This window comes from Cricetulus griseus, chromosome 2 (assembly GCF_003668045.3).
Source record: "Cricetulus griseus strain 17A/GY chromosome 2, alternate assembly CriGri-PICRH-1.0, whole genome shotgun sequence".
Lineage (NCBI taxonomy): Eukaryota > Metazoa > Chordata > Mammalia > Rodentia > Cricetidae > Cricetulus > Cricetulus griseus.
This window is the reverse complement of record NC_048595.1, coordinates 309,612,998-310,160,337: the sequence shown is the minus strand read 5'-3', so window position 1 is coordinate 310,160,337 and position 547,340 is coordinate 309,612,998. Positions and strand designations below refer to the sequence as shown.

Here is a 547,340-nt window from a genome sequence, read left to right as displayed (position 1 = left end):
ATTTAATATAATGTTAGTTATAGGTTATTCATCTAACATACATTATCTTGAGATATGGTCTATCTATTCTGAGTTTCTTCAGGAATTTTAGCATAAGGAGCTGTTAGGTTTTTTCAAAAGCCCTTTTTGTGTCTATCAAGATGGCTGTGATTTCTGTCTTGAGTCCATTTATTTAATTTATAGCATTTATTGATTTGTATATATTGAAGCATTCTTGCATATCCAGAACAACTAACTAATTGACAGTGAATAATCTTTCCAATGTTTTTGATTGAATACAATTTGCAAGTATTTTGTTGATAGTTTTTGTATATAAGTTCATCATGGAAATTGATCTATAATTTTTCTTTCCCCTTCTTTCCTTCCTTCCTTCCTTCCTTCCTTCCTTCCTTCCTTCTTTCCTTCCTTCCTTCCTTCCTTCCCTTCCATCTCTCCTTCCTTCCTTCCTCCCTTCCTTCCTTCCTTCCTTCCTTCCTTCCTTCCTTCCTTCCTTTTTGTGTGTGTGTTTGTCTTTATCTGTTTATGATATTGGGGTAATACTAGCTTCATAAAGTAGTTTGGTAACGTTCTTTCTATTTTGTGGAATACTTTAGAAGCATTGGTATTGACCTTTTCTCTAAAGGACTGGGACATTCACTAGTGAATCCATCAGGACCTGAACTTTTTTAATGGGGAGAATTTTAATAAGTGTTTCAATCTCTGTGCTTGCTATAGACCTGTTAAAATTGTTTATTTCATCTTGTTTTAATTTTTAAAATTATTTAATTAATTAATTTATTTTACATCCCAAACACAGCTATCCCTTTCTTGTTTCCTCCCACTTAATTTTTATTGGTTAAGCACATCTAGAAATTCGTCCATTTATTTTCAGATTTGGTGGACTATATGTTTTCAAAATAAAACATAATGATTTTATAGATTTCATTGGTATCTGATGTACTAGCTCTGTTTTCATCTCCAAATGCAATCATCTTCAATTAATTTAGGTCTTTTTTTCCCCAATCTCCTTCTGTTTGTTAGTTTGGCTAAGAGTTTACTTATTATTCAAAAATCAAACTCTTTGTTTGATTCTTTAGATTTATATTTGCTTGTTTGTTTCAATTCCATTCATTTCTACCCTAATCTTAATGCTTTATTTCCATTTATTAATTTGGGTTTGACTTATTATTTTTTCTAGATCTCTAAATTTTATTATCAAATTATGGATTTGAGATCACTTTGATTTCTTGATATAGGTAACTAGCGTTATTAGAGTTATGGAATCTCTTCTTAGAACTGATTTTTATTGTACCTCATATGTTTTGATATTTTTCATTTTCATTTGATTCTAGGAATTTTTTTTATTTCCATTTGACATATTCAAGAACCCGTTCATAATTCTATAGTGTGTTGTTTAGTCACCTGAGTTTAAGTGTATCCTGGGGTTTCTCTTGCTATTGATTTGCATTCTTATTCTATTTTGATCATAAAAGATACATGTGATTGCTTATATTTTCCAATATTTAAGGCTTGCTTTGTGTCTTAACATATTATCTATTTTAAAGAAAATTCTATGTGCTGCTGAGAAGAATGTATTCTGTAGTCTTTGAGTGTAATGTTTTGTAGATGTCAAGTTCATTTGATCTATGATGTCACTTAATTTGCATATTTCTACTGTTTTTGTTGCAAAGACCTGTTAACTGATGAGAGTGGGTTATTGAATCATCTACTGTTAATGTGCAAGTGTTAATCTGTGGCTTTAAATCTAACATTACTTGTTTTATGGAACTGGGTAAGCCTGTTTAAGGTGTATATTTTCAGACCACAATGTCCTCTTAATTAATTATTTCTTCAATCAGTATGAAGTAACCATCATTATTTTTTCTCACTGGTTTTGATTTGAGGCTTAGTTTGTCAGATAACAGCAGCACTTGCTTTTTCCTAGGTGCATTTACTTGGAATATCATTTTCCATTTGTTCACCCTAAGGTAGTGTTCATCTTTTGTGGTGAGGTGTTTTTCTTGGAGGCTGAAAATAAATGGTTCCTGAGTTTTGATCCAATATACCAGTATGTGTCTTTTCATTTAGAAACCAAGACCATTAGTATCCAGAGGGCATTCACTACTCCATTCACTTAGCAGAGAGGTAATAGTGTATTCTCCCCTAAGGCCTATGACCTATCTAGCCACAGGATCTTGGCTCTAATAATGGTTCCAAGCATGAGTTTCAACTTGTGAATCAGGACTTAAATCCAATAAGAAATTAGTTGGTTTTTTTTTCCATGATGTTCATAGCACTATTGTGTTGGTAGACATGTCTTGCCAGACCAGTCATTACTGTATATATTATAAGGTTTACAGCTAGGTAAAACTGGTGATTCTTTTTACTCTCTGTTAGCATGCATAACACCTTCCAGCACTATGACAGTACCTAGTAGGGAAAAAACTTCCAGGTCAGTACCAGTTTGAGTTCTTTATGATCTATGATTCAAGTGTATGGTGGCCTCAACAATAGGGTCTCTGCATCAACTTCTACAGAGTAACCAAGAGCATTGGTAATATACTGTAATTCTGGAGGTCTATGGGACTCTAGTGGCCAGCAACTCCAAAGGTGATAGCCCATTCCTAGAGCTAGGCTTTTTTGTTATCCTGTGGTATTCAGTAGGGATATTATAATCCTAGTATAGGGTAACTATTTTAATGCTTTGTGTGTGTGTATTTATAGATTTTAGGAAGCTTCTACAATAGAAGGTTTTCCTGTGGGTTTTTTCAAAGTGTCTTTAATGTTAGCTATCCCTTTCCATATTTCCTTATCCACTGAAGGTCCTGGAAGATATCCCCCATGTATGAGGAAAACTATAGAAAATTCTAAAGAATATCTCTACACTTTTGCACCCCCACATACATACATACATACATACCACTGTTAGAACTAATAGAAGAACTCAGCAATGTTCCAGGACACAAGATGGGGACAATCTTGGCATGGTGGTATATACCTGCAATCCCAGTACTCAAGAGACAGAGGCAGGCAGTTTGCAGGTTTAAGACCAGTCTGAATATAGTAAGACCCTGACTTGAATAAAAATATCTGAGCAAGGCTATAAATGATTGAAAGTTATTAATGTAAGATATCAGATAAACAAATAAGTTTGAAGAAATAAGTGAAGTAAGTATTTAGAGTAAAATTTAGCTACTACATGATGACATGAGAAAGGATAAAGTAATTTCACATTCACATGAAATGAAAGTGAGAAATTAAATTAGCAATCTAGGTTATATAAGGTAAACTGTACACCAAAGGTCAACTTCTTTGGAAGTTTTCTAGGAACCCTGAGTTGATAGCATTTTTTTTTCAACTCTATGAAGAGTAATCAGAAAAAGTATGAGTTGGGTACTCAACCAGGTGTGTGATGGGAAAACATCTATCTCGATCCTTGACTTAGGTTGTCAGAGTTTGGGGACAGTCAAATGAGGCATGTCATAAGCCAGGGACCCAGAAGTAAACAGAGGCAAGATCAAAAATGTATGTTGAAGAGAATTTAATAATAAAGACATTTACAAGTGTGACGGAGAATTAAGGAAAGTGTAAGAAATGGCAAAGCACCAGGACAGGAGAGTCAGCAAGTGATTCCCACTGAAGAAGCCTGGAGGAACTTAGAGCCACAACGAGGCTCTGTCACAGAGGAGTGGTGCACTTACAAAGAATAACACAGAAGTCAGAATTGTGACCCACCAGAGGGGAAGTTGGGAAAATAAACACTCCAACATCTTTTCCTAAGATCTTCCAGCCTCCTAACATACATGGGGCAAGTCTAACTAGAAGCTGAAAGACACAGCCCTCTGGTTTATACAATCTGTGGTATTAGCTTCTGGGCCACAGAGCAGGACAGAGAAGGGAAAAGAGTAGGGTTGGACAGCAAGAAGGAGGATGCATGGAATAGACAGGGGAAATAGATAACCCCAATAAAAGAGTGAGAGTATGGATTTGAGATGATATTGGTATCTTGACAGGCTGTGATACTGATGCAGGAGAGAATGACATGTACAGACAGGGTCAGGAAATGGAGCCAAGAAGAAAGGAGGAGGTTCCCTGCTTGGAGAGCAGGGTGTAAAGGAATGGAGTTGCAAAACATGTTTTTGCAATGGGATGGGAAAACATGTTTTGTGGGCAGGTCACTTCATGAAACTACTATACAACTTCGGTTCTGAGCTCGGCTGCTGTGACAGGGGTCCAAAACAACACATTAAATTACTCCTCGTTTAGGTTTCAGACTGAGCTAGCTAGTGCCTCTGCTCTAGGAAGTTAATGAAAGCCTTAGTCCTTTTTATGTGGTGGCTTTGCCCTCATCCACATAGTTAGAACAACTCTCCACCCGGTCCACATACTAGTAAACAAAACGACACTTTTGTCTTTTATGAAAACAGCCTAGAAGTTGTGTCCAACATTGGGGATATCATCCTCCTGGCCAAAAGTTAATTAGACCACACTTAGAGGGACACAAGGAAATGCATCCTCTAATCTGGACAGTAGGGCACCCTGAAGAAAGCCAGGAAAAAGGTTTCCACAAATAAATTACCATCTCAAGACAAAGACCTGGAGGCTGTGAAGATATAGGGCCTGCAGGGAGAGTGGTGGATGAGAACTCTGTGGATAGAGTGGAGAAAGATTATCATTCATAGTTCAAGTGATAAGAAATGCTATTGAAGGGTGTCAAGGGCCATGGGCTACAAGACATTGAAGCCAGCGGCACTTTTAACCGGCTGTTGTTTCCTGATTCTGTACTGTTAAGTACATGGCTTTTTCCCATCCTGTGTGTGCAGTCACTAGATTGGAAGGGCGCTGCTCAGTGGAGTCATATTTTGATCCTTGAATGGACTCAGAAAGAAATGGCTTTTCTAGCATAGGATTGCAAAGCTTAGTATATGGTGAGGGATTTGTACCTTTCTTTCAACACAGGCCACTTCTGGTGGGCTGGCATGCTCCGTATGTTGATGGTGAAGGTGATTTGTGGCAACCCCTCCGTCTCCAGCTACATTCTCTGACCTTCCTTTTGCAGTGTCTTTTGCCTTGATGAAATCACTACATTCTGTGTCATAGAGTGTGGAAACATTTTCTATGCGTTCACCTCTGGCTTTTCTTCATTCATTGTTTATTTCCTAAAGACTGAATTAATACATTTCCGAGTTCAAAGATTTCAAGATGCTGCTGTATACACAGAACACTTTTATTTTTCTGTCCAGTTTTCAACCTGGCCTCAGATGAACCTTCACCAAAGAATTTAGGTCCCCAAGTTCATCACATGGATCTTCAATTCATCATTTATACCATCCAAATCATGTGGAGTCATCTAATTGGGCACATGAGGAGGTAATTGTACATGGCAGAAAAGAATGGTAATGAAGCAGTTATGCAGAAATGTAGGATTATTTTAAAAGGGGAGCTGCATAGGAACGACCTAGACCTGTGGCCTCTGGTAATACATGTATCTATGTGTAGATCCACCCACTATCCATCAATCATTCCATTAAAAAGTTGTGCAAAATGACTATTTCTATGGCACTTGCTGGCACTGAGAGATTACTAGAAGATAGCTCATGTGCCAAAACCGGAACAGACTCATTCGAGTCTTAGCTAGGAATAGAGAAAGGAAGGAGCATTATGCAAAGCTCTGCAACATACTCTCCTTCCATTATTTGGACTGTGGAAGGCAAAGGCTAGTGTGGTGGTTTGAAAGACAAGTGTCCCTGAAGGCTCTCATAGTTGAACACTTGGTCCCTGGTTGGTGTGTTGTTTGGAGAGGTTTGGAACCTGTAGGAGGAAGAGGAAGGTAGAGGAAGCCTTGAGAGTTTATCACTTTGCTCCACTTCCAGTTCACTCTTTCTGCTTTGTGTGTGTAGTAGAAGTTGCAACCTTGCTTCTTCCTGTTCCAGCTGCCTGTTGCCATGCCTCTCCAGCCAGTGAGGACTCCCTCTCTAGAACCCTAAGCCAAAACAAACTCTTCTGTAAGTCACTTTTTATCATGGCAACAAAAATAACTAGTACAACTAATAAGGAGAAGAAAAAAAGATGCAGAAATAACTGTAAGTCTGTCCTTTGGGTGTTGGAATGAAAGCAAGGACCTTGGAAATGCACCAGCTGATTGTGTGTGTGGCAGGTGGTGGGGGGTGGGGGGTTCACTCATGTTTTACCTAGGTCCTGATGGGTAATCAGGAGTTGCCCAGGAAGGCATCAGCATCTGGGAAAAGAACAATGTGATCAAAAGTGGAGAGACATGAGAGCATGACAGTGCCCAGTGGTTCTGTATGGACAACTTTAAAGCATATGGAACAAGCGTGGAGAGGGAAGGATGGAAAGCTTGGTGACATGTGTTTGACTTTGATTCTGTAGGTACTGGGACCTCTTGAAAGCTTATAAACGTAGTATCACAGTCATACTTGTTCTTTAGAAAGATGACCAGGGCAGTTAAGAAAACAGTGCTAACTTCACTTGTTTTTATGTCAAAATTGTTGCACAGCTACCATGATTCCCAGCATCTTCCAGCGGCTGGATATACACCATCACATGAAACTGTTGATTCTCTCCTCATGCAGCTTCCAGTGGCAGAGGGAAACAGATTATATGGAAAAATGCACATAATAATTCACGTAGTAATGAGGGCTTTGGAGAAAATATAGCAGGGAAGTCTTTGTAATTGGGTGACCAGGTCAGTATACAGAACAGCACCTCCCAATGAGCAGCAAAAGTGCACTTGAGTAAAAAAAGCCCACAGCCATAACAGAGCAAGCCAAGTGCATAGCTGTGCAAGAGAACTTAGGCAGAAGGAATTGCACAGTTAAAGCCCCTGGGGTATTATAATTGCTCTGCAAACCAAAGATGACAAAAGAGAGACTTAAATCCCTGTATTCCTAAAAAGGGCATGGGGCTAAAGGGATGCCAATCACCTTTTGAATAGCACTCAGAACATGGAGTCAGTTGTTTGAAAGTATTCATGTTTGGCAGGCTAGAACAGGATCTCTCTTTATAAGTTGTTATCACGACACAATTTCAAAGAGAGGTATATAAGTTATTTTTCACTATCTTTCAAGACCAGCAGTTTTGCATTTAAGCAGTGAAGCCTAGTTATCACTCCGAGGCCAACAAAAGAGTTTTATTTGCTTTGTTTTGTTTTTGGTCTCTTATGCAGTTTTAAGCCATTCATTTCATTTTTAGATACTCCACATTTGTACCCAATGACCACATTTAAGGGAAATTTCCTCAAAATTTAAAAAGATACACTGGCCAGAATGACTTCTATGGAAATCTTTCAAGCTAGTCAGAGAAATGAATAGAACTGGGAAGGTGTTGGCTCATCATGATCTAGCTGAGTGCATCACACTTGGGATAAACTGAAGCCAGGATCTTCAACAAGATCATTAGTGTGTACCATCCTGGTCCTGCAGTCAGACAACACGCATATTTAATGCACTGAGCCCACCTTGAAATGCCCCTCAGTCCCAAGAGAACAAAGTAGAAAGAAAAATCAGGAGGGGGGAAGATGCCAAGTGATCCATGTTGCCGCCAATGTCACACTCTGTGCTGATCAGAAGAAGAAGGGTAATAGAGAAAGTTCTGAAATGCTGCTTCAGCTGCATGCCACCCAACTCAGTGACAAACTGACAAGGAGGAAATAGCTATATCATTATGGACTATATCAATAATAAATTATAGAAATACCTTATCTATATGGAATAGTGCCCTGAATTTATGGGAAGTATTAATATTTATGATTACACATCTGACCACTCAATGCCCAAAAGAAAAGAGAAAATAAAAAGTAAATATAATTGTAAATTATTAGTTTTTTAAGATTATTAATACTTTAAAGACAATTAGCAGTATGAGTAAAAGTAATAGGGACAATACTTTTCAAAGCATCCAAGTTAGGCGAGAAGTAATGTTTTTTCCTATTATTCAATAAATAAAAATTGCCTTGGAATAAAAAAATCTATTTTTAGAGTGCATAAAGGAACAGCTCTGTAAATCAAATAGTGTATCTAAATTCTAAATATTGGGTTCCAGCTCAGAGAATGCCATGTTTTAGAGCAGTGTATTTCCATCCCAAATCTGTATACCTTCTTAAGTAGTCCTAAAAATGCTTCCTAAACTCTTGTAACATTCTCTTCTTGGTTCTAGTCAAGAACTTAAACAATTCTACTAGCAATTATTAAACATTTAAAAGTTAGTACTTTCTATGTACAAGATGCTAACTGAACACAGGATTACAGGAAACACAAGGTGGGCAAAGCTGCCCTCCAGGAGCATAAGGAGTGAGTGCAAAGTGAAAGTGGAGAGAGTCAGACTATGCCTCTGAAGGAAGAGATGACCATGAGTTAGAGAAGTCCTGACCTGCTTTAAGGAAGAGCAACAGTTGACCTGGGTGTTGATGGGTATAGAAGATGTCAATGAACAGAAGTGTGGGCAGAATGGGATGAGGACAATGATTCGGGTAATGATGGGGTTTATTTGATAGGAAAGGTTTCTGTCATGTCCCATGGGAGTCGTAGAAGAGAGCTGGGAAGGTGGGGTGAAGTGAAGGGCTCTCTGGGCTCAGATGTCTGCCTGAGGAGTCGGAATCAAATTCAGTCAGCAGTGGAGGTGCACTGAAGTGAGCATGACATGATGTGACATGACATGGCTCTGTTTATGCTCTGATGCTCAGGCTTGTATGCGCAGCTGCCTTTGCCTCCCTGAAAAGTGAGGGTGGCTCTCTAGCACCCCCTGGGTAGAGAGGGTTCTGCCCCCAGGTTTACTTTAAGAACAGAGCACAGGGGCAGGGGTGGGACTGTCATGCGGGTATAGGTCTCTTTTTCCCCATCACATACAGGGGACTTTCTAACTTCCAAGTATGGCCTCTGTGTCTCAGTCACTTAGGTATCATTTGAGCTACTGAATAACTTTTAGATGTGAAAAGAGATATCACCCACAGATATTTAAGTGCCTACCTGATGAACTTCGATGTCCTACTGTGGTGGATCATCCAGTAGCAATCATATCCAGAAGTCTAATAAGTCTGGAACTCCTGTCTGAGAGGACAGGGCTGGGTAGAAGTGGCACAGCCTGATGACCGTCTGTGGAAGGCTGGCCTTTGAAAAATTGTCCCATGATATGGTGCATCTGGCTAATTTCTTAAAGGTCCAATATAGGAAGAGCAGGGACAGTGTTAGATAATTAGGGGGAATGAAAAAGTGCCAGAGACTTTTGAAACAGATGTTCAATATAAATGATGTGCAGAACTTAACAGAGGTGGCACTTAGCAGAGGTGTTTCCTGCTGTTGTTCAGTTGTGCTTAGCATGCATAAACCTCAACTGAGCACCATTTTGCAAGGAGTCTCCATTTTTCTGTTCAGGACACCAGAAACTCATTTGATGTGGTCGTTTGGGTCCTGGTCATCTCAATACAGATTCCAACAGTCCCACAGATTGCTCTTTGAGACTGTTTAAAGAGCAAGAAACTTTACCTAAGAGTAACTGAAGTGGATCTGAACATCTAATTTTAGACTCCTGTGCTTAGTTTAGAGGACTTGTAGAATCGTGGAAGCTAGAAAGGCTTCCTTCACAGAGGAAGGAATATTTAATAGAAGAATATGGGTAATATGAAGGGGGAAAGGAAATAATGGGGAGGGATGTTTAAATGAGAAGAGGCATAGGAAGGTAGAGCAGAAGAGATGGTTTGGGGAGGGACAACTCAGGGAAGGGTGGAAGATGTCAAATAGAGACCCACTATTTTATAAACTTCTAAATACATGTGTGTTCACATGAAAGGCTTTAATCAGAGTTACCCAACACAGAGGATTGTGCTGATTCTAGACGCCATAGGTCATCACATAAAAAGCCCAGGGTATATTAGGCTACTTCTGCTTGAGTTGTTGGTCATGGATGTCCCTGAGGACCCCATAATGATACATGGTGTCTTCATTGCTCTTTAGTCCAACAGACCTTGGTGGAAAGAAGCTAATTGCTGAATAATCATGTACATGGGCCAGATGACACAGAGAAGTCAAGTAGGTGCTGCCAGGTGTTCTTTCCTGTTGGCTAGCTCTCATAGCAAGGAAGTTGCTCAGAGGTCCTGGGATGAAAGTCATCGATACTCTTATCCAGTTGTGAACCTTATACACTGCAATAACCAGTGACTAGCATGGCAAGACAGGTCCATGGGTGCAACTGTGGCATGAATGTTATGATGTAACCAACTGCTTTCTGATTGCATTTAAGGCCCAGTCTACAAGAGGAAACTCATGCCAATACTGAAAATTTAGCCAAGAATCTTTGGTTGAGGAGATCTGATCCCAGGGTGAACCTACTGCAATTATTTTTCTTAATATACACTGCATTAAACTACCCTCTAAGGTTCTATTTCTTTAAACACAGTTTAAAGAAAAATCTCAGACCATATCAAAGAAGCTTCTTTGTGCTGTGGACAGTGGTTAATGCAGAAACTCACGGCAGGTCAAAGTGCAAGAGTAAGTGACTGAGGAGCGCTTGGCCACCAATGGGATAAACTTCTCGAGGCCCATGAACCATAACAGAAGGGGAGGTTGCGCAAAGAGACTGTAAAAGGCAGAGGCCAGGAAGGAACAGAGCAAAACAGTGTCTTCTGGACATGGTGTGTTTACTGCACTCATGAACTTGAGGTTCTGTGGTTTGCCTGAACAAGATCAAGCCAGTTTGCATTCTAGCATGAAGCAGGGAGAGGTTCCTTAGCCTCAGTCCCTAACTGAGGAGCTATGGCTTCTGGAGAGACAAGAGTCAGTTTTCTTTAAGGGTATGAATCCTGGTAGATTAACCATGCTCCAATGGATGGTTCTATACCTAGATGTGTACAGACAGCACAAATTGGAATCGGTAGAATATATATAATGTTTATGATAATATAGATGTGGTAGTTTGAATGTAATTGGCCCTCATATCTCATAGGGAGTGGCACTGTTAGGATGTGGCTTTGTTTGAGTGTGTATGGTCATCGTCTTGTTAGAGGAAGTGTGTCACTGTGGGGGTGGTGGGTGTGTTTTCCTATGATCAGGATATTGCCCCTTGTGCCAGTTGACTTTCTGTTGCCTGCAAGATATAGGACTCAAGCTGGAGAGATGGCTCAACCATTAAAAGCTAGGCTCACAACCAAAAATATGACTCTCAGCCACCACCATGTGTGCCTGCACCCTGCTATGCTCCTTGTCATCATGATGGTAATGGACTGAACCTCTGAAATGTAAGAGAGCCACCCCAATTAAATGTTATATAACATTTATTTTTTTAACAGTGGCCATGACCATGGTGTCTCTTCACAGCAATAAAAACCCTAAGAATATATGTAACATATAATATATATAATGCATAATATATAACGCATAATATGTGCTATGTATATGACAGCAAGTTGGGGGTGGTAGTATCTGAGGATAGTTAAAGGGAGGAGTTGGAAGTGAATACGACAAAATGCATTGTATGAAATTCTCAAAGAATTAATAAAAAAAATTTTAAAGTAAAAAATAGTTGAAACTCTTAACAAACTAAAAATTTGTAGTACAACTTTCATTTCATGAAATCAACCCCAAAAATGAGCCAAGTAATCAAACATTTGTTAAAGCCAAAAATTCCAAAAGCCAAAATACAGTTACTCATGCATACTCATTTGACAAAATTTTTGATGTTTCCTTCCATCTCCAGTGTAGATCTGTATATGACTCTTTTTGCATATATCATACATGTAATGCATATAATTCCAGTGTCAAATTCTCTCAAGCGAAGGGGATATTTGGGGGCAGTCTGAATGTAGAGCCCGATGGGCCTTTTGCAACTCCATGTTCAGTCTCTTAAACTTTCCTTGGTCATACTTATTGTGATAACAATTTTTAAATTAATTTTTTATTTAAACTAAAAACAATCTTATTTCACATACCAACCCCAGTTCCCTCTCCCTCCCATCCTCCTATTCCCTACCAACCCCCATCCCACCCCCATCCACTCCCCAGGGAGGGTGAGGCCTCCCATGGGAGATCATCAAAGTCTGTAACATCATTTGGGGCAGGACCTAGGCCCTCCCCCATGTGTCTAGGCTAAGATAATAACCCTCCATAGGGAATGGGCTCCCAAAGCCCATTCGTGCACTAAGGATAAATAAATCTGGTTCCACTATCAGAGGACCCATAGACTGTCCAGGCCCCCCAACTGACATCCACATTCATGGGGCCTAGTTAAGTCTTATGCTGGTTCTCCAAGTGTCAGACTGGGATTCCTGAGTTCCCACTTGCTCAGATCAGCTGTTTCTGTGGGTTTTCCCAGAGTTGTCTTGACCCCTTTGCTCATCACTCCTTCTTCCCCTCTACAACTGGATTCCAGGAGTTCAGCTCAGTGTTTATCTGTGAATCTCTTCTGCTTCCATCAGTTACTGGATGAAGGCTCTATGATGGCATTAAAGTAGTCATTGATCTTATTATAGAGGAAGGGCATTTAAGGTAGCCTCTCCACTATTGCTTAGATTCTTAGTTGAGGTCATCCCTCTGGGTTTTTGAGAATTTTCCTAGTGCCAGGTTTCTTGTTAAGCCCATAAAGTCTCCCTCTATCAAGATATCTTTTTCCTTGCTCTCCCTGGGGAGCAGAGCGGGGATGGGGTGGGAACTTGGGGAGATTGGTGGGGGGCAGGGGAGGAGGGGAGGGAGAGGGAGCTGGGATTACATGTGAAACAAGCTTGTTACTAATTTAAAAAAAGTTTTAAAAAATTACTGAAAAAAAAAAGATGAGACTTTCCATAACATTCAGCCCTTATTTTCAGAACTACACCTTTTCCTCTCCTAATTTGGTAAGCTTCATACTTTTAATTAAAATATGCTTAATTTAATCAATTAAAATATTGCAAGTCTAATTATCCCAAGCATGTTTAGGAACAAATATAACTGACTCTCAGTCAGTGAGCAACAGAAAGCACAAGAGCGGGTTTACAGAGCCCTTGGGGCTGTGCATGCCGCGATGCTGGGCACACGGAACGTGGCTTCACAGGAAGGATGGCGTGTGCCACTGAATTCAGTGAGTTAGTTAAGTATGTGTAACTAAATCTCTGTTGTGATGCGTGTTTGGCTCCCCACGATGTACTGTGAAATTGTAAGTTGACATTATTAAAACACTAAACAAGCACACATAGCCATAAGTTCCTCAAAAGCCCAAATGTTTTATCTGCTGGACATGAAGGAAATTTTAGTTCATCCTTCTCTTCATGAACTCTCTCATATGCTCTGCCCCAAATGTTCATTTTGTGAGATAATATCTACATATCAGGACTTTTATGTTCATTACAGATCTTTAAAGATATTTCAATAAAATGTAAATAGTACTTACTTTACAGGACTTGCTAAGAGTTAGTGAAGTAAGGCATATGGAATGTTTAGCACAAAGCTGAGGATCTTTGGTCTTTGTTCATGGCATCTCGTGGCTTCTCTCTGCTTCCTCCTTCCTCTCATAGCCCTGCCTATACTTTATGCCTGACTATTGACCAATCAATGTTTTATTCATCAACCAACAAGAGAAACATATATACAGAAGGACATGCCCCATCAGAAGAGAGCAATGTAAGATGAAGAATGTGGAAGGCGCTGTGTGTGTGTGTGTGTGTGTGTGTGTGTGTGTGTGTGTGTGTGTGTGTCAAAGTTTCTTTGTGTGCTAACAAAACGTTAAAAAGAAAGAACATTTAGGAGTCAGATGCTCACTTTCCCTCCATAGATGCCTATTTAATATAGAGGGCAATGTACCTGTCATAAGGAGATACTACCTTTCACAAGGCAACTACCACTTTCATCAAGAGGCCACACTTAACATCACCACTGAGATATAACTTTGTGGGGGACCAAAGTATTTCTGCTGTGGAATATTTTGAGATTCAGCCTTCGGTCTCACTAAACATGGAGCTCCGGCCCACTATTGTATTGTATTGTTAATGTCAGTAAGGCTACTACTGTTTACCATGGCCTGAGGGTAATATGCCTCTTATTTGCATCTGTATGTGCCTAAGAATCTGAATAGGCCCTCACCTGGGTGGAGGAGAGAGATGTGTAAATAACTTGTAAATATAGAAGGTTAGGAAGAGAGGTGAGCGGCCAGAATAGCAAGGGAACAAAGAGAGAAATGGTTGCCTCGTGATATTAGCAGGATGGTTAAGAAACACCAGAAAAGATGGCTAATAAAGAAATGACTCTAGTTCCACAACATGGAACTGAGAGCTCTCTAAAGATGACAAAATGCCTGTGTTTGGTCTTTATTGCCCTTGGGTTGCTTGGAGCTTACAGGTCCACACACCCCCACTCAGGTAGAACCTCATGGACTAAGGCTGAGACATGCTGGGTCAAGACATAACTTGCCATCAGGAGTTCCATAGTTTGATGTACAAAAAGTCACTTAATTAATTAAGGTCTCCTCCAATCCTAGGGCAACCTGAATTTAATTGTTATAAAGCAATCTGTCCATGAAAACTGAGAAATATTTCATGAAACAAAACAGGACAGATAATAACAAAATATGTATCTCAGCTGCAAAAGAGAGAGGAAAAAACAAAAGAGATTAAAGAGACAATTATGGAAGATTAATTGCAGTCAGCATAATTTATAATATCACATCAATGTTAAATTTTCAGTCTTATGGTTTTGTCAGAGAATGTCTTTATTCTTAGCAGCAAGGTATCATTAAACATTCACATATGTATATGGTGCATATATGTGTGTATATACACATGCAAGTACGTCTCTATCTTCTCAGAGAGAGAGAAGAAAAGTGGATGTGATGTTATGTTCAGAGCTGAGGAATCTGGAGAAAGGTTAATTTTCTAGAATAAGAATTGTATTTATAGTTTTAAGTACTGCTTTCCTAGTTTGTGATTACATAGTTCTGGGTGATGCTGGACCATAGAGTACAGAATCTGCAAAATTAGGCTCTGGCTGTTATCCAGAAAAGGTCTGCATTAGAAGGTGCATGCTCTGCTGCAGCCATTACTCACAGCAGAACTTGCAAAATCAAGGACTTTGCAGGATAAAGCAGGAGCAGCCCTAACATCTTTAAGTAGATTAAATGCAGATTTTAAGGAAATGTGCTAATGGCAGAAAATACAGTGAAAAGCTGGCCTTCTGGCAGGGCCTTAGGGTGCTTGCCAGAATCCTGCTAACTGCCTGGAATGTTAAGCCAGTCATGAAGGTTCCCTATGTAGCACTGCAACCTGAGATATACATTGTTGAGATTAAGAAAAAAAACATATAAAAAAGAAGACATGAGGGATATATATATATATATATATATATATATGTATGTATGTATGTATGTAAATGGTACTCAGAATGATACACATTATCATAAGCTACTGTCTTACAAATTTATAAAATATGAGGTCAGTGGGGCAAATGGAGAAGAAAGACTTCACTCAGTCCGTGGTTTCTGATGGAGGCTCCTGGTGATGGAGAAGAGAAAGGCCACTGTAGCAATAAAGGAAAAAGGTGTAAATGCTGTGAGTAGTGAGAGACATCAGGAAGATCCAAATTTCAGGAAGGGAATGAATCCATTACACACAGTACCAGAGGAATCCCAGCACAGCCAGTTCTGTTGAGCCTGAAGACTCACTCCCAGCTGAGGAGCTATTGACAAGAGAGCTGCTGGGAGTCAGCTCTTTACAGAATGTGGTTCCTGCTGGGTGGACGACACTCCAGTGGATAGCTACACACCCAAGACTATGTGGGCAACACAAATTACAATAGGTTTGTTTTTATGTGAAGACACCAAGTTGGAGGTTAGGAAGGGTTTTGATCTGGGAGGGACTGGAGAGTGAATGTGATCAAAAATGTCATATGAAATTCTCAAAAAACTTAAAAAATAAATAAAAATGACCTTAAAGTTAAAATAAATGGAGGAAGGAAGGGACAGCAGGAGGGACAGAGGGAGGCAATCCTAATATTTCAAATTTTGGGGGTAAAGTTCAAATCATGAGATGGGCAAATCCGTATAGGCCAGAGCTACACTACAACTGCTTGTGCAGATGGTTAAGACATGTCCAGTGCATAAGAGTTGCACTTGTAGAGCTTGGGAGGGTCCTGTTTAGTATCTTCTTTTCCAAGCTTAAGGCATAAGCTTCCTAAAGTGATAGTTAAAAGAGAGAAGGCACAGAGAGTCACACTGAAAAGAATAACTCTCACCTACATGGGTTGTGTCCTTTAGTTGTCAGATCAAACCAATAGTAGCTGGGTGTGATGGCCATAGAGCTAGCTGTTTGGTGTGTGGCAGTTCATATTTGTTTAAGCCAGATTTATTTACTGAAAATGAGAAGTCATTTTGTAAGTGTTCGGAAAAACAAAATCACCAAAAAGCCAACATGGATGGACTACAGGTGTCAGTGAGCATCTAAGTTCATTTGTTTTGTTTTACATACATTTGTTGCTTCTAGAATCAGGTTCCTGGGAAATCAAGAATAAAAAATACCAAAAAGAGGAATGCCTTGATGCACATGCAGTCATGTCTGAGGTTTTCTAGTATGCATTCTGGGCCAGGTAATGTTTTATCCATATTATTTCATTTGCTCTCCAATTCTATGAATTGGCACTCCTGTTTTCATATCACTGATAGGGAAATGTAGGCACAGACTAGTTGAATAATCTATACAAGGCAGAGCCAGGGCCCGAAGCCTGTCTCGTATGTGATCTTAACTATTCCTTTACACTGGAATGCTGTTAAGTTTTTAGCACAGAATTTTTGGAAGCTACTTAATGGCATGGTGAGGTATTTTAAAATTTAAAACAGTGGCAAATCCATATGGGAAACATGTTTCCAATTTAAAGGTATTTAAAAAAGGAGAATGTGCACACTTGAAAAGGGAGGGAGGGAGGGATGGAGGGACGGAGGGAAGCAGGGAAGGAGGGGAAGGGAAATGAGAGCAGATTAATATGAGCAAATCCAAGAGAGGGAGAATAGAAGGCATGCAGCAATATGTAAGAAGCCAACAATGGAAACCTTCCAATAAAGGTATAGCAGAATTTTTAACTTGGTTCCTTCTCTTTCATGAAATTTTCAGATGTGCTATAATCAAAGTTAGCTTTCACTAAAATAATATTAATGATAATCCCACCTAGAAATCTAGGTGAATGGTGGAGTTCAGTCCTGGCATGCAAAGACCCTGGGGACAATCCCCAGCACAGTTCTATTAAAAGGAAATGTGTGTTACAACATAAATATTCTGGGAGCTTAAAAAATAAACCTGGCCGGCTCACACCTTTAGTCCCAGCACTTGGGAGGCAGAGGCAGAGGCAGAGGCAGAGGCAGGCAGATGTCTCTGAGTTTGAGACCAGCCTGGTCTACAAGAGCTAGTTCCAGGACAGCCTCCAAAGCCACAGAGAAACCCGGTTTCGAAAAACCAAAAATAAATAAATAAAAAATAAACCTGTTAAATCTTTAAAGCAGCCATCCTAGTCCATGTGTTCCTCAAACATCTTCACAATTTGGGGCATGTAATTTCACCAATGCCATCATTAATTGAAATTTACTTAAATTAACTACTTTTACTTACTCTCCTAAGTAATATGCTTATTCTTCTAAGCATAACTATGAAGCTATGCTTTTGTTATTCTATTGGATTTAAGTGGTATAAACTGATGCAAACACATTTAACTATTAACATCTTTTGGGTCAGCACTGTATGAATGGCCTGCTTTGGGACAGAAGAGAGTCCCCTGTTGTACATTAAATCACCCCTGGACTGTCCAGTGGATAGGCAGATCCCTGGGCCCCACTCCTGGCCTACAGACCAGAAGCATAGGGAAGGGACTGCCTTTGGAGCAGATTCTCCAGGAGAGACTCAAGCAGCCTAAAGTTTAAGAATAATCACATTACAGATTCCCTAGGAGGATGTATAATGGTCTAAAATTCCAGATTGAATCTGATGTAATTATAGAACTTAGCAAGGTGATTGGAAAGGACTTCAGGACTGTACTAGACCACCCCAGAAGGAGGCTGTGGAGAGCCTCAGAAGCAACCTGGAAGATGATGGCACAGGGGTAAGCTGATTTTTGGAAAATAAAGGCCATTCCTAGATTCCACTGTGTCCAGAATGACTCCCCAAGAGAACTGCACTGTTGTTTTGTCAGAATTCCTGTTTATATTGCAGATAAATATTGTCAGAGAATGTACAGTAGTGTGAGAGCAGGGTTGAAATGAAGGTAGGTAGAGAGACACACAAAGCTACCAGAACTCAGAAGTTCAGTTGCAGCAGCAATAGAACCTAACAGGGGGAGCCTATTCATTAATAAATAAGAGCATAGAATTGTAATAAAGGCTGTTAAGATTCTAAACTGCTCTATGTCGCTCTTGAGATGGTCCCTGTAAGCATTCTATCTTGAGGAGGGTTGTTTCTGATGTCTGTCAAGCCAATCAGAGGTCTGCGTTCTTAAACAGTACCACTTCATAGGAATGTAAAATTAAAAGTAAAACATGTATAATTTTATACTTTCTATTTAACACATTAAAACAATAATACAATAATAAAAAATTGGGTACCAGGGATAAACCAGGGCAAATTAGATAGATGAAGAAATGAATGAAGAGTTTTCCATTTCCATAGACAGAGGTGAAGTTTTTGGGGGAAGATGGATGAGAACTCAGGATGGAAAGAAACCTTAGGAAGAGGAGAAGGTACCAATGCTTGAGACGCTGACAGAGCTGGAGATGGCTTAAGGCCAGGGGCAGACTCAGAGTAGGAGGAAAGCCTCAGGTGGTACCCTAAAAAGAGTTACTTGGAGCTTAAGCAGAAGTATGTGCCCGGATATGGTTGGCCAGATGCTGGCATTATGATGTGGCCATCTCTTCCGAAATCCTGTCCCAAGTAAGTTAGGTCCCTGGGAGCTCATAGTCTATTTGTTACTGCCTGCCCAACAGACCTTGGATTTTCAGGTTACTTTTACACATTGGTTTCCCCAGTCACTGTTTTCTGAAAGCCCACATTTCTCCTCTGAAATTCTGAAATATGTAACTTTTACAGATTTTCAAAGTTCTTTTCTGTTACACATGTTTTCTATTTATATCCCATTGTTAATACTGATGATCCTTGAGATTTTTCCAGTCGAACATGGCTGTGGGTTCTCATTTCTCTTACTTAACACATTACACCACCCCAACTTCTCTTTCCAAACCTCGGGTAGCTAACTGGCCAGGCATGTGAAGACGAAAGGAAGTCATCTAGAACTCTGAATCAGATACTCTTACTTCAGGATGGTTGAGGCTATGCATTCTGGCAGATAATGTGATGGCTGACTTTCACCTGTTGAGCTTAAATGACAAAGGTGTCAATTAAGTCTTAGATGATGTAATTTTCCAGGCTTCGATGCACAGGCATCCAAGCTCTTCTCTGGAACCCCAAGAGTAGTCCTTCTGAGCAGCAATAGTTGGCCCTGAGATGCACTCTAAGGGTGTATCTGAGATTTCTGGAAAATGCAGTGACTCATACCCACAGTGGATAAAGCCTTGACAACTAGCAGGCCACTCCTTGACACCTCCATGCCCTCCTGCTGCTTCCATGGCTGAGCCCCATTCTTACCAAGATTGGGATATCTGTTCTCCATCTTGTGCCCTGTCAAACTTCTCACTATTATCAGCCAACTCGATTAAATGTTGTAGATGTTCAAAATGTAAATATAGAAAGAAAAATTAGTTCTTTGAAAACTTGGCTTTGAAAAGCTCTAGTGAATGTACGCTCCTGGGCAATGGTTAAACACAGAAAAGCAACTCTACAAAACTAAAAAGATTCTGTGCTCAGTTCATCTAACAGGTATCCCACAATTTTGCTGCCCTTCAAAGAAATTATAATTGGAAGGCACACAGGCTATATAAAGGGTGTGGTTGATCAAAGAAAGATGCACATGGTCTTCAATCAACTCACCAACTTGCAAATAATGATCATGGGCCTTGTGTCAAAGGCTTGGCAACAGAATGAGTAGCTATTTAATTTAATGTAATAATTTAATGTGTGTAGTTGTGATGCTTGCACGTACATCTCTAATCAATATCTTCTATAACCAAATAACTGCATGTCCTGCTCAACTGGGTAAGAAGGTCTCTGTGGAAACACCCCTTATGATATGATTCTTCTGTTGGGATCCACAGAATTGAAAATTACCAGTTCCTTCCTGGAAGTACAGGTTTGTAGCATGTCAAGAAGGAGAAACTTCAAAAGACATTGTGTAATCCAGAGCTCAATTCATTGCAGCCTATCCATGACTGCAGGAGAAAAGGACAGGTTTTTCTGCTTAGCGGCAAGTGGCATCTTTATGGCAAAAGCATAAACCTGGTTCTCAAGCTCCTAAAGTACCTGTTTTGGAATTGCCTTCCTGGACAACGAAAGAGCAAGCACAGAGTTCTCATGCTTTTCCCTTTGCACACACAGACTACTAATTAGTTATTATATACCACATAGTTTCAAGTCTTTCACTTTAATGTGCAAGCTCCGGGATTCTCCATATCAGGGCTTTCTCCTCTGCTCTGGTCAGCTTGTGTCTTTGTACTCAATCGGGCTGGGCTTTGGGTAGAGGCCATGCTTATCCCACACTGTGATCACTCCCAGTTCTTTGAGCTCCACTGCTTCTTCACACAGTACTGGTCTCTAGCAGTGTCACTAGGTCTTGGCTTGTCCATGTTCGTCCGTGTGAATCATGCGAGTAAATTTACAGATCTTGTATTCTTTAGAGGACAGAATCAAAGCATTTACTCACAAAATCTCCTAACATCTCTAGGCAGTTAGGTTTTTGCCCAGGGTGTCTTTCTTTATCACTAGGTCATTGACACTAGACTCTTTGTAATACTTCAGATGGCCTGTGCTAGCCCATTAGTTCAGGGTCAAGCTCTGATATATGGTGTCATGCTTCTACCAGATACTTCTACTAGTGTTTTTCACATTGAATTCTGGGAGTTAGGAAGGTCAACAGGGAATTCCAAAGGCATCGTAAAGGCCACGGCTCAAGGAAGTGTTGTTCTCTTCCTTCTTGTCCCTTTTCTCTGAATCCTTTTGTTTTGTTTAGGTACAGTTTGTTTATCTGGAGTCTCTTTACACAGTTGTAACAATCCACCTGCCTATTTGCAGTATGAAGAAGTTGAAGGGGAAAAAAGACTTCTACAACTCTCAAACTTGTCAAAATCATGTTAGGCATGCCTTTTAGGGTTTTCTTTTTATTTTATGACAATGTCACTTAAACACAATTCATATAGCAAAAAATTTGATCTTTTAATGAATATCCTACATCACTGTGTTGTCATCACTGCCATGTAATTCCAGAACATTTTCATTATCCCAAAAAGATGCTCCAAAGTCACTCACAGCTACTTCCATAATTCCCTCCTGTCAGTTTTAGGCAACCACAAATCTTTGTGTCTTTGTTGACTTGTGCATTCTGGGCAGTTCCCATAAATAGGAATGCACAGTGTGTGCCCTATCACCTGGTGAAGTTCACTTAGTGTGCTTTCAAGGTTGACTCATCCTGAGCATGTGTATGTTGTTATAGCTGCATGCTATTATGCAGCATCAATGCAACCCATTTCATTTAGCTATTCATCTGTCAATGGACATTTGGCTGTTTTCAGTCTTTAAGTTATTGTGAACAGAGATGCTATGCACACTTGCATATTTAAATTTTTAACTTGTTTCCCATTCTTTTGAGTATAAACTTAGAAATGGAATTATTTGATCATACAGCATTCTTTGTATAACTTCCTGAGAAATTACCAAGCTGGTCTCTCCAGGGGTTGTGGCATTTTACATGCCCCTTAGTGTTACCTCAGTGTTATAGACTGAATTTTTTTATCACCCAAAAGTTCATATGTTGAGGCCCTAACTTCTATGATGATATTAAAAGATATCTTTAGGTGGTAATTAGATTTAGATGAAGTCATGAGGGTGGAGACAGCATGACTAATGCCCTTATAAAAAGTATACAAGATGTCAGAAATTCCTCTTTCCAACATTTGAGGACACAGCAAAAGTCAGAGACATCAGGAGGAGGTCCTCTAGAATCCTATGCTGTCACTGGATCTCAGAATCCCAGCAATTAGAACGGCAAGAAACAGATTCTGTTGTTCAAATCGCTCTGTGTATAATAGTGAGTCTTAACAGCCAAAATGCCTGGTATAATAAGGCCTCAAATTTTCAAGTATTCTTTCTGATATTTGTTATTTTTCTTTAAAAATTGTTGGTGGGACTAGGAAAATAATTTATTTGGTAGTGTTTGTTGTACAAGCACAAAGACCTGAGTTTGATTCCTAGTACCCACATAAAACCACATCTGTGGTACTGTGTATGTATAATCCCACCCCTGGGGAGGCAGAGACTGATGGATCCCTGGGACTCACTGGCCTGCCAACCAAGCCTAATCCATAAGCCCCATGACCAATTGAAAGATTCTCTCAAAAAAGAAGCTGACCTCTGGCCTTCACATATATGTGGGAGCAAGTGTGAGCACACGCACACACAGAAGCACAATCATTGTCATGATCAATCCTATTGAGTGATATTGTAAGTGTGTGTGTGGTGTGTGTGGATGTGCTTCTTTTGTAGAGCTGGGAGTCAAAACCAGGGCCTCTTGAACATACTAAACAAGTACTCTGACACTGAGCCACATTCTCATCCCCTTCAACATGGTTTTGATTGTTAATTCACAGGTGAATTAGAATGTTGAACATTTGTAGTGTGCTCTTTGGCTGTTTGTGTATCTTTGTTGGAGAAAAGTCTATTTTAGTTGTTTGCCCATTTGTAATTATTTTGTTTATCCTTTCTTTCTTTTTTCTTTTTCATTTATCCCCCCCCTTTGGTTTTTTTGAGACAGGGTTTCTGTGTGTTGCTCTGGCTGACCTGGAACTTACTCTGTAGACCAGGCTGGCCCTGAACTCAAAGATATCTGCTAGTCTCTGCCTCCTGAGTGCTGGGATTAAAGGCATGCACCACCACCCAGTTTTGTTTATCTTTCATTACTGAATTGCTTATGGTGAACTTTTGTGTGTCAACATGGCTATGTAGTGATGTCCAGCTGTCTGGTCAACTATCTATCTCGCTGTGATAGCATTTTGTGAGTGTAATTATCATTTACTTAAGTTAAGGAGGTTGTGCTTCAGAGTATGGATCATTTCATCAGCTGAAGATAAAGAGCAAAAGGCTGAAGATAATGGGATCCTACCCAAGTCGCCTACATAGACATCCTGCCAGAGTGTTCAGCTTGTGAGCTGGCCATATAACCCTATGTGAGTTCTTTCTCTCTGCTGGTTCAGTTCTTTTCCTGGCAGATCTATTTCTATTCATACCAGAGAGGGTAAACAATGAGAGAACAAAGAAATGATTCCATCCAGTGAGTTTATTGGGCGTTATTCACAGGAGTATGATGACTCAGGCAGCTGAATCACGAAAATGCCTGCTGCAGCGTGAATGACAAGCCAGAGGTTTGCATCCCCGAGTCCCCTGTGCGGCTTGCAGGCAGCAATACCACTGAAAATCCCCCTCCTCCTGAATCATTATTACTTGTGTAGCCTCAGGGAGGGGCTGTGTGAACCCTGTGAGTGACCTGAGCCTTGTGAAATACAAGGAAACATTTGAATTGACAGCAGCTTGTAACATCTGGAGAAACATGGCTGATACAAGATATAACCTTTTTTGTGTGTTTATGTATTCTGAATACTAGGCTCCTATTAATTATGTGGAAATAAAATGCACACATGGTTAAGCCACTTCAGTTTTATTTGTTACATGCAGCCTTCAAATGCTAGATGTTTTCTTAGGATCAGCCAAGACAATGCATGTAAAAGTTATGCACAATTCAATTGATATCATTATTGTTTGAATTTGAATTAATTTAAAGAAATGAACTCTGAACCACTTAGTAGGGCTTCAGGTGTGATTTGGCCAATATATGTTGATGTCTGTTATGTAGGAGATGCTACGTAAGACACCATGTGGGTCAGCTTCATGGCGTGCAGCCCACTGATCATGTAGCTGGTGTCATGAGCTGTCACAGGTCTGCTGTCATTGCCTTGTGACTTAGTAGGTAATAGAGAGGAGGCCCTACATTTTCATTCTGCACAGGGCTGGACACAGCCTGTTATGAAAGATAGAAAAGTCTGTTTGTTGAGAATAATAACTAATGTTCCTAAAATTTAGCATGTTATTCAAAAACATTAAATTATACTGAGTAATCTCTGTTTAAGCAGACTGAGAAAACTGAATACATTTTAGAAATATCTTACCAAACATGATATAAACAAATGAAAAACTGACATTTAACTGGTAAGCTTTAGTTATCTGGCGGGCACCCCTTATTTTGAACAGTCAAGTACCTGATGAAAGAAATGTCAATGTGTTTTTGGATTAACACAGAGACAAAGGGCAAACTGTGAGAAGCAGTTGTTATGAGGAGTTGAGGAGTTTCATCACTAAGGCTTGGGGAAATTACAAATTCAAATTTTAATGGAGACAACTCTTCTCCAGCTAATTATTTAGCTTAATATACAGAAAGCAACTAGGTGGGAGACACTGGCCAGATTATTTAGCTTGTGTTAGTCTTAGTTCCATTTATGTAAAGACCGATGCATAGCTGACAACTCTAGGAAGACAGTCAGATTTTCAGCACATGCTGTATGAGGTACTCAGTAAACATCCCTTTCTTGATGAGCTAAATTAATACAGCCATTGTTAAATAAAACTGAATGGAAGTACCCACAAAACTAAAAATACATTTCTATTTGTGAGTATTTACCCCAAAGGCTTGAAACTAGTTTGTCAAAGATATGTATGAACCTGCATGTTCAGCTCAGTACTATTTGCAATATCCATGAAATGGAACCCACCTCAAGTGTCTGTCAACACATAAAAGGGTAGAGAAAATATGGCATATATATACACAAGAGAATCTTGTTCACCCTTTAAAATGAAGGCAATTCTGTCATTGGTAACATCATTGATGAATCTGAAAATCATTACATTAAGTGAAATAAGCCAGTCATTGAAAGATAAATGCCACATATTATTGCTAATACATGGAATCTAAAATAACTGAATTCACAGAAGCAGAGAATAGAAGAGTGGTCATGGAGGCTGATGTAATGGAGGCAACAATGGTCAAAGGGTGCAAAGTCTACACTATGAATTGTTCTCTTTCTGAGCTATATTGGATAGAATGGTGAGTAATAAACATATTAGTATCTCATATGTTTCAACATTGCTAGGAAGATAGATTTCTAATGTCCTTCACAAAGTAAGTATTTGAGGTGAATTGATGTGTTATACAGCTTGGCTTTGTTATTTTGCATTGTATTTACAAATCATAACATCACTCCTGATGTTCAATACCCAGCCACTAGGACCTACTATGTGTTGTGCTTTGTTCTAAGCAGCATGGGCACAGTTGAGTAAGAGTACTTATCATCAAGATGATACTCTCATAATGAAAGAGATGACAAGCATGATGAGAGATGCCTGTGATCATTCCTGATGGCACTGAGCCTTGATGAAGAGTGTGAAATAGAAGGGAGCTGCTTTAATGCCCATCCAGTCAAGAAAAAGCATGATGACATATAAGGTAGTCATCAATCTCATTATCAGGGAAGGGCATTTAAGGTAGCCTCTCCACTATTGCCTAGATTGTTAGTTGAGGTCATCCTTGTAGATCTCTGGACATTTCCCTAGTGTCAGATTTCTCTTTAAACCTATAATGTCTCCCTCTACTATGGTATTTCTTTTCTTGCTCTCCTCTATTCTTCTCCTGACTCAATCTTCCTGCTCCCTCATGTCCTCCTCTCCCCTCTTCTTCTCCCCTTCTCTTTCTCCTAACTCTGTCTCCCCTCCCCCATGCTTCCAATTAGCTCAGGAGATCTTGTCCTTTTTCCCTTCTCTGGGGGACCATATATGTCTCTCTTAAGGTCCTCTTTGTTTGTTAGCTTCTCTGGCAGTGTGGATTGTAGGCTGGTGATCCTTTGGTCTATGTCTAAAATCCATATATGAGTGATGGTTTTGAGAGAAAGTGTGTAATACGACTATGCTTCAGAAAAATTCCTCTAGTGGCTGGAATTTTCAGCTATCCTGGAGAGGCAAGAATGGTGACAGACTTCTGACTCTTCCAGGGTGTGAGATCAACCTGGGAGAGTGAAGATGGTGCCTGGATGAGGGGTGGTTGTGATGTGAGGAGCTTCCAAGAAAAAGTTAGATTCAGGATGCCTTTGGAGGTAGAGAACACATGCAGGTGTCCAAACTGGTCTGTGGGTCAGATGCAGTAGAGAGCGACGGAGGGGACCCAACATAAAATCGTAAACTTACCTTAAAAGTTATGAGAGAAACTTTTCCAGCCTCTTCTTTTTTTGTAACTTGGTTGTGAGATTTGAGTGTGGACTTTGTAGGTGACAACATGTTATTGCAATGTCAAAAGGGTGGACACAACTGACAGGACTGAATGTAAGCCTAAGAGCAGGAAGAAACTCTTCTCCCTTCTCTCTCTCTCTCTCTCTCTCTCTCTCTCTCTCTCTCTCTCTCTCTTTCTTTCTCTTTCTTCCTTTCTTTCTCTTCCTCCCCCCTTTCTCCTTCTTTGTTCTACTACTACTTCTTTCTTCCTCCTTCCATCCCTCCCTCCTTGCCTGCCTCCCTCTCTGCTCCTCTTGATTTTTAAAGATAGTATTTCTCTGTGTATCCCTAGCTGTCCTAGAACTCACTCTGTAGACCAGTCTAGCCTTGAAATCAGAGCGACCCACCCACCTCTGCTCGATTAAAGGTGTGAGCAACCCCTGCTCAGGAGGCTTTCTGTTTTTCCTGGTGAAGTTCTGGGAAAACAGGTTACCCATATGCAGACCCAGCCTGTCCTTGAACAAGCAGAGTGCTACCATTGTACTATCTAGAACTATTGTACTATTTAGAACATTTCTAGGCACCTGATTTAGAGCCCTTGAGAGGTACTGAAGATTAAGAAAACAAAATAGCATAGAATAACTTGTCTCTCCCTGCTTAAAAGTTTCTAACCTTAATCACCATTGGCCTCTCTTGGGCTTTTATCTGACAATAGTTTAGTACAACCTCTACCGCCAACCCTCATGGTCCTTACTAGAAAGCATAGTGTTAAATGAGCTGGGCTTTGCCCATGTTTCCCAACATTCTCCTTGCCTGTGGGAAGCTGGGTTCATGTGCTTTCTGCAACACCACCCTTTGTTCTTTTTGAGTACTTCTGGAGGGTTTACTCTTGTATTGGCTTTTGTTCCTTCTTTAGGATTGTCTAGAAACAGAGCATTGTTGTATATTATTTTAAGATGTACACTCCAGAGCTGTTCTCTCTCCCCATTATTTTTGTGAGAGAGGTCAGATGTTTATACAAATTTTGTTAAAATGACCTTCCTTCCTTCCTTCCTTCCTTCCTTCCTTCCTTCCTTCCTTCCTTCCTTCCTTCCTATGAAAGTGATGGACCTGGGACATTCAGCTGGCAAAGATGAGGGAGCTGAGTTTAAACTCAAGAATGCACGTCTAGATAGTTATAAATATGAGCAATGTAAAGTCTTTAATTTAAATCTCATCTTGATGATTCAAGTTGCAATTTGGGAGCATCAGCAGGGGGGATTTAGTGTGTAGGAGGGTGCAAATATCCTGGGGTGGAGGGTAGTAGAACAAAAATAATTTTTTTATCCTTGTATGACTTGAAATAGTCCAAAAACGTCAAAAAGAAAAAAATATCTCATTTGGTTTTTTAATATTTTGGGTAGATGTTGGTAATAATAATAATGAATGTTTGTATGTCCTGGCAGCCATTGGTGCTGTTTGTGTCATTAAGGTAGACATGATGCACATTGCATTCAGCTTAATTTTAAGATTTTAATAAAAGAAAAAATATGTAGGAAGTGCAGTACATTATCACACTTAAAGCAGCCAATTAAATTAGTCTCCTGACACAGACTATTTTATAAACTCATTTATCACACACGTTAGTGTGGGCTGACCTTTCTTCCCCTTTGTGGATTAGGAAGGTAGCAATTTCTCAGCAACAAAATTATTGATTTTTTGATGGAGCTTCTTCTCAGGTTGATTTCCCTTCTTTTCTACACTTCTGTTTAGTGTTACCTTCTCAGAGACTCAAGCTTCATTTACACATTGGCAAGAAAAAATGCTATTGGAGGAATATGGGAAGTCATATCTCCATGCCCATGCTAATCACCCACACCCAAACAATTTACTAAGGTACTTCATTTAATGTAGAGTGTTCTTTAAATGGAAGAAAATGTTGATTATCCATTGAATTTGGCATGCTCACTAGGTACATGTCAGTCTTGAACTGAACTTTAACACTAATTGCCACCTGATGGTGCATTTGTCACATGATATACTGCCATAAACCATTTGCTTATCCAACTGAGGATGTCACCCTTTACTGATATTTTTTATGAAGGCATCTCATTCTGGATAATTAGATAGTAGCAGTGGTATTTTACCAGATATGACATATTATAATCTACAGCAAACTTTAAGAACTTCAGTTAAAGTTTGTCATTGTGATAGAAGGAAGATATTCACGGGAAAACAAGGGAGGAAATACCCATAGGTGGAAAAGACTTTCTATTTACTGAATACCCATGACAAACTAAAGACTCTACCAGGAGTATTATATGCATTGCATCCTTTAATACTATCAAATTCATATTCCATTTACTTTTGACAGGGGTGACCTCGGGCTGAGAGAGGCCAAGTAACTTAAGCAACCAGCTAAACCTGGAATTTAACATTCAATTCCATTTTTCTCCCACTTCACCAGGCCTTGTTCATTTCATGGCACCTCAAGGACAGCAGAGCCCAGTGAACCCATGGCTTCAGAGTCAGAGTCTCCTTGCCTTCTTTTAAGCTATGGGTTCACTGGGCTCTGCTCACAGTGTTGGAGGAGCAGAAGACTGTCACCCACTAAGGAAACTGGCTCATAGGAAAAGGATACTCCTAAGCTTTGGATGCTTTTCTAGATAGATTAGAAACTATTGGTAGTTCATCCAACAGTGGTTTTTGCTTCTTTGTGGCAATTGGCTTTTGATGGAAAGAAGAATTCCACTGTCTGAATTTGCCTCTGAGCTGCATATGTCACTATGGATGACGAGTCAGGCCAAACCACAAATAGGTTTGATAGCTGGCACCACAGACGATTATTCTTGGTACTTACAAAACAGTGGACATGTTAAGTTAAGGAAAACCAATAAAGAAATCTAAAAATGGTCCAGCAGCACCTAGACCAGGCAGTGAACAGCAGTGAGTGCAGAGACTTAAAGTGGCTCCAGAGGCTAAGAGCAAGAGATAGTGGAGTCTTCTACCCTAAGTGGGGCATTTGTGTCATCCCCTGTAAGGCTCATGAAGCATGAAGCAAGAAGTGGAAAGAATATAAGCTAGAAGGGCTGAAAAATGCAAGATACAACACAGCCATTGCAAACTCACTGCAAACTCATTGCAAACTCATTGCAGACCTGCACTGGACCTGCACAGGTTTGTACCTATCAACAGCCAACCATAGAGCAAGGAGGCACTCCTGGAGCTCTGTCTCTTCCTGCTGAACTATTGACTACTGATGGATTCTGGGTGAGGAACACTCCTTGTCTTCAGCTGTGTGCCTGAGGCTGAGACCAGAAGACTCCACCCTCGTCACACAGTCCTGGTTAAAATCAGTGGGTCATACAATAAAACAAAAAGACATGAATATGGGACTAGAACTTGTTGTGGTGGGGGGCATAACAGAAGTGGGAGGGTGGGGGTGTGTGAGGGGAAGCAGAATGCATTATATACCTGTATGAAATTGTCCAAGGACAAATGAAATAAACAAAAAAAAAGGAGTAAGTGAATTTTTAAAGTTTGCATACTAAATGCATAATGCAAATAAATCATCTTAAACTCCAAAACAAACTAACAAGAACCTGTAAAAATGGCCTTCATGTGCTTTATACACTTTACATACTCATCTCCCAGCTCTTCAGAGGTGTGATGTCACCGGTATAGTGACAGGGAAGGCAGAGAGAAAAGAGAGTCAGCCAGTCAACTTCCCATCATTTGCCATGGAAAGTTCAAAATAGGAAAGACATTCCCACTTTAAATCAGTATTTTGGATTTAACCTATTACACAGGACTAGAATTTTTTTCTCTCTTACTTTCTTTTTTGTCTTTATGGGATGGTGTCTTCCCAGGTATGCCAGGTTACCCTAGGACGTGTCTTCCTCCTGACTCAGTTTTCCAAGTTCCCGAGTTGGGCTCAGCTACTGCTCGGCATTTTTCAAGACTGACAGTTTCATATACTTATATGGTGAATTTTATCAACCTCCCATAACCCTCTCCCTCCTACTGGATCCCTTCTTCCCATCAAGTCCCTCTCCGGATCTGATTTTTTCTTTCTGTATGTGACCCACTAACTAGAGTTTCTTGACTAAATGTGGATAGGAGGTTCATCAAGGAACCAAGGGCAATCTGTCAGAGGCTGCACCACTAACTAAATGGCATCCCCTCTCCCAACAACCATTAACTGCCAACAGTCCCTCAGGGATGGGGCAACTTCATGGTCTTTCCTCCATCCATGGTGATGTTGATGGGTCTAAGTCTTGTGCAGATAACCACAGCTACAGTGAGTCCATGAGTGCACCGACTGTCTCATAGCCAGAAGACATTATTTTTGATGAACGTTTTCCCAGTCTGCCTTTTATGTTTTCCCCATGCCCTCATTCATGACATTTTCTAAGTCTTGGAGAGAATGATATAGCACTTCCGTTTATGATTAGGCACTCCACCAAAGACCATCCACAGCTGAAGGAAACTTCCCTGGTGGAGACTGGTATAGCACTAATCTGTGGCTTTAAACAAGAACATTTAGAAGGCAGTTTGACAACCTGATCATTTAGCAAGACAACAGTAGTAGATTCCCATCTAGGCCCTCTGGTCTCCCCGAGGTACAAGTTCTTGACCAGGGTTACAGAAGAAGTTATGAGTTCTTTCAGTAAAGTAGGCCTTAAATTCAATCAAAAAGTGGTTCATTGTCCCATACCTTTGGTGCCACTATTGCACTAAAGGGCACATCTTGTCTGACAAGTCATTACTGTACTTTTCAGGATTCACAGTTGGGTAAGACTATTGGTAACTTTTCTTCCACAGCAGCTTTCATAGAACTTCTGGTATTACTGAAGCCACTGTGGAAATCACAATGGTTCCAAAAAACAAAACAAAATAAAACAAAAACAAAAAAAACAAAAAACAATAGAACTTCCATATGGCACAGCTATTGCACTCTTGGACATATATCCAATAGATTCTGCACACTATGAAAGAGTTATGGTAATCCCATGTTCATTGCAGTTTTGTTCACAACAGCCAAGATATGGAATCAACCTAGATAGCCATCAGTGGATTTGGATAACAAAAAAATGTGGTACATATACACAATAAAATTTTATTCAGTGGTAAAGAAGAATGGATTTGCAGGAAAAAATGGATGGATCTGGAAATATTATACCAGCGAGGTTAACCCAGGCTCAGAAAGACAAACATTGCATATTCTCCCTTATATGAGCATCCTAAATACAAATGTAGAGTGTAGTGTGTTTAACTTGTAATATTGGCAAAAGCCAGAAAGAGGCCATTAAAGGAAGAGAAAGAGTCCTTAAGGGAAGGAGTATAGTAGAATATGATTGGACATGAAAATGGAAGTAGAGAGGAATGTGGAGGGTGTAAAAATCTAAGCATGGAGAAGGAATGTGATGATAGGGAAAGGGTTGGGCAGAGGGAGGGGTAACCCAAATAAGAATACTAAAAATTACTAAAGATTACTAAAAATCTAAAATGGATAAGAATTGAATGGCACTCTCCTCAATGGATAGATAATGCTCCTCCCAGAAGCTAAGGTTATTAATAGAAAAATCTCTGTACCAGGTGAGGGATAAGCCCCTGTAATTGCCAGTCAGAGAGGTCCCAGAGCCACCCCTCCCAACAATGTGGGCTATTGGCATTACTCTTGGTTGTCTGTAGAGCTTGAGGATAAGACTTGGTTGCTGAAGACATCATATGCTTTGGTCAGAGAAATCAAATTGGAGCTAAACTGAAAACTAGACATTTCCATTACAAAGCTGAACATCTTATGATTAAGTGGCCAAAGGTAGTGTGTTAGCTAATACTATATATCTGCATGCAAATGTGACTGTATATTTACACACATATGATAACCTGGGCCAAAAGGCAGTACCGTGTTACACTCATTGTATGGTGTATGTTCTACATGGTGATGGAGGTGGGGGAGAAGGAAGATATACTGTTTGAAGTCTCATAGTGCCACTTATTCAATGTATCCATTCCTGAAGTATCAAAATCAATGAAACACCAGATGATATATAGCTAGCCACGTCTCCTAAAATCAGATAAAGCCATTTCAAGAATCTTTGTAAGAATTACTCTGGTTCAGTTCCAATGATACTTTGAGTAGTTCCCTAAAGAAACAGTTGCACTGTAATTCAGGCATTGATAACTCTAATATGATTTAAGTGGCTTTTCTCTTTTTTGTCTTAATCTTATTCCCAGCCTGTGCATCCTTCTGTGTGGTTCTGATGGTCTTGTCACTTTGAGTCCTTTGAGCTCAATGTTAGCATCAATAACTTATGACATCCCAGCACTGAAATAGCTTTTCAAAGAATTCTTCGTGTAGTTTAAGCCATTTTATATAATCCACCCTTCTTGGTTATAACACAAAGAGGAACAACAACAACAAAAAAGCCAATCATGACATAGAAGACACTTCATGTCAAATAACTTTCATGAATGAGCCAATTCAGTAAACTGTGAATTTACTTAGCTTACTTGAACATCCAGAAAGCCGACTTAGCAACAACAGCCTTCCCATATGCCAGGTGAAACCCGCAGAGGGAATAGGCCTCAGTTTAATAATGAAAGAGAAGGGAAAAGACTGATAATTATTCTGTCTAAACAGTGTTTTGCGGCCTAACATTGATTGTGTCTTGAATCTCCTTGGGGAATGGAGCAGGCTGCCTTTCTTTGCTTTCACAAACCTCATGCAAATTATTTAAACATTTTCGCAATTATTTTCCTGAAACTGAGTTTTGGCCCAGTGCCTAGAAACACTGAGAAGTGACATCACACCGCACCCAGAGATGCAGGTTCCAAAAAATTCTCTGGGGTTCCTTACAACTAACTGTCTTGGAGACCAATTTCCATATCACCGTGTGGCCCCCTGTTGGCACTTCTGCCTTTAGAAAGGCCCTGAGAAGGGGACCACAAAGTGCTCAAATGTTTAGGCATTCCTTTCCAGTTATCTTGCTATAGCTTGTCAGTATGTGCAGTTTTTAAAAAATGACTCTTCTAACTATCTTTATAAAAAATGTTTCTCTTGGCACCTTAAATCCTCGATGTGTCTCTGTCCACCCTGCTTAATGTTAACCAGTGAAAGAAACCTGTTTCCTTTTGCTGTACAGCAGACCTTATATCTGGTTATTCATAAGGATAATTTTATAATTGATGCAGATGACTGGCCTGAAAATGATGACCATCTTCTGTGCTATTACTTCATGCCGAGGACAAAGAGGATACAGGAAAATTACTCCTTGGCCCAGGAAGTTTATTAAAATGCTAAATGAAGGTCTGGCGGCTGCTCAAAGAACTTTAAATAACCTTGTGGTGGAAAAACCTCTGAAACCTCCTCTTGCCATCAGCGCAAACAAGACTGACTGTGACAGTAAGAAAATCAGTAGTTTCAAGAGTGCAAATATATCTATTTTTAAAAGGCAGGCCTATCCAGTGGTTGTGGGCAGATGTAGCGTGTCCCTTGAGGGATGAGGATGAGGTTTATCAGAAGGCATTTCTGCTGGCTTCAGAAGCAGCCCTCTGCAGATTCAGCAGCTCAGGCGTGGCCATGTTTATGCAGAAGGAAGAGCAAGTGTGATTACATTGTGGTCTATGTGGCTCTCTCTCATGTTAGTCAATCAAGACAAAACAGGCCATCGACACACTCCATGGATACTGTTCTTACCACTGAGATTCCATGGAACATAGAGTCATGGATTAGAATGGCGCTTTCTGCCTGTTGTCCCCATGTGGTGCTGCAGTTTTCTTCTGCCTTCTGTGATTTGGGGTTGTTTGTATGTTCACTGGCTTCTTCAATGTTGACAAGTTGTAGGCTCTAACAGACAGTTCTCCAGGGAGGAGGAGGTGAGCACTTGTTTAAAAAGTGTGGCTAGGCTAACCAGATCCCTTATGTTGAGGAAATTCTGGGTGCTTAGAACACCACATACAAGCTGAAGGGAAGTTACACTGACAAAGGCATTTTCCGCAGAAGCAGGGCAACCACAGCTTGACAAAGAAACTTGTTCCACAGGTTCTGAGCCCTTCTGCACAGTTACCTGGGACCTCGGCTGTCCTTTTCCTTCTCACACAAGAGTCACAATTTTAGCTGACATGTCTTGTCATACTTCCATCCCTGATGCAGTCCTTGCTATGGGCTCCATCTGAAGCTGTCCTGTCAACCCTTGCACTAAATCTGAGCTCCTAGGAGGCCCCAGGCTTCACCTTAGTCAGGAACAACTCAAGAAAATAGAGTCTGGAATCTAATCTTACACTGTTGGCCAGCTACCCAGTGTTGTGACAGTTCTGATGTGTGGGCCTCTGCTCTTTTCACTGGCCTCTCACTGGCAGCCCTGCTATGTTTTGTGACCTGTTTTTGGACCTTGCTTTCTTGTTTTTTCTATTTTGAGTATATGCATATATGTGTATGTATGTGTATACAAATACATGTGTGTGTGGCGGGGGGTTGATCTATGTAGAGGGCACAGAGCAGTCTCATGTGTTGCTCCTCAGGCATCTTTTATCTTGTTTTTGGGGAGAACAGAGTCTCTCATAGGCCTAGAGTTCACCAAGTAAGCTAGGCTAGCATGCCAATAAGCTCCAGAAATCTACTTGACTCTGCCTCTTAAGGTGCTGGAGTTACGAACTCACACCCTCACATGTACTTTTTCATGTGGGTTCTGGGGACCGAGTTCAAGTATGCAACCACTGAGCCATCTCCTCAGTCCCTTTCTTCCTTTTTGACAAGGTCCTCTGTCCAGTTTGTCCTGGACTCAAACTCATGATCCTCCAGCCTCAGCCTCCTGAGTGCTGGAATTAAAGGCATACACCACTATATCTGGCTTCTTTAGTATCTATCATTTATTATTTGTGTGTTCTTTTGAGATAGATGCTTACCTTATTCTTCTTCAGACTCAGGCTGCCTTGAACCTGAGGTCAAACACTAGACTTTTAGCCATGGAATGTCATCAGCACCTGGGACCTTCTTAAGGCACTGTGCCACAAAGCTGAAACCTGACTAGACATGACGAGGTCAGTAGAAGGTTCCTCTGCTGTTGGACAGAGCTCCCTTCCAGTTCCTGCAGTCAGGGCTGTGACTGCCCTACTTGCAGGGGCAGCTCCCGCGCCTGCCTTTTCCATGTCGTTTTTCCTAAGCCAGTTAAGCAGGCCATCTCTGGCAGTACCTCAAGCCATGAGGGCTTAGCAGAGGCTGCCTTCTCCCTGCTGCATGCCAGCTCAAGCTGGTTAAAGTCTCTGGCTATGCTGCAAGGTGAAGGGAGCTTCCACTTTCAGCTCCAGTGCTTTTTCAAGCCTTACTAGGGACAATTAATGTAGCATTTGCTTTTTCCTGATCAAAATCTGATTGTTGTGACACAGCTATTGAAATGTTAAATGTTGAAACATAGCGTGTGTTTTAGGAAAACAGACATGATTTAATATAGGAGGGAAAAGCAGGATACAGAGCTATATAAAGCTGTGTGAGCTCATTGTGGCAAATATTATGTGGGGATTGGCTGCTCAGTCTCTAGACTCCCTTCCCAGTTTGGGGGAATTTCCCACCATGTAATTCCTCCTGTACAGCTAAGGCCTCCCTCTACTACAGAAACCAGTACTACGAGTCTTTCTATACTTGCTTCCTTTCAGTGTGGGATACATGTGGCCTGGGATGCATCAAAGCCCCATTCAGATTTGGAGTTGGAAGCCAGTGACCCATAGAGTAAAGGATCATAGGAAGGCAGTCTGTTGTGTTTAATTTTGGTGTCATCTTGTTGTACTAAAGGACATCTAAAGAGTTGATGATGTATTACTTCTGGGATTGAGCCAGTGGGGTAAGTACAAAAGAACTAACCTGAAATGGACTGGGGCCATTTGATTAACCAACTCAGGGACTGGGTAGGACAACAAGACAGATGAAAAGTCAACTGGTTGTTTGTCCCTTATTAGCTACTCATGTCCTCCACCCCACTCAGCTACAAGTCCTGGACTTGCCACAGTGACCTCCCCTTTGGGCTCACAGGTTTCTGGTTTTGCAAAACTAAAAGTTGTGGCAGCACTGGCTTCTGTAGCTCTGTTGCTTTTGACATGGACTGAAAAACTCCATCAGCAACCCTGGGATCTCCAGCTTGCAGCACCATCCCTCCATTAGTTCTGCCAGAATAGTTACAGATCTATTGTACCTTATCCCATTCTGTGAGCTAGCCATCTTAGGTGGAAGTGACAAAAGTTTTTTCTTTTTCTCTTCTTCCTTAATTAACATTTTTTGAGACAGAGTCTCACTGTGCAGTGCCAGCTTCTTGGAACCCACTATGTACACTCTGTGTGTACTCTGGCTCAAGAAATGATTAGAGTAGAGGGAAATAACCCATGCCACCAACACCATCTCCATGTTTTGTGGGCCACATTGAGCCAGGAACTAGTAAGTCAGACAACTAGGTTGTCTAATATTGGAATGATGAGGAGAGCTAAATATAATGAAGCTTAAGATTTCTCCTCTCTGTAGAGACTAAGCAATGAATTAGGGAATCTTTCATGTCAGAGATCCTTGATTATTCACACACACACACACACACACACACATGCACACATGCACACATGCACACATGAACACACACACACACACACACACACACACACACACACACACCAAATGCCAAAGAGAGGGAAAAGTTGGTCTTCAACTGTAAGACACCTGAGGAGTATAAGCAGTTTAGGTGTGTGCCTGGCAGTTAAGCAAAACATGTTTTTTCCTTATCTCCTTTCCTCTCTCACTTCTTGGGAGTGGTAACACTCATCCTTAATCCCAGTATTGGGGAGGCAGAGGCAGACTGAGTTTTCTGGTCTACATAGCATGGCAAGTTCCAAGTAGCCAGGGTTGCACAGCGAGACCCTGTCTCAAAAAAGAAGGAGGAGAAGGAGGAGAAGGAGGGGTTATTCATAAAGAAAAAAGAGAACAAGCAAAGCATTATAGATAATGCAGAAGGTGCTTCTGATAGTCCCTTAAGAGACTCACATCAGAGTCACAGAGGAACTCACCTCTTCAGGCTATCCGATTTTCAGCACAACTCTCTACACAGATACCCCTCTTCATATCTCTACAGACCTTTTGTTTTTAATTTCATGTAGAGTTGGGTAGGTTTTATTCAGTCCTACAAGTCTATATGTTATGCACAGTAGACTGGCCTCAAACACAGAGATCAGTCTGCTTCTGCCTCTAAACTGCTGGGATTGAAGATGAGTGTCACCACTCCCAGGCGGTGAGAGAGGAAAAGGACATTAGGAAAACACAAATCCATTTGCCCAGAAAGGGTGCTGTTTTGTTAGTTTATACAAAGGCACATAGTATCTTGGGACACAGGTTAAAACCAATACACGATCTCACTTAAAGTAGAAAATGAAGGTAGATGAGATGGTTTATTCAGTAAAGGCACTTGGATTCCCACCAAGCCTGATGACCTGAATGTGATTCCTTGGATTCACACAGTGGAAGGTAGAAGGAGAGAGCACACAAACAAAAAATTATTTTTAAAAAGTTAAATAGAAAATGATTTTAAATGTATGACACTGTCAAAGAATAAAATATTTTATTCAGCGGCTAGAGGATTGGTTAAGTTGGTCAGGTACCTGCTACACAAGCATGAAGACCTGAGTACGACTCTTAGTATCCATGTAAAAATCCGATTATGATAACGTGCCCTGTAACTTTAGCCCTGAGGGTAGGAGATGTAAGAAATGAATTATTATGAGCCATTTTCAGTATGTGCTATGTTCTGAGCTCATCAATGAAACACAAATAAGTAGGAGGTGCTAGATCCCTGGTTTCTCTGGCTACCTGCTGTCACCTGATTGTCTGAGCACTTAGTAATTCTTTTTAGAGTTAAACAGTTAAGGACAATCTGCTACATATGTGCTTGGCCCACATATCAGGAAATGGGGGTGGGAGTGGGTGAAGGGGGGCATTGGTCTCAAGCCCCAGAAAGATGGGAAACTTGGGCTAGAATGGTGTCTCCCCGAAGATCTCAGCCAATATGGAAATCAGAGGAATATAAAAACCCTGTTTTGAGCCAAACGACATGCCAGTTATTTTTTCCTTTCCTTCAACCTGGACTTTGCAAGATCATAAAACAAACTGCTTTACATTCCCTGCTCTGAATCTCCAGTACTCTCATTAGGAAGTAAGGATTGTTTCTTATAGGGGGGTCAGAGATCGGCAGTTCCTAAAGCCCATTGGCCATCTAGCCTCGCTGGGCTAATGAGCTTCAGGTTCAAGGAGAGGGCTTGTCTCATAAAAGGAAAAAAAAGGGGGGGCTTTTTAAAGAATATGCTGTTGTGGTACTACCATAGCCGAGGTCTGTGTTGATGTCCATGCCACCAAAGGACACACTATGCCCAGGGACTAGGCTGCAACTTATGGTCAGGTGAGCATCTGAGGACTATGCTGCTGTTGGGGCCACGCCGATCTGAGTGGTCACCTGGAGCCATGGTGTCTTCCGAGCCAGGGATAATGTCGAGGGCCATGCCTGGGTCAGTGACCCTACTGCAGCTGGGTTCTGTGTTGATGTTTGTGACCCATGGTACCACCAAGGGCTGTGTGGATGCCCGGGGTCAAGACAGCCACCAAAGGCCATGTTGGTGTCTGAGGACTGCCACCAGGGCCATACTGATCTGGGTGGCCTGTGCTGCCATCAAGACCATGGTGATGTCCGGTCCCAAACTGCTGCTGAGGGTCATGTCTAGTTCTGTGTTCCAGCTGCACCCAGGCTCTGTGATGATGTCCAAGGTCTGTGTTACCACATGGGTAAACACGTGTATTGAAACCCACCGGCCATGCTGAGCCAGCTCCGACCTTCACTGGCAGTGGGATAGGTGGTCCTGTCCCTTGCTGAACACTACAGCAGGAGAGCTGGCCCCACCCCACATGGGAATGCTGGCATCTACCATCAGTAGAGATGACCCTACTCCTCCCCACGGATGTGGCAGAGCTGGGCCTAAGAGAGCTGGTACTGTTGCTCACTTGATGAGGGCAACAGCAGATTATCTGAGAGGAGTTTGGGTGAGGGCCCAGTGATGATGGTGTGTGCCAGAGTCCTTGAACCAGACCTATGACTCATTGTGATGAACATTTTACCAGTGGACAAAAGTGTGTACTGCATGTCACACGGCAGCTCCTGATGTCACTAGGATGATTGAAGAAATGTTGGAGAGGCAGGAAAGATGGAGGAGTGAGGTGGGATTTTATTGTTGTTAGTTTTGTTCTGTTTTTAATTAATTTTTGGGGGGTGTTCTTCTGGGAGGAACGCTGCAGTGGTGAGGGGTAGATATGGAGGAGCTAGGAGGTAAGCAGGATTAGGGTGCATGATATGAAATTCCCAAAGAACCAATAATAATTATGTTATCTTTTAAAAAACAATGTGGTGAACTATCAAGGAAAGACAGTAAACATTGGCCTATGGCCTTCCACATACATGTGCACACATTTGCACATGAACCTCACACATGTACATATACACATATTACAAAACATGCAAACAAAATTTTAAAATACAATCACATTTCAGTTAGGTAAATTGAAAGATTAGTGTTTTTGTTGTATATAAACCTTCTGCAGATGTCCTGACCCCTGTGACAGCTGTTCAATGGCATTTTAGAAAATTTCCAAGAGGCCAAAGGATACCCTTGGCATCCTTCCTAGGGCAAACCATCAGTTTTTCTTTTAAAAACAGTGTCTGGATATATGTTCAGTTGGTAAAGAGTTTGCCTAGCATACACATGGCTCTGGGTTTAATTGTCAACACAACATTACAGGTACACTCCTGTAATCCCAACACCCAGAAGTTCAAGGTCAGTTTAGATATATAGCAAGTATAAGGCCAGCCTTTAGGCAGTAAGGCCCCTTTCATCAAATGGCAAAAAAAGGATTTCTTTAGGAAAAAAAATTAGTGGATCAGCATTTCAATTGGGGAATATGCAGTCTTTTCAGCAAAGGTTAGACTAGTAGAAATCCTCTTGCAAACATGACCTTACCTCATACCATCTACAAGAATTAAGTTGTGGCCCTGAACATATACCCAGCCACTGTTTTAAAAAACGATGTTGTACAAGGCAACTGGATGCTGGGACTCAAGCCTAGGTCCTCTGGAAAAGCAGCCAGTGCTCTTAGCCACAATGCTCTTCAGCCCCAGGACATGATCTTATATTCAGATCATAACAACAAATAAGTACCGGTGAGGACATGGAGATATTGAGCTCCTCATACAGCATGTAAAAACATAAGATGATGTGCCCACTTTATAAGACAACTTGACACTTGTTCACAAAATTAAACATATGGTTATCATATGGTCTAGAAGTTCTATTTCTATGTATAAATTAAAAAGTCTAAAAAGATATATCCACAAAATACTGTACTTGGATATTCACATCAGCATCTTTACAACATTTCAAAGTGGAAACCACTCAACTTTCTATTGGGTGATGAACAAAATGCTATTTGATGTGGAAAGCAAATGAACTGATTCATACTATAATATAGAAGAACATTGAAAACAGTTATTACAGCAGTTACCAAGGATTACATGGACAACATTCTATTTATCTGATGTGTAGGTACACCTGTAATACTAGTTCTTAAAAGTGGGGACAGACTGTGACTGGGATGCCAGCCTGGGCTACATAGTGAGATCTCACTCCAAAACCCAAATATGATATAAAAAGTAGAATCATTCCATGTATATGAAAAGTTAGAGTAGGCAAATCTGTGAAGGCAGAAAACAGATAATTTTGACTTCCTAGGACCATTTAATTTTTGATTATTCATGGGTAGTGTATAAAGATGCCATCGATTTCTATATATTGATCTTATATCCTACAACCCCCTGAACTTATTTATCAGTCTTTTAGTGCACTGCTTTCAATTTTCCACATAAAAGATCATTTCATCTGTAAATACTGACAGCTTTACTTTCAGCCCGAATGTCTTGAAGCACCAGCTTCTGTGGCAGATAGAAGAGCCAACATCCTCCCCTTTATCCCTATCCTCAAGGAATGTTCATTCTTTTACCATAAATTATGTTATTTTCTGTATGGGTTCTGTAGCTATCCTTCAGATAAATGGAATATCCTATCTCAAATTTAAGTTTTTGTTTATTTCTTTGGTTTGCTTTTTGAGACAGGATCTTGCTATGTAGCCCATGCTAATCTCAACTTCCTAATCCTCCTTCAGTAAATAGTCTCCTAAATGCTGAGATTACAGGTGTGTGCTGCTGAGGCAGGCAAACAGAATAGTTTAGCAAACTGGGAGTCCACTTAGTATGGACACTCTGCTTCTAGTCACCCACCAACAAGCTGGGAGTCCCTCCTCATGCACCATGTATGCGTACACTTCTCTCCAACAATAAATGTGGTCATCTCTGAACCTCACCTGCATACAGTCTATATACACCCCCACTTGAAACAATAGACTAAGTTTCTTCAATTTCAGTGAAGCCTGGAGAGTTTCTGTTCAGTCATATTCCAGTTTTATTCAAATACAGGAGTAGGAGGCTGGTGATCTGACTGGAACTAATTTTGAGTGTGTGTGTAGTAAAGAGAACTGTGCCCTCTAAGTGAACTTCTAGGAGAATATCCTATTTACTGCTTTATGCCTATCTATAATTGGATGTGCATATGATTAAAACCGGATACATTATGGGAAAGGACATCCAGTGAGCTAAGGCATACATAATCCAAGTCTGTCAATCCAAAACAGAGAAACTCCTATGCTACGACCTTTAGCAAACAAGTTTCTCCTCTTAAACCCCATAAAAGGAAGCCCAAGAAATAGTTGGGGCCATTGAGTACCTTCTAATGTAGCTAGCTGTCACTCTTGACAATCTGTTCCTTTAATTTTCTGTGTTTGGTTTTTTGTTTTGTTTGTTTTGTTTTGTTTTTGAGACTGAGTTTCACTGTGTAGTCCAGAATGGCCAGGAAATTGCAATGTAAACCAAGCTGGCCTTGGCCTCACAGAGATCCACCTGCCTTTATCCCCAAGTGCTAGAAGTAAAGGCATAGGTCACCCCACAGGCCCCAGAAGAAAAGACACAGGCCACTCCATAAGTTCCAGAAGTAAAGGCACAGCCCACCCCACAGATCCTGGCCTTTCTTTCTTTCTTTCTTTCTTTCTTTCTTTCTTTCTTTCTTTCTTTCTTTCTTTCTTTCTTTCTTTCTTTTCCTTCCTTCCTTCCTTCCTTCCTTCCTTCCTTCCTCCTTCCTTCCTTTCTCTCTTTCTCTCTCCCTCCCTCCCTCCCCTTCCCTCCCTCCCTCCTCTCCCTCCCTCCCTCCCTTCCTCCCCCCTCTCTCTTTCTTCCTTTCTTTCTTATCTATTCCACTGCTTTGCTTTGAACAGTTTCATAGCTACTCTGTAATTTTTGTGGGCCTCCTTCATTTCAGTTTCTTGAAGAAGCCAAGAACCCAAAAGCTGACTATCATCCGTACCATAAGTAACCGGGCTTTTTCTGTGTCTATTGACTTGAGTGTATGGTGGGGGTTTTGCTTACTAATACGATGTATTGGGTTGAAAGGTGTTCTCATATGTTAAGCCTGCCTTTGCTCCCTGGGTACATTTCTATGGGTCATGGTTTGTAATCTTCCTGCATGTTTCTGGGTGGTTTCCAATGCTTTAAATTTATAAGGTCTTTTCTCTTTTAGACTCTTTCTTTTGCTGTCTATCCAAAGATGCACCCATTGTGTCTTTAGCTATAGGAGTTAACAGCTTTTATGTGAACAACTGGTATTTTCACAGCATTCTTTTCTTGCTGAGAAAGGTCATTCCTCCCCTAAGACCGAACAACTAAGACCACATTTTTTGATACTCTCATTGTTTTGTTTTTACTTTTGTTTTTTAATTTAGAAAATTAATTAGAATCCAGGTTTGATGATAGATGTTTGTAATCCTTTCCTTGAGACACCACAGCCGGGGGATTGCCACTAGTCTAAGGTTTACCTAAGCTTCATAGCGAGACTGTATCTCACAACAACAGTAACAAAAATTCATTTTACCTGGTTAAAAGTTAAAGACTCAATGCTTTTCTCCCCCTCAATTAATCCAGTGGTGCAATTACTGTATTAAAATTCATCTAATAAAATTATCAAACCTGCCAGACATTCAGCATTTTTTAAAGTATTATAAATATGACTGAAAATAATAAGACTAGACCTTGTTTTAATAGCACTTACGTGGAATAGACATTCCACAAAAAAATTAAACAGGCTGAGTGCATAGCTCAGTGAAAGAGTGCACCTCCCGCCCCTTTACTTCTGAAAATAGATTTTTTTCTCACATAATATACCCTGAATATAGTTCTCCCCCCCAACTCTTCCCAACTCCTCCCCATGTCCCCTCCCACCCAGGTCCACTCCCTTTCTGTCTCTCACTAGAAAGCAAACAGACTTCTAAGGGGCAAAAATAAAAAAAAAATCAAACTAGGACAAAACAAAGAGAAGAAGAGCCCAAGAAAAGGCACAAGTAGCAGATATAGACAGATATAGATGCAGAGACCCATAGATGCACACTCAGGAACCTCTAAAAATTCATTAAAAAGAACACTAAACTGAAAATCATAATATATACCCAAAGGCCCTGTAGGATGAAGACAGAGGAAAATGTAAAAATAATGTAAAATTTTTAAAAAACACAAATTTTTTTTTAAAAAAATCCCTGACATTATGAGGCAAGAAACCTCTGAAAATGCCATTGAGTTTGTTGTCTGTTGGCCTTGTACTGTCCGATACAGGGCCTACCCTTAAGAGTACTTTGTTTCCCCAGGGAGACTCCCTTGGAGAAAATTAAATTTTCATTTGTAATGGCTATCAACTGGAGATAGTTTCTGGGTTAGGGGTGGGAACATGTGTCCATGTATCCTTTCAGCTCTAAGTTGTCATCTGGTGTAGGCCTCGTGCATGCAGGCTGCCTCTATCTCTAGGAGTGCACACATGCATCAATCCTGTTGATTTAGATGGCCTTGTTTTCTTTGTGTTCTCCATCCCCTTCACTCATACTCTTTCTGCCTCCTCTTACACAGGGTCCCATGACCCTGAGGGGAAGGATTTGATAGAAACATCCCATTTAGGGCTATTTTTTTCCATGTTGAAGTATCTAGATTTTTGTATTTGGTTATAGCAATAGAAAAGAAATGAATATATAGAATAATAGTGGTGATTGATGAACTGCTAGGAGATTAGAACTGTAATTGATGCCTATTGTATGCTTAATAAATACTAGATATTATCTTCTCCAACATATATCTCAAATTTGTCCAATTCTCTCCATAACCATGGGGATTCCCTATGCTAACCTACCTTCCCACTACATTGTCCAACAGTAGCCAAACAGAAGCTTTTAGGATAACTTTGAATCAATGTTGTCTTGCTTAGTAACTTCTATTGCCTCTCTTTCTGTTGCTGTTGTTGAGATGGGGTCCTTACTCAGCTTCTTTACTTTTGGGATTGCAGGTATATGCCACCATATTCATCACTTTCTTCAACATGGTCAGAAAGTCTCTCACGATTGTTTCCTGCCCAATCTCTGACCTCGACTGGTGATACTACACTCTTAGTGATCTTGTTCTGTTGTTGTAATGTTGCACTGGCTACCTCGGAGTAGCTTTGCTTATGTTTGTTCTTTGGCATAGAACTCTCTTCTCTAGGTTTTCCATATAGTTACCATTATGATCTCAGCATAAGGATGGCACCTTAGTAGGCTTTCCATTATCATCATATGGAACAAAGCTCTATTTGACTAGCCTTGAACTTACATGGTCATCTGGGGGAAATCTTGACATCATCATAGCACGGGAAACAGGAATTCATCACTTTCATTCAGATTCTTGAGCTCAGCAGTGATTTATCTTTTCTTCCTTGGGGTCTAGTACACCTGCTTATGAGTTTATTCTTAACTATCCTATGGACTGGTGCTAACATATATCATCTTTTAAAATTGCATCCTTAATTGATCACAGAACCTGTGTTGTAACTTATATATACTAATCCCAATGAACACAAGCTGGAGAGAACTACAAACCAAAGGGTGCTTGTGTGTGGATTTGCTAAGTTTCTCATGCAGGCACAAAATGCCCAAACTAATCAAATTACAGGAGGAAGTGGTTCATGGTTTCAGTGATGATGATGGTTCCTGGTGATGAGGCCATGATTTTTGGCTTATATTAGTACAATGCATCATCGAACAGGCCTCTTCAACCAATGGCAACCAAAAAGCAAAGTGAGACAGAAAAAGTGGCAGGGTCCTGTTATTTCCCTCTGGGCCATGCTGCAAATGACCTAACTTCCTCCACAATGCCCCACTTCCTAAATGTTTCAAACCACTCAAGAGGTTGCAGGGTGCTAAATGCTTAACACATTGGATCCAGAATGCATCAGTTCAGATTTATTGCTTTATTTTATTACTCTTGTTTTCTTTTTCAAACAAGGCAGTCCAGGCTAGCCTTGAACTCACTATGTAGGCAAGGATGGCCTGCCTCCTGCCTCCCAAGGGCTGGTATTACAGACATGCTACCATCTCTAGTATTTAATCAAGACTATGGCTTCTTGATTAAAGAAAAGTTGTGAAAACAAGCTCAGAATATGTTTTCATTATTACATTTTATAAAATTACTAACCAAAATTAAAATACAGTAGTTAGGAGATTTTAGATGGGACTATCAACATCTTTACTATATAAATACTAACATAATATTGGAAAAATTGTAAAGCATTATGTTGTCAAGAGATAAATGCACAAAGGAAAATAAACACTGCAAAGTAAATAATAAAATAATGAACAAATATACAAAACCTTATTTAGCTTTGATATTAGTAAATAAGTACCACATACAAAGACACTGGGTTTTCATTTTTTAAAGGTTTTTGTTTGCTTATAAATCATCTATCTTGGAAATTGTACAGGCAAATGATGCTGTCAGTAATATATACATACAGGTATTATATATATATATATACATATATATATATATATATATTCAGTGATTTGAACCTATATATATAGGTTCAAAAACATTAAATATCTTCAATAACTCAGGAGGCAAAAGCAAGAGGATTGTAAAGTCAAGGCCAGCCCAGACTATGCAGTGAGACTCTGTCTGAAGACAATGGCAATAAAAACAAAAGTGGTGTTCAGCAATTGTTCTCAAACAGAGTAAATTCTATAGTTTTAGATGCTGTCTATTGAAGTGATTCAAAATATGGAATAATTTTATGGGCAAAGATATTCTGTGCAGCTTATTTTTAGATTAATTAAAAATGGAAGTAGCTCCAATGTAGGTCATGGTCACATACATGATGTCACATTTGTGGCTGAGTGTAAACGCTCTTTAGATAGGAGCTTTGTGAAGGCCAAATAGCTTCAATTGCTGCTCTTCATAGTGAAGGGAATGTACCCACGAGCTTTCCAGGAGGAATTCACTGTCTTTGTTCCTGGAATTCAGGTTGTTCTCCCCCACCCCCACCCCACCCCCACCCTATCTCTCTCTCTCTCTCTCTCTCTCTCTCTCTCTCTCTCTCTCTCTCTCTCTCTCTCTGTGCGTGTGTGTGTGTGTGTGTGTGTGTGTGTGTGTGTGTGTGTGTGTGTGTGTGTAATTTTCCTAGAATTTCAACAGTGACTACATAACCTCCATGTTATAGTAAACTATGAAAACAATTCCAGTGGGGTCTGTGTCTGCTTGGAATTTACTGCTTTTTAAATCTTATTTCCTAAAGGTGGGAACTTCAGACATGAGTTTCCTTTCTTTCCTCCCTGCCTCTCTGTCTGTCTGTGTGACGTCTTACATGCTCTCTCCCAATCGAGTCCAGCCTGTCTCTTCAGGAAAGCCTTGCAGTTAATCTCCCCCGGTCTCCAGCATCTTCAGTCTCTTGGTCCTCATTGGCTCCTTCCCCTCCAGCAACACTGTGCACAGGTCTCATCGCTCTTGATACAATCATTAGGAGGTTCTGTTGCTTTTAATGCTCATGATCCTTTTTCTGTCATTTTTACTGCTAGCTTCCCTTCTTTCATTATCATCATGGTGTTTTTTCTTTTTCACTTTCTATTTGAGCAGATCTGGAAGGTCAGTAGCAACCCTCTTGCTCATATGTATTAAAATGGCAGAGTCGAACCACTTTCCCACACCAGGAAGCCACCTCACTGCATACCTTCTGGCATTCCCACTCACTGACTGTGTTACCTGAGGCTGCCCTTCAGTCAGGCCTCTAAGCTTCAGTTTCCTTAATTGCAAAACAGAGACAACACTGGGGTTGTACCATTAGCTTACTCTTGAATAGGTTAGTCATTTCACTCAGTGCTTGCCACAGGGCATGAGTGGTGAATATGGTCAATAAAAGATGATGGTTTCATTCACAGTCTTCTCACTAAAGTAAGGTGCCTTGCCCCAGAGGTGATCACACCAAGACAAATCCCGACTCCGTTTTTCCAGATCCTCCTTGTACCACATCCCTTCCTGTCAAAGGGATGGAAAAGCCAGAATCATTGCTCAGGGATGCATTGCTGCTCCCCCTTCTCTGAAGATCCCTATGGTGCAGCTTTCTGCCTGGGACAGGTCCCCCTGCCTGGGACACTGCAGGTCTAGAGGGAAGCTGGCCTCTGAGGAGTCTAGGTAAGAAGGAAGGTAATGTTGCTCCAAGGAAAACAGCTAGTTAGTTTTTCAGTTTGGTTTCTCTCTCTGGAACAAAACCAACCAAACAAAACCAAAAAAGAAAGAAAAAGAAGAAAAAGAAAAACGAAGGCCATGAAAAAAAACATGGTTTTCCAGCTTCATCAAATTTTATTAATTGAAATTTCAAAACCTGTGATGCTTTTGAGATTTCAAAAGGCCAAGACAGATGTTACAATGAGGAATAACCATCAGCACATGCAAGAGCTGAGTGTCTGGGAAAACGCTGGTGTCTGCATGTATATGCACACAACTGTCTATATTGCAAGATACCAAATCTTAAAGAGAAGATGGATCAAAAGACATTTGAAAGGATAACAAAACACTATGGCAGTTTTCATGACAAGAACAGACTAAAAAGGTATAAGTCAAGAAGCAACAGAAAGGCCCAAGAAAAGCCACTTTATTCATTGGGTCTCACGACAAAACAAACTGCTGAGTGCCACTTATAGCTCCACAGAGCCCCTACTAGTACACAGAAAAGTGACAACAGTTTGCATTTGAGCCCCCATGCTATTTTAAGGACTGTGCAGACTGAAAGCAAGCATTCTTGGTAAGAGTTTGTAAACAGGCCTCAATGATCCCTAAAGAGCATACAGTGTAAACTCATGAGGATAAATGTGGCATTCTGGGTTGGGCAGAACAAACATGTGACTTTATTATGAGGCCCCTCCTTGTAGCACTAACATTAATTTATGTGTTTGCTGGAATAGAATTTTACTTAGTAGCCCAGGCTGGCCTCAAACCATTGGCTGCCCTCCTCCATCAACCTCCCAAACACTGAATATACAGGGATGAGTCATGGCTTCTGCCTCTCGCTCTGATATTGAAGCTGTAGCCCCATTTCTTTCTGGAGACACCTGTAGTTTTATGTTCACATTTTTATTCTAAAACAGGTCATCTAGGAATTGGTGTGATGTCTATTTTATTTTATAGTAAATGCTATAAAATTTATATGCCTCTGTAATTTTATTGGCTTGTTCGGGCTTTGTATTTTGTTAACAGATGATGTCTCAATGTGCCACGTTGGCCAATCACAAATGCCTGAGTTCAAATGATTGTCTTCTTCAGCATCTGGGACATCTGGCACCACAGGTACTTACTGCCACACTCATCCCCAGATTTATATACTTCTTTTAAGTCTTTATGCTTGAGTGAGGTCATCTTCTAAGTCATTGAAAAGTTATGTTTATGTAGAATGTGAAATTGCTCAGTTAGAAGTTAAAAGTGCAAATATATTTGTTTTTGGAGGGGGGGCATTCAAGAAATGGTCTCACTATTTTATTACTCACTATTACTCACTAATGTAGTCCTTGAACCTACAGAGATCCACCTGCCTCTACTTCCTGAGTGCTGGGAGTGAAGGTGTGCCTGGCTAAAAATGCAGTTTCTAAGATCAGAATGTATTCTGGTGTGAGATCTGAAAGTCTGTAGCTTTAAGTTAATCAAAGAACGGTAAGGCAGACACAGCTATCCCCAAATCAAGGCTTGAGAAAAGGCTGGAAGCCAGGGGGGAGTAGGAGATTGGCAGAAGAGGGGCAAGAGAATGGGGAAGGGCAAAAACAAAGAAGGTTTGGAAATATATTATAAGGAAATTCATTTCTCTGAGTGCTAATTTTAAAAACACAAAAAAGAGAAAAAACGTTGGCAAAAAGAGTTCCTGTAGCCCTTTGGTAGCTCAAACAATATTTTCGTGTGAGGAAAGAACACAGTTTGTCATCAAACCAAGTTTTTACTGATCAGAAATATAATAGACATCATGTGCAGAGGGGAGCAACACCCTGGAGCTTACAGACAGGGCACAGCCTGCACACACATGTTCACAGCTCCGTCTTCTCCCAGACTTCCCATTTAAAGCTGGAGAGTTCTTTGTGCATGAGAAGTGCCAGATAAAGAGCATTGCTGTCCCTGGCAAGAGGCCCTGGCAAGAGGAGGGGCTTCTTACTCCCTTTCACTATTGTTATGGTAGTTGACTTGTGGCCAATGCCTGGGCACAAGGGAGAGCCACTTATACAGAGGAAGGGGTGTGGGGACAGAGAGGAAGCTTACAGTTTTTAATGAAATACAATTATTTTTAAAGTAAAGAACCCCAAGTCTGAGCTGCTGGTGTGACTTGACATTTTGGAATATTACTGTTTTCTTGTTGTGTTTTCCATCTATGACATGGCAATTTTCAGTGCAAACTCAGGTACCTGATAGACTAGTTTCTCTGTCAATAAGTGGCAGCTTGTATTTCGAAGTGCAAATTTCATCACAGCACTCGTATCCATTTCTCTTTTCCTGCTCTTTTAGTGTTTTTCTCCCTCCTAGTGACGCCCATCATAAGCCATGTGGCAGTTTCAAAATACTGTCTTCCCACTCTTCTGCATCACTTGGTCCTCACTCCAGCCATCTGCCAACATCCTATGCTTGGATTCTGTGCTCGGCTCTTCTGGATGTGTTCAGCTCCTTCTAGGCTGTTCTGGACATCACACACAAAACAATTTAATACATACATTTTCCCTAGAGTGAGTGATCTTTTCTTGTTCAAGAATGAATCAGGCCTGGAGATGTTGCTCAGTGGCAAAGCACCTGCCCACCATGTGCAACTTTCTGATTTCCAACAAAGGCATCATAAAACACACGCACACGCGCGCGCACACACACACACACACACACACACACACACACACACACACGGACACGCACACGCACACGCACACCACACACACACACAAGGCATGCACACACACGCGCACACGCACACCCGCACACACACACAAAGGCATGCACACACACGCGCGCACACACACACACACACACACACACACACACACACACGGACACGCACACGCGCACACACACACACACACACACACACACGCACACGCGCACACACACACACACACAAAGGCATGCACACACGCACACGCACATGCACACGCGCACACACACACAAAGGCATGCACACACGCACACATGCAAACTGATAAAAACAAGTAAAAACAAGACAAACAATGAACTGACAATACCTTACTCTCTTCCAGCAACTGCCTGACTGTCTTTAAGCAGCATTCACTGCATGAATGATTTTAGTGCTAACTCTGTCCTTTTGTTCACATGATTCTCCCTCTGAAGGAATGTAGAACCAAGAGGGTTTTTTTATGTGTGTGTATTTTAAATATACCCTTCAATGGTGATTACCTGCTGACCTGGCTGTGCATCAGAACGTGGGATAATTTTATTTTATTTATTGAGATATTACTGTTGGGGTTGGGTACCACACAATCACTTGTTCTCTGATTTTTTAATCGGTTGTGGTTTTCTGCAACAGTCCCCACTGGCTACAAAGACAGCCTTCTTTATTGATGGGCAAAGACTACACTTTCATGTGGATATAAGGACAATTATTTAGAATGTAGTTAGGGATTGTGCTGGTTTAGAAAAGTAGCAGTTGTACGTTCTTCTCCAAGATCTGTGATGTCACCAGCCCCAGGTAGTTGTCTAGGTTTCCAGTACCAAGCATTTAAGTGAAAGTGACTAGAGGCCATGAATTTGAAAGAGAGAGAGCAAGGGGTGGGGTACATGAGAGGAATTGGGGGAGGGGAAGGAGGAAATGATGTAATTTAGCTTTCTCAAAGTTCCTCCTTTATAGCCATCTTATCTAAAAATAGTCCAAATCATGATTCCAATACCACAAATTGGTTTTGGCTGCTTTTGAATTTTACATAAATACAATTATATAGCATTAGCTATTTGTGTTTATGAGATCCAGTCATGTATATGGTTCATTCATTTTCATACATGTATAAAATTCACCAGACAAATAGACCAAAATGTTGACTACAGTGTAGAGCCCTCAACTCTCCAGGTGATGCTGATGGGTGCCAGTCAGGCAGTGTGGCTCAGAAATTCCCAAAGGAATTAACATATGCCATTTCCTTACTTTAAATCTGCCAATGACTCCCCATGGCTCTCCAGAGCATGAATCCCCTTAGCTTAGTACAGACACTGCTCAAGATCTAGGACTTGCCTACCACCCATGGTTTATCATCCAAGCTTCCCCCCAGCCTTCGCTGTGGTCATAATGAACATCTCTCCTTGGGATCCTCAGCTTTCACTTTCCACTTCAGTCACACATTACTTCCTCTAGCCTGTCAGTCATTCGTGCCAGGTCTTTTCTCTTAGTAATCTGAAGTCTCCTGAGGACAGACTTGCCTCTAGTCATTCTCCCATAGCCCTAGCACTGTAGCCCATGTACATACCTGTTGCCTAAGTGAACATATGATACCACTGTTATTGCTGCTACCTGCTTGTTGGATGATTGGGCACAATTCTCTTTTCCTTTCATTGTTCATTTTAGTTTTAACCTTGTTGTGGAATGCAAATGTTCTTGACACCTTTAACAAATGTGCTTCAGGTAGCATGCTGACATGCTTTTTAGCACACACCATGCTTTGTAACAGTAAATGAAATCAACACAAATACATTTTCCTTAAGATTGTCATCCTTGAAGATGGAACTGAAAGTGCAAAACTGGGCATCCACAATACTCATATACTCATAGTATAATTATTCTCACAGTAAGCAGATAGCCAACATTGAGTATATTTTCTTTTTTCCAGTATGATATATATATATATATGTGTGTGTGTGTGTGTGTGTGTGTGTGTGTGTGTAATTTATAATGGTAATTAGACCAATTTTAAATTAGAAACAAGTTTCTTTTACATGTCAAGCCCAGTTCCCTCTCCCTCCCCTCATCCCCTCACCACTCACCCCCTATCCTAACCCCTATCTGCTCCCCAAGGAGGGTGAGGCCTTCCATGGGGGAATCTTCAGAGTCTCTCATATCCTTTGGGATAGGGCCTAGGCCCTCCCCCGTGTGTCTAGGCTGAGAGAGTATCCCTCTATGTGGAGTGGGCTCCCAAAGTCCATTTGTGTACTAGGGATAAATACTGATCCACTACTAGAGGACCCATAGATTAACCAGACCTCCAAACTGACATCCTCATTCTGGGGTATGAAATAGTCCTATTCTGGTTTCCCAGCTATCAGTCTGGGGTCCATGAGCAACCCCTTGTTCAGGTCAGCTTTTTCTGTGGGTTTCTCCAGCCTGGTCTTGACCCCTATGTTTATCATTCCCCTCTCTCTGCAACTGGATTCCAGAGTTCAGTTCAGCGTTTAGCTGTGGGTGTCTGCTTCTGCTTCCATCAGCTACTGGATGAAGGTTCTAGGACAGCTTATAAACTAGTCATCAATCTCATTTGGGGGGAAGGGCATTTAAGGTAGCCTCTCAACTGTTGCTTAGATTGTTAGTAGGGTTCAAACTTGTAGATCTCTGGACATTTCCCTAGTGCCAGAATTCTCTTTAAACCTATAATGGCTCCCTCTATGATGGAATCTCTTTTCTTGCTCTCCTCTATTCTTCCCCTGACTCAATCTTCCTGCTCTCTCATGTCCTCCTCTCCCCTTCTCTTCTCCCCTTCTCTTTCTTCTAGCTCCCTTCCCCTCCCCCCATGCTCCTGAACTAATGTTCAGGAGATCTTGTCCCTTTCCCCTTCTCTGGGGGACCATGTATGTCTCTCTTAGGGTCCTCCTTGTTTCCTAGCATCTCTGGTGGTGTAAATTGTAGGCTGGTACTCTTTTGCTCTATGTCTAAAATGCATATATGAGTGAGTACATACCATTTTTGTCTTTTTGTGGCAAACTGGGTTAAGCTCACTCTTGCCTATGAATTTCAAGATTACATTTTTTTTTCTGCCAAGTAGTACTCCATTGTGTAAATGTACCACATTTTCTCCATCCATTATTCAGTTAAGGGGCATCTAGGTTGCTTCCAGGTTCTGGCTATTACAAATAATATTGCTATGAACATGGTTGAACAGTTGTCCTTGTTGTATGAATGTGCATCTTTTGGGTATATGCCTAACAGTGGAATTGCTGGATCTGAGTGTATTTTCTTTGAATTTAAAACAAATTGTTCATCAAGTTGTCTTGAACCTTAGAGTGATGTTTCTTAAAACATAGTCTGGAGCAGTGTTTAGCAACCTGTGGATCACAACCCCTTTGGGGTTGAATGATCCTTTATGGGGGAGGTTGCTTAAGACTATCCTGCATATCATATTTACATTACAATTGATAACAGTAGAAAAATTATGAACACATGGTTATGAAGTAGCAACAAAAATATTTCTAGTTAGGGGTCACCACAACATGAAGAACTGTACTAAAGGGTCACAGCTTTTGGAAGGTTAAGAACCACTGTTTTAGAGGGTGATGGCCAGATACCTGAAGACTATTTTATATAGAGAGACTGGATTTCATCCTAGACATCTGTCCAGTAGAATTTTTAACATCTGGATTTTTAACAAGCTCTACACATGATTCATTTGCATAAATGGATTTAAGAAAATCTTTGTAATCACATGTGTTGATTTTAAGGGGTGGGGGCATGTATTGCTCCTGCTGGTACATAGAGGACAACTTGAAGGAGTTGGTTCTCTCCTTCTCTCAGGCAGGCCCCAAGGATCAGGCTCAAGTCATCAAGCTTGATGGAAGTGTCTTCACCCACAAAGTTATCTTGCTAGCCCCTTTACACATTATTCTTGAAGATGGTGAAGTTAGTCACCTGTCTAGAATTAAAACAAATAGTTCACTGCATTAATTTAGTATAGATAAGGGCCTGACTTTCATGTATTCTTTTCTTAGTAAGGTATCTGGGTGAAGATGTATTAAATTAAGAACTAACTTGAACATAAGAGAAAAGAACAAGATAAAAATCTCTTCGGTATTCATTAGAATGACATCCACTAAGGTTTTATACTTCTCTTGAAATTTCTAAGGTACATTCTCAGCAAGGAAAAAAATGTGTCAAGTTCCTATAGCCCAGAAGTCTTTAAACAGCAGTTGGAAATTTCCAAAATAGATTCTATCAGAGCAGGGATTTGCCATCCTTGTGATGACTTGCTTACTTCTTTAGTAGTTCTGTATCGATAATAAGGCTGGGCAAATGGCAGGGTGGGTAAAAACACTTGGTCTACAAGCAGGAAGAGCTGAGTTTGAATCCTCAATCCCCATGTAAAGTGCTAGGCATGGCTTCAGAGGTCTGTAACCCCAGGCAGAGACTGGAGACCCTGGAATCTTCCTGGCCAGCCAGTTTAACACAAATGGTGAGCTTCTAATTTGGTGAGAGACCCTGACTTGGGTCAATAAGAGGAAACATGATGGAGGAAGACATCCTACATTCTGCTTTGACATCAACGTGTGCATGTGCCGCTGAATGTGCTCACACACTCACCCCCCCCACACACTAGTTTAAGCATAGTGGTACACCCCTGTAATATCAGCACTTGGCCACACACTCACCCACTTCTCTCTCTCTCTCTCTCTCTCTCTCTCTCTCTCTCTCTCTCTCTCTCTCTCTCACACACACACACACACCACACACTAGTTTAAGCATAGTGGTACACCCCTGTAATATCAGCACTTGGCCACACACTCACCCACTTCTCTCTCTCTCTCTCTCTCTCTCTCTCTCTCTCTCTCTCTCTCTCTCTCTCACACACACACACACACACACACACACACACACACACACACACACACACACACACACACACTAGGTTAAGCATAGTGGTACACCCCTGTAATATCAGCACTTGGGAGGCAGCAGCAGGAGTTCAAGGATATCCTTTGGCTTTCAAAGAGTTTAAGGCCAACTCGGAGTATATAAGACCATGTCTCAAAAGAAAGAAAAGAATGCAGAATGGTAGGAATGAGGGAAGATAGGAAGGAAAAGGGAAAAATAAGAAGAATTTATGCCACATTCTCCATCCAGTGTATATATAGTAATACTTGGAGCCAAAATGGCAGTTATAGACCCATTATAGTAGTTTTGAAAATTCTTTCTATAGAATCCCCTTTAGGGATGTTATTAACCAGAACAGAACCTATAGGCTCAGCTACTTGAAATGGGGAGGCAGGAATATATCTTCATCGTAACAATTCAAGGTAAGCCTGGGCAACTCAGGTAGGTCCTTTCCCTAGAAAGAAGGAGGAAGAGGGAGAGGAAGAGGAGGAGGAAGAGGGGAAGAGTTGTGTTAGTCTGCTCTGGGCTGCTATAATAAAATAGCCCAGCTTGAGTGGTTTTAGCCGAGTGGTTTTAACACTAATAAGTGTTGTTTTAAAAACACATTTATTTACCCTCAATTTTGGAGGCTAAATGTTGGTGATCAATGCACTAGAAGACTCTGTTTGCAGAAGGACAGGACACCCTCCTGGCTGTGTCTTCACATAGTTCATCTTCTGCACTGTGTGGAGAGAAAAATAGGTCTGTATCCACCCCTTCCCTACAGGGGCACCAGTCTGATCAGATTGGGATCCTATTTTATAGTCCCTCCCTCCCTCTCTCCCTCTTTTCCTCCCTCCCTCCCTCCTTCTTTCTTTCTCTCCTACCTCGGTGTTAGGGACTGAACCCAGGGCTTACATTCTAGACAAGCACTGAACCACTGTGTAACTTCTCTAGACCTCAGTCCTCTTTTAAATGTCCCCATTTTCAAATATAGTCATACTGAAGGGTTAGGGTTTCAACACATGAACTGACGGAGGTGCAACACTTAGTCCATGAAAAGCATACTTTGGTAGTTCGAATGTAATTGGAGCCCATAATCCCAAAGGGAGTGGCACTAATAGCAGGTATGGCCTTGTTGAAGGAAGTGTGTCACTTTGGGAGCAGGTTTTGAGGTCTCTCTTATCTAAGCTTCACTCAGTGTCACAGACCATTACCTTTTTCTTTCTGATAAAGATGTAGCCAGAACCATGTCTGCCTGCACACTGCCATGCTCCCCACCATGAAGATAATGAACTGAACCTCAATTAAATGTTTTTCTTTGTAAGAGTTGCTGTGGTCATGATGTCTCTTCATAGCAACAGAAACCCTAACCAAGGCACCTTGATCATGAAGCCTTTCATCTCCTTTTCCAGTCTTCCAATTCTGAGTATTCAATGTTCTGTTCATTTCCGGACAAATTTTTTTCCAATTGGGCCAAACAGTATGAGTTTTAGTGGCCAGAGGATCTTGGAAGAACACATCAAGAACTGCTATGCATTAGCTATCTAGGCTAGTTCATGAAGAGAAAGGTTCATGGGCCATAAAACTGTTGGCAAGTGACCTTTTTTTGTAGGCTTCTTTACACTGTGCCTTCTTTTGAGTTTCAGTGTGATGATAGAAATGTGGCTTTTTCTGCACTGCCATTTACTGTCTGCTTTACGGAACATTGAATATAGTGGCATGACATTCTTCATTAGAATAATGATGTTGAAAGTGGTGTTAGTGGACAGTCTATCTAAATTCAAGATGCTCCAGGTTATTGCACACGGCAAATGCATCAACATCTGAAATAGTGATGATTAATAGAATTACAACACATGTAAAATGTAATTTTAAATTTCATAGTAGCTGCATTAAAAAATTGCAAGGAAAAAAGTATAAACAGGTGAAATCATTTTAAAATATATTTATCCCAAAGTATGATTTTAACATGTGATCAATATTACAAAACATCTGTGAGATCTTTATCCCTGAAATATGGTGGTACTTTCATTCTTACAACACATTCTGATTCTCACTAGGAACATTTCACCAGCTGAGTGACACATTGTGGCTCTTGGTCACTGGATTGGACAGCACAGGCTTAGAGTAACACATCTGCATACAAATGCCACAGCTTGAGATCTGGAAGACAAGCCCAGAGTGCAGAAAATTACAATTTTTTTTTGTTACTTTAAGTGTTTTCACTGTGTAATATCTATACAGTAGGTTACTTCTGTGTGATTTTCTCCCCATGGTTGTATTATCTCTCGGCTATCAGCTATTTAAAGTGTCTAAAGATCTTCCTGTCAATCAGCTGGTCAGGTGTCAGTTGAGATGAGTCAGTTGTTTATCTACAGTCTGTCTGTCACCTTACATCACAGGACTGGTGATAAGGTATGCTCACTGAAGGAGCCATGCTCTTCCATCCCTACCCATTTACTGATCCAAGAGGGCCATTATTGAAAGACTTAATGCAGCTTCCAAAAGTAACTGAAAACTTAGTAGTTGTTTTGATCCCAAGAAATGATGGCTTCTCATGGTCAAGTGTGGACTTGACTTAAGTGGTTTTGAATTCTTATTCATCTTCCTGAATTAAACAAACAAACAAAAAATACCTTCACTCCCATTCCTTGACTATGGGAAACAATTTAGTCTTTTTCTTTATGTGGTTTAGCTTCCCTGGTCCTAAATGCCAAAGTTTTAAATGTCAATTTTCAAAATGTAGCAGAGTTAATGAGATTCTTTGGCAGGAGATGTTACAACAGGACTCCTTGGCCATCTGTCTCAGGTGTGAACATGTCAGATCTCATGAATCGCTGCTCTAAGTCCTCCTGTGTCTGCCACACCTCCTAACACAGCATTCTGCAACTACAGGAATGCCTTCCAGAAGAATCAGAAAACATTTTTTGTGGCTGGGTGTCCTAGTCTGGATAAACTGGATTAATGCATGAGTAGAGGAAAGAGGAGTCCTTTTGTACTCAGGACCTGGGACTGTGGTGACATCGAGATACAGAGAGCAACATGACATCTACAGATTAAAGCCTACTCAGGTGCCAGGACTTAACCCCTTAGAGAAGCACAGGCTGAGGAGAGGACTCAGTGGGTGAAAGCTCTTGGTCTGCAGGCATGAGGACCTGAACTCAAATCCTCAGCATCAGATAAAATGCTCCACATGGTATGTGTGCTTATAATCCCGGTGTTGGGGAATGGAGAGAGATGGACCCAGGGAGCTGAGCACACTGGTCAGCCAACTGAGCTGAAATGATGAGATTCAGTTTCAGTGAGAAAACTTGTCTCAAGGGTATTAGAAAGAATGTCATAGAGGAAGACATCCTATATCCTCTGGCTGATGTATGCACATACTTTCAGGCATACACATGTAATACACATGCACACACAAGCTTAGCTCCAAGCATCATGAGGCCCTGAAGGCTTTTCTACTAGAACAAGAACCCTGAACTGTAAATGGACTTTCCTTTGGGCCGCCAGCTCACAAATAATGACATAGAGACTTAATGCTAATTATGAAACTTGGCCTATAGCTTAAGCTTGTCCCTAACTTGTTCTTACAAACTTATATTAACCCATTTATATTAATCTATGTTCTATCACATGGTGTTACCTCTCTTCCATTGCACCTCCTTTTTCCTCCTTGTGTCTCTTGGAGTTTCCCATGTGCCTAGATTCCTCCTCCTCTTCCTTTCTCTCACTGGAAATCCTGCCTATAACTTCTGCCTAAGCTATTGGCCATTCAGCTTTTTATTACACCAATCATAGCAATACATCTTCACACAGTATACAAATATCCCACAACATATCGCCCTTTTGTTTAAATAAAAAGGAAATGTTTAACTCTAACATAGTAAAACTATATAAAATAAGAAAAGTTATCAAGTAAGAATTACATTCATAATGTTTAGTCCATATGTATTTTGCAAATCTGGAGAAAGTATTGTATTATCTATACTATATTAGTGAGTCCAAAGTTTTATATCTAAACAATTTTCTATCATAACTTATATTACCATCCTAAAATATCTTTTTAGACATACAAACATCTTCTTAGATAAACAACTTAAGCTTTTATATTTCTCAACCTCATATACTTTATATCTTTTATGTAAGATTGTTTTCTAAATTTTGTAAAAAGGAAAACTGTATACTCTCTATCTAGTCTTCCATCCCCATCAGAGACCCAAGGAGGAAATAATATTACTTGAGTAAATAGGAAGTATAGAGCAAGCCACTTCCAAAACTCTGGAAATAACAGACATCTGGCTCCCTGGACAGTCACCCAAGGTTTCTCTGTAATATTGGGGCATCCATCTGTGGCCTACAGGCCTAGAATATCTAAAAGAGTTTTCTGTGGAGAAGGAATTTTGAAGGACCATTCTATCTTGTCTTGGCAAAGTTTGGCAGTTGCTTTCTTTTGTGTCCTGCTCATACAGTTAGGACAGCATACTATCAGCAGTCAAAGCAAGGGCAGTTTCCTGCCCAGTGGCTAATTTTGCCACAATAAAAGAAAACTCCATATGGAGGTTCTTTTTTGCTCATCATCCTTTTTTGAATTAGATGGTGCTGCTAGGGGCACACATGTCTCACTGTCATGAAAAGCCTTATGCTATTAAAACATCTTAAATGCCATATTCTGTAGGGGTATGAAGTGTTTAAGACCATATAGTTATCTAAAATATGACGCTGTATGACCTTGAAAGCATACTTAACATGACTACAAGTTAGATTATTATAGATGACTAACTACTAACTTGCATTTCTTAATTATCCTAAATGATTTATAATAATAGATTTCAAGGACTAGAACTTTATATTACATTTTTAAATGAGCTGCTTAAGAATAGAAACATATATACAGTATAACAAAAATAACCTTAAATTTATATCAATATATAAAGTTCATACCAATGTAAAATATATAAGATTAATAGTTGTTTTTTTAGTTAAAAGTAGATTCAATAATCTAACCTTTTATTCTATAATTCCCCAATCCCCCTTTTCTTTTCAGGAAGAGATCTTTGAATCCAACCTCCCTCACTTAGATTCTTCCCTTACCATGACCAGTAACAATTTGTAACCAACCTCTCTAAATGATGACAAACATCCATAATCCATTGTACAACCAAAAACCACACACCCCATCTCTTGGGAATATGGGCATCATGTTTTCTAGACTGCTTCCTATTGTCTGGGGGGTAATGGCATCTTTAGGAGAACCTAAGAAAATTGGGATAATGGTCAAGATCTGGGAGATCTAGTTGTATTATTTTGTTTATTCTCTGTGTGATAGGAAAGTGTAGAGCTTATCTGAAGTCTTGGCTGGATAGTTTGTGGACCATCTCAACTAGCAGTTTTGAAGTTGTTTTGGATGTAGAATTTGAGGAAACTGCAACAGAGGCACAATTCAACTAAAGATGATTTTTTTGTTCTATGTTTCATCAGGTAAAAGACATCTGTTAACTTTATAAGTCTGTTTGTACTGTATAACCAAACCTCTATCCATGCCGTATGAAAGGATGTCATGTAATAATAAGTCATGAGGACTCTGTAGCCAACAAAATTTATCAGGTCTCATCCAGTCTCAGAGCTATTCCCAAAGTAGAGAGATCAGCATACATTTCACCCATCTTATAGGTTTTCTTGGTTTCTTTTTTTCTTGTCTGTAGTCAATATTTTCAGAAGGTCTCCCCCAATCAAATCTGATCCTCACTAGTTTTGAAGAGAACCATAACTTTCTTTCCTGTGGAAACAAAGGCACAACCTCTCCCCCAATGCAACATATTATCCGACTTCCATTTTGAAGTTAAGACATTTTTAAAATATGTTAGTTTAATTTAGCAATTTCTATAATTCAGTGCCTCTCAGTAGCTATTTGTATACATTAGCATTTTAAAAATTCAAAGTCAACAAAGCACCATACAGAATCTAGACACTGTGTGTATTTCCCATCTTTATGGGAAATTTCTTTCTTTCTTTCTTTCTTTCTTTCTTTCTTTCTTTCTTTCTTTCTTTCTTTCTTTCTTCCTTTCTCTCTCTCTCTCTCCCTCTCTCTCTCCCTTCCTTCCTTCCTTCCTTCCTTCCTTTCTTTCTTTCTTTCTTTCTTTCTTTCTTTCTTTCTTTCTTTCTTTCTTTTTTTGGTTTTTCGAGACAGGGTTTCTCTGTGTAGCTTCGGAGCCTGTCCTGGAACTAGCTCTTGTAAACCAGTCTGGTCTTGAACTCACAGAAATCCACCTGCCTCTGCCTCCAGAGTGCTGGGATTAAAGACATGCACCACCAACGCCCAGCATGTTTAATTTTTATATTACTTTACTCTCTCTTTAAAGACTTCACTTTATTATTTTTACACTATTTTTCTATAACTGTCTATACCCATTTTCTTTGCTTTCTTCAATGTCTAAGCACATTTTTTTTTTAGCATACTGTACCTTTGTGGAGGATTTCTGTGTCTGGACCTGGACCTTACTAAGCACCCACATGTTCCCTGACTCTGTGAGATAAATCTTGAACTACCATGTCAAATGCTGCGCAGCTTAGCACATGGTGCTGGTGACTAGCTCCAGCCCACAGGTAGTGGCCTGGAGCCCTGTCTCTGCACACAGCCAAGTACCTGCCCACTTGAGAGATTGCAGGACTAGGAATCCACATCAGGCTCCTGTCCAGAACTTTTCTTAGCACTCTCAGGTCCATGTTTGGATTCTCGAGTCTCATTGGCCTCCAAATGTAGTCACAAATGACATGGAGACTTGTTATTAATCATGAAAGCTTGGCTTATAGGTTAGGCTGGCTCCTAACTAGCTTTTATAACTTAAATTAACCCATTTATATTAATTCATGTTCTATCATGTGGCATTACCTCTCTTTTGCCTTGTACCTCCTGTTTCCTTTGTGTCTCCTTGAGTCTCCTACACACCTAGATTCCTCCTCCTCTTCCTTTCTTTCCCTGGACATCCTGCCTATACCTCTTGCCCAGCTATTGGCTGTTCAGATTTTCATTACAACAACCACAGCACTACACCTTCACACAGTGTAAAATATCCCATAACACTGACATAGCAGCTTATTCCAGAAGAGCTATGAGAGCACCACAGTATAGTCTATGGATTCCTGGATATTTGCAAACTCAGTGGATACATGGAGAGTCAGAGTGACATTATTTGCTATGATTCCAGATGTGTAGGAAGCCCTGAAAGGACCTGAGGACACACCAAGACCAAGCTCTCAGCACAAGGAGATCTACTTGCCCCAGAGGGACAAGCAGCAAAGAATAAAAGAGACAAAGACAGGAAACAGAGAATGAGGGAGAGGAAAAATGAGCAACGGAGAGGGGGAAGGAATATTTGCTCCAGCAGGACAAAGGACTGCCTCTGGATAGAGAGGAAACAGACATGGTCCATAAGCAAATGGACCTATGGACACACACACACGTTATAAAGGGAAAACGTGTGTGTGTGTGTGTGTGTGTGTGTGTGTGTGTGTGTGTGTGTGTGTGTGGTGGGGGGGGCTGTGTTGGTTTGTTTTAATTGGGCATGGTTAATTAGGGGAGCCAAAAGGGGGCTTCTGATTGCTGGACTTCAGTGCTTTGATAGCTACACTTTGGTGGTCAGCCTCAGGAGGAGAAAGTGGTTTAGGGGAATAGACCTTGGTGGCTTGCTATAGGGATGTAATCTGTGGTTTGCTAGGGAAGAGAGGATGGGGGAAGGGCAAGGCCTACCATAGCCATGTTTGCCATACTAGAGCCCTCCCTCCACCTAGGGCCTAATAGGACTTGGGGTAGAAGAAGAGAAGGGTAGGCCATGCAAGCCTATGGTCCTGAAAGCTGATAGCACACTCAAACCATGTAGGTAAGGCCTGGGGACTGTGGGTTTACAGTTCAGAACATTTTAGGGTCTAAGCAAATGGTCAAGCCCTAAAACACTATCTTCCTACTTCCACCCATACCTGTAATTCTTTTTCTCTTCTCTTTCTCTGATCATGTATACATTGAGTTATTCATTGCACAGTTCACACTGTGCTAACATTAAGGAAAGTACCAGAACTTTTTCTTTTTTAGAAAATATCAACAATTACAGTCATTTTTATTAGAGGCCAGTAGTTGTTGAAGAAACACTAAAAAGAAGGTTTTTATTTCTGAACAAAAGAAGCCTTCTGGAAGCATTGACTCTACATAGCTTGGTAAATATGTAATTAAAGATTCAGGGAGCTTATAATTTTATTAAAATCTGACTCTAGGATAAATGATTAAAACCTTTAGAATGTCAAACATTGATTGCCACGATAAAGGAGTCCATTGAACATCATATAATGCCTTTTAAAACATAGAGCAGAAATTTCAGCCTTGTGTACCTGAACAAGGAGGCTAGCAATTATTGATTCTAAAAGGAATTCAGTTTTATTACTAATGATATATTGAGCTGCTTGAATAACAAAGTTCTATAAGAAGAACTATAAAATGGATATCGATAAAATACACACATATATACAAACACACCCAAATGCATTTATATTTTTTATGGTAAAGTTGAGTATGGTAAAGCCTGAGAAGGCCGTTTTCAAAAGAAACTTTGCTTTGTTTCTGTAGATATCCCAGGGTGCTATTGAGGCAGAAGCATTTGGCAGGAAATCTCCGAAAGTATGCAAACTAATGTGGATACCAAGTCTCCTAGTGGACAGACTTGTACTTAGGAATTCACCAGGTAATATTTATTTATTTATTTATTTATTTATTTATTTATTTATCTATTTATTTATTTTCAGCAAGTCAAGTCAGCCTTTCCTTAGATGGTTCTTTATCAAGATTTTTTTCTATTATAGTTTCATTGCAGCACTTCTAAGATTTGGGTTAATATTTTTAAAGGTCTCAATTCTAACTCTTCATTTCATTCATTCATTCATTCATTCTCATTTCTTATTCTTGGCAGATCCTCAGATTTAATCTGTGGTGATGGTTTCCTTTTTTTTTTACTTTTGGCTACTATTAAAAGCAAAGCAAAGTTTCTTTTTTTTAAAAAAAAAGGGGGGGCCTTCTCAGGCTTCTCTTTTTTATGCCAACAGTCTTGGGGTGATGCCAACAGCAGCAAAGGTGGGCATCAAGTGGTGCAGAGCTCTCCTGTCAGTTAGCATCAGACTTGGTTGGGTTGCAGATGGGCCACGGCCAAGGATAATCCCCTCCCTTTTTAGCAGCAAGCAAGAGAATAGGTTTGTGTAGGATAGAAGTTGGGAGGGTCATTGCTTCACTGTACAAATACTATGTGTATTTCAGCTGTGTGTCTATGCAGCTTCTGAAGTCATCGATTTATCAACTTCTGCATAATATTTGCATTATCTTTGGCCATTTTACATTTTATTCCCTAATAGTTAATCTGTTTCCTTGCCATGGTAACTTTGAACCCTTTGTCTTTCATGTCTGCAATCTCACTAGATTGCAGAAATTAAAATTTCTTTTTAATGTATCATTCTTGGCATCTTCATTTATGAGACAAAAATCTCATTATATAGCCCAAGCTGGCCTCAAACTCGTCTCCCTTCTCAGTCTACCAAAACCTGGATTTAAACCTACCCTACCACATGGGCCTCATTCTTAGTAGCTATAATTCCTGAATCCCAAAGAGATTACTCTATTATGTTTAGAATTCATAATCATCAGTTCTAGTAAGTTCAGTTTTATCTCTTCAGGTGTTCCCTTTCCCCAGTTTGTAATATTTTTAAGTAATGGAATTCCTAGGTTGAACCTTTTTCTCCTATCCCATCAGCCCATACCTGTCTTTTAATAGAGTGACCCACTATGCACACTTCCCTCAAATCAAGGTGTGTCCTAGGATGTGGCCGTTTCACAACCCAAACTGGAAAGTTCCAGGCAGATACACAATTGATCAGCTACTTTCCTGTCCATACTTCTCACCGTAGTGGATTGCATCTTTTGTAATTGTGATTGTTATCCACCTCACTTTGCTAGTTGCCCCATTATCAAGGATTATTTGTGATTTTAGTGAGGATACTTTTGAAATTCTATCTTGCAGCCAAGATTTCCATTTTTCTTAATTTTTAAAATTAAACTTGCATTTTAGATATTTTTAATAGGGCAACATTATATGGGATACCCTATTAAACTGCTCTATCATGTAAAGTTTTTGTTGATAAATATTCTTTATTGGGTTGTTCAATGTAACTCATGGTAGGTTATTTCCAGACATGTTTTATAATTTTTCTTTCTTGTGCTCATTTCTAAAGAGATTTGATCTAGAGATTTGATCTTGAATAGCCTGGTTTAGGAGTAACTCTAAAAAAAATTTTTACATTCATCTTTGATGTGTCATAGGAATTTCATTAGCACAGATTAATTAGTATGCTAATTTCTCAATTTGAAAAACTTCAATAGAATAAATGTGAACTCTATCATCATGAGAGCCAAAGGCATATGGTTTTGTATTTTTGAAAGATACTTTCTAACTACAACTCAGCCTAAAGTAAACTGATGTTTTTATTGGGTGAGTGGAAACTTGGTTGATTCTTACTAAGATATGATTTTAGGAAGACTTCCTTTGCATGTTTGCATGGCCATAAAAACTCAGGTTCTTAGATTACTGAACTAGTATACCACAGTGCCTGTTTGGTGTCCTGTTGTCTTCTAGTTTGAGAACCTGAATATTTCCCATCTTTTTTTGTTGTTGTTTTTTGTTTTTTTTCTTGATACAGGGTTTCTCAATGTAGCTTTGGAGCCTATCCTGGCACTCACTCTGGAGACCAGGCTGGCCTTGAACTCACAGAGATCCGCTTGCCTCTGCCTCCCGAGTGCTGGGATTAAAGGCGTGCACCACCAACGCCCGGCCCCCATCTTTTCACATATTACAATAGTTATCCCTCAGCATTTGTGGGAGATTAATTTCTGAACCCACCACATATAAACACACACACACACACACCGTAACTTTCTATATATTTAAGCCATCTCTAGATATAATATCTAATACAACATAAATACTATGCAAATAGTTGGTATACTGTGTTTTTTAGGGAATTGTTACAGGAAAAAAGAATTGTGTCTGCCGGGTGTTGGTGGCTCACGCCTTTAATCCCAGCACTTGGGTGCCAGAGGCAGAAGGATCTCTATGAGTTCGAGGCCAGCCTGGTCTCCAGAGCGAGTGCCAGGATAGGCTACAAAGCTACACAGAGAAACCCTGTCTCAAGAAAAAAAACAAAAAACAAAAACCAAAACCAAACAAAAAAGAATTGTGTCTATTCTATGTACAGATGCACTCATCATAGTGCATGCAATGGTTACTACATGGTACACAATCTACAGATGGGATTGAAAACAAAATAATATGAGTTGGGCTGGGATATAGATTCGTAATCGAGTTCTTTTCTAGCAAGCTCATGTACCTGGGTTTGATGCTCAGTAGGGCAATACATCACATTCTCATCTCTTCCTCCTCTCCTGCTACCACTACTAATGATAATAACAACAACTGTGATAATAATAATCAACTAATGCTTAAATAGAATATGCACAATGGGCTAGAAACATTTCTAAACATTTTACACTTCATAACTGTGCAATTCTCTATACAATATGTATGGTGTTTTGAATAAGAAATGTTCTACAGAGGCTCATGTATTTGAACACCTGACTCCAGTTGCTGGCGCCATTTGAAGAGGTTATGGAATGTTTAGTACGAGAAGCATTGCTGGAGGAAGTATGTCTACCGGGGATGGGTTTTGAGACTATCTAGCCTGGCCCCCACTTCCAGTTGGCTTTCTCTGCTTTCTGCTTGTGGCCAGAAATGGGAGCTCTTGGCTTTGTGCTCTGCAGCCAGCCTTGCCTGTTGCCATGCTGTCCTTGTCATTCTCTACTCTGTGTTTGGAACTACACGTCAAAATAAATGCTTTATTCCTTAAGCTGCTTTTTGTTATGGTATTTTGTCACAGAAACAGGAAAGTAACCAATACAATATGTAACAACATGTTGCCAACTTACAGATAGGGCAACTGAGCCACAGCCAAAATTAATTGACACACACAGAATCTCACAGCTAGTAAATGGCAGGTTAGGGACTCCAATGCAGGCACTGTGACTTCAGGATCTATGTTTTAATCGTAAAACAACAATAACACTGTCTCCAGCCAAACTTGCTGCTGGGTACAAGTAATCCCAAAGCTTGCAGCTTTGCTAGGCCAGCCTAAGTTACACAGTGAGATAACATTGCCAGAAAGAAAGGCACTGCCTTCTGCCTCTCAAGTACATTCCTTAAATATTTGACACAGGAAAACCCCTATATAGCCTAGGCAGACCTTAAATTGATAATTTTCCTGCCTCAGCCTCCAGAGTCCTAGGATTACAGTCTTGTGCCATCATACTTGAATTATAGGTTTAAATTAATATTTTTCCAACTTAAAAATTTTAGACTCATTTGTCTACTTGGGGAGGTGAACCATCATGTGCATTGCCGCTGCAGGTGTGAAGTCAGAGGACAGTTTGCAGTAGTTGGTTCTCTCTTTAACCATGTGGATTTTCGAGATCCAACTCGAGTCGTCAGGCTTAGCAGCAACCATCTTATTGGCCCAGCATTGCTTATATCATCACAGTGGAATTGTCAGGATAATCTGCCTATCATGTTGCCAGAAAAAGAAAGGCAAGTTGTGATCGTATCATTGTTACAATCTAATATTTCTGACATTTTGCCTTATCTTATTGCCCAAAGAAATGCAATGAAAGGGCTGGAGAGAGACTCAGTGGTTAATAGCGTTTGCTGCACTTGTAGAGGACTAGAGTTTGGTTCCACATGCCTGTGTCAGGTGGCTCTACTGGAACTAATACCCTCTTGTGGGTTCCACAGGCCCCTGCACTCGTGTGCATAATCAGACACATAGTTTTAAAATTATGTTTACTCTTAAAAAGAAACACAATAAAAAGTATGTTTATTACAACACTTCATAATCCCTCCTCCACATTTTTAACTGACGCTCAAATACAGTTCATAAAAACAAATGTGGAAATTTCTAGCATCAAGAGGGGAAGGGAGCCGGGCGGTGGTGGCGCATGCCTTTAATCCCAGCACTCCGGAGGCAGAGGCAGGTGGATCTCTGTGAGTTCGAGACCAGCCTGGTCTACAAGAGCTAGTTCCAGGACAGCCTCCAAAGCCACAGAGAAACCCTGTCTCGAAAAACCAAACCAAAAAAAAAAAAAAAAAAAAAAAAAGAGAGAGAGGGGGGGGGGAATGAGCAGTTAGAGAAGGTGTAAGTTAAGATGGTCCTATAGCCAGTTGTCCTCATAGAAGGTCCCCAAAGGGCAATACAAACAGACATGGTGACTTAGAGATAAAATGTCTGGCCTCAGCTCAGATCTATTGATCAAAAACCCTGGAGGTGGAGTCCTCAGGCTAGGTTATCCTTTTGAGTAATTCTGATGCACTCTACTAATTGAGAACCATTGCCAGCATCTATTTAGGATTTAATTTATTGCAAATATCAATGTCCTTTATGGAGTGGGATGTTTTTCACAGGACCACAGTAAGTCTCCACGCATCATAAACCACTAAACCTCAAGCTGACATTTATTGCTTCCCAGTGAAAGTAGGAAGTTAGCTCCCCTTTCAGTTTAGGTTCCTACAGGTTGTAGCATAGAATTCAAATGTTTATATAGGTTCTCCCTCCCTTATAAAACACAGAATCCTTGTCATTAAATTTAGCAGGAAAGAGCTTGGAAGGCAATCCTCCTTTTTGTGTAAAAACTATAAAGAATCGTTGCTTCTAGACTTTTCCTATGCAATGAATCAGGTGCCTGGAGCTTTACAGCAGATCAAAGACACAATCCAAGTTTATGACTTTACTATCCTTAGTATTGACTAAAAGTAAGGTAACAGGCAAGCTGCTTCTAAAGTTAACCATATTTTAACCAAGTGTTGTTATTGTTTCTCCAACAGTTACTTATAATGTCAATATGTAAACCTATACATGATATTCTTTCTTCCTGCAAAACATTTATTGATCATCTCGTGCCAGGCCCTGTGCTAGATGCTGAGAATTCAGCTAAGACTGAGACTGACGCAGGCCCTGTCAACACAGAACTTGGAGGTTGGTGGTGAGATAGACAAGAGCACAGGTAATTACAATACAGCATGATAAGTGTTATGATAGGTGAAATAAAGGGTGCCACTGGAACTGTTCTCAATAAAAATGCAGCGTAACTGCTGTCTGAGTGATTTATTGCTCTTGATTGTAAAATATGCTTGCAAGATAGAAGCTCACTCCCACTCATCCTTCAGAAGGCAGCTCAAGTTGTCATGTCCTCACACCCTCCAGTGAGTCTTCTCCCAACCCCCCACCCAGCCCCCACACTTGAGACTAGAGTCCTGTCCATGGGCACCCATCAAATGCTGTGTCCTTCTATACAGCACGGCTCACATTTCAATGGTCTGCTCACATGTCTACCATGCTGATATACTCTCACCTCTTGGAGGGCAAGGACTCTATGTTATTTGTCTTTGTGATTTTAACATAAAGCTAACATCAATAGTCCTTTATATTCTCTTATTGCATGATTTAAGCTTACCTTTCCACTGTTATATGCATTATCACCTTGGAAAAAATGTGCTTTTTTTTTTTTATTGATCTTTTCACTGCTAGGAACATGAGCTCATTATAAGTGCTTCTCCCGAATAGGAATAGTTCTGCTTCTGTGGAACTCACACCTTAATATTACCCCACAGGTAGGATTAATTTCAAAGAGAAAATAATCTCTATATGACTGCCCTCTGTACATCATCACCACCTCCCTTAGTGATTTGTTGACCTGGTTAGTGTCTCTCTAGTTCCTCCCAAACCTGTCTTTGGAGGGCAGGGAAGGGAGCCTAAGTTGTAAATGTGATTAAATCTAAGTTAAGGAAGGTACACAATGCTATTGCCCCACCTAACATGCTGTCTAGTCTAGGCTGGCTTCTTAGATGTAAAAGGTAGGGAGGGAAGAGTGGACCAACAAATGATGAGAAGGGTACATGAAATGCAAAACTTTTGATTTGACACAGTAGAAAAAAACCTACATAATCATTCATTTTATACACACATACAAATACATAATTATATTTATGTATGTGCATGTGAACACACATATACATGTTTTTTTCCCCAAAATACTTATTCTTTAAACCCTCACAATAGGTGAGACACCTTTACATTTCTAGGCTGTCTTTTTCTATTCAATTATAAACATTGGTGGAGGAAGGTTAGGTTTGTGAGAATGTCACTCCTAATCTAACAATATGAAAAGGACAGATAGTTTGCAAAATTACCGTCATTTTTCTGTTGTATTAATGTCAGGTCTCAAAGATACCAGGGACAATTTTCACTCTGAACCTGGGCTCCTCCCAGCGCTTCTTACCCCACCCCTACTCTAACTTTCTCCCTCCTAGGGGCCAGGCTTCCCCTCTCACAGCCTCTCTTTTCCTATGTAATCTAGCCAGTTTGGGTCATGTGCTCTTGGTCTTCTAGCTCTCTCACGGCCTCTTGGTCCTCAATTTCTGTCTTGGTTAAGGTTTGTATTGCTCTGAAGAGACACCATGACCATGGAAACTCTTATAAATGAAAACATTTAATTGAAGTGGCAGCATACAGTCCAGAGGTCCAGTCCACTGTTGTCATGGTAGGGAGCATGGCAGGTGGCAGGAAGCATGGCAACATGCAGGCATACATGGTGCTGGCTACATCTTGATCAGGAGGCAACAGGAAGCTGACTGAGACCATGAGCATAGGAAACCCCAAAGCATGCTCCCACAGTGACACACTTCCTCCAACAAGGCCATACCCTCTTCAGCATAGCCACACCCTAAGAGATTCCGGGGGCCAGTTACATTCAAACCACCACAGCTTCTCGCTTTGTCCCCTCTCTCCTGTCTTCCCTTTTTCTCCCTCCTTCCTCTCATGGTCTAGTCTGTTGGCCATGTTCCCTCTGGTCCCTCTCAGATGCCGCTGGCTGTTCTCTCTTTTATACTACAAAAAAACCTTCTCCTCAACCATGCATAGGAAGAGTCATGTGCTCATTTTTGATTCAGTTAGCATAGGGTCTCTCTGTAGAGTCAGGGTGACCTTGAACTCATAATCCCTGTGCTTTGGCTCCCGAATTCTGGGATGATGGGACTGCACCACCATGTCTGACCTATACATTTGTTTGAAGCCATCGGCAAACCAAGGTTCCTGGGCAACTGGTTGAATTTAATTAAGTGAGATTGGTCCTGAGAGATGAGACACACACTGTGTAAACTCTGGCAGAAACATGAGAGACAGGAAGAGAGGCAGGCAGACCATGAAAGGGGTCACGAGGAAACAGTCTTGCATGTGCCAGGCAAGAGCTCTAAGTGAGCTGCCATATCCCCAGCTCTTGCTGTCATTTTTTTACTTTGAGACAGGGTCTTGCTAAGTGGCTCCCACTGGCTCTGAACTTGTTATATGACAAGTTTGGTTTGAACTTTCAAGCCTCGTGCTTCAGTCTGAGTAGCTGGCATTGCACTCCTATAGCACCAGGCCTGCCTAAAACAAACTTCTAAAAGTGGAGGTTGGAATCTCTGGCAAACCCAGATGTAAGAGGATTCTGTAGCATGTGTCCAGATGTTTCCCACAACTGAGATTCAGGAGCTCAGAAGAAAGCCTGATCATGAAACAAGATGACAGATGTGAGTGAATCGCCTTAGAGGATGGGAGTTGGAGTAGGAGTATCTGGGGAGGCTTGCTCCTGCCCAAATCTTTCAACTGATACAAAACAGAATTCAGCTGCTGCATTGGAAACACACACACGCACACACGCACGCACGCAAGCACATTCTAGACTTGGACTTGGAGAACTAGAGTCGACTGGCCAGAAAAGGTTCCTTTTCTGGTTTTTAAATAAAATAATACTGGAACAAAGCCTCACTTGTTCACTCCTTCATTTGTCTTTGGTGATTTCATGCCCTGACCTCACAATGAAGAAGCTGGAATAGGAGCAGAAGCAGAAGCCCGATCTTGAAGAAGCCCACAGCCCTCACAAGCCTCAGTCCTCCTGTGGGTTTTAGTAAAGCGGTGATTTCTTTGGTGGATGAGTCAGCAGTGGAGAGCAATCCCACTACGTCACTCCCTGTGATTGGGAGTGCAATGGCTGAGTGCCATCTTGTGAGTGAGCCTCATCTTTAGAACTGAGCTACACTGAGGCCCGAGTGCAGGAACCAACTGTTAGTCAGGGAGCTTACACCTAACTTGTCACAGGGTGAGAGACAGTCCTGGGGGAAAGAAGGCTTGCAGCTTATAAGCCAAAAGGTAAGGGTGACAGGAGGCTTGGCTCAGGCAGACACAGTTTAGAGAAAGTGGCTTCACCCTTGGTGCCTGGGAGCAGATCTCCTTGACAGAGAATAACTCAAGTTTGATAGCTTTGAACCAGAGGTCAGAAGACGGGTCACATCTCTGGAGCTACCTGTTTAGCAGTTTGGAGAGTCCAAGGACTTTGATATTTCCTTGAATACTTGACATCCATGGTTGCCTGTGTGCCTCCAGCAAGGTGGTTCATTCTTAGAGTGTCTTCATGTCCTCTGTTCATCTTTCCATGCTTCGGTTGCTTCCAACACTCCCAAAGCACTTGAGAGGCACCCCACCCACATCATGAGTTAGTTTGGGGATGCGGCCCAAAATGCTGTGGGAGGATGCGAGAACCTGCCCGGCCCACAGACTGCAAAGCTAAGTGGCCCCAGAGGCCCCCAGTACACAAAGAAGGGAAGGTGAGAGAATGACCAGTTCTGACTGGTGTCGGATGCTTGTCTGGTGATGGTTTCATGCTAGAGCTAGCATTAAGCAGCATGAAAAACTAGTTGAGAGAGCAGAGTGCACAGGTTCATGCTACCCTGGCTCCTAGCCTTCACATAGATGATTGGCAGTCTTGAATATTTTTTGAGTTTTGGTTAGCGTGTATTACTGATACACAACAATGAACTTGTGCATTTATAGAGTGTGTTTTGACCATATTCAGCACATTCTATCCTTTCTTGCTCTCCCACATTTCTCCTGGTCTCCTTCCTCCTTCCAACTGGTCCTCTGTTTCCATGTCTGTCTGTCTGTATCTATGTTTGCTTTGTGAGCCAGTGAATTTAGGGCTCTTTTTTGTTTGTTTGTTTGTTTTTCGAGACAGGGTTTCTCTGTGTAGCTTTGGGGCCTATCCTGGCACTCTAGAGACCAGACTGGCCCTGATCTCACAGAGATCTGCCTGCCTCTGCCTCCCGAGTGCTGGGATTAAAGGCGTGTGCCACCAATGCCCGGCAAGCCAGTGAATTTAATGAGAGTTTCTGGCAGTAGTATTGGCAACTCCCCAGTGGCCATGCTCCTGAAGAAAATGCCTCTTCTCACTCAGAAATCTCTGCGAAAGCACTCTGGTTTTCATATAGTTCATTTTCTTTTAATTTTTGAGGGACAGCTTCTACTTTTGCCTGTGTTGTATTTTTAAAAATCATTGTGTAACTCAGGCATCACAAAGATTGTTTCCTGTCTGTCCATCGTTTTAGAGTTTTATACTTGGCTTTTTGTCCAGAATGTCTATATTGGATATCTTTGTGTAGCCTAAGTTTCTTAAAGACAAGATGGATGTCCCCAGGTGGGAGCTCTATTGCCTTTTGTGACCAGTCTTACAAGTCACATGGTTCATTTCTCCCACAATTCATATTCAAAGGGAAGGAGGATCATCATGGTAGGGGGAATCTATTCATATTTTAAAAGAGTGTGTAAGGTAGAGCATCTTGTCACAGCTATTGGGGAGAATATAACCTCCCACACCCCTCAAAGACAAAATAAAAATATTATAGTTTCTGCCTTCTATCTGTGAGAAGAAGAGGTATAATGCTTGGTGAGCCTCCAGATTTGGGAGACAAGTCGGGGTACATCTTAGTATGCTGTTTGGAATGGCTTGTAAACCATCTTCCTCGTGCCTTGAAAGGTTGAGAAATTGATCACAGGCAGAACAAGGCAAATCTCTATAGATAAACCAAAAACTGAGGAAGTGTGATGCCATTCTTGGTTGTCAACTTGGGGATATCTGGAATTAACCAAAACTCAAGCTGCTGAGCACACCCGTGAGGGATTATTCTTGATTGGATCCTCGAGGTGAGAAGACCCACCTTAAATCTGGGTCACACATTCTGGTGGAAGCCTATATAAAGGACATGGAAGAAGGAAGGCCTTGCTCTTAGCCTGCTTGACCTACTCTCTCTGGCAAGTTCATTCCTTCACTTGTATCAGAGTCTACTTCTTCCAGAGTTTGGTGTATACTGAAGACCAACTAAGATGTCTAGCCTTGTGAAGTGAACAACTATTGTATTCTTGGACTTTTCACTGGAAGATAGCCATTGTTGGAATAGTCAGATCACAGACTGTAAGCGGCTCAAATAAATCCTCCCCAACTCTGTGTGTGTGTGTGTGTGTGTGTGTGTGTGTGTGTGTGTGTGTGTGTGTGTGTGAAAACAATCATATACCAACAGCAGGTAACAGTGATGAACACAGCATCTCTCAGAAAGTGAGTGAAAGAGACTATGTTAAGTGGCCAAACTATGGGTTGAAGTAGACATTAGACATTTCTTTGCCCAACCTCAGCAACTATGGCATGAGTATGGCATCTAGGCTTGGACACTCAGATTTGGGTCTTGATTCTTCACTGAACCTGCAAAAGGGGAGAAGGTGATAAACTATCTTCCTAGCAGCTTGTGGTGAGAGCACAGTGTCTGTGATACATGCACCTGGGCCAGGGTCAGCTTCAGCATCCTCACCACATATGGGCGTGGCCTATTGTTTCATTGCCCTGGATGCCTTTCTGTTGTTGTTTTTGTTTGTTTGTTTGTTTGTTTGTTTGTTTTGGGCCTGGTTCTTCAGTTTTCTTGTTGATTCCATGAGCTATTTGATACACTGCCAATATATTCTAAATTCCAATTAGTGCTAATGTAGTCTATTTCTTGTGATCAAGAATCAAAAACACCAACGACAGTTTATGCTGGAGAGGATGTGGAGAAAGAAGAACACTCCTCCACTGCTGGTGGGAGTGCCAACTTGTACAGCCACTTTGGAAATCAGTATGGTGACTTCTCAGGAAAATGGGAATCAGTCTACCACAAGATCCAGCTCCACTCTTAGGCATATACCCCTAAGAAGCACATTCATACAACAAAGACATATGTCCAGTGATGTTCATAGTAGCACTATTTGTAATAGCCAGAAACTGGAAGCAGCCTAGATGCCCCTCAACTGAAAAATGGATAGAGAAAATGTGGTACATTTACACAATGGAGTACTACTCAGCAGAAAAAAACAATGGAATCTTGAAATTTGCAGGAAAATGGATAGAACTCGAAGAAACCATTCTGAGCGAGGTAGCCCAATCACAAAAAGACAAACATGATATGTACTCACTCATATGTGGATTTTAGACATAGAGTAAGGGATTAACATCCTACAACCCACACTGCCAGAGAAACTAGCAAACAAGGAGGACCCTAAAAGAGACAAACTTTGTCCCCTGGAGAAGGGGAAAGGGTCACCATCCCCTGAGCAAATTGAGAACGTGGGAAGAGGTGGGAGGAAGCTACGAGAGTGAGAAGGGAAGAAAAGGAAGGATGCAGAGGTCATGAGGAAGCAGAAATTTTGAGTCAGGTGTAGATTAGAAGAAAGGACATGTGACAGGTAGGATTTTAATTGGGGGAGGTGGTATGGGAGGAAGGGAGGGAGAAGGGAACTGGGATCGTTATGTAATTCAATCTTGTTTGTAATTCAAATATATAAAAAATTAAAAAAATAGAAAAAAAAGGGAAAAAAAAGAACTGTGTTTCTGTGTTCAAAGTGCTTGGTTCAAAGTGCTTTGCACTTAGTACTAACTTAGGAAGGAAGTTGTTGAAAGACTCCATGCCAATCATGTTTTGTGTTTTGCACAAATGTGTTTTTCTGTGAGAATGTATCCCTTTTTTTTTCATATAAGACAATAATTTTGTGCGATTTTAATTAAAGTTCTCTGGAAAATGTATCATAGAAGAAAATGTAACAACAAAGCTATGCAAAGCATGAGGAAAGCCCAGTGGAGGTGGGCTGGGGTTGGGGCGCTTGGGCAGGATCATGTGCTTCTTGGGGAAGCAAACAGAGGACGGAAATCCTTCGCCATATCCTAAGCCAAATCCTTCCTAAAGGAAGGTCAGAATCTGGTTCAGCCTGGTGTTTGTTCACTGAGCCTTATCCACAGTGAGACTCAGGTGGCAAGCCTCCCACGGGCTTTACAGGCCCACAACGGCTTACGCTCAAGCCTCGGGTGAGGCTGTGCTAAGAAGGCTAACACGGACTGTTGGCACAGGATTTGAGGCTTGAACATGCCTGTGCTTTAGAACAGGGTACATCGAGCACGGTTTCTATTACTTTGTGCTCTTTTGACTTCCTTCTTTTTCTTTTCTTGTTGGATTTATTTTATTATTGTTTTCCTTCGTCTTCTATAGCATATTAGAATCATATACTTAAAAGTTTTGCTGGGTGTGATGGTGCACACTTGTAATCCCAGCACTGGGAGGTAGAGGCAAGAAGACCAACCTGAGTCACATTGCAAGTATTAGACCAGCCTGTACAACATGAGACTCTTCTCAAAAAATCAAAATTGACAGCGAAATCCACCCCCCCATTTTATACACCATCATTTTATTATATTCACTTATGAAATGGTTTGTCTCTGATAATATTATTAGTTCAGATTTAGCTCCCGGAGTTAATTTTTATACACTTTTGTTGTTGTTCTGTTTGTTTGAAACAAGGTCTCACTATACAGCCCTGGATGTCCTGGAACTCTCTATGTAGACCATGCTGGCCTCAAACTCATAGAGATCCATCTGCTTCTGTTCTCTGAGTGCTGAAATAAAGGCATGTGCCACCATGCCCAGTTTACTTTTTAAATTACATTTATGTATTTATTTGGGAGAGGGGTGCAGGATTCATACTATAGCTTGAGTGTAGATGACAAAGCACAGCTTTCCAGAGTTGGTTCTTTCTTCCACCATGTGTGTTTAGGATATCAAAACCAGGTGATCAGACTTGGCAGCAAGCTCCTTTAGCCACTCAACAATCTTACTGGCCTATAATTGGCTTTTTAATAGAAATGTATAGATGTAACTGTATTTGCTGACAGGGCAATCTAAAAAAGATCCTCAAAGTAGATCTAAATGTTCAAATGTTTAGTTCTGAAATTAATTGATTGTAATTGAAAATATAGCTCTCGGATGAAACTTTCAAAACATCAAAGGAATAAAGATGTTCTATGGAATTGCATGCGACTGTTATAGTATTTACTCATGATGCATCTGTTGCTCTTTTCACTGTCCTTATCATTTAGAGTGGCAATCCAGTGACTGAGGATAATGATCCTGTGGTTGAAGTGCTTACTGTGCAAGCATGAGGACCTGAGTTCAAATCTCCAGCACCTGAATAATTAAACTAGAGATGATAGTGTGTGTGTGTGTGTAAGCCCTGGTTCTTATAGTGAGATGGGAGGGGGCGGCAGAGTAATTCCCAGAAGGGCACAGACCAGCCAGCATAAAACAAGGTGAAAAGCAAGTACTAAGTCTGTTTGTCCCCCGACTTCCACACATAACTGTGCCATGCACCTGCAGCAAGGAATGACAGTATATAAATGCTTCTGACTGGCATCTAGGAAATTTTCCATCTTGCATACATAGAACATTCATTTACATTTACCTTTCCATTGCTTCTCAGGCATTATGCTGTAGAATAACAGCTCTGTAGTCATTTAGCCATTAAAGCATTCTTAACTGATTTCCATATCAATGGATTCTGGGCCTTGCTATAATGTAAATAACTTCGAAAGATACAATAAACTGGTGTTTACTCTCTTGGAAAACAGCTCTACCAGTGACTTTCAAAGGCACAGAAAGCTTATCGACATTATCAGTGTCAATGCCTACTAGATTGTGTGAGTATCTGTATTTTCCTTTGGTTGATTTAGCCTTTAACACTCCTTCAACAATCAGGTCTACAGGGGCTCATAACATGTGTAGGCTCAAATTTTTTTTTTTTCTTTTGGATAGGCATAGTGGCAACACATCGAATCCTAACACTTTGGAGGCTGAGACAGGAAGATCAAAAGTTCAAGCTAGCTGTGCAGATGCAATCAGGCCCAGTCTCATAACAAATAAAGTATGGTGAGGGGAGATTGAATGTGACCCTGGGTTCAACCCCCAATATGAAAAGAATGGGGTGGGCTATTAATTTACTTTTTAAATTAGATTTACTTATTTGATGGGGGGGGCATGTGTGTGTCATGGCATGAATATAGAGGTCATAGGAATTGCTCTTCCACCATGTGGGACTGAGGAATTGAACTCAGGTCTTCAGGCTTGGCAATAAATGCCTTTTGTTCACTGAGCCTGATCCCTGGCCTTGTTTTATCTGTTATGGTTTGTTTTGGTGTCTTATTGACAATGAGCTCTGACCTCCGTGAAAGCAGGGCAATGCCTGTTTGTCTGTTTGTTGCTCTGTTTTTGTTTAGCACAGTTTTCCTGACAAATACTACATTTTTGATGAGTTTGCAAAAAGAATGAATGGTTATTAATCAGTTTAACACTTTCCATTTTCTAAGGGAATTTAGAACTACATGACACACCTACTTGAAACACGGCCCCTTGAGTTTTTACTTTGACCTTCTAATAGCATAAGTATATCCCTAGCATTCTCCTAACTCCAATACCCAAATTCCAGATCATTTTATTTTCTTGCAAAGCAAATTTTTCATTAATCAGAGAGGTCATTCCCAGCCTGCCTGTTCCACTTCTTATCCTCCTCATGGCCACCTTTTTAGTGAATCTCCCCATTCAGCAGGCTTAATATCTTTGCACTCTGCCTCTGGCAGGAATTTTAAGGCTTTCCTGAATTTCACATCAACTACCTTAATGTCAGTTCTGTGTTTATACAATCTCAAGACCTTCATTTCTACTCTGTAACAGCAATCCACCTGGGTTGATCTCAAGGGTTTGGTGCCCACCAAAAACTAACTGACATTCCTCTAACTTCACGTGTTTGTCTTCTCCACTAGAATCTAACCACTGAGCCTGGCTCCCCCCTTCTTACTTCTACTGGCCTCTGCAGACTGTTTCAGTGGCCTCTCTCTAAGCCTCGACTCTTCTCTCTTTCATGAGTGTCAGTTCTCTCTCAGCCATGTCTTTACCATCCAGTTCAGACCCATGAGTCTCACTGTGTTACTCTCCCACCAATGACCTTTAATACCACACCTTTTCAATGTGTCTCCACACTGTGGGAGCTACAATCCTGGATTTTTCCATTTACCTCTATACTCTTCCACTCAACCCCACAAGGAGTTGTATTGGTTTTTAAAAAATCACAAAAAAACCATAGGAATTAGAATCTCTATAAATATGGGGATCCAGGCTTAGCATGTTCTAATTTTAAGCTTCTGCCCTCATTTTTAGAAAACAGCTCTGTTTCTTTTTTTATAGAGAAAATAAAGGCTATCAGGAAGGGACTTTGATCAAGCAGTCCTCCCCTCTGCAGTATAAAATATCTGTTTCCACTCCCGTTGATATCTCTCTCCTTTGTACTCCTTGAAGTTCATGTGAATTGGTATTTGCAACTCAACTTCTGTCTCTTCAGGGCTGTGTCATCTAAATTACTTCCTTTTTGGTTCTTGTGCTTGGCCTATAACTGGATCCAGTAATACTCACTTAAGATGTGAAATGCCGAAATGCCCTCTTCTGGCTCTCATTCAATACCATCTGCCTTTTTATTCCTTTCCTTTTCTTTATAGGTGAGCTTGAAGTCACTGTAATACTTCCTGACTGCTTGTGTCTTTGTGAGTAAATGAATGAATATTTAGAAACAGGGTCTTATGTATCCCAGGATGGACTTCAATCTGTTTCAGAGCTGGAGACTGCTAGGATTATAGGAATGTGCCACACCGTATCTTGTTCATGGAATGCTGAGATTGAGCCCAAGACTTCCTGCATGCTACACAAGCACTTTGTATCCCTAGTCCTCAAACTTCCTTTAATTTTTAGAAGACCTCTCCACTTAAGTAGACATGTGAAATGGACTCAGATCAACTGCTTTTGCTAAGGTTACCATTTTTGTATTAATTTTCAAAACCAGTGGTCACTTTTCAGTGTTTGTCTCCCTGATTCTTTTGTGCTTTTTAAAAAATACATATATTATGACTGCTCTTTGGAAACTCTATTCTTGAGTTACACTAATAATCTTTCTTTGGCCCCTCCTAATCCTCTTAGAAACCTTGTGGGATTTCTTGCCTGCTTTTTATTTATTGGTGTTCTTTAGGATTCCTTCCTGGATCTCTTTCTCTTACTAACTAGATGTACTTTCCCTTAAATAGTGTCTTCTGTGACCATAACTGCAGACATCTATATATCAATGACACTCAAATATAGTTGCAACTTGTTCTGAGGGGGTTAGGATTTAAAGTCAGCATGGAAGGCAAAAATAGAACAAGTTAAAATTATCCTTCAAAATCTTTAACATTCCTTGCAAGGCTCTGTACGCCATCTTGGATATATACACCATCAATCAAGAGGTCCTGCACAGCCAGTCTTCCTCTGTGATTGGAACAGAAGGCTGTTGCTTTAGTGGAACGCCAGATGAAGTTGTTGGCTTGCACATGGGGACCATGTTACAAGAAAAATATGTTATTGGGCTTTTCGTCTTGCCAAATGCATATCGTATAGTTAATATAAGTAAGCATAAGAGATAACACCAGTCCACTGTACATATTTTTAGCCTGACTTCTTTCATGTGCTCTAAACACCAAACTGCCTATTGAATATCTTCTTTTGGATATTCCAGTCCAAATTGTTTTAATTCTAGTTTTTGAAAGCTGAAGAATTGAGATAACCCACATTCTGCTTAGCAAAAGCATTTGCTGTAATGATACAGCAATGTGACAAGGTTACAGCTCACATTTGCAGTGTTTTCAGATCATCCTGACTGATGTCCTTGTTCCAGGGAGATGTCCTCTAACACTCTGCAGCTGACCACATCCCAGTTGGTCTGGCTGGATCCAAGGATGCTTTAAATTGGGAGAATCTTTAGGCCAAGCCTCACATCTGCCAGTAACCTCAGGCTAAATAGCTTTGTTGAGACAAGTGCAATTCATAAATATCTTGGAAAGCATTAAAGTTCTTTATTGGTCTTTTCAATGCTGAATTTCATCCACTGCTGTTACATCATCCTGTAGAACATTTGCACTAGGATATCCTGAGCAATCAGCCAAGTTAAAACCCAGCATTTCCTCAATACCAGACTGAATATCTGTCTCTGACAAGCTGGGTGTGTGCTCTGGATATTGAGCAAACATCAGAGACAAGTTTATATGGCAATGCACTTTGCCTTCTCTTTATCACATACAGCAAACAGTGTAAATAATTAAAGGCTTCATGGCAGAGAACAGTCAGGCATTACATAAAAAGTAACCCTCCTCAGCCGTGGACAGCTTCACTCCACTTTCAGCCTTCTGACAGCCCATGTAATTGTAATGGGACTGGACAACGTTCACAGTACCCTTTTTCTTCTCTGTCATTATTCATTAGTCTACATGGTCAGACTATCTGTTTCTTCATTTGGTGAAGTCTGAACCAAACTGGGATATTCTCAATGGCCAATTCCTGGTTGCAGAAAGAAGGATACCTTGCATTTGCAATGTCTCATTGTTATATTCCACCAGCTATTACATAATTTTTAAATTTGGGTTGGGATTGTTATTGAGATATGGTCTTTCTGTGTAGCCCTGGTTGGCCATCTATTCCTGACACACACTAGCCTAGCCTCAAACTTATCATAGTCTTCTGCCCTTAGCCTCCCATGTGTTGGGATTACAGGTGTGAGCCACCATGTCTATCTTGACCGTTAGTTTCAGGACTGAATTACTGTCTTGTCTTCCTGTAAAGTGGACCTCCATCTCTAAACTGTTCTTCCCTTAAAAAACAATAAAATACAATTTGCAGTCAGATAAAGTCACCTTCATATTAAAGACATATTCAGTAAGGCTAAAATTATAGGCAGGTGGTCTTTCTATTATTGTCATGCCCACTGTGCTCTTTGCAGTGTAATAGAATAGATAAACTTCTTTTCCAAAATAAAAATTAAACCAGATTAAAATTATTTTTGCCAACGTAAATCAGAATCAACTGTAACCTTTAAAAACTTACAGACGGCATTATTCATTTTATAATAAAAAGTATCATGTAGATGATAATACATTGTGTCTTCTTAACTCAAATAGCAAAAATGTAGCAGAAGGAAAGTGATTCTCCATCCTCTTATCTACAGGCAGCCAGTATTCATCTCAAGTTCAAGGTGAGTCACTGTGGGAAGGGAAAGAAAGGGAAGGGGAGGGGAGGGAAGGCAGATGGGAGGAGAAGGAAGAGCATGGGGGAATGGAGGGGAGGGAAAGGAAGGGAAATCGAAAAGGGAGGAGAGGAAACATAATAATTACATTAATGATTGAATTATTCCATCACCTGTATTCATAAATTTGAAAATGTGTACTTTTTGGTCTCTACAACCCTGCAAAGATGAAATTATCCCTGTACCAGCTGGTTTTTACATCAACTTGACACAAGTTAAAAGTCATTTGAGAGTAGGAAATCTTGATTGAGAAGATGCCCCGACAAGATCTGACTGTAGGCAAGTTTGTAGGTATTTTCTTAATTAGAGATTGACGGAGGAGGGTCCCACTCATTGTGGATTGTGCCACCTCTGGGCTGCTGGCCTGGGTTCTAAAAGAAAGCAGGTTGAGCAAACCAAGTTGACCAAGTCACTAAGCAGCACCCCTCCATGGCCTCTGATTCAGCTCCTGCCTCTAGGTTCCTGCCCTGTTTGAGTTCCTGTCCTGGCTTCCTTCAGTGATGGACTACATTGTAGAAGTATAAGCCAAATAAACCCACCCTCCCCAATTTTCTTTTGGTCATGGTTTTCATCACAGCAATAATAAACCTAATTAAGATAGTCACACATCCCAAGGTTCAGATTCAGTGACTTCCCAAAATTACACATTAAATATATGACAGGAATGAAGCTTGTCCCACAACTTCTTGACTCCAGGCTGGTGATCTTATGAAATAATGTACATGAAGGGGCAAGTGCCTTATTATTATTATTTATTTTGAGATGGCTCAAAGGGAAGCTTTGCTTCACTGCAACACTTGATTTGCTCCAAATTAAAACTACACAAAAGATTCTGGAGCTGCAGGATGAATGCCTCTTAATGCACACCATTGCAGCACACAAGTATCAATACATAATTCAATCCTGTAATTGTAATTAATTCCTAATCAGGGAAATACCCTGTGTAATATTAAAGAAGATAGATAATTATTGAACAAGATCAACAAGTCCTTCTAAATGTAACAATGTGCCCTGGGATGTACACATTGATCTTGTCTCATTGCACTCATGGCATTTTTCTTCTCCTGGATGGTAAATAGGAATTCTTGCAGGGAGGGCATCTTGCAGTGACCCAATAGGGATTCTAACCAGGCCCCTGATAGCACAGAGTGACTCAACCTCCACTTTGCAAAGTGGAGAGGAGAATCAGTAAATTTGGAGGCCAGCCTGGACTACAGTGTGAGACGTTCCCCAACTCCCACTTCCCTTTCCACCAAAAGTAAACAAGGACTCTTTCAACCAATTCCAGATTGAAAAAAAAAAAAAAAAAAAAAAAAACACAAAACAAGCACTCTGATATTGCCAGAACATTGTTCTGGCAATGCACCTTTCAAAACATTGAGTTCCTCTGGCAAATTTGAAAGACAATTTCTAGTTCTAAAACATCTCCAAATGCTTGAAAGAGAAACATGCCCCTCAAAATAAAACCTAGGCAATATTCACTAAATACTTTAATGAATTGTTCAAATTTGAATTTCCTGATATATAATATCCTAGTTCAAACTAGACCCTCAAAAATGAGATCTCTGACCCAAATATAGTGGCTCAACCTGTAACGTTAGCTTTTGGGGACTGAGGCAGGAGGATTGCTCACACATTTTTGGCCACAGTGGGCTGGCTACATAGTGAGTTCCAAGTCAGCCTGGGACAAAAAGAAAAAAAAAATCCAACAACAAAAGGTAATAACAACAACCAAAAGAGTGAGAGCCTCAAAACCACATATTCTAGTCCCATGGTGTGGCAGTTTGAATATAGCTGGCCCCATAAAGCTCATAGTGAATGGCACTATTGGAAGGTGTGGCTTTGCTGGAGTAGGTATGGCCTTGTTAGAGGAAGTGTGTCACTGTGGAGGAGGGTTGGGGGGCAAGGGTATCACATATATGCTCAAGCTACACCTAGTATAGTATCTCAGACCATTTCCTGTTGCCTACTGGATCAAGATGTAGCACTCTTGGCTCCTCCTACAGCACCAGGTCTGCCTGCATGCCAGCATGTTCTGCCATGGTGATAATGGACTGAACCTCTGAACTGTAAGCCACCCAGGTACATGCTTTCCTTTATAAGAGTTGCTGTGGTCATGACGTCTCTTCACAGCAATGGAAACCCTATCTAATGCACATGGCTGGTTCTGCTGGTTACAGAGGAGAGAGCCTGGAACTTTCTCTTCCAGACTAGACTAGATTCACATTTGCAGCAACACTTGTTGATCTCTCAGTGCTCTGATTATTAGGTATGTGCTGCCACACCTGGTTTGTAGTAGCATTTTCTTAATTAAACACTTAATTTCTTTGTAGAAAAAAATGGTTTACAGAAAACCAATTAGTTGGCCCAGAATTTGCACATACCACAGGCAGAATTTCACCAAAATTGATGAACCGATTTTGATATATCATCATTATTAACAATAGTCCATAATCTACATTTGGGTTTATTCTTTGTGCTGTTTAGGTTTATGGGTTTTGTTAAATGTATGACATCATGCAGCCATGATTAGAGTATCACATTATAATCTCACTGTTCTGATAAGTTTACTGGACTTCATATTTTTACTTTTCCTCTTTTGACTACCCTGGAAAAACAGTGATCCTTTACCATCTCTCTAGGCTTTATTCTGTTACACAACTAGTAAATGCTGTGCACACTGCAGTTTCAAGACAATTTTCTTTTTTCTTCTTTCCTCCTCCTTCTCCACACCTGAACTACAGAGCAAATTCCAGGACAGCCAGGGATATACAGAGAAACCCTGTCTTGAACAAACAAAAAAAACTAACCCCCCCCCAAGACCCCTATTTTGCACGTGGTAAAATTTAACTGTTTTCTGACAAACAAAATAGTGGTTTAATAATCAATAAAACCAGCAATCAAAAACAGAGTTCTAGAATCCTTCCAAATTTTAAGCCCAATTTCTTCCTCTATCTCTTGGTATTGGGCACTTCTGATCTGTGCTGTCTATTTAAAATAGAGAAACAAACAAAAGGCAGACACACACAGGAATTTATTAGCTACTTAACATGGTAATCTTACACAACTTGCTCAAGACCAAAACCTCGGTCTTGAGATTTGAAAACCAACTGTGTTTCATTTTGCCTGTTTACTTTCTTTTCTAAGAAATGTTTTCTTGTTTAAAGAAGCAGAAGCCCTTTCCCTAAGATATCCTATCGGTCCTTGACCCCTGTGACTCCAACGTCTTCTGACTTTTCCCCCTTGTCCCTGCCATTGCCCCTGTTTCATTTTGGATTGGTATTTTCAGCTTTTTGTGCCACAAAAGGTACAGTTGTCAGCACTCGAATTCGGTGACTGCGACCAGGGTGGCGTGGCTCTCTGAGCTCTTGGGGATGCCAGCAGCCTGCATTCTAGCTCCTTGCTCGGACTCTACTTCCTCACAGACCGGCCATTTATACTCAGGAAATTAGACAGCGTGTTGGAAAGAGTGTGCAGGTATCCTGGCTCGGGGTCGCCCCTGCCCGGCCTACATCACCTAGTGGATTGTTCTGGGAAGTGACGCCTGAGCACAGGTTGCAGGAAGGTCTCGCTTGGGCTTCCTCCGGCGCGGGCGGCCCCACTGCGCATGCTCGCTGCGGCGCGGGTGGGGCTCCTCCTCCCCACTCCGCTCGGCCGTCCCGACCCCGCCCCGCTGCGCGCCGCCGGCTGCTGGTCAGGGTGAGCGAGCGAGCGGGGTGAGTACTTCTAGCCACGGCACCTCCTCCTCTGCTGCCCGCAGCCCTTGCACGCCTCCCGGGACCGGAGAAGGGCGGCGGAGGGGCCAGCCCGGAACAAAAGGCCGGGGAGGCGGGCGCGGGCCGCTCGGCGACCTTCCACCTTGTGCTTGGAATGTGCTCACGTGACCTTGAAACAAAGGAAGCGAAGTGACTGGCAGGCCCACCTGAAGGAGCTTTCAGATTTACAGTCCTCCCCCTCCCCAGTCTATAAAGCAGGAAAGTGGGGGGGGGGGTCGGAGATAAAGGAATAAATAACCGGTTTATAGAAGACAAACTTTCAGTAGTGATAATTATGAAAATTTTGGTAGTAAAATCCGCAGTGGCCGCATGTTCTTTCACAGTCAAAATGGAGTCCCAATTTCTGCAGTTACATCTTTCTGACAAGATGCAGATAGTTTGCAAACGTAAGAAAACAACAACAACAACAAACCCTGTGTGTTTGTTTTTGAGACAGGGTCTGCTACTGTGTAGCCCAGGCTGGCCTAGAACCCTGAGCAATCGTGCCTCAGTCTCCCAAGTGTTGGTGGGTCACTCTCATGCCTGGATTGATTGGTCTGGGCTTGAGGTGGCCTCCCACCTCAGCCTCGCCAAAGGAGCTGAGGCTGCACAGGCAGTCGCAGGTTACAGGAGCCTTTTCGTCATTTTATCATGTTATGAGTGCACTTTGTCAATCGCGTTGCTCTTTCCAAATTCAATAATTCTTTGCCAAAAGCTTACTTTGAGTCATTATAATCTGATAGTGGCCTCCACTGTGGTGGCAAAAGAGTACATTTATGGCTATTAGGGTTAGAGAACATAGACCCCGTGCAGTGCTCAAATCCATCTTAGGATCCCAGGTATTTATTACTGCTTACTACTCGTGCTTCCAAAGCATCAGATGCTGACAGGAGACAATGACACAAAATGAAAACCTTAGCCGAAAAATAAACTGAGTAATGAGGAAGTTAAAGTCTCCCAGAGCAATTTTGAAAAGCGTCATACCCAAGCTTGCTGGCCCATCACCACTGTCATCCTAGCATGTCACAGCTGGAGGCAGAACCATCTCCAGTTTGAAGCAAGCCTGAACTACACACAGCCAGATCCTGTCTAAATGAGCAAGAATGAGCAGAAGATTGTTATTTATATTTTAATGGAGGAAACTAGTGGAAGTAGTTTTAAGCTTGATTCATTTGAATATGGAATATTACAAGATGAGGATAATATTAAAGATCTTGCTATACCTGGTAGGGTATATAAGACAATGCTTTAAAAAATTATATCTTACCCTTTCTCAGTTTTCTAGACTACCTCAGCCTTGTGCTTCCTGTGTAGCCAGGGCTGACCTTGAGCGGATCCTCCTTTCTTCTTCCCAAGGGCTGGTGTGCATCAATCACAATGTCCAGTATATGCGGTGCTAAGAATTAAACTCAGGCCTTTGTGCACCCTAGACAACCACTCTGCCAACTGTACCACTTCGCTCCCACACTTTTTTTTTTTTAAATATTTGAAACAGGTGTTACAGAGTCTAGTCCTCTTATCTCAGCCTCTCGAGGGCTGAGATTACAGGCTTTACTACCATGTCCAGGACAAGTTATAGTTCTCCTTAATGTTCAGTAAACTTCTGAGAAACATAAGCATCCCTTTAGGAAAAACAGTAAAGCTTACCTAAGGTAGATAGTTTTGGACTGGAATTGATGTGAATATTAATATCTTTGAAGCCTCAAGATGTGCTTTGGACCTCTCAGAGGTAATGTTTGAATCACAAGTATAATCAAGATCCAAAAAGAAGAGCTATAGAGATTATTTGGTGATGGTACATCGAAAGTGAATGTCTTTAGGGGCAAACAAGCTACAGAACACTAAGAAAATAGGGTAGCTGAAAATATGCTCCACCTGAATGAAGGCAAGCCTCTGCAGAAGTGGAGGTCCCTCTGCTATGCTTGGTTCATCAAATGATCAATGGTCTACAGGGGCCAAGAAGAGTAATTACTAATAGTTTGCCTTTGAAGTTAGGGTTATTTCACATCATTGTATATTATCTTTCCAAGAAGATCTTTGCATCTGACCCCTTCCTTTGTGCTCTGCAGCCTTATTATAATGTTTGGCTATTGCTCGCTGTTTTAAAATAGAGTCTTTTGAGTTGGAAGGATCTCTGTAAACTGCTTGCTTCCTGTTTCCCATGTTTTCCTGTAGTCCTCAATCTAATGTCAAGTCAGGCTACTTACTTGTCCACTCTGTGTCATTTTAACCTACTCCTAGGGTCATTATCCCTTGCATCACTTATGCTACCAGTTTGTTTCAATTCATATTTCAATTCAATTCCAGGACTAGTGGAAGTCTAATTTTCTCCAGAGCATAGGCTGTAGTGGTTTTGGTCAACTTACTACCTTTAACAGCTATAACAAGCTACTTATCTTGTATCTCAATATCCTCATCTATAGAGAAAATCATACTGATATACCTCATAGAGATGCTATGAGGATTTTAGTTACCGTGGTTCTTGATGCTATAAGAAAGGCTTAATAATGTTATTTTTAATTATTACATCAACCCATACCAATTCCTTAAACAGCACTGTACAGCTCATCATTGATTTTGTTGTATTGCATTAATGTTCTTTTCAGCTTGAAAATTTTCATGTAAAGTTGATTACTGACTGTTGAAAGCAAAGCTGTGATTTATACTTCTTTTTCAAAGTCTCAAATCTCTCAGGATGGTACTCAGGGCTCAGTATATATATTTTTTTCTTCCTGTCTTGTTATCTGGTTTCTTTTCTATTAGCCATTTTATCTGTGTTGCTTATAATTTTAAATTCGAATCCTGTCTGTCCCAAAAGTATCTGAGGTGACTTATAACCCATAAATGATAAAATGACAAAGATAAATCATGGTCATGAAGATATGAAGCTCAACTAGAAAGATGACATTAGGATGAGTCACACTGAAATACAGTCTATGAAGAGTTGCCTTTTTTTTTTTTTTCTATTTCTATATAATCACTAAAGGTAGCCTCCAATGAAGATCTGAGCTTCATGATGGTCAAAGGAAGGAAGGAAGTAAATCACATACTCTAAAAACACAGCTTCCTATGTTCAGATAATTGGGAAATCATTGCCTGAGGTGGTGCCATCACTCTGGGTTCCCACAAGAGCAAACAAAAACTCAACTCAGTGGAAACTGTCATGTTCTAGGAAAACAAAAAGCTCTCTCTAGTGCTGACCTCTGGCTAAGGAATTTCTGCTGGAATGACCCGAAGAAAGCCATTGCCAACCTTCCAGCCTCCAGGTGCCTCTCTTTGCCGTGTTCTGTGTTCTCTTGGGAAAAACCTTTGCCTTGCTCCCGCATGGTGCAGCCCGGACTGCTTGCATTCTGGAACTGCCCAATTGAAGCTCTTGTCTCCTCCAGTGGGTTAAAGGTTCAGTACCACTGTTGACCATCTAGCAGTGAGGCATGAGTAGTCAGGATGGGGAATGCAGTTCGTGGTCATAGTTCAGAGGGGACACAGAAGCTCTGCTTCTCCTCATCTTGTGTTGACTTGTGGCTGACTGACACCTTTTACAGGAGGCATGTAGGTTGTTTCCATGATCTTTGCCATTTCTGTTCATCAGTTGGTATTATTTTTGTTTCATTTAAAGCTTATAAATTTAGGGGTTTGTGGAAGATGATGGTGAGGCTGTACTACTATTTTGAATGCTAATCTGTCCCCTCAGCTTTCCATGGCTGGCCTTATATCACAGTATTCATTGTTTCACATTCTCCTGTTAGAACATGGAGATTGGAAAGCAGTAGGAGACTGGTGACTTACATAGTATGTTTCACTTAAGGAAATACAGAATGGAGGAAAGTAAAATGCTTCCTGTTTCCTCCTGGGACTTCCTGTGGCAGAGGTCAGCAAAAATATCAGCTCCAATCAGTGAGTTCCCCCTCCAATGTTGTTTCCTGTTTAAGCTTTGATTTGTGACATGTATTGTGAGAAGGCAGGGAGAACTAACCTGCTAGGTAGCTGCAAGACTGAACTTCCTCCTCCTGATGCTTCTCAAGCTAGTGGTTGGTTTGCTCCATTGATTGCTGCTGTGTGTCCTGATCAAATGATCTACTTTTGGTCTCAATTTTCTGGCACGATTGCTTCTCAGTCATTTGTGTGGTGATAACTAAAATTATTTATTTGGGGGAGTGTATGGACTCATGTACATTTTTTGGTCATGGTATAGGATTTCATATGAAATCTACACTTGCAAGCTTGATCTCTTAACTAGGGGACCTCTGCCAAGGGACCCTCTAAGGTGAGTGATTAATCAGTTTACATGAGTTCAAGCCAAGTTGTTGTAAAGGTTAATGTTTACCTCTCATAGCTAGAATTGTCTCCCTTGTCCCTTCCTCATCCTTCCTTACCCCCTCCTTCCATTACTGCAGTCTTGTGTTGTACAGACTTACAGGCTCAAGTGAAAATTCAGCTTCAGTTTAAGAGTATGAGACCCTACCCCAAGCTTGTGCCACTGTGCTTGGTGTGGTAGTTTGAATGTAACTGGCCCCCTAATGTCATAGGGGTGGCACTATTAGGAGGTGTAGTCTGTGTAGTAGACGTGATCATGTTGGAGGAGGTGTGTCACTGTGTGTGGAGACGGGCGGTCTCATATATGCTCAAGTGCTCAGTGTGACAGTCCACTTCCTATTTTGCCTTCTGATCAAGATGTAGCCAGCACCATGTCTGCCTGTGGGTTGCCATGTTGTCTACCATGATGGTAATGAACTAAACCTCTAAAACTGTAAGCCAGCCACCCCAATTATATATTTTCCTGATAAGAGTTGCCATGGTCATGTGTGTCTTTGCAACAATAGAAACCATAACTAAGTCACCTGATTTGAAATGGCATAATAGTGTGGAATTCTTTTTTGTATTTTTTTTTTTAGTTCAAATTAGTAACAAGCTTGTTTCACATGTCGATCCCTTCTTGCTCTCCCTCCCCTCACTCCCATCCCTCCTCCCCCACCCCGACCTACCCCCCCCCATCCACCTTCCTCTCCTCAGGCAGGGTAGGGCCCCCAACCAGGGCTCCGAAAAGTCCACACCATCCTGTGCTGGGCCTGGGCCCTTCCCCATGTGTCCAGGGCAAGAGTGCATCCCTTCACTTGGGATGGGCTCTCAAAGTCCCTTCTTACACCAGGGAAAAATACTAATCCACTACCAGGGGCCCCCTGGAGTGCAGAGGCCTCCTCATTGACATCCATGTTCAGGGGTCTGGATCAGTCCTGGACTGGCCTCCCAGACAGCATCTGGGGTCGATGTGCTCCCCCTTGTTCAGAGCAGCTGTTCCTGTGGGTTTCTCCAACCTGATACGACCCCTTCGATCTTCATTCCTCCCTCTCTTCAACTAAGTTCCAGCGTTCAGTTCAGAGTGTATCTATGGATGTCTGTCTCTTCTTCCATCAGCCACTGGGTGAGGGCTCTAGGATGGCATAAGAAGTAGTCATCAATCTCATTTTAGGGGAAGGGCGGTTAGGTTATCCTCTCCACCATTGCCTGGATTGTCAGTTCATGCCATCCTTGTAGGTCTCTGGAAATCTCCCTAGTGCAAGATCTCTCCTAGGACCTATAATGGCTCCCTCTAATATGGTATCTCTCATCCAGCTCTCTCTCCTCTATTCTTCCCCCAACTCAATATTTCTGCTCCTCCATTTCCTCTCTTCCACTCTTCTTCCTCTGCTCTCAGGCTGGCAGCTCCCTCTCCCCTACCCTCATGCTCCCAATTAGCACAGGAGTTCCTGCCTCTTCCTATTTTGGGGGACCATTCCTTTATCCCTTAGAGTCCTTCATGTTTTCCAGTTTCTTTGGTGAAGAGGATTATAGGCTGATAATCCTTTGCTCTATGTCTAAAATTCATATATGAGTGAGTACGTACCATGTTTGTCTTTTTGTGACTGGGTTACCTCACTCAGGATGGTTTCTTCTAGTTCCATCCATTTGCCTGCGAATTTCAAGATTCCATTGCTTTTTTCTGCTGAGTAGTACTCCATTGTATAAATGTACCAAATTGTCTCTATCCATTCTTCAGTTGAGGGACATCTAGGTTGCTTCCAGGTTCTGGCTATTACAAACAATGCTGCTATGAACATGGTTGAACATTTGCCCTTGTTGTATGAACGTGCATTATTTGGGTATATATCCAAGAGAGGAATTGCTGGATCTTGAGGTAGACTGATTCCCATTTTTCTGAGCAACCGCCATACTGATTTCCAGAGTGGTCTTACAAGTTCACACTCCCACTAGCAATGGAGGAGTGTTCCTTTTTCTCCACATCCTCTCCAGCATAGATTGTCATTGGTATTTTTGATTTTAGCCATTCTGGCCAGTGTAAGATGGTATCTCAGAGATGTTTTGAGTTGCATTTCTCTGATGGCCAAGGATTTTGAGCACTTTCTTAAGTGTCTTTCAGCCATTTCAGATTACTCTGTTGAGAATTCTCTATTTAGTTCTGTACCCCACTTTTTTAATTTCATTGTTTGGTGTTTTGGTGGCTAGCTCCTTGTATATTTTGGAAATCAGCCCTTTGTCAGATGTGTGGTCGGTGAAGATCTTTTCCTATTCTGTGGGTGGTCGATTTGTCTTACTGACTGTGTCCTTTGCCTTGCAGAAGCTTCTCAGTTTCAGGAGGTCCCATTTATTAATTGCAGAACTCAGTGTCTGTGCTACTGGCATAATGTTCAGGAAGTGGTCTCCTGTGCCAATTTGTTCAAGGGTGTCTCCCACTTTCTCTTCTAGAAGATTCAGTGTGGCTGGATTTATGTTGAGATCTTTGATCCATTTGCACTTAAGTTTTGTACATGGTGACAGGTATGGATCTATCTGGAATCTTCTGCATGTCTGAATTCAGTTGTGCCAGCAACATCTGTTGAAGATGCTATCTGTTTTCCATTGTATAGATTTAGCATCTTTGTCAAAAATAAGGAGTTCGTAGGTGTGTGGGTTAATATCAGGGTTTTCAATTCGATTCCATTGGTCTATCTGTCTATTTTTGTGCCAATACCAAGCTGTTTTCAGAACTATGGCTCTATAATAGAGCTTGAAGTCAGGGATGGTGATGCCTCCAGAAGTTCCTTTATTGTACAGAGTTGTTTTGACTGTCCTGGGTTTTTTATTTTTCCATATAAAGTTGAGTATTGTTCTTTCAAGGTCTGTGAATAACTGTTGGGATTTTGATGGGGATTGCATTGAATCTGTAGACTACTTTTGGCAAGATTGCCATTTTTACTATGTTGATTCTACTTATCCAAGGGCATTGAGATCTTTCCATTTTCTGGTATCTTCTTTAATTTCTTTCTTTAAAGTCTCAAAGTTCTTACTGTACAGGTCTTTCACTTTTTAGGTTAGTATTACCCCAAGATATTTTAAGTTGCTTGTGGATATTGTGAAGGGTGATGTTTCCCTGATTTATTTCTCATTGGATTTATCATCTGTATATAGCAGGGCTATTGATTTTTTTTGAGTTAATTTTGTATCCTGCTACATTGCTTAAGGTGTTTGTCAGCTGTAGGAGTTCCCTGGTAGAGTTTTTCGGGTCACTAATGTAGACTATCATATCATCTGAAAATAGTGAAAGTTTGACTTCTTCCTTTCCAATTTGTATCCCTTTGATCTCCCTTTCTTGTCTTATTGCTCTAGCTAGAACTTCAAGTACAATATTGAAGAGATATGGAGAGGGTGGACAGCCTTGTCTTTTTCCTTATTTTAGAGGAAATGCTTTGAGTTTCTCTCCATTTAGTTTGATATTGGCTATTGGTTTGGTGTATATTGCGTTTATCATGTTTAGATATGTTCCTTTTATTCCTGTTCTCTCCAAGATCTTTATCATGAAGGGATGTTGGATTTTGTCAAAGGCCTTTTCATCATCTAGTGAGATGATCATGTGTTTTTTCTTGTCAGTCTGTTTATATGGTGGATTACATGGATGGATTGTTGAACCATTCTTGCATCCCTGGGATGAAGCCTACTTGATCGTGATGGATGATTTCTTTGATGCGTTCTTGGATTTGATTTGCCAGTATTTTATTGAGAATTTTTGCATCAATGTTCATGAGGGATATTGGTCTGTAGTTCTCTTTCTTAGCTGTGTCTTTGTGTGGCTTGGGTATCAAGGTTATTGAAGCCTCATAAAAAGAGTTTGGCAATGACCCTTCTGCTTCTATTGTGTAGAACAGTTTGTGGAATACTGGTATTAGCTCTTGTTTGAATTTCTGGTAGCAATTCTGCAGTGAAGCCATCTGGCCCTGGGCTTTTTTGGGTTGGGAGGCTTTTGATGACTGCTTCTATTTCTTTAGGGGTTATAGGTCGATTTAAACTGCTTATCTGTTCTTGGTTTAATTTTAGTAAGTGATATCTATCCAGAAAACTGTCCATTTCCTTTAGATTTTAGAATTTTGTGGAGTACGGATTTTCAAAGTATGACCTGAAGATTCTCTGGATTTTTTCAGTGTCTTTTGTTATATCCCCCTTTCCGTTTCTGATTTTGTTAATTAGCATGCTCTCTCTCTCTCTGCCTTTTGGTTAGTTTGGATAGAGGTTTGTCTATCTTGTTGATCTTCTTAAAGAACCAACTCTTTGTTTCATTGCTTCTTTGTAATGTTTTCTTAGTTTCTGCTTTATTGATTCCAGCCCTCAGTTTGAATATTTCCTGGTATCTACTCCTTGGTGGTGAGTTTGCTTCTTTTTGTTCTAAAGCTTTCAGTTGTTCTGTCAAATCACTACTGTGAATTTTCTCCAGTTTCTTCATGTGGGCACCTAGTGCTATGAACTTTCCTCTTAGCACTGCTTTCAGAGTGTCCCATAAGTTTGGGTATGTTGTGTCTACATTCTCATTAAATTTTAGAAAGTCTTTAATTTCTTTATCAACCCAGGAATGGTGCAATTGGGTGTCATTCAATTTCCATGAATATGTGGGTTTTCTGCAATTTGTATTGCTGTTGAATTCTAGCTTTAAAGCATTGTGATCTGATAAGATACAGGGAGTTATTTCATTATTTCAATTCTTTTGTAACTGTGGAGGTTTGCTTTGTTGCCACCTGTATTGTCAATTTTAGAGAAGGTTCCATGTGGCACTGAGAAGAAGGTATATTCTTTTGTGTTTGGATGGAATGTTCTATAGATATCTGTTAAACCCAGTTGGGTCATTACTTCTGTCAGTTCCTGTGTTTTTTTGGTTAAGTTTCTGTCTGGTGGTCCTGTCTAGTGGTGAAATGGGGGTATTCAAGTCTCCTACTATAAGTGTGTGTGGTTTTATGTGTGGTTTGAGCTTTAGTAATGTTTCTTTTACAAATGTGGGTGCTTTCGTATTTGGGGCATAGATGTTCAGGATTGAGACTTCATCTTGATGGACTTTTCCTGTGATGAGTATGAAATGCCCTTCTTCATCTCTTTTGATTGATTTTAGTTTGAAGTCTAATTTGTTAGCTATTAGGATTGCTACACCAGCTTGTTTCTTGGGGCCATTGGATTGGAAAATTTTTTCCCAACCTTTTTTTCCTGAGGTAATGCCTGTTTTTGAAGTTGAGGTGTGTTTCTTGTAAACAGCAGAAGGATGGATTCTGTCTTCGTATCCATTCTGTTAGCCTATATCTTTTTTATTATTGTTGTATTTGTTTTTCGAGACAGGGTTTCTCTGTGTAGCTTTTGGAGCCTATCCTGGCACTCGCTCTGGAGACCAGTCTGGCCTCAAACTCAAAGAGATCCGCCTGCCTCTGCCTCCCGAGTGCTGGGATTAAAGGTGTGAACCACCAACGCCCGGCAGCCTATATCTTTTTATGGGTAAGTTAAGACCATTGACATTTAGGGATATTAATGATTGTTGGTTCTTGTTTATTTTGGATTTATTGTTGGTGGTGTCATTGTGTGTGGATTTCGTCCTCCTGTTTCTTTTTGTGTCTGGTAAAATTGGATTATCTATTTCTTATGTTTTTGTGAGTGTAGTTATGTTCATTGGGTTGGAGTTTTCCTTCCAGAACCTTCTGTAGTGCTGGATTTGTGGATATGTATTGTTTAAATCTGTTTTTGTCATGGAATATCTTTTCTCCATCTATAGTGATTGAAAGTTTTGCTGGGTGCAGTAGTCTGGGTTGACATCCATGCTCCCTTAGTGCTTGTAGGATCTCTATCCAAGACCTTCTGGCTTTCAGAGTTTTCAATGAGAAGTCGGGTGTGATTCTGATAGTTCTGCCTTTATATGTTACTTGGCCTTTTTCCTTTGCTGCTCTTAATATTTTCTCTTTATTCTGTAGATTTGGTGTTTTGGTTATTATGTGTCCGGGGCAGCGGGGTGTGGGGGGGGAGTGGGGGGGCGACGACTTCTTTTTGTGGTCCAGTCTTTTTGTGGTCCAGTCTTTTTTGTGTTCTGAAAGCTTCTTGTACTTTCATAGGCATATCCTTCTGTAGGTTGGGGAAGTTTTCTTCTATGATTTTGTTGAATATGTTTTCTGTACCTTTGAGCAGTGTTTCTTCACCTTCTTCTATACTTATTATTCTTAGGTTTGGTCTTTTCACGGTGTCCCGTATTTCCTGGATATTTTGTGTTAGGGATTTGTTGGACTTGAGATTTTCTTTGGTCGATGACTGTATATCCTCTAGAGAGTCTTCAACAACTGAGATTCTCTCTTCCATCTCTTGAATTCCATTGGTTATACTCACATCTTTAGTTCCTGATCGTTTTTCCAGCCTTTCTGTTTCCTGCATTGCCTCATTCTGTTTTCTTTATTGTGTCTATTTCCACTTTCATGCCTTGAACTGTTTCGAGTGCTTCCTTCACTTGTTTCATTGTTTTTTCTTGGGTTTCTTTAGATTCTTTAAGAGATTTGTTTATTTCTTGAATTTATTGGTTCGTCTTTTCCTCCATTTCATGTAATTTTTTGCTTGTTTTTTTTTTTCTATTTCTTTAAGGGATTTTCTTGTTTCCTCTTTAGAGGTCTCTATCATCTTTCTGAGATAATTTTTGAGGTCCATCTCTTCTTCATTTTTTGTTTCTAGCTTTTCAGATCTTGCTGGTATGGAGTCCCTAGATTCTGGTGGTGTCATATGGCCTTTATGTTGTTGAGTGAGTTCTTATTCTGTCTTCTTCCCATATCTTCTTCCAGTGGATGCAGGTGGGGTTTCTCTATCTCTGCTTGTGACCTTGGTATGGGACAGGTTGGTGGAGTGGGAAGGAAGAGTTAGGTGTTTTCAGACTCAGGGAGCTCCTCCTGGCCGGCTGGGTCTACTCCATGCAGGCACAAGCCCAGAGAGATCGGGTGAATGTGGCTTTGGACAGGAGTTGGGCAAGAGCAGAGGGTCACTCACCTTGGCATGGGACAGGTCGGCAGAGTAGGAAAGAAGAGTTAGGTGTTTTCAGACTCAGGGAGCTCCTCTCTGGCTGGGCGGGTCTATTCCAAGCAGGCGCAATTCCCAGAGAGATCGGGGTGAATGGGACTTTGGACAGGAGTTGGGCAAGAGCAGAAGGTCACTCACCTTGGTTTTTAGTATGGTTTTTAAGTTAAATTTTGAAGTTAGCATATAAAATGATTGGTATTTTCATACATTTATTTCATTTCATTGTGTTCTTAAGCATCTGTCTTTTCTACTGCCCTTCCTTAACCCCCTGCCATCCTCTTAGTGGGTCCCGTTCTGCCACAAATAGTCTGCTTTAATAGCACATCAATTCCATTACCTTTATACCAACATCACTTGCTTACCTCTCATGGCCAGTAATGTAGAATTCTTCCCATTACAAACATAGATGTGATATTTTGTTTATGATGTAACAAATGAAGCTTACCTAAAGATCAGATTTCACTCTTGATCTTTAGCCACACTGGTTAGCCACAGAGGCCAGGCAGTGGTGGCACACACCTTTAATCCCAGCACTCAGGAGGCAGAGGCAGATGGATCTCTGTTAGTTCAAGGCCACCCTGGGCTACAAGAATTGATCCAGTCTAAATGAGAAACAGAGCTCACAGAAAGGTGATCCCAGCACTTGAAGTGACGTGCCTTTAATCCCAGCACTAAGGAGGTAGAGACTGGAAGGAATATGGCTGGGCAGAGAGGAATATAAGGCAGGAGAAGATAGGAGCTCATGGCAGTTTGAGGAGCAATGCAGTCTGAGGATTCATAGGGAGAGGATCGTCCCTTTTGTCTGAGGATTCAGTAGAGGTAAGAGGTCTCTCTTGTAACTGGCTCCTTATCGAACCTTTCAGCATTTACCCTGATATATGACTCCAGATTTTTATTATTAAGACCTATTAGAACTCATGCTACATATAGATGAAGTTGCTTCCTTTTACTAGTGAAAAATGATACTTAATGTTTAAATATATGCATAGCATATTCTATTATATATGTGTATATACTTATAAGTAACCTTAAGTCTGGGGAAATGTGTGTGTGTGTGTGTGTGTGTGTGTGTGTGTGTGTGTGTGAAATCATGATTCAATATATGCTAACTTACAGATTAAAAGAAATACCTTTTTCAATAAAAAAATTCACACACAGATTTAGTTCCATACACATTAGATTAAAGATCACTTAAAAATATGTAGTGTGGTAGTGAGGAAACTGTTTTTAGTTAAATGAGCTCATCCTGAAGAATGGTCATATGTGGCATTTCAGTTCTGTGGCCTGCACAGCAGCAGGGGTGGTTTCTCTACTTTCTCTTCAGAGGGTTAACCCTGAGATTGGAAAGGTAGGAAAAAATGATTCTGTCTTTTCAGTCTTTGAAATCAGCTGAAGTGATTGTGAAAAGGTTTGTATTGAGTTAAAAAAAAACAAAACAAAAAGAAAGAAAATAAAAAAAACAACAAAAACATCAAACCTGTTCAGTCATATCAAGACTCAAGGCAAGCAGATGTATTAGCTCCTTATACATTATGACACAAGGAGCTGCAACTCATTTCCAATTTTTACGTATAATTAGAAATGACAGGCATGTTGTTTAAGACGAGGGAAGAATTGCTATTTTCCTGCCCTGGAAGCTTTCTAAGTGTTAGGATTAAAGGCTTGGGCCACAACTCCTAGCTAGAAGGCATCTTTTTACTTCACAATTGTTCTGTTGTTACCTCTAAAGTCTAAATTTACTTTTAAAAAATTTTTTTCTTTTTTTGAGACAGGGTCCCATGTAGACCAGGTTGGTCTCTAACTTGCTATATTTCTGAGGGAGGGTAGCCTTGAACTATAGATCCTTCTGCCTCCACCTCCCAAATACTGGGATTTCAGGTATGCATCTCTATACCCAGCTAGTCTGGCTGGGCTTGGTGCCCCAAATCTGTAATCTTAGCATTGGAGAACCTGAAGCAGGGGGATTCCCTCAAGCTTAAGGTGAGCCTGGTTTTCATAGTCCAACCTGTATGGGCTGCAGTGGAAGGTTCTCTCTGAACTCATAAAATAAGGAGCTTGTCTGGAAACACACAGTTCACATGCACTAGGCTTTTAAGGCAAATGGGATTATTGTTGCTGTTACTGGCCAATGAGCCACATTTGTAATTACTTCATTTTTGGCCACATTTCCAGCCATCCCATGTAGGAAGTTCTGAGACACTGATTTCTGCTTCTGCTAGTCAGTGAACATGGCAGAGGAAGACAGAGAATCTAGGCTTGAAAGTGTGAGTAAAAATGTTGATTGCATTGTTTTTATTTTTAATGAGTTGAGATATTCTGACTTGAGCAAAGAAAAAGTTATTCACTGATATTTGACTATGGTACATCATGAGGATCTGAGTGGAGATTAATACCCTTTTAATATGGTGTACTTTCCGATTTGGTAATCAAGCTGTGTTTGCATTACAATATATGACATCCTTCGCAAAGCTCAGTTCTTAGATAATTTTAAAAGTATACAACCCAATATTAATTAATGTTTTGATGTTCAGTCATCTTGCTTGTAGCATGGTGATGTTAATTAGATAAAGTATGGCTATTGAGGGAAATTTTATGTTTCAACTAGCATTTTTAATAGTTCAGTAAATCTCAAGTACCTGGAGGGCTTAGGGGAGAGATTGTTTTTCTATTTTGTTAATAAGAGTTGGCTTGGAATTGTAAAAATCCTAAGTATATATTGTGTTTTTGTGTGTTTCCTGTTTTCTAAATGTATTTTTATTCATTTATTCCTTTGAGACTGAATCTCACTATGTAGCCCTGGCTGGCCTTTAACTCACTGTGTAGACTATGCTGACCTCAACTGACAGAGATAAGCCTGCCTCTGTCTCCTGAGTGCTGGAATTAAAGATATATACCACCAGGCATATATCTAGCATATTAATTTGTAGTGAATTAAATTCTATTTGTGTTGTCTCTTGGTGTATGTTAGGGTCATACAGTCTTCTAGTCTAGTTCTACATCCTTTCTCTAAGTGATGAGATAGACTCTTGTCATCTGTATAATGCTGATGCAGGATCTTTCTCTCCAGCCCAGAGTTCTTCCCTTCTGAGATTCATCTCAAAATGCCTGCTAGACTTGTCATTTGTGGATCAACAAACACTTCTGTCAAACCCATGCTAAACTGAACCTACTTCTCTCCTAACTGTGTTCTTCCTCCAGGGATCTCTGTTGAAATGAGCTGCCACCTGAAGGCAGAGCTGGGAATCATGCTCAGCCCTTCCCTTTGTTGCCTAAGAATCCGCCCTCCTGGTGTGTTCCACACCCCCACCCCCATTTGAATCTCTTGGATTACCAAGAGCCTTTTAGCTGATTTCATCCATGACAACAAAAGTACAAATCCTATCAGAGGTTCACTCCTGCTTCCCTTTGAGCCATCAGGTTGAGAGGTTCTCCTGCCATGGGCACCAGTTCTTACCTTCTTCTCATACCTCTACACTGCAGTCACAGGAGTTCTATAGATGGGCATGGTGGTCTCTACCTGCAATCCCAGCGTTCAGAACATAGAAAAAGGAAGATCATGAGTCTGAGGCCAGGTTAGGCTAGATAGTAAATACCAAGCTATCTAGGGCTACATATCAAGACCTTGCCTCAAAAACAAAACAAAACAAAACAAAACAAAACAAAACATACAACCCCTTATTTGCATATCCTGCCCCTCTTCCTACCTCCACCCTTTGCTTGGTTAACTCTAATTCTTCCTTTTAGTTGCTTTCTCCTAAATTTTAGCACCATTGAGCCATACTTTTGTCTGTAGTCTAGGAATGCCACATGTCTCCCTGACACAACAGTCCTTGTAGCTGATGGTGACTTCTGCATGAGCCACTGGACCCCCAGCCAGTTCTCTGCTTCCTTGCCTTCTGAACTTTGCATTGATCTTTCACAGTAATGACAGTTTCTATATTCCCAGATCTTTGTGCTGTTTTTCCACATTCTGTATTCTCAGGAAAAGGTATTTTGAGGTTAAAGACTTAACAGCCAACCTTGTGCTAACCGTTTCTACCACTGTGCACAATGGAGTTCCAAGCTGGGTTTGGGGAGCCAATGCAGTGTGAAGCAATTTTCATATATAAATCTTACATGATAGTACATCTTCACAGATCAGTGCATCCACTGAGTTTTAAAACAAAGCTGACATTTAAAACAGTCCTGAAGTCTTTGAGTAGAAGGCCATTTTTTTTTTTTCTCTACACCACAAAACTCTAAGTACAGCGATTGTTGGTGGCCTCACTTCCCTGACACCGATTTTAGGTCACAGCCTCTTCAACATTATATGAAAATCCCTGTTCCTTTGAAGATTGTGTGATTCAGTTTGTAAGCCATAGCACCTACTGTTTCTGTCCACTGGAGGTAGGTGCCTGTAATATCATCTTGAGAGGGAATCCAAACGTCGATGTTTGAAACTTCCTGAGTGCCAATATATTTGCTTGCAGTCTGCTGTCTACTGATCCCTTGATCACACCAAGACATCAGATACTACAGTCTACAATCTGCTCTGAATAGTTTCCATGTTCACACTGAGACCATCAAACCCTACACTCTCCAGTCTTCTGAGTATACTGATCTCTGTTCACACTGAGACATCAGATATGAGTCCCATTTCCCCCTTCCACTGCCCCCCCTTTTTTATATAAAGAAAAACATTTAATAGGTGGCTTACAGTTTCAGAGTTTTAGTCCATTATCATCATGATTGGACATGGCAGTGTGCCAGCAAACATGGTGCTAGAGCTGAGAGTCCTACATCTTTTTTTTTTTTTTTGAATTACAAACAAGATTGAATTACATGACAATTCTAGTTCCCTTCTCCCTCCCTTCCTCCCCTTCCACTGCCCCCTCAACTAAAACCCTACCTATCACATATCCTTTCTTCTATTCTTCACCTGACTCAACCTTTCTGCTCCCTCATGACCTCTGCATCCTTCCTCTTCTTCCCTTCTCATTCTCCTTGGTCCCTCCCCCCTCTTCCCATGCTCTCAATTTGCTCAGAGGATTGACCCTTTCCCCTTCTCTAGGGGACACGTTTGTCTCTTTTAGGGTCCTCCTTGTTTACTAGTTTCTCTGGCAGTGTAGATTGTAGGATGGTAATCCCTTACTCTATGTCTAAAATCCACATATGAGTGAGTACATATCATGTTTGTCTTTTTGTGATTGGGTTACCTCGCTCAGAATGGTTTCTTCGAGTTCCATCAATTTTCCTGCAAATGTCAAGATTCCATTGTTTTTTTTTCTGCTGAGTAGTACTCCATTGTGTAAATGTACCACATTTTCTCTATCCATTCATCAGTTGAGGGGCATCTAGGCTGCTTCCAGTTTCTGGTTATTACAAATAGTGCTGCTATGAACATCGTTGAACAGATGTCTTTGTTGTGTGAATGTGCTTCTTTGGGGTATATGCCTAGGAGTGGAATTGTTGTATCTTGTGGTAGACTGATTCCCATTTTCTTGTGGAGTCGCCATACTGATTTCCAAAGTGGCTGTACAAGTTGGCACTCCCACCAGCAGTGGAGAAGTGTTCCCCTTTCTCCACATCCTCTCCAGCATGAACTGTCATTGGTGTTTTTGATTTTGGCCATTCTGACAGGAGTAAGACGGTATCTCAGAGTTGTTTTGATTTGCATTTCCCTGATGGCTAAGGATGTTGAACACTTTCTTATGTGTCTTTTAGCCATTTTAGATTTAGTTCTGTACCCCACTTATTAATTGGATTGTTTGGTGTTTTGGAGACTAGCTTCTTGAGTTCTTTGTATATTTTGGAGATCAGCCCTCTGTCAGATGTGGGGTTGGTGAATATCTTTTCCCAGTCTGTGGGCTGCCGTTTTGTCTTGATGACTGTGTCCTTTGCCTTACAGAAGCTTTTCAGTTTCATGAGGTCCTATTTATTAATTGTTGATCACAGTGTCTGTGTTACTGGTGTTATGTTCAGGAAACGGTCTCCTGTACCAATTAATTCAAGTTTATTTCTCACTTTAATTTCTAATAGGTTCAGTGTGGCTGGGTTTATGTTGAGGTCTTTGATCCATTTTGACTTAAGTTTTGTGCAGGGTGAAAGGCTTGGGTCTATCTGTAGTCTTCTACATGTTTGCATCCAGTTATGCCAGTACCATTCATTTGTTGAAGATGTTCTCTTTGTTCCAGCGTATATATATTTGGATTGTTTGTCAAAAATCAGGTGTTTGTGGGTTTGTGGGTTAATATTAGGGTTTTCAACTATATTCCATTGGTCTACCTGTCTATTTTTGTGCCAATACCAAGCTGTTTTCAGGACTATAGCTCTGTAATAGAGCTTGAAGTCAGGGATGGTGATGCCTCCAGAAGTTCCTCTATTGTACAGGGTTGTTTTGGCTATCCTGGGTCTTTTGTTTCTCCATATAAAGTTGAGAATTGTTCTTTCAAGGTCAGTGAAGAATTGTGTTGGGATTTTGATGGGGATTGCATTGAATCTGTAGATTGCTTTTGTCAAGATTTCCATTTTCACTATGTTGCTCCTGCCTATCCAAAAGCATGGAAGATCTTTCCATTTTCTGGTATCTTCTTTAATTTCTTTCTTTAGAGTCTCAAAATTCTTATGGTACAGGTCTTTCACTTTTTTGGTTAGTGTTACCCCAAGGTATTTTATGTTGTTTGTGGCAATTGTAAAGGGTGATGTTTCTCTGATTTCTTTCTCCACCAATGTGTCATCCGTATATAGTAGGGCTACAGATTTTTTTGAGTTCATCTTGTATCCTGCCACTTTGCTGAAGGTGTTTATCAGCTGTAGGAGTTCTCTGGTAGAGTTTTTCGGGTCACTTATGTAGACTATCATATCATCTGCAAATAGTGAAAGTTTGACTTCTTCCTTTCCGATTTGTATTCCCTTGATCTCCTTTTGTTGTCTTATTGCTCTAGCTAGAACTTCAAGGACAATTTGAAGAGGTATGGAGAGAGTGCACAGCCTTGTCTTTTAGAGGAATTGCATTGAGTTTCTCTCCATTTAATTTGATGTTGCCTGTCGGCTTGCTGTATATTGCTTTTATTATGTTGACGTATGTTCCTGTTATCCCTGATTTCTCCAAGACCTTTATCATGAAGGGGTGTTGGATTTTGTCAAAGGCTTTTTCGGCATCTAGTGAGATGATCATGTGTGTTTTTGTTTTTTTTCCTCAGTCTGTTTATATGGTGGATTACATGGATGGATTTTTCATATGTTGAACTGTCCTTGCATCCCTGGGATGAAGCCTACTTGATCGTGATGGATGATTTCTTTGATGTGTTCTTGGATTTGATTTGCCAGTATTTTATTGAGAATTTTTGCATCAATGTTCATGAGGGATATTGGTCTGTAGTTCTCTTTCTTAGTTGTGTCTTTGTGTGGCTTGTGTATCAAGGTTATTGAAGCCTCATAAAAAGAGTTTGGCAATGACCCTTCTGCTTCTATTGTGTAGAACAGTTTGTGGAGTACTGGTATTAGCTCTTGTTTGAATTTCTGGTAGAATTCTGCAGTGAAGCCATCTGGCCCTGGGCTTTTTTGGGTCGGGAGCCTTTTGATGACTGCTTCAATTTATTAGGGGTTATAGGTCTATTTAAGTTGCTTATCTGTTTTTGATTTAATTTTGGTAAGTGAAATCTGTCCAGAAAATTGTCCATTTCCTTTAGATTTTCCAATTTTGAGGAATATAGGTCTTTGAAGTATGACCTGATGATTCTCTGGATTTCCTCTGTGTCTGTTGTTATTTTCCCCTTTTTATTCCTGATTTTATTAATTTGCATGTTCACTGTTTGTTGTTTGGTAAGTTTGGATAAAAGTCTGTCTATCTTTTTTATTTTGTCGAAGAACCAACTCTTTGTTATATTGATTCTTTGTATTGTTCTCCAAGTTTCCATTTTATTGATTTCAGCCCTCAATTTGATTATTTCCTGGTGTCTGCTCCTCCGGGGTGTATTGGCTTCTTTGTTTTCTAAAGCTTTCAGTTGTGCTGTTAATTCTCTAGTGTGATTATTCTCATGTTTCTTCATGTGGGCATTTAGCGCTATGATCTTTCCTCTTAGCACTGCTTTCAAAGTATCCCATAGGTTTGGATATGTTGTGTCCGCATTCTCATTGAATTTTAGGAAGTCTGTAATATCTTTCTTTATTTCTTCCTTGACCTAAGAGTGGTGCAATTGTGCATTGTTCAATTTCCAGGAGTCTGTAGGCTTTCTGCAATTTGTGTTGTTGTTGAATTCTAACTTTAAATCATGGGCTTGTGGATTGATATTGTTTAAATTTGACTTTGTCATAGAATATCTTGTTTGAAGAAAATACAATCTATGGTGATTGAAAGTTTTGCTGGGTATAATAGCCTAGGATGGCATCCATGGTTTCTTAGAGTCTGCAAGACATCTGTCCTGGCCCTTCTGACTTTTAGAGTCTCCATTAAAAAGTCAGGTATAATTCTAATAGGCCAGCCTTTGTATGGTACTTGGCCTTTTTCCTTATTTCCCTTGTAGCTTTTAATATTCTTTCTGTGTGTTTATTGTTTTGATTATTATGTGGCAGGAAAACTTTCTTTTCTTTTCCTGTCTATTTGGTGTTCTGTAAGCTTCTTATGCATTTTTAGGCATGTCCTTCTTGAGGTTAGGAAACTTTTCTTCTATGATTTTGTTAAAAATGTTTTCTGGGTCTTTGAGCTGGGATTTTTCTTCTGCTATTTCTATTATTCTTAGGTTTGGTTTTTTCATAGTGTCCCAGATTTCCTGTGTGTGTGTGAGAGAGAAATTTTTTAGATTTAACGTTGTCTTTGATGTGTCAATTTCTTCTATTTTATCTTCTATGCCTGATGTTTTCTCTTCCATCTCTTGTATTCCGCTAGTGATGCTTAAGTCTGTAGTTCTTGTTCGCTTACCTTTTTTTTCCATCTCAAGGATTCCTTTGGTTTGGGTTTTCTTTATTGTTTCTATTTACATTTTCACATCTTGAACATTTTTATTCATTTCCTTTAACTTTTTTTTGGCTCTTTAAAAGAGATTTATTTGTTTCCTCCCATTCTGTTTTCTTGCATTTCTCTAAGAGATTTATTCATTTCCTCTTTAAGGACCTGTATGGTTTTCTTGTGCTTCACCTATGTTGGTATATACAGGGCTTGCTGTAGTAGGATAGCTGGGCTCTGGTGGTGACATATTGCCCTTTTGTTGACTGTGTTCTTATGCTGTCTTTTAGGCATCTGGGTTTGGGGTAATTAATAGGTTTGGGTGCTGATTTCTGAGTTTGTTTTGTTGGATGGATTTTTTTCCCGTTGTTTTGTGTTTCCTCTCTGGCTTTGGTTCTGGTGACTTGCAGGTCCTCACTGGGGTTTTGGCAGCCTGTGTGGCCTCCGGGATTCTGAGATTCTGGGAACTGGCATGACATCTGGTAGAGCAGTGTTGTGGGCCTGGATATGGTGACAGGATGGGATGGGGGATTTGTTGGGGTAAGGCTGGGTGGGCTCTGAGGAAGTGTTGGTAGTCTGTGAGTGGGTCTTACCTGGGTTAGGGTTACTGGTGTGGCCTCTGGTAAAGAAGGGTATAGTTTTTTTTTGTTTTGTTTTGTTTTTGTTTCTGTTTCTGTTTTCTCTTTGAGGGGCCCACCACCCAGCTGTTATTCTTACTTATGAATGACCATCCTTGGCTTAGCTTGCTTCTAGCCAGCTTTTCTAACTTAAATTATCTCAGTTTACATTTTGCCTCTGGGCTTTTATCTTTCTTTATTCTATAAACCATTCTTTACTTTTTACTCCATAGCTGGTTGTGTGGCTGGCCCCTGATGTCCTCTTTTCTTCTTTCATTACCCCTTTTCTCCCTTTTTCTCTGTTTGTTCTCTCTGCTAGCCAGCCCCACTTATCCCTTTCCTGCCTAGCTACTGTCCATTCAGCTCTTTATTAAACTAGTCAGTTGTTTTAGGTAGGCAAAGTAACACAGCTTCACAGAGTTAAACAAATATAACATAAAAGAATGCAAAACATTGCATTATTAAACAAATATTCCACAACATAAACAAATGTAACACATCTTTAAATAATATTCCACAATAGCAGGGGCTTTCTGTTGGCATATAGGCCAGGATCTATATTCTTTGATGTCGTTATGCTGTTTCCTAGAAAGCCTTGTCCCTAGCTCTGTGACTCAGACATTCCCAGGATCTCCACATGCTATTTCCTTACTCTCTAGGTCGTTGCTGGTTCTCTGAGGCACCTTCTACAGGTATTTAAGTGTTGGTGTTCTGGGGTTTATCTCAGCCTCTCTCCTTCCCCTATGCATGGAGGTTCTTACAATTGGATAGGACCTGAGAGACACCTGTGGGAAATTACACATGATTCCCAGGAGAAATATGGACAGCTACATACACATAAAATTTAGGGTGTGTAGTGTCTTGTGTTCCCAGAAGCCATATTAAGAATATGGCCAGATTGGGGGTCAGTGTGTCTTTGCCTGTTATCCTAGCATTTAGAAGGCAGAGGCTTGAGGCTCACATTTTGACAAGTTTGAGTCTAGCTTTAGTTGCATAGCAAGTTTCAGGCTAGCCAGGGTTACAGAGTGAAACCCTGTTTCAAAAACAGACAGACAAACAAATAAACAAAAACAAACAGGCAAACCCCGTGAGAGCCAGGCATGATAGTGTGTGCCTGTAATCACAGTACTTGGGAAACAGAGCCAGGAGGATAGCCATGAGCTTCAGGCCAGCCTCATCTATACAGTGAGTTTCAGACCAGCCTGGACTATATAGGAAGACTGTTTCATAAAAAAGAAAATATTCTTATGCTGGAAAAATTAATTAAAATGTAAAATATTAAAATGTATGTTAAAATTAGAATCTGTGGCCAAAGAATCCATTTTCCTTTACGTGTAGGTACTTGATTGAAATTTATTGTCCACGCCCCTCCCCCGCCTCCTTTTAAAGATAGACTCTCATATAGCCCAGGCTGGCTTTGACATCTATGATGAAGAGGATGGCCTTGAACTCCTAATCCTCCTGCCTCCATCTCTCAGGTACTAGAATCATAGGTATGCCACCACACCCACATCATAGTTTGTTCTTGACCATCTAAACTTCTAATTTTGATTTAAAAGGAAGATCTCAAGCCACTCATAATGCTGATTGAATGTAGAAGCATGGATTTGTTCGTTTTCAGTTACACTGTCCTTAATCTTGCTCATTAGCAGTTTGCTTTTCATGTAGAGGTATACCTTTATTTGACCCTTATTGAGGCATTTACAATATATACAACTGCAGAAATTACAGTTGTCTTCTTATATCTTACTGGTTTGTTTAATTAAGCTCCATATTTATGATAGGATAATATTGTTTGTGAACAGACACATCTGTCAGGAGCAGAGTGCCTTATGATCATCATGCTGCAGAATCTGTGTGCCTCTGCAAGGCTACAGAATCTGTGTACCACTGCAAGGCTGCAGAATCTGTGTGCCTCTGCAAGGCTACAGAATCTGTGTGCCACTGCAAGGCTGCAGAATCGGTGTGCCTCTGCAAGGCTGCAGAATCGGTGTGCCTCTGCAAGGCTGCAGAATCGGTGTGCTGTTGCAAGACTTGTGCCTCTGCAAGGCTGCAAGCAGTCTCAGTGAATCTGCATAGTGGTCAGTGGAGGCTGGTTAGGGCAGTTCCTACTGAAATTGTTTTTATTGTTAATTTCCCTTTCTTAGAACATGAGCTCTTACAAGGCAAACTGCTTTTTTCATATCTAACTTTTCTCTATGCATAGTGCCTATTTAATACACATTCAACTTTTATTATTGGGTGAATAGACACATTCTTATACAGGTTATGCTAAGTTTGAATAGTCTGCATAATGGGTTGGGAATTGGTGTGTATAAACAGATCATGGCCCTGAATCCCTTTTTGCTTATTTTGGGAACAGATTCCTTTTGATTTTTCATCTAAGGAATGGAGATGATGCACCTTTGGGGCTGTGAGGGGATTGAGTGGAGAAGTGAAGTATCTACCACAGAATTTGATAAAATAAGCAACAGTCTTGATGCTCATAGCTAATTAACAATGAGCGTTTGTTACATCTAACTTCTCTCATTGAGAGGCCTCAACCACATGAACTGGCATTTTTCTTGTGTGCTAAAATTCTTTCTGTAAACAATATTTTATGTTTTGAACAGCTTTCTACAGCAAATATGTATTTCTTGGTATGTCACATTTGTGAGTTTGATCTAGTAGTAATTAATTAACTTTATACCTTGGAAAGCAATTTCAAGCTTTGCAACAGCTCTTGCTGGAGGGTTGACCCTTCTAATAAAGTGTGAAGGGCAGTTGGCCTCCATGCATCACTGTAACACTTAAGTGTAAGAGCTGAGGGAGGAAGGAGGCATGTTCTGAGGAACATATTAGAGAGCATTATCTCAGAATCAGGTAAAATTAACAGTGAGGATTTTTATTACATTGAACATCATCCTTGTCATCATAAAAACAAACATCCCAGAATGTCTAGTCGAATGATCCATTAATTTGTAGGGTATATGTTTAGCATATTTGAGGCCTGGGTTAAATGCCCAGCAATTCAAAAAGAAAACCATACAAGAATTCCTCTTGAGCAACCAAAAATCCAACAAAGAAGGCTCCATAGATAGAAACTTTGTTGTAAGTGGAGGCTTTTAGATTTTCTGGTGTAAATCATGAAGGAAGACAGGGCAAGAATATGGAAAGAGAAAACTCCCATGACTGACCCGGAGGACGGTTTCCTGTCCTGTTCTCACATAAGTTTTTTCTTTTTTATTGCAGTTCTCATTTAACATGGAAGATGAGTTCTTTGGAGAAAAAAGCTTCCAACATTATTGTGCAGAATTCATCAAACATTCACAACAGATAGGCGATGGTTGGGAATGGAAAACAGCCAAGGTAAGAACAGGAGAAAGCATTTCTTTGTTTTTGTGTTTTGAGATGGGGTCTTAGTATGAATCATAGCTAGTCTGGTATTTTCTGTGTATCTCAGGCTGCCTTCAAACTCACAGCAGTCCTACCACTCTGTCTCCCAAATGATGGGTCACAGGCATTTGTCATCACACCTGGCTACAACAGGGATCCTATTTTCAATTTAGCAGAGGGCTGTTTATTTTTGTTATATAAAAAACCTCAGTAATCGATAATAAGGTATAAAAGTGGGGTTGATTTAACAAAAGGCATAAATTAAAGCATTATTTAAAAACAGATGTTCATTTTACTATTCCAGCTGTATATACTCATAATTATTTGGCTAATGAAGTGTTATCCAGAAAAGTCCTTAGGTGACCTTCATGAATTTATAGGTGAGGACCCTTACAATATCAGTTATTACTATGTGAACAGATGTTTCTCTGGTGCTTCAAACCACATGTTTACATTATAAATGTTTGTTCTTCCTCCCTCATGGTTTTGAGAAATTTCATATGTTGTCAGAGATGACAGTGACATCCTCTCTCCTGCCCCTGCCACCCAAGTATTGGGATCACAGGCTTGTGCCACCACACTGGCTACATCATATTTTTTTTAGGACACTATTTTTGTCTAGAAAGAAATAGTAGCCCTGAAATCAAGTAAAGGCCAGCGAATCTGAAATATATATGTCTTTTTTTTAAAAAAAAGATTTATTTATTTATTTATTTATTTATTTATTTATTTATTATGTCTGCAATGTTCTGCCTGCATGTATGCCTGCAGGCCAGAAGAGGGCACTAGATCTCATTACAGATGGTTGTGAGCCACCATGTGGTTGCTGAGAATTGAACTCAGGACCTCTGGAAGAGCAGTCAGTGCTCTTAACCTCTGAGTCCTCTCTCCAGCCCCCAAATCTGAAATATTAAGGACTGTGTGTATGGGAATTTCTTAATGACATAAAAACATTACAGAATGTTTGTCCTTTTGATTCTATTCCAAAATAATGTAAGAGCTTTATTTTCTCTTTTGTTTCCATTCATACATTTGGCGTTGTTTCTGCTAAAAGCTTTTTGAGCGTTACCTGCAGTCTTTTTAGAGGCCGTTTTCCCTGCCTGACATTTCAGTTGATTCCCGAGCAGCTCAGGCTCTCACCTCTCTGCCTGGAAACCTGAACGTCTTGTGCCAGATTCCCATGATTTAGAATGGAGCAGGGAGATGCAGGTCCTGACCAGACCCAGAATGTCACCGGGAAGAAGCCATGGGTTCTCTGGGGTCATTTGCCTGAACCAGGCTCTGACTTGTTCTTAGATCGTTTCTTCCTGGTGATTCAACAATCTGTTTGTCTGTGACAGGGCCTCCCTTGGTGGTGCAGCCTGGCTTTCATTGGTGCAGGGTCTGGCTTGGTGGTATAGAGTGGCTTTCACTCACACAGCCTTGAATTTACAGCAGTTCTGCCTGGTTCCCCTGAACTGGGAATACAGACATGAATCATAGCGATGTTCAGAAACCTTTAAACCCTGAGGGGCACTTGCTGGCTCCCTATATAGGACAGTTGACTTTATTTCTACCTTTTATTAATTAATTTCGTTTTTGGGTATTTAATAGTTTTGTTTACTATAGTTTTGAATTTTCATGCATGTTATCTTTTCTATGAGTTACATTGAGGAATCACTATTTCTTGTATGTTAGTCCTATAAACACTAACTTTACTGTGTTCCTATTGCATTTTTTGTGATATTCTTCTTTTTTTGCATGGTTGAGTAGGAGCATGTTAAATAATTTGCAGCTCTTTGTCTTTAGTGTTTAGCTCTTTGACCTTAATGTTAATGGTTCTGACACTGAATGAGTCTAAGCCCCTCCCACCACCACCCCCTCTTCTACCTCTCTTGGTGTTAGAAGGGAAGCTCAAGTTTCTGACTTCTCTTTTATAAAAGTATTTTTTATTTAGCAGCAACACTACATTTTAGAATTATAACATAGTGAGAAAAAGCAAGTTTTCAAATTCCCACCATGCTACTTTTTGAGGTTCAGGGACAATAAATCAATATTCCTGGGAATTATCAGAAACCTCAAAATACGATTAATTTAAATACATTGCCCCCCCCCTCGGTTTTTCAAGACAGGGTTTCTTAGTGTAGCCCTGACTGTCCTGAAACTCACTCTGTAGACCAAGCTGGCCTCGAAATCAGAGATCTGCCTGCCTCTAGAGGTGTGCACCCCTGGGCTTAAACACATTTCTAGCCTCTTCATACTGTATGGTTTGGGTAGCTAAAATTCCTGTTTAAAGACTAAAATGTAATAACTTTTGTGGTGCTTTTAAAGAACTGAAACATTCAGGAATATTCCAATAAGGAAAAACACAACTTAAGATGCAGGTTTTTCAGTGAGGTGACAGACACCCTTATGGCCCCTTTTGGTTTATAATGCCCTGGGATTTGCTTGGAAAGTTTTCCTTTTCCCTTTCCCCCCTCCACCTTTATTTTTATTCTATTGTGCTTTTCTGACAGAGTCTTAAGTAGCCCCAGCTGGCTTCAATTTATCATGTAACTGAGGCTGATACAGAACTTCTGATCCTTTGGCCTCTGCCTCCCATTGTTCCCAGCCCTCCCCTCCTCTCCCAGCTCCTTTCTCTGTGTCAAGCTGGTGGCAGGGTGCTAACATTGTTAACATTTTGGGGATCTAAGAATAGAGTTGGGGTGGAGTCTGTAGACCATTGTGTGTGAAATGAGGTAGTACTGGGTTCAAGGGGGCCTTCAGGAGGAGGGTTATTTCTCCAAGAAGTTTCTTCACTGAAATTGTAAACTAATGTCTGAAGAATCAATTTTTACAGTCTGATTTTGTTATTGGTCCGTCTCTGAAATAGTATGGCTAAATCTAATTTCATGTTTACCGTCCTTCTGGCTGCTGAGTTAGGAAAGGTCCTTGTGCTTTAGAGTGAGAGTTATATCTCTACTTAGGGCGTTTTCCCCGCGTGGGACAAGCCCACAGATCCAAAAACAAAACAGCTGTTCAGGCCAGCTGTTTCTGTGGGTTTCACCAGCCTGGTACCAACCCCTTTGATCTTCATTCCTCCCTCTCTGCAATTAGGTTCCAGAGTTCAGATCAGTGTGTAGCTGTGGTTGTCTGCCTCTGCTTCCATCAGCCACTGGATGAGGGCTCTAGGATGGCATAAAAAAGTAGTCATCAGTCTCATCATAGGGGAAGGGCATTTAGGCTATCCTCTCCACCATTGCCTAGATTGTCAGTTCGTGTCATCCTTGTAGATCTCTGGATATCTCCCTAGTGCCAGATCTCTCCTCAGACCTATAATGGCTCCCTCTGATATGGTATCTCTTATCTTGCTCTCCTCTATTCTTCCCCCAACTCAACATTTCTGTTCCTCCATTTCCTCTCCTCCACTCCTCTTCTCCTGCTCTCATTGTGGCAGCTCGTCTTCCCTCCTCTTATCCTCCTCTCATTCTGGTAGCTCCCTCTCCCCTACTCTACCTCATCCCTACCTCTCAGGATGGTTTCTTCTAGTTCTATCCATTTGCCTGGGAATTTCAAGATTCCATTGCTTTTTTCTGCTGAGTAGTACTCTATTGTATAAATGTACCACATTTCTCTGTCCATTGTTCAGTTGAGGGGCATCTAGGTTGCTTCCAGGTTCTGGCTATTACAAATAATGCTGCTATGAACATGGTTGAACATATGTCCTTGTTCTGTGGACGTGCATTATTTGGTTATATGCCCAAGAGAGGAATGGCTGAATCTTGAGGTAGACTGATAACCATTTTTCTGAGCAACTGCCATACTGATTTCCAAAGTGGTCTTACAAGTTTGCACTCCCACCAGCAATGGAGGAGTGTTCCTTTTTCTCCACATCCTCTCCAGCATAGATTGTCTTGGTGTTTTTGATCTTAGCCATTCTGGCCAGTGTAAGATGGTATCTCAAAGATGTTTTGATTTGCATTTCTCTGATGGCCAAGGATTTTGAGCACTTTCTTAAGTGTCTTTTAGCCATTTCAGATTACTCTGTTGAGAATTCTCTATTTAGTTCTGTACCCCACTTTTTAATTTCATTGTTTGGTGTTCTGGTGGCTAGCTTCTTGAGTTCATTGTATATTTTGGAAATCAGCCCCCTGTCAAATGTGGGGTTGGTGAAGATCTTTTCCCATTCTGTGGGCCGTCGATTTGTCTTACTGGCTGTGTCCTTAGCCTTACAGAAGCTTCTCAGTTTCAGGAGGTCCCATTTATTAATTGCAGAACTCAGTGTCTGTGTGCTACTGGCGTAATGTTCAGGAAGCAGTCTTCTGTGTCAATTTGTTCAAGAGTATCTCCCACTTTCTCTTCTAGAAGATTCAGTGTGGCTGGATTTATGTTGAGATCTTTGATCCATTTGCACTTAAGTTTTGTGCCTGCTGACAGGTGTGGATCTATCTGGAATCTTCTGCATGTCTGAATCCAGTTGTGCTAGCACCATTTGTTGAAGGTCCTATCTTTTTTCCATTGTATAGATTTAGTATCTTTGTCAAAAATAAGGTGTTGGTAGGTGTGTGGGTTAATATCAGGGTTTTCAATTCGATTCCATTGGTCTAAATTTTCAATTGGATTCCATTGGTCTATCTGTCTATTTTTGTGCCACTACCAAGCTTTTTTCAGAAATATGGCTTTTTTCAGAAATTTGGTGTTTTGATTATTATGTGTTGAGGGGACTTCTTTTTGTGGTCCAGTCTGGTGTTCTGTAAGCTTCTTGTACTTTCATAGGCATATCCTTCTGTAGGTTGGGGAAGTTTTTTTTCTATGATTTTGTTGAATATGTTTCCTGTACCTTTGAGCTGTATTTCTTCACCTTCTTCTATATCTATTATTCTTAGGTTTGGTCTTTTCATGGTGTCCCATATTTCCTGGATATTTTGTGTCAGCGATTTGTTGGACTTGAGATTTTCTTTGGTCAATGACTGTATATCCTCTAGAGAGTCTTCAACAACTGAGATTCTCTTTTCCATCTCTTGAATTCTATTGGTTATACTCACATCTTTAGTTCCTGATAGTTTATCCAGCCTTTCCATTTCCAGCATCGCCTCATTCTGTGTTTTCTGTATTGTGTCTATTTCAGCTTTCATATCTTGAACTGTTTCGAGTGCTTCCTTTACTTTTTTCTTGGGTTTCTTTAGATTCTTTAAGAGATTTGTTTATTTCTTGAATTTTTTGGTTTGTCTTTTCCTCCACTTCATGTAATTTTTGCTTGTTTTTTCTTCTATTTCTTTAAAGGATTTTCCTGTTTCCTCTTTAAAGGTCTTTATCATCTTCCTAAGATAATTTTTGAGGTCCATCTCTTCTTTCTCTGTGTTGGGCTTTTCAGATCTTCCTGGTGTGGAGTCCCTAGATTCTGGTTGTGTCATATTGGTCTTTCTGTTGGTGAGTGTGTTCTTATTCAGTCTTCTTCCCATGTCTTCTTCCAGTGGGTGCAGGTGGGGTCTCTCTATCTCCTCTTGTCATCTGGTGGTGTTTGTGTAGGCCAAGACTTCAATGTCTGCTGCTCTGGATGGTCTTGCCTCTCCTGGTTGTCTCCTCACTCGAGGGGAAGGAAGAGTGAGGTGTTTCCAGACTCAGGGAGCTCCTCCCTGCCTGGGGGGGGTCCACTCTAAACAGGCACAGGCCCAGAGAAATCAGGGGTAAATAGGAAGTTGGGTAGGAATAGGACAGTAGCAGAGTGTTCACTCACCTTATTAGGGGTCAGGCTGGTGGAGGAGGGGGGAAGGAAGAGTGAGGTGTTTCCAGACTCAGGGAGCTCCTCCCTGCCTGGGCATGTCCACTCTGAGATTAGATTTTATAAAAATTATTATTATCTAACTTTTCTGTTATTCTTTATTTTGTTTTTGAGGCAGAATTTCATGTAACACAGGATGACCTTAAACTTGTTGTGTAGCTGAGGATGGATTGACAAAACAAACAAAAAAGAAAGGAAAAGTATCTTCCTCCTTCAAAAAAATAACTAAGTAAGAAATTTTGAAAATTTAACTGAGTATTAATTTAAACTGGCTTACAATTTATTTTTCTTAGGAGTCTTTGTCTCTTGGTAATATATACTTATTTTCTTCAAATCCTTCACCATTTTGCTATCTATATTCAAGTTCATATTTTTAAAGTAGGTTGTAAAGTATTTGCATACTTTATCTTTCAGTACGATCTGAGTACAAAGCCCAACTGTGATCTGCCCATCACTCTTTCTGCCCTGCTGAGTTTCATACCTCATTTGTTTGCATAGCTATCTTTATTTTTAATGTCTTATTATGAAAAATTCCAGCATACAACACTAGAGAGAATCGTATAATGAAATTCTATGTACCCATCACCTGGCTCCCACAATTATCAACTCACAGCCAGAAATGTGGTGTTTCAAAGCATCTGTGTATATATAAAATGACGTAATATATCTCAACTTAATTAACTTGGCTTGCTTTGTTTTTCCCCTGTGCCTTTAAATGATAGGTTTTCCAAGTGAACTCTGCAAATTTATTTATTATCATATACTAAAACAAATGAAAACATTTGAGCTCCAAAGGAAAAAATGCTGTTTTTATACATTTTTATTTACTTGATTTAAAAAGTGTGGTAAAATACGTATGACACAGGGTTTACTATTTTAACCATCTTAGACTTGTCGTTCAGTGCTGTTGAGTGCATTTACGTTGCTGTGTAAGCACACTCCTGAAGTTCACCTGCCTAACCACCATCTCACTTCTGCCCCTCTGGATCTGATTGTTAGAGGCATATCGTGCCCTGGTAGAACCAAACAGTATTTTTCTTTTAATAACTAGATTGTGTCATTTTGTGTAATGTCTTCAAGGTTAATTTACTATTTCTGTAAATTTTGATCTAGAATTCAATGAAGAAGAGAGCTAGCAAGAGAATTTGGCATGAATTTCTATTGCATGCTGGCATCTTGAATATATAGGTTTCTTTTCTTTTTTTTTTTTTGGAAAGGGATTGCAAATTCTTTTGTTTATGAATTACATTATTAAAGAGGATTAAAAGTATTTTCCATGGGACTGAAGAAATGTTTCAGGTGTTAAGAGTATTTGGTATTCTTCCATGGGATCAGAGTTTGATTCCCAGCACCCAGGTCAGGTGGCTCATAGCTGCCTGTGACTTGAGCTCCAGGGGCTCTGACGCCCTCTTCTGACCTCTGTGGGCACTCACAGCTATTTGCATATACCCCCACATAGACACATGTACATGCACACAAATAATTAAAAGTCAAATAGTCCTTAAAATATTTTCCATGTATATATCCTGTTTGCTGATAGACCTATCAGAAATACAATCAAATTATAATGTAAACAATTTGTTACATAATTTGCCTAACCATTCACTTTTTTCTTTTGAAGTTTTGCTGTTTCCCAAGCTGGTCTCCAACACATGGGCTCTTCTTGAGTGCCCTCCTGTATCAGTTTCTAACAGTTGTGATCACAGGTGCAAACCCACATAACATAAGCCTTTCAAAGCTGTATTGTTTCTACATTAACTTCTTGGAAGTAATTCTTGTCATTTCAAAGGTGAAATATTAACTATCCTCTTAAAATGTCAGTGTCTAAATGTATTAGTTATTTCTCTGTTGCTGTGATAAAGTACCATGTCTAAAAGCAATTTAGGGAAGAAAGGGTTTATTTTAGCTTCCAGTTCTAGAAGGATAGTGTCCACAGTGGTTGGGAAGGCACGGCATGGCAGCAGGAGTAGGAAGCTGGCTGACTACATTTTCACCCACACAGGAAACAAAGAACAGGCAGGAAGTAGGGTGAGGCTATAAACCCTTAAACCCTGTCCCCAATAACATACTTCTTCCAGCAACACTCTGTCAATAAATGGTTCCCTAGATAGTCCGACAACAAGGAGAAAGTATTTAAATGTGTGAACCTATGGTGACAGACTAAGTTTGTCAAACTACCATGCTGTATATAGGCATCCAAAGATGAACTAAAATTTAGTGACAATTTTAAAGTTTACTGAAAGAAACTTCCCAGTGATTTTTAAGAACTACGTTGCTTTATATGAATAACAGATAAGTTGCTTTATATGAATAACAGATAAATTCATGTGTGGGCTGTGGTGATAAAGGCCCAACACTTTGGAGGCTGGGACAGGAGGACCACAACTTTGAGGGCAGCCTTGGCTACATAATGGGATCTTGTTCCAAAGATCAAACCAAACTAAACCTCCACCACTACCACCAAACTAAAAAGCATGTGTTAGTTTGCAAGACTTAATTTTTATTCTTCTAATTTATTTTATAGATTTATATATCCTCTTATTAATAATCATTTCCTGGAGTTGTGATCATAGATGCATTTGTTTAATCATTTACTGCTAGTTAATGAAACATTTCTGGCTCAAAATCTCACTGATAATGATGAAGTATATTACATTCATATCTCTTGGGACTAGACTTTTAAAAAAACTATCTTTGGAGACTAGGAGAAAATGTACTTGGATGTGTGCGCTATGGTTGATTTTGTATTCATAGCTTACTGGGTATTGTGATATGATTTGTGTCTTAAGCATATACATGTCTTTAGTGATCATTTCAGGAAGTACTGGTTGTACCACTTGTGAATTAGATACTTTCCAAGACCATTTTATACAATATTACCCAAGAGTATGAGAAATGAAAGCTATAATACTTTGCAAGTTTATACATTTAAATTCAAATAATAGTAGTAATTATGCTAGTTTAACAAATCAGAGCATGAGTTTAGTTGTAGTGATGACCTGGCTACCTGGGGAGGTTGCAGTCTGCATTTCAAAAGTTTTCTAGGAAGGTTGTCTTCTAGTAGTCTTGGTAAGCGTAGGATCTGTAGAATATTAAACAAAGCCAAAAGATTTGATATTACATATATATAAACAGAGGTGGACTTTTCCTGTCCTGACCACCCATACCCAAATAAACACACAGAAGCTTATATTAATTACAAAATGCTCAGCTAATAGCTCAGGCTTATTATTAAACTAGCTCTTACATTTAAATTACCCTATTTCTATTAATCTATGTATTGCTACATGGCTCATGGTTTCACCTACCCTCAGCATCTCGTTTCTTGGGCAGCTTGCTGGTATTTCTCTCAACTCTGTCCTTCATCCCAGTCCTCAAGTTTGATTGTCCCATCTAACTTTATCCTGCCTTGTTATAGCCCAGTCAGCTTTATTATTAACCAGTGAGAGTAATAAATATTCACAGTGTACAGGATTATCCCACAGTGTACATATGTGTGTATATATATACATATATGTGCATATATATATGATTATTTATATATATATATAAAACCATATATGTATATGCAGTTTCATAAGCCAATTTATAGTAAAATTTTCTGATATAATATTCCCTTCAGTATGATGGTACATTTTTGCTTTATAAGTAGTCACATGAGGCTAGTGTTGTGTGACAGAAATTTTTCTCAGGAGACTGAACACACAGGCCTATTCACCCTAGACAAGGATCCCATGACAGATCAAGTTATGGATACTGCAAGAGTCCAAGTTTGTGAACCTGTGGGTTTTGTTGGGATTACTTAACAAGAGTATGGGTGACTCGTACTTACAGGAGCAGAAATGGCTCAAAGACAGCTTCATAGCTAATGTCACCTCAGCATGGGTGACTGCACACAGAAGCTGGGAAACCTGGAGGACACTCCCCAGCCTCTATGCAGCTCAACAGGTGCCTGGGTTGTTCTAACCCTCTACCAGGCAGCTCAGCTGGTTTCTGCTTCTTACAGGTCTGGTCTCATAGTCTTTTCTGAAGCTCAGCTAGTCTGAGAGTCTTCTTTGCTGCCTAGCTTTGCTGCCTGTCTGTCTTGGGGCAGGGGTGTGTGTGTGGGGGGGTGTCAGCTTTTATTGCTTACTCTGGGAGGGAGGGGTCAGAGTGAATCTGATCAGTTTCAGGGATTTCCTGAAGCTGTTTTGAGCTGTTTACTTTGCTGCTTTAGGAGTTTCCTGCAGGAAGAAATACTTTAGGAGGAAACTGATACCCGGCAGCTGCTGAGGTAAGAGTTTGGTAGAGTTTGTAGTGTTTTGTAGGTAACCAAGTCACAATTGTGTGAACACGAATGAGTACAAATTCTCATGCATAGTTAGATGAATGAATATCTAATATCCATCTTCATAATATGGACTGCCTTACCAGTGAGGACCTGTGGTTTAAATGTGTAAGGTTAAGACTTCTTTCCTACTTTTTTGGAACAGGATCCATTACATACTCCTGGTTGGTCCCATACTTGCCTTAGTTCTGCTTTAGTCCCATGAGTGCTAGGCTCCCAGGCCAGAACTTGAGCCTCCTTGGTTTTTCTTATGCATGCATGCAAACATAAGGTGGGCAGAGTTCAGGGCTCTCTCTCATTTCTGCGCTGTCCCTCTTTATGTTGCTATGGGGTAGCTTGTCCAAAGTGGGACTAGTTTCTGTGGGACTGGCCTACCTCAGGTTAGTTTCTGAGAGGACTACTTTGATAATGCTGTTACCTCCGCTTCAACTCAGCTGAGCCTCTGGACTGTTGGATTGTGAGGTTGCTGTTTTCATCACCGGAGGATGATGCACCTGGGAGAGATCAGAGAGCCTCGGAGAGGAATTTCAGCAGTTTTACAGTGTATGCAGTGGCTGCATTGGTGGCTCTCTGTCCTGTCCTGTCACCCATTCCGATTTCTTAGAGAAGACACTTGGGAGTTCTGCCTCCTGAGGGTACATGGTGATTGCTATTTGCATTTCTTCCTAAATCCTGTTTATTTGAACACATTTTCACATGTTGATCAACACATTTTGGGATTTGTATGGGTAAGTCATTTGCATATAATCACCACAGGATTTTCAGAGATTAAATTTAAGGCCACCATCCCGACTATCGGCTTTGGCTTAGATGCTGTCTTCCATAGATTGTCACATCACTGGTTGTGGTGATTATCTACCTGCCCGGCTCCCCACAGAGCCCTGTGATGGCAGGGGCAGGATTTTGTCTCTGTGTCCTTCTTTCTACACCCTTGGTCCTCAGGACAGTGAGTACATTCTGTGCATCTGCTTCATTAAACACATACAAACTGGAAACATATCAGCCAAGATGTCCCTATTTCTGTAGATCCACCCATGGAGCTCATTTCATTGTATATTGTTTGAACTGAGTGCTTCATTGGCTGGTGTTTAAAAGCCTATTCATTTGTATAAGAATATATTAAGGAATAAGCCTCCTTTTGGTGTAATGAGACACCAGGTTAACATTACTGTGTACTACCATGACCTCGGGCTGGTAAATTCATTTGTAAAATCTTCGATTGTTTTGCAGCACTTGACAAGCTTGGTCATCTTTCCACTCTGTGGGTGTCCTGGGTCTCTTGGTTCACCTCCTGTATTGTGCCTCATTCCTTTTTCAGTCACCTTTGCTGTGTCTTTCTTTTGTCTCTAGTCTCATAACATTAGTGCCTAGGATCAGGCCTCAACTTATTCTCATTACCTTAGAGATCTTGTCACCTAATTTCTGTCACCTCCAAACATGTAACTAGTAGCCAGACTTCTTTTTTTTTCTTTTCTCCATTTTTTTATTTGAATTAGAAACAAGATTGTTTTACATGTCAATCCCAGTTTCCTCTCCTTCCCCTCCTCCCCTGACCCCCCACTAAAATCCTACCTACCCCATACCCTTTCTGTCCCCAGGGAGGGTGAGGCCTTCCATAGGGGGTCTTCAGAGTCTGTCATATCTTTTGGGATAGGGCCTAGGCCCACCCCCGTGTGTCTAGGCTCAGGGAGTATCCCTTTATGTGGAATGGGCTCCCAAAGTCCATTCCTATGCTAGGGGTAAGTACTGACAGACTTCTTTCTTGAATTACAGATTTGTAGACGAACTTCATCTTTGGGATGGGACTCGGAAAACAGTACTCCAGTGGCCTGCTTAGTGCAGCAGGCAGCGCATCAGTCTCATAATCTAAAGAAAACAGCACTCAAACTTTTGTGTGGAACAAAAGGATCAGTGCTTTCCTTTCTACCTCCAGTGCCTACATTCAGCTGTCCCCTTTTTCATACTGAAGTACTGGAAGGGGCTCGGTTAAACTCTTCCCCCAAAGGCATGCAATTGCTATGAGATCTTATTATCCAGAAGTTATCAATCAATGGAGAAAAGAGAATCTGCAGAGAAGCCCAGGAATGCTTAGACAGCTCCAGAGAATATCTGGGAGATGCAATTACTTAGTAAGGCAAGCTATGCATTCTTTTCATCTCTCCTAGAGCTAGCATGGCCTTACCAAACCCAAGTGATTCCCTGTCCAAGCTCTGTTCCTCTTACTTCCTGCAGATGGCTTGGTGGGTGGTGTCTCTCCTGGGACACACATGCTATGATTTGCCATTTCATGCACTTTAGTTTATCTTTTTCTCCTGTTAAGCTGTATATTGTTAGATCATTTTAGCCAATCTTCAGTGTATGCAGAGGATGGTCTCCTTTGTCCCTACACTTCATGTTTCTGTTTCTTTGATGTTTCTACTTAGATAACAAAGTGAACATGTCCAAGATTGAACTGCTTGCACCCTCTTCTGCCTAAATCAGTCATGTATTGCCACCTCAGCCTTCTTTCAGTTGGAGCGAATACCATCTTTCTCATTGTTTAAGCTACTGTAGTTATATTAAGTATCTTTATGTTTCTTAGACCTCAAGTCCATAAGAAATCCCTGTTATGTTCAGAATCTGACCATTTTGTATCCTCTCTCTGCCTACCTTCTTAGGGCAAACTGTCAGTACTTGTTAGGGTTTTCTTCATAATGATCTGCCTGCTTCTGTCCTTGTGTTTCTACAGCATTTTTTTTTTTTTTTTTTGGTTTTTCGAGACAGGATTTCTCTGTATTATTTTGGAGCCTGTCCTGGAACATGCTTTGTAGACCAGGCTGGCCTCAAACTCACAGAGATCGGCCTGCCTCTGCCTGCCAAGTGCTGGGATTAAAGACGTGTACCACCAATGCCAGGCTCCACAGTATAATTCTTTAAAAAGTAATATAGTATCATTTTTCAATAACACAGTAACTCAAACTAAAAGCCAGACTGTTCTAATGCTATACATTCTATGATCTGTTCCCTCCACCACCTTTCTTATTTCCCCAAGTCACTTTGCCTGCCTTTTCATCATAACTCTCCAGGCACATTGGCTTCTTGTTGCTTCTCAAATATGCCAGACAGTCAAACCTGTCTTGGAGCTCTGAATTGACAGGCTTCTCCAATGAATTCTCTTCTTTCACATATGACCATTATGCCCAGGCCTTTCATTTAGTTGCTCAAATGGCACTTTTTTTTAAGATATGGTCTCACTGTATGATCCATGGTGGCCCAGAAGTTTCTATATAGCTTAAGTTGATCTGTGTTAATTCTTCTCTGTTAGACTTTCAAGTACTGGCAGGTGTATGCCACTGTGCTTAGCACACGTGACTTTAGCAAAGCTGTCCTTACTATACTGTTCAGCATTTTGAACACCTGGCAGCCCTGTGGCAACCTCACTCCTAACATTCTTGATTTCTCCTCTCTTCTGCCTTTTCTTTTTTTCTTAGTCATATTCACTTTCTAGTCTGTTCTGAACTTTACCTATGTTTATTGCCTGTGTCCCCACTTCCTTGTTCAGTCTGGATATTTGCATTCTTTGCTCACATGCCCCAAATAAGCAGAATATCACAGTCTAGAAAGAAAGCATGTAAATAAGTGTTAGTTCAAATAAATTATTGAATGCCTCCTTTTTGAATGATTCTTTTATTTGAAGATATTAGGCTGTGTTGTAGGTTGCAATCGTAGAACTTTCACAGTTTTTTTTTTTAATTTATTGGATAAGAATGTTATTTGAACTTTTTAAAGAAATCAAGAGAATGCTAATGTTCCTTTTCATCCTTTAACTGGTGGATTAGCATCTAAGAAAACACCCTAACATTAGCATAAAAAGTTAATGAGGATCATTCAAATAATCACTTTAATACAGTCTTTTTAATAAAACTGCTATTTCTGTAGGCATGGAATGTTTCCACAATAGTATGTAGCATGACAGGATATGATACATACTTTTGATTTAAAAATAACCATGGGACAGAGTTCTGAGTAGGACCTTTTTATCTTCTTCCAGAAGTGAATCAAGGCCCTAAGCTGAGATAAAAGTTTCTAAAGTAACTAATCTTCTATATTCGGAATGCTGTGAATACTCTACTAGCCAAAGGAGCCAGAAGCCCTCCTGTAGAAACCATTCCAAGGGACAGTACCCGAAGCATCAGAGCCCCAAAACCTACCCTTGGATGAACACAGGTCTTAGCCCAAGGATGTGCAGTATTCTTAATGAAAACCTTTTGCCTGTACTCCATAAAGGGTTCCATTGTCAGAGAGCCACTGTCGAGAGCAAGGTGCCAGCAGCTGTGAGAGGAAGGATCATTTCTTTGCTTTTTGCTGGATTTTTCGTAGTTAGGGATTTGCTGAGCTGTACCCTGGCTTTTACAGGGGTGAAGTGAGTTGAGTGCAGTGGTGGGGCTAAGCCTGAGGAGAAATGGCACTGTTGATGTGTTTAACACGGTCACTTCAGAGAGAATCTAGGCCTACTCTTGCTTTCTCCTTGTCTCACTCAGGAAGACTAGCAGGAGGTGGGAACTCCTAGACCAGGTAAGCCTGGTAGGGATTGATTTCCTTGCAGGATCCTCTGAGAAAATGTACAGTCATCCCAGCAGGAAGCTAGTGGCCGTGCATTTGCTGTGTGGAGGAATCTTGACATCTAGTTTGTGGCAGCCAGAGGGACACAGTCAACAAGGACAGTTCTACCTCAGACATGGGAAGAGCCCTTTCCCAGTTACCATAGAGAGGCCTAACTCAGACATGAGCAGAGCCCTTTCCCAGTTACCATAGAGAGGCTTAACTAAGACATAGGCAGAGCCCTTTCCTAGTTACCATAGAGAGGCCTAACTCAGACATAGGCAGAGCCCTTTCCTAGTTACCATAGAGAGGACTAACTCAGACATAGGCAGAGCCCTTTCCCAGTTACCCCTAGTCAATTACAGCCTGAAAATAAAAAATGGGAACATTCCTAAAACAAAACAAAACATTTCCCAGGTTTAGCCATACCATTGTGAGCAGTGTGATGAAGCCTCACCCCACCTTGTTACGTGGAGTTGTTGCTTAGTCTGGCACAGGACTTCTGGCTGCTCTGACATGTTTTACCCAAGATTTCTTCTCATATGATACTGAGGTACATAGGTACATAAAATAGGTGTACAAATCAAACATTCCTGATAGTACGTCATAATGAATTTATTTTAGAGTCTTTGATATATACACATATATACATATATGTATAAAATTTGCCATTTATGTATTTATTCTATATCTGTCTACCATCTGTCTATCTATGTATCATCTGTCTATCATGATGATTATCATCAATCCATCTGTCATCATCTATTGATTTATTTTGAGACCTGGTTTTACTATGTAACCCTGGCTAGACTGGAACTTGCTGTGTGGACCAGGTTGGCATGGAACTCACAGTGATCCACCTGTCTCTGCTTCTCACAAGCTGAGATTAAAGATGTGCACCACCACACTCAGCAATTTTAGTCAAGACTAAATCACACTTTACATTAATGAGATGGAGGTACTTGTTTATTTTTACATGAATAATTAAATCTTGGCCTAACATCCGATACTTGGGATATAGGGCATCCTTAGTGATTGGTTGTTGATTAGTGTTTTGGTTTTATAATCATCAGTGCTGAGAACTCTTACTTTCTATAAATACATCATACAAAATGGTAGGTATATGTTTAGGGCCATTTCAGAAACCTCATCCTAAAATTAATTTCATAGTTTTGAAAATAAACTCATGTCAGCAACTCAAACAGGAGTTTTTAAATATTATTCCAAAATATACTAATTTGATACATTCTGAGGGAATGATGGGAAAATACTGCCAGTCTTTGTTAAACCATTATACACTTTCTAGAAGAGCAGAAAACTTGGCATGTCCAGTAAAAACATTGCAATTCACATTCATCATAGCTTTGGATCTGTGTTGGGGCCAGGCAGTGTGGTGTGGCACTGCACTGTGCCACGTACAATGCAAAGTGTGCACACTGTGTCAGAAGGATGTTTACAGAGAAGGGACTCAATGCAGCACAGGTGAGCATAGCCGGAAAAGCTGCAGGCTCATTAAGTAGTGAGCTTCAAACTCATTTTTGTCATCGAACATTCAGAAACCTTTCTCTGTGTACAGGGTTTTCATGACCCCTCCCCCACTGCATTCAATTATGTGATAGTTAAAGAAGTTATGTCTGGCATTACTCAGGCTGCACATGCTACTCACTTATTTAATCAGTAGCCAGAAGCTGCTCTGTTCTAGTAATGGTTCGTACTGTATTCTGTCATTTGCCTTACTTTATTTCATCACGTAGGCATAAAATCACCTCTTGTCACCAAAGGTGAACTCAGTACATAAAAATTACAGTGGTGTGAGTTACCACTTTTCAGTTTTGCAGTTCTTAAGAGCTACATATATTTGGTAGAAATGCCCTGTGAATTTAAGTTTTTGATCTTTTTTCCAGACTGAGTCTGTGATTTGATACTTTCTTACTGAGTAGTGGCAGAGCCACAGTTCCCACTCAGCCACAGGCCACAAGGGAAGTGTGTGGACTGAGCTGTGATGGTTAGTGAGCTAGGTGTATTAAGTGCACTGTCGTCTTAGGGTGTTAAATTCATTATAAGTTTATTGGAGTGTAACCCTGTTGTAAATCAAATGCTGTGTCTGTGTAATCACGTGCTACATACCATTTTAGTCAACCACAGACAATGTATACCACGGTGACCCCATAAGATTGTATTGAAGATAAGAAATTCCTACCATCAAGTGTTTGTACTGTGTCCTTTCCATGTTTGGACAGACAAATGCCATTGTGTTACAGTCCACTCCTGTGTGGTGGAAGGAAAGATCTGACTTCTGAAAATTGTCCTCTAACTTCCACACACGTGCTATGGAATGCCCACCTGCATCATATACATATACATCATACACATCATTAATAGTAAATAAAATATTCTTCAAGAATAGAAGTGCGTTCTTTTACAACAGTAATGCCCCTTGAAGATTTTATGCTAGGTGAAGTAATCCAGACACAAAAGGCAAGTATCTTATGGCTTTTACTACTATGAATTAATAAGATAGTTCAGTTCCTTCAGATAGAAAGTAACATGGTTTCTGGGGACTGAAGGGAAGGGAATGGAAGTAGCTGTTTTGTGGGTGGCATTTCCTTGGGGAAGATTAACATGTTATGGAGAAAGATGGCGGTGTATATATAAGACAGTGTGAATGTACTTCATGCATTGAACTGTACATACTTAGTCCAATTTTGTCATAATTTAAGTTTTTCAATACTTGAAATAGTGTTAGTGTATTTGTATGTATATTATAGTTTTTTAAATAAAAAGTATCAGTTTCACATAGTGATACATACCTATAATCCCAACACTTAGGAGGCTGAGACGGGAGTATCAAGACTTTTGGGTCAGCCTGGAATACATGGAATGTATTGTCTCAAAGTAAAACTAAAATAAAAATGAAACAATATTTCTGGTGAACTCAGGTGTAGTAATAGTGCATTTCTTAAATCCTAGCACCAGAAGCACAGATGAAGAGGAAGACTGCTGTATTTTGAGGCTAGCCTGTGCTATGCTCTATGCCAGCCAGGGAATGATACAAGAATAGAGAATAATTCATGGTGAAAAGTTTACTAGATGTTTATAGTTAGACATATTGGAATGACTCAAAGGCTGGACACAAAAGCAAAAGCTTTTTGCTCCAAAATAATTATGAATTTGCAGGGTTTATGCAAGAAGTGGTGGTTGAATGTCTCAGCTGTAAACTTCTGAAAGATTGTATAAAACACTGCTATGATTTCTGACCATTAATATCTTTCTTTAAAAAAGATTTCTTTTTGAAATTCAGCATGTGTATGTGTATGTACATGTCCCTGAGTGCAGGTGCCTGAAGAAATCAGATCTCCCCTGGAACTGAAGTGACAAGCTGTTGTTAGCCACCTGATTCGGGTGCTGGGAACTGAACCCTCGTTCTTTTTTTTTATATATAAAGCACAAGGAGTGCTTTTTTTAAAAAAAAAGATTTTTATTTATTAATTATATATACAACATTCTGCTTCCATGTATATCTGCACACCAGAAGAGGGCACCAGATCTCATAATGGAAGGTTGTGACCATGAGGTTGCTGGGAATTGAACTCAGGACCTCTGGAAGAACAGCCAGTGCTCTTAACCTCTGAGCCATCTCTCCAGCCCCTAAACCCTGGTTCTTTGCAAGGACAGTGTATGCTCTTAACTGCTGAGCCAACCTCTCCAGCCCCATTAAATTATTTTATTATGTATATGCGTGTTTGCCTGCTTGTATATGCGTACACATATGTGTGCCTGGTGCCCCCAAGAGCCCGAGGAAGGCATCAGATCCCCTGGAACTGGAGTTACAGATGATTGTGAATTTTGATGTGGATGCTGGGAATTGAACTGAGGTTCTCTAGAAGAGCAGCTAGTGCTCTTAACCACTGAGCAATATCTCTAGTTCTGGCCATTAGTATCCTGAATGTACTTATAGCATGTTCCTGTGAAATACAAAAATTAGGAAGCTGTATCTAAACCCCCCCCCCGTCCCATCCCCGTCCCCGCCAATTGCTTATCCCTCCTATGATCAGTATATTCTTCAACATTCATCTGGGCAGATCTCATCCTAGCTCAACCAGGGCTCGACAGGGCTGCTTCTTTAACATTGTCCCCAAGGACAGCTTACTTCAGATGCCACCCTCCTGGAAAACCCACCGAGTGGCTACAAAATGCATCATAAGCAGTCTTAATAGAATCAGTGTCTGGAACAAGGTGAATTATATGACCTTCTAACTCCAAACCTCCGTTTCTGTGGCTTATGAACATTTTTATGACTCAAGGTTATAAAACACATTAATCTCAGCTTTATATTCTGATTGCTTGTCTGGGTGTCTGCAATGAATAAAATACATACCAAAGATGCACGCCTTGTGATTTTAGGAGGACTGAGATTTCCTGTGCAAAACTGAGGAGTAGGTGAAACCTGTTGTTGATATGCTTCCATTTCTACCTCCGATTTGTTGTCAGAGCCTACAAAAGATTTCACGGTGACCCACAGTTTCTGCCTTACATTACCCATACAAGTAGCACAGAGCAAATAATGCACTCTTCTCTATTCTTTCTTTTCTTTCCCTGAAAATCCTACCCACTTAAAATCTTGTTTTGACAATCGACAACTTCCATTTACACAGATGCTGTTTAGACTTTCCAATTTTTGTAGATTTTGCCAGCTCCAGCTTCCGTCCCATGGACAGGAGGACATGTGGACTTGCCCTTAGCAAGAAGCACAGAATGTCTGTATTGCAGGTGCCACTGTCCCAACCTTTACCTTAAACATGCTGTGTTCTCAGGCTGTTTCCTTAGAGTGTCTGTGGAAGGGCTCTAAATGGCAGTCTTTATCCAAAGCTTGGTACCTAATGTTATATTTTGGGGCAAAAGGAGGTAAACAGCATTTGCAAATCTTATCCTCAACTGAATGCTTTTCAAACCATCTGTGATGAAAGATCAAGATTTTTATTTCCAATCTGTCATAGACATACTTTTGTTAAAAAAAAAGCTAAAAATGAATTACTAGAAAAAATGAATTTCAAATGTCCAAAGCACAGAAAACATAAGCTCCAATTTTTATTAGATTTGACAGACATAAAATTACTATGTCATGTTGCTTAAAAGTTTCTAGCCACTGATTATTAATTTTGATCCTCATCCCCTGGCACACACCCCTACCCCAAATAGAACCTCTTACTCTCATGCCAGCCTGCTTATCCATCTCCACGTTGTTACCAGAGTCAAAGCTTTTCCAGGAAGAAGCTGGAAGGCTTAGAGCTTGTGTGTCCTGGACATTGAAGGAGTCCGTTGGGATTCACACACATCTGCCATGGACAGATCTAAGTCATGGGAGTTGGTCCTTTTGCATACACCCCCCTCCCCCCCAAGCCTATCACACTTGCAGTTTTGTTTTGTTTTGTTTTGGGAGTAATCAGGTCTGCAGGAGTCTCATACATGCCTTTCTTGGAAATGGCTCATTTTTTAAGGCCAGTTAAAGCCCCCATTCTTACATTGATTATTTACACACTGAAGATTCATTTAAATACATAGGCACTACACCCGTGTGAAGCCAGCAGGAGGTGAACTTGATGACCTGAGACCAGAGCTCTCAGTAGGTGTGCAAAAGTGTGTCTCCACTGTGTGGTTGCTCGACAAAGAAGTAAACACGGTTTACAAGACTGGGAAGGAAAGGTTTATGGCTTTGACTGTTTTCCATTACTGGGAAATTTACATGCTGAAAGTAGCAAAAACCAGTGCAAAAGAATAAACATCGAGTGCACTTCAAGGGCCTGTTTCTTTCAGGAATCAGGAGGAAAATTGAGTTTTATTAGCTGTTTCATTAAGTTTTACTTTGAAGAAAAACAAACAGGGAAAACATATGTGCAGCGTCTGATGAAAGGGTTTCCTTCTACTCAGCCTCTGTGCAGAACTCATTAATGTAACAGTAATGGGAAGACTTGTCTAGCGATTTAAGGATAATTTTACCCATTTTAGTCTATTTATAATTTCTGACACAGTTTATTTAATGTATTCTAATCTTTAAATCACCATGTGTACTAAACTAATATATTTAATCTGTCTTTTCAGTGACATTTTGCAACAAATATCTACAGCATCTGCTAAGGCAATTAGTATATAAAGATTTTTTTTGTTTTTTTTTTTTTTAATCAGACTTAACACTTCAAGTAAGATAGTACTGCTGGATGTTGGTAACTTGGAAAATTCCTGAAAGTATATAATTTCTTCTTGGTCAAATTCCTGATTGTAAATCTTTCATTTCATGCACAACAAGTATACCTTAAAAAATCTAAACATGTGTGCTAGTATAACCCAATATCCCAATATAATAGAATACTTACTATATTAAATATTAAATATTTTTCCCCATAGGATGAATTTAGTCCTACTTGATATCTGTCATTCTCACTGGAAGAATTTTCCTAATTGTCACTTTTTCCATTTCAAGATGAGTTGTTGACAAATGCCCTGGTAACATGGTGCTCCCATACATAGAAGCACACACACAGACACACACAGACACAGACACACACACAGACACACAGACACACACACACACACCACACGAGAATGTAGTAAGGTAGCAATAATGTCTAACTAGAATAATATGATGATCTAAATTAAATGGGAGCTCATAGGCAGAAAGTAGCCAGTGATAGTGTATTTTACGTCACTTTTGTCTCTAAAAAGATTAGCAGTCATTTCAGTTAAACTAATGTAGCAGTTAATTTGAAAAGTAAATATGCACCAACATGTACAACATATTGAGCAGCTCTCTCACCTCTTCCAGTGCCCTGGTCAGCTTATATAGAGGTGGCTGCTTGCAACTCTGTTGCTTCTTTTGAACACTTCTTTCTGTGGTGCTGGGGAGCAAAGTCTCCATCTCTGGTAGGCAATCGTCCACTCTGCCTTTGAGTTCCACTTCAGCCCTTTCCTGCTTCTTTTGGTATCAGTTCTACATGCTGTGGATTTTGTGGTCATAGCTTTCTCTGAGTACCATGTAAGTATCACCTATTAAATCATTAAGTAGGCTATGTATATACATATTCAAACTCATTGTAACTCTGAACTTTAAAACAAGAATTAACAACAACAACAATAAAAGCTTTGTACTACACATGGTATTATAGGAGGCTAAGACAGCAGAATCATGAATTAGAGGCCATTCTAGGCTATCTAGTGAGATGCTGTCTTAAAATAATATAAAAATGTAATTAAAAACCAACTTCTATTTAATTTTAATTTTAGTGTATGTAAAAGTTCTCTCTGACTTGTTCACAAACATTGTCCTGTTACTAGACTTTCCTGATTAGAATTTCCTTTCCCTCCTGGAAAGTATGGCAGAGTGATTCTGTTATGATGCCAATTAGAATATGTTACCCTTGGTTGATTGATTGTATGTGTGAGCAATCATTGTGGACATTAACTGAGCCTTCTCCCATTAGCATAGTGATCGATTTAGACTCCCAGGAAGTGATGGAGTTGTTTTGAGTCTCTAAAGTTAGAATGGTTTATTTTTATACCTAACTACTAGGCCTCTTTAAGCAACAACTAGATCCCAGGCTGTATCTTTACAGATGTGTACCATTGTTAGATATCCTTTAGATAATTACAGCTAAGTAATACTGTGTTTTTATGACTCCAAAGACTTAAGTTTCCTTTCTTCCTGTAGTTCGGTCTACACCCAACATCTTAGAATGAAGAACTGCTGTGTGGTCTTGTTCAAAAAGCTCCTGCTTTTCAGTACTTAGCGATAGAGGAATTTTGAAGTTCTGTCCTTTTCAGATTGCACTGGACTGTGTGTTACTGAAAGTGTAGAGAAAGTGCAAGCAAGAGGAGCTGCTGTCTGGCTGATCCTTGATATATGTGGAGATGGGTTCCAGGACCCCCAAGCATTCTAAAATCTACCATCCTAGTCCTTCATGCAAATGTATGCTATTTGCATATATCCCATGTATTCTCTGTATTCTTTAGATCATATCTGGATTACATATAATACCCAAGACAGCATGAATATTATAATTTTATGTCGTGTTGTTTAGGGATTAGTGACAAGAAAAACGTCTGCCCATGTTTGGTATATGCTCAGTATTTCCCTTTGTTTTCAGTTCAGACTGACTGAATGGAGCGCTGACTGTATGCATATTGTGGTGACTGCAAATTTTAACTCTTGAAACCCCACATCATTATTTGAATCTTCCTGAAATTTGTTTTTAAAGCATTCAAATGAATGCAAAATAGTCCCTATTCCTGTAAATCCATTTGAAGTAGTTACAAAAGGCAGGACGGGGGTAGAACACTTGCCTGTGTGTCAGGTTCCTGTTCAAGCCTCTGCACGGGGTTGGGGGAGGAATTCCTACTGTTACTTTTAGTTTTCTATATTGTGAATCTATTGAATTCCTGAGCAGAGTGTGGTAGTTCACTTCTGTATGTGAAAGGCTGAGGCAGGAAGATCCTGAGTTCAAGACCAGCTTGAGTTGCATAGTGAGACCATATCTGAAAATAAAAAATAAAATGTTTAATTGTCATGTATTCAGTAGTTTTCAGTGTAAATAGATAATTTTTGTTAATTCTAGAAAGTCATCAGTTCACAAAGGTGAATGTGGTACTAAAGCCTTAGAGTTTCTAGTTAGAAAGATAAAGTCACCGCCAGTTCATGGCGTTTGTCCTTCAGCCACAGGCAGGGAAGAGTTACCTGGGACACAGTGTCACGAATACTGTTCTTCCACATTACCTCTAAATCTCATCAGGAAAGGATTGAAACATCTCAGCAGTCCAAAAGACACTAAAAACACAACAAAACAACAACAACAACACAGCCTTCTTTTTAAGATTGGTTCTAGCCGTGTTAGGCTAAATAATAACATTGTGAGGCCATGCCACTAAAGGCTGCATCCAAACTATCTCAAACAAATATAGAATCTAATTTTGCTGGACTCTGTGGCATGTGCCTTAATTCCAGCACTTGGAAGTCAGAGGCAGGTGGATTTCTGAGTTTGAGGCCAGCCTGGCCTACAGAGTAAGGTCCAGGACAACCAGGGCTACACCACCACCACCATATCCACCACAGCAGCAACAGGAAAAGAAATCCTGATTTCATCTTTTTTGTGGATATTGTTAGTGGCCAGTACAGTAAAGGAAATTGAGAAGGATGTACTCTCAAATGATGTTAATAAACCTAATAATAATATGTCAGCTAACATAAAGGCAACATAATTTGGATCATTGTTACATGGAGCAGCTTTTCACTTCAGATAGATACATACCTCAGGAACATCTAAATTACAGCATAAGCTAGGATTCCTTTAGGGAGTCCTGGGAAGAATGTCAGTGCTCTATGAAGAAATAAAAAAAAAATCATAGTGTATGAGATATTGAAGTGGTCAGCTTGTGCTTTGGAATAAGTAAGGTATGGAAATTCTGTTCTGGTGGGGTGGCTGAAACTGTTGGAAGGAGTGATGATGGCTTTACACCAGTGGTGAGAACACTAAGGAAGAGCCAACCATATGTGTTTTATTCACAGTAGTTCATGAATTCCAGGGTCTTGTTTATCCCAGTAGAGATCCCAGGAACATCCAAAGCTGCTTTCACAGACATGCACAGGTAGAGGAACAGGACTGGATGTGGCTTTCTAGTTCCTTGTCATAGTTAGGGTGCTTTCTCAAAAGTTTATGAACAAGTGGTCTTGTGGTATGATTGAGCATCCTTTGGACCGTGAGGTAGATTCCCAGTTTTCTGAGAAACTACCACACTGACTTCCTAAGTGGCTCTCAAGTTTGCACTCCCACAGCAGTTGAGGAGTGTTCCCCTTGCTCTGTGTCTTCTGCAGCATGAGTTGTCACTTGTGTTTTTTGTCTTAGCCATTCTGACAGGTGTAAGATGGGATCTCAGAGTCATTTTGATTTGTATTTCCCTGATGGCTATGGATATTGAACATCTTAAGTATTTCTTGACCATTTGAGATTCTTCTGTTGAGAATTCCCTGTTAGATCTGTACCCCATTTTTAATTGGATTATTTGGTTTGTTGATATCTAGTTTCTTGAGTTCTTTTTTTTTCAAATACTTTATTTGACTTTATTTTATGTACATTGGTGTAATGGTGCCAGATCCCCTGGAACTGTAGTTACAGACAGGTGTGAGCTGCCATGTGGGTGCTGGAAATAGAACCTGGGTCCTCTGGAAGAGCAGCTGGTGCTCTTAACCACTGAGCCATCTCTCCAGCCCCAAGTTCTTTATATATTTTGGAAATCAGACCCCTGTTGGATGTGGGTTGGTAAAGATCTTTTCCCATTCAGTAGGCTGTCATTTGGCTCTATTGATGGTACCCTCTGCCTTACAGAAACTTTTCAGTTTCATGAGGTCCCATTTATTAATTGTTGATCTTAGTGCCTATGCTATTGGTGTTCTGTTCAGGAAATTGCCTCCTGTGCCAATGTGTTCGGGATTATTTCCCCTTTCTGTTCTCCTAGGTTCAGAATATCTGAATTCATGTTGAGATCTTTGATCCACTTGGACTTCACTTTTGTGCAGGGTGATAGCTATGGGTTATTTGCATTCTTCTATATGCAAACATCCAGTTGGACCAGCACTATTTGTTGAAGATACTTTCTTTTTTTCCATTATATAATCTTGACTTCTTTGTCAAAATTCAGGTGTCCATATAGGTGTGTTGATTTATGTCTGGGTCTTCCATGCAATTCCATTGATATACCTGTCTGTTTTTATGGCAATACCATACTGTTTTTGTTACTATAGCTCTGTAGTAGGGCTTGAAATCAGGGATGGTGATACTTCCAGAGATTGTTTTATTGTACAGGATTGTTTTACTATCCTGGGTTTTTTGTTTTTCCATATGAAGTTGAGTATTGTTCTTTCAAGGTCTGTACTTGCTCAACTATGTTCATAGCAACTTTATTGTAATAGCCAGAACCTGGAAACAATATAGATGTCCCTCAAAAAAGGAATGGATAAAGAAAATGTGGTACATTTACACAACGGATTATTACTCAGCTGTTAAAAACAAGGACACGAGGAAATTTGAAGGCAAATGAATGGGAAAACAATAAAAAAATCATTGTGACACGACCCATAAACACAAACACAGCATGTACTCATTCATAAGTGGATATTAGCTGTAAAATAAAGGATAATTATACTATAATCCACAGACCCAGAGAGACTAGGTAACAAGGAGGGTTCATGGGGGTGGGGGGGGATGCATGGATCTCCCTGGGAAGGAAAAATACCAGAGATTTTGTGAATTGACTGAGGGCTGTGGGGATGGGACATGAGCAATCAGGTTGGGGGTGAGAGGAACTGGAAGATACTACTGGAAAAGGGGTGCATTTGTAGTCAGGTAAAAACATGGTACAAGGGAATCTTCCAGGAATCTCCAAGGATGACCCCAGGTAAGACTTCTAGCAATAATGGATATGTAGCCCGAACTGGCCATCTCCTGTGACCAAGTTGGTGCCTAACCCAGTTGTCATCAGAGAGGCTTCATCCGGCAACTGATGGAAACAGATGTAGACCCACAGCCAAACATTAGGCTGAATTTGGGCAATCCAGAAGAAGAAGAGGAGAAAGGATTGTAGAAGTCAGAGGGGCCAAGGACACCAGAAGAAAACTCAGAATCAACTAACCTGTGCCCATAGGCCTACAGAGATTGAACCAGGGAGTCTAAATGGAACTGACCTAGGTACTCTGCATATATGTGACAGTCGTGTAGCTTGGTCCTCTTGTGGGACTCCTAACAGTGGGAGCAGGAACTGTCTCTGACTCTTTTATTGGCTTTTGGAACCCTACTCCTCATACTGGATCACCTTGCCCAGCCTTAATACATGGGTTGGGGGGTTCTTAGTCTTTACTATAACTTGATATGTCATGTTTAGTTGATGCTCATGGGAGACTCGCCCTTTCCTAAAAAGAAATGGAGGAGTGGATTGAAGGGTGGGAACATAAGGGGGAGAGGGTTGAGAGGAGAGGAGGTAGGGGAAACCTTGGTAGGGATGTAATATAAATAAATAGGTAAATGAATTTACTTTAAAAATTAACAAACTAGGAGACTCAAAACAGCATTTTGGCTTATAAAAGTAATTAAATTAGCTAAATGAATGAATAGTAGAAAATGTCAGCACTTCAAGACAACATATTCCTATGTTTGGTTAAAGTGGATGGAATAAGGGACAGGTTTGGTCTCAGAAATGTGGGTTAAGGACTGGGGAGCAGGCTCCACAGTTAAAGCACTCCTGGTACAAGCCTCAGGACCAGAGGGTGGAGATCAGAGTTCAGATCTGCAGAAATGCATGGAAAAGTGAGGTGGGTGTGGTGGCCTGCCTGTGATCCCAGCCTCCAAAGGCAGAGACAGGACCCCCAGAGCAAGCTGGCTAATAAGCTCTGGGTTTGATTGAGAGCCCTTGCCTCAGTGAACAGGATGAGAAAGTGATGAGGATCATTTCTGACATTCATCTCGGCCTTCCACATGCCTTCACACACATGTACACATGCATACCTGCATTCACGCATATGCAAAAATCATGTATACACAGTACATACAAGTATGCAGAGCACACACACAAATGAATAAAAAGAAATGTTAGGTTTAAATAGTTTTGTACATGTCACAGTTTTAATAATGAAGAAAAACTTGCTTTTTTTTTTTTTTGAGACAGTTACTCACTACATAGCCCAGGCTGGTCTCAAGTTCACAATCCTCCTATCTCAGCCTCCAGCATTCTGGGAACAAATATCAAGACAAGTAGAGCAAAGTTTGCAAGGAGACATTACGTTGTTGATTGGAGTGTATGATTTTAGTTATGTTCACTTTTGAAAAAGGTTTAATTTTGTATTTTTATTAGGGTGTGTATATGCCATGTGTGAAGGTGTGAAGGCCAAAAGAGGGTTCCAAATTGTGTCAGATGTGAGCTACACAAATGAGGGTGCTGGGAACTGAACTCAAATTATTTGGAAGAGCAACCCGTGATCTTAACCACTGGAGTTTCTCTCCAGCCCCCTCACCGTTTGTTTTTAATTGAGCTTTCCCATGGCTTGCTGTCATCCCAAGATTCTCCTGCCTTGCCTTCCTAACATGACAGGATTGCAGGCACACACCACTGCACCTAACCTTCTTGTTCGTAATTCATCAGTATCATCACAAAATGTTTTATATTTCTGTTTGGGACACCCTACTGTACTGTTCAGATGTGAATTTTTATGTGTGTGAAAAGGGTTAAGCAGTGAACCGATTCATATGGCAATCTAGATGGATGAGGCAAGAATGCCAACTATTGTCGGTCCCAGATTCTCAGCTAAGAGATGTCGGGGAATGAAGTGAGGGTCAGTACTGGCAGTGAAAATGTAACATGAAACCCATTAACTTGTGTGCTTACTAAAGAATTGATTAAAACAATTTGAAAACAGTCAAGAGTGGGGAAAAAGAATAAGGCTTAAGGAAATAAAACTGCAAACTCGACAGGTGTGATAGGGCTGAACTCTGCTCTGTCTTGTTTATTAGTGGTGTAGAGGATAGAGTCAGAGGGAATGGGGTTAGGGTCTGGAGGGTGACGACCCAACCTGACTGGGACTGTAAGAAGCTATTCAGATGGCCTCTGTAGATGACCTAAAAGGCCTGGAAGAGAAATTTCATTCTAGCTATTTCTGGTTGTGAGCCTAGAATGGCTGAGTCATCTCTCCAGCCCTCTAGCTATTTCTAAGTTACTGTTGTAGACTGGTCAGAATAAATGAATTCTTGAAACCTGCCCTTTGGAAAATCCCCTTTCATTGGTGCTTACTATATTCCAGGCTCTGTTCTAAGTGTTTTATATGTGTGAACGTGCATTGTCACTACAACTGTAGGTAATAGTAGTCATTGCTAGTGTTATTTTGCAGATGTGGAAACTGAGTTCACATGTTTAGTAGTGGGACTAGGGCATGAACTTGGTTAGTTTGGTCTTAGAATTTTGAGTATTGATTCCTCTGCTGATCTGTTTCTCAAGTCTGTAATGACACCAGCCACCAGTCTCCTGAACTTTCACCTCTTGTCTTAAGATAGAGGAGTACTCTGCCCTAGGACTTGGGTAGACAATGTGGCTTACAGTGGCTGCTGCACTCTGGGCTTCCTCTAAGGCTGTGACACAGATATCTCTGCATCTCCCTCTATTGTTGGTTGGAAAGTTGGATAATATAGTTTAATCTTCTAGTGTTGTCAGGTTAACTCTGTAGTTGCCTGTTATCTATGTAGCCACACTTTAGAATATGGTAGCTATAGATGTATATGATAATTGAAATAAAATTTAAGTTAAATAAAATTAAGAAGTTTGGTTCCTTAGTTGGACCAGGTGGTTTCATATACTGACTACCTACCTCTTAGATAGGGCAAAGGCTAGTACCATCATCATACATGTTTACTGGACGAAGCCATTCTCAGGATCTGCCTCCCTCCTCCCATTTAGCTGGATCATAATCCACAGCTCAATTCCCATTGGCCTTCAGCTCCTATGGGTGCCATACTTGCAGATCTTTCTGCTTGTTCGATGCAGGACTCTCTTCTCTCCTATTGAAAAGAATGCTAACAAGTGAATGATGACATTGAGGGTGATCACTAGCTGCTCATTCATGTTAAATTGTTGCTTCCATTAAGGTGTTTTTTTTAAGGTTACTCTTTCCTTATTGTTCTCATCTTGTCCAGTGAGTGTAATAACTACTAGTAGCATTCTAAATCTCCCCTGTATGGCAGCTGGGCACACTTTGTTCTTCCTGATGACATGGAGCTCTTGTGGCTTAACACTGCTTTCTTGTAAAGGGGCTCAAGTGTTTGCCTAATAGGATTCTTATGCCTAAATTTAGGGTTTTATTTTTACCTGTTTTAAGTATTATCTCATTTTGCCTGTTATGACTTGTTTTCATTAATCCTTGATCTGCTCACTTGACAAGCAGTTGTTATTATTGAACACGGTTTTGATAAGCAGACCCTTTGGGGCTAGAAAGGTCACATTCAAAGTGCCTTTAGAAGAATGCTTTCTGATGAGCATGGTGCTTTACAAGTGTGAGTGCACTCCTAGGCCAGGAAGGTTGGAATGCTTACAGAAGCTGAGCCGCCCTCTGTAAATCACCAAAGTTGAAGGGTCCTACACTGTTTACTGTGTAGAAAATGGAGTCAGTTGCAGGTATTTAAAGCCCTGGGTTTAGGGAGCAGTGTTGAGAAGAATTTGCTGTGGGGAGGACATCATCAAGGTTGGTTAGGAAAATGGTGTGTATTAGTGTATTCAGGAGAACACACAGAGGTTACAAATACCATATAGCCAACAAAGCGGGTGGGGGGGGAGGAATAACTGTAGGGGATTTCATTCTTTTGACCACAAAAGTGAGTGAGCCAAAACACACTGGGAATTAAACGAAGTAGGGTTAAGTTTTCATTAAAGGCTGTGCTGTGCATTCACCACTCCTGGTTGCCCTGGCAACGGGGCTCCTTCGAATGCTAATGACATTATAATGAGAAAAAAAACACACATGCAAATGCAGTAAATAGTAATTAGAGGCAGAGCCATACATGGAATAGTGAGCCCTACCTTGGGAAGGTCTGGGAGGAGCTGGCAAAGGGTTTGTATTGGAGACAAAGAGGTGGCACAAGAAGGCATTTGAGTTCAACAGAAAGGGCTAAATGGAGGCTGCTCACAGCATACTCCAGCATGTGTGACCCACAGATGCCTCTCGTTTCCCTGGCAGAATATAGTCATTCAGAAGTCTTGGGGTTGTAGGTGCACGTTGTTTCAATTGTTCTACCTGTTGGCATCACTGGATGGAAAGAGTCTTAGCTGTATAGTGGCTAAGCTTTGGAGCTCATGCAGCATGCTGCTGCTTGGAATTCTATCTCTGCCCACACCGGGCAGGGCTGGGCCTGCCTGTACAAAGCCGGAGGAACAGAGGATGTAGCCAAAAGTCTGTGAAGAGAAGAGAGAGAGAGGACGGTTGTGTTCATTTAGACAAATAGGGCTGATGAAGGAAACTATTTGGTTGATATAAGGTGTAGTTGACTAGTAATGTATGTTGTCACAGCACTGCGAGTGTGGAAAACCCTGCCTCTCACAAGAGGCACATAGAGGTTTTGATTTGCCTCATTGGTTAGAACCAGCAACTACAAATCTGGGTTCAATTTAATTCTCTTCTCTCTATTTTATTTTATTTTGCCATATGTCTGCTGGTATGTTTTTTTTTTTTTGTAGAAATGGCTAGAAAACATATTTCCTGTTTCATAATACCCCAATTCTTTGGTCTTTTTGGTGATGGAGTCAGAGATAGTAGAGTAAAAATGACCAGGGATAGCTATTGAGGTCCATACATTTTACTATTCTTTTTCATGCCTTAATTTTAAAAGTTTACAATGAAGCACATGTCTTGTGTTAAAAATTTGCATTAGTATATTTTAAAAAATGGAGTGATATAGTATAAGTTGGGGTATGACTCAGTGATAGAACACTTGCTTAGCAAGAAAGGCCTGGGTTTAACCTCTACCACTGGGAAAAAATAATGTTTGTTGTCATCGCTCTGGGGGTTGACTGCTGGCCTTACACATGCTGAACACAAACTCTGCCACTCAGCTTCCTAGTCAGCCTCAAATAGCATAGAAAACATTTCAACTCTCTTTAGGCATTTCTTCACTCTACCCATCAGGCCCCAAGCCCAAGCTTTGCAGAGGTAAACGGTGTTACAAGTGAACTTCGAAGCCCCTTCTTCTGCATGTCAATTATTGTAATAGTTGATAACAAATAATCTTAAGACATGGATGGCTAATGTTTATTGAATGGATTGCTATGTCCCGGATATTTTATACTGTTTTGTTTTTTGCCTGGTGACTTTTGTATTCTTTACAATCTGTCTTTGAAAGAAGGGGACATAAAGCCAAGTGTAGCTCTCCACATTTGCATTTCAGGAGTCTGCTTCAGAGCATGTGGGTTCTCCTGAACTGTGTTCTCTGCTCTGGTGCTAATGCATGTATACATGTTTCCTTGTGTACTTGAAACCACTCATTCTATGAAGTTATTCAAGCAGTTTTAACAGTTTAATATATTCTAAGACATTCTATATTAGCATCTTTTCTCTGCCAGCTTTTAAAATTGTCAATTTGATTCCCTTGCCACATAAAACATAATTTCATCATTTCTCTATTGATGGACATTTCATTTGTGGTTTCAGATGATACATCAGTATACATCAGTACCATACACTTTTATGTGTAAATATATATTTATTTTGGAAGAGAGAATAATAACTATCGTAAAATTATAACTATATTCATTCATTTCTCTTTACCTCTATCATGCCATTTAAATTCAGACTCTATCAGTTTTCACCTGATTATTACAATAGCTTCCTAACTAATGTGTAGTATATATGTGGTCTCTAGCCAGTAGCTAGGATGAGACTTAAAATATGAGCTCAGTGAGATAACATTTTTGGAAGGTTTTCCAATGACTTTACATTTAGTGAAATCCAAATCTTTGACAATTGCTTCCAAGGCTGTTCTTGTGATGGCTAACCTTCATTGTCAACTTGAGTAGATTTAGAATTACTTAGGAGACACACTCCTGAGCAAATGTCTGTGAAGGTGTTTTCAGAGCTGCTTACCTGAGAAGGGAAGGCCCACTGTGAATGTGGGTGGCTGGAGGGCACTGCCCCATGGATTCTGGTTGGAGATTGAGTGGGAAGGGACAAAAGAAAGGCAGCTGAGCACCAACATCCGTCCATCTCTCTTTCTTCTTGGATGTTGATGTGATGTGACTAGCTGTCTTGTGTTTTTGTTTCCATAGCTAGAGCTGCTATGACTGTCATGTCTTTCCCATCATAACACACTTTACCCTCAAACTGTGATTCAGAATAAGCTCTTCCTTATGTTGCTTACGAAAATCAGTGGGGGCTGGAGAGATCGTTCAGTGGGTAAAGTGCTTGCCATGCAAGCCTGAGACCGGAGTTTTACCTCTAGAAAGGTGAGAGAGCCAGTCCCATCAAATTTCTTTGTCCTCTACATGTGTGCTGTGACATAGATGCCCTCTTTATGCACCATAATAAATAAAAGCTAAATTAAAAAAAAGTGCTGGCTGTGGTAGGGCACACCTTTAAATCCCAGTACTTGAGAGGCAGAGGCAGGTGGATCTCTGTGAGTTCCAGGCCAGCCTGGTCTACATAGTGAGTTCCAGGACAGCGAGGGCTTTGTAGAGAGGTCTCAAAATAAGACCAAACACCTTAAAAAGTAACTAATACTCCCTTCCCTTTCATTTTTATTACCTCTTTTATTTTTGAGATTATGATAAAATTACAACATTCCCCCCTTCTCTTTTCCCTCCCCAGAAACCTCCCATATACCCCACCAGCTGTTTAGCCAAGAGTTAATTCTTTATAACAAGTACACACATCTTGTTCAAAATTCCTTTCACCTTTAATAAATAGTAAAATTAAATGCCTACCAAATAATTGTTTTAAATAAGTTTCTTTAAGGTGAGTTATCAGAAAGTGTTTGATTTGCACATCTATTTTCTGCACCTTTATATATAACAGGTTCTCTTAGAATATCTTGGATGAAGGAGGAGTTTGAGTGGCTCTGGTATTGTGTGTTCTTCAGTTATCCTTTCAATACCCCCTTCCTCCCTTCAGGTCTTTGCTCAAATGTCATCTTCTCTCAGAGGTTCCACCTGCTCACCTATGTAAGCTGCTCCCCCAACTTGCAGCTTTATTGTTTGCAGTTTTCCCTTCCTTGGCTTATGCTTGTATTATTTTTTTTTTTTTGTTTGTTTTTTCAACTTTTTTTTATTTGAATTAGAAACAGGATTGTTTTACATGAAAATCCCAGTTCCCTTCTCCCTCCCGTCCTCCCCTACCCCCGACTGGATTCCAGTTCAGTTCGGTGATTAGTTGTGGGTGTCTGCTTCTACTTTCACTAGCTGTTGGATGAAGGCTATAGGATGGCATATAAGACAGTCATCAATCGCATTTAAGGTAGCCTCTCCTCTGTTGCTTAGATTGTTAGTTGGTGTCATCTTTGTAGCTCTCCAGACCTTTCCCTAGTGCCTGATTTCTCTGTAAACCTAAAATGTCTCCTTCTATTATGCCATCTCCTTTCTTGTTTTCTTCTATTCTTCCCCAGACTCAACCTTTCTGCTCCCTCATGTCCTCTGCATCCCTCCTCTTCTCCTCTTCTCATTCTCTAGCTCCCTTCCTTCCTTCCTGTGCTCCCAATTTGCTCAGGAGGTCTTGACCCTTTCCCCTTCACCAGGGGACCAAGTATGTCTCTCTTAGGGTCCTCCTTGTTTACTAGCTTCTTTGGCAGTATGGATTGTAGGCTGGTAATCCTTTACTCGATGTCTAAAATCCTCATATGAGTGAGTATTTACCATGTTTGTCTTTTTGCGATTGGGTTACCTCGCTCAGAATGGTTTCTTTGAGTTCCATCCATTTTCCTGCAAATTTCAAGATTCCATTTTTTTTTGTTTTTTTTTTTTTGTTTTTTTTTTCCACTGAGTAGTACTCCATTGTGTAAATGTACCACATTTTCTCCATCCATTCTTCAGTTGAGGGGCATCTAGGCTGCTTCCAGTTTCTGGCTATTACAAATAGTGCTGCCAACACCACTTGCTCTCATATGTAGCTGTTTCTTACCTGTGTCCAGCATCCTGACTCCTGAGTGCAAGCTATGCCAGGGCAAGAGCTCTTGTCTGTTTTGTCAACCTTTGTGTTCCTTGCATGTGATTAACACAAGAAAGCCATGAAGCAGGTGCTCAATAATGGCAAGTTTCCATCCAGCATACCGAACCCCTTTACATTCCTTTCAAAATACACGGCAACACTTATTTCCTCATGTCATCTGTAAAATTGGATATCATACATTTGGGCATGGTGGCGCACGCCTTTAATCTCAGCACTCAGGAGGCAGAGGCAGGTGGATCTCTGTGAGGTCAAGGCCATCGTGGTGTACAGAGTGAAATCCAGGACAGCCAGGACTACACAGAGAAACCCTGTCTGGAAAAAAAATGGGATATCACTTGTTTTTTTAAAAATTCCTTTTAGATAGCATTATTCATTGTTTTCACTGCTGGTGTTGAGTACATCTTTATACACTAATTGGTCATGGGTATTTCTTTTGGGAATGTCTTATTTATGCCTTTATTTTATTGTGGATCAGAAATCTTATAAATATTGATTTATAAGAGCAGCATGTATTATTGCTATAATATTTCATATTTTCTGGTTATTGAAAATATTTTCCCATTTCTCATTCTTTCTTAACTTTGAAAATAGCATTCTGTTCATATACAAGTTTTAAATTTTTAATGAATCTGATACTCTTTTACTTTATGGTTCTGAGCTGGTGTTTTGCTTGGGAACTCCTCCTTAACTTCTAAACCATAAAATAAAGCATTCTCTTGTATTTTGCTCTAAATAGTCATTGTCTTATTTGCTGTAGATAGGACACTGGTTCATTGGGAACTTGCTGTGGAAGGCATGTGCTATGGTACTGTAGCTTATTTGTTTATGTTGTGGTCACCAGATTGGCTTCAGGTAGGTTGCGTGGTTCATCTGTTATTCTGTGTGGGATCCCACATTCTCCATGAGCAAATGCTAATTCTCGTACATATGGAGGCCCTTTCTAATCTGTTAGCTGAACCAATCTGTCCCAGGAAGTTAGTTTTCCCTTATGTTCTGTAGTTGATTTTCATCTGTGATTATCCTACCAATCATGTATTCTTTATTGATACAAGAATGGTATGTAACTTATTTCAGATAACTTATTTTAGACTTTTAGAAATTGTATTACATTAATTGATTGGTTAATTGTATATGCTGGTGGTAACATTTTAAGTTCATTAAAAACTTATGTCTTATATTAAATTGTAGAGTTTTCTTGATAAAATGACAGATTTTATTTCCTGGTGACTATTTGTTCATATTGGGAATGAGATATTTACCTTTTAAAATATTATTGGCTAACTAGTTCTGTTGTTGTAAAAGTTATTTATTTGAATATGTTGATTTGGTCCCAGCCAGTCTCTGAAACAGTACCTTGTTAATTTGTCAACTTATTAGAGCAGTTAGATAAATTATCAAATCATCTTAAATTCCCCTTATGTTTTAATCTCATTTAATTTTTTATATTTAAATTAAATTAGAATCAATCTTGTTTTACATGTCAATCTCAGTTCCCTCTCCCTTTCCTCCTCCCCTGCCCCCTACCCACCCCTTATCCCATCCCTTTTCTGCTCCCCAGAGAGGGTGAGGCCTTCCACAGGGGATCTTCAAGGTCTGTCACATCATTTGGAGAAGGGCCTAGGCCCTTCCCCGTGTGTCTAGGCTGAGAGAGTATCCCTCTATGTGGAATGAGCTCCCAAAGACCATTTGTACACTAGGGATAAATACTGATCCACTACCAGAGTCCCCATAGACTGTCCAGTCCTCCTAACTGACACCCACGTTCAGGAGATCTGGAAGTCCTTTGCTGGTTTCCCAGCTATCAGTCTGGGGTCCATGAGCTCCCCCTTGTTCAGATCAGCTATTTCTGTGGGTTTCTCCAGCCTGGACTTGACCTCTTTGCTCATCACTCCTCCCTCTCTACAACTGGATTCCAGGAGTTCAGCTCAGTGTTTAGCTGTGGGTGTCTGCTTCTGCTTCCTACTGGATGAAGGCTCTAGGATGGCATATAAAGTAGTCAGTTGTCAATCTAATTATAGGGGAAGGAGTAGCCTCTCCATTATTGCTTAGATTGTTAGTTGGGGTCATCCTTGTAGATCTCTGGACATTTCCCTAGTGCCAGATTTCTCTTTAGACCTATAATGGCTCCCTCTCTTATGGTATCTCTTTTTTCCTCTACTGTGTTTTCCTCCCAACTCAATCTGTTTGCTCTCTCATGTTCTCCTCTCAACCCCTTTTTCTCCCCTTTTCTTTCTATAATTCCCTCTCCACTCCCCCCATGTTTCCAATTTGCTCAGGAGATCTTGTCCCTTTCCCCTTCTCTGGGGGACTAAGTATGTCTCTCTTAGGGTCCTCCTTGCTTCCTGGATTCGTTGGTGGTGGGCATTGTAGACTGGTACTCCTTTGCTCTATGTCTACTATCCATATATAAATGAGTACATACCATGTTTTTCCTTTTGTGATTGGGTTACCTCACTCACGATGGTTTCTTCTAGTTCCATCCATTTGCCTGCGAATTTCAAGTTTTCGTTTTTTTTTTTTTTTTTTTTTTTTTCTGAGTAGTACTCCATTGTGTAAATTTATCACATTTTCTTTATCCATTCTTCAGTTGATGGGTATCTTGGTTGCTTTCTGGTTTTGGCTATTACAAATAATGCTGATATGAATATGGTTGAACAGATATCCTTATTGTATGAATGCACATCCTTTGGGTATATGTCTAAGAGTGAAGTTGCTGGGTCTTGAAGTAGACTGATTCCCATTTTCCTGAGGAACCGCCATACTGATTTCCAAAGTGGCTGTACAAGTTTGTACTCTCACCAGCAGTGGAGGAGTGTTCCCCTTTCTCCACATCCTCTCTGGCATAAACTGTCATTGGTGTTTTTGATTTTAGCCATTCTGACAGGAACATGATGGTATCCCAGAGTTGTTTTGATTTGTGTTTCCCTAATGGCTAAGGATGTTGAACACGTTCTTATGTATCTTTCAGCCATTTTGGATTCCTCTATTGAAAATTCTCTATTTAGTTCTGTACCCCACTTTTTATTGGATTATTTGGTGTTTTGGGGACTAGCTTCTTGAGTTCTTTGTATATTTTGGAAATCAGTCCTCTGTCCAATGTGGGGTTGGTGAATATCTTTTCCCATTCTGTGGGCTGCTGTTTTGTCTTGTGACTGTGTCCTTTGCCTTACCGAAGTTTCTCAGTTTCAGTAGGTCCCATTTATTAATTGTCAATCTCAAGGTGTAATGTTCAGGAAGCTATCTCCTGTACCACTTCATTCAAGGACACTTCCCACTTTCTCTTCTAAGAGGTTCAGTGTGGCTGGATTTATATTGAGGTCTTTGATCCATTTTGACTTAAGTTTTGTGCAATGCAATAGATATGGATCTATCTGCAGTCTTCTACATGTTTGCATCCAGTTATGTCAGCACCATTTGTTGAAGATGCTTTCTTTTTCCATTGTATAATTTTAGCTTCTTTGTCAAAGATCAGGTGGTGTTCGTAGGTGTGTGGGTTAATATCAGGGTTTTCAATTTGATTCCATTGGTCTACCTATCTGTTTTTATGTCAATACCAAGTTGTTTTCAGGACTATTTCTCTATAATATAGCTTCAAGTCAGGGATGATGATGCTTCTGGAAGTTCCTTTTATTGTACAGGGTCTTTTGTTTTTCCATATAAAGTTTAGTATTATTCTTTCAAGGTCTGTGAAGAATTGTGCCGGTATTTTGATGGGGATTGCATTGAATCTGTAGATTGCTTTTGGCAAGATTGCCATTTTTACTATGTTGATCCTACCTATCCAAGAGCATGGGAAATCTTTCCATTTTCTGGTATCTTCCTTAATTTCTTTCTTTAAAGAATCAAAGTTCTTGCTACAGGTCTTTCACTTGTTTGGTTAGAGTTACCCCAAGATATTTTATGCTGTTTATGGCCTTATAAAGGGTGATGTTTCTGGCTATTGTAAAGGGTGATTGATGTTTCTCTGATTTCTTTCTCAGCCCCTTTACTGTCTATATATAGTAGTGATACTGATTTGTTTTTAAGTTAATCTTGTATCATGGCACTTTGCTGAAGGTGCTTATCAGGTGTAGGAGCTTCCTGGTAGAGTTTTTTGGGTCACTTATGTAAACTATCATATCATCTGCAAATAGTGAAAGTTTGACTTCTTTTTTTTCCTATTTGAATCTCCTTGATCTCCCTTTGTTGTCTTATTGCTCTAGCTAGAACTTCAAGTACAATATTGAAGAGATATGGAGAGACTGAACAACCTTGTCTTGTTCCTGATTTTAGAGGAATCGTGTTGAGTTTCTCTCCATTTAGTTTGATGCTGGCTGTTGGTTTGCTGTATATTGCTTTTATTACGTTTAGGTATGTTCCTGTTATCCCTGATCTCTCCAAGACCTTTATCATGAAGAAAAAGTGTTGGATTTTGTCAAAGGCTTTTTCAGCATCTAGTGAGATGATCATGTGGTTTTTCTTTTTCAGTTTGTTTATATGGTGGATTACATTGATGGTTTTTTGTATGTAGAGCCATCCTTGCATCCCTGGGATGAAGCCTACTTGATCATGGTGAATGATTTTTCTGATGTGTTCTTGGATTTGATTTGTCAGTATTTTATTGAGTATTTTTTGCATCAATGTTCATGAGGGATATTGGTCTGTCATTCTCTTTCTTAGTTGTGTCTTTGTGAAAAGAGTTTGGCAATGACCCTTGTGCTTCTATTGTGTGGAACACTTTGAGGAGAATTAGTATTAGCTGTTCTTTGAATTTCTGGTAGAATTCTGCACTGAAACCATCTAGCCCTGGGCTTTTTGTGGTTGGGAGACTTTTGATGAGTGCTTCTATTTCATTAGGGCTTATAGGTCCGTTTAAGTTGTTTATCTGTTCTTGATTTAATTTTGGTAAGTGATATTGATCCAAAATATTGTCCATTGTCTTTAAATTTTCGAATTTTGTGGAGTATAGGTTTTCAAAGTATGACTTGAAGATTCTCTGGATTTCCTCAGTGTCCATTGTTATGTCCCCCTTTTCATTTCTGATTTTGTTAATTTGCATGTTCTCTCTCTGCCTTTTGGTTAGTTTGTATAAAGGTTTGTCTATCTTGTTGATTTTTCTCCAAGAACCAATTGTTTTTTACATTGATTCTTTGAATTGTTTTCTTTGTTTCTACTTTATTGATTTCAGCCCTCAATTTGATCATTTCCTGGAGTCTACTTCTCAGGGGTAAGTTTGCTTCTTTTTGCTCTAGAGCTTTCAGTTGTGCTGTTAATTTTCTAGTGTGACTATTCTCCAGTTTCTTCATGTGGGCTATAAACTTTAGGCTATGAACTTTCCTCTTAGTACTGCTTTCAAAGTGTCCCATAAGTTTGGGTATGTTGTATCTTCATTCTCATTGAATTCTAGGAAGTCTGTAATTTCTTTCTTTATTTCTTCCTTGACCTAGGAGTGGTGCAATTGTGCATTGTTCAATTTCCATGAGTCTGTAGGCTTTCTGCAATTTGTGTTCTTGTTGAATTCTAGCTTTAAATCATGATGGTCTAATAAGATACAGGGGGTTATTCCATTTTTTTTTGTATCTGTTGAAGTTTGCTATGTTGCTGAGTTTGTGGTCAATTTTATAGAAGGTTCCATGTGGTGCTGAGAAGAAGGTATATTTTTGTGTGTGTGTTTCGAAGAAATGTTCTATAGAAGTCTGTTATACCCAATTGGGCCATAACTTCTGGTTGTTTTTTGTTTATTTTTAAGTTTCTGTCTTGTGGTGCTGTCTAGTGGTGAGAGGGGTGTTGAAGTCTCCCTCCATAATTGTGTGAGGATTTATGTTTGAGTTTTAGTAATGTTATTTTTACTAGTGTGGGTGCCTGAGTATTTAGGTCATACATGTTTAGAATTGAGAATTCTTCTTGATGGATTTTCCTTTGATAAATATGAAATGACCATCTTCATCTCTTTTGATTGATTTTAGTTTGAAGTATAATTTGTTAGCTATTAGGATTGCTACACCTGCTTGTTTTTTGGGTCCATTTGATTGGAAAATCTTTTCCGAACCCGTAACTCTGAGGTACTGTCTGTCTTTGAAGTTTCGGTGTGTTTCTTGTATGCAGCAGAAGGATGGATTCTGTCTTTGTATCCATTGTGTTAGCCTGTGCCTTTTTATAGGTGAGTTGAGGCCATTAATATTGAGGAATATTAATGACTATTGATTGTTCATTCTTGTTTGTTTTGGATTTGGTGGTGGTGGTGGAATTGTGTGTGGATTTCCTCCACTTTTTTCTTTTGGATGTTGGTAAAGTGGGATTATCTATTGCCTATGTTTTTCTGGTCATAGTTAACTTCCTTGGGTTGGAGGTTTCCTTTAGAAATTTCTGTAGGACTGGATTAGTAAATATGTATTGTTTAAATCTGGTTTTGTCATGAAATATCTTGTTTTCTCCATCTATTTTGATTGAGAGCTTTGCTGGGTATAATAGTCTGAGCTGGCATCTGTGGTCTCTTAGTGTTGGCAGAATATCTATCCAGGACTTTCTGGCTTTCTCAGTTTCCATGAAGAAGTCAGGTATAATTCTAATAGGTTTACCTTTCTATGTTACTTGACCTTTTTCCTTAGCTGCTCTTAATGTTCTTTCTTTAATATTTATGTTTGGTGTTTTGATTATTATAAATGTGTCGAGGGGACTTTTTGTGGTTGATTCTATTTGGCATGTTAGCTTCTTGTATTTTCATTGGCATGTCTTTTTAATGTTGAGAATGTTTTCTTCTATGATTTTGTTGAATATGTTTTCTGCACCTTTGAGCTGGGCTTCTTCACCTTCTATACCTATTATTCTTAGGTTTGGCCTTTCACAGTGTCCCATATTTCCTGGATATTTTGTGTTAAGTATTTGGTGGATTTAAGATTTTCTTTGGTTGATGAATCTGTTTCTTCTAGTTTATCTACAGTGCCTGAGATTCTGTCTCCCATCTCTTGTATTCTGTTGGTTATGCTTGCATTTGTAGTTTCTGATCATTTATCCTACTTTTCTAATTCTAGCATTCCCCCAGACTGTGTGTGGTTTTTTGTTTTTTATTTGTTTGTTTTGTTTTAATTGTCTCTATTTCAGCTTTCAAACCTTTCCCTGTTTGAATTGTTTCTTGCAATCTTAGGTTTTTCTTTTCCTCCATTTCTTGAATTTTTTGTTTGTCTTTTCTTCCATTTCTTTAAAGGATTTTCTCAATTTCCTCTTTTAGAGTCTCTATCATCGTCATGAAATTGTTTTTAATGTCATTCTCTTCAGCTTCATCTGTGTTGGGATGTTCAGGTGTTGCTGGTGTAGAGTCCCTAGACTGTGGTGGTGTCATACTGTTTTTTCTGTTGAGAATGTGTTCTTATATTGTCATCTTCCCATCCCTTCTTCCAGTGGATGCAGGTGGGACCTCTTTCTCTCCTGGTGGGTACAGGTCCAAGATTCTCTTCTGGTGGGTGCAAGCAGGTCCAATACTCTGATGGGTCTCATCGTGGGTGCAGTTGGGTCTGAGACACTCCCTCTTCCTGTAGGTGGAGGAGGAACTACCACTGTGATGTCGAGTTGACCTGCCAGCAGTCCCCAGGCCAGGAGATTCCAAAGAGAAGTTGGGCTTGAGACAGTGGCCTATGCTCACCTCTCCCCTGAGTGGGGATGGGACTAGCACCCTCATTTAATTTTTATATATAATTGTATTCAAGTTCAAAGTTAACTTCTGGTTGTTGAGAGTAAACATACTTCTATTTTTCTTTGCTTTAATGGATGGTTTTTTACTAATCTTTAACTTATTACCTATCTTCAAATAGCGTATTTTAGAATTTTAAAAATTACTTTGTTTGATTAATTAATTGTGTGTGTGTGTGTGTGTGTGTGTGTGACAGGTATGGATGTCAGAGTACAGTTTGCTAGCAACACTTCTCTCCTTCTAACATGTATGTTCTGGGGATCAAATTCAGTCCATCTGCCTTAGCAGTAAGCACCTTTACCCAGTGAGTCATAATATTGTAATTTTTATTGGGTTTTCCTTATCAAATTAAAATATGTAATTTTAATTTTTTTAAGAGCTTTAAAAAAAATCATTGGGCCCAAGTGTTGATTGATTTCTGTGGACTGTTCTCTAATGTATGTCAAGGTAATTATGATGGATTCCCCCTTCAATTTGTTAGCTTTATTGTTTTATCAGTAGATTATCTAGAGCCTTCGGTGTAGCTCATTGGTAGAATTAGTGTTAGTCTAGTAAGTGTGCAGCTTCAAGTTCAGTCTCTACCCCTGGAAAAGGTTTCTGTCATGGAACCATCGTCATGGTTTTGTATAGATCTTACTTGGAGGTGATACCTAATTCATTTACATGATTCTGGATTAACTTACTTTTCTTATTTACCTTTATTAATTAATTCATTTTATTTTATGCTGCGTTTGTGTCATTCATAAATGCATTTTTCATCTTTCCTTTTCAATGTTTATTTATCCAGCAAACATTTCTTTTGGCTACTAAAGCGATAGCCAGGCCAACCTAAGCCAGAACAGGTTTATTTCTAGGATATGAAATGATTTAGCCCGTGTTGCCTTTAAGGTCTGGGTGGAGGTTTGTGTGCAGGTATTCATTTTCAAGAATAATATCGGGGATCAAAACTGCTTCTCATGCACAATTGCACACCCAGGATGTAGTGACACAGAGAAGGAGGGGCCCACTGCAGACATGTCTTATGGAGTTTCTCCTGGTGCCTGGCTCTAGTGTCCCAGAATCTGTGGACAATTGTGGAATAGAGCAGTCTGTCCATGAGCTGAAAGGGAGGCATTTGTCTGTGGTTTTCCTTCACTCATCAGTTCAGGGTGGCCCCACAGTGTTTGCCATCACCGATCAGGTACAAGAGTATAGAGTGAGTGGAGATGCAGCAGTCTGCAGGCCTGTGTGATGCTGGCTGGACTAGGACGTGCTGCTGAGTTTGTTGCACCAGTGACAGCTTCCTCCATGTAAGAGCTGTGTTGTAAGGACCAGAAATGTGGGAGCTGTCCTCTGCAAGAGAAACACAGTAAGAAAATAGATAATAGTAATAAATATTATTGTTTTGGAAGTTTTTTTTTTTTAATTGATTTCTTTCTCTGTTTTAAAGTGGGTAGGCTGGCTTGGAACTCACCATGTATCCTTACAAACTTATAAACTCATGGCAGTCTTCATGTCTCAGCCTAACACATGACAGATTACAGGTGTGAGCCACTGTATCTGGAGAGATTTCCTTAAGCTTTGAAGTGAAATGCTAAAAGCATTTAAAATATTTATGGTCAGTATATAGTGAAAATAAAAATTGCAAATCTGTGTTAGAAATATTGACAAATAAAGATTAGCATCTCTAGAGAAACTTGAATATATTATTAAAACATTGGCGCCCGGATAGATAAATGATTGTAAGTGTGTCACATAAGCAAACAGTTCTTAGAAAAGAATATATAGTCTATGTTCCAGGAATGTCTTGCTGGGGCTGGAGATACATCTCAGCAGAAGGATGGCTGCCTAACACTTATAAAGCTTTCGTTGGGTCCTCAGAACTTCATACAGAAACAAAGACACACACACACACACACACACACACACACACACACACACACACACACACACACACACACACACACACACACACACACACACACAGCCTTCTTCTCTTTCTTGAGGGTTTCTATATAACAAACCATATTTACATAAGCCCTGTAAAAGAGCAAACAAGTAATTTGTTTCTCATTTTGGCAGTCAGACCTTCAGCCAGGGACTGGTTGGTAATTCTTCCATTTCTTCTGATATTACCCAAAGTCACTTGGTGGCATTTGCCTGCAGTTAAGTGAGTTAGGAAGGTCCAAGTTGGCTTGACTTATGTGCCTGTTGCTAGGCTGTACATGGTTAAAGTGTGAGTGAGGGTCTTACATGGGTCCTAGATCTTTTCACACGGTTTTGTAGCAGGTTACTTAGCTTACACAGCTGCTGAGTGCTGCAAGAAATGAGAAGTAGCAGCAGCATTGAAATGCAGCTTTTCACCCAAGCTAACAGGAATAAAGAAATTAGACGTTTAAAACAGTTAGAATGAAAGAAATCATCAGGGCACAGGGCAGCAGAACAGGCCTTCATATGCATGGATGCTGGCGTTGGGTGAGTTTGGAAAGCAATGTGTGTCAGAAACATTAAAACAAGTTTTCCCCTCAAACTATAACGGGGAAAACACTTACAAGGATATAATTTGTGAATAGTTTGTACTCCCTGTGAACTTCCAGAGCCACCCATCTGCAGCTGTTGGTTGCAGTAGTTGCAAATCCACCAATGTAGGAAATCTCATGATGACATTTGACTGTTTTCAGTAGACACATAATTGAACATTCTTACAGGATATACCACAACATTTCAGTATGTGAAGATGCTCTGCAACAAATGGTCAGAGTAGCTGCCAGACCTGGTGCCTCAGTTAGCCTTCCTCTGTGGCATAAATGTTCAGGCTCCTCTTTTAGATATCAAGTTTATCATATATTGTTACTAACTGTCATCATCCTGCTGTGCACTGGAATGCCAAGCTCCTTCTCCCAACTGCGGTTTAGTATTTGTGACATAGGACTCATTTGTGTGATATAATATTCCTATATGAAAGAAGTAGGTTACACAGTTGTATTTACAGTGTGATTAAAAACTAATTTAAACAAGTCTCATTAAAAACATACTGGAAGAAAATATGCCACACTTTAATGAGTTTTGTCTGTATGTAATTAAAGTATACTTTTCCCACTAAAGTTTTATTTGTTGAAGAAGAAATGGTGTTTTGTGACCCAGTGATTTGATTTCAGAATAATTTCATTATTAGCACTTGCAGTAAACTGGGAATAACCTAATCTCTTTGTCAAGGCCAATAAATCTGTACATGGTCCCACTCTGCATGTGCTGCTCCTTCTGGCCACAGGATCTTTGCACTAGCTCTTCTCTGCCTGGAATTTCTCCCACTTTGCTTGTGTGTTGCATTATGTTGTTCTCCACTACTAACATGTCAGTACTTTCAGGAGGCATTGTCTTCTCTCTGTCTGGGACTGACTCTCTCCATACCTTCCCAGCCTCTGTTATTTCTAGTTCAGTCTTCAGTGCCCTTATCAATGTGGTACAATAGTGTGTAAGACTTCCTGTATGTATTGTCCTCTGATTTGTTTCATGTCCTATGTTGTTTCCACTGTTATTTCTGCCTAAAATTATGTATTTATGTGTCCATTTTCTGTTACCTGTCAAGATGTATCTGGTAAGGCCATAGATCTCTTGCATCGAACCACTGTGGCTTTGCTGGGCCATGGGGTATATTAGGCAGGCAGCAAGTGCTTTTGGACACACAGGAGGGTTCAGGTCACACGCAAGGGGACAGTGCTTTGTGGGTATTTGTCGTATACTCAACCTCTTGTTCAAACAGACATTGGGTAGTCTGTCAAACTTGAAAGACTTTAGAGTAACTGGGTATTCAGAAGACCTCTAAAAAGAATTAAAAATACAAAACTAGGTACAATCATGGTAAGTTAAACACATTTCTTTTTATAATAGTGATTAGAAATGTGAAAATGAAATTCTGTTGTTCTTAGGTTAATTGGCTCACCAAACTCTTAGATGGCTCAAAATTGGACAAAATACAAAATGATATTCAGGACTCCACATAGCTATTTTCTCTGCCCCATGGCTCACAGATTTTTAGTTATTCAGTATTTCCCTCTGTGTTTCACTTGTTAGGCTCTGTTGCTGTCTTGTGGAGTTTTAGATTAGCTGTAGATCTTATCTAGTATAGTTTTCAGTTCAGATACTTGGCTTTTTTAATCTTTAGAAGTTTAACTTGGGTTTAAAAAATAAGCTCCCCTTTTATGCACGTGTGTGTTCATGCACATACGTGTGTGTGTGTGTGTGTGTGTGTGTGTGTGTGTGTGTGTGTGTGTGTATGTGGGCCTGCACAGGTGATTGTGCATGGCCACTCTCTGCCATAGTCCTATGAGACAGGATCTTGGACTGAACCTGGAGCTTGTAGTTTGCCTGGACTCACCAGCCAGGCGGCACTGCACTGATGAGCCTCCTGGGTTAGTTAATCCCCTTCAGTGCTGGGGCCAGAGACCCATGCAGCCACTCTCCTGGCTTGGATTCCAAACTCAGGTCTCATGCTGGCTTAGTGAGTGCTCTTGTCCTCTCAGGTAGCTCCTCCGTCCCTTGGGCCATTTTGTACAGTTTTCCTTTTCTGCTCATTATTCTCATCCTTCCCCTACTTTGTGGAACCCCTGGGTATGCTCCTCACAGCTGTTCCATGTCGCTGTCCTCAGTCCCATCAGCTGCATATTTCTGTTCCTTTTTCCCCCCTCATTGTTTCAGTCTGATTTTCTGTCTTCTGGGCAAGCCTGTTTTTTTTTTTTTTTTTTTTTTTGATCTCAGACGTTGTTTATGCTGCATTTTCCCTTTTCTGAAATATCCAGTGAGGATCCCTGGAGTTTGTTTCATTGGTTTTTGTTTTGTTTTGTTTTGTTTTAAACTTTCTGTTTTGTTTTGTGCATCTATTTGGAAGGCACAGTCCGTGTCTGTATTGTGTAATGATTGGATTGGGATGATTAACATATCCATCACTTCAAGTCCTTATCAGTTCTTTGTGGTGAGGACATTTTCCATCTCCCTTTAGCCACACTGAAGTCTGCAGTGTGACTGTAGTTACAGTCACCATGTTGCTTACGGTAGCAGCTATTGTTCCTGGCTGACTAAAACTCACTGCCTATTGACCAACTTCACCCTTTTCCTGGTTTCTGCTTTCCCCTGTCAATCAGTTTTAGTCTTTCAAGGACTGTATTTAAGATATAGTGAGGCAGGTCTCAACTAGTCTGCAGATTAGGTCTCACTTGGACCACCACTGAGGTCTGCTGAGGGTGTTGCTCACTACTGTGCATGTCAGGACACCTTTCTGCTTTGGCAGCTGGGCATATGAAAGACTGCTGGCCCTGTGTGGGCTCTGGGGATTATGTTGCTTAACTTCAGCTCGCTGTGGTTCCCAGGCCCCAGTAGTTTACTTACGTACATATGCGGAGCCCTGCTCAGTCACACACAGTGCTCTGGTAGTCTCCAGAATTCTCTCAGGGCCTGCCCTGTGTTCTGCCCACACTGTACTTGCTCTGTTTCTTGAACTCTGAACTCTGGCTCTTCAGACTCAGTGGCTCTAACACTCTGTTTGGCTTTGCAGCCACTGTACTGTGGCTTAAAAACTTTCTGTGAGCTGGGATGTTTGTTGGGTGCCCTTGTTTATTATTTTCTTCCAGAGATCACTGCCCTGGACTCTGTATTCAAGGTCTGAAAACACCTTCTTCATCCCTTTTTTGGCTAGAGTTTATTACTTAATGTGGGAGGGTGAATCTAGTGTCTTGTTTCAACATGGTTCATAGACTGGGGGAGCACTTGGAAGAGCATTTTGTATGATCCCAGTGTGTCCCCCCATTTATATGAATTTTAAATAAGTAGACATTTCAGGGAAAGGCATTAAATATGCAAATATACAGTCACCACTTGGTTTGGCCTGTGTAGCCTGCATATGTGGAGCCCAGTGGTAGGAGGGCATGAGTAACACATGAGGTGAGGACATGGGCATTACAGGAGGACTCTGAAGCCTACAGCCTGTGGTGGGCAAGGAGCTGAGCTGCTGCCTCTGTGACACCGTTGGCCAGGCCTTGCCTTCTCCACTGCCCCAGGTTGTCTCCTTGAGACATTGATTCTGAGCTCTGATTAATAAGAAAAGAAGAAATTCAGTGCAAGGGCTTTCGACATGCACAGGCTTGGAGTGGAGATGACTTGGAGGGCAGAGACTGTGACTCATTCTGGGAAGATGTCAAGAAACTTTTGTTACATTAAAAAAAAAGACAGTGGCTCCTAGCCACTTCTCCTTCCTGTTCCTCCTCTCTGACGACGGTTTGAATTTGCCACACATCTGCTGCTCTTTCAGTTAGTGAGCCTTAAGTGCTCTTTTTGGCAGAACGGCCTCAGGAAAGGCTTTAGTCTCACATTATCCAGGCTCCACAGTTGAAGAAGCAGTCTTGTACCAGAGTGTAGTCTTCTTTAATAGCTGTTGGTACTCTCTGCTCTCTTTTTGGCTAATGTCATTTGGGTTTCCAGCAACATCCCTGAGACTGTGGCCTGAATCTCAGGCTGGGCAATTGCAATTTGGGCTGTTAATCTGAGCAAGATGCCCATGTTAGGTGCTGGGGATATGGGTTGACATTCTCCCACTCTGCCTGCCTCTCATATTACAGGGTTGGGTAATGCTGTTCCTGTCTGCTCTCCCCATCACCAACCAAGTTCATGGACTTACGTATGTGACTTTACTTGAAAATATAGTCTTTGTAGATGTGATCAAGATTAAAACAAGCTCATACTGGATTAGACAGTCGTGAATCTCTTGTGATCCGTGCCCTTGTAAGAAGGACGTTTGGGCACAGAGACAAGATATCTGGGGAAACTTCCATGTGAATACACACACACACACACACACACACACACACACACATCACACTCACACACAGAGGAATTAGGTACATGTAAATTTTATAACTACATATCCAGAACAAGGCAAGGCATGGCTCTCCAGTGAGCCTAGAAAGATGTGCTGGCTAGGTTAACCTTTTCCATTTCTAGCCTCCAGAACAGTGCAGGGATATATCTGTTGTTTTAAGTCTGAGCTACTGCCTCTGATAGCTCAGATCCAGGGAGGACAGTCCTATCTCCTCTTCTCTATCCTCCACTTTACAGCAAGGCCCTTCTCTGAAGAGTTACACTGATAAAGCTCAGGTTCCTTTTGTTTCCTTAAAAGCTGGGCTGCTGAGCAAATTGTTCATACTGCTTTGCATGGATAGTGGTTTGCAACCAGAACAACACCTTGACAACCTGATTTTTTTCTCCTATTGGAACTATCATTTCTTTCAACTTAATAAAGTATAAAATTAACTAATGTTTAAGTCCTCATGACAGCCAGCAGCTAAAAGGTAAATAACTTGTGTATGAAAGGGGTAAGATTCCAAGTAACTTTAAATGTAGAGGAGAAGGAATGGTCAGAGTTTGAGCTATTTGTGTGTTTTTCCCTTTTCAAATCTCTGATATTGGAAAAGCAAAGCCAAACCTTTGAGCACATTTCAATGAGAGTAAACAGACAAAATATGGTAAAATCTTTACAAACTTAAATTGGAAGCAGGAGCAAAGAGAAAAATTAGTTTTCTCCAGCAAGCCCTCAATTGGTTATAACACCCTTGGCCATTCCTCTGGCACAAATAAGCAGGAATGCTCTGGGAGCCCAAACCAAATTGCTTAATATAATAAAAAAGTATGAGGGCACACACGGAGGTCCCACATCTATGAACTGGAAATTGAAAACTCAAAATGGGCAAGTTGGAAAATCCAAAAACAAAACATTATTAAAAAAAGAAGATGAAGAAGAAGAAGGGAAAGAAAATGTTTAATAATGAAACCCAACACTGTAGAGTTGGAAGTATTGGTGAAGAGAATGGAACCTAGTGTGTTGTAAACTCACTTTCAGTGCTGTGTCCAAGAAGAAGAGGTTTAGCATCATTGAAGATAAAACTCTCCTTTGAAAGCTTGTAAGCATATGCATGCCTTCCTTAGACACTGGCACTAGATTATGCTGGGTAACTTCTTTTTTTCCTTTTGGCCTACAAGGAGCTAGTTTTCTTCCAGTCCCTTTTCTCTGGGGCCAGCATTCTGTATGAAGGGTTTGGGAAAGATGTGATTCTCCTGCTTATTCAGAAAGTCAGGAATGGATTGGAGGTGACAAGAAGATGGGTTTGGTGGTTCCACAGTCTTGCCAGGAAAGGGAGGTAGCAGTGTTTCAAGAAACTGGCTTGCACAGTGCTGGGGTTCACAGCAGGGCTGTATTGAATAGAATTGAAAACTGAAAGCCCTACCTAAGAAGCATCAAAGAATGTCTATTTGAAAAGTACAGTGAGGGATATTATAATCAGGCAGTAACTTGAGAAGGATGAAGGATGCTATAACCAGGCAGTAACCTGAGAAGGAGGCACTGGTCTCCCTACAGTTTAGCACGTATAGGAGTTATTTCAAAAAGGGAAGAAAATAAACAAAACAAAACAAAATGAGTTTTGTTTGTAGAACATTTTGTTATCTCAGAACCATATTGGTCCAGAATGTATGGGAGTCAGCCTGATCTTTGCCAGCTCCTAACCTAGATGATAGCCCCCTGGGGTATCAGGTGTAAAAGAAACAAGTGGATATCTGTGGTGCCTACAGTAGCACATTTGGTGCATAGCAAAAACACATGTTGGCTTCCAGTCTTCCTCAGCATCACAAGTACCTATCGCTTTCCTCAGCTCTTCTCACCCTAAGCTTCTGCAGCTCATGGGCTTCCCTTCCCCATCTTCTCATTCCCTTACAACGCTGCCACTTATGCTGTGTACTCCCTTGATCCCCTCTTCTTTTTGTCCTCCTCTCTTGGTCTCCTCTCTGTTGCCCTCTCTTGGTCTCCTTTGCTGGCACTCTCTTTGTCTTCCTCTCTTGCTCTCACTCTGTCCCTCCCCTTGCCCTCTAATGGCCCATTCCAGTCTGCTGGCCATGTTCATTCTACTACTTTCTCTTCTCTGCTCTGGACTCTTCCAGATGCTTCTGGCTGAACTCTCCCTCCTATCTGCAATACAAACTTTCCCCTCAACTGTACTTTGAGATGGTCATGTCCTCAGTTTATACATATGGTGCTGAAATCCTCGGTTTATACATGGAGTGCTATTACTTTTTTTTCTTGGGGTGTCCTTTATTTAATATTACTAGGAAAATAATACCTAATTATTGTAAAAATTCCAATATATATAATTTAAGGTGAAAATGTCTTCTTTTTTCCCCTCTCTGACCCAATTCTGGCCCAACACATATATGCCATTAAGTGGTATTATTGTTTTGTAATCTACTTCTTCCTTGTATGATCACACTATTGACTATTTATTTATTTGAATTTTTGAGGTAGTGTGTTTCAATATATAGCCCTGGCTTCCTTCAAAATCATGGCCCTTCTTCCTTAGCCTCCCACACGATGAGTTTACAGGCCTGGTCTATGGTTTTGGGTTTGGAGACGATGAGGTGCTGAAGATTAAACCCAGGTCCTCAGGAATGCTATCAAGCATTTTTCTACTGAGCCATATCCCAGTCTTTGATAACTTTCTTTGGGAGTGTATAGAATACATGATTGTCTATTTGTAATAACTATATAGTATTCCATTGTATGGGGGATTTAATTACCTAATGGAGCCCCTAATGATAACTAACCCCTTATTAGGTATTATTTTAGTTATTTTTCTCTTTGCTATGACCAGGTACCTGACCATAAGCTATTTAAAGGAAGAAAGGTTTATTTTGGCTTCCAGCTTGAGAGGGTACAGTCCATCTTCCATCAGGGAAGGCATAACAACAGGAGAAGGAGACAGCCGAGCACCTTGCATCGGCAGTGAGAACGCAGAACATTAATAGGTAGTGAGACTGGGCAGTAAATTCTCAGAGCTCACCTACAGTGACTCACTTTCTCCAGTTAAAACTCTACGACCTTCCAAAAACAGTGCTGCCAGCTGAGGAGCGAGTGTCCATACACATGTGCCTACGTGGGACATTTCACATTCAACCCACAAAGCTATTATTAAATTTTTATCCTATACCATGTTCATGCAAGAGCCCATCAGATCCCCAGGGAACTGGAGTTATATGCAGTTGTGAGCCTGGGTGAGTGTAGGTTCTGGGAACTGAACTGGGTCCTCTGCAGAAGCAGCAAGCCGTCACTGCTGAACCAACTCTCCAGTCCCCACAACAGGTATTCCTATGGTTGCCCTTAGAAGTTAAAACAATAGAGTTGTATAGCAGTAAACTATTGATTTCTCCTATAGCAGTTGTGATTTTTTTTGCCAACCTGAACCCCTTTCCTTCTATTATTCTTTCCCAAATATCATGTTATTATGTTTATATCATAAAGCTTTATGACACGATTTCAGTATCTATGACTTGGTTAACTGTGGGGCAGATGTAACTACTTCAGGTCAAAATTCTACAGATTTTCTTTGTTTCACATTATGTAAAAAAGGTTTCTTAAACTGGGTGAGTCGGAGAACTTCTAATTAAGGGTCAGTGTTGACAGTGGTTTACTGTCCTTTAATTTCTAGCTAGTGAATTCATAAGTGGAATAAAGATTCTAAAAGATAACCCACATAGGTGAAGGGACAGGTGGGACTTACATTGCCCAGATGAGGAGCCAGAGGACAAGCTGAACCAAGTACATCAGATGTAAATCTTCTCACAGAAAGGCAGGGCTAGCTTCCTCAGGTGGAACCTAATACCTGAGAGTGTGCCTTCAACCCTCTGCCCTGATATAACAACTAAGTCTTGTTTAATGAACCTTAAAATACCCGGTGACCAGGTTACATGTTTGACTTTCACTAGACATACATAGTCTTCTTCAAAAATTAAATATATTATATCCCTATTTTCTTCCACTTTGAAACTTTGCTTTCTTGAGTTTTTATCAAAATGAGCCAGAGGCTAGTAGTTACCCATTGAATAATTTTGATTGGATTTGGTTAAACTATAATAACTCAACCTCTGTGTTTAATATTTCCAGAGATATCAGAGTAAGGCAAGACCCATACATGCATTTAAAAAGTGTTACACAACCAGAAATTGAAGCCAGGGCTGTTAGGTGGTCGTTGGAATGCCTGTGGAATGAAACACATTAACATTTTCAAATACAGGGATCTCCATATCTGTAATGGGCACTTTCTGGGCATCTAACTTGGTCTTTAAAAATGGACAGCTATTGATGTAACTTAGTGTCTGACCTAACTAACTGTACTTTGCTGTTTTGTTTGTTTGTTTGTTTTTTGAGACAGGGTTTCTCTGTGTAGCCCTGGCTGTCCTGAAACTAACTCTGTAGACCAGACTTGCCTCTGCTTAGCCTTGCTTTTCAATGGGAATTTTTCTTCTTTGTCCTTTTTCCTTTGGTCAGATTGGGCAGCTGTTGGCGATTTTAGTCTCACCTTCAAGGACTTGTCCCAGGTCTGCCTTGTCCCCCAGGCTTCTGCCTACCTTAAAAGGCCTTGTTCATCAGTTCCAGGAGTGACCTAGACACTTGAGTTGTCTTCCTACCTTGGCCTTGCTGGGCTGTTTCTACAGCCAGTCATTTGGGATGGTTACATTCAATTCTAGTGCCAGGCCTATTCCAAAAGAGGGCTGAGGATTTTTAGATAAATTTCTTTTTAAATAAAGGCTTTAAAAAAAGAGAGAGAGAATTTCTAAAAACTTACTAAAGTACAACAAGAGAAGCCCCATAATTATTTGTGTGGTTGGATTATAGCAGATGTAACCTAGATCTCTGGGTGTGTGGCACAGCCCGATGACAGTTTGTAAGAAAGCAAGTCCAAACATGTTCTGTTGGAAAATTCTTAGATCTCTGTCCAAAATGCATCAGCACTACACCATAAAGCTTGCCAGTCTCTCTGGGGTTCTATAGAACCAAGAGGATATTTGTCTGTACAGTGGGGACATGATGGCCTGGAAGCAGAAGTGTGAAAGACAGCCAGTTCTTTGAAGTAAGCATCACTTACACAAAGGCATGAAGATGATACATTTTTAAAATCTAATATTCTTTGTATGCTCTCTTGTCACTTACACCTTCAGAAATTACCAATGAGATGAGGGTTTTAAGTATCTTTCTACATGTATATTTGAGGTGCATGTAGCATATAAACATAACTAATTAATGCTTAAAGAAAATATAAGACTCTAACTTGGATAATGATCAATGCTTATATAATATTACCAAGTTTTTGTAGTTGTGTAGAATTTTATTATTTGAATGTGTAATAATTTATATTACCAACTCTCGTTGACTATTATTCAAGTATTTTTAGATCTTAGGCCATTAAAATGAAACTTTAATGAGTGCCATTGAATGAATTTCACTTTCTACCTATGTGACTGTGTTTGTAATATACATTCCTGACTCCAGTGTAGGTATATTTGTTTTCTTTTCATTTTTAACTTTTGAGACAGTCTGAAAAGTAGCCCTGGCTGCCCTGAAACTCTCTGGTCTTGAGCTTACAGAGATATGCCTTGCTCTGCCTCTTATGTGGTATTCAAAGATGTGCTCCACTGTACCCCAAAGTATATTTTAAGTTTTGGTGGTTTTTGCCAACTTGCTTTTCAGGGATATAATACCTATTTAAAATTTTCTGTTCTGTTCCTGGCAGTGGGTGGGGGAGTCCCTTTCTGTTTCATCCACATTTTTTTCTGCAGGTTGCACATCATAGGTTTTTTTTTTTTTAATCTTTGCCAATCAGATAGTTTTAAAAAGTTATCATGTTATTTAAAAGTTGCATTTTCTTTATGGGTAACTCTGAATATCTTCTTATCCACATGCATTTCCTTTTTGGTGGTCTATCTCTCTGTCTTTCTATGTATCTATGTACATTCCAATCATCCTTTGCTCATTTTCCTTGGGCTGTTAGTCTTTTTTTTTTATCAATTTGTTGTAACTATTTGCATTTTGAGGAATTTAAAACTGTTTATAGATTGAGGAAATTAGTGCTTTTCTATGACAAGACCTAATGTTTTTCATTTTTATATTTTGTTCTTTGACTTTTTATTCTGTGCAGCATACATTTTCTTTTTCATTTTAAGCATACATTTTATTATTTATTTTGTATGTGTTCATGTAGCATATGTATATGTTTACATGTGTGGGGAAGGTCCATGGATGCCAGAAAGAGATATTGGATCCCTTTCAAGTATGGGTGAGATATGGGTGTTGGGATCCAAATTCCAGTTTTCTGATAGATCAGAAAATGATCTGAACCACTGAGTTATCTCCAGACCTCTGGCATAGATTGCTTCAATCCTCTGGATTTTGACTTTTTCTTTTCTTTCTTTCCTTTTTTTAATGGGGTTTCTTGTAGCCCAGACTGATCTCACACTAGCCATGTAGATGAGGATGGCCTTGGACTTCTAGACTTCCAGTTTCTGGGATTATATCTTATACAGTGCTGGGGAGGAACCCAGGGCTTTGTGTATGCTAGACAAGTACTCTATAAACTGAGCTAGATCCCCAGCCTTTTATCATATTTTAGAAGACATATTTACTTATTTTTAGACTTGCCCATTTGTGAGTTTTGTTATAAATTAGTGTTGGGTATTCTGTTTAAATAAGTTAAAAAGTTTGGCTGGGAAGAAATATTTTGGGTTTGTATTTGTGGTATTTGAACTCTTTGCACCTGGACTTTTCCTGTTCGTTTCTCTTCTGCAGTGACAGTAAAGTACAACAACTGCTTTACAGCAGGTGGTTAACGGGAGGTCTTGATACCTGAGATGTAGTTAGGATAGTTCTAACTTAGACAACTCATGGTGACTACAGAAGACTAGGTCAGGGCTGGGCAAGTTGCTGGAAAGCAGGTTCTAGGGTAGCAAAGATCACTTGGTGAAACCTTCACAGCAAGCAGCAGTTAGCTGATTTCAGCATTTGGAAAGGTCCAGCTAAGCTTATGGGTGTCATCAAGGTCTTGAGTTGCCACTTTCTTCCTAGGCAGCTATTGATAGATTACTTCCTTGATGTTCTGAGTTTGTCAAGTGTTCAAGTGGTTCCTAACCTTGGCACTAAAATAGAAGCTGTTGGAATGTGGGTTCTGGCTGGATTGTCTAAGATGAGACCCCAGCCACAACATTTAGAACTCAGTCTGGGGTGGAGTCTCATGTAGCTAGGGTTGAGCATTAATTCAATGAGTTTGCAATCCACTGTCCCAGTGCCTCCAGATATGTACCCATTCACCCTGGGGAACCTTGATAATACAGCTTCAGGGGCCTGATGCTGAGCTGCAGACTCTACATGTCCTGTGCTCAGGTGAGCTGCAGACTCTACATGTCCCGTGCTCAGGTGATGGTAATGCTGCTGGTCCCCAGAACACTCATGGGTGGCTTGAGCTTGTCAGTCACGAGTGTAAACACTAGCCTATGCCTGAGAAGTCTTGTTTTCTGGCTGATTTTGCTTTGTGAACTTAAAAAAAAAAGAAAAGAAAAAGAAATAGCTCAAGTCCAGTGACCCAATTTCCAGTTTTAGCTCTGCCCTTAATTAATTGAAAAACAGGTTTCTTAAAAGTGCTTTATTCCTTCATCCTCTCGTCTCTAAAAGAGGTTTCAACCGGCTGAGATGTGTAGTTTCCTTATTCTCTTATGCTCTCTTGATCCAGGATTTTTTTTTCAGGCTACGTAGATGGGGATTTTTCTGTGGAAAGGTAGTCTGGATTCTACAGTTAGAACACTGGCTTCCCTGAGAAACTGGTTCTGAGTTCATTGTAATTTACTGGAAGAAATAAAACTAGCAGATGTTTGACAATAGTTGATATAATACTTCAAATTAAGTTGTAAGCCATGGTAAATATACGAAGTAGGTGGGGAAGAGTAGTGTCTGCAACAGAAAATGTCACTTCAAAGGGGGAGATTTGAGTCAGGCATTGTATATTGCTCTAGATAGACTGCACAGCTTCAGGGCCCTAATTCTCAGGCATTTACATTGGCCTGTCTTTATAGGGCATTCTTCAACAGTTGTTGGCATCACCCCCAGGGTCTACTTAATTATATAATGGCTGCTGGATGGCTACTGTTTGGATTTATTACCCCCCCCCCCAAGAGTTCCCTTATCCCAATGATTTAGAAGAAAATTGACTACTATTCCAAAAGCAGAGTAGTAAAGATGACCTAGTCATTCCATGCATCTGCTATTTGAGCAAATATTAAATTTGGTAGCTTACCTAAACTTATGTTGTTCAAATAAGGTGATTCTGATGGTATAGGTTGGATGACATATAGATGGAATTTAAAACAATTCCAACAGTTATTCTAATGTTTAATATTAATCATATAACTAAAAGTAATAATTTTAGATATTTGGTAGTTGAGTTTCCAGTCAGGTATGATATTCAGCATACTTAGTAACCTACGACATGGCATTAGCTAACCAGAATAAATTGGGTCCAGCCATTCAGAGTTGAATCATAAGCAGCAGGCTTCCAAGTGAGTGCTGGCAGGCTCTCAGCTCAGCGTACTCTAAGATATGTTTAAGGTGCCACCAAATCTATCTTTCTGTAATGTTTTTAAAACTTTAAGTTTATTTTGGGGTACTAGGGATCGCACATAGGCCTGTGTGTGCTAGACAAATGGTTTAACACTGTGCTATATCCCTGCTTCATAAGTCTCTTTAAAATTATGGTGATTGCATTTTCCCCCTAGAAGTACCACAATAAAGTACTCGACAACAGATGAAACTGGGAGAGAACCATGCACTTGCTCCCTGTTCTGACAGTTAGGGACTGGAAATCAAGGTGTTTGGTACTGCTGCCTCTACAGGTGTTACAAAGAGTAACCTATCACCTCTATGGCTTTTGCAGTTAATGGCAGTCCTTGACATTCCTTGGCTTGTAGTTGCACCACTCTATGCTCCATTTTTGTGTGGCTTTTTCAGAACTACGTATGTCTGTTTCTGTCTCCAAATGTCCGTCTTCTTTTCTTTTTCTTTTCCTTTTTCTTTCCTCTCTTTCTTTCTTTCTTTCTTTCTTTCTTTCTTTCTTTCTTTCCTTCCCTCCCTCCCTCCCTCCCTCCCTCCCTCCCTTCCTTCCTTTTTTTTTTTTTTGAGACAAGGTTTACCTTTGTAGCCCTGGCTGTCCAGGAACTGGCTCTGTAGACCAGGCTGGCTTCAAACTCCAGAGATCCACCTGCCACTGCCTCCACCTGGTAATGTCCCTCTTCTTACAAAAAAAAAAAATCACCAACTGTTTCTTCCTTAATTATTATTACTTAGATTCTGTTGACATGTGACTGCTGCTGACACTATGGTAGGATTAATATTTCTTAGCATGCAAACATGTCTGTGCATGGAGATATTATATTCTTCCATATAAGTTTATGGAATTCAAGCAAGTTTTGCCTTAAAATGGAACTGATTATAGTTAGATGAACCCTATACATGGGGCTGTATGTAACAGCAAGCACAAGAAAGCAGGAAAGAAAACAATTAGTGGGCCAGGAGAGATGGCTCAGTGGTTATGAGTACTTGCTGCTCAATCATGGGGACTGGGGATGGATCTCAACCTACATCAGGCAGCTCACAAACATGAGTAACTCCAGCTCCAAAGAACCCAGATGGCTGCTCTGGCCTCCATGGCTCTGTGTGTGTGTGTGTGTGTGTGTGTGTGTGTGTGTGTCTGTGTGTGTGTGTGTGTGTGTGTGTGTGTGTGTGTGTCTGTGTGTGTGTGTGTCTGTGTGTGTGTGTGTGTGTCTGTGTGTGTGTGTCTGTGTGTCTGTGTGTGTGTCTGTGTGTGTGTGTGTGTGTCTGTGTGTGTGTGTGTGTGTGTGTCTGTGTGTGTGTGTGTCTGTGAGTCTCTATGTGTGTTTATTCCCAGTCTTGCACACACAGAAATAAAATGCTCTCAAAAGAAGAAACAAACCAATGGGGGTGGGGGTTGAGAGATATCTTGTATCCATATGTGAAAGAGATGTGGTTGTTTTCAGCTCTCTGAAGAGCAGTTCTGTGGAAAAGGACTTTGACTCCTGAAGACAGAACTAGAACCACTGAGTGAAGGGGAACAGTGCAGTGTAAGACAAAAACTTTCTCAAGTTCTAGTGCACAGAATGTTGGGAACCGCCATAAGGAAGTGGAAAATGAAGGTTCCTCAGAGAGCTGGAGCAGGTACTGTACTATTACCTCTCTATGACATCTCTTCCATTGAAGAGACAACAGAAGGCCCTGCTTGATTCCAGCCTTGTGGCTGAACCCTAAGATCTCCCAGTGAACTTTCTTCTTCATGACAAGGTGCTTCTTTGTGTGAGGTTAAGTGATTTTTCTCAGAGTTCACCATCCTGAAGCTTTGCTGTCTGACCTTGGTGTTGTGAGCTCATAGAAGGAAAGAAAATAAGAGAAGCATTAATGAACAGGAAGCCAGGGAATCAAGCTTTGCATTTATCATGTGATACATAGTGTACACTTCTTGTCCATGTCATCTCATTTAATGTAGCTACTTTCTCCTTGCATGGCTTAGAACTTAAGTAAAATGGTAGTTCTCCAAGTGATGAAATCTTAAATTAATTGGCATTTTTAATGTATTCTTTGTTGTTGGAACACAGGACTGTTCTGATGGCTACATGTGCAAAACACAGTTTCAAATAAAAAATGGGACAACAACCTCACATAGGGGAACACCTGCCAGTGTACACACATGTCTTCCAACAGAGGTAAGTAGTTTAGTGTGCCATGGTCTCCTTTCGAGTCTTCATGAAATATCAATTAAAAACTTTCCGTCTGTTTTATGTATATTAAAAAAATGAATAACCCTTGGATCCCAGGACTATTGGTGGTAGAGGTGAGAACTTCTTTCCTGAGGGGTTATTTTCTTTATAGCAATGAAAACAGGAATTGTGGTACCCACCGTGAGTCCTTTCAGTTCTTGTGACCCATCATACTTTTCCTTGGTCCCGAAGACACACAATACCCTCTCTTGTCTTGATTTTTACCTGATGATAGTGCAGCCTGTACAGACCTGTCTCTGAGTCTGTCCAGTAGACCTTTGATGATTTTTCTTGCCATTTGGAACTTTGTAGAACCTGGGGTTCATTCTTTAGGATATTTTGATTGACTTCAGAAATTTACAAAATTAAATGTTATTAAAGTGCTAAGTTCTTTCTGGATATATTCAGTTTCCTTTTTAAACAAAATGCAAACCAACTTAATATGTTACTTTCTTTCTCTGCCTCCTGAGTGGTGGAATTAAAGGTGTGAGCCACTACCACCTGGCAATAGGTTTCTTATCCCTAAGAAAAGTTGTAGATGTCTGTTCTGAAAAATGAACAATAGGGAAATATATAAAAGTGAAAGAATTCTCTATATACATTTAGGTAGTTAACTCCTATGAATATTTTGGAAAATACTATCTATTTTCCTTAGGTTTCTCCTATACATGTGTTTGCTACCAAGGAAGAATATCATGGGCATCTCCATGTCAGTAAATGCAGGATCCATTGTTCTCTTTGGTGGCTGCATGGCATTCCATTTGATAGCTACACCATAATTATATACTCTTACTTCGGAAAGTACTGAATTTTAACACATGAACTTGTATTCACTGTTTTTGAAGCCAGACTGCTTCTGTAGACTATAAACCCATCTGTATAGAGTTACATGATCAATGTGTATAATCTAACTAGACTTTTGACTCTGGATCCCACTGAGAATCAATTTACTTCTATATGTTGATATAAGCTGGGCAATCAGATGGGTAACTTTGAATTGACTGAATTCTAAAAGGGTTTTACTTTGGATAGAATAGTGATTTTTTTCTGATAACCAGTTTACATAGGAAAGTTATAAATGTCTGAAAAGAGAAACTTTAGTAAGGTTTAGTGGTGATTGTTTGTAGGAGTTGGAGTGGAGTCTTGTGCTTAGTCTGTTGCTTGCCAGTCAATGCTGGTGTTTTGTTTTCAGTTGTTTGATAACTCATAGCAAATTATATTGCCTAAAGTGGATCATAAGTAGAAGAAAGCACTTGTATTTAGAAGTTGTCTTTTCTAATTTTTTTCTAGCAGTGTGACCTTGTGTAAACTATTTTCTTATCTAAAGTATTTGTTCTTTTTTGGATACAATACACAAAAGTGCTATTAGTAATCCTAACAAAATGTCCCCTCAGGGCTGGAGAGATGGCTCAGCCATTAAAGGCTAGGCTCACAACAAAATATCTCCTTGCCATGAAATAAAGAACAGTAAGTGAGTGGGGAAACAAAAAGGTGATCATGGAACACATCCTTTCTATGCTGTCATGCTTTCAAAGGTTGGAAAGAGCCTCCTGGTCTGAAGACACCATTTCTTCAGCCGCAGTTAGCCACCAGCACCTCACAGAGTTGTTGAGAGACAACTGAAAATGACTCTAATCAGGAAGTCACAGTATCTAGGTCATCTCAAGGGCTATAAGAACTGTTCAGTCACTGTCACACTTCCCTTGATAAGTACTGGACTGCATTGTATTCTTTTGTATAACTTTTTTCTTTCTTCATTAAGATTCATGCACAATTCCTATTTATTCAGTGGTATGATTATGGGTATGATGATGTACAATTTTCTATTTTTCATTTTTAGATATCTCAGAATTAATATTTTATCTTAATAGCATGCTTACATTTGTGACAGAGTAGAAAATATTATGACAATTTAAATATATACTTAGGATGGATTGTAATTAGATGGAAAATATATTGTTTCTCCTAAAATGCAGTGGACTGTTCATATTTAACAATTTTTGAGTTTCAGTATTTAAACAAATTTCATGATGAGGATTGATTATACTCATGATAGAAGAACTCAGGGGGTTGTATATTAGTTTGTGAAAATTACCAAATTTAGCTATAACTATACTTTCAGATCTGTCAGTCATTAAAATTATGATGATTAATGATTTTTAAACAACTGTATAAAACAACATTTCAACCATCAGCCATCAAAGGATGCCTACAGTCTGTGTGCGGAGGGGGAGAGCCCAGAGGCATGGTTGGAGGCATTAGAAAACACAGACTTAGGCAAAATACACTCTGTTAACCCTAAAACCATGACATTCAAATGGCTAAAATAATTGTACTTTTTGCTGTTATTAGCAAATTGTGCCTGTAGATAGTTGAACAACAATGCCAAAAGAATGTAGTTATATGAATGAGTGGATTTCAAGACAGAAGGGTTTCTGTGATGTTAGTACTTTTATGTCTTTAGCCTCAATCATTATTTCTATTAGTGACTTTAACAAATTTGATTTAAACAAACATTTATGTCAGTATTAATGTCTATGTATTAAGATTTTAATACTCATGAAGAAATACTTGCAGTGATCATTTATTGGTTTTTCTATTATGTTCCAATTTCCTGCATTAGTTATGTATTATCTTATAATCTTCACAAAACCTCTGTAACAGAAGATAGTAATGGCAGATTTACATGATGTTAGCCAAGTGGATGAAAACTCAGTGATGTACATAAGGAAGACAGGAATTCAAACTGATGGCCCTGCTCTGAGTAATTTTCGTACATGACTTCATTTTATCTTATGATCCAGACACCTTTATTCCCATCATTGTACACATAAGGAGACAGAAACACAGTGGTTAAGAAGCTTTCTTGGGGACAAAGGAAAGGCCGTGATTGCAGTTTGACTTGAGAACTCATGCTCTTAGTACTGGAAAAGTAGAGGATACTGTTTTAGTAGACAGCAGCATCACCTGGGGGCTTGTTAAAACAATTGTCTAACAATTTGTTCGAATTAATTGAAAGCACACTCCTACAATTTTTGATTTAGTAGGTCTGATGTGGTGTCTGAGAATTTGCAGTGTCTTAGGATGTGTTTGCCAGAATCAGAACTTAAGATAAAGATTTCTCTTGTCTTAAGAGGAGTAGGGAAAGCAGGGCAGCAGAGCAAGGAAAAGGCCATGGAAGACAAACTAGAGACAAACTTTATCTGATCTCAGCTCTTCATTTCTTTTTTTCCTATTTTTTATTTAAATTAGAAACAAGCTTGTTTTACATGTCATCCCAATTCCCTCTCCCTCCCTTCCTCCCCTGTTCCACCCTCCCCCACTAATTCCCTATCCCATCCCCTTCCCAGGGAGGGTGAGGCCTTCCATGGGGGACCTTTAGAGTCTGTCAGACCATTTGGAGCAGGGCCTAGGTCCTCCCCCATGTGTCTAGGCTGAGAGAGTATTCCTCTATGTGGAGAGGGCTCCCAAAGGCAATTCATATACTATGGATAAATACTGATCTACTACCAGAGGCCTCATAGATTTCTGAGGCCTCCTCACTGACACCCACATTCAGGGGGTCTGGATCAGTCCTATGCTGGTGTCCCAGCTATTGTTCTTGGGTCCTTGAGCTCCCTTTTGTTCAGGTCAGCTGTTTCTGTGGGTTTCACCAGCCTAGTCTTGACCCCTTTGCTCATCACTCCTCCCTCTCTGCAAGTGGATTCCAGAGTTCAGTTCAGTGTTGAGGTGTGGGTGTTTGCTTCTGCTTCCATCGGCTACTGGATGAAGGCTCTAGGATGGCATATAAGGTAGTCATCAATCTCATTATCAGGGAAGGGCATTTAAGGAAGCCTCTCCATTATTGCTTAGATTGTTAGTTGGGGTCATCTTTGTAGATCTCTGTACATTTCCCTAGTGCCAGTTTACTCTTTAAACCTATAATGGCTCCCTCTCTGATGGTATCTCTCATCTTGCTCTCCTCTATTCTTCCGAAACTCAACCTTCCTGTTCCCTCATGTCCTCCTTCCTCATCCTCTTCTCCCTTCCTTTCTCCTAGCTCCCTGTCCCCTCCCCCTAAGTTCCCAGTTTGCTCAGGAGATCTTGTCCCTTTCCTTTTCTCTGGGGGACCATGTATGTCTCTCTTAGGGTCCTCCTTGTTTTCTAGCTTCTTTGGCGGTGTGGATTGTAGGCTGGTAATCCTTTTCTGTGTGTCTAATATCCATATATGAGTGAGTACATACCATGTTTGTCTTTTTGTGACTGGGTTAACCTCACTCAGGATGGTTTCTTCTAGTCCCATCCATTTGCCTGCGAATTTCAAGATTCCATTGTTTTTTTTTTTCCACTGTCAGCTCTTCATTTCAATTCATATAAGAGAATTAGTTCCACCATGTGTCACTGGACTGGCCTTTTGTACTCTCCTAAGCATTGGCAAGTCATTCATTAGCCAAATCCTCAGGTTGGTAGCTCTAGTTTACTGAGTAGTTGTCCAGAGAAGGAGTCCACTATGAGTTATCAGCCAACAGTCACAGCCTCTGAGTAGAGACAGGTGAACCAGCCTGAAAGAAGACCTAGGCAGGGCATCAACAACATCCCTATTAAGGAGTCACTTGAAGCCAACCAAATGGAATATAGGGGGAAATGGTTTGCCCGCCACACCTGTGAATTCCACATTGGAGAAACATAAATATTGGAAAAAGAAAACTGCATCTCTATTGAATATGTGCAGACTTTTGTTGCCATTCCCGAAATAATCAGTATATAAACAATATGTATAGCATTTGTGTTATATTTGATGTTATAAACAATATAGAGATGACTTTAAAAGTATGCAAGGATATGAAGCAGATTTTGTCATCCATCTATGGATCCCTAGGGTTACTGATCTATGTGTAAGACTTGTATTTACATGAAAAGGGGAGGTTTTCTGAGAGTTGCAGTTTTAGCTGTCTTCAAGCTCAAAACAATTAAAAGAACATTAAAGATGCTGGGAAACTGATTAGAACTTTGGATACATTGACCAATGCTGTGGTGGCTCTTATGTATATGCTCGGAATCCAGAGACCTTTTGGAGGTCTACATAGTCAAAAGTGTTTGTTTATATCATGAACATGTTGCTTATGATGCTTGTTCTCATGCTTCCTCTGGATCTCCAGAGGTTGCTGATCTGTGATAGTGCAACATATATATGCAAAAGTAGATACGAGAGGCAAACCCATGGTCACATAGATGACCCTGCTCAAATCAGTGGATCAAAACAAAATGAATAGACTTGAAAGTGAGAGTTTTGTAAGGAAGTGGGGGCAGGTAGACAGAAATAGTAGAGAGATGGGAGAATGTGGGAGCTGAGATTGGTCAGTATGCATCATGTACATGTGTGAACTTACTGAAGAACAAATTTAATTAATAAAAAATTTAATTAAAAAATTTAAAGTAGATAGAATAGTCTTTACTACCTCAGACACTTAAAAAGTTGTTAATATGTGAAACAAGATTACCTTTCTTACTAATTCTTTTCTTTGTTTTGGAAGGTGTGTTTTCATAGACATATGCTAATTATATTTAAATTAAGTAAATATTTTCATTTGGAATTTAATTTTAATATAGCAAGTATCCATAAATAAAATGTCTGAACAAAAACTTATTGGCATCCTCAATGAATTTTAAAGGTGTAAATAACTCCTGAAATCAAAATGCTTGAGAACCACTGCCCTAGATCAAGTAAAATATTGCATTATTACATTTGAAAAACATTGGTAATGAGTACAAACAATGCATTCATTCATCAATAATAGCTTAGGAAGTAAATTATAGAGTTCACCTGACAGGGAGCATGCTGCAGCAGCGGGTGTGCCTGAGAACATGAGGGATCAAGAAGACTGAGTTGGGGGAGGGACAGAGGGGGAGAGCAATGAAAGAGATAGCTTGATAGAGGGAGCTATTATGGGGTTAGAGAAAAACCTGGTGTTAGAGAAAATCCCAGGGATCTACAAGGATGACTCCAGCTGAGACTCCTTGCAATAGTGGAGAGGGTTTCTGAACAGGCCTCCCCCTCTAATCTGATTAGTGACTATCCTAATTGTCATCATAGACCTACATCCAGTAATGGATAGAAGTAGGTACAGTGACAGCCAAGCACTGGGCTGAGGACCTGAAGTTCAGTTGAAGAGAGGGAGGAGGGATCATAGGAACAATGGGGGTCAAGATCATGATGGGGAAAACCACAGAGACAGCTGCCTGGAGCTAGTGGAGCTCACAGGGGAACCTGCAAGGGACCAAACTAGATCCTCTGAATGGAGGTGACAGTTATGTGGCTTGATCTCTTCGGGGGGAGGGGTGCTGACAGTGGGACCAGGACCTATCCCAGGTGCATGAACTGGCTTTTTGGAGCCCATTCCTTATGGTGAATACCTTGCTCAACCTTGATGGGAGGGAGGAGAGGCTTGGTCCTGCTGCAACTTGGTATGCTAGACTTTGTTGATTCTCCAAGGAAAGCCTTAAACCATCTGAGGAGTGGATGGGGGGCTGGGAAGAGGAGAGATGGAGGAGGGTGGGAGAAGGAGAGAGAGGGGGAACTGGAGTTGGTATTTAAAATGAAAAAAAATATTTTTTAAATAAAAACTTACAAACGAAAAGAAAAGAAAAGAAAAAAAAAAACCAAAAAACAAAAAACGTTGGGCAGTCTTGGTATGTGACAGTAGACAGGAAAACCAAAAGTGTTTAGTTGTTTTCAGATATCTGAAGGCTTTCCTGTGGAAAGGAGAGTACATTCCTTTGTTTCTCAGGGTGAGACTAGTTTCAGAGTCTGACAGCTGTTCTAGACAAATCCACGTTTAGCATTGCTAACAGTGAAACTGATGAATATGCAAAACTAGGAGCTGCCTCTCCTTTAGTGGAGACCTGCAGCTGCAATCAAGACAACCCCCTTTGGAACAGGAGTGACATGCTGAACTGCCCAGAAGCTAAAAGCAGCCATGCAGATGATGAGTGACCGAAATAAGCTTATTGTAAGTGTGCTAGTGAAGAGGCCTGCTACCAAAGGGTAGGGGGCATGGTACCCCACCTTTTTAGTTACAAAAGATGGCAGAGATGTGGAGTTTTATGAGAATGGTTTGCGAAAGCATTTCATGAAGTTCAAATAACCTATATATTTGGTCTGCAAATGTGCATTAGACAATCAGTTATAACTGTCGCAGGATACTTGATCACAGTGTGAATCCCAAGATTGCATTATTTGCTGGAGAAATCTGCTTCTAGCTGTGCTGTGGCTCAGCCCTAGCACATGTCTTTAATCCAAGAGCTTCCTGCTTGAATATTGTAAACAGGATTAGATAAAGTCAATCATAGGTCTAGAGGTGGAGCAAACAACCAGTTGACAGGAGGTGAACATAAGATTATTAAAACAAAACAAACCAACAAACAAAAACCCAGAGAGTAAGAGAGAGTCAGGAGGATGGAGAGAGATCCACAGGAAGTGAAGGGGATGGACATGACTTCTATAATATGTTGTCTGGTTTTCACTTTTGCACTATGGCACGTCTGCTCTCCCCCCCCACCCTCATGCACAGATAAATATAAAAATTTGATGTGAAATAGAGTGGAAAGTGAGTCTTTTGTGAAAGTCATGATCTCTACCTTTTTGACTGTAATTTTCTGACTGCAATTTAAAATGATAGTTGGAATAGATGATAATCTGAAATGGGTTGAACGCATCGAAGTATCTTTTGTGCTAGCATTGGGAAGCAGGCATTCCTGGAAGTTGGTCAATGTAGGTGAGTCATTTATAGAATCATTGCTGTGATTCACTTGCTGAATTGTGAAATAGCAAGTAAGACCTTGTCATTACCAGTAGCCCTTCTACCAGATCCATGCATTCACTTAAGATTCTCCAAGTAGAAAAGAGGATTTTCTTTCTTTTTTTTTGTTAAAAATTGAAATGATATTTTCCTCCATTTTGTATTTAAATTAGAAACAACATTGTTTTACATGTCAATCCCAGTTCCCTCTCCCTCCCCTCCTCCCCTACCCCCCACTACCACCCTACCTATCCCATACCATTTATGCTGCTCAGGGAGAGTAAGGTCTTCCATGGGAAGTCTTCAGAATCTGTCATACCTTTTGGGATAGGGCCTAGGCCCTCCCCCATGTGTCTAGGCTGAGGCAGTATCCCTCTATGTGAAATGGGCTCCCAAAGTCCATTTCTGTGCTAGGGATAAGTACTGATCTACTACAAGAGGCCCCATAGATTTCCCAGGCCTCCTCACTGACACCCACATTCAGGGGGTCTGGATCAGTCCCATGCTGGTTTCCCAGATATCAGTCTGGGGGCCAAGAGCTCCCCCTTATTCAGGTCAGATGTTTCTGTGGGTTTCACCAGCCTAGTCTTGTCCACTTTGCTCATCACTCCTCCTCAGCAACTGGATTCCAGTTCAGTTCAGTGTTTGGCAGTGGGTATATGGTTCTATTTCCATCAGCTGCTGGATGAAGGCTCTGGGATATCATATAAGGTAGTCATCAATCTCCTTATCAGGAGAGGGCATTTAAGGTAGCCTCTCCACTGTTGCTTAGATGGTTAGTTGGTGTCATCCTTGTAGAACTCTGGATATTTCCCTAGTGCCTGATTTCTCTTTAAACCTATACTGGCTCCCTCTCTGATGGTATCTCTTATTTTGCTCTCCTCTGTTCTTCCCCCTACACAACCTTTCTGTTCCTTTATGTCTTCCTCACTCCCCTTCTTCTCCCATTCTGTTTATCCTAGCTCCCTTTCCCCTTACCCCATGCTTCCAATTTTCTCAGGAGATCTTTCCCCTTCTCTGGGGGACCATGTATATCTCTCTTAGAGTCTTCCTTGTTGCCTAACTTCTCTAGTGGTGTGGATTGTAGGCTGGTAATCTTTTGCTCTATGTGTAAAATCCATATATGAGTGAGTACATACCATGTTTGTCTTTTTGTGACTGGGTTACCTCACTCAGAATGGTTTCTTCTAGTTCCATCCATTTACCTACCAATTTCAAGATTCCATTGTTATTTCCCCCCACTGAGTAGTACTCCATTGTGTAAATGTACCACATTTTCTGTATCCATTCTTCAGTTGAGAGGCATCTAGGTTGCTTCCAGGTTCTGGCTACACAAATAATGCTACTATGAACATAGTTGAACAGATGTCTTTGTTGTATGAGCCACTTTGGAAATCAGTATAGCAATTCCTCAGGAAAATGGGAATCAGTCTACCACAAGATCCAGCAATCCCACTCTTAGGCATATACAAAAAGAGGATTTTCTAAGGGGACTGACATAATCAGATCTGCTCCTGGGGATATCATGTTTTGTGTGACACTGTCTTCATAAATACATGTTGGTGCTTCCCATTATCAATTAATAATTTTCATATTGGACCAAAGACTTTTCATAGTAAAAATGGTGGTATGATCATTTGGCAATAGTGAAAAATTGACTAGCAACTCTCTGCTTTTTGAATATAGACTTATACTGAAAAATCTTATCAAAATCATTTAGATAAACAAGGTGCTAGAGGTAGAAGTGGGAACACAAACTGTATACTCCAACTAGGTAAGTTTTCTTTCCTAAACTTATTTTACTCATTTACCTTTCAGAATATCTTTTATACATTATTTGATGATTTCATACATTTATGTGTATATCTTAATCATATCCACCTCCAATTCCCTTTTGCCTCTCTGATGACCCTCAGCCATCCCTCGGCCATCTTCCTGCCCTTTCTTCTTTAACCCACTCAGTCCAGTCACTGCTCTCTGCTGGGATGCTGACTGGTCCTGTTGGCTTGTGCAGCTCATGTTCAGGTGGCCTTAGTTGCAGTGAGTTTAGGAGTGAAACAGCCAAGCCATATCCAGAAAGCAGCGTTTCACAGCATTCCTTCCTATCCTCTGGTTCTTACATTCTTTATGCTCCCTCTTTCATGATGTTCCCTGAGTCTTGGTGGATTGGGGTACTGATGTAGATATCCTGTTTGGATGAGTGTCCAGTATTCAGTTATTCTTAGCACTTTGACCACTTAGGAGTCTCCACACTAACCACTGTCTCCTATAGGAAGAAGCTTCTTTGGTCAGAGAGCATCACTCACCCATGGGTAGAAACATAAATGTTTAAAAGGCAATTTTCACAACAAATCTAGTTGATAAAGCAACACTAGGTTCCCTGGTAGGGCCTGCGACCTCCTTAGCCCTGAGATTCTGGCCAGGTTTAAAGTACCAGCTATGAGTTCCCTCTTTCGGAGCAGGCCTCACATCCAGTGGGTACATTTTGCCTTGTTGGTCAGTATTGTAGCATGCAGGGTCCAATGCCATGAAGGCCATTGATACCTTGTTTCCTCCAGTGTTCTGCAGAGTACCTCTGGCTCTATGAGAGCTAGCCAGCAGGGAAGTTTTCATGTCAGTTCTGACTTTTGTTCTCTGTGTCCTGCAATCAAATGTGTTGTATCTTCAGCAATAAGGCCTTCTGTGTTGTTATGGAAATGGCAATGCAATTGCTTTACAGAAGTTATGACAATGACCTGGGTTGTTTGGGGGGACTTCCGAGGCCTGACCAGTAACTCATAGGAAGGCATCCCATACCTGGTACTGATATTTTTTATTTAATAACTCAGGACTTCTGGGGGAAGAATTGTTCACCCATGCAGAGCACCTGTGTTTAAACTTATTACATTTTAATTAGTTGACAAAGTAGTAGGATTCTGTAAAGAAACATCATTATATCTGATTAACTTGTCCCCACCCTCTCTATATTCCAATTAAATAATTATCTGTTGATGAAAGACATTGTTAACTTGTAGTTTATTAGGAGCTTTTTAAATTCATATGTATGTGCTGTTGGAAAAGTAACTACTAAACTTTGAAAATATTCTGTGATATTCTGAATCAACTTGGCTGGCTCACCTAAATCAACTTGATGGCTCAATGAGGCTGAAAAATACAAGATTGGAGAAGCAAGGTATAGGATCCCTATTACCCTTCGTGGTGGTCCACTCAGTAAGAGGAAATAGTGAGATGAACACAGAGCATTGGAATTGATAGTAATCAGAAGGGAAACTATTAATGGACACTTCAAGGGAATTCTCTTGAACTCTTGGCATGAACTTCTGTAGTTAACATTGCTTTGTACTTATTTTGTCTCCTAATTCCTTCCTTAGGTAAGTATTGAATCATTTTCATGAAATAAAGGTAGCTTATGTTTTGCCCTTTGATTACTCTACTTCAAATACTCATGTTATTTACTTGATATTGGTCAGTAACTTTTATATCATTGTATTTGGAGTTTTCCTTCAGTTTGATTACTGACATTACATTTCTTTTGCAGAGATATTGGAGAAGGGTACTGAACATATTTTTATTTTTCACTTTAGAGCCTCAGGTTGCACCTTCAGATTACATTTTTTTTAAACTATGAAAATGACAGTCATAAAAGAAGCAATAGTATGTTACTGGAAAAAGAAAAACAAACAGATTTTTGGCCTAGGGCCTTATAGTTCACCAACTAAGGTGAACCAGCACAGGTAGAATATTATAGAGAGTGAGGCCTTTAAGAAAAACAGCCTATCATAAATCCCCTGAAGCATGTGTCTAAGAGTCAGTACCAGGAGGTTGTCTCAGTGGCCAAGAACACGTTCGGAGGCTGATAATCTTCTGAGGATTCTGGGTTTCACATATGCCCACCTACCTGCGGGGCATTATTAAGTGGCAAGTGGCTTCTCAGATGAGTTCTATTTTGTATGTCCAAAATTGACTCATATGTTAGGATACTATTATTTCTTATAATGGATCAAATGACAAGCCACAGTTCTCAGTAAATGTTACCAATTGCTATTTTTAGACTGAAGTATGGCTATGATGATAAATGTAAATGATGAGCAATAAGCATGATTATCCCTAGTAATTGAAAATGTAATTATTGAAGCAGCATTGAAATATCAAAAAGTTTATGTTTAATGTCTGTAGATATGAGCAAATGTGGACATGCATTGTAGTTATGTTATTTATTGATTTATTTGACAAACCTAGTGTTTCTAGCTGAATGGATTTTAACATTTGTCCTTGCTTTCTCTAATTATTTATTCATGAGTTTTGGAGGTAGGGTCTTATTGTGTAGTCCAGTCTGGCCTCAAACTCACGATGTAGTCCAAGCTGTCCTTTAACATGTAATTCTGCCCTGCCTAGCAAGTACTGAGATCATAGGTGTGCACCACCAGACTTGGTGAAGGTGGATTGTTTCTAAAGGAAATAACTATCAGTGCAGCGGACTTCTGTCCTACCTTTGTGATTCTCCTTAATATATTGTGAAAGATCAAAGACAAGATAAATCCTAGCTTTATCTTTTAAACTTTATTTTTTGTGTATGGGTGTTGTGTCTGCATGTATTGTTTTTTGCACCACATGTGTGCTTGGGGTCTGCAGGAGTCAGAAGAGGGTGTCTGATCATGTGCAACTGCAGTTGCAGACAGTTGTGAACTGTCTTGTGGAAACCGGGTCCCTTGCCAGAGCAGCAAGTGCTCTCCACTAGACACCGAGCCATCTCCCTAGCCCCTCGAATTCACTTAAGGTGTAACATGTGCCATAGCATATGTTATGTTTGAGAGGAGATAAGCATAGAGCATTCTGAAAGCCAGTCATGTCTGATTAGGATTTTGAATTGCAGCACAGTTTAGAATTGCGATATGTGGTAAGCGTTTCTTCAGCTAGTGTCTGGTAGAAGTGTTTGCATGTGCTTCCTAGAGTTCATCAGCAAACACATATGCAGGTGTGGGAGGGAAACTATTTGAACTGTTTAATGAAATCTGCCTTAGAGGTCTTAATGCAATTTAGTGCTCCACTGTGAAGCATAGGTTTACAGAGGCAGAGTTATTTTCAGCATTCTCCTGTGTCCTTTCATGTTTAGACGCTTGGTACCTCGTTATACCACTTGGAAAAATTCAGATAAGATATTGAGTTAGTGAGCCTGTAACCTAAATAGCTTCTGAGAGTTACTTTTACCTCAAGAATTCTGTACATTCTGTTCCCTTTGGCAAAATTTGGAGAGAATTTATATTTTGAGGAGAAATCAAGTTGAATGTTGAATAAATCCATAGAAGCAAACTAATTATCTATTTATCAAACCAGAAAAAAAAACCCTTTGTAAAGACACCTGCTATAGCCATTGTAGTTTAACTTATCAGTGAAATGTATCACAAAGTTTCCTCTGTGTGTGATTCCAGTGTTGAGAGGGCTGGTTATTTCTGGCACTAAGTGTGTGCCAGAAAGAATACTAAGCTCATTTTTGTGTACAAAAAATCGACAAAGTGATAAGGGATATAGCTGAGTGTGGAGCATATTCTTAATATGCACCAGGCTATGGACTTGGTTTCCAGCAACAAACAACCCAGGAGTTTATACTCTGTCTAATGTAGAAGCCAGTTACTTCTAAGGGAGGACATTGTTTTAATTTAGTTGCTCTGGCTATACAGTCCATATATTTAATGAGTTTGACATGTTTCCCATACTGTCCTTTAAAAGGACATTTAATGAGTTGGAGGTTTCAAATTTTTTGAGCCTTCATGTAGAATTTCCCAGCAGGATAACTTGATTTTATTATCAAACTAAAAAAAATAAAAGTAAAACCATGACTTAGTATGTCTGCCTCTTTGATTTTGTTTTTAAGGCAGTAGAAGCATCATGTGTGGAGAAGAATACATTACTTAGCATGTATTGCAATGGGATTTTATCTTACAAGAACTTACATATGAATCTAAAATACTTTAATTTAAAAATTTATTCATTGTCTTTGAAATTGTCATCCTTAGTTAAATTGAAAAAGTTAATTTAAAAATATTCTATAGAGTATTATTTTGGATTGCATAGATGGGACAGAGGGTATTCAACAATATTCTTGGCTCCTGCAATGTTTCCTTGAAGCCAGGGTTTGCTAAATAAAGCACTAGCATTTGAGATAAGCATTGAGGAGATGTGCCTTTAGTCCTGCTGACCTCAGTGGAGCTTTCAGATAGTGATTATGTTTATCTGGTTGCACAGCAGACTGCAGAGAGAAGGGAAGAAGGCATCAGGCTGGCAGTAGTATTGAAGAACTCCTGTGTGGTGCCTGGAACTGTGTTTGTGACCAGTGGGTCAGAAGGTGACAGCTTGTGTTCTAGTTGCTTGACAGTCTGTTCTGAACGGGAACCCAGTAGTAGTAATCTGAAAATGACAGTTTGTTGTAAATGGAGTTCTTAATTGGTCTAGGTAATAAAAAGCCGAAGTCAGATATGGAGGGAAATGCTGAGAGATCAGAGAGAAGGAGCAAGCCACAGCACACCTTACCTCTGTAGCGTCTCAACAGACAAGAGAGTGATTTCCTGTTTCTCCCTGCTTATATCCTGTTTCTGCCCAGCTACCTCACTACTTGTCTGTCTGTATAGACCTCCAGACCTCTATGGTTAGCTAGTGGCAAGCTTCATTCTCTGACCCCCAGACAGGTTTTATTTGTACAAGCAAGATATTACCACAGTTTGTGCTTTGGACAAGAGTTAAAATGGCTGCCAACTCTTCTGAGGGTCCTTCCCCAATAACTGCTTATGGAACATGTTCCTGTCTGCCATGCTTTATGTTTGTTTATATTGTGTTCTGATATACCTCTTCACTGGGTTAAACTACTAAAATAGGCTGATCTCAAATTCCAAAAACCTCTTTGCTCACAAAGTCCTTGTTTTCAATTAAATGGATGCCTCCCCCAGACCCTGTTTTGTATATTCAATCTCATTGGCCTCTGGGCATCAGTCAACTTTCATGCTCTGCTGAGTGTGGAATGTCCTCCATGGACTCAGGTTTTGAGTGTTTATGTCTCAGCTGAGGCACTGTTTTGAAATTTGGGGTACCTACAGATAGTAAACATGGGCTATTATTGTTATTGACTCCACTTCCATCCTTTTCTGCCTCCTACTCGGTGACAGCATGAGGATCCTCTGCTGCATGTCCCTGTGTCCCTGAGCACTGCACCTCCCGCACTGTACTCCACTGCCACACTATGGAACTATGAGCAAGAGGAAACCCTTCCTCCCATAGCATTTTCTTTCAGAGTTTCTTGTTATGAGGTGAAGAAAGTAATATATTTGTCGTGATCTGGGCCCTTTTAGCAGTACCCACAGTAGCCAAGCTGAAATCTTGGCCCTGAGCTTTTATGCTGAAACCATATTTCTACTACTGGTCCTTGTCTACAAGCCTATCTTGCTCCTACACTATCAAATTTTGTAAGTGCTCTATACCACCCTTCCTTTTTTTAAAACCATTAATCCCAACTTTAACTTTTACCTTACGTTAACCGCAGTAATCTAGGGGGCCTCTTGTAGTAGATCAGTACTTATCCCTAGCATAGAAATGGACTTTGGGAGCCCATTCCACATAGAGGGATACTCCCTGAGCCTAGGCCCTATCCCAAAAGATAGGACAGATTCTGAAGACTTCTATGCAAGACTTCTCTCTCCCTGGGAGCAGAAATGGTATAGGATAGGTAGGGTATTAGTGGGGAGCAGGGGAGGAGGGAAGGGAGAGGGAACTGGGATTGACATGTAAAACAATCTTGAGTCTAATTTAAATAAAAAATGGAGAAAAAAATCAAGAAATGAAAGTGGCCTCCCTCGTTACTAGTAATCTTGGACTTACCAATTCTATGTTCATTTTCTTTGACCCTGTTATAACTTCTGGCCATATTGTCAAGTCTTTCTTCATGAAATTAACTCTTCTTGTCTGTAAAATAGTGGGAGAAATGAATTCTTATTCATCTTCCCATCATTATGCTATGGTAATAGCTGTAATGTTTTCTTTAATTCATAGTCTTTATGGAGTATTAAAGACAAGTCCATATAAACCAAGGTAATCTAGAGGGGGAAGACAAAAGTGACTAAAAATGAGAATCAAAGTCGAGTCATCAATATGATAGAGGTGGTAATTCAGATCTTGAGCAATTGTGTAAATGCAGTGGAAGTACCCATAGCTGTGCAGTTTGACAGATAGTATCCTCACAGTGTGACTAAGAAACATGTGCTGGGACTCTAGCAACAGGGTCTGGCTGTGGGTGAATCTGTCTGTCCTTTTGTCTGCTTTGTCTTGTGTAGCCATTATCCATCCCTGGGTCTCTAGTGACCCTAAGGTCACAGTCTGTAGTGCACCCTGGGCTTTCTTGAAGAGAACCAATTGGTTGAAACCAGAAATGTTTCTCCAAGTCCTACTCTTCCTTCCTGAATTCTTGGGATGGCTATGGGGGGTGTGTGTACAGATGGTGGTAATAGTTGGCAAGAGGGACTCTGAACTAAGAAAAACAATTGTGTGTGGGGGGGCGTATGGTTCATGAAGATGTTTTTTGAGTTTGATCCTGGTTGGTTTAAAAAGCAGTCAGAGGTTTTAGGAGGATTGGTGTGACTTTCTTCTCCTGAGGAGTAGTAGATTGCTGTAACAGAGATTTAGCCAAGGCTATTCTATTGTTAGTCTGGATTCCTGTAAAAGTAGGACATAGTGAGATTCAGAGGAACAAACCATTGAGGAAAAGTGAGATGTAAATATAAAGGGTGGTGCAAATGGATTGCAGTTAAGAGAGATAAGATTGGTGGGGAAAGAATGAAGGAGGTCAGGAGTGATTGCTTTGACCGGTTAGAAATATGCTGGGTCTTCTCTTCAGTTAATGGGTGGATGCGACATGACTGTCAAGACAGGTTTCTGGAGTGGAGAACCAGATGGGTCTGTAATCCACACACACACACTTTCTCCTGGCCCTGGTCCTTGTCATCTTAACCGCTTGCTTTTCAGAGGGATCTGGTGCATCTTCTGGATGGTTCATGGCTATTGCCAGTGTTGACCAGCAGCTAGGGGTATGACTTCCCTCCAAGGTGCTTGAAATCAGTTGAGTGGAAGCCATATGTTTAGGGTTATAATTCCTAATTCCCATCAACAGCAACCCATTCCATAAGTTCAGGACACATAGCTTATTTCATAGTACTTTCTCAAGAAATAATCCTGAATGCATTATGTTTTAAACAACAATGAAGTTTTAAGTTATGGTAAGTCTTTATGACAATATCCCCTGTAGGATTACTGCTCTATACCAGGCACTTTGTGAAATAGTAAATAACAAAGTGAGAATGTAATTGTGAGAATCTTTGTTGTTTGTAAAAGTGACAAGGCATATTAAAACAAAATTTTAACCACCAGGTATCAAGACCCAAACCGTATTCCTTTAGGAGAGCATTATCCAACTTCCACATTGGAACTTTAACATGTGACTTGTAGTTTAGTGTTCTTTTAAAAAGTAATAAACAAATGAATGTTTCAGGAAATCTGTTATAGACCAAATCAGGTAGAGCTGATTTAATGTTATGGATAATTATGTAATTAGCGCTGTAAAAAATAAACCATACTATCTGCTTGATGGACTGGGGCTGCTGTGAAGGAGGCATGTAATTATACAATCAGGGCCTCCTCCTATGCTGATTCCAGGTAATCCTCTTCCAGACTAGGCTGAGAGGCAGTTTCCTTCCTTGTGTCTCCTGCTGTTATTTCAGAGGAGAGGGTTGAGCCCTGTCCCTTCAGACATTTCCCCATGTCCTGGGTCTCTATGGGAGCATCTTCTAAGACCAGTGGCGTCTAAGCTTTTCTGTAATAAAACCTCATTAAAAATTTTTATTTTACATCAGGACCTAGGACTACACACAAACCTCTCTGCAATCAAGGTTTGTGAGACATATCTTACTCCTAAACTACTCTGTTAATCTCTTCTACTCTATTATTATTTTAATTTTAGCCAAGGCCAACCAATTGATTTCAGAACCTATTGATGGCTCATGAGAGTCACCTTTGACCCTTAATGATTCTAATATCTGTGGAAGGGATTCACAGAAAAGAGTGATGGGGATTGCCAGGGGATTTATGTGACAGGTTGGTGTGGCATTTTAGATGAAGTGCTACATCTAAACCCACAGAAACAGCTGACCTGAACAACTGGGAGCTCTTGGTCCCCAGACTGATAACTGGGATAACAGTATGGGACTGATCCAGACACCAGGAATGTGGGTTTCAGTGAGGAGACCTCAGAAATCTATGGGACCTCCTGTAGAAGCCCAGTATTTATCCCTAGCATAGGTGTGGACTTTGGGAGCCCATTCCACATACAGGGATACTCCCTGAGCCAAGACACACGGGGGTGGGCCTAGGCCCTATCCCAAAGGACACGATAGATTATGATGACACCCTATGGAAGGCCTCACCATCCAGGGGGAGCAGAAAGGATATGTGATAGGTAGGGTTTTAGTTGGGGAGAGTTGGAGGGAAGGAGGGGAGGGAGAGAGAACTGGGATTGACATGTAAAAAAAATTCTTGTTTCTAATTCAAATTATAAAAAGGAAAAAATAAAGTGATACATCTTTGGAGTTGGCTAAATTTGGTTTTAAATCCCTACTTTTACTGATTTTCACTGTGTGACTTTGAAGATGTTACTGATCCTTTTTAAGCTACAAGTCCCTTCTCTGTAAAGCAGACACTTCTGTGGGTCCCAGATACCCACAGAACTCAGGTGGAACCCGGGTCTTTGTGTCATTGTATCATGGAAACCATGCACATACTGTTGGGCGTTATCCATCACATTCAGTTTCTTTGCTGTTTCCATTATGAGGCACCTGACCTGACCATAGTTACTAAGGAGGCCTTACAGGTGGGATTATGGGAACCAAGGATTAACATTTGTTCAGTTCTCATAATGCAGCCTTAGAGCAACTTTACTACTGTGGAATAGAACTTTGGGGGATGGCACGTCCAGCAACTGTCAAGTTTCAAACTGGTTCTGAAATCCTGCATCACAACTGTAGCAAGAACTGCCTGAAAGTGACAGTTCCTTTTTTTTTTTTTTTAATGGTGCTATGAAAATTGAAGGATGAATTTTAGTATACATGGCACATTTCAATATACATTTGAAATTCTATATTATATTAAATATATAGTTTAAAGAAACTTACTACACAACCTCCTCATTGGCCAGGGTTAAAGGCCTGTGCAATTGTGGCTATCACCCTTTGTGTAATTTTTTGTATAATATTTTCTTTATCTTAAATGAAATATAGTATAATAATTTAATGATGAAATTAGAAGATACAACCCCTGATTCTCAGGCTGAAAACATGGGGAAGGAGAGACTTTTCAGTGTACATAATTATAAAACTATCTTTTGTAAGTTGGTGAAAATTTTACTACCTCTAAAATAGTTTATGACTTTGAAATGACAGTTCCTTTCTAGTTTTATTCCTGGAATTTCTTTGCTGGAAAGAAATTCCTTGGTTTTGGTGAGTCTTTGCTCATCTCTTCCATTCGTGTTTTTTCTGGAATTCAGCTGAGGTCATAGTTACTTATGCTTTCTTGGTTATGTGGAGAGGACATAAGTTAGCCTGGGAAAGTGTCAAGCAGTGACAGCTACAGGGTATCCTTCATGCAAGGCTCACTCTCCCTGGTACCCAAGTACTCCAGTCTCAGCTCAGGCTTATGTTGATGGTGACCCTAATCCCTGTGCCTTTTCTGTTTCCAGTCTCTTGCATCATGTTAGGAATGCATCGAACACTTTTTAAGTTTGTATTGTACTTGAGGCATCCAGGAGAAAGGGTCTGGCTCCTTTAAGGCAGAAACATCCTTTTCTCTGCCAGAAAGCTCATTGTAAAACTGAGGGGCATAACCAAAAAGGGCTTCCATGTGAACTGAATATTGACAGAGAGGGGAGGTTAATACTTGGTTGCTAAGGAAGCATTTTCCTGATTGGGAGGAAACTCTCCTGTGGGTTCTGCAGCTTGTGGACCTACGATGCTTTGTTTTCTCGCTTGCTTTCTGTTTCTGAGTTGGAAGAGGAAAAAGCAGAAAGCTAACATAGGAATGAAAAGCTGTGTGAAGCAGATGGTTGCTCTGTCTTAGCTACAGAAAGAGAGAGCTAAACACTGGCTAGCAACAAGCCTGTGCCTGCAAGGACTCTTTGTTTAAAGCAGACAGTTGGAAAATATGAGGGCAAGATAGAAAGAGCTCGCTGGGAGGACATAAAGAGGTTAGGCTGGGGCCTTTTCTGTGTCTGGATACATTCAGGCAAAAAAGATGAAAGGAAGTTCTGAATCAGTATCCAGTAAAATCATGAGGTTAAATATGTCCAGTTTTGTTAAACTTATTAAGAAAATTATGTAGCATAGATTGTATTTTGGAAGTTTTATACTTTACTATTTATTATATTTAGGAAATTTAGAATTTTTATCTAAAATTGTTTTAATAAAAAATAAAAAACTTGTTTATCTAAAATTGTTTTAATACTACTGCCTGTTTAGTATCATTTTATATTTATGTATACTTTGTCACTTAGTAAGAAAAGTAACTAAATAGGAATTCTTCATTGAAAGTCTTTTTGAAGCTGAACTTTCTTTTTATATGGACTAGCTGTAGATACCAGGCTCTCTAGTTTTGCTTAATTTAAAAAACTATTACTTTTGTATACTAAATGATGTTCCATTAATGTAATGAAGTTAGTGCCTGTAGTTTTCATAACTTCATTATTTTTTCTGCATTGGTAATTTTGAGTGGCTACTGAACATGAATTCCTGTGTCCAAGGATGTCCCAGGAATTAAACACTTGGACGTAGTGACTTTTCAGGAGAGCTAGAAACAAACATTTTATGTTTTGTGTTAGTCTTCCTTTGTTTCCATATTGGGATCTTCTAGCTCTATCGAGTAATATGACTTGGAATTTTATGGCATCTTTAAATGTTAATTTTTTTCAACAAGTTAACTTGGTGTGTGTGTGTGTGTGTGTGTGTGTGTGTGTGTGTGTGTTCTAAGTCTCTATTTTCAGATTGCTAAGTTCTGATCTCAATTCATAGTCCACTGGTGTAGGACTTTGAGAGCCTTTGAGAGTTAGCAAATAGGATGTATTCTAGTGAGAGAAGGAAAGTAACAGAAAAGGGCAACTAAAAGGTAGAAACTTCATATAGACCTAGAGCAGGTGAATAAATGAGAGAAACTGGTACTGTCATAATAGTCAGTAGCTTTCAGGTGTGATGCTCATTGTAATACAATATCCACTACTTTAAAATAAATGTGTTTTTTGTAGCTGTGAAAAACTCTTCACTGAGCTGAGAGTAAATAAGTTTGTTTTCAGATCTCAAGTGCTCCTATTAAGATGAAGCTCAGAGAGTAAACCCATTAAGTATGGACCCTAGGCAGTTCTCCAGTGTCCAGTCCAAAAGCCAGCACTGCCAACATCTTTTCCTCACTGTCATGAGTGACTGTGAAGGGAGCTAGCACTCATGAGCCAAAATCCTCTCTGTGACCCTTCATTCTGATTTGATTGGTGCTTTAGAATAAGTTATAACACTTTCTTCACTGTGATTCAGTAAGATGTCTCTTTGGTAATTTTTTATACTTCGTAAAATTTTTTTGCACCTGTCTGGAGTATTTTGTTGCCAAGTTCTTTCGGGTACTGACCTTTCACTCACTGCCAGGCATGTAAGCGAAGTGGCCTCTCTTCCCTGACCATTTATTACTAGGGAGTAAGATCTTGGTGCGCCCGGGTCATGGTATTTAGCAACAGTAAAACACTGAATTTCTAACTCAAGTGCAATGCAGCCGTTTTTCTTCCATCATCATCTTCAAGCATCTCAGCTGGTTGAGATGTCTTTAATACTGAGCTTCTATGACTTATATTATATGAAGGATGTACATTCCTGCCTCCCCACTATCCATTGCATGGCCTAGATTTACAGTTCCCCTCCTTTTGATTTTTTATCACTCTCATATTCAGAGAAAGAGCTTAGATATGTTTTATATACAAAGAAATCTTCGGCATTACTTGGTGATTTCCTGTGTAAAAAGATACACAAGGCAAAGGCACACTCAGCTGTTTGCACCAACATTGCTGCATTGAACCCCAGGAAAGCCTTTTCAACACTGTCGCTCTGGGATGTCTAAAACCCTCACTGTGACCCTTTGGTTTAGGTGTGTAAGATTAACATGGGTATTGTGTTAGTGAATTTATCCACTGATGAACTGTAGGTAGATTGTAAATTTTCTTTTCTACTAGGGTGCTGTGTGAGCCACTGAGTCTAAGATGCAGACTTTCTTTAGGCCTTTTGACCACAGTGCTTTACGGCAATCCATGGTTTACTGGAGTTCATCAAAGCACCGTTTGAGAAGTCCTGAAAGAGGGAGAATGTGACAGGTGCAGTTCAGCAACACCAGAGCTTGCTGATAGATCTAGTTTTGCAGAACAATATGCTGTGGGATCCTGTCTTTACCTTCAGTGGCTGGAACTGCAGGCTAGCTGCCACCCTTGCCAGGCATTTCTATGGACTCTGGAGGTCAGGTTCATCTTGCCTGTGCAGAGAGTATTGTAACCACTAGGCCATCTCCAGCCTTGTTTTTTTTTTTTTTTTTTTTTGAGACAGGGTCCTATGTTAGCCTAGGCTGACTTCAAACTCGCTGTGTGATAGAGGATGACCTTAGATTTGTGCCTTTAGTCTGAAGTCTAGGGTTATAGGTTTGTGTCACTATGTTCTGTAGGTTCTTTCTTTCTTGTTATTGATTTGAATATTTGTTTTTAGAATTTCATACGTGAGTACTGTATTTGCATCACCCCACCCTCTTATATATTGCATGTTTAAATCAGCCAACTGAGTCCATTTAGTATTGCCTATGTGCAAATATGTTTAGAACTGCTCCCTTTGGATTGGATAACCTGTCAGGAAGCTCATCTCCAGAGAAAACTGGTCCTCCCTCTCTCAGCAGCTATTAATTTCCTACAGCCAATCATTGTGGGGGTGAGGGGAGGGGCTTTGTGAAATCTCCCCCATCCACATTGGAACATCACATGTCAGCATTATGCTGGAATTGTAGAGGTGACTATGGCCACAGCTGCCCTGTCCTATATAGGGATACTATCTTGAAGCAGTTGTTCTGGTCGTCTAAACCTTCGGCCGCTTCTTATGAGACAGTTCCTGATCATTAAGGGTAGATACAGATGTATCAGCTGGGGTTGTACACTCCACAGTCAGTTGTACTCTGCATTCTGACCAGTTGTAGATGTCTGTGAGTCTCCCTCTGTTGTTAAAAAAAAAAAAAGCTTTCTTGATGTGGGGTGAGGTCTGTACTTGTCTGTGGGTGTAGGGGTGACTAGAACAAAGATAGGAAAGTGGCAGTAGTAGGTCTTTCTTTAGGATCCATGGCCTCACTAGTCATGAATAGATGGCTAGATTTATAGTACCAAGCAAGAATTCCCTCCTATTAAATGGGCCTTAAGTCCCACTTAAGGTTATCCCCAAGATAAAAGTGTCACTATTGCACCCTTGGGGATTTTCTGCCATAATGGTTCTGGCTGTGGTTCATAGGTTTCAGAGCTGGGGGACAAATGGTTATCCATTGGCAGCTTGCATAGATCTCAGGATGGGTCCGGTCCAGCTTCATTCCTCCATGTTCTGTGTCCAAAGTGTGTGCGTGCATAAGTGTGTGTGTGTGTGTGTGTGTGTGTGTGTGTGTGTGTTTTCAGAAATGGGGTCTTTTCCATTTCTGGAAAATCAACAGCAATAGCCTATATTATTTTGGAGGGTTTCTTGGACTCCCATGACCAACAACTAGAAGGGAGGTTTCCCTGGAGTTTTTGTTAAATAGTCTATGGCTTTGTGGGGAAACATTATCAGTCCAAGTGATGTAGCTTCATCTAAATCATATATATTTGTGTATGTATGCACTTGTAATATATATATATATATATGCATTTATATATTTAAGTAAATAAAAAATAGCATGTCTCCCTATAGCTTTTCTCGAAATATACTTACTGTTATTTATGAAAAGTAATGAAGAGGTTAAAAATGCACTTCCCTGTATGAGATAGAAGGCACACTGGGAGCTAGTGGAGTACAGACTTTAGTGATAGAGGTGTCTTTACTACTTCCCAGGCAGTCACATCAAACTGCCCTGAGAAGCTAGGTTTAAAACCTAGACAGATACAACTAAGTGCACAGGTAAAATTATCTGTGGTATATATACAACAGTATTTCAGTGAGTGCTCACTTCATTTAACACAGTGCTGCTCTCTTAAGCTAACAAAAACTATGAACACTTGCAAAAATAGTAAATAGTACAAACAAGCTTTTAGAAAGGATTTTATACCATTTTCAAAAGCTATATTAAAAAACTATTACATTTATTTCTAACTATTTCCTATCAGGTCCTCAAAATGCATTTGAAATGTCAAGTTATTTTGTTTTAATTTTTATTGATTGTTAGTTAATTATAATATGTATTCTGGAGAAATGAAGGGCTAGAATGGATACCATTGAATTAGAATAAAAGCTTAAAATTTTAAATAGACAAACAATAGATGTCAAACAAAAAGTCTTCTTGTTTTTTAAAATTTCTAAATGGGTCAGTGGTGGATTCCATAAAATTGTTTGATTGAATTTTTCACCAAATGTTCATTTCCCATCACTTACCAATTCATTTCTCAGCATTTACTGAATATGTTCTGTGTACTAATTAGTACAGAGAAAAATAATCAAGATATTATCCTTATTTTCAAAAGACTTTTTTTAAAAACCACATGTTTCAGTAAACAATGAGTATATTCTACAAAGAAAAATTGTTTTCTGGTTATTGTTACTAATAATGTGATTATAGCTTATAACATAAAATAATGGAAAAAATTAAAATGGCAATAAAATAAACAAAATAAACACTGAAAACAGCAACAATAGACGAATAAATAATAGCTTTAGGGGTATGAGTGAAATAAAAAGCACATGTTTATTTTAGTCATATTTTATATGTGGCAGAATGATTGGATTTTAAGTATACCTTTTATTTACATAGTGCTACAGATAATAACAACAACAAAAGTACCACAAAATATAGTATCATTAAACAACAATCTGTGGCCAGGGTCAGTGTAAGCCTCAACTTAGCTACATGTTCCATATGGCTTTTTTCACTTGAGTGTTTGATACCTCAGTTGAGATCACGGAACTAGGTGGGGCTGGACCTCAGTGTTTCTGTCCCTCTCTCCCTTACTCCCTCCCTCCTTTTTCCCCTCCCTCCCTTCCCCTCTTTCTCTTTGTGTGGATTGTTTCTCTCTCCCCATCTCTTCCTCTCTTCTTCACATGACTTTCTAAGCTTCCCCCACATCCTCATTTCAGGGTAGTTGATGTCTTAGCAGGTAGCCTTCATCCTCATCCATATTTCGAGAGTCCCAAATGCAGGTGATGGGCTTCTTGTGACTTCCCCTTGGAATTCACAGGGGTTTATCTAGGGCCTTCTCTTACTTAGTCCAAGCCTGTGGTTGATAATTACAGAAAAACTGGAATGTCTTGGTCACGGTCACAGCAGTGCTTGGCACAATGTACATTCACTACTCCAAATACTTAGACTTGAACTCTACTTAATAAAAAGGATTGCAAATGTTACGTTTGGAAATGAAGTATCAAGAACAAAGCCAACAAAAACAAAAGCCATGAGGAGAATAGGATTGTACTGATAGAATCTGTTGTTAAAAGGGGTGAGCTGTTTTAAGAGGTAATTTGGGTTATGAGAAGTCTCCAGGGGATATGAATTTTGACTGTAGCTCTGGATACTCAGTGCTTCTTGTTGAGGAGTTTGTTTCCTTAGAATCAGGAACCAGCTGATAAATTCTCACCTGCTGTGGTCCTTGTTAAAATTTTTCAGAATTTGGGAGAATTATGCCTTTTTTCCTTGATCGTTATTATTGTTTACTGGTTATACAAAATAATGGGTTTCATTATGACACTTCCATGAGCATACCTAGTATACTTGGATCATATCCGTATCCTATTACTTTCGTTTGTCCCCCTCTCATTCCTGTTGGTCCCTTTTCTCTGCCCAAACCCTTTAACAGTAATATCTCTTTTTAATATCTGAATTCCACATGATAGAAAACATGGGGTCTTTGTCTTTCTGAGTCTGGCTTATTTTGCTTATCATGATGATCTCCAGTTCAGTATATTTTCCTGCAGTGAAAATGCTTTTTTTCTTTTTTATGGCTGAATAGCATTCCACTGTGTGTGTGTGTGTGTGTGTGTGTGTGTGTGTGTGTGTGTGTGTGTAACATTTTCTTTATTCATCAATAGGCACTTAGGATTACAAAATCTAAAGAAGCCAGTAAACAAAAGAGAACCATAAATCTGTGTAGCCTTAGTGACTAAAGCCACAAAATGTCTGAACACATACTAGGAAATAGAGTTCAACAATATGAAAAAGGACTTGGGCTGGAGATAGCTCAGTGGTTAAGATCATTTGCTGCTCTTGCAGATGACGTAGGCTACATTCCCAGCACCCACATTGTGTCTCACAACCCATAACTTCAGTGCTAGTGGATCCAACACCCTCTTCTTACCTCTGAGGACACCAGGTGTGCATATGGTGCACATATAGAAAAAATACCCATACATGTAAAATTAGATAAAATAATGTTTTAAAGGACATATATATATATATATATATATATATATATATATATATATATTCATTCATTCCATGGAAGAAGACTAGTTCACCTTTGAAACATGACTCATAGTCACCCACCATATTAGCAGGATGAGAAAAATTGCATGATCATGATGGGTGATGCCCTTCTGTATGCTGTTAATAATATGTTTCTCTTATTGGTTTGTGAATAAATGCTGATTGGCCAGTAGCCAGGCAGGAAGTATGGGTGGGGCTTCCAGACTAGAGAGAGGGTTGCTGGAGAGATGCCATGTATTGCCAAAGGAGTAACATGCTGGAGCATTATGGGTAAGCCACAGCCTCGTGGCAATACATAGTTTAATAGAAATGAGTTAATAAATAAGAAAGAGCTAGCCAATAAGAAGCCTGAGGCATGGGCCTAACAGTTTATAATTATTTGGGACTAAATGGCTGTGGAACCACGTGGGACAGGAACCTTCCATCTTCGCATCTTACTTGTCATATAGAGTGTTTTACAAAGTATGATACCCATTTATGATAGAAATTAAAAGAAGACTAGAGAAGTGTTACCACCTGATAAAAGTAATACTGTTGCAATTTTGTTTATGGGCACTGGGTTTGTGGTTTATCCTGTTCAGCAAATGCTCTGCCTCTGAGCTGTCCTCAGCCTAATAACGCTATTCTTAATGACTAAAGACTTAACTCTCTTTCAACTGGGAATTTGGGTAAAGTCAAAACCAATTGCTATTACTGTAGTTCCCACAGAAGGTCTTCCTATAGAGTTAATACTGTGGATCCAAGAAGCTCCCAGGAAGCTTGCAGTTGGCAAATTCTATCTGGATTTTAATGAGATCTGTTTTCCCCGTATTTTTGCAAAAGGGGAAACTGGCTTGAGTTTTATGTCAAAACTGTAGACTGCAGTGAAGACTTCTCAAGAAGCATTTCCAGTAGGGTAAGTACTGACTCAGAGTCACTGGTTACTAAGAGTTGGGGAGCTGGAGCAACCACAAGACCAAGGTTAATTAGACCCAATAAATTATATACAGTGAATACCATGCTAAAACACTTTCTGAATAAGGCTGTTTCCATGTCAAAATGTTAGAAGACACATGTTTCTGATTTTCTTCTTGAAATGTAGAAAAATAATATTTAAAAATAAAATTTGCATGTGCATCCTTAAAATGAAAGTATAGATTTTAAAAATAGAAACATTAACTTTGAATATCCCCTGTGGAAGGCCTCACCCTCCCTGGGGAGAAGAAAGGGGTTGGGATAGAGGGTGGGGGAGTAGGAGAGGAGGGGAGAGAGAGGGAATTGGGATTGCCATGTAAAAGAAGCTTGTTTCTAATAAAAAATTAAAAAATACATAATGTAATTAAGTAAAAAAATAGGAACATTACTGATTTAGTTTCATAGATTTAAAAAGGTGAGTTTGAATATTGCTATGGACTCATTAAGTTATTGGGGAGGGTCTTTCAGCAATTAGAGAATGGGAAGGAACTATGACCAAAATATATTATGTGAAATGGAAATATACTATAAGTATGGGAAAAGCAAGCTATTTATGAAATGCTATTAGGATAACTATTGACAAAAATAAGATTGGATGTCATATTCCTATCATATGCCAGGGCAAATTAAACTTCTGAACATATAGAACTAAAATATAAAGGGACTAAATGAAAATTTGGTTCATGTTTTTATAATATGATGCAATAAAGACTTTCTAATCATGGTACTGATCATCAAAAAGTATGTTTCTGTTAGCCATTAGTATATAGCAAGACTTCCTCAAACGTAATGATTTAAAACAAGAGTGAGTTAGTGTTTCTCAAGAGTTCATAGACTGGGAAAGCAGGCCTTTATGGCTCTCCCTTGAATTCACTTTATCTGATAGATTGTCCAGAGCTGAGAAGCCTAAGAGGCTGTGACCTCGCCCTCCCAGGGGCCTCTTTTACTCCCAGCTTCTTTATGTAAGGCCTCATTCCTAAGATAGGGAAGGTAGAAGTTGTTGGGGTTTGGAGATTGGACTAGGTTCTAAAACTTACACATTTCATTGGTCCAAATAAGTTTCAAGATCATCTAGACATAAAGGAATGAGTTAGTAGATTCCAGTGTTAGTGGCAGCATTGTGTTGCAGATGATATGGAGGTGGTAACACATCCCTCCTGGAAAATGTTATCTCTGTCAGCATCTCTGCTTAGCTATCCAAAGTCCAACATCTCATGAGCTTTCAGGTCATCTCATTTCAAACCATGCCATCACAGTAGTACTGTTCTAACTCAGTGATGTATGACGGCTTTATCATTGACCTTGGAGATAAAATTGGGATGTGTCTTGTTGTAGTTTTATTAATGTTATTGTTCTTATGATTTATTGAGCTTCTTAAACCTATGAGGCTATAATCCTAAAAGCACTTATCCTCCCTATTCTTCTCATTTGGCTATTTCAACTAGAAGCATATTGGACTACTTGAAGTTGCCTGATAGCTTATTGACTTCTGCCTAGTATCTTTACTTTGTTTCTTGTCTTACATTTTTAGTTTCTATTGTTATATCATCAGATTCATTAAGTTTTTCTTTAATGTTTGATTTTTTCTTAATGCTTTTCAGTATTTTTTATCTCTTGAAGGTTCACTTAGATGTTTGAAACAATCCATATATATATATATATATATATATATATATATATATATATATATTTTCTATCTGCCTACCTACCTATTTAGCTATCTGTCTTTATCATCATCATCTATGTATGTATCTATTGTCTGTCTGTCTACCTGTCTGTCTGTCTTCAATGACTCCTCTTAACATGTTCAGCTTTTCTTTAGCCTTCTAGCTAAATGAGCCAAATCTACAACTAAGTACAAGGATGACCTTGAACTCCATACTGCCTTTACCTACCAAGTATGGGTGATTACAAGCATGTACCAGCACATCTGTTTATGACCTGCTTTTGTAAATTAAGGGGAAAGATTTGTTTTGGCTCTTAATTTCAGAGCCTCCATACCAGGGTCTTCTGATCCCATTACCTTGGCATAGTATAGGAAATATAAAGGCCTAAGGGCAAAATGAAGGTTTAGACAACATGGCACCTGATGTGCTTATCCAAAATGACTGTTTAAAAGGCCACTTCCTGATGTCTAGGGAGCTATGAGTAAGCAATACATGTGACTGTTATCTAACTCTTATGTAACTAGTTCTGGCAAGAATCCACTTTAGTGTGATTCTATATAAAATGTCCTTGAGAGCAGGGGCACATGCTCTTGCCCAGAATAGAGTCAATAAAATATGTGGCATCTGCCAGCAGCTTCCTATCTTCTTTGATTTCCTGGCCTCTCTCTACTCTTCATCCTTCTTGGCCTATTAGCTGGTGGGAAAGAAGTGAAGTACAATAAGAATGTTTCTCTGAGGAAACTAGTTATCTCATGAGAAAGAATGATGGAGAGGAGAGAAAGAGAGAGGGAGAGAGAGGGGGGGATTTTTTATAGTAATAGAACAATGTCTTTTAAGTCAAGATACTCTTCAAATCCATTGGTGGGTACACTGGGAGGGTACAGTCAAGGGCCTGCCTCCAGGCACTAAGTTCCTCTCCCCAGGCTTCACCTCTTAAGAGGGTCTGCAATTTCCCAGTAGAACTACAGACTGACAACTAAGTCTTTAACACTTGTTCTTTTGGGAGACACATAAACCTTATCAACAATCACATTCATTTGTTTGTGTGTTTCAAGGTTGACTTTAACTGATAACATTTCTCTGTGTGTGGTGATAATTTTTGCTTCACTATATGCCTGATGAAAAGATAACGGATGCTGGTGAATTTTACTTTGGTGAATGCTGGGTATTTTCTCATTGTAAACATCCCTGAAGCTTGTTCTGCAGTGTGTGGATTAGCTGGAAAACAAGATTGTTGAGTCTTGCCACTAACCTTGCTAGAAAGGGTCAGAGCAGCTACTGGTCTCAGGGGTCATTTGCCCCAGCACTGTGGCAAAGCTCCTTCAGGAACTTTACCCTGTGTCCCATGAAGCATGGCTGCTGGGAGCCGGAACTATTTTCAGCTCTGTGTAGGTGTCAGCTATATTTAGCTTTAATTCTTTTGGATGGTTCTCTTCTTGACCTGGTTAATCTTTTCTTAACTGAGTGATTTTGTGTGTGTGTGTGTGTGTGTGTGTGTGTGTGTGTGTGCGCGCGCGCAGATGTTTTTCTGATTCTTTGACCACTTAACTTTTAAAATTATTAATTAAAAATTTAATTTTATGAGTTTAAAATCATTTTATTTTATTATTTTTTGATTCTCATTTTATAGCTATGGCTGGCCTGGAATTCACCATGTGGACCAGGCTAGCCTTGAATTCACAGAGAGTCCACCCCTGTCTCCTAAGTACTGGGATTAAAGAAGTATGCCACTCTTCTTGGCTTAGTTTTCATTGACATAGAGCAATTAAATAAGTTAATGGACTTTATTGTAATCTTTTCATATATACATACACATGCATTGATCTTATTTAACAACTGTTTTCATACCCCCACCCCTTATCTTCCTTACCCTGTTAACACTTTTTTAATTAAATTTTTTCATGTAATATATTTTTAATCATAGTTTTTCCCATCTTCCCTCCATCCAAAAAGATTCTCCTTACCCAAAACTCACCCCTCCAAACACACCAAACAAACCAAAATAAAACAAACAAACAAAAAACAAAATTACCAAAAACGAGACAAAAAGTTCAAGGAAAAATGCATGGAATCCATTTTGTTTTGGATAACCAATCCTGGGACCTGGGGCCTGTCCTGGAGTAATGTATATACCCAATGACACTCCATTGGAGAAAACCGATTTTCTCTTTAGAAGTGGGACATTGTGTCAAATTCTTCCTCTTAGTACTGGGATTTTGTCTAGTTTGAGCCTGTGCAGATCTTGTGCATGCATCACAGACTCCTCATTCATGTGTGCATCATTACTGTGTATCTGAAAGATGCTGTTTCCTTGGAATGGTCCACCACCTCCAGCTCTTGGAATCTTTCTGCCTGCTCTTCCACACAGATCCCTGAAGCTTTCAGGAGGTTTTGATGAAGACATCCCACTTAGGGTAGGTGCTTCAATCTCTCTCTCTCTCTCTCTCTCTCTCTCTCTCTCTCTCTCTCTCTCTCTCTCTCTCTCTCTCTCAGTACATGGTCCAGTTGTGGCTCTGTGGATTAATTAACATTCACTGGAATAAGCTTCTCTGATAAGGACTGAGCAATGCATTGATCTATGGGTTGTTACCAGGAGTCATCCTATTGCTATGTATCTTCAGCATAGGTTATCCTAGGCTACGTAGTACTAGCCCAAGGTTTTTCCCAAGAGCTCATGACCTATGTAGTCTCAGACCCTTGTCCACTTTATTCAGTACCAGATATGGATTTTACTTCCCAAAGTGGGCCTTAAATCCAACAAGATGTGATTGGTTACTCCCAGCCAACTCTTAATTATCTTGACCTCCTGAGTTCCTAGTTGCATCACGTCATCTTAGGAAGCCTTTGGTTGTGCTTACCTGAAAACTCTCTGAAGGCAGTAGGAAGACCAATGTTAGGTTTTGCCTGGTTTATTTTTTTGTATCTCAGGAGTCATTATAGTTGGTTGCTTGATTTTTGATTAAAAAACATTCTCATATGTCTTGAACAGTGTGTTAGTTGTTTCATATGGAAAGATAAATCTTGCCCGACTCTCCTTGACTGAATCTTGAAATAATCACAAATGTAATAATTTTAGATGGCATGAGATATTTGTGCCTTTATCATATTAAATGTAAATGATATTACTATAGAAGACAGTATAAACAAGGTTGAAAGACAGATTGTCAGCCTGGGAATTCAAAACCCTAATTTATAAAGCAAGTCTTAGAAGCTAGTTAAAAATGGACATCTAAATACAAACTAGGAAGAGTATTTTCATTTGTTTGCTTTTGTTAACAAGCACTGGACGAAAGAAATAAAAATAACCAGTAAATGTACAAAATAAGTGCTAAGAAAAATGTACTAATTGAAATGATCTAAAAATAACATTTCTTTCGTTTATCATTTTCTCAAGGAAGAAAAAGAATGATAGTTTGTGTGTGTGACATAGTGAGTATTCATACATATTAATGTGAATGTAAATTGTTATAGTTTTTCTGGAAGATGCCTTAGTAATGTGTATCAAAATTGACTTCACAATTTCTAACCCAAAAATTGATTCTTAACAAATAATCTCAATGACTTATAGAATTATTTATTTTAAAACATGGAAATAATTTTACCAGTAAAGTTTATTTTTATATGTAAAAAATAATTTTAATTTAAAAATTTATAATTATTGTTGCAAATATTTTGCAATTTATTTCTTCAGTTGTAAGATTTATGTCTGTAAATACACTCAGAATATCACTGTTTTCCTAGTACCAGTAATGAGATAGAAACAGTATGAACATGAAAATACCTTAAAGGGGATAGTGAGAAAAAGCATGCTGCATCTTAGTATGTATATGTGAAAAATGTACATGAACACAATGACATGCATAATACATGTATAATATTCTCCTGACAGGATTGCAAATATTTCTATTTTTTTAGTTGCTGTTCTTTTATTTTACTATATCAAAATAATAAGAACACATAGTCTTTTCATTTTTTTTCCTTTTGAGATTATAATGTAATTACAACAATTCTCCCTTCCCTTTTCTCTCCTGAACTCTCTTGTACTCCTAATGGCTCTTTCAAATTCATGGCTTCTTTTTTTATTAATTGTCATTACATGTATGTATGTATGTATGTATGTATGTATGTATGTATGTATTTTCCTAGATATAACCTGCTCAGTCTGTATGATGCTACTTGTATTTTCAGGACTGAGCATTTGGTATTGGATACCCTTCCCCAGGGAAGATTGTTTTCCTTCTCTCAGCATTTCTTGATTGCCTGTAATCCTTGGTGCAGGTCTTGTGCATGCTGTCAGACTCTTAGTTCATCTGCATGTCACTCCTGCTGTGCCTAGAAGAGGCTGTCTCCTTACACTCATCCACCACTTCTGACCCTTCCAGTCTTTCTGCCCCCTCTTCCACATAGATCCCTGATCCTTTGTTTAGGGTGGGGGCCTTGTGGGCTTTTCTCTGTCCTCTTTAACTTGTGCATTGGTGTTCTCCTTTGTTCAGCTTACAATTGGGCAGTTGTGTTGGTGAGACATTATGGTTGTAGCTTCTGACATTTCTGGGAGACATAATCTCACAGAAAAGTCCCTGATCCTCTGGATTTTCAGTCTTTCAACCCCCTTTTCTGCAGTAATACATGAGCCTTAAGTGTGGTAGTGTTTTGTAGATGTATCCATTGGAACTGGGCTATACAACTTTGCATTTTGATTGGTTGTGGGGTTTTTTGGTCTCCATTTGTTGCAAAGAGAAGTTTCCTTGATGAGGGGTGAGGACTACACTTACCTGTGGGTATAAGGAAAAAATTTAGATTGTTATTAGGAATTATGCTAGTTTCATAAACTAATGGTTATAGATTATCCTCCAATATCTATGACTTCACAAGAACTGAGTAGTTAGCTAATTTCCAGTACCAGGCATGATTTCCCTTTTGAGTGGGTCTTAAATTCAATTAGAGAGCTGATGGTTACTGCCAAGGTATGCATGTAACAGTGGTTACACCTACTTAGGGCTATCGTGCCATTCTGGTCATTAATGTGTTTCATAGACACTCTAGCTGTGTATACTGTTGGTTGCTTTCCTGTTGTACTGACTTGTTTTGTGTGTCAACTTGACACAAGCTAGAGTCATCAGAGAGGAAGGAGCCTCAGTTGAGGAAATGCCTCCATGAAATCCAGCTGTAAGGCATTTTCTCAGTGATCACTGGGGGAGAGCACATCCCGTTGTGTGTGGTGCCATCTCTGAATTGGTGGTCCTGAGTTCTATAAGAAAGCAGACTGAGAAAGTCAGTAAGCAAATCCCATCCATGGCCTCTGCATCAGCTCCTGCCTCCAGGATCTTGCCCTGTTTGAGTTCCTGTCCTGCCTTCTTTCAGTGATAAACAGTTATGTGGATGTGTAAGCCTAATAAACCCTTTCCTCCCCAACTTGCTTTTTGGTTATGGTGTTTCATCGCAGCAATAGAAACCTAACTAAGAGGCTGGGTGATGGTAGTGGACACCTTTAATCCCAGCAGTCAGGAGGCAGAGGCAGGTGGATCTTTCTGAGTTCGAGGTCAGCCTGGTCTACAGAGTGAGTTCTAGGACAGCTGTTACACAAAGAAACCCTGTCTCAAAGCAGGGGGGACTCCTAATTAAGACACCTCCTTTGTAAGCTTCTTGCATGATGGCTTCTGGTACCGAGAAAGCTAGCCCTTGGGGAAGAAGCATTTAGGTCAGTTCCAATGCAGGGGCCTCTGGGCCCTGGTTCTGAAGTCCATGGTGTCTTCAACAATAAGGACTTATCTTCTGCATCTCGGGGGGGGGGGGAGCAGACCGAGGGCAAGAGCAATAGCTTTTTTATGTCAGCAAATGGATGAAAGAAAGACATGATGATGTAAAGGGAAAGAGAAAGCTATTTCCAGGGTCATTCTCTCTAGTCTTTGAACTTGTAATTTTCCTGCCTCCCCTTCCTGAGTCCTGTGATTATAGGTGTGTTTTCCATGATCCAGAGCCAGTTCTTACTGTGTTTTGCAGAGGATGATAATAGGAAGGAGACCTTTTCAGGAAAGTCTCATAAGACATGCAGAAACTAAGGTTATAAAGTAGAGACCAAATCAGTGATTTATTGTTTGTGCCTTGAGTGGTATAAAAAGCTAGACCTATGTATGAGCCCTGGCTTATCATGGGAAAATTATAAACATCTTTGACTTTAAAAGTTTAAAGTAATTGTTTTCAAATTATATGTTCTAATTGTTATATGTAATGCTTTGTAAATATTCAAAGAGGAATACATTATTTTGTAATCTGTCTTAAACAATATTTTATGACTTCTTTGAAAAGTTCATATAATATATTTTGAGCATATTCACCACCTGCAAGTCATCCCATAAGCAACCTCTCCACCATCCCTTCCCAACATCCTTGAGTCCTCTTCCTCCATCTCCTCCTCCTCTTCTTCCTCCCCCCCCCTTCTTCTCACTATACAGTCTAGTTTGTGTTGTGCAGATAGTCTTGGGAGTGGGGGCTGCCCTGGCATATGGTCAGATGAACAGGGGTCACACCATTAATGAAAACTGACTCTCTCTCTCTCCTAGCTCCTCAGCTAGTGTGTGGAATCCTCACCCATCCCCCTCCAATGCTGGGATTTTGTCCGCCTTGAGCTTGTGCAGGTCTTGCACATGCTGTCACAATCACCATGAGTTCATGTATGAATCTGCCCTGTTGTGTCTGGAGAAGACAATTTCACTGATGTTAACCACCACCTCCAACTCTTAGTCTTTCTAACCCCTGTCCTGGAGATCCCTGAACCTTGTGGGGAGTGTGATATGTATGTCCTATTTAAGTAAAGGAATCAGAGTAGTTTCTACCAAATAGAAGATGTACTTAATTATTGCATAATAATTATGAAGTACTCAGTATCTCTGTGTGAAAGCTCACATCTTCGATTTCAGTCGAGTCCCCCATTTTTACCTAAAATACCATTTTTAATGAAGAAACTCACGGAGGATTTTGTTTAATTTGGTTTTTACTATTAGCAATATCCCCATTTGCAGCTAATAGTCTTTCTTGGCATCCTTTTCCTCAGTTGTTTGAACCCACACACACACACACACACACATGGCTCAGAGCCCTGGATTTAAGTGTGGACTTGCATAAGCTTAGGAGTGCTCAGGCTTTCCCATGTTCTAACCACTCCATGCTGACAACAAGCTAGAGCTGATGAACAAAAGGAACCATGCTTGTCTTATAGTAAGGCATGCTTAGTAGAATACTAAAGGACATTAATGATTTTGAGCTTTTCAAACGAATGCATCTGTTTATGGCTTTCCTCCGAGCTCCAGAGGCTTCACAAAGATGGGACGTCTATCAGCTTCCATCCATGGCATCAAATAGAGCTTCTTGCCACCAAAATTGTAGATTAGAAATGAGCGGTTTTTATTGGAGACATTACTAACCATCCCAGTGAAGATGCCAGCATCAGATGGATGGCATGTCTGGGTTTGGAATATTTTTATGCACTGCGGTGAGAAAAGCAGGTGCACTAACACATCTATTTCTAAGATTTGACTATTTTGTCAGATGATTTGGGTTGAAATTTTCTGCAGATGTCAATTTAAGCCAATTTTTGCTATTAGTAGAACAGCTTAAAAGTTAGCTCCCATAAGCCTTACAGATATACTTCCTGTGGAACTCCTTAAACCCCAAGTTAGCTCAAAATGGAACCCTCTCCTTTTTGCTGTGTCAATGCCTCAGTCTTTTTCAGTCTGGTATCAGCACTGCTTGGCACTATCTCTTGCTGCCTTCTTGCCCTGTGGCTTCACCTCCTATTACTGTACTTCCTTGATGAGCACTTGTGCCAGGCTCTGGACATTGAAGGAAGGGATCTTGGCCAAGTAGGACAGCTTTTGTATTGAAGTCTTGAGGGTTTATAATGGGCCCATCTGTCTGAAATAGTTCAAGTTTGTTTGCTGTTGGGGGTCACAGTCCTGCTGAGGACTATAAACTGATCTAGTAGTTTAGCATTTTTTGTTAAGAAACTTTTTGCAGGTTATATAGCCTAATGCCTTTAATTAGCAACTTTTTATATTTCCAGACTGGACATGATCACCTGTCAATAGCCTTAGTCTTTTGTTTGTAAGATCATCTGATCAAATAATATCATGTCCTTTAAGTACTGTCTTTTGTATCCATATTATTATGGACCATAATATTATGATATATTATTGTGTTCAGTTTTCGTAAGGTCTCTAAAAAGAAATTGAAAGTTATTCCTCCAAATTACCTACAAAAAAATCTTTGGAGTTACCTTAAGGTTTATATAAATTAGCTCTGCTTACTGGGAATTTTTCATTTTTTGTTTGCTTGTCTTGAGACAGGGTTTCAGTGTGTATCCCAGTTTGGTCTGTAACTCAGACAGACAGCCTCCCAAGTGCTGGGATTAAAGGTGTGTACATCCATGTCCATCCAATGGTGTTTTAAATAATTTAATATAGACTACTTTTAATTTAGGAAGACTAAATCCTCCAAAAATTATAGCCAATTATATCTCATGCACAGTGTTGTTTGTTTGTTTTTGGAGTGTTTGAGATCCAACCCGAGGCTTCAGGTTTGCAGACAAGCACTTCACTCTAGCTCTGAAATACCTTTTTGTTACATATTTTATAGAACAGAATTTTTAGTGAGCCTTAATTTTTTGGTTAAATCTGGAACTTTTTGCTTGAAGAATGGCATGTAAAGAAGTTGTACTATCACTGTGATTATGGATAGCAGTGTAAATGTTAGCATTAGAATTTAAAATAACCATTTTTTGCCAAACATAAAGAACCTTCACAATTATTAAAGGTCACAGAGTTACAATGGTTAAGGAATAAAATATCAAAGTGTTGTGCACATAAATATGGCTATATGCATATACTATACCATTTTCTATAAAGAACTTGAATTTCCTTGATGTTGTATATGTGTGTGCACATAGAGGTGTGTGTCTGTGTGTGTACTTACATATGTGATGAGTGCACTTATGTATGTATGCATGTGTGGACTTGTCCATGTGTATATGAATGTGCATGTACATATGTGTATGTGTGAGTGTATGCATGCACATATGTTCATGTGTATTTGTGTGCATACATATGTATATTTGTATGTGTACACATGCGTATGAAAATATTTGTGTGTATTATATGTATGCATGTGTGTGAATGTACTTGTATGTGTGTTTGTTCATGTATGTGTGAGCATGCTTGTGTAAGTGTGTATGTGTGCATATGTGTGTTAGTGTACTTGTGTGTATACATGTGTATGTGTGTTAAGGCACTTGTGTATATATATGTGCATATGGGTGTGGTGCACAAGTGATCTGTGTGTGTGTGTGTGTGTGTGTGTGTGTGTGTGTATGTGTATTATAGATCTAGTTTACCATGAATAACATGAAGACTTTAGAAAACTTCACAGCTGCATAATTTATATGTAAAGTTTATCAGTTGGTCCATACCATCTAGAATTGCTGCAGAATATTTGCTCAGAGAAACCCCAGATAAGCTTGTTACCTTCCTGTACTATAAGGAAGTTCATCTCAGCCTCAAGGAAGCCATGTATAAAGGCAAACTCCAGTTACAAATGATGAGTCATTTCTTCATCTTATTGCAATTATATCATTTCCATTGAATGAACTCAGGTTTAACAGTCAGATATACCACAATTATCATATATAAAATAATGTATATTTCTACTATAGCAGCATTTTTTAATTTCATATTTATAAATCAAAGCTTTTTTTATTTTCTATGAATTTTTTTTTCCAACTTTTTTTTATTTGAATTAGAAACAGGATTGTTTTACATGACAATCCCAGTTCCCTTCTCCCACCCGTTCTCCCCTACCCCCCCCCAACTAAAACCTTTTCTGTTCCATATCTTTTCTGCTCCCCCTGGATGGTGAGGCCTTCCATAGGGTGTCATCAGTGTCTATTGTATCCTTTGGGATAGGGCGTAGGCCCACCCCTGTGTGTCTTGGCTCAGGGAGTATTCCTCTATATGGAATGGGCTCCCAAAGTCCACACCTATGCTAGGGATAAATACTGGGCTTCTACAGGAGGTCCCATAGATTTCTGAGGTTTCCTCACAGAAACCCATGTTCCTGGGGTCTGGATCAGTCCCATGCTGGTATTCCAGCTATCAGACTGGGGAACAAGAGTTCTGGGATGTTCAGGTCAGCTGTTTCTGTGGGTTTCACCAGCCTGCTCTGTGCTCTTCACTGGTCCTTCTCTGCATCTGGGTTCCAGTTCAGTTCAGTGATTAGTTATGGGTGTCTGTCTGCTTCTACTTCCACCAGCTGCTAGATGAAGGCTATAGGATGGCATATAGGTTAGTCATCAATCTCATAATCATGGGAGGGCATTTAAGGTAGCCTCTCCTCCGTTGCTGAGATAGTTAGCTTGTGTCATCTTTGTAGATCTCCAGACATTCCCCTAGTGCCTGATTTCTCTGTAAACCAAAAATGTCTCCCTCTATTATGATATCTCCATTCTTGTTATCATGTATTCTTCCCCTGACTCATGCTTTCTGCTCCCTCATGTCCTCGGCATCCTTCTTCTCCCCTTCTCATTCTCCTAGCTCCCTCCCACTTCTTCCTGTGCTCCCAATTTGCTCAGCAGATCTTGACCTCTCCCCTTCTCCAGGGGACCATGTATGTGTCTCTTAGGGTCCTCCTTGTTTATTAGCTTCTTTAGCAGTATGGACTGTAGGCTGGTAATCCTTACTCTATGTCTAAAATCTGCATATGAGTGAGTACATACCATGTTTGTCTTTTTTGCAATTGGGTTACCTCGCTCAGAATGGTTTCTTCTAGATCCATCCATTTTCCTGCAAATTTCAAGATTCCATTGTTTTTTTTTTTCCCACTGAGTCTATTACAGAGTTATATTCCTGAAAACAGCTTGGTATTGGCACAAAAATAGACAGATAGACCAATGGAATAGAATTGAAAACCCTGATATTAACCCCACACACCTATGAACACCTGATTTTTGACAAACAATCCAAATTTATACGATGGAACAAAGAGAACATCTTCAACAAATGGTGCTGGCATAACTGGTTGCAGACATGTAGAAGACTGCAGTTAGACCCAAGCCTATTGCCCTGCACAAAACTTAAGTCAAAATGGATCAAAGATCTCAACATAAATCCAGCTACACTGAATCTATTAGAAGACAAAGTGGAAAATACCATTGAATTAATTGGTACAGGAGACTGCTTTCTGAACATTACACCAGTAGCACAGACACTGAGATCAACAATTAATAAATGTAACCTCCTGAAACTGAGAAGCTTCTGTAAAGCAAAGGAGACTGTCAGCAAGACAAAACTGCAGCTGATAGACTGGGAAAAGATATTCACCAACCCCACATCTGACAGAGGGCTGATCTCCAAAATATACAAAGAACTCAAGAAGCTAGTCACCAAAACACCAAACAATCCAATTAAAAAGTGGGGTATAGAACTAAATAGACAATTCTCAATAGAGGAATCTAAAATGGCTAAAAGACACATAAGAAAGTATTCAACATCCTTAGCCATCAGGGAAATGCAAATCAAAACAACTCTGAGATACCATCTTACTCCTGTCAGAATGGCCAAAATCAAAAACACCAATGACAGTTCATGTTGGAGAGGATGTGGAGAAAGGGGAACACTTCTCCACTGCTGATGGGAGTGCCAACTTGTACAGCCAGTTTGGAAATCAGTATGGCGACTCCTCAAAAAAATGGGAATCAGTCTACCATAATATCCAGCCATTCCACTCTTAGACATATAACCAAAAGAAGCACATTTATACAACAAGGACATATGTTCAATGATGTTCATAGCAGCACTATTTGTAATAGCCAGAAACTGGAAGCAGCCTAGATGTCCCTCAACTGAAGAATGAATAGAGAAAATGTGGTACATTTATAGCAGCATTTTAAAACATCTTCATTTTACTCATAAAGTCAAAACAGTCTTGTAAAATTGGACTGTTATTCACCATATCCTCAAGTAATGTGTTTGAAGCACAGTTCACAGTGGGGTGGGCTCTGGAGGGAATTGAATTGTGGTGCTGGAGGACCAAAACAGTGAGAATGCATATCTTGAAGCAGATCTGACAACACCACAGCTGAGAGGACAAGCAATGACGACATCGCAGGACAAGGGAAAAATGTTCCTTTCCACTCTGACAGTGACCCAGACCCAGGTTTCCATGCTGTCATGGTTGTTCTTTCAAGGTGATGACAGTTTTCTAGTCCAAGAAGGTGCTACATTGTTTTAAATTATAATTTTGAGGTACCAAGAGTGAAACATTTGTTTTTAAGGTTAGTATTTTAGTGTCTAAACTAATATGCTATGTGGTAACAGTGAGCTTAATTGTGTTAATTTGCCTTGAAACAGGGTCTTTCTATGTTGTCCAAGCTGCTTCAAGTTCTTTGCATCCTCCTGCCTCTGTTTCCTGATTTCCTATTTTCTTTTTGTTTTGACTGTCACTACAAATGAAGGAATCATAATTTCTATACTTCCATATTTAGTATGACTTAAAGACAAATGTATTAGCTCATGGGACCAATAAAATTCCCTCCAGATGATTCAGAATTGATCAAGTTTTACAGTAACAATGTGAAGTCATCTTCAAGAACAAGTTATGGGTCTGAAAAGAAAGTTCAGTAAGTAAAATGCTTGCCCTACATACTTGAGGGCTTGAGTTTAACCGTGGGAACCCATGTCAAATGGCAGGCATGGTTAGCATATGCTGCAACCCAAACACCAAGGTTGTGAAGACAAGGTGATCACTGGAACTTGCTATCTAGCTAGTCTTATTGAGTCTGTCAACTCCAGGTTCAACAAGAGGCCACATCTCTAAAAACAAGGTGGGCAGCTATAAAGGAAGATACCTGATGTTGACTTCTGTCTCTACATGCAGAAGCACACGTGCTCGAGCACACACACACACACACACACACACATGCAGCACATAAATACAAAAATAACATACACAAAAGCTAAGTATGGTGGTATAGGTTTACAAGCCTTCGATCTCTGGAACTATATGGCCACCTAACCTATCTTAACTGTCAAGCCCAGGCCAGTGAGAAACACCTGCTCAAAAACTAGGGTAGATGGTGCCTAAAGAACAATATCCAAGGTTAACTTCTGGCTTCCACACCTGTACATACATATGTGTGTGCCCCTCACAAGAATAAGTTAAATCCACAAGTACTGAATGATGGTCCTTCTGTAAGCGGTCCCTATTGTGTCCTCCTTACCTAAGTTTCATGAGTGTACTTCCAGCTCCTCCATAACATGAGTCTAGTTAGTAGCATTAGAGTAAATGTGAAAAGTGAACCTTGTAAGAGTAATAAGACAGTATTACTTCTCAAATTTAATTTAAATTTAACTAGTTACTGGAAAGTGCCCATGGCCAAAAATCTAGACCCTAGAGTAACTTGGAAAACTTTCCCTTATCAAAGAAAGGGGTGGGGGTTATTAGAGTGGTTCAAACTGTAACATCGTTAGCATTTGCATTTTTCAGATAACTCATTGAAAAAATAATTAAAATCTAAATGTCAGCTAAACCTGAATGTATTAATTGAAAAATCTTGATATCCAAAAAGAAAAGAATGAAATTTTTTCCCTGTCTTAAAGCTTAACAAATTGATTAAAGTTTGATGTAAATACGTTTGACATAAATATGTTTGATAAACTTAGTTAAATTAATTTTAAACCAATTAATAAGTATTGCATTATTTCATTACAAATGTAACATATTTATGTGATATTTATATTATAATTAATAAAGCATTGCAATTGACTGTGTATATTGATATTTCAGTTAGGATTTTATGTGGTAATAGGCATATATTTAAATATTTCTGTATAATAGTATAATGGAATATTTATAAATACAAAGAATGCTTAATTTATAGTGACTGAACTATATAAAATTAATGTAACAATGTAGTCAATATTCAAATGCTTTGCACTGTGTGTGATAGACTGCACCTTTGTTCAGAAAATAGTTATAGCGCTCAATAACAATAATCATAAACAAGATAATTCTATCAGCATAAGTCAGTCTTACTCTGCATATATTAATTTAGCACAGTATTACACTTAATAAATTATCATTAGAAATAAATAAATACATTTTCACATGTGCATATTTATATCATTTAACATTTATAGTCTTAGAGTTTTTTTTGACAGGCTAAGGTAAAAGACACACATTTCCAATCTGTAAAGCAGCATGCTCAGTCTTTTGAAGCCCACTGCAATCAATATCTATGCAAATGGAGTGGCTTTGGAATTTACATTGCATTGTCAATCAATCACCACTGGAGTCCCTACTCTGCACTCAATGTACTAATAGAATTTTTTTCTTTTTAAAGGAACAGTGATTTCTCTTTTTATCTACATATTTTATGTGAATGGCTACTATTACTTTGATTATCTTTACCCCCTCCCCTTTCCCACCCATCTGCAACCTCCACCGTGTGTCAGCTTATATTGCCAGTCATACTAGTTGGGGAGGAAGGATTCTTAAGCTCAACCGCTGTTCCTCTCGTGTTCCTGTTGTTGACTGTGAGTTCTTGGGAGAAGGAACAGACCTTTGGGAACTTGAGCTGCTTGAACCAGTATCCACAGAACAGTGATCATGTACTCCCAGCCTGCTGGAAAAGATGCCTTCAGTGGATCACCAAGAACTTTTTTATTTTTTATTTTTTGCTTTTCTGAGACATGGTTTCTCTGTGGATATGGAGGCTGTCCTGGAACTAGCTCTTGTAGACCAGGGTGGTCTCAAACTCACAAAGATCTGCCTGCTTCTGCCTCCCAACTGCTGGGATTAAAGGCGTGCGCCACCAATGCCCTGCACCAAGAACTTTTTTGCCTTGACGCATGATCATCCTTGAAAACTAAATGGTGACACAGGACACCTGATACCAAGTAAGCTAGGATGTATGCTAGGACAGATAATTATTTAGAGTCTGTAAGGAAGTCTTAAATTCTACACTTAGATTAAAGAGGAAGACCAGGGCTGGACATTGGTGGCGCAAGCCTTTAATCCCTGCACTTGGGAGTCAGAGGATCTCTGTGAGTTCGAGACCAGCCTGTTCTACAAGGGCTAGTTCCAGGATAGCCTCCAAAGCCACAGAGAAACCCTGTCTCGGGAAAAAAAAAAAAAAAAAAAAAAAAAAAAAAAAAAAAAAAAGAGGAAGACCAGACTGAATACAAACAATGTGGGGATAGTCTGGTTTAACATCACTCTCACTAAGACTAGGAAGATTTAGGGTTTTGGTTGCCTGTGACCACAGCGTGAAGCTATCATTTTGAAGACTGCTGGAGAAGCTCATGTCTAACCCTATGTTGCAGTGAAAGAGATGGGGAGCTGATAATTACCCTGCTCTCTGATGGCCAGACAGCATCTGATGAATTACGCTGGGCTGTTATTCTAAAATGCTTGACCCTGTAGAAAGGAAGTGACTCCTGGTGAAGGAGCTAAAGTGCTGCTTCAAGTAGAGAATATAGGCAGAATGTGCTGCAAGGGAACGAGACACACATCTAATAGTTTTCTCTGTTAAACAAAGTCTGGAGATCCTGGGATGCTGAAGCAGCTCCATGACGTCACTGAGGATTCTGACTCTGATATTCACTGTTTGACTATTTTCATCCTCAAGATCACCTCATAGTAAGTTTCCAAAGCTCCTGCAGTCTCATGTGTATTCCAAATAGCAGGAAGATGGTGGTGTGAAGGAGTGACACACTTCTCCCATTTAATATGTTGTCCCTGAGTTTATGCTTTCATACATAGCATCTTTTTGGTCATGATTTTGTCTGTGGTCACACTTGGCTCCTGCAGAGGCTGCACCACATACCACACACACACACACTCTATACCACACACATACCACACACCACACACACACACACACACACACACACACACACACACACTCTATACCACACACACACACACACACACATACACATACACATACATCCCACACCACATGCCTTTTTTTTTTTTTTAACCAAGAAGCTTTGCCCAGGATTTTGTTATTAAGTGACAATGGATGTTAAAAAGCAAGTAGTTTAGATTCATGGAGTCAAGTTATACAAGTTTAGAGGAGGGGGATGGGTTATCAAATATATACAGGAAAGAACATAGTTGGGTTTCTTTCTGGGCTGGAGAGGCATTCAGTGCACAAAAGTCCTTGCTGCAGCTGCATGTGGAGTGATTGGGAGTAGGCTCATATGCTTGAATGCTTGATTCCCAGTTGGTGGAACTGTTTGGGGAAGGATTAGGGGGTGTGGCCTTCTTGGAGGAAGTGTGTCACTGGGGGCATCAAAAGCCTATGCCCCAGGTGCCCCACCCCATGCTTCCTACCTGTGGATAAGATAGAAGCTCTTAGCTACTGCTCCAGCACCAGGTCTGCTGGTATACTGCCGTGCTTCCCACATGATGACCATGAATTCATCCTCTGAAACTATAAGCAAGCACCCAATAAATGCTTCATTTTCTAAGTTGCCTTGGTCATGGTGTCTCTTCACAGCAATAGAAAAGTAACTAAAACTGCAGAGTGTGAGGTATTGGGTTAGAATCCTCAGAACCCACTTAAAAGCAAGATACATAAAGTTCAGTGTCTTTAAACCCACTGCTCCTATAGCAAGATGAAAAAGCAGAGATGGGAGAACCCTGAAGTTTATGGGCCAGCTAGGCTTGTGTCACAGCGGGACAACCACACAGAGACCTTGTTGCAACAGGGTGGGTGGCAAGGACTAACATAACAAACTTCCCTGACTTCCATATATCTACTGTGGTATATACATGCCCACATTCACACACACACACACTGTAGACACACATGCAAGTAATAATAAATGTAATTAAAAAAAGAATTTCCTAGTAGCCTTATCAACTCCATATTGAACCTATTTTTTGAGATTCTGATGTTGTTATTATTGAACCTTCAGAAGCAACTAAAAATTTTGTATTAAGGTATTAAGGAATCAAGTAAGGGGAACCTGACTGCACAATCCTTACACTGGTCTGTTCCAAGGCTGTTTAGTATACATGTTTAGAAGCCACTTTGAGTTTTAAGTTTGTTGTTTTACAAGAGATTCCAGTAAAATAAGATTTCTGTTACTGCAATCAATAATGATGAGTGTTCCTGAGAATACTCGGTATACACTCCTCCTTTTTTGTTGTACTCAGCATATTCATTTAATGGATGTTGCCAGTGAACTAGGGCTTTGTAGATATATACTGACAAGTAGGAAAAAAGGACAGTGATGTTGAGAGGCAAGTAGCATTGTATATAGCATGTCTAACTCAGAGGCAGAATGGTTCCAGTTAGTAGAATTTAAAAACAAATAAGTACCAATTGTTTTATGCATATTTAGCAATTTTTATACACAAAATCCTGTGTCTTGTGCTGGTTAGTGAGTAAATTAGACACAGGGAAAGTTTATTCCATTTATTGAAATTTCATTCACTCAAGTTATAAGAGTGACACCTTTGTAGGCTATGGCATGAGATATGTAACCCAAAATTCATTGCTGGTTTTGTTCTCCTTTTTTGAATTGCATGATTTTTAGGAAAATAGTAAGATGTTGGCATGATGTATACTTTGGATTCATATTCGCAGTTGTAAGATCTTCCACACATTAGAATTATGACTTGTGATTTTGGAGCATCATTGAACCTTGCACCATGTGCTGGATAGTTTTATGTGAGCTTGGCACAAGCTGAAGTCATCTGAGAGGAGGGAAACCTCAATTAAGAAAATACCTTCATAAGATCAGGCTGTAGGCAAATCTGTAAAGCATTTTCTTAATTAGTGTTTGATGCCGTAGGACCCACCCCTGAGTTGGTGGTCCTGGATGCTGTAAGAAAGCAGACTGAGCAAGCATTGAGGGAGAAGTCAATAACAAGCACCCCCCCATGGCTTCTGCATCAGCTCCTGCATGTTGGTTCCTGCCTTGTTTGAGTTCTTGTCCTTGCTTCCTTTAATGGTGGACTACAATGCGGAAATGGAATAATAATAACTGGTCTGGTAGTGGCTCAGCAGTTAAAGGCACACAAACCTGGTGAGGTGAGTTCAGTCATCATAGAATGGTAAATGGAGAGAATTAACTCCACAAAGGTGTCCTCTGATCGCCACACATGGACTGTGACATGTGTCTCCACACTCTAATAATAATAATGGTAAGTTCAAAATTAAAGTTTAATTGCTAGCATGTAAGAATTAAGAGAAGTTAAATTCTAGAAAAGTTTTGACCTATTTCCATATTCTTGGTAAATGTAAAATACTTATAAAACCATAAGCACAGCAACACATCATCTAGAATGTAGACAAAAACAGGTGTGCTGATGAGGACTACATTGAACCTCGTCTTTATAACATGGACCGCTCTGGTTAGCTGCTCCACACTGAGTTTGGCAAATGTCTAGTGCATATCTGTGGCTTGTTAATAGGCCCATTTTTCAGCTTTTCCCCCTCCTCTAGCTTCCCACTGTGCCTTCAGTTCCCCCGAAAAGCTGTTTCAGAAATCGGTGCTTAATTGTACTTATATATGTTTGCTTAACTTGGTCTTCATCGATAGCTTTTTGTTAAAGCTCCACAGTCTTCACAAAGTGATGACAGTCATGTTTCTTGATCTAGGTCTCAAGAATCAGAACACCCTCAGAATCACAGGGTCATCTCTTTATATTTTCTAGTAGTCATCACTGATGAACTTCTAATGCATAGATTCATTTTGCCTCTTTTTCTTACATGGTTATGTCATATGCTGAATACTCTCTTGTGCTTTCTTTTGCCTGTAAAACTCATCCACATTTTATGTAGATGTTAGTTCATTCTGTTTTTCTTTTTGTTTTTTTAACTAACCATCAATTCAAAATATTTTTATCAATTTTTATCAAAATGTATGCAGTTATAAAATATCAATATGTAAGTTCTCATGCATAACTGTTTTTCTATATACTGTTAAACAGTTTGTTTAAGCCTGATTTTGAACTACTGTGAATCTCCTAATAACAGAATAGTCTGTGAGAACCTTCTCTGACATTGGCTGTTAGGTTGGGATTAACTGAAGGAAACAAGAGAGGGAGGTACAACTTCAAGCTCAAACACACTGCTGTATTCAGTTAACATCTCAGTGGGGTCTAAGGGTCTGTACCTTTAGAGACCTGCTGTATGAAGGGGAGGGAGTTTATATTGAATAATCATAGAAAATAACTATTATTTAGAGGAAAGCATCTGAATATAGTATTATATCCAGTTAGATATATTTTGTTCAGAATGTCTCGTCTTGATTGGCTTTGTAGGTGCTTTGAAATAGCTATGGTATTGTTGGATTGGTTTTTTGTGGTCGTTTATGTTTCATCAGTCTAGAAAGGACTATTGCAATGAAAACCTACTAATGTCAATGTTTGACACTACCACACATTTGCATGTAATGACATCAACAAAGTTGAGCCTCAAAAGTCTCTAAAGAACTTCATTGATAGTTCCCCATACTGTTCCTGGCTAATTAGGCAGGTGAATTACCATAGGAATGAAAAAGGCATAACTTTTTTTTGATACTACTATTTCTGTTTTATAACAAACCACATCTTATGTTTTCTATACTCATCCATCATTGGATTTACATAATGTTAAATTAAAATAAATCATTTTCTGAATATTTTTCCACACTTCAAAGTGTCTTTTTAGGTATTGTCTAACTGCCAGCTAATTTACAGTTCCAGAACCTTGTTGTCTCCTTTGGAATAGAGTACTGGGTAATTTAAAGTAAAATGAATCATTGTATAATAAAGAATTGCTGTTAACTCTTCTGAGATGTAAGGGTATTTTTTCTGTAGTCATGTATGTAACTGTGCATTTTGGTGAGGATGCCCTCTGAACACTAGGGGTCATATTCATGAGTTGGAAGTCCAAATTTAAATCTAAGGATTGGAAAACCTTGCTCAGAAGATAGAGGCTCAGCAATTCAAGGCTGATGACAGAGTGAATCAGAAAATATCCCTTTGTACTCTACTCTGACCTGTGTCTGCCATCATCTACTCTATGCCTGGCTGCCATTGGTCCATGGTGTTCACCTATGCATGAGGCACCCACTCATCAACCAGCCTCTGCTCTTGGCATCTGCAGAGGTTAAATGTCAAGAATCTTAGTATAAAAATGACAGAAGCATCCCATTATAGTAGCCATACCCTTGTTCTTGTGCACTCAAAATTTTCTTCTAGAGAAATAATTTTCAGTATATACAGAATGGGTTAAGAAAACTACCTGAACTTTTAAAAGTCAAGTTGCAACAAAATTCTTAATGCCTAAGATGAAGAATGGAGTGAACATTTTGTAAACTTATTGAATGTAACTGTAAGCAGAGCCAAGTGTACAAGCTGTTTTTCCTATACAGCTTCTTCTGACTAGACTAGTGCTTTTAATATTACTGCACTTCATCTTTATGGATAATCAAGAATGCACATGAAGCCTTAATTTCCAGCACAGAAGGATAATTGCTTGGTGATCATTGGCTTTCTCTAAAATACAACTGAATACAAGGCAGGAGAGTAAGAAAGAAGCTGTTTTTTTTAAATGCCCTTGAAATCCTGTATGAAGTCCGTGGCTATGAAAGTTTATTCGCCTTACTGTGGCTCTTTTTACATCCTGTACCTCAGCAACTTAAAGTATGCCTACCTAACTCACCTGGTTAGCTGTGGAATTGTAGGTGGCAGCTTGCTACTCACACTTGCCCCAGGACTGTGTTGAGAGATTTACTGGGTAGTAGAGGTAGCTCTGTCCTGCAAGCCTCCTAGCTATAGGAATCCACTGCCTTCCCTACTCACCTGTGGTTTTCCATTGTTTCAGGTACAAGGGTGAGATCTCTCTCATGCTAGGCAAGGGAGGTTTTATAATCAAGTTAAAAACATATAAAACAGCTATTGTTTTAAAATAGGACATTGAACAGTGATGCCTCTGCTGGTTTTGGGTTAATCTTACTGTTATCTTTAAAAAAAAAAAAAAGTCATCATAGTTTTGTATACATTTATGTAGAATAACTGCAGTGTGTGAAGAATCATTCCCTGACCCGTAGTTGGTTTTATTTCTTTTTCTGCGACCAAGCAGAAAGCTGTTTAAACATAAAGGAAATGGAGGAAATAAAGGAATAACAAAGAACAGTTTGAGAGTTGGTGCTGTGGTAACCGGGACCCTTCTCCAGCTTCATGCGATAACATGCTCTGACTTCATGTGATAACATGCTCTGTAGAAAAGGTTCTTTCAGCAAGTGTTTAGGAAAATATGTTCCAAAAGATCTGCATAACATTAGTGTAACCAAGTGTTCCTCTCTGTGGTTTCCTGTTTTGGACTAAATGCCTTCAGGGTACTCAGAATAACTCTGTTTAGAAACACAGAAGAGTTTAACCCCCTATGTTCCTCATCAGCCTTTTAAAACAAAAAAGATGAATTAGAAAGCAAAAGGACCCTATTCTATCCTGTTTCTCAAACTATTCATGCTAAAATAGAAAATGTTTACACATAAAGGTTAAAAAAAAAAACAGACATAAACAGAAATTATCATTAAAACCATGAGATCAATTTTTTTCTCTTTGTAAATGCTTTTCAAAGACAAACTTTTTCTTCAAGGTGAGATGATTTCCAAATGAAATCACTGGTAAATCCCTAGTCTGACTGTCTGCTGGAGGTTCAGGGTGCAGCAAAGCTGCATCTAGGTTTATTCCTTTGTGCTGTTATTGTTCACTGTTTATAAATTACTGCTGCAAACCAGCAGATGGAGCACCAAACGACATTTTTGTTTCACTTGAAGCTTAATAATGCACTACATTTCCCCCCTTCACTTTCGTTAAAAAAGATGTCTGCAACTAATCACCCATTAATTATACACTTTCATTGTGTAGATTTAACTATAAATACGTTACTTTTTAAAATATGTTACAGACTTAAAGTGGCCTTATTTATACAATTAATATATTTAAGACAGCTAATGTAATACAAAGTGAAAGGTGAACACTGCACAACCTCTATCCTCCAAAATATTTTTAATTTAGTTAAAGAGGAAGAAAGGTAACGGTCCTTTGCAAGTCAGAATGATAAAGATAAACTATAGTCCCATTCTTGATCAAGTGTTATCAGTGCCATGATGAAGAAGGTACATTGGAAGTGGATGTTGAAAGAAAAGTTTCTCAAATTCGGAATTCTAGGCTGAATGCAACAAGATAAATGTAGAGTGTATTTGGGGGCAAAACCCTGTAGGTTTAGAAGCTCCCAAGAACTTGGATGGTAAAGGGGGTGTCGTGGGGGGAGTGTCAGATGGTTGGAGAGATAAGGTGAAGTTAGATGATAAAGGCTGTGGAAACCAGTGCTAAAGACTTAATTTATTCTAGGAAGACACACATGAGGATTTATCTATTTAAAGATATTTTTTAATATTCATACATGCTTATAATGTATTTGGACAAGTCCATCCTTATACCCTCCCCTTTGATTTCTCCCCATTTTCTACCACTTTCTCCCTGACTTTGTTTGATTTGTTCTCTTTCTCCCTTTCTCCCTCTCCTGCTCTCTCTCTCCCCTTCTCTTTCTGCTTTTCTTTTCAATACATGCTGAGTCCATCCTGTGTGTGCCTGTGTAGGACCATCTCCTATGACTGGAGCATGAAGAGCCTCTCAGGGTCTATATCCCTGAAGGAAATTGACACTCTCCCCCTCAGCAGCCGTCAGTTGCCAATAGCTGCTTAGATAGGTGTGGGACCTCTCTTGCCCATCCGTGCTTGGTCTTTATCAACAGTGCCTTTGGGAGGGAAAGGTTGCTCAAGAACTGAGAGAGTGGAGATCAGTCATTTCCATCCTGGATAGGGTAAGATGTAAAATATTCAATGGCAAATTTAAGCAGAGTTGGAACTCAGCTTCTAATACTTTGAGTCAAACCTAATGATTTTTTCTTACTGTTCTTACTGATTTTGCATTAGATGATGTCAGTATGGGTAGGAAGGATCGGATGTGCATTGAAGACATTATGGAAATATAACAGCATGTGAGCACAAGTCAGAGGAGGGGGTGAAGGCAACCCCCAGGTTTGCAGACTGTGTGACTGAGAAGTAGAATGATGTTGTCATTGCCCCCACAGGAAATACAAAGAAAACACAAGCAGGTCAGGTTATCAAGTAAGTGACATGCCAGGAGAGGGAAGATGATTCTATTTTGGCATGTCAAATTTGAGATGTTGGAGGATATCTTCTATAGATGTCTAGCACATACTTACATTTTAGGCTTGGCGCTCCTAAGAGAAGCCTTGGGATGGCTGAGATAATTCAGGGACCAAGTATAGACTGAAGTGAGAAGCAGACTTTGGGGATGTCTATATGTAGGAGGCAGAGGAAAGGAACAGAGGAAGACTGGGTGGACACTGACCAATAAGAGCAGTTGGAAATACCCCATTCATCAGACAGCAGATAGGAGCATCACTGCTGTGTGCAGGTCACTGAAGCCTCTACCTAGAGTATGAAAGAAGGAAGTGTAGCACACCCATGTGTTTGCGCGGACCACTAAGGGGAAACCACTGGGCTTGTTTACTTTAGAGCTCAGACTTCGTACTCTAGCTCTGTGTTAAGTGCAGAGCAAACTTGTAGCTCTGTCTGTGAGAAGGCAGAGATATCAGAGGACAAACACCTGCCCACCCCATAGCTGGGACCTGTAACTTTGGAACCCAGGTCACTGTCAATAGAGATACACAGCGGTCTGGAACTTTGATTATTTATCTTTATTTTTTCTATTTGGAGTTTCTTCGTGGGGGAAGAAAAACGCTGTTACTTTGTATAATGGTGTGAAGTCACTGAGAATTTCAAAGAAGAAATTAGAATGGCACCCTCAAATACAAATCGTAGAATACTGATAACTACACGTTCCCTTCCCTTCAAATTTCTTACTCTTGCAACTTACTTTTGTAGTTGCTGCCATTAAATACCTGACAAGAATCAAGTTAATGGATGCAGGCTTGACTTTGCTTTACAGTTCAAGAGGATTCCTATCATGGCTGTGAGAGGAAAGGGAAGACAGGGTCCCAGGAAGCTGGGTCACTGGTCACATTGCTCTTGCATCAGGAAGCAGAGAATAGACAGGCAGTGGGGCTTGGCTAAGAAACCTCAAGGCACACCGGTCTGGAGAGCAACTGTTCAAACATAAACCTACAGAGGACATTGCACATTTAAGCCACAAATGTACCTCCTGTCTGTCTTTCCTTCTTATTGATCTGGTGATTATACTATGCCTGTTATTTTAAATAGAAAGAACTAAAAGTTGTAAAAAAAAATGTTTCTTAAAAAATCTGGAACCTTCAAATATGTGCTTCTTAGTACTACAAAAGTTGGTGTGTGCACAGTGTTTTATTATCATATATTAATTATATAAGACTGGGTTTTATTATGACATTTTCATACATGTACATGATGTATTTCAATCATCTTTCCCACCACCCCTTTATTTTCCACTCATTTCTGTCAATGCCCTTCCTCTTTCCTTAATTGGAAAGATTTTTTGTTTAAACTTGAATGAAGAGAGAGAGGCTTGTGAGATGGTTCTGTGTGACTCTTGCCTTAGTTAGGGTTTCTATTGCTGTGACAGAGTGCCGTGACCAACAGCAGCTTTGAGAGGAGAGGGTTTATTTCTCTTACATTTCCCAGTAACAGTCCATCACTGAGAAAGTTCAGGCAGGAACTTAAGCAGGTCCGAAATCTGGAAGCAGGAACTGAATGAAGCAGAGGCCATGAAGGGGTGTTGTTTACTGGTTTCTCCCTACCCCATGGCTTGCTCAGCCTGTCTTTTTGTAGTATCCAGGACCTCTAGTCCAGGGGTGGTACAGCTCCTGTGAGCTTAGCCTTTCCACATCGGTCTTCAGTCAGATAAAGGTGCCACAGGTTTGCCCATAGGCCAATCTGGTGGGAACATTGCCTCAAGTGAGTTTCCCTCTTCCAGAATGATACTAGCTTGTGTCAAGGTGACATACCACTAGATAGCACAGCTGTGAGGCCTGTCAGCATGAATGTGACCATTGGAACCTGCATTGTGAGAGGAAAGCAAATTTTCCTTTGATCTCCATACACACCATCACACACACACTCACAGGCACACAGGCACACACAGGCACACACACAGGCACACACAGGCGCACACACACACACACACACACACACACACACACACACACACACACACCATCACAGTAAAAAAAAAAATCAAGTTGAGAGAGGAAGTTGTAATATACTACTGTTAAAATGATGGCTTTAAATCATGCTCAGCCGGGCGTGGTGGCACATATGTGAAAATCCATTATGCAGGAGGCTGAGTCTGGAGGATCACTGACTGGTAGTTATCCTGAATTACCAAGCAGGATCTTACTTTAGAAACACAACCTAAAACCTGTCTCTGATGAGGCCAAACACTGTATTGTCTTTGAAAGATGCTTCCTCACATTTGTCTTTCTAGTCCATTACCTGCTGTTGTTTGTCACAGTAGCATTGTCGCTTTCTCAAACTTGGTTATATTTACATTTGGTTTTACAGGTAAGTTCCATTTTTGTTTGAGTTTTCTATTCCTGAATTATTTTGATTCATAATTTAATTATCCTCATCACTGGGCAGGAATTTCCAGAAAAGTCTTGCAGGTGACTATAGTGAGAATGATCTATGTTGTTTTACTATGGACATACACAGTTGTCTGCTCTTGAGTGTTACTTCCTTCTAGAGCTCTGTGGGTACTGGCCCTTCTAGAGATCTGTGGATGCTGGCCCTTCTAGAGCTCTGTCGGTGTTGACCTTTCTAGAGATCTGTGGATGCTGGCCCTTCTAGAGCTCTGTGGGTGCTATCCCTTCTAGAGCTCCGTGGGTGCTACCCTGTCTAGAGCTCCATGGATGCTGGCCTTTCTAGAGCTCTGTGTGTGCTGGCCCTTCTAGAACTCTGTGTGTCATGGCCCTTCTAAAGCTCTGTGGGTGCTATCCCTTCTAGAGATCTGTGAATGCTATCCCTTCTAGAGCTCTGTGGATGCTATCCCTTCTAGAGCTCTATGGATGCTGGCCCCTTTTCCTCTGGTCTCCAAAGCTGCTGCAGAAAAGTGTGAGGCTGGCCTGTTTATGCTATTTTGTGTGTGATTACTCTTTTCCTTCATTCTCATTTTACTTTTATTTTCTTCACCTATATTCAACTTTAATATTACTAGCATGTAAAAAACAAACTAAACTGAGCCCCCTGTTTCACAGTATATCCCTAAATAACCCTAACTTGGCTGAGTAATTAAAAGTTTTAAAGAAGCTGTATGAGTGGAAATACTGTAATCTTGAACAAATGGTCCCAAGATAGAAACCATGATGTGCTCTTGAGTCAAAAGGAAAGAAAAAGTAGGAAAAAAAATAAGAAAATGGGATTATTACAGCAGTACTTTTTCATGAGGATTGCCAGCTCCCAAATAACACAGAGACATTATTAATTATGAAAGCTTGCCCTTTAGCTTAGGCTTGTCTCAACTAGCTCTTATAACTTAAATAAACCCATGTTTTTGTTAATCTGTGTTCTGCCACATGGATTTTACCTATCTCCCATTCTGTGTGTCTGACTTATTCTGTGTCTCCATGGCATCTCCTGTGCACCTTGATTCATCTCCTACTTCTTCTCTCTCTGCCTGGAAGTCCCACCTATTCCTCCTGCCTATCCATCGACTGTTCAGCTCTTTATTAAACCAATCACAGCAATATATCTTTGAAATATCCCACAACAGACAACGGAGAGGGAAATCGAAACAAATTAAATATGACAGGTAATATTGGTATATGTAAGAGTATATGACATATTCATTATAAAATGAACATAACCAAGGAAAGGTGGGTATGGGACTGAGAGAGTCATTTCACAAGTGGAGACATTCAATGGAAGGGAAATTTCATTTTATATAAGTTTAAAAGGGAATTCTAAGAAATCAGGTATTATGTTTTAAACATGGGATTTCTCATGAGAAGTTACAGATACTAGATTAAATAAGCTTTTAACATCCCACCAAGTTATGAAATTCTTCAGACCGTTGATTATATTGGTTTGGGAATGTTTATGTCTCATTCTTGCTATTACAGTGTTTCCTTCTTCATAAATTTCAGGAAAATGTCTTATACAGCTTTCTGTTCATTTTAGGAGTCTTTTTTGTTCTTCATGGTGCCTTGTCAAAAGCCATATATAATGATCCTGAAATAAATATTTAGTAAATAGCAATTCTTATCAACTTTTAAAAATTGTTATTTCTGTAAATTGAAAGGAATTATGTTTACTACTGAATAATTTATTTGATATGAAGGCTGGAATTATTAAGAACTTTGAAAAATAATTATAGGAAAACACCCCTCACCCCGGCATTTTGGAGACATGTGTAGGAGTAGCTTGAGTTTGAGGACAACCTGGGGTTTACAGTGAGGCCATATCCCAAATGACAAAATACTGTAATATAAAATGACAGAACTATGGCAGGAAATTGTGCTTTGTGTACACATTTATAGATTAGTGATAACTGATCATTTTTGCTTTGTTCATTTAAATCTGAAAGCTGAATATTTTATTAAATCAAGGTACATATTCAAAGTGACAGGATGATTTTATAGGCTGTTTAACTGAATATTTTATTTAGAGAAGCATATTGTATAGTTAGTGATATTAAAGTTGGTATCAACTTTGGGATATCAGATGTATTTATTTTTAACTTTTATGCAGATATATTCATTAAAATGTATATTTCAAGAACATTTTGAATGTCTTTCAAACCATATTTGAATGATTTCCATTTGAGAAGTAATGTGCTAGATTTTTTATTAATCCAAATATAGTAGTATAGCCTATTTTATTGATCTTTCTATGATTTTTAAAACTAGGAGTGAGAAAAGTCACAGACGCAGTTTGTTGACATATTGCAACCCATATGTGTGTTTTTTGATGAGGAAGGTATAGCATATACCATTCCTCCAGAACATTTAGTACCAGATTTATGATTTTTCTAATTTGGTTTTTAGTTTGCCAAAGAGTATGTAAGTGCATATTTGATCAGAAGCATATTTGCCTTGAATCAGATGAAGAATACTTAATGAGTCAGTGCTAAGAAGTGAAGCAGGGAAGATGAAGACAGTCAGACTGAAGGGCTTTCAAATAGCTTAATGCAAACCACAATACATATAAATCAATGCTATGTAAAACGTCAGTTCTTTTTTAGTTTTTCATGCCCATCACCTCAACAAAACCCTCCACCACAGCTACTAGGGACTGTGTTTCCATATATGTAGGGCTCACATTTGCATTGGGTGAACGAACATGTGCTTCCAGAATCTTGTACTCTTTCAAAAGCACCAGTTCTGCCTCAGAGTCACTAGTAGCCATGCTTTCTCTGGCAAGTGTCTCTAAAAGCAAGTCTAGAAGTTATCACTTCAAATCTTGTGACCATTCAATAGCAATTATCTTTCTGTTTTGACTTATATTTCTTTGATTATCAGTGAAGCAAAACTATTCATGTAGCCATTTGTATTTTTTCTTTGATACCTTGCTTCTTCTTGTATTTTTTATTGATTTATGAGTTTATTAAAGACCTAGTATTTTCTAGGTTACAAATACTTTGCCGAATTTTCATTTAATTTTGTTTGTAGAATTTTGTCATACAAAATTTTCAAAAATAGCCAGGCGTTGGTGGCACACGCCTTTAACCCCAGCACTTGGGAGGCAGAGGCAGGTGGATCTCTGTGAGTTCGAGGCCAGCCTGGTCTCCAGAGTGAGTGCCAGGATAGGCTCCAAAGCTACACAGAGAAAACCCTGTCTCAAAGCACCAAAAAATTTTTTTTCAAAAATAGCTATGGTTAAATCTAATAACCAGTCTGTAATTTTCTTTTTTGTTGTTGTTGTTAAGATCTGACATCTCTGTTTTATATAATTTGATATTTCTTTTGATACTATGATGCAAGAGGGAGATAATCTAGGACATTTTTTGCATTGTTTAGCTTGAAAAAGTTATAAGAAATTTGTAGTGACTCATTTTTAGATATCTTGATGAAAGATGGGCTGTTTGGGCCCAGAGTAGGAGGACTGTGCTGGAACATAGACATGCTGGTCAACTTTCTGTTTTCCTTGTTGGTTCTTGCATTCCACCTTTGCAAGAAAGGAGAAGAGATATATTTCCAGTGACATAAGAGGAACACATTTGCACATGTAAGAATGAACTGTGCATAGTTACTCAGCTTTCAGATTAGTCAAAAATAACAATAATCATTTTTTCTTCAGATTTTTTTTTTAATTAGAAACAATTTGCTCAGGAGATCTTGTCCCTTTCCCCTTCTCCAGGGGAGAGTCCTCCTTGTTCCCTAGCTTCTCTGGCGGTGTAGATTGTAGGCTGGTACTCCTTTGCTCTGTCTAAAATCCACATATGAGTGAGTACATACCATGTTTGTCTTTCTGTGATTGGGTTACCTCATTCAGAATGGTTTCTTCTAGTTCCATCCATTTGCCTACAAATTTCAAGATTCTATTGTTTTTTTCCACTGAGCAGTACTCCATTGTATAAATTTACCACATTTTCTCTATCCATTCTTTAGTTGAGGGGCATCTAAGTTGCTTCCAGGTTCTGCCTATTACAAATAATGCTGCTATGAACATGGTTTAATAGATGTCCTTGTTATAGCAATGTGTTTCTTTTGCTGGATCTTGTGGTAGACTGATTCCCATTTTCCTGAGGAATCACCATACTGATTTCCAAAGTGGCTGTAGGAGTTGGCACTCCCACCAGCAGTGCAGGAGTGTTTCCCTTTCTGCACATCCTCTCCAGCACAAACTGTCATTGGTGGTTTTGATTTTAACCATTCTGACAAGAGTAAGATGATTATCTCAGAGTTGTTTTGATTTGTATTTCCCTGATGACTAAGGATGTTGAGCACTTTCTTAAATGTATATCAGCCATTTTAGATTCCTCTATTGAGAATTCTCTACTTAGTTCTGTACCCCACTTTTTAATTGGATTATTTGGTGTTTTGGTGACTAGCTTCTTGAGTTTTTTTTTTTAAATTTTGGAAATCAGCCCTCTGTCAGATGTGGGGTTGGTGAATATCTTTTCCCATTCTGTGGGCTGTCATTTTTGTCTTGCTGACTCTGTTCTTTGCCTTACAGAAGCTTCTCAGTTCCAGGAGGTCCCATTTATTAATTATTTTCATGCTGTTCTTTAAATATAATTCCAGATATATTTTGAATTAAATTGTATTTTAGGAGTAGTCTGGAAATCTGAATAAAATTATTCCTTCTCAAAATGACTTTCATCTAAACTTTGGTAGCATAGCCATTTGTAGTTTGTAGCTCACCAGTAAGCCTTTTTGATGGGAATAAGACTCAGAAATTGTTGTGTTGGTTTTGGCTGACTCTGGTCAGCCAGTGATTTGCCAGCAATTCTGCATTTAATTAACAGTTGTTGACAAACTGACTATTTTATTCATTAAATACTTTTTATTGACTACCAGGCACTGTTGTAAGTGAATTTCAAAGCCTTTAAGACAAGAAATATATGAAGATGAGAAGGTTTAGTGAAAAGATGAGTATATTTTGAACACACTGAAGTGAAGAGCAAGATATAGTTTCCCTGCAGGGTTCAAGTAACATTGCAGAAGTGGGGGATAAAAAAATGTAAGATCCGGAGGAACTCTGTGGAATGATGTCTTCTGGACATGACATTGCTGGTGCACCTCTGAACACATAGTAGTAGTTACCCGCACAAGTCCCATCAACCTTCCATCATGCACTAGGGGGGAATTGGGGGGGGGGGTTGGGGGACTCACCCATTCCTGTGGAGCTATAGGCAGTTAATGGTTGCTGGGAGAAGAGGAGTCATATTCCTCAGTGATGTAGCCACTTACAAGTTATTCAGCTAAATAACTCCCCATCCATGATCATGCAAGCAACTGTAGTCATTTAATAGATATAAAGGTAGGCGGAGAGAAGAAGGGATTTGGGAGTTCCATAGGAATGGAGTGGGACAGTGAGAGAAGAGGGAATTTGATCAAAGTATATTACATATCTGTATGAAATGATGAAAGAATTATGGAAAGAAATACCATGGAACATCTAAATGAAGACATGAATCTATCTTGACTTCATATGTGTGATCTTTTGGGGTGATTCAGACTTGCTATGTAAATGGAGGCTGAAACCACAGCAATGTGTGAGATTAATAAGGTATGGTGATGGATAAAGAAAGAGCTCTGGGAAGTACAATTCTTAAAGAGGTAAGTAGAAAAGAAATAATTGAAGGAACTAATCATGTCAAGGGTTATGAGAGAAAAATTAGGGGTGGTGTTTCTGTCAAAATGATAGGAGTAGAGAATTCAAGGAAGAATTGGTCTTGACATGTATTAGGTGAAAAAATTTAAATCCCTAGAAAAGTTCTAGGAAAGCCACAGATTCTCAATTCTTCTTCTTCTTCTTCTTCTTCTTCTTCTTCTTCTTCTTCTTCTTCTTCTTCTTCTTCTTCTTCTTCTTCTTCTTCTTCTTCTTCCTTCTCCTCCTCCTCCTCATGATTATTATTATTATTATTATTATTATTATTATTCTCCTCTGCTTCCTCCTTCTCTGCCTCCTCATCTTCTCCTCTTCTTGTTTTTTGAAAATACCGACTTTATTAATTCTTTGAGAATTTCTTATGTTGTGTTTTTGTCTTAGGGTTACTATTGGTGTGATGAATCACCATGACCAAAGCAACTTGGGGAGCATAGAGCTTATTGGATTTATACTTCCACGTCACAGTTTATCATCAAAGGAAATTAAGACAGTAACAGAGCAGGAGCCTGGAGGCAGGGAGTGATGCAGAGTCAAGGAGGAGTGATGTTTACTGACTTACTGACTTACTCCCTATGGCTTCTCCAGCCTGATTTCTTATAGAACGCAGGACCACTGCTCCAGAACGTCACTACTCACAATGGGCTGGGCCCTCTCTCATCAATCAGTAATTAAGAAAATATCCTACAAGCTTGTCTACAGCCAATCTTATGGAAGCATTTTATCAATTGATGCTTTCTCCTCTCTGATGTCTTTAGCTTGCACCAAATTGACATAAAAGTAACCAGCACAATTTTGATCATATTTGTCTCTTTCCCCAATGCCTTCTAGATACTCCCCTATCTCCCTACTCACCCAACATGCTGTTATCTCTCTTCCCCTCCTGTTCTTTCCTCTCCCTTCCCCTCTTTTTCCCCTTCCTTCACCTCTAGCATCTCCCCTCTCCCTCTTCCTTTCATTTTTAAAAATTAAGCATGTTGAGTTCAGTTTGTGATAGCCAAGTAGTCTAAGAAATAGGGCCTGACCTGGAGTGTTATGGATACACTATCACCATAAAAGAAAACTGACTTTCTTCCCAACAACTGTCAGATACCAATAGCTTCTCAACTAGAGCTGGGTCTTCATGCCCACCTCCCCTCCTCTATTCTGGGATTCTGTCTAGCTTGAGATTACTCACACCTTGTGCCTGCTGTCACAATCACTGTGAGGCCACATGTGTGTTTGCCCTGTCCTATCTGTTCAGTCTCCATGTGTTCACAGGTTAGCCTGCTGGGTGGGTGTAGTTGATAGGCCTGGCTCAGTTCTTATTTGAACACTGTAATTGATGGTCAAATTACTTTAACCTGTGGAGATTTCCTACTACTTTAACCCTATGGTATCTAAGTGAAACTCCTTTTTTTTTTACAAGTGTGATTCATTTTACAAAACCTTAAGATTGCTACTTCATATGAACTGTAAGATGAGTCCTAAGTTTAAAGAGAAGTATGTCTTCTCTTTAGATGAAGTATATATCCTAAACTACTTTTCTCTTTAAAATTTCACGGTCCATTCTCCCCTGAAAGTTGCTTCCAAGTGTGATAACATTTTAAGGAAAAGTAAAGGTTATGTTAATTTCTAGTTATTATAAATGGTGGCTTGTGTATAAGGGTATTATTAATAACATTTTTGTGTATATTAGTGTATATGGTAGAATGGAAGACTATAATTTTGTTTATGAATTTTTAAAAACAAAGAATAAAGATCATGAGCTTGAATTTATTATTCTGATTTTCTTTCAAAGATCAAATTATTTTAACAATAGATATGATATTTAGGTAGGCAGAGAGAGCTAAGAACAAAATTCACATTTTGAAAATACAAACATTTGAATTATTTTGTGGTAGGAGGACAATGCTTAATATATGAAGATCAGTTTTGTAATTTGTAATTTAAACATTTAACAGGCCAGTATTCATTTATGAGTATGACAAATTGTTGAGATAGACACCCATCAATCCTGTCCTTTGCTTCCTCTAACTGATCAGTAAGTAGGAGTTAAAAAATTGATTATTGACAAGATTTAGACATCACCTAATGTTTCTAAAGGCGTTGGATTCACTTCAATTGTGTGTTAAATATCCATCTTTCTGCTAACTCACCAGCTTGTTGTATAGGAGAAACTTCCTGACCAATGGATGGGCAGATTGGAGCCATTGGTGAATGATGGCCCAGGTATCAGGAAAGCCTTCCACAAGACAATGATTAGTTCAGATACCACTAATGAAATGTGGGGTTTCAGGGATTATGGGATATATGTGGATTAAAAGTTCATAAAATAAATATAGGACTAATCAGGAAAGGCAAAATTCTAGGAAGAATACTTATGTAGTTTTTGTTTGGGTGGCGTTGCTTGGTTGTGTGTATGTATGGTCATAGGGATTGAACCTATAACCTTGCAAGCTCCAAGAAAGGGTTGTATGAATGACATATGTGCTTAGCCCTCTTTTTTACCTTGTTTTCAGACAGGATTTCACCAAGTTGCCTAGATTGACTTTGACTTATTCTGTAGTCCAAAAAGGCCTTGAACTTGCTATCCTCCCACCACAGCCTCCTGAATAGCTAGGATAACAGGCCTTGCCACCAGGCTTGGGGTAGGCTTTTGACTTAGGCAAATCTTAACCCACAATAGGATGGAACCAACTTCATGAAGCAGAAGTTCTAATAGCATTTCAATGTGTTTTATGATGGACACAGAGTAGATTAGAAAGAATCCTTGTTTTATGTTTTCTTTTGGTTTTTACTTACTTACTCTAAATCTTACTGTCCTTTCTGATATTATATACATATATACTCCAGATGTTTCTCTCTCCCTTGGCTGAGCAGAGGAATAAGGAGCAAGAGCAAGAGCACTGCAGCTCAGCCAAGAAGTAGTATAAGAGACAGGAGATGATAAGAGGTTTTAGAGGCCAAGTGGATATCAGAAAATTCAAATATCTGTTAAATGAGTGAAATGATAGTGTTTTATTTAGCTAGCAGATAGCACCCAATAATCCTAAAATGGAACCAGGTCTTTTATAATTGATTCCTTAGTTATGTATAACAGGCATCATAACCTGGGGGGTCATGGGGACACATGAGGTCATCACAGAGAACTACTATCCAGTATTCTGCCCATAGGAGCCATAAAGAAGGTGATACATAACATGGATGACCTCTTCACACATTTTCTAGTTTGTCTGTTCACAGTTAAACATGACTTGGATGGGCCTTTATAGAATGAAGATTCTTTTGAATTTTGCTTTGTTTATTGAATTTACTTTTTTACAATTAGAAGTTAGAGATATGTAGGGAGACACCATAATCATGCCTAAGGACTGGCTACAGGTGTGCTTGACCACGCCCATCAGGGTGTGGCCACGGTGATGTCAGGGTGGCATGTGAGAGGTTTAAAGGGACAGACAAGGCACATGGTTGCTCTTTTTCTTTGCTGCTTTGGCACCCTCTGTCTTCCTGCTGGTTGGCATTTAAAATTAAATGCCTATTAAATGCCTATTAAAAATATCCTGACCTTATGGGCCACACATTAGTTATTTACCATAATAGAGGTAGAGTTTGGGGAGCCTAGTCCAAGATTACGCTACTGTTAAAACCAAAGGAAATAGTTGAGCTAAAAATGGGTTGGCTACTTCTTAATGCATTTTATAGTCCATGTATTCTATGTAGTATATATGATAGTTAAAAACCATTTTTGTCACATTTGTAGAAAGTAGTATCAGCACAGTAACATAATTATTTAATTTGGGGGACTTGATTTAGTGGGAACAGAATGGACATCCAATGATGACTGGAAGTGGACTGACATATAATACTTAATAATTTTTTATTATTGAAGTCTTCCATCTTTTAGATGGTTTCTTGATTTAATGTGCTTGGTTTGATTACAGTAATTCCTAATAGTTACTACAAGCTAGTTAATAAATTAGTTCTTGAGGTTAAGCTTTGATGCATCCTTTACTTAAAACAACTTTGGACCATGAAGAAAATGTGTTTTATGCCTAACACCTTCTTTTAGCCTCAGTCACAGTCCCTGCTTAGAGGAGGCAGAAATGTAAACAAGGAACGCTAAGCTACCATTTAACAGTATCAATTACAATACCCAGAAAAGACCGAACAGATGAAAAGATTTAAACTAAACTGGGCAAAATGCCTGGAAATGCCAACAAATATGGCTTATGTTAGACAAAAATATTAATAAGTACATGAAATTCATACATTGGATTCAGAAATCTCTTCCTTTGCTCAGGATAGGCCTTTTCTTGTCATTTTTCTTTCTTTCTTTTTTTTTTACATTTTAAGAAATCATTTGTCTATGTGTATGCCTGTAGTAGGGTATGTGCACTTGAGTGCTGGTGCTCACCTAGGCCAGAAGAGGGCATCAGATTCTCTGGAACTGGAGCTACAAGTAATTATGAATTGCATACTGGGGTGCTGGGAACCCAACTTGGGACCTCTGCAAGAGCAACACATGCTATTAACTACTAGACCATCTCTCCAACCCCAATATCTTGTCTTAAATGTCATTTTTTGGGGGGGTCATGGTTTCTCTGTAACTCACGATGTAGACCAGGCTGGCCTGAAACTCACAGAGATCCACCTGCCTCTGCCTCTGCCTCCCAAGTGCTGGGATTAAAGGTGTGTGCCACCAATGCCTGGCTCTTAAGGATCATTCTTATATATTTTATAATACAAAATTCTATTAGAGAAAGATGCAGTTACACACAGAAACATAGTATGGCTATTAAATAATTAAAGAAGAAATCTTTCATTGCCCGGAAGATGGCCTCATATTGCATCACAAGTCATATGTGTCACTGAGAAGCCAATTCTGTATTTTTCTTATTCAGTTTTTAGGACAGGGTCTAGTCTGTAATCCAGACTGGCTTTTAAATGGCAACATTCCAGCCTTAGCCTCCTAATTGCTGGAATTTTGGACATGAGTCACAAAACCTGTGTGGTCTTTTTTTTTGGAGGGGGGAACATTGTGATATGAATGTATTTGTGTATAAGTGTTCACATATGTGCACATGGTGTGCATATATGTATGCGCATGTGAAAGCCCAGCATAGACCCTGGGTGTCTTCCTTGAGCACTTTCTACCTGACCTATTGAGGCAGGGACTATAATTTGAACCCAGAGCTCACTGCTACCGGCCAGCTTGCTCCCAGATCTCTGTGTTGGCCTCTAGAAAGCTAAATTGCAGACCAGCTGTCAAACCTGCCTGGCATTTACATGGATTTAGGGATTTGAACATTCATTCACACTTGAATGGCAAACTTTCTACCTCTTGAGACAGTTTCCAGCCCCTAGTCTATTTTTCAAACGCTTAAATTTCCCTTAAAATTATAAAACATGAGTTATTTTCATTTTCGTATAGAATAATCCTCCCCCTATCTAGTGAATGCTGTGGTCTGTATACATTCTGAGATACAAATCTTAGAAATGGAAGCTACAGCTAGGCAGTGGCAGGGATGGAACAAGCCCTCAATGACTTCAGCTATTTCATCATCAGATATCTTCAACTTTTCTCAAACTTGTCAAGTGGACAAATTCCTTTCAAGCACTGAAATGCCGTGAAATAATTGTTGCCAATAAGATTTGTGCTACTGCAGAGCAGCTGTCCATATGCTTGCCAGAGCACCTGCAGGATTTCCCAGTGGGGGTACTATTTCAGTGGGATGAGTTGGCCCTCTCTGGGTGTAGGTGGAAGGGGCTCTTTCTGATTAGACTGGTCCATATATATATATATATATATATATATATATATATATATATATATATGGCACACGCATGCACACACACATAGGAGTAACAAGACAGCAGGAAACTGTAAAGTATGCAGAGTCAGGACAAAAGATACAAACAGGGATGAGTGGATGGGTTATAGTGTTTCCTGCTAGCAAAGACTCTCAAATGCTATGCTTGAAAAATGAAAAAGAAAAAAGTTGACAGTGTGATTGTATCACCGGATCTTAGGGGAATTGTGTGGAGGGTTAGGCGGTCATTGGGATGTGACTTAGTAAATCAGGATAGAGACTGTAATACTCCAGGCAGAACTAGAAGAGCGACAGTCAATATGGAAGGGAGAAGAGATTGCTGGCCGCGCTCAGGGTAAAATCATTTCATTTGGTGATATATTGGGGGTAGAAAAGGGTTAAGTCTGGGAAGACTCTTAGACATCTGCACATGCCACTGCTAAAACAGGGAATGGAGGATCACAAACAGTCTTGTTTCTCTTGATGGAGTAGGCAGTCTGGTTTGATTTTGTGACTCCTGAAAGAAGTGTGAGCTGAGATGACAGTGGTCAGCTTCTTTGGCATAGATGTAGTCATCAGGCAAGGGACTGGGACTGAGTAAGGGTGACAGGGCTGAGCTGCCTGTTAGTAGGGCAAATGATTGTAGAGGGAGAACCAGAGCTTAGAGGGAACCAGAACCACAAGGATGAGTGAGCTCATCCAATTAGCACAGTGCCGCAAAAGGGGCAAGCCACAGTGTCTGTAGTGAGGTGCTTACTGGAGCCCTGAGAGTGAGTGAAAACATCATCACAGGAAGTCAGAGCTAGCCAGGTAAGTGAGATCCAAGCAGTGTGGGGGAGCAAGCCCCATTGCCCAGAGTGGCAGAGTCCCATGCCCAGCCCAGGGAGTAAATCAGAAGCAAGCATGGTCATCGGAATGAGGTGGGCAGTGGGCACATGGAAAGTAGGAGACCACCTCAAGGGGATTTAAGGAGTAAATAGAATCAAGGCTCTCTATGTAGAACCCTCCACGTGGAACAATCCTGTGAGGGCCAGGGGACCAGCACAGAGACAAGGCAGGTATCTTAGCTAGGCTTTCTATTGCTATGATAGAATACCATGACCAAAGCGACTCTGGGAGAGGGCTTATTTTGTCTTATAGCTTATAGTCTATCATCCAGGGGAGTCAGGGCAGGAACTCAAGGCAGAAGCCTAGAGTTGGGAACTGAAGCAGAAGCCAAGGAGGAGAGTGCTGCTTACTGACTTGCTCAGCTGCTTTCTTATACAACTCAGGACTGCCTGCCCAAGGGTGCCACACACAGTGACCCTCCCCCAACATCAATCAAGACAGTACTCCACAGACATGCCTACAGGCTAATCTTAGAGGCATTTTATCAATTAAAATTCCCTCTTGCCAACTATGTCTAGATTTGTGTCAACATGACATAAACCAACCAGTGCCAGGGGAAAATGATATTTCAAAAGTAAAGAAGCCAGGCACTTTATAATGGAGGGAAGAGTTACAAAGGGTATATGGCTCTCTGGACTGAGGATAGGACCATCTTGCTCTGTGTAATGTACACAAGAGAAAGTCTCCACCCTGAATAGAGGTCACTGTAAATGCTTGTAAGAAGAATAATAGAATTATATAGTAGCTAGGGAATCACACAACTAGCAAGTAAATGGAGTCTTCAATGAGTACTGCTTGTGTATGTGTGGACTTCCAAGATGGTAGACACTCATATGTCAGACTGGAAGGCAGGCTGGAGACAAGTGACAATACATGAACAAGCTCTGTACCATGTTGTCATTGTCCTGCCAGCACAGTCTTGATTTCTTTCCACACTTCTCCCTAGAAGAGGGGAGTGTTCAGTGAGCTTCAAGGTCCATGTATTTGCAGTGTTGGAACTTCAGGAAGAAGGATGCGGCTTGGCCACTGCTATTGTTGTTTTCATCCTCTGTTCTTTGTGAGGACACATTCTACTCTGTACAGTCCTGCCTGAAAAGTGAGGTATGCTTCACCCTTCTGGACCTGGTGGGTCTGCACAAAATAGTTACAGTTTGCACAAAAGATTTTTCTCTGACCCTATTTAGCTAGTCATCCTTTTAAGAATCAGTAAGGCCTTACACATACTTCTTTTATATTTGGGGTTATGATGCAATGCTGTATTATTTATCTTCTTGTTCATATTGCTTCAGCTTTGACTGTTGATAGCTCTTTACTGGGTTATGTGGAATATCAAATCATTGTGGGAATTTTTGCTTCCCTTTTCTTTTTCCCCTTTTCCTCCTCAGCTTCTCCCTTTCTGTCTCCTCCTCTTTCCTCAAATTTTCTCTTTTCCTTTACACTAAGTTTCTGGCACCACAGATAACCTAGGCTAATTATCTGTGTTTCTTGAGTCTGTAAATAAGGGGTATGGTTCCTTTTTACTAGAAAATAGTGGTACAAACCCAAACTTAAGTGTTAAGTATGTTCGTTGCTACCAGTGTGTCATTGCTCCTGAATTAGCTGACAAAGCAACATGTGTGTCCTCACATAGCTATAAATGTTTCTGAATATAGCCACTTCTACATGTATTAAGATAAACATGAGTTCATGGGAATACTTATAAATAGCATTTACCACAAAGATCATTCCAGCCTCTTCACTTGGTTATTTATAAACTCACAGAGTAAACTGTCCTCTGCTATTTGCCATCCTTTTTTCCTCTCATTTTTTTTATTAGTTCTTTGAGAATTCCTTACAGTGTATTTTGCTCATATCCACCTACCTTCCCAACTCCTCCCATATCCAACCCCATTCCCTACCCACCCAACTGTGTGTCTCTCTCTCTCTCTCTCTCTCTCTCTCTCTCTCTCTCTCTCTCTTCTCTCTCTCTCTCTCTCTCTCTCTCTCTTTCATTTATCTATCTCCCATAAGGCACAATTTGTGATGCCAATACAATCTGGGATGTGTAGCCTTCCATTGGAGGTGGGTGAATGTACTACAACCTTATAGAATACTGAGTTTTCTTCTCCCAACAACTCAAAAGGAGAGTTATTGAGTCTGTATTGAGATTTTGGTTAGTCTGTGGCTCGTGTAAATGTATTGTCATCCCAAGTGACATAACTTCACTATATATATATATATATATATATATATATATATATATATAATATTTTAGGTAAACATAAAATACTATTATGACTTTTTTCAAGCATTGTTACCATTATTTGTCCTTCTTCTCTCCCTCTCCTGTGTTGCATTTTATATGAGAGATAATAAAATATGTACTTTCTGTACCTGACTTCTTTCACTTAACATAATTAACCCAAGATTGACCTACATTATATTGCATATCACAAATTCTGTTTTATTGTGGCGGAGTACACGTTACCCTTCACTAATGAGTATTTGCCACTTTCCACATGGGAATGTTGTGAGTAAAGGAGCTATAGATATTGATGTGCAGCTTGTCCAGGCAATATTTTCAATATGCTTGGAAAAATATCTAGCAATGGACCTTGTGTCAAATTCAGATTTATGTTTAACTTTTGTAAATTGTCAATTTTCAAAATGGTTACAGCATTTCATATTGGCATCAGCACATCTTTTTCAAAACTTGCTATGTAAATAATTAGTTTTTTTTCTAGTGGTATCCCATTGTGATGTCATATGTTTGTTAGTCATTTTTGTTTTCTTTGGAAAGCATATGTTCAAAATTTTAGCATATTTGAAAATAGATGTTCTGTCTCTTTAAGTGTAAGAACTATTACACATTCTCAGATTATGTTATAAGCTCTTTCCCATTTTATGGCTTGCCTATAGTTTCCTACTTTTTTAATATTTTATTTATTTATTATGTATATAACATTCCTCTTCCATGTATATTGCACACCAGAAGAGGGCACCAGATCTCATAACGGATGGTTGTGAGCCACCATGTGGTTGCTGGGAATTGAACTCAGGACCTCTGGAAGAGCAGTCAGTGCTCTTAACCTCTGAGCCATCTCTCCAGCCCCAGTTTCCTACTTTCACAAGGACAAAAGATTTACTTCTGACAAAGTCCATTATGATTTTAGAGAGTCATGCTGTTTGTGTCTTAAGAAATCCTTGCTTACCCAAATACCGTAAAGATTTTCTCCTATGTTGTTTGTTTCTCCTGTGTTGGTGATGAAAAGGCGCTGGGGACCAAACCCAGGTGTAGATGGAGTTTCTCTTCCAACTGGTCCCACAGCTGTTTAGTCCCAAGTACACACATTGATGCTTATATTCATTATAAACGGTTTGGCTGATGGCTCAGGCTTAATTATTAATCCATTTCTATTAACCTATGTATCTCCATGTGGTCCTGGCTTACTGGAGAATGTCTGGAGAATGTTATTCCTTCAGCAGCTACATAGCATCTCTGGCGGCCCACTCTCTGCCTCTTCTCCCCAGAATTCTCCTCATCTGGTAGCCCCGCCTATTCTTCCTGCCTGGGTACTGGCCAATCAGTGTTTTATTCACCAACCAATAAGAGAAACATATTAACGAAGGACATCTCCCATCACCTAGGACCTTGCACATGATAGGGACAGTTCTACTACTGAGCCACACCCTCACACCTCCATGAAATCATAAGAAATTTATGATTGCAACTTTGCATTGGGCTTATGTCCATGTTGTCAATTCTGTGTATAGTGAAAGGTAAAAGAAATTGTGCATTGCCTCCCACTCCTCTGCTTGGCTTCATTTGGAACTGCATTGAATCTTCCAGATCAAATTCTGGAGAATTTATATCTTAACAATACTGAGTCTCCTGATGGATGGGTGTGATATATTTCTCAGCTTATGTAGGCCCTAGAAGAGTTCTCTTTAGAACGAGTGAAGAGCAAAGGGGTCCAGACCAGGCTGGTGAAACCCACAGAAACAACTGACCTGAACATTGGGGAACTCTTGCTCCCCAGACTGATAGCTAGGATACCAGCATGGGACTGATCCAGACCACAGGAACATGGATTTCATTGAAGAAACCTCAGAAATCTACAGGACCTCCTGTAATAAGTTCAGTACTTATCCCTAGCATAGGTGTGGACTTTGGGAGACCATTCCACATAGAGAAATACTCCCTGAGCCAAGACACACGGAGGCCCTATCCCAACAGATACGATAAAACTCTGATGACACCCTATGGAAGGCCTCACTATCCAGAGGGAGCAGAAAGGATATGTGATAGGTAGGGTTTTAGTTGGGGGGGTTGGGGAGGGCGGGAGGGATTGTCATGTAAAACAATCTTGTTTCTAATTCAAATAAAAAATCTGAAAAAAAAAAAAGATTTCTCTTCGCAATACTTTGTGTATAGCAGCACAGAGCCATGCAGATCTTTTGTTAAACCTGTTATTAACTGTTGGTTTGGGTGCTCTTACACATAAGACTACAATGGACTTTTGTATATTAACGTTGAATTTTGCAACCTTGCAAAATGAATATTTAAGTAGTTGCTCTGGGGAGCCACGTGATTTCTACATAAGTTGTCTAGAGGCAGAGCTTTGCCTTTTCATTTCCAGTGTCCTTCCCTCCTTTGCACCTTCCCTGCCTCCCTTGACCCTCCCTTCTTTTCTCCTTCCCTCCTTTCTCTCTATTCCTCATTTCCTTCTTCTCTCCCTCTGTCTCATGCCCTTATTCCCTGCCTTCTGTCTTATTGCAGTGCCTCCAGATGATGTTGGATAGTCTCTGGTCCTAGAAAGGGGTATTTAGGGTTTCACTATTAAAAGTGATGCCCCTGATAGGATTTTTTCTCTCAGATAGTCTGGTCTGAGGAGAGGGCTCTAGTTATCTCAGCCAGAGGAAATGTTCCCATAGTTCAGTTTTGGATTTTAGCCCTTCTCCTATCAGCTCATTTTCTTTTTCACCTAGATTTCTCAAAGTGGTAGCTGCCATAGGAAGGTAGTATAATTCTTCCTATAATATTTATTTTCAAGACAAATTCAGCAGAGAGAAGACATCAAAAAGTACATGTCTAATCTTCATAGACTGTTAGGGATCCAGAATTGGGAGAATCTTAAATAGGCAATATAATAAAATGATATATTATTTAGTTTATAAAATTATATAATTTGATAAAAATAAAAGTAAATTCTATGTTACATCACATTCCTAGCGGTGTCTTGGCTGCACCCCATGCTCAGACATTAATATTTCTTTAGTGAAATTCTATTCATACAAAGTAGAATAGATAATATAGAAAGCCTCAGATTAGAATTTGCCACCAAGTCGGTCTTAGATGAACTCAGTTGTTGGTTATTTCCTACAATTTTCAGATCACTTTAGATATCCCAGTTTTGGATAAGGGATTGGGAACTACTGTCTGACTGTTAACACTGTTTGTTGTTGGTGGTTTCTAGACCCATTTGTATCTGCATGTCACTTCTTCTCCCCTGTATACCAGCCATGGCATATACATGAGACTTCACCCAACAATGCTCTAGCATAGCTAGAGCAAACTCTGCTCCACAGGGAGATAGTCCTGTGATTCTAGGAAATAACACCCCAAAGTAACTCACCACCTGGAGGTAGTGAGATGTAATGAATAAATACACACCCCCAACTTCTAGCAGCTCAGGCAGGAAAGTCTTTTGTCTCTCAGAGAGTCCCATAGGAATGAGTCTCATTTGCTCAACAGGTAATTCATACACCTTGTGCAGACTTCATTTCCTTCCTGTTTCATGTTTTTCTTTCCCTGCTCTCTTACCGGTGTTCCTGAAGTCACTTTCAAATAGAATACTGCCATTTGAATCCTTGTCTCAAGATCTGTTTCTTTGAGTGACCCATGCGAAGACACGGACCCCTCCCCCTATACACACACAACATGGAGCTTCAATTGCATGTTTTTTTTTTTTCAACTTTTGTGTGGTTGTTAACCACTTTTTCATGTTCTAACCTTTCTCCTGTTAAAATAAGATCCCGTATTGAGTAACAGGGGCCCATTCCTGATTTTCCACTGTCACTGCTAATGTTTATAGACACAGTAGGCCTTCCTGTTGCTACTGCCTAGCTCAAATTGTTCTTCCCATGCTCAAGGCCACTGTCAGTTTAATATCTTGACTAAGGTTTCTTTTTCTTTTCTTTTTTTTTTTTTTAAGCTGGTAATGATTTAAGCTATCTGCCCCACATTCAAAGGAAAAGAAACTTCGCTTGGTTTGACCTTTACTGCACAAAGAAATCGATCTACAAATTCCCTACAGATGTACATGGGAAGGTGGGCATTTAGTCTAAAGACTTTTTTTTTGCATTTTCAGACTTTTGACATGTTGAGTGTAAAGATGAGTTTCACATATTAAAAATTAAATTAATTTATAGAGGAACTGAAATCATTACTTGTGTTGTAGTTCCTTGTCTCTTTTATGACATGCATTGCTGTGGGTATAGTGCTTTAACACATCTGCTCAATAGTCCATTATAGAGGCAGAGAATGCTTTTACATGAATGCAGTAAAGTGGCAGATGCTTCTTAATGACAACTTCCCAATTCATTTAGAAAACAAGTCAGTTCTGGATTTGGGTTTTTTTTCTCTAAATATGGCAACTGTGTATACAAATGATCTCAAAGACATTAGAACTGATAAATGAAACCACTCATGTAATATTTTAGAGTTTAGAAGTTAGTCTAAAAGCCTCGTCTGATAGCATTTTAATAAAATTAGCATTTTTCTTACTATGCAGATAATTATTTATCATTATAAGGAGCCAGAAAAAGAAACTGATTCAGTATTACCAACTTAAATTTCTTTTATTTTCTTCTTTGGGAACTCCCAGTGAATGTTGATTTATCATTAGCAATTTAAGTAGAGAAGTGGTCGTCTTCTGACTTGGTAACAGGGACATATGGAGTCTGGCATTTGGACTCCTTCCTGGAGTAAGTTCTTGATGGGGGATGTCCTTCTGGATATATGTTTCTCTTATTGGTTGATGAATAAAATACTGATTGCCCAGTAGCGAGGCAGTAGTATAGGTAGGGCTACCAGACTAAGGAGAGGACACAAAGAGAAGCTGAGAGGAGACACCATGTAGCTGCTGAAAGAATAACATGCTGTAGCATTCTCTGGTAAGATAAGACCACATAGCAATACTTAAATTAATGAAAATGGGTTAATAATTAAGAGAGAGCTAGCCAATAAGAAACCTGAGCCATTGGCCAAACAGTTTATAATTAATATAAGCATAAGTGTCAGTGTGTTTATTTGGGGCTAAATGGCTATGGGACCAGGCAGAACAGAAACTCAGTCTACAAGTTCTGTTATCTTAGAGAGGTTACAAGGCACTTGTGATGTCCATATACCCTTTTGTGCAGTCACTGGCAGAACTTGCCTCTCCTCAGTATAATAGGCAGATACCCACAAGGCATAGTCCAAGGGGTTACGGGAAAGCCACCAGCACCTCCTCACAGACCAGTCTATGCTACACAGACTATATGGCTGGTGATTCATGAAGAGGTCTCTGGTCACAAAACTATCTCTTAAAGACTTCTCAGAGATTCTTGGTAGGATTAATATATGCAGGCTATGCCATTTACCATGGGCAACTTTGTCAGGCTCTTTACTGTGGAGATCAGATAAGAAGACTGAAAGAGGGGAGCGAGGCCATGAAAATCAAGGAGAGAAGGCCAAAGATTAGTTTTGCTCATAACTTTGCTGAACAGTAGTCTGGGTACCAGAAAACTTGCAAAACTGTCCACTGAGATGTGGGGAATGGCATAATGACTACTCTTATATTTACATTACTGATATTTAAATATAGATCCTCTCTTTTTATATGTAGATCAGTGCAGAGTTCCTATCCACTGTACTTAATAGGATAGTCCCTTGTTCAGTTAGTGCAACTGTTATTTCTCAGACTCAGGGCTTCAAATGATTCCTGCAAAGAAACACAAGGTATAATATAATAAATATAAATAAGCAACACAAGGTATAATATGAAAACAAAATCTGAGCAGAATTTTCAAAATTTGCCTGCCCAAGTTTGAAATTTAGTTATTTTAAACACGGACTTAAATTTAGTACTAATGATGGCTTACTTCTCCCTGAGTGTATATTGCACTAGAGGTGGTGTGAGCCAAAAACTGGCTAGCCAATCACTGGACTAGCACCCAGAACATATTATCACCACCACATGACACACTATGTAGGCTTGCTGGTATACTTCTCATGTCCTAGGACATCCAACTTGTAGCAAGTGTGTGCCTAATCTCATATCTGTGTGCCAGGGGTTTCACTTGGCAGCCTAGGTACATCTTTTTGCATGGGTGCCATGTCCCATTGTCACCATGTAGTGGCCTGGGCTTGCCTGTTTACACCTATACCTAAGTATACATAGGTTTGTGTAAAGATGAGAAAGAAGCTACTGCTGCTGGACATAGGAGCAAAACAGAGCGTAGCCAAAGGCTGCAGTAGGCTGCAGCAAGAGTTAAGTTTGGATGCTTCCAGATGATGGAGAGGGATTCTCAGTGATGACAGTTGGGTGCATTTTCACAAGAAGAGTTGCTAAAAACCTCTCTGCAAAGGTCGTGAGATCACTGAAATAAACATGATCCCTGGAGCAGAGCGGTTAAAATATGCAGAGACTTGCTGCTATAGAAAGCTTAGTTTATACATGGAAGACCTTGAGAAAATATGGTAATCGTACAAACCAAATTTATAGAAGAGGTTAAATTACATACACTCCAAAGACAATGAACATTTTATCTAAATCACATATGTTGTAATTATCATTTTATAGTATTTGTGTGATTGTTTGATCATTATTTGTATGTCTTTACTTTAGGGTGAAATATTGTTCCTGTCCTTTCTGATTTCCAGATGCTAGGGGCTGACAAACATTCATCTGCTACCTATTTAAAATTTTTTTTGTAGTTAAAATATAATTACTTCATTTCCCTCTTGCCTCTTTTCCCTCCAACCCTTCCCATTACCCCCCTCACACCATCTCAAATTCATGGCCTCTTTTTTTTTATTATCACTGTGACAAATATGTGTATACATAAATATACAAATAGAACCTCCTGAGTATATTTAGTTAAGCTGAAAGTATATGATGTTAGGGATGATCACTTGTATTAGGTAACTAGTTGGGGTGCTCATCATTAGGGAACACTAGATTTCCTTCCCAACTGGCATTGGCTGCCTGTGCTTTTTTGTTTAAGAGGTGGGTCCACTGAGATTCACCCTTTCCCAGTTAAGATGTCTACCCCTATTGTGATCAACTGGGACATGTTTAGGCAGTTATATTTTTGTGTTATCATGGGTGAATCTTTTTTGCCATTTCATGGAGACATAGTCTCATGCTGCCTATTTCTATATAGCCCATATGCTATAAAAAACATGGTTTAAAAATCAAAACAGTATTTCTTGACACATTGAAATTATGTGAAACTTAAATTGTTGTGTGCATAAATAATGTTTTGTTGAAACAAAGCCACACTTGCTAATTTGCATATTTCTAGGCTGCTTTCAATTTTGGGCACTTTGAAACAGTGCACAAACCTGAAGTCTTTATTAACAGCCCTTTAAGAGAATGTTTTGACCTTGAAAGAACAATACTCAACTTTATATGGAGAAACAAAAGACCCAGGATAGCCAAAACAACCCTGTACAATAAAGTAAGCTTCAGAGGAATCAACATCCCTGACTTCAAGCACTATTATAGAGCTATAGTCCTGAAAACAGCTTGATATTGGCACAAAAATAGACAGGTAAACCAATGGAGTCAAATTGAAAACCCTGATATTAACCCACATACCTACGAACACCTGATTTTTGACAAAGAAGGTAAAGCTAGACAATGGAATAAAGAAAGCATCTTCAACAAATGATGCTGGCATAACTGGATGCTGCATGTAGAAGACTACAGATAGATCCATGTCTATTGCCATGCACAAAACTTAAGTCCAAATGGATTAAAGACCTCAACGTAAATCCAGCCACACTGAACCTATTAGAAGAGAAAGTATGAAGTACCCTTGAACGAATTGGTACAGGAGACCGCTTCCTGAACTTAACACCAGCAGCACAGACACTGAGATCAACAATTAATAAATGTAACCTCCTGAAACTGAGAAGCTTCTGTAAGACAAAGGACACAGTCAACAAGACAAAATCACAGTCCACAGAATGGGAAAAGATATTCACCAACCCCACATCTGACAGAGAGCTGATCTCCAAAATTTACAAAGAACTCAAGAAGCTAGTTTTCAAAACACCAAACAATCCAATTAAAAAGTGGTGTACAGAACTAAATAGACAATTCTCAATAGAGGAATCTAAAATGGCTAAACGACACATAAGAAAGTGCTCAACATCCTTAGCAGTGAAATGCAAATCAAAACAACTTTGAGATACCATCTTTCTCCTATCAGAATGGCTAAAATAAAAAACACCGAGGACAGTCTATTCGGGAGAGGATGTGGAGAAAGGGGAACATTTCTCCACTGCAGGTGAGAGTGCCAACTCCTACAGCCACTTTGGAAATCGGTATGGAGATTCCTCAGGAAAATGGGAATCAGTCTACCACAAGATCCAGCAATTCCACTCTTAGACATATGCCCAAAAGATGTACATTCATACAAGGACATCTGTTCAGCTATATTCATAGCAGCATTATTTGTAATAGCCAGAACCTGGAAGCAACCCAGATGCCCCTCAACTGAAGAATGGATAGAGAAAATGTGGTACATTTACACAATGGAGTACTACTCAGCAGGAAAAAAAAAAAAAAAAAAAAAAAAACAATGGAATCTTGAAAGTCACAGGCAATTGAATGGAACTAGAAGAAACCATTCTGAGTTAGATAATCCAATTACAAAAAGACAAACATGGTATGTATTCACTCATATATGGATATTAGACATAGAACAAAGGATTACCAGCCTAAATCCATACTGTCGAGAAGCTAGGAAACAAGGAGGACCTTAAGAGAGACCCCCTGGAGAAGGGGAAAGGGACAAGATCTCCTGAGCAAATTGGGAGCATGGGGGGAGGGGATAAGGAGCTAGGAGAATAAGAAGGGGAAAAGAAGAGAGGTGAGGAGGACATGAGGGAGCAGAAAGGTTGAATCAGGGGAAGAATAGAGGAGAGTAAGATAAGAGATACCATAACAGAGGGAGCCATTATAGATTTAAAAGAGAAATCAGGCACAAGGGAAATGTCCAGAGGACTACAAAGATGACACCAACTAACAATCTATGCAACAGTGGAGAGGCTACCTTAAATGCCCTCCCCTGATAATGAGATTTATGACTAATTTATATGCCATCCTAGAGCCTTCATCGAGCAACTGATGGAAGCAGAAGCAGACACCCACAGCTAAACACTGAACTGAACTGGAATCCTGTTGCAGAAAGGGAGGAGTGATGAGTGAAGGGGTCAAAACCAGGCTGGTGAAACCCACAGAAACAGCTGACCTGAACAAGGGAGCTCATGGTCCCCAATATGATAGGTGTGAAACCAGCATGGGACTGATCTAGTCCCCATGAACGTGGGTGTTAGTGAGGAGGCCTCAGAAATCTGTGGGGCCTCTTGTAGCAGATCAGTACTTATCCCTAGCATAGGAATGGACTTTGGGAGCCCATTCCACATAGAGGGATACTCTCTCAGCCTAGACACACGGGGGTGGGCAGAGGCCTTATCCCAAAGGATATGACAGACTCTGAAAATTCCCCCATGGAAGGCCTCAGCCTCCCAGGGGAATAGAAATGCTATGGGATAGGAGGGTGTTAGTGGGGGGCAGTGGAGGAGGGGAGGGAGAGGGAACTAGGTATGACATGTAAAACAATCTTGTTGCTAATTTAAATTTAAAAAAATGGGAAAAAAAAGAATGTTTTGTGACCCTTGATTTGGAACATAGAGATACTCTGTAACATTTATTGATGAATAAATGGCTTAATAGTTAACTTTCTATGTGCCATGCAGTTTCTATACTACCCTATTTAATGTACATTAAATTAGGGGATTATCTTAGAGTTCAGTTGCTGTGAAGAGACCCCATTACATTACTACATCAGCTCTTATCAAGGAAAGCATTTGATTGGGGCTGGCTTACTGTTCAGAGGTTTTGTTTATTATCATTATGGTAGGAAGCATAAGGTGTGCAGGCAAACATGGTGCTGGAGGAGCTGAGAGTTCTACATCTGGATCTCCAGATCTGTAGGCAACAGAAAGACAGAGAGCCACAGGGCCTGGCTTGGGCTTTTGAAACCTCAAGGCCCACCTCCAGTGACACACTTCCTCCAACAAGGCCACACCTACCAATCCTTTCAAATAGTGCCACTCCCTAAGAATTTAAATTTATGAACCTATTGGGGCCATTCTTATTCAAACCATGACAGGGACTGTAAGAGTAAAGGGTTTTTATTTTAACAAGTGGAGAAACTGAAACTTTGACCTCCTCATTCCACCAGAGCAGAGTCAGAGTGCAACTCAAGTTCAAACCCAAATTCCATGTCCTTTTTCTCCCTTACTTGCACTAAAATCTTGGTGTTTTTATCTCAGGTTTTAGATGTCTTCTGGTGATCCAGTAGAAAAGTGAGAATTATATTTTGCTTTCATTTATAACAAAATAATATTTAAGAGCAAAAAATCACATTTTTGCCACAACGTAAGCATTGTGTTTAATAAATGGTAGAGACTCTTGCAAATCACTGTGGAGGTTCTACAGATTTCCAGGACAACCAGGGTTATACAGAGAAACCCTGTCTCAAAATAAAACCAAAACTAGACCAAAACAAAAACACCAAGCAAACAAACAAACAGACCCCTGCTCGCTAGCTATAACCCAGGGAGTTTTGAGGGCAGGAACGGAATGAATGACTTTTCTGGAGGCTCTTTAGGAATGTTCCTGATAACACAGGTGGCGTTGCTTGTGTGGCTAGTAAGATGGCTTCTGCTTCAAGATTCATGGAATTACCACAGTGCCTAACTTTCGGTTTGTCACAGACTGATAATCTTCAGTCTTGCAGGTGTCTTCACTCTTACTCAGTTTTTAATTTGAGTATAGAATTTTAATCATATATGAAAAAAGCTGCAGTTCATTCATCATGACATGTGAAATCCTACTTGCTTAAGTTAAAGGAATGGTACATGTCTTTAGAAAATAGCCCCAGCCAAACTTTAGCCTATTGGATTTAATTATCGTCACCCTTTTATGGTTTAGCATTTCTTTTCCCTTTGGGAAATTTAGTATAATGTCCTAGGATGGACAAAATAGAAGGGCAGAAGGAGTTCATCAGGTATACACTCAGGCCTTTAATTAGTTTCTGCTTATAAAAACACAATAAAATTAAGTAAAGATCTTTGGGTGCGTTTTTTATGGGTAGACAAGTGAATGTCTATGGACCACTGCTTATTTTTGTTTGTAGAGTATTACTGGCATGTAGTTGTGTCCATTTTCAAAGGTTTGTTTTTAATGGTGTGTGTGTGTGTGTGTGTGTGTGTGTGTGTGTGTATGTATGTACTGCGAATCCAGGTGCCTGTGGAGTCCAGAAAAGGGCACTAGGTTTCTGAGAGCTAGAGTAGCAGATGGTTGTGAGCCTATGTTGCTACTGGGAACTGAATTTGTGTCCTCTGTAATAACAGTATGCACTCTTAAAGACTGAGCCATTTTTCCAGCCCCATTGCCCATTATTTATGGATTAATGATATAGTTACAGTTACCTTACTATGTCCTAAACCTGAATTACTTATTATCTGACCCTTTAAGAAAAAGGTTGCAGGTCTATGAAACTAGAGCTAAGACAAAGTAAAAGGATTGCTTACTATAAGGAAGGGAAATCTGAAGATAATAAAGTTCATATTTTGATGAGACATTATATAATAAATAGTAACTCTTGGTTCTTACTTTTCCTTTAGAGATAAGTGTAATGGAAATGGATTGACTATGTCACATGGTAACAATAAAGCATTTTCTGGATCTTGAGTTGAAACATAGCTGGCCTCATAAGGCAATATCTCATAGTTGTAGTTATATGCATGGTATAAAATTTATCCTTAGTTCCACTATTAGTCATTCTTGTTGTTTAAGGTTATCAGTCACAGATCTAATGTTGTAATAATTGACAGAAAAATAACACAGTGAACCACTAATGGCCATTATGAAAGAATAAATAAGTGAGGAAAGGGGGAAAATTATGGTGACTTTGAATTGGATCAGAAAAAGGATAAGGACAGTGAATTGGGAGAGCATTAGCTGAGGATTTGAGTCACTTGAGGTCTATTAGGCTTCCTCTCAGAGGAGAGCACATAGGCAGTAGTGCCTCCAGTTGTTAGTGAAGGCATACTTTGGAGTCTTGGTGACTGGACTTTGCCAGCTTTCTAGCCCTGTAGTACAGAGAATCCCAGAGTCGCCCATTACCGCCTCCATTAGCATCATCAGGAACATCACTAATGGTGACTTCTTCAAACTCAGCCTAGAACTACTGAATCGAAAGTTTGAGAGCAGAGCCCAGAAACACATCTGTTTAACTTCCAACCTCCCCAGGCATCTAATGGTCTTTGCAGAGAGGAGGAGGCCTGGGTGTGGAGCCTAAAGCCTTAGGTTTTTGTCTTAGCTTGGTTTCTTAGTTGCCGATGACTGTGGACAGTCTTTCTAGAGCAAAGGAACAAATGACATAATGCACATTATTATGTCATTTACATCCTACCATTGCTGCTTTCTTTTGCAGCATATAAAAGGCAACTGAAAAGAAACTCATCTCCCTGATTTTTGAAATGTAAAATACCTGAAAATCTTGCATCTTCCTTTAGTTTGTCATTATTTATATAAGGAATTCAGATTTTCACATTCTTCATCCTACTAATTCTCTTGCAGTTAGCAATGTAGACATCATAAAAGGAAAGAATCTGCCCTTAAAGGGCTGTATGAGTGTTCCTTTGTTTTTGTTTTTGTTTCTAGGAGAGTTAACTGTTGTTATGATGGAAGGGGTAATTGCCTTTAACATCCAAGATTCTGTGAAGCAGTATTTTTTTCTTGCTGCAGGAGATGAACTCTCTGGTGTGGACTCTTGTAGTCAGCCTCTTCTTTCCACAGTCGTACCTTGTGCTCAGCCTTTTTGTTTGCTTCCTAGCTCCAGGCATTAACAGGGTTGCAGTCTCCTGTGTGGTCTTTAAGGAAACAAGAACTAAGAAACACACATTTGGGATAGCTATAAACAGCCAGAAAACTGCCAGATGTGTTGTGCCAGGTCTCTGGGCCCCTCCCTCTCATCTCTCGCTTCAGCACACAATGCAGAGGATTTAATCTTGCACTGGAGAAAGAATCTTCCTCTCAGTGGGAACCCACATTGGTCACGACGATGCTATTACAAAAGGCAAGCAAAGCATCACAGCTCCCTTTCCCTTCTTACATTGGTAGTTGTGATAATCCTGGTAAAGAGGAGCCTAGCTAAGGCGCCCCCTGTGGACCATCTGTGACCACTGCGGTTTCAGTGCTGCCTGCCTTGCATGGAACACTGCCCCACCCCCATGTGCCAGATAGAACGTGTGCATTTCTAAGAAGATGACATCATTTGCAAAGCTTCTTGTGATAGTCACTAGCTCAGAAGCCTCGGAGGTCATTTAAAAAAGTCACTTCAGTATTTAAGATAGCGAAAAGACCACCCACAGTAAAATGATGAGCCATAGAGAAAAAAGAGCTGGTTGCTTCAAGTCCCACAGATTATTTTTGTAACTAAGATCAAATATTATTATAACGTTTAAAATTAAATAACTGCCTTTTCATTGGGTCTGTAAAAAAGCTTCATCAGTCTTTACTTCTGAAAACACTACATGATTGTTGGTTCAGGAATCTTAGCAAATAGTTTATTACATAGTGTATCTTGCTGTTGTGATTAGATGCTCTATATGACTATGCATGAACACAGCACATGACAGCCTTGGAACCAGCATGGGCCCACTGCCCCTCTTGGCTCATGGCTATGGTTTTTGAGCCACTGACGTTAGGTTTGAATCCAAGACCTGGCAGAAGACAAACAAGTTGACCTTTTTTTTCCCTTCGGGACACTGTGCACAGAGCTCATCCTTATGCCTGCTCATAGAAGGAGGAGATTACTGGTGATAAGAGTTTACCTTTTCTCCCTTTAATTACTTCTCCCTGGAGGATAAACCCAGATACAGATCTCATTTCCAAAGCTCAACATTCTATTTGGATTTGCTTTCAATAAAATATCTATGAAGTGTCTTCAGCATGATCCCTACTTAATGGGATTTAGTTGTTAAGCTTAATTCATATCAGATTTACTAAATGAGAGATCACTGTCAACTTATTGTTAATTGAATTCAATAAAATCAAGTTTTCTATAATTAATGTGAGCTACTTAATCTTTTAGCTCCATGAGTGAATATAATTTTCTGAACATAGGTTTTTTTCTCATTTAATGAATTTGTAACAGTTCAAGGAAAATAAATGTATTGTTAGTTCTTTTTCTAATAACTCTTAATATCAAATTAAGTAAATCCAAATATTTAAAACACTTCATAATGAAAAAAGCAAAACATTAAACTAAAAATGTTGTTATGTTTTGAGTATCAGCCAAAATTCAGTGGAGTAATAATTGAGAAGTGGCTTAGTATGGCTGTTGAATGACTTCTCCTGAGCTGAAGCAGACAGACATCTATTCAGTCTGTGGAGAGCAACACAGGAGAGCCAAGCAACGTTTCCCCACAAGCCCATCATGGTGAACCAGTGTGTGTTTGGGATTGCTTTCAGGAGCGTGGGTGGCACAAAGGCAACTGAGTCATTGAAAAGCTGCTCTGGCCTGGCTTCTTAGAGATGCCTTATCTGTGGAGCTTCCTCCCTTCATGCAGCCAATGCACCCAGGGGGCCCTCTTCTCCAGTTTGCTTGGAGATGTGCTCTGTGATGGAGTAACTTTGGTGAGGTTCGTGAGCCCCCTATCTCTTTGATTCTTATGATTCTCCCTCCTTCCTCCAAAAAGGAAAGTTTCAATTCATAGGATAAATGTTATGCAATAGTACTAAATGTAGTGACTGCAGTGTCAGCCTGTGCCTCTGACTCCCTGGAAGCCAACTGCATTGCTGAGCCTTGTTTGTACATATGAACTGGGAGTGTTGTGCTAGATGGAGAGATTTAAGTTCCTGTTCATTCTGATTCTGTTTACTGTAATATGGTAAAATGCCCCCCTCTTTTTATTTGGAGGATATAAGTGTTCACAGGAGTTGATAGAGCAGTTAAATGAGTACACTAGGACCATCAAGCAATCCCTAAATATTCTGCGTAACCCGTCATGCTCCTCTGCAATTCGACCTACTCATTACTCTAATTATTTTAAACAAATCCTTAATTTGTTTGCACGACTCCTCTGCCATCTGTGTTGCTAGCACCTTCGAGTCCTGGAAGCAGTAGTTAAGTTGTCAGAAAGATTCCATGTGCATTTCCTCGGTTTCTCCCATAGTAATTTCTTGTAAAACTATGGTGAACTGTAACAACTGGAATGTTGACACTGACACAATAGACAGAGATTACTCAAATGTCCAGTTTTACTTGAACATGTGTGTGCATGGGGGCGTGGGTGGTCTATGAAATGTTCTTATATGTATCTGTGGTCACAGACACTGTAGGTGCCAGTGAGAACAGTGATTGGCTTGAGACTTTTAATGGGCTCTCCACAAAGCTTGTTTGTCCCTTTTCCCTTATTTCTTGAGCTTCATAACTTTCGGAGAACCATAATTGTAAATGTCTTGTGTATACTCCCAACACATTCCTGAGTTCTTGATTTCAGTAAGGCTGAAGGATATCCTTTCAAAACTCTTATTTTCTCTGGTAATGCTATTTCTCAGATAATCGTTTTTACAATTTTCTGCAGACCCACATGCCTTTAATCCCAGCACTCAGGAGTCAGAGGCAGGTGGGTCTCTGGGTTCGAGGCCAGCCTGGTCTACAGAGCAAGTTCCGGACAGGCTCTAAAACTACAGAGAAACTCTGTCTCAAAAAAAAAAAAAAAAAAAAAAGACCCATTTCTTTAGATTTAGTATGTGTCTGAAGAATTCCAAAGTGATGGAGCCAGAGAGATGACTAAGTGGGCACAAACACTTATTCTATAAGTTTTAGAGTATGAATACAAACCCCATAATACTAAAGAAATGCTGGGTATGTGGGTACCTGTGACCTTAGCATTTGGGAGAGATATAGGCACACCCCAGAATTCACTGATAACTCAGGTTTAGTGAGAGACCCTGTCTCAAGGCAATAGTGTAGATAGCAGTAGAGGAAGACACTTGTTCTTCACTTGTTCACAAGCACCATGTACACACACACACACACACCAATGATGAAAAGTAACTCAAGACTATAAACATATACATACCCTCAACACCTTTAAATTATAGTCATAGAAATATTTCAAATCCAAGAGAAAAAGATGCACTAAAGAACATTTGGGAAGCTGGTCCCAGTGGCACATGCTTATCTTGTAGGAAGCTGAGACAATGGGATCATGAGTTTGAGTCTAGCCTGAGCTGTATTGCTAGTCTCTGTCTCAAAAGCATCTGGGAATATAGGCAAAATGAAAGTTTAGATAGATTAATGATCTAAATGTTAATTTAAAAACTTCTAGCTTTATAAAAGATTAATATACTTATGATTATTGAGATATGTTGGGTTATGCAAGAGTTTCTATTGAATGTATGGCACTCAAACTGCAAACAGAAAATGTGCAGGTTTGACTATATAAATATTAAAAATACTTTGTAATAAAAGTTCAATAAATTGTTTGCAAGAAAACTGAATAAAAACATACTTACATTTGTATATGTGTCACACATACTCTTTTGCAAGTTAATTTCCTAAGGTGGAGACAAATATATTTATCTCTGATAAGTTATTATTTCTAATATGCAAAGAGTTGATGTAATTACAATGCAAACTAAATAGCAAACACTTCACAGAAGAATACACATTACCAATCACATACAAGTAGACATTTGCCTTCAGGAAGACACTAGAAAGCAGAAATTAAAACAAAAACTGAAATTTAAAAACTCTTCAAGTAGACACAATGAAACCAGTACTCAGTATTATGTATGTAAGAGGGCCTCGTGGAAGGCTCTACCATGGCACTCTGTCTTGCCACAAGCCCAAAGGCAGCAGAGCCACACAACTGTGGACTGAAACTATGAGTCAAATAACTTCTTCCTCTTTGTAGGTTGATTTTCCTCAGCTATTTTGTCTTGTTGGAAAGCTGAATAATACGTGTAGTCATTTAAAAAAATAAAAAGCATTACACTATACAAATACATAAACAGTGAGAGTCCCAACATTCAGTTTGTGTCTGCTTCAGATCTGTAACCATTTTAAACAAGCGAGTTTTCTGTTTTCCAGATTTTTTTAGCATACACATGTATGTAATACAGATTTTTGCCATCTTCTGCTATGTCATTGTAAACTTAATGCCTTCACTGTATTCCACTGCAGAACTATGTTATAGCTGGCATTGAAAAAAAATTCTTTATTGTTAAATGTTTTAGGTTGATTATGTATTATTCTTCTACTAAATTAAGCAGCAATGAATATCCTAGTTCCTATGTCCTTGTACTCCAGTTTTTCTGTAGTACAGATTTCCAACAGTGAAACCACTGTATCAAAGAGTAGGTATGTTTTCAAACTTAAGATATACTGGCAAAATGTCCTCAGCAAAAGCTGTATAAGTTGTATCACCAGCAAACATGGCTGAAAACATACCTCTTTTAAAGGTTCTACCTCCAAATAGTGCCATATCTGACAATTAAGCTTTTAATACATAGCCTTAAGGGGACATTTAAGATACAACCCAAAACAAGTTACAATCCTTTTATTATGTTGATAAACAAAAGAAATTAGAAACATGAATTAACCCAGTTATGGACCAAAGAGAAAAAAATGGTTAAAAATTTACTGCAACAGATCTCGATGCTCATGGCTAAAATTAAATAAACAGAAAAAATCCCTCTTTCTTGTTACTGTGTTAATTGTTATCACAATTTAGTTCAGTGATTTCTCTCTGGTTATTTAATTCTGTGTATTTAACTGACAGTGTTTACAGGTGTTTAGTGAAACTATTGTATAAATACTCCCATTGTGATTTGCCCACTGTGGTGTCTCCCCAGCCAGCTGACTGTGGGTGGGAAATTAGTGAAGGAGATAGATCTGGAGAGCAGTGCCCACTTCCTTATCTCCACAGGCAACCTTATTTCATATTGATAAAGTTTGCCATCTCTTCTTTGGTTCATTCTGATTGTTCATTGTTGCTCCTGTTTTAATGAGAAGTGGAAATGAGCCAAACCCACTTGCTTCATTCCTTCTACTAATTTAATTTCAAAGGAAAAATTCTTCAGCCCAAATAAATAAGTGCACATGGATGCACCCAGAAACCCTGATTTGACATGTCCAATCAATTGCTTCTACATGTCAAGATCCGATCTTGAGAATGTTCCTACATGAGAAGAGGGAGGGAGGGAGGGAGGGAGGGAGGGAAGGAAGGAAGGAAGGAAGGAAGGAAGGAAGGAAGGAAGGAAGGAGAGGGAGGGAGAGGGAGGGGGAGGGAGGGAGAGAGAGAGAGAGAGAGAGAGAGAGAGAGAGAGAGAGAGAGAGAGAGAGAGAGAGCAGCCAGTAAATAACAATTAGTTGAGAAGTGGAATGACTCACATATCTGCTTACAAAGCCTTGTTTAACTTCATATCAACATGTGCCAGCGGTTCTACTCTAAATCAGCTTGTATTGTTGAACATTATCAAAGTTACACACAATAATGAAGAAAACAGAACCACTCAGGATTTGAAATGCACCTAACAAATTCAGACCCTTGCAAAATAACTTTCTTATTCAGAATGAAACTGAGGATTGTTCAGCACACAATGAGTCATCTTTGGATGGGTACAATAGAACCTACAGGGGCATTTCCTAGCCTTGGTTCGATTGTTAGGATGTTATTAGCTCTCACAGGTAAAGAAATAAGGTAGCTGGTGTAGACACCATCTTGTTGCTGAAATCACACAGTGAAGACTTTGGAGTTGCTGTTGTGGTAGTTCTTTGTGCTGCCCCTGCCGCAGCTCCCCACCCCCCATCTCTGGCCAGAATTGCTTTGTTTCCCAAGAACAATCTGGATTTAGTTAATGCTAATGTTTTCTGGTTTTACTGTTTACCTATGACTCGAATGTTAAGTATTAGTGTGGGTAATTCCCTTTTTCTTACCTCATAGCCTTGTATTAACTGTTATTTTGCGACAAGAAAAATCTTTCTCTCCCCATGATTGTACTTGTTTTTTAAAACTGACACAGTTTGGCTTAGTCTCGCTCTTTTTTTCCAGGAGAATTTAGAGCTAACAGTGGATGATTCCGAAGTGATGGAGTCTGCAGCAGCATCCCAAGTGATTAAATACGAGTATCATGTCGTATACTCCTGCAGCTACCAAGTACCCGTTCTTTACTTTAGGGCAAGCTTTTTAGGTAAGACCATGTCTAAAGCTGAAAGTGAATTCATAAAATTTGCATATAAGACAGGAAACATACTTGGAAAGTCATTCTTGAAAGGGAAAAAAATAAAGTTAAAAATAAAAAAAGCTGTGGGTGAGGTAAGGTTTTACCAGTAACATTTCTCATGCTTCAGAAAGAAAAATCAAGACTTCATAGTGAATGACATCATCCCCCACCTTAAATCGGATCTTCACGTCTTTTGGCCTCTTGCCTGAAGTTGACTAAGCCCCCCGGCCCTTCTTGACTTTAAACAAGTAGGAACAACTTAAAACTGCAATGTTTATTTACTTCTAACTTTGCAGTAAAACTTTCTTTCCATCTCAAGTGATGCAGTTAACTGAGAAGCACCCAGGCTCCTTCACCGAGAGCTTATGATTACTCAAGAAATGTTTATTAGTTAGTTTAAGGTGTGTTTAAAAGTGCCAGCACTTCCTTAAGCCTTTTCTACATCTCAGAAGCCTTGGTGTCTTGCAGTGCTGTTACTTAACTCATTCTCCTGCCAAAAAAGGCGAACACCCTGTGTCTCCTTAGAGGCCCCTGCTAATAAAGCTTATTCAGTGGCAGCCTCATGGGGACTAGCAGCTCAGGGGGACTAGCAGCTCAGGGGGACTTCTGAATATGCACTGGCTAGACTGGGTCAGGATGCTTGTCCTGGCCTGGAGACTACTCAGAGCTCCTGCCCAGCCCACCTCTTACCCCGTGCTGCCATTGGCTTTCTCAGCCACACTTTGCATTTGAGGGGGAATTTGGGGTAGCTAAGACATCTGAATTTAGCCAATGATATTTTATTTTTAATTAAAAAGTAGCTTAAGCTGCTTTGAATGTGAATTTGGTGGTTTTAATCACTCGCTGCCATATATTGTTTAATGGTCTCTAGTTTTGAAGTGCTGGCAGTTTAACAAGCACTTAGGATTTAGAACAAGAGCAAATTCTTAGAGACTCCCTGGTGAGATGATTTTAATCTGAGGTGCAGTTCCTGAGAACTGACAATTTGGGATAAATTTTCACCCTGGGACTTGAGGACACTGATGGTTCCCTAACTCTCACACCCTTGAGGCAGATTCGTCTATATGATTATTACTGACCTTTAAAACATGCCTTATTGTAATTATATTTGATTTGGAGTCCAGAGGTTAAAAAGGACTCCTTGTCTATTGCAGTGTTCTCTCCTATATTTGTTACATGTCGGGTGGAGGTGGTGGGGAATACCTTTCTCCCTTCTAGTCTGTAGTCCTCGCTCTACTCTACCTAGCACCTTCTGGATTCAAAGGCAAGTGGGGATTGCAGGCAGAGGCCACAGGAGGTGGTTCTGGTTTCTCAGTACTATTCTCCAATGTAGTCAGTGTTCACTGTAAGCAGATAATCACCACAGATGAGTTCCCAGAGACAAAACAAGTCCTTTAGCTTGTCAGCATCAGGGATGTGAGGTGTTGAAACATGGCTGCTTCTAGTTGGAAGTGGGTCTTGTCTTGCTGAGGCTGGTGGATGAGCTCACACTGGCACTGTGCTGTGGCGTGCCAACAGCTCCCCTTACAGCACAGCACAGTGATTGTTCCTGCAAGTCCAATTATATTTTAATGACATTAGTGTTCTGCCTGCATGCCTTTTTGCATGATGATTTTAGTTCTTAAAACATACATACATAAGTAGCATTCTTGGTTCTATTTTAGAATTTTAAGATGCCCTTCATTTGTGGCTTATAAAGAAAATCAAAGAGGTCATTTATTTTATGTAGAAATGTTTTCCTTACCTCTCATTCTGTCTTGTATAGAATTGGTTATTTAGTTCTTTTTATTCCAGAATTCATTTAGCATTTGTTTAGACATATGAATTATTTTTTATAAAACATATTGAAATGTTTTCTTGTGGAGAAAAATGAAAAATGATTCTTTCCTTTATCATTCTTGTACTTATAATTTTTTGCTTTTACCTAACTTAAACTCAGGGCATTCTAAAAATATGTCATATTTTACTCATGAGTCATAATTTTTCATTTATTCCCCCCAGTCTAGTCCTTTTCCTATCCTGTTAACCTGGTTGTTTGTGTGTTAACAAATTCTGATGGTGTGGAATGTGTTCCTAATGTCTTCCTTGTTCCAGGCCCAGGTTTTTCTTTGTCTCTTCTGAGAAAATCCAACCTAGAAACAGGATGATTGTAAAACTTCTTGCCCAAGGGTCTTTTCTTTTCTTTCTTTCCTTTTTTCTTTTTTTGGATGTTGCAATAATAGTTCATTTGTCTTGTTTGTGACAGAAGTTAGAGTTTCTTTTGTGTCTGTTAGTAAAAATCAATTTCTCTGCTTAACTTTGAATTTTCTTGCCAAAAGCAAAGCGAGGAGATGGTAGTTCCCACTGAAATGGATGTTGCCCCTTTTATCAACAGGGTGAGATTTCTTCTGTATCTTTTTTGTTTCTTGAAATGCAAATCCATGTACTCTGAGCTCCTTTTATTCCTCTGCATGATTCAGTGTCTGCCAGGTCAGCTGCTGCTGCCTGAGACTCATGCTGACTGTCCTTGTTACTCCGTGTCCTGTATCATATACCCCATTATATCATCCCATCACCTCACACGCTTCGGTATAATGAAATGTCTGTTTGTTTGCCCCCTACTAGATGGTCCTTAACATGTAAAGAGCAGTAAAGGATATTAATGTTGGTTACCTACCAAGTGAAAAGTATTGTCTTAGGGTCTGTGCCTAGTATTTATCTACGTGATATTTTGACACACACATACCCCACTTATCTTGCTAATTTTGTTACTCACAATGTCAATTGTAGGGAAACATCAACAAATGCTCACTGGATGAATCAATAGTGAAGAATCTTTAAGCATTTCTAAATAGAGCCAAAAGACTAAAATATTGTGGTTATAGTACTGTTCTACCTCTGTGACATGCCATAAGGAAGAAGCGATGCTGTCCTCTCCAGGAGGCCTAGGAGCCAAACCATTTATCCATCTTTACAGTTTTATCTGTTGTTCCTTATAGACTATAGAAATAGAACACTAAGAAAAATACAACATCCCAAGGCCCCAAAGCATGAATCCAGCCTGACTGAGAAGCTGTGCTTTCTCTGGTAAACACGTTTCTTTGTTTGATTCTTGAAGACAAGACAGCCAAGTTCAGATAGAATTTTACTTCTAGATACCTCTCATATTAATCAGGCCCATAGGAACATGGTCCCTCCTCCTCCTCCTCTTTTAGTTCCTTTTCTACTGCTACAGTGATGACTATTGCTACTACACTACTATTGAGACAGGATCACACTCTGTATCTAGGCTGTCCTCAAATTTACAATCCTCCTTCCTCAGCCTCCCAAGAGCTTACATATGTGTGAGTAGCACCATGCCTACCCAGGATCTTGGTTCTCAAAGGGATACCACGGACTGAAGAGGATGAGTGCTTCTCTGTGTTCTGTTTCTCTAACTGCTTTTGGCATTGCAGGTTTGGGCAGGGCAAAGTTAGTACTGTTTGTCATCCAGTTTTTGAGAGGCCTTTCCTTTGGGAGGCTGCAAATATAAGACATAAATGATCTGGTTTGAGTAATGCCTTTTGTTTCTGAGTTCATCCCCACAAGGTTATCCTGTATATGTTGGTGCATTTTCCTTTTTCTACCTTTTCCACTTTTGTGGTGCTGGACATTGACTGAAGGCATGTGCCATGGTGTGCTCTCCCACTTAGCCCTGCCCAATTAATTTGAAGCACTCTGTATCCAAGTTATTTGCACCATGACAAAGCCTCCTTTTGTCCTCAGGTTTTTTTTTTTTTTCATGGACTTTTTATGTCCCATTTTTTCCTTGATGGACTTGGCTGGTAGCAAATGGCAAATGCTGAAAATGTGGCTTAAAGAGTCTAATTATACCAAATGGCCTTAATATCACCAGAATCGTGGTTTAAACATTCATCCTGACATCTTAACTAGAGATTTTTATATTTATTCTAGATTGAATTCTGACTTATTTATTTCATTTCCCTTTTTTCTTTCCCTTTGTTCTTAATTTTTATTGTGAGTAGGACCAAGTGGTTCTTCTCATTTTCAAATATTTAATTCTTTGGTTGACATATGCATTCTTTTGGGTAGCTGTTTTGACATATTTCCTTAATTAGTTAGAAAGACTGCTTTAGAATAGGGAAGGAAACATTTCTCCCATTCAGCAACTGAAGTCTGTCTTATTGGCCCTGAAAGCAGGGATATAGAATTTAAAATGCACCCCAGATACTTCACGTGGAAGATTTGTTCAGTTGTTATGAGCTTAAAAGATGCTCCTAGAGAAGTGAAATGAAAGAAATAGTCAAGCAACAATTCCCTCTCAAAGGTAGGATAAAACAAAGCAAGGAAAAGGTTAAGATATGGAATAATGAAATTTAGAATAGAAGTGCATATGCTGTCAAGGTGAAGATAGAAGAGCGTTGTTTAGAATTCAGTGCATGGGGAAATTCAAGAGGAAACTTAAAGGGACAAGAATGGTGTGAGTGGAGGGGACTGAAAAATGGAAGTTGAGGGTTCATCGCTCTGTCCAAGGACTTTTGAGGAGCAGTGTGGGGAGCATGCCCAGCTTTGGGACAGAGTGAGCAAGGCATGTTAACGTATCAGTGCAAAGCAGTGTGGTTTAAGGGTGTCCTCGTAAGATAAACATGGAAGAAATGGTTGAGAAGGTAAGTGGGGGTCAAATTATGGATGGGCTAATGAATAGGAAGGAGTTGAGACATACAAAATGAGAAAGAAAGTGAGCTGGGTTACATTTCCTAGAAATCAGAAGACAGATGAATAATGAGGGTGAGAGTGAACTGGAGGGAAAGAAATGTGATACTTTTTGTTGTTGTCAGCATCATTAAAACTTTAAAATAGTAGCCTCTTGTAAAAGATGAGCTGGAAAGAACATATTGTGTATTTCCATGGTAATATTGCTACAGTTGAGTGGGAGTTAAGGTAGCTTATTTAGTAGAAAAGAAAATGGATAAGGCTGAAGCAAAAAAGATTTAAATTAATTATTACAATAAGTGAAGGTGGGATATAAATTAACATAATTTAACTTAAAATCTCATTGGATTATAACAACCTTTAAGAAAGCTCATAAATTTATATTGTATTTATGTAAACAGTAATAAGTTTAGCAAAAAATTACGTCAATGGACTAGAACAGGAATTTGATAGATCAAAAAAAGAGAGATTGAAATGGATTGTGAGAAGTAAATAGTGAATGTTAATAAGAAAAATAATGAAAAATTAGTTAACTAATGCAAAGAAGTACAAACTGAAAAGTCAAAATCATAGAGAAAATTTATCAAGAATGATGTGTTAAGTCCTATACATGTTTAAATATTTTGAGAACTTAGGGAATAGTAGGATACATGGTAGAACATGATAGGAATAGAATGTTACTAAAAAAAAAATCAAGTTGATTTATAATGCACCAAAGAAAAGTGAAAGTGACCTTGTCAGAATTAACAAAACTGCATTGGCACCAAACGCCACCTATGCCTAGACAACAGAGTCCTGGAAGAGAAGGCATGGGAAAGAAAACTCATATTCTCACTTGTGCAGGATTGAACTGTAGCTTGCTGGACAGGTGCTTGTGTGCACTTCTCTATAAAGTAAACCCCCTTTCACTAGAGACAAAATGAACCCAGCTTGAAACATCTATGAAAACCCAGGAATCCAAAGCCTGGCATGGTGTGACACATGGTTGCAATCACAGGACTTGATTTAGAATGGGAGGCAGAGGGATCAGGAATTTGAGTTCAGCTTCATCTCCTTTGCTACCTAACAAGTTAGAGACAAGCCTAGGATAAATGAGAACACAGGTGCGTTACATGTGCGCTCGCACACACACATACACAGGCACAAACACACATAGGCGTGGATGGATGCGCATAGTTACTTGTATGTGGGGTATATGTATGTGTATGTACATTTATATGCACATAATCAGTAAATGGACAAGTGAACTGAGTGGGCAGTCATAAAATGGAGAAATACAAATAGCTAGTTAAGTATACAAAACACATTGAAAGCTTTAGCTTTAAGGAAGATGAAACTCAAAATTATATTGAGTAGTTTTGAATATATGTATTTGCAAGGCAGGTCTGAGTATGAAGAGAATGAGTCCTTTATATATTCTAGGTAGAAATGTAAATTATTGTAGCAACTATGAAAATCAGGTTATTATAAAACATAAATGATAAAAGTACTGTATGACCCAACTTTGGCACTTCTAGATAAATAACCAAAGAACTCCAAGTCAGCATACAGCAGACATTCCTGCACATATGTGTTTATACTAGAATATAGCTAAGTCATAAATTAGCCTAAAAGCCTACCACAGATGAATCAATGAATATAATGTGGCATATACACACAACACAATGGAGTATTATTAAGCCATTAAGAAGAATGAAATAATTAAATTTGCAAGCAAATGAATGGAACTAGAGATCATGTTCAGGTAAGTAACCGTAACTGTGGAATATAAAAAGAGAGGGAGAGAAATACAGGAAGACAAGCATAAAAGGACTTTGAGGAGGGATAGGATTAGATGTGTAGGTAAGGGAAGGCAGGAATATAGTCAGTGTATCATTGCTATACATCAAAATATCATAATTAAACCCACTACTTTGTGTAATTCAGAATAATTAAATGTCACCAGTTACAAAGTACATGAGTACTTACTTGTGTACAGTGTTGCTTATTTTAAAAATAAATTGACAAATTTATAGATCATTGCTTACTCTTGCCTACCACAGTTAAAGCAGAGCTCTTTTTTACCTTCTCTTAGAGTCCTCTGGAGATGGAGGCTGTGTTCTCTGTGTGAAGAAGCCAAGTTTGGTATGCAATGAGGATAGTCAAGGTGTTTGTACAGGACTAACTAAATTATGGTTCATGATAAAGCATTGAGGTTTAAGGAAAGCCAGGAGTCCAAATTGCTGAGAATTGTGGTACCAGAGTGTGAATTGGAGTCAGAACCTCGGAGCCCTTTAGGCAGGATTGAAAGTGGATGTCTTCTGTTTCAGAAGCAGCAGGCCTGAGGTTTTAGGTACCCACCAGGCCATGGTTCTCCAGAGCACTTGGTTGATAGTGGTATCTCAGGGTTGATATCTCTGGTATCTATGGAGCCACAGTTGCTTCCCTTGAGATAGCTTCTTATTCAACAGTTCCTCGAGAAGCTAAGGTAAATGCCTTACTTTATTTAAATGAGAGATTGGGCACCACTTGGCTTATGAGTTCTTAACACCATGTGTAGATAGTTTGATACTAAGAATTATTTTTTATGAGCTGTTGGGAATATGCCTCATGAAAATAAACAATCCCATATATACAGTTTCTCATATGTAGAAAGCATATTACATGTACTTTTCTATTCAAATTAACATTTAAAAAATTGGGTATGCTAGGCTGGAGAGGTGGTTCAGCAGTAAAGAACCTGAATTTAGTTTCCTAGCACCTACATGGTGACTCACAGTTCCAGGGAACCCAATGCCCTCTCCTGGCTTCTGTGGATGCCAGGCCCACTTGTGATAGGAATGAATGAATGAATACATACATACATACATACATACATACATACATACATACAAGCAAGCAAACACACATAAAAAACAAAATCTTTTAACAGTTGGGCTTGATAATTATGAATAGAAAACCACTAAAAGATTTTAAGCATACCTATTGGTGAGATGAAAATGATGGAACATGATCATGAAAATGAGACTAAGATGTGGAAATGAATCACAGAGCCAAGTGAAGATAGTGGAGTCGAGTAGTGATTGCAGAGTGAAACCCTTTGGTTTTAGTGATAAAGAAAGATCAGCCTTCCACTTGGTTCATAATTTCTCTCCCAAATTAGAAGTATGTTTGGATACTGAGAATTCAAAGATCTACTATATCTGCTTATATGGATTCCCATAAGTTGTTTTGTATAAATCCAAAACACTCAGTTAATTTTTAAATTATGATTAAGTAATGCTGAACTGTGTTCTCATCTATCCTTATCTTTGAAATACTAAACATACTACAGCATGAAGATGTTTTTAGAATGTATAGATGAATAAAGGAAATCAGAGATGAATGATGCCCTCAGGAGAACTACCATACTAAAGAAAATAAGTCAGGCCTGAAATCTACTGTAAGAAATAAATTATGTTCAGCACCACAAAGGGGTTGGTTAGAACTAACACCCAAGTGTGCATGGGGCGAGGTACCGGGGAGATAAGAAAGATGACTTTGACTTGGGATGATCAAGAAAGCCTTAGCAGGGCAAGGGTTTTTGTACATGCTGTGATGGGAGAGGGCAGGGAAGGTTTGGTAAGAGAAATGGGAAGATGAGAGTTCTAGCTATCCTGAGTTTAGGCAGTATTGGTAGAGACCATTAGTGGCAGCAACAGCGGTGCAATTGCAGCTTACAGAGAGGTCCTGCACACAGGCACACAATGTAGCTGCAAAAAATGCAAGGTCAAGAGCCTTACTTACCATTGCTTACTAAGTGTGAACTTGGGGAGGGTGTTGGGTCTGTGTACTTTATTTTGTCATATGAAAGCAAATTTAGACAACAATACTATTGCATAGATTTTTGAGGATTCTAGTTAACTCATGCAACTGGGTTTGGCACTGAGTATGTTTAGGTACTGGCAGGTGCGCTGTGTGCCCTCCTCACAGGACCATGGGAAGATAGAAACTCTTCTAATCTTCATGCAGAGTAGTAAAACTGAGTACTTTCAGAGGTTCGATGACTTGCTAAGGCTGCATGGAAACTGTGAACTCAAACTCCATACCTGTTTCCATTTTACAATGTCATCACTCAAATAAACATATGAAGTAAGTGAATTAATTGGTGATATACGTAGATGAAATTGCCATGAACTGTGTTTTCAGAATTTTTACATAGATTTCTTGAGATTAATGAAGATGCAAACTATTAAATGTTTAGAGAAATAAATGAAAATTACAGAATCATCTAGCAAAATAGCTGATATGAATGTACATGAACAATCACATCACACTCATTTCATAGCACAATGTAATTTTCTCACTGAAGTGAAAATGAATTTTCTCCTTTGGTGGAGCATCAGGTCTGCCTCCCTGTGGAGTATGACATGAATTTTTATATCCTTCAGAGCTCCGTGGAAGGCCAGTCTATTGAACAATGGCATATTTCATTTTGAAAAATGCAATCTAGTTACCGTTTTATTTCTAATGACCACATCTAGGATATTTCTCTTCAACATATTGTGCAAACATTTTTCCTTTCTAATCACTTTAGTAGTTATCTTTTGTTGTCTTTAGTGTGTGGCTTATACTAGATTTGGGTAGTGCTAGGGAAACATCTCCTGGTATTATTGGATTCACAAAAACTAATAGCATTGAGAAATGCAATTTAGAAAGCTTTGAGTAATGTATAGATAACTTGACATGTAGGTTATTATTCAATTGAGAGATTTTATGTGAAAATTTAGATGATACTGGAAATTGGTAAAGATTATACTTCTAATTATCCCACTTTTTGTCCAGTGTCTCTTGCCCTTTTTCTACTACTTTAGGATACATATGTATCATCACTCCAGCTAACACCAGCACATAGTAGGTACTCAGTAAATAGCTATTAAATAGATGACTTCTATTATTGTGTTTAGTTTGCAGGTCTCTTTACGAAGTTAGTTTGACTTCTATTTCAATTTTTTAGGTTTTTGGATATTTTACTCAGCTTCTCCCTTGCTGTGACTGGTGTGATTTGTAATATAAAAATTGATGCTACTATTTCATATTTGTTGACAAATGGTACATCATGAGGCCATAATATATCTTTTTAACATGGCTAAAAGTTCCTGACCGGAAATATATTGGTACAAAATAATATGTTTAATGCACTTAGCTCAGGACTTATTTATGCTCATGTTTTTAAGTTAAATACTGCTTTGTTTATATAATGAGATTCTTACATAGCTGGCTGTCTTAATTCAATGGTTCAATGGGATTTCTGAAATAATTAGGATCATTATCATATTTGAGTACATGTCAATTGCCCACAATATATGCTAGGGTTGGAAGGATTGCTGATTAGGTCTCTCTCTCTCTCTCTGTCTCTCTCTCTGTCTCTCTCTCTGTCTCTCTCTCTGTCTCTCTCTGTGTGTCTGTCTCTCTCTCTCTCTCTCTCTCTTTATTTATTTTTTTGGTATAAAAGGTATATGAATGTCTTTGACCATGAATGGATAAGCTGTGGCTGGGCAGAGCAGCCCTGAAGGTTTAGGGGAGAGAACCCACATTGTACTTAGGTCAAATTGTCAAAAAGATAACATTATAGCTACCTGTATTTTTTAGAGTCGAGTGATGAGCAGAAACTGGAGAGATTCACAGCATTCCAGAGGAAAATCCAAGTATGGTCTTGATTTTTCCCTACTCCATATGCTACATTCACAGATGGCTACCCATTAAAGGGGAATTTAGTTTGTGACAACAAAATCAGTTGTAGCCAAATATGGAAAATAAGATAGGAATACCTTAATAATAACAATTATGTTTTTAAAGATCTAATTGTGGGATCAGCAAGATACCTTAGCAGATTAAGGTGCTTGCTGTTGAAACTGAGGACCTGAGTTTGATCCCTGGGACCTACATGGTTAAGGGAAAGAGCTGACTCAATAAGTTGTCCTCTGACCTTCCAATAAACATGATAGTATACACATGAACACACATACAAAAATAAATAAACAAGTACACAAGTAAAATAATAGTGTTATTAATAATAGCATCACAGAGTTCAGAATTGAAGTGGAAAATTATTATTTAAAAAAATACAATTATGACTACAAAGTATTTGTTTTCTTTATCTGGCTCTGAATTTGGTTCCAAAGAACAGTACCACTGACAGCTCTTGTAGCATTACTCGAATCAGCTAGCCTCCCTGAGTGACTATTTTGAAGAGAAGTAGTCTTTTAAATATTTAAGACCTGGCATGTTTGTTTAAAATGCTTAAATTCTAATCTTTATGGTCCTATCAAGCCTGTCATGATCTAGCAGAGGATGCCAAATACAAGACCTCCAGAGGTGCTAAGAGGCTGTGCTGTGGCCCTTGAGAACTAGCCAGGATGTACGTGCAGATGCTCACAGAGATAGACAGAGACAGAGACACAGAGATACATACAGAGAGACACAGAGACTTAGAGAGAAAGCACAAAAGAGCAATTTTTGTTTGTTTCTCCCTATGTGTGTGAATGTTCATGTGTGTGGGTACACATGCCTGCCTGTGTGTGTATGTTTATGTGTGGGTACACATGCCTGTGTGTTCATGTTTATGTGTGTGGGTTCACATGCCTATGTATGTGCATGTTCATGTGTGTGGATATAGATGCCTGTGTGTGTGTGCATGTTCATGTGCTGGGTACGTATGCCTGTATGTATGCATGTTTATGTGTACACACGTGTAGATGCTACGGGTTGATGTGCCTTGTCTTCATCACTTTCCACCTTCTGTGCTGAGGTAGGGTCTCTCGCTGAACCCAGATCTCATCAATTATAGTCTCACTGCCCTGTTTGCTCCAGAGAAAAGGAAACATGGTCACATACAAACTTGTATATGAGTCATTATTCTTAGTAGCTGAAAAGTGGGGAAAAAATACTCATGCCCATCAACTAATGACTGGATGAGCACAATATAATCAATGAAATGTAACTCAGCTATAAAAAAGAAGAATGGGCCTGTATATACATTGAAAACAATCAATCAACAAAAGACTCATCTGATCAGATTATATAAGTCTATATATATAATAAGCAGACACTGCATTAGTGGTTTTCTAGAACTAGACAGATGGAGGGATCATGAGGTATTGCTGCTAATAAGTTTGTGGTTTCTTTTCCAAGTGCTAAATATATTCTAAATTTGAGGTAATGCCCACAAGACTCTGAGACTACCATTGAATTATACACTTTAAACAGGAGAGTTGGATGTATGTGAATTGTGTCTTGATAAAGCTGTCTTTTATATCTTTTGTGATGCACTAAAGCTAAGAATTTCCCTCACCCTGCTTCTCTTCAGTTTTGCCAAAGTGTCACTCTCCCTTCTCCCCAGAACATTCTTCCCTTCAGTCAGGCATTGCAGTAGCTAACAGACAGTGCTTGCTCTACAAGTCACCCTCACAGAAAGGTCTAAATCTGACCCTGGCCCCTTGGCTGGTCCTCTGCAGCATCTGATTTCTTTCTGCTGTAGTAAACATTGCTTCTTAACTTCCTATATGATATTCGTTATTTATTGTCACACTCTTGCTCTCTAACTAGAGTATAACTCCTGCAAAAATATCATCTTGCTAGCTGATATATCACAAAGGTTTGGCATATAGTAGGTGCCAAATAATATAAATATCTATTTCTAAAATTAACTTCTTTTCTCATTACCCTAAGGAGAAAATTGAAGGGTGAGATACTAGTTCTTCTGTGTTGAATTAAAAGTTATTTTTCACTTTGACTTGGTAATTCCATTCTAGGAAATTTGTCAAAAGAAAATAATTGAGAAGAAGAAAAATTGGTATGGCTCCCTTGTGTCTACTTTGTACCAGGTACCATTTCAAAGCTAGTGATATTTTAAATGACCAACAGCAGTCGGATACTTAAGTAAATAAGAAAATTACAGTGTAGTGTAAGTACAAAGTGCTATAACCAATAAAGTCACAAAGATGGTTTTTAACTAGTGTGGGAAATGATTATTCTGAGTATGAAAAATACAGAAACTTGGAGCTCTGCTGTAGAGTTAAGAAGTCTTTATTGTTGACTTGGTCCAGGTGACAGGTTCCATGCAGGGATAAGAATGCTGAAGATCCATATGCATAGAGCTACCTCATTGGGGAAGGCAGGGATGTTTAAGTGAGATAACTTCAGAGAGTGCTGTTTCTATGACAGGAGCCCAGTAGGGCAAAGGGCTGACTGGTCACTGTGTGCCTGGATGAGTGAATTCACTGGCTTCCTTCAGAGCTGGTTCCTAGGGAAGAACCACAGTGGTGCAGATAGACCAGTTGGAAGGAGCTGCAGTGCCTATATATTTGGATTTTACACTGTGTGGAGAGGAAAACTAGAGTGTGGTTAAACACAAAATGTATCACAAATGGAAAGCAAGCACATACTGTAGAGAAAATTTGAATGTTGGGACAGACCATAATTGTTATTATGAGACTGATGGCTGGAAAGGAGATAGATGTGGAACGTTGGGCTTCTATGTTTCCTCACCATGTTAGAAATAAAGAAAATGCATGGTGATGTATCAGTGTGGGGGATTAGAAGCCAGCACCTTGTACATGCTAACAATAATCTGTACCAGTGCTGCAGCCATTCTGTAATTTGTGAATGAAATTAATATCAAGGATGTAGAGAAATATATTGGTACTAATCACTGTTTCTGTTGAATGTCACAGAAAGAGCCTGGACACTACCAACAAAGTACTTTCTTTTTTAAAAAGCTGCAAAAGCTAAAACCATAAAATTTTCTTTCTTTGCTTTTATTGCAAATTTATGCAATATATTCTGGTCATAGTTTCTGCTTCCCCATCTCCTCCTGGATCCGCCACACCTCCCCACTCATCCAACTCTGCAACTTCTCTCTCTGTCTTTAGAAAACAAATAGGAAAACTTAAAAATGAAAAACCAAAAACCATAAGAAACACACACACACACACACACACACACACACACACACACCATAAAAACACAAAGTTGGGAACCACGGTATATAAGCAAAAGACCAGTAAGGATAAAAATGTACAAACAAAGCAACATGAGACCAAACAAATAAAAAATAAAAAATCAACAGAAACACCATTGAGCCCGTTTTGTGGCCATCACTGATGGGATGGGTCCTCAAGTATGATTTGTATACCTCGTGTTACACTGGGAGAAAACTGACTTTTCCTTTGTGAGCAGTTGTCAGTTAGAGATAGAGTCTTGGTTGGATGGGAAAGTGTGTCCACTTCCCCCTCTCACACTGGGAACCCATCTGGCTTGAGCCTGTGCAATCTCTTCGTTGTGCCCCAGTCTGTGTGAGTTCATATATGCACCAGTCCTGCTGTATCTGTAAGACACTTTTTCCTCTGTGTTAGCTATCCCCTCTGGCTTTTAATCATTCTGCCTCCAGAACCATAGAAATTATTACTCGTTTTGGTAGCATGCATTTTTGAGATAAATCAAAAGGCACCTTTTTTGTTTGTTTTGAGCTTATCATTAACCTTTCTGATTGCTTTCATAATTGACCGTAGTCTTTTTAACCCTATGTTCTAAGAAGTTTTCTTTTTTTGTCTCTAAAGATTTGATGTGGTATGAAATGTAAGCACTGGCCCTTAATTCTAGTATCAGATTTGATGGAAATCCTGTTATATGTCCTGATAGTGTTGCAGGCTGCTTGTTACTACTCTTTTATGAACACTTCCAGCCGAATAGGCAGGCTCTTGATGGTGGCAATAAGCAACCCATGCTTAGGTTATTGACTATTTTAAGGGATAAAATTAAAATTATTATTTAGTAGCAGATATTAAATCCAGCTTTCCTCCATGGGGCTGACAAGTTTAGCGATAAGGAAGGTATTAGTTACTTAGCATATATATATATATATATATATATATATATATATATATATAAAATTTTCAGTGTCTCTGTCCCCAGAGGAAGCATGGCTCAAGAAGAACACTGGACTATGAGTCCTGATTCCTGGCTTTTGATCCCATCACAGTGTGAACTGGCAGAATAATCCTGGAGATTTGTATCACCCAAGGTGTTAGTCACCTTATATCTGAAATTAGTAAACCTACTAGTGCTCATTTTGTTGTCCTACTACTAATTACTTCTAATTTTGATATGTAATCATTATTTGAAAGCATGTCATCTTTTGCAATTTGATTGGTGAACTTGCTCTCTGATGATGCAGTACCTGGGATCTTATTTACCTCTTCAGGATCAACACACACACACACATGTTTTGAAGATGTGTAGTACTTATCTTCAAAACAGAGTTTGGCCTACTCTGTAAATGTGTTCAGAAAACAATATAACACAGATATTGAAGGCAGCTTGTTTTCAACTTGTAGCTAAACATGACATTCAAATGTTAATTGGATGAATAAATCTTGTTCATTTTTACAGACATGGAAATGTCAATGGAATAAAACTATTTATCACAAGATAATGGTCTCCTGCTGCCAGATAAATGCCAAGATGAAGATAGTTATTGAAAATGTATCAAAATATCCCAGTGCTGTTTATTGAAAATAAAGGTTGAGGGAAAGTTCAGATTTTCAGGTCAGACATGAGAAATGCCCTGCTTATGCCATTAGTACGTTACTGCATCAAAGGCAGTGTGCATGGTGCGGAAACATGGGGACCATCTAAGAATTAGCAGTTCAGAAATGGATCTGTTAGCTTTGAAATTACTGAATGCAGAATAGGGGCTGGGAGTACTTCCTGAGCATTTTCTGTGTTCCTAAAACAGTCCTGTCAAGGGTCACTCATGTACACCTCATGAGAACAAAACCCTGAAAGGATTGTTGTATGCCATGTATAGGAAATGTAACTGAGATTCAGGCGACAAAGAAGTAAAGTAACTGAGATACACACAGAGGGCAATTGCCCACCCTGTGATTAAACATGGCCCAGATTCTAAGCCTGCTCCTTCTGCTCATGTCCTATATTTCTTCTTGGACTCTGACTCTGTTCACTACAGTGATACTTAGTGTTTTGAGTACAGTATTTCCCGGAGTTGTGTTGCACTCTTTTGAGCCAAGTTATTCAATAAATGATGTGTTTTCATCAGGTAAAATTGGATATTTGTCTAAGGAAAAGGCCTATCTGCTGTCTGAGATCTTACTTCTGTGAATGGACAGAGTGACACAGATTCTAGCATCTTGACACCCTTCCAGCAGTGCATCTCGAAAACCTTGGTTAACACTTTCTTCTTTTGAGTTTGAACTTAGCCACCTACTTTCCCTCTCATCTATGTGCATTGTAAGTTCCATGATGGTCTTTATAAAATACTCTGAATGGGCACCAAGTATAGAGAGATGATTGAAAGTTCCTAAATGACTAAAAGGAGAATTTTTGCTCACTGCAGTTTGTTGCTAATCTCTTCATGCTAGCCTCTCAGGGTTCTCCATCATCCCATCTCCCACTGATAACTGACACCGTATGCAGGTGCCTCTGTCTTCTGTGCTCTCCAGCACTAACTAGGTTTCCCTTGACAATAGCCTCTTTCTATTTAGTGTTTTAAGATATGCATATACTTTTCATGGTTTTCCCAGTAAATGGTAAGCTACTTACTGCAAGAAATTATGTTTCCCTTACATTTCGTCTCCTTGATACCCAGTAGAATGAACAATAATTGGAACATTATTGTTAATCAACAATAAAGAGTCATGGGTGTGGTTTCTTCGAGGACCAGAGGAATCATCAAGGCTCCAGCAGCATCCATAGCAGACTTCTGGGTATAAGAAAGTCCATTTCCTGAACTTTCCCTTATGCTTGTATCTGTCATTTCTTTCTGAAACATGTTTGGCTTTTATTTATTTTATAAAATTCCTAAAGGTAATAGACATATCTTAGTTGTTGTATGAATACAAAGGAGAGAAGATTGGATGTTTAATCCCCCCTCAGAAAGAAAATAGTAATTCACATGGAAGTCTCATATCTAAGTGTGTGTGTACACCTGTAGAGATTTTTCAGGAAGTTGGGACACTTGGTACTTTACAGCAACAGCAAGCACCATCATGTCTCATGGGTCACTAACACAGCCTCTCATGATGTACTTTCACAGATGGGAGACCTTTAGCCCTGAAGGATATATGGGAAGGAGTCCACGAATGCTATAAGACACGTCTGCTGCAGGGACCATGGGACACCATTACCCAGCAGGTCAGTTTTTTTCATCTAGTTTCCTTACCAACTTCTTTCCCTGTTTTAATCCTTCACATCCTTAGAGATTTCAATTCAAAGACAGTTTCCTTAAAAACATCATCCCAGACCCAGACATGGTTTACTCTCAGACATTATAAACTTTCCTTAAAAACATCATCCCAGACCCAGACATTATAAACTTTCGTGACACCCTATCCTTTTCTTCTATGGGGCTTATTATAATCTGAATTACATATTTGGGTGATTCCCTTTTAAAAGCAATGTTGTGAACTCCTTTTTGAGCAGACAATGTTTGTTCTCCTGTTTTACTCTTCATCATATGATCTGCGCCAGCATAATACATAGTGCATACCAGGTGCTCAACAAAAGTTTGCTTTCTGTGTGAAAATAGAATCTAAGTTGGCACACACATTCAGAAACAGGAGCTTCCAGCAGCCAGGAGGTAGACGCAGGAGGACCTCAGTAAGTTTGAGGCCAGTCATGACTACATGGTAAGAACCTCTCTCAAACAGAAAAGAAGGAAGGAAGGAGTGAGGAAAGGAAGGAAGGAAGGAAGGAAGGAAGGAAGGAAGGAAGGAAAGAAGGAAGAGCAGTCTAGCCTGAGAGCAAGCTGTCTAAAGAGATGACTCAGTTTGTAAGGTGCCTGCTGTGCAAGCATAGAAACTTGAATTTGGACTCCCAGAATTCTGTTCCCCCAGTGTTGCAATGGAGATAGGCAGATCCTAGATGTCTGAATCAGTGAACTACACATGCACACATTTTACACACAGAGAGACAGAGATAGACATGGAATACCCAGAAATGTATACCTTTGACTGAGAAAATGTTTGCTTTTAAGTCTCAAGGAAGATGACAAAGGGTGTAAAAAGATGCAGAATCATATGCTAAATATGTATGTCTTTAATTTTTCTCCTTTTTTTGATACAAGATCTCACTGTGTAGCTGGCTGACCTACAGAAGTAGGTGCCTTGGCTTTTGTTGCCTATAATTACTTCTCAGTCTTACTTGTAGGTGCATTTACAAAAGAAAATATGAACTCTTGAATAGCAATAGGTTTGCAATATGCAAAATATGAAAATAGATTTACAAAAGGAGGTATAAACAGCAAATTTGCAAAAGTATAGAAAACAGGTTTGTCAAATCATGTCATTATTACTGATATTATTAAAACAGTAGTTAATTATCTCAGAAATTTAAAATTACTACTTTGCAAACATCATAGCCTTTAAAATAAGCTTTATGTATATAAAAAAATTTCTTTAAGTCTCTGTTTAACTTCATAAAAACTTCCTTTAAAAATGGCTTTATTAGTCATTAGACTATACCCTTCTGTGGCTTTGATCATAATTATGGCGGTTTATGTACCCGTCATCATAAGTAGTTCCTTGGGATGGCTTCAAGTGACTGTTTTGTTGGTTTTCAACTATGGACAAAACTAGCACTAGGCTCCTTTCACACTGCCCTCGGATTACCCCTTTTCTTTTCAGCATGCTCCCCCAAAATAAATGCTGCCCCTCCCCCCACCATGAGTGAAGTCTGGCATCCATAGCTCTCTGCTCCTTCCTCTTGGCCCCTTTCATGCCTTCTTTAGCACTGCTGACTCATGCCACTCCCTTCAGCCCTGCAACTGCTCTGCAAGTACTGTAGGAACCTCTAAATGCCTTACCTGCCTTCAGTGGCTGCCACTCCAACGCCCACTTGCTTTCTAACTTCATCTTTTATTCCACTCTGTGCAGCTCTTACAGACCGTGGCTACTGATTTCTTTATACCCACCTTATGTCACTTGCTTTGAAACTCTTTCTAGGTTTAATGCCTTCTTCTTTCTGTCTGGAAATTTCCTACCCACTCTTCCATTGACTCCTTTCTATCAAACAACAGCAGTTCCCTCTGCAATCCAGGTTCAGTAGACTGGGTAGATGTGTGGTTCCTGTGATTACAGTAATTTGATAAATAAGCGAGACGGTTACATAGATGCTGGCGAGATGGCTCAGTGTGTAAAGGACTTACAGCACAAGTCTGGCAATCTGAGTCTGATCCCCAGAACTAGTGAAAGGTAGGAGAGAACCAGCCCCACAAAGTTTGTCTGCTAGTCACCACATGCATATCGTGGTGTGCGCACCTGCACTTACAGACAAATCATAATAACAATTTAAAAGTAACCATGTAGGCTTTGAGCAAGACCATCTTGTTTAATGGAAACTGATTTGTATTAATTTTTGTGTATGCCAAAGTGAATGCTGTTTGAACTTTCGATATTTTCAATGACTACCACTGCCAGAAATGTATAACACTGAGTCAAAATCCACAGGACAGACAGAGAAAATGTTTGTTTTGAAGTGTCAAGGAAGATGGCAAAGATATAGGAAGATCATAAGCAAAATGTGTATGGCTTTAATTTTAGCATTCTCTCTATATACATATATACACTGTGTAGCCCGGGCTAGCCTAGAACTCACTGTGTTGACCAGGCTTACCTCAAACTCACAGAGATCTTCTGCCTGTGCCTCCTAGTGCTTGGGTTAAAGGTGTGTGCCACCACTCCAACTTTAAGTACTTAGCTCCTTCCTTTTTTAAAAAAAAAATATCTATTTGTTTATTTAATATCCTGACTGAAGTTCCTCCCCTTCCTGGTCCCCCCCCCCATCCTGCTCTGTCTCCCACATCCTCTCACTCCTCCTCCATTTCTGTTCAGAAAAGTGCAGGCCTCCCATGAATAGCAACAGAACATGACATACCAAGTTACAGAAAATACTAAGCACCTCCTCATATATTAAGGCTGGGCAAGGCAACCCAGTATGAGGAGTGGGATCCCTAAAGTCAGTAAAGAGTCAGAGACAGTCCCTGTTTCTACTGTTAGGAGTCCCACAAGAGGACCAAGCTACACAACTGTCACATACATGCAGAGGGTCTAGGTCAGTCCCCTGCAGGCTCTCTGTCTGTGTGAACCTCTATGTGCTTTGTTCCTCCTTAATTGTGTTCCTGATTCTTTTCCTGTCCTCTTCCTTTTCCTCATTACTGACTCTGTTGTTTATCTCAATGCCAAACTATTCATAGTTCCTGGTATGTCGTATATATTTGTGTTTTAACTCCACACATCTCTGTTAGAGCCCATGACATAGGAATAGAATTTTTAATTCAACTGCATTTCCTTTTGTTTCCTAACCCTGTGTTACCAGTAGAGTTATTTCCATTGATGGGATATCTAAGATGTTTACTCATAAAATGAACTAGTCTGTACACTCTTTTTAAGAATTGTCTAATATATTTTAGTTTGTAGACATTTAAATGCCCCTTTTCCCCATTTGTCATAGTGCTGTCATGTTACACATCAGTAAGCACTGTTATTTCTAACAAGGGGCTCACTTGATAGATATTTTGTGTGCCCAACTATAAAATTTATACTTTGGGGATTTCTTTTACTGGAATTTTGATTGTGGGTAGTTTAAATAACTTCTCCTGATAAGCCTCCTACTAAAATCTTCCTTTAAGCTTTAGAGTCACTTAACCAAGTACCTGCCCAAGCAGTCAAGACTGAACAAGAAAAACTCATTTGTAGCCATGGGCACCACTGGGCATTTGACAGTCATTATATGTATTTCCTCTGAAGATCTTGGTTCTTAATCCCAGATTGGCTAACAGTTTAGTATTTATCTTTTCCTTTGCTTGAGATCTTTGGAAGAGTAGATCTACATTTTTTTTATATAAGAGTTTGTCCATGGGAGTAAAAAAAAAAAAAAAAAACAAGGTGTCTTCAATGGGAGAGAGTGGAAGGGTGTGTTACAGCCCTAGAGGAGGATAAGCTGATAGCATATTGGTGCCACCAAATAGTAGACACCGTTTTGCAGAATTATGCTAATGAATCATTAGCTTGCAGACTGAACACTGTAATAATATCCTGTCCCCCAGAGTGCCTTAAAAACAAAAGCAGCCTTTGCATAATATAGAATGTATTTCACTTCATTTTCAGGCCTGATTGTGCTCATATGGTTTGTTCCTCTTCATCTTCAGTAATCACACTTCTGTTCTCTCAGCATTTGTCTTGATGATAAGGGCTTGCTCATGTCAGACATGAACCCTCTCTCTTGAAGACAAGCCACTCATGAATCTCATACATCTGATTATGGTGATTGCTCACCTGCCTTTGTCCAACCTTACAGACTAGCTATTATCTCAACGTTGAAGCCTAATAAAAACTTCCTAAAGAAAGTTAACCAGTACCTAGTTGGATCTGGCTAAATTGCTAAAGTGAATGTTACCATGATTGTCACTGTAGGTGTGAGTGTTGTGTTTTAGGACAAAGAAGTTTTATCATCTTAGGATGGACTAATATCACAGGATTTTAAGACAAAAAGCAGATGTTCAATTTTTACTTAAAGGAGTTTGTGTGTGGAGTTGTATATAATCAAATAAGTAGGTTAGGTTTTTTTTTCTTTCCTATTTCCTTAAACTTTGTATTTTAGGAAATTTCAAAGATATCCAAAAGTATAGATGATAGTATGTATACTTACAAACTTGTGGTGATATTATTTATTCATTTAGTCAGTAGTGGCTAAACCTAGGTTTCCCCATGTGATAATCAGATGTTCTAACCACATAACTATACCCCGGCCTCAGACTGCTTTATTTGTTCATAGTTTTTGGTATCTAACCTAGTTTGGAATTTTTTGGACACAAACCTTAGGCATCATTTTTCTCATCCATAAATATTTGAGTATGCATCTTAAAAGTGAAGCCTTTGCATAAGTATTTATAGCAGTGGTATTTATAATAGCCCCAAAAGGAAACAAAATAGGTGTCCTTCAGTGGTGAATGTTTAAACAGATTGTGGTACACTCTTGCCCTGGAAGGATAGTAAGTAATCAACAGGATTCAGTTAATGGGACACTCACCAACCTGAATGAATCACTACACAATTAATCCCAGTGGAAAAAAAAAACCTGCAAAGTTTCATAGTGTATGATTCCATTTCTTTTTTACATATATTTTTCCAAAGTTTATTTATTCTTTCACAATTACACACACACACTACAATGTTTTTTTTTAATCAGTTACTCCCCATTATCCTTTTCTTCATCTTCCCACCAAATCCTTTCATTCCATGGTGTGTGTGTGTGTGTGTGTGTGTGTGTGTGTGTGTGTGTGTGTGTGTGTAACTCACTGAGTTTAATTGGGGTGTCTTGCATGAAGATGGGTTTATGGGGGGGGGATTGCTTAAGAAAAGGCAGTCTACTGAGAAATATGACCCTGACTCCAAACCATGACGTCTCTATAGCTCATTTTGGAGCCTCTCTCCCACCCGTGGTGGGATTTTGACCACAGTGATATTGTACAGGTCCTGAACCAGTAACCACAGCAGCTATGAGCTGATCTGTGCAACAGTCATACTGTACGCAGAAATCAGCATTTCATAGCACTGCTTCCCATCCTCTCGGTCATAGATTCTTTCTGCTCTTCTTCTGTGATGTTCACTTGACCCCTTGGAGGGCTGTTGTGGTTGTCCAGTTGTTTTCAGCACATTGGCTAGTTATGAGTCTGTGCCTTAACTGTTGCCCACTGCATACAGAAGCTTCTTTGACCAAGGCTGAACACAGATTAATTTACAGGTGTAAACATAATATTTTTTGAAGGCAGTTTGCTATCATGTCCATTTATCAGTACAACAGTAGTAGCTTACCCTAGGGACTATGCCCTCCTCACCTATGACCTTTGCCCAGGATTACAGTACCATGGATGAGTTTGCTTATTGAGTGGGCATACCTAAAGCTCAAACAGAAAACAGCGAGTTACCCTTACAACTGTCATACCACTATTGCACCAGTAGGTGTATCCTGCCTGAAAGTTGGTACTGTCACTCACAGGAGTCACAGCAGGATATGATTATGAATGAGTTTTCTCCCACAGCAGTCTGCATGGTAGTACAAGTGCCAGCCAGCCATGAGGAACTTTGCAGCTCAGTTTCAGCCTGATTACTCTCTTGCTTGCAAGCAAAGCAGTGGGGTCCTCACCAGTAAAGTCTCCTTATCTAGTTCTGGAGCTCAGCCAAGAAGAAGAACTGAGCTGTATTGTTTTGGGGCCATCTAGGGCCTGCCCAAAAGTACACAGAAGTCCCCCACACTTGGTGTAGAGTTGTAATAGCTCATAACTTCTAGGAACAGCATCACCAAGCCATGAAGGATGTGTCTGTGTCCTTCCTTTATATTTTTAATGGGTTACAAAATAGTGGGTTTCCAAATGACATTTTTAACATCTTGCATTTTGGTTAACTGTCTTGTTTGCCCTCTCCCCCAGCCCATCCTCCTCCCCTCCCTTTCCATTCCTAGTATTCCCCATCGCTACTTCGTGTTCCCTGTGTTCTATCCTACTTGTCCCCGGCACTCACCCTTCCCATAGCAGCTTTCTGGTTTCCTGGCATCCACGATACTCTAAGTTGAATACAAAATTAGATTCAAAATTAGGTTCCATATAGAAGGAAAACATGTATCATTTGTGCCTGGGTTATCCCACTTAATTTAACTTTTTTCTAGTCCCATACATTTACTTGCAATTTTCATCTTTCAGTACCTCTAGGTAGAATTCCATTTTGTTTATATAACACATCATCATTTAATGGATATCTAGGCTGATACTCTTTCCTAGCTAATGTGAATAGCACACCAATGAATGTTAATGAGCAAGTGTCTCTATAGTAGGATACAGAGTCCTCTGGGTGTATGCCAAGAGTGGTATAGCTGGATAATACTGGAGTTGTATTTCTAAAGTTTTGAGGAGCCACTGTGTTGATTTCTACAGGAGCTGTACCAGATGACACTCCAAGCAGCAATGAATAAGGTTCCTCTTTCCCCGTGTCTTTGCCAGTATTTGTTGTCATTTGATCCCTTGATGATACCCGTTCTAACTAGGGTGAGAAAAGAACTCAAAGTAGTTGCAATTTGCATTTCCCTGATGGCTAGTGATACTGACTGTTTTAAAAATGTTTATGAAATATTTGTATTTCCTTTGAGAACTGTTCAGATATATAACCAATTTTTTTTAGAGATGGATCTTTATTTTTCCAAATTTTTTTCTGCAGATTTTTTTATTTGAATTAGAAACAAGATTGTTTTACATGACAATCCCAGTTCCCTCACCCTTCCCTCCTCCCCTAATCCCCCTCCCCAACTAAAACCCTACCTATCACATATCCTTTCTGCTTCCCCTGGATGGTGAGGTCTTCCATAGGGTGTCATCAGAGTCTATCGTATCCATTGGGGTGGGGCCTAGGTCCACCCCGTGTGTCTTGGCTCAGGGAGTATTCCTCTATGTGGAATGGGCTCCCAAAGTCCACACCTATGCTAGGGATAAGTACTGAACTACTACAGGATTGGGCTGGAGAGATGGCTCAGCCATTAAAGGCTAGGCTCACAACCAAAATTGAATTTTTTTATGTTTTGGTTTTTAGTTCATGTATTCTAGATGCATATACCTTCCTTTGTTGGAAGCTGGTAAAGATTTTCTCCCATTGTGAGGCCTGATTCTTAACTTAATTGACTGTTACCGTAGGTTTTTAATTTCATGAGGTACCATTTGTCAGTTGTTAACTGTTTTTCCCAAATGACCAAGGCTCTGTTTAGAAAGTCCTTAATTATGCCTGTGTCTTGTAGGACAGTACATCTTTTCTTCTAGTTTTTTCAGAGTTTTGGGCTTTGTGTTAAAGTCTTTTATCCATTTAGCGCATTTTTGGTCAAGGCAAGAGATAAGAATCTAATTCTTCTACATGTTATAGAACACTACATGTTATAGAAATCACAAAATCATAAATTGACAACAGGTTTATGGTTGTCAGGTGCTAGGGCAGGCTGTGTTATGGTGGTAAAGGTGGCATGGAGAACTCTGCTTTTCCATACCTTCACTTAATGAGTGCCTTAGTTGTAATGAGGTACTGTGATTATACAGGATGTTGCTATTGGGAGAACTGAGCATAGGTTGCAAAAGATTTTTTTATATCATCTCTTTCAGCTCCATGAAAAACTACAATTCTCATAATAGAAATTTTTAAAAAGCTGAAAACTCTCAAAAATGTAAGTGTGATTCTGTCATAACTAAAATTGGAAAAAATGTGTAATATCATTGAGCAAGCAAACACTATTTAAATTTTTTGTGCTGTTTTCAATCAAGATCCAAATAAAATTTATGCATTATAATGGCCAACATCACTTACAACTTTATGAATCTATGTAAAATCTATGTAGATTTTCATTCCTCCCTCTTTTTCATGGCAATTTCATTGCTCAAGAAACAGGTTGTTTGTCCTACAAGTTTTTTGCAGTCTGTATTATTTTTCCTGATTACATCACTATGATGTTTAACATGTTCTTCCCTTTACGTTTTGTGAGCTGGTAGTTAGACATTAAGGTTTAATCTAATTTGCACTTGATTTGGGCAGGGCAGGAATACTCCATATAAGGGTTTTCTTATTGTGCTCAATAAGGAAGAACATAATGCCTGATTGTGGCTGTTTTTGTGATGTTAGTAGCATCTACTGATAACTATATCATTAACTCACTAAGGATTGCAAAAATTATGGTTTTTTTTTTTTATTTATCAGTTGAACTATTTCTCCCACCAGTTTAGTTACCTGAGAAAGACTTCTAGAAGACACCAAGAATTTTTTTTTAATGTGGGAAGTTTTATTGGGGGAAGGGAAGGGATAGAGAAAGGGAGCACAGACTGGCCTCAAGGCAAGAGGGAGGGGGTGCAGAGAGGCAGAGAGCTAGAGAGAGAAAGAGGGAGAGAGGGGACAACAGAGACATGGACCAGGGGAGAAGAGGAGGAAAAGGAAAAAGGGCAGAATTTTGTATTGAATATCTATTAATGAATATTAGTGTTTTATTTCAATTCATGGCAGTGATTATCTTTATTGATGTTCAATTTGTCTTAAATTACTAGTGAACATCTCTTTAACTTCTGAGTAATTTTGGTACAACTCATGTATTTTTAATGTCTTTTTTGCTTAATGGTAGGAGAGATTGCACATTCATGTTATACATGTTCTGCCCAAATTTGAAATCAGTTATTCCCAAGGAAAACTGATTGCTTTACCAAATGGTAAAGCGTGTGTGTGTGTGTGTGTGTGTGTGTGTGTGTGTGTGTGTGTGTGTGTGTGTGTGTGTGTGTGTGTGTGTTGAGCTAGACTTTAAATCTCAGTTACAGGACCCTCATCAAATTATGAAGCACTTTGTGTCTTAGTTTAAGAGATGATACTAGGATCTACAGAGTTTGTGGAAAACTCAAATCAGTATATATATGTGTGTATATAAATACTTTGAACATTGTCTAGGACACATAAGAAAATAAATTATATAAAAATAATCAGCATTACTTCTGGGAAAACAATTATTTCAGTAATTTTTACAATAACATGAATAAACTAGATTAAGTTTAGGGTTTGACCCACCTTTGTCTTTTCCCATTTAGTTGATACTAAACCCTGTGCCTTAGTCAACTGCATGGACCTTAAGATCTGTCTGCTCAAGGTTACTTCACTCTTTTCCCACCTTCCCCTCATTCTCTTTCATCACAGCTTTGTCTTTGTGGAGTCTGCATGAGTTCATTTTGTGTACCAAAGGAAAATATCTGAACATGGGCGCTTCACTTTGAAAAATAAAAAGGAAGCTTATTTAAGTTTCCATTTTGGATGCAGACAGTTCACCATTGAGCACCCCCACCTGTTGACCTCTGATGAGGAGGTCTTTGGCTGCTTTACAGCAAGGCAGAAAAGCAGAAAGGGAGACAGCGACATGTATTAGAGATCACATACCAAAAAGTAAAGGCAGAGGGTTCAGGGCCACCTTTGCTTGTTATTCTTATGCTACACAAGGGAGCTGACTAGTGTTCTGTGGTCATTACACTAACACCTTTTGAGAGGTCAGCCTCTGTGGAGAGTAGTCTTCACTATCCACTTGCCTGAATTTGGAACTGCCTAGGAGATATACCTCTGGGTGTGTCTCTAAGGGGCTTTCCCAGAGAGTTTTAACTGAGGTGGGAAGACCTGCTTGAGGTGGTGGCACCGTTCCATGGTCTGGAGTCTCAAACTGAATAAAAATGGGGACAGGAGAAAGCCAGATGAATAGAGCATTCCATGCTCTCAGCTCCTGATCTGTTGAGATGTGAGCGAGATGTGAGGAGTTCTGGCTCTATACTCCCAACACCATGATCATGCCTGTGTCACCATTATGTAGAGTCCCCTCCTGAACTGTGAGACCAAACCAGTGCTTCTTCCATTGAGTTGTTTCTGTTAGGAATTTTATCTGCTCACAGCCATGAAGAAAATAACTAATAACCATCTTTCTACTAGGCTCAACTACCTAGTAGACCAAATTTCTAGTATATAAAGTTTGGGATACACACCATAGCCAAATCCAAACAGCAGCTGGCTCCTTTTCCCACACAAAAGTACTAAATTTATATTTTATTACTGTTGTAATAGGGATGATTATATTCACATCATATATCAAAATACTTAATTTCACCTAAAAGTTGTTTTTTTATTTTTACAAGTAATATAAACATTTTCATGGGCCTGTAAAGAGTAGACAGCCCCTAGGTGCAGTCCCTTTGCTAAGGAATGAACTACAGGACTATAGACACTTCTGGTAGCTGGTCTTCTCATGTCTAGTCTTAGTCTTGCTATCACTTCTACCTACAACTACTAACACATGAATAAAGTATGGAAGGTATGGGTTCTTTATATGATTTCCAACCATGCAGCTAATGTGCTAAAGACATATTGTTTCTATTTTCAAATTCCCAAACCACAAAGGAGTCTACTGTGTTGTATCATTTTGTATACACATTTGTATTCAGACTCCTGAGTGATGAACACACATGCATGAAAATCTCTTCTGTGTGATGGCTTTTTCAAAATTGCCTTCTCTTCAACTCCCTGCTTTGCTTCTTAGCAGTAAGCAGGAGAGCTATGTGTGAAACTGAACCTATATCTTATTTCCTTTTAAATACATTATTTCTAGCACCCAAACTGTATGGTTTAAATTTGAAAGCCAAGAATTTTGAAGCACTTTGTTTCCTGGTTCTATGTGCCTGCAGGGGATGAGTTCAAGTCAGTGAATGATCCTAAGTGGGTGGAATTACAAAGGCACATATTGGTTGTTTTTCATCCTTGCATCTAATGTCCTGTGCCAGAACCAGCTTAAGGGACTGGGGAGATAGCTCTGCTTAAAGTGTTTGCTACACTAGCATGAGGACCAGAGTTCAGATTCCCAGATCCTCTGTAAATACTTAATGGCTGTGACAGTCCACCTGTAATTTTAGTCTGACAACAATGGAGATGGGATCTTTTGAGCAAGCTCTGTAGTGAGACTAGTCATATTGATGAGCTCTAGTTTTGATTGAGAGACCCTGTCATTGAGCAAAATGATCAGCAATTGACAGTGATTTCCAACATCAACCCCAAGCCCCCACTTGCATGTTTACAAACATGTGTCCACATACACACAAACATGTATACTATACATGCATTCCCACATACACACGTGAAAATAATAAAGAATTACCTAAGGATCTATACAAAGTAAAATACGAGGAGCCTTGTAAAACACATATTTACCTAATATACCATGACTCCCTCTTGAAAACTTGGACTTGCCTGAAACATGAAAAACTATGATAATTTCAGTTAGTTTCATTTTCTTACCACATAAAGTTTCTCAAATATTAAAAAGGCATGTATATAGTACTCAACCACAACAAAATACTTCAGGTGTCTTTGGTATATAGATTCCTTTTGACTCTTGGTGCTCCAGGAAGTCATTGGCTAAGGAGCCTTAAAAAATGAAGCTTCGTGTGTTGCCTGATGATTTATAATGATAGCTGATAAACTGATGATTTAATTGTGCTTCCTCTAGTAAGAATTTTAAGTGTTGAAGCAAAGCTGCCTTACGTGATTAGCTTTCTTCTGAACTCCTGAGAGTCTCTAGACATCTCTTTTACACAACATCTGATAAGTGACTTTTAACTCTTCCTATTTTAAATAATACAGATCAATTAAAACACACAGCTGCTTACCAAAACCTCTCAGTGTTGTTCTAGGTCTCCATGGGTGTTTCCTGATGGATCATAATGACATCAATTTAGTGCACCTGGTAGGATCTGCGTGAACTGGAAGTGGCTTAATTCTTAAATGACAAAAAAATTAAGATGCTTTATGGATTACTGCTGCTTCTTCCGAACCGCTGCCAGCTCCATGGCTGGCTTCTTTCACGGTGCAGTTTGATTTAAACAGGACCGCTGCTGTCGTGTGGTTGTTTTGTCTGTAATTTGCGGCTAATTTGTTCTATCTGAGTTTGAAGGTATTTGGGGCACTAATAAGTCATTCAGTAAGCATGTTTATGCAGGCACAGTGCTGTATCTATCTTTCAGGAAGTTTTTTTTTTTTTTTGTAGACATAATATTTTAACAGTTCCCAGTAATTCTGTCACTTTCTTAACTTAAGGGGATGAAATATGCTCCAATCATTGTATACTCACTTACTTTGGCATCCTAATTATGACAGGGCTGTTTTTCTCTCTGACTCCACGAGTAATTGTTTTTAGGTTGTCAATCTGTATGTGTGTTGTAACTTTTAATATTTACTGAATGTTGATGGCCATGAATACTGTATATCATCAAAGTACTTCACTTTCCACATTCATTGTTTTATCAATCCAGAAAACTCTGCTATTATTCATAGTCTATTATTTTATTATTCTATTATTTTCTTGCTTGTAGAAAATGACCACATTTTAATAAAGTCTTTATGAATTTGGTTTGTGCCCTTCACTCTCCTTCCATAAAGAGGCATATGAAGATCGAGAAATGGCTTGTTGATTAAGAGTACTGCTGATTTTTTTTTTTTTTTTTTTTTTTTTTTTTTTTTTTTTTTTTTTTTTTTTGGTTTTTGGAGACAGGGTTTCTCTGTGTAGCTTTGGAGCCTGTCCTGGCACTCCCTCTGGAGACCAGGCTGGCCTCAAACTCACGGGTGCACTGCTGCTTTTGCAGAGGACCCAAGTTCAGCTCCCAGTACCAGCTTCATTGGGCATCTCACAACCACCTGTAGCTCCAGCTCCAGGGGATCAAATTCCCTCTTCTGGGCTCCACTGGTGTATACACATGCGTGCATATATTTAAAAAGAGGAAGCAGCATATGAAACTTCTTCCTCATTGTCTTTGGCTAATTTGTCTTTTATAAATAAATATCTTAAGTTGTCAGTGCTGCCCAGGTGCTGGAGTGACACTGTTTTCCCATCTGGCTTGAACTTTCTGAACTTTTTGACCATTTACCACTAATGTTCAAGTTGATCTAAATGAAGAGATTTCTTTTTTAGTTTAGTCCTGCTTACACAATTTCTCAGATGTTTTGTTTTGTTCCGTACTACTGAGTTGAAAATTCATAGTTTAAGATTGTAATTCTTATAACTAACCTGGATATGCCAATGTATTTGAGTTCACATGTTTAAGCCTATTTTACTGAATAATAAAAACAAGATGCTGGCTAATACTCTCTGTTTCACATGTGTCTAGTTGAGCAGAGTAACTCTTAGCTTTTTATCATAAACTTATGATCCAGCGCATCCCTTGAATTTATCCAAAGGCCTTATTTAAGGAGTTTAATAGTATGACATTAGAATTTCTATTCCCAAAAAAGGAGCAGCTTATAAATATAAAAATACCATTTAAAATATTTAATAATTCATTTTAATATTACTCATCCTAGCACATTTCATTTTGGTAATTACCTACCATCAATTTTTAATTTTTAATAAACACCTTAGTTCCCAAACTTCAAGTTTGAGGAATATTTATATTCTCATTTCCAATATTTTAGGAAGGAGTTAGTGGTGGATAGGTGGTAAGTAATGTCTAGAGATGCCCAAGAGAGAAGGAGGACATAGTAGGGAGAGGGAAAGAGAGATGGAGACTCCACCGGTGCATGAGGCTGGATGTTAGGACTAGAAGCTACCTAAAAAAGACACCTTTATTATTTTTTTTTGAAACAGTGTCTCATGTAGCCCAGGCTGGCTTCAAAGTCACTAAGTACAGGCCTTGAACTCGATCCTCCCGTCACGACCCCCACACGCTGGTTTACCACACTGTACCCTATATTTGATTGTGCTTTGCGTAGAATAGTTGCTGTACACACATGTTCTATCATGCATTTCTCTAACTTTAGTTTTCATTCCACTTTCATCCTCTTCAGCTTTTTCTTCCTCGTCATTTTCTCTGGTTCTTGTCCATGTCAGCTGCTATGTTCCCACATATTAATATTTATAGTCTATGTCTTATTTTAAAAATTAACCAATAAAGAAAGATGACACCAAAGTATGTCAAGTGTTTATGAAAGTCACGACCATTATCTTACAGTATACTGATGTTATTTTTTTCATTGCCTTTGTCCAGGTGTACTTCTTTCTGTCCAATCTGCTTTTCAAAAACTTGTCAAGTATATCTACTCCCTCTAATATACAGTGCTTACATATACTGTAACCAACATAGCAAGTGAAGGAGGACTACCTTAATGGGAGAAATAGAAAACCCAGGCTTAGGGATGTGTGTATGCTTTCTAGAACAAGAAATATGGAGGAAAGGCAGTTCAGTATGTTGCTTTATTCTATAATGGAAGGAAGGACACATATGTATCTGAAGAGACTAATTTTTTTCTTGTACTAAATCCCATGTAGATTTATGTCAACATAATTCTCCTTTACAAACATCACTTAAGCCTGTTAGAGGATATGAGGAGGGGATGTTGTTCAGCCTTTGTCTAGCAAAGCTGGCGCAGTGTGCTCTGGTGTGTAAGTTTATGCTGAGAAGGATCTTATTAGTAGCTTGCTGTCCGGGTTCAGCCTGCAGATGTGCATTGAAGGTTTAGAAATGCTTTGAATTTGAATGCTTGTAGAATAGGTTCATGTTAATCATGGTTGCATCTGCCTCCTCATTCTGTGTATTTTACTTCATTACTTTGATTATTTCAAAAAGCATTTTAATTTTTCTATAGTTTTATTAATAAAAGCAAAGGGCAACAATTCCTTGCCTGATTTAAGAAGGAATATGTATACATGTATATATATATATATGTTTGTATATATACATATATATATATATAATTTTCTATAAAACACAAGATACTATAAGTGAGAAAATTAAGTTATTTATAACATCCAAAACATTCTAAGTTAGCAGTGTTAACTTTCTGGAAGGTGTGTGTGTGTGTGTGTGTGTGTGTGTGTGTGTGTGTGTGTGTGTCTATGTAAAGATTCAGACATTATGCTGACTTGCCCCTGTCACCTGGCAGAATGCACTAAGGCAGTGCCCTGGTCATCCCAGCATTCCGTGGTTTCATAGTCTGCACACAGGTGTAAAGGACCCCTTTAAAAGAAAGACTCCCCCTCCCAATTAACCTCTCTTTCTCTCTCTTTCCTGCTGTTCCCCTGAGGCAGATAGGACTTTTCCTGTTTCCCTCTTCAGTCCTCTCTCTGTCTCCGTGTCTCTTTCCTTCCCTCCCTCCGTTTCTAATAAAACTTTTCACTTAAGCTCTGTCTGCCTGACGTGTTTGTCCCCCACCTTGGTCACCCTTGCCTGTCATGGAATATGCCAATGTCCCCCAGGCGTATTACCATAACAATAATTATACACTCAAATTAGTTATATCGTGGCCCTTGTTTTAAAAAATTTACATCACGACTTTCCATCACAATGTTTAAATATCTTTTAATGACTTGCAGAATTCTAAGCTGGTCTCAATTATTTTAACAGATTTTGTAGTGTGAAAATTGAGTGTTTTTCAGTTTTTATTACCAAGCTTCTGAATGAATATCCTTACATGTATAACTTACACAATTTCCAATTATTTCTTTGGATATAATCTTAGAATGGAATTGCCAAGACAATGCAGATTAACTTTTAAAGGTTCAGTTAGCCATTCCAGTGTCAGTTTCAGAAATTCCTCCTACAGCTGCATGTTAGAGTACCTATGTGAGTTATTGCTCACTGGCACTGGTCATAACCTTTCTTGTTAATGAATCACAATCTCTTTTTAGTTTTTTATTTAAATTAGAAAGAAGACTATTTTTCATGTCAATCTCAGTTCCCTCTCCTTTCTCTCCTCCCCTGCCCCCCACTAACACCCTACCTATCCCATACCCTTTCTGCTCCCCTGGGAGGGTGAGGCCTTCCATGGGGAATCTTCAGAGTCTGTCATATCCTTTGGAACAGGGTCTAGGCCCTCCCCCGTGTGTCTAGGCTGAGGGAGTATCCCTCTATGTGGAATGGACTCCCAAAGTCCATTCTTATGCTAGGGATAAGTACTGATCTACTACAAGAGGCCCCATAGATTTCTGAGGCCTCCTCACTGACACCCACATTCATGGGGTCTGAATCAGTGCCATACTGGTTTCCCAGCTATCAGTGTGGGTACCATGAGTTCCCTCTTGTTCAGGTCAGCTGTTTCTGTGGATTAACCACAATCTTATGTCAAGAATAATTGGGGACAAAGTTAAGAATCAAACTAACCGTAATGTTGCTCAACAAGGGATGAAATGTGTTTTCTTCCAGGTGGTAGGCACATATGTTTTAGATGCTGGAGAAGCTGACATATTGCCTCATTTTCTGGGTCTGATTTTCATTCTTGCCAAAACCAAGTATTCTTCCTCTATCCAGGGGTAGCCTGCAGGAGTAACTGCCAGCATTTTTGCACTTCATCAGATTTGTGTGAATGTATGAGCAGAACTGCAAGGATGCCCTTAAGTTCTTCCCTAAGCAACATAGGATAAGTAGGGTCTTGAGGTATAAGGCTTTTGTGGGTGTTGAGTTCTTCAGCTACCTCTTCTAGATAATAATGTCATGGAATATTTGATCAAGTAAAACTACATCGGAATGTACTCCTTCCCAAATGAAGATTATTTTGAATACTTTAGAATTGTTTTTGGCTCCTTTAGAACATGTTCCTAGTATGGCTTTGGTGTAGCTATATTTGAGCCATTTATGCTGGCTGTAATTGGCACCATATAATTTATTCTGTAAGCAGAACCAGGCCATCACCCTAAAGACAGGTTCTTTCACAGGAAACCAAGTACTTCCTTTTTCTAAAAGCTCCATGGAATTGGAAATAAATATGAAAGTGTGTGTCTATTATGTAACTTCCTAAAAGTAGAATTTGCCTATCTGAAGGTATTCTAGTAATAGCAACTGCCACTCAGGAAGCACTTTCCAAGTGCCAGGTGTTCTTCTAAGTTCTTTGTTCATAGGCTCCACACTTTTGTATAAAAAGAAATACTGAGACCCCGAAAGTAATGTGCTAAGAGTGCAGTATCTAAGAAAGGAACTAGAATCGGATCTCAGATACCTGTGTCTAGAAGACTGTGTCCTCAACCACTCTTTTATGACCTTGCATAGCTCTGAAACTGGCATCATATTAAAGATAGTATACTAAAGTGAGTCAAATCTACTGTGGAGTCACAAATTCCCTTGAGAATCTGATGAAAACTTTGGAATCTTTGACATGTAAAAATTTACAACCCTAAATCAGAAGTTCTGTAAACCTCAAAGAATATTCAAGTCCTTGGAATTTGTTGTGACCATAGTGCTAATAAATCATCCTCCATTCATGGTGATAGTAGGTCATCGTCCATGGTGATAGTAAGTCATCCTCCATCCATAGTGATTGTAAGTCATCCTCCATCCATAGTGATAGTAAGTCCTCCTCCATGCATGATGATAGTAAGTCATCCTCCATCCATGGTGATAGTAAGTCATCCTCCATGGTGATAGTAAGTCGATAGATAGCAAGTAACACCAAAGGCTGCAGATTCTGTACTTGAGAAGTGATGGATGCAATGGTGTCTATTTCTACAGTGTGCCTCTGGAAAGTGTTCCTATAAAATGAACTAACCTTGGTTTCTCACCTCTCCCAGTAAGGACTTCAACTACATGAACTAAATTCTGATTTTTCAACTACAATTTGATAGTTGATAGCTTGGCCCAAGGAGAGGTTCTTCAGTGGGTTGGAAAGTTGACATTTAAGTCAGAAATACTTGGGTTCATCCACGTACTAAGGACACATTATTTCATCTTTTACTGCCTCATCTGCAGAATAGGAAAGGATTCCATGCAAAGACTATAAGAACTACCCCCCCAAACTCCTCTCATATATTTGTGTCACAATGCCTGTCATATGCTCAGCCTCATGCCTGGCCCATGGTCAAAACCATGAGTATGAAATGTACTACACATAGCAATTTATATATCGTATACATATAACACTGCAGTGGCTAATGGAGTTGTTGAACTTTAAGTTTTCTTCAACAGAATATTCACAAGACTGTTTCCTTCAACAGAATATTCACAAGACTGCTAACAGTGTATGAAGTAGAGGCTACCATGTGAGTGCTTACTATACTTACTGAGTGAATTTAAAGGGCTTTACAATCTCATCCAAAAACTAACTAAAAAATACAAACAAACAAAAATCTGCACCTGTTTACATAAAAATTTCTTCAGTTCTGGCTGTCCTGAAACTCACTCTGTAGACCAGGCTGGCTTCCAACTCAGAGATCTGCCTGCTTCTGCTTCCCAAGTTCTGGGATTAAAGATGTGCGCCCCACCACCTGGCAAGAAAGATCTGCAATTTTAAACAATTTTCCAGTTGTCTAGCTTATTATGGGATGGGGCTGTCAAATCACAGGAGGCGTGTCCTAAAGCTTCAACAGGTGGAAGGAGTCTCTCTAGACCTCAGTGAGAATCTGTCCCCATCAAGCTTCTCCTTCAGCCATCATTTTAGCAGTTGCTATTAAGTCTGTGGCTAACCCTGTAGCCTCCCATTGAGATATAGATGTATTGTAACAAACCCTAAGTGCATCTAGTATGGGGCCGCATATATTGTGCCTACTTTTTAGACCACTTGCTGATGAAAGCAGTTAAATTGAATGCATGTCTGAGTAGCTTCCTCTAGTCAATATACTCATGTTCTACCAGGACTTACCCCCTTCTCCACCATAGCCTTATCCAAATGGTCTTTATTAATCAAAATTTGTGGTGGCCTATTCCTCAACCCTATTCCTCACATCCTAGCACAGTATTTCAGGGTTTTCACATATAGATTTGTTCATACAGCTAATGTGGAACCTCCACAAGAGGATAGTCCCAACAGCTGAGTTTCTACTCAGAGAGTTGCTTATGAGATCATTTGTGTTGGCCAGCTATACCTGGACAGGACATGAGGCCCACCCTGGCAAGTGAGTGATATGTCTAGTGACACTCCATTGGAGAAAACAGATTTTTTTCTCCCTTTCCCAGAAGGTATCAATTGGTTAGGAGTGGACCCTCTCTCAGCATTGGGACCAAGTCTCACTTGAACTGTGCAGGTCTTATGCTGTCAGAGCCTATGTGAGTTCATCTGTCAATCAGTCCTCTTGTGTCTGGAAGACACTGTTATCTTGAAGCCATCTATCACCCCTGGCTCTTACAATCTTTCCATGTCCTATTCTGCATAGATCCCTAACCTTTAGGGAGAGGAGTTTGATGAAGACACAGTGTTTAGAGCTGAGTGTCACAATGTCTCTCACTCTTCCCATTGTCCTGTTGAGGGTCTCTAAATTAATTCCCATGTACTGCAAGAAGAAACTCCTTTGATGCACTGACCTATGGGCATAGCAGTATGTCATTATGAAGATACTTTATTGATTTCTTCATTTAGCAGAATAATAGTATTAGGTTTTCCCCAAGTCCCTTGTCATATATGGGTTCCATCTCATGGAGTGGGTCTTAAGTCCCACCAAAAAGTGATCAGTTACTCCGATAACATTTGTGCCACTGTGGCACAGGAGGGTTTCTGTTATTTGTCACAGGATTTCTGTCTGGGTGATATTGATGATTACCTTTCTCCTCTGATAGTGGGAAGAGTATCTTCCTGTACCATGGACTCTAGTTAGTAAGGGCAAAGGTTCCATTTAGGTACCAACAGGACTTCCCCATATTTGATGACATAAAAAAGTGTTGTATTTATCAGCAAGGCCTTACTGTCAGGTTATGGAGATCAACCATGTATGGAAGTTTCCATGGGGTCTCTCTGGCTAGTGACTCAACAGGATGTAACCCATTCTTGGCACTGAAGGTTTTATTTGTTGCCATAAGATGTCTAGTTATAGCACTGAGTCTCCAATTATTTGGTGACTCTTTTCATATTTTTGTATTTCATATTTATTTTAGGAAGCTTCTATAGTGGTATGTTTCCAATGGCCTTTAGTGTCAATAGTTATCCATCTCTGTGTCCCTGTTTTACCCTTCTCTAACTTCCCTATTTAACCCTCCTATCCTAGTTTGCTATTGACTCTCAATAACAATATATTCTATTTCCCCTTTCTCAGGAGATCCTCTCCTCAACAGGTGTCTGTAGGTGTGTAGAATTATATCTGGGGCTCCAGTTCAATTCCATTTATGAGCATATCTGTTTTTTGAGCAATACCACACAGTTTTTATTACTATAGCTCTGTAGAACATCTTGAAACCTGGAATGGTGAGACTTCCAGCAGTTCTTTTATTTTCAGATTTTTTTTTTACTATCCTGGGGGGGTGACTTTTCATATTGTTAAAGAAAATAAAGGAACAAAGGCAAAAATATTTAAGTTACACAAAACAGTTTCCAGTGTTAAGTTAGATTAATCTTTACTAATTCTTGGTTCATTTCATGATAAAATTTGTGTTTGTAAGAGATTTCTGTTTTTTCTCTCAAAAAAAGTCCAAGTCTTGCTAACTAGGATGTGAGTGTCTAAATATATGGAAAGACACATATATTGTATCAATTAAGAGGTGGGGTGAAGTACTAGTCTCTGCCTGTGAACCTATGTCTTGGGATAAATTGTCTAAAATTGTTTAACCTGGTATTAATATAATTAGACCGTCTTGCTTTCAATTATATTTGTCTGATAAACTGTCTTTTAAACTACTAAACTGTCTCTGTTAAATACAGCATTATTTTAAATTTTTACATAGTAATTTTTACCTTATGGTATATATTTCTCTACATTTTCAAAAAAAAAAGCATAAAACTTTGTACCTCAGGAAAACCAAGGTACAGAATTGTGTCACTCCTCTGCCCAACAGTACAGTTGATTTTCACTAACCTTTTTTCCAGCTCAACTTCTGTTCTTTATCTTTTTGTTTTTCCTTTTCCAGAATTTCATCTGTGAATTTATATAGCATGCAGGTTTTCGAGTCTGTCTTTCCAGTGAGCACACTGCATTTGAAATTCTCTGTGCTGCTGTGTTCATCAGTGGTTCATAATTTGTTGTATACCATTTTATAAAGTAGAACAATATTTTGTTTACCCAATAGTTAGCTATTGGACCTTAGAGCCAACCCCAGACTTCGTTGATTAATAATAAAATGATTAAACCAGATGGTGACATATGCCCATAATCATAGTACCTGGAAGGGAAATTGAAACATGAAGATTTGAAGTTTCAGCCTACGCTGATACCTGGTGTGGTGGTGCATACCTTTAATCCCAGCACTTGGGAGTTAGAGGCAGCTGAGTCCCTGTGAGCTCAAGGCCAGCCTGGTCTACATAATGAGTTCCACAGGCTCACTGAGGCTACACAGTGAGACCCTATCTCAAACAAAAACTAACAAAGAAGGGAACAAGCATGAACATTGTATGACAGCATTTTTGCTTATGTTAGCTTTCGTTTTTCTTGTGTAAAAACATAGGAGTGGGAGGGTGTTTATGAGAAATATTAATATTTCCCAAATATCTGAACTCTTCTGTTCACCACTAGTTTGTGAGTGTTCCACTACACTCTGCCCTCAGCTAGCCTTGTACTGTGAACTCAATTACTAACCTTCTCCATACCAGTAGGTGTGTAGCAGTTAAGACTGTGTGCTTTTATTTTAATGACCAATGAGAGGAAATGCCTTTTTATATGATGTTCAGCTGTCTTTATTTTCATTGGTAAAGCAGTTTTCCAAATATGTTTTCCTCTTCTGTTCTGGGTCTTTTAATATTCTTTTTACTGGGTCTAAAATGTCTTTATAATTATCTATAAAAGTCTTTTTCACATATATGATAGTCTGTATACTTTCTTCCAGTATGTGACTTATTTTTATTCTCTAAACAGTGCTTTCTGTAAGCCAAAAATTAGTTTATGTGGGAGTTAAAATTATGGAAAGCATATTAACTTATTTCACTCTGTTTTTGCATGTGAATGTTCTGTGGCCCAGCATCATTCATTGCAAAGACTATGCTTTCTTTTCCGAGTTGCCTTCAAACCTTTGGTAGCACTCAATTGATTATATTTAGGCCTATTTTGAGATTCTCTTTTCTGATAAATTGATACATCCTATTAAGCCTTTAACCAAGACTAAACTGACTGACTGTCTCCATCATTTGGCTGTGTGTTAAATTTCACTATCAGGCTAATATTGTCCAGCTTTGTGTCTCCTTTTCAGACAGTATCTGCTATTCCTTGGCTAGTTCTTTTATCATTCTGTGTAAATTGTAGAATCAGCTCCTTAACATTGAATGGCAATCCCGATAAGGCTATTTAATTTAAATTTAGTTTAACATATAAACTATAAAGTGAAGATAATAGCAGAGTGCAGTGTAACAGTCTGATGCATGTACATATTAGGTAATATCTAATTCAGGTTAAACATTTTATTTACTCAATTACATTTATCATAACTTTGTGGTGAAAAGTCAATCTTTCTTTTAGCTTTTTCAGATGTACAATGTATTATCATTCCCTGTAGTCATCTTTCTGTATAATAGACACCAGAAGTACTCATACCTATCTCACTGTATTAATACCCATTGGTAAACTTCCTTTCATCTGTCCATCCCCTCTAATGACCACTGCTCTACTCTTGGCTTCTATGGGAGCAGTGATTTTAGACTCCAGTGTGGGTACGGTCAATGCTTTTCTTTTTCCACCAATGCTGTGACCTTTGGTAAGAATGGCTATCCAGGCTGCATTAAACAGATTCAGTGGACATTAAATAAATCAACTAAAGTTAAAAAGGGAAAAAGTAGAGCAAAGATTATAATTTCTGGTGAGGATGTGGAGAAAAAGAAAACTTATATACTGTCAGGGGCTTTTAATTTGTAAATCATTATGGAAAATGCATGATGGGTTTTTAAAAAGTTAAAAATAGAACTGTGACATGATCTAGACACCCTACTACTGGGTGCATATAAAAGTAAATACATCAAGGAGACAAATGGGTCCTAGGCAATTTACATCTCTTTTCCACCTGCTTCAATTCAGAGACCCCTTCCCAATGTAATGGTTAGAAGTAGGGTTTGCCATTGTTTTTGTTGTCTGTGCTCCTTGTATTGTTCCATTGTCTGGCACTGGGTCAAAGCCCAAGGTAATAGAGCAAGAGAATGCACTGCCACAGAGACAGGCATCAGCTTGGAAGTTCCTGCCTTCCCTGGATTTCAGCTATTTGCCCCAATCTGTTACTGCGATTAATGTTCAGAGGCCTCCTTTAGCTACCTGTTTTGTTTGTTTTTTTTTTCTTTAGGAATCATTTTACTGATTTTTCTTTCTTTAGACCAGTCATGTTTGGTCTCACCCTAGGCCTTTGGACTGTCTAGTCTCTGATTCTTTGTAACCTAACAGTGTTCTATATGGGATCCTTCTGTAAGAAGTGGGCCTTAAGTCAAATCAGACATTGGTTTGTCATTCCCATGATTTCTATGCCATCATTTCCCTAGCATATTTTGCAGGCAGCTCAAAGTTTTTGTGGCTCTGTTGGTATCCACATGTCTCTTTCAGTACCCTAAAGAATACCTTCCTGTACCAAAGAGACTAGAACATAGGGATGAAGATTCCATGTACACACCAGCTATACTTCTCTGTGTTCAATGAGTTGTGTGGATACTGTCCTCAGCTATAGGACACCACTGTCAGTTTGCAAGGAGCAATATTTGTCTTAGCATCAGCCTGGATTGCTTGTGGATTTCCATGGGACCCCTTGGCCAACAACTCAATTGAATGCAACCAAGCCTTGCCTCTGGAAGCCTTGCCTAGCTACAAGAAATAGCCAGTTAAGACACTATATCCCCTATTACTAGGAATCCTCATTATGATCACTTTCATAGATTCCAGGAAGTTTCCACTGCACTAGGTTTCCACCCAAACCCCCAAATGCCCCAATTCTATCTGTTCTGTACTCTTTCCCTCTATCCCATCTCCTCACTCCACCTGAACACTCTTGCTCCCATTCCCACTCACCCCCAGTCCACCCATAAAATGTATTCTATTTCCTCTTCCTGGAGAGATTCATGTGTCCCTCCCCAGACCCCTTCTCTTTATCTAGCCTCTCTGGGTCTGAGGATTGTAGCTTGGTTATCATTTATTTAATGGCTAATATCCACTTATAAGTGAATACATATCATATTTGTCTTTCTAGGTCTGGGTTACCTCATTCAGGATGATTTGTTTTCTAGTTCCATCCATTTGCCTGCAGATTTCATGATGCCATTTTTTTAAAAGCCAAGTAATACTCCATTGTATAAAGGTACCACTTTTTGTTTATCCATACTTCTGTTGAGGGACATCTAGGTTGTTTCCAGTTTCTGGCTATTATAAATAAAGCTATAATAAAAATGGTTAAGAAACGGTAGAGCAAGTGTCCTTGTGATAGGATGGAGCATCATTTGGGTATATGGCAAAAAATAGTCTGGGTCTTGAGGTAGGTAGATTCTCATTTTTCTGAGGAGCTGCCATATTGATTTCTATAGTGGCTATATAAGTTTGTACTCCCACCAGCAGTGGAGGAGTGTTCACCTTGCTCCACATCCTTGCCATCATGAACTGTCACTTGTGATTTTGACCTTATCTATTCTACCAGCTCTAAGATGGAATCTCAAAGTGGTTTTCATTTGCATTTCTATGATGGCTAAAGATGTTGAACATTTTTTTTAGTGTTTCAGAGCCATTTGAGAGTCCTCTATTGAGAATTCTCTGTTTATATTCTCCACACACACACACACACATACACTACCGCAACAAGGTTTCTCTTATAGCTCTGGCCATCCCAAGTACTGGGATTAAAGGCATGTGCCACCACTGCTCAGCTTTAGATACCTTTTAAAAATGGATTATTTGGGTTTTTGCTATCTAGTTTCTTGAGTTCTTTATGTATTTTGGATATTGGTCCTCTAATGATTGTGGAGTTGATAAAAAATCTTTTCCCATTCTATAGGCTGCTGTTTTGTCCTTTTGACAGTGTCCTTTGCCTTACAGAAATGTTTCAATTTCATGAGGTCCCATTTATTAATTATAGATCTTAATGTCTGTACTATGTTTGTTCAGTTCAGGAAGTTGTCTCCTGTACTAATGCATTCAAGACTAGTCCCCCTTTCTTTTCTATCAGGTTCAGTGTATCTGGTTTTATATTGAGGCCTTTGATACACTTATTTTTGTACACTGAGTTTTGTACAAGATGATAAACTTGGATCTATTTGCATTGTTCTACACTGAGGCATCCAGTTAGACCAATAGCATTTGTTAAATATACTGCCTTATTTCTATTGTGTATTTCTGGCTTCTGTATCAAAAATTAGGTGTCCATAGGTGACTGGATTTGTGTCTGGGTCTTCAGTTTGACTCCATTGATCAACAAGTCTTTTTTATGCCAATACCATGCTGCTTTTATTACTACGTCTCAGTAGTACAATGTGAATTTCATTGACTCTGTAGATTGCTTTTGCTAGGATAGCCATTTTTACTATATTAATCCTACCAATCCATGAGCATGGTAGATCCTTCTATCTTCTGATAGCTTCTTCAATTTCTTTCTTCAAAGAGTTGAAGGTTTTATCATACAGGTCTTTCACTTGCCTGGCTAGAGTTACCCCAAGATATTTTATATTATATTATTTGATGCTATTATAAAAGGTTTCCTTGATATCTTTTTCAATCCGTTTTTTATTTCTATATAGAAGGGCTACTATTTTTTTTTAGTTAATCTTGTATCCAGCCACTTGATCAAAAGTGTCTATCAGCTATAGAGTTTCACAGTGGAATTGTTAGGGTCACTTGTGTATACTATCCTATTATCTGCAAATAACAATACTTTGACTTTTTCCCTTCCCATATATATTTCGTTGTTCTCCTCCACTTGTCATATTGCTCTAGCTAAGACTTCAAATGCTATATTGAATAGGTATAGAGAGAATGGACAGCCTTGTCTTGTTTTGATGTTAGTGGAATTGCTTTGAGTATCTCTCCATTTGATGTTGGCTATCGGTTTCCTGTAGACTGCCTTTATTATGTTTAGGTATGTCCCTTGTATCTCTAATGTCTCCAGGAGTTTCATCATGAAGCAGTGTTAGATTTTGTCAAGGCGTTTTTGCATCTAATGAGATGATCATATGGGGTTTTTTCTTCTTTTGTTTTAAATAACAGGAGAGGTAGACTATAGCAGGCTTACATCATCTCACTTGCTTATCTCTCACACACATGTGTGTGCACAAATGCACCTGCCTCTATAGATGTTCATGTTGCTGTACTAATTTCAGTCTCTGGTTTTTGTCTCTAAACCAGAGTGTTTAATCTGTTTGTTTTATTGTGATATTGATACATTTCAAATTTTCTTACATTTTACTTGTGTGTTTTTGATATTATACTCTCTGGTTTCCTTCTATAACTTCAGCTACATGTTAAGGAAATGATAAAACTTTCATGGCCTCTTTTTTAATATCTAAAGTAGAGATGAAATGATCTAATTAATGTGTTCTCTTAAATGTTGCACAAGATAAACATTTAAAAACCCTGGGTACAGTTTAATTTGATAATGTTCATTGAACAACCGTTGGAGGTTCAACAACAGAATAGAACTGCTCTTAGAGAGCCGAAATTGCAGTGACAGACAGAACAGGAAATAATCTAGTGTGATGGAAGACAAAACAAGCTGTGAGAAAAGAGTGGGTACCCTGGTCAAGTGATGTGACAACTGTAAACTGGCAGAGTATGAGAAGTCCCACTGCTTCCTCCCTTGGATGCTTCCCTGGTGTCACACTGGGGAGTATGGAGTGCCTTCCTATCTTAGGTTTGTGTTTTCCTTCTTATAGGCCCAGTACATGTGGACCAAAGCTATACTAAACTCTGGGGTGCCAAATTAAGCATAAACATCTTGATACCTGCATGATGTCCTTAGGACTATTTCCATATTGTTTCCAAATGAAATAAGGATAAGGATGTCAATTTGTCCATCCCTTTGATAAATACTTCATTATAGCCTTACTAAGTAGCAGGTACTATAGTAATTGCTAGGTTAGCAACACAGACAGGGTTAGGGTTCTTTTGAGTACTAAATTAATTGAAAAACAATTGTTTAAACAAATAACTTCAGCTTAGTCAGGCTATGATATGGACAAGATTGGATGAAGGAGAATTGGAACAGGGAGACAAGTAACCCAAACAAAACATGAAAATGATGCAGATGGAGTAGAGGCTTGTGGAGACAAATCATAGTGGTACTTACTGTATGGCATTGAAGTGGAGCTGACAGTGCTGGGGAAACTGGTTGATGTATAATGTTATTTACAGCCAAGAGCTTGGATGCAGATGCTAAGCTTAGAGAACATGCAAGATACCTTGGATAAGAGCCATACGTTGAAACCCCGTGAGACAGTCCAGGAGTAGAAATGTGGCATTTTACGTATCAGCAATAAATTGTAATAAAGCCACAGGAGTAGATGATGTCACTCAGGCATATGTAAAATGGAAAGTGAAGACAGCCTAAAAGGCAGCTCTAAAGCACATGTCAGCATCATGTAGAAGAGTATTTGCCTCTGAAAGGTGCTAAGGAAAGCTAGTTTAAGCAGTGTGGGGAGAATGTCAGAAAATTCTGGTGTTGAGGACCTCAGGGATGGGTGGGCTTCATCTTCAGAGGATTCAAGTAAGAACAAAACTAAACTGTGCCCATCCAGTTACCAACACCAAAGTCATTTGTGTTCTTGCAGTGAATAAGCACATTTTCATGGCTTGTTGATTGGTGTGGGAGGTGAGGAAGCAAACACAGAACAAGGGATTCTATAAATTCTGACAGGGAAATGGGGTGATTCTTAGGGCCGTGGAGAGTAAAGAAAGGTGTCTTCTTCATCATTGTTGATTGGTTTTTCCAATAGAAACAACTGGAAAGGAAAACTGTCAGGAAAAAGCCAGTAGAGAGTGAGGATAAAGGAGGGGTAGAGTTGAAAGAGCAATGCCCTAGAAAAGGTGGTATAGTAGAGACAGAAAAGGTGGCTCTTCCTTGGTACCAAAAACAAAATATGTGTTACGGTCAGATGTGTTTAGTGGGTAAGAAAGGCTACTGCATGGTTTGACTTTTTCCTCTGTAAAGTGGGAGGAAACTCATCTGCATCTACAGACAGGGAAGGCTTTTGGGTTTGGGGACAAATGTTGATTGACTTCCTAGAACAGATAGAAAAGGGACTGGAGAAATTAACAGGATATGCACAGGATGTGGAGGACTCCTGGAACATATCGCAGGCTATGTGATTATGGGATGTGGTGCTTAGCACCCTGGACTCAAGGGCAAAGCAGGCCCTCATCCAGAACTGGAACAAGGGGGACAAGAGTATTGGAAGGAGAGTGGCTGAAGGGACAAAGTCAGCAACTCAAATTTAAAGGGAAGAGAGGAAGTGGCCGCACAGAAAATATAACCAAGAGGTCGAGGAAATGTTGACAGTTCAGAAGAGGTTTCAAAAGATGGGAAAATCTGAGATGCTGATGAGTGTAACAATAAGTCTTTCTGCCAAGCTGCCCGAGCCCTGCTGCCACATGGGTGCTTTCTGCCAGGCCACCCAAGTTCCGCCCACATTAAGGTCCCAAGTAACACACAGAGACTTATATTAGGTACAAATGCTGCTTGGCCAATCGACTAGGATTTCTTATATGCTAGCTCAGTCTTAATTATCATAAATCTATATATTTTATAAGACTTATCTTATCAAGGACGCCTTCTGCTGGCACCCTCTCTTGCCGGCAGATCACATGGCAACTCCAGAGCAGAGACCAGGATCAAGAGCAAGAGAAAAGGGATCACTTCCTGTTTGTCCCTGCTTATATATGAGTCTGCCTGCTATGTCTCTTCCTGCCTGTATCACAAGACTTCTTTTTACTATATTTCCCAGAATCCTCCTCGACTCCTAGTCCTGCCTAACTTGCTGCCTCATTGGCCAAACAGTACTTTATTCAACAACCAATAAGATAAACGTATACAGAAGGACAGTCCCCATCAGATGAACAACAGAATATGGCTGCTGGAGTGCCAAGCTACAGTGGGAGTTAGAGAGAGGCTGTGGTGTTGGATGAATCATCCACATGCATTTAAAGTCACCTAAGGGGAGAGTGGAACTTGAGCCTGAAGGTCTGAGCGAAATGGACAGAGACAGAAATACTGCAGATACGGCAGTGAGCACATGGTGTCAGGGAACAACTTGTGGGAGGCAGTTCTGTTTTCTACAACATGAGTTCCATCGATTGAGCTCAGGTTTGAGTCTTAGTGGTGGGTGCCTTTACCCACTGATCCATCTCACCACACCATAAATACAATGTATTATTAGCCACACTTGCTACTTATACACCCCTAGCTCCTTCCACCAACTTAAAAAAAAATAAAGTTCTTTTTTTCTGATGTTTTCAAATGGAAGTATGATATACATTCCAAAAAGTACACAGACCCAAACTATATAGATTGTTAATTATCCTGTAGTGATTCTTCCAGTGTAACTAACTTCCAGCAAAAACCAGAACACTTTTAAAATAATACCCACTGACAACCAATTACTCTCTCTCCATTACCTTGCTACTAGTAGTGGACATGTGGCCCTCCTTGCTGCAGGTTTTAACATGATCGCTCAATGCAAACACATTTTAATGCATGTCTATATGCACAGAGTTTGCATACCAATTTTGTCTCAAACTGTCCTATACTCACCTATCAGCAGTGCCAGAGTTGGGGCTGCTCCATAGTCTCACCATTTTTATGTGATATCACTCTTTTTAAGCTTAGCATTCAAATGGCTAGTATGACCAAGAAACTGGAGTCTGTATAGTACAGAATTGTTATCAATTGCGGCTCTCCATTGTGCTGTTGACTGGATTTATTATCGAGAAGCTTTACTGCTTGATCACTCAGATTTTGTCTATGAACCACCTGGAACTGGCTTTTGGTTTTGGTTTGAAGCATTGGCCACATTGCCTTTTTTCCTATAGATACCCACTCAGCAAATACTGCTTATTAGGAAGCTCAACCACCTAACACTGTCCTTTCCCCTTAGTGGCGTACATGCTTGGGTCTGTTCCATTCAGTTGGCTGTGCTCCTGTACCAGCTTTACTCAGAGAATTGATAGTAAGTAGAAATACTTAAATTCATTCTTTTTTCTTACATATTCTTGATTGTTCTCATTTTTATTTAAATTTTATAAGAAGCCTAATAATTTCCTTAGTCATGCTGATACTCTGGTATTAAATTAGATCTGGAGATCAATTTAAGCAAAATGGACAATTTTACATTATTGAATCTTCCCAGTATGCATATAGTATACCCCTCTGGTGATGTTTTAAATTATTTCTCTTAACATTATTTTATAGTATTTTGCATACTACTGTATCTTTTGCTATATATTTGATTGCATTCTCTTAGCTTCTTGTTTTATTTGGGAGCACACACGTTTGGATGAAAGTGATATTGGGCATCCTTGCCTCATTCTCAGTTTTGGGGGGGAAACTTTCAGTATTTTAAGTGTAGTGTTCACATTAATTTTTTCATGGACATTTTTATACAAATTTTCATACAAGTAGATGCCATTCAATGAGCATACTCTCCCATACCATCCTTGCCTCCCTTTTCCCCTTCCCCCATTGCAGTAATCTCCTTTCTTCCCCAGGCAGCTTCAATGGTACTTGAATGTCTTGTACACACACATGATTTTATGAATCTTTAGAAAATCTAAGAACCACAAATGACAAAATATATGTGATATTTGTCTTTCTGAAACTGGATTAATTTAATTAACATGACCATCTCCAATTGCAGCTGTTTTCCTGCAAGTGAAGTAACTTTGTTTTGTAGTCGAAAATTTCCATTGCATACATTTTCTTTATCCATTCCCCTGTTGTTACCATCTACTGTGCTTATATAACTTACTATAATAAATATGTTTCAGTATACATTGATACTCAAGTATCTCTGTGTTGACTTGGAGTCCCCTGGTACATATCCTATAGAGGTACAGGCAGGCCAAATGGTAGGCTGATTTTTGCCCTTTGAAGAACTAATTTTCTTCCCAGGGTGTATAAGTTTTCTCTTCCGTCCATTTCCTCACCAGCAGTTGTTACTGTTTCCCAGTGAGACATTCTCAGTGAGATAAAATGGAATCTCAGTGTCGTTTTGATTTGCATTTTTCTGATGGCTAGTGAGGTTGTCATAGTTAGGGTTTCTGTTGATGTGATAAAACATCATGACTAAAAGCAACTTGAAGAGAAACAGGTTTATTTCAGCTTATAGTCCCACATCACTGAAGGAAGTCAGGGTAGGAATTCAAATAAGGAAGGAACCTGGGCAGGAACTGATGCAGAGGCCTTCGAGGAATGTTGCTTACTGGATTGCTCTTTATGGCTCGCTCATCCTGCTTTCTTATAGCAGCAAGGGCCAGCAGCCCAGGGGTGGCACTATCCACAATGGACTGGGCCCTCCCTGATTAATCATCAATCAAGGAAATGCACTACAGGCATGCCTATAGGCCTGGTGGAGTCATTTTTCAATTGAGGTTCTCTTTTCCAAAATGAGTCTATCTTGTGTGAGGTTAACATTAAAACATCCAGCCCAGACAAACTTTTTTTCATATTTATTGTCCATTTGCATTTTACCTTTTGAGAGCTGTTCATTTCATTGGCCTATTTAATGATTGGGGTGTTTGACTTCTTTAGTTTTTTTCAGTGTGTGTATGTTAAGTATTAATCTTATCAGACAAGTAGCTAGCAAAGATTTTTGCCCATTATGCAGGCTGTTTCTTCACTCAGTTAACAATTTCCTTTTGCTGTATGGAAGCTTTTTGATTTCATGAAGCCCCATTTGTAGATCCTTGGCATTCTTCTTTAAGCAGCTGGAGTCATATTGAGAAAGTGTTGGCCCATGCCTAATCTTCATGTGTTTTCCCTAGTTTTTTCTTTAACAGTTTCTGAAATTCAGGTCTCACATTCAGGTCTCTGATTCATTTGGAGTTGAATTTTGTGCAAGGGGAGAGGGATCCAGAGTCATCCCTCATTTGTAGTTATCCAGGTTGTCTAGAACCATCTGTTAGAGAGACTGCCTGTTCTTCACTGTGTACTTCAGGCCCCTTCATATCAGTTGAGAAAGACTGTCCCTTTCCTGAATTGACTTAGTGTTTTTAAGTTTCCTCTTTTTTAGTCAAGTGTCATATAGTCATTTTAAGATAATCAAGTGACGTTCAGTTTTTAATTGATGTTTCAGGCATTAAAGCAGGTTATTAGTCTCAGGAAAAGAAATCCAAACTTGGTTATCATACCCAGTATAGCCAAGAGATGCAAGCTTTCCACAGGAATGAATGCTGGATTTCATTTGCTAATATTTTGCTTGGGACATTTTCATCCATATTCATAAAGAAATAGGCCTGTAATTTTCCTTTCTTATAATAGCTTTGTCACTTTTGGATATCAAGCATATGTTAACTTCGTAAAATGATTTGGGAAGGGAGCTTCTTTTCCTTTTTTGGAGAAGCTTTATGTTTTGCTGGTGTTATTCCTTCTTTAACTGTTTGGGAGAATTAATCAGTGAAGCCATCTGGGTTTGGAGTTTGCTTCATGGGAAGAAATTTAATAAAAAAAAAAACTGATTTCTTTGAGAGAAAAGCTACTATCCAGCTCTCCATATAATTAGGGCTTCTTTGAAAGTCACCTTCCCCTTAGGGCCTGGAGTGGTCATGGCTGCTCTGAGGATTTGATTTGATTCTGATAGTTTCCACTTTCATGATAGCATAGAATGAGTGTTTGTGCCCTCCCAAATTTATATACTGGCCCATGAATTCTCCAGGGTGATGGGATTGAAAGCAGAACAGCTTATTTAGTGATGTAGTTCTGAAGAAAGGCACTGATGGTGGGATTATTACGTTACGAGAGGGGCCCCAGAAGCAACTTTCTTCTCTCAGGTGAGTGCACAGTAAAGAGGTTCTGGCTCTCTGCCAGAAGCTGGCCTCCCCCAGACACCACGGCCTCTGGAGCTGGTGCTAGACTGCTTGCCCACCTCAACTATAAACAGCGATTTCTGTTGTTAATCAGCCACCCCAGTCTAACCGGAGTATAATAGACTATGTGTCATAATATATAACTATATACAGTCTATATATCTATCTCCTCTTTAAGACACATGGCTTCCTATAAACCTATGGCTTGATGATTTCCCCTTTTCTTTTAAAATGCTTGGTAATTTCCCACTATAGTCCCTACTGTCTTTCAGATTCAAGACATATTATTCTTTATTATTAATGTATATATATGCAAATAAGAATGCAACCTGCTGAATTGGTTTGGTATCTCTTCAACTTCCTTGACCAACAACTTGAAAGGAATTTTCTCATGCCTGGTACTGGGCTTTTGTTAAATTATCTATTACTCTTGGGGAAAATATGTCACCCCAAGTGGTAAAACTAAGGGGTCTGTACCAGGTTGGAGAAACCCACATAAACAGTTGGCCTGAAAAAGGGAAAGCATATCGACCCCAGACTATCTTTGGGAGGCCAGTACGGGACTGATCCAGCCCCCTGATCATGGATGCCATCAGGGAGGCCCCTGCACTCCTGGGAGCCTCCGGAGGTGGACTGGCTTTTTGCCCTGGTGTATGTGGGGGACTTCGAGAGCCCATCCCACTTGAAGGGATGCACTCTGTCTCTGAACACATGGGGAGGAACCCAGGCCCAGCACAGGAAGATTTGGTGGACTTGGTGGAGCCCTGGATGGGGGCCCTACCCTGCCTGGGGAGTGGTGGGTGGATGGGGTGGGGGGTAGGTTGGAGGTGGGGGAGAAGGAATGGGGGTAAGGGGAGGGAGAGGGAGAGGGAGAGGGGAATTACATGTGAAACAAGCCTGTTCCCTAACTTGAATTAATAATAATAAAAAGAGAGAAAAAAAACTATATAGATTCTTATGAACATACACATATATATTGTGTATTTTAGGGAAATATAAAATAATATGATTCCTTATGGCATTTTCAAGCATCCTTGATGTTATTTATCCCTCTGCCTTCCTGTTCCTCCTATGTTGACCACCCCCTCTGCACTTTGAGCCCCCTTCCATTTTCCCATTTCTCCCTTCATGTTATCTCCATCCCACCTATTGTACCCCTCCAAAAGTCACTTTCCCACATTTGTGTCTTTGTGTGTGTGTGTGTGTGTCCCACTGAATTTAACTGAGATGCCTATGTGATCATGAACATGGGACTAACAACTGGAGCCTGGTGGACTACTCAGTAGCTACACATGTGAAAATAATTACACACACCCCAGCCCATAATTAGCCAATAGTTCAGCAAGGAGAGACCTCCCCTGATCAGTGGTTGGCTGTTTTTTATTTCTTTTTTTATTTGAATTAGAAACAAGATTGTTTTACTTGTCAATCCCAGTTCCCACTCCTTTCCCTCCTCCCCTACCACATCCCCAACTATAACCCTACCTATCACATACCCTTTTTGCTCTCCCTGGATGGTGAGGCCTTCCAATGGGTGTCATTAGAGTCTATCATAGCCTTTGGGATAGGGCCTAGGCCCGCCCCAGAGTGTCTTGGCTCAGGGAGTATCCCAGTATGTGGATTGGGCCCCCAAAGTCCACACCTATGCTAGGGATAAGTACTGAACTTACCTACAGGAGGTCCTGTAGATTTCCGAGGTCTCCTCACTGAAACCCATGTTCCTGGGGTCTGGATCAGTCCCATACTGGTATCCCAGCTGTCAGCCTGGGGATTAAGAGCTCTTCCTTGTTCAGGTCAGCTGTTTCTGTGGGTTTCACCAGCCTGGCCCATCACTCGCTCTTCTCTGCAACTGGATTCCAGTTCAGTTCAGTGATTAGCTGTGGGTATCTGCTTCTACTTCCACAAGCTGCTGGATGAAGACTATAGGATGGCATATAAGTCAGTCATCAATCTCATTATCAGGGGAGGACATTTAAGGTAGCTTCTCCTCTGTTGCTTAGATTGTTAGTTGGAGTCATCTTTATAGATCTCTAGACCTTTCCCTAGTGCCTGATTTCTCTGTAAACCTAAAATGTCTCCCTCTATTATGGTATCTCCTTTCTTGTTTTCTTCTATTCTTCTCCCTCATGTCCTTCTCACCCCTCCTCTTCTCCCCTTCTCATTCCCTAGCTCCCTCCCCCCTCCTACCTTGCTCCTAATTTGCTCAGGAGATCTTGTCCCTTTCCCCTTCTCCAGGGAACCATGTATGTCTCTCTTAAGGTCCTCCTGGTTGTTGATAGTTCTTGCAGTAACTCAGACTGGACTCAAGCTCACTATTTATCTGCTTTGGCACCTGAATCTAGGAATAACAAGTATATACCACCGTTCTCTATTTTGGTAATTAAAAAAACTTTAGTCAGGCATGGCCACTCACACATGTAATGCAAGTACTTAGGAGGTTAAGCCAGGAGCCTTTGAGTTCACTTTGAGTTCCAGTTCATTAAAATACACAGCTTGACCTATTCAAAATGTCTCAAAAGAAAAAAAAAAACGAAGAAGGAAGGAAGGGAAGGAAGGAAGGAAGGAAGGAAGGAAGGAAGGAAGGAAGGAAGGAAGGAAGGAAGATCCAGTTACTTTACTAAAACTCTCAAGCTTTCTTGGGCATATTTTTAGAAGTTGAACTTCTAATAATATATGTATCATAGATGTTATTTATCTTGTCTTTTATTTCTTTTGGGGTTTGATTACATCTTTTCATTTGTGAATAAGTAACCCTTACTTTTAATTCAGCACCAGATATCAAGAATACAACATTTTACATAGATAATAGACATCTTATTTCTACCCAGAGGACATTTTCTTCTCCTTTAGGTGTGCAACTAATTTAAGGGCACTAGGAATTCCGATCATATCAATCCAACCAAGATTGATCTGTTTTGAAGCTGGGTTTTGGTTCCTGTGAGTACTTGTTTGTTTCCAGTGCCCTAACATTTAGAGTGTAAGTCTTTCTAACCACACTCTAAATCCCTCTGTGCTTACAGGGCCCTTCTCCTTGGTAGACCTGAACTTGCAGAGTGAGCAGCCATCCACATCTGGGGCTTCTCTGAACTTTCTCCTGACTCTCAGACCTACAACTCCTTGTTTTCTAACTCTCTGGTGCCTTCTGATGTTGACTGTTTTCATCTTTCTTAGAGGAAGCCTGGCTAGATATGAAGCTCTACTGAGCTGGGTCATTTGAAGGAGACTGAAGCAAGGGATTTATAACATCTACCTCCTCTTCACATAGTTGCTACATGATTGAATAGTCTGCTTTTAGTGAGGGCAAGAGAAAAAGAGAATATGAGGGAGTGGGAAGGTTTGGAGTCAGGGAGGATTAGTGTATCCATCCATCCATCTGTCCTCTTCCTCCCTCCATCCCTTCCTTCCTTTTTTCCTTTTCTTTCTTTGCTTTGGATGGGCTAAGTCAAACTAGGTGATATCTAAGTTCCTATATAATTTGAAATTCTAGGAGTCTATTAAATGAAGCTGAGCTTCATTTAGGTTAATTTAGAAGTTTAATTAGAACTTAAAGTTTCTCCTGTAGCGATAAGGAGGCTTATCATTATAAAGAAAACTTCTGGGTTTTAATTTCAGCACAATAGCTCCCACTTGTAAAACACTGAACCAACTTCTTTCCATAGTGCACAGTGGAACTGAAACTCTTATGTCCAGAAGGAACTACTTGCAATATTATCTGGCAGGAATTTGCTAGTCTGTGGATCACTGTACAGTCATACAATGAAACACCCTCATCTCTTCCTGTCTTGTATTATAATTTTTTATTTCTTACATATACTTTTCAGAGTCCGGATCATTCTCTGTTCATGGCATAACTAACTCCACATGCCCAGCTTTATGTTCTTGTATTCTTACACATCTTATTTCCTGTCCTCTCTCCCCCTTAAGCACATTCTCCACTTCTCTGCTCCAAGTTACAATTTTCACTGTGCTCTGTAGAATCTGTCCTCCATAGCATGGCAACAGAAGGAGGTGTCTGTCCCTAAGTTTTCTTCTGCATTCTCTTCTTATTGGGCATTTGTTCAGCCATTGCCTTCAGTTGAACCATGATTCTCTCAAGGGGATTCTGCTTCCCCTGTACTCTTCACTTTCCTCTTTATCTCATACTGCCATTTCAAACTAACTCCTTTACCCTTGTAAAATTCACCAGCTCCTTAGAAGTCCGTGCTAATCTAGTCTCTACCCCGAGTGTCCTTGGGTGCTGCAGTATATGGATACTGTCTAGTCTTATGCCAGGAGACACACACACACACACACACACACACACACACACACACACACACACACACACACACAGCTTCACTGGATCCTTCAGTCTGTTAGCCTCCCTGCTTCTTAACATAGTGTTTTCTGCTCCTCAACATTTCATGCCTCCCCTACTCACCATCAATTCCATGCTCCAGATCAATTATCATTCTCTTCCAAATTTCCTTTGTTCTAATGTAGAAAGTATATTGGGAGAAAGTAAGGGAGTAAGGGAAGGGAAGAGAGAAGAGAGAGAGAAAAAGAGAAAGAGACAGAGATAGAGAGAGGGAGACAGTGACTTGCCTCCTCAGAAAACAACAGAAAGAGAGCTCAAATTTCTTAATATGTTTGTATTTCTCCAATATTCTCACAATTACAAATCTAGGGATAAAACCTCACTGTTGAGGTTTCCTTCGATTTGATGATCACAAAGCCCAAAGATACACAAAACTGTTTAGTCATTTTGTTTCACTCTTCTTAAACTCACCTCTTTAATTCCATGGGAAATGCTTGGCATCTTCTTCCTTGACCCAGGGCCCACTCCCCTCACTCATATCTCAGAGTAAGAGTGGATGGAATATGAAGAGAACCACCTCATCTCTTTATGGCACCAGTTCTGGAACTGAAATTCTCTGTCCGTCATTGCTTCTGTTGCAGAAGGAACTTTCCAACCTGATCATTTTCTCTAAAATGCTAACCACTATTCAGATATGAATCTTTATTGTGACAGCATATCTCACTGACATAGAGTCTTTCATTATTTTGTCTGTTGTCCTGAGAAGCCTCCCTTTCAAAGGTTATGAGCACAGAGTTCATAGATATAAACAAGTATCCTAAACATTTTAAGCTAGTTTATGAAATAATACAAAATAAAACTGTATTGATATGCCATTTTTATCTACTATATTGGCAAAACAAAATTTTGAGTGTACTTTGTACATGAGAAAGGGGCACTCTGTTCATGGGGGAAGTCCTTCTGTGTATATGTTTGTCTTATTGGTTGATAAAACACTGATGGCCAATAGGGAAGCAAGATAGGCAGAACTAGGAGAGAAGGAGACTCTGGGAAATGTAGTAAAGAGGGAGCTGCCATATGATTCCAGGGAAGAGAGGATGCAAGGCCGGCGTCCTCGGTAAGATAACTCCTTATAAAATATATAGATTAGTAGTTATGGTTGATAATCAAGACTGAGGTCACAAATAAGAAGTCCTAGTCATTCATTGGCCAGCAGCATTGTAACAAATATAAGACTCTGTGTGTTATTTGGGGGCCCTAATGTGGTGGCAGAACTCAGGCAGCTGGTGGAAAGAGTTATCGTTACACTCTGTGTCCTCAATGCCATCTTTCCCTGGTGCTGGAGGATTGAACCCAGGGCCTTGGTCATGCTCAGTAAGTGTTCTACTCTGAGCCATAGCCTTCCACCTGGAAGGGTCAGTTTTGTATTGTTTTGCTTAGGGTAAAACCAAGAGTTCAACTTTACTGAAAGTTTATACTATGTAGCAAAATTGCCAAGTGCATCTAGCCTTTGACCTCCATCCTGACCTACATCAGGCTCATACTGTATCAGACCTGGGCATCTTAGAGTGACCTCAGGAGTTAGCCTTGGATGCTTCCCAGGTAGTTCTATCCAGTTCCATGCTTTTAGATGCTATTTTGTAAACTCCTGACTCTAAAGTTAGGTCCTAAGCTCAGAAGCTCCTCTAGGCTACAGACCAGTTTGTCTGCATAGCTTATTTGTTGACTTGATGGTACTTTCCAGCTCCCCTAATGTACCCCTACAAATGTCTAAGGTTTCTCATTTCAACAACTAGTGTTATATATTCTCCCAGGTTCTCAGACTCCCCACCCCCCTAATCTCTGATTTTTCCTCAACTGTGAACAATTCTGTGTATATCTAGAATTCTTTCTGCCTTTTGGCTAAGAGGCAGTATATTTATTCCTTGACTTTATGCTTTTAGCCTTGCTTCTCAAAGTTGTTGCCCTTGTCTGAAATCTCCAGTTTCTATTTCAACCTTCACTCTTGCCCTGGTGACAGTTGTCATGAGTAGTGTTGCTTCTGATTGTGGCCCTGGCATCATGCCTCCTTGCCTTTGCTGCTCCTAACTAACCAGGTGACATTCTGCTTCTGACCACCATCTTGTATTAGCCCTTTGAACAAAACTGAGAGAATACTGAATGACGACACAGAATGCTGTGTATGCGTGGGATTGTGAAGTATAGTTGTAATGTGAATGGAAGGCCTTATCTTCTGTCAGCTGATTAGCCTTGAGGAACATTACTGTTGGATGCTTTATGGCAAAAATATAGTTTAGCTAGCCAGGAAGCACAAGAATGAAATGATCTTAAAGGGTAATATCTAGACTGCTGTGGTAAACTCCAGGCATGTTCCTGCCAGTAACAGCAGTCACTCTGTTATCTAGAGTGGAGAATGCAGGATTTCTGGGGTTGGGCCTGTGTCTTTGATGCATTCCATTAAATCTGGTTTCTAACACCGGGGTGAAAACTCTAGAATTTTCTGCCCTCTATAGTGCTTCACAAGATCTGCTAATGGTGCTCTCTCACTACAGTCTCCTCCTGGTCTCTGCTAATTGTCTGCTGATGTATACACATTATTTGTAATTATTCTGGCCAGAGTTGCCCCTTCTTTATTTTGAGCCTTGGATTGCATCATTTAAGTTGACTTTTGAACAAATGTGATCACGTTTGTTTAGCGCCAAGTTCACCAATCAGTCATGATATTCTTCCTCACTGCCAGAGGAAGTAAGGTAAGCCCACTACTCATATCCATGGGCTTCCTCACTGTGGTCTTTTAACATTTCATCGTCTGCATATATACGGGATATAGTCCACAAATATTTAAATATGGATGACAAGATGCTTCCAGAAATGTAATTGATCTTCAGCAATACAAAATTGCCCCTAAAAAAAAAAAAAAAAAAAGAATTATCACAGTAACTGAAAGCATGTTGATTCAGAACCTTTCTTATCAGTAAAACTAAAACCAGAAAATGTGTCAGTATAATGAACCACATGTGTGAGGTTTGTAAATCTAATAGGAATAATTTAGTGGAAGCAGATGAAGACTAGTAATTTACAAAAGACTTGCAGTTGCATTGTTGTTGCAACAATTGTAATAGGTTTCCAATTATAATTACCATTATGATTAGGCAAATGGGATGCGATTTTTAATATAAAAATTACTGAGTACTCATTCTCACCTTCAGTGTGAGAGGGATGAGAGCATCACTGTCTGTACCTGCCAGGGATCCTCTTGTTCATGAGGAGACACTCACTGCATGTGGCATGCAGCAATTGGTCAGATGCGTCTATAGTTTACCCAAAGCCTTCTGGAGGAGAGCAGATCTCTAAAGAGAAGGGCTTTCTTGTCTTGTGGCAGCCAACAGTTGCCTGGGCTCTTGAAGGGAAACATAAGTAAACAGGCAGCCGAAGAAGAGCACACAGGAGTGTCTTCTGGCCCTAGAGGATGCGGACCACATGTGTTCATTTACACAACATTCTCAGTACCTCCTCAAATTCATGACACATCAGAGACTCTTCTTCAATATTTACTAAGTAACAAATGATGACATGCAGTTTATAATTATTTTTGAAATTCCCATGTACCAGTAAATCAGGCAGAGCCTGGCTGTATCCTCTACTTAAGGGCCTTTCACTGGGCTGAAGTCTTCTTAATAATTGTCTGGGAAGAGCCACTTTCTACCTCATTCATGTGGTTGTTTGGTTCTTGGTGGAACTCAGTTCCTCCTACTCTGTTAAAATGGAGACTCCTTTTGTTCTTTTCAAAATGATATCTCAGAACATGGTAGCTGGCTCTGTCAGGGCCAAGAGAGAGCAAGGGAGAATGACAGCAAAAGAGAAAGTATGCTAGCAAGCAGATTGGGTAACAGCCTTGCACCAAATCACAGAAACAGCATCATTGAATATGAGCATATTCAATTTGGTAAAAACAGGTCATGAAGTCTGACTGACCTACACACAAGAAGACTGGATTACATAGAGAAGTAAATACAAGATGATAAGTACTGTTGAGTCAGCTTGAAAAGTTGCCTACCAGGCTTTGTTAATGATGCTAGTCTCAAAGGTGTGTGTGTGTGTGTGTGTGTGTGTGTGTGTGTGTGTGTGTGTGTGTGTGTGTGATTTAAAGTCAGGTGTAGTGGCACATGCCTATAATTTTAGTACTCAGGAGGCCGAGGCAAAGGAATTATAAGTTCAAAGACAGCCTGGGATGTATAGCAAGACTGCCTCAAAACAAAATAAAATAGCTTTCATTAAATGTCATGTTTGATAAGAAATAACTATTCTGGGCTAGAGGAATGTTAAAAGTATCTGCTGCTCCTGAGGAGGACCTGAATTCAGTTCCCAGCACCTCCAATAGACAGCTCACAATATGCCCATAGCTCCAGAGCCTAAGGATCCAATGCCTCCTTCTTGCCTCCTCTGGTGCAAGTGCACACACACACACAAACACACATACACACACACACACACACACACACACACACACACACAGAGAGAGAGAGACAGAGAGAGAGAGAGAGAGAGAGAGACAGAGACAGAGAGAGAGAGAGAGAGAGAGAGAGAATAAATTAAAAAGAGAAAGAAACAGCAGTTCATTTTGTCATGGAATAAACAAAACAAATGCTAACATAGATAATATAGCACCTATATTGGTGGTATTTTAAAAAATATTCCAGATAGTCAGACTGTCATAAATAATGACCTTCTGAGAACTCTAAGACCCAAATACAAGGGACTGTGTTGCAGCAGGCTTAATCAATGTTTAGTGTTGATAGAATGTAAAGTCGAAGCACCAAGGATAGAAATCAAATTGCCTTTCTGCAGAAAGATCCTCAACAATTGAAAAACAGCTCTATAAAACTGTAGAACAGCTTGATGATTTAGAAAATAGAAACTGCAAAAATATTCTGTAGATCCTAGATATGTCCCCAGTGCTCGTTACCTTGTCTGCTTGAGAGTCAAAAGGAAGGGCAACAAAAAGAGACTCAAATTAGTGAGGTTTTTTTCTGGCCCTGGGCCACACTGGCTTGAAACTATTAACTAAGTATATCCCAGTCTAAAAATAAATCTTCTGCACTTTTATTTTCAAGTAAGTTTCCTTCTTCATGTACAAACTAGGATACAGGCATGAATTACTAATTTCTATCCAAGCTTATTTGATGAGTTCTTTAATGAATAGATTTCAGTGTCATAAATGGTAAAAAATGATGCATTATAGTCACAGGAATATTAATTACTGTTTTAAAACAACATGATCGAGTTATACCTTGACAACCTACATTACTTCAGGAATGTTAATTGGACATGGATGGAACTAGAGATCAATAAGAGACTGGCAACGTTTCTCTAAGAGACCCCTCTAGATATTTGCCCTGTGCCCAAGAAATGCCTTACCTAGCCATTGATTATTATGATATGCCTTTCCAATAAAAGTTGTGGTATTGTGTGTTTCCATTGGATTTATTTGAGGTATGCTGCTAAGAATGACAGTGATGACAACTTGAGCTTGTCCTTTTGCTTAGAACCCATGTCTTGGAAGCAAGATGTCTAGCCACTTGGGATGAATGCTGAAACCTGTGGTGAAACTGAGAAAGTCCTGAGCTTCAGAATTATATAGATCTCAGTGTCTGTCCTGCCTTTACTAGTTATGTGACATTTAGCTTCCTTGGAAATTCAGTGTCATCCAGGACAAAGGAGAAGTGACAGCGGTGATGGTGGTGGTAATACCACAGATGACTTTTGTGATGCACTTACTAAATAAGAAAATACTGGGTGATTTGTGTGTATTAATTGACTTCTGGGTCTTTTAAAGATTTATTTGTTTTATGAGTGCTCCTTCTTTAAATACAACTTTAAGCCAGAAGAGAGGATCGAATTCCACTTTAGATGGTTGTGAGCCACCATGTGGTTGCTAGGAATTAAACTCAGGACCTCTGGAAGAGCAACCAGTGCTCTTAAGTGCCGAGCCATTTCTCCAGCCCCTACTCTTCTGTTTTTATTACACCATACTACAATTATTTTTGTTGTTTTGTTTTGTTTTGTTTTACATCTCAAGCAAAGTTTCCCTCCCTCCTCTCCTTCCAATTCCCCACTCCACCACATCTTCTTTTCTGTTTCTCATCAGATACAAGCAGGGTTCCCCTGGACATCATCAACCAGCCATGGTGTATCAAGTTGCAGTGACACTAGGTACCTCCTCTTCTATTAGGACTAGATGAAGCAATCTGGTAGGAGGAAAGGGTCCCATGAGTAGGCAACAGAGTCTGAGATAGTCCCTGCTCCCACTGTTAGGAGTCCCACAAGAAGACCAAGCTACACAACTGTCACATATATGTAGAAGGCATAGGTCAGTCCCATGCAGGCTTCCTGTGAGACCCTATGGATTTTCTTATGGCATCTTCGATTCTCTGGCTCCTATAGTCCTTCTTCTCCCACTTGCACAGGTTCCCTGAGCTCCACCTAATGTTTGGCTGTGGGTCTCTGCATCTGTTTCCATCAGTTACTGGATAAAGCCTCTCAGATGTCAGTTGAGCTAGGCACCAGTCTGTGAGTATTGCAGAATATCATTAGGAATCATTTCGTTGAGTTGGGTTTTTTGTTGTTATTGTTTTGTTTTGTTGACCAGTCATGTTTTGTTCTATCCTAGGTCTCTCGGGTATCTTGTCCCTGGGTCCTGGCCCTCAGCCTTGAGCTCCCTCTCACAGTGTGGGTTGCAAGCTGGGCCAGTCATTGGATGGTCATTCCCACAATTTCTTCCCCATCTTTACCCAGCACATCTTGCAGGCAAGACAAATTGTAGGTCAAAGGGTTTGTGATTGGGTTGGAGTCCCAATCCTTCTACGGGAAGCCTTGCCTGGTCACAGGAGATGGCCAATTCAGGCTCCATATCCCCCATTGCTGGAGTCTTAGCTAGAGTCACTCTCATAGATTCCTTGGAGTTTGCACTGTACCAGGTTTCTAGCTCATACCACAGATGCCCCTTATCCCAGTTATCTTTCCCTGGGCTCTCTCCATCCTCTCCCACTGGATCCCTCCTGTTCCCATCTCCCCTACCTCATCCAGACCCCTCCCCACATCCACTGGCAATGTCTATTCTGTTTCCCCTTCACAGGGAAATTCATGCATCTCCCCTTGAGCCCTCTTTTTTACTTAGCTGCTCTGGGTCTGTGGATTGTAGCCTGGTTATCCTTTACATTACAGCTAATATCCATTTATGAGTGAGTACATGCCATGTTTGTCTTTCTGGGTCTAGGTTTCCTCACTCAGGATGATCTTTTCTAGTTCCATCCATTTGCCAGCAAATTAAGTAATAGCATTGTTTTTAACAGCTAAGTAATACTCCGTTGTATAAATGTGCTACATTTTCTTTATCCATTCTTCAGTTGAGGGTCATCTAGGTTGTTTCCAGTTTCTGCTTATTATGAATAAAGCTGCTATGAACATAGTTGAGCAAGTGCCCTTGTGATAGAATGGATCATCCTTTGGGTATATGCTCAAGAGTGGTATTCCTTGGTCTTGAGGTAGATCGACTCCCAGTTTTCTGAGAAACTGCTGTATTGGTTTCCAAAGTAGCTGTTCAGGTTTGTACTCCCACCAGCAATGCTCCACATCTTCTCCAGCATGAGCTGTTACTTGTGTTTTTGATGGTAGAGTTTCTGACAGTTGTAAGATGGAATCTCAAGTCATTTTCATTTTCATTTCCCTGATGGCTAAGGATGTTGAACATTTTTTTAAAAGTAATTCTTGGCCATTTGAGATTCCTCTCTTGAGAATTCTCTATTTAGATCTGTACTCCATTTTTAAATGGATTATTTAGTATTTTGGCATCTAGTTTCTTGAGTTCTTTACATAGTTTGTATATTAGCCCTCTGTCAGATGTGTAATGAGCTTTTCCCATTCTGTAAGCTGCCATTTTGTCTTTTAGACAGTGTCCTTTGTCTTACAGAAGCTTTTCAGTTTCATAAGGTCCCATTAATTAGTTGTTGATCTTAGTGCCTGAACAATTTAGTGTTCTGCTCATCTCCTGTGCCAATGCATTCAAGGCTATTCCCCACTTTCTATTCTATCAGATTGGGTATATCTGTTTTTTTGTTAAGGTCTTTGATCCACTTGGACTTGAGTTTTGTGCAGAGCGATAGATTTGGGTCTATTTGTGTTGTTCTACATGCAGTCATCAGTTAGACCAGCACTATTTGTTGAAGATGCTTTCTTTTTTCCATTGTATAATTTTGGCTTCTTTGTCAAAAAACCAGGTGTTCTTAGTGTGTATTTGCATCTGGGTCTTTGATTAAATTCCATTAATTGACCTGTCTGTTTTTATGACAATACCATGCAATTTTTATTCCTATAGCTCTGTAGTACAGCTTGAAACCAGGGATGATGATACCTCTGGAAATTCATTTATTGTGCAGGATTATTTTAGCTATCCTAGGTAGATTTTGTTTTTTGGTAGGTTTTTTTTTTTTTGTATGAAGTTGAGTATTCTTCTTTCAAGATCCATAAAGAATTATGTTGGTATTTTAATGGGGATTGCATTGAATCTGTAGATTGCTTTTGGTGAGATGGCCATTTTACTATGTTAATCCTACTGACCCATGAGCATGGAGATATTTCCATCTTCTTTCTTTTTCTTTTTCTTTTTCTTTTTTTTTTTTTATTTTTGTTTTTGAGACACGGTTTCTCTGTGTAGCTTTGTAGACCAGGCTGGCCTCAAATTCACAGAAATCTGCCTTCCTCTGCCTCCCAGGTGCAGGGATTAAAGGCCTGCAACACTACCACCACCCACCTACCTTTTCATCTTCTGATATCTTCTCCATTTTCTTTCTTCAAAGACTTGTCATACAGGTCTTTCACTTGCTTGGTTAAAGTTGCCCCAAGATATTTTGTATTATTTGCAGCTATTAAGAAGGAAATTCTTTCTTCTCAGCCCATTTGCTGTTTCTATATATAGGAGGGCTGCTGATTTTTGTTTGTTTGGTTGGTTTTTTTGCTGAAGGTATTTATCAGCTGTAGAAGTTCTCTGGTAGAATTTTGGGGTCCACTTATGTATACCATCAAATCATTGGCAAATAGCAATACTTTGACTTCTTCCCTTCCAATTTGTGTCCCATTGATCTCCCTAAGTTGTCTTATTGCTCTAGCTAAAACTTCAAGTACTATATTGCATAGATATGGAGAAGGTAGAAATCCTTGTCTTGTTCCTGATTTTAGTGGAGTTGCTTTAAATTTCTCCATTTAATTTGATGTTGGGTATTGGTTTGCTGTGTATTGCTTCTATTATGTTTAGGTATGTCCCTTGTATCCCTGATCTCTCTAAGGCTTTTATCATGAAGGGTGTTGGCTTTTGGCAAATGCTTTTTTTAGCATCTAATGAGATGATCATGTGGGTTTTTTTATTTCTGTTTGTTTATATGGTAGATTACATTGTCAGATTTTCATATATTGAATTATCCCTGCATCTATGGAATGAAGCCACTTGGTCATGGTAGATAATCTTCTTGATGTGTTCTTGGATTTGGTTTGCAAGTATTTTATTGAGTATTTTTGTACCTATGTTCATGAAGGAATTTGGTCTGTAATTCTCTTTCTTTGTTGAATATTTGTGTGGTTTGGGTATCAGGGCTTCTGTGGCCTCATAAAATGAATTTGGCAATGTTTCTCCTCTTTCTATTTTTGTGGAATAATTTGAGGAGTATTGGCATTAGCTCTTTTCCTTGAAAATCTGGTAGAATTCTGTGCTAAAATCATCTGAACCTGGGCTTTTGTGGGGAGCTGGGAGTCTTTTAATATTTCCTTGGGGGCTATAGATCTATTTAAATTGTTTGTCTGATCTTGATTTAAGTTTGGTAAGTGGTATCTATTGAGAAAATTGTCCATTTCTCTTAGCTTTTCCAATTTTGTGAAGTACAGGTTTTGGAAGTATGAAATAATGATTCTTTTGATTTCCTTGGTGTCCCCTTTTTGTTTCTGAGTTTGTTAATTTGGATATTCTCTCTCTGCCTTCTAGTTAATGTGGATAAGGGTTTGTCTTATTGGATTTTCTCAAAGAAGCAACTCTTTGTTTCATTGATTCTTTGTATTGTTGTCTTTGTTTTTATCTTGTTGATTTCAGCCCTTAGTTTGATCATTTCCTGCTCCTTTTAGGTGTGTCTGCTTCTTTTTGTTCTAGAGCTTTCAGATATGTTGCTGGTTTGAGATCTCTCTAACTTCTTTATGCAGGCACTTAGTGCTATGAACTTCCCTCTCAGCCTGTTTTCATGTGTCCCCTAAGTTTGCATTTGTTATGCATTCACTTTCATTGCATTCTAATTTATTTCTTTATTTCTTCCTTGACCCAATGGTAAGTCAGTAGAGAGTTTTTCAGTTTCCAGGAGTTTGTAGGCTTTCTGTTGTTTCTCTTATTGTTGGAAATCCAGTCTTAATCCATGGTGGTCTAATAGGATACAGGGGGTTATTTCAAATTTCTTGTATCTGTTAAGACTTGCTTTGTGACCAAGTATGTGGTCAATTTTGGAGAAGATTCCATGAGGTGCTGAGAAGAAGATATATCCTTTTAGATTTGGGTGTAATGTTCTATAGATGTCTGTTAGGTCCATTTGACTCATAACATCTCTTAGTTTCATTATTTCTCTGTTTGGTTTATGTATGGACAACCTGTCCATTGATGAGAGTGGGGTATTGAAATATTCCACTATTAATGCTTAGGGTTAGATGTGTGATTTAAGCTTTAGTAATGTTTTGTGGGGGGTGGGTGGGTGACCTTGCATTTGTGGCATAGATGTTAATAATTCAGACATCATCCTGATGGTCTTTCCCTTTAATGAGTATGAAGTGTCCTTCCCCAACTCTTTTGATTAATTTTGGTTTGAGGTCTATTTTGTTAGGTATTAGGATAGCTATACCCACTTGTTTCTTAGATCCATTTGATCAGAAAACCTTTTCCCAACTCTTTACTCTGAGGTAATGTCTATCTTTGATTTTGAGGTGTGTTTCTTGTATGCAGCAGAAGGGTGGATCCTGTTTTCTTATCTATTCTGTTAGACTGTGTCTTTTTATTGGTAAATGGAGTCCATTGATATTGAGAAATATTAATGACCACTGATTGTTAAATCCTGCTAATTTGTTGTAGTTATTGTTATTGGTGGTGGTGGTGGTGGTGGTGTGTGTGTGTGTGTGTGTCTGTGTATGTATGTGTATATGTGGTATGTTTCCCTTCTTTGGATTTTGCTGGCATGAGATTATCTATTGTCTTTGTTTTCATGGGTGTAGGTAACTTCCTTGGGTTGGAGTTTTCCTTCTAGTACCTTCTGTAAGGCTGGATTTGTTTAAATTTGACTTCATCATGAAATATCGTGTTTTCTTCATCTGTGGTGATTGAAGCTTTTGCTAGTAGTGTGGTCTGACATCTGTGGTCTCTTAGAGTCTGCAAGACATCTGTCCAGCCATTTCTGGCTTTTAAAGTCTCCATTGAGAAGTTGAGTAGAATTCTTTTAATTTTATTTTTATTTTATTTTATTAGTTCAAATTAGGAACAAGCTTGCTTCAGATGTCAATCCCTTCTCCCTCTCCCTCCCCTTTGAGTAGAATTCTAATAGGTCTGTCTTTATATGTTACTTGGCCTTTTTCCTTTGAATATTTTTTTTGTTTTTTTTTCCTTTGCATATTTTAATATTCTTTCTTTGTTCTGTATGTTTAGTGTTTTGGTTAATACGTGATGCAAGGACTTTTTTCAGATTTAATTTTTTAATTAGAAACAATCTTATTTTACATACCAATCCCAGTTTCCTCTCCCTCCCATCCTCCCATGACCCCTACCCCACCCCCCCATCCACTCCCCAGGGAGGACAGGGTCTTCCATGGATATTGAACAATGCTCAATTGCATCAGTCCTGGGACAAGGAAGAAATAAAGAAAGAAATTAAATACTTACTAGAATTCAATGAAAATGAAGGCACAACACACCCAAACCTATGGGACACTCTGAAAGCAGTGCTAAGAGGAATGTTCATAGAACTAAGTGCCCACATGAAGAAACTGGAGAATAGTCACACTAGAGAATTAGCAACACACCTGAAAGCTCTAGAACAAAAAGAGCAGACTCACCCAGGAGGAGTAGACACCAGGAAATTATCAAATTGAGGGTTGAAATCAATAAAGTAGAAACAAAGAAAACAATACAAAAAATCAATGAAACAAAGAGTTGGTTGTTCAAGAAAATCAACAAGATAGACAAACCTTTATCCAAACTAATCAAAAAGCAGAGAGAGAACATGCAAACTAACAAAATCAGAAAGGACTTTCTTTTCTGATCCAATCTATTTGGTGTTCAATAGCTTCTTGTAACTCTATAGGTATGTCCTTCTTTAGGTTAGGAAAATTTTCTTCTATGATTTTGTTAAATATATTTTCTAGGTTTTGAGCTGGGCTTCTTTTCCTTCATCTATTCCCATTATTCTTAGGTTTGGTCTTTTCATGGTGGCCCAGATTTCCTGGATGTTTTGTATTAGGAGTCTTTTATATTTAACATTTTCTTTGATTAATCTGTTTCTTCTATTGTATTTTCAATGTCTGATATTCCATCTTCCATCTCTTGTATTCTGTTGGCTATGTTTGTATCTGTAGTTCCTGTTCACCTACCCAGTTTTTCCATTTCCAGAATTCCCTCAGTTTGTATTTTCTTTATTGCTCCAGTTTGATTTTTATGTTTGTTTTTTCTTGGCTTTCTTGGCATTCTTTAAAGGATTTGTTGATTTTCTCCAATTTTGGTTGGTTTTTCCTTTCCTCTTTAAGCACCTCTATCATCTTCATAAAATTGTTTTTAAGGTCATTCATTTTCTTGCACTTTGCCTGTGTTGGAACATCCAGGTCTTGTTGTCAGAATGTGGGTGGGCTCTGGTGATGCCCAGCTGCTGTTGATTGTATTTTTACACTGGTATTTAGTCATCTGGGTTTGGGATAATTAGGTCTAGACCCTGATTTCTGAGATTGCCTTTATTGGATGGGTGTTTTTTTCCTTGGTTTCTGTTTCCTCTTTGGTTTTCTAGTCTTTGTGGCCTGGGTTTCTCATGATTTGTGAGATCTCTCGTCTAGTGGGGAGTCTCTGTGCAAGTTGGGAGCTGGCCTTCTGGCATTTATCTCGGCCTTTGGTATAGCAGGAGGGTGGGGTGTCCGTGTTCTTCTGACTGACACAGCTTGTGCCTGTTCTTATGAGTGGTGTGTTCTGCCCCTGAGCAGCTGGAGTCTGTCTGGTGTGGCCTGTGCTGAGTGACAAAAGTCCGCTGGGTTGGGGGCAGGGCCCAGCACCAGAGTGGGTGGTGAGCTGCAATAGTGTGGGCTGTGGGAAGGTTGTTTGGGAACAGAATCTAGAGTTTGGGGCAGTTCAGCTGGTAGGCAGGTCATTCATCTGTTCTGACTCCATACTGCATTTATTACTTAGTAGCCTATGAGGTATAAATACATTCTTAGCCTATGTGTGTGTGTGTGTGTGTGAGAGAGAGAGAGAGAGAGAGAGAGAGAGAGAGAGAGAGGAGAGAGAGAGAGACTACTATTAGCCATACAAACCTTTTGTGATGTATTATGGAATATGTATTCATATACACATATACATACATGCACACAAAGGACGTATTAGTTATTGCCAGGCAATGTGATTCACATGCATTTATTTCTTTTCATCCTTGAAACAGCCACATGATAAAGGTTACATTAGAAAATTCCTAATAAATACATGCAGAGAGAAAGACAGAGACAGAGAGACAGAGGAATCTTCCCTACACTAACATCACTGTTTCCATTTTACCTCTGCTCACTGAGCACCAGGCACTGATCTGGGTAGATTCTAACTCAGCTCTTGTAGTGTAGAGGTGAAATTCCTGTGGAAGTTTATCGAGCCCCACAGATGGGGGAGGGGGTCAGTTTTACTTCCAGGTCCGTGTGGTTCGTCCCACTACAGGCTCTGCGCATGTGTTCACCCATTCTTAATGCTTTGTTATCTAGCCTCGTTTATTTGGGGTGATGGATCTGGAACTCTGAGATCTGATTTTCCTCCTTAAGTATTTTTGACAGATAGAACATTGGTAATTGCTTCTATTAAGCAAGTTTGGTTGTGCTTGCCAGAGTAGCCAGGAGTGAATGGTGGGAATAAACCCATCATCGTTGGATATGGCAGCTTCCTGCTATTTACTCTCCTGATCTGGGATATTTTTTTTTAATGAATTCAGAATCTCTGTGGTTTTTTTCCCCTCATGTGTAGTTAACAATCTGAATGACACATTTTTTATAATACTACAATAATTCCGTCCATTACATCACTTAATTTATAGGAGTTCTAACACCAAAATCGATAAACATTATTTCTAAAATGTCAAGAGTGTTAATGGTGTGATTAAAAAAGAAAAAGATTCCACAATCTCTCTTCACAGAGCCCGTTGATATACTGTTGTTGAGGCACACCTAACTGAAGCTGCAATATGGAAGACTTAAATCATTAAGATGCTGTCAACTTTAAAAATGTGTGTCGGAAGCTATTTTTAGCTTCACGGGTCTTTTGTGCCATATTGTGGAATTCTGTTAGCAGAGGAAGGGAGAGACTACATGTCTCAGTGAAGATTGTTTCAGGTTGTTTTGAGACATATCAACAGTTGCTAAGGAACCATCTCTAATGCTTCTGGGAAATTCTGTAATACTTCGCTTAGAAATTGGGAGAGATTTTTTTTTTATGGAGCAAATCTTCTTGGACAAGGAAAGCATATAAAGGGTGGTATTAGGGAACAGTTTCAAACTGGAAAAATTATTTTAAAGTTTCCTAGAAGATTGAGTTTAAATGGGGCTTCCTAGCACTGTATAATCTCCTCTCACAGAATCCTGGAAGCTTTCATTTACATCTGATTTTAGAACAAGTAGCATTTTAAAATCTGGTCACATTTCAGTTTATTTTCCATGATTGATGCTTTAAAATGGAGATTAGCACTTCTTTTCACATGGAGAATTAATTGCCATGCTAGAATGGTGGTTTCTCGATTTTCTCTCCTTTTAGTGAAAAGCTATATTAGTAGTAAACGCTTTATAGGCTTCAATTGTTTACTAGACCCTGCACAGACAGTCTTGTCATTTAGTGGTACTGCAGCCTGCATAGCCCCCTCTCTTTATGTGTCTTTGTAAAAAGGGAAAAGATGTTCACAAACCAGCTTTCAGGAGGCAAATGTTGCTGGGGGAGTCAGGTTAGCAAGCAGTCTTACTCAATTCCCTGGCATGATCCTTGTAAGGACTATTGGGCCAGTGACTGGTAACACCTTCATGTCCATTAACCCTTACCCACCTGGAGGCTGCCCTTTCATGGGAACGTTGCTTTGAGACAAAATAATTTTAACTAAACTGTATGATCTATAGATTTTATTACTTCTGGAGCTTCCTTCTTCCTTCCTTCCTTCCTTTCTTCCTTCCTTCCTTCCTTCCTTCCTTCCTTCCTTCCTTCCTTCCTTCCTTCCTTTCTCTCTCATTCATAAACACTAAGTGAGCACCTAGTATGAAAAAGTTGTTCTAGTTAGCACTGAGGATGTGGCACAGTTAACACATAGCCTTAGTCCTCAAAGGACTTGTAGTCTAATAGGGACACAGCTCTGGAAACAAGCAGTTGCAAAAGAATAGGCTGGAGGACCGCCATGACTATTGCAGAGACATCTGGGATGGGACAGGTTGAGGAAAACTCCTCCCCCATATATGACTTCTTCCCCTTGAGTTCTTTTCTCTTTGGGTCCCTATGAATATGACATCATGTCGTTGCTTCTATAGCTCTTTCTAGAACATTCTCCCTGCCTACCAGAGTCTCCCAGCATATCTGTCCTCTGGACACTTCTGCTGCATCTGCATTTCCTATAGAAGCTGTTATAGGATACTTTGTCTCCTCTCTTCACCCAGACATCTCACTTCCTGTCTGTCTGTACAGACCTCCAGACCTGTGTGGTTAACTAGTGTAAGCTGCATTCCCTGACCGTCAGACAGGCTTTATTTGTATAAGCAAGATATCACCACAGACAGAGGTGCACTGTAAAGCATGACTGAAGTAGGCCAAATTGTAATGTTGATTAGTGAATTTTTCTGAAGTGATGGGGGATGTCCTTCTGTATGCTGTGGATATATGTTTCTCTTATTGATTGATGAATAAATGCTAATTGACCAGTAGCCAGGTAGAAAATATAGGTGGGGCTACCAGATGAAGAAGGCTAGGAAGAGGAAGACAGAGGGAGAGAGTTGCCAGGGAAATGCCGTGTAGCCACAAAAGGAGTAACATACTGGAGCATTACAGATAAGCCACAGCCTCGTGGCAATACATAGTTTAACAGATATGGGTTAATAATTAAGAGAGAGCTAGCCAATAAGAAGTCTAAACCACCAAGTTTAGACTTCAAACCATCAAACAGTTCATAATTAATAATATTTCTCCATGTGTTTATTTGGGGCTAAATGGCTGTGGGACCAGGCTAGACAGAAACTCAGTCTACACAGAAGTCATCTGACATAACTTCTCAGTCATGCCTTAGAAATATCAGCTGAATGGTTGTGAGTTTGTGCTTTAATTGACTGCTTTTTCCTTAGGATAAACTGCCGGTCATCACTGTCCATCATATAAAATAGTAGCATGTAGCCTAGCTGTGCTGTCTCATGCTTGAAATCCCAGCATGCAGGAGGCTGAGTCAGGAGAATCACCTTAAGTCTGAGGCCAAACTGAATTTCATGTGTTCCAGTGCAGCAGGAACTACAGAATTAGATTTGTGTGGAGCACAACACATTGTGGAAGCAAAGGTTCCTTGCATATATGAAAGAAAACTTAGAATTCTTTGTTTGTTGTTTGTTTGAAACAGGGTCTCTCTGTGTGGTCTTGCAGACCAGGCTTCTCCTGGACTCAGAGATCTGACTGCCTCTGCCTCCTAAATGCTGAGGTTTAAAGGTGTGTACCACCAACACCTGGAAAAACTTAGAATTCTTAATTCTAGATACCTGCTTGTAGATAGGTATTCTCCTGTAAGACTCCTGTTCTTAACACACATTTGAAGCCGTGGTAAATGGCTGATAACATATAGAAAGATAGGGTATAATTAATGATCCTTCATCTCCCAGTTTAGGAATATAACTGCTGAAATGAAAAGTAGCATAACATAGTAGTTAAGGACATTTACTTTAAAACCAAAACTGGAGTCTGGAGTAGTAGGTCACAAGAGCATCAGCTTGCCCTTGCAGAGGACCTGGGTTCAGTTCCCAACATCCACAAAGTGGTTCACAACTATCTGTGAGTCCAGTTTCAGATGATAGGATGCCCTCTTATGGATTCTACAGGCACTGCATGTACTACTTTCACAAATGTAGGCAAAATATTCATATGCATAAAATGAAGAATAAATAAAGCCAAGATTGCCTGGGTCTAATACTAGATTTCACAAATGAATTGCCAAACCTGGAGCAAGAGCAAAATACCGAGCCTTTCTGTGCCTCAGTTTATTTACCTGTAAAATGCATTAAGAGTACAACTATTTTTAATAGGACCTAGCACATAGTATGTAGTCACGCAATACACATTAGTTGTTACTGATATGATCTTACTTCAAGTTGATAATAAGCCTAGTATTCATTAAATCATTTTACAAATTTAAAATTAACTCTATTATATGGTTTGTGAAGGAGTTTAAATAACAAATAATTTTTTTTTTAGAGATCCATGGCTTTTATCCTGTGAAGCAGTCATCATTTTGTGGGCCATTTGGCAGTGATCATAGTTTTATAGACATCTACCGCTGGGGTAAAGAGCCCATCTACCCATGTGGGCTCTTTGGGGTGGACTCTTTGGGATCTCAGAGACACATTGACTATGCAGTTACACAGGTGTACACAGAACTGTGCACGCCAGGATAATAGTCAGGCCATGTCGTTCTTTCAGGTTTCAAAGAAAATAAGTGTCCTGCTTAAGAAATTTAGTCACACCATCCCTGATACCGTCCTAAAAATAGTGTTGTAATTTGTATGCCATATACTTGGTTTTAACAAGGTATTTAAGTCTGTTAAGCAAGTTGGAAGGTTAGAAAATCCCGAAAAGACAGGCTGTGTGGGGAGGTTTATAAGCAGCATTTGTTTACTCTGTAAAGAAATGATGGTGAGAGTTATAGATGCAGACAAGAGATAGCAAACACATTTACAGTGACTAATAGCACCAAACAAGGCTGCATTCATATACCGTTATCATTTGCTATCTGGTTTTTTGTTTGTTTAAGATGCCCTTTGTTACCTTCAAAGATTGAAATTCCATTATAAGCATGAAGGTTAAGTCAGATAAGGATGCATCCAATCCCTACTGTATGCAGATGGCAAAAGCAAATTATTAGCTGGAATATAAACAATCGTATTACATACTGTCTGCATGCCAGTGTCTACACACTTGTGGCTTATAGTCAGAATGATGAATAGCAGTGGTTAGGCTGTTGCTAAGTTGTGCATCACTTTGGTCATATTATCAATCCCTAGGCAGAGAGAGGTTCTCTGAAATTTCTATGGATCACCCCTGAGTGTTAGAGATAAGTTTCATCATCTTAGTACCATCACTTTTTGCAGTCAATCCTCAATAACTAACAAATAGAGATTTATGAAGTTGTCGTAAAAGGCTCCATGAGACACATCACTGTTCAGGAAGCAGAAATATATAGACTGAACTCCTTTCTCCAAAGATGGGTAATAATACATGGATAACACAGAAGAACTGCTCAATAATAATAATGTTACTATTGGTACTAGTAGCACATGATGGGGCTGGAGAGATGGCTCAGTGGGTAAGAGCATGTACTGCTCTTGCAGAGACCCTAATTCAAGTCCCAGCACCCATGTTGGACAGCTTACAACTTTCTGTAACTCCAACTCCAGAGATATTAAATGTCTCTGGTCCCTGAGGATGCCTGCACTCATATACGTATTCCCCCACACATACCCAAACATATACACGTAGTTTAGAATAATAAGGTAAATATTTTTTTAATGCTACATAATGCCACAACAAACCTTTATAGTCTTGTACAGGTGGTGTAGATAGTATATGGTAAAGTCACAAGCCATTGACAGAGATTATAAAAAGGGGTAGTTTTTTTTTTACTCTTTTTTACCAGAATACTTAATTTTAATTAGTTATCACTTTTTTTAATTTGAGTTACAAACACGATTGAATTACATGACAATCCCAGTTCCCTTCTCCCTCCCCGCCTCCCCTACCACCCTCTCAACTAAAACCCTACCTATCGCATATCTAAAAAGGGGTAATTTTAAAATGTCCTTTTAAAAGATTTATTTATTTTTATTTTATGTGTATGGGTGCTTTGCCTTTGTGTATGTCTGTATATCACATGTGTGTAGTACCTATAGAGGCCAGAAGAGGGCATGGGATCACCTGGAACTAGAGTTTGAACCAATTTGTGTGTGCTAGGAACAAAACCAAGTCCTCTGGAAGAACATCCAATGCTCTTAACCACTAGCCTTTTCTCTAGCCCTTAAATGTGTTTGTAATTGGATTAGAATACGTCATTTCCTTTCTTCCCTTTCCTTCCTCCAGTCCTACCCAGCTATCCTCCTTTGAACCCTTCCTGCGTCCCCCACTCTCCAGTTGATAGCCTCTTTTTATTTGATTATTATTATTGTACAAATAATACAGTTTACTATTTGTTCTTATTGTTTGTGTATATATGACTTCAGGACTGACCACACTGCATTGAATAACCAATAAGGGGCCTCATCCCTAGGAGAGGCTAATTCCCCTTCTCCCAGAAGACCTTAGTTGCCTTTAGTTAAAAGAGACATTTATTGAGAATTGAAATGGAGAGAACTTTTTCCGGTAGAGAGGCCAGCCCTGCAGTAAGGAAATGCTAGCCATACTGGTTGCAGAGAGTAAACCATGTTCCTGGTGTACAGTGTGTGCAAAGCCAGCCTTCCGTAACTGGGACATCATACCCATGAGGATAAGCAGCAGCAGGTTAGATATGACTAGATGCAGAACAGCCATAGGTCGGGAGAATATGAGCAACACAAGACCCTTTGTTATTGTGTTTGCTCACAAGTATTTGGAACTTAGATTATGCTTTGGCATATGATAGCTATTCAGTGAAGTCTTCATTCTATTCTTTGTTAGGAATACTCTAAAAGACAGGCTGGAAAAATTGTCTGGACCAAGTTGCAGGAAAAATAGAGGGCTATGCAGTTTAAATTTTATGATGCAGGTGTAGAATTTTTACCCAGTGCACAAATGTCCCATACAAGACCCACATGCATTAGTCGGGCATTATCCTGTGACCCACAGCTCTGACTGGCTGTGATAATAAGTAATGATTTTTGAGCAAGGGAGTGACACTGGGTTAGTATTTGAGTTTCTGTGTTGAGTGGCAAAGGGGAAATTTGAGGGACTAGAGCAGAGAAGGCTGGAGGAGAGATGCTTGCTAGAGTCCTTTTGGGGACTGGTTGTGTTCTAGTAGGTGGAAAAAATGGGGTGTTTGATGGAAGCTATGCTTTAGGTGAGTGTTGGGGGATATTCGATCACACTGTGAACCCCGGGTTAGGGTTAACGTTTGTGTTAATTACATGAAATTAACCTGGGGTCAGGAGGCTGAGTTAGCAAGTAGTTGAGAGCAAGTAATCAGAGGGCAACTAGAAGAGATTGAGAGATGCACTGAAAGCAGTAGGAAGGGGTTTGAGCCTTTTCCATTTTGGCCAAGCAGAATGACAGGCTTTCTGGGAGATGACAGCAAGGAGAGAAGGTTAGCTAGTTAGTATCCAGCCTCTCTGAGCTCACAGGTTTTCACCCCAGCCTTTGAAACTCAAGTCCTATTTATAAATAGGACAATAGAGATTTAGTTAAAGCTGCCTTTAGTGGCAGCAACAGAGCCAGTGCCTGAGGGAACAGAATTCCCACCAGGCTGTGGCCTGAGTGGCCAGACTGCTGAGAGAGAAGCAGGTCAGTAATTGAGGAGTCGCAATTGCTGGCTGAAATAGCAGCTACTGTGCTGAAGATAAAACAACCGGGGAGATGCTGACAAGTGTTTTGGAGAAATGAGGGAGTGGAAGCAATGAAGTAAAAGTAGTTTCCAAAGAAATCCATCAGCAAATGTGAACTTCCTAAGTCTTTCAGGACTTCCTGTGAGGTGCTGGTCCTATCACAGTGGGAGTCAGTGTTTCCTGGAAGTCTTGATTAGGCAGAAGGAATGCCCACCTTCCTCATGTTAAGGAAAAAAGAGCTCTATGTGCATTAAAAGAATGCTAAGAAATTAGACTTTTTTAAATTGCATGATTTAAATTTTTTGTTTTATTCATGGAAACATTTTTCTTCAATATTTGGATGTTGCCATATGGCAGAGATGCAGATGTTTAGTCAACAGACACAATAATTAAGCCTTGGACGTTTTCAATGTGAAGAAGTCCCAATGAAAGATTCCAAGATTTGTGAATTCAAGAAATAGATTTCCTCATTGCAAGTGCAAAGTAGCTTGGCTAGACCATATTGAAGAAGAATGTTGTAACCCTTGAAAACTAACATAGCAGCTGACTGTTATACTGCCCTTCAGTTAATGCAAAGTTTGATAGCCATACCACTAGAGGACCTGCCACTCACATTTGCCTCTGATCATGTGAATCAGTAGGGAAAAGAAATGTCCTGGGTTTTAAGTTGGCCCTACCCAGATGTTTGTAGACCATCACATCTGGAGGGCAGCACCAAGAAGGCATGTGGAAAAGAGATGCTTCTAATAGGAAAAGCACTTTGCTTTTCAAGCAGATGTCACATTAGCCAGCAATTGCTTCTTAGACCTGCCACAAAAGGTCTCAGAGCCAATGGCCTTGGTCTCTCTATTAGCCAGAGAGGTGGGGTGGCTGTTGCACTGGTTATGGTTTCCACCACCCTAGCTTATGCCAGGCTGTTACAGCCTGGTACCTTCTCTGCCTGTTTCCACAGCAGGAAATATGTCTCCGTGCCTATGGAGTGGTGGGTGGCTCTCTGGCGATCTCTGGTGGTGAATGCTGTAATGTTTCCAGAAGGAACAGCCCAAGTCTGACTCTAAGAGAAATTGAAAGAACAAAAACAAAAAGAACAAATATGTACTAGATATATACTAAAATTCCCTGTTGTGAACCTAAGTGCAACTCTGATCTCCAGCTATAATTTGCAAGTGTCACAATATTGTAGACATTGTTCACTAGCATCTTAGAGTGAACGTGCACATGGTGTGTCAAGCTCTGTTCCTTGGTTGAAGGGAAAGAATGAATCATTTAAGGTCAGTTCATGGTGTGTGGGCATGTGTGCTTAATCTCTCAAAGCTCACATTTCTCTAGTTTTTGCAACAGACAGTTCCCAGTATGTGCCTGAATGTTTGTTGAGTTTGTCATTGTGTCGTTAGTGTTCAGATTGCCAGCCAGCCATCAATATGAGCATTAAATTTTTTAATTATTATAGTCATCAATGTCCATATTTCCAGTTTACAATCTTCCATGAACAAATGAATTGGAGATATTGATTTGTTATATTAAGGAGAGCTAACATGTGTGTTTCAATGCATTTATTCGCAGACTGCATCAGAGTTCATTTCTCATCTGTCTCCATTTTTTTTGTTCATTTTAATTCTTGATAGACCATGTATAATCAGTGAAATAAACACCATCCATTAGTGAGCTTGGTCTTCTCTGAAGTATTAGTATTCTAAGCAATCCTATTACAAAAGCATTATTTTGATACTTTATTAAAAGTCCTGCAGCTCTCACATTGCTATACTCAGACACAGCTTTATGCAATTAAAGTTATAATAGGAACTTTATTACAATGATATATACCTTGTATCATCCTAATAAAAGTTCCTGTACACAGCGGTGTTTTAATAACGCTGTTTCTGTAACAGTGATTCCTTAGTAATGGAGCTTCTCTCGTGGCAACTTCATTATTAGGAAGTGATCTCAGTAATAGAAATGCAAATAAAGATTTCGAGAGGAGCGTTTTATGCATGGCTCTATTATTGACCTGCTGTCTTTTCATGCATTGCATATCATCATTATAAACCAGCCATGTAGATTATAGTTATGATTATTGCCATCCTGTTACATTTTAGCATTTGAGTCCTTCAAGATTGACATTGACTGCCATTTTAAGATAAAATTCAGGGGTTAAAATAATTTCAATTTTAATTAAAATTTGTTTCTAAAGCATTAAAAATGATTCACAAAACTTTCTCTAATTTTTACTGTATTATAAATTGAGTAGGCCATTGGTATTTAAAATGGGACGTTCCCTTTGTGTTCACACTGTCTTCTCAGTGGATATATAAGAATGAGAGATTTAAGGAGAAAAATTTCTACATCTCCTGTTTTCAATCACCCTCTCAAAAGACCTGCCTGAGACAACACTGTGGTCAAAGATTTTCCCATTAGCCTTCGCTCAGTACCACTCCCCATTATCCCTCTCTCAGTACCACCCTCCATCAGCCCTCACTCAGTACCACCCCCCATTAGCCCTCTCTCAGTGCACCCCCCATCAGCCCTCACTCAGTACACCCCCCCATTAGCCTTCTCTCAGTACACCCCCCATTAGCCCTCTCTCAGTACACCCCCATTAGCCCTCTCTCAGTACCCCCCATTAGCCCTCTCTCAGTACACCCCCCATTAGCCCTCTCTCAGTACACCCCCAGCCCTCACTCAGTACCACCCCCATTAGCCCTCTCTCAGTACAACCCCCATTAGCCCTCACTCAGCACCACCTCCCATTAGCCCTCTCTCAGTACACCCCCCATTAGCCCTCTCTCAGTACAACCCCCATTAGCCCTCACTCAGTACCACCTCCCATTAGCCCTCTCTCAGTACACCCCCCATTAGCCCTCACTCAGTACCACCTCCCATTAGCCCTCTCTCAGTACACCCCCCATTAGCCCTCTCTCAGTACAACCCCCATTAGCCCTCACTCAGTACCACCTCCCATTAGCCCTCTCTCAGTACACCCCCCATTAGCCCTCACTCAGTACCACCTCCCATTAGCCCTCTCTCAATACCACCTCCAATTAGCCTTCATTCAGTACACAGAAGTCACACTATGCATCAGCCCCTTACTAGGGCACAGAACAAATTGAGTAAATTTGGCAACTTCATTTATGGCACCCATGTTCTAAATTATATTTCTAATTATAAGAGAGCAGAGGATGTAGGTAAGTGCTTCAGATATAGAGACAAGAGTCCTCTCAGAATCATTTAATTTTTCTTTATTCTACATCTATAAGATGTGGATGATAATAGTAGGATATTGAAATGATTATTGATTTATACACATATAAAATCTGTGTGATACATAGAAAACATTTATGTGCTAATGAAAAGTATGTACTAATAACTTAATATATATTGTATAATGCTGTTTACCCGTAATTTCCAAAATTTTACTTTGTATGGTTCCTTGTTTATTAAGTTTTAAATATATTTCTTGTTTTAATCAACTAGTACTAATGAACATTTTATTGACAATTAAATTCAACATTATCTGAAACAATCAAAGAGAAATATAAAACTGTGTTCTACTCATCTGTTTTTAGCTTTACGTAAAAAACAATAAAAAGATTTTAAGTATAAAATATATGTTAAGATAAAAAGCAGAATGGAAATATGACAGGAGAAAAATAAAATATCCAAGTACTTATATGTTTTTCAATGAATGACAGTAGGTATTTATTTTCAATTGAATGTATTTAAGAGACTCATATAATAGTTACATTTATAATTGTAAGTTGGTATAGTACATGGAAAATGACACATTATATAATGCTTAGGTATATATACATGAAAATAGTCAAAAACTTTGAGATGGAATACTGATTTATGAAAATGAAGATGTAGTACTATCAAATATGAAATCATCAGTTGGGTGGTGGTGGCGCATGCCTTTAATACCAGCACTTGAGAGGCAGAAGCAGGTGGATCTCTATGAGTTTAAGGCCAGCCTGATCTACAAGAGCTAGTTCTAGGACAGCTAAGGCTATGCAGAAAAACCCTGTCTCAAAAAAAAAAGAAAAAGAAAAAAAAGAAATTGTCTTTATAGCTTGTGTTTCTCTGAGTACCCACTTTGTTTGGGAACCATAGTGTCCTTACAAGTTTGGAAGCTTAGCAAATCATGTAAGTCTGAAGTTCTCAGATTTGACTAGACTTTTTTCACTGAAGCCCCTTTGAAAACAGCTTGCTCCTGAGTAGAGCGGTAACACTTGGCACGGCACCCTGCCTTCTAGGGGTCCTGGCTTTGTTTTCAGGACAGGCTGGCTAAGTCTATCCTGCCCTGTGGCTGAAATGGAGAACTTGGGGGCTTGGGTGGTACTCCCACAGTCTGACCTCATGACTCCTAGAGGCATACCAGCTAGAACTAGAAAGATTAATTGGCCTTTGTGGGGAACATCCTAGGAATTAATTATTTTCTCCTTAGAAAACTAAATAGGAGAAAATGTGTGCCTTAAAGTATGCTTTCTGCTAATTACATTTATGTGAGTTTGGCATGCCCAAATTTGCTTTCATTTTTATTTTTTTTTAATTTTTTTGGTTTTTCAAGATAGGGTTTCTCTGTGTAGCTTTAGAGCCTATCCTGGTACTTGCTCTGGAGACCAGGCTGGCCTCGAACTCACAAAGATCTGCCTGCCTCTGCCTCCCGAGTGCTGGGATTAAAGGCGTGCACCACCAACGCCCCGAGGTGCTTTCATTTTTATTTCATACTATGCTTCATGTTGAAAGTTTGGATGCCACCTTGTTAGTGGGTAAATTTCATATCAGCATAGCAAATAAACAATTCTGTGTGTTGATATCTAGACAATGTTCCTTGTCAAATTTTTGTTAAATTTCAGTTTTTATTATTGTTTGTGTTTGGGTCCAGCAGTCAGAGGACAACTGGTAGGAGTCAGATCGCTCCTTCTACTTTGTGGTCCCCATGGATCAAACTCAGGCAGTCATGCTTGACAGCAAGCTCCTTTAGTGACTGAACCATCTCACTAACTCCCCACCCCCCACCCCACCCCCACCCCCACCCCTCCCTTAATATTCTTTTCAGACCCTTTCCAGGGTAAATAGTTTTTCTAAGAGGCATGTTAACACTCTTGCTGTATTTATACCAGCCAGTGCAGAAACTTAGGGGAAAGTGAGCTTCAGTTAATTTGATTTCTATGGTCTATTCCCATGGCCCTTTGAGACCATACCATCAGCTTGTCTGGGATTCACATCAGAAAATGCAAGCCTGTTCTTAGAAACTAGAGCCTTGAAACATACTGTTTTTGAAAAGTTCTTGACTCTTGCCCTACCCAGTCAGGAAAAGTACTGTACTTTATATATTTACAAGTATTCAAGTCCTGTCCCAACCCTTCTCCCCATGTCACTTTGCAACATGCAATTGTCTCTGGGTTGCATTCTGAGGTCAAGACAAGAGTGGTGTACAGCCTAAGCTAGTTGCCTAGGACCTTATAGAAGAGACTATGTGATGTTAATATGAAATATTTCAGTTACAATATTAAGACAATGTTATTTAGGGAGTGGTGGCTCATGTCTTTAATCCCAGCACCCAGGAGGCAGAGGTAGGTGGATCTCTGTGAGTTCAAGGGCAGCCTGGTCTACCTAGTGAGTTCCAGGATAACCACGACTGAAACACAGAGAAACCCAGTCTCAAAAAACCAAAGTGGGGGAGGGGGGAAGAGGGAAAAAAAAAACAGTGTTACTTTAAAATGAGCAGGGATTGGAAAGCAGTCTGTACTGTGGCAACATAGATTAATGAATATTTTTGAAGGAAAGGCAATATAAATATTCCTACTGTGTTAACTTATGTTAATATAGGGAGACATCCCATAAGTAAGAATATATATGTACAATGTGTAGTGGTATAAAACTGGAAAATTATCCAAATGTTTATTTATGGAATAATGTTTGCACTGTGATTTATTAACAAGATGGAATATTATGTAGGAAAGATACAATTCAAAATATAGAAAATAAGTATGAAATAATGTTATGAAGTAGGAAGACATATTTGGTCACAAACATATTCATTGAGTATGTGCATAGCTATTACAGACAGGTAGGTAGATAGTTAAAGACATACATATGTATCAGTGAGACCTGAGCAGGATTCCATCTCCAGGGCAAAGGAGGAGGATGCTGAAGGATGCCCAAGTCTGAAACGTGTGGAACTTGACTGTTGGGAACAAGACAAGAATGGCAAGCTTAGCACTCAGCCTCTAAATCAGGCTCCATCTTATGCATTCATACAGAACCTGTCTCCTTCCTCATCTCGGGCTTCATTGAGGATCCCAAACTCCCTCTGGCTTCTAGGCTTTCTTGTCTAGAATATCCAACTAGAGCAAAATTATAAAAATCAGTTCTTAAAATTCAGCAGAAGTTACTATGAAGAAATTAAAGTGATTGTGAGATGAGCTGAGACTCTATTTTATCTTTACATTATTGTTATTATTACTATCGTTATTGTATTGTTTTGTTTTTTATTTGACACAGAGTTTTGCTTTGTAGGTCAGGCCAGCCTTGAACTTGCGGTCTGATTGCCTCATGATGTATACCTGTAAATAGACGTTTCCTGTCTCAACTGCCCAGTCTCAGAGGTTACTTCTAATTCTCGGTCGATAGCTCCGGCTGTTACTAGCTAACTCTTACACTTAAATTAACCCATGTTTCTATTTATGCTTTGCCATGTGGCTCATCGCTTTTACCTAATTTTTTTTACACATCCTGCTTGCTTGGCAGCTGGCTGGCAACTCTATTAACTCCACACTCCTTCTTCCCATCATTCTCAGTTTGGCTTTCCTGCCTAACTTCCTGCCCAGCTCCTGGCCTGCCAGCTTTTTATTAACCAATGAGAGCGATACACATTCATAATATAGAAAAGGATTCTTCCACAGCATATACCTTAATCCCACTCAGGACTTAGGCAAGAGGACTGCTTCAAGTTTGAGGCCAGCCTCCCCTACATAGTAGGACCCCCTCTCAAAAAAAAAGATAGGAAGGAAGGGAGGGAGGAGGGAGGAGGGAGGAGGAGGGAGGGAGGGAGGGAGGGAGGAAATTGTGATCCTTGCCCTTCATACTCTTTTATGTACTTCCTTCAAAATACTAGTATGAAATTGTCTCAAAAGTACTAAATTGATAACCTCTCCCCGGTGACACTTCTGTAACCTGGACTCTGAGCCAGCACACTTCAGCTGTTAGCATTGTTTCTGCTCCCTTGTTTCTAATTATTAGTGTTCAGGAAAAATGGGGAAGATAATCTCACCGAGCTAAATGTTTATAGGTTAGATATTTACCTAACAGTTTTCATTTTTAGAAGGGCTAACACCGATTCTGCAATGAGTTTATCACATCTCCAGTAATTTTCTTTTTGGAGTGTCTTTGAGAGTGCTTCTAAAGAGAAAAACTAATTTTAGCTCAACAAAATCCCCAGGAATGTGCTCCAGGGAAAAAGGGGGAGAGTCTTATTATCAGTGAGGTGAGAAGCAAGAGAAACTGCATAATTGCCAGGAGCCGGGCTCTAAGAGGATGCTCTTATTAGAAATTTGCCATGATTGTGTGTATCTAAAGAGAACCATTGTGGTATTGTACAAACTGATCTTGAAGATTCATCAGTATCTTTTCTGTTGCTTTCAAATTCCACTTGGCACCATGCTAAACAGTAATAATACTAATAAGCTGCTATTTTATTTTGTTAATAAAATAAATATCTTCCTTGTGATAGTTGCTAAACGATTAATATCTGGTTATCAATAAATTACTATGTTTATGTAAACTTGTTCTTAAAAATCTAGAATTTTTTGACTGTCCATTGCTAAATTCTCTGATATACATAGCTCAAAAGTGGTGTCACTATTTTAGCATGTAGCACAGGCTTACTGGAGCAAATGTTACCACCATTCTGAAACACAGTGCAAGTAGAGAACTGAAGCTTGGAAAGTGCAGGCTCAGAGTTATTTTACTATATAATAAAAATAGAATGAATGCACCCCTCTTTGTTATTTCATGCTTAAGGTCTGTGTTTAGGATCAGCAGACTTTGCATTGGAAATCCTAAACTATGCTTTATTTAAGATATATATATATATATATATATAATGTATATACACATATATATTGTAAATGTACACACACCATATATGCATATATTGTGTATACACACATATGTATTGTAAATGTACACACACCATATATGCATATATTGTGTATACACACGTTTATTGTGTTTACAAAGACACATATATATTATACACACACACACACACACACACACATACACACTTAGTTTTCTTCAGCTGGGGATTGAAATCAGGCCTTTTGCTGTTAGACCAGTGCTCTACAAGTGAGCTATATTCCCAGGCCTAGTTCTTGTTCTAAAACTGGACATGGTTTATAATATTCTGAAATTTTAAATTAGATGACATATATAGGTGGATAGGTTTGGTTTCTTCCTTTTTGTGATTAAATAGCAACATCTGCTGTTTCTGGTCAGCTGTATCTCAGACCCACATCACATCCATGCTATATTTACTATGGTATCCCTAACCTTCCATGATGCTCCTTTTTGACTCACCTATAATCCATTTTTTAGTCAGTAGCCAGTAAAAAGCATATGTCACTCATCAGTCACTTCCCATTATACTTAGAGGAAGGATGCTGCCTTTGGGCCTGAAGGTTGCTGGGCCCTACTTCCTTTGGAGACTGTTCTGTCTTCCCTCTCACAAAATATTCCAGTCCTACAGCCTGTTTCTGCTCCTGAACACGTGCTGTCTGCTCCTTTCAAATTCCTGAAAATATTTTCTTTAGGTTTAAAATGTGGCTTTTAAATTAGTTTTTAGAAATACACAAATATATAATGCTAATGACTTTAGATAAGACTAATTAGGAAATTAACAAATAACATACAGGTTGCTTTGGTAACATTTTCCATGTTTGTTTTTATATACTCACTTTCAGGTTATTTGGTTATTTGAGTTTAAAAAAAAAATCTTGAGTTAAAAAGAAAATTGCTGGTGCATGCCTGTAGTTCCAGCACTTGGCAGATGAAGGCACAATATCAGGAATTCAAGGTCATCCTCAACTATAGAGAGTTGGAGGCCAGCCTGGGCTACATAAAACACTCCCACAAATGCAAACAAATTCTAGAAAGTATTTTTTTTCCTGTTAAATTATGCACCTGACTTGAGTTTTGTTCTGATATGTGAGGGGAAAGTCGAAGGATTTGTCTCCTTCAACACATTCTTTAAATAACTTGGCAGACTGTTTCCCTCAATTTAAAATGAAAATGTTTTCAGCTTTCAGTTATTCTTAGGATAGTGCTTTCTTTTGTCTTAAAGACATAGTATTTAAAATTTTAAATATACTTTTGTGTTCCCATTAACCGCTTTTTAGACTGTTCTCAGTCGTTGCATGAAATGAGTTGGAGCACATATTCACATGTGGGAAGCCCTGGCCCCGAGCTGCCCTTTGTGTACCTCCTTCACCCTTGTTCTGTGGCGAAGTCCAGGTGTGTTTGTAGTATTCAGTTACATGGAACAACTCCAGAAAGGCCCAGGCCTCTTCCCCAGCTTACTTTGTTACTTTTAAAGGGAAGGGGTAAATCTTTCTTCTCTCCACATAAGCTGCTGCCTACAGGCTAACAAGGAAAATTTAAATTATGTGATGTTGTTAGTTTTGTCTCTAATGTACAGAGAGAGTCCTTCCTAGAAAGACCTACAAAGTCCGTGAGAGCTGGGAGCTTATGATCCCATTTTAACAGAAAGTGAGTAAATGTGTGGAAGTGACAAGAAGAACAAAAAGGAGCTGGCTTTCCAGGGCAAGAAATTATAAGTATGAGAAGAAACTGATGGAAGAGTATCTTTTAGTCAGGGCTGTTTCTACAAACCCACTTCAGTGCCAACTTCCTGTCCTTGCAGTGGTTGTGAGGGGTGGCTCAGCAGTTAAGAGCTCTGACTGCTCTTTGAGAGGACCCAGGTTCAATTCCCAGCATCCACATTGCAGATCAGAACTATCTGTAACTCCAGTTCCAGGGAATCTGACACCCTCACACAGATGTGGATACAGGCAAAACACCAATGCACAAAATAAAATAAAATTTATTTATTAAGAAAAGGCAAAGAAGAAATGAAATGCCTTCATAAAGAGATCTTAGGTCCGTTTTAAACAGTGGGAGAAGGAAGCAGTGCCTTCATTGTCTTAGTGCAGAATGATCCCTCTGCTAAGTGGCATATTTGGGAGAGGCATATTCCAATCCTCCTCACTTGCCTTCTCGTTGACAGCCTTCACTAGCCAGAAATCAGGGCCCGCTTATAGAGGTGAGTTCAGAGTATATCGTCTGCAGGGTAGGTGTCAGATTCAACTGTGGAATCTTTGACTACCTCTGGCACAAGAAAGGTAGGACACTAAATAGGAATTGAGTGTTACTCTGTACATTTGAAAAGGAGCAAGCAAACTTTGAAGAAGAAAAAAAGGTGAAGGCAAAGCAGAGATGTTGAAATTAAACCTTAAATTTAGCCAGCCAGCTGGAGAAATGGCTCAGGGATTAAAAGAACTGGTTGCTCTTCCAGAAGACCTGGGTTCAATTCCCAGCAGCCATACAGCAGCTCACAAGCATCTCTAGGCCCAGGGGATCCAACATGCACACAGTGTACAGACAGACATGTAGGTAGAACATCCATTCACATAAAGTACAAATAAAGGTTAAAAGCATACTTAAAAAAAAAAAGATAATAGGTAGTAGTAGCTAATACTTTAATCCCAACACTTGAAAGGCAGAGGCAGGTGGATCTCTGTGAGTTTGAGCCCAGATGTTCTACAGAGTGAGTCAGAACAGTCAGGGCTACACAGAGAAACTCTGTCTCAGAGAGAGAGAGAGAGAGAGAGAGAGAGAGAGAGAGAGAGAGAGAGAGAGAGAGAGAGAGAGAGAGAGAGAGAGAGAGAGCTCAGACAGCCTTGGGAAAGATAATTGGCATTTCTAAGTCTTTTTCCTTACTTTTGACAATAATCATGTACCAATCGTTTAGAATTACTCCATCTCCCCTGGTAAAATCGCCACTGGTCATATTCAGTGTTCTGCTAGTTCATTCCTTCTTGCATTTCTCTTTGACAAGAAAATGCTACTAAAGCAGCATTAACCTGTGGATCGCAACCCATTTTGAGGATTGCAGAAGACTACCAGAAAGAAAACACATATTTATCCTATGATTCATAACACTAGCAACTTTACAGTTATGAAATAGCAACAAAAACAATTTTATGGTTGGGGGTTACCACACATGAGCCGTATTAAAGGGTCACAGCATTGGGAAGGTTGAGAGCCACTGTGCTAGAGAAAGATGTGGCACTGTTTGTATCCCCACAATCTCACTCTTCAGTTCTCTCTGTTCTCCTTTTACCACATGGAGCATGACACACACTCTGCAGTAACATCTGCATGGAAGCCTAGGGGCACAATAGGCCTCTTTTTTTTCTATTTTATGTATTGTAATATTTTATTATTCTTTTATTTTAAGATTATAATGTAATTACCTCATGCCTTCTTCCCTTTCTTCCCTCCAAACTGTTCTATATACCTCTCCTTTCTCTCTTCCAAATCCATAGCCTCTTTTTTCATTAATTGTTACATGCATTATGTGTATTAGTCCTCATGCCTCATCAAGACTGATCTCTTATTTTACTGGAGTCCGCTAGGTTGTGCCATTTTTGCCTTCTGAACTCAGAGCATCATTGAAAACATCTTCTTCCTTTGTCTGTTTATGTGGGGGAAAGCAGCCTTTGCCCCTGGTGAGGAAACTGGACTTCAGACACCTGTGCACCAGTATCAACCTTGACTTGGTCTCAGGCTTCCAGCAGCTTCCAAACATCTTCAAGATCAGCAGGTTACTGAGCCTGGTGTGGTGACAGCACCCTGTAATGCCAGCATGTGATTGAAACAGGAGTCCAGCCTGGGCTGTGCAGTGAGTCCCAGGCCAGTCTGGGCTCCAAACAGACAACCAGGCCCATGCTAACAGATGTTCTGGATGGTCCTGAGGCTACCCATGAGGAACTGCTCTGCTCTTCTGTGTTTGACTTCTGAGGCTGACCTCCACTCTGTTCCCTCCTGAGGCCACACTCACACTGTTCACTCCTGAATTCACACTCATACTGTTCACTCCTGAGGCCACATTCACACTGTTCACTCCTGAGGCCACATTCACACTGTTCACTCCTGAAGCCACATTCACACTGTTCACTCCTGAGACCACACTCACACTGTTCACTCCTGAGGTCACACTCACATTGTTCACTCCTGAGGTCACACTCACATTGTTCACTCCTGAGGCCACACTTCTCTGTTCACTCCTGAGGTCACACTCACATTGTTCACTCCTGAGGCCACACTTCTCTGTTCACTCCTGAATTCACACTCACACAGTTCACTCCTGAGACCACACTCTCACTGTTAACTCCTGAATTCACACTCACACTGTTCACTTCTGAGTTTACACTCACACTGCTCACTTCTGAATTCACACTCACTGTTCACTTCTGAGTTCACACTCACACTGTTCACTCCTGAGGTCACACTCACATTGTTCACTCCTGAGGCCACACTTCTCTGTTCACTCCTGAATTCACACTCACACAGTTCACTCCTGAGACCACACTCTCACTGTTAACTCCTGAATTCACACTCACACTGTTCACTTCTGAGTTCACACTCACACTGCTCACTTCTGAATTCACACTCACTGTTCACTTCTGAGTTCACACTCACACTGTTCACTCCTGAGGCCACACTCACATTGTTTACTCCTGAGGCCACACTTCTCTGTTCACGCCTGAATTCACACTCACACAGTTCACTCCTGGGACCACACTCTCACTGTTCACTCCTGAATTCACACTCACACTTTTTTTCTTATTTACTCATTTTAATTGAGTGTTCTCCCTGGGAATTTTCTCTTACATCTTCTGTCTAGTTTCTTTATAAAATCTCAAACCCCATTTTCCCCACTACCAATTATTTTTCTTTACCATGAAAAAGAAACTAGATGGGGCCATCCATTGTCCACTTCTATGCTGTGGCTGAGTGAATGTGGGCTGACTGGAGGCTCCTCTCACTTGCCCTCCCCACATTGAGTGTTGACAGACACTGAAATCCACAGGATCCTCTTCTCCTGGCACCTCCCCAGAGACATCTTAAAACATTGAGTGTTTCCCCAGAACAGAAGATTTGGCAAAAACATTGGTATGGAATTTAATAAGACTTCCAGACACAGACGTGGCTTCTTTTTGTCTTCATCTAAATGTTTTAGTTTTCTTTCTGTGACACTATATAAAAATCTCATCAATATACAAAACCATTCTGCGCCTCAGATTTTCTCATTTTCTCTGGATGAGAGCTTTGATTAGCTTTTTACAAGTTCTTCATTAGTAATTGGCTGGCTTTCTTGTTTTTGTCTTTAGCTGTTGTCTCTAATAAGTTTATGTTCTATCAGAGAATTCTTTGAAGATCATCTGGAAGCTGCTATGCTGTGTTAGGTTATGGAATATTGCAACATACTACACTGTATAAAATGCAACAAGTGCTTGTTTCTTCTGGATACTGATGGCTGGGGTGCTTGCTCAGTCTTATCGTCTGCCTGACCCAGTTGTGCAGCCGTGACTGTTTAATTAATAGACATTTGCATAAGCGCCTCATCCCCCAGCAGGCTTTGTAAGTCTCACGGTGGTTATCTTCTTTCCACTCTGTGAAGTATCAGCGGTGCTATTTCCATTTTGCATATCAAAACACAGAGAGATTAAAATTACATACAACAAATTGATAACTAAGTAAGTTTGGAAACTCAGAGTTCTCACATATTAATCATGTTGCTTAAAGCAACAACCCATAGACTTTGTAAATATGTTCAAAGTCTACTGCTGTCTAACCCATGAGTTGGAGTTGGGCTGTCAAAAGCCCAAGGCTGGAGCCCTTTATAGATTTATGCAGGGAGGGGTGAGATTACTTTCTGGGATCTCTCTGGGGCCATGAAAGGAAGGTTTGTTAGTTGACAAGGTGGTATATGAGAAATACTACTGTGATGTCTGTAATTTTTAATAAAAATTCTAGGAATCCTGGTGATGTCTATGCAGCACATGACTGAAAAACTGTTTCATGGTCTTTTTTAAAAGCCACCATCCTAAATATCATTGGACTTTTCTGGCCACAAAATGTCTAGGTGAAGCAAGAGCAAAGTGTGGCTCACTTGACTCCCCAGCCCACTCCAGAAGTGATAAGAAACCAGCTGAACTTTCTGGGAAAGACTTTCATTTCTGCCTCATGTTTTTGTCCTTCAATGCTACCTCATTGTCTTTCTGTGTGTGTCTTCAGCACTTATATGGTACAGAAATATGGACTCAGCTAACTATTCTTCCCTCCTACAATGTTCTTCCTTGGTTTTTCCAACTGTACAATAGAATTATCTGTGTTTCGTACCTCATGCTTTCATCTTGTGAGAGTGTTGATTATTTTCAGGGAATTTGTGGTTCATAAAAGGGATTGCCTCAATCATTTAGCAATAACTATAACAAACAAAACACACAATAGACATTTTCTTCTCTTATTAATTTTTCTCTTATTAATCTCCTGAGTGTTTTGTGAAAATGGAAGTTGGCATGTCTCATTCTTAACTAATTTTTCAATAAATTTGGAGTCAATTTGGAGGCTTATGTTCTCCAGTCACACTCTTCTTTTCTCCTACTTTAATCCTACCTGTTCTTTGGGAAATCCCAAGGGCTCCTATTCATCCCATCAGATGCAGGCCATCCTTTCCTTCAGTCCCTGTATACTGGATTTGGTTCCTTAGTCAGCAGCATCATAGTCAACTCTATTATGGTGTCTTCTGTATCCTTGCACTACAGGTCCCCTTGATGCATTAGTTTTATCAGTGATTAAAATAGGTATAATTGTTTATATAGAATCAAGTAAATAGCCAGGCATGGTAGTATACACCTTTAATCTAAATGCCCAGAAGGCTGAGGCTGAAGGATCAGGAGTTTGAAGCCACTACATAGTGAGTTCAAGACCAACTTTGGCTACATAGTGAGATCATCTTTCCAAAGGGAAGAGGGGTGAGTAGATTTTAGAATATACTGCAAAACTGACATGTCTTAAAGTAAGTGACATGGGATGAGTTGTTCCTACCTGTGCCTCCAAACCCTCTTCTTTGGAGAATTAGTTGACAGAACAGATAGATGTTGAAGTTCTCCTACAGATGTAGAGTAAGTAGGTGCTATTCTAGCTCCATTCTCTCTCTTTTGCCTTCCAGTGCCGTAGAGCCCACTGATGCCTCCCACACAAATATTCCCCTTTATGGATCAGGCTGCATGTGTAAGGAACAATTTGCTTTGCACAACAGACTATCTCCATCTAGGCATTGGTTCTACAGACATCCACTAAGTACCTAGCATGTCAAAGGAAGTGTCCTGGATGCTGAAATTGAACATTATAATCAGAGTATTCCCTGTGCCCTTAAGAAATGCAGGATACAGCTGGGCGTTGGTGTCGCACACCTTTAATCCCAGCACTGGGGAGGCAGAGGCAGGCAGATCTCCATGAGTTCGAGGCCAGCCTGGTCTCCAGAGCAAATGCCAGGATAGGCTCCAAAGCTACACAGAGAAACCCTGTCTTGAAAAAAAAAAAAGAAAGAAAGAAAGAAATGCAGGATACTTGGGGTACTTGTCTGTAAATAGTCAGTCACCTTCATGGAGCACTGTGGAATTAGCAGTAGCCTAGGGTGCTGGTAGAATGTGGTAGAAGGCACCTGCTTCAGCTCTGATCTATAAGAGGAAAACAAGTGTCCGTGGATGAAGACTGGAGAGAGAGAGAGTTCCAAGCAGGAAGAGCAATGTGCATAATAGTTTGTTTGGGGAACAGCATCGGGTTTCAAACTGAATGTAAAGTATTGATTTAGTTTCCTAAGATTACATTCCACACATCTAAATCATCATAAGTAAAGCTTGTTTCACAAAGAATTACATGGCTTCCTCTTCATAAGTCCGCTCAGGTGTCAATTCTGCAAAGAGGCTCTCCTTACTAACTGTCAAATAGGCCCTCATGCACCATGTTCTCTATGGTTAAAAAAACACCTCTTCCTTTTCATTTTATCTGCCTTACTGTGTTTTAAAAAGATGAAGGGGGCAGGAAATGTCCGGAAAATTTCTAAAGATAGGACTTAATGTTGGCATGGAATTGGAACCCTCATAAGTACCACTCAGAAGCATGTAGAAACTTCTTCAGAGGGGTACATGTTTAATCATAGGCCCCAAAGAATTACTGTTATATAGTCATGCTGCAAACTAACGATTACAAATACGGAATTCATAACAAGAATTTAAGAGGGAATACCAGCCAAGACAAGAGACTTTAGTATCAGAATCCACAAGTTCAAATATTGAAATTATTCATCACAAAATAGAAGTACATTAAACATGTTTTGGAAATAAGATAATCAGAAATGGGCAGATTTCGAAGAGTGTGATGGCATATACCTGTAATGTCATCACTTAGAAGGTGGAAGCAGGAGGAATGGGAGTTTGAGGCCATCCTTGGCTGAATAATACATTTAAGAGCAGCTTAGATCACCTATGTCAAAAGAAAAAGTGGATGCGGTGGCACATGCCTTTAATCCCAGCACTTGGAAAGCAGATTCAGATAGACTCTGGGAGTTCAATACCAGCCTGATCTGCACAATGAGTCCTAGGGAAACCAGGGCTACATGGAGAAACCATGTCAAAATAATTAATAATAATAATAATAATAATAATAATAATAATAATAATAAGGCAAAATTGAGGAATAACTAAATAGAACATTTACAAAATAAAGTTTCATTAGAAAGCCTAGGTTAAAAAGCTAAAGGGAGTATTAATGTACTAGAAGAATCTGAGGAATTGCATATGTCATAGTGAAAATGAGCTGGTAAATGTGTTAACAAGTAAAGAGACATAAAGGCTAGAAGAAACCTGACATATGTAATAGAATTTTCAGGAAAACGAAGGAAAGGAGCTGATGCTGAGAACCCGTCACAAGTGTTGAAAGGACCTGCATGTGTTTATTTGGGAGATCAGTGAAACTCAAGCACTGTAAGTGAAGAACCAGATATGTCATGGTGAAACATCAGGAAGGAAGAAGAGACCTTAAGAGGGGCGACAGTTAACTCTTAGTTCCAAAACTGGAAGAAAGTGAGGTGCTACAGCTCGAGTCCTGGTACAACTGTTTTTTCAGAAGTGAGGGCAGATGGAGCCTCGTAGGGTGGGACTGTTTATCACCTGCACATCCTCACCAAAAGATACTCCTGAAAGATGCCGTTCAGGGATAAAATGATCTCCTGAGGTGGAGTCACGGGGGCAGGACAAGGCTAATCTCTAAGATATAGCCACATGAGATGCTGTCTCAAGAAAAAAAAAAATCCCCAGATGAACGTTGAGATTCACAAAAAAGTAAAAGGATAAAATCTGAATAACTCTCAAGGAACATGGACTTATAAAATATTAATAATATCTATAGAGTTGAGCAGCAGCAAATATAACTGACAGGAGAACAGACGGAGCTAATCATCCTCCAATACTTCAATTGCTTGGGAAAAGAGAAAGATACTGAGTAATTACAGATTTTTATTAAGAAAAATCGTTAATTAGATATTTTGGGGATAACGTTAAAATTAAAAATACATGTAATGTTCAACCTGAATAAAAGAGAAAGAATAATGCGAAAGTCCCCCTCCCCCGCTGGGCTGGAGAGATGGCTCAGTGATTAAGACTGCATATGACTCTTGCAGAGAACCTGAGTTCTAATCCCAGCTCCTGTGTCAGTGGCTTCAGCACCAGGAGATCCAGTGCCCTCTTCTGGACTCTACAAACACTTGCACTCATGAGCACATACACATAGACATACATGATTAAAAATAAAATAAAACTTAAATAAATGTTTACTCTTATATTAGATCCAAAAGAAATCAACAAAGGAAGGGACAGAGGAGCCAAAGTAAAGACTCTAAAAACACATAAGACAGAGGGGACACTGGGGAACAGGAAGGGGTCCAGTAAGGTGTGGACAGGAAGATGGGGAGGGTGGGGGGAGGAAGAGGAATAAGAATAAAGTGAATGAAAATATCATAATGAAACCATTACTTTTTATATACTAACTTAAAAACTAATAAATACAATTAAATAAAATTTTAAATAGAAAAAGTTTAAAAATCCACAATAAAATGGAAGAAATCAAATTGTATCTGACTACAAAAAAGCTATAAGTAAACAGACCTCTATCCAAACAACACATTGTAATATTTTAATCTATATTCTTTTTACATTAAGTAAAGATACAGAATGACTGTGAGCCAAATTATTTTCCAATAACATGACTAAAAATCTGTTGTGATTATACTGGCATGAGATAAAAGTCTTTCTTGTCAGTATGATCAGAGTAAATTTAATTGCAACATATTAAAACCCAATGCTCTAGGAAGGTATACTTTCATGCGTTTAATAACACAGATTTGGGGTGTATAAAACAAAAAGTTATAAACTATAAGAAGAAATGGAAAAATTAACACTTATAGGAGAGATTCTATTCCTCTTAGAAATTGATAGTCACGGTAACAAGGACATAGAGATCTGAATACATATCCTATGGAAACAAAGCAAACAAAGCAAAAATGGAGGAGGCGTCTTTCTCCCCCCTCCCTCGCCCCTGTATGGGAGGAGAGTGAGCATCATCAGTGACCGGGTAGTGGTGCTGTACACTCAGCCACAGCACCCCTCTAAGAAGGGCTTTGCTCTGGTCACTCTGAGCCTCATGCTTAACACCATTCATGTAATGATGTCACAAGTGAAGTATCTTGATGTAATGAACGAGTGTACCCAAAAAGTGAGCATTATGCATTCTCTCTTCATGTTTTTCTAAGCACCTTTGGAACGTTTTCAAGATTAAGAGTAGGGGCTGTAGAAGTGGCTCATCAGATAGAGGTGCTTGCTGTACAAGCACAAAGGCATGAGTTCTAATCCCCAGAACCAACACGGAAAACTAGGTGTGGCCACACACACCTGAAATTTCAGTGATGTGACAGGCAGGGACAGGAGGATCACTAGGTTTTGATGGCCAAAGCCGAGTTCCAGGGTCAGTGACAGGCGCTGTCTTAAAAGAATTAAGATGGGAAGCGATGGAGCTGGATACCTGACATCTTCCTCTCATGTCTATATATATGCAGGAGCATGTTCGTACAACACACACAGAGAGAGAGAGAGAGAGAGAGAGAGAGAGAGAGAGAGAGAGAGAGAGAGAGAGAGAGAATTTTTAAAGATTAAGATCAAACAAAGTTATAAAGTGTAAAGCAAATAGTAAAACAGAAGATAACAATACTTAGAGAGGATCCCCAAAATCCCTGTATGGCAGGGAATGGCACAGGGCAGGCACTTCATGGGCACATGCTCATTAAACAAAAAACAACAGAAACTCTGAGCATGTGTGTCTTCTGAAAGGAAGTTCACTGGTGATCAAATCCAGTTTCATTCTTTGTTGTCTGTATTTCCTGAACTCTGTGTACTTCTCATAGAAGTTTATGAATGTCCATGATCTTAAAGTAAGTAAGTAGATGTTTGAAGGGCTGAACTAGAGAGTTGAGAGATGGAGGAAGGGACTGTCCTAGACATCAAGTCTGCTGGTTGGATGCAAGATGAGCTGCAGTGTGATGAGCTATAAGTCCGGTGCTGTGAGGGGCCTTTGCCATCATTACGTGAATGGCATTAAGCATTAGGCTCAGTGTGGCCAGAGCAAAGTCCTCCTCAGAGGGCACTGTGGCTGAGGCCACACCATCACCACCAGCCCAATGCTGGTGCTCACACAAGGGGAGGATGAGAAAGACACCGCTCTCCATTTTTTGTTTGTTTTGTTGTTGACACAGGGTCTATTTGCTCTGGTTGTCCTGGGACTTGCTATGTAGACCAGGCTACTCTAGAACTCACAGAGATCAGCCTATCTCTGATTCCCACGTGCTGGGATTAAAGGCTTGGGCCACTGCCCAGCCTAACCTTTCTTCATATCTAAGGAATGTGATCAGAGTGGAAGCAATGATCAAGCTGGAGTATGAAAGCAGGCAAAAGCTCAGTATGTGAAATTGTATCTGTGCCCTCCCAGAGAGCTGAGAGAATTAAGAAATGAACCAAGTGACTCGTCATGTTTATTACATGTAAGATGAAGGTGCAGTATTATTATTCTCCTCTGATAGTCACATCTAATAGTTCTAAAAGCAATTCCCAGGATTCATGTCAGACTTACTTTATGAGACGTCTAACCATTGCAAAATTAAATTTCATAAGGGAATGTGCCTATATAACTCCTCTGGAGTTACAGAGATAGAAATCTGACCCATCATTTCTGTTTCCACAGAAAACCGTTTAGTAGACCCATGTTCCAGGGAAGTGCTTATTGAATTGTGAAGCCTAACACAGCATTGGCTGTGTACTTCCTCACGGATGCTTTTCTGCATGCACATTTGCTTAGTTCATTGGTACTAACAGCAGATGGTAGCGCTTACACATGAATTTACCTCTCAAACTGATCCAGAGTGAACGTCACTAGAAAGATCCTGCCAGATTTGATGTTCTTTCATTTCTGAAAAACATTAAAAAGTGTGTTAAGCAAGTCAGGTGTAGGAGTTTAGTTTTTTCCTTTGATTCCAACACTTAATTCCTAAGTGAACTAAGGACTGCTTTCATCTCTTCATCCAGCTATCTACAGAGAAAATGGAAACTGCAGATATTATCTCCTGATGGGATCAGATTTAAAAGAAAGGGCCATTGCAGAGAAGTAGCTTTTGAAAATTATTGTCCCGACTAATTGTCTTTCCTGCTCACATACATCAGAGCTTTTGAAACTCCCTCCCCTGCTGTGTTGGCTAGTTTTATGTCAGCTTGATGCAAGCTGAAGTCATCTGAGAGGAGGAAACCTCAATTAAGAAAGTGACTTCAGGGCTGAAGAGATGGCTCAGAGGTTAAGAGCACTGGCTGCTCTTCCAGAGGTCCTGAGTTCAATTCCCAGCAACCACATGGTGGTTCACAACCATCCGTTATGAGATCTGGTGCCCTCTTCTGGTGTGCAGATATACATGGGGGGAGAATGTTGTATTGAAAGACCCCCGAAGAGGTACTTTCGTAGAGGGAGACCCACACCCAGGAATCAGCGAGGCCACGAACTGGATGCAAAAAACAAGAGGCTTTATTGGAGACGCGGGTACCCGGGGCGACTTAGCTTCTGTGTGGCTAAGCGCGCCGAGCCAAGGGAAAGGGGTCCTTATATAGGGAAAAAGGCGCAAGCTAGGAGCAGGGATTCTATTGGATGGTTCAAATGAGGCACAGAGCCATTCCAGATCAGCATATTCTCAAGGTCTGGTGTCTGGTACAACAGACTTGATTCCCCCCCCCTCCGCGTCCAGATGGCTGACCTTGGGGGCGGAGACCTTGGGACGGAGTGTTTCTCATCGGGCAGGGCTCAGGGGCAGGGCTCCAGGCCGGCTCACTTGGTGTTCGTTCTCGTGCCGGCCCACCTGGTGCTCGTTGCTCGGCCCCAGCCCCGGGGCGCGGCGCCAGGCGGGCGGGCCTGGGTCGCCCCGCCTGGGTGAACCTGCTTGGGAGGGAGCCAGCCGCCAGGCGTGTGGGTGCGCGCGCTTACGGGAGTGTCACCGAGAGAGAGAACGAGCCAAGGGGCGGGGTCTTTCAGTATACATAATAAATAAATAAAATCTTTAAAAAAAAAGAAAGAAAGGAAGAAAGAAAGAAAGAAAAAAAGAAAGAAAGAAAGAAAGAAAGAAAGAAAGAAAGAAACTCCATGCTGGTCGTTGGTGGTGCACACCTTTAATCCCAGCACTTGGGAGGCAGAGGCAGGCGGATCTCTGTGAGTTCGAGGCCAGCCTGGTCTCCAGAGCCAGTGCCAGGATAGGCTCCAAAGATACACATAAAAACCCTGTATCGAAAAACCAAAATAAAATAAAATGAAATGAAATAAAAAGAAAGAAAGTGACTCCATAAGGTCAGGCAGTAGGCAAGCCTGTAGGACATTTTCTTAATTAGTGACTGATAAGGGGGGAGCCCAGCCCACTGTGGGTGGTACCATCCCTGGGCTGCTGGTTCTGAGTTCTATAAGAAAGCACTGAGCGAGCCATAGGGAGCAAGCCAATAAGCAGCAATCCTCTGTGGCCTATGTCAGTTCCTGCCTGCCTCCACGTTCCTGCCCTGTCTGAGTTCCTGTCCTGACTTCCATCAGTGAAGGACTATTACCTAGAAGTGTTAAGTTACCTGAAATAAACCCTTTCCTCCAGTCCAGGTTGTTTTGGTCACAGTGTTTCGTTACAGCATTGACAACTCTAACTAAGATGCCTACTTGGTCTGAACACAAATTTCTAGGATTGTAGGATCGACTGACTGGGACTCAAAAGCATTGAGGGGTTGGTTGCCTCAGGATCTCCTCCTCCAGCTTCCCTGTTTGAAAGTAGCCGGCATTAGTAAAGGACCTGACCACCTGAAATCCAGCTCGTCACATCCCAACCTGGAAAGAAATCTTCCATTTTTTAAAACACCGGGGGGGGGGGGACATGGTTGAAGCTGTTGCTCAGCAGTTAAGAGCACTTGTTCTTGTAGAGGACCAGGGGAGGGTTCACGTCATGGCTTACAGCTGCCCTAGGCTCTGATGCCCTCTTCTGGGCCCCACCCCACCCCAGCACTGGACATACACACAGTGCACATACATACATGCAGGCAAAATACATACACACAGAAAATAAAAATTAAGTAAATAAGACAACTTTCAAAGGCAACTTTTAAAAAATGATGCCAAACACTGGTGATTAGTAGGACTTCCATAATAGCACAGCCCACACTAAACTAGATATGAACTGAGTTCTCTTCCTATCCTAGAGAGAATGCAGCTCTCAGAGGCGACTTGTAACCCAGTTGACTTCACCTACTCCCAAGACATCTTGGGGAGACTTCAAACTCCTGATCAAGTTACAACCACTTCTTTCCAGTCCAGCTGTAAACTCAGGGTCATCTTCTGAAGGCTCTTTTTGCTACTGTTGCTGTTGCTTCTTTTTTTATTAGAAATGTCCCTGGGCTTCATCTTCAGAACATGCCTTCCCTTAAGTGTAGCCTCTCATATGTCTGTTGTTTTCATTATTGCTATTTTGGTTTTTGTTTGTTTAAGATGAGGTCTTACCATGCTCCTCAGGCTGGTGGGCAGCCTCATGATCATCCTGCCTCAGTCTCCAAAAAGAGTGAATATTATACCCATGGGTCTGTCCCTATGTCTGGCTTTTTATTTTCATTTTAAAAAAATTTAACCTGCCTTCTTCAGAGTGACTCAGCTGTGTCTGTAGAGTTTACAGGTTGATAGAGATTGTGTTTAAATGCACCGAGCCCATAGAGCTTCCCCCTTTTGCCACTGGCTATCATGTGGGAGAAGCACACTGGGTGGGTCTTCCGGAGCTATTTAAGCCAATCTTGGCTTTCATCTCCTGGCAGCCCTTGTGTGTCACCTGCATTTGTGTTGTTCCATCAGCCAGGGATGCCTGCAGAACATTCTTTCCCTCCTGCAACTGCCTCCATCCCAGGATTTCCCTTCAAATGTTTGCCTTACCAGCTTGCCTCAACTGGAGCTGTACCCTCTGGCCCCGGAGCTGTGGAGTTCCTTCCTGAGGTCTGGTTTTGTGATTTGTCTTGACAGCACTTCTGAACAGTAGACAGAGAGCAAGTCCGTCCCTCTGGCTGCACACCTGCTACTTCTTGAGACCAGAGAGGGGAGCTGGGACTGGTTGGGGGATAGGAAGCATTTCTAAGCAAGAGAGCTGCAAGATTTCTTCTGTTTCTAACTTGAGATCACTGAGTTTATCATAAATTATACTTCCCCAAAGTTTTATTTGCCTTTGGTTGTTGGTTTCTAGTCCCTGAACAGTTTGTGTGGAACTGATGGTTGAAAATTTTACTCAGGTTGTACTTACTTTGGGAGGAGAGGGGTTGCTGGCCTATTTTGCCACAATTGAAGGTTTGTTCCCCTCAATTATTATTTCTTTCCCTTTTTGCAATATTTTTGTTAATTCTTTAGGAATTTCATAAATGAGCTGGGTGTCTGTCGTGGCACACTCTTTTAGGACCAGCTCTTAGGAGGCAGAGGCAAGTGGGTTTCTGAGTTTGAAGCCAGCCTGAACTACACAGAGAAACTCTGTCTCAAAAAACAACAAAAGTAATTTCATAAGTATATTTTTAGCATCTTCACCCCACCCCCAGATCCTTCTCCTTACCACCACCCCATCCCTTCTCATCCAACTTTGAGATTACTTCTTTTTTTTTCCTTTTTCCCCCGTAAAGTCCAGTTTGTGTTGCCAGCTGGTTTTGGGATTGAGTCCTTTCCTAGTGTGTGGTCAATCCATCAGCTCACATATTTATCTGACTCTCCTTCTTCCAATAGCTATCAAATGCAATGGCTCCTGAACTCATCATGAGATTACATATATACTGTTCACTCTTGAGTCTGTAAAACACTGTTTCCTTGATATTATCAACCACCTCTGACTCTTAGAATCCTTCTACTCCCTTTTTGAACAAAGATCCCTGAGTCTTGAAGGGAGAGGTGTGATATGAATGTCTGATTTAGGACTGAGCATTCAACAGTATTTTGTTCTCTGAATGTTGATTGGTTGTGAGTTTCTGTGTTAATTGCCATCTATTGCAAGGAGAAACTTTCCTGTTGACAGTTAAAACATGCTCTGATCTATTCGGTATTATAATTAGTCAAGAATCATTTTAGCCAGTCGGTGGTGGCGCACACCTTTAATCCCAGCACTCGGGAGGCAGAGGCAGGCGGATCTCTGTGAGTTCGAGACCAGCCTGGTCTACAAGAACTAGTTCCAGGACAGTCTCCAAAGCCACAGAGAAACCCTGTTTTGAAAAAAACCAAAAAAAAAAAAAAAAAAAGGAAAGAAAGAAAAAAGGAATCATTTTAATACTATGTCCATGTAGCAGAATAATAGTACTGGATTTCCCCCTAGGATCTATCTAGCTACAGGTTCTTGGCTCCTTTAATAACACAAGGTATGGATTCTGTCTCATGTAGCAGGTCTTTGAGCTAACCAGAAGTAGTTGGTTATTCCCATAACATTTGTGCCACTATTGATCGTACCAGTGGGCCTGTCTTTTCAGGCCAGTAGTTGTAATTTGCAGGATTCATAGCTAGGTAAAATTGAGGCTTACATTTCTCCTCTGGCAGCATGCATAGCACCTTCTAGCACCATGAACTAGTACCCAGTAGGGATGAAGCTTTCAAGTGAATACAGTTATGTCCCCATGTTCTGTGACTCAAATATATAGGGTCTGCAGCACTGAAGTCTTACCATCAAGTTGTAGCCAGGATTATTGGCAATATCCTGTAATGCTTGGCAGTCAATATGACCCAATGTGACTCAAAAATAGGTCACTCATTCCTGATATTGGGGTATTTATTTGCTAGTATAGGATGTCTGTTTGGGGTATTCGCCTCCCATTGTAGGGTAGCACAACTAAACCTCTTTTTATGTAAGTATTTACCATTACAAAGCTTCTATAGTACAAAATTTCCATATGGCTCTTTCAAAAGATTGTTAGTGTTAGTTGTCCCTCCTCATATTCTCTCCTTGACCCTGCTCTCCCATGCCTACCCCAATTTAACCCCTCTTATTCCTTTAGCATTTTCTATCTATGTATTCTGTCACCTCTTCCTTGGAAGACCCTTGCTGTAATTGTCCCTTATTAAAATTCTGACCTCTATGGATATTCTAATCTGGATATTCAGATAGCATCCAGAAATTATAGAAAGCATATGACATTTATCTTTCTGTGTCTAGGTTAACTCACTCAGGATGATTGTTTCTACTACATTCAGTTGTCTGAGAATTCCATAATTTGGTTTTTCATAACAGCCACATAAAATTCCACTGTGTAAATGTACCACATTTTCATTATCTATTCATCGGTTGATGGATATCTGGCTTGCTTCCATTTCCTGGTTATTGTAAATACAGCAACAATGAACATGGATGAGCAGGATATAAAATACTTTGGGTATATGCTCAAGACTGGAATAGCTAGAACATATGGTATATCTGTTTTCATTTTTCTGAGAAAGCTCCGCACTGATTTCCATAGTGGTTGTACCAGTTTCCTCTCCCAACTGTAGTGAATAAGTGTTTCCCTTTCTCTAAATTTGTTTTATTGACCTTGGCCATTCTGACTGAGGTAAGAAGAAACCTCAAAGTAATTTTAATTTGCATTTTCCTAATGGCTAAAGATTTTGAATTTTTTTTCAAATATTTCACAGATATTTTGTATTTCATCTTTTGAAAACTGTCTTTACATCATATCCCATTTGTAACTGGATTGTTTATTTTTTTGATGTTAAGTTTTTGGGGTTCTTTGTTTATTCTAGATACTAACCCTTTGTCAGATGTATAGATGGTAAAGATTTTTCCCTGTTCTGTGTGCTGTCTCTTCACTCATATGAGGATGTCCTTCACTGTATAGAAACTGTTTAGTTTTATGGGTTCCATTTATTAATTGTTGTCCTTTTTTTGAGACAAGGTCTCCGTGGGTAGACAAGGCTGGCCTTGAACTCATAGAGATCTGCCTGCCTCTGCCTCCCAAATGCTGGGATTCGACACATGTATCACCACACTCAACAACATATAAGAAATCAGAACGATTACTAACACATTTTTTTAATGCCTAAGCTTTCAGTTTAACTGAGTGTGGTGTCTCACATCTATAATCCAGCACTCAGCGGGCTGAGGCAAAAAGATTGCCATGAATTGGAGGCCAGCCTGGGCTACAAAGTAATTTCTAGGCTGGACAGAACCATATATTAAGATATGGTCTCAAAAAACCAAAGCCAAAGGTAAGATTGCTCAGTAAGTAAATCAACCCTAACAACCTGAGTTCAGACCCCAGGGCCCACATGGTAGGAGGATATAGCCACGTCCTACAGCTTGTCCTCTGACCTACCCACATTTATCAACCTACATACTAAATAAATGAAAATATAATTTTAAAAAATATATTGATAATCCTAGTTATCCTATATATCTAAATCTTTTGTCAACTCAGACATTTCTTTCTTGTAGTTGTAATCAGTTGTCAAGTATTCCTAAATCTTAAGATACTAATCAATGATTTCTTTAATGCTGCAAATTTACAAGAGTGTCCCTGTGTATTCATGCATGTGCATGAGTGTGTGTGTGTGCGTGTGTGTGTGTGTGTGTGTGTGTGTGAATAGAGTATTGAATCCGGGTCTCATTCTCATATAGTAAAAATCTTTCAGTGAAACCTGTACTATGAGGAATATAGGTCTAGTATAAAACGTTCACTATCACTGCAAGACTGAATGGCATATTTAGCTATGAATTAATTAATAACTAAGTGTGAAGTCTCTGTCAAGCATTCTTCTGTGCACATGTGTGATGTTGTGTCATTGAAGAGTTGCAATCATTCTATCCAATAAGGAAGGAGACAGAAAATGATCGAGGTTCTCCTAAGACTCATAGTTCCTCAGTGGTAGAGCAGGAGACTTCACAACAGAGCTTGTATGCACTCTTACCCATTCTCTGTATGGAATGAGCAAAAATAGCAAAGAGGCCAAGTCCTTACAACACATCAGCCAGCCAGCAGAGCTGTAGTGCCCATGTTCCTCCACCTGCTCTGGGAAAACGGTTCCCTGAGCTGAACTGTGTCTATGAATCTCCTGAGGTCTTGTTCTTTTGAGGTCTTGTAAAGTGTAGACCATACTCCTCTAAGAGGCAAGTCCACGACTGTGTAATGAAACTGTTCTGTGTGAGTCAGTAAGTCCTTCAGGAAACTCAGTGTGAAAGTTCGAGACTCTTCCCAGAGGTTCTCAGTACAGTGGCTGGTGCTTCATTCTCGTGAGCCCTCTAGGAGTGTGTGGCCCTGTTAGATTTCCTTCAGAACACCTGCTATTATCTGCATCATTGGGCTTATGTCTCTGTGTGTTGTTGGCTGTCTCCTGCCTTTGAGTCAAGTTCCATGAGACTAGAGACTTTGCTTACTCTAGAGATATGCTAGTCTACAAAAGTATAACTAGATCTATTCCTGGGAGATACATGAAAAGTGATTTCTCTTATTAATACATGTTGAATTAGTAAATACCAGCCTAAGACAGATAAAGGATCCAGAATCAAGTTGCACAGGAGACTTTCCAGAGGCACAGTGCATCTGAGTTGTGACCCCAGTGCCCAGTAATGGACGGAAATGTGGGTAGGAAAGGAACCGATAAAAAATTAGAAAACTAGAAAAAAAAAAAAAAACAGTGTAGTGAGCAGAGATGTCTAAAATGGCAGTTAGGGAGGCCAAGTAGTGCTAAAAATCCCAGGTCCATACCACAGCTACATCCCTCACCACACATAAATCCCTCAGTTTCAGCACCAGTGCATTTTTGTTTGTTTTTTTACTTTATTTATGTGTATCTGCGTGTGTCTGACACACATGTGGGGATGGCTGCAGAGGCCAGAAGAAGCATCAAATCCCCTGGTGCTGGAGCTGCAGGCAGTTGTGAATCACCTAACATGGGTACGGTGAATCAAACTTGGGTCCTCTGGAAGGGCAGCAAGTGCATCATATATATAGGTGCTTAGGGAAGAGGGTAGAGGCAGAAATCAAGCTCCTCAGGAACTGCGGTTGGGTTGGCTTACCTGTAGGATGACCAAGAGAAGCTGCTGGGAAGCCCCTAACCTGGATCCAGCTACATGCCTGTTTGATTTAGCCTGCTTCATGATTCAAGACATTGTGTCAGCATTTAAATTTAAGAGCATTTACATAAGCTGATTTTGTAGGTCATTTTGACAAATAGAAGAGCTGGCATGTGGGACCTGCATTTTCATATGGCCCAAATGTCTGGTTCAGGGTAGGAAGTACAGCCTGGAATTGCAGCCCTCTCCAGCTCTCATGGCCCTTATATATATAGCCAGAATTTTCCCTCAAAGTCATCTGCATGGACTCCATAGCTACGTGGGTTGGTAATATCTATGGTATATATTACCAATATAATTGGTAATAACAATGTAAATAACTCATCATCAATAATTGTTTTGCGTTGATAGACTTTGTACATGGGTTACTCACCATATAGAAACCCTCTAAGATCTCCCCCTATTATTTGTGTCTATAAATTATCAGCAGAATGATCTGCAGCTTAAAACCAGCCATTTTCCTATAGAGGAAATGGATTGCATCATAGGGGATGTTGGGTTATAGAAACAGCCCTGTACATTTGAGAGACAAAGAAGAGGGGAAGAGAGGAGAAAGAAATGATGTAGGCCATTCCCTGCCACACTCCTTGCTGTGCTCACACAACATGTACCAATTGATATTGGGAGGAAGATAGCATGCTGAAACAATAAGCACACTAACCAAATTTAAGTTAAAATATGCAAATCACTTTTTTCCCTTAACTACTACAAAGAGGTAAGAGAAATGCTTTGTTCTGATTGTCAAGTTTCTGGTCTCCCTGTACATCACTGAAGAAAAATTAAGGAATAATTAAAAGCCAAAGAGAAACATTGGCTAAACAAGAAAGAACCAAAGAAATTTATCTAATTTATAGTGTGTAAATGGCATGTATGCCCCCACTGTGTTTGACAGTAAATCAGTGAATAGCTCCTTCTCACAGCCTTTGTCATGTTTGGATTATACTTGTATTTCAAAGTAGAAATACTGAATGTTAATCAGTGACATGGAATTTAAGGTAGATGTTTATCTTGAAAGAGCAGAGCTGGTGATATGACTTAGTGGGTGTATTAGTCATTGTTCTATTGCTGTGAAGAGACACCATGATCACAGAAACTCCTACAAAATAAAGCATTTAATTGGGGACAGTTTAATTACTTACCGTTTCAGAGGTTTAGTCCATTATCACCATGGTGGTGAGCATGGTGGCATGCATGCAGTAGATGAAATCCATCATGAACCATAGGTCAAGAGAGAACCTCTGCCTTGCATAACTTTTGAAACTTTAAAGTCCACTCTTTGTAGCACACTTCCTCCAACAAGGCCATACCTCCTAATCCAGTCCTTCTAGTCCTTCTCAAATAGTGCCATTCTCTTACGGATAGACATTCAAATATATGGCCCTAAGGGGCCCATTCTCATTCAAACTGAAGGGACCAGCTCCCCATTTTGGCAGCCATGACAGTAACACGTGCTTGCCATGACCTTGTCCTAGTCACTAGAAGTCAGATGCCTGCCTCGTGGCAAGGAACCAATCAGAAGTTAGCTGGTGGCGCTATGCTTTACGGCTCTGGATGTGCTTTATGGACAAGTGCACAGCAATGATGCATAGAGCATAGCAACCACCCTGGGAGGGCCTATGGGCCATAACAACCAATTGGCCAGTCAACACAGGGCAAGCCCTCCAAGCCTGGAGGCACACCAATCCTGAGCCTGTGCGTACCCCTAGACACTCCCCTTACGCTGCCCTACAAGATCTCTCTCTGCAGCCGGTTCGAGCTGTCTTTGCTAGCCATCCGCCATGGCGGGTGGGTGAAAGACCCGAGCTAACATGGGGTTAGCTCGTTAAACAACAATAAAGCCTCATGCAGTTTGCAGCAAGCTTTCGAATCCGCCTGGTGATTGGGGTGACTGTGGTCCTGGGCTGGGACCCCGGAGGCCTGAGTTTTCCAGGGGTCTAACAAAACCACCACAATAGGTAAAACACTTGCAACCAAGCCTGATGACCTGAGGTCAGGCCCAAGATCCCAATGGTAACAGGAGAGGAATAGCACCTGAAAGTTGTCCTCAGATCAACACATGTGTGCATGTGTGCATGTGTACATGTGCTTGTGTGCAAACACGAATGTGAATATGTGTACACACACAGAGGAAGAGGGAAAGAGAGAGAAATGGTATACACATTTTAAATAATAAAAAGTGAAGCAAATTGTTTAACTTTTCAATGTAGTTCAGTGACAGTTTGAATTGTTACAGGAACATCCTATACTTGGGCAACCATTCTTTGTTCTACATCCCTGCAAGACAAATGAATTCATGACTGCTGTGCTGAAAAATCCACAGAAAATCAATAGGTAAGAAACAACTTTAAGACACATTGTACTTTACTCTGAGTTTAAAAGTATAAATCTTTTCATGTGACTCTAAAAGCTGGGCTAAAATAAGAAATATTCTTTCTAATAGTAATGGAGAACACATTGATTTTGGCTGTGTGCTAAGTGTCCTGAGTTTTAGATGTATGAACACATTGGGCTTTTATTATATCCCAAAACTAAATACCACTGTTTTACTCGGTTTTCAGACAAGAAGGCTAAAACACAGAGGAGTTGGGTGACTCTGCTGAAGTCACACAGCTAGTTTGGGGTAGGACAGGGACTTGAATACAAGCATTTTTACCTCAGCACCACTGTTTTACCTGCTGCACTCAGCCAGCTCAATAACTGCTTAAATTCAAATGAAAGCTTGGGCCATCAGGAGAAATCAGAGGCCCCAGTTCTGTCTTGGCCTACCTACCTTGGTGGGAGATCATTATATACTCCAGGCACACAGACCCAACTTACAGCATGTGGCTGCCATAAGGATTTTGGGATTCCAAGCAAGCCCACATCTTGGTTAGAAAGGCCTCGTTTCTCTTCCTTTTGGCCACTTTCTGGTTCTCCATCAGAAACTGTGATACAGAATTTATATTACATATGTTTCCTAGAAATGTCAACTACATCACATCATGGCTGAGCATCATGGGGCCAGTTGTTGGTCTGAATCTTCCTCTGAGCTATGCTAAAGCAACATCGCAGGATGAGTGATTTGTTGACAAGAAAGGTAAAGAGCAAAGCTTGGGTTCATACTTCGTTGTTAGAAAGGTGATGGTGTCTCTCTTACCTTTAGCTACATGTTGGATCTGGGTGTCAGGTTACATTGTCTTTATTGGGTTTGGCCCTGGCTAGTTCTTTAGTGTTACATGTATTTAGAGGTGCTTTACCCTGCTACAAAGGATCCCCACACAACTGCAGGAATGGATGGTTATATTTATGGCCAGCACTCTGGAAATAGACTTTACTGCTACGGTTATTCTCTTTGCTTTGTTTTGTTCTTGTTCCAGATCTCCTGCTGGTCCGGAAGCTGCAGCATGATGGACACCAAGAGTGTACCTGAGGAGCCTTGGTGTTTATGCATATGGGACTGCAGTATCTCAAGTCACCAAGATTTGATGCAGATTTCTTTCCTTGGGAAGAAACATCTGCAAACCTGTTTGGAATAAGTTGTTTGGAAGGACCACATCGCAGATTCATATCACTATATATAGCAAAAATGCATCTAATTCAGTGACATTGCAATGCTGAATGACTGTTCTCACACATTTTCCTCTAGGCAGAGTTCCTTTTCTGTTGTGGAGATTGATGGAGAAATATATTTGTGTGTGTGGTCTCACAAAAAAACTTGTCTCTGAAAATTAATGTTATAAAAATGACCCATCTGTGTGGAGGCCTCAGCACTCTATGGGGCCTCCGGCAGTGGATCAATATTTATCCCTGGCATAAGAAAGGACTTTGGGAGCCCATTACACGTGGAGGGATGCTCTAACCCTGGGCACATGGGGGAGGGCCTAGGCCCTGCCCAGGATGATATAACAGACTTTGGGGATCCCCCATGGAGGGCCTTACCCTCCCTTGGGAGCAGAGGGGGGATGGGTGGGGGGCTGGTAGGGAGTGGGGGAGGAGGGGAGGGAGAGGGAGAAGAGATTGACATGTGAAGCAGGCTTGTTTCTAATTTGAACTAATAAAAAATAATTTGTTGGGGGGGAAAAAAACCCCATCTTAAATTATTCTCTTACAGTCAAACTCAGGAGTAATGGATTCTCTCTCACTCCCCAAATGTGTGTGTGTGTGTGTGTGTGTGTGTGTGTGTGTGTGTGTGTGTGTGTGTGTGTGTGTTTGTATAGATACGAAATAAAGAATAGAGAACAAGAGGACTGAGACAGAGGAGGAATAGAGGAGGGCAAGAAAGGAAATGCCTTGATAGAGGGAGACAGTACAGGTTTGGAGAGAGTTCTGGCACAGGGGAAATGTTAGGGGATCCACAGAGATGACCCCAACTAAGAATCCAAACAGTGGTGGAGAGGATGCCATTGATGCCCTTCCACTATAATGAGATTGATGCCTACCTTGGTTACCATTCCTAGAGCCTTCATCCAGTAGCTGTTCAAAGCAGAAACAGGTACCCACAGCTAAGCACTGAACCATACTACTGGAATTCAGTTGTGGAGAGGGAGGAGGGATGAGCAAGGAGCCAAGATGGGGTTGGAGAACCCACAGAAACAGTGGACCTGACCTACTTAATAGCATGGAGACCCTAGTCATAAAGCTGGGGAAACAGCATTGGACCAAGCCCTCTGAATGTGGGTGCCAGCTAGGAGGCCAAGACAGTCTATGGGACCTCTAACAGTGGAGCCAGTCTTTATACCTAGAGCACAAATGGACTTTGGGAACCCATTCCCTATGGAGGGAGACTATTGCAGCCCAGATACAGCAAGGAGGGCCTAGGCTGTATGATATGATATGATATGATATGATATGATATGATATGATATGATATATGATATGACGAACTTTGAAGGTCCCCCGTGGTGGGCCTTACCATCCCTGGGGAGGAGTTGGGGGGTGGGTTGGGAGAAACATGGGAGGATGGGAGGGCAAGGCAATGGGGGGATGGATATGTAAATATGAGTAGTAATTAAAGAATAAAAAAATAAAAACAGAATAAAGAATAACTGATTATTTTATTATAATAATGTGTTTTACAAGCAAAGTATGGCATGATAACTGGAAGTCTTTAAATAACTATAGGAAACATTAAAGCATTGCAAATAAAAATAACACAATTATTTTTCCTTCTACCTGAGAGAGTCACAAACACTCTGCTACATACTGGAGGCTTTTGTGCAAGTCCTCATAGCCCTACAGCTTTCTTTCTTTTCAATATGAGAATAACAAGCTACCTCACAACACTGCTGTGAGAACTACATTAAATCATTAATGTACAAGTATTAAATGTTCACTTGCCACATAATCAACTGCTATTAATTCAGTCCATAATATGTCTCATAGCTGCAAGACATTAAGACAGGCCTTTTCTGGGGGAATTACAGGTTACTTTACTTTTTTGTTTTCTAGAATATGAAACTAAGTGGAAAATACAAGTTGTATAGTTTCTTCCATGAAGTGTGTCCTGCAGAGTCACCTGTGGATACCTTACACCTCCAGATGCTAGAGCCAGCTTCTGGAACAGCCTAACTGGGGTGACTTTGGCAGCCACTCTCCCTGCAGAAACCTCTGATTTGGATTCATATTCTATTATTGCCAGCAAGCCCTTGTCAATTCTCTGCAAGGCAGACAGACTTGCTTCCTGATGTTTAGGTTCTATCATATCCCAGTATAAATTGAAAATATCATAAGCTGAAGATGAGTTTAATATATCTAACCTATTGAGCATCACAGTTTAGCTTAATCCACTTTTTAAATTTTTATTTCTTTTGTCTACATGTGAGCATGGGCCAGGGCTCTTGCCACATAACACATGTGGAAATGAAAAGAAAGGGTTCCCTCCTTTCACTGTGTGAGTCCTAGGAGTCAAACTCAGGTCATTGGATTTGGCCACAGTGCCTTTACCCACTGAGATACCTTACTGGTATTAGCTGCCTTTATATATGCCCAGAACACTTACATTAGCCTGAAGTTAGGCAAAATTATCTTATAAAAAGTCTATTGTATTTTAAAAAGTGCTGAATATTTTACTTGTACAGGCATCTAGCATTTTGTGAATGTTATGGGATATGAAATCACAAAACAAAGTATGCAAAAAAGCTTAATAACACAATACTGTAGAGTACTGTTTTATTTTTATTATTATTAAATATTTTTTCGGCCAGGCAGTGATGGCACATGCCTTTAATTCTGGCACTCAGGAGGCAGAGGCAAATGGATCTCTGAGTTCCCAAGATAGCCAAGGCTACAAAAAGAAACTCTGTCTCAAAAAAGACAAAAGAGGGAAATGTTTTTTCTTCAAAACAGTAAATTTTAATCATGTATTTCCCCTCCCTCAATTCCTCCCAGATCCTTCCACCAAACTTTATGTTCTTTCTTTCTCTTTATAACAACATAAAACAGGGAGAAAAAAAAAAAACAAACAAGGAACACACACATACAAAACCCATGAAAATGAGAGCCAAAATAAACAAGCAAACAACTAGTAAGACACACACACACACACACACACACACACACACACACACAGAGAGAGAGAGAGAGAGAGAGAGAGAGAGAGAGAGAGAGAGAGAGAGAGAGAGAGAGAAAGAGAATATCCAAACAAAGCAAAATGAGACAAAAAACATCTAAAAAGATACCACTGAGAGTTTTTTGTTTGTGTTGGCCAACTACTCCTGTGCATTGAGCCCACCCCTGACATGTGGTTAATATGCCTATAAGACTGACTCTATTGGAGAAAACTGATTTTCTCTTTGCCAATGGGTATCAATTGCAGATAAGTTCAGAGTTAGGTTGGGCTCCTGGGTCCACTTTCTCCACCCAGTGCTGGAACCCTATCTGCCTTGTACCTATGCAGGCCCTATTTATGTTGCCATAGCCTGTGATTCATATATGCACCAGGCTTGTTGTGTCCATAAGAAATTATCCACCACCTCTGGCTCTCACAAAGTTTCCTCCTTTTCTGCATAGTTCCCTGAGCCTTGGGGGAGAGGTTTAATGAAAGCATCACATTTAAGGTTGAGTGCTCTGAAGTCTTTCACTCGCTACACTTTGTCCAAAGTTTTGTCCAAAGCTTGCTGTCAATGCCTGCTGTCACAAGAGAATATTGGACTGCATATTGATAGCCCAGGAGAAGATCAAAATTCAAAGTATGGTTTCTGCTGCCTGTGTATCACTTTTACACCATCATGACCTAAAACATTGCTCAGCTGCACTATTGTAAGTTGGTTTGTCTGTATAGGAATGGTAAGGACATTTAGATGTTTTTTCAACATGATGGTTGCTGTGGTTTGAATGAGGTTCATCTCCTTTGAAACCTCTATTGAAATTTAATTCCCAGTGGTACTGAGAAGTGCTGGACCCTTTAAGAGAACAGGTTGTCAAGAGGGTCTGATTCTGCTCTCAGATTCTTGAGGAAGTTGGTTGTTATGAAGCAGGTGTGTTTGTTGGATGAGAATGGCCCCCATAGGCTCATATATTTGAATACTTGTTCCCTAGTTGGTAGACTATTTAGGATGGATTAGAAGAGGTGGCCTTATTGGAGGCTTTTGTCACTGGAGATGGGCTTGGAGGTTTCAAAAGTCCACACTCACTGCCTACAACTTGCAGATTAAATCTGAGTTTTCAGCTACTGCTCCAGTGCCATACCTGCATGCTGCCATGTTAACTCACAATGGTCATGGATTCACCCTCTGGAACTGTAAGCAAGCCCCCAGTTAAATGGTGTCTTTTATAAGTTGTCTTGGTCATAGTGTCTGTGGCAGTTTGAATGAAAATGGCTCCCATGGGTTCATAGGGAGTGGCATTATTTGAAAGGATTAGAATGTGTGTAGCCTTGTTGGATTGGTGTAGTCTTGTTGGAGAAGAATGTCACTGAGGGTGGTCTTTGAGGTAGCAAATGCTCAAGCCAGGCTCAGTATCTCTCTTCCTCATACCTGCAATCCAGATGTACAACTCAGCAATCTCTCCAGCACCATGTCTGCCCACATACCACCATACTTCCTTCTATGACAATAATGAACTAAGACTTTGAACTGTAAGCCAGCCCAAATTAAATGTTTTCTGTATAAGAGTTGCCATGGTCACAATGTCTCTTCACAGCATGGAAACCCTAACTAAGACAGATGTTATTACCTGGTACTGGGGTATTGCTGTGAAAGGCGTCACTATGATTGTTTAGAGGAATATAGGCTTAGGACTAGAAAATCGACTTGACAATTTAAAGGGGGATCAATGGACCATCCTAGTGGGAGCATTGAAGACAGTGGTGCTGAGGGTGATTTGAACTGCAGGGACCCAGTTCAGAGGTTTCAGATGAGAAGAATATTAATAAGTGGCCTAGAGATCATTCTTGTGATATTTTGGTGAAGTGTGTGGCTGTTTTCTGCCCTTATCCAAAAAATCATCCTGAAGAGTTATGGATTAGCAGCTTTAGCAGAGGAGATTTCTAGACAGCCTAGTATTGACTGTGCTGTGTGGTTATTAGTAACCAGTCTTATGCAGATCTGTGATGAAAAGGAGCAAGCTGAGTTAGGAAAAATACAAAATATATAGTTTGAAGAGAAAGGGGGCACTAGGAAATGTAATGAAGCTTAGGCAAGAATAAGACTACTAGCACAATTTAAAGTCAAATTTGAATCAAACTTTATTAAATACTGGCCAGGAAGTTGGACACTGTCCAGGTCCGTACCCAGGATTCCCAGAAAATGGCTGCAAATTATGTTCATTGGGTGCTTATAAAGACAAAACCCACAAGGCTATGTACTTCCTGCCTTCATCCAATTGCAAGCAAGCATACACCCTGACATATTTCCTGCCTACATGTGATCAAACTCATCCTGTGCAGTTGGGGCAACCAACCTTGTTTACAAAAGTGAAAACATGTCTTGTTATCTTATGTGAACAGCCCCCAAATTCCAGGAAGTTATCTGTCCTTTGGCAAGTGAGGCTTACAGGTTTGTCTGTCCTTGGATAAGTGGAGATTATAGGTTAGATGCTTTTTGTTCTTTAGACCTCTTAAGCACAGCAATTAAAAGTTAAAACATAACTTTAGCCCTCATAAGTCCTGTGATCAAGGAGATAAAGAGATTAAAGAAAAGCCTGATGCTAAAGGGAGTGGTGACCTCAGGGCAAGACCCTACCTAGCTAAGCTTCCAATTTGTAAAAAGGAATTAAAGAAAAGGACAGCCAAGCTCAGACAATGAAGGAAATTATCGAAAACAGAAAGTTGATGAAAATATATTTTAATGAGGGGGTCATGTTCCACTCCCAGAAAGCAGCAGAACTTGGCATCTTTGGCCATATGGTTCTGGTTTTAGAGTCAAGGATACAAGAAAGAGGTTATGCAATCTCCCTCTGTGACTAAGGAAAGCTGCTGAGGCTAAGCAAGTGGCAGGGGTATCCCTGCATGGAGATCCAGAGAAGCCATTCCATGAAGTTGTGAAGTTGAAGCCTGATTGCTTTGGAGACCCCAAAATGCTGAAGATGCCAGAGCATTTTGGCATCTTCTGTGGAATACTTGCTGAGGAGGGCTGCTTACAGGGAGTGGAACCAGCCCAACAGACACAAGTGTGTTGCAGTCAACATAGCTGAAAGGAGTTGGAGATCTGAAGAGCACTTTGACATCAGACTTGGAAAAGCAGAGTTTAGAGTTTGTCCAGCTGGTTTTTGGTCTTACTTTAGTCCAGTATTTCTTCATTATGCCCCTTTCTTCCCTTTTGAAATGATGATGTATATCCTGTGCCAATATATGTTGGAATTATGTGATCTGCTTTTTTATTTTGATTTTATGGGGGTTACAGTTAAGAGAGTGTCAGAAGAGACGTTGAACTTTGGAATTTTAAACATTGTTGAAACTGTGATAGACTATGGGGACTTTTGAAGTTGGACTGAATGCTTTTTGCATTATGATATGCCTGTAAGCCTATAGAGACTAGGGAGTAGAATGTGGTGGTTTGAATGAAAATGGCCCCCATAGGGAGTGGCATTATTAGAAAGGATTAAGATAGGTAGCCTTGTTGGAGTAGATGTGACATAAGAGTCTCTTCACAACAATAGAGCAATAACTAAGACAATAGGTCTGTCCCTCTATCCCTTCTATTCTTCCACATATCTACCTGCTTTCTGCAATGAGTTAAAGCAGCATAAGGTTTTAGCCAGCATAAGGTTTGACCAGCCTTGAACTCTCCAGCTTCCAGAACCAGGTGTCAAAACAAACCCATTCCATTCTGAATCAACTTTAGATGTTTTCTTACAGCAAGAAAAATGGAGCCACATGTGGCCAGAGATAGATTTGTGAGAGTGGGATCTGTACTAAGGTAAGGCAGTGCTCCTCTGGGCAATCATGGAAGTCTGCAGAGCACCCCAGTCCACATGTGCAGCTCACCCCAGCCCATACCTGCAGAACACCTCACTCCACACCTGCAAAGCACCCCAGTCCACACCTGCAGAGCACCCCAGTCCACACCTGCAGAGCACTCTAGTCCACACCTGCAGAGCACCCCAGTTCACACCTGAAGAGCACCCTAGTCCACACCTGCAGAGCAACCCAGTCCACACCTGCAGAATCACTTCAGTCCACCCCTGCAGAGCACCCCAGTTCACCCCTGCAGAGCACCACAGTTCACACCTGCAGAGCACCCCAGTCCACACCTTCAGAGCACCTCACTTCACACCTGCAGAGCACCCCAGTCCACACCTGCAGAGCACTCCAGTCCACATCTGCAAAGTACATGCACATGGCATGTTTACTTAGTGGCATACCTTAGCAGGGCCATGTCTTCCCAATAACAACTGAACTCTTGGAAGGAGTGGAAGTAGGAAAGGGTTAATCTAAACTGCTAGAAAAGTTAGCAGGGCGTTGGTGGCGCACGCCTTGAATCCCAGGACTTGGGAGGCAGAGGCAGGAGGATCTCTGTGAGTTTGAGACCAGCCTGATCTACAAGAGCTAGTTCTAGGACAGCCTCCAAAGCTAAGAGAAACTGTCACGAAAAAAAATAAAATAAAAATTTAAATAAAAATAAAAGAAAGAAAGAAAAAAGAAAGCTACAAGTGAGTTCAAAATACTGAGCCGCACATATTCCTGCTAGGATGAGAGCTTTTGTATATGCTTGCTGGGCACTTTGCTGTTCAGAATTAACATCTTCACAGCTTCTGAAAGGGAATTTTCTCTTCACTGTCCCTAATATGAACAAAGATTTCTCAGCAAATCATTTCCCAAGCCTGTCCTCCTGTGTGTGTGTGTGTGTGTGTGTGTGTGTGTGTGTGTGTGTGTTGGTGTGGTGGGTGGGTGGTCCCTCTCTGTGTGTATGTATGTGTGTATGTAATGTTAAGGATTTTTTTTTAAAGAAAAGCAAAGTGGGTGTCTTTTGTTGGGCCCTGCCAAGGTATACCACTAAGTAAACATGCCACATGCAGCAGAATTAGTGCAAAAGATTTATTGGGGGAGGGGAACAGTGTAAGAGTGAAAAGCCATGTCAGAGTGGGGACATGAGGAAGGCAGAGGGATAAATGGAAGAAGAGAGGCAGGAGAAAAGCAAGAGGGGTAAGAGAGGAAAGAAGAGGCAAAGAGAGGAGCAAGAGTCAAGAGATGGGCACTAGCCTGGCAGTGATGTGCACGCCTTTAATCCCAGCACTCAGGAGGCAGAGGCAGATGGATCTCTGTGAGTTTGTGGCCAGCCTGGTCTACAAAGTGAGTTCCAGGACATCTGGGCTGTTACACAGAGAAACCCTGTCTTGAAAGAGAGAGAGAAGAGAGAGAGACAGAGACAGAGACAGAGACAGAGAGACTCTTAAACTGTGCATAACTGGCAGTCAAAAAGCACTTAGTGACAGGTGATAACATAACTGCTTTGGTGGCAGAGGGAGGCTACTGCTGTGGTGAAAACTAACCGTGTATGTATGTTCTGAATAATGTCCTTATCTGGAAATACTAGATAGTTTTTAACTAACAAGCTCTGAGATGTTAACCTACCAGCTCAGGCCCTGTTTAGGTTTAGTTTTGATTTTTGTTCTTTCAGTACTGGGGATTGAACCTAGGGCCTTGCACATGGTTAAGCAAATTCTTCTCAGCCTCTTTTTACTCTTTATTTTGAGATAGGGTTGCCTAGGTTGGCCTTGAACTCACATTGTAGCTCAGGCAGGTCTTGAACTCTTGATCTTTCTGTGTCAGCCTCCCTAGTAGCTGGGACCACAGGCCTATGCCACAAGGCCTGACTTAACATGAGCTTTGTGGTTGCTCCTTCATTTTAACCCCTCCTCTTGTTCATGGTATATCCTAAGTCATTGAAGGTGAGGACAGCATTTGGGGGCCTGGCATGGTGACACATGTCATTAATTCCAGGAATTACTCAACAAAACTAGACTCTATATGTGAAATTAGAAAATAAAGTTGGCAAATATATTGAGAGAGAAAAGGTGTAAAGTTAGGGGAGGGGAAATCATAATCAGAATATATTATATGAAAACATTTTTTAATTAAAACATAGGTGTCTTCTACACTTAGGGTGCAGAGACTGGTAGATCTGAGTTCAAGGCCAGTCTGATTTATATAGCAAATTACTGGCTAGGTCTACATGGTGAGATTCTGTCTGGAGAAAAAAGAAAAGAAAGAGAAAGAAAAAGAAAAAAGCCCTTTGGGAAAGGCTCCAGTCTGCAGTGGAGATGGGGTTCTCCAGCCAGTGGAAAAAGCAGAGTTGGTTATGGTCAGATCAAAATGGGATTTTCTCATCTTTCTCCCCAAGATAGTGTCAGTTGTCTGTATGCTCCTGAGATAGCAGGGTGTGGGCTCTGCTTTGTAAAATCACCCTTTACTTAATCCACAGTGGTACTCCAATGACGTTAAATCAAGGATATGAAAATATTCTTAGAAATATTTATCATACTTGTATCACTTAGGGAATGCTCCCCCTACCCCCCTCCAACTCCCCCTTCAGTGCTACGGATAGGACCCATGGCCTTGCATATACTAGGGAAGCAATTGACCTCTACAGCTCTCATCTGGAACTTTGTAAAAATATACTTTATGTGTATTCATGTATCAGTGCATGTGTGTGTGTGTGTGCACATGTGTGTGTGCACATGTGTGTTCAGCTACCTGTGGGAGCAAAAGGGTATTGGATCTCCTGGAGTTGGAGTTAGTGACAGTTGTGAACTGACGAGTGTGAATTCTGGAAATGAAACTCGAGGTCCTCTGCAAGAGCAATAAATGCTCTTTGGTTTGTTTTATCATTTTATTGAGACAGGGTTTCTCCTTGTAGCCCTAGCTACAAGGAACTCACTGGAACTCACTCTGTAAACCAGGCTGGCCTTGAAAGATCTGCCTGCCTCTGCCTCTGGAGTGCTGGAATTGCAGGTGTGTACCATCACTGTCAGGCAGCAGTAAACACTCTTCACCCTGAGCCATCTCAGCCTTCTCACCTGACATTCTTACATTTGTCAAGTTCCTCTTACATACTGAACTCTGAGTGACCTGCCAGGGGACATGTGACCTGGAGAATGCTGTAATCCAGTGGAGACAGGCAGAAGGAGACTCCGGGCCATAGAATGGATGCTTTAGCTGAGAGGTGGGAAGCAGGTCTCAAGGAAGGCTTTGAAGCAAAGAAATGTGAGCCAACTGATGAAAGACATGTCCTCTGTCCTGCCAGGAGGTGGTGAGAAATGAAGCTGCCTACTGACTCTGTGCCAGACTGGAAGAGCCATTTGTTACCGTCACACTGAGAATTTGTACTTGGCCTGAGAACCACAAAGAGTGGTTGAAGAGATTTGAGATGTTAACATAGTCACGTTAGTATTTTACAGAGAAGTACTTTTCAAATTTTGCTGCTACACACAACTATCTCACAGAGGTTTTCCATCATTGCATTGACAAAGTAGAGAATGACATGTGTCTGGCCAACTACCAAGGACATGTTTCAGTTCTTACCTGGGGCCTTCTATACAAAACCTGCTAGTGTTTCCAGAATCCTGAGTCACCCAAGGCAGGGCATCAAGCCTCTCCCAGCCTCTGTTTTCTGATGTGTCAAATGTCTGAAAGTATATTTAATCCAGTAAAATCAGTTTGTTGGCTATTACTTTTTAAAATAAAGACCACATTAGGAAGAAAATATCAACGTTATTTCACATAGTGAAAGTATTGTCTTGTGAACTTTGCTTTCAGTCAGTCATTGTCCTAAAAAAACAGGCATGGTGAAGTGCTTCATCCCTGAGTGAGTATGGTTCAGCCTGCTGCACACTAGCATAAGTGACGTGTGCTGTCACGTATGTGTGGCTTTGCCACTGACTGAGCTGTCTTCATGTATACATGTGGTCTGTGTATGCGTGTGTAAAATCTATAAGGAAATGCATGTGTCTGGTGGGGTAGGCTGGGTATGACTGGTTTGTGATCCAGACAGGTTTCTAACTGTGAGGAATGGAGATCTGAAAGTGAGCAGGCGGATTAGTTCCTTCCACTGCAAAGACCATGTCATGACCTTGTCACTGCTGCCCAGTGAGTTGATGGCCACCAGGACTTAGGCAGTATTTAACTTCTTGTGCCCACAGCCCTGGATACTTTCATGGACGCTAGACTGAAACTGTCCCTGTGGGTTTGAGTTTTGTTGTTTTTAATACAGGGTTTTGCACTGTAGCTCTAGACGGCCTAGAAATCAGTATGCAACCTAGTCTGGCCTCAAACCCACAGTAATTCTCCTGCCTCAGCCTCCAGAGTAATTGGATTACAGGTGTAAGATAACATGCACACATTATGCCTCAGTATTTTATAGGGTGTATTGGTGTTTTTACTTTTGTATCCTTCAGTTTGGTAGTTTAAAACAGGACCATAAGCCCTTGCTTTACCGTTTATGTTGTCAGTGGTGACATCTAGTGGTCTTGTTGCCAGTGCCCTTCAGTGCAAGTCTTCTTTTGTAAAGTATTAAAAATGAACCAAAACCCACATGTATTCTATGTTCAAATTAGTCTGTATAATAATAAACCCATAGCTCTGTGGTGCTTTTTTTATTCCCTTCAAAGTTGTCACATGACCTAAAGCCATTACTAGTTATAAAGAAAGCTGATAACAAAGGCAGCCTGACATGTTAACAGGGAACCACAGCTCAGCATATCTGCAGCATCCAATGACTACCATTTGCCAGGCTTTGTATCATGCCTGGTACCTCATAGCACTCAGTAAGCATCTGCTGGATATTTTAATTACATAGGTAATCACCAAGCCAGGGGATGCAGGTTTAAAGAATAGAGAGAAATTTGATCAGAGGTTGAAAGGCCAAGAACATTTAAAAAGTAGCCATAAATAGGATCCAATAAGGCATCCTCAATTGGTTTTCACCTATGAAGGTGAGGCTATAAATACATACAATCCCAGCACTTGGGAAGCTAAGGCAGAAGGACTATCACAAGTTCAAGGTCACACTTGGCTACATAATGACTACCAGGCCAGGCCAGTATACTTATCAAAACTCTAGCAACAAAAATAAGTAAATATACTGGGAGTTGTCACTTGATTGTCCCCATATCTTTATTTTGCTGATTACACTGAAGCTATACAGATGTTCTTGTCTACTAGCATTGTGGCTACACAATTAGAATGTATATAAATTTTTAAATTATGGAAAATTTCAAACATAAGAGTGGAATTCAAACATACCTACAAATCAGAATTATCAAGCCAAGATTGTGCCATATTTGCTTCCTTTAGTTCTTTACTTGTTCCACTATAAAAGCAAATTTTTGACATTATGGCATTTATTTCTATGGGTACAGAATTTTTTATTTGACTTTGTCTATCATTTTTTGCTTCATTTTTACTTGTTGAACATTATATTTTGTCCTATGCCTTTTTCCTGATGGTAGGCTTCATACCCACTATGAAACTATAAATTAACTAATGTCTTTGGGCCACTTTGATTTACAAGGACTACAATCAAGCCAACGAGTACAACCAAACAAGAATGGGCAGGTTCCATGGGATGGGTCAGTAATACTGTTTGTGCTCCACAGGCTTATTCATGGGCTGGAAAGTTGGTGGTAATGTTGATGTGGGACCTCATCATAGTCAGTGTTCTATTGCTGTGAAGAGACACGTGACCATGGCAACTCTACTAAAAGAAATCATGTAACTGGGGCTGGCTTAGAGTTAAGAGGTTTAGTGTGTTTTCATCTTGCTAGGGAGCATGGCAACACTCAGGCAGAACATAGTGTTGAGGAATGTAGTTAGAGTTCTACATCTGGATCCACAGGCAGCAGGAAGAGAGCCACTGGACCTGGCTTGGGCTTTTGAAACCTCAAATCCCACTCCCCAGGGACACACGTTTTCAAACAGGACCACACCTCCTAATCCCTCCCAAGTAGTGTCACTCCCCAATAACTAAACTTTTAAACTTCTGAGTGTATGGAGGTCATTCTTGGTCAAATCACCATAGACCTTGTGGGAAGTAATTATGTCAGGTGGCTCCACCCTCATGAATGGATTAATGCTGTCTAACACGATTGGGTCAGGCAGGACTTTAAGGACTAGGTAAGTTCTCTTGAAAATATGCTGTTATAATTGTACTATACTCACCTGAATAGGATCTCTCACCTGTATGTACTCCCTCTGTTGAGATGCCATCCACCGAGATGTCCTCACCAAGGCCAAACAAGTGCACTGTCATGCCCGTCAGTCTCCAGAACTGTGAATCATCTGAGAAGAAGGATTGCAATTGAGAAAATGCCTCCATAATATTGGCCCTTAGACAAGCACGTGGAACATTTTTTTTGATTAATGACAGATGTGGGCGGGCCCAGCCCATTGAGTGTGGTGCCACACTGGGCAGGTGGTCTTGGGTTGTATAAAAACCAGGATGACTGAGGCAGTAAGCAGTAAGTACCCTTGCATGACTTATACTTTAGCTCATGCCTCCAAGTTCCTACCTTGAGTTTCTACCTTGACCTCCCTCAGGAATGGACTGTTAGCTGAAAGTGCACGATGAAATAAATCCTTTTCTCCCCATGTTACTCTCGTCACAATCTTTATCACAATAGAAAAGTGACTAATACACTCCAGTTCTAGAGGACCCAACATATTCTTCTGCTTTCCATGAGCATTGCACATATGGTGTACACACCTACATTCAGGCAAAACACTCCTACACATAAAAATCTTTTAGAAAAATAAAATGGAAATTTCCTATTGTAATTCTGCTCACAGTTGAACAGAACTATACAGTAGTTAGCTTCTTAACTTCTTTTTAAAAGTCTAAAAATGAGTAAGAATATACTTTCAGAAACAATGTATATGCGCTTTCATACATATACACATACAACCAGAAAATTCATATAATATCAGAATGGTCCTACAACCCTTAAAATCCAGGCATAGGATAAAACCTAGATCAAGAATCCTGTCTGATAAGTGCACACACTATGGGCAAGAGGAAAAGGAGTACAGTGCTGGGGAAATACATACACAATGTGCAAATACAGAATGAACAAATCATCTAATATTTATGAGACATGAGTCTAGAGTGAAGCACAGGGGAAAAGCAGGACATGAAATGTCCACTGTGCAAGCATGAGGACCTCAGTTTAGGTCCCCAGAAGCAACATAACAGCTGGGTATAATGGCAACAGCTGTACCCCAGTGCTGTAAAGGCCTTGGAGATAGGTGGTCTCTGGCTCTCTGGCCAGTCAGCCTTGCCTAATCAATGAGCTCCAGGTTCAGTGAGAGACCGTGTCTCAAACAATAACGTGGAAACTTAATGAGCACGGAAGACACCTGTTTCCAAATCAGGTGTTAAAGGATGAAACACACCTCAGCAAGTTACAGTGCTGCGTTCCATTGTGACTAAAGTGAAATACTGTCCCAAGTGTGGCAGACCCACTACCGTCCAGGTGTTAACATAGATGTGTGCTAAACAAGGTGAGGAAGGATCATAAATCCGACACCATGAAAATGTGAAAGTCTTTGTAAGTGCTGTGTGTCCTGCACTTTAAACCCAGCCATCTTTAGTCAGCTACAGTGAAGTCTAAAAAAACAAGCAACAATAATACACAGTGAGTAAACTAGAGAACAAATAACTCATTGCCTCTGTCATAGTTATTGTTTCTGTTTCTATAGTAAAACACCATGACCTAAAGCAACTTGAAGAGGAAAGGATTTACTTCATCTAACTCTCCATCACTGAAGGAAGTCAAGGCATGAACTCAAACAGGGCAGGAATAGAAGGCAGGAGCTGATGGAGAGGCCATAGAGGAGTGATGTTTCATGGCCAGCTCTTCATGGCTTGCTCAGTCTGATTTTTTATAGCATCCAGGACAACCAGCCTAGGGATGGCCCCACCTACAATGTTAATTATCAATTAAGAAAATATACCACATGGACTGGAGAGATTGCTCAGAGGTTAAGAGCACTGGCTGCTCTTCCAGAGGTCCTGAGTTCAGTTCCCAGAAACCGCATGATGGCTCACAACCATCTGTAATGAGATCTGGTGCCCTCTTCTGGCCTGCAGGGATACATGCAGACAGAATACTGGATACATAATAAATAAATAAATAATAAATAAATAAATAAATAAATATTTAAAAAAGAAAGAAAGAAAATATACCACAGGCTTTCCCACAGGCCAACCTGGCATTTTCCCACTTGAGGCTTCCTTTTTCAAAATGACTCTGGCTAGTTTCAAGATGATATGAAACTAGATGGAACAACCACCAATGGTTTAAAATCTCTGGTAAAGAACCTGCTAAGGAGGATGAGAGATACCATATCAGAGGGAGCCACTATAGGTCCGAGAAGAGATCTGGAACTAGAAAGATCTCCAGAGACCTACAAGGATGACACGATCTGACAGTCCGGGCAGTGGAGGAGAGGATGGCCTAGAAGCCCTTCCCCTAGAATGAGAGTGATGACTACTCTCTATGCTATCCTAGAGTCCTCATCCAGTGGCTGATGGAAGCAGAGACAGACATCCACAGAAATACACTGAGCTGAAATCTGGAACCTAGTTGAAGAGAGGGAGGAATGAAGAACGAAGGGGTCTGTACCAGGTTGGAGAAACCCACATAAACAGTTGGCCTGAAAAAGGGAAAGCATATCGACCCCAGACGCTCTTTGGGAGGCCAGTACGGGACTAATCCAGCCCCCTGATCATGGATGCCATCGGGGAGGCCCCTGCACTCCTGGGAGCCTCCGGAGGTGGACTGGCTTTTTGCCCTGGTGTATGTGGGGGACTTCGAGAGCCCATCCCACTTGAAGGGATGCACTCTGTCTCTGAACACATGGGGAGGGACCCAGGCCCAGCACAGGAAGATTTGGTGGACTTGGTGGAGCCCCGGTTGGGGGCCCTACCCTGCCTGGGGAGTGGTGGGTGGATGGGGTGGGGGGTAGGTTGGAGGTGGGGGAGAAGGAATGGGGGTAGGGGAGGGAGAGGGAGAGGGAGAGGGGAATTACATGTGAAACAAGCCTGTTCCCTAACTTGAATTAATAATAATTAAAAAGAGAGAAAAAAAACAAAAAACAAAACAAAACAAAAAAACAAAACAAAACAAAAAAAAGAACCTGCTAAGGAAGTTGGTACTTCTTATTGGATCTTATTAGAGATGTGGAATGCTTAGCTCATCTACACATCCTAAGAGAACAGTACTCTTGACCCCAGAGTTTCTGTTTGATAGTTTCAGTTGCCTGGGAGGCAGAATGCGCTAAGGTGGAGATTTGTGATGGTACTTGGCTGAAGTTCTAGGGTTTGTGTCAGAATGGTTTGCCCAAACTGAGAGAAATCTGGAAATGAAAAATTTAGGAATTTGAAAGCAACCATAGAGGCGAGCCGGACCAATAGAATACAGGAGATGGAAGAATCTCAGGCTCTGAGACAAGATAAAAGAAATAGATACTTCAAACAAAATGTCAAATCAAAACAACAACAACAACAAATCCAGGCATAAAACTTCCAGGAAATCTGGGATAGTATGAAAAGACCAAATCTGTGAATAATAGGAATAGAGGAAGGAAAGGAAACCCAGGTCAATGGCACAGAAAATATTTTAAACAAAATCATGGAAGAAAATTTCCCTAGCCTAAAGTTCCAATAAGCATAAAGAACATCAAATAGACTGGATCAGACAATAAATCCCTCCCAAACATAATGATCAAACCATTAAACATACAAAATGAATAAAGAATACTAAAATCTGCAAGGAGGAAATATCAAGTAGCAAATAAAGGCAGATTCATCAGAATAACACCTGACTTCTTAATGGAGACTCTAAAACCATCTCTAAGAGACAATGGATGCCAGCCCTGACTTCTATACCTAGCAAAACTTTAAATAACAATAAATGGAGAAAGAAAAATATTCCATAATAAGCCTAAATTTAAGTAGTATCCATCTACAAATCCAATTCCAGGAAAGGTGCTAGAAGAAAAACCTTAATCAGAAAAGTGAACCACACCAAAGAAAACACAGGAGTAAATAATTCCAGATGAGCAAATCAAACAAGAGGGAAAAATCCAGATCTTAACAACAAAATAACAGAAATCAACAGATAGTACTCATTGATAACTCTCAACATTAATTGTCTCGATTCCCTAATAAAAAGACACAGACTAGCAGAATGGATTTAAAAACAGGATCCATCCTTCTGTTGCATCCAAGAAACACAGTTCAAATCAGGGTAAAGGGTTGGAAAAAGATATTCCAAGCAAATGGACCTAAGAAGAAAGCTGGTATAAGCAATTTAACATCTGCCAAAATAAACTTCAAACTTAAACTAATCAGGAGAAATGGAGGACACTGCATACTCATCAAAGGAACAATCCACCAAGAGGACATTGCAATTCTTAACATCTACACACCAAACACAAGGACAAACAAATTCATAAAAGAAACACTACTGCAGCTACAATCACATATCAACCTTCACACAGAGGTAGTGGGATCTTTAGTACCCCAATCCTGCCAAGACAGGTCATCCAGAGAAACACTAAATAGAAAAATGCTGGAGTTAAATAATGTCATGCATCAAATGGACCTAGCAGATGTTTACAGAACATTTCACCCAAACACAAAAAAGTAAACCTTCTTCTCAGCAGCCCACGGAACTTTCTCCAAAACTGGCCACATACTTGGTTGGATACAAAGCAAGTCTCAACAGACATAAGGAAGTTGAAATAACACCCTGAATCCTACCTGCCCATCACAAATTAATGCTGAATATCAACAATGACAAAACAACAGAATTTATAAACTGAACAACTCACTATTGAACAAAAAATAGGTCAAGATATCAATTAAGAAATAAATTTAAACTTTTTAGAGTTGAATGAAAATGAAAACACAACGTACCAAAACCTATGGGACCCAATGAAGATGGATCTAAGAGGCAAGTTAATAGCACTGAGTGTCAACTTAAAAAGAAGTTGTAGAGATCTCATTTTAGTAACTTAATGGCACACCTGAAATTTCTAGAACAAAAAGAAGAAATCAGACCCAAAAGGAGTGGAAGGCAAGAAATAATGAAACTCAAGGCTTAATAAAATAGAAACAAAGAAACAAACAAAAAGTACAAAGAATCAATGAAATGAAGAGTTGGTTCTTTGAGATAATCAGTAAGACTAATAAACATTTAGCCAAATGTCAACTAATAGATAGAATGATCCAAATTAATAAAATTAGAGATGAAAAGGGGAACACAACAATGGAGACTCATGAGGACATGCTTTAAAAATCTGTACTCCACACTTTTTTCTTAATTATTTATTTTTATTTTATGGGTATTGGTGTTTTGCCATGGGTGTTGGGTCCCCTGGAACTGGAATTACAGACAGTTGTGGGTACTCAGAATTGAACCCAGATCCTCTGGAAGAGCAGTCAGTTCTCTCCAGCCCCAAGAGGACTGGACCCTGCCCCAACCTAATGAGCCAGACTAGGATGACTTCTCATGGGAGGAGTGGACTGGGTGTGGGGGCGGGGAGGTAAGGGAGGTGGGGGAAACAAGGAGGTGGGAGGAGGGGTGGAGGGAGAACTGGGGTTGGAAAGTAAGATGAAATCAAAAATTTTTTAAAAAATGGGAAAAAATCTGTCCTCCAAAAAACTGGTAATTTTCTTGATATATACAACCCACTAAAGTTAAATCAAGATGGATAAGCAATTTAAAGAGATCAACATACCTCCTCAGGAATAGAAGCAGCATTTCAAAGTCCCCCAACTGAAAAAAAAAAAAGCCCAGGGACAGGTGGTTTTAGTACAGACTTTAAAAGAAAAATTAATGCTAATACTCCTCAAATTATTCTGCAAAATAGAAATAGAAATGACATTGCTTAACTCTTTTTAGGAGGCCATAGTTTCCCTGATACCTAAATCACATGAAGATCCAACAACCAAAGAAATTTTCAGATCAATTTCTCATATGAATATAGATGCAAAAAATCTCAACTAAACACCTGCAAACTGAATGAAAGAATACATCAAAAATACCATAACCTATGATCAAATAGGCTTCATCCCAGACATATAGGTATGGTTCAACAAATGTAAATCGATAAACGTAACCCACCATATAAACAGACTGAAAGACAAAAACCTTATGATCATCTCATGAGATGCAGAAAAGGCCTTTGACAAAAAAAAAATTTTTAAAGATTTATTTATTTATTATGTGTACAGTGTTCTGCCCACATGCTGCCTGCAGGCCAGAGGAGGGCACCAGATCTCATTACAGATGGTTGTGAGCCACCATGTGGTTGCTGGGAATTGAACTCAGGATCTCTGGAAGAACAAGCAGTGCTCTTAACCACTGAGCCCTCTCTCCAGCCCAGCCTTTGACAAAATTTAACATCCTTTCATTATAAAAGTCCTGGAGGGAGTAGACATACAAGAGACATACAACATGCAACAAGCCCTCAGCCAATATCAACCTAAATGGGGAGAGAAACTGAAAAGGATTTTCATTAAAATCAGGAAAAAGACAAGGATGTCCACTCTCTCCATTCCTATTCAATATAGCACTTGAAGTTTTAGATAGAGCAAGATGACAACGGGAGAACAACAAGATATCTATTGGAAGGGGAAAAAAATCAAAGTATTTTTATTTGCAGGTAATATGATAGTATACATAAGTGACCCTAAATATTCCTACTGTGAAACTCCTACAGCTGGTAAACACTTTCAACAAAGTAGCTGGATACAAAATTAGCTCACAAAAATCAGTAGACCACCTATATACAAATGGCAAACAAACTGAGAAAGAAATCAGGGATAAACAACACCTTTCACAATAGGCTCAATAAAAATATTATGGGGTAACTCTAACTAAGCAAGTAAAAGGTTTATAATGATAAAAACTTCAAGACATTGAAAGTAAGAAATTGAAGAAGATATCAGAAGATGGAAAGATAACCCATGTTCAAATATTGGTAGGATTAACATAGTAAAAATGGTCATTTTACCAAAAGCAATCTACAGATTTATACAATCTCCATCAACACACCAACACAATACTTTACAGACCTTCAAAGGATGACAATTCTCAACTTCAGATAGAAAAGCAAAAAACCTGGAACAGCTAACACAATCCTGAACCATAAAAGAAATGGTGGAGATATCACCTTCTTCAATCTCAAATTGTACTACAAAGACAGAGTAATAAAAGCAACATGGTATTGGCATCAAAAAGCAGACATAATGATCAATGGACTTGAAAACCCAGACATAAATCCACATGCCTATAGACACCTGATTGAAGTGTTAATCAAATAAATCTTAATCAATAAAAAATTGGGAGTCAATTATCAGGGGAAAACCATAAAGACCAGAGAACCCAGAGCAGCTACCAGTTGCTTCCTACCTGTTCCAATCCTCAGTCCAAAAGGACTGAGATCCTGTCTCTGCTCCACCTTATCACTTCCTCTCTCCACCTCCCGAGTGCCAGGGCTAATATCCAAAATACATAAAGATGTAAAACAAAGAAGCTGGATATAAAAAATAAATAACCCAATTTTAAAATGGGGCACAGAACTAAACAGAGTTCTCAAAAGATGAAACACAAATGGTTGAGAAACACTTAAATAAACATCCTTAGCCATAAGGAAAATGGAAATCAAAACTACGTTGAGATACCATCTTAAACCAGTTAGAATGGCCAAAATCAATAAAACAAATGACAGCTCATTTTTTAAATTAATTTTTTAGATTCCAATCCCAATTCCCCCTCTCTCCTCTCCTCCCACTCCCCCCATTCCCCTCCTCACTTCCCATCTGCTTCTTGGAGAAGGTAAGTCCTCCCCTAGGAAGTCTACTAAAGCCTGTTTTATCATCTAGATGAGACACAGCCAAGGCACCTCTCCACCCCCCACACCCTGTGTCTAGGCTGAGCAAGGTATCTTTCCATATAGAATTGACTCCACTAAGTTTGTGCATTAATGTTAGATCTTGGGCCCACTTCCAGTTGGGCCAGTCACACCATTGTCACCTATATTAAGGGAGTTTGGTCTTATGCAGGTTCCCCATTTGTCAGACCTGAGTCAGTAATCTCTGACTAGCTCAAGTCAGCCAATTCTGTGGGTTTCCCCACCATGGCCTTGACTCTTTTTCATATTATCACTCTTCCCTACTTCAGTTGTATTCCAGGAGCTTGTCCCAATGGTTAGTTGTGGATTTCTGCATCTGCTTCCATCTGTTTCTGCAAGAAGGTCCAAGCTTTCTCAACATCCTCTCCAGCATAAGCTATTATTGGTGTTTTCTATCTTAGCCATTCTGATTGGTATAAGATGGAATCTCAGAATGGTTTTGATTTACATTTCCCTGAAGACTGAGGATGTCAAGCATTTCCTTAGGTATCTCTCCACCATTTGAGATTGTTCTGTTGAGAATTCTGTTTAGATCTATACCCAATTTTTTAGACTTCAATTCAATGACTTCGACAGGCTTTTCTTTTAGAATGTGTCTTTTGTTATATGCCAGCTGCGACCCTTCTGATGGATTAGGAAAGACCACCACATCTTACTGCCTTCTCGTTTGTAGCTTTTCTTTCCTGTCATCTTTCTGATGGCCTCCTTTTGTACCACTTTTGTCAACATTTAACAGCCTTTGTAACATTGGTGGTGCATACCAGACACCCGCATTAAAGATGGGCCTTGTGGGTGTTATCTGACTATAACAAAAAATTCATACATCCAGGTTCCCAAGGTTTGTGACCTTGGCGTCATTGGGGCCGGTGTGTGTGTGAGGAGGGTATTGGCAATAGATGGTCTCACTCCTGCACACAGAGACTGTCTTCCTCTACTGCTTGCAAAAGCAGGCTGGATGGCGTAGGAAACTTATTTTGTGGAGCTGCAATGTTATTAGCAGAAGAGCAATCCAAGCAAAGAATATTCAGCCAGTGACAAGGATGTTTTTGTACAGTGTATTGATAACTTCTCTTCCTCTCTGTCTCTTTCCTGTCTTTGTTCGAGAGGCTTCTTTTTCTTTTTCTAATTGGATTATTTGGTAGTTTGATTTCTAGTTTCTTGAGTTCTTTATATATTTTGGAGATGAGCCCTCTGTCAGATATGGGGTTGGTGAAGATCTTTTCCCACTCTATAGGGAGCCGTTTATGGCAGCTCATTTTGGTGAGGATGTGGGGAAGGAAATACTCGTCCATTGCTGATGGGAGTACAAACTTGTACAGTCACTATGGAAACCAGTGTGGTGGTTACTCAGAAAGATAGGAATCAATTTATCTCAAGATCCAGGGTATACACTTAAGGAAGGCCCTGTGCCCAGCAGTAGATGACCAATACAAAACAAAACTCAATGTCTTTTTTTTGGAGATTTTGTTTCATAATGCTTTAATGCTTTTTCTAGTCATTTTCTATTGTATCTCTGAATGTGTGTTTCTAGAGCTTTTTAAAATTTGCCTCTTTGCTTTGTTATATTCTGGTTTTTATTTTTAATTTGGACTGTTTCCTCAAGAGCGAAAGCAAGCATGGAATTGGGTAACGTGGTAGGGAGGATCTGGGAAAATATGAGGGAGGGAAAACTATAATCAGAATATGCTTTATAAAAATACTTTCAATAAAAACATAGTACTTTGTAAAATTAGGACCATGCAATTCTATTAAAAATGAAAGAAAAAAGTGGTATCTAAAGTGCTATGTTAACAGAAAATTTCAATACACATTTAAATGTTTTCATATAAACACAAAATTTTACTGATCATATATATGCCTCATTTTCCCTCAGACACAGAACAGAAACTGACTAAATACCCAGCATGAAGCTAGGCTGAGGTGGCTAACTAAGTAGCTTGTAAATCGGTGCCCACTGCTTAGCAATGGCTCTACTTTCCTCAGCAACAAAGTCGTTAGAAGACCAACAACTGTTCTGAGCTCAGCAATTCAATTACTTGGGCAAATTGTTTTTAAAGGGATAGGACTTACCTATGTTCCATGTATTTCCAGTTTATGAAATGAGGTGGCCAGATATGAGCAATGGTTCCTGAGCAAGACAGTATAAAGTGCCTGGTTTAAGAATAGTACCAGTTACCAGGTGTGGTGGCCCACACAAGCCTGTAACCCCAGTATTTGGGAAGTAAAAAAAAGGGAGAAGAGACTGTCTTAAGACAGATCAACACAATACAAAAAAGACAAGCGGTTTCAAGTGGAGAAAGTCAGGAGACCATTACCTTGGAGCTACCTGAGTGTGTTTAAAAAAGCTCTCCCAGACATTTTAAAAATCATTTCTCAGGGTAGGGGAGGACGGGAGGGAGAAGGGATCTGGGATTGTCATGTAAAAAATCTTGTTTCTAATTAAAAAAAAAAAAAAAATCTTTTCTCAGAAGACCTGAAATCTAACAAGTGGCTAAAGGGATTCTGACATCCCTTTATTATGGAACCTTTCAGAATGAAGGCGAGTTTCTTTCTGCTCTGAAGAGTCTCTGTGGTTTGGGCTTTGCTAGACAAACAGACCTAACAGATTAATAATGGACTAGATTAACTACTAAGTCACAACTTTTTTCTTCTTCAACAGTGTTTCTCTGTACCCCTGGCTGACCAGGAACTCACTATGTATACCAGGCTGGCTTTGAACTCAAGTGATCCACCTGCCTCTGCCTCCTGAGTGTTGGGAATAGTCTGGCACACTCCCCCTTTTTGTGAGGGGGTATGACATCCCACCATATTGAGTTGTGTTAACCCCAGCATAATCAATACATAAAACTACAAAGGAACCTTTTGGCAGGCATGGCTGAGCACATCTTTAATTCCAATGCTCACTCAAGAGGCAGACACAGGCAGAACAGCCAAAAAGATTATGTGTTGGGCAGGGAGGGAGGAGTTAGTACAACTTTTTGTGGGCTCTACTCCTTCTCATCCCTGTTGACTGCCAATCTTATCTCCATGCTGTACTCTTCAAGAGTTAAATAAACGACAACATATAGAATGTAGCCTTTTGAAATTGCCTTTTTGTACTTTTGAGAGTCATGTAAGTTGCTGCATGTAACACCAATTGCATTTTATTTTTTATTTTTTGAGATAGGGTTTCTCTGTGATTTTGGAGGTTGTCTTGGAACTAGCTCTTGTGGACCAGGCTGGTCTGCCTGTTTCTGCCTCCCAAATGCTGGGATTAAAGGTGTGGGCCACCACCGCCCAGCTGCATTTCCTTATTTTTAAAAATCAAGTGGAAAAAAAAAAAAAATCAAGTGCCCATGTGTCTGTGTATGGATTTGTGCACATTGAGTGTAATGCCTATAGAGGCCAAAGAAGTTTCAGTTATCCTTGAACTGGAATGACAGTTGTGTTCTGCTGGAAATGGGTGTGAACTCAGTACATGTTCTTAAACTGAGCCATTTCTCCAGTCCCAACAATAGATTTTTTGCGGATTTTAGACATACAGGATTACCAGCCTACAATCCACACTGCCAGAGAAACTAGTAAACAAGGACCCTAAGAGACATATATGGTCCCCTGGAGGAGGAGAAAGGGTCAAGATCCCCTGAGCAAATTGGGAGCACGGGAAGAGGAGGGAGGGAGCTTGGAGAATGAGAAGGGGAGAAGAGGAATTCAGAGGACATGAGGGAGCAGAAAGATTGAGTCAGGCGAATAGAAGAAGGCAAGATAAGAGATACCATAATAGAGGGAGACATTTTAGATTTACAGAGAAATCAGGCACTAGGGAAATGTCTGGAGATCTACAAAGATAACACGAGCTAACAATCTGAGCAACAGAGGAGAGGCTACCTTAAATGCTCTCCCCTGATAATGAGACTGATGACTGACTTATATGCCATTGTATAGCCCTCATCCAGCAGCTGGTGGGAGTAGAAGCAGACACCCACAATTTATCACTGAACTGAAATCCAGACGCAGAGACAAGGAGTGTAGAGCAAAGGGTCCAGACCAGGCTGGTGAAACCCACAGAAGCAACTGACCTGAACAAAGGGGAACTCTTGGTCCCCAGACTGACAGCTGGGATACCAGCATGGGACTGATCCAGACCACACATGGGTTAGTGAGGAAACCTCAGAAATCTACGAGACATCCTGTAGTTCAGTACTTATCCCCAGCAGGTGTGGACTTTGGGAGCCCATTCCACATAGAATACTCCCTGAGCCAAGACAGACAGACAGACAGACAGACAGACAGACACATCACGGGTGGGGGGGGTTATCCCTAGCAGGTGTGGACTTTGGGAGCCCATTCCACATAGAATACTCCCTGAGCCAAGACACACACAGACACACAGACACACAGACGGGTGGGGGGGGTAGGCCCTATCCCAAAGGATATGATAGACTCTGACGATACCCTATGGAAGGCCTCACCAAGGGGGCGCAGAAAGGATATGATAGGTAGGGTTTTAGTGGCAGGGGAGGAGAGGGAGATGGGAACTGGGATTGTCATGTAAAACAATCTTGTTTCTAATTCAAATAAAAAATCTGCAAAAAAAAAAAAATTCAAGGTACTCAACAGTGAGCCTTTGCAGATGGAAGAGTGGTTTGAGCCAATTAAATCCAAAAAATATAGCCAAGTAGCAAGACCAAAGCTGCCATGGGTCATTTCCCTTCACCAATCCACTTACTGAAGCAGGTGATCTAACTCTGGTCCTGCAGCTTATAAGTGCTTCACCGGCTGGCTGAGCCCCAGCAACTGGTTTCATTCTATGTTTGAGATTAAAATGTACTGTCATTTCCCTTGTGGAAAACTTTCCTTCTGCACCCCTTTACTTTGGCCCAAGCTCCCCGTATCTAATGCACATATGAACTGCTGGGGTTGCAACCCCCTCCCACACACTTAGCCTCCCAAGTGTTGGGATTACAGCCCCACAGAACAGACAGTTTTATCCACCACTGGTGACTGACCCTCAAGATAGTGCATGCTAAGCAAATTCCCCACAAAGTCACATCCTTAGTAAACACAGAAAAATTAAGGATCTTTATAAAAACTACTTAAAGATATCCATGATAAGCTATTTAAATCGACAGCTGGTAAGTAGCAATAGAAATTCAATGCATGTTTAGAATACTATACATGAAGACACTGTTCATTTATTGCAGACTAATTTACTTATCTCTACACTGTAGAATAAGGGACGCTATGCTGTCTTAGTATAAGCCATACATCACAAAACATTTTAGCAACTGTCTCCAAAACAGGTATTTTGGAGATTCAGAACAGGAATTAAGACACAAATTATTTTCAGAATATGAAAATTTATTACTGTGTTTCCACTGTCAAAATTTAGGATCTTGGTCTCTCCTTCTTGCCTTTGTACAGGGCCAAAAGGGACACGTTGGCTACTTTAACAACCTTAAAGCGCACTCCAGGAATATCACCTACGGCATGACCTTTTCGACCAAACCCAGCAACCAGAACTTCATCGTTTTCCTGAAATAAAATAAAGTCCATCTTAGTATTCAGTAGCAATTAAAAGCAAACTAATTAAAGGAAATGCCCCATGCCAGGTTAAAAATCAAAACAAAAACACATGACACTCACCTCGATAAAGTTCAAGCAGCCATCATTGGGCACGAAAGCTGTGATCTTCTTGCCGTTCTTGATGAGCTGAACCCTGACACACTTCCGGATAGCAGAATTTGGCTGTTTGGCCTCAACCCCTCTGAAATATCAATGGCACATGTGAGGCACAAGGTTTCTGAAAAAGGGTTACAGTCCCCATCTCTCCACCTAGTCTCAAATCCCGCAGATCCCATGATTTCAACTATCTTTTTTCCTTTAGCCTGAGTTTTTCCCGAACAGCAGAGAGAACTTCCAGCTCCTTTGGAGTTCCAAAAATGAGGAAACAAAAGATTACAACTTCAACTGACCTGCCAAAACTACACAAAAATCACCATTTTAAAGTCAATGCTTCATTCAAGGTCGGGCGTGGTAGCCCACACCTCTTAATCCCAGCAATGAGGTAGAGACAGTTGGAGTTATGTGCTAAACAGCAAGTTCCAGGACAGCCAGGGCTGTTGTACACAGAAACCCTGCCTCAAGAAACAAAAACCTAAAGTAAACACATCAGCTGCATCTCAAGTAAGGCAGCTTCTCACACATACCCCCAATTCTTAATAACGTACCAGCTGGTTCCGGTACTTTATTTTTTAACAGTTCTCACACAACTAGACATGGGCTTCTCCCATTCCTTCCAGACCAATGCTGAAATTAAAAGCTCTATCCATCTAGCTCTGAGCACTAACTCAGGTTAGTTAATCCTAACACGGGTACCTTCCACTTATTCCTTAAAAACCCAAACCAATGTGACCTCACAATCCTTTGTAGCTTTAGTTCGTCCTCAATTAACGATTTTTAGGAAGCAGTCTCTCACTTACACTTTTTCCAGTACAATTCCCTTCGCATGAGAGGCACCTCCGAAAGGATTGGCCTTCAGGGCTGTGCCCAAGTGGGCTTTCTTGTATTGTTTGTCATGCCATTTCTGGTCCCGCCGATGACTGCGGAGCTTCCTGGCAGTACGGAGACCACGACACTTGCCTGAAAATAAAACACCACTGAGTCCTTTGCAAACCCGCCCAAGCCGCTTTAATACACTAGCCTTGGACGGATGGGCCCTTTACGCCGGAGGGTAGCTCATCTTAGTCCGTGGGCCAATTGCCCTCGAAATTCTCTAGTTCGAGATGTACAAATACACCCAGCCGTGACCCTTCAGCTTATGTAAACTCCCAGTCAAGGTTCTGGAGCAGCCGAGGCTACCGGGCATGGCAGCCCGGAGGCCGCATGAGTCCTTCGGCCACGTGCCCGCCGAGCGGAGCTTCTTCAACCAGCCTCCGCCCACTGCATCCAGGCTCCCCGCCCTGTGGCCCTTTCACGGACTGTGCCCCGAGTCCCAGATCCCTCCCGCAGATGCTCATGCTGACCCCACACAGCTCACCCATCTTGCCGGCGCCACGGGCCCGAGAGAAAGAGAGAAGGTCAGGAAGGACCCACAAGCCACTGCGCGAAGCCCCGCCCAGCCAAGGACCCAGTGCGGTCGTCCGAGCGGCGCCTGTGCCGATATGGAAGTTTCCTTAGGAAACGACTCAGTTATTCCACTTTTCTGAGACACAATCTGATTTTCTTTAATTTTATCAAATTCAAAGATGTCTAGTTTACGTTGCTATTTCTTTTTTAGGCAAATAACCAGGATAGAGTTATATGGACTACCAATCCCAGAAATCTTTGCGCTAAATACTCACTGCGCAGGCGTCCTCGGCAACCCCGCGGGTGGGGTGGGGGACACAAGGAAGGGCGGTGCTAGTTCGGAAGAGGCGGAGCGGGACGTCCCGGAGGTTACTGAGTGTTGTGGTGTCCTGAACAGTTTTCAGGAAAAGAGGCTTCTGAGGCTCGCTGTCAATGTGCTGCATAGTAATTTTAGTGAGGCAATGATGCAGTGATGAAAAAATCCAGTTTCACTTTAGCTTTAAAGAGTGAGCTGACATTTGCTGCTTGTGCGTCCTTGCTTATTCTTTTAATTATAGTACCTTTACAACCCCAGTTTCTCTTGGAAAGTGACATAAATATAAGGTTTTTCTGGGATGTTAAGTCACTTAACAACAAAAATTTTAATAGCTTTGCACTGGGGATTTGGCAGTTAAGAGAATGAAGGTTTCTGCTCATATAAAGTTCATGTTTTAGGTGTAAAGGGACAAGCTATATGAAAATAAAAAATATTTTTACATACTGACAAATGTTATAGAAAAATTCAATTTAGTAGTGCAGGAGGTGGCTTTATCGGGCATTTAATAACTCATCGATGTAGGTACATTTGAGCCGGGAGCTCGTATTTCGCGTAGGATACAGTCTTCCAGACAGGGTGGTTCTCTGGCAGTGGAGCGGGGAGATGGGTGAATAGTGAGCAGAGGTGGCCCGGGAGGCCGCCTGGGTGTTACACTGGACACAGGACTTTACTGCAGGGAAGCTTCCTAAGATGCCTGCTTTAACATTTTAAACTGGGGGATTCTTAGATAAGATTTGTATTTTTCTGAGAGGGACCATTTAGGGAAGTGTCAAAGGAGATGACTTGGATGCTCTGGGGAGGTGCTGAAGCCACTGGACTGGCTTTACTGGTTTGTGGGAAAGCCAAGGGGCTTTTCTGAGGACTGGATCCTGAGTGAGAAGGAAAACTTGTGGAAAGAACATATGAATGGCTGGTTAGAATTGCTGGGCGGTGGTGGCGCACACCTTTAACCAGCACTCGGGAGGCAGAGGCAGGCGGATCTCTGTAAATTCGAGACAGCCTGGTCTATAAGAGCTCCAGGACAGCTCCAAAGCCACAGAGAAGCCTTTCTCAAAAAACCCCAAAAGAATTCACGTACTGTGGGGAGATTGGGATGTTGCAGCTCCAAAAGGCAAGTCAGTTTAGTCCTCTGAACAAACCTTTCCTTGCCCACCTCTGTGTTGGAACTAACATCTTGTGACTAATAGATAAAAACCTGTTTCCACCAATCCGAAAGCAAAGAAGGTCATCAGATAGCATATTGGGCCTATAAAAAAGCCTCCCCATCTTTATGCATCATCCTCTCTAGTGTACCCACCAATCTATTTTAAACTTGCCTTGATTTATGACCTTTTTGTTCTGTAAAACTGTAAAAACTTCATGAAACTGCTTCTGAATGGGAACATGGAATTGGGGGTAAATTAAATTTGTGTTCCTGGACCACGGTCACTCAAAATGGCTCCAGAATAAACTTTCCCTTATTCCCTTTAAAATGAGAGCTGTGACTTTTACACCGTCCTGAGTTAACTACTGCCCCTTGATTTTATACTTCAGCAACTGTATTCTTAAGCGAGAGAAGCTGAGAAAGTTTTTCTTGAGAAATGATGTCATGTGGTACAGGCTGGCCTTGAACTGACCGTCTTAGTTTCCTGAGTGCTGTGACTGCAGGCGTGAACAAGCACTCTTGGTTGGAAGGGGAAACCCAATGCTCTGTTTTGCATGTGTTCAGTTTCCCATCTAGGGATGTGAAGTGTGTCCGTAGACTTAGATCTCACAAAATCATGAACAGATATTGAAAACTATGGCTCTGACTGATAACATCGAAAGACAAACAGTGCATGACCTTAAGGAATGAATGCTCAGCAGAAGGAAAAAAAAACCATTTGCTACCTTCTTCCTCACCACCACTAGGGGCACGGCACATACATACCTCCCTCAGCTTCCTCTAATCAAATGGCATGATGATGTAGACAACAGGTACCTTCTATTTTAGATACCTCTGAGACATATGAAGACCACCATGACAACATCTGTCAGATAAATATTTGGTTGGAAGTCAGTAACCCCTTTTACAAATGACTCCGTTGGTGGTCAGTTGATAGCATCATTTTGATTTGAACAAGCCTGCACTTCCTTTGCCTAGACAAGGCCTGAAGCCTCCTGTCGTAAGAAGATCCTCTGTTACAACTTAAAGAAGCTATCCAGAAGCAATATACAAGAAAATAACTGTCTCTTTAAACAGAGATGTACTGAAATAAGCCAAGAGTCCCTTATTCCACACAGTTAATCATAGACTCTCAACTAAGCCTGCCCACTTTCTGAGTTCTAACTCAACAGCATAACTTTTGTTTCCCCTTTCCCATCTCTCTTTTCTAGACCCAGACCGAATCCTGATCTTGACTGCCATGACAGCCTAAGTACCCATCTCCACTGAGCTGCTCACAGAATTCCACTACTGAGCTTGCCCTCTTCTGCCTGTGGACAGCTGCTAAGATCTAGAGCCTGCCTGAGCTGTTATTATTTTTTTTCTCTCAAACCCCAATAAAATTGTTCTGGAGTCTGCCTCCAATACTGCCTGTAAATTATTTTTATCAATAAGACAATCTGCAAAAGGAAATACTACATGCCCAATGACTATTACCTAAAAGAGTTAATACAGGCTGGGAACTGAACGGTAATTTCCAGGTGCTAGATGCTAAGCAATTGAAGAGATGTTAGTCAAAAGCTAAAACAATACAGTGATAAGAAATTCAAGAAGTGGGCTGGAGAGATGGCTCAGAGGTTAAGAGCACTGGCTGTTTTTCCAGAGGTCCTGAGTTCAATTCCCAGCAACCACATGGTGGCTCACAACCATCTGTAATGAGATCTGGTGCCTCTTCTGGTGTGCAAGTATACATACAGGCAGAACACTATATACATAATAAATAAATAAATCTTTTAAAAAAAGAATGACTTTCTCTTTAAAAAAAAGAAATTCTTATATTTTTGGTTGTGAGCCTAGCCTTTAACGGCTGAGCCATCTCTCCTGCCTGGCGTTGGTGGCGCATGCCTTTAATCCCAGCACTCAGGAGGCAGAGGCAGGTGGATCTCTGTGAGTTCGAGACCAGGCTGGTCTACAAGAGCTAGTACCAGGACAGCCTCCAAAGCCACAGAGAAACCCTGTCTCCAAAAACCAAGAAAAACAAAAACAAAACAAAACAAAACAAACAAACAAAAAAGAAATTCAAGAACTGTATAACATGAAGAGTGTACTTAGTAATACTACTTGAAAGTTGTGCTGGGAAGCAATGATACCTTTAATCATAGCACTTGAGAGGCAGAGGCAGGGTGATCTCTCAGTTTGAGGACAGTCTGGTCTACAGAGTGAGTTCCAGGATAGTCAGAGCTAAAGAGAGAAACCCTGGTGGTTTTTTTTTGTTTGTTTGTTTTGTTTTTTTGCGGGGGTGGGGGTGGGGGAGGGGTGTTAAGAAAAGAGAAAAAAAAGGTTGCTACAGGTAGATTTTAAGGTACTTAACACACACAATAGGCATATTGTAATGCAGGTATTATATAGCTTAATTTAGCCACTAAAATTTACATATCTACCTCATTTTTTTTTAGTCAAATGACATGATGATTTAGACAACAGGTAGTTCTTTTGTCAGAGACTTCTCTGAGATGTATGAAGACCAAAATAATGATATCCTCCTATACAAATACATGGCTGACATATATGTGTGTGTGTGTATCATGTTGTATACCATATATGTGTTTAACTATTTGATCAAATACTTCAAAAATAATTTTAAAAAATGATTTCTCTGACTAAATTGCATCACCACCTTACACTAAAAGTAAACACCCAAATATCTTAAGGGCTTAAATATCTACAACAAAATTCAAAAGGAAATAAAAACTGATATGTATTCATTTGAACTTGGAAAAGGAAAATATTTTTGTAATGAAAAAGAATTTGATCATATTAAAATTAAGAACCTCCATCAAAAACATCTGAAAAGGCTGGATAGCTCAGTAGTAGAGCACTTCCATAACATGCACAGCGTCCTGGGTTCGCTCCCCAGAACTGAAAAAGAAACCTGAAAAATAAAAGTTATAAACTGGGGTTTGCTGTTCAGTTGCACAACTGCTGATAGGTTGACACTTAGAAATGTTTATGCTGTCGAGCATTGGTGGCACATGCCTTTAATCCCAGCACTCAGGAGACAGAGGCAGGCGGATCTTTGTGAGTTCGAGACCAGCCTGGTCTACAAGAGCTAGTTCCAGGACAGTCTCCAAAGCCACAGGAAACCCTGTCTTGAAAAACCAAAAAAAAAAAAAAAAAAAAAAAAAAAAAAAAAAAAAAAAAGAAAATCAATACTTCAAAGAAGACCAGCAGGAGAAATAAATAGCATATCTCAGAAACAGAAGCAGTGTATTCCATAACTTCTTAAAAAGCCATGTATCATTTCTGACTGGTGCTTAAAGTGCAAAGCTAGCCTTCAACTTCACTGGGAGAGCATTCCCTTATTTCATCTTGAAGGGTCCAGGTAAAATTTGGATGACTGGTTTATATTTTAAGGTCTATGTTATTTGTATTTATGTCTATGTGTGTGTTTCTGTGTGTTTGTGCACATGAGGACAGGAACCTGTAGAGACCAGTCAAGGGTGTCAGAGTTCCCAGAGCTGGACTTATAGGTGGTTGTATGCTCCCACCACCCCAATGAGGATATTGGTAACTAAACTCTAGTCCTCTGAAAAAAACAGTAAGTGTTCTTAACCACAGTGCCATCTCTGTAGCCCTTATTTATTTATTTATTTATTTATTTATTTATTTATTTCAAGACTGGGTTTTTCTGTGTAACTGCCAGGGTGTCCTCAAACTCAGAGATCCACCTGCCTCTGCCTTCTGAGTGCTGGGACTAAAGACATGCACCACCACACCCTGCCTTGGGTTTTTTTCTTGAGTCATTTTTCTAGGATTCCCTCCTCCCAGTTTATCTTAGTTCTCAAAATTATTTTTTAGAGCTATAGATTAGATGGGATAATTCTGTCCACTGTTACATTTTACACATACACACACATGTTTGTGTGTGTTTGTGTGTGTGTGTGTGTGTGTGTGTGTGTGTGTGTGTGTGTGTGTGTGTGTACATATATTGTGGTAAGACGTTTAATTATGAAATTAAATTTCTTTAGCAAATATAGTACTAGCTAATTGGTTGTTTAGTTATACTATATGTTCAGTAGTGGGCTGAATTACTGCATCATTCTTTTGTTTGTATGTTTGTTTTTCTTTAGACCACAAATAAAGCACGGTTTAGTATTCAGTATGAGTTCTGAGGCAAAGATTAGCGTTACTGTAGCTAAGCAAGGCAACAGAAGAGTTCAAGCAACCTGTGCACAGGCCAGGAACCTCAGCAGCATATGAAGTTGAGGGCTAGCCTGGGCTTCTTGAGACCTTGTCTCAAAAAACCAAAGGTGGGGAACAGCTTGAAGAATGAATATTTGAAGAGAAAGGTTTCAAAGGGTTCCCTCACATAAAAGAAGGGCTCCCTCACTCAGGAACAGTGAGCTAGCCAGAACAGAGGAAGGTGGAACTAAAGAGATAAGCGGTCCTAATCATGATCACCCCGTTGGCCAGGACGGAGGTGTGGATCGGATTCTATGCTGAAAGGCCATGGGAAAGTTCCAGGGAAGCATGTAACAATATCTGAGCGACATTTTCAAAGGATCTCTGTGCCTGTTCTGAAAGAATGGCTGTGGGAGCCAAGGAGGAGACTTGGGTGAAAGAGGGGAGCCATTACAATGCCCACTGAGAACCATAGAAAGCCACCTTCGACATTGAGCAGGATCTTTCGATTCAGGCTATAGGTTGAGCAGGCACACCTGCGTCAACACTATGCTCTCCACCAGCATCCCAGTGCTTTTTGGTGTTAGTGTGACTTACTAAGAATGTCACTGTATACTTCTTTTTAACCGTCTTCATAAAACTTGTGTGATAGGTGCTATTGTTAGTTCTGTTTTACAAAGATGAAATTGAACTCAAGGAAGCAACTTACTTGAACAAAATATGCTTGTTTTCACATTAATTATGAGGCAGGTTTTTTTTTTTTAAGGTTTTAAAAGAACCTTCTGAACGTTATGTAAACATGATTTAAATCTAGATGGAAAATAGGTTGCTGAGCTGTGAAATACTTGGGCAATTACTACTAAGTCGGTGTAGCTGTTGTGTTTTCATTAGGTTGGCAGCCCAATATCTCTGGGTTATTAGCGATACGAAGAAATACCAAGAGATACCCTGAAACAAAGGAGTTGACTGGTTATTCCTGAAATGTGGGCAAGTGGGAGAAAGGAATGGGTCTTCTCTTGTTCCTGGATGTTTTCCAGCCAAGAGGAGTTCAGTCATGGACACTTCGTGGTTTTCGTTGTCCTTCCACTACTCCATCCAGGTCAGCAGGGCTGATGCCAGTGATAAATTTAGGAAGAATACCTTGGACATATTTGGCTTTTCCCTTTTCTGGCCTAGTTTGTCCATGCCCTGAACATTTCCTCAGTTCTTTCCTGACAGACCTCTCTTCTGGCAGAGAGCGCAGTGTTGGCATCACAGGCTGCCATGTCTGGGTCTCACAATCCATTCTGCTTCCACACTGAGCCTTTCTGGGACCTTTTAGTGATAGGGAGGGAGGGTCCCAGCCTCTGCAGCTCCTACCCTTTGTCCTCTTCCTCAGCTAGTCTAGCACACAGGGGTGTGGGAGCAACATTTTTATCTCAGTTCTGTCAGATGTTTGTCTTTCCCCAACTAGGAAGAAAGATTTGGTTTTCAGAAATTAGATCAGATGATGAGATTTAGGTCAAGGGTGATGCTGACCCATTATCCTCTACCCGGGAGAAGTTTTTGCTCTGGGGGAAAAGAGCCAAAGGTTTTAACAGAGTTGACAACTAATATCAGAGCATTTAATGTAGTTGGAAATAGCGGCCAGTGCTTTAACTATAAAAAGCGATGTAGCAGTTGCTATGGAGATGTGACAAGTTAAAATAACAGCTCTAAGTGAGAATACAGAAGCAGCGAGGGCAGGCCCCTGATTATACGATCCGTGTAAAGGCAGCTGATGAATGCTGAGTGCTTCATTTTACCTGATTAAATTATTAAACATAATTTTTCTCTTTATACAAAATGAATAGAATTTCTTATCCTTCTGTTCGAGCTGCCATTTGGTGCAGCGATCATTCTAACTATTCCAAGAAGCTAAAGAAATAAGTCTGCATTGCCATGCAATCTAACTAATATTCGGGATCTGCAAAAATCCTGTTATAATTAAACCTCTGTAGGACCCAGGGGGAATGGCAAGGCTGTTCTTTGATGCCCTTTGTGAGATTCCCAGGAGGGAGCTTTCATTTTAATATGCACATTAAAATTTACCCCCAGGTGTTCTCTAACTTTGCCAAGAACCAAACAAAGAAAACTAGGCTTCAGTTTCAGCAGGGACCTTTATAGGAAAGGTAATTTCCCTCCCCGCTGTGAAATATTAAGTTTTCGAATGTTTTTCCCTGGAGAGGCAAGGCTGGAACACGAACAGAAGAAGCAGGTCTGTCCAGTGCTGTCTGTGAATTCAGCGGGGAACCACCTGATTCACAGGAGTGAGAGGGGCCGAGAGAGATACTCTTAGCCCTTGGATTCCATGGTGAAATGAAGACTCACAGGAATATTTCAGAATTGTGTAAAAATAAAATGTGGTCACAACATAGAAATACAAAGCTATCAAGTAAATATGCAAAAATTTGGTCATCTGACAGTGAGAATTCATTGGTTAAAAGATTTCATTCAAAACAAATTTATTGAAAGAAAAAAGGATCAGAGGGAAAAGAAATGAAATGAATGAATGAATGGCTCTAGGTTTTTAGTCACACAAAATGATGGTAATTTTTTATGTTAATTTAAAAAGTTGCAGGTCGATTGTAGGCCTGGTGGGCTGTGGAGAAACAGCACAGCTCAGCCCAAGATCCCTAGACTTGTGTCAGGAAGAATTCACCCATGAGCCTGCGGCACCATTAGGCTCTCTCAGCAGAATCACCAGGCCAGTCCACTGGATAAATGGCTTTTGTTGGAAGCTGCATACCGTGGCCCGGAAAAGACAAGAACCTGCACAGCACCAGACTGAGCCAGAGACAAAGATCCACGTGCTGGTCTGAGGCCCTCTGCCAGGACAGGAAGAGAAAACACAGGCCCACCAGGCACCTGATTATGGTGTGCAAAAATATATGATGTGATATGGAAGAATGAGAGAGAGAGAGAGAGAGAGAGAGAGAGAGAGAGAGAGAGAGAAGAGAGAGAGAGAGAGAGAATGGTTTATGTCCTGTGGAAAGAGGCATTCCTAAAGAGGTGAAGGCAGTGAGGAACGGGCTGAGGTGGGTGACCTGCTTGCCACCTGAGCCAAGGTGCTGTTTAAACCTGAGGCCATGGGCCATGTCTGTACCTATGGTTCTGCTGCAGCTGTGGTCTGTGTTGATGTCCTTGGCTCCCACTACCTTCTAAGGCCTACAGGGTAGGGCTGCCCAGAGTTGGATCCGCCCCTCACTGGCTGCAACATTGGAGAGCGTGATGCGGTCCTGCACCTCACCTGGACAGCATGACAGAGCTGACCCTGTTGGGTTGGGGGGGGGAGGGGAGCGGGCTGGCCCTGAGGGCATAAGAGTTGGAGGGCTGGTTCTGCCATCCCTTGTCTGCCCTGTGATAGCAAGGGTGAGAGAAAGATTCCCCCCCACACACACCCCTCCACACCTGTGGCTGGCAGAAGAGCTGACCTAGCCCCTCACCAACTGCCCAACTTCAGCACTAGGGAAATCAGGCCCTGAACTTAACCTAGGCAGTAGAGTAGAGCTGATCCTGTTGACAGGGATGAGGCGAGCTGTGAGTGTGAGCATTGGAGCTCTGGCTTTGCACCTCATCTGCCATATGGTGGTATGAATAAGGGGGCGATGTCCTCCCCTCCACCCACCGCCGCCACCTGTGACAGGCGGGAGATTGGACCCTGAGGTCAGGAGAATGGAAGAACTGACCTAGCATCTGCCGACCTGCAGCACTGGGGAAAGCAGGCCCTGTGCCTTACCCAGGCAACTCAGTAGAGAAGCCCCTGTGGTGATGGTGCAAGCCTAAGTGTGGGAGAGCTGGTCCCACTTCTCATCTGTCATGTAAAGTGGGCAGGGGAGAGAGGCTCCTACCCCTTTGCCCTTTGACTCCTCCTTCTTGCCCCTTGCTGTCCCTGCACCCCTTGTCTGCCATGTGATGGTGAGTGAGAGGAAAAGATGTCCTGCCCCTCCCCCCCACCGTGTCCCTTGCCACCTGCGGTGGATGAGGAAGCTGACCCTGTCCCTCAGATGCAGGACTTGAGAGAGTGGGCCCTATACCTTGCCTGGGCAACACGGTAGAGATGACCCCATTGATGGAGGCATGGGTGTACTGACCTCGAGAATAGTGAGTGTGAGAGATAGAGCCCTGCCCTCGTCTACCATATGGTGGTGTGGGCAAGGGAGAGAGGCCTCCCCCATGCCCCTTGAGACCTGTGGTAGGTGGGGAGAACTGTCCCTAAAGTCACTAGAGTAAGAGTTGGCCCTGCCTCTCAGCAGCTGCAGCACTAGGCAGAGTGGCCTCTACACTTTCACTAGGCAACACAGTAGAGCTGGCCCTGATGGTATAGTGTGGGCAGGCTGACCCCAAGGACATGAGAGCAGGAGAATCAGACCCTCCCCTTGCTGCTTACTGCATAGCATGAGCTAGCCAGGGCAGTACTGAAGAGCTCCTCCCTGGTGCTGAAGATGAAGGAGAGCTGGCAGGCTGGCCAACCCAGCAACCACCCAGACCCAGAACCAGAGCTATGAGTTGGTCTGTCCCATCATCATCCACCCCATCTATGATCTGCTGGAGCATGTGAAGGGACTGGTCTTGCAGACCCAAAGTCACAGGAACTCCATGACACAGGGCAACAACAGGATATCCAAGAGGAGCCCCAGTGAGGGCCCAGTATTGATGATGTAGCAAAAACTAGAGACCTCAAACCAGGCCAGTGACTGAATGCAATGAACACTTGCAAGTAACAATATACAGACTAAAGGACTGTGTGACTCACTGTGTTACACTACTGCTTCCACAATGAGATCTTTCTGTTTTTAAATCTTGTTTTCTTTTATTTTAAATTTTATCTTGTTTCATCCTGGGGGGAGGAGTGCAGTTGCAAGTGCAGATGGGAAGGGACAGGGAGATAAGTGGGATCAAGATGCTAATGTGAAATCCACAAATTAATAAAAAGTTAAATTTGAAAAAATTACAGGTCTGGAGAGATGGCTCAGTGGTTAAGTGCACTGGGTGCTTTCCCATAGGAATGGGGTTCAATTCCCAGCACCCATATGGCAGCTCACAACTATCTGTACCTCTAGTTCCAGGAGATCCGACACCCTCATACAGATATACATGAGGGTGGAAGTGGACATCAAGAAGGCTGCTGGCTTGCCACGCAAACCTTTTAAAGGTGTTAAAGGTGTTTGCCATAGCCATCAAATGTTTACATTTTTGCATATTACCTGGCAAAGACTGTTTTGTTTGTTTGTTTGATTAATTGACTGATTGGTTAATTTGATTTTTTTTTCCCCCTTACATTTCTGGTAAAGAATCTGGTACAGTGCCAGTCAGTGTTTGCCACATGGACAGATGTCTGCAGGGGCAGCCCTCCCATCTCAGTTGAACCTGAGCAGCAATATGTGCCACTAATCTTAGATGTGAGCCATGTCTCCTGAAGTGGAAAGAAACCTACAGTAAGAAGCATTAACATTTAAATTAGAAGCACTTGTAACGGTTTCATTTACTATTCTGATTCCAATCAAATCACAAGTTGATTTGATGGAAATTGCTGGAAACCTCGGCAGCAGTTAGGTCCTGAACTTGATGTAGGATTACACATCCTGCACACACCCCCTGCATACCAGGAACAAGATGCACACACTACAGCAGTTTGCTGTGGAACAAAAGCAACCTGGGTTTGTTGATTTCTTTCTTATTTTATTTAATTGTTTTTGTTTTTCGAGACAGGGTTTCTCTGTGTAGTTTTGGAGCCCATCCTGGCACTCACTCTGTTGAAGAGCCTGGCCTTGAACTCACAGTGATCCACCTGACTCTGCTTCCCCAGTGCTGGGATTAAAGGCGTGGGCCACCAACGCCCGGCCGTTTATTTATTTATTTTTTTTAGTCTATAAAATAATGGATTTCATAATAACATTTTCATAGGTATGTGCTGTTTTTCTTTGTCAATTCTATTTTTAGTCAACTAAATCCTATGGAATGTTTGAAGTAATTCATCTTCTAGTTAACATGATCTAAAATTCACACCCTAGAAGTCATAACCATAAGGCAAGAAGTAGAGATTCATTATGTGGGATTATTTATGGGTTCATTCATTCAATATATTTTCTTGAGTATCCACTAGAACTCTAATTATATATTAGTTAATTTCTCAAAGTCCCTGCTTTCACTGAGCAAGCTTTCTGGTGAGTTGTAGCATGAATAATAAAAACCCAGAGACAGATATTGGGGTTGAAGCTGAAGACCAGAGAAGCAAAGCAGTCAGACACTAGCTCTCTTACCTCTACCCCAGACAGAAATGGATGATCCTGTCTTCACAAATCCTCAGACTGCAATGAGACTGCTGTCTCTTGCCTTATATTCCTTTCTAGTTCTAGGATTAAAGGCGTAGGATCCCAATTGCTGAGATTGTGTGAGCTCTGTTTTTCTTTTAGACTGGGTCAATTTTGTGTAACTAAGGGTGGCCTTGAAGTCACAGAGATCTGTCTGCCTATGTCTCACGAGTGCTAGAATTAAAGGTGTGTGCCACCGCTGCCTGGCCTTTATGGCTAGCTAGTGTGACTAGCTTTGCACTCTGATCTTCAGACAAGATTTATTTGTTATATCATAAAGAAAATATCACCACGGTGTGGAAACCACATAAATAAGTAAATATTTCAGTTCAAGCTGTGATGTCTGGTTACAAGGAAAGCTGAGTTGACTCCCACAGATGGCAGTCTGTGCCTGCACCATGGTCAGGAGAAGTGGCTGATATGTGAAGGAGTGAGCAGCAGGGGTCTATTCTGGACTTTGTAGGCAGTAGATAGATTTGGATCTTGAGTCATTGTGCAAAGACCATTATCATTAGTTTACTATTTCAACTGGTTTATTTTTTAATCTGATAGCATTGGATAAATACGGCCTTCTCTCAGTATAAGCTTCCTAAATTAAGTTAGATGTGTTTTTTTTTTCTTGCATGAGCATAGTTCTATATGTTCATATATGAATATGAAAGATAAATTTTGATATTCAAAATACTTGGTAAATTAATTTAGTATTATGTAACAAGAAAGAAAACTAAACTGTTCAAGTTTCTATTCCTCCTGGATACTGCTGAAGGGGAATTTTTCTCATGTGTGTGTTGTGAGCTACTTGCTTTTCTTTGTTCTGGGAATTTTTTTCCCTTCTGTTTTCATGGTGAATAACTTTGAAACATGAAAATTCATCTCCTCTTGAAGACAATGGCAGGTTAATTTATAACCTTGGAAATAGGGGTGTTTTTCCTCTAGAATTAAAGGCAAGGGTTACCTAGACAGTATGAATGATTGGGTCACTGTGACAACACCCAAGTACAAGAGGTGTGTGTGTGTGTGTGTGTGTGAGAGAGAGAGAGAGAGAGAGAGAGAGAGAGAGAGAGAGAGAGAGAGAGGGAGAGAGAGAAAGGGAGAGAGAGAGAGAGAGAGAAAGAGAGAGAGAGAGAGAGAGTCTGAGTTAGAATATATCCTTTGATGACACATCTCCAGTGACCCACCTCCTCCACTAGGTCCTAGCCCCCAAGTCTGTTCTGCTAGGACACTGACATAGGAATAGTGATGTTCATGGATCTGCTGGGGATGAGTCATGAAGTCTTTGTTTTTCGCCTGGGAGCCTTGTTGTCTGCCACTATCTCTAAAACGGGAAGACTAATTTGTCAGCTGCAAGTGGATAAAAATCTCAGGCTTTCCGCAATCTTGACAAAGACTCCCAAGCAGTCTGAGAGAGAGGAATAACAAGAGGCAAAGCCATTCCTTAGTGTGTTCAGCCTGTAAAATATCCAATTAACATTTTTCTACTGTTTTTCTTCTGCAAAGTCACAAGACAAGCTATTCTCAGACAATCACATCTTAAGTGTGACTTCTATTTTAAAATGTGTGAAACCTACTAGGTGTTAATTATTCTGCTCTTAATATTCCTAACCAAGTAGGAAGACATTCTCACAACAAAAAGAGTGATATGGTAAAATTTTAGGATCATCAAGACATATAATACTTGCTTTGAAACTAACAATTTTGAATGTATAGGCTTGAATAATGCCCAAGCATAGTTCTATGAATGATTCTTACAATACTATGGTTTCTCTGCATTCATACAACCAGTCCCAACACGATGGGAGATGGTCTTGGGATTACACTTCCTCACTACTTGGGTTCTGAGGAACAGACAGTGTCATCGATACTTTAGAAGACTTCTAGGAGCTGTTCTGGCAGTTGGAGTTGTTCTCTGTCTCCAATATAGTGGCTACGTGTGAAGGGTAGTGACTCAACACCTGGAATCCGATGAGTTGGAATTGAGAGCTGTTATGTATGTGCATTTCACACCAGCTTTTGGAGTCTGGGCAGTAAAGAATGTTAGAAGTTTCATTAAAAATTCTTAAAATTAAGAATGGTAGTATTTTAGATATATCAAGTTAATTATCATTAAAGTTAATTTCACATTTATTTTTACTTCTTTAATGTGACTACTAGAAAATTTAAGCTACACGTGCTGCTCTTACCTAACATTGGCTGTTCTAGAGTCTTGCTAATTGAAGGGCAGTCCTTGAGCCAGTAGCACCTGTGTCAAATATAGGAGCAAAGATTCCTCATGCCAACTAGACCTACAGAGATAGAACTCAAATCCCAGAAATATCCTTGTGACATGTACAAACATGACACAAGGGTTAAGTAGCAGAGAAGTCCCTGGGGCTAAGCTTGCCAGATTTAACAGTTACATATGTAGACTATTCAATAAAATGTAGTTTTTTAATAATCATGACTTTTATATACATTGTATCTTTGTGTGTGTGTGTGTGTGTGTGTGTGTGTGTAGGCCAAAGATCAACTCTTATTCCTCAGGGTGTTGTCCACCTTGATTTTGGAGATAGAGTTTCTCACTGGCTTGGGACTTGCAGAGTAGGCTAGGCTGGCCAGCAAGACTTTGGAGTCCTCCTGCCTCCCCAGCACCAAGATGGAGATGTGAGCCTGAGGGCCCAGCTTTTATACACAGGTTCTTCAAATCTAACTTGGATCTCATGCTCACACAGCAAGCATGTACCAACTGGCCCCTCTCTCCAGCCCAGTGTACTGTCTTAAATATTGCATGGGGCACACATATGACAATTAGTTGTTTTTTCTGGATTCCAATTTAACTGGATATTGTATAGCTTATCTGTCAACCCTACAGAAGACTAAATTCCTGCTCTCAAACCTGCTTTAGTATTAAAAATTCCACAGAATCAGGAAAAAGATCAAGTTGATAAAGGGAGAGGTGGAGAGTTGTAGTTGCATATTGTTCCTCCAATAGACTTGAGGTTATGGCGTTAGGGTGTGGCTTCGTGTGTGGAAGTGATCCCTTATAAGGAAGAGGAGGGGCCAAGCTCTAACTTGAATCTTCTTCTTCTTTCTTTTTTTCCAAGATAGGGTTTCTTTATGTAACCTTGGCTGTCCTGGAACTGGCTTTGAAGATCAGGCTGGCCTCAAACTCAAAGAGATCCCCCTGCCTCTATCTCCCCGGTGCTGGAATTAAAGGCATGTGCTACCACCCTGGGCTCCCGCCCTGGAAGTGGGGAAGTGAAAGAGAAGAAGGTGGAAAAGCATGTATGAGAAGTAGTAGAAATGAATCAGGGCACAAAAAGCAGTGCTAATCTTGTTATTACTGTTACTATTGGGACAGTATCTCATATTGCCCAGGCTGACCTTGAACTGAGTGTATAGCTGAGAGTGAAGTTGAACTTTTGGTCTCTTTTTCCCCTGTGAGACTGAGTGTCTCAGTGTAACTCCTGTTGTCCTGGAGCTCACTGTAAATCAGGCTGGCCTTGAACTCACAGGATTCTCTTGATTCTGCCTTCTGAGTGCTGGGATTAAAGGCAAGCGCTGCCACCACCGCCCAGTGAACTTTTTAATCTTCTTGCTTCCCGCTCCCAAGTTCTGGCTAACAGACGTGCGCCAGCTCATGCAGTTTATTATTAAATCATTATCCGGTGATTGTGCTTTATGTCCTTTCCTGAAGGGGTTCCTGGTGGCATGTAAGGAGGAGACAACACACAAAGAAGACAAGAATGTCATCAAACAAGTCCTCAGCTTCCCTCCCTCGACTCTATTACTGCTCTGAAGTTTCATTTAAACCAGCCCTTCTCAGGCTGGAGAGATGGTTCCGTGGTTAATAGCACTGGCTGCTCTTCCAGAGGCTCCATGTTGGATGCCCAGCACCCACATGGTGGCTAAGAACCATCTGTAACTAACTCCAGTTTCAGGGAATCCCAGGCCTTCTTCTGGCCTTTGGTGGTGGGGCATTGCACACATGCAGTGCACAGACATATATGCAGGGAAACATGGATACATACAAAACAATAATTTTTAAAAAGTATCAAGACCTTGAAGTGACAAAAATGCCTGTGTTTCATTTCAGAAGACTTTCGGTGTTATAAAATTTTATTATGTGTGTTTTAAATGCAAAACATTTCTGGATTTTTTTTTTTTTTTGTAGACTTGGGGGAGTAATACAGTCATTCCTTATTTATTCAAGGCAAGAGGCTTTTCTCTACCATTTCATTTAATTTCCTCTTCCCCAGACTCCTTTTCATCCAGCATACACCAGCATAGAAAGCACTGGATTTTGTTCTGACATCTTCCAGCACCTGTGATTCTCCTGTACTTATTCCCCTCCTCTTCCCCTCTGCAGCAGCAATTTTTTAAGCACTCCTGTCCTTGTGTTCCTGTTCTGCAGAATACCAGTGCAGATGGGAGAGCTTGCCTGGCTGTTACAATAGCCGCTCTGGGAGCCATCCCACTGAGCAAGCCTTCAGCAGCTCCTGACTCTAGAGCCGGAGGGTCATTAGCATCCCTCTCAAGTTCTCTCCATAGATGGAAAGTTCACATTTAACAGAGAACTGTGACCTACGACATATCTGCAAATATAGGTAAGTTCCAGTGGGTTTTTTGTTTGTTTGTTTTTGTTTTTTTCTAACCAACTTGCTTAAAATTTATGGGAAAATGTATAGTTCATAGATTTGAGAGAGAAGGTAATCATTTCCTGAGAAGTGGTGTGAGAAGCTTATGAGGAGGTGTGTGACAGTCACACACCAGTGCAACTTCCCATAAAGTGCTTACTAGCTATGTATTTTCTCTCTAAAGCGATATCTAATAATTTTTATATGCAATGAATAACTGAAAGGCTAAATACTGGGTTAGCTCTGTGCTTCAGATTGAGCATTGCCAGGTCTCACCCTCCTTGCTCCCCCACAGTACATTCTGGGAAAGCTGTCTTTTTATTGGTTGAAGGTGCTGTCAGTCACTTGGCAAGAACAGTTCAGCCTCTGCTCTGTTTGTTCTATGAATTAACAGATGTGCTTGGCTTGAAGAGACAAACGTTTCTTGATGGGAAGAAAACTCTTGTTTAGTTTTTCACTTCTGTTTTTGTGCATGTTGTTTGCAGCCACTTTGGACCAGATACTTGCCAGGAAGAATGTAGGGTGAGTAATAGCCCATCCTTTACTGCAGTGTGTTTGTGAACCTCAGTGCAAGTGTGAAATTAGATGTTTTTGTCATTTCTTTATACAGTTGCATATCTGTATTTGTTTAGGGTTCAAAAATGTATAAGCTAGGTTAGATCATACAGCTAACTACGATATTTATTATATTATACTTTTACCGTAAGAGGCAAGGATTACTGTTTAAAACACTACCAACACTGCACTTGAATTAAATATACCACTCCTTAACTGACTCTCAGACCAGCCCTGGCTCTGGCTTCTTCTATGTTTATAAATAAAGGCTAAGTTCACAGTCTCTCCCATTGTAATTACGTGAATTACCTTAGGAATGTTTAACCTGTGATCCCAAAGAAAAGATGTTAAGTCATATTGACTGGCTAAAGGTGATGATTGTTCAGGACACAGTATTAACGATTAACAAGCACCATTTTTGTTCCCTTGTCTGTTTTCGTTCCATATCTTATGAAGAAATACACAGACTTATGTCTTAAAAAGTATATTTAGAATCTCAACTGCAGCTAATGTATGTTGTTTTCCAATTATTCATGATATGCCATCTCACCAAATGCATCAGGGAAATTCGTGTGAACTCAAAGCACAGCAGCAAACAGGGTGAGTCTGCAAAGCGTCTTGTAGAACTCCTAAGTCAGCAGCTAATAACAGCTTTAAGAATAGATATTCAAAATGTTTCCTTCTTTTCTCTCTCTAAACCAATTAGTGCTTCCTTTCAAGCTTATTTTTAAATAGTGCACGGCTTAAATGTCTCAGGTAGCTCAGGTAAATGTTATCATGTTTTGTTTGGGACAGGTCCCTTGTAGCCCAGGCTGACCTTGAATTTACCTAAATAGCCAATGGTGGTCTTGCACTTCTGATCCTCCTAGTTCACATTCCTATTTCGGGGATTACAGGTATTCACTGCCACAGCTGGCTTTGTAATAATATGGAATCCTGTGCTTTTGTGCAATGCAGCAATTAAATTTAAGACCTCATGAATGCTGAGCAAGTGCTCTACCACTGAGCTATATCCCAGCTTATAAGACATAATATTTCTCTACCAAGTTTGTATGGAAGTGAGTGGCTTTTGTATTACATTGGAAAAGATAGTGTTGAAAATTTAAAAATTCAAATTCTGCCTTTATTAAGGCAAAAATTAACATAATTTTAGCTTTAGAAGCTCAGATCTTAGAAATTATACAAACAGCTGCATCCTTCACAATAGCTACAGAACTATACACTACAGTCACTAGTTACTAACAAGTGACTGAACAAGGAATATGTGGTATATAGACACAATAAGATTTTATTTAACCCAAAGAAGAAAGAAACTATGACATTTGCAAGAAAAAAGGGTAGAGTGGGAATATGAAGTGGGTCACCCCTGGCTTAGAACTGGAAATACAGCATGCTCTCTCTTACGCAGGGCCTAGATTTTGATTTCTAGCTATGTGTGGAGGAGGAACAAGTGGAGGTCATGAACCTAGGAAAGGGATCATGAAAGGGAAAAAGAGGTCTTAAGGGAGGGCTGGGGTGGAATGAAAGAAATGAAGTCATTGAATACAAGTGTCCTTACAATGGAAGGGAACTACTGGGGAAGGAAGAGGAGAAGGGGTACAGAGAGGAAAGGAGGGCCAATGAAAGCCAATTATGTATGATAATTTAAAAAAAATCAAATAAGTTAAATCACATAGATGACCATCCCAATCTAATAATGCATGCTAATTTACTATAAAGGGACCAACAATTCCTATTTTGGAATCCAGCAGTCATGGATCTGGATTTAAAGCTATCTTTTAACACTGTAGGGCGATTCCGAAGAGAGATGACAGCAGTTTCAGGATGTTGCACATTTCCAAAGTTTAAAGAGCAGAGTGCTGGGGCTTCAGGTGGCTCAGCGGCTGAGAGCACGCTTCCAGTAGTAAAGGCCCGAGTTTGGACCTCAGCACCTAGGCAGAAAAGGCAGACTTGACCTTGAACACCTGTCACCCCAGCCCAGCAGGAAGACTGCTGAGAAACAGTGAGCTCCAGGATTAGTGAGAGACCCTGTCTCTAGGGAGTAAGGCAGAAGGGAAGACACACCCAGCAGTCTCCTCTGGCCTCTACACACACATATACGCACATATGCATACACCTCATGCAAATATGTAAACACACACGCACAAAAGGAAAAATGTCCTGTAAAAAAAAAAGAGTGAAAGTCACAATTCCTTTTTTTTGGAATCCTAAATTGGATTTATTCTTTTGTTTGTTTGAGACAGGGCCTCACTATACAGCCCTGCCTGGTTGGGAATCCCTATGATGGTCAGTCCGACTTTGACTCACAGAGGTCTGTCTCTGTTTCTACCTTGTGTTTTTGCAGCAGGGTCACTTCAGAGATCTAGAACTTGCTGATTCAGTTGGGCTGGCTAGCCACTGAGTCCCTGGGAGTCTTTTGTTTCTGCCTACCAAGTGCTAAGATTACAAGTGTATGGCACCATGTTCCATGGGGTCTCGGAATTGAACTCTACATGCTTATCGAATGAGTTATCTCCCCAGGCCCTTAACCGCTTAAAACTATTTTTGTTAGATTATATTAATGATACATCATTATGATATCTTGCTACTTAAAAATATAGTAATTTTATGAAAGGCACTCAGTAAGTTACCCAAGCTGGTTTTGAACACCCTATGTGGACTCAAAAGACCATGAGCTTTTGATCTCGGGCTCCTTAGGCATTTCAGGCCTAGGCTACTAGGCCAAGCAAGGTTTAATTTTCTCACATTAGTGTTTCTCAACCTATTCACCAAAGACAATTGTGGGCAGTTGTATCATCCAGATACTATGCAGTGATGCATATTTTGTTTTGGTCGAAATTAGGTTTCCAATAAAATCTCATTTGGTCAAGCTTAGGGTTGTATGCAAAGCCTGTCTGCATTGCAGTATTCTTTTTTTTTTTTTAAATGACATTATTGTATTGTAAGACCAGACAGTGAACTTCTTTGTTTACTATAAGGCTTTCATTAATGAACACATGAAAAAATTTAATTAACAAACCAAAGCCTCAAACCAAGCAGTTTACTGGTATTACAGCTTTTTTATTTATTCATTAATATAATTCTATTCAATAAATATCTAGTAAATATCTTCCATTAGCTAAATATTCCCAGTTGACTTGATACATTTATCTTTCCTAGGTAAAATATACTTCACCATTTCTGTTTTTGTTAATGAAGAAACTTAAAAAAATTGGTTGTATAAGCTGATGTTATGATATATGGCTTTTGAATACTCTTCTAACTGAAGAAAAATTTAAAATTCTGTTCACGTGTATGAGAAAGCTTTGTGTCTCCAGGGAGTGTTTTCTGCTAGTTAGTTCTTCTGTCATGTATTTAGTGATGTTTCAACTCACAGGATTGAGGATTTGGAGTTTAGGTAGGTAGAAATGTTTTACATAAGACATACAGTACTTCTGTTGTTCAGGAAATTAAATTTCTTAGTGCTCCCAAGTGCATCAAGATGAGATTGGCTTTAGAGGACTGAATCATGCCAACCTCACTCACAAGGGACTTCTTACAAACAGAAATGTCTCCTAAGCTGTGGTGTGGCTAAGTGGTAGCGCACATGCCTGGCACAAATGAAGCCCTAGGTTCATGCCTCAGAACTGGGAGGGGGAGGGGAATGGGACATAGTCCACACTAGCCAGCATACATGAAAGTTCTTAAATCTTTGCATGTAAAGTCCCAAGCTACAAAAACTACACAAGCCCATAAATATCAATATGTACATATAGACAGAAAAAATGTGTTTATACAGTGAAGTCTTTCTTTCTTTTTTTCTCTTTTTTTTTTTTTTTTTCTGAGACAGGGTTTCTCTGTGTAGCTTTAGAGTCTATCCTGGCACTTGCTCTGGAAACCAGGCTGGCCTCGAACTCACAGAGATCTGCCTGCCTCTGCCTCCCGAGTGGTGGGATTAAAGGCATGCGCCACCAACAACTGGCCCTTTGGAGGACATTTAAACCACAACATAAATATGTGAGACTAGTAACATGATACTGAAGACACCATGATACATATTTATGATGCAATATTTTGTGAAACTCAAAATTTTGTCCAAAAAATGACAGCATAGGTAAATGTTTGTGATACACACTGAAGTTCAAAAGTTGCAGGCTGAAAAACAATGTGCCCTCAATATATTTTTGTTTTATATAAAGTAAATTATGTGATATATGTATATTTTTATGTGTATAGATAAAGAGTGGAAGGCTATAGATCATAATTTATATTTTTAGAAATGCTTTTTTGGCAGTTGAATTTGTCTTTTGTTTGTTTGCTTGCTTGTTTTTTCAAGACTGTGTAGCACTGGCTGCCCTGGAACTCTCTCTGTAGACCAGGCTGGCCTTGCCCTCACAGAGATCTCCTTCTTCTGCCTCCCAAGTACAGGGATTAAAGGCATGAACTACTGCCTGCCTGAATTTGTCTTTTTAAAAAAATAACAAATATTGAATATTTTGACTATAATATAGTAACAACAGAGTATGATATAAAATTTCATTGTAAAATAATTTACTACATATTATTATGTTTTTGCTATTGGTTAAAGCTGGGTGGATAGCTCACTGCTTGGCATGCAAGTTGTGTCTCTATAATATCCAGTAAAGATCAGAATTGATTCATAAAAAGAGAAAGATTTCAGGAATTAATGTATTTTTTTATACTTTGTTTGGAGAGGATGTGTTACATTTAAATCAGAAGTTCATCACTTAGGAGTGCTGAATTCTGAGTGGCCACAGTGTGCCCCCGAGTGAGATGGACACAGCTGAAATGCTTCTCGGAACTTCATGTGAAGCCTCCACTGTAGATGTTTGCTCTGCATTTCAAACTCTATTTCTAATTGCAGTTCTCAAGCGTCTTCAAGTAAAGAAGTGATTATACGGAGTGGTAAGGCTTGGACTTGCCCTTGTGTTTCCTGGGGGCAGGGATAAAGAAAGGTCTTTTCTGGGGTACATTAACCTCACTGGTGTAGTTTGAACCAGAATCCCTCCTGGAAAAATCCTTTAAACTAGGACATTTCAAATGGTAAGCCCAAATAGGATACAGACCGGTGATTAGCTCCTTAGCATCATCCCATGGTGTTAACTTGGTGCTCACTTGGTGCTCACGCCATCATTTATTTGACAGGTCAAGAAAATAGCGGAGAGGTGAAGCCAGTCCAGAATTTCACAATACCGATCACACAGGTATTGCTGTCCAGACATTAACCTTTAACCTAAATAACATATGCACTTTTTAATGCTTTCAGAGCTACTATGGAATATGTACACAATAGTTACATTAGGTATTAACATAATCTCACTTGAACTCTGGGAAGCTGAGAAAAACACACAATTCTTAATTTTACTTGTACTCTCATATTTTCATCACAGCATTCCATTTTATGGTTTTCCCACAGGAGCTGCAGCAAGTGCATCTTTTATTACTTGCTGCTCTCTCTTGACCAGTTTTTCTTTCATTTGCATTTACACTAGAATAATTGGCCTACTCTTTGTGTTGTATTTAAGTAAATATATAACACCATGTATACATTATTACAGGATGCCAGTTGACCTTTTTATCTGTGGGGAGTCTTTAATCCTAGGGACACACCTTTCTCTCTTAAATTTCTTTCATTTGGCTAATTAGACTTTCAACTACAATCTGAGCAAAACCCTTTGGAGTACATTCAGTCATCACAATCCTGTTAAGTTCTCCAGGGATGGAGTCCCCTGCATCCTCTTCTGGACTAAGAGAATCACAGTTAAATTCAAGAATCAGACCTGGCTGGATCTCACAGATGAAGCACCTGGCCAAAACACAACAGTAGACACTGGCAACTCAAACTGCAATGAAGAAAGTGCCATGTAAGTCAATCTTTCTGGCTGAAGAAGCCTTAGGGGTACTGCATACATTCACTGTGGCAAACCGGGTGCTTTCCTTTGTCATCTAAATTAACTTCAAGAATACTCTATTAGTCCTTTGAGAATTTTGTGCAACTTGCTTTGATCATATTCACCCCCGACTCTTCCCAGACCCACCCCTTCTACCTACTATTCCATCTAACCACCCAATTTTGTGTCACTTTCTGTGGTAGTTTGAATGTAATTGGCCACCAAGAGTTCATAGGGAGTGGCATTATTAGGAGGTGTGGCTTTGTTGGAGGAAGCGTGTCATTGTGGGGGTGGGCTTTGAGGTCTCATAGATGTTCAAGCAACACCTACTATTCAAATGGCTTCTTCCCTGTTGCCTGCAAGTCAACTCTCAGCTACTTCTCTAGCACCAAGTCTGCCTGCATGCCACCATGTCTCACTGGGATGATAATGGACTAAAACTCTGAAAATGTAGGCCACCCCAATTAAACGTTTTTCCTTTATAAGAGTTGCAGTGGTCATGATGTTTCTTCACAGCAATAAAAACCTTAAGACATTTTCTTTTTTTAACCAGCAAAACCAATTTTGGCTGCTGAGTTCCAGTGGAGAGTGGTTGATTAGTTTTTCTTCTGTGGGTTTTGAAAATGAGAATTTCCAATTCATTCTAAAAAAGGAGGAAGGAAGAAAAGGGAGGGAGGGAAGAAGGAGAGAAAAGTATTGTCTACAAATATATGCATAGATATTTAGAAGGAAGTTTGATAAACAATAGTACTACATTTCACAGTGGACTTACGATATCCCCAGTCCTGGATTGTTAGCTGGGATTGCAATACCAGGCATGGGGTACCTCCTCTCATGTCCTTACCCCAAATAAAAGGGCAGCAAGTTACCTTCACAATAGTCATGCCAGTACTGTGCAGGTAGGCACATCTTGCCTAGTGGGTTGGCCTTTTGGTTGCAGGGTTCACATCTGGGTTAGACCAATGAAACCTTTACCTCCTGAGTAGCCAGGAGGACACTCTCTCATGCTTTGTAAGCTAGCCAGATAGTAGGAAGGTTTCCAACTACGTTCTAGCTTTTCTCTGTATCTTGCAATGTAGGTGTGTGATGTGTCCTTCAATTTGCTCTTATTCTCTGATTATGGTAGGCAATCAAGAACACTGAAAGGGTCTGTATTGTTTGGAGGCAGAAGAAAGGAGGAAAGAATGGAAAGAATGGAGGAAGGAAGGGAGAAAAGTTAAACTCTCTTCAGGCTTGGTCTCAACTCAAAACGTTAAGAGTCAAAGTACCTGAACTTATAATGAAAGAACTTGATCTCACAGCAGGGCATACATGTCTTAGTGTATTACTCAGGACCAATCTTTGCCTCTAGGTGGTGTGTTTGGTCTTAGTGAGAGATTCTCAAATTACAGAACGTGCTCCAGTTTGTGTGTGAAAGGACATTTGGTCAAATTTCAGTCAATCTTTTGGGCATTTGAGTGTGAACAGAATGATTAGTTTTGGTTTTAAATAAGCAGATTAAGTAAATGTCCCCAGTGAGAACAGATCACTTTGAAAGTCTTTCTCTGCTTTTCAGGCATCCGAGAACTTTTTTTTTCCCGTTACTTGCCTGGGAAGACAAAATTTGAAGTGTTCCCTTTGTGTTCTACAAACCCCCTGTTCAATATTTGTTGGCACAGTGGGTGCTTTTGGAAGACTCTGTGCTTTTATTCTGGCCTGTGAGGATATTTTGTATGAACTGTAACATATTATGCACATACTCCTGTGTGCATTCTTTTTACACTATAAATGGTTTGACTTGTATTGCTCGTCTATTCTTGAACTCTGTTTCTTGTTTAAAGTTCTTGATGATGGGTGAAAACGGATATATTGATATATCCTTAAAAGGGATATTATGCATTCTCTATGTCTTGTGTTTCGAATGACTGTCTCCTATTAGGGACTTAAGGAATTGTGATACTTACAAGATTTAAGGAGTTGTTAAGAATCCATCCACATGTTTAAGCACAGCTATCAAGGACTATGGGAGGGATGCCCACACTGCTGAGGGCTCAGGCCTTCTTTTCCCAGGCTCTAATTAATTCCCTACAGGGCTCTTGATTTGTGGTCAGTTGCATGGAGAGATGCTGATTGCCCAGGGTGAGCTCGCTTGCCCAGGGCTGGCTGCGGTTCCATTTAGCCTGACATTAGGGGGCTGTGGGAAGAACCAGGGCAGTGCAGCTTTTTATTTGTCTGTGGAGAATTTAGTCATCAGTGGAAACTATGTGTGGAGAAAAACAAAAACTTGTCTCTTGGGCCCAGTTCTGCCAGGAGCTGTATGCCTTTAGGACCCAGGGGGTTGTCACATATGGAAATGGTGACAACTATCCATTGTAGCTTTACCACAGGCCAGTGCTGGGGAGGTCTCCATGTCTGGTGGTCACTACAGTGGCTCTCATACAGTCATAAGGAATTCAGGCTGAGGCCAGGAACTTACAAAACTGTCCCTGGGGTTCTAAAGTGTCATTCAAGGGGACATGTTAGCACCTTCCTCTTGGCCTTATCTCACAGGATTATGAAAAGCAGATGAGGAAATGTAAGTATAAGGTCTAGAGGACTTGTCAAGTGCTGTTCAAAGCAGTGCCACTTTCTTCTTAATACCAGCAAGTGCGATGGAACACAGTGCTGTCTAACCCTGCTGGAGGGGCCTCGGGGGCTGTTTGCTGTTCCTCTGTCTTTAAATAAATTTTAAGATTAGTTTATTTTTTGTTTATGTGATTATATCTGTGTGTATGCACATGTGTGTTCTGGTGCCTGCAGAGGAGACAAGAGGGTGCTGGATCCCCTGAAGCTGTGGTTAGCCACTTAACGTGGGTGCTGGGAACTGAACCCCAGTTCTCTGGGAAAGAATCAAGAGATCTTAACCGATGAGTTCTCTCACCGGTCACTTTCTGGTTTTTACAGTGCAAACATGAGATATTGGGCAGGCACCAATGTTTTATCTTTCTAGTCGCCTCCCTAGAAGTATACTCAGGTGTGAGCCCCTGCTGGGCAACCCCTGACTCCTGTAGTCCTGCTCAGGTGAGATTCAGGCAGCTTGGGAGTATCCTCACCCAGAGAGCAGGCCCGGGTGGGGGGCAGGGGGGATCTTCTCAGGAAGTGAGGGGTTTAGTTCCAGCTGCTAAAAACCCCTCCGTAGAACAATGAGATGCCTTTGCTGTGCTTGTATCTGAACCAGAGTCGGAGCTCCTGAAAGAGCAAACCCAAGAGGAGACATAGCCATGTAAGGTCAAAAGCCCAGATTAAAAAAAGATGACCATGTTTTAGCTTTTGGAAACAAAACGCTCAGGGAGAGGCAAATTTGGCAGACAGATTTGCTATGGAAGTCTTTTTAAATAGTGAAAGCCCTGCAAATAGAACACAGTCCACGCATCTGTGCACATTTTGAGGTCAGGCAATTATAGCTTGAAGAACTCAGGGTCTGTTTTAAATGTGTAAGAATGAGGCACCGGCTGAGTTCTTTTCTCACTCTTGCTCTGGGAAGTATCCATTTTTGTGTTCCTGTTGCTGTGTGGCATCCAGCACCTACAAGATCCTTGCTGAGCAAATGGTGAATTAGCTTTGTTGAAATCTTGTCTCATGCTCGTTGCTCCAGAGCATAGTGAGCTTTCAAGCTTTCCCCAAACCAAGCCTGCTGGGGAAAAGTCCCGGTGGGTCGCTTCTGGGAGCTGGGCAGTCGCCTCACCAGGAGATGAGGGAAGGCTTGAAATGGCTTGAAATGGCTTTGCTCTGGATTTTGGTTCATTAGTTCAGAGCAAGCTTCTACGTGAGGAAGTTAGTGTGGTGGTCCATCGGAGGAACTAGAGAGATCTTCTTAGTGTGAATTACGGGAATTTCATTTCATTTCCTTTCTTCCATCCTCCCTCCCTCCCTCCTCCCCTCCCTCCCTCCCTCCCTCCCTCCCTCCCTTCCTCATAAACAGTATTACTACAGAGTTCTGTTTCTTGGAAGTAGGTCAAGCTGAGGAAATCATGGCATGCTATCTTTCATTCTCGATACCATTTGCTTTTGCTCTCTTTGGTGTCTTAAGGCATATTAAGGTGTTCTGACTTTTAGACATTTTATTGATATAGCAGCATCATTCTTTGTATATTCAAATTTCTTTTACTTTCTCATTATAAACACTCTACTTGGAAATATGAATGAAGAATAGTAACATGCACAAATTCAAAGTGTATCTTGTGGTTAATTGTCACACACACACACACACACACACACACACACACACACACACACACACCTGTCACCACAACCAAGATAACCACTTTCATCATGTCTAAAATATACTTGTTACCCTTTGTAATCCATTGCTTGAATCACTACCACATCTCCAGGTAACCATTGGTTTAGTTCTTATCATTCAAGGTTAATTTATGCTTCCTAGAATTTTATGTAAATATAGCCATATAGTGTGTTCTTTATCTAGTGTGGCTTCTTTCACTTAACGTAGTGACTTAGGCATTTTCTGTGATCAATGCAATATTCTTTTTCACTGCTGAGCAGCATTCCATTGTATGAGTATATCACAACTTAATTATCCATTCACCCATTGATGATAGAAGTTTGCCACTTCCCTTTATGTAACTTGTCAGATAGTTATGAATATTCCTGTTTGAGTCTTTGTGGCAGAATGTGATTATATTATAGAAGTGATTATATTAGAGAAGCGCAACATCAAACCTGGTTCCAAACTTTAAAAAAAGTGAAGCCCTATTTTTTGGGACACTGTCTTTTGTATTCCAAGTTGGCTTCAAATTTTCTCTGTAATTGAGGCTGGCCTTGAACTCCTGAACCTCCTGCCTGTACTTCCCGGGTGGATGAACACCTCCCACCCAGTTGAAAATGAACCACTTTGCTTTCCCAGCAGGATTACCCACTTGCTTCAGGTCCTCTTCGGTGTGAAGTTGTAGAGAAAATCCTTTTATAAATGTTTCTGTGTGGTTAATACTTTTTGAACAAATTCACTGGCCTTGGGCTAAAGGATAAGCTTTAGAGTTAGTAAGAAAGTTACACCTTAGGGCAATGCTTCTGCATGGCAAAGGCCTGGAGAGCCAAAGGGACACATCTTCCTGCTGGAGACATTTATGAGACATAGATCTTAAATGTGCAGCCATTCATGCGGTTCATGGTAAGCCAGTTGCTTCCATCCAGATGTTGATGACATTCTGCCATTTACCTCCAGGGTAGAGGCCCAGGGTCTCCTCTTTTCTCTTCCCAAGGAGACTCTGTGAACACTGAGGGGACAGATGTTTTTCTGTCATATTCAGGAGGTGAGGAAAGGGCCACCAACTCTCCACATAAACTTTGGACTCTGACTTCCACTGTAAAACCCAGATCCCAGTATGGGTAGACTAATGTCTGTCTCTCATTGTGCTACCCAGGGGATGAACTATGTCAAGAAGAGAACTAATACTGTTGTTCCTGAGTCAATAGTTAATCTATCTCTGACCCAGGAAAGCTAGTATTTACCTTCAGAAAAAACATGCATGAATATAAGTTACCAAAAGCTTGTGAGTTCTGCATCTAAGACATTCTAATCACTCTGTTTATTGTTTCTATTATGTGTGAATGTGTTTTTATTTTATGTTCTCCTAATACCCAAAAATGCTGAGCATATTTTAAATTTTATTAACTTTTGACTCTTTATCTGTGTGTGTATGTGTGCTTGTCCACTTGTGTGCAGGTGTGCCAGTGTGCTCAAACCATTGTGTCTGTGTGGAGGTTAGAGGACAACTTTCAGGAATTGATTCTCTCCTTCCACTATGTGGGTTCCAGACATTAATCTCAGAACTCAGGTCATTAGGCCTGGAGGCAGGTGCCTCCACCAGCTGAGCTATCGTGCAGTCTGAGCCATTCCTCTTTTGATGAACTATGTTGTTTCCATTTTCTTAGGTTGTCTTTAAGGTTTGGTGATGCTGAAAATCCCAAGGATATTGACATAAGGTAGGTAGTGTTACAGTTTCAGCATGTTAGGTATAACATGCTCTATTTAATTTATTCACTTCCCCTGTGAATGTGAAGCATGTACCCTGCCCGTGACACATCAGATCCACATTTAAGTACACTGAGGGGCCCGTGGCCATGTCTGATGGGATTCTGCAGGAATGTTTTCTATACATCAAAGTTCATACATAGCTTAGTACTCTGAGAATTCAGTGGTGATGGGTAAAAGGATCCGGTAGGAATGCTTTCTTTAACATTAATTATTATTGAATTCTTTTTATAACCACTATCCAAACACCTCTACTCCTCACTCTCTTCAGTGAGGGGTTTCAGAGTATGTGAACTAAGAACCCAGAACAAACAGTAATACTGAGTAAAGTCCAACAGGCTTCAGGCTCTGCTTATGGTCATTCATTATAGCTTCTTATAAGAATCACAGGATTTGACTACAGTGGAGAAATCTTTGCTGTCATAATTCCCCAGAAGGCAGTCAATACAGGCCTACATTTTTCTCTGATTGTGATAGAAGGCTGCACCTACTGATAATGATTTATCTTAGCAGCCAGTATTCAACAAATTTGAAGGCAAACTATTTTTTTCTTGTGTCGGGTGATACCTCCTTTTAAACCCAGCCTGTGTGCAAGGCTGTTGGGCATTTTCGATTGGTGTGGGAGGGCCCAGCCCACTGTAGGTGGTGTTACTTCTAAGCAGGTGGTCCTGGGTTCACTAAGAAAGCAGGCTGAGCAAGCCATGGAGAGCGAGCCAGTAGACAACATTCCTCCATGTCCTCTGCATCAGCTCCTGTCACCAGGTTCCCACTTTGTTGAGTTCCTGCTTTGATTTACCTCAGTGATGATGGTTACCCAGGAAGTTAGCTCCTCAAGGTGATTAGGTCATGCTGCTTTTAATCACAGCAATAGAAACCCTAGCTGTGATGGTTCAAAGTTTATACAAAAAGCAAAAAATACCTCTAACATGTAAGTCCCTACCTTGTACAGGCTGCACTGTAGCAGCCCACTGCCCTTTTCTCTTAGATGCTGAAGACTATTAAATTGACTGATCTTGTAAAATTTGCTGTTCTAGCAAGATAGTGGTCATAAAACTGACTGCTATTTCTGCTTTTGTAATCAAATTTGCTTACTCTGCTGAAAAAGATGACTAAGACACTGCAAGATATATATGTTAAAATTAGACCCTGCTGACCCAGAGGCAGACTGCATGTAATCTTGTGGGTTTTGTCTTTATGAGCTTTGGGCTGACTGGCTAGGGTCTGCATCTTGGGATGGGTCTCAGGGGCAGTCCTGGCCCCACACTGGCTGCCAGTATCTAAATAAAGAGGCTCTTCTTTTAAAATGTATTCCTGGTTATGGTGAATCTCTGAGCGACCCAGACATACAACATGGACTATGCCTTCCATGCTTGTCCTGGAAGAGTATAAGCATCCCAGCTTTCTCTACCCCAAGTGAGGCTGCTCAGAAGTGTCTTTATTTTTTTGCCTTGACACCCAGGATCTCCATTTGGTCCTTATCCACTGTGAAAACACACTTAACATCCTCCCCAGTGACGATCTCCCATCTATCATTGCCATTGCTCTTTTCTCCATTCTGCATACCTGAATGACCGAATCTTTACATCCATGTCTTTGTCTCAGGGTCTGCTTCTACAGAATCACAAAATAAGATAAAAACCCATGAAAACAGAAAAATCAGAAATATCGAGCCACAAGAATAAGAAAAATAAGCCAGGCAGTGGTGGCAAATGCCTTTAATCCCAGCATTTGGGAGGCAGAGGCAGAGGCAGGTAGATCTCATAAGTTTGGGGTCAGCCTGGTCTACGGATCAAGTTCCAGGACAGCCAGGGCTACATAGAAAAACCCTGTCTCGAAAAAACGAACAACAACAAAAACAAGGATAAGAAAATAAAAGTAACTGATAATCCATCCCATATTTGCAATTACTGCTCATGTTTTGATCCCATCATTCTTGACTTTTGTTCTGTGTAATAGCTCATTTTTTTAAAAGTAAAAGACAGTTATCATGAGCTGCATCCATTATATGTTTTTGTGATCAGAGAATGTTCCACCTCAGAGCTGTTAGCCTTGACGGTGCTGGTCTCAGGTTGCATCTGAAGACAACTAAACACGACATTCTGAGAGAAACTGGGCAAGGTATTTTGTTCTTCTGGACTCAGGTCCTCATAGGTGACACTAGGATAACAATATTGTCTGTCTCATAGTGCAGCAGTAAGCTTAAGTAAATATACATGAGTAACAAGTGTGGCTGGCACAGAAGAAAGCTATTACTATTATTTTATGACAATTTAATTCTATGTTAATGTACATATAAGTTTTAATCAAATTTGTGGCAATGATAAACATACACTTTGATTCTTAGAAAAAGAAAAAATACCTGCCCCCCACCCCATTTTTAGGATTTTTGTGTTGCTCTTTTCCTGTTGGCAGTCACTAACAACAGGCTCTTGTTTGGCGCCAAAGGGAAGCCTCTCCCCAGTTCGAGTCCACAGTCTGACAAAAGAGGGCGCCATTGTACTGTTCACAGATGACGCTCTGCAGGCGACAGTAAGATCTGGGGCTAACACTCATGTTCAATCTTTTTCAGGCTCACCCTAACCAATTACAACAAATTGTCCAGTCAGAGCTGGTTTAGTTTACACCGAGTCGAGATCATCTTCAACAACTCAGTGCAAGCAAGTTTTAATGCAACTGGTATATACGCTCTGTCAAGTTACTCCTACCGCTGCCAGCGAGTCAGCAGTCTGCGGAGAAATGATGCTCTAATGTTGCTTAGCAGCTCTGACGATGTGACAAGCCTGTGGGAGGTCACATTTATTGATTTCCAGGTAATAAACTAAAACGTATGCTTGACACACCCACATACATAGTGCCAAAGAAACTCAGTGTTTGTTGAAGTCACCCAAAACAAGATGTTTAAAGGAAGAGCCTTTAAGGTAGCATTGGTTTGTTTGGGCTCTTCTGAGGTACGAGATGGAACAGGATGGCGAAGTTCTTCCACCTGAGCCCTCCAGGGCTCGATTTTTTACTTTCCTGATTACCCACTCACTAGGTACTTATCTAAACCCCAGTGCAGCTGTGGCTGAAGCCTGGTGACTGACACTTCCTGGGCCCAGAGGCTCTGTGGGCAGAGGCACTGCAGGGTAATTACTTTATTCCCTCCTGAGAGTGAAGCAGTGATCTTATCGGGGCTGATAAGAAGTACATCTGCAGTGTGAAAGACGGCGTTGACAGTTAACTTGGGAATGGAATCATCAACCAGTCAAAAATAGCCCAGAGATCTTGAAAACCTTGGGAGAAAGGCATGGGAATGTGACAGGCACTTTTGTACCCCAACATCCCAGAATCCTCTCTGGGCTGAGGGGCATTCTATCAAGTCCCTCTATCTTGTTTACTTGTGGCCAGTGATTACTCACTGAGGTAGCAGGCATGGCTTTGCTGTCCCTTATAAGGGCAAGTTCCTGCTTTCTCCATCTATACATGGGTATACATATTTATGTGTATTCCTCTCTGCTTGGGGGAGGTATAGTGTTGGCAAAAGGCCAAGGGGAAGGGAAGAACGTGCATTTGGAGTGAGGCAAACCTGATTTGAAAATCACTCTTCTGCTTCACCACTAAGTTACTTACCCTTGCCAATCTCTGACCTATCTTCATTAATGTAGAAGATACATGCATGGCCTTATATGTGTGAAACAGGACTGTTCCAGGCATGGAATAGCAATACCACTTATACCACCATATGTTAAAGGTTAAGACAACACATTTTTTGTTATGTGTATGTTGTGACAAAAGTAACAAAACAAAATACATGGGCAAAGATCAGGGGTGGGGATTTTGAATGGAAGGAAAGAGAGAAAGGACCAGACATGACTCCGAAGCTAACAGTGAGACTGGTTTACAAATCCACAGGATTAACCCCTCTGCTGGCTGGATGAGGCACAGTAATTTTGACTCCAAGCTTTGGAGCAACAGCATAAGGGATACTTCAGCATACATTCACAGGCCCCCAAGACTCCAGAGAGCTCGCTGTGAGGAGCACAGTTCTCTCCTGGCCTATGCAATGTGTACGCATGACATCAGTCTCTCCACAGGAAATGTATATCCTCGCCTAGTGGAAGCACCTAGAATGTAAAAAGAGGCAAGAATGCAAGGTCAGGACAGGGGAAAAGAGTGTTCGCAGAAGACCACTTTAACACTGCAGGTTTGCTGGTCTTTCTTACAGAATAAACATCTGTCCCTCAGCCGACCCAAATTCCTCCCATAGGTACCAAATCCATGAATGCTCATGCTCCTTACGTAAAATGGCATGGTGTTTGCCTGTAACCGATGTACAGCCCATGTGGTAGGGACATGAGGAACAGAGAGAGAAGACACCAGAAGCTCTGGAGTCATAAACTGAGTCTAGGTATGAAGTCAGGTTTCCCAGTGTTATTCTTTTGTTTAAAAAGAAGAAAAGAGAAATGCTGAGACAGATATATTGACTATAAGTTTATTATAAGGCCTGGCAGAATGGGGAGACTAAGAAGAGGAACAGGGTAAATGGCTGACCGTCACAGCTGGTTGCCATAGAGAGACAGAGCGAGAGCATAGGTGGGGGACGGAGTAGAGCGGGGGAACAGAGAGCACAGAGAGCGGGAACAGAGAGCATAAATGGGCAGGGGCCTATCTTTTAAAGGGGTCCTCTGCACCTGCGTGCAGACTTAGTTCCCATGGAACCTTGGGCTGACCAGGGTATTGCCTGTTCCACCAGGTAACAGGGGCAGGCCAGCATAATGCCTGAACCTTTCACCCAGGTGTAAATTTTTCATCACGCATTTTCTGCTGTTACTCCAGGTGAGTTGCTGAACTTTGCTGAGCCCTAGTCTCTTAAGTTATAGGAAAATAGTCCCTTGCTCAGAGGTTGTCATGAAGCTAAATTGGGTAAGGAGTATCTAGTGTACCCAAAGCCTTTGAGTCTGTGTTTCTGTTTGTTTTTGCTGTATCAGGACTCATGTTCTCCCCGAGAGATGCTGTCTAACTTCTTCTTGTCTGAGGTTTCAAAGGCTGAACATCTCAGACCCAGAATATGCTTGAGTTAGAGACACAGCTGAGTGTGGTTTTACACGAACTCACACAGTCCTAAGAACTGAATTACAAAAAAGTTTTGTTTCAGAGTCTTGAGTTGCAGGAGACTTAGTTGCCACAGTTTATCCATCTCCGAATGTTTGGTTGGTTTTGCTTTGAAAATCAAATTTCAAGCCAGGGATGGCACTCCTGTCTGTAATGCCAGAACACATGAGGCTGAATCAGGAGGAATGTAGTGAGTTTGGGGCCAACTGTGCTACCCTGTGAACCCTCGAACAAAATTTCACAGAATCATAGTTATCTGATCAGGTGCTTAAATTATTCTACAATGTGGTAGTGGTATGTGCACTAGTCCCCTTCCCATTGCTTGGTAAAATACCCAGCTAGAGCCTCTTTGAGGGAGAATATTTCATTTGGTTCACAGCTCCAGGTTCCAGCCCATCATTGCAGGAGGTCATGGCAGCAGACATGTGAGGCAGCCAGCCACTTCCACAGTCAAGAACATAACTGCATGCATGCTGCTCAGCTCACTTCATGTTTACACAGTCTGGGACCTAAACCTAGGGGATGGTGCTATCCACACTAATTTACATAATTAAGACTATCCTCCCCCATAGACGAGTCCACAGGGAATCTGACAGACATGTATCCTCACTGACACTTTTCTTAGGTGGTTCCAAATTCTGGGGTTGACAATTAAAACCAAACACAACATATACAATTTGGTTAACTGGAGCCCTTAATCACTAGCATACTGAGAACTGACTCTTAGATGGAAGGCATAGGTCACTTTTGCTCTTTTCTTTCTCCGGACAGATCCAAGGCTTCTCCATCAAGGGGGCCCAGTTTGCCCAGGCCAGAGACTGTGGCTCTGCCTTCTCACCCGCTGTTCTCATTGGCCTGGCCATGTCTCTGATACTGTTGCTGGTGCTGGCCTATGCCCTGCACATGCTCATCTACCTGCGCTATCTGGACCGTCACTATGAGTTCATCACATCTCCTGCCCACTTCCCACCTCTGAGAGAGCTAGATACAGGGGAGGAGAAGGAGCTGCTGGGGAGCCAAGGAGCTGAATGCTACGAGCTGAGGAGCCAACAGATCTGCAAAATCTATATTTAGCAGCATAAGTTTCTGTTTCCTCACCAGGGCCACAGCCATTTCTGAAAGACCTTGTTTTCTTCCATACTGTCTGACTTGTGAATTGTTTGATTAAAAAAAAAGAAAAAGAAAAAAAGGAAATACTTTGGCAATGAGTTGGTTTTTAGCATCTATTGGTTTTGATAGGTAGACCTGGGGAAGTGAAAAACGATCTCAAGGGACCCCATAGGGTCTGATCAGCAGGACTGATGTCTTGAGCACGACAAGGAAAGAGAGAAGGGCAGCATGATGCTAGTTTTCTATTAACTTGACACAATCTATAGTCATTGAGAGGAGGGACCTCAGCTGAGAAAATGCCTCCATAAGACTGAGCTGTAGGCAAGTGGGTAAACCCCTCCATGGCCTCTACTTCAGCTCCCACCTCTAGGTTCTGCCTCTCCATGTTGGTTTGGTTATGGTGTTTCATTACAGCAATAGAACCCTGAAAAAACAGTGAGGGAAGCGGAGAGAGGCAGCAGTGGAAGTTCAGATCTTTAAGTGTTTTGTAACAGTTTACATCTCCCCCAACACACAGGAATTACACTGGAGTTTTATTTTTAAAAGCAGTCTTCCTTTTCTCTCTTTCCTAGAGCTGCTTCAGAAATCTGCTGTCAGTCTGTGGCAGGGAGGGCCTGGTACTCTTAAGCTGTCAAGTCAAGGGCTTTGTCATTCACAAGCAGCAGGTCCTCAGCTGTGTGGTAGGGGTGACAGTCATGCCCTTTTCTGTCTGGCTGTGAGCCTGGGCTGGCCTCATTCATGTGCTGCAGACTTCTGTAGGCTACCATGTGCGTCCTGAAACAAGCAACGGAGGATGCTGTGCAAATGCTGGGGCAGACAAACCTCTCATCCCCACCCACTGGCAGTGTCCCCTAAACTCATGCTTAGTGGAAATTCTGGAGCCACCACCATGTTCTTGCTCCCCTTTCCTCCTCATGGATTCCCCTGTGATCCCTTCCAGTTCTTAGAAGACTTGAATGCTGAAGATTGCTTCATTCCCCATCTCTCCAAAGCAGGAATGTGCTTTCCTTGTGATGGAGCCAGCATTGCATTCTCCTCTTCAGATTGTGCACATGACCTAGGCTTACTAAGAATACCCCTCCACCCAACTCAGAGTGCACACAAAGGAGTGGCATTGGGGAGGCTGTGGTGATAGGTCCACTCTCCACTTGCACATTAGATGGTGAGCAGCAGGTGATGAGCCCTGACATTTCTGACTTGACAGTCTAGTCAGCATTTCTTTTGGCTGCATCATCACTAGCTGAAGATAGGTTGGGTCCTAAGGCTGTCACAGTCTGGAAGATGAAAATACTTCATATAAAGTTCCTTTTGTTTGGATATTTGGAGTAGATTTGGTAGTCTGCAGCTGAGACTCCCTACTCGTGTTGCTGATATACAGAGAGAACTGCAAAAAAAAGATGCTTGAAAGAGTGGGAACCCAAGATGATCTATCTGCTCTAGTCTGTTTGAAACCAGCGGTCTTTCTAAGAACATTTGAAAATGATGAACCCATACCACGAAGTTGAGCTATGAAAGCTGTATTTTCATGTTGTTGCCTTGAGTATTCACTGGTGAGACAGGTAGCTTTTTATTGGCTATAGGTACATGAGAAGTAGGAGTTTATTGTTCAAACCAGGCTGCATTGGAAAGTGAAAAGGAATGTCATTGAAGTTCCATGACAGAAGACATGGATGGTGCTAGGTAAACTGAGGTATACCATCAGCCTCGGTATTGGCGATCTCTGTGTATGCTGCTCTTTCCATGTATGCAGGGAAAGGAACTACAGAGTTTGAATTAAGAGAGAAGCAGCTAGGCTAGCTGCAGATCTCCATCTCTCCCTCCTCTACCCCAAATCCAATCCCCTAGTCTCACCCCTGCTCTGTAGCAGACCACCTGATACATCCTCACCCCTATCCACCACCATCTTCAGCAGATCACACAACTCTTCTCCTTCAATTTTTCTTCCCCCAACTCATCCCATTGTCCCAGCCCCACATTCCAGCAGACATTCTCTGGGAACTCAGTAGCCAAACTGGCCAGAGAAGCAGGGAGCTGCACTTCAGATCTTCACTGTCCCATCTCCTCCAAATTCAATCTCCCAGTCTCATTCCCAGCTCTGAAGCTGGCTAGCCATTGTGACCTCTCCTCATTCTCTGCCCCATTTCCAAGCAGATCCTGGTGGAACAACCCACTTTCCATTCTCCCATGTACTCATTCACCATTCCCTCTCCTAGTCCATTCCCATTCCTAAGTGTCAGCTCCCAATACCTAGAAACACATTGTCTTAGTTAAGGTTTCTATTGCTGTGAAGAGACACCATAACCATAGTAACTCTTATAAAGGAAAAACATTTCATTTGGATAGCAAACATTTTCAGAGATTTAGTCCACTGTCATGGTACAACATGATGGAGTTGCGGGCAGACACAGTGCTGGAAAAGGAGTTGAGAGTCCTACATCTTGACCTGTAGGCAACAGGAAGTGGTCTGAGACAGAAAGACTATCTTTCTCAAAGTTTGCCTCCACAGTGACACCTTTCCTCCAATAAAGATACACCCACTCCAACAAAGCCATACCTCCTAATAGTGCCATTCCTAAAGAGCGTATGGGGGCCAATTACATTCAAACCACACATACAAACTGGAACCTCCCAGTGACCACACCTATCAGGATCCCAAAAGAATTACCTACCCAGAACACACAGCCACTATATCCTCCTAAGATAACCAGAAAGGGCAAAAATAAATAAATAAATAATAAATAGATAGATATCAAGGAACAAAACACCCATCCCAAAAGATAAAACCAGATATTAGCACCTAGAATGACAATCATTCCAAACCCAGATGCTTAGACATCAGCATAAAAGCAAATCAATAATAGACAGGATAATATGTACTAGTAGAGCCTAGCAATTCAACCACAGTAGGCCCTTGAGAAATACAACATAGTTCTAACACAAGCCAGGACCTTGAAATAGCCTTTACAAATGTGATAGAGGTCCTTAAAGAGAAAATGAATAAATCCTTTAAAGAAATCTAAGAAACAACAGACAGTGGAAAGAAATGAATAAAACAGTTCAAGACCTAAAAGTGAAAATAGAATCAGTAAACAAAACTCAAACTGAGGGAACTATACAAATGAAAATTTAGGAACTCAAACAGGAACCTCAGAGGCAAGCCTCACCAACAGAATACAAGAGATGAAAGAAAGAATCTTAGGTACTGAAGAAATGGATACCTCAGTCAAAGAAAATGTTATGTCAAAAAAAATTTCCAGACACAAAACAACCAGGAAATCTGGGGCACTATGACAAGGCTTAATCTAATAATAATAGGAATAGAGGAAGGAGAAACTTGGGTCAAAGGCACAGAAAATATATTCAACAAAATCAAAAGAAAATTCCCCTAATCTAAGGGACATGCCTATCAAGGTACAAGAAGCTTACAGAACTCCAAATAGATAGGACCAGAAAAGAAATTCCCCTTGGCACATAATAATCAAACCACTAAACACACAGAACAGAGAAAGAATAATAAAAGCTGCAAGGGAAACAGACCAAGTAACATATAAAGACAGACCCATGAGAATAACAGCGACTTCTCAATGGAGACTGTAAAAGCCAGAAGTGCCTGGACAGATGTGCTACAGACTCTAAACTATCACAGATGCCAGCTTAGACTATTTTCCAGACAAAACTATTTTAATCACAATAAATGGAGAAAAAAAAGACATTCCATGATAAACCCAAATTTAAGCAATATCTATTATAAATCCAGTCCTACAGAAGGCTCTAGAAGAAAAACTTCAGCCTGAATAGGTTAATCATACCCAAGAAAACACAAGAAATAAATAATCCCAGACCATTAAGTCAAAATAAAGGGTGACTCCTCCCCCCTCCCCCGTCCCCCATCCCACAGCAACAAAATAGTAGGAATCAACAAACACTGCTCATTGATAATTCAGAGTAATAAAATGAATGGGAAAACAGGAACCATCCTCCTGCTACATCCAAGAAACATACCTTAACATTAAGGATAAACATAACTTCAGGATAAAACGCTGGAAAAAGATTGTCCTAAGAAGATAGACCTAAAAGATAGACCTAAGAAGCAAGAAATAGGGAAGGTTACTACATGAAAGGAAAATTCCAAGAGGACATTGTAATTCTTAGCATCTATGCTCCAAATACAAGGGTATCCAAATTTGCAAAAGAAATATTACTATAGCTTAAATCACATATTGGCCCTCACAAAGATAGTGGTTGACTTTAATATATCACTTTCACCAATGGACAGGTCATCCAGACAAAAACTATACAGAGGAATACTGGAGCTAACAGCTATTTACAGAACATTTCGCCAAAACACAAAAGAATATACCTTTTTCTCAGCACCTCATGGAACTTTCTTCAAAACTGACCACACATACCAATTAATTCAAGGCTATTTCTCACTTTGTCTTCCAATAAGAACTAGAAGAAACCATTCTGAGAGAGGTAACCCAATAACAAAAAACCAAACATGATATGTACTCACTCATATGTGGATTTTAGACATAGAGTAAAGGATTACCAGCCTACAATCCACACTGCCAGAGAAGCTAGTAAACAAGGAGGATCCTAAGAGAGACATACATGGTCCCCTGGAGAGGGGAAAGGGACAAGATCTCCTGAGCAAATTGGGAGCACAGGAGGGGGGGAGGGAGCTAGGAGAATGAGAAGGGGAAAAGAGGAGGGGTGAGGAGGACATGAGGGAGCAGAAAGGTTGAGTTGGGGGAAGAATAGAAGAAAACAAGAAAGGAGAATCCCATAATAGAGGGAGACATTTTAGGTTTACAGAGAAATCAGGCACTAGGGAAATGTCTGTAGATCTACAAAGATGACCCCAACTAATAATCTAAGCAACAGAGGAGAAGCTACTTTAAATGCCCTCCCCTGATAATGAGATTGATGACTGACTTATATGCCATCCTATAGCCTTCATCCAACAGCTGGTGGAAGTAGAAGCAGACACCCACAACTAATGACTGAACTGAACTGGAATCCAGTTGCAGAGAAGGAGGAGTGATGAGCAAAGGGGTCAAGACCAGGCTGGTGAAACCTACAGAAACAGCTGACCTGAACAACGGGGAGCTCTTGGTCCCCAGACTGATAGCTGGGATACTAGCAGGGGACTGATCCAGACCCCAGGAACGTGGGGTTTCAGTGAGGAGACCTCCAAAATCTATGGGACCTCCTATAGTAGTTCAGTACTTATCCCTAGCATAGGTGTGGACTTTGGGAGCCCATTCCATATAGAGGAATACTCCCTGAGCCAAGACACATGGGGGTGGGCCTAGGCCCTATCCCAAAGGATATGATAGACTCTGATGACCCCCTATGGAAGGCCTCACCCTCCCTGGGGAGCAGAAAGGATATGTGATAGGTAGGGTTTTAGTTGGGGGGGGTGTAGGGGAGGAGGGGAGGGAGAGGGAACTGGGATTGACATGTAAAACAATCTTGTTTCTAATTCAAATAAAAAATTTTTAAAAAACTGACCACATACTCAGTCACAAAGCAAATCTCTACAGATACTAGAAAATTGAAGTAACTCCCTGTATCCTATCAGACCACATCAAATTAAAGCTGGATATCAATAAAGACAGAAATCTTACAAACTCATGAGAACTGAACAACTCACCACTGAATGGAAAAAAAAATGGATCAAGACATAAATAAGAAAGAAATCAAAGATTTTCTAGAATTTAAGGAATATGAATACATAACATGCTCAAACTTATGAGACAGAATGAAGACAGTCCTAAGGAAATTTCATAGCACTAAGTGCTCACATAAAGAAAAAATTGGAGATATTTGGTACTAGTAATTTAATAGCACACCTGAAAGTTCTAAAACAAAAATGAAATCACACCTAAAAGGAACAGGTGGCAAGAAATAAACTGGTCAATGTACCAGAAAAAAACAAACAAAAATTACAAAGAATCAATGAAATAAAGACTTGGTTCTCTGAGAAAAATCAATAAGATTGATAACCCTTTTCCAATTTACCTACCTAAAAGGCACGAAGAGAGTATCCAAATTAACAAAATTATAGATGAAAATGGTGAAATAACAACAAACACAGAGGAAATTCAGAGAAACATAAGGACATACTTTAAAAACCTATACTCCATCAAACTGGAAAATCTAAAAGAAATGGCTAATTTCATTGATAAATAGAACTTATCAAAATTAAATCAATTTTAGATAAGCAAATTAAACAGGCCTGTAACCTTTCATGAAATTAGAACCAGTAACTAAGTCTCTCAACCCCAAAACAAAACAAAAACAGCCCAGGGTGATGGCTTTACTGCAGAATTCTACCAGGCTTTCAAAGAAGAGTTAATACTAATTATACTCCTCAAACTATCCCACAATATAGAATCATAAGGAACATTGCCTGACTCATTTTATGAGGCCACAGTTTTCCTTATATTCAAACCACATTAAGACCCACAAAGAAACAGAATTACAGAACCATTTCCCTTATGAACCTTGATGCAAAAATTCTCAATAAAATACTTGCAAACTGAATCCAAGAACACATCAGAAAGATCATAGATTATAATCAAGTATGCTTCATCTTAGAGATGCAGATAGTTCAACATATGTGAATCAGTAAATATGATCCTGGAGAGATTAGGGATCCATGGGCCACCTCAACATCATAAAGGCAGCTTATATCAAGCCCGTAGCCAATATCAACTTAAATGCAGAGAAATTCAAAGAAACTCCACTAAAACCAGGAACAAGGCAAGGTTGCCCCTTTCTCCATACTTATTCACTATAGTATTTGAAGTCTTTGCTAGAGCAGTAAGACAACTAAAGGAGGTCAAAGGGAAAGGAAGATGTATCCTTATTTGTAGATATAATAGTGTGCATGAGTGACCCTAAAGATTCCATTGTGAAACTCTTACAGCTGATAAACAGCTGATCAGTAAAGAAGATGCTTACAAAATTAGCTCACAAAAATAAGTAGCCTTCCTACATACAAATGACAAATGGACCGAGAAGGAAATCAGAGAACAACATCTTTCACAATAGCCTTAAATAATATACAATATCTTATGGTAATGTTAACCAAGCAAGCGAAAGACTTGTATGATTAAAAACTTCAAGACATTGAAGGATGAAATTAAAGAAGATAACGGAAGGTGGGAAGATCTTCCATGCTCATGTATCGATAGAAATAATATGTATCGATAGGATTAAAATGGCCATCCTACCAAAAGCAATCTATAGTTTCAATGCCATCCTCACTGAAATTCCAATGCAATTCTATACAGAACTTGAAAGGACAATTTTCAGCTTCATACGGAAACAAACAAACAAATCAGGATAGCTAGAACAATCCTGATTAAAAATAATAAAAGAACTGATGGAGGTCTCACCATCCCTGATTTCAAGTTGTCCTCTAGAACTACAGTAATAAAAACAGCATGGTATTTACACAAGTCAATCAGTGGAATCAAACTGAAAACTGAGACATAAATCCACATACGTATGTACATCCGATTTTTGATAAAGAAGCCAAAAAAGACAGAATCTTCAACAAATGGTGCTGGTCAAACTGGATGTCACGTGGAAGAATCCAAATGGAACCATAGTAATTACCTGTGCAAATCTCAACTCAAATGGATCGAAGACCTCAATATAAAACCAGATACACTGAACCTGATAGAAGAAAAAGTGGGGAATAATCTCGAACTCATTGACACAGGAGAAGCTTTTCTGAACAGAACGCCAATAGTGCAGGCAATTAATAAATGGGACCTCATGAAACTGAGAAGCTTATGTAAGGCAAAGGACACTGTCAATAGGACCAAACAGCAGCCTACATAATGGGAATGTTTTTTTTTTTTTAACCAGCTACACACCTGAGAGAGGGGTAATATAAAAAATATATAAAGAAATAAAAAATAAAAACAAACAAAACTTTCCAGGATATCAAGAAAACAACCTAATTTAAAATTGGATACATAATCTAAATGGACAATTTTCAAAAGAAGAAACTCAAATGTCTGAGAAACACTTAAAGAATTGTTCAGTGTCCTTAATCACCTGGGAAATGCAAATCAAAACTACTTTGAGATTTCACCTTACATCCGTAAGAGTGGCTAAGCTCAATAAAGCCAGTGACAGCTCAAGGTGGCACGGATGTGGGGTAAGAAAACCCTCATCCATTGCTGATGGGACTGCAAACTTGTACAACCACTATGGAAATCAGTGTGGTTGTTTCCCAGGAAAATGGGAGCAGATCTACCTCAAGATCTGGCTATACCACTCTTGGGCATATACCCAAAAGACACTTCATCCTACTAGAGAGACATTGGCTCAACCATGTTTATTGCTGCCCTATTCATATAGCCAGAAACTAGAAACAACCTAGATGTCCATCAGCAAATGAATGTACAAAGAAAATGTGGTATACTCACAATGGAGTATAGCCCTTTAAAAATGAAATAATGAAATATGTGGGTAAATGGATGGAACTAGAAAAAAAAATCATCCCGACTAGGGTAATTCAGACCCAGACAGCCAAACATGGCATTCATTTTCACAGATGTGGATATTATCTGTTAAGTCAGTGATATGCAAGCTCTAATCTGCAGAACTATAGTTGTTAGGTTTAGAGTGAGGGATTCAGGGGCACAGATAGATCTCCGTAGGAAAGAGACATATAATAGCTATGGATTGATGGAATTGGAAGATTAGCAGGTAGGGGGAGAAAAAAGAGGGTCGAGGGAGGGAATATGGAGAGGGATAGCTAAAACTAAGGGCCATTTCATAAATATGTATATATATATATATATATATATATACATATATATGAAAACTTTTATTTCATTTATGAAATATATGACAGCAATCTAAATGAAATTGACAAATAATGGGGGAGACAGAACCTCATATGGACATTTCTGTCACCGAATGGAGCTTCCAGTACTGGGATTGAGTTACATCCAATTGAGCTGTTGACCAAAGGGGTTCCATGGGAATCCCCCTAAACCCTAACTGTTGACAAGACTATAGGTTGCTCTCCACAATTGATGGAAAGACCCTAAAACTGAAGATAACACTACAGAACACTTTAAACACAAATAAATTGGTGCCTACCTAGAATCTTCATACTCATGGGCTAATGCTCTTGGTACAAGAAGGTACTCTGCATGATAACAAAGGAGAAATGTAAACACCAACGCAGCCACAAATACTTTGATCTACAATGATCTACAAGATATGGTGGCACAAGGCTTGTGGGAATAGCCAACCAATATCTGATTTGACTTTAGGCGCACTCTACTGATGGAACCCATATCAGATGCTGCTTGGGTGATCAAGAACCTGATACTAGATGGCCCAGGAGCTAGATCTAGGGATCTAACCAATATTATTTTTCTACTAAAGGAACATAGCAATAAAGTGACTCCTAATAATATTCTGCTATACTCATAGATCAGAGCCTTGCTCAGCAATCATCAGAGAATCTTCCTCCTGTAGCAGATGGGAATACAGAAACACAGAACCAGACATTATCCAGAGAGTGAGAGATCTGGGAACACAGCACTAAATGGGATGTCTCCATCAAATCCCTTCTCTCAAAGCTCAGGGAGCCCCATGGAAGAGGAGGCAGAAAGAGTGTAACAGCAGAGGGCATGGAAGACATCCATAGAACAAGGCCCTCTAAATCAGAGGTTCTCAGCCTTTCTGATGTTGTGACCCTTTAATATTTCTCATGGTGTGGTGACCCCCCAACCATAAACTTATTTCTGTGTTATGAAAATTATTATTGGCAAAATTATTGCTAGTGTTATGAATCATAATTTAAATATTTGTTTTCTGATGGACTTATGCAATCCCCATGAAAAGGTTGTTTGACCCAAAGGGTTGTGACCCACAGGTTGAGAACCAACCTAAATAAATATGAGTCAGGCTCATGTGAGCTCACAGAGGATTAAGATACATACACAGGGCCTGCCACACAGGTTTAGCTCGGTACAGCTCCTTCTGTTGCTAGTGTTCTTAAGAAACTAAAGTAGGACAGAGATTATTATAGATTTGGTCCCTATCAGCTCTTCAGTGTAAAAGTTATCACTGAAAAACATAAAATAATGAGAAAATTGTTTTTTTCTTTACAAAATGCTTTTCAGTATATGACTATTATTACAGTTTGGTTAAGGAACTAGTGATTATTTTTTGTTCATAGTAATGGTACTGATTCCTAAATGGTACAGTGATAAAGTATTTACTGAACACCTCATCTTCATTTAACCATGGCACCATTCTGATCATATAGCATGAACAGAATCATCTCTGGCATTCAGAGTTTATTGGAACATTGTTTGAGGGGCTGGACTTAAAACCTGCTCAGCAGTCTCAAATTCTACTCTAGCCAGGCACATCCCTTTTTCTGCCTTAATGAATCTTTCTATTGAGACCTGAGCATACCTTTAGGTGTTGTTGATGCCTCTTGCTATTTGACCATGATCTCATAAAAATATGCTTATATTGCTTTGTTTTTATTTTCACTAGTATTTTTAATTAGCATACAAAGTAATATATGGTTTAATTTTATTTTCATTCACATGTGACAATATATTTTGTTCTAATTGATCACCTGCCCCCTACAAATGTCATGATTTCAGTTTTCTTTACAGCTGAGGACAATGCAGTTGTGAATATGAACCACATTTTCTTTTATTTTTTAATTTGTATTTAATGTTTTTAATTTTTATAATAGTAATTAGACCAATTCTAAATTAGAAACAAGCTTCTTTTACATGTTAATCTCAGTTCCCTCTCACTCCCCTCCTCCCCTTCTCCCCACTGACGACCCCCTATCCCAAACCTCTTCTGCTTCCCAGGGAGGGTGAGGCCTTCCATAGGGGTCTTCAAAGTATGTCATAACATTTGGAGCAGGGCTTAGACCCTCCCCTGTGTGTCTAGGCTGAGAGAGTATCCTTCTATGTGGAGTGGGCTCCCAAAGTCCATTTGTGTGTACTAGGGATAAATACTGTTCCACTACCAGAGGCCCCATAGATTGTCCAGACCTCCAAACTGACATTCTTTTTTTTAATTTTTTTTGATTTTATTTATTTATTTATTTAGTGTATAACATTCTGCTTCCATGTATATCTGCACACCAGAAGAGGGCACCAGGTCTCATAACGGATGGTTGTGAGCCACCATGTGGTTGCTGGGAATTGAACTCAGGATCTCTGGAAGAGCAGTCAGTGCTCTTAACCTCTGAGCCATCTCTCCAGCCCCCAAACTGACATTCTTGTTCAGGGCGTCTGGAACAGTCAGTCCCATGCTGGTTTCCCAGCTATCAGTCTGGGGTCCATGAGCAACCCCTTGTTCAGGTCAGCTGTTTCTGTGGGTTTCTCCAGCCTGGTCTTGACCACTTTGCTCATCACTCTTCCCTCTCTGCAACTGGATTCCAGAGTTCAGCTCAGTGTTTATCTGTGGGTGTCTGCTTCTGCTTCCATCAGCTACTGGATGAAGGCATTAGGATGGCATACAAGGTAGTCATCAATCTCATTATCAGAGAAGGGCTTTTAAGGTTTCCAAGCACCATGTATTAATGAGGCTGTCCTTTTCACCAAGGGATGTTTTTGACAATTTTTTCAGTCCTTAGGTCTCTGAAATTTCATGGATTTGTCTAGGTCCTCTATTTCATTCCACTGGTACAGATCTGTCTTAGTGCCAGTATCATGTTGTTTGTGTCTGTCACTATAGCTCTGTAATATGATTTGAGATCAGATATTGTGAGAGTTGCAGTGTTTGCTCAGTATTATTCTGGCTATTCCGGATGTCTGTTGTTTCCATATGAATTTTAGGCTTATTTCTCTAGTTCTGGGAAGAATATTAATGAGGGAATATACTGAATATTAATTTCAATAAAAACATTTTTACAATACTAACTGAGCCAATTTATGAGCATGGGAGGTTTTCTCATCTCAGTCTTCTTTATTTTTTTCTTTATTTTGAGAGAGAGTCTCAATTATGTAGACAAGGCTACCTTGAAGTACACAGAGATCTGCCTACCTTGGAACTTTTGTCATGAAGACATACTTTAATTTTGTCAAAGGTTTTCTCTCTATCTACTGAGAAGGCCATGTTATTTCTGTTCTTAAAGTTTTTATGTGTTGTATCTCACATACTCATTTGTGTATGTTGAATCATTCTTGCATCCCTGGAATGAAACTAACTTGGTCGTAGCTTATGATCTTGTTGTGTTCTTGAATTCAGTTTGCAAAAATTTCACTGAAACTTTGTATTATTTTTATTTTATTTTATTTTTTGTAATTAAGACAACACTAGCTTCACAGAATGAGTTTGGGAATGGTCTCTTCTTCCTATGTTCTGAGAGTGTTTGATTAGTATAGGTGTGAGTTCATCTGCAAAGGTTTGGTAGAATTCCACACTGAATCTGTCCAGTCCTAGAGGTTTCTTTGTTGGGGAATTTTAAAAATTTGCTGCTTCAGCCTCACTATCCTTCAGGAGTGGGTGGGGGGGATTGGGAGGATGGAAGGGCAAGGGAATGGGGGAATTGATGTGTAAAATAAGACTGTTTCTAAAATAAAAAATATTAAAAATCAAAATAAAAAATTAATGCTTCAATATTGTTGATTTTTATGGATCTATTTAAGCTATTTAAATTTTCTTGATTTAATTTTGGTAGTTTGTATATGCCAAGGAGGAATTTATCCATTTCTTTTAGATTTCCTAGGATTTTGCTGTTCCTTTGTTTGTTTAAGTTTTCAAAGTATGCCCTAATGATTTTCTGGATTTCATTTGACTCTGTTGTAATCCTCCTCTTTTCATGTCTAATTTTATTAATTTGGGTCTTCTTTCTTTATTTCATTTAATTTGTTTAGGAGTTTGCCAATCTCTATTTTCAAAGACCCAACTCCTGAAATCGACTCTATATGTTGTTTTATGTTTTTTCTCTCTCATTAGTTTCTGCCCTGACTGTTATCACTTCTTGTCATCTTCTGCTTCTTGAGTTTGGCTTGCTGTTGTTTTTCTAAAGACTTATGGCATACCACCAGTCAGAAATAGTCTCCTGTTGCATCCTTTGTGTCTTTTGACTGTTTCAGGTCCTGGGGAACTGAGGTCAGAAGTGTGAATTGTCCTGGAGAACTAAGGCTGGAAGTCTGAAGTTGGAGCTAGAGCTTCTGAAGACATTGCAAGCATGTGCTACTACAGTAGAACTTACAGACCACAGTCTCAACACTGCAGCCAGGAACCTTTAGTTAAAGCAAAACGCAAAGAGATGCTTTTAGTTTTTATTTTTAAAGTAATATAATATTTTATTAATTGAGAATTTCATCTAATGTATCTTCATCATATTCATAACCTGCTCCTCCCAGATCCACATCACCTCTCCCTCCCCACTTCATGTCTTTTTTTCAGAAGAGACTATGTTACGGGAGACATCTTAATCCTCTGGGTCTTACAACTTTTCTGGCCCCTCTTCTGACATGTTCTCTGAGCTGTAGGCATAGGGGTTGTGTTACGAATGGATGGTGCCTCCTGTTAGGACATGTAAAGTGGCTACCTCTGTTTTTCTGACCTTTGTCATTTAGTAACCTTCCCAGACCATGCCCAGTACTTGATCCTCTGTGTTTCATGAATCTGGATTGAGAGAAGAAGCCATAAGGGAAATGGAAGACCTCTCCCTGGTTCTTGGATCTGAAATGGCTAAGTCACCTTTTCTGTACCTCTGTTGTTAATGGATCTCCTCCTAGAGCTGGGAGGCTATATTTGAAAAAAAAATGACCATGATTATTGTCCTTCTTGAACCTACATATCTTGTGAATTGACTGTGTTGGTTCTCCCCTCAGGAAGTAGAACATGTATTTTCATTTGATTCTGGGACTATTTTATGGTGTATTTTGACTAACAGAGCAGTAGAAGCTACTGGCCAGGACAGTTCTTCCCTATATATTCATTTGATTTCTGGAATCCTGCTTGGGTATGGCCTGAATATGAGAGGACAGGTCAGCCTGCTACAGGAAGACCCATTGAAGGCAGCCTAGTTAGCTAGTACCCAGCCGACCTTGAAACTGACCAGGAATGTCTAAGTGTGCCTGGAAGAGCCCAAAGAACTGCCCAGCAGAAGCCAATCTGGTTTCCCACCTGTAGAATTTCAAGTTTAATCATTGGTATTTATATTGGCTATGTCTTAGAAGGATTGCTCATGCAACAAAAGCTTACTGATTCACCATAAAAATTAGAGGCACATGTACATGGGAGTTACATCCATGCTTGAATTATCACATCTGTCACACAAGGAAAGAAAGTGTAGAGAATGAGCTATATGGAAGAGAAGAGCTGTATAGGGAGGGCTGGAGAGTGAGGCTGTTCCCAACTTTAGTCAACTGTAGGTATGTAGTCAAGTTTCTTCTTCAATCTGTCACCTTTTTCTTTAACAAGCTTAGACCCTGACCCCAAACTCACATAAATAGAGGGAAATTAGTCTCAAATTACCTCATAGATCCCCAGACCCAGATATATGCTCCCAAGTGACTGCTGGTGTGACTGGAGTACAATCTGGAGCCAAGGCAGCTATACTCTTTGCCTTGCCCTTAGGATCTTTCATCACTCTTGTAGTTTTCTTCATTTTCTCTCTTTAGCTCTTGCTTACACAGAGATTTATCATGCCTATTTCAAAATGGCAGTGTCAGCCAAAGCTTTTGCATGATGTTGTAACTAATTATCTTAATTAATTCTTAATAGGGAGAATCAGATCGGTGGTCTTGTTAGGTGTCCACATGGATGGCAAATTCAATAAAATTATCCATGTGGGGGTGAGAGGTATAGTAGTACAATGGTAGATGTCTGCTCAACATCAAGAACTGGTTTCAATTCTTTCAATTCCCCCTCCCACCCCTTTTCTTGGCCCAGGAAATTGAATTTCTCTTCTTAATGTCTCCTGCCAGCAGGAGCCTCCCACCTGCTGAATTTGGAAGCTGTGTTCTAACAGTAACCAGGGGATTTGACCACAACAGTTCAGTGAGGGGTCAACTTGGATACTTTGCACTGCAAGAAAATTAGTGAAGCTCCTTTCCCCTTCAGATAGAAGGCTGGAAAGGGAATTGGAAAGACTATTTAATGACAGTTAACGACTTGGTTTTGCCTATCTTTATGTTGCTCTAGAGCTCAGAAATTCAAGAAATCCAGCTTCTTCTTAGATAGAAGTATCCATGCTCCTAGTATCCATAGCATTCTACTACCAGCATGGTCTGTTTCTCTAAAAAAACAAAATTCCGAGAAGTTAAAATTTAGAAGTCTGGTTTTTAAAATCTCTCTGGGGCAGGGGGGCGGGGGAAGCTCTTTCTAGTGGTAATCTCTAGTTTATATATTTTTCTGGGTTTTATGAACTAAAAATTTTAATTGCTGTTTTATACAATCCAGTTCTTTATTTTGCCATATAATGAAATTAAAAAACAAATCCAAACAAAGCTATCACATCTAGTAATCATGACCTAAAGTTAAGTTGAAACCTAGGAAATAGCTGGGTTTTTTGAGACAAGCAGTCCAGGTTGGCCTTGGATTTTAAATGTAGCCAAGGTTGGATTCTTTGAATTCTCTGTCTCTACCTCCCATGTGCTGGCATTATAGTTATATACCATCATCTGGGTAGAAATTGCTATTTTTGTTGGTCAAAATATTGGACCATTTCACATGGTTTAACCAAATATGCTAAGAAGTATTTCAATTTGAGTAATTGGAAGAATGTAATTTTATAATAAAGAACCAGTCTCTATATGTCCTCATGTGTCCCTCCTCCCTCCCTCCCTCCCTTCCTCCCTCCTTCCCTCCCTCCCTCTCTTCCTTTCTCCCTTCCTTTCTCTTTCCATCTCTCTCTTTAACTTGGAGATAAGGTCTTGTAAATTGGCCCAAGACCTTGAACTTGTGAGCACTGGTCTTGGCTTCCAAAGTAGCTGGGATTACAGGCCTGTAACAGCATGCTTGGTTTGCTATCTCATTAACCACACATATCCAACCCAGTAAACAAGACGAATGAAACAAACAAACAAACAAACAAACAAAAAACCAAGACAAACACCACTGTAAAGAAATGTGCATGGGTGAGCCTTGCAGGACCAGCCTGGTTACTTAGAACATTGGCCACTGTCCTCTTAGGACCTTATACTGTCCATGGTGACTTTCTCATTGTATCCATTCTACCATTCAATTCATTTCCACATACACTCCACTCCCCTCACCAAAGAATATGGTCCCCTTTACAAGGATCCTGGTGACAACCTGTGACACTGTGAATGAGTCCTGTCAAATCAAAGGTGATACCTTTGGCATCATCTTTGGTCAACCTTTGCATTTTTATGTGCAGTCTTAATATTATCTGCATTAGAAGATAATATAGAAGGCCTTCTATTTCCTACACAAGGAACTTCATCCCCCTTCCAGGCTGGATTCAGACAGACTGTATAACAAGCCAACTTTGGTTATTAAAAACATCTTTTTAGCTCTTGGCACTACAAGAAAACCACTCCTGATGAAAAGAAAGTCTGTCTCATATGGCTTTGGAGAGAAGCACAATTTTTTTTGAATTTACTGTACATGTGAAAACAATAAACAATTTGCATTTCTTTCTTTTTCTAGTAATTCAAACTCTAACCTAAGGGTTTTTACAGAATGGGTTTAGTAGTTTCTACATTGCACCACGTTTGAGATATTACTGATTCTTGGAGAAGTAACTGAACCTTAGCCAAGTCTCCCTCCCCCTTCTCTCTCCCTCTCTCTCCACCTCTCTCTGTCTCTCCCTCTCCGTTTATGTGTGTGTGTGTCTCCTGTAAATGCATCAGAAAATATTTACTTAAAAGCTAAGATGCACATGTGATGGCCTTAAAGATGTGGTTTTGTTTCTATGGGAAATCAAATAGAAACAAAGTTACAGTTGACTCCTGATATCTGTGGTAATGCAGTGCAGACGGAGTTTGTACTGATAGTCTTTAAGCTTTATACTTAGAAATTAAGTTGAACTTTGGCTTCTGCTAAATCGTTTGCCACAAGCAGCTAAATTATTTCTCTCTTGTCCTTCTCGATGATTGTGGGATATGAAAGTAGCTAGGAGTAAAAAAGGACAGAATCAAAAAACTTCCCTGAAAATCTCATGTTCCTGAGATTTTTTTCAACGTGTTGACTATTTGTGAGCAGAGCAAAGAACTCTGTACTAAAACAGGATGCAAGTCTTACTTATTTTTTTTTAAGTAGGCATCTTTTCTTTACAATTTAAGTGGCAGAATCAACCAAATTTACATTAGCCTCTTTTGCTGCTTGGTTGCTGGTTACTGAATGATAAAAACAGTAAAAGGGTCTTGAGGAATTCTGTAGCCTCTTAAATCTATTCTCTCAAGATGAGGTGATTCCAGATACAGTTGCAGACATGCAACCATTGATCTACCTACCTCTAGCCATGAGTCTGCAAGAGCAAGGACACATTTCATGTGGGTGACTTTCTAAGCCCTTGGAAGGATGAGCTGGTATACAAGGCCCCTATGTCCTCATGGCTCCCATAGGGGCTTGTTACAGAGTGGAGGCTCAGAGCCTCATTTATTCTTGATCTGTAGTGTTGCCTAAATGCTAGCAACTCATACACAGGGTCAGTGTACATTTCAGCTGTGGTGTCCATATGTGTTCTTCCAATGATGCAAGTCCTTAATTTGTTCTGGAAGAATTACTGTTCTCTGTTGAACAAGACTCAGAGGAAGAAGTCTCGCTTAAAGTAATTCCAGAGGATTTTATAACTCCCTGCCACTGACACCAGTGAGTTTGATACAGTTCTGCAAAAACTCTGAAGATTACATATATATGTGTGTGTGATATGCATGTATGTATGGATGTATCTATCCACCCATCCATCCATCCATCCATCCATCCATCCATCCACTCACCCATCCATCCATCCATCCATCCATCCATCCATCCATCCATCCATCCATCTATTCATCCCATCCCACCCTCTGTAGGATTACAGTAGAGTTGGGGGAGTCATAATTAATATAAATTAGATAAACTGAAAATGCCAAATGAAACGATGGTTTTAAATAAGGCTGGATATTGTAATTAGGCCCAGATGGCTCCTTTTGTAGTAGGAGGGTTTTCCCAGACAGCCAGGAGATTGTTTGACCATCAAAAGAGAAAATAAATTAAGTCCCAGTTTGTTTTCTTTTTTCCTCAGAACTTCTTGGGAAGTTTTCTGTATAGGCTCCATGAGTTGTCCATTGAGGCAAAGATGCTGGGTTCTTCATAATACAGATGCCCTGAGATACAGCATCTACCACCCAGAACTGAGGGCATTGTGTTCTCACAGACCTTTTCCCCTCTCTGTGTCTCACTGTTCAAAATGCTCATTACTTTGGGACAACTGTTTCAGGGATCACAGGGTGTCACCCCCATTTCACGTAGGAAACCAGACTCATGACCAAATGGAAACTCTGGTTTCCATGAGAATATGGACGAGTAGGGGCAGTGGTGTCTTCAGGCAGTTTTGCTTGTCACAGGAAAACAGGGACAAGCAAACCAAAAGAACAAAGATCTGTTTGCCAGTGAGACTGCTGTCTGTAGTTTTTTAGAAGACGTCACTATTCCTTGTTATCGTTCATAAAAAACTTGTCAGCAAAAATACTTTTCCTTCTCATTCTATCCCCCAACAAGTTTTACCCACTCAGATACTTAATTGGTTGCAGTAAGCAGTCGGGAGAATGCAGACACACCCAATCTTTTCTCGTAAAGGATTTTCCTAAATTTGTAAATACGTATTTATTTGTTCTGGAGATCCAAGATTTTTTCTTAAATATTCAAAATCTTTTCATTTTTAAGTAGATAGTTAACACACAATGTCTGTTTCTCTTTCACTCAAAAAACAAAAACAAACCAAGAAAACAAATACAAAGAAAAATCCCAAATAAGTTAAGGAGTTTCTGGCAACTGGCACCTAGTTCAGGATGGAATGAGGCAAGCCTTACCTTCCAGAAAGATGTTGAGTTTAAAAGACACATGTGAAGTTTAGTGAGAAATAGAATAGCATTTTTGTTATGAGAAGGGTTAAAGATGTAGGTTTATAGTTTAATATTTAGATGAATAAGGGACATGATTTACTTCCTCTTTCTAGGTCAACATGTTCATCTTATTTTCTCGTTTACTTTGAATTAGTAACATCCTGAAATCAACCTATTTTATAATAAATGTAATATGTGAACTGAAAAATAAATATGCAGACTGAAATATGTAGTTGACTAGTGAGTCACACTGAAACCAGGTTTTCTCATGGAATAGAGATGAACGGTTTGACATAAAGATCAGATTTATTAGTTGAAAATTGTTTATTTTCCAGATCATGTGAAACAGCCAGCAACCCTCTCCCTCCCTCTTCCTCTCTTTGCCACAAGGCCTTGCTATGTACTCCTGGTTTACCTGGAACTCACTGTGTAGACTAGGCTAGCCTCACTTGTAGTTATTCTTCTGCCTCTCCCTCCCAGCTACTGCAGGTATGTAGCAGCCTACCTGGCTTTCATTCTTAGTTTTATATGAAATATCTAGGGTAATAAGCAAAATATATTTCTCTCTTTTGAAATACCTAAATGACTACAGAGGTTTGCTACTTTTTAAAAGTATTAACAAAAATTAAATGTAAATTTGAAAGAGAAATATGTATCTCCTTAGTGTATATAAAACCATTTTTTCCTCTGTCATAATTTACATTTTCCCCTAAAGGATAACTTACTGTTATAGGTAACCTGATAAATCACCAGTGTGTGAACATTGACCAAATAGCATTGTGTCTACAGCTTGACATTTTCATATTAACTTCAAGTTAAAATTGATTAGTTAGTCAAGGGTTATCAAATGCCGGAGTACTACAATACCTTGCAAGTTGTAATACACATATTACATTGAATTACACAATTTTATTATTATTAATATTCATGTGTATTTTAAAATTAAGTATTAATAATTACTCTTGATACCAGGGTTGTGTCATGTGTTCATATAGATTCCTATGGCCTTTTGGTAACTTCCTGATAGAGATGATTTAACCTCAACATGTTTTGGAGCATAGGAGTACTAAAATGGTGTTATCAGAACTATGAGAAATTGGGAAAGTTATCTCAGTTTTATTTACATATGGAAGTTAAGAAGTTACTACCATAGAATCAGAGAATAGGATCAGTATTACTCAAGTTTGTGTGGGGGAGAGAGGATGAAGATGGAGAAGGGACAAGAGGGGATAGAGTGGAGACAGAGGGGATAGAGAGAAGACAGGAGGGGATAGAGTGGAGACAGAGGGGACAGAGAAGAGATAAGAGAGGATAGAGAGAAGACAGAGGGGTGGTTAATGGATTATGAATACAGCTGAGAATGACTGCTGTATGATACATTGAGGTGTCACATTTCATCCATCAGTACCTTAGATTGTCAATTAAAATGGTTAAAATAAATTTTATATTGCTTACTGAAGAAGAGTAAAACAGTTACAAATTGTCAATTGTTAACACCAGATATAACATTTAACATCCTTAAAAATCAGCATTTGGAATAAGAATTATCTAAGTCAATTACCCAGTATTTTTGTAATGTGTTTTTTATTCAAATTAGAAACAAGCTTCTTTTACATGTCAATCTCAGTTCCCTCTCCCTCCCCTCCTCCCCGCCCCCCAACGATCCCCCTATCCCAAACCCTTTCTGTTCCCCAGGAAGGGTGAGGCCTTCCATAGGGGATCTTCAAAGTCTGTCATATCATTTGGAGCAGGCCCTAAACCCTCCCCTGTGTGTCTAGGCTGAGAGAGTATCCCTCTATGTGGAGAGGGCTCCCAAAGTTCATTTGTGTACTGGGGTAAATACTGATTCACTATCAGTGGCCCCATAGATTGTCCAGACCTCCAAACTGACTTCCTCCTTCAAGGTGTCTGGAACAGTCCTATGCTTGTTTCCCAGCTATCAGTCTGGGGGCCAAGAGCTACCGCTTGTTCAGGTCAGCTGTTTCTGTGGGTTTCCTCCAGCCTGGTCTTGACCACTTTGCTCATCACTCTTCCCTTTCTGCAACTGGATTCCAGAGTTCAGCTCAGTGTTTATCTGTGGGTGTCTGCTTCTGCTTCCATCAGCTGCTGGATGAAGGCACTAGGATGGCATATAAGGTAGCCATTAATCTCATTATCAGAGAAGGGCTTTTTTTTTTTTTTAAGATTTTATTTATTTATTATGTATATGCTGCCTGCATGCCAGCAGAGGGCACCAGATCTCATTCAAGGTGGTTGTGAGCCACCATGTGGTTGCTGGGAATTGAACTCAGGACCTCTGGAAGAGCAGTCAGTGCTCTTAACCGCTGAGCCATCTCTCCAGCCCCGAGAAGGGCTTTTAAGGTAGCCTCTCGACTATTGCTTAGATTGTTACTTGGGGTCAACCTTGTAGGTCTCTGGACATTTCCCTAGTGTCAGAATTCTCTTAAACCTATAATGGCTCCCTCTAGGATGGTATCTCTTTTCTTGCTCTCCTCCATTCCTCCCCTGACTAGATCTTCCCTCATGTCCTCCTCTCCACTCCCCTTCTCCTCTTCTCTTTCTTCTAACTCCTTCTCCCCTCCCTCATGATCCCCAATAGCTTAGGAGATCTTGTCCCTTTCCCCTCCTCCAGGGGACCATGTATGTCTCTCTTAGGGTCCTCCTTGTTTCCTAGATTCTCTGTTGGTGTAGATAGTAGGCTGGTAATCCCCTACTCCATGTCTAAAATCCATATATGAGTGAGTACATACCATTTTTGTCTTTTTGCGCTTGGGTTACCTTACTCAGGATGTTTTTTTTCTAGTTCTGTCCACTTGCCTTTGAATTTCAAGATTCCTGTTTTTTTTCTGCTGGGTAGTACTCATTGTGTAAATGTACTACTTTTTCTTCATCCATTCCTCAGTTGAGGGGCATCTAGGTTGCTTCCAGGTTCTGGCTATTATAAATAATGCTGCTATAAACATGGTTGAACAGATGTCCTTGTTGTACGAATGTGCATCTTTTGGGTATATGCCTAAGAGTGGAATTGCTGGATCTTGTGGTAGACTGATTCCCATTTTCCTGAGGAAACGCTATACTGATTTCCAAAGTGGCTGTACGAGTTGACACTCCCACCAGCAGTGAAGGAGTGTTCCCCTTTCTCCATATCCTCTCCAGCATAAACTCTCATTGGTGTTTTTGATTTTAGCCATTCTGACAGTAATCACTCAGTTTTTTAATCATTTATTTGTTTGCTTTTCAACAGCTTGGTATGGAGTGTCTGCTATGTCCCAGTTATTCTGGCACATGCCAAGACACATCAGTGAGAACTTCAGGCCTTGCTCAGAGTCTGTTGGAATACCTTCAGTGAACTTCAGAATTCTGATGTTTATAGATCTAGGAACCATTCACTTATGTCATGGAGTCTTAAGTTTCTGATGAAGGTGGGGTGATGACAGCAACTACTTCCTGTTTCTTCCTCATGTTTCTAAACCTGGAGAATAGAGAGGAGGATAGGGACCATGTAGGGCTGTTCCTCAAGAGGACCCAGTGTACATGGGAAAGGGGCCTATCTCTGTTGGAAGAGGAACCAGGTGGGAGCATCTTGTGCAGATGACTATTATGTCAAGGAAAATAAAAGCTTTCATTGCCTTGGCTTTCAATTATTGTCAGAAAGTCCAATAGCAGCCTGGGAAACTCAGGAAATTACCTCTGAGTTGTCTTTTGTTCTTAGTCTTTCTATTCTTTGTTGTTATTTAAAAAATGTGTCTCTTCTTTTTGTAATGAGAAAAAAATTATGCTGTGTGGGTATTCACACAGGAAGGTCCTTTTCTGAGTGAATGCCTGTGTTTAGCTCTTTGCAAGTTTAGACTTCTTGGGTGTTGCCTCAGTGGAACAGATGAAAATCCCAATCACAGGTGCCTTGGAATGTGAAGATGTCCAGCAGGTTTGTTAGGGAACTAAAGGGGTTATGATAGACTGAGTGGATTTCAGCGCAGCATTCTTTTTACAGTTGATATGTGATGTAAAAAGCTAATTAACGATGTGCCTACTGGACTGTATGGGTTTTCTCACCCATGGGTGGGAACCAGCTTGCTAGAACCAATGGTCTTCTCATCACAGAGAGATGTTCAGCTGACTACTCAGGTACTGATGAGGATTTAAAGCACAGGGAAATTTTTCCTGAAAGAAGGACAAAGTGTGCATCTGAAACCTGGGTAATAGGCACATAGTATTAGAACTTTCTTTTTCATGAACAAGCAACTCAAGTAGGGAAAATGAAAAAAAAGTTGAAAGAAACATCTAGAAAAATTAAATGTAATAAAAAAGAAAAGATCATGAGCTCTACTACATACGTATATTAATCTGTAGTGTGTGTGTGTGTGTGTGTGTGTGTGTGTGTGTGTGTGTGTGTGTGTGTCCTGCATGTGCATTTATGTGTATGTTATTCTGTGTATGGATATTATAATTTAGTTAAGAATGCTGACAAGGAGAAAGAGAAATGATGTTCAAGATGCAGATGAAATGACCTTAAGGAGGTGAATTGCTTTAGACCACATGATAGGTAACATTCCCAGTGCTCTGTGAATCTAGCATAGAGCCTTGATTGTACATAGGTTCAGTGGTCCTCTGGCTATCTTTGACAGGAGTAGGTAAAGAATATTGTACTCTATCTAACACACCAATCTTTCAGATCGGAGGCTGTGATGGGTTACACCAAGGCTGCCTTTCCACCATGGTTGGCATGGTCTGGGTTGTTCTCTTTAACATTGTGCTCTTCCAGGTTACAGGAAGGGTGGGTAATGAGTATGCATGTCTCTTTCATGCTTGTACACATTACAGTGTATACATTGAACAACAACATTTAGAAACATTCAGTTCTTTTAAATGAATCTCCAGTTATTTTATAGATTGAGTCAGTTACAAAGTAGTGTTCAGTTACATGATTACCATGCTACTTTTCTCATCATTGCAACAAGATACAGTATGAAAGCCATTTGAGGAAGGAGTCTAATTTGGCTCACAGCTTGAAGATATCTGAGAAAGCATGGCTACAGGAGCATGAGACTGCTTGTCACATCCATCAGCAGTCAGGAAGAAGAGTGCTGGTATGCAGCCCACTCTCTCAGTGCAGGACCCCGACCCTTCGAGTGGGGCTGCCTATATTTAGGGTGGGTCTTCCCACTTCAATTACCTTTATTTAGAAACTCCCTCTCAGACAAGTCCAGAGATTTGTTTCCATAGTACTCTAAATGCCATCAAGTTGCCAATCAAGGTAAACCACCACAATTACGTTCTTCTCAGAACTCTGATAGAATTAGAGGGAATTTTAGTTTCTCTAAAGGGCGCATAATTATGTCAACTTACATTAAAATTTGACACAATTAAGTTTGGAGAAGTGACTCAAAGAGAGTGTGTACTGCTCTTCCAGAGGACCTGAGTTCTCAACATCCATGTCAGTTGGCTCACAACCATTTGTAGCATCTGTTCCAGGGTACCTGTCATCTTCTTCTAAACCCGGTGGGTATTCACAATTATGTGGTTCACACACAGGTCATGTGTGCGCACACATACACACACACACACACACACACACACACACACACACACACAGAGAGAGAGAGAGAGAGAGAGAGAGAGAGAGAGAGAGAGAGAGAGAGAGAGAGAGAATAAATATTTAAAAATTGATGAACTGAATTCTTACGTTTTGTATGTAACAATTACATAGAGATTATAATATAGCAGAGATTTTCTTAAGCATTTTGTATATATAACTGGTACATTCACTTAGGTCAAATGACTCACTGGTCAGAATTTATTTATAAAGGAATCGTATAGAGGGCAGAGGAAACTGGAGACTGAACATGGACTGAGAAGATAATGAAAGCCGAGAAGTGGCTGTCATCATTGTTTTCGTGTGATTATTGTGGCCATGCCCCAGAGTGCACCCTATACATCTCAATGAGCAGGTGGCCTGTATATCACCCTGCCTTCAGATGCCAAGTGAAATCTTCATTCTTCCTTTTTAATGCCTTACTTTCTAATAGGTTTTAGCTACACAAACCTTCCACGACACTGGAGCAGGCCATGCACTGATGCCTGCATTGGGTGCCAAGAATTATGTGAGCCAGTGTGGAGAATTTGGGAGATGTCCAGTGGTATTTCTTGAATCTAAGGTTTTGTGTTTCATCAGTGGAAGATGGAATGCATTCAGCCAAGCAGTGTGGTGGTTGCACTCGATTGAATGGATATATTCCTCATCACTCACTGCTAAACAGAGTCAGGGGTGAATTACAGTGAGGAATAGGCTTGCGTGGACCTCTATTTGCCCACAAGGTAGTTAAAGCATTTGCACTGACACTACAATTTATATGCCCCTGTCCTAACCAGAGCAGACATTTGTATAATGGATGTGCCAACCTGATCCCTTCCCACATTGGTGTCATTCCTAGAACAGCTAGGCAGCCACTGCTAAGTATTCCACAAATAAACCCTGCTAAGAATAGTGTCTTATTTCTAGAGCTTGCACATGAGAAACTCAACACCCTGCTGGAGTCAGATAAGCAGAACTTGTTTTGAGGGCTTCATCCAAGTGAGACCACAGAGGATGGAGCCAGAGACAGTCCCAGACTGAGTGCAGTCAGCTTTGCCGGATGCTGGAGCAGACTGGAAAGTGCCTTTGATATGCTGCTGAAGGACTGCCTGTCAGAACCTTGGGAGACCCTAAAACACTGACAAAAACTGTGCCCAGGACCAAGTGAAAAATTCCCACTATCATCTTGCACTTGTTAGATGCTAATTAATAGACTCTGATATCTTCATCACTTGTTCTACTAAAATATTTTGGAAAGGTAACATTCAGTTTCTCCCCTTTAACCAGAATTGATATGCTTTCTTTAATTATAATTATTTTTCCTTTTAAATTATTTCTTAATTTTAAAAGTAAGGATATAGGGCTGGAGAGATGGCTCAGCCATTAAAGGCTAGGTTCACAACCAGAAATATAAAAGTAAGGAAATAATCAGCAGGTTTTGAACAAAGTGTGCTTTAGTTATTTCTCATCACCTCATCTCACTCAACCCTCATACCTTTGAGTCCCCTTTGTCCTACTCAATCATGTTCCCACAACCTTGCCCTCACCCATGCTTTCTTAGTAGGTCCAATTTATAAAATTTGTTCCTAGACTTGCTATAATGTTGCCTCTATTCCATTTTTATTAATGACAGAGGCACAGATGAATGCCCACTCCAGTTAAGGTTTAATAAATGACAGCTCTGGATGTAGCTACAATGCATTTATCCTTGCTCCCATTGCTCTACAGTGTCTTTGTGCACTTGACTAAGTGTTCAAGCCTCAGTCTCCTCAAATGTTCTTCCTCATGTATTTGTTTTAATTTAGCAAAGAAAAAGTCTTTGAGGCTATAGAAGGGTCTCACTTTACAGTACAGTATTTGAGGCAAACATCCTAAGTTTCTGCAGGACTTTTCAAGAGTCATTTTAATAATAGTTCTCACATGACTCCACAGGCAGGAGAATATCGTGTTATTTTTTCTTGTCAGGCAGTACCTCTATTGTCCCACCATTTAACATAGATGGTTTGCATTTAGACTGCCTCGTGCTGTCTGCTCTGGCCTAAATTATTCTTTCCAAGTTAGAATGTTTTTCCTTCTTTGGCATCCATTAAAAATCGTCGGCAACATGGCTACCCTCCAGAAACACTTCTGTAATGCTAACCACAGGACTTGGTGTCTAAAAATAAGAATTGAAAAAGAGATTTAAGTTAATGCCCAGAAAGAAATCTTTCCACGTGTCTTTACTAGAATTTGGTAAGTCCTATTCTGGGGAAAAGTCTGTGGGCGCTACCCAGTGTGGCTGATCAGTGCGTGCCCACCGTTTTTTCATCCAGCTGCCACATTAGCCACTTTCGTTCTTCCCTGAAGGTCACGTCAGTTCAGACATGGCTCCATCTCACCCGGAGCGGAGCTCACAGTGCACTGTGAGCTAGCTCCTCACTAATGGGTCCCAAGTTTTTCAAGTTCATGTGATCTGCTGGCCATCATTTGTTGCTTTCTTTATGGAACTGATTAAACTCACCAAATGATGCAACTCGAAATAAAATAGTTTGGGAATGGTGTGGGCAGTTTAAAATTTGTTTGAAATTTAGTATGGAAACTGTAAAATAAATAAATTCAAAATTAATTACTTGGGATTGCTCCCCTCCCATTCTTCCACCAAAAACTCTTCCAGCTCATTTCACAGGAATGACTGTTTCCTAAAATAAATCATTCTTATTTGCTGTTTATTAATCTGTACTCAGCATTTTCATCTATTTTTCATTTTTTTCTGAATTTCCAGGCCATGGTCTACTTGTGAAGCCCTCTAGTCAGTCCAGTCTTATACTTTCTCAAATGTGCCAGGCCTAGTGTGTTACTAATTGTTCGTCTTACACGTCCTTCTTTCCCTCCTTCATCCTTCCCTTTATTTCTTCCTTTTTTTTGACTTATTTTGGACAAATAATTATCATAGATTTTTTTATGGCAGGATGCTAAGTGATAAGTATAGTAACTTTTTCTGGGATATGGAAAAAAAATCTGCCTCATCCAATGACAAGACAGCACACATTTACTATACAATGATTCCTGATGTTTTTTTTTTTTTTAAATAATGCTTTCAAAACTTTACATGTAGTTGGAGAAATGTCACAGGTCTTCAATATTAAGAGTAACAGTCAGGACAGTTCTGTATATGTTCTCATTCCTCAATTGTCTGCAAATGCTATTTTACAACATTGACCACATTTAGTTATAGGCTAATGGGTTTAGTCACACAACCAGGTTTGGAATGCATCAGTCTTTTTTTGTTTATAAAATATTATCTTTTAAAATATTTATTTATTTTGTATACAGTGTTCTGTCTGAATATATGTCTGAAGGCCAGAAGAGAGCACCAGATCTTATTACAGATGGTTGGGAGCCACCATGTGGTTGCTGGGAATTGAACTCAGGACCTCTGGAAGAGCAGCCAATGATCTTAACCACTGAGCCATTTCTCCAGCCCCCAATGTGTCAATCTGGTTGCTATTTTTCTAAAGGAAATTTTAGTTTCTTACTTTCTTGACTGTCTTGTCTAATGAAGATTACTATAGATTCACACAAGACATATAACTTAATTATTTTTGTCCAGAATGATTTTGCTTGATGTCTTCAGGACCCAGGTATTTCTTATAAGCCCTTCTTCATATTCACAGCTTATGATATCCAAAGCTGTAGATTTTATTATACGGTGTTGGTGGTAGAACCAAGGCTTTTGCACATGTAAAACATATGGTCTATACACTGAAGTACATGCCCAACCCAAAGTTATGGCTTTGAAATTTATGTAAAAGCAGTTAATATATATCAACATTTTTCAGTAAAATAGTCTCAGTTTTGTTCCAGAGTGAGGCTTTATCAGTTTTCAAAATAATGACTTTTCCTTCACCAAGTAGACCCTGTTGGGACCCAGTGAATCAAAAGGAGGACTCACAAGTCTCATGAGTCAAAGTCCAATATTTGATTTGCTTTTTTGTTCCGTTAGGCTCTTATCATTTGACTGATTTCAAATAGACAAGAATTCTGACAATCTTGCCAAAATGATAGAAACAGTTATCTTTAAAATTCTCGTAGTTTCTACATACTTACTTTATTCCTACTAATTCTTGCCATCCTTATTCATGTCAGGATGAAGGTGGAATTTAAATAAAAATTTCATGAAAACATGAGTATGCTTGCTGAATGACTTCTGATAAACTCAGACACCTGTGTTGACACCCTCAGATGACCTTGTGGACAAAGCTCCCCATTTTGTTATCCTCAGTGCTCTCCCAGGAACTGGGAGGAACTGTGTAATCTTCAGAAACAATTCCAAGTTAGTAGATTATGCTGCCAACACTTTCCCAGCAGATACAGATGCGGGCAGTGTTCTGTAGATTTCCAGGGCTTTGTCCCTGGGACTTTTTTGAGCAGAAATGTCATTAGCACATCCAGCTGTGGCAAAGACAAGCATGCTTGTACTTCCAGTGAAGTCTGTCCAGTTTCCGCTGGCATGGGGGCTGTCTGGTATCATCACTGCTTCATGTGTGCACCATAGAGTACAGTATTTGTGCCCGTTACAACAAGCTTTGTATGATATAAAGGAAGAATGACAATCAGCTCCAACTATTTCTCACCTTTACTGATCATCAACACCTTTAGAAAGGCAGAAACCTAGAACCCAGTCTCTTTGATTAAGGACAATACCTATCAGTTGCTTATAATTTATGAATCCTTAGAGATGACTTGATATTTTATTACTTTTGAGTCATTTCTTTAAATCTCAGATTTGGTGAATGTTTAGTTCTCAGTTTGTATAAACAATGCATGTGATGTTAGACAGAGTTCCCCAGCTTCAAATCCTTGAAGAAGGACAAAGAGGGCACAGACAAGGACTCCTTGTGGTCAATGCTTTTGTGTCTGTTTTGCCCACTCTGAGGCCCTCCGATGGCTGAGCTTGGTGAGCTTGAGATGCATACGTCCTCTGGGATGGCACACAATTGGACCTCACAGACGATCCATCACACAGTCTGTAGTCATTTGGTAAGCTGAGCATGGGACTTGTCAGAAACATTTTCTTCAGTGCTCTACTGTGTTCCCTGGAAGGGAAATTTAATCCATATGTGTCAAAGATTCATTTACACTTAAATCACTAAAGCATTGTTCTGAGCTTTTGATGTCTGACAAGTCTTTTGACTTTTTCCAAGCAGTTTTCCGTTCCTTGCCAAGGGCAGTCCTAATCCTCAACAGTAGAAAATGCAGGTTTTCTCCTGGGCTCTCACCCTTTTTGCCTCCTTTTCTGGGAAAAGTTCTTTAGCAAATTCATATTTACCTGTCTCTGTTTCAAAATGCCTCCTGGCAGCAGAGCTTTGGAAGGGGACAATGTGATACAGGGTGATTTCCACATCTGGCCCCAATTGATCAAGGCCTTCAGGCCTGTTCTCTAACTTGGCAGGGGGCACAGGATGTTTTTTCCTTTCATTTACCTCTCTACTCACTGAAGGCATTGTGTGCTGCAAACACAGGAATATTCTATAGTAATCTGGTTTATGCTAACAAAAGGAAGGAACCTGGTCTCGTGGGAAGTATTTGGGGCTAACATATTAAAGGGCACGAATGCTCAGAGAAGGAGAATTACATCTGTATTCTTCCCAAACTGGGAGTCACTCTGCTGTACAATTCACCAACAGTCCTTAAGTCCAACAATCTGCAAGAGTCCAGTGGTCTATTAGTAAATAGAGATTGCACAGCTGCTTGCTGGAGTAGCAGTCTGTCTCATTAGAACCATTAGTCCCTGGCCTCTCACTTAAGTAACAACTTCTGTTACCTGGGTTAGGTTTGGGTCTGGCCCCAGGAAACTGTGTCTGTTTCCTAAACAAACTTATTTTAGCATTTTGCCTCCTTGTTTTCATTTGGCATTTCCCATGCTCTCTTTCCCGTTCTCTTTTCTGCTCACAAAGCATCCTAAATCTTCCTGTCAGTGAGGAAACAAGTGATAAATTTGGGTCTATGAAGTGCTTACTGAGCACACACTGTTTCTTAAACATTATTGACAGTTAGAGGTAGAATATGTTTCTTTGCATGCCTCTAGTGCCTACAACAGTGCCTGGCTTTCTACTGGTGCTCAAGTATTGTAACATTTACTGAATAGATGTAGTATCTGTGTCCATGAAAGAGTAGAACTAATTGTAAAAGGTTGAAACTCAATCATGACATGTCAGTCGTAGATTGAACCTCAACAAAAAACCTCTTGGCTTTTTATATTTTTTCTAGTTATTTTACCTTTTAAATCCCAACTCCTCACTAGAATATACATTAACTAACAACTAATTTTTCCCTCCATTTTTTATTTAAATTAGCAACAAGATTGTTTTACATGTCAGTTCCAGTTCCCTCTCCCTCCTTTCCTCCCCTGCCCCCCCCAACTAACACCCTACCTATCCTATACCCTTTCTGCTCCCCAGGGAGGGTGAGGCCTTCCATAGGAGGTCTTCAGAGTCCGTCATATCCTTTGGGATAGGGCCTAGGCCCACCCCCTAGGCTCAGGGAGTCTCCCTCTATGTGGGATGGGCTCCCAAAGTCCATTCCTATGTTAGTCCATTCCTACTACAAGAGGCCCCATAGATTTCCAAGGTCTCCTCACTAGCACCCACATTCATGGGGTCTGGATCAGTCCCATGCTGGTTTCCAAGCTATCAGTCTGGGGACCATGAGCTCCCCCTTGTTCAGGTCAGCTGGTTTTTTGTGGGTTTCACCAGCCTGGTCTTGACCCCTTTGCTCATCACTTCTTCTTCTCTGCAACTGGATTCCAGTTCAGTTCAGTGTTTAGCTGTGGCTGTCTGCTTCTACTTCCACCAGCTGCTGGACGAAGGCTCTAGGATAGCATATAAGTCAGTCATCAATCTCATTATCAGGGGAGGACATTTAAGGTAACCTCTCCTCTGTTGCTTAGATTGTTAGTTGGGGTCATCTTTGTAGATCTACAGACATTTCCCTAGTGCCCGATTTCTCTTTAAACCTATAATGGTTCACTCTATTATGGTATCTGTTATCTTGCTCTTTCTCTATTCTTCGCCTGACTCAACCTTTCTGCTCCCTCATCTCCTCCTCACCCCTCCTCTTCTCCCCTTCTCATTCTCTTAGCTCCTTGTACCCTCCACCATGCTCCCAATTTGCTCAGGAGATCTTGTCCCTTTTCCCTTCTAAGGAGGATCATGTATGTCTCTCTTAGGGTCCTCCTTGTTTACTAGCTTCTCTGGTGGTGTGGATTGTAAGCTGGTAATCCTTTACTCTATGTCTAAAATCTACATATAAGTGAGTACATACCATGCTTGTCTTTTTGTGACTGGGTTACCTCTCTCAGAATGTTTTCTTCTCGTTCTATCCATTTGCCTTCGAATTTCAAGATTCCATTTTTTTTTCTGCCGAGTAGTACTCCATTGTGTAAATGTACCACATTTTTTTTCTATCCATTCTTCGGTTGAAGAGCATCTAGGTTGCTTCCAGGTTCTGGCTATTACAAACAATGCTGCTATGAACATCGTTGAACAGATGTCTTTGTTGTATGAACTAACAACTGATTTTAAGTGGAAGTGTTGCTGGATTATCATGTCCCTCCAACCTGGTCCCGCTGCTTCAGCCCCAAATGAACACACAGATGCTATATTAATTATAAAACTATTGGCTGATGGGTAGGACTTTTAATTGGCTAGCTCTGTCTTAATCATTAACCCATTTCTATTAATCTATGTATTTCTATGTGGTCTTATCTTACTGGAGAACACCTGGCACGTCTTTCCTTTTGGTCTCTCCATGGCAACTCCTTCTTGTGTCTGTCTTCCTACCTTCCCCAGAATTATCCTCATCTCCTAGTCCCGCCAATCTTTCTGTCTCCGTTGGCCACAGTGTTTTATTCATCAACTAATAAGAGAAACATATATACAGAAGGACATCTCCCTTCCTGGGAATATTTATAGTGCCTTCTAGTCACAGTTGGTCATTTACTGAGGACAGAATGAGATTGACCTTTATATGCAGGCTGGTAAACTTTCACAAAGGCAGAGTGTAGGGTCATTATCCACATTTTGAGATAGTCTTATATTTTCTTTATAGAGTGATATTTTGTTGTGGAATATTTGTTTAACTATGCAAAGATGTATTGTACTGTAAAGATGTGTTGCTGTTTTACTTTGTCTGCCTAAGCCACTTGATTGGTCTAATAGAAAGCTGAACAGCCAATAGTGAGGGAGGAGGTTTAGGCAGAACTTGCAGGCAGGGAAAGTAAGTAGGAGGAAGAATTTAGGCTGGGGTTTGGCGGGGGGGGGGGGGGGGGAGGGGAAGACAAAGAGGCACCAGGGTGATTACAGGGATCAGCAAGTCAGACATAGAGGAAGCAGGAAAGTAGGGCATACAGAAGGAAAGAAAGATAAAAAGCCCTGAGGCAAAATGTAGATGAATAGCAACAAGTAAAATTAAGTTAAAAGAGCAAGCGAGACAAGCTTACACTAAGGCTGAGTATTAGTAATTAATAGTAAGTTTCTGTGTCTTTATTTGGGAGCTGGTTGTTAACCCAAAGAAAATTCCAACTACAATATTTCTTCTTTGTAAAGTGAGATTTAGACTATGTTATAGGTTAAATGTGAAGTGTCCCCCACAAGCTCATGAGTTTGAACACTTGGACCCTAGTTGATGGCGTTATGCTGGGCGGTGACACCTTGCTGGGGCCAGATCAGGAAATTTATAGGCTATTTCCTCTTCAAGTCCAGTCTCTCCTTCTTCCTGTTCTACATGTGTATGTGTTGGGGAGGTGGTGGTGGTGGTGGCAGCAGCAGTGATGAAGAACCCCTGTTGCATGCACTTGCTGCAACAGAATTAACTGTCACCATGCTTTCTCTGCCATGATGAACTGAATCCTCTCAAACCATGAGCCAAACTAAGTCTTTCCTACTTTGAATTGTGGTTTTGATTGTTCTCTCATCTCAGCTAGAAAAGCAACTAATATACATTGGTTCAGATGTTCTGGACCTTTTATACCTTCTAAGGCTATTAAGTCTTTAGAGAGGCTCAGGAATATAGCTTTTTGGGAAATTGACACAGCTAGGCTATGTCTGGACACTGCTGCCAAATAAACCTTTATTCTCATGTTCTGTCTGATATCTAGTCATATCTCAAGAAAAGAACTGATTCACATAGCAAAGCATTTACTCAAATACCTAAAGAGCAAATAGTCTTCAAGAGTAGCCTGAGAGCAAGATTACTGGTGAATAGAGGCTGTAAGGTAGAATTTCACCTGGGGATTGCTTTCATTGATACCATGTACTTAGTGAATGAGGGGTATCCCATTCCTACTCACATCTAACTAGTAGATGCTACCTGTAACTGCCAAACAAACATCATCATGTTGGTTTGCATGAGTTCTCAAAACTGGTAAGACCAGCAGGAGTGTGCATAAATAGCCTATCTGTCTTTATCATGTTCCCAAATAGCTTTAATACCTCTTGTTCCCAAAGTTCTACAAATTCTCCAAACAATCACCAGTTGGGGACCAAGAGTTAAAACACATGAACTGAACATGTGGAAGACATGTCACATTAAACTGTAATATTGCATCTCTATCTCCTATAGCCTCATGGTCATCTCAGAAGGCAAAATGTCTCCAGTCCAACTTCAAAAGCTCCCATAGTCTTAACAGTTCCAATTAAAAATTCCAAGTCTAATATTTCTTTTGAGCTATGAACTCCAGTAAAATTGAGAAGAAAACAAATAAAATAAGTAACAAGAAAAACAACAACAAAAACCCATATAGTTAATTATATACTTCCAATATAATATGTCACAGAATGAACAGAATGAAAGGGAGAAATGAGATGCAGTAAGGAAATAATCCTCCAAAAGAAAACCAAAACACCACAGCAAATATGTGAAGTCTCTTGTTTGGTGTCTGAAGCTGTCAGTGTCACCCTCTGGGCTCTAATGGACTTGTGGGGCCCTGTTTTTCTGGTGCTGCTATCCACACTGCACATGTGACTTTGGCAGAGTACCTTTGGTGCCTGTAACTTTCCTTCACAAATGTTCCATGTTCTTGAAGTCTCCAATACCTTGGGGTCTCCATCACAGCTCAGACTTCACCTTCACAGCTTCATGGACAACTTTATCAATAATTTCACATAGGAAAGTAACCCTGCTACCCATTGTCTGGCTTCACAGGCCTTTCTCCCCTGGAACCTTGGTGTAAGCCTTGATGGTTTTGTGACTCTTGTATTGACATGCTTGTGAAAACAGCACCATGAGATGATGACAGATTCTGCAGCCAAGTTGGGATGCAGCCTGGGCTCCATGGCCCATAGCTGCAATGGCTCACATATCTATATGGCTGAACTTGGGAAAAAATTTCCATAGAAGGACCTGTTTGAGTATAGCACTTAAGGAAACAATGGATTTTTAAATGAAAATCTTTCAAGTAGGTTTGTGATTTCATTCTGTGTGACCTGTGATGAGGAGTTCCCCAAGGTACTGTTTGCATCTTGCAAGCACAAATTCCACAGTTTATGGGTTTCTCCTTAATGGAATTAATCTGCTCACTTAGTTCCTATTTTACTAATGAAATTTCATCTAAAATCCTTTATTTTAATTACATCTAAAGTTACAGAGTTGGAAAGCAATATAATAGTCCTTCCTTACCCACGAGGCACACATCCCAGGAATCCCACTGGATACTGAACTTCCAGACTGTATTGAACTTACATTTATACCTGTTTTTAAGATTGGGTACTGTGGAATAATCCCTTTATATACTGTGAAGATTTGTCACTCTGATTGGTTTAATAAAGAAGATGACTGGCCAATAGCTGGACAGGATGAGGTTAGGTAGGATAACCAGACTAGGGACACTGGGGAAAAAAAGGGCAGAGTCAGAGGGGTTGAAAGAGATGCAGAAAAAAGCATGTTGAAAGAAGGAACCACCATGTGGCAGAATGTTGATTAATAGGAATGAGTTAATTTAAACTGTAAGAGGTAGTTAATAATAAACCTGAGCTATCAGTAGAGCAATTGTAACGGAGTCTCCATGTTGGTTATTTGGGAACTGGCAGGTGGGAAGGAAAACTCTGCCTATAATTAACTTAGGTACAGTATGAGGCTAGTGATAATAACTAATAATAAAAACAGAATGATTATAGCCATGTGCTTTTATTAAAGATATGTGAATATCCTCTCCCTCCAATCTTCTTGTGCTTAAGCACAACACTGAAGATGGCTGTTGAATGACTAATGGACAGGTAGCCAACACAGAATGGATGTACTGGACAAAGGGATGATGCATCTCCCAAGCAAGATGGAGGACAATGTAGGGCATCATACTACAGATTTTGCACAATTTAAAACTTAAAAGTATTTATTTCTGGACTTTTATGTTTAATATTTTTAGATGGAGGTTACTGTGTTTGAGGCATCAGAAAAATGAGACTATGGATAAAGGGACTCACTGTCTTTAAAGCCCCTTGAGTAGACTTACCAAATTATTTCTTTCATGTAGTTTGGTCACAGTAACAAGGAAGTGATATAGGGATGCACGGTTACTGGTTAGGTTCATTTAAATGTTAATTTAACTACCCATTTTAAGTTCAGGTTAAGATGAACACACATTGTACTTTATAGAAATATTCCTGGTTGTGTTAAAGACATTAAAACACAGTTGAAACACATTGAAAACTTGTTCTCTTTATTTTTATCAACAAAAATACGATTATGGGCCAAAAGTTGGCTTATCAAGTAAAGGTGCCTGTCACCAAGCTTATGACCTGAGCTTGATCCTTAGGATCTACATGGAGGAAGTAGAGAATGACTCATGAAAGCATGGCACAAGCATGTGTGTTACCTGTACACAAACATACACAATAATAATAATGATGATGATGATAAATATGATTAGGCCCTTTCTATTACATCCTGAAAAGACAAAAATGCCAAACTAAACACAAATGGTTTTGAATGTAGGCTAGAAGGTTTTACGTCATTCTTTTAACTTAATATTAAGAAATCTACAAAAGACAACACATCTTCATTTGGTATGTGCTTATTTTATATGAAAAATGGAAGTGTCACTTTTAGAAATGAAGTAATTTATTGACATAATGATTTTATTATTCCCTACTCAGTGAACATTGGCATTTAAAAGTTATTAAAATTATTTAGATATCGCTAAAAATTATATAATGTGACACCTTTGGGAATTCATGTGTTTATAGAAGGAAGTGCATTTTAGTCACAGCAAGGGCCTGTTCATCTGTCTCACTCAAGCATGACACATTTATTAGCAAGCAGTAGTTGCATTCCCATAGGTTTTATTCTGTTACCATACATTGCAGTTTTAGGCATAGAACTGATTCTGTGATACAGGGCCCAAAGCATTGGCCCTATTTCCAAGGAATTCAAATGATTTATTCATGACTTCAGCAGATTTTGTATCATCAGAGGTCTGGCTTTTGTCAGGGACACATAAATCGTTACCTCAAAAAGCATAGATGTTATGGATGTGGTAGTCACATACAAAGGTGGACGATTGCTTTGTGTGTGTGTGTGTGTGTGTGTGTGTGTGTGTGTGTGTGTGTGTTCCGCCAAGTCTCTAGGAGTGTTTACTATGTACCCGATGCTCCAGTGAGCACAGGGTTGGATGTTTGGGTGCAGCAGTAAGCTTCCAGCTGTGTATCACTGCTCATCGAGCCATAGCTACATAGAGGGAGATGTGCATTGGTTTAATGGGCCAACAGGACATCTTTTTGTTGCTGTTGTTCTTTCTATATGTGTTTATTGTTTTCTATTATTTTACTCTAAAAAAGGTTCTTTTATTAAAAAAAAACAGAATACAGAAAAAAGAGCCAAATGTCTTTCTTTTACCTTTCCACTTTAGTTCGACTCTGAAGTCTGGGGTTGTTTTGCTAATTTCATTTCTATCATGTTCTGCATGCACAAGTTGCATGGGGATGCATGCTTGCATGCAAGTATGTGTGTGTCTGTGTAAGATTACAGCAACTAATTTATTATGCATGAAAATACCATATATATATATATTATTGCATACACAGAAACAAGATAAAACAATCTCGAATATGGTTAGTACTAAAGATGTTTCCCTGGGGTATAATACCCATTCTCAGATTCTTAATTACTACTCAAATACTGATGATCCAAAGACATCAGTATAGTCCTATCCTTTCCTACGAACTTCAAACTCTTACATACAAATCCCCACTAAATATTTTCATGTAGATATTTCTCTCTCTCTCTCTCTCTCTCTCTCTCTCTCTCTCTCTTTTTTGAAGCAAGATTTCTCTGTGCAGCTCTCGTTGTTCTGGAACTCGCTCTGTGGACCAGGCCAGCCTATGAATTCAGAGATTTGCCTGCATCTGCTTTCCAAGTGCTGGGATTAGAGGTGTGAACTACCACTATCTGGCTACATGGCTACCTCTTGGACATCTCAAATTCAAGGGTAACTGTTACATTCAAATCTGAAATATCCCTTGTTTTTAAACACTGCATCCTCAGATTGTGGTGCTATTTTGAAGGTGTGAGAACCATTAGGTGACAAGGTCCTGGCTGGTGGAACTAAGACACTAGGAGCAGGTCTTTGAAGCTACCAACTGCTCTGGTCCTAGTGAGTCTCTACTTCCTGTCTGATGCCATGAGAAGAGGACTTCTTACAGGTTCTGGCTGTATGGATTCTCCACTGGGAAGGAAGCAGACCCAAAAGTTGTCTCTCCATGTTATTTCTGCTGGATATTTTGGTCACAGCAGCACAAAAGTGACTCAAGCAGACCTCTTTGTTGTCAGTGTGGATCTGAACATCTCCTTCTCTTTTCAGTTAATGGTGTACCTAGTACTGAGGAAGAAACATTCTCCACTTTTTCAGATCTTCATCCATTCATTGTCAAGACTAACTTAACCAACCTCCTTGCTTTCTCTTTGTCTTTACTAGCTCTGCTGCAGTGGAGGGCCTCACCTTCTGTGTGGTCTTCCCCCTGATTTATATCCTCTGAAGTCAGAGAACAGCAGTGAATTCACTGACAACCAGGACACTTCCTTTTTCATATCCCTTCAGTGTTCTACCTGGACCACCACAAGTGTGTCAGGAAATTGCTTTAGTCATTTGGAATGAGAGCCTCAAATAATGGAAAATAAGACACTGGAAGATAATAGATTAGAAAAAAATGGAGAGTAAGGAATGTTCTGAAACTGGTTGCAGGTTTCTCTCTGTGTGTGTTTAACACCAATAAAATAAGGCATCTTTTATTTTTAACTGGTATCCTGATTTTAAAAAGAATTCATGTAGAGAACTCTAAATTTGCTTCAGACATGCTCTTTGGACCGAGACGGTTGAAACAGTCTGCAAGATTGTGGCATATCATCTTTCTAAATGAAACCACTCTATCATTTATCTCTTTGATTTACGTAAAATTTTCATTTCTCTCACTAATCTACAATTCCCTGTTACAAATGCCATATTTTAAACAGCCCATCTTTACATTTGTTCTCTGTTCCTTGTCTTCCGACTTTCACTCCTTTGTCACAGAAACAGGATCCAAATGTCAATGGTCACGATGCAAAGCACTTGTTTTGGAAATGCCCAGCTTGCTTCTACAATTCTTTTGAGGATTAGTTTTAGCTGCCAACTTGACACACTCTAGAATCATCTGAGAAGAACATCTCAATGAAGGACTGTCTAGCTCAGGTTGGCCTGTGGGCATGTTTGTAAGGGGACTGTCATGATTTTTAAATTGAGAATGGAAGATTATGGGTGGCACCCATGCCAGGGTTGGGTCATGAACTGTGTTGAATGTAGACAGGGCAGTGAAGACAGAGAAGCACACACACATCCATTTCTCTGCACTTGACTGCAGAAGTGACTGGCTGCTTCCAGTTCCTTCCTTGACTCCCTGCAGCAATCACCTGTAACCTGGGATTTTCATTCAAAGAAACCCTCCCCTCCTGGTACTTTTTTGTCAGGGTATTTTTCTTTATCATATCAACAGAAATAACACCAGGACAACTGCTGACCTTCCTTCTCTGTCCTCCTGTTAGCACTTGACTGCTGTAGGTGGGGTTTTTCATTGGGACTGAAGACTCCCAAATAATCACACGGAGACTTAATATTACTTATAAATGCTTGGCTAATATCTTAGACTTGTTTTTAACTAACTTTTATAACTTAATTTAACCCATTTCTATTTATTTACTTGCTGCCACCTGTTTCATTGACCTTTACCTCATTTTGTACATGTCCTGCTTCCTCTGCATCTGGCTGGTGATTTTTGTGACTCTGCCCTTCTTCTTCCTAGAGTCCTCTTAGTCTGGCTCTCTTTTTGTCTTAAGTTCCACCTAATCTCTACCTGCTCAGCTATAGGCCAGTCAGCTCTTTATTAACCCATGAAAGGAGAGTAATACTTTTTTATAGTGTTCAGAAGGACTATTGCTCAGCAGCCTAGTATCTTAGCCTTTTGCAGGTTGACCCTCCTGAGATGGTGCTCAGCTCAGGAGTCATTTCCTCACAGAAGGCATTCCCTACAACCCTGGATGAGGAACTGAATATTCCCTGAATCCCTCTATCCACTGATGTTTCCCAAGAACTTCATTACCTTTCCCAAGGCAGCTTTTAAGTCATGGTTCCTGGTGACCCTGCCCTAAGCTGGCATTATTGAACACATTATGACATGTTATTACAAAAGAAGACTACGTTGGGCTATTAATTTCTTTCAAGTTCCCATTTTCTTCTTTTTTAAGTAGCTGGCACACCCTTTGAATCTTTGTCTCTGAGAGGAAAGTTAAATCTTTTTGCCCTTTTGCCTACTGCTATATAAAGAGTTAGAGAGAAACAGATAGGGTTGAGGATGACCTTTGTGGACAAACAGGAAAGGAAGGGAGAGTGTCTTCAAAGGGGAGAAGAAACAAGAGTAATATGAGAACTGCTCTGGGCTGGCAAAAGGATCCAGGGTGAAACAAAAGAGGCCTTTGACCTGTATAGAGAAGGACCCTGAAGAGATCATGTGTATTTCCACATTAGGGCCCACAGCAGAAGCCATCATAATGGCACATGATGGATGCATGACCCAGGGCTGTGTGATCCTCAGCCCAGGATCCCTGGCTCTGGGATTGCATGCCCTGGCTGCTTCCAGTTCACTCAAATCAATTTCAAGAAAATGAAAAAGGTGGATCCTCTTGCCCATTTAGCTTTGAGAACCAAGATTTATGCCTGTTATAGTAAATATTTTTGCTTTGTATTTGAGTTTTAAAACTGTTTTCTCCTCCCCCAACTCCACCCAGATTCCTACCTCTCTACCCCTCTTTTTCTCTCTCACTCTCAACCCAATAAAACAAGAAAAAATAAAACCAAAAGAAAGAAAATAAGACAAAATGCCAAACAAAACACAAACACACACACATAAACCCCATTTTTCCCCATTAATAGTTGACTTTTATGTTAGCTCTTTATATACTCTGGCTTATTTAATTCTCATAATGATTATAAGGTTGGTCCTGTTGTCTTATTTTGGAATTGAGAAAATGATGACGTAAACAACCTGCCCCAGACCCCATCCAGTAGATGGTGGAATCTAGAATTAAACCAGGGCAGCCTGGCTTCGTAGTGATCCCTGTATCCTAGCAGCCTTTGTCTGACCGTGCTGCACTGGCAGATGCTTCTCTCTGTAAATCTGAGGCTTTGAGCTCCATCTTGTTACTTAGAGAGGGTATCAGAGGTCACCAGCAATCATCAATTGACACATTTGTTGATTTGTTGGCTTCACAGGAACTGGCCTTCTACTGAGGAAGCCTGGCTGCTTAGCCCTGGCTTCATCTGATGTGATTTGGTCAAGAGAATGGTGGTTAGTTTAGAATCCAGTTGTCATCCATTTTCCCTCCCACACTCCTGCTCTTCCTGTTGCTTGGCCATTCATATGGAGGGGACAGCTGGGTTACATGGCAGCTCCCTGTGTGTTACCACCTTGGTTTTGACCTGTGATTGGTCTTTCAAGCTATGTAGAGAGGGGCTTCTGGAGCCTGCTGTGCTAGTAACACTACTTTCCATGACAGACTGTGGGCATAGGTCCTGGATGTGGCTTGTGGGTGTGGAAGGGAAGCAGGGACTAGGGAATTCAGAGTCCAGTGATGAGGACATGTGGGACTTGACAGAGGGAGTCCCTGCCATGATTGACTGAAGATATTTAAGAGTCTCTTCCAGTATAGAGAGGCAAGGCCAGTGGAGATCCAAATTTCCTCTCAAAAACAAACTCTTAGTTCCCAGAGAAGGGGTCGTTTTCCGTTTCTGTGACTTTGATTTGAAACTAAATGTGCCATCAGGACAGAAGCACTCTATTCTGGGGCTGCCTATGCAACAAGGGGATAGTGTGAACCCTCACGGCACACCACAGTGTAGCCCCGCCAGGCACCACAGAGTGGCAATTCATGCCCATCCCAGGGCAGCTATGCTCTGTGAACTCCAGGAGGAAGCTGGAGACTGAGGGCTTTTGTAGCCTAGGGACTGGAGGATGAAATAGGAACTATTTCTGTTTCCTCGCCTTGTTCTCATCTAAGCCCAGGAAGTGGCATGCATGAGCTAAGGTCTGGGGAGACAGTTGTACAAGCTGTTTCAAAGGACTGTGGGGCTCACTGTAGGACTGGGGGTCTTTTCTGCTGCCCCCTGTCAGGCTGCCTCCAACCCATTCAGTGTCAGGAATGCCAGGGCTCTTCTTACATTTAGATCAATACATCAAGCATGAGTAACTGTGGGCTGAACGACCTCTCCCAAAAGATTCAGCTTGGATCTTTGGGGTATTGATTTTGTGGTTTCTGAGACGTGCACACACAGCTGCAGATGGTGTCCTGAGATCCGTCACATCACCCTGCTGAGCCTTTGGTTTTGTACCCAATGTGTTGGCCAGAATTGGGCAGATAAAAGGCTATTATTTGTTCTAAGCCGGGCTCCTTCAGGTACTGACTGCTGGGAGAGCTAGCCACGCACTGATCTTCTGTCCTTTGCTCCCACATTTGTCCAATTGTACAAAATCATCTCCTCTACAGCTGTGATTAAGGAGGCCAAGAGATTGTGTGGGTCCCTTTTAGACCTGAGAACAAAGCTGGTAGAGTGTCATTCACAAAAGCCTGACCCTGAAGGAGACGTGTCTCAGTCATTGCTCACTGCTAAGTTTCCATACAATGGATGCCAGGCTTAATGTTGGGTACACTGATTATCCTGTTGTCTCCCATTTGGAAGGATACAGGTTGAGATCCCTCATAGCTTAGTGCTAGGTTGGATCTTGGGACCTGGGGATGAACTGATGAGGAGATATACACCTACTTACTGCCTCTTCCCCAGCAAAACACTAATGCTCCTGGCTGCATGATTACCTCTTTCTGGGCATCAACACTAATGCTCCTGGCTGCATGACTGCCTCTTGCCCAATATCAACACTAATGCTCCTGGGAGACAGTTACTCCACTGGGTTTCAGCAAGCAGGGATCCCTGGGCTGTATTGGGATCAGGTGAGGCAGGCTGGGTTGAACACCTGGGCTAAATTGGGTGATGGGCCTACTGAGTTTCCCATAGCTGGGTTGAGGCAGAAGCCCAGTGAGCCTTTGCCAGAGTTTATAAACAAGGTCCAACAGAGTGTTCAGTGTAAGCTGCTGCCAGGAGACTTCAGAGAACAATTTATCAGACTGCTGGTATGGTAAGGGGTGAATGGGGACCTGAATGGGATTAAAATACAGTTCCCTGAGCAGATGGGTGGTAGTCTCCCAAGATGTAGGTACCCAGCAGCACCAATCCCAGTCTTTGGCCCTGGCCTTACAGGCACAGTCAACTGCCATGATGGAGGCCATCACCCAGGCCCTGGGAACCCAAGGTCAAGGGTCCTCAAGGCCACTGGGAAAAGCTCCCCCTAAAAGGCCAGGAGGGGCTAAGCCCCCCTCCACCCCATCCCCTTGGTGCAGGAAGTGGTACCATTGGAAGAAGGACTGTAGATCAAAATTTGACCTGGCAGGGAAGCCTTTAACCTAGAAGAGGGGCAGCCCCCTTAAAAAAGGGAGGAAGTCTCTCTGAAGGTAGGATTGGAATGTCTCATACCCCAACAACACAAGCCTACTGGACTGTCCCCTTGATTGAAGGACTTCATCAAAAAAAAATTAACCATTTTTATAGGCAGTAAGAAGTTTTACTGTTTGGTGGATAAAGGGGCAGACAGGACAATACTGCAGGAGGAGGAAATACCTTCCATCTGGGAGCTGGCACCTGGGCCCTCGGTTTTGGGTGTGGGAGGTAACTCCCAATCAAGAGAAACAGTGGCCTTAATATACTAGATCAGCTCAGACAGGGACCAAGAAAAAATACACCCCTTAAGGGTCAAAGGCCTTACTGCCGATTTGCTGGGATAGGACATACTAGGTCAAATGGATGTTGTTGTGAACCATAGATCATCGGGCTTTTTATGAGGAAAAGAAAGAGGTACAAAGGGTGGGAAAGGACCTAAAGGGGGGTCACAGAGAAGGATTTTTTCAACCTCCACAACTACAGGGGGAACTTGAGAGGTCTATCCGGGTGTACCCCCAATCATAAGGGTCACTGCCCCCTGAGTGCTGCCTATCAGATGGGTACCAAAAAACAAACAAACAAACAAACAAACAAACAAACAAAAAACAAAAAATCCCCAAACAACAAAAAAACATGTATGGGTGGAGCAGTGGCTGCTGACTAAACCTGAGCTGATAGCCCTCTATCATCTGGTGGATAAATAACTAAGGCTAGGACATATCTGCCCTTCTATGAGCCCATGGAACACCCTGGTGTTTGTAATTCAAAAGGCATCCAAGGCTTGGAGCATGCTCCAAGATTTGCTCAAGATAAATGAGAGGATGGAACCAGTGGGCACCCCCTTAGGGGGCATGCCCTGGATCCTGCTTTCCCCATAGAATATACATTTATGTAATTGATATTAAGGATTGCTTCTTTTCTGTACCACTACATCCAGAGGATTGTGATAAATTTGCCTTCTCTGTTTCTGCACTTAATTATTCCAAACCTGATCGACGTTTTGAATGGGAATGGCTAATTGCCCAGCCTTTGGTCAACAGTATCTTGCTACTCTCTTAAGGCCTATGCCACAGCCAAAGGATTCAATAATATATGCTTATATGGATGATTTAATTTTGGGACATCGGGATCCAGCATATCTGGAGGGCTTTGTGACACAGGTGCTCCAATTGCTTAAAAAAGGGAGCTTTATTGTTGCCCAAGGAAAGGTCCAAAAGGTGCCCCCCTTCAAAGTACTTGGGTTGGGCCTCATGTTGACACAGGCTAGCCCGCTTAAGCCTGTTCTGGAGGTGCCTGACTCTATGACCCTGACCCTGCTCCAGCACTTACTGGGAGAGATTAATTGGCTGAGACCCTGGGTGTCAATCCCCACAGAAGACCTGGTACCCCTGTATGCCCTGCTAAAGGACAAGGCACCTCACGATATTATAACTATGACAAAGGAACACTGTGAGATGCTCCTTGTCTTTCAGAAGGCCTTGCACAAATGCTCCCTAAGGAGGTATTTGGTGACTAGGCCCTTGTCCCTCTGGCTGTTTGTTGTCCCTCCCTGATTAAAGTGGTTCTAACCCAGGAGGGGGAGCCATTGGAATGGATCCATATGTCTTTGAGAGGAATACAGTGGGTCTACTCTCAGGCAGATCAGCTCACTGACTCCATCATAAAGGTCAGGACCCAGTGACACTATGGGCTAGACCCCCATACCATTGTCTTCCCCTTCCAGGTGAGGGATGTTAAATGGCTTACTCGGGCTAACACCCACCTTGCTCTCACCTTAGAAGGATTTATGGGGAGTATTGATTGCCACTATGGGCCATCCAAATGGGCTCCTCTTTTACAGAGATTCCCCCTTAAGATGCCTTCCTCATTTCTATCAGAGCCCACCCCTGAAGCCATTTACATCTTCACTGTTGAGGGCTGAACAGGCTCTGCCAATGTTGCCTTCAGGGGATACTAAGTGACACCAAGCCACCAAAGATTTCAATCCTGCCAAGGTTCTGCCCAATATATGGAAATGCTGGCTATGATGTTGGCATTACATATAATGTCCTGTTGTGGCCAGATTTCGGAACCCCAAAAGAACCCACCAACAAGGAGACAACTCACCGAATGAAAGGACAAAGGTTTCTTTATTGACTCGAGGATATGAGCTGCAGCAAGGATCCCATTCAATCGGGAACAAATGGAATACCCACTTTCGACTGAGGGGTGTTTTTATAAAAGAAAATTGTAGGGCTGGAAGTCCCAAGATTACAAAACTTCCGTGGTTACACAGGATGGGACAATGATTGTATGCTTCAGGCAAGGTGCAATTAAGCAGGATGCTGCAGAGGAAATGAGTTTGTTAATTATCTCCTGGGCTGGGGACTTCTACAATTGATAACTATCTGATCCTCTTTGGACTAGAGAAATGTCCACACAGCTCAAAGGTGTGATATCTGGTCTAAGGCCTTGAGTCATATGGACCTTTGTTTAACCTTGTCTGTTGGGCTGCCTTTTGGGAACTCAGAGAATCTTAAGAGTTTTTCTTTTTGGGCTTTGGAGTTCAGATTTTAGACTTGTATTTTTTTTTTCCTTTCAGTACTGCTTTCTGACTGTTCTGACACTCCTGCTGCTGATGCTGACTGCTTCAGTCAGCATCAGAACCCAGCAGAACCCTCATCATCTCCAAAAGATGATGTGGATGGTGATCAATGCCACCAATGGAGATGTCCTCAACAGCACCATGAATGAGGGAGTCTCCCAGACCTGATGGACCACACTCTTGTTCAACTTCTGTGACCTGGCCCGAGGATCTTGGAACTTGGGAGATTGGACTTCTCTTCATCAAGGATGGTCTGAATGTGGAGGGTTGTGGGGGTGCACCTGCCCCACGTATTGAACCCCCAATCCCCAGGCTGCTCACATGTTCTCAGTAGGGCAGTCTTAAGGAACACTGACTTTTACATATGCCCAGGGAACAATCGAACAGCAAGAGACATATCCAAATGTGGTGTGGTGTATGCCTTCTACTGTACATAATAGAGGTGTGAGAAAACTGGAACGAACTCCTAGATAAGGCAATCTCCACCTTGCTGGGTTCCTATGTAGTAATAACCTTAATTTGTGTCTTTGGGCCTTGCCTTTTCAATAGGCTGGTCAGACTCACAACAGACTCAAGAGACCCAACTGATAATCCCTTGTGTACATTGTGATAGGCTTAGCCCTGAGGATATCTCCCTTTTGAGTGAACCTTGGCAAAAGGTGCTATTAGAGGAGAACCTCTGCAGAGGTGCCAAGAGGCCCATACTTCGAAATGAGACAGGCCATGGTCTAAAACAAAAAGGGGGAATCTGTAGGGCACACAAGCCAGTCAAAGATGGTACTGAGGGGAAGTCAGATGGGCGAGTCCTGAGTTGTTTACAAAAAAAGATGATTGGTTGCCTAGATAGAACCAGATGAGGTCACTGCATGAATAGCTCTTGTGAACTAGGTAAAGCCTAGGGCACCTAGGCATGTGTAGGCTGACCTTTAAAACCATTGGCTGGCTGTTTTCCTGCTCTGTGTTTTTTTTTTTCCTTTAAAAGATGCTTGCTGTGTGTTAATAAATGAATTCCTGCTTGACTATACTTCCTGCTGCATCTGATTTTCTCCGGGAGGCTGGGAGTAGGCGAGCAGTGCATTTACTCTTCCTTGGACCCAGTTCAACCTTCCCTGGTTGAGCTAAGACCCTGTAGATCCCCTTTCTGAGTAGTCCCACCATGGTAACACCATGCATGGAGGTTATGCTTATAAGCTTGTTGGTAGACTGTGTTTGAAGAGCATCTTTCAGGGGAGCAGTGTGGTCTTCCATCCAGTGGCTGAGTAGTGGGTGTCTCTCTGAAGAACAGAGGGCCTGTAAGCTGAAAAGATGTCTGAACACTACCAAACCTCCAGGTTGATGAGTTATCACCACTGGTCCATGCCTGGCTCTGAACTCTGAGAGCAACCTTTCCCATATACAGAAGTTTCTTCCTGTTGGTAACTCTAGTCACTTTCTCTGAACTTTTGTTTAGGAGACCTGTGGATATGAGCTTCTCTCAGCAATTATGTCCCTAGCGCTATATCTACTCCATCATCCTCTCCTGGGGAAAGAGGAAAGCTCCTTGAGTTTCAGCCTCAGCTCCACTTGCTAGGGGAAGCAGAAAAAGGGTGACAGGACAGAATGGACCTGTGGGATGACTCCCCTTACCTCCAACCTGGAATGGTCCCATTCTTCTAGCACAATTGGTCCATTTTCCCAAAACCCATCTCAACAATAGTTAAACAACCAATTTGCTGCATTTAGTTACCAAAGTACTTTATTTCTTTTATGCATTTATAAAGACTTTAGCAATTGGCTTGGGCTGAGTTGGGAGGGCCTGAAAGGGCTTTGAATGGTCAGGAACAATAGTTTCTGTGAAATGCCCTGAGGGCTCAGGCTGGAGGCTCCAGGATGCTGTTTGCCAGACAACACCACACAGGGCCGATAGGTGGGAAGTTAAAGGCTTAACCACAAAGACAAGCATTTCTGAATATTCAGTTATTATTTGTATACCACTTCCCCAACATTTCTGAATATTCAGTTATTATTTGTATACCAGTTCCTTTTTTTGTGATTCTCTCTTTAAAATTTGGCTCATCAAGGGAATCATGCTCTCTGGCTACGTGGTTTACAGGTTTCCATTCCTTATACTACATGATTCATTGTCTGTTTATCTTGTTCTTGCCTGTCCCTCTGAAGTGACATCAAAGTCATCTCTGTCTCACCCACAGAACACTTCAGAGCAGGTTAACTGTTCTACAGCAGTTCCCAATCTGTGGGTTGTGACCCCTTAGCAAACCCCTTTCTCCAAAAGTATTTACATCATAATTTATAACAGAAGAAAAATTACATTTATGAAGTAGCAACAAAAACAATTTTATGGTAGGGGTCACTACAATACGAGGAACTGTATGAAAGAGTTTTAGCATTAGGAAGGTTGACAACCATGGCTTCAGCAGCTGTTATTCCTAATCATCCTAACATAAACACAGAGTCACCTTCTACCACAATAGATTATAGATTATCCAGAGGAAGAAGAAAGGAGAGGAGGAGGAGGGGAGGGAGGGAGGGAAGGAAGGAAGGAAGTAGGAAGGGAGAGAGAGACATATTGTATGCATTTTTTCTTTACTAAGGGTATTATGGTACCAGCTGTTCAAATAAGACCACTATTTTTTATTTATTTTATTTTATTTTATTAATTCAAATTAGGAATAAGCTTTCTTCAGATGTCAACCCCTTCTCCCTCTCCCTCCCCTCCCCCCAACATCCCACCTGCCCCTAGCAATCCCCCCTCCACTCCCCAGGCAGGGTAAGGCCCTCAAAAGGGGCTCCCCAAAGTCTACCACATCATCCTGGGCCAGGCCTAGGCCCTACCCCATGTATCCAGGTCAAGAGAGCATCCCTTCACAAGGGATGGGCTCTCAAAATCCCTTCTTTTTTTTTTAAGACCTTACATATTTAATACAGTGTGTTACCTCTGTACAAATGGAAAAAAATTAAGTTCAACATTTCTAGACCAATATGGCTGTTAATTTTTGTACAATGCCAACTCAACATGGTAAACTGGGATACTTTTTTCCAAAGTTGACAGCACAGCTAAAGTTTCCAAAAAGTCAAATTACATATATATAAAAGACCAATAATAGCAGTATGTTATGCATCAATAGCAGCAACAGCTTTTCCAGGTTCTGCAGTCATTTGAACAAAATTGTAGAGACATCCAGCACTCTCCATTTAAAAAAAAAAGTAAAAAACAAAATCCCAGAAAAACAGCACAGTTCTGTTACTCTTGAAGACCACTAATTTTTTTCCTCATACAGATCCACTTTTGATTTTGGAAAATGAAGAAACACAAAACCAACTTTTATAAACTTGGTGTGACAGTTTTCATGCTGTATTCCAGAGATCAACAAGTGACTGATTTTTATAATGAATCTCATCCTAAAATGGACGGAAGATGTGAGACAGAAAACTAACTTATGCTGAGACCACAGTCTTTGATGTTGACAATTCAGTAGACTGTTGCCAACTGTTGCTCACCAGTTCCTGCACCTTCTAGGTTAGGTCAACTAAGAAAGCAACCAAAGGAATAAAAGGAAAGGTTTACTCCTCCCTATTCCTTTAAACATTTGTTTAAAAAGCACTGTGATGCCACAAACCACCAGAACACAACATGACAGTGCACCAGTATGTACCTGTTTATTTTGTGGCCCAGCCATCCCTTTGACAGGCTTCTGGGAAATCCTAATGCTCCTGCAGATGAAAGGAAGCTACTCAAGTGTGGGCACAGATGAAATAGGTCCTTCTGGTCTTACTGCTTCTACCATTGGCCCGATCTAATCTCACAGTCACCAGAAGGAAGAAAGGGATTGATCTCAGAGGTTCAGTAAGGGATGGTTTTAGTGGATCAGAGAGACATTTTCTTAATCTTGGAATAGGACTTTGAGGCAAAGTGGGAATGTGTATAAAATTTATGGTGTTGTCCTTGAATTATAACCCTGTTTCTGTTGGCATATTTCGATTTTTCAAATTTTCAAAGTATATTACTATTTTAATTAACACAGCCATTTCTGGCAAGCATGGTTGTGCATATCTTTAATACCAGCACTCAGGAGGCAGAAGCAGATGAATCTGTGTAAGTTCAAGGCCAGCCTGATCTACAAAGGCAGTTCCAGGGCAGTCAGGGCTATTACACAGAGCTGTCTCAAAACAACCAAACCAAATCAAACCAACGAAGGAAGGAAGGAAGGAAGGAAGGAAGAAAGGAAGGAAGGAAGGACACAGCAGTTGCATATGTTTCTGAGGGACAGTGGCCTTTTGATGTATGCATATCATATATGAAGAGGAACTCAGGTTTCTACTTTCTACTGAGATAAAGATTTGTTCAATGCCAAAGCAGAATTATCTATTATTTTGGGAAAATGTCCTTTTAATACACGTTGGTGAGCATGTCCTTAAATATATGACATATGTTCAGTAGTTGTGTGAAGGCATGGTGGAGGGGAGAATAAACATTGTAACCCAATAATGTACTAGGTAAGGTCCATTGTCCAAAGTGCAGAGCTGTGTGGTGAGTTTTATTTGCTTGGAAGGGTTTTCTCCGAAGTTTGTGCAAAGTTTAATATTCTTTATCTTTGCTGGCTGTCCTTTTAAATATCTATTAAAAACCTGGCTCGTTCTGCTTCTGGGGCTTCACAGTGAACCCCTGCCCCCACCCTCCCACAGCCACCACAAAAACCAAAACCAAAACCCAAACCCCAACAAAAACCTGGAAGAATAATAAAAAACCCAAACAAGCAAAAATCAAACTTTAACAATAGCTAAAATATAGCTCTTAAGATATAACACTGGAAACATCCTGTCTTAATTCTTCTGAAGAAATACTGTGCTGGGAGAGGGCGGTTAAGGCAAACAAGACTGAAAGAAGGATAAAGACGAGCACAGAAAGGTGAGCACACAGACTACATGGAGAAGGGAGTGAGCTACACCTTCCCTTAGTTAAAGTTTTAACTATTCTTAGGGCTTCACCTTCTCTGTCCCCTCATTCCCCTTTCTATTGACAGAATATGTTCCCCATTAGACCACTAGAGGTCGCTAGAGAACCGCTGACCAGTGTCTGAAGCCCGATAGACAACCTTGTCAACCATGCAGGAAATGCTTATTTTTCAAATATGACCAGTCTTATAGGCACAGGAAACTTAAGGTCCGAGCCTTAAGTTTCAAAGATCAAAACATGGGTATTGCTGTCTCAGCACACAGTTACCTACTCACCGTGAAGCTGGCTTCACAATTTCCTGAAGATGTCCCTGCCTGTACTGATGGTAGAAAGTCTGCTGTTGGGTTAAAGAACTGGCTCAGCCGGGTTAAAAGCTTGTTCCGTAAACATGAGGACCTGAGTGACAATTCCCAGAATCCATGTAGAATTGGATACAGATGCACCCATCTGTTAGCCAGTACTCCTATGGCAACATGGGAGGTGCAGACGAGAGAATGCCTGGAGACTGGGGTAGGGTAGTGGTGCTGGGTGCAGCTATCTTGGCATCCACAGTGGTGAACATCAAAGAGACCTGTCACAAACAAGGTGGTAGACAAATGCTGACACCCATGGTTGTCCTGAGACACACACATCATTCACACTTGAGAGCATGCTTAAACACAAACACATATACCTAGGAGTAGGGTGGGGGTGCAGGGAGGAGGAAGAGGAAGAAATCTCACTATTTTGTAGAATAATAGCATTCCTTCTATTAAAAAAGAAAAATATATGGGAGACATTCATTTAGTGTGTGTGTGTGTGTGTGTGTGTGAACTGGTGGTTAAACCTAGGACCTCATACCTGCAGGGAAAGCAATCCACCATTGAACTATATTCCCAGCCCCTTTTCAAACATTTTTTAAAATTTAAATTAGAAACAATCTTATTTTACATATCAATTCCAGTTCCTTCTCCCTCCCATCCTCTCATGTCTCCCACTCCCCATCCCATCCCCCTTCTGCTCCCCACTTTTCAAACATTTTATTTTTAGCCAGGGTCTGTTGTTCAGACTGGCTTTGAGATGACTCCGTAGGCCTTGTGATTTTCAGGCCTCTTGAGTAATTGCAATTACAGGCCTGTACGACCAGGCTTGGCTTACATAGTCACCTTTATCCTAATATAAATTATTTCCTTGGGTTAGTGGGAAACAGGAGGAGGCAGTAAAGGGGACATGAAGACAAAAGCATCTGTTTTTCTTCATTTTGGAGGTCTGACTCAGGTATTCCTCATCTTGCCCTTAGGAAATGCTATGGGTATCTGAGCCAGCTTTGAAAGCAAGAACAAACAACCCTGCCCTTAGTATCTTTAAACTCTCCATTTCCAGACAACAACTTCCAGACTTTGCTGGGACACTGGCACTGTCATCTCTGGAGTATTTAGTGTGAATGTATTTTGGGTGGGCTTGACATTTTTGATAGTGTTATTTAATGTTGATACGTGCACATTTCAACAATCTATTATTTCAAACATTCACCGTTAATTTGTAGTGAGCTCCTGATGAAGTCTGGAAAACAATGGAGTCCCCTCCTTAATGCCCAGGTGATTAGCTGTGGGAAAATTTTGCCTTGATTACATTTCAGTTTTATCTCAAGAATTCTCTGTGTTATTTCCTGATGTGCGTTTATTTTTCCTGCACTTACCCATGATTCAAACGTTCATTATACTTCTACCTCTGTACATTCCCTGAAGGCTCTATGGATCCAAAGATGAATGGGCAATAGGCTTGGGATCTCACGTTAGAGTAGTGTGAAAATGCTGGATGAATAAACAAAGAGAATTGAAATTCTTTTTCTCAGTTCATCTGAATGCAGCAGTCTTCATCAGGGAAAATGCTCCCTGCTAACTCACCCATTGTTCTTCATAGGCTTTAAAAAATTGCACCTAATGATTTGAAAACCATGGGCCGGGGGTGTTAGGGTAGAGCCTGGGAAAAGGGATGTGGCCACCGTCTGCTTTTTAGCCCCTTCTGGAGCTCTGAACACTCATCCTCTGCAAGGCAGGCCAGTGACCATTGAAGCGGCTCTGTGTTTTCACAGCAGACATCTTGGAACTTCTGGGGTCAGGTGTGCATGGTAAGTATGTACACACATGGTATCTACAGCCTTGTGAGGAGTGTGGCTTTCTCTCAGCACCCCATCATTTTCCTGAGGACTCACAAGACAATTAGGGGAACTGCTAAGATGTGGAGTGGTGTCTATCAGGGCAGGGAGAATTAACTTGGCCCTTCAAGCAGAAAGGTGGGTAGATCTTGCCAGCACCCAGGGTGTCACCAGCTTCTCTGCTGATGACAGTGCCAATCAGTGTACTATGAACATCTTTTCATTCAGACCCAAGTAGCACTTGTAGTAAGTTCTCTTGTTTCAAGAGTTAATTTCAACTTTTTATTGTGTTTTGTTTAAGAGCACATCTGTATTTATAATGACTAATCCATTTGGCTTCTTTCTGTTTAGTGGGCATGTTCTTCTCCTGATGCCAGATCCTCTGTTTTCCTTGGAGAAGTCTGTCTGGTCTCTCTTAAGTGGATTTTGTAACTCTACTTTCTTTGCTCTGATATTCTTCATGGGGGGAAAAAGGTTTGAACTTCTAAACCACGAAGTGAGACAATAGGAAGCAATGTTCCTGAGATTGAGAAGTAAACATAACAGTTGTGTTGATGTTATTTAGATAGTTTGATGGAAAATAAACTATTAGGAGATAGTTGGAGTCATAGGGAGACTTGTAGTAAAACAACTAACAGAGACTTAAAAATGAACTATAAGGAGTGTTGAATCCAAAATCTAACAACTCTCTCTTTTTTAAAAGCATTGTATAATTTTTGAGATTATAGTAAAATGATGTCATTTGCTACCTTTCCTTTCCTTTCCTTTCTCCAACCCTTTCTGTATAATCTCCTTTCAAATTTATGGCCTCATTTTCTATAACTGGTGTGTGTGTGTGTGTGTGTGTGTGTGTGTGTGTGTGTGTGTGTGTGTGTGTGTTTTCAAGGCTGACCACCTGATGTTGGATAACTAGTTGGTGTACTCTTCCCCAGGGAAGACTAATTCTTCTGTTTTCCTTAATTCCTTAATTGTCTGTAGCTCTTTGTTCCTTCCATATTAGCATACCTTATTGGTGTCATCCTTGTTCAGGTCATGTTTAGGTTGCAAGGTTGTTGAGATGTCATGGGTGTAGCTTCTGTGACATTTCTAGGAGACACAGTCTCACAGCAAACTGTGGTTCTTGCATTCTTCCTGTCCTCTCTTCTACAGTGATCCCTGAGTGGTAGGTGCAGGTGTTGTGTTGTAGATGTATCCTTTGGGACTGGGCTCCACAATTCTGTATCTTGGTTAGTTGTAGTTTTATGTAATAATTTCCATCTGTTGTAAAGAGAAATTTCATTAATGAAGACTGAGAATTACATTCACCTGTGGGCATTAGAATGAATGTTTAGAATGTAGTTAGGAATTATGCTGGTGTAGTAAAGTGGTGGCTATAGGTTCCCCTATGAGATCCATGACTTCACTAACCCTGGGTAGTTGGCTAGGTTTTCTGAACCAGATATGATCTTCCTCTTGTTGCCTGGACTTTAAATCCAATTAGAGAATTCTTGGCTACTACCAAGGTATGTATGGTATTTTACCCTTAGGCTTACTGTGTCATGCTGACTCTTGTTGTGGTTCATAGAGTTGTAACTGGTTACTCCTTCTTTTGGAAGCTTTCATGGCGCCTGCTGGTACCATGAAAACTAAGTTGTCAGGAAGGAGGCTTTCAGGTCAGATCTGGCTCAGGTCCTCTGGAGCCTGTGTCTGAAGTACATGGTGTCTTCAGCAATAGGGACTTGCCTTCCACCTCTGGGGGTTGGGGAGGGCAACCAAAGGCAGTAGTAATAGCCTATATAATGCTTTGGGTGTCTCTTGGACAACCCTGACCAACAATTCAAAAGAGGGTGTCTCACACAGGTGTTGGTTTTTTCCCTAACAACAGTCACTTCACAGATGTAGTTAGTTGATGTTAACCAAATTCATGGTGTGTATCAGGCACTGTAGGACCAGATTATGAAGAAGCAAAAGCCTGAGACTGACCTCTGCCATGTTAACATAATTTTGGCTGCCCTGAGAGTCCTCAAGTCAGGTCATTGTATAATTGTCCTGTCTCACTTTCATTATTAGGATGATTTAGAAATCTCTGTGGCCTTTTCTTTGTTTTTTTTTTTTTTTTGTGTTCCAGGGAACCTGATAACAATCATAATAAAGACTGAACAATATAGCTTTCTCTTGAAATATATTTATATTCTTAGGCTGCCCATTCTGAAAGGGCTTTGGAAAAATGGGTGTTAGAATACCCCCTAACATCATCAAAGTTCTGTTGCTTACTTGAGTAGAGTCCATTTGCTGTGCGTGAAGAAAATGACCAGGCCTAGAAAGAAGTGATTTACATCCATTGACAGCTCAATTAAGGGTTGAGATGTGATTTCAGTTAGACTTCTTATATTTTTGGTTGTGAGCCTAGCCTTTAACGGCTGAGTTATCCCTCCAGCCCTCAGTTAGACTTCTTTTGGATCCAAAGGCCTTGTCCAAAGAGTGGCTCAAGAGCCACATGAGATCTTGGGAAGGCTTCAATTTGAGGTCACTCTTCCTGGCCTCTCCCCTACTTCTTATACAACCATGGGCTCCAGATAATGTTGTGACATAGACCAGCCCCTCAGGACACTTCTTCTTAATGTCTTTACTCAGTTCATGACAGGCATGGCCACAGAGGGCTGCTTGTATTGGGCTTTTTATTGAAGGGCCTCAAAGCCTGATGTCCGATGCTATCTCCAAAACAATGCATGCATGTTGTTTTAAAAATCACTCCTGGGTCAAAGGCATTCATTTGCTAAATGTAAACATGAAAAAATACTGTAACTTGTGTAGCAGTATTCTGGAATCGATTTAATTTTTAATATGTTAGAGGTTTTCAAACATGTAATTGGTTCAGAACTCACTCAGCCTCTGAGAGGCCCTGAATTTACCACTAAGTAACAACCAGCTTTTGAGGTCTCTTAAGCTTTTGTCTACTGCCAAATGACCCAGCTGGTTCCTGTGCTCACAGACCCTGAGAACAGATTAGCTGTGCTGTAATCCCTGATCTTCCTTACATGACTGCTTCAAAGATGGGTCTCATAACACCAGTTTTCAGACTTTTCACATTCATAGGACACCAGCAACTTTCTAACATTTTACCATTTGAAGGGAAACCCTAGTTGAGACCATTTCTATGTAAATGGAGGGAAAACAAAGTCTGAAACCCCAAACTCCTTCAAGGAAAATGTAAAGCAAAGCAGTGGAAATAAAACAGCAGTGTGTGTGTGTGTGTGTGTGTGTGTGTGTGTGTGTGTGTGTGTGTGTGTGTGCCATTTAGTCTGTCTACCTTTGCATACTCACCAGGTCAATCTCAAACAACCTTACGTATCGTGCACACACAGAACAACAGACTCAGGTGGCGGCCTCTACATGTAAAAGAATCTTTGGTTTTGCCCTTTTTCTGGGCTGGAAGTACTGCTGGTAATCTCTAAGAAATATCTGTGGCCCATTTCCATTTAGATTTTGAAACCTGGGTCTCTAGAAGCTTCCAAAAGAAATGTCTAATTGTGCCAGTAGAGGAAGTCATGATGCAATCTTCCCATGTTCACTACTCTTTGATCGCTGTTTTCCTTTAGATAGCCCCATTTGTGCATTGCAAGTCAGCTGGTACTTCAGTTTTTTTTTTTTTGTATTTAATTTTTTTCTAACTATGAAACTAATCAAGTTTTTGGTAGAATTTTGGAAAGTATAGAAATATATACCTACATACAGGCATATATATATATATTGTACATACATATTACATACAGGCTAACATATTGCATACAGGCTAAGATATGTATAATCTTGCTATTACTTTAAGATGATAATTCTAAAAAGAATGTCACTGACTCTTGCTAACTATCCATTTCTATGAATGACAATTATGTCATTAAATATGACATCATAACATCGGGTTGTCTGCACCTATTTACATGGAATCTAAAATACAGTGGGGAATCTCTTGAGATGCCATCCAAATTTAAGAGTTCTCTAGTACATATTTTGATTATTCTATTTTCTGTTTTTAAAATAAACAGTGACAATTAGCATCTATTGCTGACTTTGTTTCTGTCATTGTACCAAATTCTTCACGTGGTTCACTTACTTTAATATTTAACCTGTTTTGGGTTTTTTGCAAAGCCCTAGGTATTGTAAACAATGATGCATTGCAGTGTGCTACTGTTTCAGTCCCATTTTGCAGGTAGAAAAGTTGAGGGATTAAGTTACTTGGTCAGGGTCACACAATAGCAAGTGGTAGAGGTAGGCCAGCCCAGTGTTCAGAGACCCTCATCATCCTGTTGTATAATCTGAAGAGAACTTGATTTCTTGCAGAGGTGAGAGCATTTTCAGGTCAGGTATGACATATCTGAGCACACGAAGGGACATTAAACCATACCCCTTTGTTTTGATTTCAGCAGAAATATGTCCTCTGCATTAGGTGGTGACAAGCCTCATGGGGGTTTTGCTCTGCTGCAAATGCATGTGTGTGACAGGAAGTCTTGTGAGATCACATTGAAGGCTGGCTGGACCCATTTCAACCCTTTGGAGTGTTGACTTGGACAAGGGGCAGAAGAGGCAAGCCCCTCTTCTTTGGCTTAGAGTATTGTGGATCTGCAACTTCAAAAGCTGTTTGTAATTTTATATTCAAGTCTCCCTGCCAAGGTGCTTGTCTTATCTTAAGTCAGTTGGCTGGAGCTGTTCTGAGTAAGCAGGCTGTTTCCTTCAGCTGGAAGGGAAGTTACAGGGCTGGGAAGGGGGGTTTGTGCAGAGGTGAGTGTGGCTGAGGATAATACCAGTGGAAGAAAGGAAGGGGCTTGAGAGAAGTCCTTCTGAGTAGTGTGTGGAGAGGCGGGTATGCGCTGAGCTCCCCAGCTCATCTCTCCAGCCACAGTCTGACTCAGAGGAACTCAGGTCTGATTTTTGCAGTTCTAAGGCTTTGTGACCATGGAAAAGTCACTCACCCTCTTGGGTTGGCCTTGCCTTTTCTTTTCTGTTTGCTCTAGACTTGGTCTATATTCACTTCCCCAATATCCAGAATTTTCACCAAAAATCTCAGGACTTTTCAGCTCCACAGAGGACAGAACACTGGCCTGGGAGACAAATGAAAATAGACTTTCTTTCTTTGCCAACAGCAGCATTCAGACCTTGAGAGACCATTTCTGTTACCTCCAGTTCCTCATCTATAAAGTAAGGTTCCAAAGAATAAGAACAGATCTTCATGATTCCGAGGCTTGGGAGAGAGGGACATTTGCTGTCGGACAGCCTGGCAATGCCACTTATCTGCTGAGAAGAGGGAGGGGCACAGTTGTAGCCATGTGGACCCCACAGAGGTTCTGTGTTCTATAGTCTTCACTTCTCCAAGTTTCTGACTTGTGAGCTTCCTGTAACAAAAGTGCTTCTCTTCCTGCCTGGTCCTCATGGTTTCCCTGTGTTCTGTGTGCTCTGCATTTTCTGAGTTAGGGTGGTGGTCCTAGGTCTCACTATGGGATTCCACAGAGTGTCTCTTACAGTTCAGAGTGTCTACTCTCAGCCAGACCCTGTAAGATGCTCGGGAAATGAAAAGAAGAACAAGGTGAGATCTTCCTGCCTGGAGACCCCAGGCTATTGGACCCATGTTGTGGGAGAATTGTTCCTAGAGCCATTCCTCAGAGAACAAATGAACAAATCTAAATGAGTATGCAGTGAGATAGAGACTTGACAAATACTCATGATGCATAGTATTGGCTGTCATCAAGAACTGCTTAAGAGCACGTCTGTGGAGGAGCTTTTAGACTGGATTAATTGAGATGGGCACCCCCACTGTGGTTGACACTGCTCCATGAGATGGGACCCAGGACTGAATAAAAAGGAGACAGGGAACTGAGTGCCAGCATCCATCTTTCTCTGTTCCTGACCACAGATGCAATGTGACCAGTTGCCTCATGACTTTGCTTCTATAGCTTCTTCACAAAGATGGACTGTCCTCTCAAACAGTGAGCCAAATAAACTCTTCCTTCCCCCTCCCAAAAAAGAGGATCCAAATGCCTTACCTGCATAACTCACAAAGGCTTTGAGAGGCTCAAAGTTCAGGTATGAGCTAAGAGTTTGTAAAACTAAAAGAATCAGATAATAGAGTATTCTAGATGCTCAGCTAAACACAATGGAGTGCAAAATGTTAGTGCCTGCATTCTGTCATTCAGGGATGGCAGGGAGTTTTCAATCTGCCAGCCAGTTCTCACTGACTCATGGGAGCTGCTTGGAAGGATCCATAAAAGGGGTTCTGAGGTGGAGTAGGTTCATTGGCCATGCTGGTATTGATTATTTATGTCTGCCATGAACAAAGGAGTAGGGGAAATAGTTCTTATGCTATATATTTTCTTTTCTTTTCTTTCTTTCTTTCTTTCTTTCTTTCTTTTTTCTTTTCTTTTTTTTTTTTGCTCAGAAGTGGTTGCTTTTGAACCTGGTGGACCACTTAGATTCATGCAAAAACACCCTCATGCTACCTACCCTTTTGAACTTAGTTGTTGATATGTGAGATCTGGGTCAGGACCAGCAATCTTCTAATTTTTAAAGAAAAATTTCCTTCCTGGTTATTTTGATATTTGTGTAAGTTTAGGTCACATTGCCCATATTTGAAGTACAAATTGGGCAGAGATTGAGTCTCATGAAGCCATGAGGTTTGGATCAGAGTGCAAAAGACTTAAGCAATTTTTCTAGATATGATCGCAAAACTGAGAAGTGAGGCCTGTGGTTTTCTGTAGGCAGCATAACTCCTTCCTCATTAAACAGTCTGGTTGTTTTTCCTATCAGATGTCTCCACCTCCATTTGTAGGCAGATGCTTTTTCCTTGTGGCTTACAAGACATCCATCATGGCCACAACCAACTAATATGACTGGTTTCTGAGGCTCATTCCCCATTCTCCCCTTCTGCTTTGAATCAACATTAGATTGTCATCATTAATTTCATGAATTAGGAAAAACAGAAAAGGTGAGTTAGATCTGTGGCAACCAAGTAGGATGTGAAATTCTACTTTATATTGAATCATTTTCCCTTAAACTTTTGTTATAAACCAAACTTGCAGGCAGAACACTGTAATCGTGTGCGTTTCTCTGTGTGTCCAGGGAAGTGGTTGAGCTTTCATCTTAGACGATTGTGTCTCCACATCGAAGAGGCACAGCCAGGAGGAAAGAGACACTTGTGTTCTCTTCCTTGCACTCTCTTGCTTATTACTCCTTGTTGGGTAATCAGCGTAGTGACTGATAAACCTTGGGGAGAGAAGAGGTCTGTGAGCTTTCATCGAAATTCCAGTTCTTTCTCATTCAAGAGTCAAGAGAAAGAAGCTGCAATAGCAGGTCCTGGTGCTGCTTCCTGCTGTTCACTTAGTCAGAAGATGGGACCAGCACACCTTGTAGACCCCAGGCTATTGGACCCATGTTGTGGGAGAATTGTTTCTAGAGCCATTCCACTCTGCCAATAAAGTCTTTGAAACTAAGGATGAAGTCAGGGATTGGGGAACCAGGATTAGCCTAGAATTCTTGGAGGACTGAGGAGGTCTCCTAGAGAGGACAGGACAGAGAAGAGGGGATTTACAGGGCTGGTGGCTGGGCAGGTGACAGGGCAGCATGGAGGAGAGGCAAAATTAACTCTCCGAAGTTCCTTGGGTTTTTCAGGTCTTTATCTCAATTTCTAACTCTCAAGTTTTTATTACACTGGAACAATTTAGATAATTGTTACATAACAGGCTTCAGTCCCAACACAGGTCCTCTTAGACTTCTTGGGAAAGTTTACAACCTTTGCTGAACTGGACTGATTATATCCCTGGCTGTCTAGAGATCCTACAGGCAGGGTGGCAGTCCCAGATACTGGAAGGACTTCAGGGCTCACCGAGTAGCTGTCAGGCAGAGGTAACAACATACATGTGCTACTGTATGGTTCTTGACTTATTACCAAGACCTAGGGTGCAATATGCCTTCTTCTTTTATCTGAAGCTGAGGTCCCTGAATCCTGCTAGAAACCAAAAGGCCTTTCTTTCTGCCCACCACCCTCTCCTTTCTCTCTCCCCCTTCTTCAGTCTAGCCCGATGAAAACTGGGAGCCTATGTCACAAATCTGGCCCTCCATGTACTTAGTTTGCTTAGTAAAGCATTTGAAAAGCAAAATTATCTGTGAGTCCATATTTTCTTACACCAAGGATCTTTCTCTTTCATAATGTTTGACCACTGAAGTCATTGGGGCCTGTGGATTATAGCTTTGTTTTAGCTAAAATCTACATTTTCTGAGGGCTTTGTAAGAATGTGGGCACAAGTCAACCAGATAACAGTGAAGCAAATTTCAAAGTGTTTTAAGCAACTACATGTTCGTGTCTCTGAGGCAGCACTTTGTTCTATAGATTTTAGTTTCCCTGGAAAGGATGAATCTACAGCCACAAGTGAATAGTCACATCCCACGAGCTGCAGGGCTCTCACTGGCCTTCATTTTGAGAATTTCAGTTTTTGTTTTATTTTTGTTTTGTTTAGGATGGGCATAAGAGGAAACACAGGTGTGTACTCACAGAAGACAAAGGGACACAAGTGACTGAAGGCCACAGAAAATCCTGACAAATTTGTAGACAATAGTGTTTGTCAAGAGAAGCATGTGTGACAAAAGAAGTGTCAACAATCACCTGAAGTCTCATTCTTCAAGACCTGGCCTCTGAGGTAGAGTCGGGAGCCAGAACAAACCTATTGTCTGGCTTGATTGGAAAAAATCACTCCAGGTGAGTGAGAGGGGATGACAGTTACTCATTATAGGGAGGACTTTGTGTGTCTTTCTTACAGGCTTGGAAGAGCTGGCTGCAGCTTTCCCTATTAGGAGGACACTGCAAGGCTTGAAACCCCAGAAAAGAAGCAACAGCAAGATGATTCCAGATTCATAAGCACTTGCAAAAGGCTTCTCGGCCAGCTACTCTATTGTCACCAACAACCTTCACCTCAGGGACAGTTTCTTCGCTTTCATGAAGAGAGATGGGGAATGTGAGACAGCGCTTCCTGTGTCTGAATGTGAATGCTTGTGGCCCTGTCTGGTAGATCAAGCCATGGACACTTTCAGCCATTGCTTGCAGGGCACAGAGGTTTTGATCACTTTTCAGTCATTTGGTTATCTGCTAGCGTTGCTGATCCTTAAGCGCTATGGCTTCTGAGGGCACTGTGGCTTCTCATGAACTTCAAGGACCCTGGAAATGGGCCTAGGGAGTTTGGAAATGGAGGTGGGTTACTCACTGTCTGAGCTCAAAGGAGCCTGTTGTGTCTAGGCTGTCACCAACCAAGGATGCTGGGGCATGTGCGTTCGATTTGGGCATTAGTGCAATTTTTCAGCTTCTTATTTGGCATCAGGCATTTCTCTCTAGATAGTTCATTTGGCTTCCAATGCTTCAGCCAGCTAGGAGTAAACTTCGTGTTGTCTTTTAGTGACACATGAGGTTGGTGGCATTTATGAAAAGGACACACTTCGAGTACTACATAATTCAAGGCTTGTCCAAACCCAGCTTTGCCTACCAGGTCCTTGAAAATAACATAAACTTAATGAATTTATTTTACTTCAATAATTTTTTTTTTTTTTGAGACAAAGTTTCTCTGTGTAGCTTTGGAGCCTGTCCTGGAATTCACTCTGTAGACCAGGTTGGACTTGAATTCATGGAGAGCCACCTGCCTCTGCCTCCCAAGTGCTGGGATTAAAGGCATGTACCATCACTGCCCTGCCAAAGATTTATGTATGTATGTATATATGTATGTATGTATGTATGTATGTATGTATGTATGTTTGTATGTATACAGTATTTTGCCTGCATGTATGCCTGCCCGCCAGAAGAGGGCACCAGATCTTATTATAGATGGTTGTGAGCCATGATGTGGTTGCTAGGAATTGATTTCAGGACCTCTGGAAGAGCAGCCAGTGCTCTTAACCTTTAAGCCATCTCTCCAGCCCCTATAATTTTTGAAAAATATTAACAGTTCTTTAACTAGATTATAGGCATGAGGGAGAACTAACAGGACTTGGGAAGTGTTTTAAGAGAACTGTTGGGGCTGTCATCACTACCTTTATGTGGTGAGTGTACAGATGTCTTAAAAACAAAGCAGTCATCTAGCCATGGGGGCACCTGCCCATCAAATGCAGTAGTCACTAAGCTTGCACTCAAATGTACAAAACTTTGATTAAATTCAGTGGAAATTTATTTATGGCCTACCACTGGTTAGGCAAGACAGTAGCTATTGGGCCTGTTATAAGGAAGAGTGAACTGCAGCTCAAAGGTATAAGTGCTTACTTAACAAAGCCTGGTCATATGTGGTCCTCAATGTCACTTGGATTATCTTCTTTTTTTTTACTATTTTATTCTGGCCCTTTGTGAAAATAAATATGTCTTTCAGTCTGACGCAAGGAGAAATGTAGGAATATTTAGAATTTTCAGAGGATGGCCAGTGAGGGAATAGAAAATTTGTATGGTTTTTGTTGCTTGAATTTTAAGCATAAAAATTAGTTTTTCATTGCTGAGGCACTGTTGCATTGCCTAGCTGTGTGCCATAATCTTGAAAATATATGTTTTCAGCTGATTTGTAAAAGTGTAAAAAGAATACAGCTAAAATGTCACTTCTCTCTCATCTTCTCAAAATTGGGTTTTAAAGAAACTTCCTTTTTTTTTTTTTTTGAAAAAAACACCCAATTGTTCCTTTTTGGACATATCACTGTAGAGTCACTAAATGTGGGTTTGCTTAAAAACAAGATAGGAACAACCAACTTCATTTCCTCTCTTGATAGAGTGGGGAGCCTGGTAAGGAGGGGAAATGCCACAGACAAACCACGTCTGGATCTCAGGAAGAAATGTGATTGAGTCTTACAACATCCCCATGGGAAATGAAGATACAGCAGTTGAGGGACAGCTGAAGTAGGAGATTCGTGGATGATGGGACATAGGCAGGCAAAGGACACCAAAGAGGGAAGCTGTGGGCTCTGTTTGTGGACTCCACTTTCTTATAGCTTGACCTGAGGTTTGGACAAGATCAACACAGGGGGAAAAAAATCTAAGAAATCAGGCCATAAACGATTTCATTTGTAGCTTGGCCAACGGTCACACTTTCTGAGTGAAAATTACAGGTTTGTCATGGGTTGTGAGCTCTGAAAGGGTGGTCAGTGTGGTGCAGCTGTGGTAAGATCAAGGCCTTCAGCTGCCTTTGTACCCAGTTTGGATAGCGAGAAGGCAGTCATCTCCCTGTACTCTGCTGCAGTCAGCCTGCATCTAGATGGCTGCACAGCACCAGATGTGGCAGTCACACAGCTGGACTGAACCTGGGTAAATAAAAGCCCGAAAAACAAATCATACAACGAACAAAGGACTGTTTGGACAGTAAAGGAGACTAGGAGAGGGGACTGTTCTCTGATACCTGGTTCCAAACATTTAAAAGACATTAAACAGAACAATGAAACAATTTCTGTATCACTCTCACCGACAAAATTTGTGCCAAAGGACACAAATCATGGGATAACAGTTCCTTAAACAAGGGAGGCATTAGGCAATAGAATGAGATGTTGATGAATCCAAGGAGGGGGTAGAGAAGCTGGTTGGGAAAGCCTATTGTTTCAGGCTGACTGAGGACTCCAAAAGTAAGTATCTGAGCTAGAGGAGCTCCTGACTAGACCACCTCAAGTTTCTCATTTGAGATATGTAGAAAATAACAACTTCTTTTCTCAGAAGTGGCTATGACAATTCACATTAAATAATGCAAGTGAAATGCTCTTATTCCCTGTCACCTAGGTAAAAATATAAATGAGAGTTGTTGGTACTGCTAGTCTTGACATGCATAAGGGCTGATGCTGTCCATTTCAAACCTTACAGTTAGTATTTTTGATCAGTATAAGAATTAAAAGGGATAAGTATATTTATGCCATAACCTCAGAAAACCTTCAATTCCATCACTCACTTTCTAATCTACACTCCTTTCAATTTTCTTAGGGACACAAATGCTACTTTTTTTCCTTCCTGCCTTAAATTTATGCCTCCAAAACTAAAAAAGCACCAGTCTTGCAAAGATCCGTTCTGAGCACCCATGAATATGCTTTTGTTAATGTTCTTTGAAATGGTGGTCATATTATGTAGAAAACCACAGAAAGACATGCCCAAGTTAAAATTATGTTAGGGATTTTTATGCCTACCAATTTGTTATTGTTTCTTTGCCTTGTATTAATATAATATGAGTTGAGTAAGCATTGAAATAATTGTGTAATTAAAAATAATTATAGACATTATTAGAGAACAAAACACAAATGCAACTGGAGCTTAACAATGTATTAAGCTTTTATCTGACTTCCTAGTCACATCCCACTAGTTTGCTGACAGAACACCCACAGTATATTTCTTGGGAGAGAAAACCACTTCCAGGGGTCTAGCCTCCCCCCTCCTGCTTTTCTCACAGCCACTTTCTGTCTCCAGAAGATGTGTGTCTGCCTGAACACACAGCAGGAAGTCACCAGAGGGCATTCTTGGACCATCAGTGATCAAAGGACAACAGCTGGAAAGTACAAAATTATTTCTGATTTTGGCCTCCTTTTAGATGAAGTGATGGTTTCCAGTACACACTTGGGAACACACTGAGTCTGAAGGCTCCCTGCTAAACAAAACCACCACCCAGTGTTGGGGCATTGACAGGAAAATCCTCAAGAGTGACCACAGACTTCAGACTTTCTGTTCCTGTACTGGTACCAGTATGGTCTTAAGAAGTTAAACAGGCAAGACATGCAGAGAAGTAGCTGGCCTGGGAGTGTAAGACAAAAAGAGTTTAGTTTCAGTATTAATTGCTTTTCAAATAGTCATCAAAGAGCCCCAAATCCCAGTTGTCACACCAGTAAAATGATGGAGAAAGGATTCTTGAAGATCACTTCAAGGTCCTTTAGTGGATGGATGCCCCACCCCCTTCCTGCTTTCTGGCTCTGGCACTTCTTTTCCGTTTGATCCCACCCCTTTCTCCCTCTCTCTTTTCCTGGTTAAAGGAAAGCCTGGGGTCTAGTGATACATGGTTTTGAGCAGCTTTGCTTTGAGCTTGCATGCTGCAGAGACAGCCTCTGAATGTCTGCCACAGCAAAGGAGTGATGGAAGCCAAGTACTCAGAGCTTCAGTAGACACACCCTCACCCAATTGTTCTTTGCTCAAGTTTCCTACAGTTAGGCAGGGATGGAATAGTTAGTTACAGGACCAAGTAATCCAGCAGCAGTGTGAAACATTGATTGCACTCAAGGATCCCAGAGAAAAGGATGTCATGGCTTAGGCTAAACAGAAACATTGTGGAACTTAGTTCAAAACTGCAGACTTTTAGAATTCTGAGCAGTGGTGTGTCTCAGGGAGAGTGATATGCCTCATGTGACTCTGATTGATATATTGTACCACAGAATCAACTAACCATCGACAAGAGAGCCAAAATTTTGGGCATCTGCATCTGTTAGTCATTGTTGGCGAGTACCTCTGGGTGAACTCTGACTCTAGGAGTGGAATGTGTTCAGAGAAGGCAATAGCTATGAGCTCTATGGTGTCAGTGGTGTGCCGAACAACTAACTAAGGATTTCCCAGCTCCCCATTCAGCAACAACATTCTGGTCATGAGCAGTTGGCCATGATGAAAGATGGTGTTTGCATCATGAAAGTCAACAAAAGCTACACACATTCAACACCTTTACAACCCCACAGGGATCTGGCTATTAAACACTTACTAACACACCCTACTCATAACTCTTGGCAGCCAGGGAATGGTGCCCTGGATGGTGAAGGGGAACTGGAAGGGTACCTGCATCTACTCTGTAGGAGTTACAAAAGACCATCCACTAAATTACCTTTCCAGAAAACTCATAAGCTGACAACTGTTTCCTTTAGATCTGGCTTTCTTAGCCTCTTTTGAAACATTTGGTTTTGAGAAACATACAAATAATAATTGACACCATTCTAGTCAAAACAACTATGGTTTCAAGCATAAGAGAACAAGAGAGCATTGGTGAGTAATGTGTCTATGAATTGGATAATCTACCTGAGGAAAGGAAGATGGAGTCTACTGTATGAAGTAGAGAAAACATTCAGAATAGCTGCAGAACTACAGTACTTTTGGGAAGATATGTTTCAGAATCTGTCATTTAAAATGCTGTATTTGATTGGAATTGGGGTTGGTGGGTCAAACTGTAGTTTTCAGTTTTAGGGATCAAACCCAGGACTTGGTATATTTTCCATGGATACTGTACCACGGAGCTACATCTCCAGCTCTTGGTTAAACATTTTATTAGGGAAGATTTCAAATATGTACGAAAGTATACCTGTATATGATGAATAGTACAACCCCCCATCACTCTTCAGATTAAATAATTAACTTCTGGCTGATCCCTTTCATTTATGTTCCTCTCACTTTCCTGGGACCTAAAAGAAAAACTGAAGACTTAGTTCGTTGGGTAAAGGGTGAATGCTGTCTCCACAACAGAAGTCAGGATGGGGCTCAGGCACGGATGGATCACTATCTGTAACTAGGCTCTGTTACGAGTCTCTTGGAGGACAGACAGGTAAAGCTCATTATTACAGGGACTGTATTCATTTTTATCATCATTGCTATTATTTTTATTGTTTGACAGCCTCAGACTTGCACATAAGGAATTTTAGTCCATTTCATTGCATATTCCCCTTCATCATGCCCTCCCTCTCCCACCAACACACTTCTTTCCAATGAGTCCCCTCTACTATCTAAATTCTTTTCCAGTGGCCCATTAAGTTTAATCAGAGGTTTTTCCTGAGTGGGGTGGGAGGTTATTCACTGGAGCAAGGACAGTCTATCAGAGATGACACTACGGAATAAAATGGCATTCTGTCCCTCATCCATGAAGGACCTGCAGCTTATGAATTCCAGCTCTTCTCCAAATAGGAATGAATACTGGGAAGGAGAGAAGAGGTAGCAGAGGGTTTCTATAAAGGAAGTGTCATCCCCTTCTCTATGAATACTGTGTCTAGCAGTTCTGTTGCTGTAAAATCCCAAGACCTTCAACACCTAAGATCAGAAGATTTGTTGTAGATGGTCCAGTCCATGATCCGATGGATCCACTGCTTTTGGACCTGGTGGGGCTGTAGGATGGTGATTCTGGGGAGTATATATGGAGCAAAATTGGTCACCTCATAGCCAGAAAGTGACGGGAAGGGGAAGGGGTTGGGGCCCCAATGTCCATATCCCTCCCACAGATCCCATTTTGTTAGTCAGATTTCTGAATGAATACCCCAGGAAAACAACTTAAAGAAGAGAGGGTTTATTTTGGCTTATGGTTTTAGAGCCCATAGTCAAGTGATCCCATAGTTAGGTGCAGTGAGATGGTATTCTGGTGGCAGGAGGGTGTGGCAGGGCAAAACAGCTCACCTGCAGGTGGCCAGAAAGCAGAGAGGTGTGCAGGAAGAGGTCAAAACATATCCATCAAAGGCACATCCCAGTGACTCACTTCCTCCAGTTAGGACCCACCACCCACAGTTTCCAGCACATCCTGAAAGTCTATTTATCAACCACAAATTCATCAATGGGTTAATGCTTTGATTAGGTCAGAGTCTGTCATCCAATCACCTCTCAATAATGGATCTACTAGGTGGGAATCGATTTCTCAGCACATGAACTTTTTGGGAATACTTCATGTCCCAAATGTGGTGCTTCTCAAAGGTGTAACTATCTCACTATAGTGATAACTTGGAGCTGATTCTTTACCTCACAGGTATTTGGAGACACTTAAGATACATCATGGACTTTCTTTGGGGCTTTCTCACTCATAAAAGATCATAAACAAAGACTATTTCTTAAAAAAAAAGGGTCAGGATGTCTAAGTAGGTAGAAGTGCTTGCTATCAATGCTGACATTCTAACTTCAATCCCTGGGACTTACATGGTGGAAGGAGAAAACTGACTCCCAAACATTGTCCCCTGATCACATGCATGCTGTGGCACCCATGCCCCTGTCCCAAATAAATGAGTAAATAATAGATAAATAAAAAGAAAATAATGTATTTAGCATACACAGTATTAGATTTCATTATGGAATTTCCAATGAATATTGCTGTTGCTAATTCTCCTTTTTACTCTTCTCTCCCATTCCCTGAGTTCCTCCATCTTTGCTCTCTACACACCCTCAGCCTCCAATTCCATTTTCATGTCACTTGTGCATAAGGTAACTTGTATGACAAACTCTAAATGCTGCTCAATACTAAAGATTCCTCACTGCTATAAGATAGAAATCATGACTCTAATTAATTAGAAAGCAAATGAGCTTGTGACAGACTTATTATGCAATGGGTTATAGGCTATCTACATTTCTTTTTCTTTGTTTTTCCCTATAAAGTCTCTCGTGGTCTGTGGTAAGAGATGGCCTCTGACTCTTTTCTATGAATAGCAGGTTCCCTTACTCTTTGTTTACTAGCTAACCCCCTCTCTCCCTCTCACTGGCTATAATTCCAAAGATAATGCACCTGTTAGCTCTTGACAATCTGGAGTTGAAAGAGTAAGTAATAGGCCCCCAGGAAGAGCATTGACTTGGAGAATTAATAATTAATTCAGCATGACTGATAAACCAGGGAAGGTTTAGCTCAGCCATTATATATTTATCAGTGGAACCACCAAGCAAGGTCAGTTTAGATGATGTAAAAAAAATGAGACCACTGGGAACTCCAGAGAGCCAGCATGGAAAAAAAAAAGCTTATACAACACAGAGAAGCATCTCTAGCTAGGTTTCTGTATAGCTGCTTGCTGAGGCAGTTGAAGCAATGTATTGGAAGTGCTCAAGATGGAGTCATTTCCTTCGTGCATGTGGAAACCCTGAGAAAGAAGAAAGAAGGCGCTCTGATGCGTAGACAGGCCTGTGAGCTGTTTATCGGCAGAGGGTTTCACTTGCCAGTTGTGTGGAGGAGGTCGTTGACAGACTGTGAGTCTGGGCCCATATGGATCAAAGGCAGAAAATGAAAGAAAGCACTCTTTCCTAAGGCACACTTACAGCTGAACATTGGAAAAGGATGAATAGACTTCAATCCTTACAACTCATCTTTTCTAGCTAGTAAAGCTTCAGGATGTATATTTAAGTTTAAATCCGACGGCTCTTTGGCTGAATTTCTGGTCAAGTTTTTCCACAGTTATCAGGAATGAGATGAGAGTCTTCTAGTGATTTTCTTGGCTTTTTTACTGGTACTCTATTGTTTCTTTTTCTTTTTTTTTTTAGTGGAGGTTTCATGATGTCAAAGTAAGTATGATACGCAATCAAGATGCATGAGTATTTCTGACATCCATGAAACAAACATGTATTTTTTTATAGGACAGGTAGGTGTATATGTGTGTATATTGCATTTCAGTTTTTGAATGAATGTTCTTTTATAGACCTTTTGGGGACAGTTTAAATTCACATCAAAATTGGAAGGATGATGCAGAGATTTCCAGTATATTACTGTATCTACACATGTATGAACATTAATATCCTATACCAGATAGGTACATTTGCTATGCTGATGAACTTAACAATGACACAGCATGCTTTCTCAATACCTATAGTTTATGTTATGGCATGAGGATTCAGTTTTGGTATTGTACAGCCTATGGATTTTGAAACTATGGTGACATGTGTCTGCTCTTAGTGTATCATATAGAATAGTTAGTTGTTGTGTGTGTTGAAAATTGAACCCAGTGCTTCATGCATGCTAGCTAACCAAGGACTCTACAACTGAGGATAACTCCAGGATATCTCAGGATATCACTTAAAAAGACCTCCATTCTTGAATAAATTTTGTTGTTTTGTGCTGGTTTCATGTAGGAGAGGCTAGGAGATTGTGGCTGTTTAATCTGTGAGATTTATGTCACAATCCCAACCTGCAGCATAAGGCCTAGAGGCTCTTTAATGAGCAGGTGGTCTTTAGTTCTCATTGGTTGGCTGCAGAACCTGGGATCCAGCATCAACAAAGGATGGTAACATCATCATCATCATCATTAGCAACAGCAGCAGCAACAGCAGCAGCAGGACAGATGAATTTATCTGCAGAGCTCAGAGGCAGGCAGGCAAAAGGTGTTGCTTTTTCCTAGTACCGCTTTATCTCTAGGCTGCTGGCAGAAGATGTCGCCACCTCTAGGGTTGGATTTTCTCCCTTAATTAGTCATTCCTGGAAATACCTTCACATAGTGCCCAGGGGCATGTCTCTTAATTGATTCCAGGTTTAGCCAAATTAACAATCAAGATTACCCACCACATAGAGTATAATTAGACCAGGATGTTTTGCAAGTATATGATTATTGGGAAAATAATATTGAAATCTAAAGTGTTACCCCAAGCAATGAACCCACTGGCAGAATAAGGATGCTAGTGTGAATTTAGTTGGCCCAAGTGGAGCACTCCTCAACACGACCCATCTTCAGGCTTTGAGTCTGATAGTAGAGTAGGTTTTAAAGTCTTTTAAAGGAACATCCTTTGAGTCTTTTTGAACTTCCATGTTCAAACTCTTTCAAAAACTAGAAATTACATCTATCTAGGAATGAACTCCAACCAATCGATTTTACCTCATTTCATCTTGGTGGTGTGGCAGTCATGCATGCCTTTAATTTACCCAGGGAATATCAGGATAACTTCGGGCATCAAAACAGAAGTTGTCCCCTGTTAGTCACCTATCTCATTGTTCTCTTAAAATGCCTGGCAAATCACCATCCAGGGGGAGCAGAGAGGATATGTGATAGGTAGGGTTTTAGTTGGTGGGGGTGGTAGTAGGGGAGGAGGGGAGGGAGAGAGAACTGGGATTGTCATGTAAAACAATCTTGTTTCTAATTCAAATAAAAAAAATGCCTGGCAAAAGCAACTTAAGGAAGGAAAGGTTTCTTATGGCCAACAGCTTGAGGGTGCAGAGCATGTGGTGGGGCAGGCATGATGGCAGGAGCGTTGCTTACACTGTGTACACAGTCAGGAAGGCACACAGAAAGGTGTGCTCAGCCCGCTTTCTTCTTTAATACAGGGCATGGCATGGCACTGTCAGTACCCAAGTTAGATCTTCCCACTTTATCCAAGGTACTTTATCCTCCTTGGAAACGCCTTCTCAGACGCACTGAGCCTAACTTCCTAGCTGACTTTGAGTTAGGATGACAATGAAGATTAAACATTCTATGGCCTGAATTTCCCTAACATTTTACCTGTGTAATGTACTTGTAACCAAATCAAAGGAACCCAGACTTCTGATTACACAGTTGGACTGTGACAGGGATAGAAGGAATATGGGGGGCGGGGGAGCTCATCAGATTGAGTGAAAAATACAAAATGTGGGAGATACAACATTCAGATTAGACAAGTCATAAGGTTAATAGAATCAGGGATGGCAGATGGTATGGAGAGTCTGATGTTATCTATCATGGATGATGTAGGGGACCCAGTGGGAAAGGGAAAGAAATCAGAAGGGGAAGGATACAGAAGCGAGTGTAGAAAGAAAGGATTGTAGTTGGAGGAAAGGAAATAGAAGCATTAGGAAAGTAGGGTCATGTAGGCAAAGGCCACAACCTGAAGATTCATAACTATGACAAAATAAGGAGAACATTCAAATATGGATTAGTAGGAGACAAAGCTGGGAGGAGGGTGTAATACACACTTTACTGGAAAATTGTCAGGTGATGTTCGAATTCACTGAGGAACTAGTTCTGGAAGTGGGGTTGTGTTCATCACCATCCCCTGTGCTCCCTAAACATCTGTCTCCATTTCAGGCCAAGCACGTTTTCTTAAAGTATCAGCCAGGCCAAGGTACTTCCTTTGTCTAGAAGTCCCCCCCCCCCACACACAATAAACTCTCTATGACAGGAAAAGAAAAACAAGTCGAGTGAAAACACTGTGTACTTCAGAACAGCTAGAAGGTGAGCCATTGCCAATAGCAGTTGCTATTGTTTGTCCCTTGATATAAAAGTATCTGCAGGGGAAGAGAAGTCACTGGATGTTCAGCTATGGGAACCTCATCCTTGGAAGAAAGCTCAGGTGGGAACTCCAGCTGACTGCCTGCCTCAGTCTACCCAGTCAGTTTCCACTGGGTGTTTTGAGTGCCTAATTTGTGCTATTGTATCTATCTATCTATCTATCTATCTATCTATCTATCTATCTATCTATCTATCATCTCTTACTATTTAGTCTACTTTGACTTGTATATTTAATAAATTCAAAACCTAAATCACTGATATTGTAGCTCACTCTCCAAACCACACAGAACAGAGGACATGGGGTTAGGAGCTTCAATAGAATGTGAAAACCTGGGTTTGGAGTATGAATGCCCCTTCCAATACTTGAAAACTTAATGACTCAGGGCAATACTCCAGGCAGTTGAAAGGTTCATGGGGACGATGCAACTGGAAACACTGCACATGTTATGTGCACTAACCAAATACTTCTATATTTTATTTAGGAAGATGTGCTCTCATCTTTCTATAATTACAAACGCTTAATGATAGTAAAAGTAAACAGTGTAGAAATGTGACACGGGTCTAGCAATTAAGTGAATTTAATAGGAGATTCTGGGTGGTGACCCTGTGCAAGTCCAAAGCATGGTGTATTGGAATACACTCACTAAGTGTTACTTCTTCTCCAAGGCAGTGATCTTTACTGATGAGGTAGATCCATGCATGTCTATTAGATTTGCCCAGCAGTAACACACTGACTGTGCTCACCTGCTGTTTCCCCCATGAGGTCATTTAATTAAGGGGTGTCCTTCTCTTGAGACCTCGTTAGGTCCTTGAGGATGTCACATAAAGAAAACTACTCAGGGAGAGCCCTCACACACCCCAAGCATGCTGGAGATGCCTGGGAAAAGCACTTCTAACCAAACAAGACCCTGCACTTAGCAGCCCTTTGAAGGCAAGGGTTGCATAGCCACAGACCTGGCCCTTGGTCCACATAGCCAAGTGCTGTGGTTGTTCTCTGGGCTTAGGCATGAGAATCATGAAGAGGTGTGGGTTTGAGGTCTAAGTGGATCATAAAACACTGGCCACATCCGTGGTTTGGTAAGTTCGTCCTGAGCCAAGGAGACTGACAAAGGAAGAGGTACTCTAGCAGTGCACTGTGGGAGAGAAGCAAAGCTCTACACATTCTGTTGCTTGGTGACTGACTGTGAGAATGAGCTTATTTCTTTATTTTAATATGGATTTTAGTGACATTGTTTCAGCTGAATTTAAAAGGCAGAAATTAAATAAGTACCCCTAAATGTAGGCAATAGGAGAACCTGTTCAAGCCAGCTCTGTTTGTAAGATTGGGGCTTGACTTTTTCATTATATTAAGAACTTTATTCTTTGCTCTTTGCTCAGCTTTGGTTCAGGAGTTTTGCTGACTTGGAAACTGTGGAAATTTCTTGTAACTGAAGGGGAAATAATCACATGTGGTTTCCTTCCAAGTCCTTTTCCATTTCTTTTTTTCCTTCTTTCTGAATTCCATGGGAAAATTACCCGGCAAGCCAACTTCTCTAAGATGCAAAAACACTCATTTTGCTTTGGCTGCCTTTGTTTTCTAGCTGTAGCATAATTACATTTCCCACATGATTTACTATTTTTTCTTTCAAATTAGTAGATATAAAATGCTGATGTCTCTTTGGGGAATGAATATTTGGAGGTTCTCTCCTTGGGCTGTCCTTTGTGTGGGAATAGATGATGCTGGTCAGCTAGCCTGCCTGCCTATTTTGTGGTGATTCATCACCCTTCGCCTTTTAATTAACAGTTGCAGGTGAATCACTAATTGGCTCCACATTTGCATACACAAGCCAGAGTCGTGCAGGTTTATGGTTATAAATCTTAGTCATGCAGGCAGAGCAGTAATGTTAGCCTTCATCCCTCATCTCTTGCTTGCCTTGGCAGCTCTTTTACAGTGGGTCTGCCTATATTGGTACTTGGAAGTAGGTAAAAAAATGACTTGCTATATTAATCTGTCAGAAAAAGTGGCATTATTCTTGAAGAAGAAACGGTTAAGAAAAAACATATAAAAAGCATCACAGAGGGCACTATTAGATAGTAGCTAGGAAACATGGTCTTTTAAATAGTATACAATTTAATTATTTTATTATGTCAATTCTTTGGTGGAAGGAGCATGGAAAACACTATCAAAGAGAATACTCTTTTTCCTTTTCTCCCCCCTTCCCCTTTCTGTCCTGTCCCCTCTCTTACTTCTCTCCCCTTTCTCTTTCTTGGCATTGTCTCAGTAGCTATGATGTGAAATCTGAATTTTCTCAGAATTCCTGAAAGTTAGATGCAATATGGGACAGATAAAGGAGACTTCAGTCTTTCGTAAACAGAAATCCTGAAGAGCCTTCTGTTTATAGCTTGGTGTGGTGGTACACCTCTGCAATCCTAGCAGTCAGTAGGAGGCAAGGGAATCTAGAGTTTTAGGAAACCAGGCTATGACTTAGCAAATGGGGCATCTCCTTACTCTCTGCCATGATTCTCAGGGGAGTAAGCAGATACTGGCAGAACAACATGCTTTCCTCACTCTGGACTCCTTCAGAACACTTCTAGTCCATGCCCATTCCTTTGTGTCATCTCCCAATATCTAGAAACACATTTTACCACAGTGGTCATATTTCGTAAGATCCCCAAGGAATTCTCAGGCAACACGCATCCACCACAATCTCCTAAGAACCGTACAGGATTCAGAAATAAGAAAATAAACAACAGCCACCTAACAAAGATAAGACCAGATATCAGCACCTAGAATTACAATCATCCCAAACCTAGATGCTAAGACACCAGTGTGAAAACACACTCAATAACATCCAGTATTATATGTCTCCACTATAGTCTGGCAACCCTTCTACAGAAGGCCCCAATTGTCACATAGCTGAAGTACAAGACAATAAAATGGTCTTTATGAATATAACAGAGGTTCTTAAAGAGAACATTAGTAAATCCATCAAAGAAATCTATGAAAACACAAACAAACACTGCAAGGAAATGAATAAAATGGTTCAAAATATGAAAGTGGAAATAGAATCAATAAAGAAAACCCAAACTGAAGGAAATCTGGAACTGAAAACTTTAGGAATCTGAACAGGAACCTCAGAAGCAAGCCTCAACAATACAAGAGATGGGAGAGAGATTCTTAGACATTGAAGACATGATAGAAGAAATGAATAGCATAATGAAAGAGAATGTTAAATCTAAAAAATTTAGATTTTCCTGGGCATAACACACCCAGGAAATCTGGACACTATGAAAAGAGAAAAATCTACAAACAATAGGAATAGAAAAAGGAGAAGAAAACTAGCTTCTTGAGTTCTTTGTAAATTTTGGAAATCAGCCCTTTGTTGGATATGGGGTTGGTGAATATCTTCTCCTAATCTGTGGGCTGCCATTTTGTCTTGTTGATTGTGTCCTTTGCCTTACAGAAGCTTCTCAGTTTCAGCAGGTCCCATTTATTAATAGTTGATCTCATTGTCTGTGCTACTGGTGTTATGTTCAGGAAGCAGTCTCCTGTACCTATTTGTTCTAGGGTACCTCCCACTTCCTCTTATAAGAGGTTCAGTGTGGCTGAATTAATGTTGAGGTGTTTGATCCATTTGGACTTAAGTTTTGTGCTAGGCGATAGACATGGATCTATCTGTAGTCTTCTACATGCCAGCATCCAGTTATGACAACACCATTTGTTGATGCTTTCTTTATTCCATTGTATATCTTTATGGTTTTTGTCAAAAATCAGGTGATTGTAGGTATGTGAGTTAGTATCAGGGTTTTCAATTTAATTGGTCTACCTGTCTATTTTTGTTTCAGTACCAAGCTGTTTTCAGGACTATAGCTGTATAATAGAGCTTGAAGTCAGAGATGGTGATGCATCTGGAAGTTCCCTTATTGTACAGGGCTGTTTTGGCTACCCTGGGTCTTTTGTTTCTCCACATAAAGTTGAGTATTGTTCTTTCAAGGTCTGTGAAGAATTGTGTTGGGGTTTTAATGGGGATTGCATTGAATCTGTAGATTGCTTTTGGCAAGATTGCCATTTTTACTATGTTGATCCTACCTATCAAAGAGCATTGGAGAGCTTCCCATTTTCTGGTATCATCTTTAATTTCTTTCTTTAAAGACTCAAAGTTCTTTCAATACAGGTCTTTCGCTTGTTTGGTTAGTGTTATCCCAAGATATTTTATGCTGTTTGTGGATATTGTAAAGGGTGATGATTCTGATTTCTTTTTCAGCCCTCTTATCATCTGTATATAGTAGAGCTACTAATTTTGTTGAGTTAATCTTGTATCCAGCAAATCTTGTATTTGCTGAATGTGTTTACCAGTTGTAGGAGTTTCCTGGTAGAGTTTTCTTGGGTCACTTATGTACACTATCATATCATCTGCAAACAGTGAAAATTTGACTTCTTCCTTTCCAATTTGTATCCCTTTGATCTCCTTTTGTTGTCTTATTGCTCTAGCTAGCACTTCAAGTATGAAATTAAAGAGATATGGAGAGACTTGACAGCCTTGTCTTGTTCCTCATTTTAGAGGAATCGCTTTGAGTTTCTCTCCATTTAGTTTGATGTTGACTGTTGGTTTACTGTATATTGCTTTTATTATGTTCAGGTATGTTCCCGTTATCCCTGATCTCTCTAGGACCTGTATCATGAAGGGGTGTTGGATTTTGTCAAAGGCTTTTTCAGCATCTAGTGAGATGATCATGCGGTTTTTCTTTTTCAGTTTGTTTATATGGTGGATTAATCCAATTAAAAAGTGGGGGAACAGAACTAAATAGAGAATTCTCAAAAGAGGAATCTAAAAACGGCTGAAAGACACATAAGAAAGTGCTCAACATCCTTAGCCATCAGGGAAATGCAAATCAAAACAACTCTGAGATATCATCTTACTCTAGTCAGAATGGCTAAAATAAAAAACACCAATGATAACTTATGCTGGAGAGGATGCAGAGAAAGGAGAACACTCCTCCACTGCTGGTGGAAGTGCAAACTTGTACAGCCACTTTGGAAATCAGTATGGCAATTCTTCTGGAAAATGGGAATCAGCCTACCACAAGATCCAGCAATTCCATTCATAGGCATATACCCAAAAGAAGCACATTCATACAGCAAGGACATAGCTTCAACTATGTCCATAGAAGCATTATTTGTAATAGCCAGAACCTGGAAGCAACCTAGATGCCCTTCAACTGAAGAATGGATACAGAAAATGTGGTACATTTACACAATGGAGTACTACTCAGCAGAAAAAAAAAAAAAAACAATGGAATCTTGAAATTCGCAGGCAAATGGATGGAACTAGAAGAAACCATTCTGAGCGAGGTAACCCAGTCACAAAAAGATAAACATTGTATTCACTTACTCATATATGGATTTTATACATAGAACAAAGAATTTCCAGCCTATAATCCTTACCACCAGAGAAGCTAGGCAACAAGGAGGACTCTAAAACAGACATACATGGGTCCCCCCCCCCAGAAGGGGAAAGGGATCTCCTGAGCAAATTGGGAGCTAGGAGAATGAGAAGGGGAGAAGAGGAGGGATGATCATGGAGCAGGAAGGTTGTGTAGGGGGAAGAATAGAGGAGAGCAAAATAAGAGATACCATCAAGGAGGGAGTATAGGTTTAACGTGAAACCAGGCTCTAGGGAAATGTCCAGAGATCTACAAGGATGGCACCAACTTAACATTTAAGCACAGAGGAGAGACTACTTTAAATGCCCTCCCCTGATCAATGAGATTGATGACTAACTTATATGCCAATCTAGAGTATTCATCCAGTAGCTGATGGAAGTAGAAGCAGAACTGAACTTAACTGGAATCCAGTTGCAGAGAGGGAGGAGTGATGAGCAAAGGGGTCAAGACCAGGCTGGTGAAACCCACAGAAACAGCTGACCTGAATAAGAGGGAGCTCTTGGCCCCCAGACTGATCACTGGGAAAGCAGCATGGAACTGATACAGACCCCATAAATGTGGGTGTCAATGAGGAGGACTCAGAAATCTATGGGGGCCTCTTATAGTAGATAAGTACTTACCCCTAGCATAGGAATGGACTTTGGAGCCCATTTCACATAGAGGGATACTCCCTTAGCCTAGACACATGGGGGAGGGCCTAGGCCCTATCCCAAAGCATATGAAAGACTCTGTAGAACCCTCATGGAAGGCCTCACTCTCCCTGGGGAGCAAAAATGGTATTGGATAGGTAAGATGTTAATGGGGGGCAGGGGAGGAGGGGAGGGAGAGGGAATGGGGATTGACATGTAAAACAATCTTGTTTCTAATTTAAATAAAAATAAAAAACAAAGAAAAAGGAGAAGAAACTCAGGTCATAGGCCCAGAACAATTTCCCTTATGAAGGTGAATGCAAAAATTCTCAATTAAATACTTGCAAACCAAATTAAAAAACACACCTAAAAGATCATCCACCATTAGCAAGTAGTCTTCATACCAGATAAGAAGATACGGTTCAGCATACTTAAACCAATAACTGTATTCCAGCATATAAACAAACTGAAAGACAAAGGCTACATGATCTTCTCATTAGCTGAAAAAAAGGCCTTTGACAAATCCAGCAGTCCTTTTGGATAAAAGTTTTGGAGACATTAGGGCTACAAGGGACTACATCACTAAACATAATGAAGTCAGTATACAATGAGCCCATAGCTAACATTAATTTAGTTGGAGAGAAACCCAAAATATTTCCACTGACATGAGGAATAAGACAAAATTGTCCCCTCTCTACTCAATACAAAACTCAAAATCTCAGCTAGAGCAACAAGACAACTATAGGAGATGAAGGATACACAATCCGAAAAGGAAAAAGTCTAAGTATCTTTAATTGCAGACGATATCATTTTATAAAAAGTGACCAATCCAGAATGTCCTACAGCTAATAAACTCTGTCAGCAAAGTGGAGGATGTAAAATTAACTCACAAAAAATCATTAGCCTTCCTATATACAGATGACAAAAGGATTGAGAAAGAAATCATTGACACAGTATTTTCCACAATACCCTCAAACAACATATAATATATTGGGGCAGTGCTAGCCAAGCAAGTGAAAGACTTGCATGATAAAAACTTTCAAATGCTGGAGAAATTGAAGACTATATCAGAAGACCTCCCATACTCATGGATAGTTAGGATTAATATAGTAAAAATGTATATCCTACAAAAATCAACCTACAGATTCAATGCAATCTCCATAAGAATTTCAATACAATCCTTTATAGCTCTTAAGAGACAATTTTCAGGTTCATATGGAAGCACACACACAACCCAAAAAACCAAGATAGCTAGAACAATCCTGCATAAACTAAACTGAATGTCTCTATCAAATCCCTATCCTTAGGCCTCAGGGAACCCTCAGAAGAAGAGGTAGAGAAAGGCAGAGGGGATGGAGGACATCAAGAAAATAAGGTCCACTAAGCCAACAAAATACACACACATGAACTCCCAGGGACTGAGGCAGTGTGCACAGGTCCTACACAGGTCTAGGGTTCTAGAGCTGAAAGGAGAAGTATACACACACTCCATCCATAAGCCATAAACAATCTCCAATTAATAACCATTTTCAAATGAAAATTTATTTTTCCTCCCAAGGAATTTATGGCCTTTTCCTTCTGTATATTTGTTTTGTCCTATTCTGTCCTATTCTGATGTGTTAGTTTTGGATCTATCTATCTATCTATCTATCTATCTATCTATCTATCTATCTATCTATCTATCTATCTATCTATCTATCCATCTATCCATCTGCCTATCTCTCTTCCCTTAGAAGTCTGTATGGCTGCTGGGATTAAAGGTGTGTATGACCATTACCTGACCTCTATAGCCTGTGGTTGACTTTGCTTTCTGAATCCTCAGGCAATCTTTAATAAATCATAAATATACATCATCACACAAGAGAGAGGCCATTGGCAATGTTCTGGTTTCTTTCCAGCCTCATCTATTAGGCAAGAAGTGCACATTCAGCTCTGCAGGTTGTATTTTATCGTGTTTTCTTGATAGGCAGATTAACTGGCAATGTGATGGTTAATATTGTCAACTTGACAGGATTTAGAATCACCATGGGAATATATCTTTAGAGATCTTCGAGGTATTATCTGTTTTAGATTAGTTGATTTGGGAAGGCCTACTCTAAAATGTGGTGGTAACATTCCACATGCTAGGGTCTTAGACTGAATAAAAAGGAGAAAGCAAGCTGAATACAAGCACTAAATATTTCTGCTTCTTGATGCAGATTCTCTGTGGCCAGCTATGGTCAGCTGTGGCCAGCTGCCACAGTCAGGTTTCCCACAAACATATTAGTCACCTTGAGCTAAGAGTTCCTTGATTTTATTTAAAATCAAATAGTCCCCAAATCTAAATGCTACCTGACTATAACAATTTCACATTGGAAGTTACCTGTGTAGTGTGGGATGGGAGTGTGACCCATCTACTTCTATGATGTGGGGAACATGGAACTCAGCCTTGGGTTTGAACTCATCTAAATTTCCATGCTGGCACTGTGTTGGTGAACAATCTTCCCCTCTTTGCCAATTCTGTTTTATACCAGTGGTGATACTTAGTCATGGTGTTTCTTTCCCAGGAAGACAATGCATTTCTTGATAAGTAATCTTTTCATTTACCAATTACCCTTTGCTTCAAATGGAAACAGATTCCATTCTGTGAAAGCTATTCAGTGAAATGATGGAGTGAAATTTTGGTGAATCAGTCTGATGTAGTAGTTACAAAATAGTGGGTTTGGGACTCATAAAATCCCCTTCCTTTGATACTATTTTATTTTTGATAAATTGACTTCTTTTCTATGATGTTCATTTATACACTGTAATCATTGTCACTAATTCAATAGGGTTGCTATAGGTACTAACAGAGATTATGATTACTTTTCACAGCCCTTGTTTAGAGTATAAATGCTAGCAACTCCTAAGATTAGTTACAATTTTATTAGTTTTGTAGCTAGTGAATGGACACATAAGCATGAGAGCCTAACATTTGAATCATTAGATTATACATTTGTCTAGGCCCTTAAACTTCCTATATTCTTTGAAAGAAAAAAGATGAAGGATTTTTAAACTTTTAAAAAATAAGCACAGCAAAGACACTTGTCATTTGTCAACTAACCATATCATGAAAGATAACCATTTTTCTCTTGGATGTGCAGAAGTTGACAAGACTATTTTCTGTTTATTATTTATTATTACTATCTTGTGGGGTTGGAGATGACATGCTATAGAGCTGTGTAGATGGAAGAGACAAACTTTGTGGAGTTGGTTCTGTCCTTCCACCTTGATGTGGCTTTTGGGGATCCAACTCAGTTTTTCAGGCTTACATGGCAAGTGCTGAGTTGTCTTGCAGACACCTAGAATGTTTTCTTTGTTGCGATTATCTGGAAGCTGATGTGAATCATGCAAAACACATGAGAAATACAAAAGTTCTCTATGTCTTCTATGGCCATCTGTGGTGATATATTGTTTATGATCTAATAAAGCCACTGAAGATTAGAGAAGCAAAGCAGCCAAGCCACTAGCTCTTACCTCTATCTCAGGCTGAAAGGGCTGAAACTATCTCCATCAGTTCTCAACAAGCCTCAGACTTCTGGCTCTCCTCAGAGTGGCTGGAGAATCTATCTCCACATGAGGCCCTTTGCCTTTTATACCTCCCTAGTGCTGGGATTAAAGGCCTGTGCTCTAATTCTCTTTTAGACTGATTCCCTCTAATGTAGCCCTCAGTAGCCTTGGACTCACAGAGATCCATCTGCCTTTATCTCCTGAGTCCTGGGATTAAATATGTTTACCACCACCACCAAGCTTCTATAACTAACTAGTGTGGCTGGCATTGCATTCTGATCCTCAGGCAGGCTTTAATAAATCATAAATATCACCATAGCCATCCATTAACTCATACTCTTCTGCTTTTTTAAGCAAAAGTTTTCAGCCTTCAATCCCTGGATGTAATCACCTGAAAAATTCTAGAACCTTCTGATGCTGAGTCCTCTCCCAACAACCCCCCAGTATTCCTCTTTTCCCGACTATGATCCCACCATCTAGACTAGTCTGAATTTCTGGGCCCTCCCAACATCTTTTTTTTTTTTTTTTTGAGACAGGGTTTCTCTGTGTAGCTTTGGAGCCTATCCTGACACTCACTCTGGAGACCAGGCTGGCCTGGAACTCACAGAGATCCATCTGCCTCTACCTCCCAAGTGCTGGGATTAAAGGCATGCGCCACCAATGCCTGGCCCAACATCTTTTTTATATTATTATTTCTTCATTTTAAAAATTTACATTAGAAACAAGCCTGTTTTACATGTCAATCCCAGTTTCCTCTTGCTCCCCACCTCCCCTGCCAGGCACCAACCCCTTACTTAGCCCATACCCTTTCTGCTCCCCAGGGAGGGTGAGGCCTTCTATGAGGGATCTTCAAAGTCTGTCATATCATTTGGAGCAGGGCCTGGGCCCTCCCCGGTGTATCTAGGCTGTGAGAGCATCCCTCTATGTGGAATGGGCTCCCAAAGTCCATTAGTACATAGGGATAAATACTGATCCACTACCAGAAGCCCCATAGATTGCTCAGGCCTCCTCACTGACACCCACTTTCAGGGAGTCTGGGTCTGTCCTATGCTGGTTTCCCAGCTATCAGTCTGGGGTCCATGAATTCCCTCTTGCTCAGGTCCCCTGTTTGTATGGGTTTCTCCAACCTGGTTTTGACCCCTTTGCTCATTACTCATCCCTCTAACTTTAAAGCATAGTGGTCTGAAAATATACAGGAGGTATTCCAATTTTTGTGTATCTGTTGAAGTTTGCTATGTTGCCGAGTATGTGGTCGATTTTAGAGAAGATTCCATGTGGCGCTGAAAAGAAGTTATATTCTTTTGTGTTTGGATGGAACATTGTATAGATATCTGTTAAATCCATTTGGCTCTCAACTTGTGTTAGTTCTTTTGTTTCTTTGTTAAATATCTGTCTGGTGGTCCTGTCTAGTGGTGAGAATTGGGTGTTGAAGTCTCCCACTATAAGTGTGTGAGGTTTTATGTATAATTTGAGTTTTAGTAATGTTTCTTTCACCAATGTGGCTGCCTTTTTATTTGGAGCATAGATGTTCAGAATTGAGACTTCATCATGTTGGATTTCTCCTGTGATGAATATGAAATGACCTCCTCCATCTCTTTTGATTGTTTTTAGTTAAAAGTCTATTTTGTTAGATGTTAGGATAGCTATACCAGCTTGCTTCTTAGGGCCATTTGATTGGAAAATCTTATTCCAATCCTTTACTCTGAGGTACTGTCTGTCTTTGAAGTTGAGATGTATTTCTTGTATGCAGCAGAAGGATGGATTCTGCCTTCGTATCCATTCTGTTAGCCTGTGTCTTTTTATAGACAAGTTAAGACCATTAATATTGAGGGAAATTAAGGACCATTGATTGTCAATTGTTGTTTGTTTTGGATTTGTTGTTGTTGTTAGTATTGTGTGTGGATTTACCCTGCTTTTTCTTTTGGCTTTTGGTAAAGTGGGATTTCTATGGCCTATGATTTTGTGAGTGTAGGTATCTTTCTTGGGTTGGAGTTTTCCTTCCAGCACTTTCTGTAGGGCTGGATTGGTGGCTATGTATTGTTTAAATCTGGTTTTGTCATGGAATATCTTGTTTTCTCCATCTATAGTAATTAAAGCTTTGCTGGGTATAGTTTCTGGGCTGGCATCCATGATCTCTTTGTGTTGGTAGAATATCTTTCCAGGACCTTCTGGCTTCCAGAATTCCTAGGAGAAGTCAGGTGTATTTCTGATAGGTTTGCATTTATATGTTACTTGGCCTTTTTCATTTGCTGCTCTCAATATTCTTTCTTTATTCTGTATGTTTGGGGTTTTGATTGTTATGTGGCGAGGGGACTTTTTTTTTTTTTTTTTTTTTTTTTTTTTTTTTTTTTTTTTTATTTTATTAGTTCTAGTTAGGGAACAAGCTTATTTCAAGTCCCTTCTCCCTCTCCCTCCCCTCACCCCCAAACTTTCTCCCCCACCCCCAGCCCATCCCCCCAACCCCATCCACCCACTACTCCCCAGGCAGGGTAGGGCCCTCAACGGGAGCTCAGCAAAGTGCGAGGGGACTTTTTTGTGTGCCCACTCTATTTGTTCTGTAAGCTTCTGGTACTTTCATTGGCATGTCTTTCTTTAGGTTGGGCAAATTTTCTTCTATGATTTTGTTGAATATGTTTTCTGCACCTTTGAGGTGGGTTTGTTCACCTTCTTCTATACTTACTATTCTTAGGTTTGGTCTTTTCACGGTGTCCTATATTTCTTGGATATTTTGTGTTAGGGATTTGTTGGACTTAAGATTTTCTTTGGTCAATGAATCTATGTCTCCTGGTGTATCTTAAACGCCTGAGATTCTCTCTTCCATCTCTTGCATTATGTTGGTTATCCTTGCATCTGTAATTCCTGATCACCCACCTTTTCTAGTTCCAGCATTCCCTCAGACTGTGCTTTTTTTATTGTCTCTCTTTTGGCTTTCAAACCTTGCACTATTTGAATTGTTTCCTGCCTTTTTTTTTTAGTTTGTCTTTTCCTCTATTTCTTGTTTTTTGTTTTATCTTCCATTTCATTAAAGGATTTTCTCATTTCCTATTTTAGGTTCTCTATCATCTTGATGAAGTTGTTCATTCTCTTCTGCTTTATCTGTGTTGTGTTGTTCAGGTCTTGATGATGTAGAGTCCCTAGACTCTGGTGGCATCATATTGGTTTTTCTGTCGTGAATGTGTTCTTATATTGTCATCTTCCCATCCCTTCTTCCAGTGGGCACAGGTGGGGTCTCTTCCTCTCCTGGTGGGTATATGTCCAAGGTTCTCTTCTGGTGGATACAAGCAGGTCCAATTCTCCAATGGGTCTCAAGATGCTTGCAGGCTGACCTGAGACATTTTCTTTCCTGGTTTGTGGAGGCAGTACTCACACCATGAAGTCAGCAGACTCTGGATGTCTTGATTTGCCTGGGAAGAGTCAACCTGCCCGAAGTCCCTAGGTCAGGAGATCCCAAAGTGGGCAAGCAGAAGTCAGGCCTGAGTCTCCCAACTTCTTTTCTCTCTTCTTCCCACTGCACTATTGCGTTTAGCTTTCTCTGGTGGTTAATCTAAATTGTCAACAGAATCTGGAATTACTTAAGAGACTAATCTCTGGTTAGATCTGTGAAAGGATTTCTATTGGTCTAACTGGAGTGGGAAGATGTACCTGATGTGAACAGTGCTGCTCCACAGACTAATGTCCGGGGTGGACTGGTCTTTCTCTGCTACCTGACCTGTGGACTCAATATGAACAGTTAGTTGCCATGCCTTATTTACCATGTTGTGCTATACTCTCAAACTGTGAGGCTAAAGAAACCTTCCTTTCCTTAAGTTGCTTTTAGCAGGTATTTTCCCTTAGCAACAAGAAGTGACTAACCCACTTGCATAGTATCATTCTTGATTGATTGATTAGGAGAATCTGTGTTAGGGTACAACACCAGCTCCTCAGGCTCAATGACTGAAAAGAATAAGGATTTATTTTCTTGTCTTTTTTTTGGGGGGGGATTAAATGTCTACTTTCTATTTGTAGAGGAGCTACAATCTCCAGATCTTCTTACTCCAAGATCTTCACTGCAGTGGCTCCTTTCTCTGGGTTGTTGATTGAAATGTCAAGGGAGGAGACTACAGGAACTTCAGACATGGGCAGTTAAAAGTTCCAGGTCAGAACTGACACATCATATTAACATAGGATATTTGTCAGCCTCAGCCAACTTGAAAAAAAAAAAAAAAGAACTTGCTAGAACACTCTGTACCCAGAGGCAAAAACCAACACAGTGGGAATAATACAATGGATTACACCTTGCTGCTCTTGGCACTTGTGAGTATGTGTATGTGTGTGTTCAAATGTTACAATTTCTCCATCTGGGTAGGATGCCAACGATACAACTTCAGGTTATCCAGTTGAATTTGAATTTAAGATATACATTTTTTTTCTTTCTGTATAGTTATCTCCTGATGGGCGAGTGTAGGTATACCTGCATTTTTTGGCTTATTTTTTCTGAATTCCTTTTGAGCTTGTGTCTATTACATAGAGCCTTGTTACTTCCGAGTGTGCTGTTTTGCATTTTTGATCTGCACAGAACCTTGGAAGCCATGCGAGTTAACATCTTCACAGACTCACATTCTTAAAATCTGAGTGGATTCTGATTTTTTTCAAACAAAGTGTTTTCCCAATGAATAATAAAACAAATATTGTTAGGATGGAGAGATACAGGCACAGAAGGGAGAGATGCATGCCTTCCTTGCTTGGAGAGAGAGGGCCATGCTTCATGGCACATTGGCACTTATTCAGTTGGCCTTATGCCTACTTGTATTCCAATCATATATGCAGCCACCACGGAAATAAGGGTTTTGGAGAAAGTGATCTTATCATTTTTTCCAGGGTCTGGCCTGTATCAGTCCCATGCTACAGAGGCCATCTATTCCGGACTGATGTCTTTGGGACTGCCATCCATCTGAACAGCCCTGGGTCCGACCCTGAGTTGGGGAATGTGGATCTGGGAAGTTCTAGCTACCCATCAGCATTAAGGATGAGACAGAGACATCTTGTCATCTTTGGAGGGCTCTCAGTCCATACTGGAGACCACAGTTTATTCAAGCATCCTCTTAAATAGCTTTTCAAAAGTGGGGGTACTGGTAGAAGACATCTATTATCATGTATAGAGTTGATATCAAATATTTCCCTTAATCCTCGAAATAGTCCTAGAAGCACATACTCGAGCCCTCAGACATTCTGTAATGTACCATTCTCCATCCCGGCCAGGTTGTCTGGAAGTAACATCTAAAATCAATGGGGGATTCGAGTTCCTGAATCGAGATTAGGCCTATATCTGAAATATCATATTCAATATTTGGGTCCTGACATATCCCAGTCATTCCAAAGTTTTATTGAACACATTTTTTTCTTCTTTTTTTTAAACCTGGAAATACCCTCAGGAGAGTGGCAGACCAATAAACCAGGCATAGTGATTGTGTCATGTGTATGGCAGACATTATGCTTATTCCCTTGTGAAATAAGACTTCTCAAGCCTCTGGAGACAGATTGATTCATCATTCTGAAACAGCAGGGAGGGTCATAGCCTGAGTGGCATGCCATGCAAATATGAATGGAGAGCCTAACTCCATTGTGTCTGCATCATTTGATGCTCTGAAAGCAGCTGAGAGTCAGGGAAACAAGGAAAAACAAAACAAAACAAAACAAACAAACAAACAAACAAACAAAACCCAAAAACAGTGTGGGTGGAACTTGGCACTCCTCCTGCAAGGACAATTCATTCTTAAGCCTTTCTTCTTGCCTTTCAGCATCTGTGGGAATCGAAAACCTCCATGATTTGAAGGCATTTGGAAATCTACTGATCCTTTTTGTCATTAGGCCAATAGACATCTCTCTAACCTTTGAGAAAAATAGTTTCAGATAAAGCCACTTCCAAAGAACCTTTTTGTCTAGGAAGCAAACCATGAAGAAACATTTGAAAAGTGGGAGAAATTATGAGTATCTTAAACCTCACAAACTATTAATAATCAACTTCTTGGGTATCAGTCTTAATTATTCACTCCCTTCATCACCATTCAGAAATCCAAGTTCAAAGAGAGCAGCTTCAAAAACCAGTGTTCTGGGTTGAGGTTCATTTACTGCCTATGTTTTTATTTTCTGTAACAGTAGAATAAAGAAGGGGAGCTTCCAAAACTGCTCCTGCAACTACCCCACCACCCCAAAAAAGAGAAAGAAAAGTTAATGCTATTGTGCCAGACAACCGAGTTCATAGCAGTGTTAGAAAGTCCTTCTGTCCACTGAGATGAGGCAGTACAGGATAAAGAAGGGCTGGGGGTGTGACTGATGTGGTTTCCAGATAACTAGGAAAAAGAATGGAGACTAAATGAGGCTTTGGTGACACGCCTAAGAATGTGTGGGTGACAGTAGAATAGACTATGTTTGTGAATGACCACATCTAGGTATGTGTGTGGGTGCATGTGTGTATGTGTTCACATGTGTGGGTGCCTATGTATGTGTGTGTTTGTATTTGTGTGTGTGTATATGTGCATGTGCATGCATGATACACATGTGTATGAGTGTGGGTACATGTGTGCATATGTGTGTGTTACGTAAAATGTTTATGTACAGAGCAAGGAGAAGGTACTTCAAGTTAGGAAGCAACAACAAGAAGTTGTACTATTGAATGGTGTGGGTTCTCTGTGGATCATTTCAACCATTCTGAAATCTGTAGAACAATGTTTGAGAATGACTCATCTCATCTAGGACCTATTTTGGATGCAAAGTTATTCCAGACATTTGTTTGAGATAATTTGAAAATAAAGGACAAGTTCCCTCCCTTTACACATGATGTACCAAGTATAATGTTTGGGCACAATTCATATGTAGCATGTCTTAGTCATCAGGTAATTATTATATTTAAAACTATTTCTGTTATTAAGTATCTTGGAAATGGAAGACAACTGATGTCAAGGAATGTTTGGTGGCCCTTACCTGTAATACCAGGAATTAGAGGCAGGAGGATTTAGGAATTCAGGGACATACTTGGTTGGTTATTCAACAAGCTCAAGGTCAGCCAGAGCTACAAAACCTCATCTCAAAAATACGCCAGCAAAGAACACAGAATGTGGCAAAAACAAAACAAACAAAATTAGGTTAAAAAAAAAAAAAACACCAGAAAGGCATGGTTTTGTTTCGAGAGAATTCTGACTCCAACTGTCTCACCAAATATGAAGTCTTTGGCAAACAAAACCCAACTGTGTGGAGGGCCTGGGTCTAGTGAGTCCCAGGAGTCCAACACTGGAGCCATTGTGTGACATAGTCTCTTGTCTGCTTCTTTCAGTGTTTTGTCTTCATTTTCTCAGTGTCAAGAGTCAAAACTTGTCACCCAAGACATTCCACAGCCATAACTATGCATGCAAGGGAATGGGTATCGGGCCACACACCTATAATGTCAGCTCTGGGAGGCTCAGACTTGGGGATAAAATGTTCAAAAGCTTTAGGGCAGCTGGGGCTACATGAACAGAGCCTGTGTCAACAAAACAAAACAAACTAACAACAACAACAAAAAAAACAATCTAAGGGCCGGACTTGGACAGGACATGGGGCCAAGTCCCATTTTTATGTTTTGGAGGAAATGGAGGCTGCGATTCATAATCTTGACAGAATCTTGTGTTGAGAGGGCAGTGTGCTTTTCTTTAAGGAAATCTTAATGTTGTTTATTCATCTAACAATGCCTCCTTTCCGTGGACACCATCCTGATAACATTTGCTTGGCTTCTATTTCCTAGAGCTATAATCTTAGTTTGAAGGGCCCAGACCCTCCCTCAGCTCCCTGCTTTGACAGCCATGACAGGCTGCAGAAAATACCCAGTAAGATGTAGGCCTCCCAACTCAGCAGCAAGTGCAACCTTGCCTGACCTTGCCCTAATCACTAGGAAGCAACCACCAGATACCCTCCATGTGACAAGGAACCAATCAGAAGTTGGCTGGTGGGCTCTGGATGTGCTTTACTGATAATAATGGAATGCACAGCTTAGCAACTACCCTGGGATGGCTGGCCTCTAGGCATAGCAACATTTCTACAGCTGTAGTTGACCAATCAACTCAGGACAGGTTGCCTAAGTCCAGAGGTGCACCAATCCTGAGACTGTTGCTATGCAACTAGCAGACCCCCAGACACTCTCCTTTCTCTGCCCCAGTATATGCCCTGCCCCACTGCTGCTTGGGGACCCTCCTGCTTCACCAGCTATGTTGGATGGATGGAAGACCCGAATTAAGTGGTAAATTAAAAAGACTCTTTGCTTTTGCTTGGGACCTGGTCTCTTGGTGGTTTTGGGGATTCAGAGTCTGGGTACAACAAGTTGTTAGGCTAGTATGGATAATCTGACTGGAGTGAACGAGAGCATAAACCACAGGTCATCACACTTCTGTACCCCCTGCTCTTTCTTAGGGACGTTTGAAAGCACACTGAGTGTTGACTCAGTTAGATCCTTTCTGATGATGGATGCATTCATCTTATTAATACCCAACAATAGTACTAGAGTTTACTTACGCTAAACCATGTGAATTTAATTTTCTATGGCAAAACTTAGTATAATAATTTTTTCAGAATAAACAATATTAAGAGGGGATTAGAAGAAGCTGTAGGTGAGTTATTTTATTTTATTTTATTTTATTTTATTAGTTCTAGTTAGGGAACAAGCTTATTTCAAGTCCCTTCTCCCTCTCCCTCCCCTCACCCCCAAACCTCCTCCCCCACCCCCAGCCCACCCCCCACCCCATCCACCCACCACTCCCCAGGCAGGGTAGGGCCCTCAACGGGGCTCTGCAAAGTCCACCAAGTCTTCCTATGCTGGTCCTGGGCCCTTCCCCATGTGTCCAGGGCCAGAGTGTAACCCTTCACGTGGGATGGGCTCTCAAAGTCCCTTCTTGCACCAGGGAAAAATACTAATCCACCACCAGAGGCTCCCTGGAGTGCAGAGGCCTCCTTATTGACATCCATGTTCAGGGGTCTGGATCAGTCTTGTACTGGCCTCCCTGACAGCATCTGGGGTTGATGTGCTTTCCCTTGTTCAGGTCAACTGTTCCTGTGGGTTTCTCCAACCTGGTACAGACCCCTTCGTTCTTCATTCCTCTCTCTCTTCAACTAAATTCCTGATTTCGGCTCAGTGTATATCTGTGGATGTCTGTCTCTGCTTCCTTCAGCCACTGGGTGAGGGCTCTAGGATGGCATAAAGAGAAGTCATCAATCTCATTTTAGGGAAAGGGCTTTTGGGTTATCCTCTCCATCATTGCCTGGATTGTCAGATTGTGTCATCCTTGTAGGTCTCTGGAGATCTCCCTGGTTCCAGATCTCTTCTCGGACCTATAGTGGCTCCCTCTGATATGGTATCTCTCATCCTGCTCTCTTTCCTCTATTCTTCCCCCAACTCAATGTTTCTGCCCCTCCATTTCCTCTCCTCTTCTCCTCTTGCTCTTATTGTAGCAGCTCCTTTCCCCCCTACCCTCATGCCCCCAATTAGTTCGGGAGTTCATGCCACTTCCATTCCTGGGGACCATTTATCCCTTAGAGTCCTTCATGTTTCCTAGTTTCTTTGGTGAAGAGCATTATAGACTGGTAATCCTTTGCTCTATGTCTAAAATTCATATATCAGTGAGTACATACCATGTTTGTCTTTTTGTGACTGGGTTACCTCAATCAGGATGGTTTCCTCTAGTTCCATCCATTTGCCTGAGAATTTCAAGATTCCATTGCTTTTTTCTGCTGAGTAGTACTGTAGGTGAGTTATTTAAATGGTTGGGGAAATTTAGTACACACACACACACACACACACACACACACACACACACACACACACACAAACTTACTTTCTGGGAAGGGTATGCATGACTTCATTTCCAGTACTTTCAAGGCCATCCTGGTCTACATAGTGAGTTTTAGGTCATCCAAGAGCCACAGGTGGAAACTTTGTTTCTAAAAAAAAAGTAAAACCAACTGAAAAAATAAAACTCTTCAGAGAACAATAAAAATCTTAGATTTTTGGATAATAGTGTTTCTATAGTGCATACATTACCTATTCAACGTATTTTTAAAAGAGTGTCTTTACTAGTTTTTCATACACTGGTGGATATCCACTTTCTTTCTCAGAGCTATCCAGCATGGTGGATGATCCTCTCTACTGTAAATTAAGGTAGAATGTTGGTTAAAGCAAAACAACAACATCAAAAACTGGACTTAACCTGCTAGAAGTGTTGATTTATGAGGCTTCTGGCCACATTTCTTACATACTGCGGTACCCTCCCTCTGTTGGCTCCTCCAACTTTGAAGTTCATAGGAAATGAACGATGGTAGCTCCTATGCTTGACCAATTCTGTCTGAAGCTCTCCCGTGGAAGTTTGTGAGAGCAGTATTTATTTACTAGCATGGATTATATAAACATTTGTTCCATTCACAAGTAGCATGTTAATGCCTAATTCTCAGAGAGAGAGAGAGAGAGAGAGAGAGAGAGAGAGAGAGAGAGAGAGAGAGAGAGAACCCCCAACCCTTTCTGCCTTCTCTGTCTAGACAGAGCCTTGTTAGTGTTTGTCTGATCATGTGGGTGCTCACGCTGGTAATATTAATCGCTGGGAAATGAGCCAAGGAAAGACAACCCTATCTACCAATTAAATTTACCGAGCTTACAGGGTGGTTTATAAAGTCAACATGCTGGGCAAGGTTTACATCTGACCAGGGAAATTATTGTTTTCTGATCCTTGGTTGGCTGTCAGCCATCTCAAACACAAGACAGATGTTGGCTTTACTAGGGTCAGGGTTATCGTGGGGTGGGATGAATAGTCATTGGTTTTGGGGTCTGCTACTTTTCATTTGCTAGTGAATACAAGCAAACAGCACTGTTTCTGAATGCCTTGGGGGTGGATGTGGGGAGTTTTGCAAAACTGCATAGGACTCTGAATACCAACATCCCAGAGACAAACTTCTCAGACTCAGCTGTTGTTAGTTTGCTTTGTTTGATCTGTGGACAAGGGATTCCATTATCTCAGAGGGCAAGGGTTAATGCCATCTCATAAAGATAATGATGATAAACACAACAAGGTATCACTCTGATGTATTGGTTTCTTATCAGGCATCCAGGCAAACCTGTGGGAGAGCTAAAAATTCAGGGTTTGAAGGAGTAAAGAGGTCCTTTGTTGTTTTTTTGAAGCAGGATTTTTTTATTAATGTTTTTAGTAGATTTAAGTTATATGGTAACTTGAATTTTTCCTGCTTTTGCTCCATGTTGAATTCATGTAGACTGGGCATGGGGATTCCTATTGCTTTGTGGCTTGTCTTTGGGGATAGGTTAGCTTCCATTAGGTGCTAAGAAAACTAGCCACGAACCTGGACCAGATCCAGGCCTGGAAGAATGGAGTCAGTGGCCTGGAAGCACAGTGAGGCTTGGAGTATGGGATCCCAGATCCACACTGGGAACTAGGGACATCCCCTGACCCTAAGCAGCCTGGGAGAAGCAGGCAGCTGTTAGTGAGACTTAAATGTGCTTCTGGGAGAAGGAAGCACACAGCATTTCACAAGGCTGGAAATATATAGCTAGGGCAATATAATTTATTCTGGGAATTGCATATTAAATTGTACTCCAGATACCAGGTTATATTTGGTGGTTGACTAGAAAATAGTATGCTATTTATCTATTTAAGGCTAAAAATCTCCAAGATAGCTTTTTAAGCCTATAATCGTCTATGAAAATAAACAGATATTTCCCTCCTTCCTTGAATGGCCTTTCTCTTCAGTTCATTCTAGAATGCTCTTATGGGAGCTATCTGGGGCTGGCCATTCTATCTTTCAAATGTTTCCCCCTGGTCACTAGCGTGTCCTCTCTTCAGTGTGTTCTTTTCAAACGTTGAGTTCTAGACTTTGCCTCCTTTAGCTTCCTTGGAGCTTTCTGGGTTGGATCTCATTCGAAGATGGGCTCCCCAGGGAGCCTCATCTGTGTGAGTGTGTGGTCATCTTTGGGTTAGGTTTCTTTTCCCAAGAGCTCCCTCCAAGCACCCTCCTGCCTCTCTCCCTCAACCTTTTTGTTGTCTGCCAAGCTATGCACCCTTCCTTCTTTTGGGAAGTTCCTTCTGCTCCACCCACAGCCAGTTCTCCATAACTCCAGGGCCTTTCACCTCTGACCTTCTCCAGCTGGGATCTTTCAGCCTAGCCAGTTCTGTTTTATTGCATGTGCATATGACTGTAGGAAGTTTTCTTACTATCTCCTCCATTTATCTGTCATGTTATTTTGGGATACTTTGAGTTGCTTTTTTTCCTTGCTGCTTCTCATGACAACTGCTTCACCATGCATGCACCAGATGCATGACACAGGAGCTTTCCTTCTGTAAATTGTACTTCTCAATCCAGGGCAGTGTGTACAGGCTGTCTGCCTGCACTGCAGAGACTGGAGCAGAAGAGAGCTGGAGAACTCCACTCCCCAGGGTGGTGTGCATAGGCTGTCTGTCTGTCTGTCTGTCTGTCTGTCTGTCTGTCTATCTGTATTGCGGAGACCAGAGAGCAGAGGAGAGCTGGAGAAGCTTGGCTGTCCTGGGGAAGCTATGGGAAAGCCACACCAGTCAAGGTTCTCTCCTTCATGTTCTCCCTCACCAGGGGATTAAAATATTGTACTGACAGTAGAATGAATGACTCACTAGGTCACAGGAATGTCAGGCAGCTGAGACATCAGCTTGGAATCCCAGGTCTCATATTTTCACCATTCAAATCATTCAGTGTTGCCATTTTTTTTTGTGTGTGGAAACTTTTCTGTCTGGAGGTTGTCTGACTAAGTCAGTTTCTTTGCCTGAACACAATGTCTGGGGCAGCAGTCCATTATATTTTGCTTTCTGCCTTCATTCCCTGTTTTTTTTTTGTTTACTCTACTGATGGAAAAATTTAGTTACATTATATGAACTGTGGATTAGATTCTGGATTTATAACAGCCTGCAGGAGGGTCTTCTCCCTGGGAATGGAGAGTAGAGGAGGAGGAGCTGGGGGTTCTGAGGTTGGGAAAGAGCATCTACTTTTATCTTCGGGCCATGGTTTAGGAGAGGTGACATTATTATCTGAGGATCACACAGCTGGCTAGCAGAATATAGATCTGTCTGGCATTAGTCACAGGGAGACAATAGTCAAGCTCCCTTTAGATAGTGAGGGCAGGACCCATGGTGATGGTGGAAATTTGTCTCATAACATACTTGACCACACCCCTGCTGGGAAAAATGACATATAATCACTTCTACAGCTAGGATGAAGGAGCATGTGGCAGGGTGTGTGGACTCCTTTCTGCTTGACCTGTGATGTCAAGAATGGCCAATCTAGAGTGGGAGATGATTTGGCAGTTAAGGTTACTTGCTGCTCTTAACAGAGGACCTGAATTCTCTTGCAGAGGACTTGAGTTAGATTCCCTAAACCTGTTACCTGTGACTCTAGTTCTTAGGGAATCCAGCACCCTCTTCTGGTCTCTGTGGCATTTCACTCATGTACATATACTTTAATGCTTGCGTGCATGCGCGCACACACACACACACACACACACACACACACACACACACACACACACACACTTAAAAAAAATAAGAGCAATGTCAGTAAAGATTACCCCAGTCTCTGTCCACTCCCCCACATAAGACCTATAACAGGCCATTGCTCAGGGCAGTGTATCAGTTTTCCTCCACTGAAACTCTACCTGTTAGGAGCTCTTGTTCACTTCTTAATAAATCTACATTTGTCATGCTCAGTCTTTGCCCAAGTTTCCTTATTCTCCTTAGATGTGAGACAATACCTTTGAAAGCTACTGGGTTGGCTTTGGTGATCGATCACTGAATTTCCTACATCCTAGCTCCCCAAATTAAGCTCACTAAGAAATTTTTTTTTGCTCTGGAAAAAAACTACCACCATCACTACCAAAACAAAAACAAACACAAACAAACAAACAAACTAACCCAGAACCAAAACATACCAGTAGTCTTTTCATGCTGCCCCTGTTAAAAACCCAAAGGCTAAGTTTTGTTTTGTGCCCTTCTATCTTTTTTTTTACTTCAGCTATGCATATAAATCACCCTTTTTGTTTAATCATAGCACCCAGTTATTATTTTACTGCACCATTCTTTATATTATTATAGCTTAAATGTTAATATTCTTATTTTCCCACCAGGGACAAGCTATTTGAAGCCATCTAACTTGAGAGTTAGATTTCTTGCTATACTTTTAGTGCCCTTATCAAAGGAATGGGTGAGAAACAATAGGCTTGAGATTCATCAGAGGCACAATCAAAGTTTGCTATAAAGTTTGGCATAGCAAATTGCCAAACTATAATGGTCAAAGAATGAAATGTGATAGAGGTTGCAAAGGAACAGCAATTAAAACAAGGTAAGAACATATTTATGATATGGAAGTAAAATTCTTGGAAATAAATAAGAAATGACATGTTTTTAATGACAAGGTTTCTGAATATAAGTACACAGGATGTATCTTACTTTTATAGTAAAGTTTTCTTCCCCTATATGAAACATTTCTGTCAAAGTAAGTTCAGATTAGATTGAAAATTGTCCCAGAAAAATATAGAAATACATTGAAAAGAGAAAAGCTTGTCTTCAATTGTATTTCACAGCAAACTTTAATTACACCAGAGTCTACTAAGTTGAAATTGATGGTAATTTGGCTATATCTGGAATAAGCTTTGTTATATATGCAAATCATGTGTGTAATGCAGTGTTTATAGTTTAATATATAGCAATATTTGTACACATATAGAAATCATATATAACCTGGCAACATATTTGACTCATTAAAATGCTTATTTTAAATGAATGAGTATTACATACTGCTTATGTATTTTATTCATTAATATAGCTTATGTAAAGTAATTGTAGTTGAAATTACTGAAGCATATTTTAAAAATGTTGCAATGAGACTGCCACTGGTTTGTATGGATTGATGGATTAAGTCTTCACTGGCTCAAATATTTCCTAAGGTCTACTATTTGCAAACTACTGAGGCAAGAAGAAATAAACATAAAATGTATGCAGGGAAACAAACAATACTAAAGTAATCAGAAAAATTGCACTGTGAACATTGCCAAATGAAATTAGCAGATGAGGGTCGTAGGATGAATGGGTAGAATTCACTCAGTGGCTTTCTGGAGAATGACTTTGAATTCATCTATGAACATCATAAATGTGGGTAAGTGGAATAGAGCAGCATGCTGACCACTTTGGCAGTCTGTTAGTAGAACGTTTTAGCAGGAATTAAGAATTCTGTAGGGAAGGTAATTTGGGCTCTAATGTGGAGAACTTGAAATGCTGGGCTAATGAATTTGATCAACGACATTATTTAAAGCTTCAATAGACATTTTCATTAGATGTTTTCTCTATCTCCACCAAAAGCTTATCAGCTACTGATAGAGACACTGTAGTACATCTCATAAGAAATAATAAAACCCCCAAACCATGATTTCTATTCTCAATGAATCTTTGAGAATAAGATTCATTGTGTTTATGTATGTATATGTTTGATTGGCAAAACATGTATACATAAATGACTATTGAATAGGTTTGAAAATGGCAGGGTTTATAATAAAGTGTAAGTTAGCTACTGGGATAAAGACACGAAGATCAAGGACTCTCACAAATAAGCAGACATTCAAGTTTGTCCCAAAGATAATACCACCTTCTCTCTGTGAGAACGCACCTTTTAAATAGGATAATCAGGGGCACATGGAATAGAACATTCTAGAACAAATTGACGACCTAGAAAACAATGTAATTGGTTAGAATCCACGGTATTTAAAAGGGAAGAGAGGGAGATAGGACCAGAGGTATAAGATGATGCAAACTTAAGAAGTTTGAGAACTTGGAGTTCTCAAAATTATCCACCCAGAAATTTGTGTCCTGGTAATCAATACTCAAGTGGCAATGGAAAGAATGATAGGTTGAGGGTTTAGAGTGCAATGAGTGGGAAGAATTGGAGGGATGGAGTTACAGGTAGGAAGAACTTTGGGAACTGTCACAGAAGTGCTGGTTGGTCTGTGATTAGAACTGCATCCATAATTGGCTCTCATCAGTCTACTCTTTCCATATGGCCAGTGGGAATGCTAAATAGAAACAGACTTGAGAAACTTTTCAGGGAATAATAGATAGGAGTCAATGAGTGACTACATTTGGAGATCAAGGCTAAGGAGAAATTAAGGATAATTTCATGATTTAAGTCTTTAGCTAAAGAATAATGTCTGTCTTAAAATTAAATGAAACATGGAAAAACAGAATAGAAGAGCTGTCCTGATTGCCTGGAAAATAGTGCATTCATGTCCAAGATTGTAGGATAGCAGACCAAGCATGCTTATTTACTGGCCTTCTGTCTCGAATCCCACTGAAATAACAGTAAAGCTGTCTAGAAGTTTCTAACAAGTAGGAAAAAGAGAGGCATAGGTAATCAGCAGATGGGAGTTTATTGAGTTTCTGGAAATAGGGAAATGTGAGTAGGACTTAGACTGGAAGAGGTATGAGAGCCATGGGCATATATGAGATGGAATGAAAGATGACCCAGGGACCAGTTGGCAGATATGGCATGCTGAAGTCAAGGGTTGAAGTTTTTCTCTTCAACGCAGTGGGTGTAGAGATGAGGAAGGAAAGGGTGTAAGAAGCATAGGTAGTGAATATAAAACACCCCGCCCCCCAGAGCAAGAGTATGATCATTTATTTATTTATTTATGATTTTTTTTCGAGACAGGGCTTCTCTGTATTGTTTTAGAACCTGTCCTGGAACTCGCTCCTGGAACCAGGCTGGCCTTGAACTCATAGAGATCTTTCTGCCTCTGCCTTCTGAGTGTTGGGATTAAAGGTGTGCGCCACCAACGCCCAGCTGTATGTTTGTTTTATAAGGAAGGAAACATGATAAACAGCTGGTTCTCTTGGATCTCCACCAGACACAAAAAGTACAAGAAAATTAATGGTCTAATTACAAACATGATAGTGTCTAGACACAGTAGGGCAGCTGCACATATGATTTCACAGTGGTTGAGGCAGTTTGCACAAGACCTGTGCAAGCGCATGCCAGACCAAATGTCAGCAGGAAGAGAGGCATTGGTCACAAAGTCTTAACTCTAGCTGTGCAGCGGTGGCAATTGTTGGCCACCAGTAGAAGGAGAGTCATTTTTCTCTATCTCCTAATAAGTAGACCATACTCTAATGGAAGGCCACACATCTAATAATATTTGGCCACCAAAAATTGGTCTTGATTATTTAAAAAAAAGAACAAATTTTGGTGGATGAGGATGAGGAGACAGATCTTGGAAGAGTTGGGGGAGGAGTGAATATGATCAAAATACATCATGTCAAATTCTTAAAAAGACTAAAATATTTAAGAAGTTACACATGAATTTTAAAAAGCAAAACAACAAGAATATAATGTAAAACTAAGTTAAAATAAATAATCAATCCATTGAGCAACCACTCTTAAAAAAAAGAAACGAAAGAAAAGTATACATTCCTAAGACTTTACTGGATGATGACAGCACAGCAGGTGAACTGTTCTAGTCAGTAACACTAGAGGGTAAACCTGACAATTAGTTGAGACAGACCTCTAGACAAAGACAGTTTGAGGAACTGGCTACTTTAGAGAGTGATGCATTCTGGGGCATTTTCATATGAATATGGTAGTTTTAAAAATGACTTTCTTTTTCTGACTATAGAAATAATGGGTGTTCATACAGAAAGTTAAAAAAATCCTAGAGAAGTACAAACTGCCTCAGCCAAACACCTGTCAATGGCACCTTGCCACCCCTAATATTTTGTCTTCCTTTCTGGATACACCAAAGGAGATGAAGTCTCCTGTAGCCTTTGTCATCATATAACTCACCTTCACACAGCAAAGCAGTGTCTGGAGTATGCATCCAACCCTCCTGGATGTGGAATAGAATTTCTGCTATTCATTCTTTGCTATTCTTGCTGTTCTAAGAATAACTGGTCAACGTCTCCTGTAATTAGATTGGTGACTACATTAATTGTCATTGGTGAGCCTTTATCCAGTAACTGATGAAAGCCAATGCAGAGATCCACAGCCAAGTACTGGGCCAGAGCTCTGGGAGTCCTTTCGAAAAGAGGGAGTAGGGATTGTATGTATGAGCAAAGTGGGGGAGGGCGTCAGGATCATGACAAGGAAACCCACAGAGACAGCTGACCTGAGCTAGTGGGAGCTAACGGACTCTGGACAGACAGCTAAGGAGCCAGAATGGAACTGACCTAGGCCCTCTGCATGTGAATGGAAGTTGTGTAGCTTTGTCTATTTGTGGGCCTCCTGGCAGTGGGATCAGGACCTGTCCCTGGTGCATGAGCTGGCATTTTGGAACCTATTCCCCATGCTGAGATGCCTCAACTAGAACTGATGTAGGGGTAGAAACTTGGTCCTGCCTCAACTTGGTATGCCATGCTTTATTGACTCCCATGGGAGGCCTGCCCCTTTCTGAACTGGAGGAGGAGTGGATGAGGTGTGGGGAGGGGTAGATAGGAGGTGGAAGGAAGGAACGAGAAGAGAGGAGGGAGGGGAAACTGTAGTTGGTATGTAAGACAAATGAAAAAATTTAATAAAAAGAAGAAAAAAAGATTAACTGATTACGGGAGACTCCGGTGTTACTATCCTAGCTGGGATTCACCAGGGTTAAATGCTGTAGGAGGTTCGTGTAAGAGGGCTGGAGAGCTGATTCAGTAGGTAAAACAAGGTTGCGATGACCTGAGTTCAATCCCTTGAAGTCACAGTGGAAGGAGAGAATGGACTTTTTAACGTTGTCCTTGGACCTTCACACACTCACCTTGGTATGCATACACCATATACATATACCCACTCTAATAGTAAAAGTAAAAAAAAAATGTACAAATCATCCTTAGGGGCAGCAAAAATGCTGATTTCCAAAACTTAAGATGGCCGAGATGGGTCTAAAATCGGCTTTTATCTAGGGACCTGCAGTTTGAGCATCACATTATACCTGGGAGCCTGCTACAAATACTGAATTACAGGTTTGTTTACCCAGAATATGTTTTAGGAAGCTCTCCCGAGAATTCAGGAAACCCTTAAGGAGATGACTTTACAATTGTTCTGGGGCTATATTTTAATTTTAGTCTTTGTGCAGGTATGCATTGTATGTTGGGCTATGAGCATATTTCCCTCCTATACTCCCTATTGTCATCACCATTATGGCTCAGCCTATTGTTCTGCAAGTCATCATCTTGACCTTAACTGAAGCAGCCACTCAGAAGCAGCAGGCTACAGCCTCTCAACCACTATCTCTTCTCTCTTCCCTTCTTTGGGGCTTTGATATCCCCATAACATTCAGAAAGGTGCTATCCATAACTTTTCATGTTTAGCTTGAGTCAGGATTAAAGTAGGTAATCCTGCAGACTTCAGTAGGATTTGTTAGTTGATGGGCAAGGTAGAAGGAGTGCCCATTCCTGTGAGTCCTCCAAAGCTCACCAGTGTGGAATATATTGGACAACGCACCTTTGTGGAAATCAGATGCATGAATGATCAGTGACATTTGCAACACTCTGTGATATTTTTGTGTGCGCATGTAGCAAGTGAGCCAGGTAGACGACAGCAACAAGGGCAAATGCAGTTCAGGATCAATGCTGCAGGCTTTGCATAGCTCAGAGCACATGGAAACATCCCAGGCATGACCTTCAGGAACTCCAATTATTGTGAGAAAGGTTCATGCTGGGAAATATTTTTAGTGGGGCTAATGATTTAGAAACTATAAAATAAAACCCTCTCAAAATGCTTTGATCTTTTTTTTTCTTGTGCAAATTTGTGTTTTCTTTCCATATTTTGTTTCTTTTGAAATTTCACTGAGATCATTCTGGAATGTGTGTGTGTGTGTGTGTGTGTGTGTGTGTGTGTGTGTGTGTGTGAGAGAGAGAGAGAGAGAGAGAGAGAGAGAGAGAGACAGAGAGAGAGACAGAGAGAGACAGAGAGAGAGACAGACAGAGAGAGAGAGACAGAGAGAGACACAGAGAGAGAGAGAGACAGAGAGAGAGAGAGACAGAGAGAGAGAGAGAGAGAGAGAGAGAGAGAGAGAGAGAGAGTTGTTGGGGAAAGTGCATGAGAATTCCCATTATTCCCGAAGCATTTTTTCACGGGAAAGAACTGTAAAGGCAGAGTTTTGTAACATGGCAGTCTGCAGCTTAACACCCGGTTCATTCCCTGGCTGGTGTGCATGTGGGCACTTTGCTTGTTTTGGGGTTCAGCCAAGGCTGAGCTATGTCTGTGGGCTTTGGGCTGTCTGTGCTCTGACCGGTCAGCACTGGCAGGTGATCTTCTAGTCATCTTTTTATCTCCTGGGTAATCTTGGGCTTAATTTGGTTCCTGCTTTTTATATACCCATCTGGCTTTTTTCTCCTTTATTTTGAAACATCTGCCTGAAACTTATACAGCTGTCTTCATGACCATTTGGCTATTTAGAGGCATGTTTCTCTTTGTGGAATTGGAGTGCACATTAACCTCTTATGATGAACATAGAAGGAGTTAGTTGTAAACATTAGATGATCCCTTTCATATCCAGGTCCCGATTTCTTTGGTTTCACTGCATAGTACTTGTTCAGGATGTTACCTTGAAGAACAAAGCATTTCTCCCTTACAGATACCCATGGTCTCTGAAGATAATGTAATTATTTGTTTTGTTTTTCTGAGACAGGGTTTCTCTGTGTAGGTAGGTCTGGCTATCCTGGAACTCACTCTGTAGACCAGGCTGGCCTCAAGCTTAGAGATCTGTCTTCCTCTGCCTCTCAAGTGCCAGGATTAAAGGAGTTTACCCCCACTATGTGGTATTAATGTAGATTCTTTGACTACATTTGCATGGATAATGATCAGATGAGTGAGTTAAATAGTAGGTTAATTTTTCAGTGGACTGTTTGTCTTTGGACAATCTATACTTCTATTAAGAACTATCTCTTGATTTTCCATAATTTGCCTTGCTACCTTTATTGAAGAATTAATTTAACTGATGGTAATTTTAGTTTAGAACGTTTGTCTTTTGTTTACTTGATTTTATTATCAGTGGCTAAATTGATCAACCTCAGAGCTTGCTTTAAAGCATGATTCTACACAGGGACATTCTGGAACTGCTGATTACTGAGCATGTTTGATATGTTGGCCAGGTTGAAGGCTACTGTACTAAATTTATTTATTAAAACTCTTCAAGTTGCATGCTTAGACTCACTAGATTTTGATGACTAATGACTATACTCGACCTTAAAAGAGCTGATTAAAATAAACAATGCTAAGGAAAATTATCTAAATATGAGCATCATAGCATTGTTATCTTTCAAAACACTCAAGATTATTTTCTTCCCTGGACATTGTGGGTGTTGTAGTCTTGGAATCAGTACAAACAGTGGGATACAGGTGATAGGTTTTCAAGGTCTAGATAACATCACTGGATTTTTTGCTTAATTGTTTTAGATGGGTATAGATACTTGTGAGCTTGCTTTTGCTTGTTGCTAGGAGCTGTCAGAGGAACAGTTCCTCACTGACCAGATGCTGCATTCCGGTGAATTGACTCAGTCAAGGATTGTTCAGTATCTCCTGTGTTCCAGTGGGTAGGCTTGATTTGCAGTTTCCAGCCCTAATTTATAAATACCTGGCCCCATTTTATCTTCAGGAATCAAAATTGTCTGATTTTGTATTTCTCATTTTTTTTTTTTGATGAGGAAAACGACCAACAAAGAACAGACAACAAAAAGGTGAATCTTTTCACCTTGTCAAATGAGCTTGTGCATGTGGGGGTGCCATTTTAATTTTTTTGTGTGTAAATTTATTTCTGGAATGAGATTGCAAGGTCCTTAAAGGAGGGCACAAACTAGGAAACAAGCCCACTGAGGGTTGTTTCTGAGGGTTGGAGGTATGACTTAGAGGTTAAGAGCACTTGCTGCTAGCACTTGTAAAGGACTTGGGTTTGGTCCCAGCTCTCATATGGTGTCTTACAACTACTGTAATTCCTGTTCTAAGGGATCCTACCTTCTCTTACAGACTCAGTAGGCACTGTATGCATGTGGTACACATACATACATACATACATAGGCAACACATAACAAAATATAAACAAATCTTGAAAAAAAAATTCTTAAACACAAGTGCAGACACTGAATATTTCCAGGGATAAGAAGTAGCAAGAAGAAGCCCCTAGATATCTGGACTAGAGGAGAGGGGCATTCTGAGGTGGGGATATAAGAAGAGGAATAACAGATAATGCCCTACTTCTTGGTTGCATCTTTAGTCCAGTGTATACCCATCTATCCAGGCCAGGAATGTTTTCAGGGAAGGACTGTACATCATCCAGCTCTTCATCTTCACTGCTAAGCAAAGTCCAGGACACAGCAACTATGTGCTGTTGCTATGTCTAGGTAAAATAAGCAACTTGTATCTATGAAACACTCATGATGTACCACACACGCATGTGTAGTAGATCGTTTTGAGCCTTGGTCAAATCTCCTTACCTGCCATGAGGATGGATTGTTAACTACAAAGTTACCCTCTTTTCTATAAATCAACACCAAGATCTCTTGGCCTTTCACTTCCTTAACCTTCTAACTAGAATATGAGTCCTGTCTCCAAATGAGACCAGCATAGCAATGTCATCTCTACCTAGCACTTTGCATACATGGCAGGAGAAGTCCTCCTGGATTCCTTTGTAAGGGATTTTGGCACAGCCTGGGTCTTTCCTTACGACTTGTATCACAACTGAAAGGAGACCATTTGGTTATGATGTCTCTGCTCTTTGCTACACAGGAGTTTAAGAATCCCCATTGGAGAACAAACTTCAAAAGAATTCCAAAGCTGTACACTGGCTCCATCTCAACACTTACACTCATACTTCATCTTTCATTAAAAAATGACCCTCCCAAGATGACTTCACTAGATTATCCTTCAAATGTATTTGGCTGTTTTAGCAATCAAATCACTGTGCAAAGAACAAAGGGTTGTCATATTAAGGGCATTCAAGAGAATGAGAAACAGGCATCTAAGCAATGGTGAGCACAACTTCCCAAGATGAAAACTCCTTCCATCTTCCCTTTCAGGCAGTGCAGGTCTCCAGACTATGAATCTCAAAGCCCACATGGGTGAGCAACACTTACCTGAGCACAGTCGACTCATCAGTAACAGTTTGGTTACAGGTTGGAGGCACAGCATCATCTGTGGCACTTCCTTTCCAGAGATCCCAACTCAGGCAGAGATGGGACTTTTTTTACTTTGTGTAGAAAAGAAATTCAGTGTGAGACAGAGTTGGAGTTTACTAAGGAGAAATTACAATATAGATGTAAGTGTGGGGCCATAGAAAGTAGTGCTCAGAGAAAAGTCAGGACATACTCAGGATATGTGATTTCTCAAGAGAGAAGAATACCTTAGTGTCTTTATAGTGGCCATAGATATTGTTTTTAGTGACTTCTGTCTGTACTTTCAAGGGCTGCTAAGAAACTTAAACCATCATCCAATGGTTCCTAATAAAGTGAAATGTTAGGCCATGAGGGTTACAGGGAATTAGTGTATTTTCACTGTCAATGAAGGTTGAGTCTTCTTTTTGAGATTCCTAGCAACTATCTGAAAAAGGTACAATGTCATACTTGAAGTCATATAGGCTCAGAAATTAGCCATATTTTAACATTATCCTCTGCATAGCAGGCATATCTCTATGGTGGCAATCATCTCAACAAATTTTAGAATTTGCTAGAATTCTTTTTTTCCATTTTAAAAATTTTAAGTTAGAAAAAAGATTGTTTTACATGCCAGTCTCAGTTCCCTTTCCCTCCCCTCTTCCCCTGGCCCCCACTAACACACTACCTATCCCATAACCTTTTTGCTTCCCAGGGAGGTGAGGCCTTTCATGGGGGGGTCTTCAGAGTCTGTCATATCCTTTGGGATAGGGCCTAGGCCCTCCCCCGCCGTGTATCTAGGCTGAGGGAGTATCCCTTTATGTGGAATGGACTCCCAAAGTCCATTCATATGCTAGGGATAAGTACTGATCTACTACAAGAAGCCCCATATATTTACGAGGCCTCCTCACTGTCACCCATGTTCAGGGGGTCTGGTCAGTCCCAAAGTGGTTTCCCAGCTATCAGTCTCAGGACCAAGAGTTCCCCCTTGTTCAGGCCAGCTGTTTTTTGTGGGTTTCACCAGCCTGGTCTGGACCCCTTTGCTCATCATCCCTCCTTCTCTGCAACTGGATTCCAGTTCAGTTTCAGTGTTTAGCTGTGGGTATCTGCTTCTACTTTCATCAGCTGCTGGATGAAGGCTCTAGGATGGCATATAAATTAGTCATCAATCTCATTATCAGAGGAGGGCATTCAAGGTAGCCCCTCCTCTTTTACTTAGATTGTTAGTTGGGGTCATCCTTGTAGATCTCCGGACATTTCCCTAGTGCCTGATTTCTCATTAAACTTATAATGGTTCCCTCTATTATAGTATCTCTTATCTTGTTCTCTATTCTTCCCCTGACTCAACCTTCCTGCACCCTCATGTCTTCCTCACCCCTCCTCTTCTCCCCGTCTTATTTTCCTAGCTCCCTCTCCACTCCTCCCATGCTCCCAGTTTGCTCAGGAGATCTTGTCCCTTTCCCCTTCTCCAGTGGACCATGTATGTCTCTCTTAGAGTCCTCCTTGTTTCCTAGCTTCTTTGGCATATGGATTGTAGGCTGGCAATCCTTTGCTCTATGTGCAAAATCCATATATGAGTGACTGCATACCATCTTTGTCTTTCAGTGACTGGGTTACCTTGCTCAGAATGGTTTCTTCTAGTTCCATCCATTTGCCTGTGAATTTCAAGATTCTATTGTTTTTCCCCCTGCTGAGTAATGCTGAGTAATACTCCATTGTGTAAATGTACCACATTTTCTCTATCCATTCTTCAGTTGAGGGGAATCTAGGTTGCTTCCAGCTTCTGGCTATTACAAATAATGCTGGTATGAACATATTGGAACAGATGTCCTTGTTGTATGAATGTGCTTCTTTTGGGTATATGCCTAAGAGAGGAATTGATGGATGTAATGATAAGTCTTTCTGCCAGCTGCCTGCTTCCTCCACAACGTTAGGACCCCCAAAATAATGCACAGAGACTTATATTAGGTACAATGCTGCTGGCCAATGACTAGGATTTCTTATTTGCTTAATTATCAACCATAATTGTTAATCTACATATTTCTACATATTTTATGACTTATCTTCTTGAGGATGCCTTTGGCAAACATCCTGTCTTCCTGGGCTCATGTAGTGACTCCAGCGAGAGAAGAGAAGGAAGAGGAAGACAGCAACTTCCTGCTTGTCCCTGCTTATGTTCTGAGTCTGCCTGCTATGTCACTTCCTGCCTGGATCACAAGAGTTCTTTTTACTACATTTCTCAGAATTCTCCTAGACTCCTAGTCTCACCTATCTTACTCCCCTATTGGCCAACAGTGCTTTATTCAACAACCAATAAGATAAACACACAGAAGAACTTTCCCCATCAGCTGGATCTTGTGGTAGACTGATTCCCATTTTCCTGAGGAATAGCCATACTGATTTCCAAAGTGGCTGTATTAGTTGGCACTCCCACCAGCAGTGGAGGAGTGTTCCCCTTTCTCCACATCCTCTCCAGCATAAACTGTCATTGGTGTTTGTGATTTTAGCCATTCTGACAGGAGTAAGATGGTATCTCAGAGTTGTTTTGATTTGCATTTCTCGGATGGCTAAGGTTGTTGAACTCCTTCTTATGTGTCTTTCAGCCATTTTAGAATCCTTTATTGAGAATTCTCCATTTAGCTCTGTACCCCACTTTTTAATTGGATTATTTGGTGTTTTGGAAACTAGCTTCTTGAGTTCGTTGTAAATTTTGGAGATCAGCCCTCTGTCAGATGTGGGGTTGGTGAAGATCTTTTCCCATTCTGTGGGCTGCCATTTTGTCTTGCTGACTGTGTCCTTTGCCTTATAGAAGTTTCTCAGTTTCAGGAGGTCCCATCTATTAATTGTTGATCTCAATGTCTGTGCTGCTGGTGTTATGTTCAGGAAGCAGTCTCCTATGCCTATTTGTTAAAGGGTACCTTCTACTTCCTCTTCTAAGAGGTTCAGTGTGGCTGGATTTATGTTGAGGTCTTTGATCCATTTGGGCTTAAGTTTTGTGCATGGTGATAGACATGGATCTATCTGCAGTCTTCTAAATGTCTGAATCCAGTTATGCCAGCACCATTTGTTGAAAATGCTTTCTTTATTCCTTTGTATATCTTTAAATTCTTTGTCAAAAATCAGGTGTTCATATGTGTGTGGGATAATATCAGGGTTTTCAATTTTATTCCATTGGTCTACCTGTCTATTTTTGTGCCAATACCAAGCTGTTTTCAGGACCATAGCGCTATAATAGAGCTTGAAGGCAGGGATGGTGATGCCTCCAGAAATTCTTTCATAGCACAGGGTTATTTTGGCTCCTCTGGGTCTTTTGCTTTTCCATGTAAATTTGATTTGTTCTTTCAAAGTCTGTGAAGCATTGTGCTTGGCTTTTGATGGGGATTGCCTTGAATCTGTAGATTGCTTTTGGCAAGATTGCCATTTTTACTATGTTGATCCTACCTATCCAAGAGCATGGAAGATCTTTCCATTTTCTGGTATCTTCTTTAATTTCTTTTTTTAAAGACTCAAAGTTCTTGCTATACAGGTCTTTCACTTTTTGGTTAGTGTTACTCCAACGTATTTTATGTTGTTGTGGTTATTGTAAAGAGTGATGTTTCTTTGATTTCTTTCTCAGCCCATTTATCATCTATATATATATATATATATAGTAGGGCTACTGATTTATTTCTTAGTTATTCTTGTACCCTGCCACTTTGCAAAAAGTGTTTATCAGCTGTGGAACTTCCCTGATAGAGTTTTTCAGGTCACTTATGTAGACTATCATGCCATCTTCAAATAGACAAAGTTTGACTTCTTACTTTCCAATTTGTATCCCCTTGATCTCCTTTTGTTGTCTTATTGCTCTAGCTAGAACTTCAAGGACAATATTGAAGAGATATGGAGAGAGTGGACAGCCTTGTCTTGTTCCTGATTTTAGAGTTTAGAGGAATCACATTTAGTTTTTCTTCATTTAGTTTGATGTTGTCTGTTGATATATATATATATATATATATATATATATATATATATATATATATATGTGTGTGTGTGTGTGTGTGTGTGTGTGTGTGTGTGTGTGTGTGCGCGTGTTTGTTCAGGTATGTATTTTCCTGTTATCCCTGATCTCTCCAGGACCTTTATCATGAAGAGGTGTTGGATTTTTTCAAAGGCATTTTCAGCATCTAGTGAGATGATCATGTGGTTTCTTCTTCAGTTTGTTTATATGGTGGATTACATTGATAGATTTTCATATGTTGAACCAACCCTGCATCTTGGAGATGAAGCCTACTTGATCATGGTGGATGATTTTTATGATGTATTCTTGGATATGATTTGCCAGTATTTTATTGAGTATTTTTGTATCAATGTTCATGAGTGATATTGGTTTGTAGTTCTTTCTCTTTCTTCATTGTGTTTTTGTGTGGCTTGGGTACCAAGAGTTTGGCAATGAACCTTCTGCTTCTATTGTATGGAACAATTTGCTGAATTTTGGTATTAGCTCTTCTTTGAATTTCTAGTAGTATTCTGCACTGAAGCCATCTGTCCCTGGGCTTTTTTTGGTTGGGAAACTTTTGATGACTGTTTCTATTTCATTAGGGGTTATAAGTCTGTTTAAGTTGGTTATCTGTTCTCGATTCCATTTTGGTAAGTGATATCTGCCCAGAAAAATCATCCATTTTCTTTAAATTTTCGAATTTTGTGGAGTACAAGTTTTCAAAGTATTACCTGAAGATTCTCTGGATTTTCTCAGTATCTGTTGGTATGTCCTCTTTTTCATTCATGATTTTGTTAATTTGCATGTTCTTTCTCTGCCTTTTGCTTAGTTTGGATAAAGGTTTGTCTATTTCTTTGATTTTCTTGAAGAACCAACTCTTTATTACATTGATTCTTTGAATTGTTTTCTTTGTTTTGACTTTATTGATTTCTGCCCTCAGTTTGATTAGTTCATAGCATCTACTCCTCCAGTGTGAATTTGCTTCTATTTGTTCTACAGCTTTCAGTTGTACTGTCAATTCCCTGGTATGACTATTCTCTAGTTTCTTCATGTGAGCAATTAGAGCTATGAATTTTCCTCTTAGTACTGTTTTCAAAGTGTCACGTAAGTTTGGGTATGTTGTGTCTTCATTTTTATTGAATTCTAGGAAGTCTTTAATTTCTTTCTTTATTTCTTCATTGACCCAGGAATGCTGCAATTGTGCTTTGTTGAATTTCCATGAGTTGGTAGGATTTCTGCAATTTGTGTTGTTTTAGAATTCTAACTTTAAAGCTTGGTGGTCTGATAAGACACAGGGGGTTATTCCAATTTTTTGTACCTGTTGAGGTTTGCTATGTTGCCGAGTATGTGGTCAATTTTAGAGAAGGCTCTATGTAGTGCTGAAAAGAAGGTGTATTCTTTTGTGTTTGGATGGAGTGTTCTATAGATGTCTGTTAATCCCAATTGGGTCATAACTTCTGTTACTTCCTTTGTCTCTTTGTTAAGTTTCTGTCTGGTGGTCCTGTCCAGTGGTGAGAGTGGGCTGTTGAAGTCTCTCACTTTAACCATGTGAGGGTTTATGTGTCATTTGAGTTTTAATAATATTTCTTTTATGAATGTGGGTGTCTTTGTATTTGGGATACAGATGTTTAGAATTGAGACTTCTTCCTAATGGATTTTTTCCTGTGATGAATATGAAATTACCTTCTTCATCTCTTCTGGCTGATTTTAAGATGAAGTCTACTTTGTTAGATACTAGGATAGCTACACCAGCTTGGTTGTTGGGTCCATTTGATTGGAATAGTTTATACCAACCCTTTACTCTGAGGCAATGTCTGTCTTTGAAGTCAAGGTGTGTTTCTTGTATGCAGCAGAAGGATGGATTCTGTCTTTGTATCCATTCTGCTAGCATGTGTCTTTTTATAGGCCACTTAAGGCCAGTAATATTGAGGGAAATTAAGACCATTGAATGTTTATTCTTATTTGGTTTTGATTTGTTGTTGTTGTTAGTATTGTATGTGGATTTACCCTGCTTTTTCTTCTGGCTTTTGGTAAAGTGGGATTATCTATTGCCTATGTTTTTGTGAGTCTAGTTAATTCCTTAGGTTGTGGTTTTCCTTCCAGGACTTTCTGTAGGGCTGGATTAGTGGCTTTGTATTGTTTAAATCTGGTTTTGTCATGGAATATCTTGTTTTTTTCCATCCATAGTGATTGACAGCTTTGCTGGGTATAGCAGTCTGAGCTGGCATCCATGGTCTCTTATTGTTTGTAGAATATCTATCCAGGACCTTCTTACTTTCAGAGTTTCTATGGAGAAATCAGGTATATTTCTGATAAGTTTGCCTTTATATGTTACTTGGCCTTTTTCTTTGTTGCTGTTAGTATTCTTTCTTTATTCTGTATGATTGTTGTTTTAATTATTATGTGATGAGGGGACTTTTTTTTCCTGGTCCACTCTATTTGATGTTCTGTAGGTTTCTTGTACTTTTATTGGCATGTCTTTCTTTAGGTTGGGAAAGTTTTCTTCTATGATTTTGTTGAACATGTTTTCTGTACCTTTGAGTTGGGTTTCTTCACCTTCTTCTATACCTATTATTCTTTGGTTTGGCCTTTTCACGGTGTCCCATATTTCCTGGGTATTTTGTGTTAGGGATTTGTTGGACTTAAGATTTTCTTTGGTCAATGAATCTATTTCTCCTACTGTATCTTAAATTCCTGAGATTCTCTCTTCCATCTCTTGTATTCTGTTGGTTATGCTTGCATCTGTAGTTCCTGATAGTTTACTCATCAAACATGCATACCAGCAGATATGCCAGCTCCAGTACTACATCTTCTAACCCAATGCCCACTCCTCACCTTACTTTTTTTCTTTCTCTCCATTTTTATTTAAATTAGAAACAAGATTATTTTCTATTTTTTATTGTCTCTATGTCAGCTTTCAAACCTTGCACTATTTGAATTGTTTCTTGCAATTTTTGGCTTGACTTTTCTTCCATTTCTTTGAAGGATTTTCTCATTTCCTCTCTTAGGGTCTCTATTATCTGCATGAAGTTGTTTTTCAGGTCATTTTCTTCTGCTTCATCTGTGTTGGGATGTTCAGGTCTTGCTGGGATAAACCTGGACTCTGGTGGCATCATATTGGTATTTCTGTTGTTGGATATGTTCTTATATTGTTGTCTTCCCAGCTCTTCTTCCAGCGTGTGTATGTTATGTCTCTTCCTCTCCTGTTGTGTAAGGGTCCAAGGTTCTCTTCTGGTGGGTACAAGAGGGTCCTATACTCTGATGGGTCTCAAGGTGGGTGCAGGTGGGTCTGAGGTATTCTTTCTCGAAGTAGGTGGGTGATGGATTAGCACAGCAATGTCAGAAGACTCAGGATGCTTGGTTCTCAGGGGTTGAGTCAACCTGCCTGCAGACCCCAGGACAGGAGTTCACCAAATTTGCTAGAATTCTTGATTCTCAGCTAGTGAAAGGCTTCAAGACTCCTTCCCCCTTCCCCATTCATTTAATTTCTCATCTTTCTTCCCTGCCTCAGTATTATCACAATTATTTAAGATGAAAGTAATATTATTCTCATCACAAAGAGGACTAGATGCAGTTAAGATGGGTAAAAAACTTACTTTGCATCACACAGCTAGAAAATAGAAATGAAGTTGATAGTCACAGTGTGCTTAACTACTGTGCTGCTCTGCTTCTTGTATTAAGCTCTGTCAAGAAATAACCAAGTACTTTATACTATGAGCAATATTAAGAAGAATACCATATATGTCTTTTATAGTGGCCACCACCCTGTAATGTGCCCTAGTTCTTGTGTGTAGAGGCCAGAAGATTGGAATAATGACCTCTGGATATGACAGAGACATTACACACATGTGCTCTCAATAACCATGATTACTAGCATAAGACTTGCACAAAATCATACTTGTCAACATTCTAGCAGGGATGGGAGAAAGGCTCACAGAGTACATCCCCTATCTGAGGAACTATAGGGAGTTGACAGCTGCTGAGGAAGGGACAGTGATTATGGAGAAGTTCCCTGATAGGTTGCCCATACCCCAGTGATCAGCCTCATGCCTAACTGCATACAGGTAAAACTAACTGAATCCAACAGGTTAAGAATAGTTGGTCGTTGTGTCGACACATGCCATTAATCATAGCACTTAGGAGGCAGAGGCAGGTGGATCTCTTGAGTTTAAGGCCAGCCTGGTCTACAGAGTGAGTTCCAGGGCAGCCAGGGCTACACAGAGAAACCCTGTCTCAAAACAAACAAACAAAAAACAAAGAAGAGGGAAAAATTGAGAGGGGGATATGGAAGGGACACAGGAGGAGTTGGAGAATGGGGTGAGGGGTGGATAATCAAAATGCATTGCAATTATGTATGAGATTCTCAAGAAAAATGTAAAAATCCTAAAAAGCTTAAGGTGTGCTAAGGTGTGGGTGTGCTAAGTATTCAGTGTGGTCATAGTGAATGACAGTGTAGTTATAGAAGAGCAATTAGCAGATAACAGTGATCCCAGAGCTAGCAAAGAAGACAGAAAAAAACAGAAGACACTGTAGTTTAGAAACTATTAACCTCAGAGTGAACAAATGATTTACTGCAAATTGGATTCCAGACACAATTACAAGTTGGCTTTTCATCTTATGTCTGTGGATTAGTCAAGGCCAGTGAACAACTGAGAATATACAAATTAAAAAGGTAATTTTATCTTTAAAATGAATCTCTATTGCTACATTGACAAGAAAGAATCTGGGCTTTCCTCTACCTACTTTTAAACTGTGGAGTGGACTAATAAATATTCATAACCGTATTATGCATGTCAAAGTTTTAAATAATCTCATAAGTGAATGTGTGACAAGGGCAGCAGCAACATCTAATATCTTCCACAGCAAACACTGATTGAGAGTATCACCGTGTCTCCTTCCAGCCAGGCACACGCTTGACTCTGCACACATGACTTGTTTTGGTTTTAATTTTTAAACTTACTTTATGTACCAACCACAGTTCCACCTCCCTCCCTCCCTCCATCCCCCCAATCCACTCTTCCTGCATTCCATTCAGACGACCTATGACTTCCCATGAGAATCAGCAAAGCATGGCACATCAAGCTGGTCTTCATTCATCCCTCTATGCAACTGGGTTCCAGAGTTCAGTTCAGTGTATAGCTGTGGGTGTCTGCCTCTGCTCCCATCAGCCACTGGATAGGGGCTCTAGGATGGCATATAAAGTAGTCATCAGTCTCATTATAGGGGAAGGGCATTTAGGGTAGCCTGTCCACCATTGCCTAGATTGTCAGTTGGTGTCATCCTTGTAGATCTCTGGAAATCTCCCTAGTGCCAGATCTCTCCTTGGACCTATAATTGTTCCCTCTGTTATGGTATCTCTCATCCTGCTCTCCTCTATTCTTCCCCTGACTCAACCTCATCATGATCTTGATATCCCTATCTTGCTCATATAATCCTCCTACCCTGTCCTCAACTGGACTTCCAGATCTTGGCCCAGTGCTTGGCCGTGGATCTCTGCATCTACATCCACTGAACTGTTCTACTGAACAAAGGCTCCATGATGATAATTAGGGTAGTCACCAAACTGATTACAGGGGAAGGTCAGTTCAGACACCCTCTCCACTCTTGCCAGGAGTCTTAGCTGGAGTCATCCTTGTAGATATCTGTGAGTTTCCTAGCACCAGCTTTCTCATTAACCTCATAATGGCCCCCCTCTATCAAGATATCTCTCAACTACTTTCCCATTCCGGCTTGACCCCAACTCACCCATCCTGATCCTTTATTTCCCATCATTCCACTCTGCTTTACTTCCTTCCCCCAGTTTATCCAGGATATACTATCCATTTCCTCTTCCCAAGGAGCTCCAAGCATCCCTCTCATAATCCTGCTTATCACCTAGCCTCTCTGAGGCTGAGGACTGTAGTCTGGTTATCTTTTGCTTTCCACTTATGAGTGAGTACATGCTGTGTTTGCCTTTCTGGGTCTGGGTTACCTCACTCAGGATGATTTTTTTTCTAGTTCCATCCATTTGCCTGCAAATTTCATGATGGCATTGTTCTTTTCTGCTGAGTAAACTCCATTGTGTAGATATACCACATTTTCTTTATCCATTTTTCAGTTGAGGGGCATCTAGGTTGTTTCTGGCTACTACAAATAATGCTACAGTGAACATAAGTGTACTTGTGGTATGGTTGAGCATCCTTAGGGCATATGCCCAAGAGTGGTATTACTGGGTCTTGAAGTAGATTGCTTCCCAATTTTCTGAGAAACCGCCATACTGATTTCCAAAGTAGCTGTACAAATTTGCACTCCTACCAGTAGTGGTGGAGTGTTCCCCTTACTCCACATCCTTTCCAACATAAGATGTCATTAGTGTTTTTGATTTTGGCCATTCTGACAGGTGTAAGATGGTATATCAGAGTTGTTTTGATTTGCATTTCCCTGATAACTAAGGATGTTGAACATTTCTTTAAGTGTATCATGGTCATTCTAGACTCTTCTATGGAGAATTCTCTGTTTAGATCTGTGTCCCCTTTTTAAATGGGATTATTTGGTGTTTTGATGTCTAGTTTCTTGTTTTTTTTATATATATATTTTGGATATCAGTCCTCTGTCAGATGTGGGGTTGGTGAAAATCTTTTCCCATTCTGTAGGCTGCTGTTTTGTCTTGTGAACTGTGTCCTTTGCCCTACAGAAGCTTTTCAGTTTCAGGAGGTCCCATTTATTAATTGTCAATTTCAGTGTCTTGTGCTGTGCTACTGGTGTTATATTCTGGGAGTGGTCGTCTCTGCCAATGCATTCAAGGCTACTTCCCACTTTCTCTTCTGTCAGCTTCAGTGTAAGTGGATTTTTGTGGAGGTCTTTGATCCACTTGGAGTTGAGTTTTGTGCATGGAGATAGATATGGATCAGTTTGCATTCTTCTACCTGCTGCCATCCAGTTATGTAAGCACCATTTGCTGTATATGCTGTGTTTTTTTTCCATTGTATATTTTTGGCTTCTTTGTAAAAAGTCAGATATTCATAGGTATGTGGATTTATGTCAGAGTCTTCTATTCCATTCCAATGATCCACGTGTCTATTTTTATTCCAGTACCAAACTGTTTTT

General features: G+C 40.3%; 3 protein-coding genes and 1 long non-coding RNA gene across 11 annotated transcripts; 2 read left to right on the top strand and 2 right to left on the bottom strand.

Annotated features, from left to right (window-relative positions):
• Positions 1–82,797: 82,797 nt before the first annotated feature.
• Positions 82,798–86,613, bottom strand: LOC118238384. Its single transcript, XR_004768508.1, has 2 exons — positions 86,532–86,613; positions 82,798–82,971 (listed from the first exon to the last, which is right to left on the bottom strand). It is a non-coding gene; the product is annotated as an uncharacterized LOC118238384 (long non-coding RNA).
• A 15-nt stretch (positions 86,614–86,628) lies between these two features.
• Positions 86,629–367,402, top strand: Atg10 (autophagy related 10). Of its 8 annotated transcripts, none has more exons than XM_027401757.2 (9): positions 86,629–86,730; positions 110,872–110,988; positions 170,558–170,665; positions 259,280–259,418; positions 276,217–276,314; positions 306,641–306,712; positions 365,943–366,040; positions 366,670–366,785; positions 367,066–367,402. In XM_027401757.2, exons 2-8 carry the CDS (start codon positions 110,884–110,886, stop codon positions 366,767–366,769), a joined length of 720 nt encoding a protein of 239 aa, XP_027257558.1. In that variant the 5' UTR covers positions 86,629–86,730; positions 110,872–110,883; the 3' UTR covers positions 366,770–366,785; positions 367,066–367,402. The 8 variants fall into 8 exon arrangements, with proteins under 8 accessions (XP_027257558.1, XP_027257559.1, XP_027257562.1 ...); XM_027401758.2 differs by lacking the exon at positions 86,629–86,730 and adding an exon at positions 90,015–90,035; XM_027401756.1 differs by lacking the exon at positions 86,629–86,730 and adding an exon at positions 100,343–100,364.
• A 25,960-nt stretch (positions 367,403–393,362) lies between these two features.
• Rps23 (ribosomal protein S23) lies at positions 393,363–395,213 on the bottom strand. The gene is made up of 4 exons (XM_027401763.2): positions 395,062–395,213; positions 394,505–394,664; positions 393,669–393,789; positions 393,363–393,557 (listed from the first exon to the last, which is right to left on the bottom strand). Exons 1-4 carry the CDS (start codon positions 395,063–395,065, stop codon positions 393,411–393,413), a joined length of 432 nt encoding a protein of 143 aa, XP_027257564.1. The 5' UTR covers positions 395,066–395,213; the 3' UTR covers positions 393,363–393,410.
• Positions 395,214–412,083: 16,870 nt separating this feature from the next.
• Atp6ap1l (ATPase H+ transporting accessory protein 1 like) lies at positions 412,084–430,315 on the top strand. The gene is made up of 7 exons (XM_027401765.2): positions 412,084–412,178; positions 417,076–417,116; positions 417,357–417,415; positions 417,858–418,075; positions 424,013–424,063; positions 426,682–426,922; positions 429,975–430,315. The coding sequence occupies exons 1-7, from the start codon at positions 412,084–412,086 to the stop codon at positions 430,275–430,277; spliced, it is 1,008 nt and encodes a 335-aa protein (XP_027257566.1). The 3' UTR covers positions 430,278–430,315.
• Positions 430,316–547,340: the final 117,025 nt, after the last annotated feature.

Bases quoted from the DNA above. Each gene is read 5' to 3' on its own strand.
- Atg10 (XM_027401757.2), top strand. From the start codon at position 110,884: ATGGAAGATGAGTTCTTTGGAGAAAAAAGCTTCCAACATTATTGTGCA. The intron at 306,713-365,942 runs GTAAGTAGAAAT...GAATTGTTACAG, and splicing joins CTTTACTCAGAGAATTGATA to GAACATCCTATACTTGGGCA. The intron at 366,041-366,669 runs GTAAGAAACAAC...TATGTTTCCTAG, and splicing joins AATCCACAGAAAATCAATAG to AAATGTCAACTACATCACAT.
- Atp6ap1l (XM_027401765.2), top strand. From the start codon at position 412,084: ATGGGAAGAAAACTCTTGTTTAGTTTTTCACTTCTGTTTTTGTGCATG. The intron at 417,416-417,857 runs GTATTGCTGTCC...TTGGCTAATTAG, and splicing joins TCACAATACCGATCACACAG to ACTTTCAACTACAATCTGAG. The intron at 426,923-429,974 runs GTAATAAACTAA...TTCTCCGGACAG, and splicing joins TCACATTTATTGATTTCCAG to ATCCAAGGCTTCTCCATCAA.
- Rps23 (XM_027401763.2), bottom strand. The intron at 393,790-394,504 runs GTAAGTGAGAGA...TTGATATTTCAG, and splicing joins GGAATTGTACTGGAAAAAGT to AGGGGTTGAGGCCAAACAGC. The intron at 393,558-393,668 runs GTGAGTGTCATG...ATTTTATTTCAG, and splicing joins GCTGCTTGAACTTTATCGAG to GAAAACGATGAAGTTCTGGT.